The 576,716-nt window shown below is 47.6% G+C and overlaps 6 protein-coding genes, 1 long non-coding RNA gene, 1 other non-coding gene and 1 pseudogene across 18 annotated transcripts; 4 read left to right on the forward strand and 5 right to left on the reverse strand.

Moving 5' to 3' along the window:
- Positions 1 to 3,000: 3,000 nt before the first annotated feature.
- Ttc3 (tetratricopeptide repeat domain 3) lies at positions 3,001 to 103,456 on the reverse strand. 4 transcript variants are annotated; one of them, XM_057764431.1, is made up of 45 exons: positions 91,249 to 91,403; positions 90,881 to 90,923; positions 90,335 to 90,485; positions 89,840 to 89,927; positions 87,564 to 87,617; positions 86,234 to 86,354; positions 84,224 to 84,309; positions 82,827 to 82,921; positions 81,643 to 81,705; positions 71,934 to 71,988; positions 66,868 to 67,030; positions 65,893 to 65,938; positions 64,856 to 64,979; positions 63,748 to 63,811; positions 60,016 to 60,076; positions 59,718 to 59,802; positions 57,791 to 57,925; positions 57,227 to 57,307; positions 54,978 to 55,087; positions 52,561 to 52,681; positions 49,902 to 50,024; positions 49,112 to 49,213; positions 47,957 to 48,049; positions 47,386 to 47,450; positions 45,725 to 45,861; positions 44,051 to 44,377; positions 41,211 to 41,462; positions 39,273 to 39,319; positions 38,177 to 38,233; positions 37,050 to 37,120; positions 33,217 to 33,381; positions 28,802 to 29,816; positions 26,715 to 26,780; positions 22,684 to 22,833; positions 19,490 to 19,629; positions 18,868 to 18,936; positions 17,178 to 17,274; positions 15,501 to 15,601; positions 14,902 to 14,992; positions 14,190 to 14,291; positions 10,437 to 10,762; positions 8,072 to 8,198; positions 7,760 to 7,924; positions 5,340 to 5,432; positions 3,001 to 4,416 (listed from the first exon to the last, which is right to left on the reverse strand). In XM_057764431.1, the coding sequence occupies exons 1-45, from the start codon at positions 91,390 to 91,392 to the stop codon at positions 4,342 to 4,344; spliced, it is 5,946 nt and encodes a 1,981-aa protein (XP_057620414.1). In that variant the 5' UTR covers positions 91,393 to 91,403; the 3' UTR covers positions 3,001 to 4,341. The 4 variants fall into 4 exon arrangements, with proteins under 4 accessions (XP_057620414.1, XP_057620415.1, XP_057620413.1 ...); XM_057764432.1 differs by having other exon boundaries at positions 33,217 to 33,378; positions 54,978 to 55,090; XM_057764430.1 differs by having other exon boundaries at positions 54,978 to 55,090.
- Positions 44,501 to 44,658, reverse strand: LOC130872330 (U1 spliceosomal RNA). Its single transcript, XR_009056936.1, has one exon. It is a non-coding gene; the product is annotated as a U1 spliceosomal RNA (small nuclear RNA).
- Positions 103,297 to 109,490, forward strand: Pigp (phosphatidylinositol glycan anchor biosynthesis class P). Its single transcript, XM_057764435.1, is given in 7 exon segments — positions 103,297 to 103,331; positions 103,333 to 103,396; positions 103,398 to 103,465; positions 104,048 to 104,151; positions 106,135 to 106,207; positions 108,531 to 108,649; positions 109,177 to 109,490. Coding segments are annotated over 7 exon segments (594 nt in total). The 3' UTR covers positions 109,308 to 109,490.
- A 31,114-nt stretch (positions 109,491 to 140,604) lies between these two features.
- On the reverse strand, positions 140,605 to 150,840 carry Ripply3 (ripply transcriptional repressor 3). Of its 2 annotated transcripts, XM_057764071.1 has the most exons (7): positions 150,823 to 150,840; positions 149,771 to 149,913; positions 148,688 to 148,926; positions 147,834 to 148,468; positions 146,996 to 147,068; positions 143,139 to 143,206; positions 140,605 to 141,574 (listed from the first exon to the last, which is right to left on the reverse strand). In XM_057764071.1, the coding sequence occupies exons 4-7, from the start codon at positions 147,935 to 147,937 to the stop codon at positions 141,271 to 141,273; spliced, it is 549 nt and encodes a 182-aa protein (XP_057620054.1). In that variant the 5' UTR covers positions 147,938 to 148,468; positions 148,688 to 148,926; positions 149,771 to 149,913; positions 150,823 to 150,840; the 3' UTR covers positions 140,605 to 141,270. The 2 variants fall into 2 exon arrangements, with proteins under 2 accessions (XP_057620054.1, XP_057620053.1); XM_057764070.1 differs by having other exon boundaries at positions 147,834 to 148,926.
- A 6,491-nt stretch (positions 150,841 to 157,331) lies between these two features.
- Positions 157,332 to 345,106, forward strand: Hlcs (holocarboxylase synthetase). 7 transcript variants are annotated; one of them, XM_057764062.1, is made up of 11 exons: positions 157,332 to 157,621; positions 183,852 to 183,986; positions 196,149 to 196,311; positions 196,686 to 197,620; positions 202,220 to 202,402; positions 242,053 to 242,324; positions 333,943 to 334,010; positions 335,407 to 335,567; positions 339,350 to 339,464; positions 340,909 to 341,122; positions 342,135 to 345,106. In XM_057764062.1, exons 1-11 carry the CDS (start codon positions 157,403 to 157,405, stop codon positions 342,304 to 342,306), a joined length of 2,637 nt encoding a protein of 878 aa, XP_057620045.1. In that variant the 5' UTR covers positions 157,332 to 157,402; the 3' UTR covers positions 342,307 to 345,106. The 7 variants fall into 7 exon arrangements, with proteins under 7 accessions (XP_057620045.1, XP_057620047.1, XP_057620049.1 ...); XM_057764064.1 differs by having other exon boundaries at positions 196,689 to 197,620; XM_057764068.1 differs by lacking the exon at positions 157,332 to 157,621 and adding an exon at positions 157,870 to 157,883.
- On the reverse strand, positions 174,541 to 181,560 carry LOC130871010 (uncharacterized). Its single transcript, XR_009056808.1, has 3 exons — positions 181,451 to 181,560; positions 177,005 to 177,190; positions 174,541 to 174,835 (listed from the first exon to the last, which is right to left on the reverse strand). It is a non-coding gene; the product is annotated as an uncharacterized LOC130871010 (long non-coding RNA).
- On the forward strand, positions 252,678 to 298,633 carry LOC130871904 (MICOS complex subunit Mic10-like; annotated as a pseudogene).
- Positions 345,107 to 348,155: 3,049 nt separating the features above from the next.
- Sim2 (SIM bHLH transcription factor 2) lies at positions 348,156 to 388,609 on the reverse strand. The gene is made up of 11 exons (XM_057765454.1): positions 388,390 to 388,609; positions 380,404 to 380,486; positions 377,658 to 377,747; positions 368,556 to 368,664; positions 366,968 to 367,053; positions 363,974 to 364,173; positions 357,795 to 357,901; positions 352,404 to 352,551; positions 351,033 to 351,201; positions 350,025 to 350,433; positions 348,156 to 348,588 (listed from the first exon to the last, which is right to left on the reverse strand). Exons 1-11 carry the CDS (start codon positions 388,562 to 388,564, stop codon positions 348,176 to 348,178), a joined length of 1,989 nt encoding a protein of 662 aa, XP_057621437.1. The 5' UTR covers positions 388,565 to 388,609; the 3' UTR covers positions 348,156 to 348,175.
- An 84,173-nt stretch (positions 388,610 to 472,782) lies between these two features.
- Cldn14 (claudin 14) lies at positions 472,783 to 572,031 on the forward strand. Its single transcript, XM_057765686.1, has 2 exons — positions 472,783 to 473,018; positions 571,061 to 572,031. The coding sequence occupies exon 2, from the start codon at positions 571,141 to 571,143 to the stop codon at positions 571,858 to 571,860; it is 720 nt and encodes a 239-aa protein (XP_057621669.1). The 5' UTR covers positions 472,783 to 473,018; positions 571,061 to 571,140; the 3' UTR covers positions 571,861 to 572,031.
- The last annotated feature ends 4,685 nt before the right edge of the window (positions 572,032 to 576,716 follow it).

Consider the following 576,716-nt stretch of genomic DNA (forward strand, 5'->3'; position numbering starts at 1 on the left):
TCGGCAGAATGCCTTCATACATAATTTTTGAAGTACAGAGGAAGACCTTAGGGAGCAGACGGCCTTTGTTCAGTAGAGCCTCAAGGTATTTGCTGAGAACAATGACACCTCTGTTTGGTACAAGGACACATTAGAAAGTGCAAGGTTTTTTTTTTTTTTAATTTTTTTTTTTTTTAAGCTCCCTGTGCCATAGAAGATGGCAATTTCCACTCTGCTTGACAAGGCCCAGGGCCTGGCCCATTGCCCTCTCAGGGGACATGTTGGGTTACCTTCAGTGTGGGGTCAGCATCGTGTCATATAGAAGCTTCTTGTTCCCAAGGAGCTATGAAGAGACCGTCTCAACCAGGCTGTCTCTGTCCCTGGCTCAGGAGCTGATGGGCCCCATTTTTCTGGGACAGCAAGGTTTAGTCCCTTAGCCAGAGGGTGCAGGAAAGTTCATTCAGCAGACTCACCTAAGCTGTGCGGGGAGGGGGGGGACTTTAATCACCATTTTAAATGTGAAAGAAGGGGCACTATGAGACCAGCTGTTTCCTTCCGATGGGCAAGGCCCTGAGGTTATCTGGCTATTCCTTCTATCCACCACTGGACACAGAACTCAGATAGTATCCTTTCTAACAACCCAAAGACACGGGTAATGAATTATATTGTGACCGCTTTTGTTTTAATGTAGTATCCAAACACTGGCTCACGGAACCTCTGAAAACTGATGACCCTCATGCTGCTGTCCGGCAGGCTCAGGACAGCACGCACCACCATCTTAGTAAGGTTTTAACTCCTATCAGGAAGGCGATGAACCACCGGGATGTTTGCAGAACCACTGTCCCCACCTATATCTCTTCCACTTTATGGCTTTCACGTCTTCGTGGGAACGGGCTCAGAAAGTCAACACTGACGAGCCAACTTATTTTTTTTCTTTTTAAGTTTTTCAAGACAGGGTTCTTCTGTGTAGCCCTTGCTGTTCTGAACTAGTTTTGTAAACTGGGCTGGTCTCGAACTCACACAGAGATCTGCCTGCCTCCCGAGTGCTGGGATTGAAGGTGTGCAGCTTCCTTACGGTGTCCGAAGAATCTGCTGTCTTGTAGAAGCGACAGTTTGTATTTAGGACTGGTCCATCTGGAGCCATCTGGTGTGTACGTACTGTGACAGGGTAAGGGTTTCCCATGGAATATTGAACATCGTTACTCTTAATACACAATTTTTGTGACTTGATGTCCATCAGTTTGCCCAGACTAACAGTCTACTCATTGTGATTTTTTTTTAGTTGACTAGAATTTCTGTACTTTTGCTATTTCCTTTTTTTTCCCTCTTGAAAGCAGGAACAGTGAGACCACGTACAGCAGAGGAAATGAGGCAAGACACCCATGAAAAGGCTCCTTCAATCTAAACGAGCCATCTGCCATGCCCTGCACACACACCTGCACACACACCTGCAGCCAGGTAGATGTACAATGTAGAGAATGGCTGTGGCATTTCCTCCACGCACATACCACACTCCGACCATATTTTCTCAGGGGCTATCTCTTGTTTACTACCACACCAGTCTAGCCTGGGGCCAAGCATCTGTAGTGATCGGTCCCATTCCCACTGGTTTCCATGGCTGGCATTGCCTGTCCAGACACTCAGGTGACTGCGTGAAGGTGGACACATGTGCCATCGTGTCAACAGAGCAACAGAAAGGCCCCAGACATAAGTGACCATCATTTCTCCCTTCTGTGGCAGTTTAATCAAGCCTACCGCATAGGCATTAGGACAAGAAGGCCGCCCTTTCTTTCATGCAAAGCTCGGCAGGAGCTGTTTTGGTTCTTGTTCTAAGCAACCACCCTGTCACCATGTTGCCTGCCTGCACCTCATCAGGGTGTCCACCTTTGCCATTCTCTGTGGTGTCCTTGAATCCGTGTCTCTGGAGAGGGCTGTGACCGAGGACTAACTGGTCCTGCTGCCCGAGCTGCGGCATGAGATCTGACTACTCGCCTCCACTACGGCCTTTCTCATTACCTTACAAATACAACATCTCGTATTGGCATCGCTTGAGTTTGCTATTAACTGTGCATTATTCATAATACAGATTAAGCACTTCAGAGACAAAAAAAATCCAAATTTAAAGGCACAGCTCATGCTTCAAGTTATTGAATTAAATGCTACTGTTTGAATATATTTGAATGAGTATTAGTTTAAAATTATGCTTGCTTCTCGCTATGGCCACCATGGGGGTGTGTGACGAGACTGTTGAATAGGAGCCATGTCCCACACGGGACTGCCAGCACCCCCGGCCTTCCATGAGGACTGTGTATACCGTGTTCATTCCTCTATATTGAGAACCAAGTGCTGGGATGCAGTCTTGAGTTGGCAGCAGCTGTGGCAGCTCAGGAGGAGGCTGTATCACCAGGGGATTGCGAGTCCCAAGTATCTGTTCTCGGCCATCAACTCAAGAGTTTGAAAGCAACTTCTTTTAGAATCTGTAAACACTTCACAGAACGTGCCTGACAACTGTGTTCTAAGACAATCAAGCACACTTGGTGCCATTAGCCTGTCCAACAGGAGTTTCAACAGCCTTTAGTAAATATATTAATAAACTTTGCTTCCTTTAATATCTCCAAGTGCCTGGCATATCCCACAGGGCCTTTCCAAAGCCACTGCCATGGCCCAGCCTCAGCATCCTTAAGCCCAGAAGTGCCCCGAAGAGATGCAGCCGTCCTTGGGATCTTCGGTGTCCACGAGAACTCTCTGCAGCAGGACTGCACAGTTCACTCTGTCATTGCTGCATAAATGTTCTATTCACGAATTTAAACAGTCGAGCTTGGCAAACTGTGCTTAGGCACAAAAAGAATGTTCTGATCTAGGCTCTACAATAATCTAAGACCCTTGGTCAGGCTCCTGAGATGCAGCATGCCGCTCTTCCCAAATGAAGACCTCAGCAGCTGTCAGCACAGAGCCCAACATCTCAAGCAGAACGAAAGTTTAAGTTACCTGGGAAGAACGACAAGAATGACAGCGGACTGCTGATCTTTCAGAATGTTTTATTGACAGTTACTGGACAAGTATAAGGCATGTTCACAGGCTCTGAAGGGAGGGAGTTCATTCTCTCAGCGGCGACCACAGTCTGCACCGGATAACACAGTATCCCTGTGCACTTGAACGTGTACCGCTCACAACTGTTAGAGCATGCAGGCCATGTTCAGGGACTACCGCGGAGAATGTCTCAGAATAAGGAGTGAGCTGCTACAGACGAGGTCACTAGACACCACAACTCACACAGACACAAGAAGAAGGCGACCACACTGCTGCTGCAACAGAGAACACGCTGGCAAACAGGTTTTTGTTTCTTCGTGATTGAGAGAAATGGAATATATCCAGGATTCATGTCTCCGTACTTGCACTGCCTATAGGTCACTAAAATACCTAGTTTTGAGTAATTTCTAACGCAGTTAGATTGATTTCAGGTCACAACACAGGGCTGCATGCGATAGTTCACACAAAAGTCAAACACACAATTTAATAACACGAATGCTCAGGACTGTCTGGTGTATTTCTTTTTGGTGGTAGTGTAAGGACGGAGAACGATGGTGGCTGGTTCTGCACAGCGCTCACGTGCTCAGTCTAGCTAGCTGGACACTTCCGAGCACTGGTAGACTAGCTAAGGAGACTAGCACAGAGATCTCAGTGTGAGCCTCAGGTGTGGGGCTGCTGCAAACAGGTAGCCTGCTTACAGGGTAGAAAAGTCTTAGCTCAAGCTAATTTAAAACGTATTTAAGAATTGTTTTCCAGGATGTGGATCAATTGGATCATAAGCATTTAAAAATTTAAGAGGGGCTGGGTGATGCTGTCGCACACCTTTAATCCCAGCACTTGGGAGGCAGAGGCAGGTGGATCTCTGTGAGTCTGAGCCCAGCCTGGTCTACAGAGTGAGCTCCAGGACAGGCAGGGCTGTTACATAGAGAAACTCTGTCTCGAAAAACCAAAATATAAAAATTTATGAAGGAGACCATACAGTTCCAGGGAAGAACTGAAGAGGCTAAGAATCCTCACAACTGGAGCACTGCTGTGAGAGCTCACAGCTCTCTTCTCAGAGCCCCCACAGCACCCCACCAGCGTAGGAATGTGTGACGCAGCATCGCAGAGGCCCACACACGGCTGCCACTGAGGGGGACTTGATGTGGACGGCTCAGGACTCCGCTGGTTAGCTCTGTGGTACACAGTGTCGGGGTTTGCGCATCCGTGTCTACACTGGCAACAGGACACTGATGTCAGGCATCACACAGGCGAGCAGTGCGTTAGTGAGGAGTGACTACCTACAGCAACAGGGAGGCAGTTGGGCTGGGCTGGCACGGGTGCAGCAATAGGCTACTCTTCTGACAGCAGGTCCCCGCTGCCGCAGGCGGGGCAGATGCTCTGCCCTTTAAGCCACTGCTTAAAGCACTGCAAAGGAGAAAAGAGAGTCAGCCCGCGCTGCAGGGTCCGGGCCTGGCTCCCTTAAACCACTGCCACTTCCCAGCCTGGTGCTGCCCAATCCTTAGGAAGATCACGGTCTGCTCCTGGCAGGACGACAGCTGAAGCCCAGGAGAAACAAGAGTGCTCCAGATCAGACTCATGGTCCGCGAAGGCCTTGTCCTCAGTCTAAGCTCAGTCAGTTTCCTTAACTGACTGACTGTACCACTTGTCAGTTTTGTGGCCACAAAATCACTCGATGCCTGCTCCTGGCTTTTAGATCCTGAGTGTCTCATCGGTCTGTGAGCACATTCTCTGTGCAGGCCTGGCTGGCACACGGCTCGGCAGGCGTGGAGAGCTGAAGGCCAAAGCCTGATCTGAAATGGGCTCTGCAACCTGATCAGGTCCTGCTACTGAGTATTTTATAGTCAGCCCTTCCTTGGGGTTAATAAACTAAACCAGTAGAGAACTCGTCTGTCCTAACCAGCAGTGCCCAGACACGGAGACAACTGGTACTCAGGTCCTAGGAGGACATGGACAGATGCTGTCTTTAACACGGTGCCCCAGCTTTACATGCTGCACTGAGCAGACACTGTGCACTATTTATTCAGTCACAAGAAACCAACGTTCAAGGAATTAATATTGCATACAGTCCCAGAGCCAATATAGCTACGCAGTCATTGTAATTCTTCACCTACGGCATGACGAGAGAAAAAGTAGTCTATAGAGCCACAGCCACCCCGGCCCAAGACCCCTACCGACTTCCCAAACATCTGTTTTCACATAGGCCTATGAATACAGTATGCGCAAATTTACAAAGAAAAAATGGCTTGGAAACACAAGGACTGGTACCTGCCCCCAAATTCCATTTTTATTTTTAAAATGCATGGTAGGCAGTCAGAAATAATACTTACCCCTTTGTGAAACTTGTGCCCACATTTTAGTACACGCATGTTTTTTGACTTGAACATCTCGTGGCATAGCTCACAGGAATTTGCATCTGATGCCTGTGGAAAAAAAACACATTTGAATAATAAATAAACTACTTATGATATGTGCTTGCATCACTTAGTACTTTAGGGTGGCCTAAAGATTTTTTTTTGCCACAAAGGGTAGCAGATTATTTTTCAATTATGGTTTAACAGAGTCAAAGACAGCTTTTAAGTTTTTTTTTTTTTTAATTTATTTATTATATATACAATATTCTGTCTGCATGTATGCCTTCAGGTCAAAAGAGGGCACCAGACCTCATTACAGATGGTTGTGAGCCACCATGTGGTTGCCGGGAATTAAACTCAGGACCTTTGGAAGAGCAGGCAATGCCCTTAATCACTGAGCCATCTCTCCAGCCCCAGCTTTTAAGTTTTAAAATAGTTTCTAGCCAGGTGATGGTGGTGCATGCCTTTAATCCCAGCATTCAGAAGACAGAGGCAGGTGGATCTCTGTGAGTTCAAGGCCACCCTAGCTTACACAGTGAGTTCTCAGGACAGTCAGGACTCCAGAGAGAACCTGCCTCAAAACACTTAAAACACCAAAAAGTAGTTTTGCTGCGGGATAACTTTTATATGCTGTGAATATATGTTGCTCATTGGTTAATAACAGAAGCTATTTGACTGAAAGTCAGGAAGGATGAAAAGTCAAACTGAATACAGCGAAAAAGAAGGGTAGAGTTGAGATTCAAGTCAGTCGCCTAAGAAGCAAGATGCCAGCAGACCCGTAACTGTGGTGGATTTGAACTGTTTTTTAATACAGTCTGCTTGAAGACCTGAGAGCAAACAGTTTCACTGATCAGCCTCACAGACCAGGTTATGGTCTCTCCTGAGGTGACGACAGGGCCCAGGCTGATATAGGGCAGACGGCACAGCGCAGGTTCACTTTGCTCTACGCTAGCCCTTCCCCCTCTTCCCTGAGTCCCGGACAGTAGAGCAAAGTGAACCTGCACTATGCCTCCAACCTCACTGGAAAAAGAGCTTCCGGTTCGAAGACTCTCAAGAGGAAACAGTGAGATTGATACAGCAGGACATTCAGCGTCCTCCCCTGGCCTCTGCACAGGGACACATGGGTGTGCACGTGTTCCTACGTGCACACGTGTTTGCACCCCACACACAATCTTTATTTTAATGTCTAGGACCCCAAGCAGGAAGTGGTACCGCCCACTGTGTTTGAGTCTTGAGTCTTCTCACCTCGATAAACCCCACCGAGATAATCCCACCCCAGGCTGTCTGGATCTCAACATTGAAAAGTGACTCCAGTCACCTCAGAGACAGAAGCAGCTCTCTCCTCGTCTACTCTGAGGTGGGCTGGGCACTACTCCCCTAAAAATGCAAACACCTTGAGAACCCGACTGGCTGGAGGAACACAGCCACTGTGATTCACCTAGACCCCTGCAAGTCCGGACTCAGCCTGAGCTGTCTCACTAGGTGAGTGGAGAGGTGACCCTTGTGGAGCGCAGTGGGGAGGGGGTGGAAAAGCGGCGCAGGGCAAGAGGAAGAAGCACGAGTTCACAAAGACTCAATAGAGCTCTAGGCAAAGCAAGCCAGCACGCTGCCCCTTCTGCTGCCCCTGGTAACTTCTGCGCCACAGCGGCAGAGGGCAGAGCAGCAGCCTCCAGCCTCACCCGGCAGCGACAAGACCGCTGCTGCCTGACAAGCGAGGTATCTGCACCTTCACACAGCTGCATGCTGGCAGGACCACACTCATGCCTTGGGGATTTTATTTTATTGTAAGATACAGGCAATATAGAGCCTTGCCAACTTAGATGAAGCCACACAAACAATTTATCAGATGCACTATGTAAATAAAAAGATTCTTATATTCTTAAAGGAAACAGAGACTTAAATCAGCAATGTCAAATTGCAGGCACATTCAGCCCATTTCAGTATTCACTTCCAGGCACCCAATGGACGGGCAAATGGTACCATTAGTATGGGTATTCTACAGCATCGATGAATCCAGCAGCAGCCTGGCAGTACAAGTCCCCGCCCAGGCTCATGGTAGTGCTGAGTGACACAAGCTAGCCTTTAAGTTCCGGCTTACAAAGGATAAAAATCCAAAAACTGCTTTTCCCACTTGATATGAGATCAACACACTCGACCACTTGTCAAAATAAAAGCACAGGACAAACCCAGTTATACCCAGGCAGTCGGCTGCCACCCTGGACCCCAGACATGAAGGTATATTCAAATTCAGCAAAATCTGGTTCCTAATTTGGTTTCAAATAGAGCAAGCCTCAAAGTGAAAGGGCCACCTCATGGACTAAAAATTCTGCATCCTCCCAATTCCTCCCCTCAATAAAGAGAAAAACTGGCAATGCAGCTGTCCAGGTAGTACTCACAGGGCTCACAGGGACGTCTTCTCTCTTCTGGCCTTTGGTTTTGGATGACGGTCCAACAACAGCCAAGGGAGCACTCTGGGAGGACGTAGCCACCGCAGCAGCAGCAGCAGCAGCAGCAGGAGCAGCAGGAGCCTCAGGTGTCTTCTTGTCTTTTCCTGGGTTTGGCTGCAGAGGGGATGAGGTGGGAAAGAGGGAACAAGGTGCAGTTACGACCGTCTGGTCACCTTCTAGTCCGCTCTCTTCCACTGGGGGCTGGACTGCAAGCTTTTCAGTCTCAGATTTTATAAACAAGCATGAAGACAAACATCTTACCTTTTTCTTTTTCTGTTCCTCTAGAATGTGTTCTGTGACTCTTTCAACAATCTCCTCAATACTTAATCCAGAGAGTGAGTTCTTGTTTTTGTTTCGAACTTTTTTAACAAAACCAGCAAGCTCAGTGCTGAGAGAGAAAAGTGAATAATAAATGACTTTGACAACTCACCACCCAAAGGTTACCTGTCGGTAACAGTTAACCAGTGACCGTATAGAAAGATCAGCTCACTACCCCAAGGTAACCTGTGGACCAGTCAACCACAGTGACCGTACAGAAAAATCAGCTCACTACCCAAAGGTAACCTGTGGACCAGTCAACCACAGTGACCGTACAGAAAAATCAGCTCACTACCCAAAGGTTGTAGGGACATAGCCCCACCCATTGGGGGCGTGTTCGCCTAGGGCTAATGTTTACGGATAAATCTGCCAGGCGTGAGCCCAGCAGCCCTTTTTTCTTTTGCTCCGCTTTTCCGGTACACCGCGGGAACCTGTGGTCCTGTAAGTTTATTTCCTTATTAAAGCTGTATATATCTATATAATCTGTCTACATTCATTTGCGCCACCACAAAAGGTAACCTGTGGACCAGTCAACCACAGTGACCGTCGTACAGAAAGATCAGCTCACCACCCAAAGATAATCTGTTGACCAGTTAACTGCAGTGACCAAATAGAAAGATCTATTTAAGGCGGAATGATTTCTCCCAAGCAACTAACAACCTCAGTCCTGGCATTCAAGTGGTTCAGCAGTCACAGCGTTCAGACTGCTCTTGGTCTTATGGGCAGGACTCCACTGAGCCGGGAAACACTGGCTCTGGGCAGTCATACTGTGTATGTCTGTGTGTGCACATATGTAGGCTAGAGGTCAACACTGGGTGTATTTTTCAGTCATTCTCCAGCTTATTTTTGAGAAAGGATAGACGGGCTGTCCAGAAAGCCCAGGGTCTTTGAATTATCTGTGCCAGGACTTCAGGGCTAGCTGACTGGCCTGTCTTTTTATGAGGGGGATGGAGGTCTGAAGCTGGGCTCTCAAGTTTGCATAAACACTTTACCAAGCTGAATTATCTCCCCAACTGCAATAGACATTTTTTTTTTTTTTTTTTGGTTTTTCGAGACAGGGTTTCTCTGTGGCTTTGGAGCCTGTCCTGGAACTAGCTCTGTAGACCATGCTGGTCTCGAACTCACCTGCCTCCCGAGTGCTGGGATTAAAGGCGTGCGCCACCATCGCCCGGCTTAGACATTTTTAATGACTACTTTATTCCTAAATTTCAATTTTATAACCCATTAATACCAAGAAAGAGAAGCAATGTAGATACAAAAAGTCACTGTGTACAGAGTTCTCTTTTAAGCTGTCCCTGGATCCTAACTCTTCACTGACTGGAGAGCAGAGACACAATGAAGTCAGCTCGATGAACACAGCGTGTTGACTCAGGCATGAGCAGCTTTTCTGGAGACTCACATGGACCCTGTCGTAGTATGTACACACATCTCATGCTGAATCCAATTTACCCTTCGCACCTCATACGGCTAACAAATCAGACTTCTTGTTTACAAAATGTTAAGATGTTAGTGTGTTCTTTGCTCTGTATTTTCCTATATGACACGCAACTTATTTTACAGCTCATTTACTGACTCCACAGCAAACAATGCTGGAGTCTTACCGACCTCATCAAGTCTTAGCAAATCACTATGGTTTCTGCTGTTGTTGCTCAGGGGTCAGTGCTCACACGCTCACTCACTCACACACACACACACACACACACAGGTTTTTCAAGAGAGGGTTTCTCTGTGTAACAATTCTTATTGTCTTGGAACTCACTCTGTAGACCACGCAGGTCTTGAACTCAGAGATCTGCCTGCCTTTGCCTCCTGAGAGCCGGATTAAAGGTGTGTGCCACTATGCCTGGCTTAAGCACAGCACACTCAATCCTGATATGAACATCAGAACCTTTACTTGTGGCTTGGGTGTGTAGTTCAAGTGTTAGAGCCTTTCCTTAACATGCCCAAAGCCCTGGTTTAGTCCCCAGTATCACTATTATGGTTACAAGGAGCAAAAAAACGAAGAGCATGTCTTTCTTGATAAAACAACTAACACAATCCTTTTCACATTAATCCCTAATTGGTCATGGTTTTATCTGATCAAGCAGCAGTTCAAAGGCTAGGCACAGTGGTGCACATCTTTTATTCAAGCATTCAGGAGGAGAGGCAGGTAGATCTCTGTGAGTCTGAGACCAAACTGGTCTACATAGTGAGTTCCAGGACAGCCAGGGCTAGACACTGATGAGACCCTGTCTCAAAACAACAGCAGCAACAACCCCCAAAGGCACAGTTAATGACGTATTTAACAGTCACAAACATCTATTCATACCTGGTGTAGCATGGGAACACTACTGACAATTGTTCAATAACACTGTTGAAAGGCTTGTTTGGAGACTGGCTTGACTGAGGAGCCTGTCCAGGTGGCTTCTCCTCTGCCTCGGGGCTTTGATCTGATGGAGATGCCTGGCTAGCCCTCTTGAGCTCTTCTGGCTGAGCAACTTCAGGCTGATGGGTGGGTGATCCCAGAACCAGTTCAGGAACCTCCTCGGGGGAGCCACTAAGAGGTGTCACAAGGAAATCCTTGAGGACTGCTCCAGTCACGTCTACAGAAGTCACGGGCCCTTGACCCTCATGGCCTGAGGACTCGGGGGGTAACTGACAAGAGGAAGATAACTGATGAGTGCACATGCCCAGAGTAGTCTCGGTTAGAGAATCAGCCTAAATGACAGCACTCCCTCCATTCCACCCAATCACAACTCTGCCTTGGTAGCTAAGCTACTGCTAACCAATAAGATCTGCTCTAATATTCCCCAAAGCTGTCTCCACCCACCTAGGAAACAGGGAGACTAGTGCTGGCCACACCCCACTCTGCTCTATGTAGCTCTTACCTGTCCTCATCTTATGTTGCTGGAAGCCCAAATCTCAACCCAAGGCTCCTCTCCCCAGACCACCACACAATTTCTAGACTGGGATATTTTCCTGAGACTCTTATCTGCACAACCATGAGTGATCTGGGGAACCAAACTCACTGTGCTCAAACTCGGGTTCAGGAGCAGCCTCCTCATCTCCCGTCTAGTGAGCAGCAGATTTTCCCCGTACTGCTCCCACCAATGGTCTCCCCCCTGCACACTGCTGAGGGTGCTGGGCTCCCACCAATGGTCTCCCCCCTGCACACTGCTGAGGGTGCTGGGCTCCCACCAATGGTCTCCCCCCTGCACACTGCTGAGGGTGCTGGGCTCCCACCAATGGTCTCCCCCCTGTACACACTGCTGAGGGTGCTGGGCTCCCACCAATGGTCTCCCCCCTGCACACTGCTGAGGGTGCTGGGCTCCCATCAATGGTCTCCCCCCTGTACACACTGCTGAGGGTGCTGAGCCACTTAGAGCTCACTCAGCCTTGTATGCCCATCAACTCCTTCCTCCAGCTCATCTTTCCCCTGACTTGAAACCTAAACCTCAGCCTTCCCAATGATCTAAAGAACAGTCCAAACTTTGTTCTGCTGTCCCTGGAAGGTTCTGCAGTGCTCCTCCTGTCCCTCGCAAAGGACGGACTGCATGTTCCCTTTTATTTCCAGCCTCCCGGCATGTGCTATATCCACTGCAACACCAGGCTGCTCTAAGCGTTAGCACCCCGCCCCTCCCCAAACACTACCCTCTCATCCCTTTCATACCCTAGGTGTGGATTTATGTTCCTAGAGCATTCAGGGGACAAACATCAGTGTGTTTATTTTGTAGTTGTGAGTTTAAGGTCTGTCTTTTCCAAAGCCCATAGTACTCTGAGAGCCCATTCCACATTTAATCTTCATCACCACTAAATACCCAGCGAAGACATGGGGTACAAAATAAATGTTCTTTTGTTTGTTTGGCTTTGGTTTTTCCAGACAGGGTTTCTCTTTGTAACTCTGGCTGTCCTGGAACTTGTTCTGCAGACCAGGCTTGCCTTGAACGCACAGATCCTCCTGCCTCGGCCTCCTGAGTGTTGGGATTAATGAAATAGTTTTTAAGGGTACTCTTTTAAAAAAAGATTTATTTATTTATTTATTATGTGTACAGTGTTCTGTCTCCATGTATCCCTGCACACCAGAAGAGGGCACCAGATCTCATCATACATGGTTGTGAGCCAGGCTGCTGGGAATTGAACTCAGGAACTCTTGAAGAGCAGCCAGTGTTTTTAACCTCTGAGCCATCTCTCCAGTCCCTAAGGATACTTTTATACAAGTTCCTGATACACTTAGAGGTCTCAGAACTTTGAATATGAAAAAATACCTGAACTGTTTTAAAATTATAAAAAATGAAATTAGCTAATAGTAAAATATTCTAAGAGTCGATTTTTTTCTTCTATATCTGCTGTAGAAATTTGGAGAAAACAAAGATGAGATCTTTCAGCATAACTAAGAACTTACTGAAGTCGATGCGGAGAGAGAAGTGTAGGTCATGATGCCACACCTTGTATTCCTAAGACATTAAAATTTTATTTTATGTACACGAATGCTTGGCTTGCATTTATGTCTGTGTACATGTGACTGGCTTAGATGCCCTGGAACTGGAGTTACAGATGCGTGAGTCACAATGCAGGTGCTGGGAGTCAAACCCAGGTCCTCTGCAGGAGCGATAGGCTGTTAGGCACCGAGGTCTCTAGACTAAGGTGATCCACTGTACATTATAAAGGTAACGAGGAGGGAGGGAGGCAGGGCACTAGGACAGATCCGAGCCTGGAGAACAGTCCAGCTAGACATGTTGGTAGCAGGAAGGTGCAAGGCAGGCACTGGGAAAGCAGCAACCAGGGCTGCAAGGACATGCTAAACGTTCTGAAACCTGACAGAGGCCTGGGGTTCCTAGTCTCACCTGTGTCTAAATCCCAGAAACAGGTACCTCAAAACCCAATAAACTGACAGCTATGGTTAGCCTTTCTACAAAGTCCACAAAATAATATTATTGCCATTCTAAAAAGCATTTTAAAGTCAAAGGTAAAATTTAGCAAGCACTTCTGTTTGTGAGATTCAAGACACACCTCAAATAGCAATCAAATACGACAGGCTAGACCAGCAAACTCCTTCCTGTCGTGCGTGCAGTACTGTTTGCTATGTATCTGATGAGGACCTTCATGCCTCCAAGTGTCTAGGAGTTACACACACACCTGCTACTTCCAGTGCTTGTTGACATGCTAGACTACATGCATGTGGTTCACTAATGTCTGTCTGTTACATGTACACGCGAGCGAGTACACACACATACACCCTTCATCAAGAAAGAAAACAGATACTAAGGTCCATGAAAGGGGTAGGAACAGGGATCACAGTGTGTCTTGGTCCTGCTCTCATGTCTAGCTGCAGAAACATTGATCCACTTATGATAAAATGCTTAAAGTTTAAAAGTTTATAATGATATTTATGTTTTTTTATTAATTAATTAATTTATTTATTATGTATACAGTATTCTCAGTATTCTGACTGCATGTATGCCTGCAGGCCAGAAGAGGGCACCAGACCTCATTACAGATGGTTGTGAGCCACCATGTGGTTGCTGGGAATTGAACTCAGGACCTTTGGAAAAGCAGGCAGTGCTCTTAACCACTGAGCAATCTCTCCAGCCCTGATATTTATGTTTTAATAAATGAAGCTTGCTTGAAGATCAGAGGGTAAAACTAAGTCACTAGAGGCCAGGCAGTGATAGCATTCGTACCTTTAATGCCAGGATTTGATAGACAGAGGCAGATGGGTCTCTGTGAGTTCAAGGCCACCCTGGCTACACAAGATGAATACAGAAAATGATTCAGGTGGTAGTGGCTCCCACCTTTAATCCCAGCACGAGAGGATATAAGACAGGAGAGACACAGGTTCAGGGCTCAGTCTGCAGTCGCCCGTCCTTGGCAGAGGGCAGAGCCAGCGACTGGCTGCTTTGCTTTTTTGATCTTCAGTTTGAACCCCAATATCTGCCTCTGAGTTTTTACTACTTGTCTACAGAGGCTACAGGAGCACCAACATGGAACCTGAGGACTGGCCTATTCCCATGTTCAGAAAACAGTGAAAACAAACTATTGTGGACAGTGAGGATAGAGACTGGTTGTGTCCTTCTCCACTCACCATCGTACAGGCAGGAAAGGAAAGCCCAGAAGTCTGCACTTTGGAAAGTTCGCTGAGCCGAGAGCCATTTTTAATGGCCTTAATTTGATCTTCAAACTGAGACTGTGGGTAGAAGGGAAAATGTGAAGTTTTTGTAACCAATTCCAAAAGAAAACAACTGTTTCAATTAATATTTTCTCTTGTCAGATAATTCATATGACCAAGTTTCCCAAGAAATACAAGTGTGAATAAAACTCTAAGATAATTATTGTAAGGAAGTCAGACCATTTACTGAGAGGCTTGAGGAGGTGAGGCTGAAGAGCCTGGTATGATCTGAACTTTGGCAGGCAGGCTCCTCGGCCTGGAGATCACCGAAGCAGGAGAGCTGCTTCTCAGAGAGCAAGCAGGGAAGGACCTGGGCATCTGAGCACTGGGTGCCTCCTGTAATTCCCTCCTGCTCAGGAGAGCGAGCGGGGAAGGACCTGGTGGGCATCTGAGCACTGTAATTCCTTCTGTTCCTTTTCTTCATGCTCAGAAGTGAACCCAGGGCATTATGTGTGCTAAGCAAATGCTACAAGATAACTGAGAAAATATCACTAATTTCATGAAAAATTCCTAGTAATTTCAACAAAAAAAGCACTGAAAAAAATTTTGTTAAAAAGGAATGTTTAAAATACAACGGTAGTCTCCTGAGCATCCAAACCACCACAATGATGTTGGTAGGATGGCTCACCTTTGTGCTCTCCACTTCCTCTCTCACAGTAGAAAGGAAGGACTCCCAGGAGTGTGTATCACCCTCCATCTCGGGGCACGACGCAGAATCACTGCAAGATTGAAGCAGACAGCTACTTACCACCCATTTTACAGACTCGGAAAACGAAAGCATTTAAAGGCAAACAAAACAAACATACGATAGAAGGTCTGCTTTGAAACTGTACAGTTTGGAGTAGGTGTGGAGGGGCATACTTTAGTGTCTGCATTGGGGAAGCAGACCTTCAGTCAGGCTCTCTGCAACCCAAGGTCACAGGGAAATCAGTTTTCCCCCAGGGGAGCTGGCCAGCACACAATCAATTTTTGCTTTGCTCCCCCCTTCTCCGTCATACTGCTCTCTTGCCTTTATTTAATTTATTTATTTTTAAGAGACACAGAAAAAGGACAGACGGTTGGGCGCAGGGAGGTTCTGGGAGGACTTGGGGGAGGGGAAAACATGATCAAAATATATTGTAGGAGAAGCATTTTGGGTCAAGCATTTTGAGTAGTTGTTTTTCTTCAAGTGTTTCTAACTGTATTTCCCAAGTGCAGGATGGGAAGAGCACCTAGGAGCCACGGTACCTGCTCATCAGCTTGAGGTTCTTAAGATAGGTTTCTGCTTGTGCGGCCAAACTCTGTAATTTATACACTTCTTGCTCCTTCCAGTTTTCAAGGACAGACACCTGACAGTACAATAGAAGATACATAAATGTCTCACAAATGACAATCTGAAACTACTCGAAAAGCTTACAAGTAAACATTAAGAACTTTCCAACTTCTCTTTAAATAAAGTACAATGGCAGACACATAAGAACACAATAATGCTGTAATCTCATCAGGTGATCAGGTGCCTCCTCGGCCCCACACCGAGGGCGTGCGCTCAGCTCTGCCCACGGGCTGCTGTGTGAGAATCAGTGCAGGTGTGGAACGGCCTCATTTTAATCCAGGTGACACCAATCTGGACAGGGCCTCCAGGAAAGTCTGCTGCAGGTGGCACAGGACGTCACCTGCAAGGTCAGGATCCAGACGCTGGCGCAGCACACACGCCGGCTCGTTCCTCAGCTTCACCTAAAAGTAGGAGCCTGACTGACTAGTAACTAGAAGTCTGCTGTTTCCAGACAGTCCAACTTAATCCTTTTCTCGTTTCCCCAGAAAAAGCACAGACACATGTGACAATAAAAAGAACTTGTTTCTCAAGTAAATATCCAAAATCACATTTTAGAGACAACAACAACAACATAAAGCCAGTGTTACAGTTTATTTCCATTTTCCTTTGTTTCAGTTTTCAACTAGTATACAGAAATTAATGTGTACTTCTCTAGGGGGACTGAAGAATACACAAACATGTAAACGCCCAAATACATACATGTATTTCTTTTTCTTTTGTATTTAAGGATAGACTGGCCTTGAACTTGTGATTCTCCATTGCTGCTCTTGGTGTAACTGAGATCAGAATCACGAGTCACCAACACAGTAGTGGTGGCTGACTTCTAAGTTATTTCATTAAGTAGCTTCTGGTGTATGTATGTCTACACACATGTACACACATATGGAGGTCAGAGGACACTCTAGTGTCATTTCTTGGGTTCACTCCACCTTTTCTGTTTCCTTGTGTATTTAAGACAAGGTCTTTTACCAGCCTGAAACTTGCTAAGCAGGAGAAGCTGGCTTGCCAAAGAGCCCCAGAGATCCATCTGTCTCTGCCTTCCCAATGTCAGCTTAAAAAGACAACAACAACAAAAAATAAAATAAAAAAGGATTCCAGGGATGGGATTTGATCCTCGTGGCTCAGCACGCACAAGCACCTTACCTACAGAGAGCTATCTGCCAGCCTGGGGGGGGGGGGGGGGGGGGGGAGGTTCCTTTGATTTGCTTTTGAAGGACTGGCAAATACTGACATGCCTCATGGTGTGTGTCACTTGATTAAATATGAAGAAGATTCCATGAAAAGCATGAGAAATGACTAGATTATTATGGTGAATAAGAAGGCAGTTATAAACTGAGGTGTATTTACGGGAACAACTTAGAAACTTCAGGATAAACTACAGCAGTGTGCGTGCCTGGCAAGCATAGGTCCTGGTGCGGAAAAGAAAGAATAAAACTAAAAATTCTTAGGCAAAGAAAAGTAACAACTATGATCTGGAAACCAGATTGCGGATGACGGCCTGTCCTGTCTCCCAGCTCCCACCGTAGCATTACTCTACAGGTAAAGACACAGATGCGCAGAGGCCCTCCCCTTGCGGACTGTGCTGGGCTCACCTCAGCAGCCACTGCTCTCTGGCGGCTCTCCTCGTAAAGCTCTCTCGCTTTCCTGACGGATTCCTCCACTGCTGTCTTCTCCTCTGTGAGCGCACCACTGTGAGAGGGAAAATAAAGCCATCCGTGAGATCACGCTGACGTCAAACGCCAGGCCAGTTTGAAATCACATCACATTCTCCAGACTATCTTCGGCCTTGTGTGCCATTGTACAGTTTAGACTCACTGTGCCCTCTGCATTTTCTAAGTGATCAGAGGAAGATAAATCAAAAAGAAGTATCTAGAAGAAGTGCAGAGGAACACGAGGGCACAGTTTACTGGCTTTACTGTGCGCACATGTGCGAGCATGCATCAGGCACAGGTAAAGGTAAGGGTCTGTGGTGGCCAGGGGTTTATTAACTTTGAGTTTGAGTCTTCAGGATACATCCACTTTGCTTTATTTGGGACAGGAACTCTCTCTCTGATATCTGGATCTGATCAACTGGGTACAACAGATGGCCGGTGAGCTCCAGAGATCCTCCTGTGTCCACCTCCACAGCCTGGTGTGACAGGAACACGCATCACCGCACCCATGGTTATGCACAGACGCTGGGATACAACTCAGGCCCTCACATGGCAAGTGCTTGCTGACAGCCAGTTCCCCAGCTCCTGCTTCCTGACTTTCGAGGATACAATTTAGATAAACTGGTAACTATTCTCAAACACCCTCTATATTTCAAGTAAGAAATTTCAATATCGAATAGTTATAAAAATAGGAACAAGGTGATCAGTAAGAAGCTGTTCAGGGCCATGGTTTTTAAAATTAGCCAGGTACTGTGCTGCACTGTGTCATTTTCAGAATCCTATGTCCTGTCCTTCCCCTGGCGTCTGGCTTCCTCCTCTCATCTATCTCCCCCACCACCACTCTCCTGTTTTCACATCAAATATATTTTACTCTTCAAACTGTAAGATCTTTCTTCTCCCATGGTTCCCTCTTGTTTCATGACCTACATGCACACACAAAAACTAAAGTCTGTGGGCTCTATGAAAGAGAGCACTGCACATGCCTTAGTGAGGCTGGACTCCTGCTTACTGTGATTTCCCGCCCCATCATGGCCATATGTTCTAACAGAGAAGGCCACTGAAGATGACAGCCGCTATCGGCGAGACCTGGTTGTGTACATGACAACAGCGCCCACTAATAAAGATGAAGAGGAAACTCTACGGGTTCACAATGACAATTATGAAACAAACCTGCAATAACAGAGCGATATACTACAGTCCACGCTGAGGCTCAGGTGGCACAAACGGTGTTTTCTACTGGTGGGAACGGAACCAGCCATGCATGGCAGGGAAGCGCTTCTGCTACTGAGCAACACTCCACCTCAGAAGAATGCTTCAAATACACTTTCAATTTCAAGTTTATTAAAAGGGGGGGAAGGTGGGCATGGTGACGCACACCTATAATCCCAGCACTGGGGAGGCAGGGACAGGTGGATCTCTGTGAGTTCTAGGTCAGTCAGGGGTACAGTGAGACCCTACTTCAAAGCAATGAAATGAAAGGAATAAATAATAGCAATAAATCTAGGCAGTGCTTACACTGACAATGGGAAATAAAAGTAGAAACCTGAATATATGCATATTCAAGCCTTAAGAATTAGAGTCTACTGAGATTGTAGTGAAAGACATCAAGAATAATGAAAACTTGATTTGCCTGATTCCCACGGACTGGTCCAGATGTGATCCGCACTCCTTATCTAATCCATCGCTCTTCTGGGCAGACCTACAGAAGCAGGCACACAACCCTAATTACCTCTCAGGCTGTTCCAGGACAACCCAGTGACCTGCATGCACATTCATAACACTCCCCGTGAGCCCGAGGCTGCCCAGCTTTACTGCATCAACTGTGCTGCTCGGAGAAAGGTTTAGTGACTGTTTTCACAAGGGCACACGCTTGGAGTCCCACCCTACAGGAATACGAGAAGGGAAATCTCAAGTTTGAGGATAGCCTGGGCCACACGGTGAGATGAGACCATCTCAAAATAAAAAACAAACAAAAAAACCGCTCACGTTGATGCTCAACCTTAAAGGCAGCTGGGCCCTTGCTGACTCTTACTTTTACATAACTGAGACATGCCAGCTCAGACAAAGCTTCAAGTAAAAACTATTCAATGGAGGTTTTTTTTTTGGTTTTTCGAGACAGGGTTTCTCCGTGAATTTGAAGCCAGCCTGGTCTACAGAGTGAGTTTCAGGACAACCAGCAATAGAGAACCCTGTCTCAAAAAAACCAAAAAGCAACAACAGAACAGTAACGCCGTGCTGCAGCCATTACTTACGCTTCACTGGTGTTCACAAGCCTTTTCACTTTTTTCTTCAGGGCCTTCAATCTTTCTTGGGTTTCTTTCTTCTCTTGTTGCCATTTTTTAATTTCTCTGTCCAGATCTTGGAGGAACCAGTCTAATTCTGTCTCTGAGATCTAAAAACAATTTGAAAAGACTTGAATGATCACGGCAATCCATGTCTTGGGGAAGGAAGAACCCTGAGCGCCCAGAGCGGTGACAGTGTCTCAGCCTACTCAACATCTCATGTGCTGGGCGCTGGCACCCTGTTGGCCTCAATGCCACTCTGGGCCCCAGGATTCAGCTAACACAGCGCAGCCACACTTCAGCCACGGAGAGCATCGGTCACAGGAAGTCCTTTGAAGAACCTTGTGTGCACAAGGGATTCACACTTCGGCCTTCAGCCTACATAGCTCCCTAACCCAGAAGTAATCTGCACATGGTTTAGCTGGCAAGTCCAATAGTTTTTGTTTGTTTTTAGAAATACCACTGCGATAGCTCTGGTTGATCATTAAAGGCCTTTGGATTGAAAACCTGTCTGAAGTCCAGGCAATACGGCACAGAAACTCGTGAGGCAGTGCTACTTCCCTTGCCCTGGAGAGTAAGGTCACTCCCAGACCTGTGGCGCAGCTCCCTCACGCAGCTGCTGCTTTCTGAAACAGCTGAACTGAGAAAAACAGGAGAAGCTTTCAGTGTCTGTGACGCGTCATCCACTAGGGTGCAAGTGTCGGGCAGGATACCTTTGTGGATGAAACAGCAGCCACGGGGAAACATTGTCTATTTTACTGTTTCTAAGGAAAGAAGTGCACCAGGGAATTCAAACAGTATTTAACAACTAAAAATATGTTAAATTATGTTTAGCCTCAAATTCTATGACTATCAACAGCTGCTTAATGAAATCTTGTATTCCTGTTTAATCTCTTAGCGCTTAATTGACATTCCGGTCCTAAACTTCCTCTTAGGTTCAAAACAGCTGAGATCAAGGATTCAGCTACAGTAACCCGGGGCTTTCTCCCTCACAAAGAACAACAAACCCTATAATAAACCTATAGATATAATAGGAGTAATGGACTTAAAGTCAAAAATGATAGGACCAGGAGGCCATTTTCCCCTCTTCAGCCTTAGACAAGGGTTTTGATGCTAAGTAGTCAAGGTCCTGCAGCAGTGGAGTGGTGCTTCGGAGGAAAGCTCTAGATGGAAGCCACGCATAGGAGCTCTTCCCAAGTGCAGAAGCACAAAAGGTCTTGGTGCCCCCTCAGGCAGGGGTGGGGGGTGTCCACATTTCCTCCGCTAATAAAAGCTTGCTGATTCCAAACATGCCACATCATTCCGTGACACAGATAGCCCCAAACTCCTGTATTCTACATGGTCACTTCTATTTCCAAGATCAACCAACCTAAGTCTGCCTGCTGTGCAGCTGGAAGCCACCCACCTTTGTTTATACTCAGAGCCAAGGATCTCACCTGGACCTAGCTTTTAGAAAGCGAGATTACATGCAACCACAAGGTTATGCTAGGGCCTGAGAACCCACTTGGCAAAGGTACCTCCAGGAGATCAGGTAACAAAAGGATAAGGAATTCTAATCACGTTTGTGTACACACACACACACTTCTGCCAACAAAAATATGACCCGAGTTCATGTGCCGTTTGTACTCACTGCCCTTTAATGACAAAGCTGCTTCATAATTAATACGGAAATGATCATATTAACTCCCACCTACTCTTGTGTAAACACAACCAAAGAAACTCAGATTTGCAATTTAAGAGGGTAAACAACTGACCAAGAAAGTCTAGAAACTGGATGAGCCCGATGTGAGGGAGGGAGTAACTGGACTTACCATGTTTTTGGGCACAATCATGGTACGCCACATTCAAAGCCACACAAAAGGAAAAGTGGGCTAGAGAAACCTGTACAGGGCAGCTGTCCTATGCTCCAACACACACTAGGTGAGTAGACACAGTGAGCCCCGCTCAGATGACAGCAGCAGCCAAGCTCTGTTCGTCACGGTCCCTCCGAGGCACACTGTGTCCCCAGAGTAAAAATCATCTGTGCACACGCAGGCCTGAGGCACCGTGGGAATACAGCACCCAGTCTGACCACCAGTTTGTGAAGCCGAGGTCTCTGTCACAAGTGTCACACACCAAATGAAGACCTGAGCGTCCACGTGCCCGAGTCACGGAGATCACAGTGCAAACCTTCCCAAGGCAACACCGCATCTGTACGACCATTTTACCAAACCTCTCATCTACTCAAGCTCATATCCCATGTGTCATGTGCTGATCAGGTCTAAATTTGGTTTCTACCATTTTATTTTTCCCAGACACACAGGAGCGCTATCTGTGTGCAAGCAGGCCTGGGGAGCGTTACCAAAGTCCCCTTTGACCAATTACCCTTTCCTTCTGGGGAGCTCTTCAATCCTGATAAAGAGTTTCCTACTTAAGGTCACATTAAGCTAATTTTCTACTATTTAATGTATTATTCCAGCTGTTAATTCAGACTTTTTTTTTCCCCCTCAAACAGTTTTCTTAAATGGGTCAGTATCTCTGTTCCCTTTATGGATAGGAAGCACAGCATTCTCTCACATCTGTGATCTCACTGCTCCACTAAAGCACCGGGCTTTCCCTAACCGGTACCACTCCACTGTTTGTGACTGAGAAAATCTCAGCTAAGAGAATCTAAACCAGGTACTCCAGCAGACCGTAATACAGCACGGACTCCAACAGTTCCTCTGACGTTTATTAGGAAGAAGAAGAAGGGCAATAGTGGCACCACAACTTCCTGAGCCTTCACTGGGTGCCAGAGTTTTACACGCGTTAAAGTAAACCCAGGAAATAAGCAATTACTCCCCAAATATTTCAGATAAGCAAACAAAACTTTAGTGAAATTAAGTAACCAAGTGCTCTCTGAATCATTCTAAGCAGGACTATTAGGATAGAAGCAAACCTGACTCTAGGACTCACAAGTGCCACTGCCTTAGGAATTCGTCCTGGGCCCTAAAACACTGAAGAGTTAACCAGGGACAAGGAATTACAGATAAATGAGACAGTCCTTGTCTCAAAAGCAGTGTGTGAGCTACAAGAACACGGATGCTCACACTCGGCAGTGTGTGAGCTACAAGAACACGGGTGCTCACACTCGTATGCGCCTCACTCTGCCACATGCAATCAAGGGCCGTCTCAGGCAGCATCACCTTGTTTTCTTCAGCATTCCTTTTCAGCTTCTCCTCCAGATCCTGGGTCTCTTCTGAGCTCTTGCGTTTTATCTGCTCATAGTTCTCGCATGCGGCCCTCAGCTGGTCCATTAACAGGTGGTACTCCTTTTCAATTTGGGAAAGGCCCCCCTAAGAGTAAATCACAGAGCCATCCATTAGCAGCTGTTTAAAACTGATCTGACTGTCTCAAAGGCGGGCAAAAGGAAAATTTATATGGGAAATGTTGTAATAATCCAAAAATTAAAACCTCTAAAAGCCAGCCAGCTTCTCTCCCGTGCCCCCTGCCATACACACATGGGGTTTCTTTGTGTAACAGCCCTGGCTGGCCTGGAACTCACTTTGTAGACCAGGCTGGCCTGGAACTCACAGAGATCCGCCTACCTCTGGGATTAAAGGTGCGTGCCACCACCATCTCCTGGCAAAGTCAGCTCTTTCTAACACTATTATCTTACTACTGAAATGTGTAATTAAACCTCAGTCTATAAACTATAATTAGTTCTGAAAATTTGTTTTCTAAGGGTGAAATATTAGATCAAAGTTTGATTTGAATATTTCTCTAATTAACATCAGGAACTGTTTTTAGTAAGACAAATAGAATACATTAGTGTTGCTATCACTCTTGAGTGTTTCAAATGGTAACTTGCTGGTAATTTTAAAAAGACAAATTGTTACCAATGAACTGTTTTCTGTTATCTACCATGGATTAGTTTAAAATCAAACAAAGAGAAAAGCAAGCTGTGATACCGACCTATGAAATGCTGATAAACAACACATACCACTTTATGTAGAATTTTAACAAGCCCCCATTCAGCTGGGAGTGAGAGGACTGCCCCCTGTGGCAGTCAGGCTGCAGACGTCAATCCTGGTGGCCCAAACCTGAGCCACCCTGGACAACTTATTTGTGTGCCCCCCCCCCCCCCGGGACTTTGCAACTAAAACCTCAAAGAATCAAGATATCAAAACTATACACTGTATTAGAACACCTAATTACAGCCAACAGAGACAGACTAACCAGTGTGCTCTGGAGGACCTCAGCCTACATCTGAGACTTAGCACCGTGCATAAGGGAAACCATCACACCTACTTGACACACAGCAAAATTTGACAGTAAAGACTCTGATTACCTCTGCTTTACTCTCGATTTGGCAAAAGAATCACAGTGAAAATGGCCTATCGATTACTTATACATCTGAGTCACCAACAGAGACAGCTGGGACATTAAATGGCTGCTTTATGTTATTATATTTTAATAAGAAATAAGTAACTTTTTGGCCGGGCGGTGGTGGCGCACACCTTTAATCCCAGCACTCGGGAGGCAGAGGCAGGCGAATCTCTGTGAGTTCGAGGCCAACCTGGTCTACAAAGGAGTTCCAGGACAGGCTCCAAAGCTACAGAGAAACCCTGTCTCGAAAAACCAAGAAAAAAAAAAAAAGAAATAAGTAATTTTTGCCTTTTATAGGTTAGAAAATCAAGGGTAAGAGATATGTGGCCACTTCTCAAAGTCCCAGAAAACAAACAGGAGTTGAGGAAGGTCAGCAGTCTTCCTGACTTGTCTCAAGTCCTGAAACTGAGAACTAATTTAACACGGCATTTGTGAACATTCCCAGGCTGGCTGACTGACTGCACAACAGCCTACCTGACTTAGTCCTAAGCAGAGTAAGACCAAGAGCCCATCTCCGACTGTACACTGTGATAAACAGAGACCGGCTCACTACAGCACTGTTGACATGAGAAGCAGGCACATTCTGAGTGTTCACATTTAAGACACTGAATACACTGCCAGATGTTGATGTGGGAGTGTCATATCAATCTGTTGATTTCATTGGTTAGGTAATAAAGAAACTGCTTGGCCCTCATAGGTTAAAACATAGGTGGGTGGAGTAAACAAAGGAATGCTGGGAGGAAGAGGAAGTGAGCTCAGACTCGACAGCTCTGCTCTCTGGAGCAGACGCCATGAAGCAAGCTGCCAGGTCAGACATGCTGAATCTTTTCTGGTAAGACTGATGCTACACAGACTATTAGAGATGGGTTGATCGGGATATGAGAATTAGCCTGTAAGGGCTAGAGTTAATGGGCCAAGCAGTGTTTAAATGAATACAATTTGTGTGTTGTTATTTCTGGTGTAAAGCTAGCCGTGCGGGAGCTGGGCAGGACGAAAAGCAGGCCCGCAGCTCCCCACAACAAGATGTTCTTGTAAAGAAATGAGTAAACAGGAGCAAACAGAAGAATGCAGATTCCAGACGCATTAAAACCAGATTCCGTCTTTTACTGGATGTCACTTAACTCTATGTAAATGATCAAGTAAGTCTGCACACTTAAACCTTAGCATGGGCTGGGTGTGGTGGTGCACACTTAAACCTTAGCACTAAGGAGGCAGAGGAAGGTGAATCTCTATGAATCTGAGGCCAGCCAAGGCTACATAGTAAGATTCTGTCTGAAAAAGACAAGAAAACAAGGAAAAAACTTAGCCTGGATGAGATGAATGTAGCTGATCTTCAACTTCATCATTTCTACTAACATGTACTTAAAATAATGTAAAGGCCCTTGGGTTTATGAGAACTATAAAGGTCTTGCTCAGACAGGATGAGCAATATATTCCTGTCTTCTTAGCTACAGCTGTTTAGTTAAATAAACATAGTATCTCAATACATGGACACAATGCATTTCGGCCACCAGTGGTAGAACTTTAAATTTTATCTAGTTTTTGGCTGTTAAAATTATAAACAAAACAGTCACCTGTCCACTGGTCCCCACACACCTACCCACTCCCCCCAGAAAGCTGCAGTCACCTGTCCACTGGTCCCCACACACCTACCCGCTCCCCCCAGAGAGCTGGGGTCACCTGTCCACTGGTCCCCACACACCTATCCACTCCCCCCAGAGAACTGCGGTCACCTGTCCACTGGTCCCCACACACCTACCTGCTCCCCCCAGAGAGTTGCGGTCACCTGTTCCACACACCTATCCGGTGCAAGCAATTGCACAGTGCCCTTCCCAGAAAGCTGCACTTTACTTTTTTCAGAACCATGCATGTGGAATTGGTTTGTTAATGCCTAAAAGTTATCAGCATTTCATTTACTGTGGCTTGTATATTTGTGCCAATTCCCATTTTTGTGACCACCTGTCTCTTTAACTGACTCGCAAACCCTTTCTGTGTTAAGAATATCTACTCCTCCAGACCCAGAATTCCCAAGCAGCTTCAAGTTTCTGACCAAGAGAAACTGTGACAGAGCAAATGTTTGTTATTTTAAGCCACTAGATTTTGAGGTTGGCTCATGAGATGAGCTCATGGAGATCCTGCCTCTGCCTCCAGAGTACTGGTATTACAGGCATGCACCCATTACTGCTTTGCCTCGGCAGAAGCTATTAAACCCTGTTAGGTTCACATGTGTAGTAAGACTGTCCTGAATTAAGAAACAAAACTCGTCTCTTCATTAAGTCTCTCAATAGCAGCTTAGCTAAACTGAAATGGATTTTTACCACTAAAAATGTGAAATTTTCTCTTACAAGTCAGTAAGTTGGCCTTAGTATATGGAAAATATCTTGTAAGTAATTACCTTTCAGTTATTCATCTTAATTTCCATAAATAATGATAAGTGTACCTTCTTTTTTCTTCTCATACATAATTTTAATAGTTAATATTTTACCTTTAAGAAAGATAACTGACCCATTCTTAAAGGGGCTCAAGTCTTGGCATCTCGGATGTCAGTCACGAGAATAACCTCATTTATATACTAATACATGCTCACCACACCAGTTAAAACGAAGCCAATATCCTTTGAATTAATACACAGAGGGAAACAAAATCTAACCACCTTCTTTGCCTCCTCTTCTCAAATTTAAACAAAAAAACCAGCTTTTGTTGCAGTATAAGCTTAGTCCACAGTAATTTTGGGAATTAGCTGGCTCCAATCCAAAATATATATATATATATATGTGTGTGTGTGTGTGTGTGTATACACGTTATCATATAATGAAATATTTAAACAATTTAATATACTTTGACTCACCTGCTGTGTCTCAAAAGGTCCATATGGCTCGGTATTGACTCCCTGATGTATTACACTCCAAGACACCTATGGGCAAAACAACGGCTTAAAAGTTAATGGACCTCGGCTAGACGAGTCAAGTAAGCCCACTGAACAACAGTTTAAAACATTACCACAATTTTTCCAATTTTTTTCGATTATATTTCTTCATATAAAAACTATTAGGAAAACTTTAGAGTATAACCAAAATTAATAGTGGCTTAGTAGTATTAACATTTTCCCCAAGCTTGCTAGAAAGCAGAAAATTTAAGGGATCACAAGTCCACTAGGACTTCAGTGAAGACACCCCAAAAGTCCTCTAGGACTTCAGTGAAGACACGACAGAGAACGGTTTGTCTGCACGCTGGTTAGGAACGCACTCACACAAAGACACGACAGAGAACGGTGTGTCTGCACGCTGGTTAGGAACGCACTCACACAAAGACACGACAGAGAACGGTGTGTCTGAACGCTGGTTAGGAACGCACTCACACAAAGACACGACAGAGAACGGTGTGTCTGCACGCTGGTTAGGAACGCACTCACACCAAGACACGACAGAGAACGGTGTGTCTGCACGCTGGTTAGGAACGCACTCACACAAAGCACTCGGACGCGGCACGGGTGGCCCAAATGCTTCTCTTTCTCATTTATTCATTACTACTTAAGTGACTGGCCTGGAACCCAGGGCTTTGCACATGCTAAATAAGTTCTCATTCACTGAGCCACCCACTGTGTGATGACATCACTGCAGTGAGCATGTGTGTACTTCCCGCCCACTGTGTGATGACATCACTGCAGTGAGCATGTGTGTACTTCCCGCCCACTGTGTGATGACGTCACTGCAGTGAGCATGTGTGTACTTCCCGCCCACTGTGTGATGACGTCACTGCAGTGAGCACGTGTGTACTTCCCGCCCACTGTGTGATGACGTGACTGCAGTGAGCATGTGTGTACTTCCCGCCCACTGTGTGATGACGTCACTGCAGTGAGCATGTGTGTACTTCCCGCCCACTGTGTGATGAGGTCACTGCAGTGAGCATGTGTGTACTTCCAGCCCACTGTGTGATGAGGTCACTGCAGTGAGCATGTGTGTACTTCCCACCCACTGTGTGATGAGGTCACTGCAGTGAGCATGTGTGTGTACTTCCCACCCACTGTGTGATGACGTCACTGTAGTTAGCATGTGTGTGTACTTCCCACCCAGTGTGTGATGAGGTCACTGCAGTATGTGTGTGTACTTCCTATCTATCTACTGTGTGATGACATCACTGCAGTGAGCAAGTGTGTGTACTTCCCACCCACCATGTGATGAGGTCATTGTAGTTAGCATGTGTGTGTACTTCCTATCTATCTACTTTGTGATGAGGTCACTGTGTTAGCATGTGTGTGTGTTTCCCATGCACTTTGCTTTATTCGTCATGAAAGTGATGCTTGGCTCCACCTTATTTCTTAGTAGTGTAGAACTTTGGTAGGGAACACACAGTATTATATATTGCTTTATCCAAACAACAAAGGTGCCTGTGATGCCTTACAGAAAGGCTTGTATTTAGAGATTGATGGATCTCTCTCTCTCCCTCCCAGTTTTTTATGACATGATTTTTCTGTACCACACTAACTGTCCTGGAACTAGTACTGTAGACCAAGCTGGTCTTGAACTCAAGAGATCTGCCTGCCTCCGCCTCCTGAGTACTGGGATTAAAGCACTGCGCCACCACTACCCAGTTTACAGATTTTTTTCAGGTTTTCATAACCACTATGAAGCCAACTATTTCTTTGGTAAAACAGACATAATGGCGGTGAAAAGGTAAACCTAGCTTTGGTACCAACACCTTTTTCAGGCCATTGAGATGACTCAGTAGCTAAGAGCACTTGCTCTGCATGCCTGTGTGCAATCCCCAGATCCTACAGCAGAGGGAGAGGACGGGGCTCCTTAAAGTTAGCCTGTAATGTGCACATGCATGCTGTGGCATATGTGCGCCTGCACTAACACACATGTATCATATACACACGCATAAAATGGAAATGAAAATGTTTCTATTAAATGTTCTTTTCTCCTTAAGCCTCACCTGCACAGCAGTCACTGATGTGGGTGGAGTATCTGCCACCCCACAGGTACTTTCTAGAGAAGCTTCACAGTGGCCGTCGGAGCTCTCTCCATGCTTGCTGTGTCTGCCAGGCTCACTCAGAGCTGGAGCAGCATCAGCCGAGCTGCTCTGGGACTTCACAAACACTCCCAAAGGCTCCTCAAGGACCTGGGCTTCAGAGGCAATCTGGTTACCAGAGTCGTTCTCAGCATACAGACTGTGGCCCTCGGAATATGCAGTGGCACTGTTATCTGCTCTGTCGCTGCCTACAAAAGATGGCACCACTGGCATGGACCTCTGCATGGGGTACTCAGAAGAGATGCTGGCCAAAGGTGTGTAGATGCTGGTGAACTGCGGCAGGCTTGGTACCATGTTTATGTACGCTGGCCTCGACTGGTTGACGTCAAACCCTTGGAAGGGAAGGTATGTGCAGAACCCTGTGACCACGTGTGACTGAGCCCAATATGTTGGCTTGGCATCTTCGGGAGCTGGTGTGGGGGAAGGAGAGGAGGCTGGTCTGTGGTGTGCATCCTCACAGAGTGGGGAGGGAGAGTCAGAAGAGACCACTTCCAGTCTGCTGTCCTCAGAGGCTGAGCCAGAAGAGCTATCAGACTCCAGTGAGGGCTTCAGATCCTCGGGAGCTGGCCTCAGGGGCTCGGCGCACGCCACGTCTTCACACGCTGCTGTGCTCTTTACGTCTGGTTTAAACTCCCTGGCAGTTGGATTCAGGGGTAGGTTAACTCGTAAATACTCTGTCTTTGACATTCCTCTCATGTTCTTCTTCTTCCTTTTCTTCTTGAGTCTCGAGGCAACTTTCCTCAGTGCAATGCAGTTGTCTATCACAACAAAACGAGGACACCCCAGGAGGAAAGACTTCAAACCTCCTGCTTTTTCCAGCATCTGCCGAGTTTCCTCAGGGAAGAACTCATCCTCTTCAGAGAACACCTTGTCATTCAAGTCCAAGGGGCCATGCTCTTCCAACAACTGAGAGAAGTAACTTGGGACAGACAGCATTTACATTAAGTTACTACAAGAAAGTACTAAGATTTTTTTTTTTATTTCCCCAGGCAAAAGTATTTTACTCTGGTATCAACCACCCCAACAATAAAATCCAGATTGCAATCATTGACACAAGCAGAAATTCACTTGATGTGGATGTACTTCTGTGTATGTTTTGCTTTTATTGAATAATGAATAAAGCTGTTTCAGCCAATGGCTTAGCAGAGTATAAAGCCAGGTGGGAAATCAAAATAGAGAGTAGGTGGAGTCAGTGAGATGTCATGTAGCTGCCCAAGAAGCAAGAGGTAACAAAACATGAGCCTCGTGGTAAATTACAAAATAATAGGAATGGGTTTATTTAAGATGTTAAAGTTATCTAGGACTACACCTAAGCTCTTGGCTATAAATAGTGCTTCAATTAATACAGTTTCTGCGTGATTTGGAGAATCGAACGAGTGTCTCCTATTACATTCACGTCCCTGAGAACACAATTCCTTAATGCCTTTCTTTCGGGGAAAGAAAAAAGTCAGATCTTATTTTGTAAGTTCCAACTAATTAATTACACAATATATGTAAAAATAATGGAAAAAAATCAAGAACATTTATTTAGAAAAAAATTAAGAATACCAGTAACAAAAATGCCAAATGAGAAGGGGGAAAACCCAAACAAACTAAACAGCTCTTATCTCAATGAGGTAACTGTTCACTAACCTCAAATAACTCGTCACCAAAGCAAACTTTTAAAAACAGAAACATTCAATTTTCAGACAATAAATCCATTAAAATGCTCACGAGGAACAAGCAACCGTTCAGAGAAACTGAAATGCATCACACCTGACTAAACCCACTGTCCAAGACCCAGATCCATGGGATCTGAGTCCTCGGTCGCACACCACTTGTGAACTGGTCTTGTTCATTCCAGACTGGGGTCTATTTTGCTCAAAGAAGTAGCTTCTTCCAATATTGTATTCATTATAAAAGAGGTAAATACAACTCATATGCACAGCACACAAGACACCACTAAGATGACCTTTCCAGAAACAAAAGACTCCACGAACGCTTTCATGGCTAATCAATGCAACACAGAGACAACGTACTAGAAATAGGCTCATACGCCCTCTGAAGCACAAAAACCCTGTTCTATGCTCTAAATGCACGGACACACCTCTGCACCCGCTGCAACGCCGTTCTATGCTCAAAATGCACGGACACAGCTCTGCACCCGCTGCAACACCGTTCTGTGCTCTAAATGCACGAACACACCTCTGCACCCGCTGCAACACCGTTCTGTGCTCTAAATGCACGGACACAGCTCTGCACCCGCTGTAACACCGTTCTGTGCTCTAAATGCACGAACACACCTCTGCACCCGCTGCAACACCGTTCTGTGCTCTAAATGCACGGACACACCTCTGCACCCGCTGCAACACCGTTCTGTGCTCTAAATGCACGAACACACCTCTGCACCCGCTGCAACACTGTTCTGTGCTCTAAATGCACGGACACACCTCTGCACCCACTGCAACACCATTCTGTGCTCTAAATGCACGGACACACTTCTGCACCCGCTGCAACACCGTTCTGTGCTCTAAATGCACTGACACATTTCTGCACCCGCTGCAACACTATTGTGTAAATGCACGGACGCACTTCTGCACCCGCTGCAACACTATTGTGTAAATGCACGGACACACCTCTGCACCTGCTGCAACACTATTGTGTAAATGCACGGACACAGCTCTGCACCCACTGCAACACTGTTCTGCCAGCACTGCTGCCCCAAATACTCGTCACCCAGGATCCATTTTAATGTGTTTTAACAAGATTATTTTCCTCACAGAAGAATCTGTTTCTGAAATGCTTCTGTCCTTTTCCAAGTCACAGTTAATGCAGCTCTGCTCTAAGACTTCCCACACCCGTCATTCTTACAGAGAAACGTGCTGAAGCCCAGGGCTGAGGGAATATAAGGTGAAAAGAGTCACTGTGGTTTCGACTGTGGAGTCTGACATGATCATCAGCCACGTCAACTTTGCAGTGCCCATGGAGCTGCCACTGCTAACAGGGCAGCAACATACATGCACATGCAAGTTTACGTTAAATCTTGTCTCTTAGACAACATGGTTTTACTCCCCAAAATGAATACTGCAGCATTGCTGCAAAGCAGCATTTTTATACCCATATTAAAACAGGGCCGGAAAGATGGCCAGTGAGTGAAACTTGGTGTGCAAGCTTGAGGAGTCGCTTTCAGATCCCCAGCACGGATGCAAATGCTGGGAGTGTGGTAGCCGGCCTCTACTCCCAGCACTTCGAGGTGAAGGCGGGATTCCTGGAGCAAGCTGGCTAGTTAGACTAGTGATTCTGGTGAGCACTGTGCTCAACTGAGGCCCCGCCTCAGTGAATAAAGGGGCAAGCAAGCAAAGAAGATCTGACGTAAGCCTCTATGTGCACCTGCACCCACATCCCGGGTCCTCTGAGAGCAGACAGTGCTCTAAACTGCTGAGATATCTCTCCAGCCCTTGATTTATTTTCTTAAAGACTCAAGTACTATACAACTTATTAATGAGATGTTCAGAATGGCCATGAGCCTCTCATTTTTCTGAACTCTACGCTAGGTTGCTTTATTCCCATCATTCACAATTACCTGTTAAATTTCACATTCTTGTTTTAAAGGAGCTGACGTCAAAAGTGACCTAGACAGAAAAGCAGGTTTCCCTTCCCCAGCGCCGGGCAATGGGACAAGGCTCTGGGTTTTCTCTCACCCTAACTCAACAGTCACAACCTGAGCTGAAGCTATGGCAGCATACTGGGACCCCTTTCCCAAAACATGGACAACATTCCCCGAGCTACGTTAACTTGACACTGTGACTGTGAGGTGGCAGACACCCATCAGCACAGGGACGAGGTGTGACAGCTGGTAAGAGAGGGCCCTGGACTTCACAGTTAGAGGAGACAGGGCTGACTGGTAGAGATGCCCTGGACTTCACAGTTAGATGACACTAGGGCTGACTGGCAGAGTGCACACACACCTGCAACTCTGGTTTCAAAAGACAAAGACAGCAGGGTGGCAAGGCCAAGGCCTGCTGAGCTCCTAAGTGAAACGCTATCTCAAAACCCCCAAGACCATAGCCTGGTTTACCAGTCCTGTCAGGACGGTTTTAAAAGCAAAAAAACAGCAGTATCAGTAGCTCAAACTGACAAACCAATGATGATCTGGACTCTAAATCTAGTAATCAAATACCCTCAATAAGCTTTGGAAATAAACAGCAAAGCTTCTGAATACACATTCCCCAGAGGCGCGTCAAATACTAAACATGATAATAAATATGAGACACAATCAAACAGGTTGGATCGTTCCTTGGCAGTCTTGTAAGAGAGCATGGGAATGCCAAGCTACTTACTCATACAGAGTCGAGCATTTCTGCTTGGGGTTAATGTCCCACAGCTTCTTGTTGCGAACAACATACTCGCTACTGTGCTGGTCATAAAGAGCTTCGAATTCTTCAACATCTTGCTTGAGGTGGTCAGGCACGGCAAATGGGCCTGCAGAATCTGAATTGCGCCTGCTGGGTTAAAAACAATTTTGTGAATAAATTTTTGGAAAGGAATATTTAATTGCAGATGAAGATACTAGAGCACAGGGGGAAAATCAACCTATAAAAATATGTAATTAAAATAAAAGAATCAAAATAAAATAATCTCACTTTTATATCACAAAAATTTATTACCCGAGAATTTAATACAGAAAAGCTACAACTGACAGACTGGAGAGTTGGTTCAGTGGCTAAGAGCATTTGTTGATATTGCAGAGGACACGGGTTTGGTTCCCAGCCCCTACATGGTGATCTAAACCATCCTGAACTCTGGGTCCAGGGCATTTGATGGCCTCTTCTGATGGCTGCAGACATATAGGTCGGCAAAACAGCGAACACAGCAAATGAGTGAAACTTTAAAATCTGCAGTTACAGCCAAGAAACACTGCAGCTTATATTCTGAGTAAATTCCATTTACTAAGAACATAATTATATTATTATATATATTAATATATTATATTCTGAGTAAATTCTATTTACTAAGAACATAATTATTTTCAAACTCCACATTTAAAACAGAAAAAGCAAGACTGGGTAAGGTGGAACACGCTTGAATCCCAGCAATGAGGAGACTCCAGGGGACTCTGGAGTTCAAAGCCATTCCACTGTGCATATCAAGTTCCACGTCAGCCAGGACTATACAGAAAGACCCTGTCTCAAAAAATAGAAAACAAAAGTGTATAGCAGTATCCTGAAGAACAGGAGGAAGCAAACTCAGAACCGACCCAGACCAAATAACACTGATGGGAATTCGGAGCCCACACCCTAACTACAGTGACCACCTCTGTGCTCAAGACAAACTAAGAGGATGCTAAAGGAGGCAGGGCCAAGGTAAGGAGCAGCCATGGAGGAATGTCCCAGGTTTTCCTCATCTCCTCTGCCAAAGCCAGAGCCTGAGCCTAAATGGCTCCTGAAAAGGACAGAGGAGCTGTGGAAAACAGACTGGCAGAGGCCAGGAAGTGTGGACATTTTTCTACAGTGCATTTTAGTGACAGTACAGTTTAAAGGATTTTTTTATCAAAAATTTCTGCTCTTGAGACAGGATCTTATATTGCAGCCCAGAATGAGCTCAAACTCAAGGCAATCTTGCCTTAGTCTAAGCACTTTACAGTATAAGCTGCCACCACAAACACAAGGCTGTAGCAGGGATTTTGAAATTTTATTTTTAATTTTTTGTTTGTTTTTTGAGACAATTCTCTTTGTGTAGCCCTGGCTGTGCTGGAACTCACTCTGTAGATCATGCTTGCCTCAAACTCTGCTTGACTCTGCCTCCCGAGTACTGGGATTAAAGGTGTGCGCTACCACTCCTGGCTGGCTTTAACAAGTCTTAAAGCCATGCTGTTAATACAAGAACTCTGCTGCTTTTGGGGAAAGAGTGTCTGCCACTAATAGCCCATCCTCAAAGCTGGACGGGTGTGGAGGAAACACTTCAGCTTTCCTTGACAGTTCTAAGAGACCAAAATTCTCCACACTGACAGATGTAGCCAGCCATGTTGGTGCGGCTTCCTTGGCTTGGAAAAACACAAACTCACTTAAAACCAGAGGCCTGCAGGGCCCTGACCCTACAAAATTAGCTTTGACCATATGTAAGGCAATGTGGACCTTGTAGTGACTTCAAGATGGTCACCCTCAAAACAGCAAATCTTTTAGAGATTGTAGATTTTCAGATTCATAATTCTGTTTCCATTTCATTTTTCAGTGACTCATGAGAGGTCCTGATAACCTTTCCTGATCCAGAGCACGCAATGAGAACTGTTGGCGTGTTTGTGTGCACGTATGCATATGTGTACAGAGTTTAACTTTGTAGCTCAGGATGACATTGAACTTACTTCACTGTGTAGCTCAATCTAGCTTCAAATTCACTTTCCTGAGAGCTAAGACTGCCATGTCCAGCTCACTCCATAGCTTTCTGATTTGGCAGACTCTCCCAGAAGGGGTCTAAAGTTACATGATGTCCTTCCCCAAACAGTGACTGTTCATGAGAAGCATCTTTATTGGTGCAGGAACTATGGTATTTCAACACTACACTAGGTGAGCCAGACTGTCACCCCAGGTGAAGACCAGCCACATAGGCGTTCTGCATGGCCTGTTTCTGCAATTCTGCTTTCTATACTATTTCCATCTTTGCCAGCATGAGCCTTTTCCTTTTTCCTTCAGTATTTTCTCTCCCCTCTATGTAAAGGCCCTTTTAGGCTTAGAATCTGATTTAGATTCTTAACACTCGTTGCCGGGCAGTGGTGGCGCACGCCTTTAATCCCAGCACTCAGGAGGCAGAGGCAGGCGGATCTCTTGTGAGTTCAAGACCAGCCTAGTCTACAAGAGCTAGTTCCAGGACAGGCTCCAAAACCACAGAAAAACCCTGTCTCGGAAAACCAAAAAACCATACAGCTTGAACGTGGGCTTCAAGACTGGAATGTGCGTTTAAATACTCAATCTGTCACCTGCCAGCTTTTTATACTTGGGCAAGTCACTCCAACCTACTAAGCCCTGGTCTCCAGGTCTATTCGCATGGACACAGTAACACACCTGTCCTGTGGCAGATGAATGGGTTAAATGAGTTCCATGTCTAGAGTCCCAGAACAGAGACACCGGTCCACGTCAGTCTCGGTAAAGGCAGGCTAAGGTCTAAACGTTTGTGTGTAACAGCCCCACCCCGAAACCCTCGTGCTGGAATTTCATCACCAGTGTGACGGGGTTAGGATGAGGGGCCTCCTGGAAGGCATGAGGCCATGAGAGCATACATGAGAACAGGACGTGTGCTTAGTTTACTCTTCCATCTGTGAGAACACAGGAAGAGATGCCATCCACGGAGGCACCGGGAGGCAGGCAGAACAGGGAGGAATACTCCACTGTTTGTAAGCTATTCAGTTCAAGGTATATTGTTTTGGTAAATTTCTGGACCCTTGGTTTTTAATTGATTAAAGACTTCTTTATGTATATTTCTGTTTTGATGACATACATACATGCATCATGTGTATGCCAAGTGGCCTTGGAAAGAGGGCTTCAGGTCCCTTAGAACTGGAAGGTGGATAATTGTGAGACATGATGTCCGCGCTGGGAATCAAAGCTGGGCTCTCCGCAAGAGCAACAAGTGCTCTTAACGACTAAGCCACCCTTCCAGCTCAGGATTCTATAGGTTTAAGTTCTTCAAAATAAAGGGTTTCCAAATGTGTCAATTTCACACATTCCTATCACGTATTTTATCTGTGTCAGTAATTATTTTACCCAAGTCTCTCCTCCCATAGTTCTATGGCTTTAACACAACCTGAATGGATTCTTAAGGCTAGAATTCTTGTAGCCATGCCATTAACTCAGTAAGGATTATCATAATGGATTCATATCTCTAAGGACAGGAGGGGAGGCAGGAAGGAAAGATAGAAGGAAACACAAGTCTGTAGTAAGTTGGAGTGACTCTTATTATTTATTTATTTATACTTTTTTTTTTTTTTCGAGACAGGGTTTCTATGTACCTTTGGAGACTGTCCTGGAACCCTCTCTGTGGATCAGGTTGGCCTCAAACTCAGAGATCCACCTGTCTCTGCCTCTCGAGTGCTGGGATTAAAGATGTGCCACCACTGTCTGGCGTGGCATGACTTTTCAAGGTACAAACACTTGTATTCTGTTGAGGAACTTATACTTACTTATAGTCTTCTGAAGTAACAGTCTCACTACTTGCTGTTACTGACGTTGTTCCAGATCCCACTAACATTGGCTGGTTGAAAAGAAAAGTGGCAATGATTATCCCATCCTAAAAATGATGAGATTCTATGGCAAATGATAAAAACAATCTCCCTTAAAAATGACTCCAGTCTACTCTAGAATTACATGGATTAAAAACGCTCACCTCTGAAATTCATGAGAATTTACATGAATACATGCACATCGACTGTGAATATTGAAAGCACCTACTCAAAGTTTCTCATAAACAGAATATAGCATTATAAATTTTAACAGCTACAAATAGGTTGAAAATTAAAACTTAGGGTAGTTTCCAAAAAATGTAAATGGTGTAAGAAAGTAACTAAATATTCATGTTTTGTCAAAGATGCAAAGCTAAGCTGTGCAGAAACCCCCAAGCAGCTTTCCCCCCTTTAGTGCCCTGTCTCCCAGCTGTCCCTCCCTCTACACTAGAGCCATGCAGACCTCCCCTCAACATTTAAAGGGATGCTCTTCTGTCTCCTGGGCTTCGAGCTGAAATGAGAAGAATGGATGATGGCAATCTGTTGATGGTGGTGATGGGATGGCTGGAATTCATCACTTTGACTAGTTTAGACAGCTGTGGATACCATAAAAACGTTCTTATCTGCTCGTAAGAGTCAAGTGGTATTACTAGTAAGCATGCATCAGCTAGTGTGCTCTTAACTTTTTTTTTCTGTAAGTGCATGAATTCTGTGGTGTGTGTGTTGATGGGTTTTTGCAGGTGGCCAAGCACATGTGTGTGCATGTGTGTGGAGGCCACAGATTGCCATCATGTGTCTTCACCAGCCATTTTCCAGTATCTCGCTGGGCCTGGAGTACCCCACTTAGGCTGGACTAGCTGGCCAGCAAGTTCCAGGGCACCAGCGGCACCTGAGTAACGGGCTGGGTAGCCCAGACAGGAACACAGGGACCTTCCTGACTACTCTGTTCTGCTGTCACCCTCATGGAGTCTCATATGTGCTGACTCAGACAAGGTGTTTCACACTGCTCCACAAGCTGTTCCTTCTCACTAACATATTCACGACAGTTACTGGAGACTGAAGAATCACCACTCAAGAAAATTCCTTACCTTTGAATCTTTTGGCTTCTTTTTCTTGCCTTTGTTTTTTACCTTGATACATCCAAACTAAAAAAATCAAAAAGAGCATCAGGAAATCCTCAAACAGTAGAGTCATAATCTCAATGAAAACAAGCACACTCACTTCCCTGACTAGCCCCATATATTATGTCCAGGCATCTCTGCAGTGGAGTGCACACTGAGTGCACCAGACCAGGGACCGGTTAAAGCAGATGTCCAGCATGGGGCCAGAAACATGAAGGAAGCAGCATGTACCTTTCTCCACATCAGGCAACACCTATCAACTAGAGCAACGTAAGGCACTTTCCAAGGACAGATGATCCTCTGTCCACTGGAAAACAAGACTTTTCCTCCTCACTAGCGTGTTCTTTAACTGAAGAGTCCCTACTTGGCCAGAGAGCATGAAAACCAGCCATGGTCTCTGAGGAAACGTGACTCCACAACAACCCCTTTATACCATCAGGGGTCCTGGGAACAAGATTCCTGTGCTCCTCCTTCTAGAACAATCGCTATCATCTTTCTTTTTTTTTTAAAATATTTATTTATTTATTATGTATACAATATTGTTTCTGTGTGTCTGCCTGAAGGCCAGAAGAGGGCACCAGACCTCATTACAGATGGTTGTGAGCCACCATGTGGTTGCTGGGAATTGAACTCAGGACCGCTACCATCTTTCTTGATACAGGAACTCTTCCTTTCCTCTTTCTAAAATGAACATTTATTAACCTGAAGATTATGAAGACTGTCTAGACAGGGTCACATAAAGCCTAGCCTGCCCTTGAAGTCACTGTGTAGCTAATGATGCCCTTGAACGTCTGGTCCTCCTGTTTCTATTTCCTGAGTGATGGCAATGCAGGTCTGAGCCACCATGCCCAGTTATGCACTGCTGGGGATGCAACTCAGGCCTCTGTGCATGACAGGCACCTCTTACAACCGAACTCCATTTCCAGAGGAGTAGCGACACTGCTCTGTTGATAGGTCTTCTGTGTGGGTGTGGGATGTCACCCATGAAGCGACTAAGCACTGCCTGGCTGCTCCTCTGCCCCTCTGTCTAACATAGAGAAAACCCTGAGACTCAAGGACTTACCGGCATTTCATCACTGTCTTGTTTCCTTAACACAGTGCACCGGCTATCTGCAGGGGAAACACAAGTCTCTGAGGTGACTCAGTCATTTGTACTTCATCACAAACTCACAAACCACCCCGGGGACTACCAGTCCAGCCTGTGCTCTTTCTTCACCCGACTCTGACACAACTCAGTTGAAAAACCAAGAGCAAAATGACTGACTAGATGAGAACTCAGCTACCGAGAAGCACAGTTTCACCCCAAGCCAGCATATTTCGAGAGCATTTTGCTGCCATCTATGCCAGGACATGGGAATACAGAGATGACTGGTGCCAATGACTTCATGTTCACACAAAAGAAAAAAGAAAGGAAGGAAGGAAAGAAAAAGTCCCTGTAACTCAGCAGAAGACCAGCAAAGATTTTGGGAAGAAGCCAAAGGAGGACAGGGAGGACAGGATATGTAGGTGCGCCTGGAGATGAACAGGCAACAGGAACCATGTTGGGAAAGACTTGGTCATTCCATGAAAGGATGAGCTGAGCTGGCACAGGGAATGACGACAGGACGTCACATGTAGGCAACACCAAGCAGAAGTTACTGCAGGCAATATAACATGCTCAGAAACGCAGTGGTCAGAGTCTCAACTACTAGAATAATCTGAATGGAAAAGAAGATGTCGATGTTGGCCTACAGAACTGAGACGAACAGGAAAGGACAGAGCGAAGATAAAAGTGTATTTGGACTGTGACAAAGCAGGTATAACAAGAGTAACAGAAAAGAGTCAAGACTAATTCTAAGTCTCTTGGTTATTAGATAGATGATACCAATATAAATGTAAGAAAACGGGCAGGCGAGTTCAGCCATATTTCTTTAAGGGGTTTTTGGTTATCTGTACAGAATCCATGTGGAAGTAAGTATGCATGTCTAGTTCAGGATGGCTGAGGTTCCCAATTATATCATATCACTTGTGAAGATACTAAATATGCAAGCCAATGGATTCTGAAAAGTTTTAACAAATACAATACTCATCTTAAACGAGAAGAGGTAAAACTAAAAATGTCTCAAGTGAGAAAGGCAGGGAGAACTGGGAGACGTGGTAACATGGCCAGAAACCTGATGCCTTCTCCTCCAAGGCTTTATGCAGAGAGCCAGGCAGCTAGGTATGTTGTGTGTCAGGAACACGCGAGAGGGACCTGTGCTATTGGTCTTGTATGGCAGGTTTGTGAGCACAGCAGTGTTTTGTTATTTCAAGCACAAAACTAATGGTAATAGTCCAGGCTATTAAATATGGTATCCCTTTTAGCCAGTCGGGGACACCCTCTTCTAAAAACAAACAGCAGTCAGAGCCTTGCACTACACTAGGTGTCCTGACACATGGCAGCACTACAAGGTCAGAACTCAAAAACAAAGGGCACGTAGCCAGAAAACCCATACTTAACAACGCATAGACTCTGACGCGAAGAGAAAGGGAAACAAAGCAATAACCGCAGGAGGTCACATAGATGAAAGATGGGAAGCCTAAGTTAACTTAGACTCTAGTACTAAAATTTTTAAGTAAAACAGAATCACACAGACCAAATCAGTCCATTACAACGATGAAGAAAGCCCAAGAGAAGCTAAGTAAACGAGCTGCTATCGACCTACTCTGCCAAGATGAGTTCTATCCCACTGCTCCACCCGCATGCTGTCCAATTCTGCCTCTCCACGTCTGCGGTCTCCCTGAGACTGTCCCCGTCCCAGACTTCACAGAGGAAGGATCAAAGGCTGAGACCTTAGTTGAGGTACTCAGTATTCTTCCTATTTCTTCTCAATAAAAGACTCTAAATTGTTCTCTACCCAACTCCGCAGAAAACACAAACATTTAAACCACACCCACCACTAATTTTGTCAATAAATATTAAAGTAAGGTAGGTCCCCAATCCGTAACACCAGAGACTACACACCTAACTGTGCTCACGTACCCATTATGTCGAAGAACTCATCCAGAGCGCTGTGCAAGGCAGGGAACTTGTCTCTGTGCTCTTCTAGCAGCCAGATCAAACAGCGGGCTTCCTGCACCGAGTCAGGCTCGCAGAAGTAATCCAGCTGCTTTCCTTCTATAGAGCCCAGTTTGGGGCCGTATTTCTCATTCCAGAGGAAAGTCATGACGCTGAAATCAAGTTCCTTGAGAGATGCTCCGTATCGAGTAAAGAACGGTCCTGTGGCATCTAAGCCTGAAACAGAATACAGTCCAAATCACAGAAGTCAAACCTTCAGCAGAACCCCCAATCATTACATCCTCTGGAAGCAGCTCTATTTACAGTCTGCATACTTTTCAGTGACAATATTCAAATACTTGATAAACTAGTTAAACTACGGTACATTTCACAAACAAGACCTAACACCGAGATAGCTATGACAATTCTTCAGTAGATGAGGACATTGAGCCAAGCAGTTCTATGATGACACTAAATTCCCTTAAAAATATCATTTTCACTAATTCTTGACTTTCATTTCTAAGTGAATTGCCAAGATTTTACAATGTTTTCCTATATACATTCCATACCACCAAGATGTGTAATATGCAAATCTTCCCAAATGCCTTGAAAAGAACTATGTTGGTCAGACTCCTCCAACACCTCCAAGACTTGTTTCTCATCTTCCAAAACATCATGGTTCCTTGCTCTCTTCCTCCAAGCCCGAAAACTCCACATCAGTGAGAAGGAAGCCCACTCCTCACAAATGCTTCCAAAAAGCAGAACAAAGTGAGCTCAGCTTCCCTGCACACCTCAAGGGCCCCCTCGGCATAGGCCTAGGTGTCAAGTCAGCAAGATATCATTCATAAAATTATTCTGGTGGCTGATCCCTCTAGACAAAACACTTAGCTCACAGAAGGCACGTGGTATGAGAATTCGGCATCTTTAAACAAAAGGACCCACACCTTCAATAAAGGTTTAACTGCCAGTGAGCCGCACACATTCCCTATCTAGACTCTGACAGCGACAACTTGTGTGCTCCACAGGTGAGTGCAAGCAGACAACATCACCACACAATGCTAATTTTCTCTCTCTTGCAAAAAAACTATTTCTCCCTCCATCCTTTTTTAAATGATCAAATAAATTGACTTCCAAATTAAACATATATGAGTGATTCCACTGCATGGATTTTTGTGAGAAAGAAGTAAAATTCCATGAACTAGAAATTATTTCCTTTGTAAGCGAATGTGTTTTAATCCAGGTTAGAATAAAAGCTTAAGCTTACTTTAGAACTTACAACTATGTGCATATTGTAGTGGCATTTCCCTTCTATTTTAATAAACACAGCTTGCCTGAAGATCAGAAAAGTAAAACAGCTACACCGGCCAACTTTACAGACCAGGCAGCAATGACACACACTTTTAATCCCAGTAGCCACACTAGATTGCTAGAGAAACCAGGGGGTAGTGGTGCAGGCCCTTAATCCCAGAACTAGAGAGGACTATAAAATGGCAGGAGACAGCTTTCAGTCAGTCTCATTCTGAGATTCCTGGAGTCAGTCTCATTCTGAGATTCCTGGAGGCACCATTTTGGACTGAGGTTGAGGTAAGAGCGGTAAGTTGCTTTGCTTTTCGGATCTTTAGGGTGAACCCCAATTTTTCTCTGAGTTTTTATTAACCGAGCTTCAGTACAGACTCACTGTCTTCAGAACAAACACGAACTACATGAGAAGGACTTGGGATTTCCTGCTAGTGAAGAACTGCAGGTCCCAAATAGAACATAGACAACGAAGAGAAGTGCTGGCCTCTAACCTCCGGAGCACAGCCCAGGGAAGACTACGTCTCTGACTCTCCTCTAGAGCAAATCAAGTAAGCAGTAACTTTTTAATTTGCTTATCTGATTAGCACCAGTGATAACCATCATTTACGAGCAACTTTCTGGGTCGAAAGCCCAACAAGGCCTAAGGAGACCTGTGTGTTCAGACTCCAGCTCCGCCAACAGCCCCTGAGGAGACCTGTGTGTTCAGACTCCAGCTCCGCCAACAGCCCCTGAGGAGACCTGTGTGTTCAGACTCCAGCTCCGCCAACAGCCCCTGAGGAGACCTGTGTGTTCAGTTCCAGCTCCGCCAAGCTGCAGTCATCACACACCATCAGCTCTCTGCAGAGGCCAGGCAGGCTCCACCCCAACCTGATCAGTGAGACACTGCTCTCTGTTCTGAGGGTCCCCGTCCTCATCAACAGCTGCTAGCCGATCATGCATTGTGCCTGGCCAGCCGCCACCCTAACCCTGCCCTCAGAAGGCCAAGAGCATCCTCACCCAGTGTTAAACCATGGCATCTACAGTCCTTGTGTGGCCTCTGCAAAGGGCCTGCACTGAGGGAAGTTCCCTCAGCCTTTCCTTCTCCCAGTCCAATCGGCAAAGCACGACGGAGTGAACTCACAATAGGCAGGTACACTCCCTGGATTTCTTCACAATCAGCCCCATCTGCTTACTGCTGCTTTTAAGCCTTTTCCCATGGAATCTGAATTTTTTTGTTTCTCAGCACAGAAGCTGAAGTGAAGCCTCTGTACAGACAGCAGGGTGCACAGTAAGTAAACTGCGCACATTTCCATCACTTGACTTAGCTCACACGTTCACAAACAGCTCACATAATTAAGCCTGCCTTTCCCATTCTCTTCATCTAAAACAATGTATTACAACCTGTCTACTGTATAACCTGAAACCACCTGACAGTGTACTCGTGCATTTAAAACACTGTTAATGAAGGCAGCAGAGTGAAAGGGCTCACAGGCCTGCACTTACCCTTCCTGCTACACAACAGCACTCTAGAATGTAAAGGTACATACCGAAGCTATTCAGTCTCTGGATCCAGGGAGCCAACTTGGGATCTACTTCTTTTAGCTCACTCAGAACATGCAGAAATATTCGCGTCTTCACTCTGTTCTTTTCTTCAATCAAGTGACTGATAACATAGTCTATGGCTTCACTGAGAAAATTTTTGCTAGAAAAACATGTTGTATAGTCTTCTGTGCTCAGAACCTTCCAAGAAAGCAGCTCTTTGAGAAGTGTGGAAGTATTCAATATACCAGACTTAATCTTCTCAGCGTTCTGCTTGATGCACTGCAGGATTCTGTCATCAAGAAACTGACAACTCTTAACAGCATCCACAGTTCCTAAGAGAACAGAGGGTAGAGGATAAGCAGGACTAATCTGCAATTGCACAACCAAGCAAGCACACCACGTAGCATGCACAGTAACTGACAGAGAGCACAGTGTTGCTGGTCTTTGTTTCTACAGACGGGAACGTGAATACAGTCCCCACTACCACAAACTATGCAGTCAGTTTTCCTGCATCTGGGGAATCAGAAGGACCAACACATCCAGAGGCAATGGATAAGCCTTGCCCGGGAAAACCAACTTTGTGATTACGATGTCTTCCCTGACAGGTAAGGTCCGATTTCTGTTTCTACTGAAATCAACTCAGGAAACTTTAAATATGGAATATACAATTTAATAGTACCCCTGAAAAGGCAGGAAAGTTCAAATTAAGTCGAAAATTCAGAGAATAAAACGGTACTTTGAAGGCTGAGGCAGGAGGACCACAAGTTCAAGGCCCACGCTGCCTGAGTTCTGTATCAGTGGCTAAGGCCAAACTAAGCAATGGAGTCAAAGTGCCTCAAATAAAGACAAGGCAGAGGGCTCTGGGCACTGAGCTTGCTAGACCCTGGGTTCAAGCCACAGGCCCAGGCTCCCAGAGCAGGAATACTTCACAATCTTCTTTTCACATGACGTATGCTATAGCATTAAAACACAACTTTCTCTAAGGTAAGCTTTCTTCTCTCAAGTATTCTAACCCAGCCTCACCAACTACACTTCAGATGCAATAGTCTGGAAGAAGCACACAGTTAGTACACTGCTGAAAAAAATTCAGTACAAAAGATAATTTTCCAAATCTCCAAATACCAGGTAGATGAAAAATCAAGCAGCATGGAAACTATTTCGTTTGAGGAATATACAATAGAAAATGGGGGAACATTTTCTCAACTTGAAACTGAAAATAAGCGTGTGAGCTATTCCCAGGACAGGAAAATCGTTTGAAACATTTATGCTCTGCTCAGCAATGAGAACATGAGCATCAACTAAACGGTCAAACTGCCAGACTCTGGCGTAATAAACCGACTCTCACATTATTCCAGATCATTACTAACTCCGTTCCGGATGCTGGACCTTAGATCCACTTAGCACAACTGACAGGGCCTGGTCACACGTGACCCTAGAGAGGTGGTCTGCCTGGAGCAGTTCCCTGGGGTTTTGCTTTAGTGCGCTCCACACCAACATACTTGTCCCACAGTAATAGAGGCTGCATTTAGGGTCAGTATTAACATACTAATAAAAATCTGGTTTGGGGATATTAAAATACTAACTAAAAGCAGTATTCGACTCAGTGAAAATATGAAGAACATTCCTATTGTATTTTGAGACAGGCAGACACTATTTCCATGACCTGCACGTCTGAGTACCTTCTGGCTCTTCGGTTTTGGGTGGGTTGCTTTCTCTTAAGTCCTCTTCCTTTCTTTCTTGTGCTAACTTTTTGGCCTCTTGTTTTTGGATCTTCCTCTTCACTTTTTTATCTTCTTTCAGTCTTAACTTCTCTAGGCTGAGAGACATTTACAATCAGCGATCATTTATCTCTGAAAAACTCAGTAAACTAGTTTCCCCTGTCTAGTGTAGAGACATTCTCCAACCACAAGGTTAAGATTTTTTCTTAAATTAGAACCTGTCCCTACAATTTCTGCTCAATACAAAATTTGTAAGACCAATTCAGTCAGAATGAGGAAGCTATTTTATAAACACAAGCACATCAATCTAAGGATGCAACAAGTAATACCACATGGATGCTGTGTCCAGGTGCACAGATGACTGTGTGGTCAGTACACCACGTGGATGCTGTGTCCAGGTGCACAGATGACTGTGTGGTCAGTACACCACGTGGATGCTGTGTCCAGGGCACAGATGACTGTGTGGTCAGTACACCATGTGGATGCTGTGCCCAGACAACTGTGTGGTCTGTATACCACATGGATGCTGTGTGCAGGTACACGACCGACTGTGTGGTCAGTACACCACGTGGATCCTGTGTCCAGGTATACAGATGACTGTGTGGTCAGTACATCACGTGGATGCTGTGTCCAGGTATACAGATGACTGTGTGGTCAGTACATCATGTAGATGCTGTGTCCAGGTGTACAGATGACTGTGTGGTCTGTATTCCACATGGATGCTGTGTGCAGGTACACGGCCGACTGTGTGGTCAGTACACCACGTGGATGCTGTGTCCAGGTGTACAGATGACTGTGTGGTCAATACGCCACGTGGATGCTGTGTCCAGGTACACAGATAACTGTATGGTCAGTACACAACATGGATGCTGTGCCAGGTATACAGATAACTGTGTGGTCAGTACACCACGTGGATGCTGTGTCCAGGTACACGAACGACTGTGTGGTCAGTACAAAATAAACAGTCCGCAAGATCACTTGTGTAATTCTCATTTAAAGTCATATCTTATAATAAACCAACAAAGCCCTAGACCTAAAATGTAAGAATTTGGTGGGTGTGGTACTGTGAAATAGTTCCAACTAATAATTCTGCTCAACTTTTGTTTTTCTTGGTCACAAATGATACAACCAAAAGAGAGAAAAATCAGTTTTTAGAATGAAACCAAGTAGCAGGCCCAGAATGAAAAGAAAGAAGGACTGGGATGATTTGGTCTGAGCAAAGATGTAGAGAGGCAAAACACCGAGAATTTCAAGGTAAGAACTAGATATTGGTTCAAAATGTTTGCTAAAGAGATGAAATTTTTTTTAAAGGCTTTTGGATTAAAGCTAAAACAACCAAGGATGAATATACCATTTTTACCAAAGTGCCAAATCTGTTAACAAACATTAAATCACAATGTGAAATGTCATAATTTTAACCATAAATCAGTAACAATTTTTATTCAAGTTTCATTAGTATTTAATCATTCTAGGCTAGTCTAATACTTTTTAGTTTTAAATATGTATTAAATATTTTAATATTTATTTTTAGTGTGCACAACTTTAAAAAAAACAGCATAATTTAGATAACTTGCATTTAATATAATTATTTTACCTGACATCATAAAAGTGAAAAGTCTTACCTAGAACATTTCTGTTTCAGAATAGGTTTTGAAGGAGCCTTTTCTTTTACGATCTTGTGTTCAAACTTTAAATAAAACAAAGACAACACAACTTATCTCGCACTGTCATGACGTAAAGCCCCGAAGCACAAGGAGCAAGAGTCTCAGAAGCCCACGGCCAAGTTCAACTGACAGCAGCTCTGGTCTCCCACCCCACAACCGCCCCGAAAGCTCTAGTGAGTAATACCCAAAAGGAACCAGAGACACTTTAAGAAGAAGTTTTAAAAAATTATATATTATAAATGTTATTACAACCCCCTCAATGCTATTACCCCCAGATTGCTAAACTCAAAATAATCTAAGGTACTCCCGTCTGCTCCCCCAAAGGTCACATCCTCACCAATACCCAAAAGTTTGAGAGAGAAAAAAAAAATCAACAAAGAGCAAAAACAACAGAACTGAAACGTTAACCCACCCTCCCTTTAAGTATCAGTGATGGAGACCACCTCACTGCAATGCACACCACAACCCCTGCACGCTACATAACTCTACACATTGTATCAGCTTATGAAGTCTCTTCTTTGTTACTTACTTCACATTTAACTTGACCACCACTGCTAAAGATGATAATCTTGGAAATGATTCCCTCACAGTCAGGCGTGAGACAAATTCCTTGTAGAAAATCCTTTTGATTTAAAAGAGAAAGGTGATATCCACAGTGGATAAACCAAGATACAGGCACTGTCACAACCCAGGACAGTGTGCACCTTCTTCAGCAAGTCCTAACAACCCCTTCTGAGTATGATCAATGCAAAGTGCGCTCACATGACGTGAACCACGGCTAAGCAGTAGCTCGGTCCTTTCACGGACTGGCCACTGCCTTTCCCTTCTGACACAGGAACACGTTCCAGGAAAGGCCACTCTTGAACGTGCTTTCAGAAACAGAGAAGGAGGCACACAGACCAGAGCTGCCACCCCTCAGCCCGATCAACAACTGGAAACTTTAAAGCACTTAATCCAGAGACAAGAGTTGTCAGTGAGCTGTAAGGGACCACTGCAAGGAGCCGGACAACCAGAGAACATATAATGGTCAGGAAGAGAGCCGGAGAGACCCCATGGCAAGTTCTGCCTCACAGCCCTCTCTCCAGGTGTATTACAATGTGCTTCTACCTAACCTGACTAACTCCTACTGCTAAGTTAAGACAACCCCTCTTCCCCAAAAGAAAACAGTTCCTTTGGCTAATTCCATAAAGACCGTAAGTATATTTTATGGATGCAAATTAGACTGTAATATTATCCCTTCTTTCAGAATGTTCTTCATAATTAGAAGGCCCACCCCGGAGAGAAATAACATATATTTTAAGTCGGTTTCTTAAATTTTGGTAGAAAGTAGACGTTTTGAGACTTTGAATGTTCATCAATACTTTCTGGTGACTAACTGGACAGTCTCTGGAGAATAATACTGTAGAGCATAACTTAAGATACGGACATTAAAACCAAACCTTAAAACGTTTACTTTTGCTAATAATGATCAAAATGCTAAACTTAAGTAATTGCCCATACAGTCACAAAACATGAACACACTGCTTTCCTGCCTTGTTATTACCATGTATAAAGCATTATAATTCTGGCTATAGAGCCCAGAAAGGAATATGCATTTGGTAAAAACTTTTTAAAATCAATGTCCAGAGTGGGGGAAAAAGATCAATGCATAAGCACAATGCAAAAATCTAACCTCATGCCTTACCTTGTCAATTTTGTCATTAAAAGTTGTTGTTTTTAACTTTTTCCAGCAGTTCATGTGAAATTCTACCTTACAGTACTGACAACAGCTGATTCGTATAAAACCCTGGAGTAAAACAAAAAACAACAAAAAATATACTTTTAAAACACATCTGTACCAATACATGCATGACAGCATACACTGAGATAATCAGAGATCTTATATTCATCCTAACTAGGAATACTACTTCCCTATGGAGAGATGCTCTTCTACAGCGCTGGAGAAGTTGGCATCTTCACTTCTACAGCAGGAAGATGCACTATCCTTCCGATACAGCAAGTGCTGGAGAAACATTTCTTCTGACCTACTAACTAGAGGCAGCAGGACAGTGGGCAGCTACTATCTTCTACAGTAAACCTTTAGCTTCAACATTCAGTTAAGTGACAGATTTGCCCTAAATTAGGTCTTTAAGGAATAATTCAGACTTCAATGGCCTTTAAATTCTCATATTAAAATGTTATACATATTTAAAATGCCACAAATCAGAGGAAATAATCATTTTATTTCCTATGTTTCAGAGAACAAAATGGAGCCAGTTAGCCCGCTTTCTCAGGTCACCAGCCCACGTCATTTACTTTGGTTACTCTGGGTTTCTATGTAATAAAACAAAAATATAAAAAACTCTAGGGAAATGGGAAGGAAGAAGACATAAAATTGCGCCCAGGCCAGAAAACCTGTGAGCCTCTACTCATTGAATCTTTTATGGATTAATTCTGAGGAAGTTTTACGAAACAACAGCAAGTTCATTACTGACCTTAAAGTCCGGATCAGTCAGGTAAATCTGAATTTTGGAGTATCCACGGCACTGCTGATAGCAGCAAACAGCATCAGGCACAGGAGGAAACTTGCATTCTTCAACAAACTTCTCCAGCATCGTCTAAAACAAAATGTATGAAAAGTGATAAACACTGCCACAACCACTAATATCAACAAAAACGCTGGAGATTTCAAGAATTTCTGGTATCATATATGATCCGCCTAAGAACAACCTACAAATGCTTAAGTTTTTTCTTTAAAAAAAAGTCAATATAAGATTGCGGGAAAAATTGTTGTGGGTGGGATGAAACACAACAGGTGACCAGGCTTTGTTAGACCATTTGCTAATAGAGAAGCTGTTTGGGCCTATGGCAGGGCAGATTATAGCCAGGCTAGAAGAGATATAGAGAGGGTGTAAGCAGAGTCAGGGGAAACACCATGTAGCTGCTGAAAGAAACAGACGCCCACTGGAACCTTACTGGTAAGCCACAACATCGTTCCAACACACAGAGTAATAGAGATGGGTTAATTTAAGATGTAAGGGCTAGCTAGAAATACACTTGAGACATTGGCCAAGCAGTGCTGCAATCAATATAGTTTCTGTGTGATTATTCGGGCCTGGGCGAGCAGGAAATGAACAAGCAGTCTGCTACTACAAAATATCTTTTTTTTTTTTTTTTTTTTTTTGGATTTTTCGAGACAGGGTTTCTCCATAGCTTTTTGGTTCCTGTCCTGAAACTAGCTCTTATAGACCAGGCTGGCCTCGAACTCACAGAGATCGGCCTGTTTCTGCCTCCCGAGTGCTGGGATTAAAGGCGTGTGCCACCACCGCCCAGCACAAAATATCTTTATGTCAGTCAACATCTAAACTTTATACTGCTGTAACTGTCAAAGTTCATTTTACAATGTACAGTTCTTAGAAACCTTATTCAAGAATTAAGAGGACTCAGAAGCTAGAGAGAACCCTGTGAATACTCTTTCCTGAACTCTGTGCTCCATGGAACATAACAACAATATAAAGAAGTCTAGGGGAATGGGGAGGAAGGGACATCTAGAATCCACACTTCTACCTGGCCCTCTGAACCCCTCTGAACTTGTACTTATTTACCCTGAAGGATTTAGTCCACCGCTACAGAAGCCCCCAGAAGATCGTGCAAGGCTTGCAGTGCTGGCTCTTGTGCCTCTACCTCAGCCTTGTACGAAGACAGAGAAACTTAAAGAGCTTTGTTCTGTTCTAACCTCTTCACTAGGCTGTAACTTATGTGCAAGACAATTCACATAAGAGTACAATACTACATTCGAATTTCTGTGTGTGACAGATTCTTGAGCCACTTCCCCTCTTCAGTCTATTTTTTTTTAATATATATATATATATTTTTTTTTTTTTGCTTTTTCGAGACAGAGTTTCTCTGTAGCTTTGGGGCCTGTCCTGAAACTCACTCTGTAGATCAGGCTGGCCTCCAACTCACAGAAATCCGCCTGCCTCTGCCTCCAGAGTGCTGGGATTAAAGGCGTGTGCCACCACCACCCGGTCCTTCAGTCTATTTTTATAAAAAATTTTAAATCTGTCTCTGTGTTTTTATGTTATGTGCATGTGTGTTTATGTACCACATGTGTGCCTGGTGCCTAGAGTTTAGACAAGACTATTAGATCCCTGGAACTGGAGTTAAGGGTGGCTGTGAACCATCATCTGGGGCTAGGAACTGAACCTGAGCCCTCCAAAATCAACTAGGCTCTTAGCCAATGGGCATGGCTCCAGACACTTACAGACTGTGCTGGTGTGAACACCACACAAACTTCTGCAGAGAGCATGCTTTCCTTTCTGTGTACATACTGAGGCATACGACTGCTAAATCATGCAGTATCTTTGTATCTGACTATCTGAGGAACTGTCAGGCTATTTTTACAGAACTATAGCATTCTTTTCCTGTACCCTGCTACAGCCGAGTGGATGCAACGTGGCATGTCATTGGTTTTCATTTGTATTTCCCTGGTATTGATTCTGTGCTAACTGGCCACTTTTGTATTTTCTTGGTGAAATATCTATTAAAAGTCCGGTCTTCTTTTTAATTATTCATCTTTTTTATTGACTTTTAAAAGTCAAGTGTGATTTTTAAGATTCACTGAAATCAAGTTCTAAGTGTATATGAGAATTCATACATAAAGCCCTAGCTCACAAAATTCACATGTGGTTTAGTCTTTTTGGATCCAGGAATGAATTCTTACAGTCTTAGAAATGACATTGATTTCCTGTTTTCTGAGCCAAGTACAATATCAATAACTACAGTGTATTAATAACTACAATGTATCAGTAACTACAGTGTATCAATAACCACAGCGTATCAATAACTACAGTGTATCAATGACTACCATAGCGCTAATAAAGTACCAATGCCATACTGACACCTAGGTAAAAAAGTACCACATATTCTATAAATTCCTTGCTGCTTAATCTTCTGCTCATCATTTAACCCCTCCAACTCCACCTTCCCCAGTGTAAAACAGGAATGGTCATGATCCCCATCTCAGGACTGCTTTAGGGACAACCAACAATCAACAGAAGGCGTGCGTCTAACACACAGGTGGTCTATCTGCCTCCAGAGCTGTGGGCAGAGCACAGTCACTATGTCCTCCTGCAGCAGAACAAATAAACTTACCTTGATTTTTTCTGGCTTAGATTCTTCAATAATCACATTGCTTGTGGGCCAAGTTAGAACTCCAGGGAGACGATAAACCAAAGTCTTTGCTTTTTCAAAGTGATTAAGAGCTTCAAGAAATCTAAAGTCAGAATTGGGAAGAGAAAACATTAGAGATGTGATGTAATTTTACTCCACAGGAAATCTCACCAAGATCTCAAACCCAGCAGAGACCACATATGATAATTCAACAGACATAAATATTCAACGTAATATATTTTCTTTTTAAAACCTACAACACTGCTGCTACTTACTGCTGCAGTAATGTAAACAAAGCGCATGTCTGTCCCAGAATCCCTCACACACCTGACCCCGGCCAGACAATAACTAGAAACTAAAACAACTTTCCATTCTCTGAAAAACCCACAAAGAAGTTGTGGGCACATGCTAAGATAGAGATCAAGAATATCATAAAATTTCCTCTAAAAAGTAAAAGATTTAAGGTGAATTAAGCGTTATGAATAATATTCAATTATCAAGAGTCATTTTTTTCTATTAAAAAAACCTAGAACACCCACCACTCTGACAGCAAGGATCAGGACTACAGCCAGTTTAGGGAGACAAGACTGAAAGACAGGAACCGTGGAGAGAACAGTTGCATGCGAGACTCAGGAGCAAGCGTTCCCACTACAGAAAGGTTTAGAGAGCAGGCTCCTGGGCTCAACCTGTAGTCTCTGCAGCTGTTCCTTCTCTCATTCCGTGTGCTTTGAGGCTGCCAGCGCCTTAAGTTAATAACATCCATAATATCATGCTGCACTTAGATAGCAAACAGATCCAGGATCTGGAGAGACACCCGAGCCAAGCATGTGTCACTACCATATGGGGGTGTGAATAAAAATGGCCCCCTTAATCTCATAGGGAGTAGCACTACTACAGGGAGGTATGGCCTTGTTGAAGGCAATGTCACTGGGGATGGGCTCTGAGGTCTCTGATGTTCAGGCCATACCCAGTCGGGCATTCTCTTTCTGCCACTTGTAGATCCGGATACAGAACTCTCAGCTCCTGCCGGCATGTTACCATGTTCTCACCATGACAATAATGGACTAAACCTCTTACCTATAAGCCGGCCCCAAATAAATGTTTTCCTTTGTAAGAGTTGCCATGGTTAAGGCATCTTCACAGCAATAGAAATCCAAACAAAGATAACCATGAAGACCCAAGTTCAGGATCCCAGCACCCACCTAAATGTGCAGTGTAGCAGCACACGTCCCTACCAGCAGTGCAGGGGGGAGGATGGGAGTGCTGAGAAAGGCGGAAGCTGGGGCTCACTGCTCAGCCCAGATTCGCTCACATAGCAAGCTCTAGTTCAGTGACAAACTCAAAAACTCAAGTGCAAGGGCTAGAGAGAAGAGTGGCCCAGAGGATAAAGGCATGCAACACCTGGACCCCGTGTAAATGTGGAGGAATGTCCTCTGAGGTGTACAAGGTGTTGTAACACACGAATTGTGCACACACACAGTAACAACCAATTAAAGAAATATGCTGGAGCTGGGTAAGGTGACACACGCTTTAGGACGCAGTGATTTCAAAGCTTGCCTGATTTACACTGCAAGCTCCATGCCAGCTGGGGCAATACACTGAGACCTTAAACAAAACGTAAAAACGAGCCAGGCGGCAGTGGCACACGCCTTTAATCCTAGCACTCAGGAGGCAGAGGCAGGTTGATCTCTGTGAGTTCGAGGCCAGCCTGGTCTACAAGAGCCAGTTCCAGGACAGGCTCCAAAGCTACAGAGAAACCCTGTCTTGAAAAAAACCAACCAACCAAAAAACCAAAACCAAACTGAACAAAAAATAGGGGCTGGAGAGATAACTTAGTAGCCAAGGACATTTGCTGCTCTTTCAGAGAACCAGAAATTGGTTACCAGCATCCATGTGGCAGCTAAAAGCCCTATGTAACTCCAGGGGCAGAGGGTCAGGTGCTGCATGCATGCGGTGCACAGAATTACTACAGGGAAAACATGCCTACACATAAAACAAAAACAGGTAAATATACAGCCAAGTGTGGTGACACACGTGTTTAAAACACAGCACTCGAGAAGCAGAGGCAGACTGTTCTCTTTCAGTATAGGCCAGCCAAGATTATATAGGGAGACCGTATTTCAAACCAAGAACAGCTAAATAATAGTAATAATAATAATAATAATAATGAAAGAGGTATAATGATAAAAATAGAGAAGATACCGATAATCAATCTCTAGCCTACATGTGTGTACACACATACTCACCAAAAAAAAACACAACACTTCTGTCCCGCAAATCTCCAAGTATGCACACATACGCTCACCTAAAAACCCCTCAATCCCCCCAAAATCCCTTCTATAAATGAATTAACCATGACAGAGACCGTCAGCCTGCGGCTCACCACGGCTTCCACTCACCTGTTTTTCTTCAGATACACTTTTCCTATTCCACAGTAGGCCAAGCAGTCAAGGCCCTCATTGGGGTAGTGCTCAATGATCCTTCTGAATTGGTTTTCTGCTTCAGACAGCTCCTTTAAGAGAAGCGAGAACCATCACTTACAAGAGAGAAATGCTTAGACTATCTCAAAGCTGATTCTTGTTTAATGCTTAAAAAAGCCACCTGTATCAAAAGTTCTTATAAAATTTTACCTTTTATATTTTGTTTTCTTATAAATAACATAAATTTCTAATCAACATGGTACCTATGGAAATGCAGAGTAACATCAGAAGTAATCCTGAAGGAAACAGACTACCAGTCGAAAGACATCTAGGAAAATGCACAGGCCAGCTTTCACTACAAACAGGTACAAACTCGTGGTTTAAAACTCACTTGGACACAGACATAGCAGGGCACACCCCTTGGAAGAATTGCCCCTCCAATGACACTGCCATGACACCTTATGCAATGGGAAACGCACTTGTGCACAGTGCGCCATGGTGAACACAACAGAACTGGAGTGCCTTCTTATCATTCTCAACAGGGATCTCTGTGCTTTAGATAACTCTATTTTTGAAAAACCAACAAACACATTTGTAGTTGAGAGAAACAACAGCAAGTACTTGTGACTGAAGAGAGTCGGGATAAATGGGGCTTGGCACGCCAAGAATGCACGCGAGGGAAGCTGCACGCATGCTTCACAAGGAGCGAAGGGACAAGTGTGTGAAGTCAGTATGATCAAGACACACTGCACACATGCATTAATTCTAAAGAACTAAAATTATTACATCTAACTTTTTGAAAAGAAAAAAGAGGAATACTAGCCTGGTGAAATTTTTTTGAATGTGTAAATTTTACTCTACCTTTGTCTTTTAAATTAGTTTCACTATTTTTACAGTCCATCAGAGGCAAAAAAAACCACCCCTATTTCTCTCATTTTGATAAAGCAAAACATGATATTTTACCATGATACAGTTAAAATTACAAAGTCTTGTCTCCAACTACCTACTAGAAAATGTAACCAGACAGACATTCACAGAAGATAATCCAGCTGTCACATCAAAAACAAGGAACAAGACCTCAAGTACCACGAACCCTTGGAAGTGAAAAGTGGTAATTTAAGCTTGCATATAATGGGAAGCTTAGAGCCAAGTTGGCAGGAAGGGCGTATTACATGGGCTTGTTACATCTGAGGTCACTCTTGTAGGCATGTCCTATCTACAGCCTGTGGGCCTACACACAAACAAGGACAGCTACACATAAAGCCAAATATAAAAATAGAAAGTTACTCAAAGAAAAACCAAACAAACCAACTCTATTTCTTGCTGCAATGTCAAAAAAGCTGAACACATCTGCAGGAATTTCAGCATTCAGAGAAGACTGAAAACCAAATAACTCTCCAAGCAAGCATCCCAGGGAAGCGTAAGAGCCATGCCATCTCAGGAAGTCACAGTTGAACCTTACATGCAGCTATGGGAAGCCCAACTCAAGCAGCAATCCAACAATCACGCACTCACCATCCAAACCTAAGGACTGTATCAGCAAGGCCATTCTCATGCTTAATTTTCTAAGAAAATATCTCACTCCTATATTAGCACAGCCTTTATAACCTCCCCATACACGATGGTTACATGATGTGATCTAAGGATGGTCTGGGTACTTTTACTATTACAGACTGCATACTTAGATACTCACAAGTAATACAATGCCCTGCTCTTTACACGACTATACATAACCACAGAATCACAATGATGCCCTTTCCCTGGACATTATGGTTTTGAAATCTACCTATCTTGATAATGCTAAATTTTCCCAGCAATTGCCAAGTATAGTCTTTTTCTACTAGGAATATAAACAATATTTTCTTTTCTTTTTTGGAGATAAGGTCTTGGTCCAAGGAGGTCTCAAAATTGTGCCTCTCCTGGTTTTTGCCTGTGCTGGGATTAGCCACCACCCTGCCTAGGCCTAGCTACTCCCCCCCCCCCCCCCCCCCCGCAAGCTTTCCTATAAAACAAAGCACTCACAAAATTCAGAAGCAAGACAGAGGGTGCCAAGTCTGGGGTCAAACCAGGCAGATGGTAAGACCCTGGCTAATGCCCCACCCCCCAAAAAACGAAGTTAAACCCAGTATTTCAGTTCTTCAAGAAAGGAATGAGCTAAACAGAAAAACATTTTTTAAATAGCGTCCACAGTCAATGTCACATTTCGGTTATCTCTGCTAAAAGCTTACCTCAGGCCGTCCTATTCCAAGGAGGGAAATAGCAAGTCCATAGACTACCAGTACATAATTAATCATGGCCAGGTTCAATTGCTGTCAATAAAAATGCTTCAGTTAATAATCTGAACACAACCTTATCCATGCTGCATTAGAGTAACTTCTAGCTACAACAAGCATACGACACCTTACCGACAGAACAAATGAGTCAGAAACACATTGGCAGAATAAGCGGCCCTGTTTCTGTAACCTGTCCCACACAGACTGTCTCAGAGTGCCATGAGGCACAACTCACTATGGATTAGAAAGGCTGCATTCTTCTGCATGGAATAGGGCCTAGAGACAGATTGAGGTGCCTGTCCTTAAAACCTTGCTTAAGAATGGAAGGAGTCAAAATCCTTAACCTGACAGGCAGTGCTCCTAACAGGAGAGTTACACAGATCTCACACTAACTGGGAGCACTACCAGCTTCCCACACCGGGAGGAGTCACCTACTGCAGAAAGTAAACCCAGGTCCTCTTCTAAACCCGTCTGAGGAGCACTACTACAGCTATCAGAACTGCAGTCCATCGAACTCACCCTGATTTTCTGAGGGTCCAAACCATTTAGCAGCTCTGTAAAGGCCTGGGCTGCGCTGCGGCAGCGATGCTCCAACAAGGCTGTGTAGCCATCCTGAATTAAGCTTCTCAGCATTTTCATGATGTTAGCAAAATCCTGGGTAAAAAAAAGAAAAAAACAAAACAGTAGTCCAACTCTGTATCTTGTTAGTCTAAAATTTAAGACAGTAAGTTGATCAGAAATGAAGATTTTCAACAAATTAATGACAATGATTTCTTTTGTGTGGTGAGTGCACCTGCCAGGGCACACACGTTAGTCAGAGGGCAGCTTCTGCCGTGATCCAGAACCTGTCATAATGACAGGCAAATGTCTAACTACATCTCAGCAATACATAGACATGCATCACTGTCCATGACAAGTGGCTCATTTTAGTGGGTCTTCTTTACTTTCCAGAGCCAGAAGAGTATTTTCAAGTTTCAATAACATGGTAAAACCAAGCCAGCTCCTCCACAGGTGAGTCTTGTAGCTGGGACTAAAATAATTAGCACACATTAGAACAAGCAATCTATGTACTGAACACTCAGAGCTCAACAACTGCCACCCTGCCCCAAGTGCTATTTCAGGTTCTAGCTCCTCTCATGGCCAACATGAGCACATCCAAACACAACTATCAGGATGCACGTCAGTAACTCAGATGCAAGAAAAGACAAAGGGAAAACTAAAATTAAAGTACCAGTACTCTTATGCCTTTTACTCGGACGATATGTACATGTTATCATTTAAATTTATATTTTAATTGCATAGCAATGGGTTCCACAGAGTGTAGGGGTAAGGGCACAGTAAGCCAGACACATAGAAACCAGTCAGCATGAGAGAAGACAAGTTTTCTGTGTGCAACGTTACAAACATCCAGAAGATCTTATCCCCTAGGGGAAGCCTTGGTGACCACTACCCAATAAACCAAGTCTAAGAAAATCTCCTCTCAAAATATACAAGCTAAAGAGGGTCTTTTGTATAAACTTGGTTACAGTATTTAAGATACAGTCTAAAACTGTACATACTTTGAAGGTGCGGCCTTAATAGCACAAAACATAATGTTCTCCCCAAAACAGTCATTATCTGCTTTGTGAGAATTGATCTAATCTTAATTGCCTTGTTACTTCAGAAAACAGATCAATAGAGCAAGACAATTTTTTTGGAAATTATTTCCCTCAATACAGGGAACGTGGACTCTCTGGACTGGATGCTCCCAATGAGCAGGCTGAACCTTACCACAGACCCAATTTTCTCGTCATAGGGATGGGCTCTAATACAAGCATTTTGAATGAGCAAACTGGGCTCTCAGTAACTATAGTGTATGTTTAAATGATTTTCGCATCTTCAAAAGCTATTTCTGCTTCAATTCCTCCATGTATTTTAGACTCAGTAAAATCAACACACAGTTAAAATCTGTTAGATTCTAAACAATTAAACATTTGTTTTAGTCACTTATAAGATTTGTTATACAGATCTAAAATAACAGAATTTTTTTTTTTTTTTTTTCATTTTTCGAGACAGGGTTTCTCTGTGGTTTTGGAGCCTGTCCTGGAACTAGCTCTTGTAGACCAGGCTGGTCTCGAACTCACAGAGATCCGCCTGCCTCTGCCTCCCAAGTGCTGGGATTATAAAATAACAGAATTTTTAATGGCCCAGATATTTAGAAAAAATATCCTCAGCCATGTTAATATGCCATTTCATCACTGTATAACGTAACAGAATTTTTATATGAAGTTTCCTTTGTTTATATAGAACAGTCATCTGATTCACGTTAAATCATTCAAGAAAGGTCGGCTCTGATGATTTTACAGCGGGAAAATGAACTGCAAGCAATTCAATCGTATTAAATACTTGAAAAACATTTGAAGTTAACGTTATTAGACTTTTCTACAGGAAAAGTCTTCTCTATTACCTGGTGTATGGCTCTGGAAGATTTTGAAAACTGTTTCTCCAAAAGGCTTTTCAAATCTACTGGTAAAGTCACTTGTGAATTAGAACTGAAGGAGAGAAAAGAAAAACATGTACTGTAAAACACTGTCAGAACAAAGCAGTTCTATATAAAGAAAAAAATATATTTACTGATACTCATTTCAAATATGACCCAAATTTTTGAACAGAAGTATTACCAACATGCTGATTCCACCCAAATTCTAACTATAAAATCAATGTGGTCACCATTAAAACCCTGTAAAATTAGAGAAGAAACAAACCTGGGCTTTTCTGATTCATTGTTTCGTGATTTTTGTTTTCCTTTATGTTTTGGAGGCTGACCTGCAAACATAAAAGTATTTGTTCCTGAAACCGCACATAAAACCTACAAGACTATGCATGAAACATAAAAGTGCATGCTACTGGACTGCAAACATACAAAACAACAACAAAAGACATGTGGAGTGGAGTAAAGAAGCCAAAGAAACAGCAGTGTCCGTGACTGCAGCTTCACATCCTCAGAACAGCTAATGATGATGCAGGGCTGGAGAATACACTAACATTCTGACAGCTACTGTCTGAGCCTCCGCAGACAGTCCCTGCTCTCAGGCAGCTTATAACTGGACTGGAAGAGACATAAGCCACTCTGGCAACAAACCATTACCAAAGACAAAACAAAACACCGAGATGCCATTGACATATTAATTCCATAGTCAGTAATTGCTCTTTAATTTACAGAAGAAAGATTAATCACTTTAGTGAGAATATTTTGAAAAAGATATTGGTTTTGCAGGATAAGCAGGTATGGGAACCAAGATCAGCATTCATTTCAGAAATACTGAGTAAATATGTTATCCAAGAGATCCATGAGGACAGAAATGGGCTACGAAGGCAGATATTAGGGGGTCACTGCAGACCCCCAGCTCCATCAGCCCCATCTTGTTCCACTGGCAGAAGGAGCAGGGAAGTGCATCCTCAAAGCTGTGCTGGAGAGCTGTGTGTGGTGGACGGCCGGGGAGGCCGTCAGTCAGAAGAGGGTGCTGTAGCTCCTAGAACTGGAGCTACCAATGGTTATGAACTTGACTTCTGCTGTGCAGCACAAAGCTACTGAACTAATTCCAGGACCTCAAGTTTTCTGCCCGAAGAGAAATGCTTGACGAATGGACAAGATTTAAATTGTTTACATGTTCTACACAATAGTAACTTGTTAAAAACCTTTAAAGCACTATCCTTAAGGGCATTTCACATGCTGCCAGGCTACACTAGGTAAGATGGCCTGAATTCCCAAGTGTCGCAACTTACGGCTGGAAACTCCTAGCACTGGACATGTGAAAATGGAGACCAAGAGAAGACGGAACTGCAGGCAGGAAAGGCAAAAATAGCTGACAGAAGCCAAAGCACTGAAGAGAACAACCAGCCACAAGGAAGAAAAGTCACGTGTCTCGTCTCTCCAACCCTGAGAGGAGCACTATGAACAAAAGTAAGGCAGAAGGAACTGTGGTGTGAGGTAACCTTCAACCACCAAGATTTGGTGGTAAAAAGTAGAAGTCTACAGATCCACTTCAGGAAGATTTTTGTCAAACTATAATACAGAAGGAGATTCAGAAATTCATGACGCATGCATACTCACATCATCCATGGACAAGCACACACAGTTAACCCATAACTAAACTAAGATACAGCATCAGAGGTGAAAGCACAGGTGTGGCCTGATGCCCTGCTCTGTGCAGCCAAGTGCTGGAGCCTTCAAGGGAGTGATCAGGCCGCAGATGATGTCACCACTTTCTAAGAGGCCCTGGATGGATGCCTCACCTTCCACCTTGTGAGCATACAACAAGACACAGCCTTCTATGAGCCACGAAGAGCTTCAGCAGATACTCACCTGCTAAGATCAGGACAGTGGATTTCTCAGCCTACAGAAACAAACTACCCAGTTTGCAGAATTTTTGTTAAACTACTACAAATAAAAAAAAAATCTTTTCTCAATAGGGAAAAATCACCCCTAAACAGAGATGTTCTGATACGAGGACAACAAACGGTACTTTTTATATACAAAAGTCAGACCCAAGTCAGGTGGTGGCACACGTCTGTAATCCCAGCACTCAGGAGGCAGAGCCAGGCGATCTCTCTGAGTTCGAGGTCACCCTGGTCTACATACAGAGTTCTAGGGCAGCCTAGGCTCCCAAAAAGAGAAAGAGGGGGTGTGCGTAAGCCTGGTGTGGTGGATCGGTCCTGTAATCCTAGCATCCTGGCGTGTGAAAGGGTGAGGCCAACCTTGGCTACAGACTGAGACCCTGTGGTGTTAAATTGTATGAGGGAGGCCAACTACGGAAAACATACCTATAAAGGATTCCTGTTGTTAGAGGAGATACTGGTGAAAACTCTCAATAGTGAGAAACAATAGCCTAAAGGAAAGTAAGGGGAGACAAGGAAGAGCAATGTGTTTTATTTATCTTTATATTACCGCTATTGGATTTATAAAATTAAACGTATTAAAATTCTGAAAAGTCAGAATTTATTTGAAATATACTCAGTGACCTCTTTTCATCTGCTAATGTGTTTGTGCTCCTGTGTGTGGAGGCCAGCAGTTCATTCTGGGTGTCTTCCTCAATCATGCTGCACCATTTTCTGGGACAGGGTCTCTCACGGAACCTGGACCTTATGGACTCAGCTAAGCTGCTGGCCAGGGATCTGAAGAAACCTTCCTGTCTCTGCCTCCCAGAGGTATTACAGGCAGGTGCCGCCACTCCTGACCTCAGACAGGTGTTGGGATCAAATTCAGGTCCTCATGCTTGTACAACCATCACTTTCCCAACTGTGACAGTTACCCTACGGTGTCACCCTGACTGAATCTGAAGTCAACGAGCAGACAAGTTATTAGACACACTTGTAAAAGATGTTCTTGATCAGTGGAGAAGACCCGCCCTAAATGTGGGCAGTGTGCATACACACACACACACACACACACACACACACACACACAAAGGGAAAAAGAGATCAAGTTGGTTTCCTGTTACACTGGCAACTTCCTCTTTTCGTTGTTGCACCCCCTGCTGCTAATGCTGCTATGTCCACCAAGATTAGAAAGCAGCTTCTTCGGCAACTCAAGGCCCATGGAAGGCCAGTGGCTTCCAGGAATCCTTAGGCCTTCAGCGTAGACTGGGACTGCTGAGGTTTTCAGCCTTGTTGGCTGAATGGCTACTGTGTTCTTAGCCTCTCCAGCATAAAGACAGACACTGGATTATCCAGACCACATCACGTAACTCGATATAACATTAATCTTTTGGCATATATTCATTCCATTCCATTCTGGCTCTTTAGAGAACCCTGTATATCAAGTAAGCTATCTTCCTAGACAGCAATGTTATCTTTTCTTTTATAAAGTTTATTTCATGTATAGGAGTGTTCTGTGCACTATCTGAGTACCTAGTGCCTGACCAAGGTCAGAAAAAGGTGTCTGCGACCGTGGAACTGAAATTACTAATGGGTGTTGGGAACCAAATCTGAGTCCTCAACCAGCACCGGAGTTCTTAACTACTGAGTCTTCTCTTAGTCCCCTCAAGGCTTCCTGGAAACAAAGTGCTACAGTTCCGTTCCACCACGTTCCCCGTGGGGGCAGACTGGGCATGCTGAGAAGGCTTTAAGACATGTCTTCTAGAGACGGATTGTCTTCAGCCTTGTCCTCTGTCTCATTGCATTCTGGTCTGGGACATGAGCAGTTTGCCTTTATACACACTCTGGCCATCGTCACCTACGGGCTCAGCAGAGCCAACACAGGCAGCATGCTTTTTGACCTTTGAGAATCTTGAGTCAAAGCAACCTCTCCGTCACCTCAGCTACCCTCGCCAGGGCTGTCACCACAGTGACGAAGAGGTGACTGCAAGTGCCATTACCACGTCTCAGCGTTCAATGTCACAGAAGGACGACCACGGGAAGCACAAGAGCATGACCACGCGACGCTTGCACAGACTTCCAGGCATAGAGGTTTGGGTGGTGACAATGAGTCTACTCACTTGGAGGTGGCAGAAATTCAGGTTGACAGTCACAATCGTCTCCCTTCAAAGCCTCATCTGCCACCTGCCCGTGAAAATAAGACTAGTGAGATTTCAAAATACAGCCAAAATGTCAGCAATCATATAAGAAACAGAATTTAAACTAGAATATGATAGGATTCACTCAGGCACCTAAAATACACAATTAGTTATGAACCTCAAGTATAAATAAGCAAACATCATGATAACTAGAATTGAGAAATCAAGTAAAATGACAATTCATGAAGGACAATCCTCTGATGCTGTGTGATGCCTGACAAATAAACTGTTGAACAATGCCTGTTTGCTTCTCTGTCTAACTGAATGACATTTTCTATATTATCCATAAAATGACTCTATGGGATTTGGAAAAATTTTCTTCTCTGCTTATCATCCACCTAACACCCCCCTTATTCCCTTCCTCAAATATGGATGCAAAATATAAAGATGAATTCATCTTTTCATATACTATGAATCTGAGGAAATCTCAGACATACATCCAAGACTCTGATGACAGAGTCAGGCTAGAGGTCTTCTGGTGTCTGTCAAAAACACTAGACTAAGACACCAGCTGAATACAGCACTGAGTTCAGGGCTGGGATCATGGCTGTCAAGGACAACAGAACTGACAGATAGACCTGGGCAAAGTTTCCCCTAGGAGCCCCAAGAGCCCCTGGGTGGTGAGCTGGCAGAGCATCAAGTACAAAGACACTGCACACAAGGGAAAAGGAAAGAGCCCAACTCCTAAACCACTGTGAAGAAGGAGCAGGAGACTCAGCTCCAGGCTCTGCTGTCACTCGTTCCCCAGAGACTGCCTGACAAACAGAAGTGGTGGGCATACAGAAAAACTAAGTGGCAAAACAGCATTTGGAAAATTATTTTTAAGACACAACTATGATTTCAAGGTAAATCATGTGATATTTAAACATTATCTTTATATAGCTGTATGTGATGGCTAAGTTGCCTGATGTGAGAGAATCATTTTCTTGGTATCAATACAGAGGACACCAAAACATCGCCCACCAAGCCATCACTGTGAAAAGTGAGGCTGCTCGTACCGGAAACAGTCGTGGATTTCAGCTAAGCTTACCTTCTGATTCTGATCGCCACCACTTGCCATCCTGTACTTAGTTTTTCTGAAAGCTCTCTCTGTTTCCACAAAGTTAAGAGATGTTCTAAAAGCAGGCGCTGAAGAGTTTCTAGGTAAGTAAGCCCTGGGGGACAGACAACAGCGAACCAGCGCGTCAGTCCTAACGCTGACACAATCGGAAGGGGTTCTTCAGACGAGCTGCAGGATCACAGCCCTCGTTTCTCAGAAGCAAAGCACGCCATTCTGAAAAGATCTCTACTGCTGGACAGGCTCACACAGCAATAGGGGTTTCAACCTGACCTGGAGCACAGACTAAGACTAGGTCAAAACAAGTAGTTCTGGGTCTGATAGCAGCAAAGTAACTAAACCTTCCTGTTTTAACAGTTTGATACCCAATACATCTAAACAAGTCTTAGAGAAAGTTTGACATATTTTAGTTTTTACTACATCTCTTAGTATTTTTAAATTTTCATACAGTATATATTTTGACCATATTCTTCCCCCCCACAATCTATTTAACTGCCAATGATCAATTGTAGACCCTTGGCTATGGTTTCTTTACCCATAACCACACTCAGTCTATCTGTGGCCTTTGAAAGACACTGAGAAGTGACAGGCACAGACTTCATCCCAGCGCTCCTTGGCCAGGACCTGCATGGCCACAGTGGGCCCCATTCAAGCCAGCAACCTTAAGATCTCATTTTAATCTTTCCCACAGGTGTAGGCTAGCTATACTCAAAACGTCCAGAAAAAGAACAGACCAACGAACTCCCAAAGTCACCTGTTTAGGACAGAATTATAAATGTATGTGCATGCACACACACCCACACATACCCCTAACATACAAAACAAGCTTCTCTTCTATCCCTGATCAAAAGGTGACACTACAGGACTGAGTATGTAGCTCAGCGACAGAGCACCTGCCAAACATGTAAAGGGCCTGAGTCCGACTCAGCACCACATATAAAAGCTGCTGAGAGCTCTTAAACTGGCAAACAGTGGGTCTTCAATTCATGGGAGACCTGATATTAACTCACCTGCTTTCATAAAAAGCTCTAAGTGGATTCTTAATTGATGTCCGACCTATAAAAAGCCAACCACACACACAGTAATCAATGAACTGGCAGCACAGACTTTAAAAATATTTTCATATTTAAGTTGATAGTTGAAAACATTAAAGTATGAAAGCCGAAAAGTAAATCTTGGCACTTTTACAATTCTAGATGCTTCCCATTTCAGTGTCAACAAACTGCACGACCTCGTCAGACATCCCAGCATATACGATCACTAATGAGATGCCAGCAACACATACATTTGAACCAGGTAGTGCCTGTCTTCAAGGAGCTCACAATCTTACAGTCGCATTATGCAGGATGATAACAGGTGCTTGATAAACAGAGCTGTTCAGTCGGCTATACAGACACTAAACACCGCCACCCCCTAAAAAAAAAAACAACAGAAGGAAGATCTACATGCTGGAAGTGGAACATAGGAATATTAAGTATCAGAGAAAGAAAAATGAGTAAGGAAAGAAAACAAGGGCAGAAATGGATAACTGTGAGGACTTGAAATTCCTAATCTGCATAGCCAATTTCCGAGAGACAGATAGATAGGTAATGATAGATGATACGCATGCTACATAATTAGTTGCAAAGTTGGTTAAAAAAAAAAAAATCAAGCAATACTAAAGGGCCCTTTCTTAGTAAATTATTTAAAAAAAACAAATTTCTTTAAAAACGTTATCAGAAAGTGCAAGAAGGGGTATTTTTCTACAGAACAAATAAAAACTTGATTACTGTGTTTCAAATAAACCACTTTCAATCACCTGGCTGAACATAGCACGATCACACTCTATACAGACATCAACAGAGTACTCGAGAGACTTCACCAGAGAGCAGAACAGAAGTACAAACCATCTGAGAATCGGTACGGTCCTCCATTAATCCAAGAAATCCATTTTCAAAATTTTAAAGGGAATTCGACTGTAACCAAAAGAATCTTAGGTGAAATACCTTGCAGGTCTTCTATCTGTTTTTGTAACTTTACATGCTGCTGAATTAGATCCTTGATTCCCTCAGGGTCATTTTTACACAGTTTTTGAGCTTTTATGTTTGCTTGCAGGGCCCAGTCATATTCCCCCAGCATAGAAAGAGCATCACAATAACGATAATGACCCTGTTCCAAAAAGATAAATTTAATTTTTTTCTGAAAAAATATGCTTCAGGTTAAAGAAGATAGATAAGGAAAAATATTTTGGTTGATGGATTACTTTAGGACTATCAATGAAAAGTAAATTAGAATACTACCATCCCAGAAACTAAGGTGACTAATGAACTAAGAGAAAAGTTACAAATAAGCATGTAATGTTTAACAAATTAACCTAAAAATCACTATTTTAAAGTTTTTGAACCCCTCAGAAAATAATTTAACTTGTTATAGTTTACTTTTAAGAAACAAAATATTTTAGCTAAGTACAGAACAGACGACGTCATTAGCTATAAGTAAACAAGTTAATTTTTCAAAATATTTGAATGTAGTAAATATCTCAGCCGTGACCCCCCCCCCCACACACACACACACTGTGAAAGCCAAGAGCTCCTGGAGTTGGGAGGACCCATCAGTATGAATACTATTTTGCCAACACTTCCAAGAGCACAGAGACAAGAGAGAATTGCAGCTGGGCCAGCTCTCAGCACTTCATCTGCGTGTGTCTTATCTCTAAACAGTTTCCAGATGCAAGAGAAATCTGAAAGCCACAGGCTTTATGTACTCTTAATTCCAATGTTAAGGACTTTAGATCCTTTCTGGCTCATAACATTAACTTTTGACTCTAGAAAGCTAACAGAACTAAGGCCCTTCCTGAGTTACTCATACACCAAACTGAGATTTTAGGAACAAATCTCCTAGGAGACGACTTAGCAGCAGAGGCTGGAATCTGCAGCATTTCACACAAACAAAACCAGAGAACCTGATTCACGACACCTGGTCCATATCTCCTTATTTATAATTTATCTTACAGAACACTCTTTTTTAACAAGAATCCAAATGAAAACAGTCCCAAAAAAGTGTTGTTGTTGTTTTTTAAAAAACCACATCAGTTTGCATTAATAGAAGTCGGTGTGTACGCGGATTCTGTGCTGTGTTCTTGGGACCTGTCTGTGAGTTCTAAGGAAGTTTAGCCAGACTGTCTAGTCCCAGATCAAAGATACTGACTCATAAGGTACCTGTTTAACACTGCTTGTCCCTAAAAGTGGGTGCTCTACTTCCTGAGAGCTGAGATCCCTCAGACACACAAGGTCAAAATCCTACCTCCAGACACTGATGCGCGTCAGTTTACATAGGTGCTCTAAACGAGGAAAACACAGCTAGCCTGAAGTGATAGCCATAACTAAACCTTCAGAGAATATTTCCATCATTCCCTGCCACCTCCACTATTCCCACCTTCTATTAGGTCCTTTTCCAGCACTCCTAAAAAATTCAGTGCAACTTCCAATGACTTACAAGGGTTTTCTCAGATCTCTTTGCTGAAGTTGTTTAAATTAAGATTAAAATTATCTCTTTCCTGAAACCAATTACCAAAGTCATGTTCTGCCTTTGATACTCTGGTTATTTATATCAAGAAGAAATCCCCCAGTGCTGGCCTATCTCCCATCCCTTCGACTACAGGCCATCATTTCTAACCCTTCACCCTGACAACACAGCTGAGCGAAAGCATGGGTGTGAAGCAGGAAACTGGCCAGTGTCCAGGACACTGTGATGGATCTACAGGTAGGCAGGCGCCTAACCCAATCTGGACTCCTTTCCGGTGTCCCTCACATTAACTACATAGCTAAGTGAGGGTTCTTCTTCCCTGGACTGCAGCTGTGCATCTGAAGGCTGACAGTGCACGGTAAAAGTCTGTAAAATCAAGGCGCCTAGACTCTAGTTCATACGTTCAGCTAAGATGGAATGACAAGGGACAAAAACAAAAGAAATTGTGGCTTACAAAAACAAAACAAAATCTTGACTGTGGGCAAGAGAACAGAATGATCCGAGAGAGATCAAGAGCTGCAAGGCTAAGACTGCTCCTTTCTGAAGAGAGTGCCTACACCTCAGCGCAGGAAGAATGCAGGAGGGGACGGACTGGAAGGAACTGGGAGAACAGAACAGCTTGAGGCTGATAAGGCAGGCATCTAGAGAGAGAATTCCAGAAGGTCTTCCTTGGGACTACATACACAGAGAGCATTAAGTACTCAGAAAACTTTTGACTCAGTGAGGGGAAAAAAAAATAAAGTTTTATTTTAATACTCTTAATAAATCTACAAGAGATCCTTGGAAAGCTAATATGAACTGAGTTTTAGTACTAAGACTTCTATTCCTCAATTGTTTTGCAAACATTTATGAAATACTTGCCAAATGCAAGTTTTGGTGACCAACAAAGCTTCTATTTCAAGCAGAAGACTCACTATGCCAACAGCAAGACACTGAGCACCACGTACACAAGCATCAGTTAGTGCTGAATCCAGCCCCAATCAATCTATCTGGACAGCTCACCGTGGGGCGTGTGTGCGCACACAGGTGCGCAAATGTGGAAACCAGCAGACAATTCAGGAGTCAGTTACAGCCTTCAACAAAAGGAACTCAAGTCGTCAGGCTTGCATGGCTAATGCCTTGACCTCAAGGCCACCTCAGCTGCCCTAAAACCCCAGCTAAAATAATTTTATGATTTAGGAAAACAGAGACTAATATAACACACACAGAGAACTAAGCTTTAATAGGTTATGTATGTTTCAGATTCTCTTTTATTTACTAAAACTACAGACATGACTAAAATCTCCTTGGTAACTTGCTAATTTTTCCCCCTTTCCTTCCCAGAAGCAAAGATTAGCAGAGTAAGTGTTCTCCTAAACTGTGCTATGTTTGCTTTTATTGATTCTTTTCATTTAATACTGTCTTTAAAATCCATAAATGTTAATAAGCTAGCCGACTTATTTCCAACACAATTTAGTATCTGACAGTTCATGAACTAAGCCAGCAACAGCACGCGCCTGCTCTCGTCACTGGTGGGTTACGGCCACGTGGCTCTGCGCTCTCGAGGTTTCTGCTGCTCTCGCGCTAACATGTCTACTGCTGCCCTATGACTTAATCCTAGGCTCAAGACAGCTTGGATTCTAGAGCAGATCACAGAACCTTTGCCTTAGAATGTCACTTAACTGGACACACAGTATGTTTAAAAAAATAGTAAATGCTGAGAAGGGGAGAAAGGAGGAAGAGACTGGAAAATACCCAGAAGGGTCAGGGTTGGCATTCTTATGTGATTAGGAAGCACTAAGTGAAGAACGGCCAGTAGTGAAATAGGAAGCTGATGCTCAAGGAAAGCATTCGAGAGAGAAGACACGGGAAAGTGAAATGGGGTCCTGCATATCTGAGGGAACATCAGGAGAGTCAGAGAAAGAACAGCCAGACTGGGGTGGGAAACGGCAGGTGCTCAAGATGTGAACAACTCTGGTTTCGGACCAAGTGAAAACGTGACATATATCTGCTTTCCCACTGGACAAGAATGCTGTTAGGACCGGCCTTCTAGCAGAGACCAGTGACCTCTACTACTCAGGAGAAAGGGAAGAGACAAGTTCAAGGCTTGGACCACAAAGTGAGTTCAAGGACAGTCAGGACAACTTAATGAAGCCAACATCTCAAAAGGGAAAGAAGACAGCTGAGTGGGAACAGGGCTCAGCGGTAGGGTATTTGGGAATAGGGCTCAGCTGTAGGATGTGTGTCAGTATGTGAGCCTCCAGGTTCAGTCTCAACTATCACTATCAATCAGTCATCAGTGTGGAACCAAAACTGTACACAGAAAAGGCTTCAATGACTGTGTACATTTTACCATGTGTAGATATGCAAAAAATGTCTAGGGTACATAAACAGGAAAAAGTAGCTATCAGGGTACAGAGGATCAAGAGATTTCCTAAGGTACATGCATAGAGAATATAAGTAATTACGGTGGGTACGTCCTACGTCTTCTCGAAGCAGGAAGTTATAAGCCAGCTCATTCCCACCAGCTTCCTCTACCACCCAATACATCCCTCAGAACCCTCAGGCTCACGGGAGGACCATCACATCACCTCATTTGCTGTGCATATGTGGGTCTGTGCTCCTCAGGCCCTCTCCTCTGTTCTGTTCGGGTTGTCTCTGTTCTTACCCCCTACAACTTGATTAGAAATACATGTTCCTCATTTTAAAACAGATCTACTTACATTTTTATGTTTGATTATGTATGTCCTTGTGTGTGCATGTGTGTATGGGGTGCCTGGGAGGCTGGAAGAGGCACAAGATCCTGTGGAGCTGGAGTTACAGGCAGTCTGAGCACCTGACCTGAGCGCAGGAAAATGACATTGGAGAGATATTGTCCTTTCAGACTAGGGCAAGCATCGCTAACCAGACATCTCTGCAGTCCTGGGTTTCTCGTTTCTACTGGCCATTCAGGACAAGTTTTCTTTTCCATGAGAACTTACTCATTTTACTGGTTCTCTTTCCTATCAGGTTTCTTACTTGCTTTAAGAGTGCCCTGCATATTCAGAATCTAAATCCTGCCAGCTATATCTGAGATCTGTGTACAAGTGATCTCGCCCTAGCCGCCTAGTGCATTTGTGCCTTGATAAGTTTCCTGCTGTTGACTTTGTACACTGTGCTTCTCAAGAAAACTCGGGGCTCGGGATGAGAGGGAATACATGCACACTGTGATGGATATGCACAAACAAAATAGAATTAAAACTTGGGAGGCGCTTCGGAATCCTCTCTAATCCCGAGGCAGAAAGGAGCCTCATTCATTCTCCCTGAGTCCTTCCAGTCCTCTCCTCCACCCCTTCACTCCCTTCCTCCATGAGGGCTGAGGGCTTCTTACTTGCAGGGATGTGCTTCACTACACAGAGCCCAACCGAGCCTTGAACTTACAGTAGACTCCGGAACCCGCCCCCCGTCCTTGAGCTCTCTGTACCATCACCTGGCATTCTGATGTACAAATACATTATCCCACAGACCGGTTTTCACACAGTGGTAAGGTTCAAGGGCTCACTTGCTGTATGATACAGAAGAAGCCTACCTTTGGCCAGGTGTTCTTCAAAACAATGGCCCTCTTTCCATCACTAAGTGCGTTTCTAAAAAGAAAAACAAGAAATAAAGCATTTAAACATTCCATTTTTTTTACTGTTAAAGTACTATATATCATGTATCTATTTGTACATTGTGAATTTTCCACAATAATCTAATAATTTTTAATCCATACAATAAATGTCCACTGTAGCAAAGTTGGAAAATGCAGAAAAACAAAGCAAAGGGGAGAAGCCATCTGGTCCACCACAGCCCCCCAGGATCAGGTCCAGTATTCCCAGAGCATTCCTTCTGTGTCTCTCCAACGTCTATGCTGACTTACTGTTCCCATGACTTTCTATACTCTGCCTTTTAACAGAACTTCTGATTTTCAACAAGGTAACTCCCAAGCCTTCTGTACACCATGTAAGTTAAGCTACACTGAACAGAGCAGACTCCAGAACAGTAATTCTCAACCTCCCAATGCTGTGACCTCTCATATTGCAGTCACCCCAACCATAAAATTATTTCCACTGCCACTTCATAACTGTAATTCGCTACTGATATAAATGGAATGCAAATATCTGTGTTTTCTGATGGTCTTGGATGACCCCTATGAAAAGAACATCTGATCCCCTCCACAGGTTGAGAACAGCTCCTCTAGAACATGAGTCCCACGTTAAGTGCAGTTAGAATACAGCTTCCGGCTCCTGCAGGATGTCACTGGCTCGGGGCCACTCTCTCATCTGTCGAATGGGGAAGGTGACAACGGTGCAGCTGTTCTGTTGGGGTGCATACTACACTAGAACGGTCAGGCACTGGTCTGTGTCCTGGCACCTGTCTTCAAGGACGCCCCCACACCACACCCTCTCCGAACTGTCTAAAGCACTAACTCAGACATCCCGCTCTTTCTTCTAAGCTCACACATTCTGTGTCCTCCTCACTGTCTGTTCCATCTCCCTAAGTTTAAACGCCTGGTGTGACTTCACTGTTCATCATCTCAGTCATGCACACCAAGTCAGTGTGCTCCAAACATTAAAAAGAACAAAATGAGGTAGCATACCAAACATTACCACCTACTGAAGGTATTAAAAGAAAATATTAACACCTACTAAAGGTATTAAAGATATTAAATATTGTTTATATTAAATATTAAGGACACTAAAAAAGAAAAAAAATAATAAACCCTCCTAAAGATAAACAATTAGATCGACAGGTAAGGAAGGAGGGATGGGCAGGAGACTCTTTGCAAACTGATCTATGGCATAAGTGACCACACTGTGCACGGGGCAGACTGTTAACCACACATGGCCACTGGTCCTTCACCCTCAACACTAAAACAAGCTCAGGAGGCTGTGCATCTAAAAACGGGCTGGGCGGTGGTGGCATACACCTTTAATCCCAGCACTAAGAAGGCAGAGACAGGCGGATCTCTGTGAGTTCGAAGCCAGCCTGCTCTACAAGAGCTAGTTCTAGGACAATGAGTGCTGTTACACAGAGAAACCCTGCCTCAAAAAGACAAAACAAAACAAAAAACAAAAGAAAAAAAAACACCAAAAAGGGGGTCAAACTTTTAGAAGAAACATAGAACACTCTGGTGGCCTTAGAGCAGACAAAGATTATAAACACAACACAAAAAGTGCTTACCATAAAGGAAGAAACTGAAAAACTGCAATATACTAGCAACTGATAGCTTCTGTGTGTGTTGTAGTAGGGAGGCGAGCATGGAGTCGGTTCTAAACTTTCTACCACGTGCAACCTGCAATCAAACTCAGACTTTCCAGTGTGATGGCAGGTGCCACCCACTGAACCATTTCATCATCCCTAGAACTGACAGCTTCTGGAGAAGAAGACAAACACCAAGTTCTGCAAGGGCAAGCCACTGAAAATGGGAAGATGCTTGTAGTGCTGTCTCAGTGACTGTCACCCAGACCACAGAAGTGCCACACAGACAAGCACCCAACTCGGGGAAAGACCAACAATTATTTCACAACAGGACATCCAAACAGGCAATCGGCACATGGGAAAACGTTCAAGTGTCCTTAACCAACTTACAGGCGTGCAGACCAACTAGGCTTACACCACTCCATACACACCATGTTTAAACTAGTGCTGGTGAGGACATGGACTGAAACTTACACCCTGCAGGAGACAGAATGATCCCATCACAGGAAAACTACCACTACAGCAGAAGACAAGCAGGCCCTCTGTCCCTGGTTGTACACTCAACAGAAACTGGTACCACCAACAGCCAACTACAAACTACCAAAATGCCCATCAATGACACGCTGGATAAAATATGGCCTAACCATGCAATAGGTGATTACTTTAAAAGTACATGCAACAATATGAACCCCCCCACACACAGTGATAAGAGCCAAACACAATAAGCCAAAACACACAGTACACGGTCCCATTTGCATTGCATAAGAAACTAAAACTGCCCAATGGAAGTCTAGGCAAACATTCTGGGGAGAAGTGGACAGCAACCAGAAGGAAGAGCAAGGGGTGCCTGGGCTCTGTTGGGCTTCAGGTGCTATTTCAAACTGACTTCCGGGAATCCAGTCTATTCCCAACACAGCTGGCCTGACAGCTAAGTCACAGGAGGCACCCTGCCACCACAGGGGAGGGAGGAGTGGCAACTTTCTAGCCAAGTCCTTCAGGCTACAAATCTAGGACTTAGATTGACAGCCTGGGCCATGATGTATCACCTCAGAGCCACCTTCTTCTACAGCCTGGGAATTAAACTTTCTCACTTAGGCCAGTTCAGTCTACTCCCTAGACCTGGAGCAGCCGTGCAGCAGCAAGTCTTTCTGCCCGGGCATTTCTAGAAGTCATCTACACCGCAATCCTCACAGTTCTCAGCTCACAGCCTTCCATTGGCAGTTCCTCTGGCTACAGAACATGGTCCACATGGCTACATCCAACCTTCTCACATCCTGGCAGTCAGAACTGGAGTTACCAATGGTAACTGACTGTCAGCCTGAAGTCTTTCGACATTCTCCCCGGCCTCAGCCTTGCTGCGGTTCCTTCAAACCAATTTCCTGGAACCAGAATAATTTTCTAAAGGTACTAACCATGAGTGACAGCCTCAACTTGTTCGGAATTCTTTGGCCTCCTACCACCCCACTTAACAGCCAACAGCCTTATGATAACCTGCAAAATTGTAGACCCTAACCATCTTCTCTCCCTTCTTTAACCGAGCCCACTGGTCACACCGTCAGTTCCATGCACACACACACAACTTCTAACTGCAGGCTTCACATTGCTGGCTCACCGGCTAGAACACAGGGACTGTGCCTATTCTTCCCCATTTCTGGCATCTGCCATAACAAGAACCCTGGTATTACTTGTTCAATCAGGTTGAATGGTATTAACATAGTGGTACCATAACAGTATGCCAGTTTGTTAATAATTTAATAACCCATCTGGTGATACATGAACTTAAGTAGATTTCCCAGCATGTGACCACATCTTACACCTGGAGCAATGTGAACACTGCTTTCATCCCGACCACTGCAGCCAAGCGAGCGAGAGGGCTCTGCAGGAGCACTAGTCTGTACAATGGGGCCCTTGAGATGGCAACTGCCAAAGTGCGCGTGTTCCAACTTATTATCATCACCACACTTTACGTGTGGTATTGCCTTTCTCTTCTTATTTATTACTCTGGGACCTTAACACAGACAGAAGATCAGATTACGTGATTTTCTTTCAGGCTTAAGGTTCCCAGGCCCTGGCTGCCTGGTTCTGCCTCCGAGTGGATCAGTACTGAATGGTCTAACAATCAGACTCAAGGCCTGCAGTCCCAACGTCTGCACCAGTGAGGATGGTGGTCACCGTTAGATTCCATTCCACACCCATCTCAACTGATGCTGGGCAGGGTGAGGGAGGAGATGCTATGTACGGACCTTCTCAAACCACAACATGTATCTACACGGTGAAGTATACAAGCCCTTGGCTAGCTGTCAAGGATCCCCCCTCCTTGTATTTATCAATCATTACTTTCAAGGTCAGACTAGATTAAAAAAGAAACAATTAACTATTCCCCCAGACTAGATTAAAAAAGAAACAATTAACTATTCCCCAAGTAGCTCAATGTTACTATTAAAAGCATAAAACAAAATTCACTCAGCTACTGTTAAATACACAGTGACTAACAACAGCCAACAGAAGCAAGATATTTCAAATCCGAGCTTTAAAACTCGACATGCTCCTTCACCTAACAGAGCAAAAGCAGCTTACCAACAACTTATCCTACAGACACATTAGCACCTGAGTATTGAATATGAGTAAAGAGTCATTGAAACCTGCATTTAATTAAGTGAAAATTATATAAATGTATATATATTTCATTTTTTGGGGGGGGGGGATTGAGACAGGGTTTCTCTGTGTATCCTTGGCTGTCCTGGAACTCACTTTATAGACCAAGCTGGCCTCCAACTCACAGAGACCTACCTGCCTCTGCCTCCTGAGTACTGGGATTAGAGGCGTGTGCCACCACCACCCAGTCATTTTTGTTTATCTTTTTCTATATTCTAATAATTTATAATTATAAGTAATCTACAGACTAATCCAAGTAGCCTATTCAAACATATATTAGTACAACCTGATGGATCACTTGAGTATCCAGTCAATTAAAATGTTGCCCACAAACAAGAACAAGATCTCGATACACACTGGTATATATAAAAGTTTTAGCATTTAAAAAGCAAATTAGGATTGGAGAGATGGCTCAGAGGTTAAGCGCACTAGCTGCTCCTCCAGAGGTCCTGAGTTCAATTCCCAGCACCCACATGGTGGCTCACAACCATATATAGTGGGGTCTGATGCCTTATTCCGGCATGAAGTTGTACATGCAGACAAAGCACTCATTCATAAAAATAAATAAACCATAAAAAAGCAAATTAGACAACAGCATATGCACTGGTTTTTCCACTCATGATTTTAAAAAGGATGTTCTCACGAATCACCTCCAATCGCCTTTATTCTGATATGTATGACGGAAAGTGACTTGGTTCACCATGAGCACTTCTACAGACATGAGGCAGGATGGAAACACAGGCTCTAAGAGGGTAGGAAGGTGACAGCACACAGAAGCTGTCAGTGGATCCTTTCCAGTTCAAAAGTTTATCATGTGCACCCATTTCCTTTTTAAGAAGGGGGAAAATGGGGCTGGAGAGATGGCCCAGTGGTGAAGGGCACTGGCTGCTCTTGCAGAGCATCTGGGTTCAGTTCCCAGCACCCACAGGGCAGCTCACAAGTGTCTGTGACTCACTCTTCTGGCTTCCATGGGCTCTATGTGCACACGGTGCATACAATGAAAGCAGTAAACACCTGTACAGATAAAATAGTTACAGCTCTTTAAAAGGGAGCACACTCCCCAAACAGTTGGCAATCCAGTGCTTCTAAATAAAAACAGACCATGCGACTGAGAACCACAAGGAATAATACAAACAGCACACAATAAAACTAACCATGTGGGCCCTGCAGACGTGCATTTGCATGCATTTCCCCCCCACTCACTCAAAGGAGGGGTAATTCACAGAAACGTGGTTAAGTTGCTGTTTCTCTGATCTCAAAAACTCAGAAAACAAATCAACAGGACTTAAAGTCTCTCTGCTACACAAATCATGGTTGGGTTCTAACGAAAAGGAATATTGCAAGATAAATAAGTACCAAAAGGCTAAGAATTTTTCAAAGCAAATTAGAATATTCGGGGATACATGCCCCCCATCTCCAATTACATTTCCCCTTAGCAACGTTCATTATTGCCTGAGAAGAATTCAAATTTCCCAAATATGTGTTTCACAAAAATGAGATAGAGCAGGCAACATCTACTCAAGCACATTACACAAGCTTTTGCAGCTGCCTAAATTAGGCATATCTGATTCCTTCTCTTATGATACTAAAACTTTCTGGTCACTTGAATTACAACTATCACTGTGGTAACGTACTCTGACTGTGAAGTGTGCTTCTATAAGACCAGACTAAAATCTCATCCAAGTCTGGAGTCCTGGGATTCACGAGCACACTCCTAAGCCTAAAGATTCCAAGGGAGAAGTAGCAGCAGCAGCAGCCTGAGGGCGCGATCCCAGCTCTTTACTTTACACATACAACATCCAGGCCCAGAGGGGTGTATGCTGGCTCTTGGCCTCACCTGCGTCCTCTCAAAGGTCTCTGAGTGACAATCTCTTTATTTCAACAATACAGTCACCAGGGATTCCTTGGTCACTTGAGGATGGAGCATCTGCTTCCCAGTTCACACCCCTTCATCTGGCTCTTCCTCGCACCACTACAACATGACGGCGTTTCTCTCCTTCAAGATCATGTCTCGTTCTGACCTTGATAGTTTTGTATTTTCCCTTCTATGTGCATTTTAAATTATACCTGTTTTACTTTTTATCAAATATCTCAAGCATACACAATTCAGAGAATATAACATTAACATGAAGGACACTTGTGTATCAACTTAGCAAGAATTGAACATTTTGCCATATTCACTCCGGTTCTTTTTACAGGTTTGTTACAGCTGATACCCACTGTACCACCTCTCCTGTGTCCAAAACCTTGTCCCCTCCTTCTCTCCCCAGAGATAGCCACTCGTTTGGTATGTAACATGCCCACACATTTTTAAAACACTTGAAATTCATATTGTGGGTGCATTATTTTGCATGCTTTAAACAGTATATAAACGGCATCGCACTGTACAAATCATTCTGCAACTTGCTTGACACTCAACATCGCACTCATTTTAAGTGCTATTATAAACGTCTTCATATAAATACATCGCAAGTCATTCATCCACTCCCTCCTGATGGGTTTCCGTTGTTTCCGTGTCTTTACTCTTACAAACAATGCTGTGTGAAGGCTTGCACGTGTCTTCTGGGTACACAGCTGACAGCGGAAGGGCTGCGGAGTGGGCATATCTTCACCTTGTCAGACTGCTCTCCACAGCGGCTGTACCACTGACACTGTCTCCAGGTGAGGATCAAAGTTTCCTTTGTTCCACATCCTTTCAAATACTTGGTATTATGAAGGTTTTAAGCCTTGCCAATCTGATGGGCATGAACGAGAGACCTGTAGTTTCAATCTGCTTGTGACGTAGGAGAGCAGGCCTCCTAAGTATGACAACGTCCCATTTCCACCGCACTCTACTGTCACTTCCCAAAGTGACTGACAGTGAAGACAACATCCAGGCAGACTGGGCTCAGGCTGCATCTGCAGCACAGTATCCCATGGCTGTGAAGGTTTTAGGAATAAATATGCATAAAGTACTCAGGACAGACTGTCATAAGAGTCAATGTACATATTTTACCTTTTTAGAGAGAAATCTTACCAAAGTTACTTTTAAAATTGAGTATTTTTATTTTCTAAAGTTTTAGGATTAATATTTCAGAATCACTTATACATTTCAGTGTTCACTAAAGCCTTTAATCTTTTTTCATTTCAGTTTTCTTACAGGTTGACATCTGCTTTTTTACGACCAACAGAAAGTCTGGCCTTGAGAACAACTAAGGACTGCACTGTCTCCCAGGGTCACTGGATGGATATTTTATCTCCAGCTGTTCCTGCAGCTGCTTGACCAGATTACCTTGACAGGTCTAGCCGGCATCCACATGATGTGGGAATTTCACAGCATCTCGGCCTTGGTAACCCAGTTAAAGAAGTTCTTCTCGGAGCAAGAGTTCTCCTGCACTCAGGCAAGCATCTCAATCACTGGCAGCGCATCCCTATGGCACATCATCTACTCAGTGCATCCCTCATCTCTGCATTACTGAGAAAAACTATGGATGCAATGTGTAAGAGCATAGTTTTTTTATATGTTTAAGGAGCATCAGATACAAAGCTGGTGACTGCCTGATACAAACTAGTGACTCTCAAGTACATTAACCTGCCTGTAATGAGACCAGATGCGTTCAGTTACAGCTAGAGCATCAACAAGGTGCACAGATAGAAAGGTCTGCTGTCTCTTCTTAACCTTCCCCTCCCTGTCTGGGGACTGTCTCTACTTTCAAACCTTGTTGCAGCGGGGGTTTGGGAAGATCGTCCTCGTGTGTCTATCTTTCAAATACTCATAAAAGCAGAAATCACCCTGGTTTGCATCTCAGCACTCAGAGCTGGAGAAGAGATGACCCTCTGCCTGGCAAGATTTCGGTTAGATACCTCAATTTTCACAAGTGGCTAGCCAAGTCATGAACCTATTTATCTGATCTTGAAAGCATACAAATTCACCTTGAAACAGTACAGAGTATCTGTTAACTCTGGGCCTAGCCAGACACAACCTAGGCATTTGTAGCTCACTTCTTGTCAGAACCAGTGGAGAACAGTGGTATTGACGGAAGACTGTGTCAAGCCCATCCACTCCTCTAGTCTAGATAGCCTCGGATTATCCACGGCTTAAGCCATCTAACAGCTGCATAACGTTAATACAGCGGTATTCTCCAAGGTGGTTGGGTTACTGGTGATACTTATTTTCTTCTTTTTAAACTCTTGTATTTTCCAAATTTTCTACCATGAGAATGTGTTCTGTTTATAATAAAAGAGAAACACAATAAATGTTACTTTTTTAAAAGGCTACATACTCGGAAGATACTACATCTTCCCCACCCCACTCCCCCACATCCAGGTAAGTGTTTTACTAAAACAACTGACAGAGGACTTCTCAGTTTTCATGACTTCATAGAAAACCTCATCAGAGCAACCCCAAACTGCATTTTTCCATTTTTCCTATCATTGTTTTTAGAATTTTCTCTATCACTTAGTTAACATTACTAATGATCCACATAACAGCTTCTAGGCTAAGAATGAGGAAACCACTTTCAACCAAACAATTGCTGTAAGTATTTCTTTATGAATAATGAAAATTTCATGACTTTCCAAGTTTTACTTTTTTATTTTAGGCAACAGAAAGTAAAAGACAAAAATGAATTATAACTAGTATCTGTGTAAGACCTTCGTCAGGCAGTCTTGTTCGAGGTCCCGGCTCTAACTTGGTTTTCTAATTCGATGTGTTCTGAGTATTCTCCTCTGCATGGATGTAGTTTTTGGGCCCCCCACACTTACAATAAGACAGGGCTTAATTAAACACAACAATCTGTATTTTTTAATATTAACACTTGTAACTTATATACTAAAATGTTTTAAAGGAAGGGCAATCGAATCATAGCAGAGTAATTTTTTCACTCTTTCTCAACTCATAAATAAAAGCAAATTTCAAATTTGATAAGAGACTAAGTTAATTATGGTTCTATTCCATTAATATCACTAAATTTCTATGTGTTCTTTCATTTATGAAAATATTTATGTAACTTTATATAACAAGACAAACAGCAAAAATATACTACGCAGATTGGACAGAGCAGAAAGACGGAATGTGCTATAGCAGTCACAACAATGCGGATGTCGTCAGCATGGCCTGTGTCTGAGACTCAGCAGCACCACTCACTAGGTACAGCAACCGTTCCTGAGCACAGAGTGGAAAATAATGTAGCATACCTACGGAGGGCTGTGAGACTGAAATAACATGTCAAGAACTTAACAAATGCTTGCATCTTGCTGCAATCATTATAAATGACCCCCCCCCCCCCCGCCAATTTAACTACTTCAGCAAAGAACTAAGAACTATCAGGGATTTTCTTGCATACCTGCAAGACAGATAAATGTTTCCCTAAAATAGGTACTGGGTATAATAATTCAGTAATTAATTATTTTAACCAACTTACCTAAACTGTCCCATACGAAGAAAACAGAGAGCTCGGTTACCATAAAGAAGATGGTTTTCAGGTCTTAAAAAGAAGCAACATTTAGTCAGTAAAACACATTATATCTGAAACAAACAAAATTCATACTAAAAACAAAACAAAAAAAAAGAAGTCTTCTTAAAGTTTTACAACTATGTGGCAGAACAGAAAGAAAATAGGATTTAGAATCTTAACTGACTGAAATTCAGGTTTTTGACATTCTTAGTATCTTGCTCCAAGACTGTCTGCCCTGTAGAACTATTGTGGGAATGGGGCAATAACAACACCCATCACAGAAGCCAGTCGACTACACAGGATATAGCAGTGGAGGACAGTCAGGACTCTGACACTTCGACTGCTCCAACAAGAGATACTTGTCAAATGCAAAAGTAATAGTAACAGGTAAGTATTTTCAAATTTTGTTAATTTTCACTGTCTCAATTCTGCAGCTTTTCGGTATGACATGCAACTAGATTCCCTCAATCCCTGTGAAGGACACAATAGGAAAGGGGGCAGCCTACAGGGAACCCCTAAAATCTGCTAGAATGTGAGGTGGCCCAGCTCAGATGAGTAAGCTGTCCTGGAGGGCAGCTATGGAGATGAGCATCTGAGTATCGTGTGAAGCGCACAGACATCTACACCCTCAACAACCACGACTATTCTCTTTAAAAGCTTCCCCAAGAGCCGGGCACTGGGGGTGCACACTTCAATCCCAGCACTCAGGAGGCAGAAGCAGGAGGATCTCTGAGTTCAAGCTCAGCCTGGCCCAAGAGTAAGCTCCTGGACAGCCAAGGCTATGCAAGGAAAGCATTTCTCAAAAACAAACAAACAAGCAAGCAAAAAGTTCCCCCAAGAAAGCAAAGCCTCCTAGAAGGGAGCATCCTAAGCATGAGGAACAAACACGCCCTCCCGACAATCAGCTAATGGGAAGAAGGAACAGTTGATACAAAAGGAAGACAAGACAGAAGAGAGGACTCTAGTGAGCATGGAAAGAGCTGTCTTCCTGGTCTGCCTGGTACCTGCTGGAGCAGTCAGGCTGCCAGCACTGCAGACACCACAGTGAGCAAACCACACTGCACGGCAAATGGAAGAGTCTCTAGAATTCTCCTAACATTCTACCAGGATCACCACATGAAGGGTTCGTTTATCTTCTGCTTTGCTCTTACCTATATTCAATGGCTCTGGTGTAAAAAATAACAGCTAGATCAAATCTTTGTTTGGAAAACTCTTCATTTCCTCTCATTTTCATGAGTTCTCCTTGCTGAGAAACCAAAGTAAAAGAAGAGCCATCAGTTAGCTCCAGAGACAATCAAGACCCCAATACCCAGGAGAAGTGGATCTTGGTTCCTGACTATTAAAGCACCAGGGGGCTATTCATATAGAAGATAAGAATGTAGTCTCTACTATTTTGATATATTCAATCAGTATCGAAACCATACCATGGTTTCTACGTTTCTACAAGAGCAGTTGCGACCTAGCACAGACAAAAAAATGAACTAAACTTGTAGTTTTTTGTCACCGCCCCTAAAATGTGACTAACACACTTGGCTCACATTGTGCTGGGTATTACAAGGACTCCAGAGAGAAGAGCACATGATTGTTATCTTGTGTGCAGTGTATGTGTCTGTGCATGTATGTTGGGAGGTATGCATACACATGCCCATGTGAAAGCATGCAAAGGCCAGAGGAGTGAATCTAGAAAGGACAGTTACATGTATGTTACCATCAGAGAGTGTGTGTGTGTGTGTGTGTGTGTGTGTGTGTGTGTGCGCGCACTGTGTGTAGACATGTGGAGGAGGGTACAAGCATGGTGTCCTCCTCTGTCTTTCCACCTTACTCCCTTGAGACCTGAAGCTAAAGCCAACAAATTATAAATAATAATAAAACAATTTTCTGTTGTGTATAGTGTTTTATAACAGGTTCACTTTTAAATAAAATTTATCCATAAGGTAGAGTGGTCTAAAATGAGACGCATGGTAAAACTATAGCTTTCGGTTACTAGTGAATGCAGTATCATCCAATAACCCTTGATTTTCAATGTATTATGTAAATCATTGACTCACAGGCAATGTTGACTAACTGCTAAGTATAATATCACAAGTTAACAAGAATGTGTATCAAAGCTGCTACATATATAACTAATTTTACTTCAGTTACTAATATTTTTTAATTAACGGAGATTATTAGCAGTGGCTTTAACTGCAAAATTCTATAAAACATTAAACATAAATTTTCTTTAAAACTGAGTTAGGAGTCAGTCCTTCCTCTGAGTGAACTGTGACACATAGTTTACATTTCGATAAGGATATTACTAAAGAAATCGTATTCCTCAATGGATTACATGCCTGAGTGAAAAAAAATTTAATTTTTAAATCATTAGAAAATTTTGATTAAAATATTTCTTCTTAAAAAATATTCTAAATCAAAATTCCTTAACATTTTCCCTTAAGCATGTTACTTTAAAGTAGGGCCATTATTTTACTTTCTACGGTTTTATTTTTCATGCCTATTGAAAGTTTTAACAGACGATTCTTAAAATACATTTACAGGTAAGTGTCCTTACCTTCACACAATGCATGCAACTGTTCCTTCTAAATTCCTCAAGCAAGTTGCAATTCTCAGTTACGACTTTAGTGATATGGTACTTATCTGAGATTTGTGTCGGGAGAAAGTGAGAGAGAACATTAGTTTTAAACTGGGTGTTCATGGTATTCTAATTCTTGAGTTAAATCAGTAGCTCTATTATGTTCATTTATTATTAAACGTTTTAAATAGTTTGTATGTTTTTGTAATCTCATATATATATATATATATATATGTATGTATGTATGTATGCATAGGCATATAAAATATTTAAAGAATAAAATGTTGGGGCCAGGAATGTAGTTCAGTGATACAGCAATCACCTAACACATTTATCTTATATGACAAAAAAACAAACCCAGAAAACCACTCACTGCTTTTGTGAATAAAATTTGTTTTTATTTCTAGAAATTAAATTTTTATTATTACATTATTACTGGAATAATATTCTTCCTTCTTTCATAACATACTGTGATTAGGGCTCATAATTACCAAAGCCAATTCAACAAACAGTATCAAGTACTTTCAATGTACAAGATACAATGTCCAATAAAAATGTATGAAGACAAAAATGAGAAAAACTATTTTCTCAATTGTACTTCGTGTAGTGAAAGTATTTAAGAAGCTTTATTTAATATTTGACTTCATAGAAAAGTTAGTGAGAAATTATCTGAAATACTATTCTAATAAAAAAAACTTAGTAAACAAAAATGCAATAAACTTTGAGACCACAGGTTATCAAGCCTCATTTTCTGCACTTTAAGCTATGATAGAAAAAGGATTTTAAAAATCTGATTTAAAAATTTACTACACCAAAATTATCGTTAAGCTTCTATCTAGCCAATCATTAACTTCCAAGATGAAATAAATTTTTAACACTTAAGATTCAAGCAAGATCTGGGATGTTCGCCAACCATAGTATTAAGAGACAGAGTTGAGTTCTGGAAAGAAGCCTGTGCTGTTCTGATTTCAGAGAACTTGAGTGAGTCTTCCTCTAGATTCTAGCACTGAGGAAAACCACTAACCCAGCGGCTCTCAACATTCCTGACACGGAGACCCCTTAATACAGCTCACGTTGTGGTGACCTCAACTGTAAAACTATTTCTGTTGCTACACATGACTGTAATTTTGCTGTTATATGATATGATAATGTAAATATCTGATACTCAGATTGTCATAGGTAACCCTGTGAAAGAGTCATTTGACCTCAAAGGGATCACAACCCACGGGTTGAGAAACACTGACTTAGCCCTCCAATTCTGACTTTACTACTGAAAATAAGAACAACTACACCACCTTGCAGAACAGGAGACAGAATCAGTAATGAGTCCACACTGGTGCACAAGACATGATAAGCAGCTGCGTTGCTCCATCCCTGTGATTACGGGTCCTCAGCAACGCGATGAGAAAGCTCTAAAAACTCTGGGTGAAGGACACCCCAGTGTCAACAATGGAGCCCAAAGTTCTATTTACTTATAGCATCTACACCAGCTGACGTACACACTCTTCTCAGTGGAGGGGACAACTGTCTGCTCGTCATCTACTACAGGGCCACACGGTTAGACTGTCACAAACACTGCTGAGTCAAAAGCTTACAGGAAAGCACCGCTCAAAGTGTGAGGCAGTTCCGTCTCACATCACAGGGGAGTGGATGCCGCGGGAACATGGAAATCATGATAGGAGCTGCAGTTCTCTGATGAAAACAAGAGAACCCCAGCTGCGGTTCTGTCTTTGGGGTATTATATATAATAACACGACATCCACAAGGTAGTAGCTCTAAGAGTATGACGCCACAAAACCAGTGAGACAAGAAATAGAGAATAAACTAACCGCAGTGTTGAAATTCTCTTGTTTGAGCATTATACCAGAACAAAAACACTGTTTAACTATGCCTAAGATAAAATCAAGTATCATCTATGTACACACACATCTCATCTTCCCAAACAATAGTCTTTAAGCCAGGCTCAACATTTAAAGCACTTATACTTACATTCAGTAAAGAAAACACTTAGCATGGGCCAGCAACAGTCAACTGATCCTAATTTAGGTAGAATTGTTAAATCACCTGTGTATTTAATCCAATTTAAAGCTTCTTCCATTGCCAAGATTTTCTGTTTCAAAAGAGGAATGAAGAAGGGGATGTGGGCATTAATTCTAAATTTATGCGGCATTATGAGTTCACCTCCTACAGTATTTCAGAGCACTGATAAACATCTTGTACACGTATTTCATTATCCGTCATGCAATGCAGAACAGCTGGACTCCCTTAGGCTATGTTTGCAGGTCAAGAATGTTTCTGGGCTGGAGAGATGGCTCAGAGGTTAAGAGCTACTGCCTGCTCTTCCAAAGGTCCTGAGTTCAATTCCCAGCAACCACATGGTGGCTCACAACCATCTGAAATGAGATCTGATGCCCTCTTCTGGCTGCAGACACACAGAATATCGTATACATAATAAATAAATAAATATTTTTTTTAAAAAAAAAGGTTTAAAAAAAAAAAAAAAGAATGTTTCTGCCATGGTTACAGACATGGATGCTGAGGCAGCAGGAGAAATCAGTAACATGAAGGCAGAGGACTCTCAGGTCACATGTCAACTAGGGACCTATCTTGAGCACAAGGTCTCGAGCAACAGATCAGGGTTCAGAACAGGGCCATAGCATCTGTAGCAAAGACTGACATAAGCGCATGGTGGGAAGATGGGCCATCCATGCAATGGTGCTCTCAGACGTTCACAAGAATATACTATCTGAAAATCTGAAATCACTTCAGGAATTAACTAGCTGAATTGCTAATGTCAGTATTGGGCTTGAAGAACTATATAGGCAATCCAGTCTCCAGGACATTACAGATAGACTTATATTCATACCTGAAGGAACTATAAAGGCATTTCTGTCTCCAGGACATTACAGATAGACTTATATTCATACCTGAAGGAACTATAAAGGCATTTCTGTCTCCAGGACACTACAGATAGACTTAAATTCGTGTCTGAACGTATATATGTATAGCAATTATCAAAACAAAACAAACACACCTCATACCAAGGACCTAATTTCATTGGAGAAATACGTATGAGGCAAATAATCTAAAGACAAAGTGAATAACTTGTGAAAGACTTAAAATTATACTATATATATATATGTGGCAAAAAGTGGGAAATCTGTAAAATAAGATTATTTTTACAACATACAGAAACTGGTATTACCAAAAGCTACATGTAAACGGCTGGGTACCAGGAGTCATTAACTGGGAAACATGCAATGAGACTATCATCCATTTGGAATGGGTATTCTGGGTTCTCATTTCTTTTAACACTTACATTTTCTATTTTATAACCAATTCTTAGTAAGCCTTCAATAAGGAATGAATCATTCTGCAAAATAAAAAAGAACAAAAACCACACATTTTTCTTTATTCTGCATATTTTATTTGAGTTCCTTTTCAGTAGGACAGCATGTGTGCACACGTGTGTATGCGCGCATGTGTGCATGTGGGGGCCGGAAGCTGACAATATATGCCTTCCTTGATCTCTCTCTACCTTACACAGGGAAGGAAGGTCTCTCACTGGAACCCAGAGCTCACTGTTCATTGATCTAGCTAGCCAGCTTGCTCTGGTGATCCAGTCTCTGCCCTCTGAAGCTACTAACAATACAAGCTGGCCACCACGCCTTCCCAGCATTTACTTACATTAGGCTGAGGATATAAACTGCATCCTCATGCTTGCATAAAAGCACTTCCCACTGAGCCCTCCTCCTAGCCTCAGATCTGAATTTCCAGTGAACCCAAACCAAACCTACATTTTAGGAAAAGTCATGAGTTGCACAGTGGCATCTGAATTAACAGGGAATCACAGACACCAAACCTGAGAATTTATCACTTCCAGCAAAGGTCACTCGCCAGTGCATACTCATGAGTCTGTGTTCATGTGTAAGTGAAACTTCCTGCACTATCAGCTGCATAAGGACAGCACGCATAATCAAACACAGAATACAGTACTTAGCAGTGATAAACAGCCATGTTACTAGGTTGGGTATTTACTACAATTTTTACAATTATGTTAGAGCATTCATGCTACTTATTAAAGGAGATTACGGCCAAACAGCACGCCACACTGTGCTGGCGGCGGTCTCACACAATCACGTAATCCTGAGAGGCTGGCCGGTATCATCTTGCTCAGTGTTAAATACAGTCAACAGGGAAACTAGCTAAGGACCTGGCCCTCAGAAGGGCCCCCTCACTAAGTGATGTCTGACTACAGTGCTCTACATACGTGACAGTGTACTTGTCACAAACACTGACGTGGTGAATTTGCCCCTTTAGCATCCTGATGCAAATAAGAAATAGTATTCTATACAGTTCTAGTTTAAAAAATTATACTGTAAGATAGGCGGAAGGGGTGCACGCCTTTAATCCCAGCACTCGGGCAGAGACAGGTGAATCTCTGCTGAGTTTGAGGCCAGCCTGCTCTACAGAGTAAGTTCCAGACAGCCAGGGAGGTTACATAGAGAAACCTTGTCTCGAAAAAATTGTATGTATATATAACATAAAATGTACAAATTTTTGAAGTTCATCACACCTAAACTTTTAATAAAGGTATGTACACCAGCTGTATGTTATTACAACTGATTTTAGCAGAAAACAAACACCCCTTCCAAATATAAGCTTCAACTAGGAAAGTACCAAAAACTGTAAGCCAACCCAGCACAGAACGCCACCTCAGTCTTCCCTGACAGTCCCACATAGAAATGACCTGTCGACATAGGGCTCACGTCAAAACATCACCATTAGTTCCAGAGTCCTTCACACCCAGGCTCACATTCACTATGATGAGTTCCAGCTTCTATGCCTTACGGGCACAATCCTGATAGCCACTGGGGCACACGGATTCAGTACATCAGCCTTATCGCTTCAACACTGAGCAAGTCCATGGACACAAACTATAAAGCCGTGTCTTGCTAACTGCTATAAACTCGAACTGTAGAACAAACACTATGTATTTACATTCTTGTGTTTCCTCATCTTTTTTTTTCCTTTTATGTATGTGGGGGAACACAGAACAGTGCATGTATGTCTGCTCCATGAGCATGCGTGTGGTGGTGTACACACCTATGCACATATACATGCATACAGGTGGAAGCCAGGAGGACACCAGATGGTCTGCCCTATCACCTTCCACCTTTGAAATGGCCTCTCACTGACCCTGGAGTAGGCTGGTGGCCGGCAAACCCCAATGACCCTCTCACTGACCCTGGAGTAGGCTGGTGGCCGGCAGGCCCAATGACCCTCTGACTGACCCTGGAGTAGGCTGGTGGCCAGCAAACCCCAATGACCCTCTCACTGACCCTGGAGTAGGCTGGTGGCCGGCAGGCCCAATGACCCTCTCACTGACCCTGGAGTAGGCTGGTGGCCGGCAGGCCCAATGCCCCTCTTGTCTCCACCTGCTGACCCAGCGCAGAGGTTACAGGTCACATTTTTATACAGGTGCTAGGACCCACATTCAGGCCCATGTCCACACAGTAAGCACCCTTCCCCACTGAGCACCCCATCTCCTACTCATTTACAGTCTAAGGGTGGGAACCCCATTCTACAACTTACTGCAACTTTCTTTGCCAAATCCACAATGTCTTCCATCAACTCAAGATGCTGTAATTTCTTCAAACTTAGCTCAGCGGCACGAGAACGGCTTTAAAGACAATTGTTTTTAAAGATTAGGATCCCAAATGGACTTATTTACTGAATGTTACATTTATATGAACTTTGTATTTATGGTTCTATTTAAACTGTGTGGAAAGTTCTTTTTCTTTACTCCAGGTAACAATACATCAAGTGTTCAACAAACAAAACACTATCTTGTCCTCTCTCCTCTAACATTGGTATTTATAAATAAGTTTATCAACGTTTACGCAGCTTCAAGTTTGCAATCTATTACTATTCAGGTAATTCATTAAAATGCTATAATCATTTATTTATATTCAAATCCCAAGTCTTTACTTTTTCTATGGGCACCAGCCTCCCACTGTACTTCGTATTCCTAAGTACTGAACAATGAGCTATCATAGTTCTTAAAATTATTATTGCATAGGAACTTACGTGGCTTCCACACAGGGATGCAATCTTGATATTATAGAACTGTGTTGATGATGAAAAAGAAGTGGCCAGAAGATATATAGCTTAATGGTGTCACAGTAATCTTGCAGGATAGAAAGTGGCTTACTACACCACATATTGCAGATGTCATATTCTTAATTAAAATTAAAAAGTTTAAAATTAGTATTTTCAAATGAATCAATACTGTTAGTAGGGAAAAAATTAAAGATGTATAAAAAGGCAAAAACTAAAGGACTAAAATATTCAATCTATTAGATATTAAAAATAATTATTGGCTGAATTCTAGCTTAACAGAAAGATTATAGCTTCTAGTCTGAGACATGCGTCTTGTCATGTTGATCAAAGCTGGCCTTGAACTTCTAATACCTTTGCCTCAGCCTCCTTCCCAAGTGCTGGGATTGCAGGCCTGTGTCACCAAATCAAGCTAAAAACACACCCTAAAAGATCAATTGTTATGTCACTGCGACTGGATGGATGACCTCCCTTTACAGTCTCCAACAATTAGCATTAAAGTGTTAATATACTCACCTAAATTTTTCTCACTTTGGGCATAATCTTTATATTGCATACCCTAAAAGAAGAAAATTATTCTGATTTTTATCTGGTAAAATGTGAAAGTATGTATGACCTGTGGTTCCTCCACTCCTCTTGGGCATTCTCGTGGGGTCTGCTGACTCTGTCCCTACAGCATCTCCTGAGGAGCTTGGTCAATCTCCAGTAAAAACAACTGCTGCTTACCTCCACTCTGTATCACGCCCTTCTCGAGCTGCCAATTCCCTTCCCTCCTGAGATCACCTCCTCAGAGGCATGTGTACCTTCCTGCCCATCCTCACATGCCACAGAAGCCCCTCTCAAGTAGAAAGCCTTTGGGACAGAGAGCTAACACACCTACTTACCACTCGGTCATAGTAGAGCTCAGTCACCCGGACATAATCGTCAGTGGTAAAGTCGGGAGCACAGATACAGTCATCCTCGTAAAGGCAACCTTCCAATAAGACGTCATCTGCCAAACTGAAGTCTCCCTCATCAAAATCGTCCATAGTGCACAGTCCTATGGAGACAACACACATCCGGGTCAACCGGCGCTCCAGGCAACACGAGCGCCAGCAGCTTTCCCTACTGTATACCAGGAAAACATTTGGGGCCTGTATCCTAAGGACACACCCCCAATCAGAACCGAGTCTCTAAGAGTCTCATCCCTAATAATCTCTTCTTTTCCCCTGGACTTTTTCCAAACAGCTTCATCTATTTCTTCTTTTCTTTAGGCTCACATATTCACCAGCTCTACTCTGAACTTGTAGTGTCCATGTCTCCCTTGGGTAGAAGATAACTAAGGGCATCTTACCCTGTATGTGCCTAGCAAACTTCACCTTTAAATACTGTTTGCCAAATGTAGAAAAGACATTCTCCTACCGTGTACCACCCTACCCGCTACATGGCATACCCTAGAACACACCATTTCACAGCATACAAACTGCTACATCCTCAACCATCCTGACTCCACTGAGAAACCACTTCCTGTCAGCTGCTCGTACGTCCCTATTCCTATTCTTCTCTCCGTAAGTCTCCTCCTGGACAGAGTGCAAAGCTGGAGTGGTTCACTGACACTGCTCTCCACACCGCATCCAGACCTGCTACCCTGCAAATCCTTGCTCACTACTCTCTCAGATACTACAAGCACAGCCTTGCTGCCAGACTGCGAGCGAGGAGGAGGAAAACCAGTCTGAAGTTTCAGGCTGCTTCCCCCCTAAGGAAAGTTCGATGGCAAGGATTTTCCCGTCTAGAGCTATCATACCCTGCAAACGCGATCCGTGCAAACGCAGCGTTCCATTCCTTCCAGCTCTTCTCTCTCCACCAGCACCTCCTAACACCCTGTGGTCTCTTCAAACCCCACTGCTGTTAGGTCAAGTTCGTCTTTAGACACACCTATTTCTTCAATCAAGCTGTACGTTCAGTTTATTTGTGAGAACCTCACAATATCAAAAGTGAAGAGCAAGCTTCCTCAGTAACTAGACACACTACACGCCATATTCTGCACCAAGTGCTCTAGGCGATGTCTCACAAATCCTCACAGAGACTTTCATAGTGGACGCATGTCGCCATCTCTACTGTACAAATGGGAAAACACATCAGTAAAATTCAGTAATTTGCTCCAGGTCACCAGGTGAGGAAAGATTCAAACCCAGTCCTCTGCCCTGACGAGCTCCCTCACACAGTAACTACAGCTACTTTTCCTTACCGAGAACATGGCAGTCAGTCTTCTCCTTCCCAGTCCACCGCCCCAGCCATACTAGGCTATGTGATGACGCCTTCTCGGGTAACACTACGAGACTGCCACCTCACGGGCCTCCTGTTTTGCCAGGACCACTTCTCAGCCAGTTTTAAACCCTCACTCTGATCAACTCTTGATCACACCAGCAACCATTTCAACTGCCTTTCCCCACATTGCCTCCCATTCTTCAACCTAACCAAGAAATTTTCTGCCTTTCCCTACCCAGTCCTCCATTTTCGCTCCTTTTGGTTTTCCTACAGTTTTGTTCCATTTCCATCATTTGAAGGAAACTCTTTTAGTAAGGTCATTAATGACTCTCTACAATAAAATGGTCAATTGTAATGTTACCTGTTCTGCATGAACAAGACTTTCAGAGTTTAAGGAATTTACACAATAGCTGTGAGAAATAAAGACACCATAGCACCCAAAATAAGGCACACAATATGGAATGTGTTATCCTCAGAAACGCATACTTTTAAGCTCACAAGTTTTTTACTATACATACAGGAAGAGACAAGAACTGTCATGACACAGTGTAGACACAACAGGTAGACACAACAGGTAGACTCAAGCCCCTCTGACATGATGCTAGTCATTCACATCCAGCAGATCTCGTGAGAGCACACAGCAGCACTGCACTGGGATTACGATGCTGGTGTTTAACTGGAGAGTCAATGTGGCAAAGTGGTAAGAGCATGAACTCTGGAGCCACACTGACTGGACTGGAACACGGACGCTCCCGTTCCTGGGTGTGTGGTCTTGGGCAAGTTCCTTAACTTTTCTGTGTTTCGGCTTCTTCACACACCAAGTGTGAGTAACATACTATGTTCCTGACTAACCAGCTAATACATGTGAAGTGCTTTCACATTACCAGGCATGTTAAGAAAGACAATAAACACTAGCTATTATTAACAGACATCGGAGATGAATGTTTAAAATCTGTTCTTAGACGATGTCAGCTAACCAGTCTACCTTAATAGCTAAGTCCAAAGAGCACTTTTCAGCTTACAACTTACTTGACAGAGCGGACCACTTCCTCCTCCTGAGAACGCTTCTCATGGACTCCAGAGACCATCTTCTGGTTCTCCTCCTATTCGTCTGGCTGCTCTTCCTCAGTCTCCTTCATGGGCTCTTCTTCTCCTTTCCCGCCACCCAAATGTCAACTCTCTTCTCTTCTCATCTTACTCTCTGAGTGACCTCATCCACCACATCCAGGGCCAACAGCACTTAATGACCTTCCACAGTCTGCAGCTTCTCCGGGTTTGCCATTCCCATTACTGCACGTGTTTCTACTTAGTATTCCCCTTTCAGAGTTTACTCGGCCTAGACAATAGTGTCTGTGATATCACTGGCTTGATATACAAGTTTTTCACACACATTAAATTAAATTATTATTAAAACCTTTCAGGTGTTTTTCCATGTGTCATTTAAGTCAGCTCAGCTGGTACTACAGGAAACACCGGATTCCAAGTTTCTAAAAGCTAAGACTCCCCAGTCTTTCCAGGCTGGGCCACATCTCTCAACTTCTGGAGCATCCGTGTCAACTGCTACCAGATCTTAACCAAACGTCTCACAAGACCCTCAGATTCAGGAAGTTCAAAAACAAACAAAACCATCTGAATGAACTCCACATGTCCTCACTTGGTGGCTTGCCTTCACCTCAGCACCCTGAGCTGAGTCTATCAACTCTCTGCTAAGCCCACTTAGCCTTACCATCAGATAGCACTCTTCCCTACAATATGCAGGACAAGGCCTGGTTTCACCCCACTCCTGCTCCTGTCTCCTCACCCTAGGACACATGGCCTACTCAGTCGCACTTGGCTGCTGGTCACTCCTTAGCAACTTTATTCTGCAACCACAATAATGCCCACTAGCTCCACTCAGTTCAGGAAGCACTTCCTGGTCACCCCAAGCTGACCTCTTCTCTGTAAGCTTAGAGGACCATGCTCACATCCCTGGAAGTAGCAAACATCATAGGTTTATTATCTGTAACATCACTACGATCCAGAGGATGAACTGTAACAAACTTAACACATTTTAGAGTTACTGTTTTCCTTTAGAACAACTTAACCTATTGCTTAATTTTAAACTTGTTTTAATATAAAATCTTTACTAAGAAATCCACAGTTAAGTATTAAAATGAAGGATTTTATTAGCACTACACTAACTATTATACTAAAGAACTCTACGAATGGGGTGAAAAAGTGGAGCACAGGTTTAGTTTTGAGACAGGGTCTCACTATCGCAGCCCTACCGAACTTGGAACTCACTATGTAGACCAGACCAGTATGCCCTTGAACTCACAGAGATCCACCTATCTCTGCCTCCTAAATTCTGGGATTAAGGTTGTGTGCCCTTAGGTCTGGGAGTTTTTAAAAAAATGTTTTGTCTATTCATAGACAGAGGAAAACATTTAAAGCTGCCCTCTCCCCCCAAAAGCAACAAACTTCAAGTTAGAAACTGACTTCTGAGAGCTAGCGGCAGTGGCACCAAGAGCCACAATGGACCAGGAGCCCAAGGTGTAACTTGGAAGTGACTCCAGGTAATCTCCCCGATTCCCAGCCAAAACTACTACAATGCTTTCAGAAAGAAAGTACTCTAAGTTAGACTCAAAATCCTCACAAAGATGAATCAAACTGTTCATAACCAGTCATCATCAGCAAGGATGAGCAAGCCATCATGAGAGACAACAGAAGCAAGCAAGCAATGTCAGAACCCCATCCCAAATCCAGACAGACAGTCAAATACAGAACAGCTACAGACTTAAAAATGAACACACAACATGAGACTAAAAGAATGACTACATATGACTGAAAAGAAACCACATAGAACTTTTAAAAATAAAATAAACCAGAAATGGTGGTACATGCCCATAATCTCAGCAACTCAAAGAGGGAGAGATGGGAGGTTACAAGTCCAAGGTTAACCCGAGACACACAGCAGGACCCCGTCTCAACAAATGCAATACAGCTAGATGACTGCTCAGTCGGTAGCTGGGTGTTAAAATTTAAAAAAATATATGTATACACACACATATGACTAGCACACTTAAAGGAAAACCGGTTAAACAGAAGATAAACTCATGTAAACTATCTAACACCTAGGAGAAACGGAAAGTCGAGAAATATGAGCTTGGAAAGTGACCCATGAATACACACATATGTCAGTTAAACCTTCAGAAAAACAGATAGAAATCAGACATTATTTAAATAATAGTCTTCTAGATCTACTGAAAGACAAAATTCAGAATGAAGACAGACCATGTATCAAAGCTGTTCATTTAAAAAGTAGGAGCTAGAAACAGACGGCTCAGTGGTTAAGAGCACTTTTTTGCTTTTCCAGACGACCAGAGTTCAGTTCCCAGCATCCACATCAGTTGAATGGAATGCCAGGCCAGAGGATCGAATGCCCTGTTCCAGCCTCCAGAGGCACCTGGGAACATATGTGGCACATATTCACACAAGCACAGGCATGTAAAAAAAAATTAACTATTTTTTTTACAAAGTGATGGTTAGGGATGGAGAGATGGCTCAGGTTAAGAGCACTGGCTGCTCTTTCAGAGGACCAGCAACAACCTGGTGGCTCACAACCATCTGTGATGAGATCTGGTGCCCTCTTCTGGAATGCAGGTGTACACGCAAAGCAGAACACTATACATAATAAATGAATCTCTTTTTAAAAAGTGACGCCAATCTTGGTTCTAAACTCAACTACACCTGCATTAACTAAGCCCCAAACATCTGAGCAATCTGTGGGGGATTTCCCTGATTGAATCATCTGAGGTGGGAAGACCCATCCTAAATCCGGACCACATCTTCTGGTGGCTTTGGCTTTTGCCTGCTTGCCCTCACCCTAGGTTCACCTCTCCTCTTGCTGAGGCATTCCTCCGCCGGTGTTAGAACTTAGACCTTTGCGATTCCCATGTAGACCCTTTCCCCTGGGAGACAGCCATTGTTGGGCTACCTGGACCAAGCCTGAAAGCCACTCTTTAAAACACACACACACACACACAAACACACACACACACACACACACACAGGGAGGAAGGGAGGGAGGGGGAGGGAGGGAGGGAGGGGGGAGGGAGGGAGGGAGGGAGGGAGGGAGGGAGGGAGGGAGAGAGAGAGAGACCTGTTTTCTCTCTGTTCTGTTCTGCCCATTTAGAGAACCCTGAGTGATACAAGTGGTGTATTTAAACTTAGAAGTAAAATGAGACACTCCCAGAGACAATCAAATTTAGCTAAAGTAAAATAATATTTTCTTCAAAAAAATAAAAGAAAACAGGCAAAAAAACCACACATCTTTGCTATACTAACAGAAAAAAGATGCAAGAACCTTCAATATATCAAAATAACTTCTCTAACTCAAGAATAAAATAATTTCAGATTAAAAAAAATGAGTTGACTACTAATCAACAGATTTGAACTACACAGGAATTTTTAAACCTAACAATTAAAAGAATTTTGTCTGATGAGCTAAAAAAGAAAAATCCAAAATTATACTCTGTAAGAAACATCTAAACTATAAGGAATCTAAAATAAAGTTTAAAAAAAGGGGGGGGGATATTCTGGGTAATTTCTACCAAAAGAGAGACTCTAAAGCAAATTTAAGGATGGACAACAATAGGGTACAGTTGTAATTCACTATGAAACCAAGCTTGCACACATCTAATAAAGGAGTCTCAGCACACACAAGGAAAACGGCTGGAACTGTTAACAAGCCCTGGATTATATGATATTCTCAGTCTCCTAACTACTATCCAGTAACTTAAGCCAAGTAAGTATCGGCAAGGTCAAATGAGCAGGTAAAGACGACCCTGCTCAGTTTGACTCAAGTTGGGCACACTAAAGAGACATGGAAAGTCTGGGGTAAGTAGGATGAACAAAAACTAGTAAAGACTGAACAACGCAATTTCTAATCTCTGTATCTAATAGATATGTAACAACTATAGAATGCGGACTTCACACATACACATGAAACATTAAAATTATTCATAAACAATTATTAAATTCTATATAAACAAGGCCCTAAGACATGAGTAAGGACTGTTTTCACATAGGTAAAATACAGGCCACATTCTGACAATACAGTTGAGAAATGAAAGTCGAAGATAAATTACTTCTCTGCAGAAAGTAATAAAATAGATCAACCTGTAGCAAGACTAGTCAGGAACAGAGCCAGTTCTGGTGCCTCAGGCCTGTAATCCGTGCCTCACGCCTGTAATCCGCACCTCAGGGGCTGAGGCAGTAAGATTATCCTGTGTCTGAAGCTAGCCTGGACTACTTGAGTTCCAGGACAGCCTAGGCTACAAAATGACCAAAAGAAAAAAGGGGGGGAGGCAGTATAAATAATATTCAAAATGTGAAGAGAGAAATAAAGGCAGAACGTGCAAAGCAAAAAAAAAAAAAATTTCATTAGTTAATATGCCATGAATTTTATGCTAATAAACTTAAAATTTGATGAACAAATTTCTGAAACTACCAAGAGGGAACTGAAAGAAATACAAAACACGAACAATCTATGGCAATTAACTGCGGCTAAATGTGCACACACAGAAAGAATATACTTACGCCATTCTGTAAGTAAGCTCCATCAAAATTTAAGAAATCAATGTCTCCAATCCAAATTAACTACTCAGTAACTCACTTGGTCGACTGTTGTAACCTAATACCAAAAATCAATCAGTCAAAAAGAAAAGCGAGCAGCCAAGTGTGGGAGCACACTTTTGCTCCTAGCACTTAGGAAGCAGAAGCACGTGGATCTCTGTGGGTTTGAGAACAGTCTGGCCTATATCAAGAGTTCTAGGCCAGCCGGGGCTAGATAGTCAAAGCTGTCTCAAAAATTGGGGAGGGTTCTGCTTATAGAAAGGTGCAAAATCCTAAATAAATCATTATCAAATTCAGTCCAGCAGTACATTAAAAAGGAAATCTTAAGGCCAATTGGATCTATTTTCAGAAACAAAAAATAAATAAAAAATTAAAGTCCATAATTTGGAGGCCCAGAGAGACAGCTCAGCAGGGTAGCCACTGGCTGCTCTTGCTGAGGACCTGGGTTCACTGCCCAGCACTCATAACTGCCTGTAACTCCAGTTCTAGGGGATCCGATGCCCTCTGCTGGTCTCTGTGGGCACCAGGCATACAAGTGGTACAGAAGACATACATACAAGCAAAACAACTTTACAAATAAAAATATTTTTAAATGTAATTTGTAATTCATTTCACATAATGGATTGGAGAAAAGAAACAAAATCTCAACAAATACAGAAAAGCATGTGAAAAAATGGCAGAGCCTGTCCTAACATGACACTGTTACCTACAAACATCCTAAAAAATGCTGTTAACGGAGCAACACTTTAGTTGAAACTGGGAATGAGACCTGCATGTGCGCTATAATCATGTCTTAATGAACAACCATAACCACTTCCACCGAACACACACACGAAAAGGAAAATAACTGAAAAGAGGAAAAAAACAAAATAAACATCACCACTGCATATGACAGAATGACCAATGGAATTCCAAAATACGAGAAATAAAATACAAAGCAGATAGTTAAAAATCTGTATTTTAAAATATGCTGTAAAATTTTCTTTACTGATTACTGCCAGCAAATGGAATCTTGGGGGGTGTTATTTATAGCAGCAACCAATTTCAGTTCTTCACAGAACTGATTGGATTGATTTCAATTAAGCTCCAGAAGCTTCTCACGATTGATCTTAAAAGTCAAAGGCCCAAGAACAAGTAAGACTCAAGAGTTTCCCAGGCACGAAGATCACTGAGGGACTAAAGATGCCGATCAGTGGTGCTGTGTGACTAAATAACTCAGGACCATTTAACAAAGGTGACAAACAGGAGGGTTTTCAGCAGTTGTGATGCCGAATGCCTGTAGCTGCAGCACTCAGGGAGTTCAAGGCCAGCCTGGGTCCAAAAAAATAAAGGGATTTCAGGTAAAGCTACAGTGAACAACTAAGGGAGTTTGGATATAAATACAGATAAATATTAGACGACAGACATACAGGACAAGCCAGAAACACATCGATCCACAGACACTCAGCAGCAAGTCAGGCCGTATGGATCTGCAGAAGCAAGTTTTATCAAATGCATGAGGCCATGGGCTTCTCCAATGCGCATTTTTAAAGAAAGCTACCCATTTGTCAGCTTTAAAAGATACTCAGTATTTTTTAAAAAGTAGGTGAAAAAACACAGGCATGTTTTTCACGCAAGAAGGGAAATATCTGATGCGTAAGTATATGAAAAGATTCCCAATCTAGTTAAATGCAAATTTAAACCACAATGATGCATCATGTCGAACTACTGACAAACACAAGGAAATCTAAGGTGAGTATTAGGCTGCGGGTTAACTATAATCCCATATAATGCCGACCAAAGTATGTAAGTTGACAAAACTGTTAGCTAAAACATGTTGGCACGACCACTTCAAAACCAACCTGAAATCCCTTCGTGAAGCTGAACGCCTTGAAGAGCAGCAATTCTTCCTAGCGAACAGTTCATGATGCTGGGCACACCAACAAAGCACCTTTAACGTTACGTGCTTTTCCACATGCTACTGTGGTGTCTAAAAATGTTCAGCATTGAGTTTAACTGCAAAGGATACATTTCTAGAGTATAATAAAGGCATTTTACAGTCAAACTGTGATTCTCGTAAACGTGTAACTGGGCCAGCAAGATGACTCAGTGGGCAGGGGCACTCGCCACCAACCCCAACAACCAGAGTTCAATCCCCCAAATCCACCTGGTGGGAGGAATGGACTTCAAGTTGTCCTCCACACGTGTACCATGACACACAGACCTCACAAGAAAATAGGTGTCGAAATGTTTTAGGTGTTATAACTACTTTTATCATAGGTTGAGTTGAATAAAATTATATACACTGATAATTAACAGAAGAAACAAATGATACCAACTTCCTGAATAAGTAAATGGACAGAGGATGTGCTGGGATTAAAAGCGGCTTTTCAGGTTTGTATGTAGCATTTTAAGTATTTTTTGCTTTCCTACTTGCAGCTATACCATAGTTCTTCCAGGTGGGTGTGCTGTTTACTTTTCTTATGGAGGACAGAATAATCAAAATGCCCACCAGCAGGAAAAAGCACAAACTGCATTATATTCCCCCAGTATTACACAAGCAGTAAAGAATTAGTGACTTACATCTGAATATTAGTAACTCAGAAATACAGCAGTGACTGAAAGCAAGTTTCAGGACACACCCATGGTAATGTGTTTTACTCAAACACAGAAACCACACATATAACCCAGAGCTGAGTGACGCATACAAATCTGATCAGTGTTTCAGCAGAAGAACAACATGCGTTCAGGATGATGATGAGCACATCCAGTACGGGTTAGGCTGACTCTTGGATCCACTGGTCCACTGGAAGTGTTCACTTGTTTGCCTTCACAGACTGTAATATGTTACATGTATTCTGAGTATACCAACCACTACCCCAAGGAGGAAGGGATTTAAAAAAAAACATTGTATCTTTAAAATGCTTTTAATTAAACCAGTTCACTTGCTACTAAAGAGGTACATATAACATACCGTGAAACTCTTATCTTTCCACCAACCATAGCAACATTTGATAATGTAATAAACGTTCATTGGTATTAATATTATGAAGACCGGACCAATCAGCTGTGAGAGATTAACCCATTTGCTGTCACATGGCTAGACGGAAGCCAGGCTGTAAGCGAATTTAGCAGCAAGCTAAAGTCATAAAGAAGGTGGTGAGTAGAGAGAAGAGGACACGTAGCTTGTTAGCAAGCATGTGAGGAAATGGGTGTTCTCAGAATGAGTGAAAACTGGCTGTACAACCACCTTGAGAGCTTCTATCGTATCTGGTTAAGTGGAAGACACATATTCCAATACCCAGCAAAATTATGACTAAATGTACTTCCTAGAGAAACTCCAAAGGTGTATAACAAAGAGGTACATAGTTCTTGCAGGACTCTTTTAAAGAGTAAACACTATACACAATTCCAAAATCCATCAAGAGGAGACTATAAAAATAAATTATGGTATATTCATACAATGCAGTGCTACAGCAACAATTATAATAATTCAAAGAAAATACAATAGTTCCATTTATTCATATATATCTCAAAATGTGATGCTGAGTGAAAAGCAAGTTGCAAAATAACACAATTTTATCACTTTAGTTTAAAAACCAATACTATGTATTGTTTATATAGTCACCATTACCGAATTATAAATTGTACAAGGAAATGAAACACACACACCTGAACACAGTGGCTATCTCCAGGAAAGGAGGGGAGAACTCTCAGCACCTCCAAAAATTTTTAATCATTTTTTTTGGAGGACTTGAAGTAAATTTGGCAAAAAAATAAATAAATGTCTGGTTTGGTTAGATCTGCCTATGTTTAATATTTGAAGTATTTCGGAAAATTAGGCAACAGTAAGGAAACTGAGCAGGAGAGAAACAGAAACCGCAGCCCTTGAGCGCAAAGCACAAACCCTTGACAAGCACAGTAGTAGCGACTGAGTCCCTGAAGGGGTTTCACCTTCCTTTCCCCATGTATCCTTATAACAAGCCTGTTTTCCTGCAAATAAAACACAATCTTTGTTTTTAAAATAAGGTTCTAACTAGAGCCGTGGTTGTGAGATAAGTGCCCCAGCGAGAGCAGTAACATCTGTATGACGCCACCTGTTTCCCTCGCCAGGATCCAGACTTATATGGCTGCCATAAACACCCTACTAACCACTCGGTGTTGCCAAGATCTGGCGAAAGACACAAGCGTATACTTGGGAAAGAATTTGCAAACGGAAGGACGTTAAGAAGCTAGAAGCTTCTGCGAAAGGCACCGCGCACCGGTAACCAGCCTCCATTCTGGTCCTTTGTCGTCGTCCCCCCCCCCCTCCTTGCCCGCCCCTCCCCGCCAAGGAGCGGCCGCAGAGGTTTTAGTGACGTCAGCACCACTGCGGAGCTGCAGCCCCCGCAACAGGCGTCAGGAGGGCAGAGGATGTTCCTCCAAGGCTGCAGGTGGGGGCAGCCCTGCGTCCCTTTCTGTTCCTCCCCAAAACATAACGGGGTGAGGACGAAGGAAAGATAAGCGCACACCGAAGACTGGGGGTCGCGCGCGTCCCAGAGCCCTATGAGCCGAAGCCCGCGCACGCGCGCCGCAGGCCCCCCGCACAGCGCACCTGGGGAGGCGGGGGTGGGATTGAGGGGGGGGGGGACACGCGAGGACGCATCCGCGCGCCTGTCGACGGCAGGCTGCCGCAGCGGCGGGGACGCGCACATCACACGGACTGCAGTGACCATCCGCAGGGATAGGGACGCCCACACCGCAGGGGCTGCAGTGACCATCCGCAGGGATAGGGACGCCCACGCCACCGCAGCGACGGGCGAGCGGCGACCACGGGAACAAAGCGGGCCGGCCGCGGACACGGGCGAGTCCCCGAGCGCTCAGGACGCGGGGGCCGGCGGCCCAGCAGGCAGCTCACCCACGCGCGCCAGGGGGTGCGCACGCCACAGGCCCACTCCTCCCGGCACGGACCCCTGAGGAACCCCCGGAAAAGCGGACACACCCACCGGGGCAAGGGCGGCCACACCCCCCTCGGCGCTCGGGCGCCTAGGCGAGACGCGCGCGGACCCACACTCACCACACACCCACGCGGGGAGGTGTGGAGCGCCCCGATGCCCGGGCATCTCGGCTGCGGCGGGACGCGCGCTGGCTCTGCACTCACCCGGGCCCGCACCCCGCGAGCCTCGGACGCGGGCAGCCGCCGCCGCTGCCGCCAACCCCTCCACGTCAACCCGACCCGAGCAGCGAGCCAGCGGCTGCAGAAGCTGGCGGGTCACGTGGGTGGGAGGCGCGCGTGCGCATGCGCATTCGCCGCCCCGCCCCCTCAGCTCCGCGGGGAGGGCCGTGAGATTTGCGCTAGCCCCCGCACACCGCGCCTGCGCCAACGGCGGGGCGCCTGTAAGCCCCCGCTTTTTCCTCGGGTTTTTTTTAATTTTTTTTCTTTTTCTTCCGCCCCCACTGCGGCTTTCTGGGCGGCGCCTGCGCAGAGGACTGAGTGCGGAGGGGCTGAGAGGTCCGAGGGGATGGGCGTAGGCGTTGAAAGGAGCCAAGGTCGAAGGCCTCCCTTCTTTTCTGGACCCCGCGTTGGGCGGGTTCCGAGCCCCTCAGGACAGAGCAGGACTTGGTCCGGTCCGATCCTGCCCGGTCCTCGCATCCCGATGTCCCGAGTTGCGCATTTTCCCTGCAGCGCGCGCTCCCGCCGCCCCCTCCTCTGCAGGGGTGCGCGTACGCGCGGAGGGGCCCTGGCCGGGCGGGGGCGGGCGAGCATCCGCAGTGCGTCCGCGGCGCGGCGGGGAGGTTATGTAACAGCCCGTGGTGATGGGAGGGGGCATGCCTGACGACGACTGTATTCCTTTTCCACAGATTGTCTAACGCCACAGGGAAAATGGTGGAAAATTCACCGTCGCCATTGCCAGAAAGAGCGATTTATGGCTTTGTCCTTTTCTTAAGCTCTCAGTTTGGCTTCAGTAAGTACTGGAATGATGGATGGACCAGGAAATGATGCGTTTATTCTTAGAATGTGCACACATGAGCTGTTGATTCTTTCTACCTCTGTCTCTTCTTAAGGAGCCCTGAAAGGAACCCGCTGTTGCTCAGAGTGTTTATATATCCAGCACCAGGCTGGACACTAAAGCGAATAAAGCCTGGGCCGTGCCCTGGGGTCATAGTATTGTGGAGAAGTATAGCAAACCTACAGTTAATACAGCATCATGGGTGTCGTTGGAAGACTGAGACATCAGGTTAGCTTCCTCCTGGTGACTCCCTGGCAAGTGTATCAGAAAAAGGCCGGGGGGGAAGGACCATGGGACTCCCTGAGTGACAAGGTTTGGGAGTGAGGAGGTTATGGTTCCAGGACACCATGCTGGAGCTGAGCTGAGACATTGAGTGTAAGAATGTGCCTTTTACAGTTTGGATCTGCTATGATTCCCATAATGCTCCATTTTGTAGATAAGGACATTGAGGCCTACTTAAACTAACGTGACCAACTCACACAAGGAGGACCAAAGTCCCTTCTCACCAAGTTTGGAAAGTGTGAGGCAACCAGATGGAAGAAAATTAAAGGCCTTCAATCCACCTTTCTGAATCCTCAACTGAAAAGGATTCGCTCAGTTGTAGCCTGGTCAGTGCGATGAAGAAGTTACACTGAGTTCAAATTCTGGCTCTTGCATGGAGTCCTTGTTTGGCCTCAGAGTGGTTAGCTTACCTCGGGCCTAAAGTGTCCTCATCTGTAGGGGTATTGATAGTGTTCATTGTTGATGTTTTGCATAAAGTGATCCTGTGAAGTAGGTATTGTCCTCAACTTAAACGTGAGACGTTGCGGGATTTAAGGAACTTGCTCAAAGCCACAACCAAGCCAGTAAACAATAGGACTGGAATTAGAACACAGGCACACTGACGGACTTCACTGTACTGCCCTCTTCTGACTTGTAGTAACTCTGATATTTTTGTGAAGTACTTAATGCAGAGAAACTATTTAATAAGTGTTAGCTACTGTTTATTTCTGTAAATATCTATTCAAAAAGTCTTTTAAGGAAACTCTACAAGTTAAATCAATGACTTACGATACAACCAGAAGTTAATTCAAGAATTGATTGAGCACTTACTGTATATCAGGCAGGGTTACAGGCCAGGTAATAGCCAAACCGCCAAGCCGTGTCCGCATTCATTGAGTTTTCATCTTGGTTGGAGAGTCTGGATGAGTAAAGCATAGCTATGGGGGAGGAGGCCCCTCCCACGTGCTGTGTGCCCTTTTAGTGCTCGGTCAGTAGCTCTTACCACAGCACAGGGGAAAGATCAGTCCAGCACCAGACGCATAAGGAGAGCAGACGCCTTCTCTTCGGGCGTCAGTGTCTTCCAGTCTCGACACAGAGAGCTCTTCATTCTCAGGGAGAGATGGCCCATCATCACTGATGTGGTCTGAAGCTTGTCTTTACCACGTCCCCAGTGTAGCATCTACACACATGTCTCTGGATTGTTTTGAAGATGAAATGAAGTAAAGCATGCAGGTCGGGTAAGAGCCTGCATATTGTTCCCACACAGAGACAGCTAAAAAGGAGCCCAGAGACTTGGTCTTGAGGGAAGGAAGATCGTATGTAGACAATCGGCACCAGAGGGGACGAGTTCCCCTTTAAGCAACTAAGTGTAGTGACATCTGCGCTGTGAAGTACTGAACTCTTAGCGTGCAGAAACAGCTTGTCAAATGCTGTAGATAGCAGTTGCTAAGAAGTAATGTGTCCTTAGACTAAAATATGGTGTGAAGGCTATGAAACTGGAAAACTATTAATATGGTAATTATAGCAAGTATTGCAAGAGTGGTCCGGATCAGGAGCTAAGACGCTGAATGCTGAGAGTCGAGCATACATCACGAGCGTTGTTGTCTGAACCATGTAGATTGGATCCATGCCTGACTGACTTTTCTTCTCTCTTCCCTCACCCTCTTTATCTTGCAGTACTTTACCTTGTATGGGCTTTCATTCCTGAATCGTGGTTAAACTCCTTAGGCTTAACTTACTGGCCTCAAAAGTAAGTTTAATATTTATTATATTAAATATTTATAATATTTATAATATTAAATATATATTATATATAATGTATACAATATTCTGTCTGTGTGTATGCCTGAAGGCCAGTAGAGGGCACCAGACCTCATTACAGATGATTGTGAGCCACCATGTGGTTGCTGGGAATTGAACTCAGGACCTTGGAAGAGCAGGCAATGCTCTTAACCGCTGAGCCATCTCTCCAGCCCCAAGTTTAATATTTCTTTAACTAAGAGCAAAACTATACTGATTTGCAGGATTATAGTCTTCTCTAAAACACACGCCTTAAGTCATTATTGTTTAAAATCCCTAAGTAACTGTGTTGAGATTGAAAATTGTATGTGTGTCGGGGATGTGGTAGGACGGGGGCACTGGCACATGTCTGGCCACCTCTGTGTGTGAAGGTAAACATGTTTGCATGTGCGTGCGGTGGTCCAAAGTTGATGTTAGGAGTCTCCCTCAATCCTTCTCCACCCTATGGGCACGGTCTCTCATTTGAACTTGAGTGGGACAGTATAGTCTTGATAGCCAGCTTGCTCCAGAATTCCCTGTGTCTGCCTTTTAGTGCTGGGATTACAGGTGGGCCATCACATGCCTCCAGCATGTACCTGGGTTCTGGCAATCCAGACTCTGGTCCTCAGAGTGGAGCGGTGGGTGCTTTTACCAGAGAGCCATACCCCAGCAAGAATCAAACATTTCTTAAAGGTTATTAATAAATCATGAATTAAAGATGGTGGTGCAAGCATGTTTATCACCATTTCCTCCCTAAAATCTGGCTAAAATTATATTAGCAGATAAAAAATAAAAGATATTAACAAAATTGTGAGATAGTCTTTGAGAGAGAAGGGTCTGTTTTTTTTCATGTGCTAGAGGAGGGAAGCCAACAAGAGTATTTGTGCCCTGGATTTCCAAAACGGCCTCAGACCTTGGAAATACCAACATCTCTTGATAATGGTAATTCTGCATTGGACAGGAGATGATTGGACAGTCAGCTGATCCACTGACTCTCCTTCCTTATCTTGAACCTGGAGGTTGCCCCTCTCCTCCATGCCGAAAATCTTTCCATTCTGTGGAGAGAGTTGGGGAGAGTCTGTAGTCTGGAGGGAAATGGTTCCAACCTGTGGAGAGTGTTGGGGAGAGTCTGTAGTCTGGAGGGAAATCTTTCCATCCTCTGGAGAGTGTTGGGGAGAGTCTGTAGTCTGGAGGGAAATCTTTCCATCCTCTGGAGAGGGTTGGGGAGAGTCTGTAGTCTGGAGATTACAAGGTAGCTGTAAAATTGAAGCACGATATGATAAAAAGAGAGCATCTACACAGCTAACTAATAAGGGCCAGTCCCTTAGCACCTTTCCTTATGAAGCTTATGAGTTTTATTTTAGCTTCCCTTATGAGTTTTAGCCCACCCTCATTCAGAGAAAGCTAGGAGGTGTCGTGCTGAGAAAGCTGACCAGGGTAAAAGACATATTTCTGCCCTTACTGCCATCTCTGCTCATGTATATGCCTTACTTTCTGTCAACTTCTTATCACTTGGATATGTAAATGTAAATAGATTTCATAAATTCTCAGACATTAAAGGAAAGTCTGTGCTCAGAAGAAAAGACCCCCAGCTGCAGGAGGGACAGGAGCCTAATCCCACAGATGAGAAAGGACCTGAGCAGTGTGCTGTCCAAGGAAGTGGTTCTTAAATCACCAAGTGGAAAGTCCTGAGCATGATAGCTGAAATTAGAATGCTACCTGGAAAGCTGATTAAGACTCTCGGCTGCAGATGCTGTTTACACGCAGTGTTCAGTTATAGGTGCTGTCAGCTGCCGACAGAATAAAAGTGTGGTGTGACTGGAGAGTCTGAGGAGAAGTGACGCCTCGCTTTCATTAGACACCTAGAGAAAATGTCTGAAACTGACGAAAACCAAGAAATAGCAATGTGGACGTGTTAAATGGGAGCGAGGAAGCAAGTGCTCGGGTTTGGAGGGGTTGGGGTGTAGCGGGACTGCAGGGTCAGCATGGCTGGAGTCAAGGTGGACAGCTGACCACAGCTCAGACCTGCAGGACCCTCGTGTGCATCCGCTGCTTCTATAAAACCTACATTTCTAATGTTTGTTTTGTGGGCCGGGCGGTGGTGCCGCTCTCCTTCCATCTCAGCACTCGGGAGAGTTTGAGGCCAGCCTGGTCTGCGGAGCAAGTTCCAGCCAGAGCTGTTACACAGAGAAGCCCTGTCTCCAAAAAAAAAAAAAAAAGTATGTTTTGTGACTGCCTCTTGGGAATTACGGCTTCTTAACATGTGCTAACACACATTAATGTTCTCTCCTCAGATACTGGGCCGTCGCATTGCCTGTCTACCTCCTCATTGCTGTTGTGATTGGTTATGTCCTCTTATTTGGTATTAACATGATGAGCACCTCTCCACTCAACTCCATTCACACCATCACAGGTACATGTATGTGTACGTAAAATGATGAAGGGGTGGAGGCACGAGATAGTAGTACTTTCGTCAGGGAAGCAATCAGTGGGCCTCAGAGCTCACGGAAACAAAGTCATCTGTCACGTTAAACACGGCACGGTGGTTACTTTTGATTGCCAGCTTGGTGGACTTAGAATCTGAGCGCACCGTGCGGTTTCTCCAGGTTAGGTTTATAGAGTAGAAGACACCCTAAGTGTGGAAGGTGCCATCCCACGGGTCTAGCACTGAGTAAAAGCAAGCATTTCTCCCTGTCTCCTGCCTGGACAGTGTGATCAGCTGCCTCCTGCTCCTGCCGCATACCTCCCTCTGTGGTGTACTGTACCGTGTAACTGCAGACCAAAGTCAGCCCTTAAGTTGCATTTGTTCGGGATTCTGTTACAGCAGAAGACAAGTACAAGTGCACGGTGTTTGTGGTGAGCAGTGCGGTTGATCTTAGGGAACCACAGAGATTACAGGAAGAAAATGCTTGGCTCAGGGGAGCTTTTCTTGTCTTGCAGATAACTATGCTAAAAACCAACAGTGGAAGAGCTACCAAGAAGACGCCATCCCAGCCTTAAGAGATGTTCCCATTAGTGAAGTAAACAGAATGTTCTTCCTTGAAGCTAGAGAATTTAACACCCAAAACTGAGCCGCGTGTAAAATCCTAACGCCAGATAGTTACAAGTTTGGGGCCAATAACTTTGAACACAATTATATTGACTGTCCTTTTAATACCCAGTGTTGGCCTGAAAGTTGATTTCTTAGATTGAGTTCATCTGATGTTGTAAATATTTTCAATCGACAGAATGAATAAAATGCCACTTACACTACATTCAGCTTCGTGTCTGTGTGTGCACACATGCACATGTTCATGTGGGTGTGAATGCACGTATGCACAGTGTGTGTAAAGGTCAGAGGACAGCTTAGGGTATCTCCTCAGGAGCCCTTTATTTGAGACAGGGTTTCCCACTGACGTAACTTCACCACTTAGGTCAGGGTAGCCCACAAGCTTCCAGGGCTCTCCCTGCCTGTGTTTCCCTTCCTGTCATTGCTTTCACGTGGGTGCTGAGAGCACTCGGGTCTGCATGCGTTTACAGACCATGTACGGTACCCACTCGGCCATCCTTTCCGACCTAACGTAAATATCAGTGTCTCCTGTGACCAGGGACTTTGTGAGCATGGGAGGGGTGTAATAAGAATCTCTCAACTTTTAGAGGTTGATGGATAAGTCAAGTCAAGCAAATGCTGTCTGTCAGTGACTCCTGTGGAGAGCACTGAGGTCATACAGTGTTCTAAAAAGCACAAGGAGGTACTTTGGTGATTAAGGAAACGCTCTCTAAGTAGAGAATAATAAGTAAGTAAGTGGTGTCCTGTATGCAGCAAGCATGTAAGAGCGGTAAGAACGACACAGCCAAGCAGCCAAGAACAGTGTCACCCAGTCTTCTAACAGGTTGAAAATGACTGTCCTGTCTGCTTGTGCCTAGCCCAGCCGGTGGTCCAGCAAGACTGGCTGTGACCTTGGAAAGAGCAGGGAGAGATCAGAGCTGCCACTCCTGTATTCTCTTGTCCTCTCCAAGCACCAGGGACGGGCCTGCAACATTTCGAGATTAACTGGAGTAGAGTGCAGTAGTCCCCAGCACCACCTTCAAGATCAGCTTTCCATTCTGTCTCTACTTACGAGGACTGTCGAGGACCAGCGGTTTGAGGGTTATGATGAACTTAGTGAAGCTTCTCTCCACCTTAAATAATCAGTGCCTTTCAAAGAGTTTGTAGAAAGTGGAGCCTCAAAGAGTTATTACTTTCATAAACAGTAAACCAGGGCCAGCGAGATGATGGTTCAATGGGTGAAGGCAATTACTAACAAGTCTACCAGCCTGAGTCTGAGCCCCATAGCCCACATGATGAAGAGAGAGCCAGCTCCCACCGGTTATCTCCTGACTTTCACACACATGCCGTGGCATGGGTATTCATACACATAACAGAGAATAAACAAGCCGATCTCTTCTTAGTTGCAAAGCTAATTTTTCAACCATCACATTTTTACCACATACTAATAGTGTCTTGTTATACAGAGAAACCCTGTCTCAAAACAAACAAACAAACAATAATAAGTGCCTGGCCTATTGCTCACACACACGTGCATGCACACCCCTACACGCCCATGTACTTGCATAAAAATTACATGTATTTTCCGGCACAAAATTTGTGGCCCAAATAGAATCATCTTAGAATTTTGCAAATCTCTTTAATGCCTGGGTGATGGAAGAAACTGGGTCTCGTACCTGCTTCAGGCTGTTTGTGCATTAACACATGTGGGGAACCTTCCGGAAAACTGAATACGCAGAGAACGAGCATGATAGAAACTAATGATATCTTACTATCAGATTGAAAACAGGTATGATCTCATAGGACCCCTGTGATTTACTCTGCAGACCGTAAACCCTGAGAACCAGCAATGGGGATGTGACAGTAGTACATGTCTGTCACGTGCACTGTAATGGGGGCTGGAGGAGAACATGTCTATCACATGCACTGTAATGGGGGCTGGAGGAGAACATGTCTATCACGTGCACTGTAATGGGGGCTGGAGGAGAACATGTCTATCACGTGCACTGTAATGGGGGCTGGAGGAGAACATGTCTATCACGTGCACTGTAATGGGGGCTGGAGGAGAACATGTCTATCACATGTTCTGTAATGGGGGCTGGAGGAGAACATGTCTATCACATGTTCTGTAATGGGGGCTGGAGGAGAACATGTCTATCACGTGCACTGTAATGGGGGCTGGAGGAGAACATGTCTATCACATGTTCTGTAATGGGGGCTGGAGGAGAACATGTCTGTCACGTGCACTGTAATGGGGGCTGGAGGAGAACATGTCTATCACATGTTCTGTAATGGGGGCTGGAGGAGAACATGTCTATCACGTGCACTGTAATGGGGGCTGGAGGAGAACATGTCTACCACATGCACTGTAATGGGGGCTGGAGGAGAACATGTCTATCACATGTTCTGTAATGGGGTGGAGGAGAACATGTCTATCACGTGCACTGTAATGGGGGCTGGAGGAGAACATGTCTATCACGTGCACTGTAATGGGGGATAAAGGAGAACATGTCTATCACATGCATTGTAATGGGGGATAAAGGAGAACATGTCTATCACATGTTTTGTAATGGGGGCTGGAGAAGAACATGTCTATCACATGCATTGTAATGGGGGATAAAGGAGAACATGTCTGTTACATGCTCTAACGGGGGATAAAGGAGAACATGTCTACCACCTGCACTGTGCCTGTTGAACAAGTGTGCTAATGTAGCACCTCTCTGGCCATCTCACACTGTTTGACCTCTTATCCCAGGTACTGATGGCCCAGACAGTTCTGCTCAAGCCTTCATCAGATCCATACAGGAGCCATTTGTAGTCCACCCTAGAAGGAAGGGGTTAATCCCTGCAAAACTACCTAAAGCCCAAAACAGGCAGACATCAGCAGATAAACACCCCCTCCCCTTCATCTCCCCAGGAGACAGTTCCTGTTCCAGCAGCTTCTCTGAAGGTCTTGGGGATTGAATCACTGTTGCCATGGTACCAGGGACTGAATCAGTGTTGCCATGGTACCAGTGCTGAGTCACCAGGCCTGCGCAGGCTTGTCTTCCTGCTGCTGTGCTGCTCTTGCTACCCACTCCTTGCCCGCCCCCCCCCCGCTGTCCCTCTCCAATAAGCTGCCCGCACGACCCTGTCAGAAGCTGGCCCTTTGCGAAGATGTGCGTCAGTTGTGGGGCTGAGATGCACAACCCGTTTCCCTGCTGCATGTCGGGATCCAAGAAAGCCAGGTGTGCTAGGACATGTTTAAAATCCCAGCACTGGGGAGGTAGAGGCAGGAGGATCCCATGTTCAGGTCATGCTCAGTTACATAGTGAGGGGAGGTCAGCCTGGGTTCAGTGAAACCCTGTCATACACACACACACACACACACACACACACACACACACGGACAGTCAGAAAGAAAAAGCAGCATTTGCAATAAACCTAAGTAATAAGTAACATGAAGTACTCCAAATAGAAAATGTCAATTATAAGCATATTACAAATGGTTTTTGTTTGTTTTCTGAGACAGGGTTCTCTGTGTAGTTCTGGCTGTTCTGGAACTCATTCTGTAGCCCAGGCTTGCCTCAGACTCACAGAGATCTGCCTGCCTCTGTCTCTAGAGTGTTGGAATTAAAGGTGTGCGCCACCACTGCCAGGCACCAATGTTAACTAAACCCCTCCAATGATTAAAAGTTATAGGAAGAATGAAATTAAGTCTACATATAAGAGTGCCTAGCTGAGAAGCTAGCAGGATTCCAATGGCTTGACGGGACAGCGGTTTATTTTCCTGTGTGTTCTTAAGAATGGTTCTGAGAGATGATTACCAGATCTGATTGGTGCCCATGAACGAGAACTGCAGATGTGTCCTTAATTACCTAAGTGGCCCATGGCCAGGGAAGGACCTTACACACACAAGTTTCTGAGCACCAGCAATGCCATGGAAATGTAGTTAGGGACCAAGAGAGTCGAGGATTCAGAAACAGTGATCACAGAAAAATATCTCTAGAACAAGTGTGTATGTGTACCAGACTTATACATGAACACGATAATGGGGATTGACATCCAGTCATTGAATACCTGTCGTGGATTATTCTTCCAATGTAGCATTTGCAAACGTTGTCGATCAGTGACAAAGGATAGGAGATCACATGGTCAGAGCTGCACGGCACCAGCCAAGGCCTTATAAAGCCTTCCTCGGTGCCACGTTAACACCATCATAGCGGGCCAAAGCTGTCACTGTGACAAATGTTGTCCTCTTGTGTCAGAGTCAGCCCACATCAGCTGTTACAGCTGTTCCCTGTGACACTGGTCTCCCATGCCAACTCCTCTCCATGTTCTGGCAATGTTGGCACGTCCTTCAAGAGGTTCAGTCACTCACCATTACGTGAAGGACACAGACACCTGCCAGGGATGGAATTACAGTGTCCACCTTATGACTGGTAGACAAGATAGATAGATAGATAGATAGATAGATAGATAGATAGATAGATAGATAGATAGATAGATAGATAGATAGATAGATAGATAGATAGATAGAACAGCCAGGGTTCCAAAGGCTGCAAAGTTCAAGCTGAAATCAGCCTTCTTCCTTTAATCCAGACATGAAGCTGGGCCTACATACCTGGGGGTGTGGGCCACCACTGTGTGCTGAAGAAACTGAGAGAGAGCGGCTGATAGCGCGGTCACCCTCTGGGTAAGTGGACCTCTCACCCGGGTAGGTGAGTGGTCTCCTGCTTGCTCCTAACTGAACCATCAGAGAGCGTGTTGAACAAACTGCCTGGCAGAGTGATCACCGGATCCAGTGCGTTCAGAACGCGCTATTTGTCAGAAGGTTCTCGGCGGTTTGGCTGCGTCAGTACGGGGCTTTTCCTAGGAAGACACATGAAGCATAGCAGTGTTGCATTTCTTCCAAACCTGACTACGTTTCGATGCCCACTGTCCCCTGTTAGAAGAATTTCAGAGCCCCGCAATCCTGGCTCGTGTTTGCTGGTTTTATCAGAGACAAAGACAGTTCCCATTCTTCAGCCTGCCGTGTTCATCGCCACTGCCGCTGTGTTTGCCGTACCTGTAGGGCCCATTTCTCCACCTCTGCACTCCTCTCTAAGACACAGGGCTTAGTGCTCACTGCCAGTAACTGGCCAGCAGACCACCCGTGGGCAAGGCTGCAACCCCGGGCCCCTCACACTTACCCTTAGCCTCTGTCCCCTCCCCCAGTGTCAGGACCCAGGATGACTGCTGGGGTCTGGAGGCCTCTGTCCCTTCACTTAGTGCCAGGACCCAGGATGGCTGCTGGGGTCTGGAGGCTTCTGTCCCTCATGTGTCAAATGCTCCTGGCCTTTCTTTACCAGGGAAACTGTGATTAGAGTATGCTTCCCTGCATAATCCAGGCTGATGTCCACCTGCTAGCCTTTAACCACATCCTAAACACCCCTTTTCCCGATGTGCTAACCATGATCGTTAGAATTAAGAGTCAGCGTGATAGACACTCAAATCACCTGGGAGATGGGGCTCTGCACTTACCTCATTGATTATCCTGATTGCATTAATTGAGATGAAAAGGCCTGCCCTCTGTGGACGGTACCATTTCTGGCTAGGATCCTGGATCCTTAAATAGGAAGCAGCAGCTGAACAGCAGCGTGCATTCTTTGCTCTCAGACTGTGAATGCTGCGAGACAGCCGCTTCGAGCTCCAGCAGCCTCGGCTTCCGCACACTGGACCCTCGCTAAAATGAGCCCTTTGTCCTTTAAGCTGCTTGTCTCTCGGGATTGTATCACAGCAGCAGAAGGAACTCAGACAGCAACATTTATAAAGTCCAGCAATTAAGGTCTGATGCCTTTGAGGACTGTTTCTATCTGTTGAAATATTGTACTAAAGCACAATTTACAATTCATCTCTTAAAAAAACAGGTTGGTGGTGCACCTCACTGGTACAGTGTTTGTTTGAGGGCATGGGTTCTATACACAGTAAAAAAATAAATAAAAATAAAAAACAAAATGAGGTTAACCCAGTCTACATAGCGAGGTTCAGACCAGCCAGGGCTACATAGTGGAATAATGACTCAAAATAAATTAATTAATTAAATCATATAAAGTAATTTATTTCCTCAAGCCTAAGAATGAAGCCAGTATGTTAAAGGTGTCAGACTCCCAACTGCAGAGCCATAACACAGAACACCCCACTCCTAAAAGCACCCACTTCATGGTTCAGGGGTGCTGTACAAGAAATAGAGACAGGAGAGAAATAGAGAAAAGGAGAGAGAAGAAAGGAAGGAAACAGAAAGAGAAGTGATGGGAACAGAAAGGGGAGGGGAGGAAACGGTGCTGTCCAACTTAATAACCCACTTTTGTGTCTGCCGTGTGCAGTGGATATGTAAGCAGCCAGGTTCCCCGTGCATGTGCTGGTCTGTGTTGTTCTCAGGATCCTCCACGTGTTGGCAGAGGATGCTCATTCGTTTCCTGGCCACCCAGACCCGAAATAACCACACAGAACCTGTGTTAATTAAAACACTGTTCAGTCTGTTAACTTATTCATATTTCTAGCTAGCTCTTACATCTCAAATTAACCCATTTCTATTATTTTATATTTCACCACAAGGCTCGTGGTTTACCGTACCAACGAGCAGGCAGGCTGCTACACGGCCTCTCCCTGGCTCTGCCTATTCTCTCTCTACATCTCTAGATGAATTTTCTGCCTGGCTTTACTCTCTTAGGCCGAAAGCAGCTTCTTTATTAACCAGTGGTGTTCACAACATACAGAGGGGAATCCCACATCCTCCACGCGTGTGGTTGTATGTGTTGTCAGGGTCCTCCGTGTGTGTGGGTGTCTGCATCGTCCTCAGGACCCTTCATGCATGTGTTGTGTGTGTGGTTCTCAGAGCAGTCACTGCTAGCTGCTCTTGTCCGCACGCTGCAAACGGATAAAACCGTTCAGGATTTTTCAGGAGGCCCTGACGTGCGCTGGCCTCCTTTGTATTGTAATACGCCCTGCTCCATCTTCCAGGGCTGGGCCTTCCGTCTCTTCTACCTCCCGTGGCTCACCCTTTCTTCCTTCAGACTTATTCCCCCAGGACAGCTTTTCCTGTGTCAGACTAGCCCCAGCCTGGGATCGTATACTTGCATTCTTGGGGATATTTTTGTAAATGGAGACTGCACTTTCGTTCCCGGCCACCCAGACCCAAATAATCACACAGAAACTATATTAATTACAATATTGGCCAATGTCTCAGGCATATTCCTAGCTAGTCCTTCCATCTTAAACTAACCCATTTCTACTAATCTGTGTATCTGACTTCTCACCTTTTCTCCAAGACTGGTTCATACCAGATCTGCAGGAGAACTTCCATGGGGTTGAAGGAATAGCCCAAGTGGGGAGAGAAGCAAAGAACATCTGTGGTCCTTCGATCCAGAGTGTTGGGCTGCGCAGCCCTGGCTCTAAATGATGGGTAGAGGAACAGACAGACATCATTTGCTTGCCTCATCTCCGAAGCTTGACACCTCGGATACTCTTGCAGTCCTGTTCACAGAGGCTTCGCTAAGAGTCTGAGAGGAGACACACACATAGCTGTTCAAAACCAGTGGGTGGCAGAGGACGGGTGTGATGTCACGTCTGCAGAGTGAACCTGACTCTTCCCTTTCCCCATTCTGCATTCCTCCATCATGTCTAGCTTGTCCTCTCTCCTCATAAGGCCCTGGGTTTAATTCCCATCAGCCTTCTCCTCAAAAAGAATCCAGAGGTTCTGACTTAAATTATCAGATGTGTTTGTGAGGAGGTAAAACCACTTATGCATCCGAAGGAGTAGACTGTGTAAGGTCGTAGGGATTTAGAAGTATCCTTGTGGGGAGCCTACAATAGCCTAGAATTATTTAGAAAGCACTTCACAGAGACTTTCAAACTGTGTTGACGTCAACATTTTCCCCTGAAGTTTCTGAAACTAGTCTGGTGGTGACTTCAGGGAGAAAACTAAATTTGGTGTGTGTGAAAGACAGATGATCTCCTGCAGGACAAAGGAGACTGGAGGAAATAATGGCCTCTGGCCACGCAGGCACCCAAATTAAAGGACTGTCAGCCTAGCAGAGATCCTATCAGTGATGAATCTGGCATTTCTCTCGCCTGCAGACCTGGTACAATCATGGGAAACGTACCCCAGGTGACCTGAGAGACAGACTGTCCCGGCCATTTGTCTTGAAATGAAATTCCCAGGTAACGACTCTGTGCTTAGCTTTTCTGTCACTACCACAGGGCAGGCAGAGGTGACCTTTACTTAACCTTGAGATTAACTCTACCCTTCCAAATCAGGGGGGATGTGTCAGGACCTCCGACAGCCCGTTCCCCAGTGTCACTGAATGCGTGGTCCAAGCTGATGACATCTCTGCCTTTTTTAACCCCCCTGCGCCATCCTGGACATTAGGCAGGACCGCACACCAGGCACGGAGACATGACAAGTTTGAACAGTGACTTGCACCGGCTTTATTTTGGGTTCTCTCCTCCACTCGAACATTCATTTAAATGAATTTGAAGAAATAACCAAGTTCTCCTCGCTCCGCTAGCGACATGGCTGTCTACTTTCTTTCTGATAGCTACGTAGGCAGAGTCCACTGCTGTCAGCAGCTGAGTCAATAAATGACCCCAAACAAACCCAGCAGACCCTGCCTTCCAGACTTAACCCCCCCTCCCAGCACACCTGTTCAAGGATTAAAGATCTGAAGGAAGGAGTCAGATCAAATGTCCAGCCCTTCAAAGAGAACAGCTCCATTGAGGGAAATCCCCAAACTTGCCCTGGTTTTCACCTCCTGGGCTCGCCTTACCAGGCCTCTGGCCACCGCAGGGCTGGTGGTGATTACCACAATGGAGGAAATCAGACAATGACATGAGCCAAGTTACTATGACGATTGAGAGGTAGCCGCGGAATCCATCAGGGCGTTCCGTGAACACATGGACTGTGCAAGCAAACAAAACCCTAAAACATTTGATTCACAGTCTGTAAGATTTGCCAAAAGTTATCTTATAATTAGAGAGTTTTAAGTATACATATAAATAATGAACATAGACTAATATGGCTGAATGTTAACGTGATTACATGGTCAAGTGTTAATATCACTTAGATGTGAAGTATCATGCAGATATTTAAAACCGTAGTAAATAATAGAAATACCAAAATCACCCCATAATAAGCACTCTTTAGTGGATGTGTGCACCTGTGTGTGTGCAGTTAATAGAGGGCTATGTCATACGATAAACATAACTTATGTGCCGCTGCGCTGAGAGCAGTTAACAACACAGCACTCTTGTCCATAGATAGCCTCTAACTTATTTCCTAAAGTCCTTATTGTTACATCCAAGCTGAGATCTTTTCTAAACCTCATAAAATATTTCATATTAAGACCTTGTCCTTATCTCTGATTGTTACCTTAGGAGTAACTTTTAGAAAGATAATAACATAAATTTTTCAAGAATTCTTACCTACCACCAAATGCCTAGGAAGGTAGCCTCAATTTTAGATTTGTTTCCACTAACATCTTTTTGTTTTTATTTTATTTTTTGAGATGAGGTCTTGCTATGTTAATCTTGACCCTTGACCTCGTGGTGGTCCTGCCTCAGCCTCCCAAGTGCTGCGATTACAGCTATGGGGACCGCCTGTGATGTGGTAGATCGCAAGCCTGTAGCCTCTGTTTTATATCCTGTCGGTAAAATCAAGTATTGCCAATGTATTTACTTATCTATTTAATACACATTTTGTGTTTTAGTTGTCCAAGAAAGCACTATGAGCTTTCTGGGGTTATTTTCAGAGTCACAAGATAGACTCATGGAAGTTACAAAGTATGATTGGGATAGCTAAGAAGCCACCATTTCTTAGGAATTTACTTAGACTTAATTGATAAGAAAACTTATAGTAAAAGCTGCTTCTAGCACACCCAGGAGGCAGAAACTACCTGACAGACACGACAAGCTCGAGTTCATTTAAAAACCTCTCTGTGCCCGCGCAGAGCAGTTCTCTGAGAAGAAAGAGAAGGACTGAGAGCTGTTTCACGTTCTGGGTCCACCTAGATCACCCTGTCTGAATGCTCACGATAGCTTGCTGTGGACTGTGGTGACAGAGGCCTGGCAGAGAGAAAGGTGGCGATCTTCTCATAGAGGCTTACACACTGTAAAGTCCTCCGCGGTCCTGTTAGAGGTCCCTCCACCACACATTCAAAGAGAGCAAACAGAGACGGTGCCTCCTCAGCTAGGCTGCCTTCTGTACCTTTGGGAAGTCAGGAATGGCTGTGGAGGTGTGGGCTGCACCACTGCCAAGAGCGCGCGCCTGTTAGCATTTATTCACAGCCCATGGAATCAGCTGGTAGGAGGCCTGCTCGAGCCAGTTTTCCTATGACCTGTTAATTCTCAGGAAAATTATTAGGGTCCTTTTTCATCTTTTTTTTTTTTTTCCGACTAGTGTCTTTAAGAAAATCCTTTCTTGCCGGGCGGTGGTGGCGCACGCCTTTAATCCCAGCACTCGGGAGGCAGAGGCAGGCGGATCTCTGGGAGTTCGAGGCCAGCCTGGTCTACAAGAGCTAGTTCCGGGACGGGCACCAAAGCTACAGAGAAACCCTGTCTCGAAAAACCAAAAAAAAAAAAAAAATCCTTTTTTTTCAGTGAAATTCTGTCTTGGCAACATGCTGTCTCAGTTGCATAATGTCCTTCGAGAGATTTTTACATGCTGGGCCTCTACAAGGAAGCCACTCTGAAAAACCTGGTTGGGCTTGGGCTCTGGTTGAGATGTAAAGTGGTTCTCTCTCTCTCTCTTTTTTTTTTTAATATTTATTTATTTATTTATTTATTTATTTATTTATTTATTATGTATACAATATTCTGTCTGCATATATGCCTGAAGGCCAGAAGAGGGCGCCAGATCTCTTTACAGATGGTTGTGAGCCACCATGTGGTTGCTGGGAATTGAACTCAGGACCTTTGGAAGAGCAGGCAATGCTATTAACCACTGAGCCATCTCTCCAGCCCCCAAGTGGTTCTCTTTCTGTCAGTGAGTCTTCCATGGTCAGGGCAGAACTGGTTTTGCTTGCTTCAAGAGTCAGCAAGAAGCAGGGTGTTGTGTGGCTCCCCCGTGTTGGTCCCAAGTATGTTTTCTGATTTTTTTCTTTTCTTTCTTTCTTTAGTTACATCAAACCCAAGGCCCTGGCCCTGAGAAACGCACAACCACTAACTTACATTTCAGCTCCTGGGTGTCCTCCACTGCCTGTGAGGTTCCTCTTTGTGTCCTGTCCCTGTGTCCTCCTCCCTCCCCCACGCCACCGTCCAGCTCCACCGTGCCATGCAGCAGAGGGAGCCTCAGAGCACAGGCTAGACCTTGTCCCCTCTCCACCTACAGTGTCCTGGTGTCCCTCACATCATCATGTGACTGGGCCTCCCCCTACCACCTCACACTCCCAGCATGCCCTCCTGCTGCCTGCTTGCTGCCCTGCTATCTCCTTCTCCAAATGTGCCTCAGGGCCCTTGCACAGGGCTGCTGGCCTTGAAGACTCCTCTGGCTAGAGACTCCTGCTCAGTATTCTGGTGACAGACCTCGCTCTACTGGGACTCCCCTGTTCTCCGACCTGTTGCTCATGGCACACATATCAGTGTGTAGTTTAGAACATCTCTGCTCACCATTTGTGTGTGTGTGTTCTGTTTTGAGTTTTTTCAAAATTTGTAATTCTTGGCTGATCTGTATTTATGTAAAATGTAATAAAAATTTAAATTTATGGAAAAATTTAAAAACTAAGTAATAGAGACTCAGTTGTTTTGTTTTCCTAAACTCTACAAACATGGAATTCAAGTTGTTGTGGAAATCACTCTGTAATACCTGGGCTGGGCCTGGCTTCAGTCATTGCTTGGCTTGTTTACTCTCCCCAGTAAGCCTCATGGGGGGCTCCTCTGTCCTTACGACATGCGTGCATGCCTGCATGTGTGTGTTTGTATGTGCATGCGTGCATGCATGTATATGTATGCATATGTGTGTATTTACTATGGGAAGGGTGTGTGTATGTGTGTACATGCATGCATGTGTGTATTATGTGTATGTGCGTGTGTGTATGCGTGTGTGTGTACTTGTGTGTGTGTTTACTATGAGAAGGGTATGTGTGTGCATGTGTGTGCGTTTGTGTTTATGTGTGTGTATATGCGCGTGTGTGTACGTGTGTGTATGCAAGTGTGTGTATGCTGTGTGTGTATGCATCTGTGTGTGTTTACTATGGGAAGGGTGTGTGTATGCATGTATATATGTGTGTATGTGTGTATATGCACATGTGTGTTTACTATGGGAAGGTATGTGTGCAGAGGTGGGAGGACACCTCAGTGAAGTTGGTTCTCTCCTCCTACCTTCATATGAATTCCAGGGATTCAACTCAAGCTATCACGGTTCACAGCACGGACTTTTGGCTACTGCGCCATCTTGCTGCCTCGGGAGCCTAGAATCTAGCAGATGGTGGGTAATTCCATCCTTAAAGAACGATGAGAGGTTAAATAATCAATCGCTGGCAAAGGAGGAGGTGTGGAAAGAGGGACCTGCAGGGTCAGGTGGCTCTGTTGGCCAGGTAGCTTGGTGTGAGCCATGAAGAATGCCAGCATCACTGAAACTCCCAGGACCCGGGGAAGACTCAGTAGTCCCTGGTTACTCAAGCCATGGCTGTCAGGAGAGACTGGGCCCGGGCTTTGCTAGCCTCAGAGCAGCTCAGCGGGGTTCCTCTCTCCTTCCTCTATGTGGAGGCCCTGCGATCTCTGACCAAAGTGCTTCCTAAGGCCCAGAATGGAAACGCTGAGGAGGCCCATTGACAAGAAAAGGCCAGTGTCACTGAGAGACTGAGGAGGCGGTGGTAACGTATGCAGCGCCAGCCCTCGGACAGAGGCAGGGGCTGAGCCTCACAGAGACCAGACACAGGGTGTCAGTGGGAGGCCAGCAGGACCTCACACCTCAAATAGAGACAACCTGCAGGAGATGAGAGTAATGGGGTCATACCAGGTAGACACTTTACTCCTCCCCAATGACATCATGAGAAAGTGGTGTTGCCGCTCTACTTGGAAACTGGACCTGGGTGGACAAAGCCTAAAAATGAGGCGGACCAAGATCTCATGCAACAACAGCCAACTTCATTCAGAGCATCCGACAAGTTAAACTCTGAGAGTTAAGAATCATCATATGACTAAAGTGTGCAATCCCAAGGACAAGTCTCAGGTGGTAAAAACGTGTTTTTCCAGAGATCCCTGCAACAAGTAACAGTGACCAGCTGTGACAGGCTGAGGTGAACTCACCCAATCCGCACTCCCGAGGGGCACGAAAGCACACTCCAAGAACAGTTACACGCCTTTGAAGAAACTGAGGTCAAAGACTCTTGTCTTGTGTTCTTGAGTTTTCTCACAAGCACCCAGAATTCTCCTCGTGGGATTTCGTTCTTGGACTGTGTTCTGACGTAGGGACAGTGTGCTAAGTATGGTAACACAGATGTGTCCTTGGGAAAATGTTTGTTCACTGGTGACATTTTCTTCATTTGCAGGCCTCCCTCGGGCTAGTTGGTATCTGACTGTAGGGTCCCTGCTCCAAATCTTAGCATCCAGCCCTGATACCTCTCCTGTACCACTAACAGAGCCCAGGATCTCAGATACTGGCTGTACCGGCTGGCTTTGTGTGTCAACTTGACACAAGCTAGAGTCATCAAAGAAAGGGGCCTCAGCTGAGGAAAGGCCTCCATGAGATCCAGCTGTAAGGCATTTTCTCAATTATTGATCAATGGGAGTGGTGCAGCCCATGGTGGGTGGTGCCATCCCTGGGCTGGTGGTCCTGGGTTCTATAACAAAGCAGACTGAGTAAGCCACGGGAAGAAAACCAGTAAGCAACACCCTGCATGGCCTCTCCATCAGCTCCTGCCTCCAGGTTCCTGCCCTGTGTGAGTTCCTGTGCTGACTTCTGTGAGATGGAAGTGTAAGCAAGCCCCTCCTCCCCAGCTTGCCCTTTGGTCATGGTGTTTCACTGCAGCAGCAGAAACCCCAACTAAAAGTCTGGTCCCAAGTGTCTTCAGTGAGAGTTCAAATGTCCATATTTGCACTTCAGTTTCTTGGCTGTCGGTGGGGAATGCCACCAAGCTATATGAGTATGACATGAGCAAAATGCACAAACCAGCACCCAGCGCATGGTGAGGATTCAAAAAGTCTTATATTGTTGTATCACTTGTCACTGGAAAGACACAAGAACCTTCGGCACGACCCAGGACAGAAAGGCAGCTGGGCATCAGAAATGTAACTAGTAACTGACAGAACTCTCAGTGATCATTTGTGTTCTCTGATACATCTTCTGTGCTTACACACTTCAGCAGATTCTCAAGCCCACACGGCCAAATGAATCAATCCAGCCCCAGCTCCTCTATACGTCTAGGATAGGCTCAGCAATGTCTCCAGCTTGGCTTTCCTTATGAGCTAAGGGATAGTTCCCCAAAAAAGGAGGACTGATAGGGCCTGCCTTAGTTAGAGTTTCTATTGCTGTGAAGAGACACCACGACCACGGCAACTCTTATAAATATATTTAATTGAGGTGGCTGACATTTTTCAAGGTTTAGTCCATTCTCATCATGGTGTGACATGGTGGCCTGCAGACAGACATGGTGGCATGCATGAGAAGGAGCTCAGAGCTCTACATCTCGACCTCCAGGCAATAGCTACTGGTCTGAACTAGACTTAGCTTGAGCATAGAAGACCTCAAAGCCCACCCCCACAGTGACACATGTCCTCCAACAAGGCCACGCCTCCTAATAAGCTCCCTATGAGCTTATGGGGACCATCACAGTCAAACTACCACGTGCTGCAGATAGGGCCTGCGAGAGGACAAATATGACCACTGATAGGAATTCTTCAGAGCTCATGTCTGTATGAGAGCTGTTTTGTTTGGATAAATTGGTCATGAGCTGGACTATCATGGTCAATCTCAGGAAACAAAGGCGTGGTTTTTTTGTGTTTTGTTTTTTGTTTATTTGTTTGTTTACTAATGTGAAGCCCTGCTTTTTTCTATAAACAGAATCTGTTTGAACTTGGAGTCTGAATAGTCACAAGGTCAAGGGTTGATAAACACACACACACACACACACACACACACACACACACACCTCTAATTCCAGCACGTGGAAGGCTGAGACTGAAGGATTTTCTTTCAATAACCATCTTAAACTTTACAGCAAGTTCCTGACTGGCCTTGGCTGTACAGAAAAATCTCAACTCTAAAAAAAGAAAGAAAATGAAAACAGATAGGAGCTTGTGCTACTCTCTGGGCTCTCGAACACTTACAGTCTGTTTTGAAGTCTTGACCCTCCAGCCCACTGCACGGCTGGTAGGTGGTGGAACCTTGAGGAAGTAGGGCCTTGTGGGAGAAAGTTAGGTCGTTGGGCACACACCCTTCCAGGGTTTGTGGCTCATCTTGTTTCATTATTTCCCCTTTTGATTCCCAGACACAAGTGGATTGTTCCAGTATGTTCCCTCCGGCAGACCTTCTGCAGTATCTCAGTCCCAGAGGCAACAAGACCAAGCAGCCATGCCTATAACCTTTGACCTGATGGGACTGCAGAGATAGTTAAGTCATTCAGGAGTTTAGGACACAAGCATGAGACCCCGAGTTTGATCCTCAGGACCTGTATAAGAAAGGCAAGCATAGTGTGTGTGTTTGTCATTCCAGTGGGGGCGGGAAGGCAGGTAGAATCTTGGGGCTCCCTGGCCAACCAGCCTAGCTGAATCAGTGAGCCCCAACTCCAATTGGGAGACTCTGTTTCAAAAGCAAAGTAGATAGAGACTGAGAAAAGCATCAAGGTTGACCAGTTTACTCTGTCTTTTCTACCTCCATGCAGCCTCAACCAGGTCCATGTTTGGCAGACCGTAGGGATTCTGCTGTGGAATATTACTTTAACTCTGTAGATGTGTGTTCCATTTGTTTACACTTATTTAACTTTGTACAGATGTGTTGCATTGGGGTTTATCCTTCCTGCCTAAGGCACCTGATTGTTCTAATAAAAAAAAAAAAACTGAACGGCCAGTAGGTAGGCAACAGAAGGATTAGGCAGGACTGGTGGGCAGAGAGAATAAGTATAGGGAAGAATTTAGGTGAGGAAAGATAATGAGGGAGAAAAAAAGGGAGGTACCCAGGGCCAGTCAGCCAAACAGCAGCCAGCCAGTCAGCCATGGAGAAGGACAAACAGAATGAAAGAAAGGTAAAAAGCCCTGAGGCAAAACGTAGATTAAAAAAAAATAGGTGAATTAAGTTATAAGAGCTAGTGGGACAAACATAAGGTAAGGCTGAGCATTCATAACTAATATTAAGTCACTGTGTCATGATGTTGGGGCCAGCAGTCTAAGAAAACCTGCTACAGTACTCAATTAATTTTGGTTGTAGGTAAAATAGTCATGTGTTCAAGCCCTGGAACACATGCTGAAAACAAAACCATGAGGGAGAGTATACGCTCAAAATGTCTGTGCTGTGCAGACAGAGGGTATAGATGCTCGCTTGTTGGCCAGCCTAGCCTCACTGATGCACCTCAGGAGGTAAGACCCTGTCTCAAAAAAATCAAGGAGGAAGAAAACTTTGGAGGTTGAACATTGGCCTGTGCACGTATGTGCACACATGCACATGTGCACACACAAGAATGCACACACAAGCGTATACAACAAATTAAAAGTAAAACCTTTGAAACTGCAAGCAAAGCAAATCTTTTTCTCTCACGGCAGGTATTTTGTGGCTGCGACAGAAAGCTGACTACCACAGTTGTGAATGCTGTCCCCTTGTTGCATTTCAAACAATGTGACAGGGTTATTCAATGCTTGAGACAAAGGCTATTGGTACAGCTTTTCCAGTGACATGCTTGGTAAAGATCAGGTCATACTAAACAGCCCGACAGACAAGACAGCCGTGCGGATGAGCTCTGTGGCTTCAAGTGTGCAGAAAAAAGAAGTGTGCTGTTGTGAGGGTCAACTTTGTTACGAGCTGGCAGGAAAATAGAAAGAGGGAGGGATGTTCCGTGATTTTATTTAAAGAAGGTAAAAAGTCACTTTATTCTCTTAGGATTTGGTAAGAAGAAGAACACATGTGGAAGATCTGGCCAGTGTGCAAGCTGGATGCTTTTTTTTTTTTTTTTTTTTTTTTTTTTGGATTTTCGAGACAGGGTTTCTCGTTAGCTTTTGGTTCCTGTCCTGGAACTAGCTCTTCTAGACCAGGCTGGCCTCGAACTCACAGAGATCCGCCTGCCTCTGCCTCCGGAGTGCTGGAATTACAGGCGTGCGCCACCACCGCCCGGCAACTGTATTCTTTTAAACATTGCTTGGCCCATTAGTTTTAACCTCTTATTGGCTAGCTCTTACATATTGATCTAACCCATTTCTAATATTCTGTGTAGCACCACGAGCTGGCTTACCAGGAAAGATCTTAACCTGCGTCTGTCTGGAGTGGGAGAATCATGGACACTGTCTGACTCGGCTTCTTTCTCCCAGCATTCTGCTCTGTTTACTCTGCCTATCTAAATTCTACCTTATCAGAGGGCCAAGCAGTTTCTTTATTAATTAACCAATGAAATTAACACAAAACAGAAGACTCTCCCCCATCATCTTCCTATCTTTCTACTATCTTTTCCTTTGTTGTTTCTTTTTTCTTTTCAACCCAGGTATTATCATTGTATGAGAAAATTTGTGCCAACATGGCATATTTACTTAGCAAAACATCCTATTTCCTTAATAAATTAAGCCAATATTGTAAAGATAATGTGTATCAATTTCTTTTTATTTATTTATTTATTAAAGATTTCTGTCTCTTCCCTGCCACCGCCTCCATATCCCTCCCCGTCCCCCAATCAACTCCCCCTCTCTCATCAGCCCTAAGAGCAGTCAGGGTTCCCTGCCCTGTGGGGAGTCCAAGGACCTCCCACCTCCTTCTAGGTCTATTAAGGTGAACATCCAAACAGCCTAGGCTCCCACAAAGCCAGTATGTGCAGTAGGATCAAAACCCAGTGCCATTGTTCTTGACTTCTCAGCAGTCCTCATTGTCTGCTATGTTCAGTGAGTCTGGTATTATCCCGTGCTTTTTCAGACCCAGTCCAGCTGGCCTTGATGAGTTCCCGAAAGAACATCCCCATTGTCTCAGACCTGATTTTCGATAAAGGAGCTAAAAGTATACAATGGAAAAAAGAGAGCATCTTCAACAAATTGTGCTGGCAAAACTGGATGTCGATCTGTAGAAGAATGAAAATAGATCCATGTCTATCACCATGCACAAAACTCAAGTCCAAATGGATTAAAGACCTCAATATCAGTCCGAACACACTGAACCTGATAGAAGAGAAAGTGGGAAGTACTCTACAACACATGGGCACAGGAGACCACTTCCTACGTACAACCCCAGCAGCACAGACATTGAATAAATGGGACCTCCTGAGACTGAGAAGCTTCTGTAAAGCAAAGGACACTGTCACTAAGACAGAAAGGCAACCCACTGACTGGGAGAAGATCTTCACCAACCCCGCAACTGACAAAGGTCTGATCTCCAAAACATATAAAGAACTCAAGAAACTAGACCGTAAAAGGCTAATCAACCCAATTATAAAATGGGGCACTGAGCTGAACAGAGAATTCTCAACAGAAGAAGTTCAAATGGCCAAAAGACACTTAAGGTCATGCTCAACTTCCTTAGCGATCAGGGAAATGCAAATCAAGACAACTTTAAGATATCATCTTACACTTGTCAGAATGGCTAAAATAAAAAACACCAATGATAGCCTTTGCTGGAGAGGTTGTGGAGAAAGGAGTACACTCATCCATTGTTGGTGGGAATGCAAACTTGTGCAACCACTTTGGAAAGCAGTGTGGCGGTTTCTCGGGAAATTCGGGATCAACCTACCCCTGGACCCAGCAATACCACTCTTGGGAATATATCCAAGAGATGCCCTATCATACAACAAAAGCATATGCTCAACTATGTTCATAGCAGCATTGTTTGTAATAGCCAGAACCTGGAAACAACCTAGATGCCCTTCAATGGAAGAATGGATGAAGAAAGTATGGAATATATACATATTAGAGTACTACTCAGCAGTAAAAAACAATGGATACTTTATTATTATTATTATTTTTGACAAAAGTCTAGTGAAGAAGCACACACAGATCTCGTTGACAATCTTTTTGATAAATGTTCATCACTCTTGGACAGGGTAGCCTCATGTTTAGAAATAACAGGATTGCAAAACTCCAGCAAACGTTCAGTTAGCTAGAGAAATAGTCCAAACATCCATCAGCAAGCAATATAATGGACTGTTGTTTGGCCAGACCCAGAATCGAAGCACTGATGCATGCTACAGCTTGTGTGAATCCTCAAAACATTGTGCATAAAAATCGCATCCCAAGAGTTGCATAGTGCCCGATTCCTTTCCATTCATGTGAAAGAATCGAAAACAGAGATGGCTCCGTTGACAAAGAGCTTGCTGCACAAGCATAAAGACTTGAGGGTCCATCCCAGCACCCACAAAAGCCCAGGTGGACATGGTGGGTCCTCCTGTAATCCCAACACTGAAGAGGCAAAGATGATGGAGGGTCCATGAGGCTCACTGACCAGCCAGCTTAGGTGAACTGAACAGTCCATGTTCAGTGAGAGACCCTGTCTCAAACCCTAGGAAGGAGAGAGAGAGAGGAAGACACCTGTTGTCAACCTCTGACTGCCATTTGGAGAGAGAAAGAAAGAGAGAGAGACAGACAGAGACAGAGACAGAGAGAGACAGGAGACACCTGCTGTCAATCTCTGACTGCCACATGGAGAGAGAAAGAGAGAGAGAAAGAGAGAGAGAGAGAGAGAGAGAGAGAGAGAGAGAGAAGAGGAGAGGAGAGGAAGACACCTGCTATCAATCTCTGACCGCCACATGGAGAGAAAAAGAGAGAGAGAGAAAGAGAGGGAGGGAGGGAGAGAGAGAGAGAGAGAGAGAGAGAGAGAGAGAGAGAGAGGAGAGGAAGACACCTGTTGTCAATCTCTGACTGCCACATAGTTATGTATGTGTATGCATACACACACACAGAGAGAGAATACACAAAGACGTTCTTTTTATCATTTTTAAAGTTGTTTCTGTTAATTAAGTAATTATTAAAAAGATGTGTGGTTGTGGCCAGAGTGGGGTAATAGAGGACTGATAGCTAAAAGATATAGCAATTGTCTGGGGCAAAAGTTCTATAACTGTTGATGGTGATAGTGCTTCTATCTGTGGATACACAAGCACTAAGCTGTGTACTTCAGATAAGTTATAGAGTATGTGGATGCTAGCTCGGGATAGCTGCTTAAACTGAATGAGTGGATGGGTGGATGGATGGATGGGTGGATGGAGGGGTGGGTGGATGGAGGGGTGGATGGAGGGGTGGGTGGAGGGGTGGATGGAGGGGTGGGTGGGTGGATGGATGGGTGGATGGATGGATGGGTGGATGGAGGGGTGGGTGGATGGAGGGGTGGATGGAGGGGTGGGTGGAGGGGTGGGTGGGTGGATGGATGGGTGGATGGATGGATGGGTGGATGGATGGGTGGATGGATGGATGGATGGATGGATGGATGGATGGATGGATGGGTGGATGGGTGGGTGGACGGGTGGGTGGATGGATGGGTGAATGGATGGATGGGTGGGTGGATGGATGGATGGATGGGTGGATGGATGGATGGGTGGATGGATGGGTGGATGGGTGGGTGGACGGGTGGGTGGATGGATGGATGGACGGGTGGATGGATGGGTGGATGGATGAGTGGGTGGGTGGATGGATGGATGGGTGGATGGGTGGATGGGTGGATGAATGAATGGGGAGACAGCAGAGGGTAACATTAGTTACACAGCCTGATGAGCCCCGTTCATAAGAATCCAGATGCAAAGGCAAACATCTTTAACCCTCACTCTTCCGGTGAGATAGGAGGCAAAGACAAGAGAGTCACCCTGTGGTTGTGAGTAGCTGGACTGGTGTGTACAACACCACAGTAGGAACGAGGCAGAGCTTGCCTCAACAAGGCAGGAATCTGAAACTGCCTCCCAAAAGCATAGTCTTCAGAAGCACACGGACACACACACTGGGTCAGGTGTGTGCCAATGCTCATATTCACATTCTGTCTATCTGTCTATCTGTCTGTCTGTCTCTCTCTCTCTCTCTCTCTCACACACACACACACACACACTGGGTACACCAATGTTCACACACACATTCTATCGCACACACACTCACACACAAGTACACTGTTTTTTACAAAATAAATGCATGAAAACTGCTAACAAGAAGAAGCTTTGAACCCTTTTTTTTTTTTTATCATCGTGAGCATATAAAATATGCTGGCCACTGAGGAGGGCTATGCCAGCCACTGAGGAGGGCTGTTGCCGGTTGACTTTTTGTCCTCTTGACAAAGGAAGCTTCCTTGTTGGTACCTACCTGGCCTCATGCAGAACAAATCTGTGTTCATTGCACTGCATTATGTAAGAAGTAATACTCCCCAGTGCCATTTTATTGCAAGATAAAGGGTCCAGAATAATCTACTCCCACTTTTAACTCATGAAAATGTGTGATTAGCACTGTATTTCAGTGTACTGAATATTTATTATTTGACAGGCTTTCCACAAATCATGCTATAGGACATGTACAGAGATTATCACGCATGTGCACACATGCTCTCTCTCTCACACACATACACATACACACAGACACACACAGAGTCAGATTCTAGAAGCCCAGCTAGCAAGTAAGTGCTATGGTAAGTTTTAAAAACCAAATAAAACAGAGAAAAGAAGAATCTGGCACATTCTCTTTTTAATAATCGCTTTTAATTTTTAATTACGTGTGTGGAAGCTGTCTGTGTGGGTGTGTGCATGTGCGTACTGGAGCCTAATAGAGCTGGACTCACAGGCAGTTGTGAGCCACCGATGCAGTTGCTGGGAACTGAGCTCTGGTTGTCCCTTCAGCCCCGGTTACAAGCTAGAGCGGCAGTCGTCCATCTGAACACTAGGGCCCAGCAGGGGGAAGATGTCATGCTTAGCCCTTAATACAAATCAGAAGGAAGGGGCAACTACGAGAGGCTGCTGCTTCTGCATGCTAGCAAATGCCCTAGAGACTTAGAGAGGATAAGGAAGCTGCCTAAGACTAAAAAGTGGGGGTGCTGGGAGAAAAACAAACAAACAAACAAAATGCAAGGCTCTCTGTGCTTGCCTCTGTGGCCTGTTCTATTAGGGTGTAAAGACCTCGGAGGTCTCAGAATGCTTCCAATGGAGAGGCAGCAAGTTAAGTTGTTTCCTTAAAGTCTTTCCCAGTGCAGTGACTGCCACGGAAACATCCTGAAGGGAAGCATTGTGGGTAGAACCAGATGCTCAGGCATGGATACGGACACCAATGTCGCAGATCACTGATGTACTAAACACAGAGTAGTGTATGAACAGACAGCCACCCAAGAAGAACTGACTGTAGTCAAGAACTTAGGCCCTGGAGAGAGCTTCAGATAGTCATAAAACAGCAGAGAAGTTTCCCTCAGAAAAAAAAAGCCAGCCAGATTTGTGTGCCAATCATTATCTTGAACTGTTTATTTTTATTTATTTGTTGTTATTTTATTTTTTAAAAGGTTTATGTATTATGTATATAGTGTTCTGCCTGCATGTATGCTGCACACCAGAAGAGGGCACCAGATCTCATTACAGATGGCTGTGAGCCACCATGTGGTCATTGGGAATTGAACCCCGGACCTCTGGAAGAGCAGCCACTGCTCTTAACCTCTAAGTCATCTCTACAACCCCTATTTATTGTTATTTTAAAAATAACTATTTTTAGAGTTGGGTATAGAGGCACATGCCTTTAATCCAAGCACTTGGAGGCAGAGACAGGTGGATCTATGTGAGTCTGAGACCAGCCTGGTCTACATAGTAAGTTCCAGGACAGTTAGAGCTATATGGTGAGACTGTCTTTAAACACCATTGACAACAGCAATAATAATAAATATAAAACTTTTATTTTATGCGTATAAATGTTTGGCCCTGTTGTATAAGTTTCCTTGGAAACAGAAACATTCCATTCTGCAAGAGAATTAAATAAGCATGGAAGTAAATAACTCAAAATAGCTCCAGGAAGTCCCTGAAACTGACTAGATTCACTGGGCCCCTCCATGCCGGGGTGACAATAAAGCAGCAAAGAGGCCTCTCAGACAAGCCAAGCTGCAAAGAGCAGTGAGAGCAGGCGAGCTTGAAGAAGCAGAGACTAGCTGGGCTGCTGGGAAGAGGTAAGACAGCCATTGAGTGGGTCTCCATCCTGTGGAGCTGCCTGCAGGCTGTGCAATGTGCTCCAGGTTCCCAGCTTTGTAAATGGTCACCCGTGCTGGGGTTAGCTCTGGTGAAGCAGCTGTCTTTGAGTGATTTCTGCTTCTGCAACCCCTCACCCACATTCCTGTAAGTAACCCCAATAAAACCCATTGGTTCACCAAGTGGGACATCCATTCTTTGTTCTGTCATGGGGTCTCTATCTGGGGTGAGCAGAGGTACATTTTGTGTCTCCCAAGTAAAGTCATATAACAGCTCTCTCTCTCTCTCTCTCTCTCTCTCTCTCTCTCTCTCTCTCTCTCTCTCTCACACACACACACACACACACACACACACAGTCCAGCAATGGCTAACTGTGAACGGAAAGCCCAAGAATCCAGTAGTTACTCAGTCCCACAAGACTGGATGTCTCAGCTAGTCTTCTGTATACACTGGAATACCGAAGAAGTAGGCTCCCATGCCAGTGAAGGCAAGGCTGAGCAAGGGCAGGCTGGCATAGAATGAATCCTTCCTTCTTCCACTATTCTTATATAGGCTGCCAGCAGAAGGCGCGGCCCAGATTATAAGTGCCTTCCACCCTCGAGAGCTGATGTAAAGGCTTGTGCCTTCCTGCCTTGGGATCCAGATCACAGGGGAGCCCTTCATTTCTAGACTGTAGTTCTTCCCAGATTAGTCAAGTTGGCAGCCCAGAATAGCCATCGCAGGTGCCCATGGAGGATAGAAGAGGGTTTCACATGCCCTGGAACTGAAAGTATGTATGGTTATAAGACTCGATGTGGGTGCTGGGGACTGAACTAAGAACAGCAAGTGCTTTTAACCACTGAGCCATTCTCCAGCCCCACTGGGCTGCTTTCCCATCCAGAATAGGAGCTGATTTGTAGCGGACTGAGAGGATGGCGCAGTCTGTGATGTCTTTGCGAGCAGGACGACCTCAAGTGGATCCTAGAACCCATAAAAAAGCCATGTGTGGAGGCATGTGCATGTAAGGCCAGATGTGACAGAGGCATGCACATGTGAGGCCAGATGTGGCGGAGACATAAACATACATGTAAGGCCAGATGTGACGGAGACATGTACATACATGTAAGGCCAGATGTGACAGAGGCATGTACATGTGAGGCCAGATGTGACGGAGGCATGTACATGCATGTAAGGCCAGATGTGACGGAGGCACGTACATGCATGTAAGGCCAGATGTGACGGAGGCATGCACATGCATGTAAGGCCAGATGTGACGGAGGCATGTACATGCAGTCCTAGCACTAAGGAAACAGAGACCAGTAAATTCCAGGGTCTCACTGGCCAGATAGTCTAGCTGAGTCAGTGAGCTAGCTCCAGGTTCACTGACAGATTCTGTCTCAAAAAACAAAAGCCTATTTTGTACATGTGTGAAATTGTCAAGTAATAATAAAAGACAGTCTGAAAGCAACAATAACAAAAACTCCAAGGTAAATAACTCCTGAGGAACACCTAAGGTTGGTGTGTGTGCTCCACATGCTGCGTGTACACACCTAAGGTATGCATTCCACCATGCTGCGTGTACACATGTGTGCACATGCACACTCATGAACAAACTCTTAAGTAAAGAAAATGAATAAATAAATTTCTAGATCATAGGGTGAAATGGAACACATTTTTCTTTTGGGTCCAAGCCATGTTCATCAGACTCCACCACGGAAGCCCGAGGGAATGCTTTCAAGCTCACAGGGGTGCTCTCCCCGAGGATGGTGTCGTCTGAAGCAGCCATGTTTGTGAGACACCACAGTCCAGCAACTTTGTGACTGATGCTCAATTGTTCTGCCTGTGGCAGTGTTTGCTCAAGTCACCTCTGGAGAAGAATGAACACTTGTTTACGTCAGGAAATTTCTGCATTTAAGTTTGTTTACAGTCGAACCACTTCAAGTGGCTTTGGAGATGTTAGCTGAACCGAATGATTTCCACCACTAACCACAATGATGGCCGTTGGTAGACATTTCCACACACGTGCACAACTAGCCTATCACAAATATCATAGTCTTATTACTCATGACACCCCAAACCTCCACCCACAGAGTGCAGAGGTGGTGCTGTGTTCCCACGGTAGAATGTCGCAGAGATGGGGACTTACAGACAATGTGTCAAGAGAAAGAATGCGGATGCAAATGAGTAGCCACGACTGATGTTGATAAGTAATTAAAACTGGGCAAGTTTACGGTATTGGAAATCAGAAGAGTAGTTACTTGTGGCAAAGAGACCGAAAGAGGCAGCTGGCTAGTGTTCTGGAAGGTGTGATATGTTCGAAAGTTATCAGGCACTTCTGAGTTCACTTTTCCACATCTGCTTTTGTTGGTGAAAAGTGTGCTTTAAGATAAGCATTTTAAATCGCTGTTAATGATGTGTATAGTGACTAAATATCTCAAGGAGGCATATTATTAAAAAAAAAACCACAAAGCCCTACCTGAAAAATGATTGAATTTGCGGGTGTGTGATTCATCCAGAGAGATCCCAAGAGACTTGTTATTTTCATTGTTGATACAAAAAGCCCTACGTCTTATGCCTAACTTAAATTTGTATATTGACCCTACTATGGTGTCTAGCAATCTGAAGTAGCTTAAAACATGTTCTTCAAACACAAAACACAAAGACCTCCCCTCAAGATGACGTGTTATGGGCAATTGCTCATCTCTTCATGTTTTATTTTGGAATTGAACTCATTATCTTTAAAGTACACCTGAGACCTTTTTACCTCTCTGTGATGGACGGCTCAGAGGTCACTGCAAGTTTTCAGAAGACAGCAGCTTGATGAATAAACCCTGGTCAAAAACTCGGAGATGCCAGGTAGGAAATGGGATGCTTGAGTTAGAGCTTTCTCCTTATGACTACTTTTAAACATTTAAATTCTGTCATGACTGGAAAAAAAGAGAGAAAGGAAGGAAGGGAGGGAGGGAGGGAGGGAGGGAGGGAGGGAGGGAGGGAGGAAGGAGGAGGGAAGAAATAAAAATTAATCTGGAGCCAATAGCTCAGTGTCTCAATAAAAATGTTTCAATAGAGTCTAGGTGGCTTTAAATAATTTTAGGCTGTAATTTATGAATTACATATCCACCTGCTGGTCCATATAATGCAAACACTTTAGTCGATCTTCACAGCAGTCACCATAACCCAGCCTCAGGACATGTGTACCATTTCTGAGTGTCCTTGTGCTTTGCATCTGGGGCAGCACAAAGCGACCACTGTCCCATTTCTGTCACTACAAATCTTCTCTCCTTGTCTTCTTCCCTCTCTCTCTCTGGAAAACAGTGTATATATATGTAAAGGAGTCATCCTGAGGGATGGAGAGGTGGTTCAGCGGTTAAGAACACTGGCTGCTCTTCCAGAGGACCCAGCTTCAATTCCCAGCACCCACATGGTAGCTCACAACTGTCTTATATCTTATATCTTAAGAGCTAGCTAGAAATATACCTAAGCTTCTGGCCAAGCAGTGTTGTAATGAATACGGTGTCTCTTTGACTCCACCTACTCTCTCTCTATATCTCTTCCAGCCTGGCTATCTTCGGTTCTGTCATAGGCCAAAGCAGCTTTATTCATTAACCAATAAGAGCAACACATATACAGAAGGACTTCCCACATCGTTGGACATATTAAGGCTGGTGTGGCCATAGATTCAGTCTCAAGCGGAAAGACATTCTGCCATTTTAGAAAATACAAACAGACTTTGGTAACACTGCTAAAATGGAAATACTACAGGTATTAAAACCAGATACTATAGATTGCTGCTTGTCTGTACAATCTGCAACAATCAAGTTCATGCAAACAGATGATAATGTGTTGATTTCAGACAGTGGAGGTAGGGAGATGATTGCGGCAGGGTGCAAAGTCGACGGTCACATGGTGATGGCTAGTGCGATCACAAGTGCATTGTGAGGGCTGGAGAGATGGCTCAGTGGTTAAAAGTACCGGTTGCTCTTCCAGAGGACTTAGAATTCATTCCCAGCACCTACATGGTGGCTCGCAATCATTTGTCCCTCCCGGTCAAGAGATCCAAGATTGTCTTCTGGCCACTGCCTGCACCCGTCATACATGTGGTGTGCAGACTTACATGTAAGCCAAACACCCATAGACAAAAATAAACATATTTGCAGTAAATGAGAGTAAGAGCACATTGAACATTTCAAAATTTCTAAAAGAGGCAAGTTTAAGGGTATTCCTTTGACTGCTTTACCTTTTATTAAATTAAACCCATGCACAATGATTACAAGACCAGAAGGAGGAGTCCAGGTCATGTCACCAGCTGCTTCACCGTTCCCCCAGGAACCAACTCTGCCCCGTGACCTCGTTCCTCAAGGGCTAAGGGGAACTGCGAGCTGTATGTAGGTCTGCCAGTTCCCTCACGCTCCAGAGAGTGAGCGCCAGCTTGACCCTCACTCTCAAGTTTTATCTGGTCATTACCCAGAGAAGACCACGCCCATAAGACTGTCACCCCAATACCATTGGCTTATCTGGCCGAATTCCCACAAGTTAAAATGTTCTTGCTACAAAAATCACGACTCCTTGAGTTGATGGGTATGCTAATTAACTTCTGATTAAGTTATTCTGCATACTGTTTGCAAGGCACAGCATCACCTTGTGCCCCATAAACATGTCAGACGGCGTAATTAATTTAATTTAAAACAACAATTTTTAGCAAGCAGATAAAACCGTGACGGTTGTAGTAGGTGCAGCAGGGTGTGACTGTGGCTTCAGTCAGGGTTGTTGTGCTGCAGCTTTGTGGAACCTCAGAAACAAAATCAGCCTGTTAGGACGATGGGACAGCCGTGTAAAGGTGTGTTAAAATAGTGTGCAGTCTAGGTTGTCGGTGGGTAACCGGCTTCTAAGGCAGGTCCAGCATCGTCAGCGTTTAACCACTCGACACGGTTCTCAGTTGTCACCACAAGTGCGTGTGCATGCACTGATTCTTCATCAGACTCACTGCGGGAAGTCCTCCCGCAGTGAATCCTCCATCACTGGTTCTGAGTGGGGCAGATTTCCCTTTTCTGGGTATACCACGTTCAGGTTAGGCCTAGAGGAATTTGAATGTCTGCCAACGAGCATTTTTGTTTTGCTTTGCTTTGTTTTTTCTTTTTCTTTAGTTCATTCATTCATTCATCATTTCATGCACATGTGTCGCCTGTCTTCATACACACCAGAAGAGGGATTGACGTGATGGCAACAGATGGCTGTGAGCCACCATGTGGTTGGTGGGAATTGAACTCAGGACCTCTGGAAGAGCAGCCAGTGACCTTAACCGCTGAGCCATCTCTCCAGCCCTTCTTTTTCTCTTTTGAGACACGGTCTTACTATGTAGCCTTGCCTGGCATGGAACTTGCTGTGTAGACCAGACTGGCCTCAAACTCAGAGAAATCCACCTGCTTCTTCCTTCAGGGTGCTGGGATTAAAGGAATGACCAACATTCCCTGCTCCAAGAGGCTTCTTATGATTTTTTTTAGATGTTTTGTTGAATTTAACTCTTTGATAGAAAAGACAGTAAGTTTTGCTCATATTTCCCACAGTGTGATCCAGCAGTCCTATTGATTGAATGTGCTATAGTTTGAATTGGAAATGCTTCCCATGAGCTCATTTCTGAAGGCTTGATCTCCAGCAGGGTAACGGTACTGGTTTTGTTTGGTTTTGTTTTCGGGGCGGGGCCTGTGAAACCATTAGGACATAGGTCCTATGTGATGGAAGCTGGTCACTAGGGATAGCCTCTGAAGTTTTACCTGCCCATGAACATGGTTCCTTTTGTGATCTGTTCTGCTATGATGTGAACAGCCTCCATCAGTCTGTAGCTGTGGAATAATCTTTCTGTACTCTGTGATTATGTATTATTCTTATTGGTTAATAAAAAAAAACCTGATTGACCTGTAGCAAGGTAGAATAAGGCTAGGCAGGAAAGTCAAACTGAAAATGCTGGGAGGAAGGAGAACAGAGTCAGAGAGACTCGAGCCAGCTGCCCAGGAAGCAAAGTGTGCTAGAGAGAACAGGTAAAGCCATGAGACTTTGTTTAATAGAAATGGGTTAATTTAAATGTAAGAGTTAGCTAGTAATAAGCCTGAGCGATTGGCTAAGCATTTGTAATTAATATTAATGCAATTAAATAATCTGTGTGTTTATTTAGAATCAGGTGGTCAAGACAGAAAACCTCAGCCTACACTCTGTTAAAGCTGTGCCCTCCCCTCCTGTTCTGCTGTGGTGTGAACAGTCTCTGTCACACTCTGTCGATGCTGTGCCCTTCCCTCCTGTTCTGCTGTGGTGTGAACAGTCTCTGTCACACTCTGTTGATGCTGTGCCCTTCCCTCCTGTTCTGCTGTGGTGTGAACAGTCTCTGTCACACTCTGTCGATGCTGTGCCCTCCCTTGCAGAGGTAGAATAAAACCATGAGAAAATAAGCCTTCTCTCTATATAGTTGTTTTTGTCAGGTATTCTGGTCACAGCTACAAGAAAGTGTCTAGTACTATATATGAGCAAAAGAAATTAAATCATAGCAAAGAGATACTTGCACACCCATGTTAACTGTGACATGATTCACAATAGCTGAGATATAGAATCAGCCTAGGTGTTTATTCATGGAAAGGGGGTAAATAAAATATGAGGTCAGGTTAGAGAGGTGGCTCAGCAGTTAAGATTACTGGCTGATCTTCCAGAGGACCCAGGTTTGATTCCCAGCACCCACATAGCAACTCACAACTATCAGTCACTTCAGTTCCAGCAGATCCAATGCCATCTCCTGTTTCCAAGGGCACCAGGTGTGAATGTGGTGTAAGACATATCTGCAAGCAAAGCACCCATCTATGTAAAATTTATTAATTTTTAGAAATTAAAAAAATACTGTGTATTGACACTATGGAATATTATTCAGTCATAAGATACATTAAATCTTGTCATTTGTAGCAAATAACTATGTGCAATAAGCCGAGCATAGACAGATGTCCTTTCTCATTTGTAGAAGCTAGAACAAGTTTGCCTGGGGTCTGCAAGATGGGTCAGCAGATACAGATGCTGGCCACCAGACCTCGCAACTTGAGGGAGGGAGAGAGGGAAGGAGGAAGGGAGGGAGGGAGGGAGAAAGGGAGGGAAGGAGGGAGGGGAGTACTTGTTTTTTTTAAAGGATGGAACAATTTAAAAAAAGCTAGGAAACAAAACCAAGACCATTCAGCACGGAAGTGGAGCACCACTTTAATCTCAGCATTTGAGGAAGAGGCAAGTAAATCTCTGTGAGACTGAGGTTGGCCTGATCTACATGGAGATTTCCAGACCAGCCAGAGATATATAGTGAGATCCTGTCTCAAATAAAATTAATTTGATGTTTATTACATGAAGACAGGAAACTTAAGAATGCCTTTTACTTTGTAACAGAACTTTCTGAACTGTTAGGTTATAGTATTTTGTATTTGTATTTTCGAATATTAATGTGTTATTTGAACAGTAAAGGTGTAGCTTATTGTTTTCACTTTTAAATACTTTTTATTCTGGTGTGTGTGTGTGTGTGTGTGTGTGTGTGTGTGTGTGTGTTACTATTAACTGAACCCAGGCCCTCATGCATCCTTGGTCAGCACTGTACTACTGAGCTGCATCCCTAACTCTTCTCGTATTATTTTTGTTCTTTTGAGAAAGATTCATTGAGTACCCAGCTCGTCTTAACCCCAGCTGAGGCTTTAAGCTTGTGCTCCTCCTCAGCCTCAGCCTCTTCAGTGGCTGGGATGACAGGCCTGGGGCATCAGGACTTGTTTCTTTCATGCATGCATGCGTCATCCTGTGTGTATGTGGCAGGGGGTGTGTGCCTCGAGGTCAGAGGACAGCTCGCAGGAATTAGTTCTCTCTTCCTACCATGTGAGTTCTGGGGACCAAACTCAGGTCGTCGAGCTTGGTGGCAAGTGCCTTTACCCACTGAGCCATTATTCTGGCCTCTGCTTGCACTCGTGAAAATATAGAATTTTAACAGAGCTAAATATTAAAAAATCTTTAAAACCTTTAGAACAGAAATTAATTCACTCTAAGAACATCTTACACGAAAAGATGACTATCAAACGATCTTTCAAAGTATTTATTCCAAATAAAAATTCATACAAAGTGGTATGAACAGGAACACAGCATCAGGTAAGATAATTCTGGTGGGGGGGAACCTTGAGAAGCACAGTCCTTGGGCTATCAAAATGATAAAATTCAAAGTAATTTTACATAAGATACTTTAATGAAAAATAGTGCCATTCCACGCAAGTAACAAGACCATGCTGGCCACCAAGTAAGAAAAAAAATAATCCTTTACAACTTATACACACAGCTCTTATCCAGCTCTCAGAAACACCTATTTTATCCCCTAAAAAGATCATATTTTCTTGCTTCTTATTCTGGTGGAAATTATTCAGTATTTCAATTTTTTTTTGTTTTTACACAAGTAAAAGAACATTTTTTTCAGACAGCTAAAGAGGAACCAAATGAACCCTTAAAATGGTAGTTAATATCTAAATGATTTTTAGGAAAGCAAGAACGGCTGGACAGTGGGTCTCTGGGCAAGGGAGGGATGGTGTTCTTAGAGGGAGTGGCTTTCAGAGTGAGAGCTCAGTGAGCTCGGAAAGTCTTCTTCCTGATAACAGCCTGTGTTGACACACACCCAAAGGTATGGATCACACAGGCAGACACACACACACACACACACACACAATCATATACATGCACACACTCCACCTGCGTCCTGGCAAGGCTGCCCCCAGACTCACTTCACTTGCTGGAGCACTCACTGCCCCCTGCCTGCAGCTGACCCTTACCCCGGACACCATCCCTCCTTCCTTCCTCTAGGCCTGCCAGTCCTACTCTGTCCCTTCCTCCTGGGCCACTGTCCTGTCCTGCTGCCTCCTGGCTCTGCAGACACTTGGGCTGAGCCTCCTCTTCTTGCTCCTCCTCAGAGTCTGACTCGGATTCATCGTTGTAGAAATGAATGGTGGCTTGCACTGGGAAGCTGGCCAGCACTTTTTCCCCAGAGCTCTGCAGGTATTCTTGTCGCTTTGAAAGGGGTAAGTAAAGCCTAATATTAAAGAAACAAAGAAACCATTGGCTCCTGACAAAAGCACTTAGTGCCCCCATTTCTGGCTCATTTTTGCCTGCTGTGTACATGATGCTTTCCTTTTTTTTTTTTTTTTTTGGTTTTTCGAGACAGGGTTTCTCTGTGGTTTTGGAGCCTGTTCTGGAACTAGCTCTTGTAGACCAGGCTGGTCTCGAACTCACAGAGATCTGCCTGCCTCTGCCTCCCGAGTGCTGGGATTAAAGGCGTGCGCCACCACCACCTGGCTACACAATGCTTTCAAGTTACCCGAACACAGAACTGGACACCTGCTGAGGGACTAGCTAATAACCACCCCCACTCTAATCAACCTAGTCCCACAGCAAAGACAGTAACAAAAACTGGGCTCTAATCAATTGGATGGATGATCTGAACCCTCCTGGACAGGAAATGTCCCGTCCCCTGCGCACATTCACCTCAGAGGACAGAAATGTAACCCTCTGAGACCCTGGCCTGGAGGAGTAATTGACTGTTCCCATAGTGAAGAGAAGGATGAGAGGTGGATCCTTCTCACCAGAAGGAAAAATGCGTTTGGGAAAAGACATAAAGAGACAGAAGGAGAGAAAGAGGGAGGAAAGACGGAGAGGTGCAGAGGGAGGGAGGGGGGAGTGAGAGGGAGGGAGGGAAAAGAGAAGGGAGGAGGAGAAGAGAACAGAATGGAGGAAGAAGAAAGGAACAGGGAGAGAGATAAGGGAGAGAAAGAGGAAGGAAAAGTTTAAATACATACAAATTGGAGCCCCCAAGTTTCAAGATTTATAAAACTGGAGATTCCAGTTACTAAGAAAAGTATTTAAAAATGGCACCAATAATCTCTTAGTATTTCTCACTTATTAATTCATTCGCTCCTCCCTCCCCCATGGTCTTCTGAGGAAGCAGGGCTTGTCAATTGATGGCTGCTGATTTTAGTGAGTGTCCCCTTTCCTGGTTAGAGGACAGGGAGAGAAAATCATCTGGTTATACACTGTGTGGCGATGCTTAGTTTCCTGAGATCCTGGTGGGTCTGTGCTTCCCTGGCTCCAGCACCCTTGGCAACATCTGGACACGTTTCTGACTAAGGAGAAACTCCTGTGGGTTCTGGGCAGGAGCCGGAAGTGCTGCCAAACACCCTGCCCTGCTGGGGTCAGTCTCTACAGCACAGTCCTGCCCAGTCTATGGTGTCAGTAGGGCGGGAGCCCTGTAGCAGACAGAGCACATGCCAAATGTGTCAACACAGGTAAAGCAGAAATATAAACAAGGTTTATACTGGTCTGTGTTATAGTTAGGTGGTTAGTATTTGCCGGTGAGTTTGAAGGGCAAATGGAATTTGTCATATGACCAGTTCCAGCTTGTAACAAAACATTAAATGCATAAAATCACAAACAGATTCCAGAAATAAAATAATATGTCCTTGAAACTCCTTGGTAAGGAAAAAAAATAATACTAGATACTATATTTAATTCTTGACTTTGCTGAGAACGCTAATGTGTACTGCCGTCTAGAGATCATGTGGTCTTTATGTGCTTTTTACCATGAAATAGCAGAGTATTACCTGACTGGGTGCTGGAACCCAAAGGCTCCCTTTGATCCCGAAGTTTGCTGGCTCCCCCAAGGCTCACACTGTAAAGACAAGTGTGTAGAAACACAGATGTAGTCAAGGATCCGCTGACGGTGCCATCCTGGAGCTTTATCGATCCAGCTGAAGCAGTCTGTACCGACTGCTAGCCGGACTAACATGAGCGGTTCAACATATTAGTGTCTCGCAGGTTCTGCTTCTATTTATCCACAGTGGTCCAGGAACTGAGGGTTCAGACCTTAAACCCATGTGTGTGATACGGTGTATTTGTATGCTTGTGTGTGTGCAAGCATGCTTGCTCATGAGTGTGTGCAGTATGGTGTATTTGTATGTGTGTGTGTGCAAGCATGCTTGCTCATGAGTGTGTGTGGTATGGTGTATTTGTATGTATGTGTGTGTGCAAGCATGCTTGCTCATGAGTGTGTGTGGTATGGTGTATTTGTATGCGTGTGTGTGTGCAAGCATGCTTGCTCATGAGTGTGTGCAGTATGGTGTATTAGTATGCGTGTGTGTGCAGCATACTCGCTCATGAGTGTGTGTGTGGAGACTAGATGCCCATGGCCAATTGTTTTCTGTCCCTCAAACAAAAGTTTTGTTTTGTTTGGTTTTGTTTTTTGTTTCTTTGGTTTTTTGAGGTTTTTCTGTGTAACCCTGACTGTCCTGGAACTCTCTCTGTAGACCGTGATGGCCCTGAACTCACAGAGATCCACCTGCCTCTGTTCCCAAATGCTGAGATTAAAGATGAGCACCACCTCCACCTGGCTTACCAACAAAGTTTTATTGAGGGAGGGTTGCTCACTGAACTTGGAGGTCACCTATTTAGCTAGACTGGTTTGTCAGCAAGCTCCATGGTTCTCCTGTCTCAGTCCTTGGTGCACCCCACACCAGGCTTTGCACATGGGTCCTGGGGATTAGAATTTAGGTCCTCATGATTGTACAGCAATCACTTTACCTACTGAGCCATCTCCCCAACTCCCAGGTCCTAGATAGACATGTGTGTGTTTGCATGTGTATATGTATGGGTAAATATATAGACATACATGTGTGCATTTGCCTGTGTATATGTATGTATATATATATATATGTATACACACACATATGAGAGACATGAGGCAGAAGGGACAGAAGGGAAAGAAAGGAGACTAGTGGAAGGGAGACTATAGGGAAATCAAAGGACGGGAATATACATTTTGTATTTGGTTGCTCTCTGTGCTGTTCCATCCTGAGTGCATGCATATGTATGTGTGTGTGGTGTGTGTGTGTGTGCGTGTGTAACAATCTGTGAGCAAACTGACCTACAGGATGTCTCTGCAGACACTAACACTGTGAAGAGCTCAGTGCACAGTTAAGTGGGGGTCTTTGGAACACAGTCCTTCACACTGAGGCTGACCCTTCCGAACTACAGAAAACAGCTTCTGGATTAAGTTCCTTGTAATTTTAAACAGTCCCTAAAGTGAGGTGGTGATGCTGCACGCAACCCCGTCCTGCTGAAGATGACTGAGGTGGGAATGATGCGCACTGTGGTAGACTGCCAGGCATGCTGCTAATCCGACCAGATAGAAGCTGCTTCCTGCAAGCATCCTGTCCTCACTAGACTGAGGACGTGCAATGCCCGCTCATGAACTGAAGAAACCAATCCCACAAACATACGCGCCCTTAATTTTTTATGCCACATTTTCTTTTTCGACTTTTGAGACAGGGTCTCACTATGAAATTCAGGCTGGCCTCCAATTTTCAGAGACCTTCCCAAGTGCTAGGATTACAAGCATGAGCCACCACACCTGGCTTTCAAAGAGAGCTTAATAAAAGACCGGTTCTCACGGAGGGAAACATGGAAACACGCACACTTTGGCGATTAAATGGGACTAGAAAGGTAAACCAGCTAAGCACCGAGCCTAAGGCGTGTGCGTCCTCTTAAGCTCTGAAGAACAGGCTGGAGCAGACTTCAGCCACAGACCTCTGACTGGGAGGCTATGGCAGGAAGCCTGGGTAGTAGGTAGGATGGGTCCTGGCAGTGTGGACAAGCGGCCAGGACAGAAATGCGCCAAGACCAAGAAACTGCAAGGCATGGGCTGTCAGGCTGTACAGCGATAGAACATATGTGTATCATCGGATATGCCAGTCCCCAGGCTCCATCCTCAAGACCAGAAAAAAAAAATTTTTTTTTAAAAGATTTGGTCTATCCCTTTTCTCCCGTCCAGTGGAAGATACAGCTCTCTAGGACCACCAAGTGAGTACAGGGAGCTCCTCTGATGAAAGAAGGCTTTGTATCATATTTATATCTTATTATAATTTCAGTCTGCTTGCTGGGAGTCCCGGGACAGGTCATCAAACCTCAGTACCTCCCATAATCCTCTATATGATGGCATAGAGACTGGGGGCTGAGGAATTGTCCTGTTTGGCCAAGAGGGGGTGTTATTAGCCAGAAGCTCTGCAGTCCAAGCACGGTACACTTACCCCGTTGGCTTGGGAGAGCCCGATCTATGGAGGCCTGCGGAGAAACAGGCTGTGACCAACGAAGAGTAAGCTTTCTCTTACTGGGGAGTTAGCTCCTAGTAAAGCTGGAACCTAGTGACAACAGAAGACCCAGGGGTGGATCCCAAGACCCGCCCTGACAAGGGTGTGGGAAGGCAGTCAGTTCTACAACCCTGACAGAACACCAGGCTCCCCCAACCGCCCAAATCCTGGATATAGCCGCTTTGTGTGGAGTGCAGTCAGCTAGAAACGACTGTGCCTTGCTCGATGTAATCATCACAAGGGGCATTCTCATCAGAACAGAAGCAAAGGCTACCTGCCCGAGGCTGCCGTCATTGAGTACTTCCGGGTTCACACACAGCTGAGTGACCCCACAGTCGTGGTTCACCTAGAGGAAAGTCTAATCAATTGTGAGCTTCTCCTTTAAAATCTGGCTTTTAAGAACTGGAGTCTGAACGCTATAGAATTCATCTCCCGTTTAGAGCCATAATAATTAGGGCTAGAATACCACTTACTGGACTACTATCTTTTTATTTGCTTCATTCTTTAAGCACATAACTACTAACTGAATTAAAGCACCCAATATACAAAGAACATAACTTAGCTGTAGAAGAGTACAGAGAGCTGCTTTGCTACCCCTAACTTTTCTTACACATATCTGTACACATAGCTGTATCCACAGGTGTTAGGTAAATAAAATGCATGGTCCGCCCTGGTCAGGCTAACTCCTTGGTTTCAAAAGTCAATTTATATTGGAAAATATAACAAATGTAAGTAAGCAAGTCATTACCTTAACCAGTTAAATGCAATTCAGGGACAGTGCAAAGATACAGGACTGGCTGCGGCAATTCACCTCTGCCTGCGGTTCTCTGCTTGAGTGTATTTGCACAGACGACAGCTCCTCCAGGAGCCCTTGAAGAAGGGGCCGAAAGTGCTTCTGAAGAGCCAGTCGTTGGGTGGGGCCTTTGTCTGCACCTTCTGGGCACTTGAGGCAGATGCCTGCCTTTCTTTGCACTGTGGGACCAGCGGCCCCGCTAATGTACACTCAGCTTTTCTCTAAGGGGGCTGGATTTTGCCTCTCCCCTTTCCACCAGCAGGTTTACAGAAGAACCAAGACACACCCCCACTCTACCCCCTCCGCTCCGTGAAATTACCTTGCAACAGCTTTGGAGCCCAACGGGTCCATTTAGCGCCTCTGCTCACTCAGGCGCTACCTGCTGGACCTCCAGGCGCTTCTGAGTTAGAACATGGAGTAGACCTTTCCTGGTTTTTTGTTTTGTTTTGTTTTGTTGATTACTATGGAGATGGTGCCATTTTCTGGCTTGACAGTTACCTACAACATCCACAATTTAACTTACCCGGCTTTCAGTTCTGGTCAGTTCCGCGTCTCCAGGGGGCGGCACCCACGGTCTCCACAGAGCCGGAACAGAACTGGAAAGGAGCACCGGGAGAGACTGAATCCCCGGCATTTCTGTTGCCCCTTAAAACATTACTATGAGAGTATAGTGTCTGCTTGACAAAGAGGCCCTGCACACACCATGTTCTCTTAAGGTCTGTCTGCAGGCCGGGTCCGCCAGTACCTTACCTGTCTGTTCCTATCTCCTGCAGAATTCTCTGCCCTCTGTTCCCAAGGAAACTCTGAGAAGGTAAGCCCCAAATCTAACACCATTATTGGGGCACGTGTTAGTCGAGTTATTTTTCTCCCAGCTAAGCTCTCATTGATACTTCAAGATTTCCCATTACAGCTGTTTGGTTTCAACTACATCACCTCTGTCACGGAATACTCTTGATGCTACAGCGTTCTATCACGCCGAAAGGCAATCTGTCTCTCCATCACCAAGGAGTGCCCTCCCTACCTCCCCAGCTAATCTGATCTCCTTAAACTTCACACCTTTAAAGACAGCTGCATCCCAGGAATGGGCAAACGCTGAGTTCCAGCATAGAGGAAAGAGATAGTCGCTTAGTGATAGAGCGCAGGATCCTTTTGCAAGTTTCGCATAGGCCCCCCAGCTTTCAGTGTTTACAGCTAGATCAATTTCAGATCCTCAATATGCACAAGCGTTGGCCCATTTCCTTGCCAGGAGTCCGCGGGGGTCCCTGCATTTCAGACAGGAGTTTTGCAGTTGTCTATCTCAGGCTAAGGAACTCGCCCTGAGTCAGGGCGCACCTCCATCCGGACCGCAGGGACACCCTCACCTTTCGGGCCCGCGCGGCAGCGGTGGTCTCCCGGGATCATCCCTGGAACAGCGGCAGAAGCTTCCCAGCGCCTCCCGGGCTCCGGCCGCCGCCTCGGGTCTCATGGTGCGGGCGGCACGCGAGTCCCGCAGCCCGACGGCGCCTCGTCCTGCTCGCCGAGCGTGCTCACCTACCCGCTCGCTCCGCGCCAGGTTTAAAAACAGGGGCGGGGCGGGGCGGGGAGGGGACTCGGGAAACTGCGCACCCCCCCCCCGGGTGGGGGAGGGCTGGGGACCGCGGGAGCGGGCCAGAGGAAGCGGAGGGTGGAGTGGAGATTGTCAAGGAAGACAGCCTGCTCGGGACAGCGGGGAGGGGTGGGTGTCCAGAGTGGAGAAGGGACAAAAGAAAACCCGGAGGGGTCACGGCGGAGCGGGAAGCTCAGGACCGGACCCTTCAGGATGACGGGTGTCCTCTGCGTGCCCTGGAGGTCGTCCCCACTGCCCAGCAGCTCTTGGCTGCCCTCGGGGTTCTGATCCCATCCAGGAGGATCCCATCTCGCCTGCCCACCCCACCCCCTTTCCACACTGCGAGACGTTGTGGGTGTTGGGGCAGAGTCCTTCATACACTGGATTAAACCCTGTGTCCAGTGGAGGACCCTGCGGGGTAGGCAAAAGATATGAAGGCACAGAGGGCAGTAAGGTGTCAGGAATATATATATATATATATATATATATATATATGCTTTTTAAGTTTGATAACGCGTATCTGTTAGCCCAAAAGTTAGACTTCAATTTAGCACTAAAGAGATCTTTTGAAGAGAGAATGAAAATATATCTAATTGCAGTCATTTACACAGCTAATAAAAATACACTCACGTTAAACTGGGCAGTGGTGGTGCACTCCTTTAATCCCAGCACTCGGGAGGCAGAGACAGGTGGATCTCTGAGTTCGAGGCCAGCCTGGTCTGCAGAATGAGTCCCAGGACATCCAGGGCTACACAGAGAAACCCTGTCTGGAAAAACCAAAATTAAAAAAACAAGCAATTCGTGTAGGTCCTTTATTTTCTGTCTTCATCCTGTGTATACAATCCAGGGCCTTTGCAGAGTTCCAGAGGCTATGGGAAAATAGATACAAGATTTTTTTAATTATTATTTTAGACGTATTTGTTTTATTGTGTGTGTGTGTGTTGCCTGCATGTGTGTCTGTGTACCTCTTGCATGCTTGTGGAACTGGAGTTACCTGTAGCTGTGAGCTGCCATGTGGGTGCTGGGAGTCACCAGGTCCTCTGCAAGAGCAACACGTGCTCTTAATCACTGAGCCACCTCTCTATCCCCTAGATACAGGGATTTTTAAAGACCAGCAGTGGTTTCTGAGGGGTTATCTGTTTATATTTATTAATTTATGGGCATGGCATGCATGTGGAGGTTGGAGGGCAGCTCATGGGAGTCCATTCTCTCTGTCCCCTACGTGGATTCTGGGAGCAAACTCAGGCTGTCCAGTTTCATGGCAAGCATTGTTATCCACTGAGTTGTTCTGTTGGCTCAGGTTCCTAAGGACTTTGAAGGGCTTTTCAAATATTTTCTAAATTTTCAACAATGAATATATTACTTTTTACTGTGGCAAAAGAGAATACAAGCTTACCGTTTTAATCACTTTCTAATATGCACTTAAGCAGGTGACATGATGTCCACTCACCTGGCCTTTCATCTCCAGAACCTTCCATCATCCTGCAGGGAAGCAGTCCCTGCTAAATCACTTCAGGTTCCCCTCCCCCACCTTGATAACCACTACTAATTCCTGTGTCTATAAATGTAACCGTCGTGTTCCTTTGTGATGCATTTACTAATGTGGTCATCCTCACCCCAAGCCTGCAAATGAGGCTTTATCCACAGTGTGCAGGTTGAGGAACTCCTCAGGGTCTGGAGAGACAGCTCAGAGGTTAGGAGCCTGTAACTGACCTTGCAGGGGACCAGAGCTGCTTTCAAGTAGTCACCCCATTGAGAGGGTGATTCTCAACAGGCTGTAACTCTCGGGCTCCAGGGGATCTAATGCCCTCTTCTGCCTCTGTGGGCATCTGCACTCCCGGGCACATACCTGCTTTCTGGACACACAGGCAAACACAATAGTTTAAAAAGTCGAAAACTGGCAATTGGAGATTAAATAAGATACGCAAAATCACTGGTTACAGAGCCAGGACTGAACTAAATGTCAAGGCAAAAGGCACAGCGCTTGCACACAGTGGCATGTCGTCTTCACTCTTCTGTCGTTATTTTTTTACTAATGCTAAGAGAAATGTCAGATCTCCATGGTCAAAGCTTGGGCAGTTTGAGTAACAGAATATTTGCTTATGGTTCAAGGTATAAAATAGATACCCATAAGTTCTTACTTATGGTTCAAGGTATAAAATAGATACCCATAAGTTCTTCTTACATGAATATTTGCTGAATAAATGAAAACTTGAAAATAAGTGAAGGAAAGAGAAGACACAGGGACAGAAGGTCCAAGTGTCCCCGTGGTTTCTGCAAATGACCGACTCTCAAGGCAATCGTAACTAGTCAATGTGCTTCACAGGTTGTATTTAATACAGAGTGACTCTGTGGAGGCAGGTTTGAGTCAGCGAGCCGCAAGTGGCTTTATCCTCTAAGTCGTCTTGCTGGCCCAACAATGTGTGCTTTTTATTGTTGTTTTTGTTTGTTTTTGAGACAGGGTCTGTCTACATAGCCCTGGCTGTTCTGGAACTCACTATGTAGACCAGGTTGGCCTTAACTCACAGAGATCTCCCTGCCTCTCCCTCCTGAATACTGGGATACAGTTACATCATAGCCCCCTCCCTTTTCCTCCTTCCAAATCCTCTCATGTACTGCCCCTTGCTCTCTTTCAAATTCATGGCTTCTTATTCTTTTCTTTCTTTCTTGTTTTTTTTTTTTTTTTTTTGAGACAGGATTTCCTGACTGTCCTGGAACTCTCTCTATAGACCATCCTGACCTTGAACTCACAGAGATCTGCCTACCTTTGCTTCCTGAGTGTTGTCTTTAAAGGCAAACGCCATCACCTCACAGCCAACTTCTTTTTCCTTTAATTGTGACACATGCACATAAATATAACCTGCTCAGTATTTATAAATGTCATTTGTTTGTATGTTTTCAGGGCTGACCACTTGGTATTCGTAATCAATTGGTGTGCTTTTCCCTGGAGAAAACTTTTTCTCCCTCTCTCAGCCTTCCTTAGTTGTCTGTGGTTCTTTGTCTAGGGTGGAGGCGTCATGAGCTCCCTGTAGCTATCATGTTATCGGGTCTATTGGTGTCGCCCTTGTTCAGGTCGCTGGTAGACAGGCCTGCGGACGAGACTTCGTGACTGTAGCTTCTGACATTTCTGGGGAAAACAGTCTCACAGCAAACTTCTTTCCCTCCGATTCTTACAGTCTGCTCCTTTTGAAAATACCCCTGAGCCTTAGGTGCAGGGCTTGGCTTGTAGATGCATCAGCTGGAGCTGGGCACAACTCTGTACTTTGGTCGATGGTGGATTCCATCTGTGACAAAGAGAAGGCTCCTTGATGAGGGGTTATTTTTATTTTACATGATGAATGTTTTCCCTCCGTGTTGTGCACCAAGTGAACGATGGGTCCCACTGAGGCCAGAAGAGGGTGTCACATTCCTGTACCTGGAGATATAGTCGGTTGTGAGCCACCAGTGGGCGCTGGGAACCTGGGTTCTTTGCAAGAGCATCAGGTGCTCATTGCTTTTGAGCCTTGATCTAGCACCTCATTTCTCTCCTTTTTGTTTGTTTTTTAGCTCATTCTATAGATACGGAGATTAAAATACAGAACATGGCTGGGGCGTAGTTTAGTGGTAGGTTGCTTAGCATTCAAGAGGCCCTAGATTGATCCTGTTGGATTCCCTATCCTGTGAAATATACAAATAAATTACAGCAAAAGAAACAATCTACAATTAAAGTCACTGAGAATGTAAAGGCATTTCGTGTTACAGAGTATCTGAGTATAGTAACTTCCCAAACTTAGAGTCCAGGGAAGATCTTTATGCACAAGGAAGTCCTTGGGCAGAAGAGACAGAAAATTCATGGTGCCCTTGGCACATAACCAGGGAAATCTATCGAATTTCAAGGCTGTCAACCTGCCTCAGGTGGTGAAGTAGGAAATAAACGGAGATCCCATTTTGTGCTCTCTTGTCTTTGATTAAAAACTCCTGCTCAGATACTGACTTCCGGTGAGAACTTAGAGACAAAGACTGAAGTTCTCCATCAGAGGGTTTCTGGCAACTCTCTGAGGAGGATGTCAAAGTCAAAACATCCAGAGGGTGGAGTATTTTTACATAAACAGTGTGGAAGACAGGCAGGGAAGTGATCATTTCCTCTCCTTTTGCTTGGTTCAGCCTCACTTCCTGGTCCCTGCTCTGCAGAGCCTTGCACAGCTCTGGAAGCTGTTTTAGAAGCCGTGAGATGCTGTTATTACTTGTGATGTTGTTGTCATTCTTATTCTTATTTTTTACACTGTTGGAAACCAAACTCAAGGCCTCCTGCATGCTAGCAAGGGTTCTACCACGGAGCGCCTCCCTCAGTTCAAGACTGAAAATAATCTTTTAACCTATGTTATTAATTTATGGGGGGGGGTCTGTGCCTGAGTCACTGTGCCTGTGTGGATGCAGATGGCATCTGTGGAGAGGCAGGTGTCTCCTTCCACGATGCGGATCCCTGTGCTTCCTGGCAAACACCTTGTCAGCCCTCATAATTGCCTTAAATTAAAGCAAAAACAATAGTGTATTTGTTCCATGGGGATAAGAGATCCATTTTAGGTTAAAACTTTATATGTGACATAATTTTTTTAGGTGTATATAATAAAATTTCCTATTCTAACTCTTTTAAGGGTGTAGCTGGTGCCATTGAGCACACTGACATCGTCCCATTGCCTCTCTACGGTCCCGCCCCCTTCCCTTACAGGCCCATGATTTGATGGTTTGGTACCAAGCTGGTAGAACATTCTCTCTCAACCACTAAACTAACATCTTAGTTTAACATCTTAGCACTTTTTTTTTTTTTTTTTTCCGAGACAGGATTTCTCTGTAGCTTTGGAGCCTGTCCTGGAACTAGCTCTTGTAGACCAGGCTGGCCTCGAACTCACAGAGATCTGCCTGCCTCTGCCTCCTGAGTACTGGGATTAAAGGCGTGCGCCACCACCACCCGGCTACATCTTAGCACTTTAAATAAGATTTGGAATCTACCATGGGTCCTAGTACCATTTCCCTGAGGACACAGACAGACAACGGAATAGACAAAGTTTCATCTTCTTATACTGAAATTTTAAACAATAGCTTCTATTGTGCTTTGAGTATGAAACTCCCCAGGGCTCGGGTGTCTGAACACTGTTTCCACATGGTGGCGCTGTTTGGGGAGGTTGTAGGGCCTTGAGGAGGCAGAGTCTTGCTAGAGCAAGTGAGTCTCCTGAGGGCACGCTTTGAGGTCTTAGAGTCCCACTCCACTTCCTGTCTGTTCTCTGTTTATTGACAGTGGACCATGTGACTAGCTGCCAGGCCTTCCCCACCCAAACTCGGGCAGCCACCATCCTGTCTGTCTCTCTGAGTTGGATTAGCTTAGGTTTCAGTGGGTTGCTCATATGAGTGGAATCACATGGCATTTGTCCGTCTGTGACTGGCGTGTACCTTTCATTTGACACGATTTTCCCTAAGTTTGTCCATGTTGCAGCATGGGTCACAATTTCCTTTCTTCAAAAAAAAGTTTTTTTTAATTTATTTATTTGTTGGTTGGTTGAACGGAATGATGTGGTATTCACGGGGGGGGGGGGGAGTCATAGATGGTTGGTTGAACGGAGTGGTGCAGTATTCACAGGGGAGTCATAGACGGTTGGTTGGTTGGTTGAACGGAATGATGTGGTATTCATGGGGGGGGTCATAGATGGTTGGTTGGTTGAACGGAATGATGTGGTATTCATGGGGGGGGTCATAGATGGTTGGTTGGTTGAACGGAATGATGTGGTATTCATGGGGGGGTCATAGACAGTTGGTTGGTTGAACGGAATGATGTGGTATTCATGGGGGGGGGTCATAGATGGTTGGTTGGTTGAACGGAATGATGTGGTATTCATGGGGGGTCATAGATGGTTGGTTGGTTGAACGGAGTGGTGCAGTATTCACAGCCGGTGTGTGGGGGAGTCATAGAACCACTTGCAGGACTTGACTTACCAGTTCTACCATTAGATCCCAGACTGAGCTCAGTCGGGTTGAGAGCAAGCATCTCTACCCACTGAGCCATCTTGATGGTCCAAGTTGACGGCTGAGTATTGGTCTACATGCTCATTATGTAGGCTACATTTTGCCACCTTTGGTGACTGCCAACAGTCCTGTTGTGGGGGCAGAAAGCTGTGCTAACTGTCCTCGTCCCTCATGAAGCTCACAGCCAATCCACCTACAACAAAAGACAAGTTAACAAGAGAAAAGCACAGTTGTTTACTTGATACAGACAGCTTCAGAAGTGAAGATTCAAAAGATTCCTGTTATGATTTGAATCTAAAGTATCCCTTACAGGCCTGTGATTGGATGGTTTGGTACCCAGCTGGTCGACTGTTCTCTCTCAACCACTAAGCTAACACTCTTACCACGTTATATGAGATTTGGAATCTATACCATTCTCCTGAGGATACAGATGTGTGTCAACTGTACACACATTTTGATGGCTCTGCATGGAGAACAAGGGGAGGGAAGAACAGCATCCTCTGGGGCATCCACGCTCTTAGAAATAAAATTAAACCAAGCCAGGCTTGGTGGCACACACCTACAAACCCCAGACTCAGGAGAGAGGCAGACACACACCTACAAACCCAGGACTCAGGAGAGAGGCAGGAAGATTGGAAGCCAAGTTCATCCTCGGCTACATAGCAAGTTCCAGGCAAGCCTTGGAACCAAAACAACAAGAAGAAAGCAAGTAAGCTTGTCCAGCACACTGCCCTTCCCTGTGGAGTAATAGCACTCACTCCTAGGCCGGGCCCCGTGTCGCCAATGACTGCATGTTGCTAGGACAATGTCTGGTGCATAACAGACACTCCATAAATGCCTCTGAAAAAAAAAACACGTTACATTTTCCCCTAAAGTGCTTGTCTGCCTACATGGGGTGTAACCTCTTTATTCCCTTTCTGTTTCCAGAGCCCAGAATAGTCCCTCTGTGTTGTAGATGGGTGAGTCTGGTTGCCCTCAGATCACAAACACAGTCTGGGGGAGGGGTCCACAGGGGCCATGGAGGCTCAGCTCAAGGGCTTATACTGGCCCACAGGTTTGTTCTGTCTTCTTAAGCTGTCTTGGGAAAGTGCAGCTGCTGTCCTTGTGACCCAAGATGGCATTTCCGTGTCATGTTCCGAGAAGCAGTGTGTGTGTGTGTGTGCGTGTGTGTGTGTGTGTGCGTGTGAGGGGAGTCTGTGCTCACTCTGTCTCAGCACTGTATACTGGGTGTATATGTGTGTACATCTGTATGTATCTCTATATGTGTGTACAAGTATGTGTGTGTGTGTGTGTGTGAGAGAGAGAGAGAGAGAGGGAGGGAGGGAGGGAGAGAGAGAGGGAGAGGGAAGTCTGTGCTCACTCTGTCTCAGCACTGTATACTGAGTGTATATATCTGTATATTTCTCTATATGTGTGTACAAGTGTGTGTGTGTGTGTGTAGCCTGTGCTCACTCTGTCTCAGCACTGTATACTGGGTGTATATATCTGTATATATCTCTATATGTGTGTACAAGTGTGTGTGTGTGTGTGTGAGGGGAGTCTGTGCTCACTCTGTCTCAGCACTGTATACTGAGTGTATATATCTGTATATCTCTCTATATGTGTGTACAAGTGTGTGTGTGTAGCCTGTGCTCACTCTGTCTCAGCACTGTATACTGAGTGTATATATCTGTATATCTCTCTATATGTGTGTACAAGTGTGTGTGTGTGTGTAGCCTGTGCTCACTCTGTCTCAGCACTGTATACTGAGTGTATATATCTGTATATCTCTCTATATGTGTGTACAAGTGTGTGTGTGTGTGTGTGTGTGTGAGGGGAGTCTGTGCTCACTCTGTCTCAGCACTGTATACTGAGTGTATATATCTGTATATCTCTCTATATGTGTGTACAAGTGTGTGTGTGTGTTTGTGTGTGAGGGGAGTCTGTGCTCACTCTGTCTCAGCACTGTATACTGAGTGTATATGTGTGTACATCTGTATGTATCTCTATATGTGTGTACAAGTATGTGTGTGTGTGTGTGAGAGAGAGAGAGAGAGAGAGAGAGAGAGAGAGAGGGAGGGAGGGAGGGAGGGAGGGAGGGAGGGAGGGAGGGAGGGAGAGGGAAGTCTGTGCTCACTCTGTCTCAACACTGTATACTGGGTGGTTTATGGTCTAGAATTTATTCTCTTAATTGTGAAGGCTGGGAATTCCAAAGTCAAGGGGTTGCTGGATTCCATATCTGTTGAGAACCTCTTCACAGATCTCAGCTCTCACTTGGATGGAGAAAGGTAGGCCAACCCTGGGGCTTCTTCAGTGCAGGACAGTGCCACTCACTTTTCTTGTTTGTGTGATCAATTAAAACCAATGCAGGGCACACCTGTGAAAGATTTTGTTGGTTGGCTTTTTGTTTGTTTGATTTTTTTTGTACAAGTTTTTGTTGTAGCTTTGGAGCCTGTCCTGGAACTAGCTCTTGTAGACCAGGCTGACCTTGAACTCAGAGATCTGCCTACCTCTGCCTCCTGAGTGCTGGGATTAAAAGTGATTAAAAGTGTGTGCACCGCCGTCCGGCTATTGGCTGGCTTTTTTGAGGTGAGAATTTGAACTTTAAGTCTGGATCATTTGAGGTCAGAAGACCTACCCTAAATCTGGGCCGCACTTTATGATAATAGCCCGTATAAAAGGCCTTGGGAGAATGGCTTTCTGCCTGCTTGCCCCCTGGCTAGCGCGTTTATCTATCCTGCTGCTGAGACATTCCTTTACTGGTATTAGACCCTTCTTCAGGATTCCAGTGTAGACTGAAGACCCACTGAGACGTCACTGAACTGAACTACCAATCCTTGACCTTCCCATGGGGAGACAACCATTGTTGGACTAGCGGGAAGCCTGTAAGCTGTGTGCAGAACCGCTGTCATCTTTAGTATACGATAAAATTACAAGTATGTCATAGAACTACCTTGCAATTTATGGCTGGTAAATGCTTGATTTGTGGAACTACTTTATATACCTATACATTCAGGGTTCTGGAGAAAAGTTCTCAGGCGAAAGGGGGTGATGTGTTCAAGGAGTGGAAACAGTTTTGAGTGCTGTTCTAGGGATCTGCTTAAGCCTGGGGGAGGGGAGCGTCTCATTTGGGCACCAACCAAATCCGACTGGATGGGCAGAAATGAGAGTGCTTAGACACCCACTTGGGGCTGCCATCTGAAGTGGAGCAGGCTTTCCCAACTGCAACAGCTGGGACCGGATGACGCGGGGGTTGGATGAGGAACAGAACTGCTAGACCGGGTGTGGGGAAACTGAGCAACTGTCTTCCGGCGCTAGAAAAAGGCGCCGCCGCGGGAAGGGTACCCGGAAGCAAACGGTGCAGCGAGCATGGCCAGCCTGGCTCGGCGGGGTGTGGGGCGCTACGGAGGCAGACTGCAGCTGCAGGGTGCGGGGCAGGATACTGCAGCCGGGTCGCGCGTCCCCGAGGTACACGCAGTTTTGCGCAGTGCGCACTCCCGCGCGATGCTCGCGGCTGCCGCCAGGGGGCGCAGCGGGGTCTCAGCGCGACCACCATGCGGAGCATCCGGCCGAGCCCTGGGCTTCGAGGTAAGCGGGGCGCCGCGCCCGCGGCTGTCAAGGGCTCGCCGGCGGGCTGAGGCCGCTCGACGGGCAGGCGAGCCTAGCCGGGATGTCGCCCGGGCACCGCAGCCGTGTGCGTAGGTCACGGCCACCGCCCACAGCAGTGGAAATCCGGCTTCCGCGCGACAGGGGCGGGGCTTCCCATGGGGCCACATCCGGGGACCTTGTCCGTCCCCGCTGCGCGCGGGCGCGCGCGAAGCCGCGGGGCCGGAAGTCGCTGCTGCACAGGGTGAGAAAAGTCTTAAGTAATGTGAAAGACAACTGGTACATGATCAGAAACCATTTTCAGCATACATCAGAGATGAAGGATTAGTGTCCCTAATGCGCAAATGGGTCTCGAAGATTGAGGGTTAGTCAATTTAAAGAGATGGGCGGAACCGGGGACGCGCGTCAAATGACGTAAAGGCCGATTTCTGCTACCTGGAAAGATACTCAGTATATCTCCCAAGAATGACGTAATGCCCGATTTCTGCTAGCCGGAAAGATACTCAGTGTCTCCCAAGAATGACATAATGCCCGATTTCTGCTAGCAGTTCTCTCCCAAGAGGGGCAGCACAGCGCTGTCGCTTCACCACGCCCGTGGGGCACGGATAGGCTGTGGGGAAACAGGCTCAGACATCGGTGCGGATGCAAGATGGAGTTGCTCCGGCAAAGCGAATTTTGGTGTCCAGCACACTTCGTATGCATCTGTCCTGTATCTACTTACCCGCTCTCGATTTTACCCTTTAGAAACTAACGCTGTGGGGAAGTGTGTGGATCTGGTTACTCAGTGCAGTCACCTGCAGGGGCAGAGCTCTGCACACAGCGTCGGTGCCAGCACGTCTGCGATTGGCTGGATGAGTCCGCAATGCAGCACAATTTGGTTGTTTAGAAAAAAAAATGTCATTTGACATAGACTACTTTTTAGATTCCGCTGGTAAATGGAGGAAAGCTGGACATACACGGATGCTGTATGATTGTAATTTTTGTGTGAGAAGGGGAACTAGTAAAAATTTCGAGTATTTTAAATGAAAGAATGGAGGAAGATTTAAAGAAAGTTTGCCATTTCAAAACCTGGGATTTATCTCTAGCCAAATTATACTGCGGTAGAGATGTAACTGTGGAGGAGGACTTGTCTAGCGGGCCTCGGACTAGGTTCAATACCCCCACTAAAGAAAATAATTATACGGAAAGTGAGAGATAGTGAGTGAAAGGTTAGTCTCTTCAAATATGGAGACTTTGTTCAAGTAAAGCAGGGGTTTGGATAAGCAATATTTATAACAAATCACTGTCAACGAGAGTGATGTCATTATCCTCACCTAGTTTCTCTAAATCATTTCTTTTATTATTTAAAAAAAACAAACCAAAGTAAACTCCAAATATCTCAGGCTTTTATTTTTTTGTAGATATAAACATTAGAATTTGTAGAGATGTTGCCAGAGGAATTTTGAATTCAGTTGCCTGGAGTTCTCAGTTGTCATTGTAACTGAAGATGAGGCTCACCCAGCTTTTCCGAAGCCTGTGTGGACGTGTCCTCACAGTGAATTGAGATGAAAAACAGGAATCTTGGAAGAGTTCACCTCCTGACGTTTTTCAGCACAACTTAGAACATCCATTAGGGTCCTTTCTGTCTTCAGTGTGGGATCTGGTCTCCTCCGCCCAGACAAAAATCACCTGGTTTTGACTCTTACTCATTTAGGTCGTTGTCTCCTAGGAGATCACTGTGGGAAGACTCTGTAAGCAAGTCTGAAATGCGTGTTGTCTGTGTGAGTGTGTGTGTGTCTCTGTGTGTGTTTGAGCATATGTGTGCTGGTGCCTGTCCTCCTGAGGAACCCAGAGAAGGGTCTGGTGTCCTGCTCTCTCACTTCCTGCCTCCTTCCCTTGAGATAGGGTCCCTTTCTGATCTGGACCTAGGCTGGCAGCCAGCAAGTCCCAGCCATCTCCCTTTCTCTGCTTTCTTCCACCCACACACTGCAGCAGTTACAAGTGCATGTGTGGTGGCCGTGCCCAGCTTTGATGTGGGTGCTAGGGTTGGAAATTGTGTGCCTGGTGCCTGTGGCGGCCTGAAGAGGATGTCTGTTACTCTGGAACTGGAATTACAGGCCTGTGCGCTGCTATGTGGGTGCTGGGGATTAAACCCCGGGTCCTCCAGAAGAGCAGCTCTTAACCGCTGAGACGTCTCTCCGGTTCTAAAATATTTTTCAAAATAGCCGATTATTTGGGTGACTGTTTTGAGCAGTTCTGCTGTCTGGTGGCCTGGGAAGGTGGAGCTCCTCTCTGTTTCTGCTTGTAGTCAGCTACTTCTCCAGAAGCATGGGGATTGCTCTGTAAATATTTGTTATTTTGGTTTTTGTTAAGTGATGTGTTGTAGCGAGGGCTATAAATTTAGACACAAGCAGATTTAGTTCCAGGAAAATGAACATGCCTACACTCCTAACACCTGGGAGGTGGGAGCAAGAGAATTGAAGTTCAGGGTCAACCTTGACTCCTTAGCGCCTTGGAGGCTGTGGTTGTTGGGTTTTGTGTACTGGACACAAACCTAGACATATCTGGGAAGAGGGGACCTTAATTGAGAAGATGCCTCCCCCCCCCCCGTAAGATTGGCCTGTAAGCAAGTCTGTGGATATTATCTTGATTGGTGTGAGATGGCCCATCTCACTGTGGGCAGTGCCACCCCTAGGCGGGTGGTCCTGGACTGAACATTCCATGGAGAGCAAGTCAGCAAGGAGCTCCCATTCATGGCTTCTGCTCCCGCCCCTTTCCCGACTTTACTCGGTGGTAGGGTGACCTGAAGGTTGTAAACTGATGCAAACCCTTGGTTCCCTAAGTTGTCTTTGTCTTTGGTCTCTATTGTGTGATAAAACATGGCCAAGGTAACTTATAAAAGAAAGCGTTTAGTTTGTCTTGCAGCATTTTAGGGTCAGAGTCTATGATGGCAGAGTGAAGAAACAGCTGCGAGTTCACATTTCGATCCACAACTATGAGGCAGAGCAAGAAAGATGGGGAGAGGGAAGGAGGGAGAGAGAGAGAAAGAGAAAGAGAGGGAGGGAGGGAGAAGGGAGAGAAAAAGAGCAAACACTGGGGATCCCTCCATTCTTTTAAAACTTCAAAGTCCTTTTCCAACAAGGCTAGACCTCCTAATCCTTCCCAAACAGTTCCACCAACTGGGGACAGCGTTTTCAAATATATGAGTCTATGGGGGCCAGTTTATTTCAAACCACCACAGTTATGATATTTTATCACAGCAACAGAAACCTAACTAGGTCAGAGGCCAACCAGGGTGAGGCATGAGACACCATTTAAAAAAAAATCAAAGGTAAACAAAGTAGAATTAACTTCATATTCTGTTTGAAAATGCCCTTGCTTGTAAATAGGAAACATCATTTAATAATATTTTTGCAATTGGGAAGCGATAGCACACACCTTTAATCCCAGAACTTGGGAGGCAGAGGCAGGAAGATCTCAGAGTTCAAGGCCAGCCTGGTCTACAGAGTGAGTTTTAGGACAGCCAGGGCTACACAGAGAAATCCTGTCTCAAAAAAAAAAAAAAAAAACTTGTTTCTTTCCTTCCTTCCTTCCTTCCTTCCTTCCTTCCTTCCTTCCTTCCTTCCTTCCTTCCTTCCTTCCTTTCTTCTTTCTTCTTCTCTTCTTCCTTCTTTTTGCCAGGGATAGGAGGGGGCATTGTCTCTCTATTTAGCCTTGACTGGTCTGAAACTTAACTTGATATTTAGACAAGACTGACCTTGGACTCACAAAGACCTACCTGCTGCCTCCAAAATGCTAAACTAAGCGCATGTGCCACTATGGGTAATTCTGCATTTTTTAAAAAAGATAATTTTTTTTATGTGTATGAGTGGTTACCTGCATGTAACTGCACCATATGTGTGCAGTGCCTGCAGTGGCCAGCAGAGGGCACCAGAACCCCTGGAACTGGAGCATGTCAGGCTCCTGCCATATTTATCGTCTATTCATCTTGTGATGGGTGTAGAGGCTAGATTGGAGAGTTGCAGTGCCTCGGGGAATCAGTGGAGATGAAGCAAAGGTATCTTAGATGTCGGGCATCTTGAGTGATGCTGGGTGTGATAGTAAGGAAGTACTACAGGGCGGGGAACATAAATGTGGAGGGGGTAGTGCCTCTTACCTGCAGTTCTTTATGGTCAGACACGAATGGAATTTTTAAAAATAGCAAGACTGCATGAGCAGGAGGAGACAGGCAAGCACAGAGTTGACGCGAGAGGAAGAGGCTGAGTGCCAGCAGAGGCTCTGACAAATGCTTTGTTGTAGAGAGGAGCAGCAGAAACTGTCCGGTACAGCAGCCTGCTCAGGAGACCAAGGCGCCAGCACCAAGTCAGAGGGAGTGAGCTCCAGGAAGCCTCATCTCACCCCCGTGAGACGGCAGCCCGAACAGCGGCACCCAAGGTAGAAGCGGACTGTCCTACCTCGAGAAGGCAGTGCAAACCGTGGTTTCTCTGTGGTTGTCAGTACTGCTGGTGCCAAGGAAAGCTCTCGTTCCAGAGGAGCCATAGCTGAATATGTGTGACCTGAAAACATGGGTTGAGGCGCCCTGCATTTCCACGGTGGAAGCAGTTTCATGTTGTAGCGTAGTCACAGAACAAGAGACAGCCACAGATCAGCACGCTGAGGGACTGCCTTGACAGGGACCCCCGTGGGCAGGCTGCAGAGTGGAGAGTCTCTGCTCCAGGTCTCAGCTTGTTATCTCCTGGTAATTTTAGTTTCTGGGTTTCTGAAAGCTAGTGCCTTCCAAAGGCCCCACCCATAGTCACAGGGACATTAGGGCGAGCAGGCGGGTGGTAAACGGCTGCTAAGGGGACTAGGAAGAGCCTTAGATAAAGACAGATGATTTTGGGTTCTGAACTGTATCCTCCCAACTCGCCACAATCATGAAGTTCTCTCAGTCAGCACACACAGCTTTTCCTGGGGACCTGTTCACAGCCTCTGAATGTAAATGAAGCAGCAGAGCTACAGAGGGGCTTGAACTTGGTAGTTGGCCATGGTCTGATGAGGCAGTTTTTAAAGTATCTGTGTGTATGTGTGTTACATGTTTAATTAAACCATTAAATTGAAATATAGTGTTGGGAACTGGGGTCCTCCCTAGTCAGAGAAAAGGGGGACCCTGTGGATTGGAGTGAAAGGGGTTTTTGTTTTGATTTTTTTTGTTTGTTTGGTTTGGTTTTTTGAGACAGGACTTTTGTGTGTGTAACAACCATAGCTGTCCTGTAGACCAGGCTGGCCTTGAACTCACAGAGATCCGCCTGCCTCTGCCTCCTGAGTGCTGGGTCTAAAGGAGTGCACCACCATGCCCGACTGGAATGAAAGGTTTTTCATTTTGCTCTATCTACTTATTTTTATCTATTTTTTATTTTATTTATCTATATTTTCTCTTTCTTTCTTTTTTCTTTTTTTGAAACAGGATTTCTCTGTGTAGCCCTGGCTGACCTAGAACTTGATTTGTAGATCAGGCTGGCTTTGAACTCACAGAGATCCTCCTGCTCTTACCTCCCAAGTGCTGGGATTAAAGGTGTGTACTACCACCGCCTGGCCATTCGGATTTATTTTTAAACAACTATTTCTATGAGCCTGGAACAGGGCCATCCACAGCAAAGGCATTCCCTGGGTCCATATCTTGGTTTTTAAATATCATTGTCTGTGAAAAGGAGCCAGAGGTCCTTGGAGAAATGCCTCCTTCAGGGAGAGTAAGAGATGAGTCAGGAACGGGCCCTGCCAGAAAGCACAGTGATGCCCAAAGAAATGATGGCGAGAGTCCAAAAGAGCGTGGAGCTTCCAGACGCTGAGCCTGGTGCAGCCTGGGAATGAGGCTGAGTGGCGGTAACACTGAAAATAGCACTGAGGAAAGACCTGGCCTGGGGAGTGCTCAGAGGCTAAGCATTTGCCGTGCGAGGACGAGAACTGGGGTTCAGAGCCCCAGGTCCTCCATGAAGCCTGTGAGTGAAGCCTCCGCACTCCAGCCTCTGAAGGCAGAGGCAGGGGCTCACCCGAGCAAGATGGCTAGGAGGAGTAGCCATACCATTGAGCTCTGGGTTTGACTGAGAGATCCGGTCTCAATGAGTAAGGTGGAGAATGATTGAGGATTGGCTTCCACATGTATGTGTCCCCATGTGCAGGCACACCCACATGCCTCAGTGCTCCCTCACCTGCCTCAGTGCTCCCCCACATGCCTCAGTGCTCCCTCTACATTCCTCAGTGCTCCCTCTGCATTCCTCAGTGCTCCCTACACATGTGTCAATGCTCCCCCACATGTCTAGTGCTCCCTCCACATGCCTCGGTGTTCCCTTCACATGCCTCAGTGCTCCCTTCACATGCCTCAGTGCTCCCTCCACATGCCTCGGTGTTCCCTTCACATGCCTCGATGCTCCCTTCACATGCCTCAGTGCTCCCCCACACCTCAGTGCCCTTATGTGCAGGCACACCCTCATTCCTCAGTGCCCCCTGTGCAGATACATCCACATACCTCAGGACCTACACACCACAGTGCTCCCCCACATGCCTTAGTGCTCCCCCCACATGCCTCAGTGCTCCCTGTACATGCCACAGTGCCCCCTTAACAGAACGGAAAAAGAAAACCAAGTCCACCACTCATGGGTGAAGGTGAAAAGCAAAGGAAACTTAAAAGCAAACAGATGAACACGGTAAAAGGGATGGTCCCGACTCATAGCAGAGCCTTCCCCACTCACAGTAGAGCCGTTCCCACTCACAGTAGAGGGGTCCCCACTCACAGTAGAGGGGTCCCCAGTCACAGTAGAGCGGTCCCCACTCACAGTAGAGGGGTCCCCACTCACAGTAGAGCAAATGTACACAAGGAAATGCTGAAGGAACAGCTCAGCGAGCAGCCTTGTGTTCAAACAATCCACAGGTGCGGCAACCATTGGATGGAAACGATAATTGAAGAATAAAGAGTATTACAGGTTCAGAGTGTCACCCCACAGTTAATGTTTCATAAAGACTAGGAAGGAATTTGTTGGATACACCTACACAGTGTGATTGCAGTCAGCATTGCCATTGAGGGTGGAGCTGACCTCACTGCCCCAAATGTATAACCTGAAATGTCATCATATAGAGGAGAAAGGTCACTATAGAAGAGCTACCTCCAGAAGAGCTAACCCAACTCCCCTGAGCCCTGCCTAAGGCCATCCTTGATGGTTTTATGACTTTCCTGACCTAACTCCCCTCCCCTTATGTCCCACCTCCCTACCGCCCAAGTGAGAATTAACAACATGACTTTGGGGAGAATCTGATATTCTTGGGAAAATCTTATAGCTGGCAGATGTTAGCTGTGGGGCAATTTAAATCTGACATCAGTTACCGCAGCATGATTGAGTAAGAGAAACGTTCTTAGGAAATGCACCCTGAATGCTTGTGGATGAAGGGTTATGATTTCTGCGGCTTAATCTCAAATCATTCCGGAAAGAAAACGGTCTATACTATTCTGCATGCCTCTGCTGGATGTACCAACATTTGCAGACCATGTTCCCAATGTTGAACATTTAAAAATTCCCAACTTAGAACGTTACTCTTTTCAAGATACTTCTCAGCCAGGCGGTGGTGGTGCATGCCTTTAATCCCAGCACTCGGGAGGCAGGGGCAGGCAGATCTCTGAGTCTGAGGCCAGCCTGGTCTACACAATTTCCAGGACAGCCAAAGCTGCAGAGAAACACTATTGAAAAATCATTTAATAAAATATTATATTCTCCCTTTGTTGCCATTTCTAAAGTAAATGCCTAGATTGTGAATACCAAATGCAGAAGTGTAAATGTTGTTATGGTCTGTAAGAAGGGCTGATTGGAATGCAAGGTGGTTACAAACATTGGGAGGAGAATGCAGAGTGTGAGCATAGCCATGTTCCCTGTACTGCATGTAGCCATGATCCTTGTACTGTTCCTAGCCGTGCTCCCTGTACCATGTGTAGCCGTGATCCTTGTACTGCACATATAGCCGTGTTCCCTGTACTGCATGTAGCCATGATCCTTGTACTGTTCCTAGCCGTGCTCCCTGTACCATGTGTAGCCGTGATCCTTGTACTGCACATATAGCTGTGTTCCCTGTACTGCATGTAGCCGTGCTCCCTGTACTGCATGTAGCCGTGCTCCCTGTACTGCACATAGCCATGCTCCCTGTACTGCACATAACCTTGCTCCCTTTACTGCACATAGCTGTGTGCCCTGTACTGCGTGTAGCTGTGCTCCCTGTAGTGCACACAGCCATGATCCCTGTACTGCACATAGCCGTGTGCCCTGTACGCAGGCACATGCTTTGTGCAAAGGAGCCTTGTATTACTAGGAAGGCCCCACCCCCAACTTACATCAGACTCTTCAGGTTATTAACGTTCCTGCCACTATCCCACGGCCTGCTCTGACCTAAATTTAGAGCTTGGACAATGAGGTATTTGTGATTAGCTGGTGCACTGCCATGAGATTTTCCCAAGCACCACAGTGTGAAGCTTTGTGCACAGAGATTCATCTGTCTCCAAAGCAGTTGTGAAAATCAGTAGACATCTCTAACCCGAACCGGAGAGAAGGCCCTAAAGATATTGTGTTAAAAACAAAAATCACTGATAATGGGAATGGGGTCAGTGCTGATATTTTGGAGGAAGTGTGGCGTGTGTGAGCGTGCAATGTCAGAAGCATGTGCACTTTTGTCTTTCGCACTGTCACCATGTATGTGACATTCATATGTCACTTTTATTGGTTGCTGCTTCCAAGTATTCCAGGTTTCCTTGCATAGCTGCTGCAGCCACAGTTTCTTGTTTGCTTTTCAAAGATTTATTTATTTTTTATTTTATGTATTTTGGCAACATATATGTCTGTGTACCGCTTGTGTGCCTGTAGAGGCCAAAGAGTCCCCTGGAACTGGAGTTACGTGGTTGTGAACCACCATGTTTGCATTGGGAATTGAACCTGGGTCATCTGAAAAAGCAGGCAGTGCCTTTAACTGCTGAGTCATCTTTCCAGCTCCTCACAAGTGTTTTATTGCAGTCTTAATTACTACTATTATCTCTCAGGTCCGGTGTGTAATTATACTTCAGACTTGAGCGTGTGTGTGTGTGTGTGTGCGTGTGTGTTGTCGACATCACATTTGTGACAGAGCACTGCACTGCACCTACTCGCTACACTGTGACTACCTGTGAATTTTGTGTTAACAGCCACACACTGCAGAAGGAAGCTTCCCTGAGGTCTGGGGCTGCTCCCATCTATGGGTGTAGAGGAAGAATGGAGGGTGGCTTGATACTGCTTCCACTCAGCATGATGATGGCAAGACCTTCGCTCCTGGGGCTTGTGGGCTCTCAACTGTGGCTTCTGGGCGAGAGTCACAGTACCAGGCATGCGTCTCCTCCTGTGGAGATGGGCTTTCTTAACTCCAGCCAGAAAGTGGTTAGTCACATTCATGACATCTGAGCTACTGGTTCCTGCATGGGCATGTCTTGTCATGCTGTTCATTATTACAGATTGCAGGGTTCGACGCTGGGGTGATCATTCACGAAATTCCTCCATGCAGCCTCCTTAGCACCTCCTAGCACTGTGAAAGCTAGCTAGCAGGAATAAACCTGATTTCTCCGTGTCTGGTGACCACTATGTGTGTTGTCTTCAGCAATAGGGTCTTACCACCGAGTTCTGAGGGTCAGTCAAGAACAGCAGCAATAGCATGTGTTATTTTGGGGGTTCTGGAACACTTCTGACCTCAAAGGGAGGTGTTCCATAACGGGCACTGGGGTTTTAATTTGTCAACCTATGACTTCAGGAGGAAGACACACACACACACACATACACAGAGGAAGCTTACTGTGGTGGTTTGAATGAGAAATGTCCCTCATAGGCTCATGTATTTGAACACATGGTGCCCAGATGGTGGCGCTGTTTTGGGAGGTTTAAAAAGTGTGATCTTGCTGGATGAAGTGGGGATGGGCTTTGAGACGTCATTATAGTCTCACCCACTTGTTTGCTTCATGCTTGGAGTCAAAGACATGATGTTCTATCACAGCAAGAGAAAAGTAATGAGTACACATAAAACGATAGGTTTCATCTGGGTTTTCCTAATATCCTTAGCGTTAGTTTCCCTATCTCCTTCTCAGCTTTACCTCTCCATCCCTCTCCAGCTAAACCTCCTTCCTCACAGTCCTCCCCTCCACATCACCTGTATCCTACTGTCCTCCCCTCCACATCACCTGCATCCTACTGTCCTCCCCACTGTCCTCCCCTCCACATCACCTGTTCCTACTGTCCTCCCCACAATCCTCCCCCCTCATTACCTGTATCCTACTGTCCTCCCCTCCACATCACCTGCATCCTACTGTCCTCCCCACAGTCCTCCCCTCCACATCACCTGCATCCTACTGTCCTCCCCACAATCCTCCCCCCTCATCACCTGTATCCTACTGTCCTCCCCAGTCCTCCCCCCCACATCACCTGTATCCTACTGTCCTCCCCAGTCCTCCCCTCCACATCACCTGCATCCTACTGTCCTCCCAGTCCTCCCCTCCACATCACCTGCATCCTACTGTCCTCTCAGTCCTCCCCTCCACATCACCTGTATCCTACTGTCCTCCCAGTCCTCCCCTCCACATCACCTGTATCCTACTGTCCTCCCAGTCCTCCCCTCCACATCACCTGTATCCTACTGTCCTCCCCACTGTCCTCCCCTCCACATCACCTGCATCCTACTGTCCTCCCCAGTCCTCCCCTCCACATCACCTGTTCCTACTGTCCTCCCCACAGTCCTCCCCTCCACATCACCTGTATCCTACTGTCCTCCCCACAGTCCTCCCCTCCACATCACCTGCATCCTACTGTCCTCCCCAGTCCTCCCCTCCACATCACCTGTATCCTACTGTCCTCCCCAGTCCTCCCCTCCACATCACCTGTATTCTACTGTCCTCCTCACAGTCCTCCCCTCCACATCACCTGTATCCTACTGTCCTCCCCACTGTCCTCCCCCCTCCACATCACCTGTATCCTACTGTCCTCCCCAGTCCTCCCCCCTCCACATCACCTGTATCCTACTGTCCTCCTCACAGTCCTCCCCTCCACATCACCTGTATTCTACTGTCCTCCCCACAGTCCTCCCCTCCACATCACCTGTATTCTACTGTCCTCCCCACAGTCCTCCCCTCCACATCACCTGTATCCTACTGTCCTCCCCAGTCCTCCCCCCCCATATCACCTGTATCCTACTGTCCTCCCCACAATCCTCCCCCCTCATTACCTGTATTCTATTGTCCTCCCCACAGTCCTCCCCTCCACATCACCTGTATCCTACTGTCCCTCCCCACTTAAGGTCTTTATTCAGTCCCCACCAATGGTCCCTTTCTAGTTTCCTGGTCTAGATGTACCCCGGGCACACAAATGTAAAATCTGTCGCTAAGATCCACATGTGAGTGAGAACTTGGTGTCTGTCGTGGGTCTGGGTTACTCACTCGGTATAATGTCTTCCAGCTCCGTCCAGTTACCTGCAGATTCCATTTTTCTTTACACTGAATAAATTCCATTGTGTATATATGCCACATCCTCGTCATTCATTCCCCAGATGGCAGATACCTAACCAGTTTCTCTGTTCTCGCTATTGTTCCTTACGGATGCGTGAACATGTGTGAACCTGTGTCTCTAGAGCAGGAAGTAGAGTCCTGGGTTATGTCCGGGAGTGGTATAGCTGGGCCATATGGCTAATCTACTTCTGTGGGTTTTGTTGTGTGTTTTGAGGGTTTGCCACACTGATCTCCACAGTGTCTGCACTCGTTTGCACTTGCACAAAAACCAATCAACATTAATGAGGGTGTGTGTATTCTAAGCAGTTGCGAGGACTGTTCTCCTCAGCACTGTGTGAGCAGGCATTGGCAAGAGATGGGCAAGTGCTGGAGAAGGGTTGAGCAAACCACAGAACCCTCGGATGGAGGACTTTTGTAGCCACCGAGAACTGTCTGTTTTGAGGACGCTGATTCTGGTTACCCCTGAACTTCAGTGGCACGGAGTACCCCAGTAGTGACAGAAGTCATGGAGACTTTCCTGGAGCATAAGGTCCTGGAGGTCAGCATGCTTCCTTGTCTCATTATCCCCCCCCCCGAGTGTTTTAGTTAATATTAGTTGCCAATCTGTGTCACACCCAGAATAAATGGTATATGTTGTACAAGAGCCTGGCTGCACAGTTCTGCAATCATAGCTAACGGGAGGCTGAGACAGGAGGCTCCGTGAAGGTTCATGGCTATCTCAGCCAACCTAGTAAGACCGGGTCTAAAAATAATAGCATGAAGGTGTGTGCCTGTGCGTGCCTGTGCGTGCGTCGTGAGTGTGCGTGCGTGCAGCAGCAGTGTTCCCAGGGTGTCTGGCACTCTAGTTTCAGTGCCCAGTGGGAGTAGCATACAAAATTCTCGAGTCTGGAAACGTAAGGGGTGTGTGTGGGGACTTCTCGAAACTGTAGACCTGAAAATGAAGGATTCAGGATTCAGAGGTCAGAATCAAGACCCTCTCAGGCCTCCCCATGCTTAAGGTGAGAAGGGAAGGTGGAGAACAAGTGTTGAGAGATCAGACCTCCCCTCCCCTGTCAACTGAGAGGAGGGAGGAGTAACTTCTCTAGAGGGACTGATCGGCAGTCTTTCTCTCACAGGGTTTATTATTTCCCTGGGAAACTGCCCTAGTGTCCATCCCAGAGGGTGCACAAGCAATCCATCACAGGGCTAGGGTACTGCAGGCTTCCACAGGGAGGTGACATTTTGACCTCTGAGACCAGCAACCCTAAAGGACAAATAGGGACTCTTCGCCCTGCTGTGGGGCAGGCCACACTTCTGAGAGCGATCATGTGTGCAGCGGGCCCTGGCGGTGTCTGAGGTTTCTGCCGAGAGTGGCCAGAGGTAGCCTGAGCCTGGCTGGGGTGTGGCCAGGACCTGGGGCTGCAGGGATTTGGCCCTTTCCCGTGGTCGGTTCCTGCTCACGAGGCTGCCACCTGCGTTGTGGTTGGTGAAGACGCACCGCCCCTCTCCGGTGCACTTGGCTGACTGCTACCGGTCCTAGGGCTGCTCGTGCGCCAGGAGCACTCGTGAGGGACCGGGGACGCCGGGCCTTAGAGGTAAGTGCTGCCAGCTGAAGGTGGCTCCCGGCTGGGGACCCACTCCCTTTCTGGTCCCCCAGGAGCTAGCCGGCTTGCCCAGCCTGGCTTTGGTGTTTCTGTTTGTCCCCCTAAGGGGGAGTTATTTATAGACGGGGGGGGGGGGGTGGAGGATAATTTCTTCACAGCGGGCCCTTTGGCTTTGCTTGACCAGGTCGGGATACTATCTTTTTCCCCCCCAGGGCCAAAATCTGCTAGGAAAGGGCTGTGGGAAGCCAGCTCAATCCAACTGCATCCTGTTCCCTACCTCTTCCGTAGCCGGCTTCTCTCTGCTAGGGTGTTTACTGCTTATGACTGTGGGGACACCTCACCCCTGCTGATGGGGTGGGAGTGGGGCTCACCCTTTTTCAGCTCCATCCACGGAAAGGGTTTTGACTTTGGAAACCCTTGAATGCTGGAGGGAAGGTGGACAGGGGTGGGGTGGGGGGAACGGGGGTGAGGGATGGGCTCTGGGGGCTCATCTGGGAGCTGTGTGTCCTGTTCATGCCGCACCCCCCCCCAGGCCCCCTCTGATTCTTTGGATGGGGCCTCCCTCTCCCATGCAGACGCTGGTTTCTGCATACTCTGATTGTAAAGGACCACTCTCCTCTGCTGGGTGAAGGCGGATTTACATGTAGTGTAGAAAGTTTGGTGAGCACTTCGCTTTCCAGAAGCCAAGAAGGTAAAAGAGATGCCAGTTGTGTCTCATGGGGGGCGGGGATGGAGTTTTAGCTCCAGGAACTTGTGTTGAGCATTTACTGGTGCCAGGTGGTCCAGGGATGTGGAAATGCCTAGCAAACCGAGTTGTGTTGGGATCAGAGTCGGGGGTGTGCGGGGGAGGCAAGAGTCAGAGCTGGGGGTGCAGGGGAGGCAACTGAGCGCCCAGGCTGCGGATGTTGGGGGGAGGCACCTGGAAACCTATCTAGCTTGTGTTCCTCCTTTGAAAAATTGAGGTTGGGAGTTTTTGTTGTTGTTTTGTTTTGTTTTTGCAGTATTTATTTTAAACGATTTTTATTTTATGTGTAGGAGTGTTTCCCTGAATGTATGTCTGTGCATGCCAGATGCATGCATGTCTGCAGAGGTCAGAAGAGGCCAGCTGATCCCTTGGAACTGGTGCTACAGATGGTTGTGAGCCACTGCGTGGATGCTGGGAATGGAATCTGGGTCCTCTGCAAGAGCATTGTGCTTCCTTAACTGCCAAGTCATCTTTCCTGCCCGTGTTCTTTCTTTAAGAATATGTACATGGGTGAATGCAATCCATGGTGGATTCTGTGTAGTCAGAGCAACCTTGTAGCGTTCGTTCACCCCTTATCCTTCCTTATATGATGAGTTCTGGGGACGAACTCAGGCCATTAGGTCTGCACAGCAAGCTCTTTACCCATTAAACCATCTTGCTGGCTCAGGATGAGAGCCTATCTCAGTTGTCCAGGCTGGCCTCCAAAGCCAGATCCTCCAGCCTCAGCACCCTGTGTAGCAGACTGCATGTGTCCATCAGCATGCCAGGCCTGCATTTCATTTATTTTTGTTTTTTCAAGACAGGGTTTCTCTGTGTAGCCCTGGTTGTCCTGAAACTCACTTTGTAGACCAGGCTGGCTTTAAACTTCTGCTTGCCACTGCCTTCTGAGTGCTGGGATTAAAGGTGTGCACCACCAGTGCCCTCCTTCTTCATTATAGTTTTCAGTGAGCTATTCGTTCCCTCCCTCCCCTATTATTATTTTTCATAGGTGAAACACTGGAACCGAGCGAGTTAAAGTAACTCACGTACAGCTACGTAACTGTTTCGGGCAGAAAGAGGAGGTCTGATGAAATGGAGGGAAAGCCGTGCTCTAACATGTATTCTGAAATCATGATAGACTTACAGAAGAGTTGCAAAAATAGTCCTGAGAGTTCTTTCTCACCTCTCCCCAGCTTCCACCAATGTTGACATCTTACACAACCATGGATTGATCAACCCTAACTCAATCCTGTCAGTGTCACAGATGAAGCTAAACCGTAGGCTCCAGACTTCACCCATCTTCCCATTAGCGTCCTTTCATTCTGCTCTAGGATTCAAGCCAGGATTCCACACTGTAGTAAGGAGGCCACTAGTTAGTTCCCGGCCCCTTAGCCCCAGAATAACCACACGGAAACTGTATTAATTAAAACACTGCTTGGCCCATTAGCTCTAGCTTCTCATTGGCTAACACTTACATATTAATTTAACCCATCTCCATTAATCTGCGTATCACCATGAGGTTGTGGCTTACCAGCAGAGTTTCAGCACCTCCGTCTGGGCCTGTAGGCCTTTGAAACCTCAGTGCTCACACCTGGTGGCACAGCTCCCCCTGCCCCCCACAAGACCATACCCCCTAATCCTAATCCTCCTAGTCCTTCTCAAACAGTTCTAGTCCCTCATGACTTGGTTCACACATATGAGCCCTTGGGGCATTCTCATCCCAGCCACTATGCCTACTGAGCCATCCCGCCAGACTTATCCTGTCTTTTGAGTTTCTCAGTGTGTTTCAGGCTGGCCTGGAACACCCTTTGTAGTCTGGGCTGGACCCCCTCTCCTGAGACATACACCACTGTGTGTTGTGGGGATTTTCATACCTTTAGCCAATGGCTTCTGGGGCATTGCCAATCCTAGGGTGTGCGCTTATCTGTGGACATGACAACTTTGTGAGGGAGAGGGTCTCTCGCTCTCGGTCCCTTGGGTGGTGAAGGGACTGGATCAGGCAGTGTGAAGTGGCATGTGTTCAGTCCTTGCTCCCTTGGTCCCAGCCCCGTGAGTCTGTTTTCCCCATAGCATTGATATATATGTGTGTGTATATATATATATATGTGTGTGTTTGTGTGTGTGTGGTTCACACTACAACTGTGCCTAGCATTGAGGCAGACAGAGTCTTATTCTATGCTAGACCACCTGGGCACTTACTATGTAGCCAAGGCTGGCCTCAAACGGACAGTGACACCCTGTCTCCTGAACAGTAGGGTCACAGGCACGAACCGCCACTCTTGGCTGCTGAGCCTCTTGATTTTCAACTTCAGAAAGTTCCTGCAGCGGGCAATGAGCTGCTGACACTCAGCTACCACACAGGAAGCCCGCTCCAGGCCCCCTCCTCCTCACTTCATGCACTTGGACTTCCAGAGCAGAGCGTCTGCAGGTGACCGTGATAAGTCCCACCCACAGCTTCTGGATGTGCCCAAGTTAGGGACAGTCCCAGTTCCTCGATCTGTCCAAAGGCTGTCCCTGAACCGTCTGTTCGGTTACCGTGTGGATCTTGCTGGTGATGATGCAGTGTGCAAGGAAATGTCACGTGTAGAAGCAAGCACACCTATGGCTCTGCGGCATCACATTCTGAGAACAGGGCAGCTAGGAATGCAAAGCATCCATCACAGAATCATAACCTTATTGACAACACTGTGAGACTATTTTTTTCCTGGTAACTTGACTGTCCAGTTCTCAAGTATGAAGCCACAGCATGCGTGTGATGGGCAGAGGACAACTTAGGGTACAGGCTTTCATATGAGTTCCAGATTTTGAGCTCAGGCCTTCTGCTTGGGTGACAAGCGCATTCACCTGAGCCACGGTACAAGTCTTGGCTCCTGGCTGTGGGCTGCCATGTGTAACACATCCTTTGCTCTCAGCTGGCTCTTATCCAGGGAGCAGAAAGCCATCAATTCATACCTTAGCGTCCTCACTTGGTTTTGAGATCTTGGGTGAGTTATTATAAGTTTCACTTTTCTCCTCTTCAAGAAGATGGCCATAAGAGACAGTTTTCAGAGTATTTATCATTTTATTTTTTGATGGAGGGGTCTCCTTATGTGCCCAGGCTGGTCTTGACCCTTTGGGTTGAAGTGACTCCTCTACCTTAGCCTCCCATGTAGCTGCAGCCACGATTCCTCTCTGTTTCCTGTTGGTATAACAAATGCTGGACGTCGGGTGATGAGTCAGTAGAGTTTATTCAGTTCACAGTTTCGGAGTCTGAAGGCCAAAGTCAGGCAGCCCTGTCAGTCTGGCCTCTGCAGGGTTCTTTAGGAAGCAGGAAGGAAACGTCACGTGTAGGAGCAAGCACACCTATGGCTCTGCGGCATCACATTCTGAGAACAGGGCAGCTAGGAATGCAAAGCATCCATCACAGAATCATAACCTTATTGACAACACTGTGAGACTATTTTTTTCCTGGTAACTTGACTGTCCAGTTCTCAAGTATGAAGCTCACAGATGGAAATGTCTGTCACAGTGTAAGAAGGTTGAACATGCCTGCTGCTGGTCCTGTCTTAAGTTCCATTGCTTCCTATTACTGCTGCACTGGGGACCAAGCTTCAGGCTCAGCGGTTCTCAACCTTCCTAATAATGCAACCCTTTAATACAGTTCCTCACGTTGTGCTGACCCCCACCATACAACTATTTTCCTTGCTACTTCATAACTGTAATTTTGCAACTGTTATGAATCACAATGTAAATGCCTGTGTTTTTTGGTCTTAGGTGACGCCTGTAAAAGGATCTTTCCACCCCCAAGGGGCCATGACCCCAGGCTGAGAACTGCTGCCCTAGCACAGGAACCCTCAGGGACAAACAGCACCAAGCCACAGCATAAGCACACGGAGACCCAGATGTATAGAATGACTGTCACAGCGCCTGGCGCGTGGGGGGTACAGGTGTCTGTGGCGTGGCGAGGGAATGCATGGGAGATTAGGCTAGGTACGTGCGGCTTCTGGTGGGGAACGCCAGACGGAACGCCAGAGTTCCCTGAGGTCAGGGACCAATAGGCTCCGAGCTTTGTCCCCAGAAAGTCAAATGCAGTCTAGCTGGATAACACAGTTGTGGGAACTGGCAAAGGGCACTGTCAAGGAGGCCATTCTTTTCATTTCTAGGAGCGGAGTGGAAAGATTAAACATGGGGCAAACATCAACGTGTAAAGACACGTTATGGGGCAGGAGGAAGTTAGGACTCCAAAATGACAAATTCTGGTTGATAGCATGGCGGGGAATATGCTACCGCGAGCACAGAACAGAGTAGAAATCAAGAGGTAACTTGGAGAAAAATGCATCTGGTTTTATTCAAGTTGCCTCTGAAGTATCAACCTACTGTGTAAGTGTAGAGGTGTGGGGTGACGAAGTGGGGTATGGGGTGACAATGTGGGGTGTGGAGGTGACTATGTGGGGTGTAGGAGTGATGACATCGGGTGTGGGGGTGATGATGTGGAGTGTGGGGGTAATGATGTGAGATATGGGGGTGATGATGTGGGGTACAGGGGTGACCATGTGAGGTGTAAGGGTGATGATGTGGGGTACAGGGGTGACCATGTGAGGTGTAAGGGTGACAATGTGGGGTGTGGGGTGACAATGTGGGGTACAGGGGTGACGATGGGAGGTGTAAGGGTGACTATGTGAGGTGCGGGGGTGACGATGTGTGGTGCGGGGTGATGATATGGGGTGCTGGGTGACAATGTGGGGGTGTGGGGTGACGATGTGGGGTGTGGGGTGACAATGTGGGGTGTGGGGGTGACATTGTGGGGTGTAGCGGTGACGATGTGGGGTGTGGGGTGACGATGTGGGGTGTGGGATGACGATGTGGGGTGTGGGGTGACGATGTGGGGTGTAGGGGTGACGATGTGTGCTGTGGGGTGACGATGTGGGGTGCGGGGTGACAATGTGGGGTGCGGGGTGATGATGTGGGGTGTGGGGGTGACGATGTGGGATGTGGGGTGACGATGTGGGGTGTAGGGGTGACATGAGGTGTAGGGGTGATGTGAGGTGTAGGGGTGACAATGTGGGGTGCGGGGTGATGATCTGGGGTGTGGGGTGATGATGTGGGATGCAGGGATGACGATGTGGGGCGCGGGGGTGACGATGTGGGGTGCGGGGTGACGATGTGGGGGTGTGAGGTGACGATGTGGGATGCGGGGATGACGATGTGGGGTGCGGGGGTGACGATGTGGGGTGCGGGGTGACGATGTGGGGTGCGGGGTGACGATGTGGGGGTGTGAGGTGACGATGTGGGGGTGCGGGGGTGACGATGTGGGTGCGGGAATGGCGATGTGGGGTGCGGGGGTGACGATGTGGGGGTGCGGGGTGACGATGTGGGGTGTGGGGTGACGATGTGGGGTGTGGGGATGACGATGTGGGGTGCAGGGTGACGATGTGGGGTACAGGGTGACGATGTGGCACTGAAGCCTGGGACAGGACAGCTTCATAGTGGTGGTGGGAGGTGGATGACTGAAGCCAGGATCTTTAAGGAAGACAATGAATACTGGGCTGGAGCGTGGAGCAAAGACTTACCCAGGCCTGGTGGTTCAAGGGTGGCATCTCTGCCAAGGTTGCTGTAAAAAAAGTACTACACGGTGTGGGAGCTAGAAGTCAGGATGGCGGGGCGACCAGGGTTGGTTTTGTCAAAAGCGTCTCTCCGTGTCCTCTGCATGTCTCTGTCCTTTGTACGTGAAAAGCTTCTGCACACCATAAGCCTCCCTGCCAACGCAGCAGTCCAAATCAGACCAAATCAAACCGAATTAGAAAATGCCCAGGTTTAATGGATCAAACACTCCCAGATGATTTCCATATCCCCAGAGAGGAGACAGGGAAGAGAGACCAAAAACCCACCTCTGTTTTCTGGGGGGCAGTTTAAATACACGGTGGGAGTGGTCTCGAGCATCTCTGGGGGAGGGCGCTGGTGGAGCTCCCACCAGAACATCCCAGACCTTTTCCGTATATGGACGCCAGGGGCTGGGGGAGCATCCCCCAGAACAATGAGAACTCTGTTCACACTTACTGAACTAGGAGCCACTCATATGCCTGTTACCTTTATCACCTCTTTAAGGACTTGGCCTCTAAATATGGCTGCTTGCTTAGTTCCAGGGCTTGGGACTAAGTGTATGAGTCAAGGTGGCCACAATTCCTATAAACACTGGACTAGAAACGGGACTTTGTTGACAAGATCCAGGAGCCATTTCAGGAAGCACAGAGGCTGGCCGCTCATCCACACCTCCTGCCCTTGCCTCTCCCTGTTGGGTCCCAGAGACTCTGCCATCTGATTCCTGGGAGCTTTAGCCATAGGGATCCCTCCTCCTCCCTCTGCTGGTGTCTTGGTCCTCTGGTGTTCCACCTTCCTCAGGCAAGCCTAGTGGGCTCTGGTTTCCGTCACGTGACCTGAGCCCCCCCCCCCAGCCCCCTGCCCCTGGTGGCAGAGACAGCTGCTCTCAGTGGCGGCACTGCACATCTGTCTGTAGGCAGAGGTGTCTGGCCTGCTCAGAGGCCATGCTGCACCCTCACAAGCTCCAGCTGGTCCTCTCTGTTAAATCCCTTTGCTTGAGTAGTGGTTTCTACTGTCTGGTGAAAATGTGGTCATGAAAGCCAGGGACTGTAGCAAGTCAGCGCAGTGCCTTCTGCAGTGGGGCAGACGGGAACTTACAGGTGATTACCACCAGCCCCTCTATTCTCCAATGCCTGGGAGCTGAGCATCAAGCTTGCCAGTCATCTGCCTGTGACGTGCTCATGCATCTTCTATCCTCTCCTTTCCGCCTGACCATGTCTTACAATTTGGCGTTTTGTTTACTCCAGATCTGAACCCTTTATTGATTACTCGTGTTCTAGATTCCTCCTCTCATGTCAGAGTGTGTCCCTCTTTAATAGGGAGGGTCTTAATTCACATTTATTTTTAAAGGTTTTATCTTATGTCTATATGTGTTTTGTTTATACGTATGTCTGTGTATCAGGTGTACGCCTGGTTTCCAAAGAGGCCAGAAAAGGGCGTTGGATCCCTGGGAGCTGCAGTTACAGACAGCTGTGAGCCACAGGGTGGGTGCTGGGAACTGAACTTAGGTGGCCTGGGAGCCGCCAGTGCGCTTATCTGCAGAGCCCTTTCTACAGCCTGGGGAGCTTAGTTTTAGTGTATTTACCTTTTCCTTTGTAATTAGTGTTCTTGGTAGCTTTTGTGTGTGTGTGTGTGTGTGTGTGTGTGTGAGAGAGAGAGAGAGAGAGAGAGAGAGAGAGAGAGAGAGAGAGAGTAAGAGTATACATATGCAACAGCATATGTGTGAAGGTCAAAGGGCAAACTGTGAAAATTGGTTTTTCTCCTTCCACAATGTGGGTGTCAGGGCCTGAACTCGGGTCATCAGGCTGGAGCATCTGGGTGGCCCAGTGTTCTTGGTGTCTTAATTAATGTTGTTATATTTGGGCATCAGAGAAGTATTTCTAGTCAACTCTGTGTTTTCTCTTAATACACAGATTTAAAAATAAAAACAAATCAGAACGGAGACGTAGCTCAGTGGTAGCAGGGCACTGTGGGCTGGGCCATCCCTGGTAAGAGGGCCTGCACTGTGTGAGAAAGGCAGCTGAGGAAGCCGTGGTCACAAACAGTAAGCATGGATTGTTTCAATCTCCAGCGCTGGCTTCCGTTGGTGACGCAGGCTGAAACAAATCCTTTTCCCCTCGAGATGCTTTTATCAGCGTTTTAGGACGGCAACAGAAAGCAGACTCCTTAGGGCCACTACTGCTGCAATGAAACATCACAACCCAAGCAAGCTGGGGAAGAAAGGGTTTATGTGGCTTACACTCCGACGTGACATCATAGTCCATCATGAAGGAAGTCAGGGCAGGAACTCAAGCAGGAGCTGACACAGAGGTCATGGAAGGTGCTGCTTACTGGCGTGTTCATCATGTCTTGCTCAGCCTGCTTTTCTAAAGAACCCAGGACCACCAGCCCAGGGATGGCACCACCCACAGTGGGCTGGGTCCTCTCATATCAATCATTCAGAAATACCCTAGAGCAGGGGTTCTCAACCTGTGGGTCATGACCCCTTTGAAGGATTGCATAAGACAATCAGAAAACACAGATATCACATGGCAACTCTTTTTGGTTTTTCGAGACAGGGTTTCTCTGTGGTTTTGGAGCCTGTCCTGGAACTAGCTCTTGTAGACCAGGCTGGTCTCGAACTCACAGAGATCCACCTGCCTCTGCCTCCCGAGTGCTGGGATTAAAGGCGTGCGCCACCACCGCCCGGCTCACATGGCAATTCTTAACAGTAGCAGAGTTACAGTTAGGAAGTAGCAACAAAAATAATGTCATGGCTGGGGTCACCACGACATGAGGAACTGTATTAAAGGGTTGCAGCATTAGTAAGGTGAGAACCACTGCCCTACATTTTGCCTCAAGCCCAGTCCTATGAAGGCATTTCTCAGTTGATGCTCTCTCCTCTCTAGTGACTCTGGCTTATGTGTCAAGTTGACATAAAACTATCCAGCATAAACACGATTTGGTGTTAACCAGTGCCACGCAGAACTAGTTCCCCGAGGGGAGTGCAGGCTGCATCATTTCCGTCCCTAATAGTCTTGTCTTCTTGTTCCCAGAGATATGTATCTTGTTTATGTGAGCCCAGTCATTTGTCTTTGGACTCCCTTGTTAAATCTATTGTTGCTATGCATCTGACGAAAAGTCTGGGGATCTGTGAGTTTCCAGACAGGGTTTCTCTGTGTAGCCTTGGCTGTCCTGGAGCTTGCTCTGTAGACCAGGCTGGCCTCAGACCAGCCTGCCTCTGCTGGGATTAAAAGCATGCACCCCCATTGCTCAGGGTGAGCCAACAGATTCGTGGCTGGTGTACTTAAATAAAAATCTATCCATGGATTAGGCAAGACGTGGAAGAGGCACGCCTGGTGGTTCTTATTAATTATGCCACCCATATACAGTGGAGGAGCAAGGGTCAGGCAGCAAGGCCCTGGATGGGCTTTGTTCAGAGGCGCTGTGGTGTGTGTGACAGGCTCGAGAGAGAAAGCGGCTGGGACGCTTGTGTTTCCCCCGTGACAAGGCCACTGGGAATCGTAGCTGATGGGTAAACCGCCAACAGACATGCGTGAGAATGCCCCATTTGTCTTGTTTGGTGTGTCATATGAATTCATGTAATTTCCCCGGCACTACTTCTGAAGGCTTAGCAAGGTCTAATAAAATAGACTCATCTATTTTCCAGCTGGGCCAGGTAGAGGCTGTGTTGGCGCTATGACTTGTGTAGATAGTTAGCAAATATTGGCTGTTGACATAAGGCGGACTTTGACTTGATTAGGTTAGGCACCCCTCCCCCATCAAACTTCCCCTCCATCCTCCTCCTCCTCCCCAATCAAACTCTCCCTCTTCATCACCTCCCCCCCCACACACACATTGAACCCTCCCTCTCCACTATCACCCTCCCGCCCATCAAACTTTTCCCTCCACCCGGAGCGGCCTCCCATAGTTCCTCCAGGGAACCAAGGTTCCTTAAGGTTCCTCCTGTCCGTCTAAGTTCCCAGCACGGCTTTGGTCACCTCCCCAGTTCCCTCTGGTGGTGCAGTCTCGATCTCTCCATCTTTAGGGCACACCTCCAATCTCCTGTCCCTCCCTCCTTCCCTTTCTGGAACAGCCAGCCTCCTGAGACAGACAGTAACCTCTCTTCCAGTGCCATCTTCAGTCCCGGCCCGGCCTTTCCATATCCATATCCCCTTTTTATCCGCATCATCCTCTCGGTGGTTCTGGCGCCCCCAGCTCCTACCTAGCCTGTACCCCCTCATCTCAAGCGCATCTTTCCCTTGCATCTTTCCCCTTTCAGCATTACAGCCCTCGCCCTCAGCCCCCACCCCCTTCCAGCAGCGCACGCGCACTCCACCCCTCCCCAGGCTCGCTTCCGGCGGGGCGGGGCCGGGCGCGGGCCGGTGCAGGCGGGCGGGCGGGCGCCGGCCATGCTCATCACGCTATGTTACTTGTACCTGTGGGCGCGCTGGGGGCGCCGGCCGGCCGCCTTGGTGCTCGCCACGGTGCGGCGGCTGCGCGCCTCGCGCTGCTCCTTCACCTTCTGCCGCGCCGCCGCGCAGCCCGGGGGCGCGCGCGTGTGCCTGAGCCGCGGCGGCCGCGTCTTCTGCGTCGGCGAGAGCCAGGTGGGCGGCGGGCGGGGGCGCCGCGTGGAGCGGGCGCGCGGCGGCATCTGCATCAGCACCCGGCGCGGGAAGCCCTGCCGTGCGCTCTCGGCCGCGGGCCAGCTGCCCCCTCCCGCGTCTGTTGCAGCGGGAGCGGGGATGCCCAGGACACCCCGCTTGGCACCTAGCGTTTCCGTGGGCTGGCTTCTGGTCCAGTGCTGAGGATGATGGCGCAGCCCCCCCCCCCCACTGGGAAGGGGGCCATGGTCGTTTGCACAGGGCGGCTGCAGGCTAGACCTGACTTCACAGTGTACTTTCTACCATGCGCTTCTGGACATCCCTTCTTTCGTAAACATCACACAGTATTTTGCTTTTCAACGGCCTTTTGCCCTTTCCGCTTCCTCCTGGAAAGCGGCTTCACTTTTAGCACCAACATGAGAGTTTTTTTCATAGGTGTCAAACCATATGACACATTTGGGAATCATAATCTTACTTCAGGGTGAATATTTTTGTCAGGCTGTTTAGGTATGAGGATGGAATTGTGCTTCCAGGTAATTAACAAAGACAACACTCTAAGTTAAAACAAGAAAAATACACTGTAGGGATTGATGGCTCAGCTGTTAAGAACACATGTTGCTCTCGTGAGCACGCGTGTCCAGTTCCCAGTTCCTTACATGGTGGCTCATAACCACCTGTAGCTCAGTTCCGGGGTTCCAAGGAATGCCGGTGGCGCACATCCACATGGAGGCAAGGCACTTAGACATAAAATTAGTAAATATAAAGAAATACCATGTGGCTAACACTGAGTTTTCTCATGTATCCCAAGTGTATGGCTACTGTTACCTAGCTGTGACTAGGACCACCTGGACCAAGACAGGTGCGGTGGAAGGGGACACTGCCCCTCTTAGAACATGGCGGCTAAATTCTCTAAAACTGCTTGAGAGAGATCACAGAACTGAAAAATAAATGAGGGTGGATTTTTTTCCACTGTGGTGGTTTCTAAGCTAATTTAACACAAGATCTTTGCGGTTTATATCAGAGTGGAAATTTTGCCAAATTAGTTTTCCTAGACACCTTTGAATATTTTCATGATCTCCTTGGCTTGCTGACTATGCTAACCTAGTTAGCTAACATAATTACTTGTCTCTTGCCTGCTTCAGAACCCCAGGTAGGGACAGCCTTGTGGATGCCTGCCCCTCGTTGCACCCCGGCTTTGCACAGATAGCCCGTCTCTCAACCTGGAACTTTGCTCCCACCTCCCTGCCGTCTGCGCTTGAATTCAGGCTGTGACTCAGAAGGTTCTTGCAGCCTTAGAGTTCTGCCTTTTCTGCTCTGGGGACCCCCCTCCCCCGGGTTCTTCTGTGAAGCCCTGGCTATCTTGGAACTCTCTCTAGACCCGGGCTGGTCTCTGGGATTAAAGGTGTGCACCACCACCGCACCGCAGACTGAAACTTTAAGATCATATTACAGTTCTCCTCCAGAAATCTGAAACTAACGGCTTTAAAGGTTGTTAGCTCACCTAAACAAGCTACCCGTACCTGAGGATGGCCAGGCCCCGCGTAAAGTGACATGATCTTTGCGTTCTGCGTGGGTCCCCCTGTTTCTGCGTCCTCCAGGTTTCCCATACCTGTTACAGGTCAGAAGCCGTGGAAACGGTTGTTACACAGTGTAGTTGACGGATTAACGTAAGGACAAAGTGAGTTTGTTTGTATAGAGACAATTACTTTTTTGTTTGAAGATATGAAAAGGGCCGCTACATCAGATCACTACCCAGTCTTGTGTCTAATCCGCTCTTACAAACCCCAAAGTTCCCCACTGGCGTGCATGTTCCCTCTGAAGCTCATCTGACCGAGTCTCTGCGTATGGGAAAGGCCCTTTCTAAAGTAGCTTAGTCTCTGGGTTTGATGATTATGTGACTTCCAGACATTGCCATCTAAGCCTCACCCTTAAATGAACCTCTCAGTGTGACCTGGGAAGCTCAGACATCTTAAGCTGAAAGAAACAGTGTCAGAATTGCTTGCATAGAAACAAATACCCAGAGACTTTGAAACTCTTACGAGCCAGGCCGGGGCCCATACAGCTGTTTAAACCGCCACAGATCGACACAAAGGGGAGGCTGCAGGGGTCTGCGGTGTATCAGACACTCCTGTCGATCCTTCAGACACTCCTGTCGATCCTACCTGAAGAAGCCAGGGGTGGAGATCATGGCCTGAAATGACACTGAATCCTCTTTTTCTTTCTTTTTCTTTTGTAGTCTATTGATGACTTGAACAAGTGGGCCCTGTTTCTTGTCTCTCCCTTCGTACTTGAGGCAGAACAAATAGCATTTGTGACCGAAAGCATTTGGGCACAAGGCGACAGTTTCCAGAAGGCAGCATCTTCAGAAACAGTGAGTGGCATGGTCTACTTGTGCACTTGAAGGGTGTGTCTTAGGCCACACCTGGGTGGCTCTGTTTGTTTTTTTCATTTTTTTTTAAATGAATGTTCTTTTCTGGGCTTTATAGGTGACTCTTTTTCTTTTGGGATTTATTGGGTTATGTAAAATATACTAGTAAAATTCCTGTCATCTCTTTCTTTGCTTATGCATGTACATACATTCGTGTGTGTGTGTGTGTGTGTGTGTTTATGGGTGCATGTGAAGGCCAGGGGACAACCTCAGGTATCTTCAGTTTCTATCCATCTTGCGTTTGAGACGGTCTGGAACTGGGACCTAAGGTCCCCACCTTCCCAAAGTGTTTCAAGGAACATCATCACTCCTGGCATGGATTTTGACTTGGTGCTAGGGGTTATACTCAGGTTCCCTGCCAACATAGCCAGCACTTAACCAATGGAGTCAGTTTCCTCGTCTCTCTCTTTTACTTTGTATAGGGTTTTTGTTTCCTTTTACAGTGATTGATTGGTTGATTGATTGTGTGTATAGATGTGTGCATGCGGAAGTTAGCATATGAGGTTGAGGTTCTGTTGCCAGGACTCAGTTCTCTTCTTCCACCATGTTGGCTCCCAGGGATCCAACTCAGGATGTTGGGATTGGAGCAGGTGCCTTCACCCACTGAGCTGTAATGTATTTGGGTGACAGTGTCCTGTGTTCTATTCCAGCTGGTCTGGTCCATCCTTGTAATCTCTTCCTTATCTTGTCCTTTTCCTGGCACCCAAATGGCTCCCTTACATGACTGCCTCTCCTGGCTACCTCACCTGGAGTGTGGGGAGAATACTTCAGACTCAGTCACAGGTCCAGACTTGTGGTTTATAACCTGCTTAAAAAGAAGAGGGGGTGGGGGGATGCCCCCCCTCCTTCTCACTTCTTGAAGTTGCCGGTTTGATTGACACAACTCTGCAGTGTTTTTGCTGTGTGTCTTCATTTTCATGGCTCCTGACTTCGTCTTCTTCTTGAGTCTTCTGTCTAAACTGGGAAAACATCTTGTCTTGTGTCCCTTCTCTGGTTTTTCCTTTGATGGCCAGAGTTCTGGTCCTGGAGCACACCCTGCTGGGACACTTGCTGAAGCTCTGGTGGCAACCTGACCATGAGGTGTGCAGCCCTTGTCCTTAAGGTGGTGGCCATTTTTCTGTCCCCCAGCCTGGGGGTCTCCTGTCTCTGACTGTGGCGAGCCAGGGCTGGGTTCCTGCTCTCACTTGCCCACAGTGTGCCTCTTGCCTGCCCTTCAGGGATTCTGCTGCTCACACCTGAGTTTGTGGGATCCTTATTCTGTGGTCATCATCCAGGAGACACTCTGCTGGGAGGAGAGAAAAGAAAGGAGAGCAGTGAGAGCAGGGAACGCTTGTGCAGCATGCAAGGCCTGGGACCAGAACTGGGATGGGAAAGACAGGGAAGGGGGGGCTGGTGTGAGTGGGGGTGCCAGGCAGACTCGAGACCTGGCTGCTGTGCTGAGACCCCCCTGCATTCTCTCCAGAATGTTCATGAAACTTTGTTTAACTTTTCTACACTTAGTTGCAAAGGCTTTATAAAGTCCTGTGAGATATTTTACAGACATCACATGCTTAGGGTCTCGTGCCTCCATCACTCTTTTGAAAGAAGTGGGAACCGAGGTGCCTAAGCCACATGTGGCTGGGTGACAAGGTTCTAACTGATGTTCAATACTCAGATCCCTTCTGTTTGCCGGAGGACAAGTGAGTCGTTTTTACTTGTGGGTTTTGTTAGACTGAGTCTAGTCAGTAGTTCTTGTGGCTGGCTGGCTGTGTTTGGTATCAGGAGACTAACTATTGAGACAATATGTCTTCGATGAACATAAGAGGTAGGATTCCTCTGTGTAATAGCCCAGGCTGTCCTGGAACTCACAGAGATCCGCCTGCCTTGCTTCCCAAGTGCTGGGATTAAAGGCCTGGGCCACCACTGCAGCTGCTATAGTTTTTAATTTCCTAACTTAATTGTGTATCACTATGGAGGTGGTGACACACTGCCTCTTTAGCAGCAAGGTTTCTGTACTGTGGGGGTATCAGCTAAGCTTTGTAGCAGAGAGACCCATAGTGACTTAGTGGCTCAGGCAGGCTAAAAGTGGCCTTCCTTCTCAGTGAGGTGTTACAGCACCTAGGGGCCCAGTTTTCTTTTGCTTTCATTTCTCTGCCATCCTCGGTGGTTGTTAGATGCAGCCTCTGGCTCCCGCTGTGCCCTGCCTCTCTACCAACTTCTCCCCCACTGTAGCCCTCAAGATAGGGGAAGAGGGAACAATGGAAGATGGTTAGCTTCCTCTCTGACACTGTGACCCAGGAATTGCCTATGCTCTTGCTGCTCCCATCCAGGTGCCCAGAGTTTAGACACAGTCTCCTTGGTCCCTTAGCTATAGAGGAGGACAAGAACACCCGCCCCCCCCCCCCGCCCCGTCCCTTGTTAGACTCCATGGGTTCAGTTGACTTGGAGTTCTGTTACCACAAGGGAAAAAGGAACACTAGCTGTGGGAATGCTTTCGCCTGCCTGTCACAGCCATCCCCTCAGATTACTTTCTAAGGTACTGTCTACGTAGACCAGACTGGCTTCAGACTCACAGAGATCCCCCTGCCTCCTGCTGTCCCGGTGATCCCAGAACAGAGGCTGGCAGATCAAGTGAAGATGTCCAGATGGGTTAAATCAATTCAGATGTGCGTGAGAAGCAAGAGGAGATCTGGGGCAACGCTCTGGATCAGATGCCCACGGGATAGAACTACAGCTTGGAATATGGGCTTACAGTTCTCAAGCATCTTGTCCTTCCCTTTGCTTCGCCAGCCTTTTCTGCACTCCCATGAGTACAGGGACCCTAGTGGAGGCTCCCACAGCTCAGTGGATGAAAGATTCCTGAAGCGAGTGTGGTCCTGCTCTGTTGTGATGATGTGGCACGCGTGCCTGCAATAGTTGTGGCTCAGCAGCCATCTGCTTAGAATCTGCACTGTTATTTGTCCGTGTTTTTGTGTAGAACACACTTGAGGCTTTAGTGAACAGTCACTCTGAGGATGACATAACTTTAGATCTAGATCTGGCACGATTTGTGTCTGTTGCTTTTCTTGGCGCTGTGGGCAGATGACTGGCAAGAAAAAACTTAGGGAAAGGAGGGCTTGTTTGACTCGCAGTGCGGGGACACTGTCTGTCATGGCAGGGGAGGATGGTGCTGGAGGGGCCTTAGCAGAGCGAGCGGCTTGCTCATGCTGTGGAGAACCAGGAAGCAGCAAGAATGGAGAGTGCTGGCCTACACCAGCCTGTTCCTTCTTGTTCAGCCAGGGTCCCTAGCCCCTGGGATGGAGCCCCTTGTGGTTAGGGTGGGATTCCCCAGTTGATAAGCCCTGGAGTGTGTTTCAGAGGTGATTTTAAATCCAGTCAGGTTGCTCATGAAGAGTGACCATCACACCCAGTCATCCTATGGGTATCCCTCTGGGTATCCCTCTTTTCTGTCCTTATATCCCTGTCAGCATACACAGGTCCCACATGTCTGTCCTTAGTGTGTCTTACAGGTTTATGACTATATCACAAAATAGGTATGTAGTGGGCTGGAGAGATGGCTCAGTGGTTCAAGAGCGCTGGCTCATCTTCCAGAGGACCCAGGTTCAATTCTCAGCATCCACACCCTTCTGTAACTTCCAGCCTCTTCTGGCCTCTGAGGGCACCAGGGCATGTATGTGGTACACAAACATATGTGCACCCATACAAATTAAAAAAACTTTTAAAAAAGATAAAATATATGGGGTTTAATCCATGAATATGTTTTACTATTTACTATGCGGCAGAACTGAATATTTCTAAGCTGTGTGTCAAATCCATCAAATGCTCTAATCCAGTGGTCCTTAACCTTCCTAATGCTGTGACCCTTTAATACAGTTCCTCATGTTGTGGTGACCCTGGCCATGAGATTATTTCATTGATTCTTCATGCCTGTGATTTTGCTACTGTTAGAAATTGTAATGTATCTGGCTTGAGACCCACAGATTGAGAATCACTGCAGTCTGATGAGAAAAGGCCCCATAGACTTTAACTGGGAATTGGAACTCTGCCCTGGACTTTGGCAGGAACGTGTGTCAGAGGTGGTTTACCTGATTCTAGAGAGAGGCAGGGGTGCGGAAGGAGGGTCTGAGACAAGACATGGCCCCCAAGGACCTACCCCTAGTGACCCACTATTTGATCCTACCTGTTGAAATTTCCACAGCTTCTCAAAGCAGGGCCGGCAGCTGAGGACTGAGTGCTCAGTGAGCGAGCCTGGGGAGGACCTTCCCTGTCTGTGCCTGTATCTAACATGGTTCCCAAGCCTGACAAGCAGCTGAGATCATCAGTAACCCGCGCCCCAGATTCTGACTCCCTGCCGTGCTCTGTGTCCGTCCTCTTCCACCTCCCCCCAATCTGTTACCGGAATCTTTTGTTTTCCTTTCTTTCTGTTCATGTTATTGAGGCGTGACCTCGCTCTGTAGCCGAGACTGGCCTCCTGCCTCAGCCTCCTCAGTGCCGGAGTTACAGGTGTGGACCATCATGCCCTGCTCGCTACACAGCCCAGGCTGGTCTCAGAGTAGCACTTCTCTGCCTCCTCAGAGCTGGGGGTTCCATGCATCCCCCCGTGCCTGCAAGCTAGAACTTCTAGGAACCCGGCAGACATTCTGGATGGTTAGGAAGTGGATCCATAACGCACCCTAGAAATTTGCATACTGTTAAGTGGGGCAGCCCGACAGCTTGTAGGGTTTCTGTTGAATGAGAGGTGTCGCAGCTCTTTCGGCTCGGCTTCTGCGGCACCGTGGAGGACCCTTGCATGTCGTCATGAGTCGTGACAGGGAGCCTGGAGCGAAGTGACTAGATAAGATGTCTGTGGTGTGCGGGAGGAAATTCTGTGCTCTGTGCTCACACTTCCTCCGCTTTGATCTTTGGGGTCAGCCTTTAGCTTGGCTTCCTGTTTCTTCTCTACCCCTTTGTCTCCCATCTCCTCTGGAAGGTGATCCCCCCTCCTCCCCACCCCCCGCCCTGTGCAGTATCAGTGACAGGTGCAGGTGCTGCCTGTCTTTGATCCCAGCTCCTGCACTGCTCCAAGGAGTTTCCATGGTCCCTGGCTCACAGAGAAGGAGGTAGTGCATTTAGGGGAGGAGACAGTTGGGAGACTCGGCAGACTTGAGGGACGTGCGTGTATTGTCTCTGGCCTTTTCCTGTTCTTGCCCCTCTTTCCTTTCCTGCATCGCTTTCCTTCTGAGCTGTGAAGCCAGCAGGTGCAGGGGCAGTTTGAGCAGCTCTGTTGGCCGAGCCCTGCCTGGCAGCCGCTGACATCTGTGATGCTCGCTGGTGAACCGGGGCTCCTTTGCTCTGTTCTTCTGCCGGCTCTGCCCTTGCCTGGGTGTTAGCACCTCCTCAGGTTCTCTACAGACAGCCCTGCCTCCTTCCCACACCAGGCACCTCCTCAGGTTCTCCACAGACAGCCCTGCCTCCTTCCCACACCAGGCACCTCCTCAGGTTCTTCACAGACAGCCCTGCCTCCTTCCCACACCAGGCACCTCCTCAGGTTCTTCACAGGCAGCCCTGCCTCCTTCCCACACCAGGACAGCGTTTGTCTGTTGCAGGCTTCAGCTGCCATACTGGCATCCTAGAGATCGATGTTTTATGCATTTTGTTTATTTTCTTCTTTCATGTATGTCTGGGGTGTGTGTGTGTGTGTGTATGTGCGGGTGCGTGCACATGTGTGTGTATGCATGTGCATGTGTGTGTACGTGTATGCATGCATGCGTGTGTACATGCGTGTGTGTGTGTGTAGATGCACTTGCAGTTTAAAAATGATTGTTTTTGAAGATAGGGTCTCACTCTGTAGCTCTAATAGGGCCTGATCCTCCTGCCTCAGCTTCCTAAGTATTGGGATTGCAAACATGAGCTGTCATGTTTAACTAAGCTGTTAGTTTTGAAATATAGATTCTGCTCTACACTGCATAGCTGGGACCTTCTGGATGAAGCCTGTGTGTGGGCTGTGTGTGTGTGTTTTGTGTATGTGTGTGTGTGCATGAAGGCTGGCCTGCATTCTCTCTCTTTGTGAGGGGATGGGGTGGGTAGGGCCTGGACTCTGAGTCGGGAATGAAGCCCATGTATGAGTTGTGTCTGGGAAAGCAGAGAATTCGCTGATGAGGTGGAGGGAGGCTCTGAGTGTATGTGAAACAAGATTCTTGGCTTTCTCTTTCTGTACATATTCTGTCAGTTCCTGCTAGAGTCCTGCGTTTATGCCTGTTCCTCCCAGGTCTTTCAATGGCACCTATTAACTTCTTTTTCCCCCTCTTGTTATTCTAAGGAAAAACGCAGTTCAATTTAAATTCTAAGACAGCTGAGGAATAAGATTTCATGTGGTAGGTTGAGCTGGAGGGCCGGAAACCGTCGTAACATCCGACATCACTTTCTGCGCCTTTGTGTTTGGTGCCCTGAGAAACTGCTCTGGGGACGTCATGTCCTGAGATAATCAGAGCACCTGCGTGCACCTGGCTCTTTAAGGCGGCCTGTTTAAACCTCCCTGGTAGCTTCCAGGTAGGCAGGCGGTCTTATCCCATCCCTCATCTAGACAGGAAGCCGGTTCAGAGATGCTCCTCTCAGTTGGCGGAGCTCCAGCTTCAAGTCTAGGCTGCTGCATTCTTACCGACCAGCTGTCCTAACGAGTACACAGCTGTCCCACCGGCGTCACGGTCTTCCTGAGGAGACTGGTGTATGGGCTGGGGAGACGGAGCTTTGGTAACGCTTTTGAGCTCTTCTGCACAGAACTGAATTTGGGTTCCCAGCACCTGCACGGGGCAGCTCTCAACCACCTATAACTCAGTGCCCGGACATCTGATACCCTCTTCTGGTGTCTGAAGGCAGCAGTGTGCAGGCATATACACACAGACACATACATAAAATAAATCTTCTCAAAAAGTTGCTGTTTAATTTACACGTCGTAAGACTTACTCTTCTAATGTGTACAACTCAGCTAAGTGGTTTCTGATATATTTACAGTATTTTACAGTTATCACCGCTGTCTGGCCTCAAAGGCCTCACCCCAGAAAGAAGCTGCCCCCCCACTCACTCCTATCACTAAGCTACGTTCTGACTGCGGATTTGCTAATTTTTTTCTACATTGCTAGCATCATACATGACCTTTAGTTATTGGCCTCTGTCCTGGCTAGTTTTTATGTCTGCTAGACGCTGGCTAGATTCTTCCGGAAGGATGAGCCTCAACTGAGAAAATTCCTCTGTGAGATCAGTCTGCGGGCAAGCCTGTAGAGCATTTTCTTAATTAGTGATTGGTGGGGAGGTCCCTGCCCATGGTGGGTGGGGCTACCCTGGGCTGATGGTCCTGGGCTCTGTCAGGTTGAGCAAGCCAGTAAGCATCACTCCTCCATGGCCTCAGCATCAGCCCTGGCTCCAGGTTCCTGTCCTGCTGCAGTTTCTGCCCCGACTGCCTTCCATGATGAGCTGTGACACGGAGGAGTGAGCCAAACAAACCCTTCCCCCTCCGCTCGGTTTTGGGCGTGGTGTTTCGTCACAGTGGTAGAGACCCTGACCGAGACAACATCTGTTAAGCGATTCATGATTCATCCGTGTTGTAAGTGTTAGTACTGCTCCTTCTTAACAGATGCTTAATCGTCCGTGTGTGGATCTACATTTTATGCAGTCGTCTGTTACAGGATATTTGGGTTAGTTTAGTTTAGGGGTTATGTACAGAACTGTGGGCTTTTATGCACAGGGTGTGTGTGTACACTGTTAAGAAAAAATAATAAGCCCAGCACTCGGGAGGCAGAGGCAGGCGGATCTCTGGGAGTTCGAGACCAGCCTGGTCTACAGAGCTAGTTCCAGGACAGGCTCCAAAGCCACAGAGAAACCCTGTCTCGAAAAACCAAAAAAAAAAAAAAAAAAAAAAAAAAAAAAAAAAAAAGAAAAAATAATAAGAAAGGCGAAGCAAGAAATCCAATTAGGTCAAATCAAACCAAATCAAAATGCCCATTGTTTTATTAAGTACAGCGCTCTCGGGTGGCCGAGCGCATGGCGGGGAGACAGGACAGCAGGGAGCTCATGCAGACCTGAAAACACGTGTTTCTCCTCTGGGAGCCCACTTAAATACCCTGTGGGAGAGGTCCTGACCCCTTCCCTGGGGGTCAGGACCTGGCATGTTGGGATTTGGAGACCAGAGCAAAGCAACTCCCAGGCCAGGGAGGCTAGGATGGATGCCAGGGGCTGGGGGCTACGCTCCCAACTTAACATACACGGCCCCTGTTTTTAATTCTCCTAGATACACATTCAAGTGGAATTGCTTGGTCATGTGGTAATTTAGTGTTTAGCTTCTTGAAGAGCCCTCAAATTCTTTCCTGAAGATGCTGAACCATGTTGTATTTCTATAAGCAATGTGTTCAAATCCCCATTTATTTTTAAAAATTTTATTACATTTATTATGTGTGTGTGCTCACGCATGTGTGCGTGCGTGTATCCTCTGTGTGTGTGTGGACAGGTATGCTGTGGAGGTCAGAGGTCAGAGCATGACTTGCAGGGGTTGGCTCTCTCTGTCCACGGTGGGTTCTGGGGGCTGAACTCAGGTCACCAGGCTTGGCAACCAGAGCCCTCACCGGCTGAGCCCTCTTGCTGCCTCTGGATTGACAGTGTCCTCTCATCTTCAACGCCGGTCCTCTCCTGTTCTTATGCTAGTCAGCCCCGTGGGCATAGAGGTGATATTCCACTGTGGTTTGGTTTGCACTTACTTCGTTTGCATTTTGTGCATTTGCGTATTATATGAGATATAATGGATTCAAATTCCACTTTGTTCACTTTGAAAGTGAGTCATTTCGTTTCTCACTTTCGGTCGTAGGGGTTGTGTGATTTGTAAATATTTCCTGTCTTCGTGTGTTGCCTTTTTGCCTTCTCGACAATGTTCTTTGATGTACAAAAAGCACTGGTAACTTCCAGTTTATCTTTTTAAAAAAATAATTAATTGTAATCTTATTTTATGTGCATTGGTGTGAGCGTGTCAGATCCCTGGGAACTGGAGTTACAGACAGTTGTGAGCTGCCATGTGGGTCTGGGAATTGAACCTGGGTCCTTCGGAATAGCAACCAGTGCTCTTAACTGCTGAGCCGTCTCTCCTGCCCCTTATCTTTTTTTCTTATGTTGCCTGTACTTTTAATGTCAAGTCTGAGAAACTGTCGTTTGATCCTGGGTTCTGACAGTTTGCTTCTGTTTTCTTCTGTGGATTCATACTTTTGCGTTTTAAGCTGAGGTCTTTGGCACAGCTTGGGTAATGGTCTGAGGCAGGGATCCGTCTTCATTCTTTTGTGTTTGAATTTCTGGTTATTCTGGCAGTATATTCTTTTTGTGGTTTTCCAGGAGGAAATTTATTCTAAAAACCTGTCCCCTCAACTTAGAAATTGGAACTCAGACTTCTGTGTCTCTGGCTGTGAACTGCAGGACAGTCTACCCTTGAGGACATTTTTGGGAGTAGAAAACTCACTGATGGTCGATGATAGAAACAGCTCGCACTGGGGACTTTAGCATAAGCTTTACTCCTTTTTATAACTATTATTATTATAAAAGATTGGTTGTATTACTGATTTATATATGTGTTTTCAGACTAGAAGAAGGGTTGTGTCCCCACGTGCTAGATACCAAACTCAGGTCCTCAGAAACAGCGAGGAGTGCCCTTGGGGTGACTCTCTCCAGCCATTTCATTGCCATGCAGACCTGAGGTGATGGGCGATGCTATCATTGTACCTACTGGACAGAGAGGCATTGAGAGATGCACGGGGCCGCGGGAGCGGCGGTGAGTGGAGCTTGTGTCTGACTCAGGCCTCCTGGACTTTGCAGCCAGGCTTCCTGCTCAGCCGGATCCTCCTCTCCCCTGGAATCCTCAGAGACTGCGGGTCTTCATCTCCATCCTGAAATTCTTTGATAACCAAACTGGAAGGCCGTTTCCTCGCCCTCTAGTGGTAGGATTTTGAACTGTCCGCGCTGTCTTTCCCAGCAACTGCCTTGCGACTGTCTCTGAAGTGCATTTGATGGTTCAGGTTCCTGAAATGCCACAATAGGGAGATGTGCTCGCAGAGTAGAGGGTCTGATGTGCTTTTGGGTATATCTTTGCTGCTGCCCCTGACTGCACTGGAAAATAACTGGTGGGCAGGTTTCCTGTACATTACTGGGTATTCTGGAGGCTCCTGTCCTGTGCCTGGTACAAAAGCGCTCTCAGGTTCTGCTCATGTCCGGAGAATGTCCCGTTCATCTCTAGTACCCTAAAGCAGTTGAGACTTTAATCACCTTTATTTTCTTTATAAGTTACATTTATTTTTATTTCATTGTTATTATTTTTTTCACATCTAATTTTATGCGTGTGGGTGTTTTGCTCGCATGTGTGACTGTGTACCACGTGGGTATGGTACCCATGGAGGCCAGAAGAAGGGAATAGGTTCCCTGGAACTGGAGTTACAGATGGTTGTGTCACCATGTGGGTGCGGGGGACTGAACCCAGGTCCTCTGGAAAAGCAGCAGCTGTACTTACCTGTGGAACCATCCACCCAGTTCTCCTTTTTGATTTTTTTAAAAGATTTGTTATGTATACAGTGTTCTGCCTGCATGTTTGCCTGAAGGCCAGAAGAGGGCACTAGATCTCACTATAGATGGTTGTAAGCCATATGGTTGCTGGGAATTGATGTCTGGAAGAGCAGCCAGTGCTCTTAACCTCTGAGCCATCTCTCTAATCCTTCCTTTTTGTTTTTTTGAGGAAGGGTCTCAGTATGTGGCTTATGTTGTCTTTGAACTTGAGACCTTCAGACCGTAGCCTCCTAGATGCTGGCGGTGTGAGAGGTGTGCTGGAGGTGTGAGGGGTGTGCTGGCGGTGTGAAGGGCGTGCTGGCGGTGTGAGGGGTGTGCTGGTGGTGTGAGGGGTGTGCTGGCTATGTGAGAGGCGTGCTGGTGGTGTGAGGGGTGTGCTGGTGGTGTGAGGGGTGTGCTGGCTATGTGAGAGGCGTGCTGGTGGTGTGAGGGGCGTGCTGGCGGTGTGAGGGGTGTGCTGGCTATGTGAGAGGCGTGCTGGTGGTGTGAGGGGTGTGCTGGTGGTGTGAGGGGTGTGCTGGCTATGTGAGAGGCGTGCTGGTGGTGTGAGGGGTGTGCTGGTGGTGTGAGGGGTGTGCTGGCTATGTGAGAGGCGTGCTGGCGGTGTGAGGGGCGTGCTGGCGGTGTGAGGGGCGTGCTGGCGGTGTGAGGGGTGTGCTGGTGGTGTGAGGGGTGTGCTGGCTATGTGAGGGGTGTGCTGGTGGTGTGAGGGGTGTGCTGGTTATGTGAGAGGCGTGCTGGCGGTGTGAGAGGCGTGCTGGCGGTGTGAGAGGCGTGCTGGCGGTGTGAGGGGTGTGCTGGTGGTGTGAGGGGTGTGCTGGCTATGTGAGAGGCGTGCTGGCGGTGTGAGGGGCGTGCTGGTGGTGTGAGGGGTGTGCTGGCTATGTGAGAGGCGTGCTGGCGGTGTGAGGGGCGTGCTGGCGGTGTGAGGGGCGTTCTGGCGGTGTGAGGGGCGTTCTGGCGGTGTGAGGGGCGTGCTGGCGGTGTGAGGGGCGTGCTGGCGGTGTGAGGGGCGTGCTGGCGGTGTGAGGGGTGTGCTGGCTATGTGAGAGTCGTGCTGGCGGTGTGAGGGGCGTGCTGGCTATGTGAGAATCGTGCTGGCCGTGTGAGGGGTGGGCTGGCGTGCTGGCCGTGTGAAGGGCGTGCTGGCCGTGTGAGGGGTAGGCTGGCGGTGTGAAGGGCATGCTGGCCGTGTGAGGGGTGGGCTGGCGTGCTGGCGGTGTGAGGGGTGTGCTGGCTATGTGAGAGGCGTGCTGGCGGTGTGAGGGGCGTGCTGGCGGTGTGAGGGGCGTGCTGGTGGATCTCCACATCTGTCAGAGTCCAGTCACATGACAGAGATCTGGTTAGGGCTTTGTAACCAATCATTCTTGTAAGGTCGGAACTAGGATGCCTGAGCCCAAATACCTTTGTTCTTGATCCAAGGCGAAATCTAGGAGCTTGCTGGATGCAGTCTGCCTGCCTGTAGCATGGTACCGAGGAGCCTGAGGGTAAAGTGTCGTGTCTGGTCACTGTGGATGAAAGTTTCAGCTTCTCTTTTCCCCTCACCGGCTCTTTCCTCAGGTTGTAAAATGGTCGGACTGCTGTTTGCCATTAGCTTTCCGACCAGGGGATCCCTACCAGTTCATAGCTAAAGCAAGCGTGGACAACTTCAGCAAGCTCGGGGTGGCATTTATGGAGGAGAGGCTCCAGATGGACCATGGACTGATAGCCCAGAAGATTGTTTGTAAGTAACTTGGGTGTCACAGGGATTCCTTAGAGGGCTGTTGTGGTTTCCCCAGGCCGTGACTTAGGGTCACGTTTGCTTTCAGTTTTAGCCAATAGGTTTGCTCTCACTGTGGAAGTGTGCAACTAATACAGTTGGGGATTGGGGTGGACCAGGGGCACGCGCTGGTCTGTAGGGTTCTGATCAGCAGATTGGGGTGGACCAGGGGTACGCACTGGTCTGTTGGGTTCTGATCAGCAGATTGGGGTGGATCAGGGGCACGCGCTGATCTGTTGGGTTCTGATCAGCAGATTGGGGTGGACCGGAGGTACGCACTGGTCTGTAGGGTTCTGATCAGCAGTGCTGACTAACAATCTCGCCCATTGATGCTCTAGCAGTTCACTTAAAGGACCCCGCTCTGAAGGAAGTCAGCGAGGCCTTCGCTGAGCAGGTCCAAGCCCTGCCACTGGACCCAGACCCTTCCCTTGAGGCTGAATCTGTGCAGGGCGTCATGGAGTGTCCTGGCCATGGTGACCCGAAGGCTACCAGTGAAGGCTCCTCCCTACTGAGGAGAGGCTGTGCATCTGCAGATGAGCCGGCTGCAGATGGTGACCCTGGGCAGAGCTCCGCAGAGCTCCATCAGCTTCACCTGTCCAGTTGCCATGAGTGTTTGGAACTTGAGAACAGCACCATCGAATCAGTGAGGTTTGCGTCTGCAGAGAACATTCCGGATCTTCCCTATGATCACAGCAGCAGCGCGGAGGATGCTGCAGATGAACTCTGCCCTGAACGGGAAGGGAGGAGAGTCAACCTTTCGGGAAAGGCACCCAATATCCTGCTGTATGTGGGCTCCAGTTCCGAGGAAGCCCTGGGTCGGCTCCAGCAGGTGCGGGCTACCCTGACCGACTGCGTGGACACCGACAGCTACACGCTCTACCATCTGCTGGAAGACAGTGCTCTCAGGGACCCGTGGCCAGACAACTGCCTGCTATTGGTGGTTGCCACCAGGGAACCCATCCCCAAAGACATATACCAGAAGTTCATGGCCTATCTTTCTCAGGGAGGGAAGGTGCTGGGCCTGTCTTCCTCCTTCACGTTTGGTGGCTTTCAGGTGGCTGGCAAGGACCTGCTACAGAGCACAGTCCAGAACTTGGTTTTCTCAAAGGCTGATGGGAACGAGGTACGGCTTAGCGTCCTGAGCAGCGGCTATGTTTATGAGGAAGGCCTCAGTCTGGGCAAACTGCAGGGCCACCTAGAGAACCCAGACAAGGACAAGATGATTGTTCACGTGCCTTTTGGAAGCCACGGAGGAGAGGCCGTTCTCTGCCAGGTATGGGGGTGGTGTCTACTGGTGCTTTAGGGTGTATTTGGACAGAATCTGCCCTTTAAGGCTCAGCACCGAGACGTCCAGGAGCAGCTGGGACAAGAGCTTGGCAGCAAAATGTGTGCTTTACAAACATGGGGTCCTGAGTTTGATTCCCCAGAATCCATGTGAAAAGAGCCAGGTGTGGTGGCGTGTGTCTGTAGTCCAGCTGCTGGGGAGGCAGAGACGGGGTCCCTGGGGCTTGTGGACAGCCAGTGTTCCCTCCTTGGTCAGTTCCAGGCCAGTGAGAGGCTCCGTCTCAAACCCAAGGTGGACAGCACTGAGAAATAACTGAGATGATCCTGTGGCATCCACATACAAGATTATGTGTTCTTGTGCGTGTGCGTGTACACAAACACACATACCACATACACACCCCCGATACCCCCACCACACCCCCCACCACACCCACACCCCACAATGCACACCCCCCACATGCACACATCACATGCCCCACACCACACATATGCACACACCACACCCCCCACACTACAGATACGCGCACACACACCACACATACATACACACACCACTCCCCCGCACACACATGCCCAAGAATCCAAGTGTCACCGGGTAGTTGTACTTATTTGTCCTCTTGGCTGAGCTTCTGCTGTGTGTAGAAGTTTCTGGGGTGTGGAAGGCTTAGCTGAGGGCTTTCATAAATACCCACATCACCTAAATTGCCTGTGATGGAGGAGCCAAGGCAGAAGGCAGCAAGGTGAGCCAAGCCTTCAGGTTAGCCAAGGACTCGCCAGAACACTTTCTCATTTTCGTCACTCTTGGTACCATTCTTCCTAAAATGTGGTTTATTTTCTGGCCTCAGCTCACACCCTGGTTGATATCATCAAGCCCTTGTTTAATGCAGGGAGCTCAGAGGCACAGAAGGGAATCCAGACCAGCACCTGTCGCCTTCAAGTGATGCTCTCGGTCACATCCGTGTTTAGTCAAGTGATGCTCTCCGTCACATCCATGTTTAGTCAAGTGATGCTCTCGGTCACATCCGTGTTTAGTCAAGTGATGCTTCCGGTCACATCCGTGTTTAGTCAAGTGATGCTCTCGGTCACATCCGTGTTTAGTCAAGTGATGCTCTCGGTCACATCCGTGTTTAGTCAAGTGATGCTCTCGGTCACATCCGTGTTTAGTCAAGTGATGCTCTCGGTCACATCCGTGTTTAGTCAAGTGATGCTTCCGGTCACATCCGTGTTTAGTCAAGTGATGCTCTCGGTCACATCCGTGTTTAGTCAAGTGATGCTCTCGGTCACATCCGTGTTTAGTCAAGTGATGCTTCCGGTCACATCCGTGTTTAGTCAAGTGATGCTCTCGGTCACATCCGTGTTTATTCAAGTGATGCTCTCGGTCACATCCGTGTTTAGTCAAGTGATGCTTTCGGTCACATCCGTGTTTAGTCAAGTGATGCGCTTGGTCACATCCGTGTTTGGTGTTGGACAGGTCTATACAGTCTCTGTTTTTTCCGTGTGACTTACTAGCATTTAAACCCCAAGTACTTAGGGCTGGAGAGATGTCTCAACAGTTAAGAGCACTGGTTGCTCTTCCAGAGGGCCTGGCTTTGGTTCCCAGCACCTACATGATGGCTCACAACTGTCTATGATTCCACTTCCAGGGGATCAGCCTCCATCTTCTGGCCTCCACAGGCACTGCACGTACATACTTACATACAGGCACACAAATACTCACGTAGATGCAGCAGATCTTCCTGTGTCTCTGTCTGTCTGTCTGTCGGCTCTCTGTACGTGTCGTGGTTGGTAGGTGGAGGCCTAGGCCAGCTATGGACACAGTTCTTCTTTCTGCCTTGTTTGACGGAGTCTCTTGTTCATTCCTGCGTGTGCCAGGCAGGCTCCCTGGGCCGCAGGCTTCCAGGGACTGTGCTGTCTCCACCTCCCATCTCTCTGTAGGAGTGCCGGGATCACACACACGTGCTGCTGACTCTGGCTTTGTGTGGGTTCTGGGGGGCGCAGGTCTTCACATTTACACGGCTAGCACTCACCCCAGCTCTCCTACCCTTATCCTGATGCTTATTGTTCTAAATGCAGAAGTCTGGACACTGGGACGGATATTCACACAGAGAGCCAGCAGGTTTCCGGTGAGGCTGCAGACCACATGGGCTAGTTAAATGTTCCTCTTATCTTTCCCTCTGCTAATATAGTCACTATAGCAACCATGCACTCTCAAAAAATTTGCTTGAAAAGCTCACTTCCTGGAGCCGTATTTCAGTTTTGAAGAGGTCCCCTCCCACTTCTGTGCACAGACTGTACTGGAAAATTGATTCGGCACGGTGCAGCCCGTTTCTCCGAGCTCCATGGCACATCTGCCTGCTGCACCATTTAAACTGACCCCAACACTATCATAAAATCTGATACTGCAGGCTGTTGCCGTAGGAAGGAAAAGGGCAATATGATGCAGGCCCACAAACCAGAGTCCGAGGATTAGAGTGTCATCTCTGGTTCTAAATGACTTCCAGTCTCCTGTGTGGCAGGGTCACTCACTGTTTTCTCCTCCAGCCTCTGTAGCTGCGCCACCTCGCTGAAACCAGCCAATAAATATTACTACAGGCTGTGCGGTTTCCTCATTCTCTGCTCAATCCCATAGCCGTCATCTCTGTGATAAATCTAGGAATGATGTAACCCAGTAAGAGAAGGTAGAGAGTTTCAGGGTCAGAGTGCAAATGCTCGCTGGTCGGGGGCACCCCAGCCTTGGCATTCCCGGTAACAAGCGATGCACTTGCCGTGCTGGGGGACCGCGTCTGCTGGGAAAGTGTTACACGGAGAATTAAGGCCGATTCTCCGCCATCAAATGGTTCCGGATTTTGGCTTGATGTTGCCCCAATACAGCTTGAAAATGGATTTGAAAAGATTTCATTTGCTTTTCCAGCTTAGCTGAGGAAAGAAGTTTTATAGCTGTGGCCCCCTTGCCAGTTTTGGGCCAGGTCAGTCTTTGTGGGGAGGTGTGGTCATGTCACCTATAGGCATTTAGCAGCGTTCCTGGACATGCCCACTGGACGCCAGCCACGCCCTCTGTGTTTGTTGCTAGAAACATCTTTACCTGTGGCTTTCCGTGCAGTTGAGAAGCCTTAGCTTAGAAGAGGCCAGGCCAAGGATGTCGATGTCACCTCCCCCGCCCCCACACACAGCTGCTGCAAGGGCAGCACCCAGGGTCTCATGCATGCTGAGTGAGCATTGCCCTCCACAGTCCAGCAAGTAAAAGCATCTCCCCAACTTTAGTGGAGCCCTCTTTGGGCCTGGGGGCCTACTGCAGCTTGGCAGAAGCCTTTCCCCTGTGCCTCTTCCTCTTGTGCAGATCAGCTTGGCACGTTTCACTGCACAAGCTCCATGTGTCCATACCATCGGGTGAGGCCACGCCATTCAGCCATACGCTTCCCTCTCTCCCTTGAGCTCCTATGGGGACATAGCTTGTGCCCATTTTATTTGTGCCACCTGTAGAGTTAACCCAGAGTGCAGCCGTGTGCTCAGATGGAAGAAGTGGCCCATTCATTAGGATGTGGGCATTCCTTTCTTCTCGGTCCCTCTTCAAGGACTGTCTGGGGGACAGGCATATCTCTTGTCCACTGACCACTGTCCTGCAGCCTCTTCAGACTGGCCCAGAGTTCAGCATTGTCCTATGTTGGACAATGTGTTTGCCTTGGTTACAGCCTAGGCAAGGATTGAATGGCTGAAGGCACCTGGGGGTGGCACCGTGCTGTTTCGCCTTCCGGTGTTCCTGTTGGAAATCAGCAGAGAAAACCAAAGTAAAAAAAATACTAAGCATGGCTGCTTGCTATTACTGAGTGGACTCTGACACGCAGTTGAAATCCGCTCCCGTGGGAGCTTGTAGTCCAGTGTGGTCCTTCATCCTGCCAGGGATGTGTTGGAGATATTTGTATATTCATAACCTTCGTGTGGCCTCTTGGATGAGTCCTGAATATCCTAACTCATGCTTTAACGCCTGGACTACATGTAGGAAGACCCCAGTTTTAGTATTCAGTCGTGTGCAGGGGGGTCAAGAAGGCCTTTCTCTTGTCTGGGATGTCCACTCTATCCACTCCAAGTCCTGCAAACAGTATCCAAATGATGAAATACACTTCTCTCCTCCGTCGATTGCAAGGCAGAGCGGAAGTTTCCAGCCTGTTGGGTTCTCAGCATGATTGTCTTTCCAGATGTTTTAGTCCAGGTTGAGTGACCTTCCTAAGGATGTGCAGTGGATTGATGGTAAAAGCCATGATCTGGAGAGAATCTGTGACCACCCAGAGACGGGGTCCACTGTGACTTTTGAGCTGGGAAACCGTGATTTTAAGGGGCCCATTCTAACCCTCGTGTTCTTGTTTCTTGACGTCCCTCTCCCCATGCTAACCCTGTACTCTTGTTTCTTGATGTCACTCTCCCGATGGTCCCATTCTAGTCCTCATGTTCTGTTTCTTGATGTCCCTCTCCCCATGGTCGAGCCCAGGGTTGATGGGAAGAGAGCCATGTTCAGATCTTCATCAACCCCCGTACAGACACTGCCTCTCTGACTCAAGTGCCCACACTTTACCTCCTGTTGTCTCATCCTCAGGTGTACCTAGAACTCCCTCCGAGTGCTTCCATGGTGCAAACTCAAGAGGACTTCAACGTGCTTAAGTCCAGCAACATGAAGAGGCACGAAGTCCTTAAGGAGATCCTGACGACCCTTGGCCTAAGCTGTGATGTTCGACAAGTTCCTGCCTTAACTCCGCTCTACTTGCTGCTGGCTGCTGAGGTGAGTGCGGGCTTAGCCTTCGGGTGGCCTCACCTCAAAGTGCGACTCCTTCCCTTCACTCTTCTGTCATGACCATCTTCACCCTCGATTTCCGTGTTGACTTTGGGTTTGGAAACCACAATAATAGTATGCCAGTATCTTTAATATTATTCATTCATATGTGTAGTTCTTGCGTGTGTGTGTGTGTAACTGGAGCTCTGTCTTATAGGCCAGAATCATGTAGATACTTCTTCATGCCTGTGGTTCTGTATCTGTGGATGCAGCCAATTGTAGACTAGATATCTGGAAAAAGCAAAGATCCTGCACTGGGCAGGGAGGTGGCTCAGGGTGTGAAGGGCAAGGGTGAGGACCTGAGTGTGAATCCCCAGGAGGCTGTGTGAACCTGGATGCTGTAGTGTGCTCCTGTGTGTGATGTGAGGCCAAGATGGGAAGTTCTGGGAGCTCCCAGGCCAGCCAGCCGGGCCTGCATGGTTTAAGCGGAAGAGGCCCTGTCTCTAACCAGGTCGAAGTGGAAGAGTGAAGAACAGCACCCATTGCCCTCCGACTTCTGCATGTGTGCCATGCTGCATACTCAGCTTTACTTGTTTGACCACACACACGTACACACAGCCGCACATACACATCACATACATACACGTACACAGCGAAAGCCAATCCTGCCACTGTTTTTCCTATCATTGCCTGACCAATACATGGTGCGGTGTGGCAACTGTTCTCAGCGCTGGCAATGTGGTAGGTGTTTCAAGTCTTCCAGAGGCTGTGCGCATGCTGTGCTCTGGATGGCTGAGACTCTGGCTCTTGGTGTCTGTGGGCGGGAGTGCAGGAACCAGACTCCCTGTGCCTGCTGAAGGGTAACCAACCCTTTTGGAATCTGAAATCATCTGGGATCAAACCAGCTGTTTTGATCAGGGGGTTTTCTCAGAAAGTCTTTGCGTGGGAAACATCACAGCTTCTGTTTTCTGTGTTCCGATGTTGGGTATCTTGTGACAAGGGGGCTTTGGATTTCGTGTTTGTCATTCATGTCTAAAAGTAAAATGGAAACGCTGGAAATGGGTTTGGGAGTCTGCCTCACGCCTGCACTCCCTGCTGTTCTGTGAGGGATCCCGGGTTTGGGCAGGCTGCCAGGTTCTCCAGGTGTGTGTTCCTGCTAATCCCTTCATGGTGACATGCTGTCAATTTCTCATTCATTGTGACATATGATTTTGTGGAGCTTTCTGTTGTCGCCTGTAACAGGCCAGTCTGTGGGGTTAATGATGTCAACATAGCAAAACTACGGCGGTCAGGGGATGCCACACACCGAACCCACCTGTCTCACTTGAAAAGGGCAAAATCCACCCTTCACGCCTGCACTGTGAGAAAGGGTGGTGCCAGCTTTCTGGTTGGCCTCCGTCCCAGGGCAAGCTTAGTCTGCAGAGGAGAGCCGAGCTGTGCATGTGTGACTGACTGCTCCGTGCCGACTTACAGAAGTAGATGCAGACCCCGGGAGATCGTGTGAGGGCTGGAGGAGAAAATATTTGGGAGACTTATGTGAGCGTCATACTTTGATGCAATGGTTGTAATAATGCAACGATTATTGGGTTGTTCAGAGATCAAATGGGCTGAAAAATAGATGTGCTTAACAAGTTCCTGGTACCCAGTCTAAGAACACTAACAGTAATGCATTTGACTAAAAAATTGATGCCAACACATGATGATTTTTTTCTCATTTAAACTTTCTTTTTTTACATTTTTATTACTCATTTTTTAGCTTGTTTATTTGTTTACTTAAAACAAGCTTTTATGTATTTATTTGTTTATTTTTGGTTTTTTGAGACAGGGTTTCTTTGTGTGACAACAGTCCTGGCTGTCCTGGAACTAGATCATGTAGACCAGGCTGGCCTTGAACTCATGGAGATCCGCCTGCCTCTGCCTCCCAAGTGCTGGGATTAAAGATGTGTGCCACCACAGCCCAACTGAGACAAGTTTTCATTAGCCCACACTGGCTTGGTACACACTCTGCAGCAGAGGCCACCCTTAAATTTGCCATGATCCCCCTGCCTCAGCAGCTTGAGCGTTAGGATTACAGATATCTGCCACCAAGTCAAGCACTACAGTTTGCTCTGTTTCTGAGTTAGTCGTGTTACACTGTATCTGACGTGTGTCCCTAGGGTTAGTCATATGCTACACTGTATCTGATGTGTGTCCCTAGCGTTAGTCATATGTTACACTGTTTCTGGCGTGGGTCCCTATGCATTAGTCATATGCTACACTGTTTCTGACGTGTGTCCCTAGGCGTTAGTCATATGCTACACTGTATCTGAAGTGTGTCCCTAGGCGTTAGTCATGTTACACTGTTTCTGACGTGTGTCCCTAGGCGTTAGTCATGTTACACTGTTTCTGACGTGTGTCCCTAGGCGTTAGTCATATGCTACACTGTTTCTGATGTGTGTTCCTAGCTTTAGTCATATGTTACACTGTTTCTGACGTGTGTTCCTAGGCATTAGTCGTATGTCTTCTGTTTGTGATTTATCTTAAGAATTCTAAAACCAAGCTACTTAATGTTCAGTTCATCCAGCAAAACTTCTCTCTCTGACTTATGATATCAAAATACAAATAAAGCAGTCGTCAGAGCTTCAGCTTCTTAGAGCACACACCACGGAAGAGGGAGGCCAGGGCCGTGTGGGCTGCGGTCACTGTCTCAGCAGCACGTGGCTGAGCCTCCTAGGCTGTCTCTCCTTACTTCCAGAACCTTGAGGGTCGCAGCTGGAAATGACATCAAGCGTGTGACTGCTCACGGTCCCCAGCCTGGGAGGTCAGAGGACAGGAACATAGGACATAGATCAGTGTTTTAGTTTTTTAGTTCTTGAACTGGGGAGACCGGACAGTGGACAAACTTTTTTTTATTATTTTTTAATTTTTTAATTTTTCGAGACAGGGTTTCTCCGTAGCTTTTTTGGTTCCTGTCCTGGAACTAGCTTTTGTAGACCAGGCTGGCCTTGAACTCACAGAGATCCGCCTGCCTCTGCCTCCCGAGTGCTGGGATTAAAAGGCGTGCGCCACCGCCCGGCTGACAAACTTTTTTTTTTAACAGACTTATTTATTTGTCTGTCTGTCTGTCTGTCTGTCTGTCTGTCTGTCTATGTATATGAGTGTTCTGTCTGCATGTATACTTTTGTGCCAGAAGAGGGCATCAGACCCCACTCTAGATGGTTGGGAATCAACATGTAGTTGCTGGGAATTTGAACTCAGGACCTCTGGAGAGCAGCCAATGCTTTTAACCACTGAGCCATCTCTCCAGCCTGGACAATCTTGATATATAAGCACTAGGTGGTCTGGAATTGGCACCCCTAGCCCACATAAAAGCCTAGGCAGGTATAGCAGTCTGCCTGTGATTGGAGCCTGTGGGGGCGTGGAGACAGGACTCTCCTCGGGTGGGCAAATTGACAGCCAGACAAGCCAAATCGTCCAGCTCTGGGCTCAGCAAGAGGCCCTGCCTCGGAAATTAAAGTGGTGAGCAAATGAGGAGGACTCTGATGTCAGCCTCTCGCCTCTACATGCATGCACACTCAAACATGCATATGATGTGCATGTTCTCTCACACACTCAAACATGCATATGATGTAGTGCATGCATACACGCACACACACACAGACTGAATTTGACTCTTAAAAATGTCCCGTGGCAGCCAGTGGGAGTGGGAGTGGAAATGTTTCACTATTAATTGACTGGAGAAATATTAATTTACTCACTCCGAAGCCATGGAGATAAAATTCTTGAAAACGGCAAAAGCGAATGTTTGCTCTGTATATGGCATATAAGACCTCTCCCCACTGAGGACCTGACTGCATAGAACCCTGGAAAGAACAGTCCAGAAACACTTCCTTCTCATTCGGAGTCCCCGGTCCAGTCCTCCTGACTGCATAGAACCCTGGAAAGAACAGTCCTGAAACACTTCCTTCTCATTCGGAGTCCCCGGTCCAGTCCTCCTGACTACATAAACCCTGGAGAGAACCCTGAAACCCTTCCTTCTCATTTGGAGTCTCCGGTCCGGTCCTCCCGACCGACTTGGTGTCGGCTCTGTGGACCGCTTCTGCCTCCCAGCTGCTTGATTCTGACTGAGTTCTTTTTTATGCCGGGAATTCTGGGGAGTAAACATATATGTGTGATTGTGGGGTGTCTCCATTGCTTGATGTTTCTCAGCACCCTGGAGCACCCTGAATGAGCCACAGAAGTTGAGGTCAGATCTAGTATTAATCAAGTATTATGTTTTCTTAGATCAAAATTTCTCCAAACAATTATAAGGAAAATACATTTGAAAATAGACACTTTCTGGGGCAGGCAGAAGATTCCTCTCGACCTCATCCAAACCTCCCGTCGCTGTGCAGTTGGCTCGACACATAGACCAGAGGGCTAGGGATGGGGTTGAGTTGTGTTTCGTTCTCCTTCCTGCCTCTCTGCCTAGTGCGTCTCACCGACCCCTTGGATTGAACCACGTGAAGAGGATCTTGGCGGTTTCCGTCTTTTGGATCTGCCACCTGCCTTGTAGGTCAAAGTTTGTGCAGTTCCCATTTCCTGCTTCCTTTAAAGCACTCTGTTCTTGGAAATCCTCGCTCTCACCACATGGTGGCGCTGCTGAGCCAAGCTGCCTCCGCTGCGGCCCCTCTGACTGTAAAGTTATTTTTATTGTGGCACTTTTTCTTGGGTCTGTGGGGATTATTTCAGCAGCACAGTCCAGTCCATTCGACATGTATTCAGAACTAGTCCTGCTCCAGTACAGCACGTGAAAGAACAAAATAAATAGAGAAACTATCTACATACCTTCGCTGCGAAGCAGCTGTGTTTACTCAGTTTGGAGCTCTGACGCTTGCTGCTCTTGACGGCAAGAAGCATGGAAGATTTATGACACCCCGCCCCCCCCACATGGCTCTATGTCACCGTGAGAGACAGAGATGCCTAAAGAACAGTGGACCTTGGCGTTCATGAGGGGTGTGCTCTGATTCCCCTAAAACCCACCGCAGGGAAGGGAAAGGAAGCCCGGCTTGGTCGACAGCAGGCTCCAGTGGCCTCGCCGGCCTTCCTCTCTGTCCTTACATTTGCTCTGTCTGCCGAGGAAGGGCTTCTGCAGAGCCTTCGCCAGAGTCCAATATGTGGAAACCACGGACACCGTATGCCACATACCTGTGTCCACGGAAACAAGATTGAAAGAACTACGGTGCATGGACACGTGTACATGTACACACATACACACATATATGAACACATACACTTATTCAAACGTGTGCACATGCACACACACATACACACATATATAGACACATACATACATATTCTGGCGGCAGGCTTCAGGTAATTTTAATAATGCTTTAATGTTTTCTTTCTAGTTTTCAGATTGCCTCTGCTGTTACTTTTATGATGAGCCAAACAAGTTACTAAAAACTAAAGAGAATAATAAAGTAGTGTGTGTCATCAGCCTTTGGAAGTATCCTACGTGAACCTAAAACCTGAGTGTTTAGGTCTTCTGTAGACACTTGGATAAATTTTGACCCTATCTTTATTTAGAGTAGTGGTTCTCAACCTCTAAATAATTAATCCCTTAATTATTAATCCCTTAATTATTTAGAGCAGGGTGTGACCCCTTTGAGGTTGAAGGACCCTTTCACAGGGTCACCTAAGACCACCAGAAAACACAGATTTTATAATACGATTCATAACAGTAACAAAATTACAGTTATGAAGTAGCAACGAAAGTAATTTTACGGCTGGGGGTCACCACACCGCGGGGAACTGTCGCGGCATTAGGAAGGCTGAGAACCCCCGATTTAGAGGGTGAGTGGAATGTCACAGGCTGCCGGGCTTAGGATTGGGGTGTGGGTGCCTCAGGTGCTTTCACACGTGGGAGTGGAAGGGAGTGGAAGGCGTTGCTGGGGCTGGTACCCTGCTCCTGCTGGGGCGGTTCAGAACCCTCTGGGCTGTTTCTCCATGAATAAAGTCATACAGGGGGCCAGCGAAGGGCCAGGCAGACAGGCTGCATGGCTGATGTAGGGTATATTATGGGATAGCATTACGTGGTGGCCTCCATGTGAACCTCCCATCCAGCAGAGGACAGGAGTTGGCAGGAATGCAGTGTCACCGTGGGGTGTGACTGTGGGAGAGTAAAGTCTCTCTGTCTAGAGAAGGGACCCATTTCTGTGAAGTGTAGGAAAAGGTTGATATTTAATTTATATTAAAATGTAATTTCATACAAAACAAAACAAACAGTAACAACAACAAAACCAAACCCAAACCAAACCAAACCCACGGTTCTTTCCCAGAAATAAGCCAAGCTATCTTATTTCCGTTTCGCCCAGTGCCTGAGGAACAGTGACAAGGAAGAAGGGTGCAGTAGTCTCCAGGCTCCTGTGGAATGAGTAGGGCCAGCCAGGATTCCGAGCCAGCCCTCCACCTCCCACCCTGCCCAGTCACCTGCCAGTGTGCCATAGTGATGTCCCCTGGGTGGCTGCAGAAGAGGGTAAATGCCCTCACCCCTAGCAAGGGACGCTGCCATGGCTCTGAGAAACCCAAGCCGTTTGCAGATCTGCCCCAGTCCAGCTTCCTGCTCAGATCTAGGGAGCGCGTGCACACACACACACACACACACCACCAAAATGAAGAATCTTGGGATCTTTTAGGTGTGTGTTGGGGCTGGGAGGTGGTGATGGTGATGTCTAGGCGACCAGGGAAATAGACTCTGGCTAGACTCTTGGCAGGACTCCTTTGAGGGGGTGTCTGGTTACTCTGCCCTTGGGATCAAGATGTAACCATAACAAGAAGTGACAACTGAGTTTGTTGTTAAAGTGACTGGGCAAAGTCACAGCGGTGTATGTATGATGTCGATAGCGTGGCTGTTGTGGCACACACAGTACACGCCTACAGACAAAAGTGGGTTATAGTATTTCGTTTTGATTCAGCCTGAAATTATGTACCGAGAAAGTTTATTTTCGTTTTCAGAATCCAGCTATCGTTGGCAATTAGCTGTTGTTGGTAAGAACAGTTTTTACATTTGTAGATGTATCAGCTCCTAGCATGGCCCTTCTGCCCAGGGAGTCCTCCCTGCAAACTCAGTTCTGAACGTCCGTATTTGGGTGTTCAGCCTGGTGTCTTCATCATCGCTATCGTGAAGTGGAAGTTTTTTTTCTGATCCGTTGCTTCATGGGCGAACATAGACTAAGTCATTCCACATGGTCCTCCCTCCCCCACTGTGCTCCTCGCCCAGCTAGTGAGGGCCAGCCGGCGCGCGGCGGTTTGGGAGAATGATACTTTCTTATCTTTATCGCATGCTTTTTGGTTAATTGAGGCTTTTTTTTTTTGGAGTGGGTGGCATCTCTTTTTAGTTTAAATTTTTATTTGTTTTACATACCAGCCTCAGTAATTGAGTCTTCTTACATGCTTCTGATCTCGCCAAGATTTCCCATTCGGCAGGATGAAGTGTGCGCACACATGTGTGTCTGTGTGTGTGTGCGCGCACGCGCGCGTGCGCACGCTTGTGTGTGGATGCACTAACCCGGGTGGCACGCGGGGAGGCTGGAGACTGACAGCGACATCTTTCTTCAGTCACTTCTCTACGTAACAGTAACGTTGTTGCTGTTATTAGTGACAGGGTCTCTCTCTGAATCTGGCGATTGTTGGTGTACAAAAGTGTGCACAGTAGTGATCATGTTTTAGCTATAGCTCACTGACAGGCTCCATCTCCCAGTGTTAGAGTTACCCAGCCTTCGTGTGGGTGCTGGGGTTCAAACCGGCCTCGTGCCGTACAGCGCCGTACCCACCAAGCTGTCTCCTTGGCTGTACACTCGGTGTTTGGAGCTTACTGTGCCAAGTGTCATTGCTCTTTAGATTCTGATTCTCCATTAAACAACAGCAACAGCAGCAAAAACCTCCGCCTGCCACTATTTCAGCGAACTTTAGACATGGAACCGTCCCCTACTGCCTTAGTAGTTCTGAATCTTTCATACGAGACAAACTTCAAGCGTTACTCTAAAATGCAGTCAAAGAACTACTTTCTTGGAGACCCAAACTGGAGAGCAAGTCGGGTCCCCAGGTGCACCGAATGGCTTCTGATGTGTGTGTCTGCAGAGGTCTTGTGGCGGCTCGGCTACTTTACAGAACACACGGCTCAGAGCAGCTGGCAGATTAAAGCCAACGTTTAAAAGCTTTTACAGCTACGAATGTTTTCCAGGGTCTTTCATATGCCTCTTTCTCTCCTTTTTTCTTCTCCCGGCACCAACACTGGAAATTTTTCTTTTTTTCTCTCTGTTCATGTTGACTGACTTCCCGTTATCAAATTCAATACGCTCATAAAGGTGGCATGATTCCCTTTGACACTGAAATGCAGGAGGCACAATTCATGGGGTGTTGTCCTCAGCCTCTTTCTGCAGCTTGTTTTTGTGAGGAGCCTTTTAGCTACTGGGTGACCTGTCTTTGTGTAGAGTCTTGTTCTTACAAGCATCTTCGGAAGCTGCCTGCGGGGTCCAGGTGGGGGAGAAAACGCACGCATGGGGAGATGGAGGCGTGCACACGGCTCCTGTGCTTCTCCGGCCTTACTGACTTCTGCTGTGATTTTGGTTTTTCTCTGAGCTGTGTTTCTTGCCATGGGATCTGGAGGGGGTGGTGGGGCCTCCCCGCCGCTCTGCAGTGGCTCGCTCAGGGTTACACTGTGGCTAGGAAGGGCGGCTCTGCTTCCTTTGACTATTTATATCCACCATTTATGCAGTCACAGGTCTGTGGATGGGAAGCAGGCTCATTTGGAATAAAAAATCCTCTAAGAGCAAATGCTCTCCGTCTCCTGCACTGGCTCCCTAATAGTTGCCATGTGTGAGCGGGTATGGATTAAGGCCTTACCTCCCGGGAAGCCAACTGAAGCTGTCTCTGGTAAATTTGTCTCTCAGGTCCAACAAATAAATCCCCGGGAACCAGGCCACTGGTGCTGGGTTAGGGGTACTATCAAAGGGCCCTGTGGTCAGGTGCAGAGGAGAGACCTGGATGCGAGGTGGCCGGTAGTGGGCACCTGTGGTAAACAGCAAGCCCTCCAAACCTGCTTCTCCTGGCTCAGCTCTGAGGCATTCCATGTCAGTGCAGGAATGTGAGGGTCTGGGGCCTGATAGCCACTTGACAAATGTGTGCACTAGCGGGGGTGGGGTGGGCTGGGCTGGGGCATGTGTTCTTTCTATTCATGCTAGTAATTTAGGGACGTTGCTCCAAGAGCGGGGCTGTGTCTCGGACGGACATGGACGGCATTGTAGTAATTTCAGAGTGGTCAGGTCAGCCCTGGAGCTGCGCTTGGGTGGTGGTCCGGTCTCCATTGCTCTCGTTAGAGCAGAGAGGGTCAGGGTGCTGCAGTGTGTTCTCTGGGTACCTCTCTCTGGCCTCATCAGGAAAGCAGGGAACTCACCAAGGTGAGGCTGTGCCTGTCTGCCAGGCACTCAGGCATTTATGCACAGACCTTCGGTTTTTCAGTCCTGCTGCTGGGACCAGCGTGTGCTGGGTACTGTGGGACGGTTGCTGGCACCACCCTCCAGGCTCCTGCTGGTGGACACCTTTCTAGAAAGTTTCCCAGGCTTTCGTTTAGTAACGCAATCAGAGGAAGAAACATTGGAACTTCCATCCTAGACCTTAGACGCACTTCAGGACACTGTAAAGGGATACAGTTTGAATGTATCAAGGAAGACAAGACCAGCTCAGCAAGGGCTGATCTCGAGATCGTGAGAGGCGGTATCCCGCATGAGACGGCTCTAGAGTTTAAACCCTGTTTCCTCACCCCAGGAACAAATGGCTTTAATAAGTGAAAACAGCCCAGCCCTTAGAAGATTTGTCTTAATTGATGTGTTAGTGGTGTTCAATTTCTTATGCCAGCCATATTTTAAACGTACGTCTCCTTTAGCTAAAACCATAGTGAAAATAAGATCGCTGAAGTTGAGGCTGCCCCGTGAGGCAGTGTTTTCTCCCTTGACCCCAACGATGAGACGATCAGGTTAGAATATCTGAGGCTGTCTGCCACAAAGGGAAGCCACACATCTCCGTGACACACGGGATTCGCAGCGTAAGGGCTGTTGTATATTTATCGGTCTCTCTCGCGTGGGTGTTTGCCAGGGTAGAGGGAGGAAAAGCTGTAGGACAGGGCCGCGCATTTCTGAGCTGACATTTGAATTCTAGACGTGGGTGAGATGGACGTGCTGCCTGTCAGGACAGGCGAGGACTGGGCTGAGTGTCGGCATTGCACACCCAACTTTAAGATGCGAGATCAGCTTGCCTTCCACGTTCAAATGAGAGCTTAGAGAATTAAAATTAAGAGCTATAATAATTAAAAAGAAGAACTTGAGGAGATTTTCTTTTCTGTGTCTCAGAATAATGCTTATCAGAGAGAGATGAAGTGAGAGCCTTGTCTTCTCGGTTCTTTAAAAATAAAAAATTAATTAGTAAATACAAACATGTTTGGATATACATGTATATCATGTAATGTTTAAATTGGCTACCTCTTCCTGTTTTTAATTTTTTCAAATAAACAAAATACAACTTTTAAAAGAAGCATCAAACAGTGGTTTCATATTTTAAAAACAGTGGTTAACTTTCGGAGCGGGCGTGGGGCATATTTAATCTCACTTGCCTAAAGCTGCCCAGATGGGTATGGCTTTATAGGTCCTTGCCGAGATTTCACAGATGACTGTGTAACAGCCAGCCACCGAAACCTCCGAAGCCTTATTTCTGTTAGGAGTGATGGGAGGAGAGATGGCCTCTGTGTCCTTTCTGGGACCTTGAGGTGTTTATGTTGGAATTGGCAAAGCAGTTAGACTAAAAATCACACGTGTGCACACATGTACACGAACTTACATGTGTGTCTGTGTTGCTGGGGACCCAACTCAGCTTTACAATGGCTGAGCAGGCGTCCTGCTACTGAGTAACACTCCCAGGCCTAAAAACAAACAAAACAAACAAACAAAACGAAAGCTTCTGAATCAATTTTCTTGAATGCTTCCCTTGCTAAAATTCTGATTATTGCCACTTTCATTTTTATACTAGGACAAATCCTGAGTAGAGACCAATCCATTATTAATTTAAGCTTTTTCAAATTAATTTACCTATACTGTAAGAATTATCAGTATGGTCTGTACCAGTCTCATATTTACAAACAAAGTTATGTTTTCACAGTCTGTATATGTGTGGTCTGTTACTCATGGCTGGGTATTCTTACTGCATGTTTCCTGGTTCCATAGTGCAAGGAAGTCCTGCGGTGGTGCTCTCTGGTGCAAGTTCATGTTCACCTTAAAATAATTGTGTGCAGTGTGTGTGCGCGCGCGTGCGGGTGTGCATACAGGTGTGCGTGCGGGTGTGTGTGAGGTGTGCGTATGGGTGTGTGTACGTGTGTGTGCACAGATGTGCATGTGGGTGTGCGTGCAGGTGTGCATACTGGTGTGTGTGCAGGTGTATAAGTCGGTGTTTATTGGTAGCAATCTGCCCCAGAGCCTCCTGCATGCTGGGCACCTGCTCTGTTTTGGAGCAACACTTTCAGATCTTGCTGATTTGATTCTGCGTCTGGTTTTGGCCGACTGGGGGACGTGGAATATCCGTTCTGCTTTTCCAGTGCTCGGCAGAGACTCAAAGCTGTGCCTCAGACATTGCTCAGAGCTTGTGCGGGCGCCTGGCAGCACCGTAGTACACGTCCCTCCGTGTACTTGTGGGGAGCTCATGTGTTTGTTTTCATAGGTCAATACTTTCTTATAGTCAAGAAAATGTTCTTTCTTCTCTCTGAGTAACCGCTGAACTATGCGCATATGCAAAAGAAACCGTCTCAGAAGGTTTCCAGTAAACAGAAGAGACTGAAGAGCATAGTGGACCCTGCAGGCTTGCGCTCTCCACAGCTGTCTGTCTGTCTGCAGCTTGATTTCGTCTGCTCCCGCCCACGCCTTCTGTGGTGCGATTTCAGACCTAATCCCAGATATTGTTTGGCTCTCCTTGTGCATATTTCAGGATACATTTCTAAAAAGATAACAGCTCTGTGTGAAAACGGAGCTGCGAGACCGCTGTGACATCAGAGCCGAACCCTTCTTTCCAGTTGTCTCCCAAGCTTCTGTCCAGACACACTTAAAAGCAGGCCTGTCGTGCGTGCCCACGCCTTGTGCATCAGCTGCTGAGCCTGAGCCTCCTGAGAGACAAAGGAGGGAAGGGAGCAACTGAGAGAAGCCATTGTCACGCTGGGGTTGGTGGAGGGTGTGGAAAGCTGATGTCTGAGGGGTCATTGCCTGTCTTCGAAGACCCTTGGCAGGCAGCCGTGATGTCTAGCCCTGACAACACGGGACAACCGGCAGGTTGATGTACACGGGCCGGCAGGTTGACGTATGCGGGCTTGTCCCCGCTCTAGGCTGTTCAGAAAGAACGAGTGTGAGCTTCTCGCCTCAGTTTTCCACATGCCGAGTCCCAGTTTCCTCAGCAAGGGCGGTATTGAATTAATCTGTATGCTTTCGGTTTCAGGTTGACTGTTAGCCTTTGACCCAGCCACTCTCTTACAATAAACAGTTTGTTGATGAGAGCAGCTGCCCAGCCGATTGTTTCCAGATTGTTCTCTCGTGGCTGTGGACAGAGCGTGCCGTAGGAAGAAGAGAAGCCGACGGCCTCTACTTCTTAGGCTCCCTGCCTTGGGAGCTGTCAGCGTCTGGTCGTTCTCTTTGTATCTCAGAATGTCGTGACGCCAGAGATGAGGCCTCGCGGTGCCGAATGTGCTCTTGTCCTCCTTTAGCAGCATCTTCTAGAAGTTTCTGCCTGGAGGAACAATTCATTATGCTGCAGTAAAATTTCCCCGAATTCAGAGCACAGAAGTTGGGAGACTGTGCGGTACTATGCAGAGAAATGGAATAAGTGAGTCTCTTCTGCCCCTGGCCTCGGCCCTTTAAATACAGATCCTTGGGGCTGGAGAGATGGCTCAGTGGGTGAAGTGTGTAAACGTGAGGCTGGATACCACCCACATAAAGAGCCAGACGGTGCTGGGGTGCAGAGACTGGGGACTCGCTGGAGGCCTCTGGCCCGGCCGTCTCTCCAGTCACTTGACTCCAGGTTGACTTGAGAGACAAGGTAAAGGCGGTAGGTGGGAACAGCTGATGTTGAGCTCTGACATCTATAGGCCCGTGCAGAGGCATGCACCTGCACATGTGTGTGCACGCACACACTTAACATAAACACACACGGATGAGTTCTATTTATTTGTACATATGTGACTTGTGGACGCGTGTGGTGCTGAGGATGGAGACCAGAGCCTCGCACACACTGTGTGCACACGTGTGGTGCTGGGGATGGAGATCAGAGCCTCGCACATGCTGGGTGCATACGTGTGGTGCTGGGGATGGATATCAGAGCCTCGCACATGCTGGGTGCACACGTGTGGTGCTGGGGTTGGAGACCAGAGCCTTGTTCATGCTGTATGCACACGTGGTGCTGGGGATGGAGACAGAGCCTCACACATGCTGGGTGCACATGTGTGGTGCTGGGGATGGAGACCAGAGCCTTGTACATGCTGGGTGCACATGTGTGGTGCTGGGGATGGAGACCAGAGCCTTGTACATGCTGGGTGCACACGTGTGGTGCGGGGGATGGAGACCAGAGCCTTGTACATGCTGGGTGCACATGTGTGGTGCGGGGGATGGAGACCAGAGCCTCGCACATGCTGGATCTTTCTCCTTTAGAAAGATAGGACCTTTAATGTTCTTATTTTTAAACACAAAGGTGATCACTTAATGTGGCTTAGAGCCCCTTCTCAGTTTGAGTTTTTCCTGCCTCCCTGGTCACCCCCAGTTGTTACCTGGAAGGGCCTTCTGCCTGTAGCGACCTTCATTAAGATGAAGCTTTCAGCGCAAGAGCCAACAGTCTTTACTAAGTCGGCCACCAGGGGCTGCTGTCAGAAAGGTGAGACTGAGCTCTCCTCCCTGGACACGGGGCAACTTTTTCTACAGCCTGGAATTTTGTTAAGCTACCAACCCTGGTTTCAAAACTCGGGTCTCACTAAGCCGCCTGAAGTCACCAGGCACTCTCCAGCCGCAACCCTGTCAGCCAGCCATTACGCAGAACCTGGACAGGGTTCAAATCCCAAGATCAAGCCTTGTGAGCTTCTTGTTCCGTGCCAGTGAGCTGTAATTAATCTCCCGATCCCTCAGACCTGAGAGCTTCATGGAACGCACCGGGACTTGTGTGGCCTGCCTGTCTTTGAACTGTTGCAGGTTCAGACTCGGAGGGCGGCTCCGTGGCGGTGGAACTCTGCGTCTCGCAATCTTGCAGTGGCATTGGTCTCAGCAGCTCTGCACTGACATCGACAGCAAGGGCCTGGGATGAGGGACACCTTCAGATCCAGCTTAAATGCAAAATGCCTGAATGCATTTTGTTGTGTTTTGATTTGGTGGATGGGAAGGTGTTTTCCAGCCATGGTCTCATTCTGTCCACTAGGCTGCCTTTAACAGCGGCAGTTCCCCTGCCTCAGCATTCTTAATGGGATTGTTGTGTGGGCCACTCTTTGGTCCTCCCCCCATCTTTGGCAATTCCAGGATTAACAGTAGAACAAAAACAGAAGGCTAGTGACAGAAGTGGCCTTCGAGACTGCTTCTAGAACCAGCGTCTGTAGCACTTACTTCTAGAACCAGCGTCTGTAGCACTTACTTCTAGAACCAGCGTCTGTAGCACTTACTTCTAGAACCAGCGTCTGTAGCACTTACTTCTAGAACCAGCGTCTGTAGCACTTACTTCTAGAACCAGCGTCTGTAGCACTTACTTCTAGAACCAGCGTCTGTAGCACTTACTTCTAGAACCAGCGTCTGTAGCACTTACTTCTAGAACCAGCGTCTGTAGCACTTACTTCTAGAACCAGCGTCTGTAGCACTTACTTCTAGAACCAGCGTCTGTAGCACTTCTAGGTTTGTCAGAGTGGCAGCAGCTTCTACTTGGCACTGGGTGTACTCTGTCTCTCTAAGTTCCAGACCAGCCATCATAGGTTCCAGGATACCCAGGGCTACAGAGAGAAACCCTGTCCTCAAATCCCACTAAGCAAACAAACAAGCAAACAAAAACCACAGATAACAACAACCTAATGATAATAGAGACATAGAGGCCTAGCACAACCTGTGTTTCACAGGATTTTATAGTTGGTGGCAGGCCTGACCCCACGTTCAGTGTCCCCTGCTCTGTGGGAAAGGGTCCAGAGAAGTCCACGTCAGGTGGCATAAGACAGGCACCTGAAAGATGGTGGAACCGACTGTATTCCAAGACTCGGGGTGCAGAGGACGTGTCTTAGCTCGTGGTGGAAAGAAGTCAGGTGTTGGTCACATTTTCTTTTCTTATTTTTACAAAAAGATTTGTTGTTTATTTATCTATCATGTATACAGTGTTCTGCCTGCATGTATGCTTGCAGGTCAGAAGAGGGCAGCAGATCTCATAACAGAAGGTTGTGAACCACCATGTGGTTGCTGGGAATAGAACTCAGGAAGAGCAGCGAGTGCTCCTCTTCCTTCCTTCCTTCCTTCCTTCCTTCCTTCCTTCCTTCCTTCCTTCCTTCTTTCTTTCTTCTCCCTCCCTCCCTCCCTCCCTCTTTTCCTTTCTTCTTTCTTTTTCTTTTTTCTTTCTTTTTAGTTTTTTGAGACAGGGTTTCTCTGTGTACTTTTGGAGCCTATCCTAGAACTCACTCTGTAGACCAGGCTGGCTTGCCTTGAACTCATAGACATCCACCTGCCTCTGCCTACTGAATGCTGGGATTAAAGGTGTGCATCACCACCACACGGCACAGCCAGTGCTCTTGACTGCCGAGCCATTTCTCCAGCCCTGTCGGTTACATTTCAGTAACTGATGGAAAGAACTTAAGGAAAAGGGATTTATTTCAGATGATGGAGTCAGGGGATCGCAGTCACTATGGCAGAGAGGGCCAGAGCGGCTCTGCAGCAGTCAGGGTGTTTATGCGCTTGAATCAGACATGGCTGGACCAGCAGCGTAGGGAGGTCTGACCTGGAAGGCTGGTCCCAGTGCTCTCTGATTTCTAGCGAGGTCCCCACTCCTAAAGCGCCTACCTCGTCAATGCAGCAACCATCAGGGGACCGAATGTCTAAACGTGAGCCTATGGGGGACGCCCCCCTGTCAAACTGTAGCACGCACAGGTGCCCGCGAAAGAGTGAAGCATGAGAGAGGAGCTTGCTCTGTGGTGACAGGGTAACTTGCCCAGTCTGGAGAGGGGGACCCGTTAACCCACACCGGACTCTCCTCATTTCCCTGTGGCCCAAGCACCTTTCACAAGGCCCCACTTCCCGCCCTGCCGCATTATGGGATTAGGGCCATCACCCACGAACTTTTGGGATACACCCAAACCATAGCAGGAAGTATTAGCTGTCACTTCTGAGACCGAGGCCAGGTCAGTCCCCTTCCGGGAGAGCTGGCTTTTCCGCTGGACCCGCAGGCACAGGTATCTTGGCTTTGCCCCCTCATGTTTCCCCACACTCAGGAGCTGGTGTGCTGGATTCTGACAGATGGCGGGTGTTTCACTTACGGCATGGTTAATGAAGGCCTTGGAGACTCCTACGGATGTTGGCCGTACCCAAGAGTCCTGTGAGTGGAAGTTCCCCTCTTGTAGGGCAGCAGTTGACTCCTGCCTAAAGCCTCCTTTGTCTCAGAGCCCTCCCCCAGCCCCGTGCTTCCAGAATAGATCTGGCCTCTAAAATGAGCTAGTTTGGCTGGAGGAGGTGTGAGGCCCATAAAACCAGCCTTGTTAGAAACGACTTACTCATTTCTCCTGTTACTGCTCCCCTCAAGTCCTTTGTGGTCTTCACCAGTTGGCACGTAACAAAAAAGGGGGGGATAAATCTGGGGTCTTTCACAGCAACTGAGTCAGGCTATCACTTTATATAATAAAGACATTTTAACGGCTATCTATTGCGTGCCTACTGTGTGCAGGCATTGGTGTGGATAGAAATCAGGGTAAGTGTGACCCCCAGATTCACATCCCAGGCAACATGTATGGTACCGTGGTGGTTTGAATGAGGCGTGTCCCCAGACTCTCACGCTTCAGGACACTTGCCTCAGCTGGTGGCTGGGGATGATCTCAGGAGAAGTGTGATCTTACTGGGGGAAGATGGAGGAAGTTGAGAGTTCGGGGCCTAGCTTCTTTCTCGGTTCACTCTGTTCCCTGTGTTTCCTGCTTGCAGCTGAAGGTCTGCACTTGGCTTCCAGCTCTGGCTGCCAGGCTTGCTGCCGGTCCTCCCTGCTGCGAGCAACACAAGCCAGTTGCTTCTGAAGCAGCCTTGCATCTCGTCTTATTGCATCTTATCACGGCAGAAAAGTAGCTAAGGCTTAGATCTCTAAGAACCACAGACTTCCAGTTCAGCTAAGGATCAGGCTGTGTAGAGATGCGTACTGCTGCAGGGCCTGAGGTCAGAACTGTGCCCCAGGCCCGCTGTGTGAGTTGGAGCCCTTTGCCTAGGACGCTCCCCGGCCACATCCCAGCAGCAGAGGTGTGCTGGCCACCCCGCAGCCCTCGTTCACCTCTGTGTGGCAGCAGCCTTGCCCCCCTCCAGTCCTCACTTCTGGTCGATTCCACCATGAGGAGGAGTGTGCTCAGAACCCTGTGGAGTTGCTGCCCCCCCTTGTACTTTCAGCCCTGTGTGCCCCAGGTGCCTCATCTTCCCTCGCCCTGACTCCTGTAACTGCCCACGGTTCTGTGAAGAGGTCTTTACTGGACCCTTCTGAATGTGCCACCTCCTGCCAAAACCTGATTGCATGAGGTCAGCAGGACTCAGCTATGTAATAAAATCTTTGCTTTGTGTGAAAAATGCCCTCTCATGGGTTTATCAGAATACAGATGGCGAATCCAAGCTTCAAGTTCCTCTTCCCAACCCTGCCTTCCCGGCTGTGTGGTGCTGTCAGCGGTCCACAAAGGTCCGCAGATATCCTGTGTTGCTTGTACGTTTATCTCTAGTCTCCTCACACACACTGTATTATCTGTGCTCCCCCCCAACAAAATCAGTAAATGTTTGAAGGCGGAGGCAGTGAAAATGGTTCCGTACGAGCACGAGGACCTGTGAAAAATCTGTGTGTCAGCTCTGGGACATTAGCTCTGTGGTAAGAGCATTTACTGCTTTTGCAGGGACCCAGCATCTACATGGTAGCTCATAGTCATCAAAACATTCATATACACAAAAATGAAAAGATCCGAGCATAGCTTCTCAGACCTGTAACCCCAGCAGCACTCTGTGTGTGTGTGTATATGTGTGTGTGTATGTTTGTGTGTATGTATGTGTGTATGCGTGTGAGTATGTGTATGTTTGTGTGTATGTGTGTTTGTGTGTATGTATATATATGTACATGTTTGTGTGTGTGTGTATGGGTAGCAGAGACAAGAAGATACTTGGGTGTAGTTGGAGGTTTCTGTCCCACCTGGTCCTGCAGCTGTTCAGTACCAATACAGAGGCTTATATTAATTATAAACTGATTGGGCTATTAGCTCAGGCTTATTGTTAACCAGCTCTTACAACTTAAATTTACCCATAATTCTTATCTATGTTTAGTCATGTGGCTTGGTACTTTACTCACTGAGGTATTCTCATCTTGTTTCCTCTGCGTCTGACTGGTGACTACAGACTGAGCCTTTCTTCTTCACAGAATTCTCCTAGTCTGGGTGCCCAGCCTATACTTCCTGCCTGGCTACTGACCAATCATTGTTTTATTAAACCAATACAAGCGTCTTTACAGAGTACAAGAACTTTATCTATAGCACTGGGGCTTGCTAACCACTAGGCTGGTCAGAAAACAGTGAGGTCTAGATTACTCAATGAGAGACCCTGCCTCGAGAGCAGAAGGCAGAAGGCGGGAGAGGATCCTGATATTCCCATCCCCATCATGTGTGTAACACACAGGCACACACAAGCATGTTAGCAGGAAAGGAGGCCTAATGTATATGACCTCTAGGAAAGCCCCGCCCCTTTCTCGGATGTTTTATGGATGCCTCACAAACAGGACTGTTAACTTTGTTTCCATGGAGACTCCCTGCATCCCATGATCTCTAGCTTTTACCTGATCAACTGTGGTCCTGCCAGGTGCCCCCAGGAACTACCCTATGATCTCGAGATGACTTCAGACGTCACCCGGCTCTGTCGATGGTTGTTGTGCATGTAAGAATGTGTGGCTGGTCTTGGCTATGCCTCTGTTTCCTCCTGAGCCCCTTACTATTGCCTCCTCTTCTTATATGTTCAACACGTCTCTTAGGGCTGGGGAGATGGCTCAGTGCATAAAATGCTTGCTGTGCCAGTTGAGGGCCTGGGTTCAAATCCCCAGAATCCAATAATCTTCGTCCTAGTCTTCCTCCAGTGAGGCGGAGGCCAAGCCAGGAGAATCCCTGAGAGTTCTCAGGTCCAGCTAGCCTGGTATGCTTGTTAGACAAGGTGAGAATCTGTCTCACATGGAGTAGCAGGACAAGGGATTTTCTTCACGTCTGCTATGGGAAGCAAGTGCCCACATTCACATGCACGCATTGTAATGTGTATCACACAGACACACACACACTATAATGTGTTAACGCACACACAGACAGTTGATTTTGCTGTGTACTAACTTGTCCTGGATTTTTTAGGTCTCTCTCTCTCTTCTTTTGAGACAGGTTCTCTCTCTATAGTCCTGGCTATTCTAGAACTCTCTGTGTAGACCAGGCTGTCTTTGAACTCACAGACACCCACCTGCCTCAGTGTATCAGCGCCAGTACTAAAGACTGACGCCACCACCTGCCGAGTGGCGATCTCTTAAAGAAAACGTCTCAGGCTGCTTCCAGTGGTGGTGGTGTGGGGCCACCATTGCTTTCTGGGATGTTCTTTCCTCTCCAGTGGGAGGTTCCAGGCACACAGATCTGTCCCCTGGTGTGGGTTGCCCAGAGCCATGCTTGGCAGGGGGTGGATGCACAGCACACGGTGGCTGTCTCTGTCACTCTTCTGTGTCTGTGTTACAATACCGTGACACAGGCAACTGCAGGAAACCGAAGTTTATTTTGGCTTATGGTGCCTGGGGGGTAAGAGGCCATCGCTGTTACTTGGAGAGAGGTGTGCATGACTGCAGGACAGATGCAGCGGCTGGAGCTGGAAGCTGAGTGCACGCATACATCTTGAACTGCACACTGAGAATGACACAGGCTTTGGAACTTCAAGGTGTGCCTCTAGTGACTGACTTCCTCCAGTAGAGGAAGTCACCAACTGGGGACCAGGTACTCAAATGCCAGAGCCTATGGGGACATCTCATTGGAACTACCTCAGTGGCATTGTGTTGTAGGCAAGGGTGTGGTGAAATAATATTTAAAATCACTAGCAGAGGAAATTGCCCTGCCACTTCTCTCTCCTATTGGAAAGTGACTTTGAGAGACCTGTGCTAAGAGGCCCAGTCTGTGGCTTTTCCTTGTTACTCAGCATCACCGGGCAACCCTGGGAGAGCATAGTAAGACATTTGGGTTCCTGCACATCTTCCTAGGAGAGGGAGTGGTAGCCTAAGTGCTGGGGTGGTGGGGAGCCTCTGACCTCAAACAAATGCTAAATTATGTTTATTTATATGGAGGCTATAGAGGTCAGAGGGCAACTCGGGGTCAGTTTTCTATTCCCAGCTGGTGGGTTCTGTGTTCCAACTCAGTCTATCAGTCTTGGTTGCAAGCACCTCTACTCACGAAACCATTTGCCAGCCCCTCTCTCTGTAAACATACATACATACATACACATATATGTTTTGTGTATATATATATATATATATTCACAAATTATATGTAAAATAAATCTGATGTCTCAGTCATCCTTAGGTTGACAATTATATAACATAATTGACACCTACAGTAGCCCAGGCTGTCCTGATTTGTAGACCAGGCTGGCCTCAAACTTAGAGATCCGCCTTCCTCTGGCCCTGGGTGTTGGGATTAAAGGTGTGCACCACCATCACCCAGATTTTTAAAAAATCATCCCAAGCAGAAACTCTTGAGAACTCTTTCTCCTCTCCCTAGTTCCTGCCAGCCTCTGTCGTTGTCTCTGTTCCGCCAACTTTCTGTTTTGCTGAACTTGCCTATTCTAGATCTTGCTTAGTATTGGAGTCGTGTATCTGTTCCTTTGTGTCTAGATTTTTTAATTTGCATAGTATCTACAAGATACTATGTGCCAATTTGTTGGTGTACAAAAGAGTTCCAAAATAGCCTGGAATGGAATATAACAAAGGTTTATTTATCTGGGGATAAACTCACAGTAAGGGTAGTGATCCACAGTCCTCTGTGTGCACTGGGAACTGGAACCGAATCCAGCAGCCAAGAGGCCCACGCATGCTTTTCATCTGCATTTATAGTACATGAGACCATGCCTGAAGTGTGCTGGTATAGTAAAGAGGGCGCTTGTTCGTTCCTAGCTGCTCAGCCCTGAAATAACCACACAGATACTGTATTAATTAAATCACCGCTTGGCCCATTAGCTCTAGCTTATTGTCCAGTCTCTCACATATTAATTTAATCCATTTCTATTCATCTGTGTATTGCCATGTGGCAGTGGCTTACTGGCAAAGTTTTGGCATGTCTGACTCTGGCAGCTCCATGGCATCTCTCTAACTCCATCTTTCTCTTCCCATGCTATAGGACAAGCCAGTTTTTTATTCATTAACCAATAAAATCAACATATAGACATGAGGACCTCCCCCACCAGGCCCGTATCTTAAAGGCTATTGACTGAAGAAGTTCCCACAGCACCTCCCCCTTTTGTCTAAATAAGAGAATTCTTATTTTAAATATATTTATTTATTTATTTATTTATTTATTTATTTATTTATTTATTTATTATGTATACAACATTCTGCCTCCATGCATGCCCGCACATCAGAAGAAGGCTCCAGATCTCATTACAGATGGTTATGTGCCACCATGTGGTTGCTAGGAATTGAACTCAGGACCTTTGGAAGAGCAGCCAGTGCTCTTAACCACTGAGTCATCTCTCCAGCCCTAAATAAGAGAGTGCTAAGTCTAATACAAAACTCTATACAATAAGAACAAATACCAAGAATTTCCCAGGGAAAAGAAGAGGCAAAAACATACATAAAAATTAGAATTGCAACCAGCACGAGCAACATCAAACAAAAAACATATGCTAAATGTTTCAAGAGTGATCCTATCCTAAGGTGTCTAAGTCTTATATTAAAAATGGCTTGACTAAGTCATGAGAGGAAAGTAACTATGACTATCTAGTCTTCAACCGCATCAAAGACCTGGGAAGGGAAATAATATTACTTGAGTAAACAGGAAGTGCAATCAAGCAACTTCCAAAAGGTGCAAGAAATGACAGAGACAACCGGCTACCTGGACAGTCACCCAAAGTCTCATTTGCAACATTGCAGCAATCAACTTTGACTGAGGCCTAGAGTATCTGACAGACCATTTTCAGAGGCAGGAAAATTTGAAAACCATCTTACACTGTCTTGACAAGGTTTGGCAGTCTGTTTGCTTGTCTCCTGCTGTCCTGTCTAGACGCCATGCATTTTGTCAGTGGTTGAGGCAGGGGCAGTTTTTTTGCCCAAAGGTCAGTTTGCCAAAAAGAAAACAAGCTCCATGTGGAGTGTCTTTGGTCCCCAACATTTTCTCCGGAATAGATTGGTGCTGTGAGGAGCAATCGTGTGTCACATCAACAGAATCCTAAGTTATTTAGATGCCATATTCTACAGTTCTTTTAAGTATTTGAAAATTACCTATCTACGTGGAATACAATCTCTATGTATCTAAAGAACCTGATTAATCTAACTATAACCATGACAAACATGGATGGCTATTGACTTGTAATTCTTAATACCTATATAGATTAAAGACTTTTAAACTATTTTTTAGGCTACCATAAAAATAAATAAAGGGTTTGGTCCTGCGTCTTCATATGCCTATCTCTGTATACTACGTTGGTCTTATATTCCACTTTCAAAAGAAGCAAGAAGTCTGGTGTAATATACCCCGTTCTTTCTTTTTCATTTGTTTTTCAGAGACAGGTTCTCTCCATGTAGCTCTGGCCAACCTGCAACTTACTTTGTAGAGCAGACTGGCCTTGAGCTCACAGAGATCTGCTTGCTTCTGCTTCTGGAGTGCTGGGATTAGAGGCGTGCACCAGCTGATCTATTCAGTTCTTAAGAGTTACTGCCTCATTCAGGCGTGGGTGGCTCAAATCAGGCATCTCATTGCTCTCCTCTGACATCACTGTGCCGTGTGTGCACGTCCCGTGTGTGACACTGGCTGTGTGTAATTACCTGTATCTATGCAGTGTCTGACATCACTGTGTTGTGTGTGTGTCCCGTGTGTGACACTGGCTGTGTGTAATAATTCCCTGTGACTATGCAGTGTTTGAAACACTAGGAGGAAGAACGGGCAGTTTCCTCTTGTAGAACGGACTGTTGGCTTATTAGCTTCCAGTTTTCATGGAGTCCACCACAGTTTGGCAAGGAGGAACTCTCAGTCTTAGCCTTTAAAGCCACCCTGTGTAGCAGCTGCTGCTGGAGCCAGCCTGTCCCTCATTGGATACTCTTGTATCTTCCTTTGGGATCCTGCCTGTGATTTGTTTCCATCCTGATTCTTCCACAACCAGTGATAAGTATTATTGCTGTCAAAGGGGCTGTGTGAGGGCTGTGTGCTGTGACAGTATTGGGGCTTTCCTGTACCAAGATGCCCTGCCAACGTGCTGTCTGGAGTGGGACAATGCTACAGGAGCGTCCTAGCTCAGCCATTACTTCGAGTTGCCATGGAAACGGTCTCTACTTTTCCCGGATTTGGGTGCTCCAGATTCCAGGGAGGGAGAAAGTAAGATCTTGACCTATACCTAAGAGGCTCTTCTCTCTCCTAATTGACTCAGGGGCCACCTCTTCCTTCATGTTGGTCGCTCATTCACTGAGAGCTTGTGCATGTCCCCTCCAGGACACTTTAGCCCTGTGTTCATGTCTGTGCTTGTCTGCCCTTTCATTACCTCAGGAGTTCCTTCAGGGCAGTGATGACCTTAGAAACATTGCTATTGCTGGCACGTCCTGCAAGGGTGGTGAGGGAGGAGAGGAGCTTGGCAATTTCTGTTCAATAGTTGAAAACTCAGTTCAACTCCTACAACTTTAAATCTAGTTGTACCGGGGAGTGGCAGTGGCAGTAATTAAATTTAGGAGTGAAGTTTGTTATTGTTGTTTGGAATTTTTCAGGAGTGGCATGGAGACAGATCTCACTGTATAGTAGCTCTGACCTTTAACTCACAGAGATCCACCTGCCTTTGCCTCCCCAGTGCTGGGGTTAAAGGTGTGCACCACCACTCCTGAAGAGTGAAGTTTGTGTGCTTGGTCTTGTAGTAAGGAATAGAAATGTAGTCAAATTTTCTGTTCAAGAACTGTAGAACTACATATAGTGGCACCCACCTTTAATCCCATCACTCAGGAGGACGAGACAGGTAGATCTCTGTGAGTTCAAGGCCAGCCATGAGAGTTCTAGAACAGCCGGAACTATATCGTAAGACACTGTCTTCAAAAAATGTAGACATCTTTTTATAAGAAGAATTTGGTGGGGTTTTGATTTCCCCACTGATGACTGATCAACTGCTCTTACCATCCCTTATAGTGATAGATAGTCACACAGGGTCTCCACCTGCCAGTCCCATGGTGCAAGGAGAGATCTCTGAGCAGGAAAGCTGCTAGTAAAGATGTAGAGATGGTTTGTGAACTAAGGGACATCTAATGGGCATTCCCGCCTGCCCCCCAAGGTCAGCTGTTCCCATTAGGATGCCACATTTTAGGGAGGCTGTTATCAAAGGGTTGCTTTCCTGGGAAAATGTCACTCTTCACACTGGCACAGCGAGTGAGTGCCTGCTCCCTGCCTCCTTAGGTTAGGACTTCCTCCAGGGCAGGGTCACTATGGCAGCTGTGTGACAGGGTCTTCCTTACAGGTGTCACTATGGCAGCTGTGTGACAGGGTCTTCCTTACAGGTGTCACTATGACAGCTGTGTGACAGGGTCTTCCTTACAGGTGTCACTATGGCAGCTGTGTGACAGGGTCTTCCTTACAGGTGTCACTATGACAGCTGTGTGAGCAGAGTGTTCCTTACAGGTGTCACTATGACAGCTGTGTGAGCAGAGTGTTCCTTACAGGTGTCACTATGGCAGCTGTGTGACAGGGTCTTCCTTACAGGTGTCACTATGACAGCTGTGTGAGCAGGGTCTTCCTTACAGGTGTCACTGTGACAGCTGTGTGAGCAGAGTGTTCCTTACAGGTGTCACTATGACAGCTGTGTGAGCAGGGTGTTCCTTACAGGTGTCACTATGACAGCTGTGTGAGCAGAGTGTTCCTTACAGGTGTCACTATGACAGCTGTGTGACAGGGTCTTCCTTACAGGTGTCACTATGACAGCTGTGTGAGCAGAGTGTTCCTTACAGGTGTCACTATGACAGCTGTGTGACAGGGTCTTCCTTACAGGTGTCACTATGACAGCTGTGTGAGCAGAGTGTTCCTTACAGGTGTCACTATGACAGCTGTGTGAGCAGGGTCTTCCTTACAGGTGTCACTATGGCAGCTGTGTGACAGGGTCTTCCTTACAGGTGTCACTATGGCAGCTGTGTGAGCAGGGTCTTCCTTACAGGTGTCACTGTGGCAGCTGTGTGAGCAGGGTGTTCCTTACAGGTGTCACTGTGGCAGCTGTGTGAGCAGAGTGTTCCTTACAGGTGTCACTATGACAGCTGTGTGAGCAGGGTCTTCCTTACAGGTGTCACTATGGCAGCTGTGTGACAGGGTCTTCCTTACAGGTGTCACTATGGCAGCTGTGTGAGCAGAGTGTTCCTTACAGGTGTCACTGTGGCAGCTGTGTGAGCAGGGTGTTCCTTACAGGTGTCACTGTGGCAGCTGTGTGAGCAGGGTGTTCCTTACAGGTGTCACTATGGCAGTACTATGTAGGTGCTTAGTACATTTTTTTTTTGTGTGTGTGCTAGGGTCATAGGTGAGTGAGATTGACCCAAACCTTAAACATTTTATTATTATTTTTTTGTTGTTGAGTGATTTTCAAAAGAGAATTGGGTTGTTTCATATAAATTCCATGAGAGTAGACATATATTTGTTCCTGTTCCCTGAAGTATTTAAGAACCAGACACTCATAAAAAGGGCTTGTATGCCTCATCTTTGATGATTCATTTTTCTGATTTGCCCGCTTCTGGTTGTCTAGCAACTGGCAATGTTATGACTGAAGCAGGACTAATCTAATTACTTGTCATGAGCCAAAATGTGTCTCTGAGATAAAAACAACTTCACAGATCGGGAAACTGAACCCCAGAACGCAAATGCAGGCTGTAATAAATACTTTTGATCCAACGTTGATTTGTTCAATGGACAGCCGATGAAATGGCTCTAGAGAGACAGTAAGCGTCGGGCCTCTGATCCTAGCCGCCCTCTGAAGCTAGTGTTCCCCAGAGTGTCACGTCTGTGTATCCACGCTAGTGCAAATGAGCACGTCCGTGGTGCCCTTTGAACGCTAGTGAGTGGAGAATCTTTGCCAGTTTCAGTGTGGTTCAAGCTTACTGCCATTTGCTGTTTTTTTTTCTTTTCTTTTCTTTTTTTTATTTTATTTTATATTAATTAATTTATTTAATTATTAAAGATTTCTGCCTCTTCCCCGCCACCACCTCCCATTCCCTCCCCCTCCCCCAATCAAGTCTTCCTCCCTCCTCAGCCCAAAGAGCAAGCAGGTTTCTCTGCCCTGTGGGAGGTCCAAGGACCACCCACCTCCATCCAGGTCTATTAAGGTGAGCATCCAAACTACCTGGGCTCCCACAAAGCCATTATGTGCAATAGGAACAAGAACCCATTGCCATTGTTCTTCAGTTCTCAGTAGTCCTCATTGTCCATTATGTTCAGCGAGACCGGTTTTGTCCCATGCTTTTTCGGACCCCGGCCAGCTGGCCTTGGTGAGTTCCCGATAGAACATCCCCATTGCCTCATTGTGTGGGTGCACCCCTCGCGGTCCTGAGTTCCTTGCTCGTGCTCACTCTCCTTCTGCTCCTCCTTTGGATCGTGAGACTTCAGTCCAGTGCTCCAATGTTGGTCTCTGTTTCTGTCTTCTTTCATCGCCTGATGAAGGTTAATATTCAGGAGGATGCTTATATGTTTTTCTTTGGGTTCACCTTCTTATTTAGCTTCTCTAGAATCATGAATTAGAGTCTCAATGTCCTTTATTTATGGCTAGAAACCAAATATGAGTGAGTACATCCCATGTTCCTCTTTTTGGGTCTAGCTTACCTCACTCAGGATAGTGTTTTCTATTTCCGTCCATTTGTATGCAAAATTCAAGAAGTCATTGTTTTTTACTGCTGAGTAGTACTCTAATATGTATATATTCCATACTTTCTTCATCCATTCTTCCATTGAAGGGCATCTAGGTTGTTTCCAGGTTCTGGCTATTACAAACAATGCTGCTATGAACATAGTTGAGCATATACTTTTGTTGTATGTTTGGGCATCTCTTGGGTATATTCCCAATAGTGGTATTGCTGGGTCGAGAGGTAGGTTGAACCCGACTTTCCTGAGAAACCGCCACACTGCTTTCCAAAGTGGTTGCACAAGTTTGCATTCCCACCAGCAATGGATGAGAGTGCCCCTTTCTCCACAACCTCTCCAGCAGAGGCTATCATTGGTGTTTTTGATTTTAGCCATTCTGACAAGTGTAAGATGGTATCTTAATGTTGTCTTGATTTGCATTTCCCTGATTGCTAAGGAAGTTGAGCATGATCTTAAGTGTCTTTTGGCCATTTGAACTTCTTCTGTTGAAAAGTCTCTGTTCAGCTCAGTGCCCCATTTTATAATTGGATTGATTAACCTTTTACGGTCTAATTTCTTGAGTTCTTTATATATTTTGGATATCAGACCTTTGTCAGTTGCGGGGTTGGTGAAGATCTTCTCCCAGTCAGTGGGTTGCCTTTCTGTCTTAGTGACAGTGTCCTTTGCTTTACAGAAGCTTCTCAGTCTCAGGAGGTCCCATTTATTCAATGATGTCCTTAGTGTTTGTGCTGCTGGGGTTATATGTAGGAAGTGTTCTCCTGTGCCCATGTGTTGTAGAGTACTTCCCACTTTCTCTTCTATCAGGTTCAGTGTGTTCGGACTGATATTGAGGTCTTTAATCCATTTGGACTTGAGTTTTGTGCATGGTGATAGATATGGATCTATTTTCATTCTTCTACAGATTGACATCCAGTTTTGCCAGCACAATTTGTTGAAGATGCTCTCTTTTTTTCCATTGTATACTTTTAGCTCCTTTATCGAAAATCAGGTGTTCATAGGTTTGTGGGCTAAAGTCAGGGTCTTCTATTCTATTCCAATTTTATTTAGGTGTGATTTGTATCAGGAAAATGCGCCTGCTATGGCATACAGATTGATGGAAGTATGCTGTGCAATCCACTTTCCAGTCAAGACAGCCATTTCCTGCTCCCCTCTCTGTGGATCCTTGTGTACTCTCTCACCGTCATGCCCAGTCTGGGGCAACCGCTCTTCTGCCCTCTACACCTTGGGTCGCTAGCCTGGTCTTTACTGAGATGGCATCTAAAGAGGATGTGCTGTGCATATTTATCTCACTGTGTGTGCGCGTGTTTAGGTGTGTACAGATGTGTGTGTGTGTGCGTGCGCGTGCGTGCATGCAGAGGCCACTGATGTGGCCTGCCTTTTTTTCCCTCCTTTTTCTTTCCTTTCTTTGAGGCAGGGTTCTTACTCGCCTGGAGCTTGCCAGATAGGAGAGACCAGCTGGCCAGCACGCTCCGGGAAACTTTCCCTCTTCAGTGCTGAGATTTGAAATTTGAGCGTGTGCTGAGGGTGCACCACCACGGACCTAGCTTCTTTAAGGAGCTCTCTGGACGTGGGTTCTCTGACTTGCAAGGCAAGCGCTTTACCAGCTCCCTAGACTCTCAGCTTTTTGATTGGTGTTATGTTTTTGAGAGTCATTACCTCTATAAGAAACTGCTGGAGCTAGGCATATTGCCTCACTCCTTTAGTCCTGGTACTTGGGAGGCAGAGGCAAGCAGATCACTACAAGCTCAAGACAAGCCTGTTCTACATATAGATTTTTGGGCCAGGCAGAGCAGCATGGTGAGACCAGCTAACATCGTCGTGGCCTTTTCTAGTCTCAGAGAGCTCTGTTTGCTTCACATTTTGCCAGCACATGGCAGTGTCAGAATTTGAGCTTCCGCCATCTGACGTGTAGTGAATCTCATTGTGATTGTTAATTTGCATTTCCCTGGGCAGCAAATGATGCTAAGTGTTTTCCCCATAGGCTTATTGATTGTCTCTTGTTTTCTTTTGGACAATGTTCACTCAGAAATTTTGCCCATGTTTTAAGTTATTTTCTTGTTATTTCAAAAGTTTAAAATGTATGTTCTAGATAAAACTTATTTGTCTGACAGTGTATTGAAAAGAATTCCCTGGTTTCTTTTTTTTTCTTTAATATTTTCATTTTCCCTCCTTTTCTTCTCTTCAGTGCTGAGGATCAAGCCCAAGGCTGTGCACAGGCTGGGCAAGTGCTCTGCACTGAGCTAGGTCCCGAGCCCGTCTTGTTAATTCTTGGAGAATTGCTGGGACTGCTTATTCTTCCTTTTGGATTGCCAGCTTTTGAAGTCTATTGTTGTTGACAGAGGTTTCTGTCCCACCAGGTCCCACATCTGTTTAGCCCTAAGGAAATACACAGAGGTCTACATTAATTATAAACTGATTGGCCTAGTATCGCAGGCTTCTTATTAACTCTTATAACTTATATTAGCCCATAATTCTTGTCTATGTTAGCCACGTGGCTTGGTACCTTTTTTGGAGAGGCAATCACATCTTTCTTGCTCTGTGTCTGGCTTCCTCTCTATCTGGGCGGTGACTGCAGACTGAATCTTTCTCTTCCCAGAATTCTCCTGTTCTCCTTGCCCCACCTCTACTTCCTGCCTGGTTGCCCCGCCTATACTTCCTGCCTGGCTACTGACCAATCAGTGTTTATTGAAAATACAAGTAACTGGGTACAAACCCTTGTCCCGCAGCACCCCCCTTTTTTAAACAAGAACTCTGAATCTAATCTCCTTTGTTTAGCTTTTTGTCCAGACCATTATCCATAACATCTTGTAACCAACATTCTAAACAAGGATAAATATCCATGATCCATTTTGGGGGAATGTGAGTATAGTTCCAGACTATTTCCTGCTGATTGGGGGGTGCTGATAATCTTATGGAAACCTTAAAAAAATTAGAATTATGATCAAGTCCTGACTAGAAAATTCTGTGAGGCTTGATCATCTCAGCCAGCAGTCTTGAAACTGTTCTGGATGCAGAACTCAGAGGGAACCTCAACAGAGGTCCTCTGAAATGCTGGATCATCTGGGCCATCTGCATCTGTTGATTTCTCAGGGGATCGTCCTTGATCAAACCTTACTTTTCTTAATCCAGAATGAATCCATAACCTCTCATTTCCCAATCCCGAGATTAAGAATCTCATGTTCTACCTACTGAGTTAGTTGGGACATTTTTTCCCTTTTAGAGTTCATCTATATTTTGTCCCATATGAGAAACTATAATTCTTTTTTTTTGGTCCTGGAACTTGCTCTGTAGTTCAGGCTGGCCTCAAACTCACAGAGATTCACCTGCCTCTGCCTCTGGAGTGTTGGGATTAAAGGTGTGCACCACCACCCAGCAAAATGATAAATCTTAAAAATCAGAAAGACATTGCTCCATTTTATTGATTTAATTGTATCTTTTGTACCTTTGTAAAATAATCAGTCAAATGTGTGGTCCTGCCTTTCTGGACTTTGTCCTGCTTTAGTGTCCGTGTGTCTGTTAGTGCCATCGGGGCTGCACTACCGCAGATTTTCAATAAGCCTCGAAACTAGGAATAAAGCCTTCTACCTTCTTCCTTCCCAAGATTCCTTAGGCCATTTTAAGTATTTCCCATTTCTGTATAAATTTTAAGTTGATTTCTATGAAAAAACTTGCTTGTGAGTTTGATTGGAATTATGTGAACCTGTAGATCAAGAACTGACTTGGTGAAAGGAGAGAGACAACTCGCACAGATTGTCCTCCAACCTCCTCTCTCTCTCTCTCTCTCTCTCTCTCTCTCTCTCTCTCTCTCATTTCTCTCTCCATTTCTCTCTCTCTCTCATGCATGTGCATGTGCGCACGCACACACACACACACACACACACACACAGCCCTAACAAAAGATGCTATCCCTTTATTGTCCTTCGAGAGGTTTGCCTATAACCAGGTGGATGTGCACACGTGTCTGTTTTTTTCTACAACTTCTTTAGTTTAGATTTTTACCATGAATGACTGTAACGTATTTGCCAGACCTGTGCCTGGATGCCATGGGCACAAGAGAGCAGTGTCCACATGTGATCTTTATAGAATTCTTGTTCTAACTGGACAGTGTGACCTTGACTATGTGACATACAAATCCCACCTATGGTGAGTGCTATGAGGCCAGGGAAGGTTTATGAGCCTCTGACCTAGATTCCTGAGGGCCCTGGACAGGGAGGCTCTCCTAAAGTGAGACACTAGCTCTGCATTGGTGGCTCAGCTCAGAGTGGGATGGGTTTGGAGGTTGAGGGTGGGTCATATACTTACATTTCAGCCCGTTTAACAACATATACATACGTGTGCATATGTACATATATGAGTATATATAAATGTATATAAAATCCAACTTTTATTTGTAAATTCCATAATACTTTTCATACTACCTTAATGGTTACTGATAAAAATTATCTGAGAATTATGAATTAATTATTTTATCCTGTGCTATAGTTAACTTTGCTAATGAGTTTATTTAGTTAATTTACTAATAAAACCTCACAGGAAAGGGAATAAATTATGTCTCATGACTATGCCAGCTGTAGAATGCAACATCAAGATGCTATCTCTGGTGAGAACCTTCTTGCTGTGTTATCCAATGGCAGAAAGAAGAGCAGCCTGGGGGGAGGGAGAGATAATGTCCCTCCCTCCATTTTGGTTTTGCACATTAATTAGTCATATACTCCTAAGACAACAGACTGACCACTGAGCTGACTGCATTGGCCTGTTCATGGGTACAGAGCCCTCATGATCTAGTCAGCTTCTAAGGGCCCCACTTCTTAACACTGTTGCATCAGAAGTTAAGTTTCCAACACATGGGCTTGGGAAGGACACACTCAGCCCATAACCCCTTACATGTGTTAGTGACAGCTACCCCCTCAGCCCCCAAGTCATTGTCATTTGAGTATATCTCAGAGGACAGCTGGCGGGTTTGCACCAATACACTTATTTTTTGCTGTTCAGGGGTGATGGTAGAGTAGAGGGGAGGTTTGGATGGAGCCCTCAGAGCCATAACCAAATCACCTCTGAAAGACCTCACTGTCAACATTGTTATTCCCCAGAAGGCCCCTGAGCGTACCTCGCCTGGGGAACTACATTTCCCAAGAGGCCCTAGCGTTCCACGCAAAGGCTGTGCAGGCGCAGAACGTGGTATTTGACGCACGCGCGCGTGGGGGGGCGCCCTTTAAAAGGTTGGACCGCAGCCGTCTGTTCGTTCTCTTTTCCCCTTCTCTCCCGCACGCTGCAATAAACCTCGCGTGCCACGTGGGTTTTGTTGTGTTTTGTTGTGTCTTGCGTCCTCTTTTCGTGGCTAAGAAGACCAAGGAGACGAAGACCAACACAACAACACCAACAACAACAAACATGGTCTCACCGAGGGCCATGTTTCCCACACACTTTGGGAAGCATAGTCAAACCATAGCAATGCTCCTTAACCACAGCTCCTTAAGAGAAAGTCTGGTTGGTTCTGCTGACACCCTGATTTGACCTATGGCCTTGACAGCTCTGATCCATTTTTGTCATTTAAAACCCCTTGTTGTGTGGTCCTGGTTACCAAACCCCAGAAAATGAATTGAGCTCATTTATATCCTTTTAATGCACACGACTTCTTCATTATCTTCTGCTATCTTATGGCTCTTAGCAATTATCTACATCTGATGATCCCTAAATTTGGATCTTTGTTGACTCTCCCTTGGGCCCCTGGCTTGCAGATCCTCTCCTGATCATTTTACTTCACTGTCTTGTTAGGGTTTCTATTGCTGTGAAGAGACACTATGATCATGGCAACTTTTATGAAAGAAGATATTTAATTGTGTCTGGCTTGCAGTTTCAGAGGTGTAGTCCATTATCATCATGGTGGCACATGTTGACGTGCAGACAAACATGATGGTATAGAGTTAGCTGAGAGTACATCTTCATCCACAGGCAACAGGAAGTGAACTATGTACCACATTGGGCATGGCTTGAACATATGACACATCAAATCCCACCCCCACAGTGGCACACTTCCTCCAAGGCCACACCTACTCCAACAAGGCCACACCCTCCTAATAGTGCTACTCCCTATGGGCCAACCATTTAAACACTTGAGTCTATGGGGATCATATCCATTCAAACCACCACATTCCACTCCCTGGACCACAAAGACTTGTAGCCATAACATAATGCAAAATGTATTTAGTCCAACTTCAAAAGTTCCTGTAGTCTATCACAGTCTCATCAATGTTTTAAAGTTCAAAGTTCAAAATCTCTTCTGAGATTCATGCAATCTCTTAACTGTAGTCAAAATAATAGTAATAAAAAACAGAACACATACTTCGAACATATATTGGCACAGGATATATGTTTCTGTTCCAGACTGGAGGAAATACTGACTAGACTAAACCTAGCTGGGTATACTACAAACTCTAGACTCTATATCTGATGTCCGAGCTCCAACTCCTTTCATATTTGTTAACTACAGCATACTTCTTTCTCTTGAATTGATTTCATCCCCTGTTAGCAGCTCTCCTTAGCAGGTCCCATGCTAACATTTGGGTCTATAAGCAATTAAGGCTTCACCGACATAGCTTCAGGCAATGGCCTCACTAAGGCTCCACTCGGGAACACCCCTGTCACACACCTGGCCTCAGCTATTTTCCGTAGTCATGTTGGGAGCTCCCATAACTCCTTTCTTCTATCCTTAACTCCAAGGCCAGACTAGATGTCTGAAGCTGCCAAGTTCTGCTCCCTGCTGGGGCCAGAACATGGCCCTCTTGTTCAAGCTTGTCTTCACCAGCTTTCTGTTTTTCACGGTTTCCTTGACAGCCTAAGCTTGGCTGTCTTGGTGCTTACTTTGTAGATCAGGCTGGGCTCAAACTTACAGATCCACTTGCCTCTGTCTCCAAGTACTGGGATTAAAGGAGTGCACCACTGAGCCTAGACCTAAGCTGTTCTTTAATTTCTTTTCACAAGTTGGAAGTTTAGCTGGCTGGGATCTTTTCCTGAGGTCACCATTCCCTTTATTCCATTTCTTAATCTCTTTGTCTCCTTGAACAGAGGATTTATCTCTATTCCACTTCCTGGTGCCCCCTTTCTCCTCAAATTGTATATTTTGAATTTTTACTTGCTGAGCTTGTTCCTTTTCATTATAGGTCTGCATAAGAGTGAATACTGATAACCATATAACAGAGTCAGAACTAGGCTGTTTTTAGATTTCCTCTGCCAGTGGAATGAATCCACAACTCTCCACTTTAGACTCAGACAGACATTCCAGACAAGGGCAAAAAACAAGCACATTCTTCACTAAAATATAACAAAACTGTGGTGTTATTTTGTTTGTGCTTTAATAAATAAAGCTTGATTGAAGATCAGAGTGTGGGGCTAGCCACACTAGTTAGCCAGAGAGGTCAGACAGTGGTGGCATACACCTTTAATCCTAGGACTCAGGAGACAGAGGCAGACAGATCTCTGTGAGTTCAAGGCCACCCTGGGCTACACAAGATTGATTCTGTCTAAATCAGAAACAGAGCCTAGTGGTGGTGGCTCACGCCTTTAATCCCAGCACTAGTGAAGTGGAGACAGGAAGTAATATGGCTGGGTAGAGAGAGGCGGGAGGAGACAGGAGCTCAGTTTTCAGTCTGAGGTTTTGTAGAGATAGCATTCAGTCTGAGAGTAAGTCTACATTCTTCCAAGTAAAAGCCTGGTTAGGACTCTCAGAGCAATACCCTGCTTCTGGTACCAACTTCTGTCTTAGTTAGGGTTTCTATTGCTGTGAAGAGACACCATGACCATAGCAACTCTTATAAAGGAAAACATTTAATTAGGGCTGGCTTACAGTTCAGAGGATCAGTCCACTATCCTCATAACAGGAAGCATGGCAGCGTGCAGGCAGACATGGTGGTGGAGAGGTAACTGAGAGTTCTACATCTGATCTACAGGCAACAGGAAGTGAACTGTGCACACTGGGCATAGCTTATGCATATGAGACCTTAAAGCCCCCCCCCCAGTGAAACACTTCCTCCAACAAGGCCACACCCACTCCAACAAGGCCACACCCACTCCAACAAGGCCACACCTCCTAGTAGTGCCTCTCCCTATGGGCCAAGCATTCCAACACATGAATCCATGAGGGCCATACCTACTCAGACCATCACATCCCCTGCATTCCCAGTAGCCCTGTCAAATTCAGCATACCCGTGCTGGCCCCAGCTCCTCTTCCCACGCCGGCTCTCTCTGCATGTCTGCTGGTGACAACTGTCCTTGTCTATAGACAAGGTGTGTAGACTGGAAATCTTGTGCTCATATTTGATCTCCCCCCCTTAAGATTTTACTTATTATTATCCTCTCTGTGTGTACACAGTAATGATGGGGTGTGTGTATGAATGTACGTGCTTTTGTGTGTGTACACATGCAGTATGTGTGCAGAAGTCAGGGGACAGCTTTGTGGATTTAGTCTTTTTTTCTACCTTTACATGGTTCCAGACATTAATTAAACTCAGGGTGTCCTTCCCATTGAGCTGTCTCGCTGAGCCTGATCTCCCCATATTTGATAACATCCCAAGTATGACCTGTTAGCAAATCATGTAACCTCTGTTGAGATCATGTTCTTTCTCACCATGTGTGCTGTCATGCTGGTTGAGGCGTTGTGACCTCATTTCTGCTTCCATTTGCTTCTTCCCCTTTAGTTAGCTCAACCTAGAAGGAAGGGCAAGGACCGGGTGCCTTGGAGTTGGCTCCTCCTCCTGAAAGCTCTTAGGAGCTCCCCATTTCACCCTACGTGGGCTTCACCATTTCTCTGCTCCTTCACCTCCTCCTCAGCCTCTCAGTTCCTCCAGACCCCGATCCCTTCTGTGCTGTCTCCATCATGCTTCCCTGCTTGGACCATCTGCCCTGCTCCTCTGGAATCCTTTCTACATAATACATACCAATGATATCATTGTAGTCAAGCATCGCATGATGGCGGGAATGCGCTCTGGAAAATGTGTTGATTTATTCACTGTGGGAGCATCAAGAACTCTGACACAAACCAGACAGCTGAGCCTGAGTGTGAACGGATCACACTGTAAAGCCTTCCTCCCACCCTTCCTCCCAACCTCCTCCCTACCAACCTCACTCCCATCCTCATTCCCATCCTCCCTCCCAATCTCCTTCCCATCCTCCCTCCCATCCTCTTCCCTCCCATCCTCCCTTTTATCCTCCCTTCCCATCCTCCCTCCCATCCTCCTCCCTCCCATAATCCTCCTTCTCATCCTCTCTCCCTCCCTCCTTCCCTCCTCCCTTTCTTCCTCTTTCTCTCCAGGTCTTTACTAATGTTGCCTGCTCAGTAAGATCACCCACCTTGAACTTCCAGTGGCTAGCTTCCAACACGAACCCTTTTCTCTGTCCCTTCCTTCCTTAGCTCTCTTCTCTGTGGTTGGGTCTGTGAACTGTCTCACCTTGTGATCCCGACATGAGATGAAAAGCCCTCCAAGGTGGCCAGTTTGACTCCTGCTACATCCTCAGAGGCCACAAGATGATCTGCCTGGGATACTTGCTGACCGGTTGACATGAATGAATGGGTGGCTAATGTATTTTAGTTGAATATGTTGCTTTATTTCACCTCTTAAAAACAAAACAAACTTGATGCCCATTCTTAACCCTAGAAGGGATTAGAGAAGAAAAGTACAGAAGCCTCTCTGGTCTGCGTCCTCTGTGTAACAGATCATGTGACCTTGTCACTTCTGCTATGCTGGAGATAAATCATATATACCGGGCATATGTACATTTCTCAATGTTAAGGACATTTCCTATATTGTCACCGTGTTTTCTCATGCCTATTTGAATGAATTTGTTACTTGCTATACATACTGCCCGTGGTCACATTACCAGATGATTCTTGTCTCCAGCTAGTTTGTCGCAGCCAGACTCCGATAAAGAACTACTAACTGCGTTTCACTAGGTCCTTTTGCTTGTTTTCTGAGACATGGTCTTGTTATGTAGCCCCGGTCGCCCCCAAATTCCCCCTCAGGCTCTTGAGTGCTAGGGCTACAGCTGTGCACACGCCCTTCCGGTCCCAGCCACTCCCACTACTTGCGTTCCCTGAACTTCTGTTCTCCAGATCTTTCCACACCGTAGCAGCGTGACACTTTCCCCAGGATTCCTGCCCCATGGTCCTGTCATGGGTCTCACTGTCTGAATTTCTTCTGCTATTATTAGTTTTCTTTCTCTCCTTGCTGTTTCCTACAACCTGGAAGTGAGTTCTGAAGGCCAGCAGACTGCGATTGGTTAAATGGAATTCTACACTGTCAGCTGTTTCTTTGGAGCATGAGGAACCTTGGCACAAATTCCTAGTATTAATGGAGAAGGGACACTTTTTAAATTTTGTTTTGAAAGTTCTGACATTTCCGTGAGGATGTCTTAAACCCTGGCTCTCAGGCCGGAGAGACGGCACAGTGGTTAGGAGGACTTGCTGTCCTGGCCGAAGACCTGGTTTTGGTTCCCATCACTCAGTGGTGGCTCAGAAATACCCATAACCCCAGTTCCAGGGGGCTCTGATGCCCCCTTCTGGCCGCCACAGCCGCTGTAAACACGTGATGTGCAAACATACATACAGGCAAACACTCCTACACATGAGATAAAAACGATAAATAAAATCCTTCCTGCATCTGTTTTGTGCAGGCCTCTTTGAAGAGATCTACACAGTTCTTGATAAGCCAACTTAGAGTAAGGCTTCTGACCTTCGGTCATGGCGGGCCTCCTCCAAGCTTCGGAACTGCTGGAGACTCAGGGTCAAGCAATGCCTCTTCTGTTTTCACAGTTAGGACAAAATAAAGAGCTTGGGGTGACACATTGTTTGTCCTGTGGGGACATTGGCTTCCCCTTGGCTGGTGACGATGTCCAACTGTCTTTACACAAGGGCATTGTACTCCAGAGGCCAAGATTATGTACTTGTACAAGGGGCGCTTTTAGTTTGGAGACTTCTTGGAGTTTGTTTTCAGGAAGGATAATGAATTCTCATGTGAGGCAAAAGTATAAAGATGTAGCCAGACAGTGGCTATGCACACCTTTAGTCCCAGCACGCGGGAGGCAGAGGCAGGCGGAACTCTGTGAGTTCAAGGCCAGCCTGGTCTACAGAGCGAGTTCCAGAACAGGCTCCAAAGCTACAGAGAAACGCTGTCTTGAAAAACAAAACAAAAAAGATGTGAAGGTGATTTGTTCCCCCGTCTCTGTAGAATGCAGAGCACTAGACAAACAGGGAGTCTAGAGCTGGACTTCAGATGAGCTAGGGTGTAACTGGGTTAGACCTGGCTTGTTTCTGTGGATCCTAGTTTAAAATTCTTAAACTGTAAACACACTTAGTATCTTACTCTAATTTCTTTTACCATCACTGAATTCTCAAGGCTGGAGAATTTATAAAGAAACTAGTTTCTCAGTTTGGAGGTGGAGAATTTAAAGGTATGTGTGTGTGCATGTATGAATGTGTGTGTGTTGTGTATGTGTGTGGTGTGTATGCATGTATGTGTGTGTATATGTGTGTGTGGTGTATATGCATGTATGTGTGTGTGAGTATGTGTGCAGTGCATATATATATGTGTGTGTTGTGTATGTGTGTGGTGTGTATGCATGTATGTGTGTGTGGTGTATATGCATGTATATGTGTGTGAGTGTGTGTGCAGTGTGTGTATATATATATGTGTGTGTGTTGTGTGTGTGTGATGTGTGTGTGTGTGGTGGGTGTGCATGTATGAATGTGCGTGTGTGTGGTGTGTATGCGTGTATGCATGTGTGTGGTATATATGCATGTATATGTGTATATGTGTGTATGTGGTGTGTCTGCATGTATGTGTGTGTGTGTGTGGTGTGTATGTGTGTATGTATATGTGTGTGTGTGGTGGGTGTCTCACTGAGTGAAGGCCTCTTTGCTGGTGAGAGGGAACTCCACAGAGCCCATGGGGATTCCATGGCTGTCAGATGGTAAGAGGCCCATGAACGTGGCTACCTTAGCTTTTATTACAGGCTGACCAACTTTGATAGTAACTAACTCACTTAGTAACCCAGCAATCCACTAATGGATTAATCCATTTGAGGGGCAGAGTCCCCTTCACTCAGTCGTAGCTCAGAAGTCTCATCCCCAAATGCCATTAACGTGTGAATTTGGGGATAAAGTTTCTAATATATGGATTCAGGGAGACAGTTCAAACCATGGTGCTCATACTAGTAGACTGTGTGGATTTAGGTGTTCAGAATATGTTAATCTGGTTACTGAGTTTATGAGATAGGAGGTTCCTAAATTACCCAGATGGTATCTTTAGTAAGCTACTATCATTGGATTAAACCTCACATCACAACCTCTTTCCCCCTTTTCATGACTTAGGAAATCCGGGATCCGTTCATGCGGTGGCTGGAGAGGCGTGTGGACCCTGGAGGAATCATCAAGTCCAGCAAGCTCGCCCTGAGGTTCATTTCCTCCCACACGTCTGAAGGGGAAGTTTCCCCGTCTTCTCTACCTGTGGTTACTGACCCCGAAGCCTTCTCATCAGAGCACTTTGACCTAGAGACGTATCGCCGCAATCTGCAGACCACGTGGCTCGGGAAAGTAATTCTGTTTGCAGAGGTGACCACCACAACCATGAGTCTCCTGGATGGGTGAGTTCAAGTCAGATGCTTGGCCTGGCCAAAGTGTCCACTGATGTCTATTCTCTGTCCCCAGTGCCAGGGGAGGAACAGATGCACCCATCTTCTGAGCACAGTCGGCAGACTCTGTCCTGCTCCCCGAGGGTTTGAGTCTTAGAAGGAGGAGCTAGAGGAGGACTTCGATTGGAGTCCGTGTTTTACGCGTAGCTTTGGTGGCTGTCATTGTGCTTCCTTTAATCAGTCATTTCGAAATGTCCTCTGGGTACACTTTGAAAAATACTGAACAGGTGGCCATTTTCCTTTGTGCTGTGATGATCAGTGATGCACGTTTAATCTAGGATGTTCCGTGGGTGTTAGAGAGTGAAGTCGGAGACAGAGCGGGGTTAGAGGGAACAAGTGGGGACGTGTGTTTTGAGAATTGCTGTTTCCTTCCTAGTCGTTTCTCAAGCTTGCTCTAATCCCATGTCTGAAATTTATTCTCGCTGTGAGCTTCCATTTTTACTTCTGTTCCTCTGTTTGAAGTTAAAACATGGAAAGCAGATGAAAGGGATTTTTCTAAATGCCACATATTGTCCGTACTAATCAATACGCCTTTAGTTTAAGACGTTGGGTAGAAGACAGAGGAACTCAGAAAAGTGTCTTCCCTGTGCCTGGAACCAAAATTGAAAACTACAGACGCCAGGAATCCCTGGGTTAGAGTTTCTAGGGTTTACCTGTAGGGATTACTACAGAGACATGTAATTCAATGTACAGAAATGTCATTGTTTTGTTCTGATAGTATCTGGAATGCAGTTAACTGGCTGTATGTTGGTACAAAGTAATGGAGAGCTCCTGGCTCTCACGGTTGGCGGAGGGGCAGTTGTGGCGTGTAAAGTATGTAGGGGAACCAGCAGAAGATGGCAGAGCAGGGGCACTGCTGTGGATAAGCTGGAACACATGTTAATGAGTGGCTTTTGTTTAATGAGTTAATCTGTGTTGCTGTAGTTACTTTCTTTTTCAGTTTTATTTTCCCCAAAGAGAAAAGTATTTCTGCTTTCCTCAAGCAGCGAGGAGCCCTTCTCTGTCTTCTAGTCTGGTCTGTGCCAAGCACAGGCAGTTGGACGGCTCTGGTTTTTGTTGGTCCCTCTGCCAGGCAGATTCTGATTGACAGTTGTCCTTCACCACTGTTCACATGGGCTCCTTCCCAGTACTCCCAGAGAAAGTCAGGAGTTCCCAGAGGTGTGGCTGTTTTAGGAGGCGGCATCTGAACAGGTCTTCCTAGAGCCAGCAGGACACAGAGTCACTCACAGGCTTCAAGTGATAGAGTGGGAAAGCCACTCTTTCCCACTGTATTCCAAGAATGCAGCCAGAAGGGTTTCCGATGCTGGCATGGTGGGCACAGGTCTCTGTTAATCCATATGGTAGCATCCCTTCCAAGGCAGCCTGCAGAAGGAAGGGGTTATTGGGGCTTCGGATCCAGAGGACGAAGGGATCCATCACCACAGGGACATGGTGGCAGGCAGGCCATGCCTCCTAGACATTCCCAAGCAAAGCCACCAACTGGGGACCAAGTGTTCGAAGGCTGGAGACTATGGGAGACATTCATTTGAACCACCACGGATCCTTATCACGCATCTCCTGGACACACAGGTGGTGCTCAGCTAGTGAATCAGACACTTCCCTTTCTAGACATTTCTCTGCCCTGCGTCTGTGGTTCCCACAATGCCATTCGTCATCTCTTAATGAGCCATATCGTCCAGTCATGGTGCACAGCGTGCTGGATGCCACGGATGGGGCAGACAAAGCAGGCTGGGCGTGTGGTCCACGTGGACTCTTACTGGAAGTTACACATGGCCTTTGTGTTCCTATCTCATGGCTAGGCCTCGTCACATCAAAGACATAAAGCAAGAAAACAAATGTGGTCTTCGTGTGTGTGGAGGCCAGAGGTCGATGCCTACTCGGCTGCTCTTCACCGTATTGTTTTGAGATACAGGGTCTCACCGAACGTGGAGCTTACTAATTTGACTGGGTTGGCTGGCCATCAGATCTCAGGGTCTGCCTGTCTGCACCCCTCCCCAACACACACCCAGCTTCTTCCTGTTGGTCCTGTAGAGCCAAACTCAGGTCCTTCTGTTTGTGTGACACACACTTCCTTCCCTATGAGGTGTCTGAAGTTGAAGGCTAGGCTTCATTTCTCAAAAGGTGGGAAGATAGGTGGAGACAGCTGGACGTCTTCATGGAAGTGTTTCATTCTGTTAAGAGAGTAGCTGGGGACCTGCGCTGCGAATATGCCGTAGCCCAGAGTCCATGGGATTTAAAGTCATGGTGGAGAGCGGAGACAGTTCCTCTTTGGGAATGCTGGCTTTGCTTTGTTGTTTTCTGTTGTTAATCAGGAGATCTGGGGTTCCTCATCCGACAAAAAGGCTTCGGCCTTCATGCTAATTATGACTTTTATGCAGACCCCACTTAACCATCGTCTGTGGCAGGAGATGCTGGAGGTCTCATTTGGTCCCTGGGTGTGACACTGGGTTCATCTGAGGTTAGGAAGCCCTTTCACCTTCCCCCAATCCTGTGATTCTAGGAGCAGGAGCAATAGAAATTTGGGGGTTATTTGCTCATTAAAAGGGCGTGTCTCTCTCCTCCAAAAACAAAAAATAAAAGCCTGATCAGTGAGTGATCCTTTTCTGGTCCTTAGATTGGGACAGGCATTTTCAGCCCTTGTCCCCTAGCCCAGTCATTTTCTCTGGCATGGATATCATCCTGACCTTGAGCTTTACCTACTCTTTTGTAAGAGGAGAGTCTTCTGGATGCCTCAATCCAGTCCGTGCTGCTGGCTCTGTGGGAGGTCAGAGGTTTTTATTTTTCTTTCTGTGCTGTTTTCCATGTTGCGTTAGCTCAGCTGTTGGGTAGAGTCCCAAGAAATGGGCCCCAGGCTGTGTCTGGCCCAGCAAACCCCCGAGTGTTCTTGGTCACGTCCTACACCTGGCCTAGGGAGCCGTCTGCATATGTGGTGCAGTGTGGTGTGGACAAGCCCAAGACCGTCACCGTCGCAGGAACAGCACCTCCAAGTGCTTGCTTCACTGGTATGTCTAGGGAGCCTGTGCAAGATGGGGGGTCAGCCTGCTTGGGAGGACGGCTGAGGCCACGGAACCTTGGATCATGAGTCATTGTTAGTTTTGGAATTGTCTTTTCTTGGAGACACAGTGTCTTTTCTTGATTGACTCATGCCAAGTCTCTGTCAGATACTGAAATGAACATATGTGAAGCCCTCGTGTGGGGAGCCAGACGGACACTAACTGTGCATACGTGTGCATGCTGAGTGGACTTGTTGAGGACTGGATATTTTTTTTTATATATAAATTATTTTATGTGCTGTGGTGTTTGTCTGCATAAGTGTCTGTGTGAGGATGCCAGATCCTTTGCAACTGGAGTTACAGACAGTTGTGAACCACCATGTGGGTCCTAGGAATTGAACCTGGGTCCTCTGGAAGAGCAGCCCCTGTTCCTAACTGCTGAGCCATCTCTCCAGCCCCAGGTTGGCTATTTTTTATTTGTAAAGAATAATTCTGATTCTCTTATTTAATGTTTAATTACCACTGCTTAAATCCCTGGATTTCTCAGGTGTGTTTGCCTACAGCACTATATAGGATAAACCAGGCACTGTTTGACACTTCTCTTGCCTCGGGACATGTCCCCAAAGTGCATTCTGGTGACAGCAGCTCAGGAGATGTGCTCCCATTTTTGGTCCGGAGGAAGGCACGACAGAGACAATGCGGGGTGACAGGCAGAGACAGTGGTCAGTGGTCCTTTTTAGTGTGGTCACTGCTTACTGAGTTGAGTGTTGCTTCTGCCATTATAAGGCTTCCAGTCAGTGGGGAAATGATGGGCCCCTGACAGGATGTCCTCCAGCCAGCTCTGGGACACTGGCAGCATCTTCTCCTTCAGCTGCACTCTCTCAGGTGTGAGGCCAGTTCCCAGCAGACCTGACCCTGGCACCTTCACCCCTTCATCTGACCTAGAGGTATCCCCATGTCGGAGCTGCCACCGGCCATCCTGTTGTTTCCCAGTGCCCACTAGGACTTTCAGAGGACAGAAGTTTGGTGTCACAAGGAGACAGTTAACTCTGCCCCTAGCAGGAGGGAAAGCAAAGGACAATTCCATGAGGGAGTCTGGAGAAACCACTTTTGGATGCCATGTATAGAAACTCATGTCTGTAATCGCTGCACTGAGGAGGCTGAGGCAGGAGGATAGCCATGAATTCAATGCTAGCCTAGGCTACATGGCTTCCAGGCCAGCCTGGGCTACAGAGTGACACCTCGTTTGATTTTGTTTTGTGGGGGATCACACTAATGAGACTGGCCATAGCCATTTTGGAAAGAGTGTTTCGATCTTCAGAGTTTTGGGTTAGCCCAGCTCCTCGGCCGTGGGCTTGCCCCTCTAGCCAGTCCTGACCCCCTCCTCCCTTTCCCCTTCTGAATCTGTTTAGGAACTAGCTCCACTCTGTACCCCCTCCCATGAAGTCCAAGCTTGAGAGGACAGAAATTGGGCTGGAACTAATTTAATGGCTGAGTGACCTCACAGTGGAGAAACAGCCGGATCCTAATAGGGGGCTTTGTCTCCATTCCCACCCTGGCTGGTAGCATGCCAGTCAAGAGTCAGGCGGGAGACGCAGGTGGAAGCGATTAGCGCTGTCAGAAAGTTTGAAAAATTGATTCTGGAGGCCGAGCGAATAGATTGGAGCTGACAGTGTTGTCCTAAAGATTCTAGGGGAAAATCCTGCAGTTTAATTTGAAATCCCTTGATTATTCATTAGCTTTCCAGATGGCTTTTGTTGGTGTTTTACATATTAATGCCTGTACTGTGTTATCCCGCTCTCTCAGTGTGCACGCGGTAATCGGCGGAGGGTAAACTTGTTGGTAAGTGTCCCAAATTAATGGGATATTAGTGTAATTGTGAAATAAAAGGGTTTTAAGAAGTTGATTGCTTTGGAATAATTAATGTGAGATTTTTAAAAAATGGGCCAATTTAGTACTTTAAAAGTGAAAATGATTGGCGAGTTTCCCCTTGTTCGAATGTTTACTTCTAAATTCAAGTTTAGGATATAATTCCAGAGTTTGACTTCTACAGCGGTCACGACTGAAGGGTTATTCTGGCAAGTTTTCCAGGAATTTTATTTGGTTGGTCCAGTTCGACACCTGAATAAGTTAACCCTTCACATGCCAGTCTACTCAAATTGAGTTACTCTAGCGGCCTGCCTTTAGTATTCTAGGGTTGTTGATGCATGTGTGTATTTGTGTTATGTGCATGTGTTCATGTGCATTCATGTGTGTATACATGTGAAGGCCAGAAGTTGACATAGTGTTTTCCTCAGTGGCGCTCCGCCTTTTTGGGGGGCGTGCGGGGTCTCTCACTGAGCCTGGAGTTTGTGGGATTAGCTAGGCTAAGTTGATCTGTGAGCTGCAAGGAGTCACTTGTCTCTGCCTCCCCAGCCCGGGATTTCCAACATACCCTGCTTTTATCTGAGTGGGATCCAGACTCAGTTCCTCATGTCTGGGTGGCAAACATGAAACCTACAGAGTTTGAGAGGTGGGGCCCATTTCTTGCTGCGATAGTGACCATTTTATGGTGGTCCCAGTGTGTTCTGTGTAGGTGACTTTTTAACTGAGAATGCTCTTCAGAGCCTTGTGTAAGGGCCCTGACCTCGTCCTAAAGGCTCAACCTTTGCAGCCTCATCTTCTTCCAGGCTCGCCTCCTCATACCATCCCTGGGGCGGGGTGAGCTGAGGTGGAGAGAGTGGAGACACCCAATCCATTGCACCATTTAATCTGAAGCAACTTGACCTTTACTGTACCAGAGAGCACAGATGGATGCAACCAGGAGCACAGCAAACGCCGGTTCTTCAGGGCAAGCAAGCTGCTCAGCCAGAGCAAAGACTAGGCGGGCCAAAGGTCCTGTTGAAGCTTTTCAAACCACAGCATGGTCTTTAAATACTCTCAGCGACGGCAGCCTGAGTCTCTGGGTAGTCTGAGACTTCAGGCAGTTGCTGTGAAAGTATTTGCAGGAACTGTGTAGTTGTCATGGGTCCCTCACTCCAGCACTCAGGGTCTCTTCATTTGCACTTAGGGCAGATATTGTAATGCCCGTTGTCTTGGAATAATGATTCCAGAATGCATTAGACCGGTAGGGTGGACATTGTGATGGGTCTGTTGTCTTGGGGTGATGGTTTCAGAATGTATTAGACCAGGTTGCCTCAACTTTTTCTACTCTGATCCCCTTTTCCCCATGGAATTTTTTAACACATCCTGACTAAGGCACCAACATTTTGAGAGAAACCTAGAAGGTCAATTCCAATGGAATGTCACCTAAATAAATATATTTAAGTATATAAATAAAGTAGGTATGCAAATCAATCACTTACTAAAAAATATCATAAAGCAATTTATTTAAAGCCAATTCTCCAGCACATGCATACCATTTAATACAAAAACTTTGCATATTAATGAGTTGCATGGACTTTTAATTTTTACATAAAGGCAAATTTTGGCAGAATATTTGATACTGTAGGAAACAGATCCTCTTCCATATTTTTCACAGTTGACTGGGACTTTGGTTTTATAGTCATCAATGCTGAGAGCAGTTTTCCTTAAATACAAAGAGACAGAAATATGTTCGGGGCCAGTTCAGAAATTGTTAGAAATTTGGTTCTAATTCCAAGTCAAAATTTATAGAACAATGTTTTTAAAGAAAACTCAATTCAAATAGAAAGTTTAAAATCAGACATTCTAACACAATCAAAAGACAGGCTAAGTGGAGGCCTTACACGATGGTTCAGTGGGGTGAAGCCGTTGCTTCCACGCCTGAGAACTTACTACACATTCTTGCATAATAAATAGTTAAATGTAATACTTAGTGTACACACACACACACACACACACACACACACACTAGTTTGGTACCTGCTGAGACATAAGAATAGCAGGTAAATAGAGAAGTTATCATGTTTCTATAAGAGTAGAAAAGTCTACATGTACCGCTGCGATTCATAGCATATGCTCGCCCAGATCTGAGCCATGGTGTCGCAGGTAGCAGTTACTGGCATTGTCCGTGTGGTGGCATACACAGTGCAAAGTGGACATGTATGTTCAGAAACATGGCTACCATGACATTGCAGGATGCGACATGGTGAGTCCTTAGACTTTGAGCTTGTCTCAGTTTGCTGTATGTTTAGAAAACTTTTATTGTTGCCAAATTTTGTGTTGTTTCCATCTGTCCAGACACAGTTGGGGAGCTGTGTGTTAGACCCCAAGAAATTGGGTGACTTTGTTATTTCTTTCTCTGCATTGCATACTTGATAATCATTTATTTGTTTTAATTTAGAGTTCAGCCACTCAGTTAATCGCACACAAGCACCCGCTGTCTATAGCTACCAGTTGCTGAGGTGAGGTCCTTCTCCTTAATCCCCAGAGCTGTATAAACTTGATGCGGTCCTACGAAGGATGTCTCTAGAATCTATCTCTTGTCACTCAGGTTCCTTTTAGAGAAGAAAGATGAGGAGCTGACTGCAGTTTAGAAGCTGCTGGAACCCTTTGGTGACTAGAAATGTTCTCACTAGAGTCTATAGGGTGCACAGGAGTTAGTCTGTAGCAACATGGCCATGGCCTGACTTGGGCCAACCCAGGGCATGCCTACCAGACATCTGGCTATGATCAGGCACATCAGCCAGGGATGCCGAGCACAGAGGAGGTCTTTGGCTACCAGGCCTGGGCTGAATCTCATGACTTTACACTGTGAAAATGTCACATTCATTGGCATCCATTCATATCGCTCAGAAGTACAAGCGGGCAGTTCATGCAAGGCCCTTCACAGGTGTCTGACTCGCAGGGGGAAGGCTGGTGAGTCGTGGTTTAAGCCATGTGTCTACAACTAAGACAAACGTGTCCCCTCTTGGAGAGTAAAGGCAAGCACTTACTTGGAAACTGAAAAAAAAGCAAGACTTAGAGTATATATTTATTTGTTTTGAGTTTTTCTTTAATGTTTACATGATTTTTGACCAGACTGGGATCTGTATACTTCTGGTCTCACCAGCCTACAGATCCCAAGTTCACCATGTGGTGAAGGCTGTGACTAGGTCTGCAAACTGGATGCGGGGAAACACATGTGCTAAGGAAAGCTTCTCAGAAGTTGGTTTATGGGTTAACACGAGTCCTAACTTGAAACATTTCAGATAGGTTTAGAATGGAGCGTTCACGGAGGCATGACCACTCACTTGTGTACACGTGGTGTGGACACAGGCTGAGCTCTGGGCAGACAAATGTGTTGTATTAAAACCCTGTAAATGTGTAAAGAAAAGATAACCGTAATACCGTGTTGGGTGATCAAGCAGATTGTTTTCCCTCCTGTTTGTTAAGCCTCCTTCCCTCGCTTCCGCCTCTTTGCTGGCTTTGCTTCGTGGCTTATTTAGAACTTTTGTTTTTCTTTCAAATAAAACACTTACCTGCTTTGGAGGCGAAGTGAGTAGCTCTCACCTCCCCCTGCAAAGCCTTTACACACCTTGGGCTCAGAGGGGGCTGTTTCTGCATGAAGGGTGTTCCGTCACTTGGAGAGCACAAAGTCACATTTTTTCTGCATTGCACAAGAAGTCATTCATCATTTTCATTTTTTCTTTGGCTCTCCCCAAAGAGTATTCAAATTAGTGAGAAGGAGAGTGATGAGGTCATTGGTTGGCAGAGGGGGGTTTTCTTAGGACATGGGAAGGGTGTGGGGAGGGTCAAGAGGGGGAGGGAGGGGCTCGGAAAGGAAAGGTCTCCTCCTGCCTCTCTGCCTGTGGGTTCCAGGGGTCACATGAATGCTAACAGAATTCTCACAGTTGAAGCTGGATAGTATGTGCGTGCAGCGTTGACCTAAAACTGAAAGTGCATTGTGAGTGCTGTGTTAACAACCTGGAAACTTTAGGCTGCATCCTCTATCTCATGACCTTTGACAGTCTGGGATGCAAGGTGAATCTCCTAGCCTCTCTGGGCCAGTTTCCTTGTTTGTAAAATGAGAAGGTTGTGTTGCATATGTGGCTTATTTTTTGGCAGTCATCCCCTTATCAAATGAGGTAGTTTGCAGGAGCCTCCAGTCCAAGTGTCCTCTCAGGGAGCTTTCTCAACCTTAGGGCTTGAGTGTGGAGACTGGATCAGAAGGTACTGAAGTCTGTCCAGCTGGACACTCACTGTTGAGTGGCTTACTCCTTTGACTCCATGCCCTGCTCTCAAAAAAGTTAAAGACACTAGGGATCTCTCTTTTAAGTCCTTTGTGCCTCCTGGAGATGCTGTCAGTATGGAACACGCTCTGCCCTGAGGATGTTCCATGTCATGGGAGAGCCACGTGTACATGCCTTATACGTCACACATATTCTTGACTTCTCCAGGGTTGCAGTAGTGGTGGGTGACAGTGACTAGGACTCCCTCTGGCATCCAGTGAAATCTGGGTGGGTTCCGTATCCCTGTCATGCTAAGTGCCACGGTCACGGGTAGGCATGAGGAGCAATTGTCTAGGTGAATGTTTAAGTGTGTTCTCTTGGAGTTAAGTGACATCCAAGAGGAAACTCTGTCCTGGGTTCACTTCCAAGCCAGACTGTAGAGGGGAGGGATAGGGAACTGGGAGAGCCTGGCATGGTAGTATGTACCTGTAATCCCAGCTTTGGGGAGGTAGAGGCAGGGAGATTAGCAGTTCAAGGTCATGTTGAGCTACACAGCAGGTTTTGAGACAAGCTTGGAATGTGTGAGACCCTGTCTCAATAAACAACTCAGCAATACACAAACTGCCGGAGGATGAGCCCCTGCTAAGAACGCAGCTGCCTCGGGAGCCGCCCCTTGGTCCAAAGACCCATGCAGAGGCTTAGGAGGACCAGGAGAGTGGAGGGAGGGGAAGTATCAGGGCGGAGTGCACTCCAGTGAGTCTGACTAGCATTTTAGATCTTGGAGTTCCTTCAAAGCTTGCTTGACTGGTTGGCATGTGTCATCTAGGTTCCGCCTGGCATCAGTCCTTTCTCCTCATCTTGATCAGTGGTGCTTTGTCTTCGCAAAAGGAACACAAAATAAAACCTAACTTGACTCTTAGCATTCAGTGACGTCCGTGGAGGAGGTTCAAGAAGCTGAGGTGTTGGGAGCCATGATTGTGGACCTCAGGCGAGACCCTGTGCTTGTCTAGAAACTCCACGGAGTGCTCGCAAGGCCCTGGCTTTAGGCTCCTCTTTCTGTGCTTTCCTGTTCCTTCCCCAGTGTCTGCTGACTGCTTAGTATCTGCAGGGACCTTGGTGGAAGTGAGACCAAGAGACCACAGCAGCACCTACCTCGTGTTGCTGCTTCCCAGGGCACAACTGCAAAGCAGGTCCTCTCCGGCATGGCCCTGTCACGTGTGGTGGACTTGGTACCTCCGTGTCCCGCAGCATGGCCCTGTCACGTGTGGTGGACTTGGCACCTCCGTGTCCTGCAGCATGGCTCTGTCACGTGCGGTGGACTTGGCACCTCCGTGTCCCGCAGCATGGCACTGTCACGTGTGGTGGACTTGGCACCTCCCGTGTCCCACAGCATGGCACTGTCAGGTGTGGCGGATTTGGCACCTCCCGTGTCCCACAGCATGGCACTGTCACGTGTGGTGGACTTGGCACCTCCGTGTCCCGCAGCATGGCTCTGTCACGTGCGGTGGACTTGGCACCTCCCGTGTCCCGCAGCATGGCACTGTCACGTATGGCTGACTTGGCACCTCCCATGTCCCACACCAGGCAGGTATCCTCACTTAGATCTGAAAGGCCAGCCACCCACTGCAGTCAGAGGATCCTCCCTTCCCCACAGTGCTCTGGACAGCCACATCAAGTCTCTCCTGTCACGGGCTCAGGTAACAAACACTGAGCTCATGACAGCTCCGTGTCTCTAAATGGGTTTTGTAGACCCATCCCGTTCCACGGTGGAAATCTGACCATGACTCCAAATAGAAAACAAAAACTTAAGTCTGTCCCAAGTGATTGTGAAGTCTTTGTTTAAGAATATGTTGTTTGCCACAAAAGATTTTCTCATCCCATCCAGTCTGTTTTCTAAGCATTCAGGCTGTTTGTTCCTCTGTGCCATTGTCTGTAATGTGGATACGAACACCAGTGGGCTATTTCTGAGCCCTCCACTGTGTGCAGGCATCAGCCCCATTCCTGCCCCGCAGCACTCTCTTGGTCCCCGTGAGCGGCAGCTATGGTAGGACATTTCAAGTTACTATGACTTGCTGCGAGAGTTGGGGCTGCCTTTCCTGTAGCTCTCTTGCACTCCCAGTGACCCTTCAAAGGTCAGCCGCTGTGAATATAATTCTATAGTCTCGCTCTCATCTTCTGTGTACTTGAAAATAGAACTGAAATAATGATCAGATTTTAAAAAATAAACAGAGTGCCAGGGGCCTGTGGGGTGATGTGAAAATGTCTAATACATGTATAATCAGAGACCCAGGAGGACAAGAGGGAGAAAATAATATCTGAAGAAATAACAGCCAGATGTTCCCTCAGTTTGGCAAAAGACGTAAATTTACGAGTTCGAGAAGTTCAGCTAACCGAAGAAAGGTAAATACGATGAAATGCACCTAGGCACCCCACGCCACTGCCAAAGCCCCAAATCACAAAGAAATATGTCAGTCAGTCGGAGGAAACCAGAAACATTCCCTTCATGTACAGAAGAATGGCGTGGCCTTCTCCTCAGAGGCGCAGACTCCAGAGAACGGTGTTTACAGGGGCAGAACTGTGTTTTTAAAGAGCTCAAAGAAAATACAGCTGTCAATCCAGACTGCACACACAGAACATCCTTCTGCGGTGAAGACCTTGCCGCTGTGCAGGTGCCCTGGAAGGACACCCGAGAATCCACACACCAGAGGGAAAGGAGGTGGGGGATGGCATGTAGAGGGAGCACTTGGCCCACACCAGCGCCCAGCCGGTGGCGCTGTCTTGGATGCTGAGAACTCTCAGGAGGTGAGGCTAGTTGGAAGGAGTGGGCAGCTAGGGACCCACTTAATTCAGTGCTGTGCTTTCTGACCGACCCAATGTCATCACCTGCCCACATCTGCTGCCCCCGCCCCCACCCCGTGATGGACTGGATCCTCAAGCTGTGGCCAAGCAAGCCCTTTCTCCTTCAGTTGCTTCTGTGATTTTTATTTTTGTCATAACAGTGAGAAAAGTCACGCATCCTGAAGGCTGTCTGGGTGAATTCTGCCTAATTTCTTAAGCATGTTGTGGGCATCTGCCTGAATCGAAGCTTCTACTGCCATCTTGGGCAGTCTGCATGTAGATGTAGTGCCATGGCAGCCGCAGCCTCCAGGGCAGGGGAGCTGGGAGATCACCCATGGCTGCACGGCACAGTGGTCATGCTAAGAGGAGGTGTGAGTTAGGAATGATTGCTGTCATCCCTAGGGTAGCTATGGAAACTGGGAGAGAAAAGATGCAGTTAAAAACAAGCCGAGGCGCTGGAGAGATGGCTCAGAGTTAGGAGCACTTGTTGCTCCTGCAGAGGACCCAGGTTCAGTTCCCAGTACCCACGTGGCGACTCACAACCATCTGTAACTCCGGTTCCAGGAAATCAAATTCCCACTTCTGACATACGTGTCCACCAGGGATGTATGTGGTTTGGGTTCCTTTGTTAGGTCTTGTCACTAGATCGGTGACCCAAACTCAGTTATTTTCCTACATAGAGCCTGTATCCAGACCTTCTAGACATAGGGGATAAACTGTAGTGAATATTTACAATGGAACTGTAAACAGAAAAACAAATGGGCCAGCGAGATGGCTCAGTGGCTTAGAGTGCTTACTGTGTGCAACTGGAGTTCAGTCTCAGGGACCTACATGGTAGAAGGAAAGAATTGATTCTTGAAAGTTCTTGTCTGTTGTCCACATACATGCCACAACCTGCACACACCCATACATGTCACACACGCACATGTACACACACAGAGTAATACATGCGATGAAAAGAATATTACTCAGCAATCAAGGTTCAAGCTGATGCATACATCGGTGTGTGTGAATCCATAAACTTCCGGCAGAGGGAAAGAAACTGTCCACAGAACAGCCTGCACTATTGTTCTGTTGTGTCAAGTTCTGGGACAGGCAGGAAGGAGCCGCAGCTGGTTGGCTGTGGAGCAGAGGAAGGGAGGAAGGGGCATGAGCCATCTCCCTGATGGAGGAGGGTCATCTTTCTATCTGTTGCTTTCATTGGTTAATTAATAAAGAAACTGCTTGGCCTCTGATAGGGTAGAATTTAGATAGGCAGAGTAAACAGAACAGAATGCTGGGAGAAAGAAGCCGAGTCAGTGAGTCGCCATGATTCTCCCACTCCAGACAGACGCAGGTTAAGATCTTTCCTGGTAAGCCAGCTCGTGGTGCTACACAGAATATTAGAAATGGGTTAGATCAATATGTAAGAGTTAGCCAATAAGAGGCTGGAACTAATGGGCCAAGTAGTGTTTAAAAGAATACAGTTTCCGTGTAATTATTTCGGGGCATAAGCTAGCCGTGCTGGCGGCCGGGTGCCGGGACGCAGCCCCGCCACTCCTATCACTACATCTCCCGAGGCTTCTCTTGGGTTCTGCTATACCATTGTGCCCATATGCCCAAGCCCAGCAGATCAGGGAATAGCACAGACAGCCAATGGCACATAAAAACTAAAATACTGGGCTGAAGTTGATGACGTGGAGACTGACATAGAGGAGCTGTCTGTGATTATGTTGAAATGGGTAAAGTAGTAAGATGGATGGATGGATGGATGGATGGATGGATGGATGGACGATTTGATGTTCACTAAAGCAAGTATTTAGAATACAGGTGGTAGAATATAGGTGGCCCGCATAGGGGTGCTCATGCCAAAATTCAACCTTCCTGTAATATGTCAGTGTTTTTATAATGAGCAAATCACCATGGAGGTGTTTCTTTTTTTTTAAAGTAGTGATGATAGTATAGTTAAAATAGATTACAGTTTAAAAATGAATTTGAGTTAACTTTTGGTCACCCTCTTGTGTCTCTAAAAGCTGCTTTATGGAGAGAGATGCATGGCGACTCATACACACGTGTGGGGTTCTCTCTCTCTCTCTCGCTCTCTTTCTCTCCTGTGTTCAGCCTTCTCTCCTTCCTTGAAGAACACAGTGTATGTTCTATGAGAAGCATGACGCCAAGCTGAAGTGTTGCTTCTAGTGACTTCCTCAGGTCTTAGGGGCCCTAAGTACTCAAGTTTAAAACAAAAACCTCAGTCTGTATTCTCGCACTCTGAAAACCCAGGGGTCTAATTTCTCTTTATTTATGCCCCTAGTGAAAATATTTTAAAAATCTAAATTTGTATGCACATAAAGTTTTCATTTCTCACACCTCATATGACGCCGCCTCCTGTCACGGCCTTTACAAGTGTGTGCGGAATAGGAGGTTCCCTGCCGGGCACCTGGCTGCTCTCCGGGTTGCCGTAAAATGTTCTCTACCTAGCATTAAAAAAAAAAAAAAAGATACAATTAGCAGTGTTCTCGTTATTGAAAATACTCTCATTAATGTATATTCTGATGTAATTTTATTCCATAATCCCTCAAAAGAGCCTCTGGAGGGAAGTGGGTTCAGACCCAAGCTTTTCCTTCTTTTTCCGTGCTTTTCCTAGGCCCCCACCCCTGAGCTTCAAACCATCTCTCCTAGCCTTGCTGTCTCCCAACAGTTGGGTGGAGTTTCTCATGAGAGCTGATCCTTGAGGTAATTTTCCTCTGGTGATGTTTGTGTGTTAAAGCGCCCTCCACTTTGCCTCAATGACTCTTGTGAAGGGAATTTCTCAGGACTAAGGAGATCTTCAGCCCTCCAGTGTGACTGAAGCCAGTTCTTCTCGTTTACCCTGTTTTTGAATTAGTAATCATCTGGTAGCTTGTATTTAAGATGTGAGAGAGGAGATGGGAGAGATGGCTCAGTGGGTAAAACCGAGGCCGGGCAAGTGTGAGGCCCTGGGTTCAGATCCCAGCTCTCATGTAAAAGGTCAGGTGTCCTGGGAAGCGGAGACAGGGGGATCTCTGGAGCTTGCTGACCACCCTGGCTAGCCGAATTGTAAGGTCCAGGTAAAAAATTAAAATAAAACACGACATAACAGAGAGCCATTGAGGAAGCCACGTGACATCCACATGTCCTGCTCCTGTGTATACACTCTCACAAACATGTATCACACACCACAACACACACACACGGTGCACATGAATGAAGAAGCATAAGTCAGTAATAGCGGCCAGGAGGTGACAACATTCATCTTGCCTATGAGTGAGTTCTTCTGTGTGCTAAGTGTGCCCTTCCTTCCTCCCCCACAACAACGTTCCGCCTAAAGCCTGGGTGAGGGAGGTGGTCCTTCTGCAAGGGGCTCCATACCAGGGCAGCAGCCCCCGCTCTGACTAGTATTGCTGGGGCCAGAAGCAAAAGCAGCCCGGCCTCCTGCTGACAGTCCTTCAGTATCAATTTCTGAAGTCTCTTAAGTAGAAACACACATGCTGTGGTGTGGAGTTAATTTTAAAGTCGTGATAAAACAACTTTTCAGATTCTTTGCAGTCTGGGTACCGTAACTAGGGCCCTGGGTGCTGTTGTGAATGCTGCTTTCTCAGGTTCCTTTCCCCGCTGCGCTCCCCACAGCGGCTAAAGCAGCGGCTAAAGCAGCGGCACTTTAGGCCTTTCTGTTAATAGACCCACCCCACATTGCAGAATTAAAAGTAAAAAATAAAAGTGACTCCACATAGAAGGCCTCAGTCCCAGCTTTTTAAGGCCAGGGCTTAGGTTGGACCCTCGAGTGGGACGAAAAGTCCAAGAGGCTGGTGTGAGCCACGTGTTGTAAGCGTGCGACTAAGGATGCTGGCGTGCTTAAAATGGAGGTTTAACTAATCACGGCCGTGGAGGCTGAACAGAGGTCCTCACAAGGCTGATGCCGGACCAGACCAAGCTTTGTAAAGGCGAGAATCATGGGGTGCTGGTAAGACGGTTCCAGTGCCACAAGGCCTCTGCATGGCGATGGGGGGGGGGGTGCATGCCAGGGCACAAGCGGTAAGGTGAGAGAAGGACTTTGTAGGTTGACTCTCTTACCTTTGCATGGGTTCCAGCGCCCAAACTCAGGTGACCACTCTTTACCCGCTGAGCCATATCGCTAGCCCCCAAATCTTTCTGTGGTGGCATGGCTGAAAGAATATTTATCTAAAGTTAAGCATCTTTCTTTTAAGAAGTTGATTCATTTTAAAAAGCAACCTTTAGCAGTGTGTTTGTGCCCACTGAATCTCTTAGCCAAGACCAGGGAGGTTGAGCTCAGGCCCCGCCTACCCGATGTTGTTACATCACCGGAAGCTGCAAAAGCTTGGAGAGCCTTCGGCTGCTATGTGCTTCCGGTTCTCGGGGTGAAACCCACCCCCCCCCACATCCTACCTGATGCTGTGACGTCACCGGAAGCTGAGGAAGCTTGGAGAGAGTTCGGCTGCTCTGTGCTTCCGGTCCTCCGGGTGGAACCGGGCACACTGGCCCTCTACCCCACGTCCTGTTCCAGCCCAGGGCTCTTTCCTAGACTTCAGTGTGTGCACCGCCCTGGGTTCTGGAAACCTGGAAGTGGAGGTGCACTGCCAAGCACCTATGGCAGCCTGGCAGAGGCAAAGTTGTAGTATGGGGCTGCGGGAGCCGGGCAGCCATCTGTGGACCCAGGCTGAGGGTGGTTCTGCGGGTCAGCATAGCTCTAGCCAGCAGGTATGACAAGAGTGGAAATAGAGGCTCAGTCAGTGGGAGTATCTGGTCCCAGCCAGCCAGGTTCAAAGGAGAGGTCAGGGACACTGTCCTGATGGAATCCTGTTGTGGGGGGTGGCAATGAGGGCACAGGCGGACTTTGGTCTTTGCTGCTGCATGATCTGCAGGTCAGCTGTGTGTTTTATGTTGTAGTATGTCAACACAGCTTGTTCTCTTAACTACTGCAAGCTGAACCACATGCACACTCTCCTTAGCTGTGAGAGTCTCCAGTGTTCTGTTGTTACGGTCAGTGCAATGATGCCCGGGGCTTCAGTCCTTAGGCGCAGGTGTAGAGCCGTGTTCCTGTGGGCACTAGGCTAGCCGGGGTGTGGTTTCATGGCTGATAGCTGTTGTGGTCCTGCTTCTAGACTGAGAAGTGTTCCATGTTGTACTCCAGCCCTTGTGATGGAGAGGAGCCTTTTCCCTGCAAAGGTCCATGACTGGTTTTGTGTTTTAATGACGATGACAGGGAGGGGAACCGTTCCCTTCCTCAACTCTCTAAAAATGAAAACGCAAGCTCTAGCTTAGAGCCCTTTGGGGAAATGGTTATTATTGAATAGATTCGTTAGAGCAAAAAACTGTTTCAGAACTGCTTGTTTTATAGCCAGCTCCAACTACTAATTTATTTCTACTTAGCCCTTGTTTAGTATCAGTTTCCAGTCTGTAGTTCAAGATGATAAAAGATGAAACTGAATTATTTAAAGGAAATGAAAGTTACCTTTTGATTTAGAAGCAGCGGCCCTGGAGCCTGATAGCTTTAGGGAGTGTAGGATGGAAGGAACGCCATCCGGGTGTTTTTACCAGGGATCTGCTCGCCATGGAAAGCCATGGGAATGAGAAGGACCCGCCTTTTGTGGGACCGGTTGGAGGATGGAGTGCAACAATTTACGGCTGAACTTCTGTCAGGGTGTGGTCGTGATGGACTCGGCAGACAGCCATGCCATCTTGTAGACTCACTTTATCGCAACATCCCACAACATCCCGGGAAGTGTGACAACAGAGCAGTCTCCTCTCTGGTTTCAAGGCAGTGTTTATAGTCGTGCACGGAGGCCAGAGAGATGGATCAGCTGCTAAGACCTTGTTATCAGGAGGACCAGGGTTCAGATCCCAGGATGTTGGGCAGATCACAAACTGCTCCAAGGGATCTAGTGCCTTATTCTGGCCTCTCTGGGCCTCCATATACACAAGTGGTTAAATAGACAGAGACATGCACACACACACACACACACATAGACAGATACACAGACACACAAATCTAAAAAGTATTTATAATTACATACATGTATTAAAATATTTTTCCCTTACATATATCTTCCTTTTAGGTCTATATTTCATTTTTGAAAAATAAAATGCCTTTAATCCTATGGTATCAAAGTAGTCTTCAGTATCCCCACACACACTCCAGAAACTGAAAAGGATTAGTACTTCACACTACTAACCAAACGAATTTCACCCAGATTGAAAGGCTGTAAAATTTATGCAACTCAGGCTCCCAAAGCAGGACAGCACATGCAGATCCAGGAAGCTGGGAGCTGGGAGGTTCTTTCCCCTTCCAGAAGGAGAGCAGTCTGAAGCGTCATTGAATGGAACTATGAAAAAGGTTGAGTATTATTTTACAATAATTTTAGACTTTCATGACTGAAATTGAACACGGCAGTTTTAAAGGTATATTTTTACTTGAACTTTTACAAGCTCGGGACATGCTTTTATTAAAAACTCGGACTCAGCACCTTCTGTGGAGCACAATACCAGATGTGAGACACAAGGGGGGCTGTGGGGCCACCTGCTTACTGTGTCTTAAAGACTTGTGTGGTAGCTGATGTCATATGAAGTGCGCATGATGGGGAATAATTTTGAGTTATTAGACCATATCAGAATATCAAGGGTCACTGCTGGTGGAATGTTCAGAATTTTCTATCACATTTTACTGTTTGTTTGGAAAAACTACGGTTGGAGTGATGGCCCTTCTCCTAAAAATGAGGGAGAAAAAAACCCAACAGCAATGAAAAACTAATCAGAGAGTGCAGAGGTGCTGTGGGTGCATTTAGTTGGCATAAGACCATGTAAGGGTCAGAGCTCTAGTCTGGTGGACTCCATAGGGCGGAGCTGCAGTGTAATTCATAGAGCTTTCTCCAGCATCTCCACTCATTTCATCTCTTTCTAACCCTGTTCATTATCTCTTTCCACCTCGCTTCTTTGCTGCTTCGTTGGCCTTGCTCAACTCTGTAGTAACAAAGCTTTGCTTTCAAGGTCCGCCCATCGTGGTAGACCAGAAGTCTGCCTGCCTTGGTGTAGATCTTTGAACTAGAGTGTCCTGCAGCATGCAATGCATGTGAGAGGGAAGTGTTCTCACGCCCTCAGCCTCCACGTGGACTCCCTCCTGTAATGCTTGTGCACAGAGCAGCTTGCTCGCTCCTCCCACTCCCCATTCACCCCGTTCAGTGCCTTTTTGCCCATTCATAATCTTTCTGTCCTGGCTTTTCTGAATGGAGCAACATCCAGGTGTCACATAAAGAGGTTGTGGGAAATACCGACTTAAAGCATGGGACACTGAGTGCCAATTGCTTTTACTCATTAGATAGGGTTTTGTTTTTTGTTTTTTTTCTACTTAGGACAAATTGGAAGAGGATTTAGACAATCAGCCACCGACAGATCATTTTAAAAGACTCAGGTGACAGATATGGGTACAACTTAGGTAGATAAGTTGGAAGGAGTTAAAAGAATTGACAGGCGTCGCTGTAATAAAACACCCCCCTCCCCCATTTCCCCTGCATAGGGAAACTTTCCAAGGTTTTTTTGTGGTTTGCTTCTAACAAAATGCAAAACAGAGATGGAACTCAAGTTGATTGACGCCTGTCTTTTTATGGCAACAAACAACATTCCTCCATAGCTTTAATTTTTTAAAGGCCTTTTTTGTCTAATTAAGAAATATATTTCCAGCATGTAAATGCCATTGCCTGGCAACATGAGTTCCTCAGCCAGAAACCATGGACCACAGAGTTGTCCTCTGACCTGTGTGTCTACACATGTCATGACACACAGACATGGATAGGCGCTCACATACAGACACACATAGCCTCCAATGATAGATTCTCAAAGTTTTAAAAACTTAAAAATATTATTTCCAGTAACTTTCGAAAAAATTTAGGTAACATTTTAATCAGGGTTGGAAACATGTATGGTTTAAAGCAATGATTAGAATTGAATGATTTCCCAGTTAAAATTAGGATTTAATGGTCACAGGAAATGATATAATTTAAAACACTTAGTTTTTATATAAATATTTGTAATGTGGGCAAGTGGGACAGGGGACTTAAGATTCTGAAGCAGAGGGAGGATGTGATTCTGGGGTGACGGAGAAAAGGGATGCACACGCCTGACTGCTGGGGTTTGCTCGTGTCTTTTCAAAGTAGATATTGAGGAGCACATCATCTCTACTGTGTTCTAGTCCTCTGAATACATTTAAAAGTCACGTGACGGCTTTATTTTACAGTGTCAGTATAGACTAAGGCTGAAACACCACCCTTTACAGTTACTCATAGACTGGAAAGTTTTATATACCAACCTAAAAGTGTATAGATTTTTTATCTTTTTTTTTTTTTTTTTAACAGTTCTTTCAAGACACGTGCTAGCTGAAGGTGGGAAGTGTGCTGTCTCAGGGCACACAGGAACGTTCAGCATTTAGTGATACGGGGTTGATGCTGGCCTCCAGCAACAAACACTGTTCAAGAAAAAATTGTGCAGAGACAGTTGGGGGTGTGGCTCAGGTGGTAGAGTGCTCGCCTAGCTTGTGCGAGGCCCTGGGTTCAATTCCCCAGCATTCTATAGATTAGATATGGAAGTACACGCCCAGAACCTTAGGAGGTGGGGGTAGGAGGATCAGAAATTCAAGGTCATCTTTGACTACACAGTGAGTTCAAGGGCTGTCTGGGTTGCCTGAGAGGGGAGAGAGGGAGGGAGAACCTTAAAAAGCTTATGTGTTGTTTTTTGGTAACTTTCAGGTTTTGTAACTATACTGAGAAAAGTTTATTCATTTGACAATCTGGGTGATACTATAATGTAAATACAAATCAGATCACATCCCTGCGTTCCTGAAAACCTTACAGGACTCACACTCACCGGCAAGCCCCTTCCAACCTTCTGGCTCTGAGTTCACCATGATCTTGCCTATGATATATATATTTACTCTTTTGATTTCACTGCATGCCTGCTATTTCAAAAATACTCTTCCCAGCTTGGTCTCCCCAGCCTGCTGTTCCCCACCTCACTCATCCAACTGGGCAGTCAGTGAGTCCTCTGTGTTCTGGAAGCCTTGGTCAAGATGACACTCCTTCCTTGGTCTAGGAGAACGGTCATTGGGGAATGGGATAGAAAGGACAGTAGCAAATGTTGGCAAGGAGGTGGGAAAATTAAACCCTTCCCACCTTTAGCTGGAACGGAAAGTGGTGCAGCTTCTTCGGCAAACAGCCCAGCAGTGCCTTGCCGGACCAGGGCAGAGCTCACCGTATGATCCAGTAGATTTATTTCCAGCATCAAGGAGCAGCCACACCTGCACGTGGATGAGTGTAGTGTCACTGCTTACAGTATCCCCAAAGTGGAAGCAAGCACCGCCATGAGTAGATAATGGATACATAAAATACGGTCTGTCCGTACCATTGACTCAGCCATCAAAGGGAGTGCAAGCCTGATACTCGCTACACTGGGTGAACCTTTAAAAGGTCATGCTGAGAGAAGCTAGAGGTAAAAAAGACACATATTGAAATATTCCATTTTGCGAAATTCCCAGAATAGAAAACATCATATAACTACAAAGTAGATTAACCGTGAGTGCACTGGAGGGATGTTAGTGGCTGAGGGCAGTTGTTCCTCCTGCAGGGGAAGTGGGTTCAGTTCCCAGCACTCACATGTTGGCTCTCCACTTCTGCAACTCCAGTTCCAGGAGACTGATGCCCTCTTCTCTGTGGGTGCCACTGTGGGCACAGGACACATGTAGTATGCAGATATACATGCAGGCAAAACACTCATACACATAAAAATAAACTTGAAAAAGCAATAAAGTGTCTTACGGTTGCCAGGCTGGGAGGGGCAGATGCTACAGCGTAGGAGTCTTCCCTGTGGGCATGCGGGGGTTGGGGGGGGTGGGGGGTGGGAGGGGTGGGGGAGTTGTTACATTGTATAGGAGGCTGTCTAGCTTGGCTGTAGGCTGGGATCGCTGAGTCTTGGACTTTAAGAAGGTGAACTGTGGTCTTTCCACACTTCAACAAGGTTGTCATTTTAAAAAAGCTGATAATAGAAATATAGAAGCTTGCATCAGAAATTGTGTAAAGGGAACTACTGTGTGTGCATGCATGAGTGTGTGCTGTATACGTGTGTGTATGTACTCCCATGCATGTGATGGGGACCCCAGAGCTGGACACATTGTGTCTTCTACTGTTTGCCCCTCAGCCTTGTTGCCTCCAGACATCTCATCCCTCCTTGTTATAGGCTGTTATTGAACCTGAAGCTATCCATTTTGGCTAAGCCTTCCGGATCCACCTGTACCTGAAACACTGAGGTTACAGACACATGCACACACACTTGTCCTTTTACACGAATGCTGGAGAATCTGACCCAGGTCCTCACATTGGCACAGCACACGCTGTCCCCCACCTCCCCACCCCGCAACAGAAGATACTATTATAATGAGGGCCAGGTGTGGCGGTGCCTGCCCGTAATCACAGTACCTGGAGAGTGGAGGCAGGAGGAGCAGGAGTTCAGTTTATCCAGGAGCCAGCAGTGAGTTTGAGGCTGGCATGGACAACAGGAGATGATAATTAAAAACAGCAACAACAACACAAATAAAATATATTAGTCATCTCCTGGTGAAAGCGTATCCCCACAGCTGGGGCCGCTGGCGGTGCCGATGTTTTTCTGATGTGTGTCTGTGCACAGTGAAGATGGTGTGGAGGAAGGGAGGGTGTGCCTGCAGGAGCGTGGGCTCAACCTTCTGGCTGTTTTGATCTAGAGACGTGTGTGCACTCCCCAAGGATGGAGACTGTTTCTCCCATTTGTCAGAGAGTGCCTCCAGCCCTGGTCAGCATTCCATAAATGTCTGTGGAAATAAAATCAGGTAATTTTTCTGTCAACATATCCACCACTGGGAGAGGTGAAAAACCAGGCAAATGAACGAAATACGTTAGCTTGTTTTCACGCCCGTTTTATTGAAGCTCTCTGTGAAAATAAACCCAGGTGGACGGTAACCGATTGAGTGATAACTTCTAAGTAGCAGCCTGTTAAAGGAGGTAATGGCTCCTACAGGGAGAACTACCCGGTCATCCTGAGCCACCGCTGCCTGTGTTTTAATCCTGGGAAACATTTACCACTCTCAGTCTACATGGGACGCGCTTTACGAGATTTGGTGTTCCCCGTTTCAGACGAGTTTCAGAGAGAAAGAATTGTTTTGCCTTTTTTTTTTCTTGCTGCTTTTTTTTTTCCTTCAGGCTCCCCTTATTCCAAAATTAAGCTAAAGGCACCGCTTGGCTCATCCGATGTAGAAAACTCATGTGAGCACCACAGTGTATTTCTGCCAACAGTAGAGTTAAACTATGAATCTCCCAGTGTAAGACGTGGACTTGGATCTTAGGTCACGAAGCTCTCACTTTGGTCTGCTCAGTCCTTGCCACCCCATTCATTCAAGCTTTCTTCTATGAGGCCAGTTTGGGGGCCTCCTGGTGGATGTGGCTGGAGCCCCCCCGTCTCTCTAGGTGACCTAGGAGAGCAGCAGAAGCTCTCTGTTTAGTGTCCTCACCTGAGAAGATCCGGGAACAGTGGGCAGTCGGAGAGAAGGAAGGAGCGCCAGCGGAGTGCGAGTCTCCAGGAATGGGTCACCTGTGTGTCCTGTGCTCACACCTGCTGTCCTGTCCCATCTAATGCATGACCTGCCCTTGAGCTGGTGTGGTGTGAAGGTCAGCAGTGTGAACAGTGATCTGGAAGGGGCTACTCTTGCTCAGGGGTCAGGACTCGCCCTGTCCTCAGCAGCCACTGCTGCAGAATTGCTGGATTCTTGCCCCCCTTCCCTCCCCTGTGCCTGGTGCCCGCTTGAGCAGCCCGGCTGGTGGATGCTTACGCAGGGCTACTTTCTCCAGGCCGTAGCACCCATCTCGACACCGCTTCCCTGTCTTATTAGACATCCTTACTGTGGGCTGTGGTGATGGCTCAGATGACCAGGTCCTTGCCATGCAGCTTGAGGACTCCATGTCATCTCTGTAGCGGCACATGTGTGTAACTGGGCTAGTGAGGTAGAGACCTAGTGAGTTAGTTCCAGGTCAGCAAGAGACTGTCTCAAAGAAAAATCACAAGGTGGAAACCCGGGGAACAACTCCTGCGTGTGTGTCCATGTAGCACCCTTCCGAGTACCCACTGCTTGTGTTAACGCATTAATAAATTTAGGGCGATCAAAAAACGACACTCTCCGCAACAGTGTGTGTGGGGGTATGCGTTCATGCATGCATGCATATATGTATGGTGTATGAGTATATGTGTGTCCGTGTCTGGGGAGTTGGTGTGTGTGTGTGTCAGATTTTCCGTGCTAGTAAATCTTTGTTCTCTTGCACTCTTTCTGACTTGGGAACACATTAGCTGTTTCATGCACTGGCTTGTGCCCACCTCATAACCAGGGGTGAAAGAACACAGTCCCTAGATGTGGTTTTCTCTTAACTAGGTGATTATTGGTGTTGGGTGCTATTGGGGCTCTTGGGGCGTTGGTGGGTTTTCTTCCTGCTGTTTGCTTTTCATGGAGCTGTGGGCTGTGCCACGTTGCATGTTGCTGCGCTTCCTACAAAGGCCTGTTCTGCGTGCTGCGGGGTCTGCAGGGACTTCCAAGGCACGACTGTCGACGTCTCTCTGACCGATAAAAGCCCCGGGTTTTATTTGAAATGTGAGACTGTCTATTTCGGAGAGTCTCACCTGTGTTTATTGCATGTGTATGTCGTTTCAGAACTTAGCCTTCCTGCCCTGCATAGCCGGATCGTTCTGTGACTGACTCCATTGCAGTTTTAATGCTGCAGGCACCCACCAGAGTGTCCCACTGCCTTTCCCCTGGTTTTCAAACTACAGTCCACCTTAGAACATTTCACCATCCCCCCAAGGGATCCCTGAACCCACAAGCCATCACTCTTGGTGTGCCCTCTGGTCCCACCCCAGCCTCGGCAGCCACCATCTGTTACTACGGCTTTGCCTGTCCTGGGCCTTGGATACAACTAGAGTTACATAACCTTTAGCTCCTTCTGTCAGTCACCTTTTACTTCCTGGAGTCTGTGTGCATATTTGCTATGTGCATATGTGTACATGTATGTACATGCCGTGTGTGCATGCATGTGTGCATGTAGTGCCACTGGAGATCAGAACCAAGACATCGTGCCTGTGAGCCAGTGCTTTGCCGCTGTGCCGCACACTCAGCCTGCAGTGGAAATTCTTCATAGGTTTGTCCGCGTTGTGGGATGTCTGCTTCTCTTTTCATAATAAATACACAGTCTTTAACATTCTGCAATTAAGTTTGTAGGTTATATGACCTATCTGGATACATCATTTTAAAAACCAGAAATGCTTAAACTTCAAAAGAAGTAAGAAATAAGGTACTTTATTAAAATAATATGCATGTGCTCATTTCTGGCCATGTGTGGGGTGGAATTTGGTAGTTAGGCAAAGTCGTAGGTTGCTTGGCAGCTCGGACTTCACCATTTTACATGGTGAGAATTTGACCCTTGCCTTGTGTGGACTCTGCCTGGCTCACCCTAGCTTACATGGTGGTAGCTATGTAAGTCCTTGGAAGACTTAGTGTGTAATAAAACTGTACAAAAGATGCTTTCTGTTCACATACAAAAATGAAATCAAGCCTTTAATCCCAGCACTTGAGAGGCAGAGGACAGCCAAGACTACACAGAGAGCCCTGTCTCGAAAAAGAAGAAAACAACAACGTGAAGGCTCCCAAATCGAACAGTGTGGGGAGATGCTCCGTCTTCTGTGCCTGTCCAGTGGAATTCAAGTTTTATTTCTTTGGACAAGGCAAGGCAGCATGATTCCTTGGTCCCTCTGAACACAGATCCTTGTCACCCTAACAGCGAGACAGCAAAGGGAGGGGAGCTCCGCAGTGGCCCCCAGGGCAGGGCTGCCCCACAATGGACCTCTGAGTGCTGGGTGAGGTCCACCCTGTGGCTTCTGTGACTCAGACACTGATATTTTAAGCTCCCGGGTCTGGTGGGCTCGTAGGGCTACTCAAACATGAGGGGAACTGGCGGCGTCTTCAGGTGGCTGCTGAGGCGCTGCTGCCGGGTGCTCAGGGCCTGCCTTCAGGTCCATGTTACCCCTCCCTCGTGCAGCCCCCCTCAGCAGCCTTCCCCAGAACAGGCCCCTCCTGCATGAGCCAGTGGGCATTTGGTTCAGGAGAGTAATGGGTGCTGTGCCTGCTGGGGCTCCCCTGCTTTGTGTTTCTTTGCCCCCAGATAGTTCAGAAAAATTCTCAAATCCCTCACCCGAGTTCAAGCCAACACTTAACAGTTTTATCATAGTTTAAAGATCTTTGGAGACTGCAGCTCTCGGGGTGGTAAACACTGACGTCCAGCGACAGCAGCGCGTCTTTCCAGAGCAGCCCTGTTAGCGGAGCCTGTCCTCTGCCGGGTTCCCGGAAGGTCTCTGCAGCGGTTATGATTTCACACTGGCGTTTTATCTCCGTGAAGTCACATTCTCATTTTGCTTCTCCATAGATTATATTATTGTGATCCGGTTTCATGCTTGAAAAGTCTTTTATTGGTCACCCTGGATTGTTGCTCCCTAGTGAAAAACACGTCAGCTCCATCAGAATAGAAGAATTGATTTTTTCTAAAGCAGCTCCCATCACTCTTCTGAAGTGTTTACAAGTAAAATGTCAGAAATCGCCTTGCTCCCCTACCAGTAATTATTTTTGCTAGCTTGTCAGCTGTAAAGTAGCCAGGACCTCCTTCAGCTTCAGTGAAATGCTGCAAGCCACCTGATTTGTGGGAAGACTTGTTGGTCTTTAGAGCTGGTCGCTTCGTCAGTCCCTGAAGGATTCTTGAGGCTTCACTGTGACTTGGCAAAGTTAATTTGTTTGATCTAAAATATTTAAAACTAGCTAAGAAGTTGAACTCTTTCACTTTAAAACACGGCCATTAATACAATATACTTCTGAAAATGGTTTTGTTTTACCTGTGCTTTAAGTTCACATAAAAAGCAGTGGTCGACCTAATGTTTATAAAAAGTATCCACTCTGTATCCTAGTTAGCAAAGCCAGTCCTCACAGCGTGCCAGCCAGCTTACCTCTCGGGCAAGCCTGTTGGTGTTCCTGCTCCCTCTCCTGGAACTTTAGGTGGGTAAATGTAGTGTGGAGTCCGTCCCCGGAGGCAGTGAGGCACTGTGTTATAGTCATCTTGTGCACTGCGTGGAGTCCGTCCCCGGAGGCAGTGAGGCGCTGTGTTGTATATAGTCATCTTGTGCACTGCGTGGAGTCCGTCCCCGGAGGCAGTGAGGCGCTGTGTTATATATAGTCATCTTGTGCACTGCGTGGAGTCTGTCCCCAGAGGCAGTGAGGCGCTGTGTTATAGTCATCTTCTGCACTGTGTGTACTTCTCTTGGAAGTCAAGCGCGCTTGAACAGCCCAGTCATGGAAGGTTCCAGATGGTTAAATAAAAGCTGTCTGCACTCTCTGCCACACCCCATGACACATCTCCATGGAGGAAGATGCCGTCTAGATCACTACACCTTGCTCCAAAAGCCAGTCTCCTCTCATGGGAATGTGTCTGAGATGCAGGCTGGGGAGATGTTTCAGTCAGTGAAGAGCTTGCCTCCCAGGGCCGAGGATCTCTGTTCAGTCCCCAGAACCTGTGTGAAAAGGCTGGCGTGGGGCATGCTCGTAACCGACAGTGAGGAAGATACAGGCTCATCCTTGGGGCTCAGTCTGCTTAGCCAGTTCCAGGTCAGTGAGAAACCCTGTCTCAGAAACAAGAGAAAGTGGACAGGGCCTGATGAACAACAGCCATGGTTGTCCTTTGGCATCTGCATTCATGTGCACATGCAACATGTACCTACATACAGGCATGTACTTGTATACACGCATATGCATGCACATGTACACAGACATGTGCACAACACACACACACACATGTACCTACATATCTACACTCGGGGGCCACCTGGGCTTATGATGTCTCACTAAAGGCTTGTTTTTGTTTGTCTGTTTCTTGTTTGTTGGTTTTATCAGATTCTGAATTTGAATTGAGATGGACAGAGGAAAAGCTGTGGTGTGGACACACACTGTGTGTGTGTGTGTGTGTGTGTGTGTGTGTGTGTGTAGCAGTTGCCTGTGCCTGAGGGCCATTTTCTAGGCAGCTTTGATATCTCTGCACAGGAGACTGTTATACACCAGGACTTGGTGGGGTCTTCAGGATTCCAGAATGTGGGTTAAGAAACAGGCTTAGAGGGAGAAAGCCTGCGGACTTTCTGTTCTGATACTACGGGGAGAAGTGTGGGGACATTAGGTGGGCCTGATATGGGAATCAGTTTGAGGAAGGGGTCACTTCATCCAGGACAGACGAGACCCTTGTTGTCGATGGGCCAGCAAGTGGCTGACGCTAGGCACAGGATCCAGATTGTGACTGTGGATAGTGATTATGTGGTAAACCAGCTGTCCAGTGCTGGGGGCCTGCTGGGAGCTGGTGATGGGCCTCTGACAGGAGAAGGAACCTCTGGTCTCCTTGGTCCCTGGGCTTAGTGTGGCTTGTCAGGAACCCCAGGGGAAGATCGGGAGTTGAGCTCTAACCACTGCAGGAAGGCTGCTGGCACTCTGGACATCTTTGTCTGGCCTTTCATGTCACACAGCTCTTACCCCTGAGCTCTGCCACCAACCTCATCCCAAGGAGAAGAGGTCCAGACACAAAGAAAGAAATTATAAAAATATTAAGTTCTAATGTGAGGCTAGGCCCGGAGAAGCAGGAGTCTAAGCCAAGTAGCTTTTAGCAAATGGTGTGTGTGCCCATGCCGAAGGCTCTGTAAGCTGAGTGAATGCCAGTGTGCTGTAATTTGTGTCAGAAACCAGTAAGAGTGTACGAGTGAATAACTGTGATTGCCAAGAAGAGACATTAACCTGGTAATAAGCAGAAGTGATGTCGCAGATATGGAGAAGGCTGAGTGATAGTCCAGTCGGTGGAGTGCTTTGCCGTCTGAGCATAAGGGTTGGAGTTTGATCTAAGAACCCACACACAAGCTGGGAATGGTGGTGTGCACTTAGAACTAGGGAGGTAGAGGCAGATGGGTCTCGGGCCATTTCCAGCCTAGCCATGTGGTGGGCTTCAGTTTTCAGTGAGAGCCCCTGTCTCAAAAGAACAAGATGAAAGCTCTTGAAGAATGATCCCAAGTCTGTCCTTTGCCTCACACCCACATGCACACACACACATACACCCATGTGCGTGCACACACACATACACATATACCTGTACACAGATCTGCACACATGTGCACCACATACTTGCACACCCACACACAGATATACATACACAGGGGCATGCACATGCACCTACAGGCACACGCACGTGTACATCTGCACACAGGTCCAACATGCCTCCACAAAGACATGTGCACACATACTGACGTACACACACAAAAGACATGCACATGTACCTACAGACACACACTCAGATGCACACTTGCACACATCCAGGCACACACACACAGACACACATTTTAAGAGAAAGGGTGAGGGTAGGGAAGCTTGCAGTGCCAACACCCATCCAGGGCAGCAAGTCAGAGACAGAACCTGCACTGAGCCAGGATCACACACACACACACTCAGGAAGGCAGGAGGGTGGCGCTGGACACTGGGTTCTGCCCTGGCAACCTCTACCCTGTCCTTCTGTTCCAGACAGCTTTATCATACCGAGTAGGGTTCACCCTCCCCACCCTCCTCGGCCTCCTTCCAGCCAGACACTCTTGAGGCTCCTTTCCTTCCGCATTTGAGAGGAACATGGGTTGGCACAGCGGTGGCCGCCATTCATCTCTAATGAGATTATGATTACGTTTAATGGCCAGACAACATAAACCCAAGGTTGACATTTTTTTAGGTTTTGACAGAAGCAAAGCTTATGCATATTCTATGCATATCTGTGCCTGCACTCTCTGCAAGCATACACGTCCCGTAGCACATCATAGTTGATTGACTGATTGCACACTGAACACTCTTCCGCATATATGCACTCCCGCATGCCTGGGCTCTCTAAGTGGATTTGTTTGTTCCATATCTGGGACAGGTAGCAGACAATGTTGGTCCAGCACTTTCTGAGTCACTGTTGGAATAATGTCATTTAACTGGGATGTATTCGCGGTGCTGCTGTATCAATATACCCCTTATTATTTTAGGGTTAGGTTTCCGTGTATAACAAGAATGTTGTTATTGTCGTCCGTGGAATTTCATTATTGTGCTTCTAGAATGGGCCTTTTCTTCTTTGGAATCTCCATTTTCTCCTTCATTAACTAAGAAGCAAATTAGACCTGCATTTAGCCCGTGTCTGCCAAATGTTATCTTTAGAAGCCTCCCCACCTTTTCTCCCTCCTTTGGGGTTTCTGTTTTCTTTCCTCAACTCTGTTTTGCCCTCTCGATCACTGCAATTAAAATGAATTTGGGAGGAAACGTGATTGGGGGGGGAAGAGGGAGTGGAGGTGAGCTTACCAAAATACTTAATATACATGCTTAATATAAATTCTCAAACAATAAAAAGAGGTATATCCATAGAAAACCAAATCAGAAGAATACCATCAGCACCGTGTGAAGGATTGTCTACTCATAGAAAGGAAAGGTCTCTAAAGCATGGCTGAAGATGCTGATGGGCCGTGCCTAACAGTAAGACCCGAGTATCAACTCCTGCTACCAACGTTCAAGCGGCTAGGGCAGGAGAAAGTTTGTGGAACACTGTCATCAAAGAGTTAATATCTTTTTTTTATTAATTAATTTATTTAATTATTAAAGATTTCTGCCTCTTCCCCGCCACCACCTCCCATTCCCTCCCCCTCCCCCAATCAAGTCTTCCTTCCTCCTCAGCCCAAAGAGCAAGCAGGTTTCTCTGCCCTGTGGGAGGTCCAAGGACCACCCACCTCCATCCAGGTCTATTAAGGTGAGCATCCAAACTACCTGGGCTCCCACAAAGCCATTACGTGCAATAGGATCAAGAACCCATTGCCATTGTTCTTCAGTTCTCAGTAGTCCTCATTGTCCATTATGTTCAGCGAGACCGGTTTTGTCCCATGCTTTTTCAGTCCCCGGCCAGCTGGCCTTGGTGAGTTCCCGATAGAACATTCCCATTGCCTCAGTGTGTGGGTGCACCCCTCGCAGTCCTGAGTTCCTTGCTCGTGCTCACTCTCCTTCTGCTCCTCCTTTGGATTGTGAGACTTCAGTCCAGTGCTCCAATGTTGGTCTCTGTCTCTGTCTTCTTTCATCGCCTGATGAAGGTTAATATTCAGGGGGATGCTTATATGTTTTTCTTTGGGTTCACCTTCTTATTTAGCTTCTCTAGAATCACGAATTATAGTCTCAATGTCCTTTATTTATGGCTAGAAACCAAATATGAGTGAGTACATCCCATGTTCCTCTTTTTGGGTCTGGCTTACCTCAAGAGTAAATATCTTTATTATACTAAATAATTTCACAGTTGGGGGAGGAAATGAGCCATCGGCTTCTGAAAGACATCAGGTGACCAGCACAAATGTGGGAAAGATCCAAATGTCATTATTAATAGGAGTGGAAATGATATAATTTTGTACGCTAGACTAGTGGAGATTACAAAGCTGTTTGGAGTTAGAGGGATGGTGCAGGTAGAGTACTTGCTTTGTAAGCATAAGGACGTAGGTTCAGATCTCAGACCTCCACGTAAGGAACTGGTCATGGTAGCGCATCTGCAGGTGGACACACAGAGACAGCAAGCTCTGGCTTCAGTGGGGGACCCTGTCTGAAGACAGAAAGAGCGCGGTGGAGAGCCTCCACATGTACCCTCACCGGCAAGTACACACCCCATGCTCCACTGCACACAAATTATTTGAGCAGAAGCACAAGGCTAAGGATGCCCTTGTACTTGTAGGTGCAGATGCAGTAGAGGCTCCTTGGCGCACCTTGTGTATCAAATACCTTGACATGTGTACAGTTGAGCCCAGCAACTCAGTTCTTTGGAATTTAACCCGAGGAAGGTGGAGTAAGTACCACCACATGTATGTGTGGATCTCTGATGCTCCATGATTTATAATACAGAAAAACGCCATCTGTGTACAATAATCATACATCTGTCTGATCTATTACATAGCTCTTACAGATCATAAAACACATCCAAGAATAATACACACAGCATTGTCCAAGTTTTGTAATTAAAAAGGTCTATATGTGCATTTAAATGAATGAAAGTTCGCCAGGACTCTGTCTTGGGGAGGGGGTGATGGAAGGACAGAAGACCTCTTCTTTTTCGTGATCTTTTTACCATTTTATACCGTGGTGGTAGAGGTGTTCCAAACACCACTGTATGGAAAACAGGAGGTTTTTAAATTAGTGTAAGCTGAATGACTGGAATAACCGGCAAAGTGAGTTAGACTTTTGTGTTTCTGAAAAGGCGGCGAACCTTGTGGGAGCTGTCCTTGGAATGGCTCTTGGAGATCCCCCTGCGAGCTGGAAGGCTGAAAGGGTGATGCTCAGTCTGGCATTGTTGGGCCAATCAAGCTGAGACGCGGTTTATTGACAGGAGTGTCGCCGAAGAACCACACGGAGTTGAGCTGTTTGCTCTCAGATTTAGCAGTTGTTTAGACAGGGGCTCTTTATTTGAGCGCAGACCTGAGGGAGTGAGAAGTTCTTTCTCAGCATGGATTCCTCAGGACTGTATTGACTTCCGTCAGCATTTGTGTTACCCTTTGTACCTAACGTCATGCTTCTGTTAGCTACATTTTTTTTTTTTTTTTTTGCTTAACCAAAACCAAAGCAGGTAATACTAACTAGCAGCAACATCACCACAGCCTGGACAGACCTTCCCCACAGATACATAGAAGCAGCAGCCTTCATGAGAACTGATGAAGGCCTGAAGATCACAGAAGAGGACAGAGGAACCCAGCATTTATTAAGTGTCTAATGTATCTTAACCCTGAGAAGCCGGCGTTTATGGAGTCCCTACCGTGTGGAAGCACCCCCGTTTCACAGGAGTGAGCAAACAGGCTTTGCGGCCCCTTGACCAGAAGATGCAGAACCTGAGTCCAAGTCTGCCCAACTATCCTTTCCCCTTCTCCGTAAAGAGAAAAATGTAGAGGCCTGGGCTACCAAAAACAGCGCAAAATGTACCTTAGTGGCCATCATTGTGACTTCAAAAGGAAGTAGATTCACCGTGCTTATTCCTTACCCTTTATAAACGCCCCTCTACTGACCGGTAACAACTCAGCTGCCACTTTACCGAAATGGCCTCGTCATGCCGTGGACACCTTGTCCTCCTCTCCCCGACTGTCCGGTCTCATTCCACCAGGAACAAGCGGCTAACAGTGTTGGTCTTTGTACCACTGACTTACAATGTTCTGGAAGGTTGTTCAGTTTTGTCTCGAAGACACTGAGAGAAGCAGAAATGTTCCCGGGGATGTCTGAGAGCATCGTGGAGTTGTGTCATGGCTCTGGCTTTTCTGATTCTGAGTGAAAGGAAGTATCTGTCCTCGTTCCTTGCCTCTCTGGTCTGGCTCATATCGGCCCCCGGAAGAGGCAGCGTTGGTGTGAGGAGGGAAAATGGGTTTTGCGAAGCCCAGAGTAAACATTTACGACTGAACACAGAGTTTGCTGCTTTTTTTTTTTTTTGAATGTCACTATCGAAATGGACAAAAGTTGTTATTAAGCTCATTTCCTGTGGGTTTTTTTTTTTTTTTTTTTTTTTTTTGCGTGTGATTGTAGAAAATAGAGACAGAAAGAGTCAAGTTTATGTAAGCTCAGAAAGGAATCCACAGTGGTGGGTTTCCACACCGGCCTTAATTGGCCCAATTGACCTTCTCGGCTGTATTTACAATTGCCTTGAAATTGTAAACAGATGTTGGAGCCCAGCTTTAATGGTCTCCCACATCTGCTTCGCCAGCACGCTGCCCACCAAAGCAGCTGTAATTAGGGAGCACCTAGCGACTACATCTTTTCTTATGGGTCCAGTCGATTGGGTTTCTCTCTGAGGGATTAAAGTACAACCTCATTCTCACTTTTATTTGAATACATCTTGCATTGTGTTTTCTTAGACAGAACAGCCTGCCAGCCAGTACAGAAAGGAAAAGAAAAACACCCATGCTAGGTATTCTTCATAGTGCGTTTCTAACATAGTGTCCAGAATCCACAGCTATGGTGAAAATTGTCTGGTGCACAGGGCAAAGCCTTGGATACAGCCTGTGCTTTTTCCTGCTACACCACGGTGTTTTCTGTAAACGGCAAGGTAATGAAATCTTTAAAAGGTGGAAGGACGATCTATTTTTTAGTTAATAGGGTTCATTTCTTAGAGGCATCTCTTTAGATTTATCTTTAGTCATGCGTCTCTGTGTGGGGATATGTTCCTGGAGGAGGCCAGCAGCATCAGATTCCCTGGAACTGGAGTTGCAGGCACTTGTGAGCTTCCTGATATGGTTGCTGTAAACCAAACTTGGACCCTTCTGCAGGGGCAGCACAGCCATCCAGCCTTCTTAGAGGAACTTTCCATTTACAGGAAGTAGGGAACCTGCATGGGCTCCTGCCGTTCCCCTGCACTCCCACCACCCCATCCCTGTTTCTCTGTTACGAGTAACTTTCGCTGTTGTGGGGCTTCTGTGGTCGGTGAGCCTCCACGATACATTGTTAATAAGTCATCATCATTAATGTTAGTGTCCACTCCTTGTGTTCTACACTGTAGATTTTACCAAACATACACTGCCATATATTGGATACACATAGATTTTCCTCCAGAGTAGTTTCACTGTCTCAAAAAGTCTGTGTGTTAAGTATCAAAGGAACATGTTGTATGAGGCCACTTGTTTGTTTCCGGCTGCTCAGCCCCGAAATAATCACACAGAAACCATATTATTTGCAATACTGTTTGACCAATAGCTTAAGCATATTTCTGGCTAACTCATATTTTAAGTTAATCCATCTCCATTAATCTGTGTATTGCCATGCAGCTGTGGCTTACCGCATCTGTCTCCGGTGGGGCTACATGGCTTCTCCCTACTCTACCTCTTTCTCCCAGCATTCAGTTTAGTTTTCCCTGCCTAGCTCTACTCTGCCCTCTCAGGCCAAGCCAGTTTCTTTATTAACCAATGGTATTCACAGCATACATACGGGAATCCCACGTCAGGAGCATTACTAGACAGCATCTATGCTCACCACCATGTCATCGATGTCAGAAGGACATTATTGACTGACAATGTTGTTTTGTTTTGTTTTTTATTATTAATTCCCCACCCCCTGCCTCCCTACAATCAATCCATTTCTCCTCTGTTTCTGTTCAGAAAAGGGCAGGCCTCCCATGGGTATAAACAAAGCATGGCATATCAAGTTGAGGGAGGAGTGAGTGTCTCCTGTTGTATTAAGTAAGGCTGGGCAAGGCAACCCAGTATGAGGTATAGGTTTCTGGAAGCCAGCCAAGACAAGACGGCCCTGCTTCCTCCACTAGGAGTCCCACAAGTAGATGAAGTGATACAACTCACACATATGGGCAGAGCCCAGGTCGGTCCTGTGCAGGTGCCCTAGCTGTTGGTCCAGAGTCTGTGAGCTCCTGTGAACCCAGGTTAGTTGTTTCTGTGGGTTCCCTTGTGAACCCCTGAAACTCACCTCCTCATCCCCCCAATCCCCCAGCTCCTCCTGACCTGGGCTCATACAATCCTTCCTCCCACTCTTCCCTGATCTCGGCCCAGTGCTTGGCTGTGGATCTCCGCATCTGTTTCCATCAGTCATTGGATGAAGGCTCTCTGATAACACCTGGGGTAGTCACCAGTCAGATCACAGGAGATGGACAGTTCAGGCTACCTATCCACTTTTGCTAGGAGCCTTAGCTGGGTTCCACCTTGCAGATTCCTGGGAGTTTCCCTTGAACCGGGTTTCTACCTGACCCCCAGATGACCCCCCATCAAGACACCTCTTGCATTATTCTCCTCCTTTACCCACCTCCTCCAATCCTTCACATTCCCAGCCCTGCCCAGCCCCCAGTCTACCCAGGAGGTCTCTATAGGCTGTGTTTACTTAAAAAATTTCAAGGCCTGTCATGGTGATGGACGCTTTTAATCCCAGCACTCAGGAGGCAGAGGCAGGCAAATATCTTTGAATCTGAGGCCTGCCTGGTCTACAGAGTGAGTTCCAGACCTGCGAGGGCTAGGTAGTGAGGCCCTGTCATCTTAAAATGTAAGTTAATGTTATTTAAAATTGTAAATTGGGAGATAATTTGCATCCTGTAGAATTTATTCACCCCCGTTCCTTTTTGTATGTTTCTATCCCTCTATAAAAAAAAAAAAAATCAAATTCCTAATATTTTTCTAATGGGGATTACAAATTTACCCCAAAAGCAATTTTAGTTTAAGGGGGCAGGAAGTGAGGCTGGAGTCACCCCAGAGATACCAGCAAACACTTCCCCTAACAGCGCCCCCAGCTGGGGACCAAATGTTTACACACAACTCCTGTCAGGACCCAGCAGACATGTTTATTATTTGAGCCTCCTAATTTCTGTATAAGCAGTTTAAGTACTTGAAAGGGAAGTGCATAGGACTTCTTCAAACGAATCTTTACTTAGATACTTCCGTAGTTTTTCTCTGAGGGTGTTTTCAAATTCCCAGCCCTGTTTATGGAGCAGTGTTCCTCAATTATGAAGTATATTAATTGTTTTAAAATAGCTACTCACCTTTTCTATTGAGAAGTTGTTTTAGCATTGTGGCTAAAAGTTTTGCCTTTAAGTATAAACATTAGTTAATATAGAGATCTCTATGAGTTTATAAAAGTTAGCAATGAAATTCTGGGATAAAAACTTGGTGAGCTGTTATGAATTTCTCAGGCAAAACCACACTCACTTATTCTGAAGATGAGCTAGTTACGATGAACCCTCACTGTTTCCTCTGAGTCACAGTCTTCTTAAAAATCAAAGTTTGTGTCTGTGTGCCTCCCGCCCTTTGGCAAGCGCTTCCAGAATTGCAGTCACAAGTCACAAGTGTACCTCATGATCTAGCAGCCTGATACCCAGAGAAATGAGTGTTTACTTTATAGCTTGTCCTCCAAAGTAACAGGCTGTGCTATGCCGTTCTCTTGGGTTCGACTTGTTAATGTTGCGGGGTGGAAAACATGCGTGTTACTGCGGACTGCTCGCCGCTTGGAGTGTCCATCTGTCTGAAGACATAAACACATGCATACAGTTTAGCCCATGAACTGGCACCATCTGAGTGGGATTTCGTTGATGTTCAGTTCAGTCTCTGCTGTGACTGTTCTTTCCTGGGCCTGGACTTCAAGAGCTGGCTTTGGTGTTTGATGGCTGTGTACATCCAGCCCTCTGTTAGGGCTCCAGCCGCCGTCTGGTTTCCTGGGCTGCTGCCTGTGTGTTCCACCTTCTTCTGGGGTTCATACCTCATAATGAAACCAAAGTTTCTGTGTTTATGCATAAAAAGAAAAATGGTTGTCTCCAAATAATGAATTGAGCAGAAAGACCCCTGACACGGCTCGGAAACCCTGACGTCCATGGTGGTTGATCCAGCTAGCTCTAGAGCACTCTAAGAAGCGGGCGTGATGGTGCTGTCTGTGACCTCTTGCGCCTGCAGTCTCAGGCAGAGAGCACTGACATCCTGCTGAGCCCGATTTGATGTCGTCATGAGATCCATGTTTAGTTCTGCTGACCTGAGAGCATGGTCCCTGAAGCTGCAGGAGTGGCGTGCCTTTGCTGCCCAGAGCCGAGAGGGGGACATCTGTTGTCTCGTGTTTCTTGGGGCTGTCCTGCAGTCACAATTCCCTCACTGCTCTGGAGCCACAGTCAAAGGTCCCAGTGTGGCAGGACTGAGCTTGCCATGGCTCTAAGTGGGAATCTAGTCTCTTCATTCTTGCTTTACTTTTTCAAAGTCAGACCTCTCTCCAGGGTCGCCAAAACTGAAACAAAATGGCTGAACAGTGCTTCCTAAATGTTCTCCATCTTTAAAATTAGCCCGGATTCCTGTTATTTGGGAAGGGGGAAGAAAGAACTGGAGACAGCAGCCACTTAGGAAGCTGTAGGTCTCAGCTCAGAGACACCCCCCCCCCCAGTGTTGCCATCCCTGGGTGCCTAAGAGCTGCTCTGGCTGCTCCAAGCCCTCCAAGCTGAGGGGGGCTGCCTTTGTTTGAGTTGACATTCATGACTGTGGTCATTCTGCCCGTGTCTCCAAAATCACACCCTGATAACAGTAAAAGTTAGTACTCAGCTCTTTGTCTTGGATCTCTGTGTATCATTTTGTTCTTATATTGTCCAATCTCCCTGGCAAGGGTATACTCTTCATATTCTTGCTGACAATTTTGTGAGCCTGACGTTACAGAGCTGTGCCAGTAGCTAGACATCTGCGCTTTCCTGCTTGGTTCTTGGGGGCAGGGATTTCTAGCTTAATCAGACCGTCACTTTATTTTATTAGTTGTTCTTGGCATGCACATGGTGAAGATGTAATTTTTTTTGTACTGCATTTTTAAATGTGGGAGCTTAGGAGACACTGTGTACTTGGGATTCTGAGCTGCCCCTTTGTCGTGGCTCCTTGAAGGAGCCCGATTACAAAGACTAGCACAGAGCGGGCGCCAGTGCTCAGAGGCCCCACCCTAAAAATAGCCTTCTAGAACAGTCAGGTCAGGTGCCGCACTAGATGTGGCCGTCCCCCCATTGCCATTCGCCACACGTTTTTGGCCCGGTTCCAGCTGCATGAGATCCTGCCTTGTCCCCCGCTGCCAGGATTTCCCCGTACCTGCGGGCAAGGCGAGAGGGCAGTGCCGCCTTGAAGTAGCCTCTCCCCAGCCACTGCCTTACGGTGGGGAGTGGCTGCGGCTTTGACGGGTGGGGGGCGAGTCACATGCAGGGAGCAGGCTGCCTTCCCCAACAACCTTGCAACCCAGGGCATCCACTCAGGGATGCTTTGGAAACTCTGTACCAGGCAAACTGCGGGTGAGCATTCAGACACACGCATGCCCGCGGGCAGATTCATATGTCAGGGTAAGACAGCAGTGTACTAGGTGTGCGCAGGAGTGGTGAAGGCGGTTGCTGCAAGTCAGGTGACTCCTAGGGGGATTTTGAAAATAAGAAGCAGCTCCCTGAGGCTGTGGCACACAGGAGGCACAAGGAGGAGGATGCACCCCCACCCCCGTGCCTAAGGGAATGTCTTCGCGTCTAAAATTGTACTGGTGATGATGGTTACTCAGAGAACATGACATCTTCAAGTGACTAATTAGACCCCTCCCTGGCATGCCTGCCCAGGACGACTGATCCAGGGCGTGTAAGAGCTGTGACACCTGATCCCAGCCCTGGACTGGGACAGATGCCCGGTTCATTAACTCAGGGAGTAGGAAGGACTGGGTGTGGTCTGCCAGCAGCAGGGAGGCCGTGTCGGGGAGGGGAGAGAGCACATCCTCAGGACTCTGCACCAGGCTGGGCATGGGCCAGCAATCAGGACAGCTTCTGAACTATGGATTTACGGGCTAGGGAGGGGCAGAGTGATAAAATTACTGCTTCGGCTGTAATCTGGAGAAGTTGTGACTTCATACCCAGCATCAACACCTGCTCTGCATTTAACCTTACTCTGCTCATAAAGTACTCTTTAGCTGCTATTTAGATTTAATCAGATTTCTAACCCGAAAGGCGATTGCCTGATTTCCGTGGGACTCGAGTAAGGGTGTTCAGTCATAGAAAGCTTCTTGGGCCCGTAAAACCCTTGACGTAATGTGAATTCAAATCTTTGTCAAGCCACTCGGGGTGGGGCGGGCAGACAGAGTCACCTTCCTGATAACTGGAGTCAGACGCTCCAGGTTCTCCTTTGGTTTAATTCTTGAGGCAGTTACCTGGCTCTGCTAGGAATGGTTGCCGTGAGGCGGAAGACCTCCGTCTGTACACCTCAGAGGACCGCCATCTTGAAATGACTGGTGACATTCAGCCTGGCGCCTGAGTGACAGTTGTTCTTTCCTTAGGCGTTGTTCTCATTTCTCAACTCAAACACTCACTGTTTGTATTCAGAGTGAAGCTTTACAAGCGTTTGTGGGAAGGCCTCTCCCTATGCAGCCTCAGTTGGCTGGACCTCCCACCCTCCGAGACCCTTGCACGTCCATACATGGTCACTCTGGAGCTTGCTCTTTCTGGTGCCTGGTCACTCCTGACATTTGCCCCACTCCCATCCTCAGGGTTGATCCCTCCCACATCTGTTCTCTTGGAAGCCTGGTCACACACCCACTTAGTGTCTTTCAACAAGGTCACAAGGTCACTCATGTGGTTGGTGTCTCTTGGCTGGGATACCCTCAGGTTCCACTGCTTTCTCTCATACGTGGTCACAATACCCTTACAATTAGAGATGAAGATTCACCAATACTTTAGAATCCGGCGACCTTAGCGTGTGGGCCTGGACCGAGGTGACACCGTCCTTAGTGCTCCCATAGTCTCTTCAGCCGGGAGAGCGGTGAAAGAGAATCTGTGGTGGCAGGAGGCCATTTCCAGGCAGCGGTTGTAGCGGTGTGAGGCTCTCCAGATGCGGCCCTTTGCGTCGTCCTTGTGTGCCGACCTCTCTGGGGTTAGCAGCCGCCTTGCCCTCCTCCGCCCCACCTTACTCCCCCTTTGCTGGTATGGTGGTTCAGGCGTTTGAATACCTGGTCTGTCTGGTGACACTGTTTGGGTGGCTCAGGGAGTGTGACCTCGCTGAAAGAAGACTGTCCTTGGAGGTGGGCTTTGGGGGGTTGTCACCTCCCCCATTCCCAGTTCACTGTCTCTCTGTGGTGGAAGGTTTGCTCCGTCAGCCTCCTGCCCATGCTTTCTGTCACGGTGGACTCTCGCCTTCTGAGCCAGGAGCCCCAATAAACTTTCTTCCACAAGCTGCCTTTCAGGGCATTTGTCACCATGCACAACCGAATACTGGAATCTCCACAGAGAGTCAGTATCAAACATCTGTATGGATGTTTGTTTCTAAAGCTATCGTGGTTTGAGTATGGCGTGTCCCCCACTGCTCAGATTGGAACTTGGTCTCTGGTTGGTGCTGCTGTTTGGGAAGGGAAGCCTATATGAGGGGGCAGTTCTCTGAGGAAAGTGGTCCACGGAGGTCCGACCTTGAGCTCTACAGCCTGGTCCTATTGCTGTCCATGCTCTGCTCCTTGACTATGGATGCCTGCTTCCCCTGCCACTGTGCTCCCCCTGCCACTGTGCTCCTCCTGCCACCGTCTCCCCCCACTGTGCTCCCCCAGCCACTGTGCTCCCCCTGCCACCGTGCTCCCTCTGCCACTGTGCTCCTCCCGCCACCATGCTCCCACCACCACCATGCTCCCCCAGCCACCGTGCTCCCTCTGCCATAACAGACTGCATCACTTTGAGCTTCAGTTTGTCCTTATGAAGTGTCCTGTCACGGTCATGAGAAAATCACTCATAGAGAAAAAGCTTCTCATCATGGCTTCCCATTTTAGGTTCTGTGCTTCTCTATTTTTTTCTGGAAAATGGGAAATAGGGAGCAGTCTCCCATAATCCCCTCAGTTAGCCAAACAGTAGAAATGGGAGGGGGTGCCAGAGAGGCTATGAATCCAAGGCCTCTCCTTAACCCGCACAAAGTTATTATTAACAGGGACTCTCTCCCTTACCTGCCTTCAAGGACACACCTTGCTAGCAATCACTCTTAAAAGAGACAGTGAGCAGTGAGCTGGGGCTGGCCTTCCTTGGCAGATCGGTGGCTGCCATGTGACCAGCTGTTTGGACAAGTCACTTAGCCTCCCCACGCACACTGTAGTAGCCAGAGAGCCAGAACCATGATCTTCTGTGGCCATGGGGTCCCCACCGGCTGTGACTGACGCGAGGAGCTGGAGCCGTAGGGGGCTTTCTCGTCTCATTTCATACCCACTCAGTCCATGGAATGACCAGTTTTTAGAGAGAAAGTCTTCACAGCCATGGATTCTACATTAGCTATCCGTATCCAGGTTCTGAAGTGTGATATTCTCCCAGCTAGGACTCAGGCAAGGAGCCAGTTAACTCGGTCCTTGAGTTATGCATCCTTTCTGTCCCCATTGACGTGATCAGGAGTGTCAATACTGTTTTGGTGTTTTGGTTTTTTTGTTTTGTTTTATTTTTTGTTTTTTACTGAACCATAACTTTACATAAAAACTAGAAGGACTCTAGCCAAAGCCCTCCCCGGGCCCTCAAATGATGGTCTGTGACCCGCCTAGGTGGGCTTTTCCTTTCAGGCTCAGGGATTCAGAATCTGATGGAGCCCCTAAGCTAGGTTAGACATACCCTTCAGGGAACAGAAGGGGACAGGGGAGTTCCTCTGCCTCCCGAGCGCTGGGATTAAAAGCGTGTGCTGCCACCGTCCGACTTTATATGCCAACTTTTAGAATGTGTACAGACAAATCACTAACAACATGGCAGTGGCAGCTTCGCAGTGTGACATGGCGGCCAAAATGTAGCAAAAGTCGAGCCTGAGTGTGCGTCTCCCGGGACCAAAGCGGCAAGACTGTCTAGAAACAAAGAAACAAAACAGTAGCAAGACTACCTGGAGTTCCCGAGGACTGGGAGTACCACAAGATGCCTCCCTGAGCGAGAAAGAGGAAGAGGATGGAGGTGGAGGAGAGGGGATGGATGACGCCTGAGCCGTACCCTCAGGAAGAAGCTGAAGGATACTATGTAAAGTTGCCAGGCAGTGAAAACCAATGAGGGGCATTAGAACCAGCTGAATGAAACAAGTTACATTTTTAGAGTACTTCCCCTCATGTTCCATGTTTCTCTAAGCATCACAGAGTTTTCCTTCATGAACAGCTTACGCTGATCATGGCACATGTGTCTCCAAAGGGTGGTCCTGAGTTTTCTGAAGGCTGCGACCTTTATTGTATTTCCCTTTCTCAGGGAGGTGAAAGGCGTGATCCTGGAGATTATGCTTATGGTGGTCCTGAGTAAAAGGGATTTATGCAATCAAATTTGCAGATGGTCTTTTTTATTGATCACAACTTTTATGCTCAGGATCAATTTTAATCTACTTGGCATCTTTAATTGCTTATCCACTTAAAAAATTAACCCCATGGATAGAAGGGCCTCTTCTAATGTGAATTGTTTTTGGCATGATATTATCTATTACCCTCAGGAAAAAACCTGCTGAATCTGCTGTTAACCTTTGGGCAAAAAGGAAGAATGGAGGGGGAAGCAGGATTTTGTTGGCTCTTTCTGTCGCACTTCCAGAGTGTTAACCGTCTAGGGAAGAACTCGTTCATTTGCACATTCGGTCACTCACTGCTTAAGCTCTGTGTGCGAGTCCTGACCGTCAGAGCTATGGATGCGCCATCTTTAGACATTCATTCCTTCATCCAGTGTCTGCCTGTTGTCCCTCTGTCCTGTGCTGATCCCTCCTTTCACTTGGTCCTTTCTGAACGATGGATCTAGACACCCTCTGCCTGCTCCACACACACTGAAAAGCTGAATAGCCTTCATCTAGTTCCTAGGACGTGGAACGGAGGCAGGGGATGCCACAGACTGAGGCTTTTATAAAACGATGAGAACCACACAGGAGCAGAATCAGGTCACCAGGAACTGCTCCAGGAGGGTGGTTCTGCCGTGCCAGCTCTCACTCAACCCCAGTTACCAGGGTCAGGACCTTCCCATCCATTTATCTAACATCTTCCTTCATTCTCTTGTGTCTCATAGGTCCCCTGGCCCTGCCATCCTGTCTGTCACCTTCCCTCACGCTGGCCTGTTTTAGCACTTTGTATCCCACATCCAACTCTTCCTGGTCTCCTTTATTGTGTTTGTCTGTGCTCAGGCCATTCTTATTCCAACCCTGGAATCCCCTGGATCTTTCCTGAGTGATTTCTCCAAGCTTACTAGGAGGCAGTGTGGCAAACCCACTTCTGCTGCTAACAGACTCATTGGGTGCAGGCAAGCTGTCTCACTGGTGAACTGGGGGCAGTGCAATTTTATAGCTCACTCGTGGTTAGTGAGCTAGTGCAGGGCATGAATTGTTGATGCGGCCATTCTAGAAGACGCTGTATTTAGAGAACATTGCTATTTGTTGTGAGTTGGGGGTCAGCTCAGATAGACCCCTTAGCCCAGGAGTTAGGACAGTCCCCGCAGAATGTGGTCCAATGCAGACGCTCTGGGGACTCGGGAGGTCAGGGACAGGCCATGAGGGGCTGACTCCGTGCTGGCTCCAGGAAGAACTCCTGGGTCACGGCCTTGGAAGTGGCCACTGCTGAGGAAGGAGATGTCCCTACTGGAACTGCTGACCTCAAGAGCTTCCCGTGCAGCTGCGACCCTGAGACATGTCCCTACTGTGGCTGCGGCTATGCACAGCTCCGGGAACTCTAGTTCTTCCACCATGCTGGGGACTAGATGTAAACAGCTGAAGGGGCCTTCAAGTCTCACAAGAATGCACTTCCAGAGCCTGCAGAGCGTCTGGGAGTGCCACTGTGTGTCGTGCCATCTCTGAAGGACAGGAGAGTACCCCTCAAGGAAGGCAGGAGGCCTTGGGGTACCAGTCCCCCATCTGTCCCAGGCGTCGGCAAAAGCATCCAACAGGAGCTGGCTTTGGCTGAGTCTCAGAGGACAGATGGGATCGGTGGGTGTGTTTTGGGTAGCTCCATTCGGCTGTCCTGTCTTTCTCCACATCACCGACCAGTAAGTCCTGCCTTTTCTTCTTCCAGCCCCTCATCTCTGCCTCACAGTCCATCTCCAGAATAGCCCCCACTGCTTCCCCGTACCTCTGGAACCCTCGCTTTCATCCCCAGCCCATCTCCTGATAAGCTTTCTCTGCCAGGCGCCGCGGAGATAGTCCATGGACTCTGGACCACATCCAAGCCCTTGCTGTGTTTTGCGAGCCCTCTCCCATGGGCACCGGAGATCTATCGCTTCCTGTGCAGCTTCTTGCCTCACAGACGCCACCTCCCTCCTTTCATCTCTTGCGCAGCAACGTCCTCCCTCATGCGCTGCCCCCCATCTTCATCTTACTGGCGTCATCGTGGCCACCTTGAAGGCAAAGTCCTCATCAGCAGCCAGGCGGCAGCGCCTGCCTCCCCTCCTCGGAGTCAGGCTTGCTTACGTATAGACCTCTTCCGGTTACATTTGAGTCAATTGTTTTTATTTTGGATGCTTAATGAACTTGGGTTAGGATTGATTTATTTGTCTCTTAAAAGTTAAAATTGATGTTTGGCATAGATTTTTGGTATATGTAGAAAAAGAGAAAAGTCACTAGCGCAGGGTAATGGAAAGTAGAGGAGACAATTAGGAAGAAACCCTGACACGGAATTTTAATGAGCGTGGCAGGGAGGGGCAGCCTTGTGACCCTCAGAGAAGCTTTTCCTGCTGTGGAGGGTCTCCTCTAGGCCTGTGAAAAAGAGAATGATCGGGAACAGGAGGAAGAGAGTGAATGGCTCCCTCACTAAACGCCTGAAAGGCGACTTCAGATCCTGCCTGGAAAGAACACTAAAATTCACACAGGTCAGTGAAGAACCACCTCACAGAGCATGCAGGTCAGTGCGAGACTGTGGGGTTGGTAGGCGTCTCGTTATTGCTGCTCTACCGTTAAAGCTGGTCCAGGGTGAAGCTGGTGCAGTTCTCTCGTTCTTCTTTTCTTCCACATGGGCTCCTACTTCTGGCACTAGGTGGAAAGTTCCCTCCAGATGTCTCTCCTCTGTTTGGAGAGTGGTGCCCTAGCTTTGCATCCCCTTACCCCACCCTCCCCTGCCACCCCATCCGCTGCTGCCCTTCAGCCAGTGGCTGGCAGATGTGAGGGTTCCAGTTCTGACTGGATTTACGCAGCATCTTTTTATCCTCCAGACAGTCCCTGACTTGTTATCTGCTGTCCAGAAGCCGCAGTTTAGAGGCCATTGCACCACAGGTGTGGTTCAAATACCAGAGGCGCAGTCAGGATTCATGGCCCTCTAGTGGGCTAATCCTGCTTGTGGCTGGACAGGGCCCTTGGCCTGGAAAAGCTTTCCCAGTAGGGTCCTGAACGGGCGTGGCAGGAGCAAATCTACCTCCTGTATTGAAGTTGAAACAGGAAGGCTAGATTACAAGGAAGATGAACAAAGCATCTCTATAAACCACATAAAGCAGTGTGCGTGTGTGTGTCTGTGTGTCTGTGCGTGTATGTCTGCATGTGTCTCTGTGTGCATGCATGTGTCTGTGCATGTGTGTATGTGCACGTGTCTCTGTGTGTGTCTGCATGTGTCTATGTGTGTGCATGTGTGCCTGTGTATATGTGCATGTGTGTGTGTCTGTGTGTGCATGTGTGTGCATGTGTCTGTGTGTGTGCACATATATGTATATGTCTGTATGCCTGTGTGTATGTGTCTGCCTGTCTCTGTATGTGTGTCTGCATGTATGTCTGTGTGTCTGCACATGTGTGCCTGTGTGTGTTTCCGTGTATGTCTGTGTGTGTCTACATGTGTTCTGTGTGTGCCTGCATGCATGTCTGTGTGTATGCATGTGCGTGTATGCCTTGCGTGTCTACATGTGTATCTGCCCGTGTCTATGTGTGGTGGGGGGCATATGCTGAAACTCCATGTACATACACAGACACTAGAGCCAAACCAATCTCAAGGACTGAGTAATAGACTGTTGTTAGTATCACACCATGGATTGCATTCCTAGCTGAAAGCTACTGAATCTGTCTAAAGCCGAACCATCTCCACTGTATGATGTCCTAATGACAGTTCACATGTGCTGGAGACTCCCTTAGCCTGGCAGAGTTCTCAGACACACTGAACTGGACAAGTCTCAGAGAGCCCAGGTGATATAGTTTTAAATACTTTCTTCTATTGGGCATGATGTTGTATAATGAAAATAGCATAGCAAAAAAATCCCATTATCCCTCTAAAGTAGTACATTCCTTATTTTATTTCTTTCAAATGCTTCCATCCCAGGTCTGTCAGCAAAGCTCAGTTAACGGCAACTGTGGTGGTTAATCTTGTCAACCTGACAGGATTTAGGATTGCTGTGAGGGCATTTCCAGAGAGGCTTAATTGAGGAGAGAAGACCCACTCTGGACTTGGTTGGTGTCCCCCAGTGAATAAAAATGATGCAGTGGATGAAACATTGCCGTTTGTTCTCTATGCCTCCCGGGAAGGGTGACCAGCCACCTCACACGGCTCGCCATGGCAGACTCTATGAATGGCGGTTTCCACCTCACACGGCTCATTATGGCAGTCTGTATGAATGGCGGTCGCTAGCGCACACGGCTCGCCATGGCAGACTCTATGAATGGCGGTCGCTAGCGCACACAGCTCGCCATGGCAGACTATGAATGGCGGTTGTCAGGTGTTTTGTCCTACCCCCAGTATGGCCAAGAAACTCTACATTTCATGTTTATGCTAGAGACGGGCTTCAGTGTTGACACATATTCTCCTAGGTGGAAGCTGCAGTGCAGGAAAGCTGGGCTCTGCTTGTGCCCATCTCACGGCTGGCCATCGCTGTGATGGCCGCTGCTAGCAGGTGCACCTGCCTGTACCTCCTGTCTATCTTTCCACTTCTCCAGCTTGAACAATGAGACCTTGCCAAAGCTCCATCTGGCATTACATCGACACACCTGGGAAAAGAGTGCCCACTAGGCACACCTTGACCAAAAGGGTGGGTACAAGGCTGAGCCATTGTCTAGATCACTCCTTAGGACCACCTAGCATGATGATGGCCCTGTCCACCTAGTGGTGACCAGCTCAAAAGTTCTTAGAATAAAACTTGTGTGGAAGCCGACGTCCAGTCTAAGCTCCCAGCCGGGGCCTGCTGAGGTGTGCACAGCTGCCAGACTCACCCATAGATTGCTGCATTGTGATCTCTGCAGTTGTCTCTTCCAAATTTTTGTGACTCTGATGTGACCCTCAACGTGCTCATGCCCACGTGTCTCCTCCTTTAAAAAAAATAAATAAATAAAAAGAAGAAAATATTGCAGTAAACTCAAGTAACAGCTCACCAGGAGTGACCATAAACACGCTAATGACCGGGAATAGGTCATCCCCAGACCACTCTCCCAAAGGGCGCAGTCGCGCGAAGCACTAGTCGGTGCAGTATGTGCGTGGATGCTTGAATGCCTTGTTTCCAGTGGTGTGGATAGCAGGGGAAGTGTTTGATTTGCATTTCTCTCATGGTTAGAGAAAGTGAGTATCTCCATGTGTGCATACCCCCAGAAGAGAACTACATAGGGATTGTAACAAACCCAACACATGTGTACGTTCCCCCCATACATATATGCCTAACACACTTTATAGGAAACCCTCTATAGCTTCTCTTTGGTGCATTCAAACTGCCTGTGCCAATATTCTCATGTCTGGAGGACATCAGTAAAAGTACAGTTAGTTATCACCTACTGACTAGTGAGAGGAGGGTAGTGTATACATTGGATGATACATCATTGATACATCGGATGAAGGGGAAGGTCACATCCCAGGTGGAGAGGAGGGTAGGGTATACATCAGATGATACATGGTTGATACAGTGGATGAAGGGAAAGGTCACATCCCAGGTGGGGTGGAATCCAGCTGTGCTACTCAGAACGGCATGCCATTTAAAATTTATGACCTATTTATCCCCAGAATTTTCCATGTAATGTCATTGAACCACAGATGGCTACAAACCACTGAAACCACAGCATGTGAAAATGCACGTGGGGGAGGGACCCCTCTGCGATCATCCATTATCGTCCCTTCTCTTGCTTTGTCCTGATGCCATGTGGCTAGATAGTTAGAGAATCTGTCTGCATAACACCTTAGTTTCTTCCTCCTAGGATGGGAGGGAGGAACTAGCTAAATAGTTCTGGTCTACGTGGCTTGAGAACAGGGAGCTACTTCTCTAGGTGATGCAGACACGAAACCCAACCGTGTGTAATTGACACAGATGACTCAGGCTCTGCCCCTCAGAGGGTAGCGGACTCTCAGGGTAAAGTAGCGCACGTCTGACCCTTGAGCACTTTTGTGCTTGCGCACGCTCGCATCCCTCCAGCCTGGGTAGAAGTGGAGCACAGCAGACAGCCTGCACACACCGGCCACACGTTTGAAACTGTTGAGCCCACTGCTTCTAGGCTACCTGTGGCCTAGATTCACGCTTGCATATAGAAACATGGGAGGATTCAGACCCTCTGGAGTCCTTGAAGGGAGGGTAACAAGTTAGTGTCTCCAGTCCCCGTGGAACCAATCCCTTTGTGTGCCCTAAAGAGCTGTCACAGTTAATGGGCCTGCTCTGTCTTAGAGGGGTGAGAGAGGAGAGGCCTGAGCACAGAGAGACACAATGTGGTGGGGACAACCACAGGCTATCCCACACTAACAGGCTATCCCACACTAACAGGCTTTCCCACACTAACAGGCTTTCCCACACTAACACGATGCCAGCTCCTAGACCAGCCATTGACTCGGTAGCTGTTACCTGTCCACTCTGGCCTTACCCAGCTCAGAAGGAAATGCAGCTTGATAGATGTCAGCTTGGTTGTTTCCGTTTCATCAGTATTAATCCTTCTGAAATTGGGATGAGGACTCTATGTGTGTCAGGGAGACTCTTAAATTTTTACAAAGCTGTTGGTCCTTGTGTATATTGCAGTGCTTTGGAAATGTGTGTGTGGTTGAGGAAGACCTTGGCATACAGGCCAACAAAGTCAGCGTGGTGGTGTCCTGGTCAGTAGAGCATGTAATTCCAGCATGTAATATGATTGCTTCTACATTCATGTTATTTCTTTTTATTGAACTTTGAATTAAATGTTGTACTTGTTGCTTCTTAAAAATAGCCATCTGTTTTTATAATTTTATTAAATTTATTTAGTTTGTGTGTATGTGTGCGCATATACGTGTACTTTTGTGTACATGTGTGTACACGCCCTGGCATACATGTACAGAGCAGAGGAGAACTTGTGAAAGTCAGTTCTCTCCGTCCACTGTGTGAGTTCCAGGGAAGGCACTCAGGTCATCGGGCTGGGAGTCAAACTCCCTTATCCCATTTATCCACCTCACCAATCCAGCTACCTTGATTTTGAAATTATTATTCTGTTATAACTAAACAGATATTATATTCTTATTGTTCTTACACATGTCTGCCTCAGCATCCATGTCTGCGTCCATGCACATGTCTGCTTCAGCATCCATACACATGTCTGCCTCGGCATCTGCGTCTGCATCCATACACCATATCTGCTTCAGCATCCGTGTCTGCATCCATGCACATGTCTGCCTCGGCATCTGCATCTGCATTGATGCCTGCATCCGTACACCATGTCTGCTTTAGCTTCTCTGTATTTATATATCCTTGACGGTGTTGCTGATTGATTACAAGGCTCCTCTCAAGAAAGAACCCAGCTGGAGTCTGTTTGCAATGGTGTCAGTGAAAAAGTGCTGTACAACAAAAAGTTTGTTTACCAAGCAAAGCATCCCCTTCAGATTGGATGACGCTGTGAGATCTGCTTGTCGTCCATCACTCAGGGATTGAGCCTCTGCCCACATGTCATCTGCGCCCTGAAGTGCTCAGGAGTGAATGTGCTCATTGAGCATCTGAGGGATCCTAGGGATACTCCTTCTCCTCCTGGCTTCCTTCCTTTCCCCTCCTTTCTTCCCTTCCCTTCTGATCATGATTCTCACTTTGAAGCAATGCATTTTGGTCCTCTGATGTCTGTTTCTCTGTGACCTAAACTTTTCATCTTCAAGTGCATCCGCTTTTGAGCAAACACGGTGTTTATTGCTGTACTCAGAACTCAGCAGTAAGTCTCCAGTCTGTTCAGATGAAGTCTCGAAGGGTTTTTTGTTTGTTTAAATAGATGTTTCTGCATCTTATAAGACAATGGTGAGGTGTCCAGGAAGTAACAGTGTAAGCATTTGGCAAATCTTGTTTTAAAGTCTCTGCTAGATCTCCTGCCCACTGAGTGACACCACCCCCCCCCCCCCCCGCAGACCAGACATCTGGTTCTTCTGCACTTTAGTTCCTTCCCTCAGGACTCTAGACATGATGGAGGGCAGGTAAGTTGGAGGTAGGGGAATCACTATTGTTCCATTGAAATGCTATGTGTGTCAGTTGATCACGCCTAGTGCTTGTCTGGGTTGTGGTGTTCTGTGTTTTCCCCAAATGGAGGATCATGTGTAGTTGTGTGGGTCTGGACTGTGGTGTTGTATGTTATTCTTAGGTGGGGGGTCATGTGTAGTTGTGTGTGTCTGGACTGTGGTGTTGTATGTTTTTCTGTAGTGGAGGGTCGTGTGTGTGTGTGTGTGTGTGGTCCAGATGCCACTCTTGGTGAGAATGGAGGTGCAGATGGTGGTCCAGGTGTCAGAACCCTTCCTGTTCTGTCTTCCTCCGGAGCTTCCCTGTCATTCCATCATTGGATCGTTCCAACTCCTGACTGACAGAGGAGCAGGTGGGGAGAGAACCCACTGTGTTACCCTTTCCTCAGTCTCCCCATGACTGGCCTTTCTTGAGACTGAGGTTTGATGTTAGCGGGGACCCTTAGCCCAGAGAATGGTTGCGCACATCCAACACTGGTGCTGGGGTCGTGCCAGCACACACCTCCCGCCTTCTTCACACTCCAACCTCCAGACCTCTGCTTTCTCTGCTCTACCCTTGCCCTGCTTCACCCCTGCTGACGGGAAGGGCTGTCAGGTGATAGTCATCGGTGGCACAGCCTAGCTGTCGGGGACTTCCATGTGCCTGCTCCCTTCTGCTGCTTCATAAGGACACCCGGCCTGGCCTAGGTAAGGCAGCTCTTTCACTGACCCCCTAAAGCCCTTCTTCCTAATGTCTAACAAGCATGAGAAATCCTGTAGCCTGTGGGGGTTGTAGCATCATAGCCATGTGTCTTAGTTAAGGTTTCTGTTGGTGTGAAGAAACAATGACCATGGCAACTCTTACAAAGGAAAACATTTAACCATGCCGGCTTGCAGTTTCAGAGGGTTAGTCCATTATCGTCATGGCAGGAAACCTGGTGCTGTGCAGACAGACATGGTGCTGGAGAAGGAGCTGAGAGTCCTACATCTCGATCTGCAGGCAGCAGGTGACTGCCCTACTAACCTAGCTTGAGCATCTGAGACCTCAAAGCCCCCACCCCTACAGTCACACACTTCTTTCAACAAGGTCACACCCACCCCAACAAGGCCACACCTTCTAATAGTGCCGCTGCCTGTGGGCCAAGCTTTAAATGCATGAGTCTATGCAGGCCATTCCTATGCAAACCACCACTCTCTGCTTCTGTCTTTAGGGTCAGAGTCTGTTTTGTCCCACTATTTCTTCATGGGACCCGCCTGTAGCTTGGAGTCTAAAAGACCTCCATTTGATTCTTTCTGCTGTGTGTGGCTCAGCTGTGTGGCCTTTAACAGCTGCCTTGCTCTCTCTGAGCCTGTTTTATCTGTCACATGGTGCCTCCCCATTGAAGAAGTTTGAAGATTAGGGATAACGTCTGTAACATGGATGCTCTGGTGCTGTTGGGTGTGACCACGTGTGAAACTGTTGTGGTCCTTGCCCTAATTTCCATGTTCACAGGCTCCAGAGTTTAGACTGAGAAGCTGTATATAAGAGACTGATTAACTCACCAAAGAAGGGGAGAGGTTGTTGTGAAGGTAGGGTGAGGAGGTGATGTTATTTCAGGTTTCTCTGTGTAATATTTAGCACAAGGGAAGGTGTGCAGTGCTCAGGACTCAGATGTTGTGTGGCTCACACGTGCGCAGGTACATCTTGATCTGTGGGAACCATGTGCCCCCTCCTGCCTCCCCACCCAAGGGAGTCCACTGCCCAGGGGGTGCCTGGCACCTGGGGTGGGTTTTTATGTCCGGAGCCCCTCCGGCTTCTGGGTGATGTCAGTTTTGTTTTTCTGAGTCCCCTCTGGTCCTTCCGGTTTCAGGGTCCCAAATCTTTTGACCTTGGCGTTTCTGAGGATATGTGTGTCATGATTGTGTCTGGGGTTGTGTGGCCTTCCCCCTTGCTGTGACCGTGGACCCCAAACATCCTCAGGCCACTGTACCCCTGTGCTCCAGATGCCTGCGGATCCGGCCACAGAAACAGCCGTGTTGAGTTGTCTCTGACTGCTCAGCTCAGACCACATCTTGATAAATGGCCAAATTATCTCTTAATTGAGTACAAGCAAAACACAATGGGGGAAAGAGAAGCATTCGACACCGCTAGTTCTTCAAGGGAAATTAAGAGCTCTTTCATGTCTGATTTTTAAAGTGGGTTTAATGACACCATTGTGTGACTAAAGCCATGGATGCGCACATCCTCCAGGCACAGGAGGGAGAATGCCATTCAAGCCAGCCTGTGAAAAAGGCCTTCCCTTACTGCATCGTGCAGCGTTTCTGATGTGATTACCCGGACAACCTAATGTAAAAATATTTTGACTGCAGGTATCACAAGTGACACCTGGGCCCCTCTCTCCCCAGTGCAGGGACAAAAGCGGGTTCTTTAAGACCCGTACTTTTAATGAACCGTCTTACCAGAGACACTCAGAATCTAATAGTGTGCCTTTTGGTGAAGTTGTTGAGAATTTTAATGCATTTTAGTTCTCATTCATCTTGGCCTGTGTGCTCCTCGCAGGAGGGTCCTTAGAAATAGGATTAGCTTCTAGAGGAATGCATTAGCCACGCCACAGAAGTAGGCAGAGAGCTAACCAGCCTGAGACTGCTCCAACCTTCAAATCCTTCGCTGCCCCTCCCTGCCCCCCCCCTTATTGACAGCTTCTCATTGAATGGCATTAGTGTATTTAGGAGTTAGATGTTTTGTATGACCCTAGGCTGATCTCATTCGCCTTTTCTGAAATTAATTCGGCGCTGCTTTACATGTTAATCCGCAAAGGATGGATTTGAAGAAGGTCAGAGCGGCGCAGCCCCAGAAAACACGAGGAGAGAAGCCGCACTCACAACGGCTCATTTCAGTTCCCAGACCTAAGCCCGGCTGCCTTTCCATCGTGACCCTCGGCCAGCTGTAGGCAGCTTGGAGGGGCGCGGAAGACATCAAACAGTAGGGTTTGATGTGGGCCGTAGGATGGACGGACTAATTAAGTTCAGCTTGGTTAACCAATTGCCGTTTGCAAATTGAACAATCGCACTTTGAAAGCTTCGGACACAATAGAACACAGAATCTTCTTTTTAGGCATAAACACGCCCAATAACGGAGTAGCAGTTTTTGAAAGAAGCTTATACCAAATCCACACGATTTGGATGTCTCTAGTGTAGAGTTCGTTTCGCTGGTAACAAAACTCCAGCCTCTTTTATTCAAAGAATTGCGTGAAGTCAAAGGCAAGAAGACCCCATGCTCTGGGTGGGGAAGCCGGTGAGGGAGCGGAGTGTCCAGTGGATGGAGGGTAGGTGAGTGTTGGAGAATTAAGAGATTTAAATTCTCCTTTGAGGAAGAAATTTAAATCTTGAGCCACAGTCAAACAATTGCTGGGCTGATCTCACTGATGCACCAGATAAGCGGCGATTCAGAAGATTAAAGTCTCGGATCCAGAAAATCAAATTAGAGAAGGCAGGGTCTCTTGGTGAAAAAATCTCAGTTGTACGGAAAGGCGGAGAAACTGCTTAAGTCCGGACTGAATAAAGATACAAATGGCAAATCCAAAGCCACCCCAAATTCTAGTGAAAAGCAAAGCGTCCACGTTTTAATCTGCCTCCGGTGTGTGCGCGAGCACCCCTTACTAATGAAAGCTTTTCCACTTTGAAACTAAGATGCTGTGCCGAGGTCCCATTAGCCGCTCTTTGTCCTCGCGTTCTGATGTAATCTCAGTCTTTGCTCAGAGACATCACCAGACTGCCATGGTGTCTTGTAGCCCAGTAAAGCTGTTCTGCGAGATCGCTGGCAGGGAGGGCTGCCAACTGGACCTGAGGTTTTGCTACTGAATGTCTGAGGGGAGGGCAGGGCCCTTCAGTTGGTAGAGTGCTCACCTGGCCTGCTCATAGTTCCCTGGATTTGGTCCCTGGCACCACACAAGCCGAGCATGGTGGTGCATGTGTGTAAACTCAACCCTGGGGAGGTGAGGCAGATGGATCAGAAGTTCAAAGTCACCCTTGACTAAAAAGGGAATCAAAGCCAGCCTCTAGTATATGAGATCACGCCTCAAATAAATAAATAGAAAAGATTAAGTCTTCTGGGGTTAGGGTCTTGAGCAGCCGTCACCACAGACCCTCTGTGAGCTGTGGGTGTCATCTGTCATCAGCTGCCAGTTTCTCTCAGAGCAGACGGCAGGAAGGCTGATGGCCCCAGCTCTGGGCTGGGGTGCAGGACCTCGGGTGCAGTGGCAACTCTGCTGAGGTCAGCGCTGGGCCTGCTGCTGCATTCCTGGAACTGAGGCGGAGTCGTCCACAGGAAAGGGACTTTCCTGCTGCTTTTATCTGTGGGTATGACCAGTGATGGAAACAAGCTTGATTGTGGCTCGTGTGCCTTCCTGACCTCCCTGGGAAGGGGACTGGTGGGGTGGAGGTGGGGGTAGCTCTCTTTAATTTGGATAGAATGGTAGTTCTCTGAAATTAGCCATGGAAGTCGTTTCTGGACTGTTCTAATTGATTAGACTTAACTGATTGGAAACGGGCTGCTTATAGGATGAATTTACATGCATGCATTTACGATTGACTGGAGAAAGCCTGTGTGTGCCCATTGGTGCTGCCCATCTCTACTTCCCCAACAGGTACTTCAGTTGGCTCTGAGCCTCTGAGGGAGGAGCGCCCATCCGATGAGTCCCGCAAGCTTATGCCACACCTTTGTGGGCTGTTTGCACGGCTGAGGCTTTCACACTGGATTTTTGCACGTGCTGCTGATCTTGGCAATACGGGAAGCATATGTGACCAAAGTTGCTCGGTGCTTCTGCTCTGTGTATATGTGTATGCTTCCGCTCAGCTCCCTTGTCTTGACAAGAGTGCGCTGGTTTCTCACAGTGGGAAGTTAGAAGGAACTCAGAAGAGATGGCATGTTTGTACTTAACTTCCTTTCTTTTTAATTGTGTTTATTTTTTTATGTGTGTGAGCATTTTGCCTGCATGTATATCTGTGTACCACATGTGTGCCTGGTGCCCCGAGAAGGCAGAGAGGACAAGGGTGTGCGTATACCGGGACTGTGAGCTGCCATGTGGGGAGCTGGGAACCAAACCCAGCTTCTCTAGGACAGCACTGGGCCATCTCTCCAGCCCTGAACTCTTGGGTTGTCGGAAGGGGGTGGGGGTGGGGCGGGGTGTGAGGAGGGCTGGAGCTGCAGGTAGGGAACTTGTCAGAGTAAGACCTCAGCAGAAAGTGGGCCGCATGCATGGCAGACAGAGTGGTGAAGCTGGATACTGGTTCTGGGTTGGGAATCATTATCCCCCCCCCCCCCTTTGAATGAGTAAGGTGGCCATTAGCCTTTGATTCTGGTGCGGGACTCGGATGACCTGCTCCAACTGCCAGCATGACCGGCGGGCTCTGCACCTTCTCCGTGGAAATTATGTCAAAGTGCAGTGATTAATGTTGAGGACATCCCAGCTGCAGGGAAGAGCCGTGCTTATGTGCGCATGAATGCCCAGGGGCCTTGGAGTACAGTGACCCTGTACCAGCACCATCAGCATGGCTTCCAGCTCCAGCCACTGTCTGAGACCAAGTCATGTGTGTGTGCATGTGTGTGTGCGTGTGTGCATGCGTGTGTGTGCATGTGTGTGTGTGCGTGTGTGTGCATGTGTGTGTGCATGTGTGTGTGTGCGCGCACGTACGCATCCTCTCTGGAAATTGTAAGGAGGTATTCTTAAATAAATTAAAAACGGTGTGGAGTTAAATTTCCTTGCTCACTGGCTGCCTTCCTCCTCCACAGATAATCCCCTCCTCTGTCACCTTGCCCAGCCGGTCTTCAGATGGGTCTGGACCTGCAGTGTGTCCAAAAGGGCTCAGAGAGGAAGTGGCCAGCCCCGGCCCCGCCTCTCAGTGCCCATATATTAAACTAACCAGATCCAACCAGATCCCTGAGTGATGTTCAAGGCTGAGAAGCAGCAAAGGGGAATTCTAAAATGAGGACACCTTCATTTCCCCCTTTCACCTCCACTTCTCACCCCCACTCCTCCCCCTCCCTCCCAGTCGCTGCCTTTTCCCTCTTCCTAGACTGATTGCTAGAAGGAGGCCTTCGGATAAACACAGGATAAGTCTTTAGTATAAGTGCCCCCACACACACGGTAGGTTTATGTCTTAGCTCGTCTAAGCTGAGAACTCATTTAAGGACTCGCCTGAAGGCCTCTGATTGGTCCTTGGAGCCCCTCTGAAAGAAGCCAGGTGTGCTGACTTTTATCTGTAATCCCAGAACTTCTATCTCAAGATGGGAGAGGATGACAGGGACTCACCTGGAGGCTTGCAGGCCCCCTAACCTGGTCTACATGGTACCTCAGAAATAGAAAGACAAACCCCTGCCCCAGCAAGGAGGATGGTGGGAGCAGAGAAACAACTCAGCGAAGTTGCCTTCCTCCTGCACACAGTGCTGTAGCTGGTGCATAGACAGGCGTAGTTCAGACAGACAGACAGACACGCTCACACACACGCACAATGTGTAACAAAGAAAAAAGAAATACTAAAAACGTAATTCATGGATAGGAGGGAATGTGTTTAGCGTCCCTCACGTAGGGACGTTGTAACTTGGCATGGTTGTGGCTGTGGCCGCGTGGGCACCCAGCTCATGCTGCCTCCATGTCATCTCATTCAGGGCCACCCACACAGACTGTTATTTCATGGAAATTCGTGTTTGTGTTGGTTTTTCATCTCAGTAGCAGAACGCCGAAAGCCTTCAGCTTCTACAAGGGGCAGGTTTGTTTTGACTGGTGTTTCAGGAGTTCTAGTTCAGCGGTTCTCAGCCTGCGTGCCCTGACCACTTTCACAGGAGTCCCGGATCAGACATCTTGCGTATCGGATATTTACATTACAGTTCACAACAGTGCAAAGTGAGTTACGAAGTAGCAACGAAATGATGTTATGTTTGGTCCCCATGACATGAGGAACTGCATTAAAGGGCCCTTGCATTGAGAAGGTTGAGGACCACTGCTCTAGTTCCCGGCCACTCGGCCCCGTCGGATCTGTGGCGATGCAGAATATAATGGCAGCAGTGTGTGGAGGACGCTGCTCACTTCATAGAGACCAGGAAGAGAAAGGGAAAAGAAAGGGCCAGGGTCCCAGTGTCCCCACTGAAGACACAGCCCCAAGGAAAGGCTATCCTCCAGCCCACCCACCCTGAGGTGCCTCTCCTTCCCAATAGGCTTTGAGAATATGGAAACCCTAGAGCATCTCACTGGGCCTTCTGTGTTTTTATTTGTGAAATCTGACAGCATAGCTGGAGAACACTCAGCTGTGGGACAGGAGAGGCGCACCGGCAACGTGGGGAGTCGTCTGTTCACCTCCCTCTCCTGGCCACCGTCTTGAGGGGGTGGGATTTGGTGCTCTGAGGGGGTGTCAGGTCAATGAGGGTCTCCCGGCCGCAGTTGTAGGTGTGTTGGAAGGAGGCAGGCTGGAGACCTCGAGGGGAATGCCACCTTATTCTTGCCAGGCCTCTGAAGACCACCAGCTGAAGTGCCCATGCTCTCTGGGAGAACCCAGTGAGCGCTGGGGACACATTTTCCACCAGGTGGCTTTAGGTGGGAGAGCTGGCAGTTGTTCTCCTTCCTGCAGGTTGGAGGTTAGACTTACATTAGATTTAGCTGTTGGTTCCTTCCTTGAGGAGGTACCTGAGGTGCTGGACCGCTCACCTCATTAGGCAGAGGGCTTGCAGCTGTTCCTCCCACAGCGCCGGACCTAATATTTCTTATTGCTAGCTACTTCCAGATGGGGTTTGACTCAAATGCCCCAAAGCGGTGAGTCTCAGAGTTGAGGTTCCAGCTTGAGCCATGACTTTTTGCTTTTAATGTCACTTAATAAGTTGTTCATACATATTCCGCGAGGAATTATGGGCTGCTTTATTCATTATACATTTTTCCAACTCATAATTGCATTGGCACCAAGTGTTGGCCTCATTTGAAAGAACCTGGCATGCGACTTGGTTGCTGTAAAACTCCTCGTGCTTCTAACTGAGAGCGGCATCAGACCATTTTCTGAGACTCTGTTTCTACCACGACCCCCTGGGGAGGTGGGCAACGTCAGTCAGATCCTTCAGGACTCAGGCGCATCTTCTTGCCGCTGGCACACTGACTGGCTGCGCATAAGGAACCGTGTCTCTGGGCCTCAGGCGTGAGAGCGCTTATCCAGGAAGTGATGTGGTGGAAGAAAGGGGAATGGGGAGGTTAGAACCCCCACTGTTTCGGCAGAGTGTTGTTCTGAAGAACGTTGACTAAATTTATAATCTGTCGAAGAGACCTTCTTAGTCACAGGAAAGGTTATCCTTGCACCCTACATATTTGCAAGTATGAGTAGCATGGAACTTTTAATTTGTCCTTGCTCCCTTCTGCAAGTGGCTCTAATAAATCCCATATATGTATATATATGATATCAGTTCTGTTCTATTCTGTTGTTGCTGGCTTGCTTCTTCACACACACACACACACACCCCACACATGAGTTTTCACTATTTGTGTGTGTGTGCAGTGTGTGATTGATTTATTGTGTGTTGGTGCATACCTACCAGGGCCCATAGGACAGAGGACAGTTTCCTAGACTTAGTTTTCTAAGGGTTTTGTTTCTGTCATGCAAGTATTCCAGGCCAGTTCTCTTGTCTCTGCAGAAGAACACTGGGATTACAGGTGCACACCATGGCTTCTTGTTTTTTATGTAGGTTGTGAGTGGTGAAGCAACCACTTCTACCTGCTGAGTCATCTTACCTGGCCAAGCTCTTTCCCTTTCAAACTCACTAAAATTGCTAAGTGCTGCCTGTTTTTTGAGGAACTAACTTAGCCAATTAAACAAAAAATTTAAGTCAAAATAACAGAAGCTGTATTGGGTGGCTTGTGGAGCCTTATCTTTCACAAGTTAACTTATTTTAAACATTAGCAGTCTAAGCCCTTTGCTAGGTTTTAGTATTAGCTCAGGCTATCTTCCTCCATCCTTGGGTAAATTGTGTAGAGTGACACACACTTCTCAGCCCCACCCTTGGGAGGCGGAGTCAGCAGGATCAGGGGTCTCTCAACCAAACTGGGCAAAACCCTGTCTCAGAAACTTCAAAACAGAAATGAAATTTAATTAATAATTCATTATTATTTATTTAATCGGGTGTAAGGTGGGATGTCCTTCTGTATGATGTAAATATACGTTGTTGCTGTTGGTTGATAATTAAAGCTGCTTTGGCATATGGCAAGACAGAATATAGCTAGACAGGAAGTCCAAACAGATATACAGGAGGAGGGCGGGGTCGGGAGGAATGTGAACCAGGTGCCCAAGAGGAAATGCCAGCAGTAGCATAAGGAGAAAGATGCCAGAACAGAGGTAACACCCCAGCCGTGTGGAGATACACAGATTAGTAGAAATGGGTTAATTTGTAAGAGATAGCTAGCTAGTGTATTAAGACTGAGCCATTGGCCAAGCAATTATATTTAAGATTAGCCTCTGAGTGATTATTTCATAAGCTGCTGCAGGGACTGATGGGCGGGAGAGAAACTGGTCCAGGGGAACCAGGCGAGACAGAGAAAAACATTCAGCTACACAGGTGGACACAGTCAATCGTGCACCATATAAAGAGACATGGAACTTTGGGACTTCGAGTAGCATAGCCTTCTGTTAGGATAATTGGTAACCTGTTACTTCCTGGCTTGATGGGACTTTGAGAAGCAGAGAGAGACTTCCGAGCCTGGATGGTTGATTCCATAACACCTCAGTGGTTCCTACCTCCACCCTGTGACACATGCGCCCTGCAGCTGTGCTGGGCCAGATTCTGGGAGGCCAGCCCGTGGCTCCCGAAGAGTCCTGTGTAGGCAAAATGGTGTCTCCATCTGCGGCTGTGAGTCCAGCTTCTGGGTCAGCTCCTGGCCTGCCATCCACGCTCTCCGCGGGTGTCCGCAGCAGGTGGGGTCTCTGGAAGCAGGCGTTTTGGAAGGTCAGGTGTTAATCTTGACATGTGGATGCCGTGAGTGCGGAAGAGGCCTCTAAATTATTTGAACTTCAGAAACACTTTTCCCCAAGGAGTGAACCTGACTTTTGTAACTAGCTCTGTGAGAGGCATGCATGCGCACATGCATGCGCACACACATGCACACACACACGCATATACACAAACACACACACTGCAGATTGAACTAGGGCCCGCTCTTCACACTATGGATGGTTGGCTCATCAGCATCACAATGGGATAAGTGAGTGTGTTGGCTCCACACCAAGGCTGCTCCTGGCTCCTCACCCCTCCAGGCTGGCCCAGCCCAGGAAGGCCAAAGCCTTCATCCCTCAGCACCTGCACTGGAATCAGTTGCAGCTTTGAGCTCACTTTCCAGACGTGGATAGGTAGGCGCCTACTGTTCGTGGTCCTGAATGACAAGCAGGGTGCACATCTCTAGTATGAAAAATCTGAAATCCAAACACAATGTCATGGTGCTCAAAAAGTTTTGAATTTCAGGCCAGCCCTGGCAACACGCACCATAATCCCCAATCCTCAGGCAGTTGAATCAGGAGGACCATGAGTTCGAGGCCAGCCTAGAATGCATAGAGAGGCCTTGTCTCAAAAAGAAAAAGTTAGGGATTTCTGAGCTTTTTGAATTAAGTTTTCTCAGCCAGTGAAATCTCTTCAAATATCCCAAAATCCAAACATTAAGTCTGAAATCTGTGCCTCTTGCTCCCCGGCATCAGGTGTGGGATCTTGTCCCGTGTAAACATCACCTGAGATGAAATAATAAGACCCTCTTAGAGAGCTGGCAGTTGTGCCATTGGAGGACAAAGTGCTCTCTCAGGGGCCAGCTGTATGTCAGCTAAAAGTGTAACCTAGAGGCCGCTGAGATGGCCCAGCAGATAACAGTGTATACTCCCAAATCTGACTTCAGTTTCTAGTCCCCACGTGATGGGAGCAGAGAAGCAACTCCCGTAAACTGTCCTTACCTCCACATGTAGGGGGTGATTGTGCAACCCTACATAAATAGATACACGCAAGTAAGTAATGTCGCTGTGCAATGGCTTTTCATTTGCATTTTAATAAATAAAGTTTGCCTGAAGATCAGAGAGTAAAACAGCCCCACTGGTCAGCCTTACAGACCAGGCAGTGGTGACACACACCTTTAATCCCAGTAGCCACACTAGTTGCCATAAAAACCAGGTGGGGCATGCCTTTAATCCCAGTGGTGCACACCTTTAATTCCAGAACTAGAGAGGATTGTAAAACGGGAGGAGACAGCTCTCAGTCTCATTCTGAGATTCCTGGAGGCAGGATCATCATTTTCAGACTGAGGTAGAGGTAAGAGCCAGACTGACAGTTTTGCTTTTCTGACCTTCAGGTTGAACCCCAGTTTCTCTCCATGAGTTTTTATTAATCATGCCTCATTACTTAAAATTTCTTTAGGAGGTCTTGGTTAAGAGCGGGTACTGTTCTTGCAAAGGGTCACACTTTGGTGCTCGGTGCCCATCAGGCAGTTTATAGCTGTTTGTAGCCCCAGCTCCAGGAGACCCCATGCCTTCTTCTGCCCTCAGCACTCAAGTGCACACAACTTCAGACAGACGCATACATACACATAACTAAGATGAAAATAAACCTTAGTCCTGGACATGAAGACACCTTTAATCCCAGCACTTGGGAAGCAGAGGCATTGATCTCTGAATTCTACGTGACGAGTGCCAGGCTAGCCATAGAAACACTGGGTACTCTGTCCGGGGGCGGGGGGAAGCAAATAAATCTTTCTTTTTAAGTTGATGTATTCGACATATAATAGAAATTCTAGGAGACTCCATGACTTGTCGACTTGCCAGGCATAACTGTTCAGTAGTGGGCACATTGCATTCTCTCTGGAGGACACTGTTTTAGAGCCTGTGACGGAGCACGCTGCCGCTAGACTGGACTGGGTCCCATGGCGACCGAAAGAAGGTCAGCGTGACAGTGTTTAGCTCATAGCCCCAGTGTGGTTGCATTACTGGTTCTAAAAGAATAATATGTGTTTAGCCAAAGTTATTGGTTTCCTAATTAAAAATCGTCATGTGCGTCCCTGGCAAGAACTGAAATCGTCTTAGAACTCTATGACTTAAAAAAAAGAGAGAGAGAATTTTGTGTTTCTTGTGGTTTTTCTGGGTGGGAGACATGCGTAGTTTGGCTGAGTTACGCCATGTGCTGCCGACTGAGGACACTTGGTAGTGCTAACCATTGCTGATGGGTGTCATAGGTGTCACCTATTCCAAAGGCAACTCTGTCTGGCCAGGAGTCCCCATGTTCTTGTCCATTTGGTGATCTCAAGGAATTTGGATATTTTCCTGGATGCCCAGGACACCCGGAGAGCCCCTCCTTCTCCACAGAAAGCATGCTGAAGAATTTGGAGCTAAACATTTCGATCAACTTACCTTCCTCTCGCTGTTTCTCCTCTTTCTTCCCTTCCTCTAGGGTCTCATAAATCTCAGCCTGGCCTCTAATTCTCTGTGCAGTCAGAGATGACCTTGAACTTCTGACCTTCCTGTCTGTACACAAACATACTTCAGCCATGGATTACAGACATATACAAATGTGCATTTGTGTTTTGCCTACATAAGTGTCTGTTTGAGGATGCCAAATGCCCTGGAACTGGAGTCACAGACAGTTGTGGGCTGCCATGTAGTTACTGGAAATTAAACCAGGGTCCTCTGGATAAGCAGGCAGTGCTCTTAACTACTGAGTCAGCCCCTTAAAATTTACTTTTATTGGGTAATTCCAATGTCTACCTGGAGATTAGCATGGGGATCTTCGTACTTGAGTTTACTGGGCTCAGGCTCCAAAGACCTGCAAGAACTTTGCAGAGCTTAGAGGGTGAGGGGCTACTACAATGGCATCAAATTCCACAGGACTACCAAAGACTTGACGACCTAAGCCGGTGGCCCGACAGGGATAGGTCAAAGTGACGCGTCTATCTATGGCAGATAGTTTGAAGATGAACTTCTTCATCCAGACCTGAAGTTAACTGGAGCTGGGACGCTCACAGTGGCTAGCGTAGAACCAGACACCGGTGGCAGCCAGTTCTTGTGACCCTCAGCCCTACACAAGAGTTGTACAGTAAACATACCATGTTCAACTGAGTGTGCCAGGGTGTAAGGATGACAGATCTAGTGGGCATGGTGGACACAAACTCAGGACTTGCCAGCAGACCGTCACTGTGACCCAGACTGAAGGGGCTTCTGCGGGCGAGGGGAGATGGCGGTGCAGGGAACTCAGGTCCTGGGTGGGATGATAAGAGAACCGGAAATGAACTATTTGGGTAGGTACACAGTATCGGTTTATATGCTTTTCCCTTCTTCGGTTTTTTGGTTAACCACATAACTATTTAGAACGAGGATTCCGCTACCTCGTGGGTCTCTAACACCTGTAGATGCGCTCCCTACATGAAGTAACTCCAGCCTAATGTGGTTGATATGAGCTCCTGTGGTTCTAAGGTTTCTTCGTCATGCAGGAAGTGGTACAAGATTGGCTGTGGCAGGCTATAAAACATAACAGCACGTATGGTGGTCCCTGGTGCAATAATGTAAAAACATAAAGAAACATGAAAAAAGAAGCTACTCAAGAAACTGAAATGAATGCCCTGGCGATGTTTTTAGAAGCAGGAAATGAGGAGCAGAGGAACACAATTTTAATTTTTTAAATAAGCAAATGGAACCAGTTTTTATAAACTAAGTCATAACAAGATGACGAATGATCCAAATATCCATTTCAAATCAGGTCTTGGGAGATGGCTAAATGGGTAAAGTGCTTACAGCCAGGGATGAGGACAGCATTCGGGCCCCCAGAAACCACATGAATGCCAAGTGGAGAGCCTCCTCTTAGGCAATGTGGGACAGAAGATCCCCAGAGCATGCTGGCTAGCCACGCTAACCATATCGTTCAAATCTGGGTTCACGTAAGAGACCCTGCCTCAGGCATTTGAGTTCGAGAGCGAGTGAGAAAACACCCGATTCTAGCCTCTGGCTTCCACTTACAAGCACATGTATGCACACACACACATGTACACATGTGTACCTACACATGGACAGTACCCCACCCACGCATGCACACCCCCACATGTGTGTGTATACCTCACGCTACCCCACCCTTGTTTTTACACTTCTGTTTGTACTGCTGTTGTGTGTATGGATAATGATGTGCAGGGGGCACATGTGACACAGCACACATGTGGAGTTCAGGACAGCCTGACTCACGTATCAGGCCTGGACACCACACCACTCCCCTGATGAGCCGGCTCGAGGGCCTGATCTGCAGGAGAAGGCGCTCACACGCCGCAGCAGCGAAAACCACATCACGCTTGGGCAATGGTGTCTGGCTGTGGTGTTTGGGTTCTGGTTATATTAACACCCTATAGAAAACAAATTAAATAATTTTACCAAAACATTTTTTGGTGATAGTGTTTTTCTGTCTCGCCCGGTCCTGTAGCTGTTCAGACTCAAAGACATACACAGAGGTCTACATTAATTATAAACCGGTTAGCCTGTTAGCTCAGGCTTCCCATTGACCCTTACATCTTAACCCATTATTCTTGTCTGTGTCAGCCACGTGACTTGGTACCTTTATCAGTGAGGCATTCTCATCTTGCTTCCTCTGAGTCTGGGTGATGACTGGAGACTGAGCCTTTCCTCTTCCCAGAATTCTCCTGTTCTGGTCACCCCGCTTATACTTCCTACCTGCCTCCTGGCCAATCAGCATTTTATTAAACCAATACAAGTGACAAGTCTTTACAGGGCCATTGTCCCACAGCATGATAGGATCATGGGTAATTCCATGTTCTACTTTTTTTCTGTTCTTCAGATTTTCCACAGTACAGATATGTTGTAACAAAATTTACTGTTTAGCCACTGCTAGAATGTAGCTCTGTCGTGGCACTGAGTTTTTCTGTATTCTCGTTTTGTACCATTACCAAATTTACTTTTATTCTGGTGGTTTTTAACTTATTCATTTACTTATCTACTTATTTCTGAGACAGGGACTCACTACGTGGACTAGGCTGGGTCTCACTATGCAGACTAGTCTGGGACTCACTTTGTAGACTAGGCTGGGACTCACTGTGTAAACTAGACAGGGTCTCACTATGTAGACTAGACAGGGTCTCACTGTGTGGACTAGGCTGGGACTCACTATGTGGACTAGGCTGGGACTCACTATGTGGACTAGGCTGGGACTCACTATGTGGACTAGGCTGGGACTCACTATGTGGACTAGGCTGGGACTCACTATGTGGACTAGGCTGGGACTCACTATGTAGACTAGGCTGGGACTCACTATGTAGACTAGACAGGGTCTCACTATGTAGACTAGACAGGGTCTCACTATGTGGACTAGGCTGGGACTCACTATGCGGACTAGGCTGGGTCTCACTATGCAGACTAGGCTGGGACTCACTGTGTAGACTAGACAGGGTCTCACTGTGTAGACTAGACAGGGTCTCACTGTGTAGACTAGACAGGGTCTCACTATGTAGACTAGACAGGGTCTCACTATGTGGACTAGGCTGGGACTCACTATGTGGACTAGGCTGGGACTCACTATATGGACTAGGCTGGGACTCACTATGTGGACTAGGCTGGGACTCACTATGTGGACTAGGCTGGGACTCACTATGTGGACTAGGCTGGCCTTCAGCTTGCAGGGATGAACCTGCCTGTGCCTCCTGAGTGGTGGGGTTAATGGCTTTACAGCATCACATCTGACTCCTTTAGAGTTCCTAATCTGTAGTACTGTGATGCAAGTCCCTAGAACTGTTTGGACATGTGATCTGTTAGTGTCTGTTTTAGTACAGTTGAGTATTGCCAGGAGGTGCTTGCTCACCTGTGGTTCCTAAGCGATGGGACACTGTACCCTTACCCAACACCCTTCCTCATCTAAGAATAGGGTCATGCCGAAATGTGCTAGATTCAATATTTATCCATCACACATGACTGGAAATGCAGTGGTATTTTTTTTTAAATCTATTTTATTTGTTTTTATCTCTGAGCATGTAGTTTCCTCATGTGCCAAGTACCTGAAACAGCCATGGCAGTCTGTGGACACATAATAAAAAGGGACAGGCCACCAAACCGTTGATTTCTTAGAATCGTTGGCTCTGGACAGCGTGCTTGAAGACTGGTTTACCCTGGTGGGCTTCACGAGTTTTCTTGCTTACCACCCCATTTGTGATAGGAAGCCATGACTCCATGGGACCTGAGGGATGATGGGAATGTGTAGCCTAACATGGGACCTCACCGTGTAGTTGTGTGTAGTTTCCAGGGACTCACTATGGAAGGACGGGCCCTGGTTCATGCAGCAGTCTGAGTCCCTCTGTGGTCAGCAGCTTTCGGCAGTCCAGGGCCCTCTGCCTTCCGCCCTTGGTACTGTTCTTAGTACTCGTTCATCAAACCAAGTATAGAACAAGTACGGCGGTCGCTCCTGAGACTGGCTCATGAACCAGACTGTGGCATCTTCCTTGCTAGGTCTGTCTGTCTTGCTGCCGCTGTCCTCCCCCATTCTCTCCCCATCAGGGAGCTGGGAGAGCAGACTGACAGGCTGTGGGAGCCCGGGACAAAAGCCTCCTGAGTAATAGTCTACGGAGAACTAAGCCATGGGATAAGCTTAGAGGTGGGACCTCCCCGGCCAAGCCTGAAGGTGGCTTTGGGCCTGGCTGACACCAGGATCACAGCACTGTGGGAGACCCTGAGCCAAAGGTGCTTAGCAGAGCCCTGCCAGACCCACAGGAACTAGGAGATAATCAATAGCAATGTCTGCCTCCTCCTTTCCATATTTGGAAGGAAGAGCGGGACAATTGGGGACACACATCTCACTTTCAGGAGAGGCTGCGGCTCCTTCTGTAAGTTGGAAGGATTTGACATGCAAAGGGTTTAATGCCATGCAGTTTGCAAACTGCCCTAGGAGCTCTTTGGGGTCCACGAAGTGTTGTTGGGGAACAGCACACCTGAAAATAATTTACTGATAGAAAATTAGCTTTCCGTAAGTCACTTCTGTATTCCTTCAGCAGCTCCTTTACAAGGTGGACTTCACACCAGATGCCGTTGCCGTCAGAGACGCTCTCCCACCATTCCTGGCTGCGTTAAGTGCCCCCGGTGTAGAGAATTAAGCCCTAGTAAAGTATACTGTGGATTTTACCAAGAGGTCACGGAGAACCCCTCTCCCCTTGGCAGTCAGCAGCGCTCTGATTACTTTTCATTTATCTACTTGGGAGGACTCGGAGGACCAGCTGGGCCCCTGTCTGTACTCATCAAGGGCTAATTTCTGAGAGAGGTGCAGTGGTCATGAACAAGTGTAGAAGGTGCCCCGGTGGTCCTGCCAGACAAGAGGGGCCCTTAATTAGCAGCAGTGTTCAATCAGGCTGCTTAACCCGCCACGAGCTGGAGAGGTCATGTCCTTCCTGCCTCCCTGCCCATAAACACAGAGCCCAGAGCCAGGCAGGCTGGGAGGAGGAGGCACCTAAACCCAAGAAGCCAGCACAGGTCTGAGCCTGAGATTGCTTCAGGGCATGCCTGGCCATTGTGTGTGTGTGTGTGTGTGTGTGTGTGCGCACATGCATGCACCTGTGTGTCCATATGGGTGTGCATTATATGTGATATATGTGAAATATATATATATATATATATATATGGCTGTATATGTCTCTCTATGTGTGTGTGTAAGCCAGAGGTCAACATCTGGAATATTCCTTCATATTTTTGTATGGGGTGTCTCCCTGAACCTAGAGTTTAATATTTTGGCTAGAATTGCCAACCAGTGAGCCCCTGGGATCCACCTGCCTCTGCTCCAGACTGCGACTGCAGGCACGGACCACACTGCCTGGCTTCTGTGTGGTGCCTCTGAGCTCAGGCCCTCGTGTTTGCACTGCCTGCACCTCACCCACTGAGCCGTACGCGGCCTTAACTATTGTTTTTTACACGCGACTAAGTATCCGGGGCTCACTGAGAAGTTTTGTTGCTTTGGTTTAAAATCTGGAGGCATCTTTTGGTTACCTTCATGTTTCTGAAGCTGGATGTCACTCTAGCCCTCTGTCTCCACTGGAACAGCTTGTGCCATCCTCTGACACAGGCTGACACAGCTTGGCAGAGTGGAAAGTCAGAGACCCTTGCTAGCCGGAGGGCCACTGGGTCGCATGATTGACTCTACTTGTCCTGAGCTTCTGGAGCTGGGAGGATGGATGTTGAGAGAGTTGGTATATCAGCTGACGCATACACAAGCGTCATATGACAGCAAATGGCAGACTTGGGGGTCTTTTTGTCTTGTCCTTGGTTGCTAAGCTTCATTCCTGTGATACACGGGGAACCCCAGAGACCCAGCGCTGTTGGCCCCTGTTCTGTGGTTTACAGAGTGAACAGCCTGCGCTGGGCCTTCTGGCTCAGCTCTGCTGTACTTTGATGCCCCTGGAGAATCTAAGGCTGGGTGTGGGAGGAGGCACCAGCAGGAGGCTCAGCCCCTGGTGAGGTCTCCAGCCTTCATCACTGGGACCAGCAGGCAGGCTGTGCCTAGATGGTGTGGGTCAGTAACTTGAAGAGAGCCTCGTGGATGCGTACAGCAGACCTGGATCCCTGCCTGTGACCACCTTAATTTCCTTTGTAAAAGTTAGCTAAAAACCCTTCCTGGTCAAACAAAACTAGGAGCAGTCCCCTATGTGCTGGTCAGCAGTCCAGCACCTGGGGGTGGAATGGGGCAGTCGGCACCAGTTTCGAGTGTTGCGCAGAGTGCGGGAAAAGCTGATGCGGCCCCATGGCAGACTCGTGAAGCAGTAGCTGCCGGCAGGCCCGGAAGAGGTTTGGTGTTGCACGTACATTGATATAAGGGGAAAATGTTTAACATTTTCAAGGTGACTGTGACGTTTAAGCTTCATTATTTACCTGGCTGACAGCAAACAGAGAACGCTATGTCTTGGTGTAATGAAGCATTGTGTTAGTGCAGAGAGAGGAAACGACCCTACCGACTGGGATTCATCCTCAGAGAAGGCCGGTGGTCTGGTGAGGTGGATGGACTCGGGGCGCATGAGTGTCCTGTGTGTGCACGGGCCTTACTCACGATGGAGACGCGGAGAACAAATTGTCCATTACCTTGCCTGCTTCTGACAGTTTTCTGAAATGGATATTTGATCACAAATCCACTTCTATATTGAAGACTATTTTTCTTAACCTTGTAATTTTTTTAAATCTATGGGTTTTTTTTTTCTTTTTACTCTTGCTTTGGCAACATGGATATGATTCATTCGGAGAAAAAGGAACTGAGGAATAAATCAGCCAAGGTTAGAACTTGCAGCCAAAACCTGCCGGAGCCAGGAGCTCTGTTAGGGGAAGCCAAAGGCTGCAGCCACATCCAGGAACCTCGCCGTGCCTCGTGGGCATAAACTGGAACCTTGGCAATAAACTCCTGGACACAAGGTCGCCCTGTGCGAGTGTTTCTGAACTCCAGGTTGAATACTGCACGTTCCACTCGTTTTTGAGAGGAGAAAATCATTGCTTTTAATGTTACATAAATCCCCTCCATCCTTAGTGTACAAATGTTGCTGCGTTAGACAGACAGGTTGGCGGTGGACATTATCCGCCTGTTCCCTGTCTGTGGACAGGGTGTCACTTCCATGTCCACCCCAGAACACCACATGATTTATGTTTTGCGAGTGTCTTCATGTAGTCAGGCCACCGTAGTAGCTAGTTGCTGGAGGAGGCCACTTGCTTCGTGCCTGGCTGCTCAGCCCAAAATAATCACACAGAAACTGCTTGGCCAATTTCTTAAGCATATTGCTAGCTAGCTCTCACATCTAGAATTAACCCCTCTCCCTTATTTTATATTTCACCACGAGGTTGTGGCCTGCCAGCCAAGTTTCAGCATGTCTGTTTCCAGCAGCAGCTCTATGGCTTCTCTCTGACTCTGCCTCCTTTCCTGCTTCGTGGAAAAGTCTGCTGGATACTATGGGCCTGTGGGCTGAAGATGGATGCCCCAACGGTACAGAAGAACTTTGGGTGATTGTCCAGGCAGCGAGATGTCTCTGTCATTTCTAGAGTTTTGGAAGTTGCTTACAATGCACTTCTGGTTTACTTAGATAATATTATATCTTTCTGAAGTCTTTGATGGAGTTGAAGAATTTATAATTATAGTTTTCCTTAGTTATGACAAAAGATAAAGTAGATATAAACATTTTTACTATAATTCTTGCTTGATACCTGTTTGTTATATGTAATTTTACTATGTTAAAGTTAAAGCCTTCCTTTTTTTATTTAAACAGAAAAGGAGAGGTGATGAGGGATTCCCCTCTGTGTGCTGTAATTGCCATTGGTGAATAAAGAAACTGCCTTGGCCTGTTGATAGGGCAAAACTTAGGAAGGTGGGAAAAACTAAACTGAATGCTGGGAGAAAGAAGGACGGAGTCAGGGACGCCATGGATCCTCTGCCAGACACAGATGTGCTGAAACTTTGTTGGTAGGCCTCCTGCAACAGCTAGTGTCACGGCTAGCCTTGCGTTTCAGTTAGAGACAGGGTTAGCAGCCTACCCCCAATGTCTATGGTTCTTGATCGCATCGGTAATTTCACCCTAATCATACCTCACCTGTACCTGCTGCTGTGTTTTTGGCCTCGAAATAAGAGAAATCTTACTTGGGAATTGTTGTCACATTGGTTTACTATTTGGGGGTGGATTTAATGAGTGCACGTGTGCGTGCACATGTGGGTGGAGGCTAGAGGTCGACGTTGCGTTTCTTCAATTGCTCTGCGCCTTCGGGTTTGAAACAGAGCCTCTCATTGAACTCAAAGCTCCCCCCACAGGGGTCCTACTGTCTCTACCTCCTCGTGTTAGGATTGTAGGTGCATACCTCAGTACCTGGCTTGTCATGTGGGCTCTGGGGATGCGAACTCAGGTCCTCACGCTTGCACAGCAAGCACTTTACTGACAGAGCATTTCCCTGGACCCCTACTGTACTCTTTGCGATTCTCTCTCTCTCTCTCTCTCTCTCTCTCTCTCTCTCTCTTCTCTCTCTCTTCTCTCTCTCTGAAATAACCAGTGACGGCTGGCTCCCAACTAGTGAGAACTGCCTGGATGCTCACACTGTGATTGGTTTGGCACTTGTGAATCACACAGGGACCACACTGCCGTTGGGTGATGCTGTATGCCGAATCCATGGGCAGCAGGACGGGAGTCCTAAGTAGAGCGAGTCTTTCCCTGGAGCGCTGATGTTCCTGAAGTTGAAGGCAGAGTAGTGAAACAGGGTTTGACTGCTAACTCCTCCCATTCTCAACTGTTTAACTTTTGCTAACTCTGTCAGATGCTTTAGGGAAGAAACATCACGGAGTAGAAAGCGCAGTGAAAACCTTCAGGTGCGAATTGTGTACGTGGTACTGGGTACGGTGGCAAAGACATTCTGAGATGCAGTCCGCAGCCACGCATCCCCCCTCTGTGCCTGGGGGCCCCATGGGGTGAGCATGAGGGTGTTTCTTCCAGGTCTCACCCCTGCAGCCCCCACTCTCCCTTTCCCCTTCTATAGTCAGGTGAGAACATGGTGGCTTCATAAGCTTGAAGAGGCGGGAGCCCCTGAGCCATATGACAACCTCGAACTCAGGCCCCATGGTCAGGTTCCTTCAGCTCTCGTTAGCCTGCCTTGGTTAAGGATAGTTTTTCTAGTGGTAACATATGAAATGGTTGTTCTTTGTATATAACTGCATTATCTATTATGAATATTGTATAATATAGTGTAGTTAAAACATACTGTATTGTTATACCATCACTGAAAGAACAGATAGGAATAAAAGAAAGCTCCTGAAACTCTCACAAATTTCTGAGAGGTGTGTTCACTCGAGAACCGTTGGTAATTGTGAGTGTACTAACTGATGCCGACCCAGCGCCTAGCACTGGCCAGGGGACAGAGTTGTATGATCCTTGCAAAACCAGGTAGAATCCGTTCTCTTCTTCCATGTTTTGTTTTTTTTGCTTTTCTCAATACGAGATTTCTTTATGTAGCCCTGGCTGTCCTGGAACTTGCCCTGTGATCCACCTGCCTTTGCCTCAGAAGGGTTGGGATTAGAGACATGCACCATCATGCCCAGCCGGCTTCTTCGCCTTTATGTCCATTCCAGGGATTAAGGCCAGGTCACCCGCCAAACCATTTCACTGACCCTTCCGTTATTTTCGTCTCTGTTAAAAATTGAGTTACGAGACAGGGTCTTCCTCTCCGCTTCCTGGTTGCCATAGACCCTTCTTCGTGGGCGCGTAGAAAGCGGCACAGGTGAGTTAAGCTGGGAGCTAACTGCGTGGGAGAGCCTGGTTTCCAAGATGTCCCAAGGCAGATAGCTGCCATGGTGGATTTTCAGTCAACCGTTGTTGGTTGAAGAGACACCGGTGTCCCTGTTGTGCACTGCGTGCGAGGGTGCGTAAGGAGGGTTAGTGGAAGAGCACCGTGGTTAGCTGACGTTTTTCCGAGCTGTCCTTGGCTTCTCTTCTGTAGTACATCCAGACAGACAGTGTCCTGGGTAGCATGGCGTCTGCAAGACTTATCTCATAGCTTTTGATCATGACTGAGCTTCTTCTGCCAGAGCGAAGGATGACATTGAAGACTTGGCCATGATGCTTGGTGATGCATCTGCCACAACTCTGTCACCTCAGGGCTCCACCACTATGCTAGATAGAACGCGGGTAGAAGTCACAGCATGAAGGAAAGGGATTGCATTCAACGTGAAGTGTCCTGTACCAGGCTGGCATGTTGTCATGATGGATTCTCTTTGAAGTTCCACAGGTTAGATTATTTAAGGTAATGAGGGCAGCTTGGAAATGTGCAGCCAAGGGCTCCCACTCGTGGGGAGACAAACGCTCTGTGGAGGAGAGCCGGATCCCAGTCAGGTGATCGGGACTCGGGTCCCAATTCTGCCACCTCTTAGTTTCCTCGTCAGATGAGTGAGGTATTCTGCCTCAGATCCTGGGAATGTTGGCAGCAGAGGGGGAGCCCTCTGAGTGTGGCGATTCGAGCACTCGGTCCAGATTTGATGCCTTCCCATTGTGTTAGAGAACTTGGCAGGAGTGCCCACCTATTGTGCGGATGCCCGTCCCTCTTTGTGGCTCTCTTGTGCCCTGAGTATTTTATGCGTAGCTGTGTCCTGCCAAGCTTGTCTTGTAAGTGTGCCCATTTTCCCGTGGGCTGCTTTAGGTACCACATCTGCTGAACTGCCTCAACCAGCAAGGAGCAGCCTCCCTCCAAGCTGCTGCCTGGATCTTCTTTAATGATACCATGGCAGGGCATGCTGACCCATGCCTGCCGGGCTTCTCCGAGCTCAGATCGGCCCTTCCCAAGTTCTGTGTGACTCATGTGGAATCCATGGAGGTGAATTAATGTGAACCCCTCCTGCCAAAAGGAGGAGACTCAGGAGGCCTGGGTCTCGTTTGCGTTTTTTGCATATTGGTCGTTCATAAAAAGCCCTGTGTAACTGCAATCCCAAAAGTGAGAACTGGGGCTCAGAAAACTAGATTGGCTTCCTGAACTTCCAGGCTGAATTGGAGACTCTGTTCTGAGGGAATCTTTGGCCCTTGAAAGCGTGGCCAATCCTAATTAGAGCTATACTAGATGGTGTTGGCGCGACTAGTGACAGGAACAAACTGCCGGAAGACCAGAGAGCTCACTGGGGGCTACACTTTATGTCTGTCTGTCATCTCTGTGTGCGTGTCTGTCTGTCTGTCTGTCTGTCCTGGTGCCTGTACTCCTGAGGAGCTCTGTAAGCAAATCTGAAGTGTGTATGTGTGTGTGTGAGCATGTGTGTGCGTGTGTGCACGTCTGTGGTGACCAGAGACTGACTGTGAGTCTTTTTTTCAGTCCCATCCATCTTGTTTGTTGAGACAAGGCCTCTCACTGACCTGCAGCTTGCAAAGTAGTCTAGGCTGCCCAACAAGCCCCAGTAAGCCCCCAGCAAGCCCCCATCAAGCCCCAGTAAGCCCCCAGCAAGCCCCCAGCAAGCCCCAGCAAGCCCCAGCAAGCTGCCAGTTTTTCTGTCCCCAAGATTGAGATTTTAAACCCGCCTCCCATGCCTAGCTTCTGCATGTGGGTCCTGGGTACTAAACTCACGCCCCCTGTGCTTTCGTGGCAAGCACTGGACTGAGTCCCTGTCTACTCTTGAGTCAAAATCTCACTCGAGAGCCCAAGATGATCTTGAACTTGTTATTTTCCTGTGGCAGCCTACTGAGGGTTGGAATTACAAGTGCGGCCACCACACTCAGCTGGGGCTATATTTCATGCAAAGGCTGGCTGTCTTTGTTCCTTTTTCTGTGCTGTGCAGTTCAAGGATTTAGTCCATCACAACAGGGAAGTCACAGCAGCCAGAGTCTGAGGCAGGGAGTCATAGTGTATACACAGTGCAGAGGCGGAGCAAAGAACACTGTCCAGCCTCACACCCTCCTGTATCCTGCAGTCTGGGACCCCAGCCCAGGCAGTGGTGCCACCTGTGCTTAAAACAAATCTTCCCACCTATTCAAGATGATCCTTCTGAGGACTTCCCATGGGCTAACCTAGTCTAGATAATTCCTGAGTCTCCTCTGTGATCCTAGACACTGTAAAACTGACAGTCAACATAAACCATCATACAGACCAAATACATCCATGGTTGCTTGGGTACCCATGCTCAGGAGAGCCCTTCTTCTGCCCTGTCTCTCAGAGCCCGTGTTCCCAAGGACCACAGACCTTCCAAATCTGTGTCTCGGGTTCCTCCACTGACTTCAGGTTCCTGTCTAGATTTGCTGATTGGATAGATAAACTGTATTTCAACCTAGGCAGCTTATATCCAAGAGATACCTTAAAAGTTAGCTTGACCTTGTAGGTCAGACTAGGTATGGTCAGCAGGAGGATGAAGGTGTGGAGCAGGGGAACAGGGTAGCAGGTGCCAAAATAGACTCCCGGCTATTCACCAGTTGAATTTTGAGGAAAGGGGCCGTGCGTGATCTCGGGTGGGGAAGAGAGTTTCAGTGGGCACTCTGACAACTAAAAAGCTGTATAGGGGGAAAACTTGCTACTGTGTAAAAGAAAAATTAATTTAAATGAACCATAAACTGAAATGTAGGGCCAAAAGCAGAGAAGGAAATATTTCTGACAAGCTAGAAACATGAGCTGTAGATTAAAATTATGATTTAAGTGGTTCTTGTTTAGTTTTTTTTTTAAAAAAAAAAAAGACCATTTCTTCTTCACGGGACACATGAGTGCTCCCCAAAGCCCCTTTCCGCCCTCTGAGTTTGTCGTGACCTGACTACTGACCTACGCCACCGAAGAGGCACATTGTGCGTCTGTCCCGAGGATTGTGTCATTTCCCTCAGTGATGTCGCTTGTTGCCAGTCTTCTGACATTAGCCCATCTTTGCATTTCTGGGACAAACTGCTCAATTACAGTGTTTAGCAGAAGGTGTACTCTTGGGTTCAGTTGACGCTGTATTTAGGATTCTCACATCTGAGTTTATTGGTGCCAGCTGAGCCCCTCCCCAGTGTGAACCGCCCATTTCAAAGTTGCAATCATGCTGGGATCGGGAAGTACACCCAACGACTTCCTACTTTCTCTCCTTCATGGCAAATAGCAGGCAGTTTTCAGGGTTACAGGCTGTGGCTGTTTTGAACCCCACTTGGATTTGGTTTACTTAAGCCACCAAATATTTTTTTAACCTTGTTCTTAATTAACCTTTTAAATTAGAAAGCTATTTTTTCTAGTTTTACTGTTTTCCTTTTTCCCGGGGAGTGAGCTAAATTAACTGTCCAGTTAATTTTTAATGGATATTTATTCACTCATTTATTTGACATTTATTTAGATTTATTGGGCATTTGCTCTGCACGGGGCATTATCCCAGGTGCTGGAGAGGAATGAACGATGGAGCTCTGCCTTTGGTACTTCCAGAGGGAGACAGAGGTTGTCCAGCTTATAGCTCACACCTGTGGCAGGCTGTCTGCGTCTCTGAAAGAGACCTTCAGACATCTGTCTTTCAGGGAATAATCCTTTTGCGTATTTGTCGAGTTGTGAATTAAGCATGGCTCTAAAAGCTCTAATTTCAGCTACAGACATGCATTATTCATCAAATATTTATGAAATCTACATCTGACTCAAGGCGAAGTGTATGGTGCAGGAGCTGAGATCCGTTTCAGCCGCGCCTCAGAATGTTTGCTGTTGCTGTAACAAAACGCCTGTGACTCCAGCCCTTACCGAGAACTTATTTGGTTTATAGCTGTAGAGGTTGGGGAGTTCATGACCTTGATCTTGCATTCAGTGAGGCCTTCTTGCTGTGATAACATGGGTATCACTTAGCGTGACCCACCAAGGGCACTGTTTGAGTCTCCTAAAGCCACTAATGCCATCATGGGGGCCCCACCCTCATCTCATCCTAACTACTTCATAAGTCCTCCTGGCTGACCTTCTGACTCCTGAGCTCAGGAAGACACATCCAAACACAGCAGGTCACCTGTGTCAACCGTCTTCAATGTTTTGGAGGACGTGTGTGCCATCGGACTTGAGCTTGACAAGAGGGGCCTCGTTGTCCCCTCGTCCTTCTGCCCACTGTCCCAAATGCTTGCACACCAGGGCTCTGTCTCAGGAGGGAAGAGACTCCTTTGAGCCCCTGTCCTGGCAGGTAGTGACAGGGTGTGACGGTCACACTCCTGTCCTGAAAAGAAGCCAATGAAGACACCACAAGTCCCACACTCCCTGCCTCACGTCCTGGGGCTCTAGGCACCATCTACAAGACACGTGTTTCCATTTTGGGGAGAATCGTTCTAGAGGGGCCACCTGAGTCCCATGAAGCATGTGGGGAATTGAAAGGGCATGTGCCTGTCTGGTCTGTCCAACTTTGGGAGGTTACAGCCGACACCTGTCCTGTGTACAATTCCCAGGGCCTTACCCAAGCCTCCCCCATCCCTCCAGGCTGCTGTGGGAATCCCCAGGACTGTGTGATGGGTGTCTCACATTTTCTGCATTCAGACCCTGCAGCAGCGGCAGCTCTGTTCAGCGCTCCCCTGAGTCACACAGGCCAGGACCCTCAGTGACCCCAGCTGTCTCTCACGAGCCAAGGACACCATCAGATTCTGTTGGTTAAGCCAGCACTGCTACCCACACAGCCTTCTCTCACCTGCCTCACCACACCACCTTCTAGCTGGTGGTTCCCAGTCCGTCACACTCAAGTGAGCTCATTTAAAATGTGAGTTACAGCTTGGACTGTGTGTGTGTGTGTGTGCGTGTGTGTGTGTGTGCATGTATATGTGTGTGTGTGTATATGTGTGTTTGTATACACGTGTATATATACGTGTGTATGTATAAATGTGTGTATGAATATATTTGTATGCATATATGTGTGTATGTATGTTGTATGTGTGTGTATATATGTGTATATATGTATATATAGTATGTATATGTGTGAATATGTGTATGTATATATGTGTGTATGTGTGTGTATATGTGTATATATGTATATATAGTATGTATATGTGTGAATATGTGTATGTATATATGTGTGTGTGTGTGTGTATATATATATATATAGCTCAGGCTAGCCTCAAACTTGATATCTCCAGCCTTAGCCTCCTGAGTATAAAGAACACATGTAACACCACACCTGACTCAGTTTTGTGTCTCATTTTATTCTTCATTAAACCCAAAGTCCTTACTGTGACCTTTAAACCCCTGACCTGACCCTAAGCACAGTTAGCCATGCTCCTGTGGCCTCCAAAGGTGGGCTTCAACCTCTGTGGTCACTGTGTTTCTAAAACGTACCCAGGTCTGGCCTTGCTCTCTACCTTCAGACACCTGCTTAGACTTTCTTCTGCTTTCAGAGGAAGGCCTGTCAGACAGCCTTCCTGGCCATTCTGGCCCACCCCTTGTCCCTCCCCACCTTGTTCTTTGCCGGCCCCTTACTCTGCTTTTGTTTGCCCTAATTTAACCTGTTAGCTGCCCCCCCAGAATACACACAGTAGATCGCAGCCCCCGGTAGATAGCAGTCACTCCAGAGAGGGCAGAGGGACAAAGTTCTGCCACATCGGTGCCTGGCTCTCCTGAGCGACAGGCTGCAAGGCTTCTAAACAGCCATGCTCAGCCAACCCCACAGCAGCCCTGTGCAGGAGCAGCGCCCTCTTAGTAACGATGAGTGAGAGAGGACAAGGGGAGGGGGCCTGTCAGTGTGTCTAGGTAGCTGCTGTTCTCGCCCGCCCGAGTGTGCCCCCCACTTCCCGGTATGGCTAGTGGCAGAAACAGACACAGCTCTCTCCGCCCAGGCTTTCTCTGCAGTTTCCTGGTCCTGTTTCCAGCTTCTGGCCAGCTGATGTGGGAAGTCGCTTCATTGCAATGTTGTGGGTAGTGGGCATGCCTCGTACCAGCTGTGTGACTCTGGATGAGTGACTTGCTCATCTGCCAATGGGATGAGAACGCCCCCCCCCACCCACGTCTCGAGCACTGTAGATGAAATCACCAGTCGTACCTCACGCAGGGCTGCTGAAGTAAAATCCGTGCATGACCACCCTCTCCTGCTCCGCATTAGGCCGAATCACACGACCGAACAGTCAAATGTCCATGGTTCCTGTGGCCCCACTGCCGCTGTGGTGGACGGCTGATGAGCAGGTGGCAGCTGTTGGTCCTCACACAGAAGCCAAAGCCTGATTTCCTGCTGCGACAGAAGAAAAGGCCGCCTGTCCCGAGGGCTTACTCAGGGGCCTTCAGAGCCCCTCCCCACACAGGTGTCTTTTCCCAGGGTCTCCTCCTGCGTTTTGCTGTTGGTTGCTAGTTATTGGGAAGGGCTTGAGAACTAGGCTTGCCTTTTACTATTGTTCAGAGCACGGTCAGCAGCGCAGGCCCTGGAGTTCAGGGACCATTTGCCTTCCCTGTTTGTAGGTGCCCCGTCCCGTCTCCAGCCTGCCTGCCATCCACAGGGAACTACTTTAGGCTTCTGCCTCCTCTGTGGGTGCCACAGTGTGGAGCCTGCTCTGTCCACCCCACCAGCCTGTGCTTTCCAGCTGTGAAGAAGATACCTTATTCTGACCTTCCTTATTTTCTTTTTTATCTCTCTGGTTTTTCTTTTCTTTTTTTCTCTATTAAACTATGGTGGCAATGGGTGGCACAGCGAGGTTACAGAAGCCACAGAAACAGCTCCCTGGGAGCAGCCACGTTCCACGTGGCCTGTGGCACCCACTTGTGTGGCTCATGTGGGCCGCCCAGCCAGCCGCTCCTGCTGGCCATTTTCCCCCGTCACTCTCTATTTTTCTCTCACATGGTAAAATCCCACCTAGGGTGGGTTACATTTAATGGGGTGAGAAAAATCTACACGGTAGAAGCACAGTTACAGGTGGGGCCAAGCTCCTTCCTCCCGGGAGGGTGAGCCATGTTCTCTTCTCTGGCTCCCACACAGGGAAGAGCTATACAAAAGAACCCTTTCTGTGTTTGATGTATGGCTTTTCAAAAACAAACTCTTCGTGTTTTTTTATTTTTTGGTTCCTACCTCTTGGCTGACCCAGCAGGAATTTGGCAGTCTGCTGGGCTACTTCTCACAAATGCTAAGAGCTGCTTCTCTGGAAGTCACAAGTGAGGGAGTGCTGGGAATTCTGGATGTGTTGTGATGCTGCCGGCCGCTTGGGTGCTCAGGGTGAGGCGAGGGTCTCTGGACTCCAGGGCCTGCAGGGCAAGAGGCTTAGCAGTCGTTGGTACGTAGCGGTAAGGATGGAGTTCATTCAGTGACCCCTGCTCCTTGTATGTTTGAATGTTTTGTATTCTTCAGAGTATTTCGGAGGTTCCATGAAGCATGACGAGGTGTGTGAATTTTATTTGGGGCACACCTGTTCATTGCTGTTTTCTGTTGTTGTTTGTGACTCATGATCCAGAGGATTGTGATAAGTCCGTCTCACCTGTGAATACAAGCCCCCCTCGGTGGCAGCACACCTCCATTTATCATTTAGTTCTGTTTACCAAGGACACCAGCACCTGGTTTCTCTGCTCCGAAAAGCATCAAGAGTCATGCCAGCGCTCACTCGACGTGGGCAAACAGCATTGGTAGATGAACAGGCCCACGGGCGTTCTGCTCATTCACGGTTGTTTGCAATGGGGAGGATCCCAAAATCCTTCCATCGTCTGCTGACTGGAACACAGGTTCTCAGTGGGCTGACCAAAGAGCCTCCCTATTAAAATGGGGGTACAGCAGAAGAGTCCCCCCCATTGCCGGTGTCTCAGCAAAGCAGAATGGAGCCTGTTTGCTGTCTTCTGCAGTCTTCCCTGTAGGTGAGCACAAACGTAGGAAAGGCAGCTGAGGGACTGAGGATGTGGCTCAGAGTGCTTGCCTGGCCTGCAAAACGCCCTGGGTCCCTTCCCTAGCACTGCACCACATAAAGTGATGTAAACACCTGTGGTCCCAGCATGCGGGGAATGGAGACCGGAGGATCAGAAGTTCAAGGTCCTCCTTAGCGACAGAATGAGTCTGAGACTGGCCTGGACTACACAAGATGGTGCCTGGCTTGCTGAGTTTGCTCTAACTGTGGCCTGGATGCAGTGATGTCTGTCTGTAAGATAATGGGGGCTGTGTTTGCCACTCATCATCTTCACCTGTATGTGATACCCGGGGTTCAGTCCCCTGTACTGCAGGGAGAGTCATGTTTTGCCTCGTGACTCAGGGAGCTACTGGAGATGGGTATTTTTGTTGCCTTTTTATTAGGATAATAATAAGGTACCCATTTTGCTAGGGAGAGCTGCTACCCTCCAGCCTGCTAGAGTGTTCCCAGGCTAAGGCTGCATTCTGACTCCCCACCCCTAAACAGAGTGCCTCACAAAAACAACAAAATCCAACTATTAGCAATCAAAGAATTCGGTCAGGTAACCTCCCCCTCCCCCGCAGCCTGCAGGAAATATGAGTTATTCATCTTTACCAAAGGAGTTATTCATCGTCACTAAATGTTCCTTTGAGTTTTTATAACTTTAGGATCCTTTTAATAACACACTCGTTTTGTATAATAATATCCAACTGTAATGCTGTGCACAGCTCCTGCCAGCCCTACCCGCCAGCCCTCCTCTCTCTCCCCACAGGCCCCGTCTGTGGCAGGAACTTTAATCTTCCTCTTTGCATTTTAATGCTTATCGTAAAAAGCCTTATGAGAAGTTCCAGGCAGTTTCATTTTGTGAAAAGCACACCCGGCAGTCTCGGTTTCCTTAGGATGCTAAGCTCCGTTTATGGCTTCCAGCTTTATGAGGGTCATTCGGTGGGCCAGTGTGGAACGGTAGGTATGTCAGCACCCAAGGCCCACTAGGGAATCCATGGGTGTCCTCTTCCTTGTCTTGCTAGTGTTTGCTGTGCTTCTGTGTGCGTGAAAAGCCCATCCTGTGTGGACGGTGAGCCCGCCCACTCCTCTCTGCCAACTGAGTCCTTCCTCGGGGCTGCTCTTCATCAAGGATGTCTCACGTAGCCTGGGGACAGAGAGGATCCAGCACAGTGTGGTTTCAGGGAGGCAGACATGTCATCTCTAGGAGGTACCTCTTTCGAGGGCAGTGATAGCACAGAGTTTTCTAGAGGAGGGAGATGAATGAATTGCTCTGCTTGGAATGGGATAAACTCCAAACATGAGCCAGACCAGCAGCGGGAGGGTGGGGTGTGGGGAGCAAGGGAAAGAAAATCTTGGCTCCAGTGAGTTCTTGGGACAGTGTCCTCCACGGGAGAGCATTTACGTGAAAGAATTTGTTGCTAGGAGAATGTCTCCCCAAGAGAACTTGTCCCCAGGGGAGTGTGTCCACGGAAGACTGTCTCTGGAGAACATGTCCCAGGGAGAGTGTTTCCCCAGGAGTCCTCATCCTTTAGGGACTGTTTCCCCCCTGGCCCTCGGCACAGGTCACCTGGGATCTTTTCCACATGGAGACAGCCACACCCACCCTTGACACTGATGCATTGGATGGCCTGAACAACCTCAAACTGAAAGCTCCTCAGACACACAGGAAGAGGCCCTTGAGTACAGTGGCCTCTGTGAGACTCTATGGGAGTGCTTCCTTTTCCAGGAGAGGTATGGCTCAGAAACCCTCTGTCATGTCAACAAGAGGAAAGTGGGAGACATGAACAGCCGCGGCTAGGGACCGAAGTGTGTCACATGCTCGACTCAGTGTTCATCAACAAGGAGACCAAGTTCAGCATAGTAGGAGATGCCATGGGTGCCCTCAGTAAAGCCTTCCACAAGGATGCTCCAGCCAGCAGCCCATCACTGGCAGAAGGGGCAAATGCCTGTCTCACAGCCCCGTCTCTGGCCAGAAGACCAGCCCCTCCCTGCAGGTTCCTGGTGAGCTTAAAGAAACCCTGGGTTCTCTGGAGAAGCTTCCAGAACCAAGCTTCACCAGCTCCTGAAGTGGAGATGGCAGGGTCGGCACAGCAACACGGAGCACGCCTATCAAAGAGCCCAAGGCCACACTATCGGTTTCTCCTGTGTGGCCTGGCCCTGGTAAGCCCTCCCTCTGCAAAGGGCCAAATCCAGCACTCTGTGCACGAGTTCTGTAGCCTTGGTCACCCACACGAAAAGGCGCTGTCCCATCTGGACACTGACCTGTCACTGTGCTCCTTCAGATGGCCTGTGTGACTCTGTGTTGCTCATCACCCTCCCACCCTGCGTTCTTCAGCGAGAACCCACTCTGCTTCTGGTTTCATCGGATCCTCTCCCTCAGATGGCAGGTCATCTCGATTCATCAGGATCTAGTAATTGATATTTGTTACTTTCAAAATATGCACCCTGGGGCTGGGATATGGTGGCTCAATGTGTAAATGCTTCATGTGTAAGAGAGGAACCTGAGTTCATACTCTCTCCACTTAGGTAAAGGACAAATGTGGCCACACATGCCTGTAACCCTAACATTCAGGAGGTGGAGCCAGGCAGCTCCCAGAGGTCCCATGGCCAACCAGCCTAGCTGTAGAGTGAGCTCTTGGGTCAGTGAGCAAGTCTATCTCAAAGAATAAGGTGCAGAAGTAACTGAAGTAATTGAGGAAGACTCCCAGGTTCTTTGGCCTGCACACAAGTGAGCGCGCGCGCGCACACACACACACACACACAGGCACACTCATACACACACACACACACAGAGTTATTATTTCATGTGTTGAGGATACCTTCCTTCCCCCCCATTTTTTTTTTTTTTGTCGTGGCGGGGAAGAAAATGAAACAAAATGCAAGGGAAGGATTTATGTATTTGATTGGGGGAGGGGAAATTAATCTTCTCATAATAGTTTTTAAATTAAGTTTCATATGGTCCAAGCCTTTTCCTTTCCACCCCTCCTCTGATATTCCCTCTCTCATTAAAGCTCGGGTTTTGATGGCATTCGCAGGGAAGCTGATTTACTGGAATACAGACGCTCTTTGGGTCTTAAGTTCTGGAACATTCCCAGTGTGTCTGAACCCAGGTTTCAGATTTTACTGGCATTTTGTTGGCAGGGCTGTCTTTGGGGCCCTCCCTTATTTGAGTATGTTTCCTGACACCTTTAGCAGTATGGTACTGTGTGTTTTAAGTTTTAAAAAAGAGAGAGTGATTTTAAATAGAAAAGCATTTACAAACACGGATGGAGGGTTAATTCTAAGATGTCAAGCAGAATAAAAAGGCAGTCAACTCTCAAGAATGAACAAGTAGACACACTTTATTTTTAAAGGGCAGAAAAAGTCCGGAGGAGGGAGCTGTTTCCGGAAACCCTAGCTGTGTGGACTCTCATCTCCCTGTTGAAGCAGGAGGGAGAAGGCAGTGGTCAGTCCCTCCATCCCCACACTGGACTGTGGTCAGTCCCTCCATCCCCACACTGGACTGTGGTCAGTCCCTCCATCCCCACACTGGACTGTGGTCAGTCCCTCCATCCCCACACTGGACTGTGGTCAGTCCCTCCATCCCCACACTGGACTGTGGTCAGTCCTTCTATCCCTACGCTGGACTGTGGTCAGTCCCTCCATCCCCACACTGGACTGTGGTCAGTCCCTCCATCCCTACGCTGGACTGTGGTCAGTCCCTCCATCCCCACACTGGACTGTGGTCAGTCCCTCCATCCCCACACTGGACTGTGGTCAGTCCCTCCATCCCCACACTGGACTGTGGTCAGTCCCTCCATCCCCACACTGGACTGTGGTCAGTCCCTCCATCCCTACAGTGGACTGTGGTCAGTCCCTCCATCCCTACGCTGGACTGTGGTCAGTCCCTCCATCCCCACACTGGACTGTGGTCAGTCCCTCCATCCCTACAGTGGGCTGTGATCAGTCCCTCCATCCCTACGTTGGACTGTGGTCCATACCTTCAGCCCTTCATTGGGCTGTGGTCAGTACCTCCAGGCCTACACTGGACTGGGGTCCGTACCTCCAAGCCTTCATTGGACTGTGGTCTGTACCTTCAGCCCTTCACTGGGCTGTGGTCAGTACCTCCAGGCCTACACTGGACTGGGGTCCATATTTCCAGTGCTACAGGTGGACTTGGGGACTAGCTTGTCTGAAGAAAAACCTTTTAGATGCAAAGGGAGACTGATTGATGGGAATGACCCAGGGTGGAGAGGCCTCTAGAGATGGCCCCAGAATGACACACCAATACCTGGGTTTGAAGGGACGAAGGGGAATTTTCCAGTATTTCTCAGTTGGATGGGGGCTGGTAAGATTGCTGAGTCCTAAATTTAATACCGGAGGAGAAAGCAGCCCTGTGTTCAATCCCTGGTATCCCTGGGATGGGTGGAACAAACCCCTAAGTTGACTTCCACACTTATGCATGCACACATAAACATTTTAAAACAAAATACATTATTTTAAAAAATGGATGGGGCAGGAGCATCTCCGTGAAGTCATTGCCTCTTGGTCTACCATCTCCTCTTCACCTTGGCAACATCCTGAGGGACACAGGAAGTCAGGTGGAGACACAAAATAAAGAGAGACAGGATGCTCGGTGCTCTCTGTAGATGACGCGGCGCTGTGCCAGGGACCTGAGGACCAGCGGAAGAGATCAGTGAGGGAGTGGAGTGGAATGTCCCACCAACGTCGAACCCAGACAAAGTCAGCCTCCCTCGTAGGGTTGGAGAGATGGGCAGAAAGTGGAATTGGCCCGGAGGGGATGGAAAGTAACCATGTGAATGAGTATCTGTTCCAGCTTTGGGTTCAGAACCAGGTTTGGTTCCTGGGGCTGCCAACCCAGCATGTCATGGAGCAAAGCCCTGCATTGAAGAAAGAGGCCCCTTGTCCCGCGGAGCTAGAAGCCGAGCTGGTGTTAAGCTTCCTGTCACACTCTCTCTGTGCTGCTTGCTCCTGGCAGAGTGGAGCCTGAGAGGAAGGAGGCAGGGTGACGTTCAGGGCAGCACTAGTAGAGGATGCTCTGGCTTTTGAGGCCAAGCTGGCAGGGTGGGAAATCCTTCCCTGTGATTGCCCTGAATCGGAGATGGGCTGGACCAGGGCCTGAGTGGGAGGGTGGGGCTTCCCTTCTAGAAGAAACTGGTTCCATGAAACTCACTTTGACCACCCAGGTGCTTCAGAAACTCCTTGGCTCTGTAGCTAAGGAAACTCATTATTTTATTATTTTATGTAAATTCGTTGAGGAGAAGTTGGCATGTTTGAAACAGAGCTTCCGTGGGAGAGGCCGTGCCTGGTATGCTCACGGCCATGGATTCAGTCCCCAGCACCACCAAAACTAATTTTTTTTGATTTATTTATTTTGTATACAGTGTTCTGCCTGCATGTATCCCTGAAGGTCAGAAGAGGGCACCAAATCTCATTGTAGATGGTTGTGAGCCACCATGTGGTTGCTGGGAATTGAACTCAGAACCTCTAGGAGAGCAACCAGTGCTCTTAACCTCTGAGCCATCTCTCCAGCCCCCCAAAAATAAATTTTAAAAAAAGATTTTGTTTCTTGTGAAATCGCTCACTAGATAGAGTGGTTGCCTAGCATCCTGGAGTCCTGGGTATGATCCACAGTGCCATAGCTCAAGGATGGTCCTCTATGCCTGTAATCCCAAGACTCCGAAGGATCGGAAGCTCAAGGTCGTCCTCAGCTACACAGAGAGTTTGAAGCCAGCCTGGGCTACACACGGGACCCTGCCTTTAAAGTTAGGGGAAGAACTAGTACAAAGCCAAAAAAATAACATCCCAGGCTCATAGGGCAAAGAAAATGAACTAGCATTTAATTTTTGAAATTTTAAGTATTTCAGTTGTTTTTTAAAAGAGATTCCTTTATTAAGTTTAGGGATAAGTATACCCCCAGGACTGTTAAACTTACAAGACACATTTTAAGAAACTAATAGTCTTCCTGCCTTTACATCTTACTGATGGAACTTGAGTTGAGAGGCTGAGGCAGGAGGATCTTAAATCCAAGGCCAGCCTGGGCTATAAATCAAGACCCCAAAACAAGACAGCAGCTTTCTGCAGTGAGCTGGGCCAGCCTTGGTCTGCGGTGCCCCCAACACCCAGCTTCCTCAGCTGTAAAATATGACCACATGGTCATGAGGACTGGGACGATTGTTGGGACATTTAAGGGTTGGCTCAGTAAAAGGTACCCTAGAATCGTATACTGTCCAGAACCTTGAAGACTGTTCGGAAGGTCTAAGGAGCCCATTCTTCCTTCCCCGAGGCTCAGCAGTTCGTTTGTTCTTGAGATCTTGAGAAATCTAACTGGCTGTGAAGACGTCACTGTGTTACTAGCGTGCTAGCTTTTGGAAACCTGCCATATTGAGGTCACAGGCCCTATAAGTAAAGCTATGTGCATGCAGGTAAAATGATAGCTTGCTTGTGAAATCTGAGAGACGTGGTAATTCTCTAACTTACGCAATGAAGGAATTCAGTAAGGGGCAGAATATAAGATTGGCCTATAGAGATCAACTTATTCTAATATGCATAATAACAGTAAAATGATGTTGTTCGCCATAATAAAGAACATGCTAGAAATGCCAAAGAAATGGATTTGAACAGCAATTCTCCTTGCTCACAGGGCAGCTTGGCTTCACATACATTTCAGTTCTCAAATTAATTTAGAAAGTGTATTTATACAAAACAAACAAACAAAAACCCTCAGTATCTGAAAAGCATGAGAAAATCATGCCCAAAAAATACCGATGAGGAGGCAGCGCTAACACGGTGTGACATCAGCGCTAACACGGTGTGATGTCAACTGTAACATACTGTGGCGTCAGCACCAGCACAGTGTGACATCAGCACCAACACGGTGTGATGTCAGCACTGGGGTGCAGATCTATGCCAACAAATTAGGATTCCCTTTCAGAAACAGCCAAGTCCCTTAGATAGGACACAAGAAGAGAGGTTCAGATCCCCATGGCAAGGGTAGGGTGTCTACTGATGAACGACTTCCTAACAAACGGTTCTGAGACAAGTTGACAGGCATTGGAAAAGTATAAAACCAGACCTGTACCAAAACTTTTATCGTATACAGGAATGAACTCTAATTTGGACCAGGACTCTAAAGGTTAAAAATGAACATGCTCACACACAAGAAGCAAGTGAATCCCTGTATGGCTTGGGGATGGGGAAAGGTTCTGTAGCCACAATGGGAGACAAGAGGTGTAAAAGCGAAGAGGTGGTGTGTTTGACACCAAAAAAATTAAAAATTAAATATTTTCTTGGTAGACTATAAGCTAAATGCAATGTTAAATAATAAGCTAGAAGGAAGTACTTGCAGTGGATAGCATATAAGGAGCTCTGTAAGTGGGCAGATGTCACAGTAGTAGCCATGCACACACATGCACGTACGTGCGTTGCAGACCAGTCTTCCGAAACTCACCAAGTCAGCACACTTGCTCTCTGACCCACCTGCTAGTCTAGCCCTTTCAAGAGAAAGATTTAAATGACAAAAGCCCTTCTCCTGAAGTCGCCAGCTCTGCCTCTTCCTTCGAATTTCCCAGAGGCTGAGTAAACGCGCATGACCTTTGGATCTTGCTGTTCGGTGCACATCTCGTGGCCAGCATGCCTTCTGTGGTTCCGTGAATCCGAGCTGTCATTTTAAGTGACCACCGATCATGTTTGTGCTTTGTCCGGCTACCTGTTCCCCTTTTCTGGTTTGTTCTTTCCTAACTGGTGGTGAGTGTGGCTGCTGCAGAGTGTGCTGCATCCCGGATTCAGCGTTGGCTCACTCACTGTTTTCAGTAGCCCCTCCTGGCCTGCCGTCTGAATCTGTATTTGTACCATTATCTTATTGACCATGTAAAAGTCAAGACAGTCCTGGCAGGGCACCCCTGGGTACCATGGCATCCTCTGTAACCTGAGCACCCGGCATGGGGGTTTACAGGGCCCGGGGAATTCGGACTCCAACAAACAGGGCTTTTTCTTCCGTGTCCCCTTGGCACAACAGTGAGCGTGCACAGCCCGAACCTTCTAGTCCGTAGCTTTTCCATAAAATAAAACATGGATTCCGGTAGGTAAAGATGATGCAATCCCAGCCTTTCCCTCTTTAGGGGCATCCAGGAAGGATGGAATGCATCCATGCTTGCTTTTCAGAAAGCCCCTTCATTTTCAGAAACGCAGCATTGACCAAGTTTATAAATGCTTCTTTGTCGGCCAAGAGCCGTGCGGCTCGGCCCCCAGAGTCATCTCAGCACAAATAGATCTGGCCGCCTCCAGTTGTCTCAAGCATTAGCTCCTTCCTCCGTTGTCTCCTCCCAGAATTTCCTCTTGGCCTCGGTAACACAGCCTCTCTCTGCTTGTTAATAGGCCCTGTTAAATGGTGCCAAACCTCTAGCAGCTCAGTGCATATGTTCCCTTGATCATTTCGCTTTGTTCTGGACATCGCGAGTGCTCCTGCAGCCCTGTCCCCACCCCTTCTATATTTACTGTCCACGTGTTTAAAGAACATTCTAGACTACCCAGCTTCTGCAGTCTGCCCACCCAACACTAAATCACATCTTTTCCTGGTCCCTCATTTGCCCCAGTCTGGGCATCAGGAATGGGACCTTCTAGAAAGCAAAAATTGGATGGGATGGGATAATAGGTAGATTTACTTATCTCCTTGTGAACTATTTGTTATAGACAATTTACATTGGTATAGATTCTTATATATTGATACATGTGTAAAATTATCTTTGTATGAATTCTTGTAGCCCATAAGATTCCTGAAACACAATGATAACTCCGCCACCGGACAGAGAGCCCTTCTTAGGGTTTTCATTTGCCCAGCACAAGCAAAGGACATTTTTTTGCACAGGGATGGAGAGGCATACTCCACCTCAGTGGGTTGTTCATAGTGTCCGAGAGGGGGCTGTGTTCACATGCATTGGCATAGGTTGGCACTCCTCCTGTGTTCTGCTCTCGCAGGAATGAGGAAGACCCCACTGCCGCAGCAGCCGGACCCTGCCCACCGTAGCCTCGCGTCCCCGCTGCCGCAGCAGCCGGACCCTGCCCACCGTAGCCTTGTGTCCCCTTTACAAGCAAAGCATCCGTAGACTTCCCCTGAGCAGGTACTGCCCGCCTTGGAGATGCAGGAGGCAGGGGTGTGTGTTGATTTTAAGCAGTTTGTCTCTCCTGGGGCTCCTTTAGCCTACAGGAGATGGTGGAGAGCTACTCAGGGCACAGGCTTGCTTTACAACAGTGGTTCTCAACCTTCCTAATGCTGCGACCCTTAATATAGTTCCTCGTGTTATGGTGACCCCTCAACCATAAAATTATTCTTGTTGTGATTTCATAACCATAATTTTGCTGTTATGAATCATAGTATTTGTGTTTTCCAACAGTCTTAGGTGACCTTTGTGAAGGGGCCACACACAGGCTGAGAACCACTGCCCCAAGGGCTCTGTCTTCCTGCAGGAGTGTTGAGGAACACTTCAGACTGACTTGTAATTTCTCATTAATATAGAATATGCCCTCTGCCCTGCTCAACCTCTGTCCTCCCACCGATGGTAGGTAGGTGAGTGGGTGGGTAGATAGATAGATAGATAGATAGATAGATAGATAGATAGATACATACATACATACATACATACATACATACATACATGCATAGACAGACAGACAGGTAGATGCATAGATACATACTGCCCCATTGCATTGACAGAGGAGAAGCCTTGGCTTTGACCTTAAATATCTCCTCCTCTGAGGTATGTCTGCTCGGTACCAGGTCAGCAACTGCTTGGAAGGTCAAGAAGTATCTTAATATGGAAATAAAATGCAGAGAGCAAAACTTGGAGGCCATGAAGGGAAGGACTTTGTTGTACGCGTGAGCATTTTCCTTCTTTCTTTTTGGAACCTAATATCGCCCAGTCAGGTAGAGGTGTACATGAGTGCACTTTGCTACTTAGCTCCCAGAAAGAAGTTTGCATTCTTTTCAATGAAACTATTTTAAAAGCAGAACTGAAGCCCAAACGGACCGAGGGTTCTGGGGATTTCTCGAAAGGTGTCGATTTATTTACTACAGTTAGAGCGTAATTAGTTCTCGGGGGACGGGGCATCTCTTAAACGCTTTACTGCCAGCATATTGGCTTTCTGGGTAATCAGAACCGTGTGCGATTCAAAGAGAAACCCACTGTAAGTAGAAACAAATGTCGGGCGTTGCTTTTGTCACTCGAAGGTAGAGACGATGTAAGGGAAATAACTTGATAAAATCATCCAAAGAACTGTATCCTGATGCAGTCCAACTGAGCGCAGCCAGGCCGGTTACCCTGCCCCTCTCCACCCTTGCTCTCGTTCCCACCAGAGGCTGTGAAGGGAAGCAGGACCCCTCCCTCTTTACAGCTCTGCAGCTCGTTGGGCCCTTCCTGGCTGCCGCATGTGCCCACCCTCCTCCCTCCTCTGTCCATGTGTCCGTTCTAACTGACCAGTTTTTCCCACCGTTTGCAGGTTGATGTTTGAGATGCCACAGGAAATGGGTTTAATCGCCATTGCTGTTCGGCAGACCCAGGGCAAAGGTCAGTCATCGAAAATCTGTGAGTCCCCCGGATGGAGGGCTCAGTGTGTGCTGAACCCTGAGATGTCTTGAGTTAGAATCTTTCCATTTTAACAGCCCTTCCCCACCCCACCAAATGGGGCAGGAGGAAAGGAAACAGAGAAGGCTAGATCGGACCTTAGTAGAACACACACGTTCTCCCCATCCACGGTTTGCTACTCATGCAGTGTTTGCATTTGATGGCTGTCACCCTGGTAGCCTGTGTTCCCGGTACATCCTGCAGGTTGTGATGGGAACAGTTCTAAGACATTTAATCTCCTAGGGGTCCTCAGGAAGGGTCTGTTGGAGTCTGTAACAAGTATCGCATTCAGAGGCCTCCCACTCACCGCTCCCACCCGGCTGGCACCCAGCACCTGCTCAGGAGTAAGGGGCCAGTCTGGGTTCCCACCACCGTCAGATTGCAGACCAAGAATCAGCACCCTCCAGAGCCATGATGGGGCCAGCGAGACCCTGCCTGTGTCTGCAGGAGGCAGGAGGGGACGTTACAGGAACATGGGTGATGTTCCTTCCCGCCAACACGAGGCCCGGCCACATCACCTCCTCACTGAGGGCAGAGATGGGAGTCTGCTGCTTGCCGCTTCTTTGTTGGAACATAAGATAAAGAAGAAAAATATGCTGCGTGAAAGCTATGGGATTTGGTAGAATTTGATACATACACACATGCATACACAAACTCACATTCACATACACACATATGCACACAAACATGCTCACACACACATAGATTCACATATACATACACAAGCACACACATAAACAGTTCCCAGCCTCCCAAGTCCTGGGGTTACAAATACACACCACTCACACCCACCAGAGATGGCAAATGTGGTAGAGTTCTTTAAAAGATACTTGAATTTTGATTAAGCAATACCTCTCATTTTGATTATTTTATTTTCCTAACTTCAGTTTTAAAAAACAAGTAGCAGCTTAGAGAGTTGCTGTTAGGGATCGTGTGTGTGTGTGCGTGTGTGTGTGTCAGTCACTCTCCAGTTTGTTTATTGAGGCAGGGTCTCTCAGTGACCCTGGACTTTACCAGTTCCAACTAGTCTAGCTTGCCAGCCCCTGGCTTCCCCTTTGCCCCCGCAACACTGGTATTATAAGTGCATACCAACACGCCACTGTACCCATGTTTTTATGTGGAGTGCTGGAGACTAAACGTAGGTCCTCACACGTGTGTGACAAGAGCTTCTTCACCAAATGAGTTTTCTTCCCAGACCCTAAAGCACTTTTCTTCAGTTGGGTTACGCCCAGCAGATCAAGGTATGATAAGCACAGATAGACTCATGCGGGACGGGTGTCGGGTGTGTGGCTTTGAGACGTTGGGAAGCAGTTTTCTTTCAATGGGTCTGTCTTTCCAGGAAGGGGTCCAAATGCCTGGCTGAGCCCTGTGGGGTGTGCCCTTTTCACCCTGCTGGTCTCCGTTCCCCTGAGATCACAACTGGGGCAGAGGATTCCATTTGTCCAGCATTTGATGTCCCTGGCTGTCGTGGAGGCCGTGCGGTCCATCCCAGAGTACGAGGTATGTGCAGCTTCCTTGTCCTTTGACTTCCTGTGGGGCTTCCAGCTTGGCCTTTTCTGTTTGTAGCATGTGTTTGCATATTTGTGCCCTTCACAAATCTTGTCACCAAAGTGCGTGGGGCACCAATTAGAGTGCCCAGCTCTGGCTGGGGCCGTAGCCCAGGTGCAGAGTCCTTGGCTAACACCCTTGCCTTTACAGTGGTGTTGTGGGTGATTGCTTCCATGGAGCATTTCCCAGAATCCCTCAGGGCTGTTTGTCAGCTTTCTCAGGGTCCTAATAAGAGCAAGCCTTTCTTTTCTTTTAATGGAAACATTGTATCAGGGCGGGGTGGGCGCTCTCAGCATTTTCAGGTTTTTAAAAAGACTGTTTTGTGAACCTGAATGACTTCTTTCGACCTCCCCTTACTCGCAGCTCTGTGCAGCAGAGCTGCTCTTTCAAGTTCAAGGCCAGGTTCATTTGGTGCTTTCTTCCCCTGCTACCAGGACAGGTGTGTGGCGTTCTTATTGTCTCCTGACTTCAGCCCCATTCCTGGTACCACCTTCTCTATCAGCCAGTCTGCTGCCACGATAGAACACCAAGGCAGCTCACAGAAGAAAGCATTTGTTCTGGCTCATGGTTTCAGGGGAATGTGCATCCATCGTAGCCGGGAGGCATGACAGCAAAGCAGTAGGCTTAGTAATGGAAACAGGAAGCTCATATCCTCAGCCATAAGCAGGAAGTAGAGAGAGCAAACGGGAAGTAGGCAAGGGTCTTTACCTCAAAGCCCCTAGTGACGTACATCCTCAGCAAGTCTGCACAACCTAAAACCTCCACAAATGGTACCACCATCTGGAACCAGTTTCTCAGACACACCAGTCTGTGGGTGATATTCCTATTGAAACCACTGCAGCGCCTGTTGTTAAAGGGACAAAGGAGAGAGAACGGTGAATTCGGGGACAGGAGCCTTTCCTCCACACCTGTCTCCACTTCCACGTGCACCTGAAGCGTTCCTGTGGCAGCTTCGTGTGGCCGTGACGAGGAGGTGCTCCCTGCCTCCCTCTGCCATCAGCTCTTACATCAAGGCTTTTTACTGGTTTGTTTTTAAAGGCCGTATTTGTTCCTTAACTGAGATTCGAGAAACACAGCTCTCAAAGTTGTCTGAACCCTCTGTATCTCCCCGTTTCCCCCAATGTGGCCAGTCTCTTTGCTGTCCCACTGATGCTGCTGATTCTGAGGTCCACTTCACAAGGTCACTGACCAGCGTGGATGTCCACCCATGTCATGACTGTGTGATGAGCTGTGGGCTTGTCAGGGCGCAGCAGACCTTCAGGACTCCTGAGCTGTGCCCTTGGTCCCATAGGAGGTACTGAGAATGTAACACTCTGTGGGGTACATTTAGCCCCTCAGGAAGATAGTGGCATCTTCGGCAAGCCAAACTCTGAGCCTAGAACACAAGCGAGACTGATCCCCATGGTCACGACTTTGACTTTTACCTGGTTAGCTTGGTGTCTGGCACAGGGTCGTAGGCTGGAAGGGAGAGAGGAAGCTTGCTCCATGGTGCACCCGGCACCGTGGCCACGGGCATTCTGACCGTTTCCACACTTGTCAGCCTCACTGTTACTTGTGTGTTATGACTTCCATTTTGAGCGCAGTGATGTTAATTTTTTATTCTACCTTTATGTAGTGTATTCTGATCATTGCCTCCAACTCCCCCAGCCATCCCCTGCCAATCTCCTCAACTTCCTTTCTTCTTACCTTTTATAATACACTAAGTCCAGTCAGTGCTCCATGTATGTGCATGGGTGTGGTACCATCCAGTGGGGGGGTGACAACCTACCAGTGGCCACGCCCCCAAAGAAAAATGATTCTCCCTCCTCCAGCATCTGTCTGCTGCAACAGCTCCCCAGCTGGGGATCGGGTTATGCGATTCCTTTCCCCATCCATACTGTAATGTGACTGCTTCAACCTTGCACGGGTCTTTTATAGGCGATCACAGAAGACAGAGTTTCGCAGAAGTCCTCCTCATCTTCTGGCTCTGAAATTCTTTCTACCCCGTCTTACTTGATGTTCTCTGAGTCTAGAGAAAGTAGGGAATTTCCCATAGATGTCTACTTAGGGCTAAACACTTGTGGTCACTTATTCTTAATATTCCGGCCAGTTGTGGTTTCTGTATTACTTTAACCACTGCCTTCTACAGGAAAAATAAAACAAAATAAAAAATAAATAACTACCCTGTCTCGAAAAAAAAAGGAAAAAAAACTAAAAAATAAATAACTAAACTCTGAGCGGAGTTGAGAACAGCACAGATCTGTGGGTAGAAACATAAGCAGTGAGGCAGCAGTCTGACAACATGACCATTCAGTAAACACCAATGAGAGTTTCCTCCGGGGCCTGAGGCCTCTCCAGCTGTGGGTTTTTGGTCAGGTCTACGTATGGGTCATGAATTCTTCCCTAAGGAGCAGGTCTCCAATCCCGGCTGAAATGGTTGGTTTACCCCACAACAGCCATGCCACTGTTGTGCCCGAGAGCACATCTTGTCCAGCAGGTAGGAATTATAAAGTTCAGGGTGCAACTCCAGATAAGACCACCTGATGTCTCGTCTCTTCCATTATCCTCCATAATCCATCTGGCACTAAGAAATCTCCCCAGAAGGAGAAAGTTCTTCCTTAATCCAAGACTGATCTCACTGACCAGCAAGTACGTGATATCTTCAATGTAGGGTGTTACCATTTAGTTATGCTGGGCAACCAAGGGTGAGTAGCAAGAATCTCTGTTGTTTTGGGGGCCTTGGGAGCCTCCCTGACCAGTGACTCATAGGAAGGTGACCCTACATCTTTTTACAATCCCTTTATTTGGATTAATTCCCCGCTATACATTTCACCCCCAGATCCCTCCATCTCTCTCACTGCTTAAACCTTTCCCTCATAGTATGGCTTTTAATTCTCCTTTTACCTAGTTCTGCTGTCCCCCAACTTCCATGTGGCCCCCCGCCAAGCCATTTTATAAATTCCTGGCTTCCACAGGTGCTTCAAGTTAAACACACAAAACTCATGATCCACAGTTAGTTTCCACACATAAGAAAGGATATGATGTTTGTTCTTCTGGGCCTGCCTGACTTTCATGGCTGGAGTTAGTTTTGATGTAGCCAAGTTGACCTATGTAGACAAGCTACCAGATGGCTGAAATATCCTCCATTGTGTTGGGTTCCCTTTCCTTAGTGCCTTCAGTAGGGTGCCGGCTTGTCTTTAGCAAACCAGGGGAGATGTCTACATACTGACTCAGTGTCACCAGAATGTGGCCGCCTCCCCATTCCAGGCTGCCCACTTCTGCTTTTGTGGTTTTAGCCCTGTCTGCCAGACTCCTCCCCCTCCCCCACTCCCCTCCCCCTCCCTCACTGCACCCTCACTGCTTCTCTCAGTGTCTCAGTAAAGTCCTTCCTGCTTTCCCTGGAAGCTAAAGTTCCGTTCCCAACATTCCTGCCTCTAGGCAGAGGTACAGACTTCATGTTTCTTTGAGAGAGAGTCTTGTGTACCCTGTTCTCTCACCCATGAGTTCCCAGAAATTTGAAGGCAGAGTTTGTTTTGCTTAGGTCTGTATGGGCCGTAGAACTTTACATATAAGGGAGTACAGGAGTCGTTGGAATAAATATGATAAGGATGGATGTAAGTCAGTTGGTAGAGCGCTTCCAAGCACACACAAGGCTCTGGGTTCCCTTTGCTTTCATGAGTATTCTGTTCATCTTTCGCTCCGTTGCTGGCTACCCTACAGTTTATTGCTTAGTTAACATGCAGACTTTCTTTTAGGAGATCAACTTGCGAGTCAAGTGGCCCAACGATATTTATTACAGTGATCTCATGAAAATTGGTGGAGTTCTGGTTAATTCAACACTCATGGGAGAAACGTTCTATATCCTTATCGGTGAGTTCTTAAAGCCCTTCCTCCAGCATCTTTTATATCAGCAAAACAACAACGCATGCTTCTCTACCTGGAAGAGCAGATGATGTTATGAGACGGTGTTTTTAGTCTTAAGTTACAGGGTGGGACGTGGATTCAGAGAGGACCAGATGAGTTGAGAACACTTCACGGGCTTAGCAGTTCCTGTCTGGGGCCGTGGAAACTGCCAAATTGGTATCACAGTTCACAGATGTCCTTCCATGGGTCTGCTTCTCACGGAATTTGAAATGCTAGAAACAAATTCTTTACAATAATTACATTTTATAATAAGCACTAATTAATGTCAGTGGTGTTTAGCTTGTCAGCTGACACAATGTAGAACTGGCCAGAAAGGGCCTGGAAGAGGGGCTGTCCGGATCAGGTTGGCCGGCATCTTTGTGGGGAATTGTCTTGATTGTGTTCACTGATGCAGGAAAACACAGCCCAGGATGGGCAGCGCTGTTCTCTGCTTTTTGTTGGGGTCTTTATCACAGTAACAGACGTGCAGCTAGGACAGTAGCGAAGACACTTTTGCTGCTGGCCTTGCATTCTTAGCCATGAAAAAAAATGCCTTTTTAACATTAAAAAACAAAATCAAAAACAAACAAAAACCTCAAGCTAGTCAAAGCAGAACAGAGTCCCTGCCTGCTTCACCTCAGCACATTCAGGGAGGAGGCGGCTCCACGCAGTTTCAGAAGTTCTTGGGACCCTGATCATCCAACCACCGATCCCCCTAATTCCCAGTAGAGCTCACTTGCCACTCAAAAATCAGCCACAGACAGAAACATGCAATCCTGTCTAGGGTGCCAAAGAACACAAGCTTGCATTTCAGTTCTGCTGCCGACTTGCAGGGTTTCCCGAAGTGAGCAGCGCCGTGTCCCATGTTTAGATGAGCCATTGTGCTACGTGCAGATTCTAAGTACCATCCGCTGGTACTGAGACTGAAGGATTGTTCAGGAAGCTAAAGGATGGTGTCAGGCTGGAGTAGAGGCAGAATGTGTAGCTTGGTTACATTCTTACAGCTCTTGGTGGCTGGAGATTCAAGAGGGGCAGGTTTCAGGGTGAGGAGCAGAATGTTCTGGCTTCTAGAAAGACATAGCCCAAGTTCACGGTAACTGCTATCATTCTTCTTCCTCAGTCGGATGGTATCAGATGGTAACTGATATCATTCTTCTCTTCTCAGACTTCCGTTTGTGAACACTGGGAGAATCTGCACCTTTATCTAGGACAATGGGCTGTGACCCTTTGGGGGTGTATGTCAGATATTTACAGTATAATTCGTAACAGCAGAAAAATTATAGTATGAAATAATTATATGATTGGGGGGGTCGCTACGACATGAGGAACTGTATTAAAGGGTCGTAGTGTTCGGAAGGCTGAGAACCACTGGTGATGTCCGACTGCTTTTCTGTTTGTTGTTTCTGTCCAGGCTGTGGATTTAACGTGACTAACAGTAACCCGACCATCTGCATCAACGACCTCATCGCAGAGCACAATAAGCAGCGCAGTGCAGGCCTGAAGCCCTTGAGAGCCGATTACCTCATAGCCAGGGCGGTCACTGTGCTGGAGAGACTGATTGACGCGTTTCAGGACCAGGGGCCCAGTGGTGTCCTTCCTCTCTATTATAAATACTGGGTGCACAGGTCAGTACCCACTGCCTTCTTTCTTTTGAAATTCCCTGAAGCTACTACTTCAGTTTCTTAGTGTGAGGGCCAAGCGTAAGTTCAGGTAGTTATGTGAACTCCTGGTGACTCAGCCTAGCCGGAAGTGAGGGGCCAGCATCCTGGGGGACGCACTGGGCAGGACACAGCACTGAGAACATCTAGAAGCAACTCAGTGTGAACTATGAGGAGCTAATCCCATACACAAGTGGTAGAACCTTCTAGATCTCAAAGTGAGATCCCTATGCCACAATGGCAGCCTCTTCTGCACCTAGGTTCACCTTAGTCAATGCTGTGGGGCTGAGATCCGCCCCACATACTAACCAACGCTCCTGGCAGCCTCCTGCAGCTGAGGTGTGGGAGCCACGGGGTGTAAGACAAGCCTCCACCCTTCCGAAACGCCGGACTTAGGAGAAGGCGGGCAGCATGGTGGAGCTAGTTCTCCTCCCACCTTTACGTGGGTTCCCAGGACTGGACCCAGGCCACCAGGCTTATGTGGCAAGTGCCTCACCCACCAAGCCCGCCTTGCCTGCCCCTAAGTGGTGTTTTTTTTTCCTCTCCTTTATTTTTATTAGCATATTGCTTTGGAAAATAGTGAATTTTTGCTATGGCATTTCATACATGTCTACAATATAATTCGATCCTATTCCCTGGTCCCCCTTGCCCTCCCTTGTCCCTCCTTTCCCCCTCATTTTCCCAGACAGCCCCCTCCACTTCCCTTAGTTTGCACAGTGTGTTAGGAGTCCTGGGTGAGGAGGGGCACAAGCCATCAGCACTAGGATCAGAATTCGCAATGTATTACACAGAAGACCCAGCCTACCACTGTGGCTGGTGAGTATTGAGACATTTCACAGGGACAGAGGTCAGAGGTCACTGTGGGAAGCCACAGCCGGTCCCCAGGGCCCTAGGCCCTTGTCGTGAATAGTCATGCGGCTCCGTGTCCCAGCCTTCCATCACCTCCTGTGACCCCTGTGTTGATGTGCTTCGTTTCCAGTGGTCAGCAAGTCCGCCTGGGCAGCACCGAGGGGCCACAGGTGTCGATCGTGGGGCTTGATGATTCCGGGTTCCTGCAGGTCCACCAGAAGGGTGGTGAGGTTGTGACGGTGCATCCAGATGGCAACTCCTTTGACATGCTGAGAAACCTCATCATGCCCAAGCGACAGTAGTGTGTGTCCCCAGACAGCTTGGACCTGCCCTGCGCAGCAGCAGCAGCAACAGCAGCAGCAGCAGCAGCAGCAGCAGCAGCAGCAGCAGCGAACCCGACAGGGAAGCCACTCCCGTGAGCTCCTGGGAGCTCCACCAAGCACTCTGCTGACATGGCTGTCGTCTTTGCCTGCCCAGGGCCTGAGAGACTGACGTAGAGTTGTAGGCCAGTGTCTTCTCCCGGCCATTTGTTAGCTCTTCCGCTTATTGGTTCCCTGTCCCTGCTCCCACCCCGTTCCACCCCACCCCCGAGTTTGGGTTTTGGTTTTGTCTTTTTATATCTGCGATTGTGTTGCGTGTTTGAAGATGAAGAAGGTAAGGGTTGACAGGTGGAGATGCAGCTTAGCTTAGTCGGGTTTGCCTCTCACGGTGTCAAATGCTCTTTCCACAGGGCTTGGACGTGTGTTTCCTAGGAGAAAATGAGGGACAGGGAGTTGGAAATGCAATGAGATGGTGCAGGTATTTCCCAAGCAGTGAAGGTTTTTCTATTCAAACAGTGAATGCCCTGCGCTCGGGCAGATGCTGCATTGGAGTTGGTCCTCTTGTGAGCCTCCAGAGGGTTTGCCCGGAACACACCGTGGTGCTTAGGCCTTGAGCTGTTTTCTGCTTTGTTTCTGGGGCTGCTGTTGCTTTTCTTAATCAGGGTGGGCTCTCTGAGGTCGCTCCGCTCTGACAGTGCAGTAACACAGGGCTGAAGAGTAGCCGCCAGCCCGCATGGTCGCAGTGGCCTTGGAGAGGAAGTCAGTTCCTCGCTTTGCCCTTCTGCAGTGAGCACTCCTTCCCAGGGTCAGAGGCGCCAAGGTTTATACTTTTAAGACAAGGTGGCACCTTCCTTGGAGGTTGATGCTTAGCCTGGATTGGAAATATCAGCTCACTCTCCTGCCCACACAAGGGATGATTCTTGGAGATTTTAAGCCTGTCGTGGGCTCTGTTAGCATGTGGAGCATTCCCAGGGGGCTGCCCTCATGCCGGATGGAGTGTGTGGCACTGTATCGTAAGTCTAGATTTACTGCCCCTATTATACTGTCATCAAAGAAAGAGATACTGACCCAAAAGTTTGGAGGTGCTTGTGTGTGTGTGTGTGCAAGCGTGCATGTGAGCCCAAGCACTCACGTATGACTTTAAAAGATGTTCAAACTCTGATGTGCTAAAAGTGTCCGTGGAAGAACAAAGGAGAGGAAGCCTTTCTAGGTTTGTTTCCAGATGTGTGCGCGCTTCCCATGTCCCTCCCATCTCTGTGGAGTTCGTGAATCATACCCGTTACTGCCCAGCCTTAAAGAACCAACTCCTGTCTGCCCTCCCCGCTTCCTGCACAGTTAATGGAAAGGAAACGGAACAGAATGTGCAGCTTTGAACAAGATCCCCTCGTCACAAATGAGTACCATCTTTATCCAGGTCTTATGCAGTCAGGCCACGCTGCAGAAACCTGAGGTGTTCGGTAGAGAAATCCATCTCCCTCAGGCTAGCGCAGACAACCCCCCTGGAAGCAAGAAATAACCTGGCCAACCCCACCAACCTGATCTGTGTTTGAGGGCGTGCAGCTTTTAAAGAATTCAAAAGGTCACTTTTTTGCATATGTATTTATATTTAGGTCTTTTTTTAATACATGTGAGTTTAAATAAAACTCTACACCACACCAAAATTACAAAATGGACTGCGCCTTGAGGGGGCGTCTGTAAAATGTCACCGCGGGGAAGATCTCCAGGCTGATGTTGTAAGCTTCAGTTCTCAGACTTTGTAATATAAGGCCGTTGTCTCTCAGGACTGCCACCATTAAGTTTTAAATTTCTTTGGGGGATTATTTAATGAAAAACATACTATGTTTTATTTTAAGCTGAAAGCCTATTCTGGGTAGTTCTACTTCGGGGGAAAAATGTTATCATTTAATTTCCTTTCTGTAAGTTAAAACTAATGAAGTGTGGTCCTGTCAGGGCAGACGGAGATGTCCTGGCCATGGCGCTTGGCCTCTCTGAGGAGTTACACTGTTTAGGGGTATTCTCGATTATGGAAAGGTGACGCCCACTTGTCCTGAGAGCGGCAAAGTAGCCTTGAAGCAGATGCTTCTCGTTCACCTGGCTTTGCCTCACATGAACCAAAGACTTCCAAGTCCACGTCGTAGAGAGCATTCTACTGATAGAGGTGGGGAGGCTGCTCCGTCCCTGCTACGTGCATGGGTGGGTATTTATTTACAGACTCAGCAGTCTGAGATCTCAAGGAACTTTACGGGGTCTTAAGGGAAACTTTGCTATGTCCTAACCTTGAGATGTGGCCTCCTAACTCAGAAACTGCATGTGCTTTAGAGCAGGAGACTCCTGACGGGAAGCTGCTACATATCTACCCTGTATAGTAAGGCACATGGAGCAAAACTGGGTCTCATTTGACCCGGCTAACGCAATGAGGGAGCCCTGACAGCAAGGGCCATAAGTGGCAGACTCCTGTCCTGTGGATCTCACTGTGCGCCATGGCAGGACCCAACGTGGAAGCCATGTCGATACACAGCCAGTGAGGGACCACAAACTCTGGGGGTTCCCCTACACCTAGCACACCGTGTGGTAACCCCCTGGCCTGTCTCACCCGGAGGGGAATCTTAGGGGCTTTGCTTTGACCTGTCAGAAATGGGACCTCCCCATTCCTGGTTCTTCACTATGCATCTTTGAAATAAACAAAAACGTAAACCTTTGCTGTTTTTTTTATTTTTTAGCTTTTCAAAGAATCATCTCTGAAAAGAATTACTGTAAACCAATGCCTATAAAGTCAGCCCTACCAAAATAAACTTTTCACATTTTCACCGCGGCTCAGGCTTGTTCTTGTCTTACCACCAATGCCAGTATTAAAAATAGTCAGTAGCTTTTGAACACACCATCTTTATTTAACATTTAAACATGCTTACACGACAAGGATCACGTGTAAGAGTTCAGGAATTCTTACATGTGCTTTGCGAGTTTTTAGATGTTTTTGGCAGAAAAGAAATCTCACTAGGAAGAGGAAAAGCTGACGAAGAATCACCAGATCTCCACCCAGCGAGGGGCGTTTGCAGCCACCGCTCCTTAGCTGTTCTCTCAGGACATTTGCAAAAACAGCTTGACTTTCATTAAAGGTGTTTTGTCCTGAGATAGTAACATCATATGTCATGCCTATGCTTGGGGTCAGCTTCAGCCGTGTGCTGTAGATACCGACAGGCTGCCAGTCTCCAGAATCTCAAGCTAAAAGATGCCCTTTGGGCCCACTTTCTCTGTAGCGACTTCCACTCTCTACCCCCAGCTACCTCGCAGGTCTGCAGATTAAAACTTGGTAGATTTTGTGTGTGGAAACTGCTAGCAGCCACACTCACACCTTTATGGTGGAAGGAAGGATGAAAGGGGAAGGGGTGGGGAGGCGGGCCCTTCTACCCCTTCCTGTTTCTGCTGAGATATGAAAGGAATGGCTTTTCTAGAAAGGGGTTTCCAGGAACATAAAGGAATTCCTTTCCCTGGGAGGCCCCCCGTGCAGGGCCAAAGCCTTGAATTGGGTTCAGGCTTCAAATCCATTCGATCTAGCGTTGTTGTTGTTGTTGTCGTCAATGTGGTCCATCTTAGATAGGACCCACTATGATTTTCTTTTCTTTTTTTGTGAAAGAGTGGTATCATTACTAAAATGCTTCCTCTTCTGTCAGAGCCTCCTGGTATTGAGGACTGATATCAGGGCTTCCATGGGCAGAATCTTGAGGATGAGGGTAATAGTAAGGGGTTGCCATGGTAACTGCTTGGCAACTTTGCCAGAGTTCATAACCTCTATAAGCCAGTTTGGCTTTCTGAGGAATCTTTCTTCCTATTTTAGACCATGGAAGCTTGATGTTTATTCAAATAAGGAAATTTTTGCCAATATGCATTTTAATTTTTAGGAACATAAACTCCCTTATGTTTACATTCTCTTTATAAATCTATTACACGGTCATTTCCCCTCAGTTAGCCTGTTAGCTTGCTCCAGAAGCCCTCCTGATTTGTGTCTAGTGGATGCACAGCCCCCAGAGGTGAGTAACCAGGTTGGTTGGTGATACACTTAAGTGGTACTTTATTGGAAAATGTTGGTGCTAATGCACACGAATCAAACATAGATTTTCTGAGAACTATGGCTTAATTGTGAGATTCATGAACATAAAAGATAACACTCTCAGCTTATTACCGCTGACACCGAGAGCACCTAGTGAGGCGTGAGTGCGAGCGGCGGGTATGCGTGGGTGTGCACGGGTGTGCACGGGTGTGCGCGAGTATGCGCAGCCATCCCATTGCCGGTCCCCTCTACACAGAATTCCTAACTTTGCCAGCGCTGTAGAGTCACCGGGGTTCTCACTGCGTGGCACAGAAGGCCAACTGAAGTTTGTATTTCGAGAACTCTTCCTTCCACTGGTTGATTTAGAAGGGTTAGTTTTTGAAAAAATTCAACCTTTTGGTACAGGTGGGAAAATTTACTTCCTAAAACGAAGTAAATTTCATTGAAAGTAAATCAATGAAGTATTTCCTGTGTAGAGAGATTGAAAGGTGATAAAGCAGATGTTGGTCATGACAGATGTTTAGGTTAGAGCCATGAGAACTTTTGAATAGTGACTTTCTTATTTTCTTTCCATCCCAGGGTTTAAACCCAGCGTCTTCTGTCACCCAAGCACTGGGCTACTGAGCTACACCCATCCAGAAAAATAAATACACCCATAAATAAATCGTTAAGTGTGAAACCAAAGTGATGGCAGTTTATTTTGAAACACTGCTGGTGCGTTTATAAAAAGGGTCTCCGTTCTGTTACACATGACATGTGCGTACGAAGTACGAAGCGCTCGCTATGTAGAAAATGCTTGAATGTGTACACCATTTTCATTACACCCCTAAGCACGTTTTTCTTCCACAAGGTGCAGTCCGCTCAGGTCTCTGTATTGCACATGCACTTAGCTTTAGTAAGACCTAGTTGCAGCAAACACAAGCATAGGACTAACAGATCTGCGAGGGCTGGAGGGACCTGGCCAGGGAGCTAAGCTTGTCAGGGTCATTCTAAGATGCCTGCCTATATATAATATATATTTCTTTTTTTTTTTCTTTTTTTTTTTTTTTGCATTTAATGCCTACTCCATATATTTTGAAGGTGCAATTTGTGGGTGTCACCAAGAGTTCCTATGGGCTTGGGAAAGACGAGCTTGTTAACGTGTTACTGAAGCACACCCATGTCCACACACGCCTCGGCTTGTTGGTTTTTGTATTTTTAAAAGGATTAAATTTAAAACTGAGATGATGAGTGAGTTCAAAGACAGCAGAGACTCTTGTCTGCTCGTGGGACTTACAAGGATAGCATTTTGCGTTCACTTAAGTGTCCAAAAGGACCCTGAAGGGACTTCCAGCCTGACGCCACCCCTATGGAGATGGGGGTGGAAGGTCCCCTTAAAGTGGCATCCTTCCGCCAAGCTGCATGCAATGCCTTGAATTCCCATTGTTGGGCCTCGGTTTGATTGACTTCATGGTGAGGAAACCAAGCGCCCCGGGATCTGGGTAGTTTGAGGTCACAGGTTGGCATCTGGACTCTCTGCCCTCTGAAACCCGGCCCTTGGCAACAAGGGTGGGCAATCCCTTCTCCCCATCCTCCAACTGGTGGGTCCCAACCCTCTCCACCAGCATCTACGGTAAAAATCTAAAAGGCGGCTGCGGAGTTCTATTAAAATAGTTGTCTCTGTATAAATTAATTTATATCGTGCATATACAGTTCGCCCCTCCATCTGCTGGACCAAAAAAAAAAAAAAAAGGAACCAGAGAAGGCCTGGCCTATGGCTTCTCCCTGTGGGCCGCCCTGTGGAGCGGGACCGGCCCTGGCGGGTCACCTGCCATTGGTGATGATGACCGAGGCACCCAGGTAGTGCGGCCGGGGCGCACTGGGCACGGAGGCTGCGACGGGGCCCGGGTGTCGCGGCCGTAGGGGACCGACCACCTCGGGGGCTCCGGGGCCGCAAGCCAGGCCAGGCGCAGCGCCCCCCAGCGGCCCGCGGCGCGCCAGCACGCGGTGGTAGTTGAGCAGCACGAAGGGCAGCTGCGCCGGCGCCTGCGGCTCGGGAGCTGGGGGCGCGCAGCACTCGGGGGGCGCTCGGGCCAGCGCCAGCCGGGCTCCGTCCCGGGACACCTGGCGCGCCGCCTTGGCGGGGCCCAGAGCCGGCTCCTCGCGGTAGTGGCCGCAGCTCGGGAAGCTCGGGGGCGCGGGGTCCTCGCCGAACCTGCGAGCGGCGGCGGCGGGCGCTGCGGGGGGACAAGCGACAGGTTAGAGAATTGCACTCGGGAGGAAGTCGTCCTTTCAGACACATCAATCCTCTACTCTGAGCCATGGGCGTCCATGGCCTTGCACAGAGACGCAGGCGCCCTCAATCATGCACACAGCCTCGCGGGGTCCTACTCGCTTATGCACAGAGCCACACATGCCCTCACCCGTGCAGAGCCACAGGTTCCTCCTCCGTCGCACACAGAGACACTCTACCCCCTCCCCGAACCCCTGTCATGCACGAGTCCTCCTTCTCTGCCAGTGCCACCCTTTGTACATTCCAGGCCAGCGCAGTGCAATCAGGAGACGCTGCTGGAAACGTGCTGGGAGCTTTAAGAGGACCAGGTCGGATTCGTTCTCAGTAATGTGCTTAATGCAACAGGGCCAAACACTCCGGTGTGGCATCAGTCTTCAAAGATGCTCCAAAGCCACACGGAGCTAGTGGACACCTTGCTGGGCAGCAGCAGAAGCTAAGCAGGGTTCTCTTCACAGTGCCCAGTCTGCCAGGTCTGCTGATTCTTCCAGGTGGGTAGGGTGGGGTGGGACGGGGTGTTAACGGCCCTGTGCCGTTTAGTGGCTCCATAATTGAAAGTAGTAGCCATGCCCATTCCAGTAACTCCCCGAGCTTTCCCATGAGGTCTTTGTTTTCTTTTAATACCAAAAGACTGGGAAGTTGGTCACAAATTGCTTCAAATTAGCGCCTTTGGTCTCCCTCCCCCCTTCTAATCATCTAATCAAGTAGATGGTCCCAACCATTCTGTGTGTTATATCATTAGCCAAAGAATACTAAGTCTGGCTCACACGGATGTTACAAGGCCCTTGACTGTGGGGGACCCTTGTACTGATGAGTACTGGGGATCCAGTCATTCCAAGCGAGGGATCAGACTAGCCATGTACTGTCGGGCACCTGGAGTGTGCTAAGTAGGCTCACTACGTAGACTGTGGTCCCATTTTACAGAGAGAAAGACAGAAGCTTGAAGAGTCCTTGTTAATTTTTCTGTGTTCATGGCTTGTGCCCCCGAGACCAGGGATTTCTAGTTTTGTTTTCTGTAATTTGAAAACTGATCTAGGAAGAGAACCAGTGTTTCTGCCATTAATGCTGAGGTACAATGAAAAGCATCTCAGGGACCGAGCTGGAGCATTGACAAACATGGGAGCTGGCTTGGAAAAATCATTTTTGTCTCCTGTGGGAGCATTAACACTGGGCTTTCCCTTATTGCTCTTTATCTGGCGTTCTTGGGACATGTGACCCGGCACCCAGCCATCTCTCACTCCTGTGAAACCAGGAGCAAGGTAATTCCTACTGAGAAGCAGAAAAAGCCAAAGTTTGCCCAAAGCACGAGAATTCTTTTTCCATCCACCACCCACCGCTGCTGATGCTGCCCCCTCCCCTCCCCCTCATGCAAATGGGACCCACCTTCATAGTTTGGCACAAGTCCATGCCGGGCAGCATTTACAGGAGGCTCAGGAAGGTTTTTAGCTGGCGATGGGCTGCTGGGCACTAGGGGGTTGGCATGATGCCACTGGCATTCGCTGCTGGTTGGCAGTGTACTCAGGAAAAAGCGTGCCACCTCACATGGGGATCCTTGGGGCTGCCCGAACTTGGCGGGCAAGGCTGGCTTCTTGCTGCTGAAGACGTGAGAGTCCAAAGGGAAGTGTCCATAATGGTAGGAGAAGGGGAGGCTGTAGGGTGGCCCGTATAAAAGGTCGCTGCTTTCTGAATGGAGCTGCTGTTCTGGGGGAGCCGGAGCATTTGTGGGGGGACTAGTTCTCCAGTTTCCCGCCTGGCCACACTCCAGTTTGTCCATTTGGAACGAGCTGTATTGCTGCGTGGCAAAGAGAGAGGCCGTCAGGGGGGCCGCGGGCAAGCTACCTTCTAGTCCCACAAGACCGGATCTTAGGGGCCCAGCCCCATGACCGGGCTGGCCTGACCCCGGTGTTACTGTGAGGTCCCTGAGTATGAAGATCCTATGCTCCAACATGGCCACACACCAGAATTCTGTGGACACTTGCCACTTCCCAGAGCTCACCAATGATGATTTAAGAGGGCAGATGTTCATTCTGAAGCCAAACGAGGTAGCATACACCTATCCTAGCTATTGGGGAATGGAAACGAAGATCACCTGCGGCAGGAGTTCAAATCCAGCCCAGTCAACATAGTGAGACCCCCCATCTCCAAAACAGAACATAAAGGTTCTACAGCCCATGTGTTCTCCTGGTTAGCTGTTTGTTTTGTTTTATTTTCTCATTCTTGACTATTTACCTAGGGGTGTTGCTATCTGAAGGTGTCACTACCATGTGGTCAAAACATCCCTCTGGGACCTCTTCTTGCTCTGTAAGGACACCCCTGAACAGAGGTTCACAGTTCATGTCCAGATGTGCTGGGTCCCCAGATAGCTGCCATCTTGCCCCATGTGCATGTTACCTGTGGTGGGTAAGGGTTGGTTCTCAGCTTCGTCTTCATCTTCGCATGTTTGGGCTTAGCTGATTTCCTAGTTTCTTGTGAGGTAGACAAGGCGGTTCTCCAGGAGTCCTGAGACTTAGACGTAGATGCCTGGTCCAGAGACAGCTGGAGTTCCTTGTATTCGATATCCCTGGAAAAAACAAGAGTAGGCAAGTCACGAAGAGCAGGTCCCCTAAGCAAGCTCATGCTCAAGGCCCATCTCTTCTCTGAGGCTGGATGTGTGTGATGCTGGACAGAAGGACACATTGTCCTGACCAAAGCCACCAGCAGCTCTGGAGTGGTGGCCAGAGTGTGCTGAGCAGGGCTAGAATGGCAAAGAATAATAGAAAGTGACATTCTTTCTCCAAACCCATTCAGCCCAGACTCCTTTCCCAAGGACTCTGACCACGGCAAGGGGTAGGCATGCTAAGAAGGCCAAGGTGAAGGGCAGCAACCCCAGTGACCCCGACGACCCTTATGGATCTGCATATCTGGGACCCAGCTGCTCTGTTAAGTGCTCCAGAAGCCTGGAGGGGGGAGCCTGTGGGGAGCCGGCTCCTAACCTCACCCACTTTCGTATGAACTCATGTCCAGCCTGCAGCACCAGCTCGGCAAAGGCACGTTCCTAGAGGGAGAGTTGCTGCAGACCGCTGCCGTACCTGGCTAGCGTAATGAGGAGCAGGGGCGTTCTGTCCTGGGTGGCTTTGCCAGCTCATCCTTCTAAACCAGGAAGTAACCTGGTGATCATCTGTGAAAGACCCTAGAGTCCAAATCCTCAGTGTTTAGGATAGACTAAGGCTGGGGATGTAGAGAGTGAGAGACGGGGGCAGGGTGTCCCAGGAAGGTGTGCCTATGACTTCTAGTGGCTTTATCCTCATCTGCATCATTTGGTGGCCCATGCCTATAACCCAGCACTTGGGAGGGGGAGGATCATGAGATTGAGGCTAGCCTGGACTAATGACAAGACTCTATCTCAAAAAAAATTTTTTTTCAATTAAACTTGGGTCTTTCAGGGACCAAATACCCACCATCATTGGGAACAGAGTGTTTGGAAAGACAGAGAAGTGGGGATAGTGTCTGCACGGATGCGCATGCCTGACCCAGGACACAAACACTGTCCTCTCCTGGGCCCCTGTCTTGGGCTCTGTATCCTGACAGGGCTCCCTTGTCATCATTGCCACCACTCCCCGCTATAATGGTTGGGACCACCCAGCGACTGGGTTATTCCAGCAAAACAAAAAGGGACACGGAGAGTCTTAGAAGGCAAGAGGAGCGGGAGATGACACCTTCTGGAGCGGTGTGACGAGGGTCAGAGGAAGAGAGCAAGGAGAGAAACAAATAGGGCTGACTTACGTGAGGACATAATTGACACTCACGATGCAGTGGGGCCGGGAGGAGCGGCTGTTGTGAACCACGGTGGCGTAGCTCTGCACCCACACCCAGCCGCCCAGCTTGGACAGCAGCCGGTAGTATTTGGTGGTGACCTGGCCCTTCACAAGCACTGCAAGAACAAGGTGACATGAATTCTGGGAGCTTCTGAAGGTCCTGCCCTGCCCCCCTGACTCAGAGCCTTCTAGGGCAAAGGACTTTGAAAACTTGATGAAGTGGGTGGACTTTCTCCACACAAACATGGCATACACACACAGACACACATGCACAGACACATACACACACAATGCACGCACACATTGCACACACACACAAGCACACACATATGCACACATGCGCAAGCAAAGGAATGTCTCCTATAACTTTACAGAGTCCCTAGGGCAGCCCCTCCCCTCTTGTTAAGAGCCCTGATTTAACAGTCACTGCTTTCTTGGGACAAGAAAGTCCCCAGACATCACCAGTACCTGCAGAGTGGTAAAATCCGATTAGCTTTTTAGTACCCAAAATGCCCTAATTATGTTTTAATCCCTGAAACCTTTAACGGGCAGAGAGACTACGTTGTTTAAACAGAACGCTAATTTCAGCGCATTTAGCCAAGTGTCAGATTGGTGCTGACAGCTGCCATCTGCCCCGACGCGTGTGTTCACCGGGAACCTGTTCCCTACTCCAGTGCTGTTTATGTTTTCTTCCCAATTACCCGTTTTCCGTGGGCTGTTAATTTCCTGTGTCGCTCATGTAAGAAAGCCCTCTGCTTAGTGACATAGCTCCCGAAAATTGGGCCCATGAGCCCACCTTCTATGCATGGGTGCAAAGGCTGGGCAGCTGAACAGTTCCCCCAAAGCCTCTGTGCGCCCATAAACTGTGACTCCCCCTTGCAGCCCTCGAGTAGGCAGATGGAGGAAAGTCCAAAAGGGAATGAAAGTGCCAGAAGCTGTGGGTGGGCAGTGGAGGGGAGAAAACTGAGCAGAGGCATAGCAGCTACTTCATCCCCAGCTCTAGAACATTCCTGCGTCTCACAGCAGGGCTGGCCAGGGGTCCCAACTTGGAAACCACCTGGACAGAGACAAGGGGGCTCAGGCTGTGATGGTGGGGGGCTAGCTGCTACTAAAGGGCCACACAGCACAACACGGTGCATATCTAACACAAACTCATTCCTCACATAGCTCTACTAGCAGACACCCCCATCTACCCAGCATTCCCCAGGCTCTCTGATGCTCATGATGAGTCTGTGTCAGCCTCTGGACAACTACTTCAATGCATTTCGATGCATTGAAGAAATGCTGTGGATTGATAATCAAGAGATGGTCAGTCTTGCATATCAAAGGCAATACAATCTTTGTAATGATTTGGCTCTAAAAATATTTAGGATAAACTGTCTCTGTTTTAGCCAGGCAGGTATAGTGCCTCACCTGTAATTCCAGAGTGTGGGAGATGAAGTTGGCGGATCGTCTTAGGTGTGGGGCTAGCCTGGACTACAGAGTAAATTCCAGACTGACTACAGTGTGAAACCCAGTCTCAGCAGACAGACAAACACATAGACAGACACACATCCACATGCATATGTACACACACACACACACACACACCCCTCATGAATACAGAGAGACTTCACAGTTGTTAACAATAACACTTAGACCTAAAAGCAATGCCATCGAAGGGCATATACAAACTGCCTGTGGTAGTTTGAACGTAACTGGCCCCTCAGCTCATAGGGATTGGCACTATTAGAAGGTGTACCTTTGTTGTGGTAGGTGTGACTTTATTGGAGGAAGTGTGTCACTGGGGGCCGGGCTTTCAGGTCTTGGTTATGCTCAAGCCACGCCCAGTGTCTCAGTTCACTTCCTGTTGCCTTTGGATCAAGTTGTAACGATTCTCAGCTCCACCATCATGTCGGCCTGCATGCTGCCATCATGAACAGGGACTGAGCCTCTGAACTGTGAGTCCCCACGTAATGTAGCGGTTGCCCAGGTCATGGTGTCTCTTCACAGCGATAGAAAACCCTAACTAAAACACCATCAAAGAATAAACCTAAAAGGACAAAATGAGCAAATGCTCATCTCGTGGATTCAAGGGTGGGGGCACCCAGCAAGTTCTCAAAAAGAAATGAATGCCACATGGTTGTTTATGTGAGCCACCCATGACAGGCAAGTCCACAGGACCAGAACCCATGGGGGACTGTGGGCTGTAGAGGAGGGAGGGGCAGGGTAGAGGCCATAGACCAGGCACTTCTGGCGAGCATGGTGGTGTTCTAGGGTGACATAAAGTGACATATACACTGTGGCCCTTCTAACATCCACTGGAAACACTTAGAACATCAGACTTTGTGTTATGTGACTTTTGGTGAGCTATGACAGCTGATCTGTGGTGAAGGCCTGACAAAGGGCTCATGGAGGATGACTTAGGGAACTTTCTAGAAAGCAGGCTCATGGAAGCCACAGACTTCACTTCTAGGGATGGGGGTCTGTGGGAAATATGCATGATATAAATAGACCGATGGTCAATAAGATCCCCTGCAATCTTGTTTCAAGTTCAAGAACTTCTGAGGAGGGGGCTCCTGTGCTCGAGGGGCAAGGGTAAGAAAACTGCAGAGGACGAATCACTGAAGAGACAGATCTGGCACGCTGCAGAAAATGCACACAACCCAAGAGAAAATGAAAGACTCAGAACTGAGATAATATCTGTAAAGATGGGCCTATGCACACATGCGCACTCAAACTCATTGTGCTCGGGCTGGAGAGATGACTCCATGGTTAAGAGCATAAAGTGCTCTTCCAGAGGACCCGGGTTCAATTTTCAGCACCCACATGGCAGCTCACAACTGCCTGGAACTACAGTTCCAGGGGATCTAACACCCTCACACAGACATACATGCAGGCAAAACACCAATGCACATAAAATAAAATAAATAAAATAAAAACAAAAAACCCTCATCGTGCTTGACTAAGCAGCCTGTTGCAGAGTCTCTGTCTACACTGTGTGGAGATGCGTCACTGCGATTGGTTCATACAGCGCTGGACAGTCAATAGGTGGGCAGGACAGATAGGCAGGATTTCCAGGGAGACTGGCGGGGGGGGGGGGGGAGAGAAGGAGCGATCTAGTCATGTGAATTACACCAGGGAGATGCCCACTCTTTTCTCTTTCACCCTATTAGCTCTGAGGTGGGGGCCTCGCACTGGCTCCCAGAGCACCCCAGGATGAGAGCCCTGACAGCAGCAAGTGGGGTTCCCTATACTTTCCTTTTTGAGACAAGGTCTCATGTATCCCAAGCTGGTCTCAAACTCTATACAGATAAGGATGCCTCTTTGCCAGGCCTGGTGGCGCACGCCTTTCATCCCAACATTCAGGAGGCAGAGGCAGCAGATCTCTGTGAGCTGGAAGCCATCCTGATCTACAGAGTGAGTTCCAGGACAGCCAGAGCTACACAGTAAGATCCTGTCTCTCTGTCTCACAATCACTAGATAGATAGATAGATAGATAGATAGATAGATAGATAGATAGATAGATAGATGATAGATAGACAATAGAGATAGACGACAGATAGATGATGATAGATAGATAGATAGATAGATAGATGATATGATACATAGATAGATAGATAGATAGATAGATAGATAGATAGATAGATAGATGATAGATAGACAATAGAGATAGACAGACGACAGATAGATGATGATGATAGATAGATAGATATGATACATAGATAGATGATAGATAGATAGATGATAGATAGATATAGATAGATAGATGATAGATAGACAATAGAGATAGACAGACGACAGATAGATGATGATGATAGATAGATAGATATGATACATAGATAGATGATAGATAGATAGATGATAGATAGATATAGATAGATAGATAGATAGATATGATACATAGATAGATAGATATGATACATAGATAGATAGGTAGATAGATAGATAGATAGATAGATAGATAGATAGATAGATAGAGGATGCCTCATACTTTTGGTTCTACTGGAATGGAACTTAGGGTCTGTGAGTTGGGGTTTCCTGCAGATGACTCCCTATCAGAGTTCCCTCAGGTTCTGGCAATATCTTGAGACAGCAAACTTCCCATGAGACCTCTGGCTTTCACACCCGTGTACACACATGTGCATATATACCTTCACATACAACATACACAAAGCATCACACACACACACACACACACTGTCCCAACTCCTCATCTCTGTGTGCTGAGGGTCGTGGCAGGTCTCCATATGGACTTGAAGAGAGAAAAACAACCGAGTGGTGTTCACCAACCCTGGTCATACTGCATAGCCAAGGGGACAGTGCCCATTGGATCTGCCAACCAGCTCCAAGGATGCCAGCAAATGTTCTCTAACATCTCTTAGCTGGTCCAGAACAAACAAGCACCTAGGACATAAAGCCAGGCCACACATAGAACCCTCCATTTTGCCCAATCATCTGTATCTGGCTGAATACCCTGGGACTTGCTATAGGCCTGATGGGGCTAGACTGTAGGAGGATAAAATATTTCACTCCACCAAAATTATTCTCTAGATTCCTGAGGAAAAGTGCCACGTCTTCCTCCCTCCCTCCCTCCCTCCCTCCCTCCCTCCCTCCCTTCCTTCCTTTTTTTTCTTTCTTTTTGGTTTTTTGACACAGGGTTTCTCTGAAGCAGTCCTAGCTGTTCTGGAACTTTTTGTAGACCAGGCTGACCTTGAACAGACAGAGATTCCCCTGCCTCTGCCTCCCGAATGCTGGGATTAAAAGTGTGTGCCACCATCATCTGATGACACACCTGCTCCAAACCCTGAGGTCCTCAGACTGTCTCCACGGGCAAATCAAATCCTGCTGGCTCACTTGAGAGGCCGATCCCCTTACGGTAGAACATCCCAGTGGGGTGAGACCTGGCAACGGAACTCTGCAGAGGTTTGGCTCTCAGCTCTGCCTATCTGACCACAGACAAGTGGATGACCCTCTCTGAACTTCATCATTCTTTAAGGTAGAATGAAGATGACGGGCATAAGATCTCCCTCCTGGGTTGCAAGTCTATTTAATGTCTTAATCCAGCACCAGGCCGTACATAGCAAGGGCTCCGCACTGTTCTTGTATTAATGCTGCTGGTATTCATAACCAGAGTACAGAGTCCATCGTTAACTGGGCCCCCAAGCTCATAATCTGGAACCCATGCCACTGGGGTCTGGCATTGTCACTGAGATCATGTCTGTGGGCAGTAGGGAACAGGCAGCAGGGCCATCGTTAGCAAGGGGCAAAGGAAGTCACCCTGTGCTTCACGAGTGACTCCTATGCCTGCCCCAAACAACAGGCAAGTCCCCTCCCTGTCCTTGGTGCCTCCACCCTGGCCCAGGGGCTCGATACTCACGGAGGTGGTGCGCATAGCGGAGGTGGAAGGTGTCACAGCCGTGAACGTGATGGTACAGCGTCTTTTCGATCAGGTCCTGTGGCTCATAGCCCGTAAGCTCTGTCACCCTGTGGAAGGATGAAGGCTCCATGAGTCAAGCCACTCCTCGGCCCCTTCCTTTAAATGGGTGCTTGCTTTGCCAACTAATCAAGTGTGAAGAGGCCCGGGGGTGGGGATGTTGGTCTTGGAATGAACTATTTTTACAGGAAGGAAGTCTTTGAACTCTAGCTCAGAGTAGGATGTAGAACGGTGAGCAAGAATGTTCTGGAACCACAGGCTACAAGCCTGTTTGGGATGACTTAGCAATTGGACCTCTCTTGAGCCTTGACAGTCTGTGGGCGCCCAGGGAGTGCTTTGATCCAAACATTGAAACAAGCCGTGTGCTGGGGGAGCCACCATGGGGTCCTGTTGGGTCAGTCCTTCATGAACCTGTTTCGTTCTATATGTGGGAGAATGCATGCAAGCCCCCGCAATCTCTGCATCTCTGTCTTCCAGTTCTGGGATTATAGACTGCACCGCCATGCATGGCTTTGTACATGCCTCCTGGGGATCTGAACCTGGGCTGTCAGGGACACAGTTACATACTTACACAGCACACACTTTGTCCACGGAACCATCTCCCTGGCTCCTTTACTTGTTTAATTTTAGTAACTATAATGTTGACTGTGTATGATTTAGTGGCATTCACAACATTCGCACTAAACCGCGATCGTCTCCCCTCCTTCCCATCACCTCAGACAGAAGAACAACGTTCACACTGTACCTCAATCATCTCCCCTCCTTCCCATCACCCCAGACAGAACAACAATGTTCACACTGTACTGTGATCATCTCCCCTCCTTCCCATCACCCCAAACAGAAGAACAACGTTCACACTGTACCCCAATCATCTCCCCTCCTTCCCATCACCCCAGACAGAATAATGTTCACACTGTACCACGATCGTCTCCCCTTCTTCCCATCACCCCAGACAGAACAACAATGTTCTCACTGTACTGTGATCGTCTCCCCTCCTTCCCATCACCCCAGACAGAAGAACAACGTTCACACTGTACCACGATCGTCTCCCCTCCTTCCCATCACCCCAGACAGAACAACAACGTTCACACTGTACCACGATCGTCTCCCCTCCTTCCCATCACCCCAGACAGAAGAACAACGTTCACACTGTACTGCAATCATCTCCCCTCCTTCCCATCACCCCAGACAGAACAACAACGTTCACACTGTACCGCAATCGTCTCCACTCCTTCCCATCACCCCAAACAGAAGAAGCCCCTCACCTCCAAAACAATGCCTTTCAGTCTCTTCCCCTAAATACCACCAGTTCCTTTGTTCCAGCCCTTGTCCTCCGTTCAGCTTCCTGTCTCCCTGATCTTGTGTGTCCTAAATCAGAATTACACCATGTGTGACCCTCTGACTTCTGTCTTCCTTCATACAGGATGACATGTGTAAGGTCCACTGTCCTTTGCAGAATGGGTTCAGAACATGGTTTTCTATATTCTATTTCATGTAGATACCACATTTTGTGTTTTGTTGGTTCCCTAGTCTGTTGACAGGTCCTGAGGCTGTTCCACTGCTTGGCTCTGTACTGGCTGTTCAAATGGCTGTTCTATGTTGTTAATTGGGTGATTTGTCTCCAGAGCTTACAGCTGAGTGGTTCTTACTAATGGGAATTACAGGATAACTCTTTAAACCTGGTATCCCTGAAGGAATTCCCATAGACCCCCAGAAAACTCTGCAATGACTATTCCAGCTAGAAGGTGAAGTGCTCGCTCTCCTCGGCAGTGGAAGTCTTTCCCAGGGCACCTGTGACATGATCCCTCAACTCTCATCAAGTCCCAGACATATTAATTTACCCCTTCAGCACTTTGAAGAGAAATGGCTGTCAGCAACTGAGCCCTCATCAGTACCGCATTGGGCTGCCCTTTCCGTGGCTGAAACTGTGTGTGGCGGTGGTGTGGCTTCATAGACTTGGCCTCACCAAGCTGGGAACAGTGTCCTTAAAAGAGGTAAATGGCCCTAAGCACGTTGGTGACAGATATTTAAGAACAGATGAAAGGGCAGAGTAAAGGATTCCAAAAGCAGCGTGGCAGCAGGGAAAGTCGGTTCTGGAGACGGTGGAGGGGTAGGAGGTTAATGAAGAAGGCTGGCATGGAGGCCCTGCTTGCCAGCTACGAAATGCTAGCCACAGACAGAACCAGGAAGCGTGACCACCCACTTCCATTCTTTAATCTGCTTGGACTCCAGATCATGCATCTCTCAGGATTTCCTTGGAATGGCTCTCTATTTAGCCGGTGTATTCCCATGGTGTTCCTCTAAGGTGGGGAGGGAAGGGCCCAGGTGAGTGTAAGGGGATGTCACTGGCCCCTGCTCTGTTCATTCCATGCTCTAGGGACTCATCCATGGGCCCAATGGGGTCTGACTGGGCTGGAGGAAGGTGAAGACAACTGGCTGACCCCAAAAGAAACTCAGATGTCTCTGTGGCATGGATTGAAAGGCTTATCCAGTCCCTGGACCATTGCTGTATTAACAGCAAGGACCTGAACATGTTCAAAAATCAGAAACACGTTCTCACCAAACTATTCACCAACTTTAAAAATTAAAGGGCAGGAAAAGGGCTTGGCAGGATGCCTTCCTGGGTTTGTTCAAACCTCCCATGTCTGTAGACTTGTCAGAGAGATATGCCAGACTCCAAACATTGCTGGCTTCACCCAGCCTTAACAAAAGCACCGGCTACAGTTTCAGAATGAAACCACAACCCGGAGGATCCAAACATCAGGTTCAGCCAAGTTTAGTTGTGTCTGGGATTATGCTGGGTGGGCGGCCAGCAGCTGCTCCCCGAGGACCACCACCCCTTACTCCTGTGACTTGGGGAACTCAGGCCAACCCTCCCTGCTGTAGCTGCCCAGGACTGGATGCTGAAGTAACCTCCAACCTGACCACTGCTGTTCCCCAGAGCAGGTTCTAGCCGAGAGGCCTATCAAGATCATGTTGCTGCAACAAGACAGAAATATGAGCGGCTGTGAGGGGTCCTGATCCCCTTAAGTGTCTCCGACATGACGCCACCCTTCTCTGAAAAGACCCTCCACATTTCAATACCCTGAGCTAAATAACCAACCAGAAAAGACTTCAGGTCACTCCTCTGGGGACACAATCTTTTCTTTCCTCTTTGAGAGAATTCAAATGGGTCTCTTGGGTTTTCTTGAATTGTCTGAGAAATACAAGGAGGCTGTGCTGGCTAGTTCTAGTCAACTTGACACAAGCGAGAGTCATTTGAGAGCAGAGAGCCTCACTGCCATCAGACCCAGCTGTAAGGCATTGTCGCACTTACTGATCAGTTGAGGGGGGGCAGGGTGGGTGGTGCCATCCCTGGACTGGCTGAGCCTGTCATGGGGAGCAAGCCAGTAAGCAGCACCAAGGCTTCTGCATCCGCTCCTGCCTCCAGCTTCCTGCCCTCCTGGAGTTCCTGCTGACTTCCTTCAGGGGTGAAATGAAAGTATAAGCTCGATGAAGCCTTTCCTCCCGGACTTGCTTTTCGGTCATGGTGATTCTCATAGCATATCAAAGGAATACAGAGGCGAAGGGTGGAAGAACCCCGTTGTTTCTTCTGCATTTCTTCAGCCAGGACCTTGGACAGCCCACGTCTGGCCTACTTTCAGAAGAGCCCCTGTCATGGTTCCTACCAGGCCCTGAGGAAGCTCATGCCCCCCCAAGCTGCAGTTCCTGCTTCTGCAGGAAACAGGCCCAGAAGGTGCTGGCCACTGAGGGCCATTCACTCTTTGCTTGGAATTTTGGGGTGAATACCTTCTGTAATACCATCCCTTTCACCTTTCAACCCTCTGAAGAGCTTTGAGGAACATGAAGACTGATCCTGACTAACTTCATGTCTCCTGTCCTATGTGGGACTCCCCACTGGATACTGTGAATATGTTTTATTGCCATTGGTTAAAAAATAATATGCTTTGGGCCTATGGCAGGGCAGAATAAAGCCAGGCAGGAAAAACACACAGAGACATAGAGAGAAAGTAGGCAGAGTCTAGGGGACACCATGTAGCTGCCGAAGGAGACAGACGCTGGAGAACCTTATCAGTAAGCCACGAGCCTCGTGATAAAATACAAAATAATAGGAATAGGTTAATTTAAGATGTAAGAGTTAGTTAATAAGAAGCCTAAGCTATTGACCAAGCAGTGTTGTAATTAATATAGTTTCTGTGTGATTATTCGGATCTGAGTGGCCAGGAAATGAAAGAGCAGTCTCCACCTACACCATCCCACCCTGAGCCAGACAGGTTTATCTCTTCTCAATAAAAAATCAACACGTGGGTAAAATGTTTGCTTTTATGGGATATTTTAATGCCACATTTTTCCTTTCTTTTTAAGTTGTGTGTTTGTTGTTGTTAGTGGTGGTGGTGTTTTTTTTTTCCTTTATGTTTGGCTTTGTTTATTTGAGACAGTCTTGCTCTGTAGCCAAGCTGGATTTGAATCTGCCTTAGGTTAGCCTGGAACTCATAGTAATCTTCCTGCCTCGGCCTCACAAGTAGTAGAATTACAGGTGTAAGTCTTTATTTTTCATTAACCTGAAAAAAAATAGAACATAAAATCCCAGTAGCCCAGCAAAGTAGTAGACGCCTGTAGTCTCAGCTTCTCATACGGCTGAAGCAGGAGGATTGCTTGGATCCTGGAATTCTTGGAAGGACTTTGGCCTGTGCAGCAAAGGGACCCACAAACCAGGTCGTGACATAGCCTGTCAGGCGTGTGAGACTTTGAGTTTTTATCTGCTCCACATCTGTTGTCTACATTCATCTTTGGAAGACTTTTATGCATCAAGCAATCAGTGTGGCTGACAGACATTTTCTGGAAGCACAGAGGAAGAGGCCCCACCGGCTAAGGCCTCAAGATCTGTGCAGACTGGGGACATTCTAGAATGTGTAGTAAACCCTGCAGGTGTCTCATAAAAATTAACTACCAGCTGTCAATTAAACAGTAAAATTGCAAGGACCGGCGTGACAGCCCACGCCTTTAAAACCAGGGCAGGGGAGGCAGAGGCAGGCAGGGCTCTGTGAGTTCGAGGCCAGGCTGGTCTACAGACTGAGTTCCAGGGCAGCCAGGGCTGTCCTGATTGAGACCCTGTTTCAAAACAAACAAACACAAATCATTTAGCTCTGGAGCCCTGGAGCCCACTAACTCTGCGTAAGGTCAGAGGCAGTTCCAGCAAGACCTTCAGGAACAAAGCCACGCTTCTGCCTCATTTGCCTCCCTTCCCCAGTCAAACAACACAGTGTGTACGAGCACTAAGTCAGGCCTCCCTCCGGGAAGCCAGGGAAGGCGACCTGTCTGCTCTCCCCACTGACTTAAGATGCCTGTCACAGAGGTAGGAGCTTCACACAGGGAGCAGAATGGAAAATCTTTTGTTCCAAAGTCCTACCATTGTGGTGTAGAGATGGAGAGCTTAAACCTTTCAGGAAGGGAAGAGGAAAACAAAAGGTTATGTCTTTTGTCTGTCATCCAGCACTCCAGAGGAGGCAGGAGGACCACATATTCTTAAGGTCATCCTCAGATCCATAGTGAATTCAAGACCAGCTGGGCTACAGGAGACCCTAGCTCAAGAGGAAGTGAGAGGTTGGGGGAGGAGGGAAAAAGAAGCAATGTAAGGAAAGAAGGAAAGAAGAAAGGAAGGAAGGAGAGAAGGAAGGAGGGGAAGAAGGAAAAAAGGAAAGAAGAAAGGGAGGGAGGGAGGGAGGGAGGGAGGGAGGAAGAAAGGAAAGAAGGAGGGAGGGAGGGAGGGAAGAAGGAAGGATGGAGTAAGGAAGGGAGGGAGAGAAGGAAGGACGAAGGAAGGAAGGGAGGGAGGAAGGAAGGGAGGGAGGAAGGAGGGGGGTAGAAGGACTCTCTCACATCATAACAGACATTCTCACCACGAGCTTGTACGATTGTTCAAATGTTAGGTAATTAGTTCAAGTCCCTGCGTCCTGTCTGTTGTGAACCCCCTCCCTTCATGACTAACCCCTGGCTAATCCGCACTCTTAGCAGCGTTTACTTCTTGTTACAGTTTGCCTCAGTAACATGCAGCTCACCAGTTCCCACCCCTCGGACCTTCCAGGACATCACAGCAATGGTCACAGTAAGGCCGGACTCACCTGGAATCCAGGAAGATGAGCTTCAGGTCAAGGCTGGCCCTGAACATGAACATGTTGCTGTGCAGCTTGATCTCCGTGATGGCACTGGGCGGCAGCGACTGGCCCACAGCCACCAGCCCCACGATCTGGTAGCAGGAGTCGTACAAGGACATGTCCAGCATATACTGCCTGATCTTCAAGTAGCCACTGCAGTGGATGACCTGGAAGAGGGCACAGACTCAGAGGGCACCGCCGCCCTTGGCTCAGGCTTGTGTGTGTGTGTGTGTGTGTGTGTGTGTGTTTGTTTGAAGTGCTAGAACATTCTTCAGCCCATTTTCTGCATAGTTGTTTCGTCAACGCGCTGACAGAGCCTGATTTGCTGCTCTGGGGAAAGGATCTACGCTCTGCCTTAAGAAACAGCGTCCTAAAGAAACAAGTGTTTTCTGTCCAGTCAGGTGCGCAGGAGGAATGCCCCAGATCCACGCTCACTAACACATGAGGGCCTTGGATGTAAGCTTATGGCCAAGTTTGACTCCGGAACACAGCAAAGACATGCTAAGGAGCTAAGTGCCCTCCTATGAAGGCTTGCCTGTAATGAAAACATTTTCCAACTTCAACTGGGATTGAGCCTGACATTTCTATCACCCAACATGCTCTCAACACTCCAGGGGATTAAAAATTCTCTCAGTAAAATCTGTATTCATTTAAATTATATTGGCCAGTGCCAGGAATCCAAACTCTGGTCCTTGTGCCTGTATGCCAAAGGCCTTACCAATTGAGCCATCTTCCTAGGCCAATGGATGGGCCTTTAAATTTGCTTGTAATTATAATTTTTTTTTGAGACAGGGTTTTTCTGCAGCTTTGGTGCCTGTCCTGGAACTAGCTCTTGTAGACCAGGCTGGCCTCGGCGGTGGTGGTGCAAGCCTTTAATCCCTGCACTCGGGAGGTAGGGGCAGGCAGATCTCTGTAATTATAATTTTAAGAAGAAACAAGCCACCAGGCAGTGGTGGCACACACCTTTAAGACCAGCACTCAGGAGACAGAGGCAGGTAGATCTCTGTGAGTTCAAGGCCTGCCTGGTCTACAGAGCAAGTTCCAGGACAGCCAGAGCTACACAGAGAAACCCTATGCTGAAAAAAAAAAAAAGACTTAAATAAACAAATAAAAATATAATAATCCAGAGTGTCTATTCCACTCTTGAAGAGAACCCTCTCAATAGTTAGAGAACCAAAGACCACACTGGAGAAGGGCCGTGTAGTTCCCAGGGCAAATAAGGTACCTGGAGGCCCCTGAACCATCTTACACCCACAATTAAGTAAGTGTATTTGTCATTTAAACATAAAATCCTATAAGGATCACGAATGCTAAAACAGTGGTCATCCGAGTCCTTAGCTCTCTGTTTCTCTTTCTCTATCTCCATGTCCATCCCCCACTGGTCCAGGTCCTGCCTCCACCCCCAAGTGCTGTGGTTACAGCCATTCACTACCACAACCAATTTATGCGGTGCTGGGGATCGAACCCGGGACTTCCTGTGTGCTAGGCAAACACTCTACCAGCGGGGCTACATCCACAGCCCACACAGCTCCTCTTTTCAAAAACTCCCTCTACAAGACTCACAGATTTACAGAACTGGAAGAAGTCTTAAAACCATTCTAGCCTCTTCTCCCACTTTCCTAATGGGTCAGTTGAGGTTGTGAATTTCTGTTAGACAGCTGACAAGCAGTAGACACTAGTAAAGCCCAGGACCTCCTGGAGAATGCGTTGTCAGATTCAGATAGAGCTAAGAGCTTCCTGCCCTGGTTCAAGGAGTCTTCACGACTGGGAAAAATACTAAGTGTATTCTTCAAGCCATAAAAGCCTGAGATGTGGGCAAACTCAGTGGTAGTGTTTTTCTGGTGGGTATGAGGCCCTAGGTTTAATCCCAGCTGAAAGTAACTGCATATAATAAAAAGTGAAAAGTGGGGTTAGTGCCAGGGTCAAAGGAAGAGGTCACTGGTGGGAAGACGCTGGGCTGAGAGGGCGCGAAGAGCGTGAAGAGGGGTGTTCCACAAAGAGAAGCTAAAGGCACAAGAGCCTCATAGCACCCAAGCCCACCTTCCTCCTTTTCCAAGGGGCAAGTGAGAAAGGGGTACCAGCTCAGCTGCATCCAGCTCCAGAGTAGCAATGGTACAAAGTCCCCCACGCCCCCTGCAGGGAAAAACAGCACAGGAGACTCAGGGGAAGGCGAGGAATTTGGTGAAGAGTCTACAGGGATCCCTGGCAGGTTGTCTAGAACCCACCCTCTTACCTGAAAATGTCTCTAACACTGAAGGGTTGCCAACCAGTCATATAGTCCTAGATTCCAGAATTAACCTCAGCAAGTGGCGTTATCTGGTGGATAAGGTCAACCAGGGAGAAACACGGGCTGGGCTTGGAAGTCCCAGCTGGGCCACTCAGCTGGGCACCCTATCCCTTCTCCATTTGCCTCCCATTCTTGAAGATGCACGAGGCCAGTGTCGTTCCCTTCAGAAGGCCAAGATGACCCATTAAATGTGGTACCACAGAAACGGCACAGCTTGGTATGTGGGCAGGCCTCGACGGTTACTGTGAAACACCACCCTGGGTACCGACCAGATTTAGTTTGGACATTCCAGCAGTAAGAATAACATCCCCATAAAGCAACTACTCACTGCTTCTTGGAATCCCGCCCCAGGATGAGCATGAACATTCAACAAACGCAAGGGGCAGCTGGTCTAGAGGAGCCCCCCGTGGCAAGCAAAGTGGGACTTGTGGATTATGTTAAGCCGCTGCAATCCTGGTCTTATAGGATGAAACCCAACCGGCCTGGAGCATCCGTGTAAACTGTGAGATCTTTGGGCTCATAATCCTCCCTGAGCCCTGCTCAGTACTTCTGTCCTGACAGAGGGGACATGGCGGATTCCCTCACCCTCTCCTGCCTCAAGTGTGAAGCAGAACATAAGATGCAGAGAGAAGACCCCGCCAGCTGTCCCCACCCCCACCAGGAGCCCCGTGTACCTTGTATCCACTGCACGTCAGGCCTGCGTTTCTTTTCGCAAGGACGCATTTCATTCGAAGAAAGAAAGACCTCTCTATCTCATACTCTGAAAGCAGAGGCACCGTTAGACAGGCAGGTGTTCTGCCCACGTCCCCAGCAACCAGACACAGCAGCCAGGAACCTCCCCATCCACGGCCAGACCCTGACCCAGAGAGCTCGGCCAACAACCAGAATCTGAGTGGGGAGGACAATAGCGCTTGCTAATCCTGATACGGTTGCCAAAACTTTGAAGAAAAGCAGCCTGAACCATGACCATCGTGACAACCTTGGAAACTGATGGGTCTCTAAGATGCCTGACTGGGTGACGTCTCCCCTCTTGCCACAGAGGAACTGGGTGCCACTGTGGCTGTTTGAGCTGTTGATAGGCCCAGAAGTGTCTAATGTCCTTCAAAGCAGCAGGTGCTGAAAACAAGCCACAACTTAGCCCCTGCCCCTGACTGAGGGACTCAGACACGTGCACCTCTTGTCAAGTACATGGTGGGCTCAGAGACACCATAGCCAGGTAAAATGGACTGCCCTTCCCCAAGTCTTTACCAGGGCTCCCCCATCATGGCTCAGCCTTTACTGCCGAGTCATCTACTGCCCTTTTCCTTCCTTCCTTCCCCAGCCCCTACTCAGGAAAATTTTGACCACGCTGGGAACTGTAGCCCCAGGTCCACAGGAGACCCAGTCGGCATGCCTCACGAGGCTGCGTGCTGGGAGAGCTGGAAGGCCAGGGCCTCTGGGAAAAGCTGAGTACCTTCCTAGCACTCGTCACGGTTGTAACCTAAGGAGGCATGTGTGTGATGCCCAGGGTTTCTGACCCGATCTGTGCCATGGCACACAACCTGAAGTCCCTGCTTAGAATGCTTCCAAGTGCATAAAGTAGATTACAAAAGAAACCAGCTACGTGGGGCAAAGGATTACCCAAAATATTTAAACATGGCAATATGAGTATAACTAACTGCCCATCTAGTGCTTTAAATTAAGAGTCAGTCACGGGCCTCATCATTCAGTGAGTTTCCAAGTATCTCCGCATAAATATTTTGACATTTGTGCAATGTCTGTGGTAACAAAGCCAAGGCTCGAATGACCCCAGTGTGGCTGAAAGCCTCCAATCACGCGCAAAAAAAAAAATGCTAAATGGCATCTAAATTACACCCATATAATTTCCCCCTGATATCTCACATTCTCCTGATTCTGTCCTCAGAAACAGCAGGCTGAACTTAGACTCTTGATAGGGCAGCACTGGGATTTTAAACCAGGAGCATGTGGGGGACAGGCTGGGACTCAATGCCGAACAGCTATGGCACACAGTAGGGTCTACATGATGTCGGTGACGCAGAGGCAAGCCGAGGACAACGTGATGTACTGCTCAGCCAGCATGCACAAAGCCATGGGCTTGATCCACGCGAGCAAGCAGCACCCGAGCAAACGTTAAGTATAGCTACACACGTTGGGTGGGTGCCGCCGTTAGCCTGACCCAAACCCAGCTCCCTGGGAAGAAACCCACTAGTTGGAGCGAGAGTGTGATGTTCACTCTGGTCTCCTGCGGGGTGGAGGACGAACCTTGGAGCAGATGGTGGTGGAGCGGCGGGTGGGCCGTGAGCACTGCAGTCATCTCGTCGTGGTCCGAAGGATGAATGTACTCATAAATACTGTTGCCTGTGAGCTCCACCTGCAGAGGGAGGAGAGGATCAGAAGCATCACCGGTCTCTCCCGGGTGAGTGCAAACATCACCCATCTCTCCGGGGTAGGTGCAAACATCACCCATCTCTCCGGGGTGGGTGCGAGGGGCGAGAGGACAGACCGGGTGTGCCGCAGGCTCACATGGTGCCAGGGCCAGGACTTGAGTCTCTCCTTACAGCTCACTCCTTGGCCAATGCAGAGGTGGAAATATGCTCCGGTTTGCAGGGCTCTGGACTGTCCCTCCACACCCAACCCCGGAAAAGGCCAAGAGCACAGGCTTGAGCTGCCAGGGAGTCTTGAGAAGAGGTACACGGGAGGAGGACAAACTGCAGGGTGGAGGCGGCACCATACAGAGAAGCCTGGGCAGTGTCCTCCAGACAGAGAACATCTCCAAACAGACGCAAGCTGGGGCTCTATCACCCTCACTTACGTGCTGTGTGAGAGGAACGACCAGCTGGAGACCAGCTGCCTTGGGCCTTCTGCACCCCCCTGGAGAGCCACAGCCACTCAGAGGCTGACCAGCTGGGAACCATGGAGGAGGACTCCCTTGCCACTCAGACAAAGGCCCCTTCTGTATCAGCACTGAAGCATGCCCCAGGCACCACCAGAGCTCCCGGGTATTGCCAGAAATGTGTCTCTGACCCTCCTGGTCCAAGCTGACTGCTTATCCCTGTGAGTGACCAGGGTGTGGCTGTGTCCCTTGGCATGACCTGTGACCTGAGGGGGCAGGGCTGAAGCAACGGGATACTGCAGTTACTTCTTAAAGTGGCTATCTCAGCATTTGGACATCACCAACTCCCAGACTCCACAGGGACTCCAAAGCAGGCCTCGAGGCCACACACGGACACAACAGGGCTGTGGAGCAGACTTTTGTGCCGTGATAATGGGTCTTATATTTAGAGCTATAATCAAAAGAGTTGAGGGAGACCAACAATCACATTAAGTAATACCCAGTATTACTGGGGTGGGGGAGAGGACAGGAGTGGTGGTATTAATTCCAACAGAGGCAGTGGACTTCAAAGTTCAGCCAGTGGAGAGAGAAACTCACACAGAATGTACCCTAGGGTGGCGATAACCTTGGTTGGATCTGAAGACTTTTCACCCCTGCCCAGGCAGAGGGGCAGATCAAGACGACAGAGAGAGGCTGTGTCACTACAGCTGTCCCCAGTCTCTGCGGGTACACCCAGAGGTCCTTGCTGTAGGTCACAGGATCACCTGTCCAGGGGTGACCCTGACTGTTTAGTGACATGCAGGGACCCACAGCTTCACCTTAGCGTCCAGCCCCAGTGCTTGGCCACGAAACCATGAAGAGGTGACAGCTTCCCTCATCCTTCCTAGCCAGCGCTGCCAGTTCGTCAGGATGGGAGAGTTCCTTTGCCTTTTGACATAAATTACAATCCTAAGTCTCCCCCCCCCATTGTATCCACTGTTCTATTTCCTGTATCATTCGTGGGGTCTTTCCTTCGAATATTATGCAAATAGCAATGGGGAATCCAAGCACAGGACTTCACCCTGACATCCACCCATTTAACCCTCCCACTCCAAACCAGAGACTTTGCAGTCCACCCCAATGCAGATCTGCCTATGTTAAAATATACCGCATGACTTCAACATCTTCAAATTACGCTGACCATTGATTACTTGTTTATTTGTGTGTGTGTGTGTGTGTCGTGTGTGTTGGGGAGACATGCACACATGGGGAGGCCGCAGGACAACATTTTGGATTTGGTTCTCTCCTTGCACAGAGTGGGTTCTGGGGCTTGAACTCACCTGAAGATTAAGTTTTGGGGTTTTTGTTTGTTTGTTTGATTGATTGGTTGGTTGGTTGGTTGGTTGGTTGGTTGGTTTGGTTTGGTTCGGTTTTTCAAGACAGGGTTTCTCTGTGGTTTTGGAGCCTGTCCTGGAACTAGCTCTTGTAGACCAGGCTGCCCTTGAACTCATAGAGATTCACCTGCTTCTGCCTCCTGAGTGCTGGGATTAAAGGCATGTATCACCACCGGCTGACTGAAAGATTAAGCTTTTTGGTGACAAACACCTTCACCACTGAGCTATCTCCCTGGCCAGATTTCACCAAAAAATAAAAATGAATCATTTTTCTTGCACAAAATTCTTGTTAATCCCTAAAAGGTCTGAATAGACCAGCCACCTTGAAGCCTGCTGTTTGAAACAGGAACATTACCTTTCTCTGAAGGGGGAGTTCACTGTGAAGGCAGTTGACAGGCTGGCTCCTTCTGATTTTCCTTCCTTCCCTCCACCAACCTCCCTGTCTACTCTCACCCTACCCCACTCCCGAATTTCAAGGCTTATTTTATTTTTATTTTTTATATTTTTGGAAGCAGAGTCCGTCTTTTATTGAAGTGATTTTTGTGAAATCCATATCTGTCCTTTAGACTTTGAGCCTTATATAACTGATCTATAGAGTTGAAAGCCCAGGTACTTACATAAAGATGACTTTGTGAAATAAAATTGAATTTTATCTTTAACATCTAGCAACATGCTGGGCTTGGCCTTGAATTGTTCACTGGGCCTTGAAGATATCTGATATCCAGGTTTTACATTTTTTTTACTATTCTGAATTTTTTAAAATTTATTTATTAAAGATTTCTGCCTCCTCCCCGCCACCGCCTCCCATTTCCCTCCCCCTCCCCCAATCAAGTCCCCCTCCCTCATCAGCCCGGAAGAGCAGTCAGGGTTCCCTGCCCTGTGGGGAGTCCAAGGACCTCCCACCTCCTTCCAGGTCTAGTAAGGTGAGCATCCAAACTGCCTAGGCTCCCACAAAGCCAGTACGTGCAGTAGGATCAAAACCCAGTGCCATTGTTCTTGACTTCTCAGCAGTCCTCATTGTCCGCTATGTTCAGCGAGTCCGGTTTTATCTCATGCTTTTTTAGACCCAGTCCAGCTGGCCTTGGTGAGTTCCTAAAAGATCATCCCCATTGTCTCAGTATGTGGGTGCACCCCTCGCAGTCCTGAGTTCTCAAGGCTTATTTTAAAAAAATAAAATAAACCAGAGACGAGGGTGGATTTCATATTGTCCAATTATTTCTCTCTTACTCGCTGTTTTAGAAGGAAGTGAGCATTCAAACTTGGTTGAGGTTCTGTTTGGAAAAACAATAACATGCTCAAGTGATGTCTCTCTGCAGACAACGCCTTCCCTGCCAGTGCAATTTCAGAACAGTCCTGCCTTTTAATAAAACCACGTCCTCTGCTTTCAAAGCTCCTGTTCTCATGAAAGGGGTTGAGTTCAAAGCAAGCCAAGATTTGTGGATGAAGAACTTGGTCTTTTGAGCTCTGGGGTTCATTATAACACGAATAGAGCAGGACAGAGGTGGTGCATGCCTTTAATCCCTGCACTCAGGAAGCAGAGGCAGATGGATGTCAGTGAGTTCGAGGTCAGCCTGGTCTACAAAGCAAGTTCCAGGACAGTTAGGACTTACACAGAGAAATTATGTCTTGAAAAAGCAAAAAGAAAAAGAAAAAAGAAAGAAAGAAATTAAAATAAATAATTAAAAAATATGATGGGATAACTCTAAGGCCATTCAGGAAGCCCCATTGCCTTCAAACAACGGAAATGTCTTCACGGAAAAAATACGGAGTCATATATAACAGTGCTGACCTTAACTCAAAATTATGGTTGACGTGGCGTTTCCTGTATTTATATATGTACTTGTGCTTTTGAGTACTGAAAAAAAAAGTGACTCTTTCACCCCAGCCCCCCAATATATATATGTAGATATGTGTTGTCTCGATGAAACTTCCCAGGTCTCATATCTCAGCCTTACTGAAACAGAACGTCAATGCGATGTTTTAGAATAGGTAAAGCCCTACCGACTGCAAAAGCCATGGCGCTCCTGCTAAGAGCTTTTTACTGCTTTGTTGAATGGCTTCTTCCTGCCCAGAAAGCTGATATGATAAGTTCACACCAAGGGACAGATTCTGTGTGGAGAGGCAGAGTGACTAGGCCCCTGGGAGATGTGCACGGCTCCGCTGGCCGTTCTGCTGAGTATAACAGATGAAGCATTTTAAATTGACATGGTTTGAGCTTCGGGGTTCAGCTATGTAAACAAACATGATGCTGCCCTTTATCCCCAAAGTAAAGGGGATCTGTCTGTGCCCCTCAATGCCATGGCTGCTAATTTTATTGGCCACTGTCTGGCATCTGTCTCAAATATTGCATTCCTCTGTATGTGTACCATAAACTGCTATTTCACGTATGTGCACGTCTTTGAAAATGAGTGTTAGTTACCTAGACATTGTGTAACATAAGTTAGTTATATTTAAACCATACGGGTATTTCAAATGTATACACAACTATTTTCCCATCATCAAACATAAGTAAAATGATTATATTAACAATTGAAGGAAGAAGGGAGGGAGGGAAGAAAGGAGGGAGGGAGTTCTTTAATAAATGTTCACAGATAAAGATGCCCCACCAAACCCATCCAGCTACCTTAAGCATGTCCATGTGTTTTATGTATGAGCACAGACACCGAGTAGACTTTGGGCCCAAAGGGTCTCTATTTCCACACTGAGCTGGGCTGAGGACATGGCTCACATGTGATTGTTTCTGTCCTTTTAAAACCAGAATTTGGCAGCAGTGATCACATTTGTTTGCTAATAGAAAGTCAAAATAAAGGAATAAATTCTCCCCTAAGAAATAGATTTCTTTTTTGTTTTGTTTTTGTTTTTTGTTTTTTGAGGCAGGCTTTCTCTGTAACTTTGGGGCCTGTCATGGAACTCGCTCTGTAGACCAGGCTGGCCTCGAACTCACAGAGTTCTTCTTTTGCCTCCCAAGTGCTGGGATTATAGGCATGTGCCACCACTGCCTGGCTTAGAAATAGATTTGTTATTCCACCATTTATTTTTAGAATGTAATAATGGGCTTCCTACGCACGAAGGGCTGTTTTTACCTCCACTAGACCATCCTGACAGAGTAATTCCTTTCCGAGCTTTGGCACAGCCCTGGCTCATGAGAACTGTGCTCCCTGTGGTCCCTCTACTGCTGAAGGTAACCTGGATTCCACGGCGACATCATCTACTTGGATGACATCACCGTAAGTCCTGTGAACACAGAAGGGATGGCACCATGCAAGTAGGAGCTGTGAATGACTCCGCTGTCCTTCATCAGAGGTGGTACCAGGATCACTAAGCTTGATCGCCAAAGTCTAACTGATGCGACTTTATTTTATTTTGCTGTTCTGGAGGCTGAAGCCAGGGCCTCATGCCACATGCTAACCACTGAGCTACATCCCAACCCCAACACCTGTATCTGTGATGATCTTATGTAAGAGGCATCTTTACATAAAGTTAATAACATGAATGTTTGTCATATTGGCTTCACATCTGGGTAATTACAGAAATAACCCAAAGGATAATTATATATATATATATATATATATATATATATATATATATATATATAGAGAGAGAGAGAGAGAGAGAGAGAGAGAGAGAGGGGGGGGGGGCCGGGGGGAGGTTTCTCTGTGTAGTCCTGGCTGTCCTAGAATTCAGGCTGGCCTCAAATTCAGAGATCCTCCTGCCTCTGCCTCACGATCGCTGGGATGAAAGGTGTGTGCCACCACCACTCAGCATGCAAAACATATTTTCAAACATGTAGTTGGCACAGTATCCCATTCAATACTTCTGTTCACTATTTAAGTAAAGAAGGCAGAAAAAAACTGCAGCTCTGATCTGCCTAGCTTCCCCTCTGTGGTGTTAATCATGAGCAGGAGACGGGTTTGGGGGCAGATTTTCTGTTGCTTATTTAAATAGCTCACCATAGATAGCCCCAGACACCAACAAGGGTCTCATGGTGGCAGCCTTACTGTGTCTTGGAACTGCTGACTGGGGCTCACTGCCTCACTTCAGAACCAGGAAGAAACCAGTTGTTCTGCAACTCGCTCAGAGGGTCCTGTGGTCCCTCCCTCTACGCTGATCTGGCTTCACGCTGTTTAAACTGCCCTTTTTTCTGGGGATATATCATCAAAAGGCACCCTCCTCCAACCTTCTTGCAACATAGTAGCATGAAACTCTCTCCCCTTTCAAAAGCGGTACTACTAAGTTTTGTTTCTGGCCTGATCAAAAGGAAACATGATCCACAATCATGTGCTCGCTCAGCTTTCCTCTGTGGAGCTAATCAGGAGCAGGACGCAAGTGTGTCACCTGGCCCACTCCCTGGCCATTCTTAATTAGTATTCAGTCAATCCATCCTATTTCCCACATGGAAAGAGAAAAATGACCAGTAGAAGCCGGCTGGTGGAGCCAGCCACCTACTGGAAGAAGGGGACACCCGGGGACCTAGGCTGTGCCAGCATGTTCCAGATACCAGGCCAGTCCTAACAGGTGTCCGCAAAAGGACTCTGCACCTGGGTTCAAATGAAGTTGTCAATCAATCGCAAGTTGTTTATTCAATCTGTGCCTTGAGAGAGGGTCAGTGGCATTATTTTAATATTTAAATTATTAAAATCATGTTCCTGGATCTTGAGTGCCTGTCCAATGGAAACTATATAACTGATCTTCTTTTTCTGTTTTGACTTTGAGGGAGCTCAGATCTAAGTTTAATATCCAATATTAATAACTTTGTTATTTTAAAAGAGTGCTGAGCAGTCAGCCTAAACAGGCATGAAATGTTTTGTCGCATTTATGACATTATTGTAGGACTAACGGCGATTTTACAAATTACAAATAAAAGTAAAAAATAATCTGATCAAGGTTCTTTGACCACAGATCAAGTCAGGAGAATAAACCAGTCTAGGTACAACTAAAAGGCCCTGGCTAGTTCTGCAATAATGATCTAGAAACTCATAGAAAAATAACCACAAGCCTCCCTCCCTCTCTCCCTTCCTTCTTTCCTGTTTTGGGGATTGAACCTGGGACCTTGGTGCAGTCTGTGCTCTAGCACCGAGCTCTGTTCCCAGCCCTACAGACAGTAAATTTCATGCTGTCAACAGTATTTCCAGTCTTACAAGTACGCCAATCCTGAGTCATGAGGTACAAGACTTGATCCTTAATGTGCTGTATTCAGAAGAGCTGGTCTCACTTTTTAAAGGAGAGGGGAGGAAGAAGAAGAGAGGAAGCAGCGGAGGGGAGGAGTTGGAGGAAAGGAGGGAGAGAGAGAGGGAGGGGGAAGGAGGGGGAGGAGGGGGGAGGAGGGGGAGGAGGAGGGAGGGGGGCCTTTGAAGGAAAAGAAACCACTGCGACTCACTGGCTTTGCTATAACAACACAGAGGCACAGACCCACTCAGACAGGAGCAGGGGATGCACAGGAGGAAGTTACACACCAGTCACGAAATGTTTTAAAATGTGTTGCTTGACGGAAAAACAAAAGGGATTTCACCATTAGTGGTTTCCAAACATGGTGATTTTTTTCCTTTCAATGAAAATGGTTCATTTTTGCCTAACTACAGGGAGAAGCCCGCAGTTCAGAGTCTCCACGTTTCCCCTATTCTCCATATTATCACTAATTCTAGTGTCCTCCACCATCGGTTGGTTACACTGACAGCTCATAACAGAGAGAAACATTTAGTTCCTGAACCTCCCTTGCAGGGCAGTGGTGGTGCAGGCCTTTAATCCCAGTACTTAGGAGGCAGAGGCAGGCAGTTCTCTGTGAGTTCAAGGCCAGCCTGGTCTACAAAGGGAGTTCCAGAACACCTGGGACTATTACACAGAGAAACCCTATCTCGAAAAAACAAAAACAAAAAACCTGACTTCCCAGCGAGTTTCTAATATTCGTGTTTATGGCCATAGACAAATGTTCCTCTCAGCCTCAATGGGCGGGGCAGGGGGGACCTTCTCTTTTCACCTGAGAGGTGGCCACTTCACAGGAACATGACTGCTCAAGTGAATGAGTAACATTGACCTCTCAGCCCTAAATAGGAAGTCTGTACCACAGCCACTTAGGCTCAGGAGCACTGCAGAAGTGGGGAATCCACAGGCTGGAATGCCGCATGGGTGAGGAGGGGCTTGGAGGCCCCGCCCCCCGCCCCTCACCGCTGAACTATAGCTATTGATCACTGAGAGAAGGGGAATCATCGCCTGTCTACTCACTGATGACTCCACCAGGCTCCAGTGAATAACTTGAAGCTAGCAGTCACACCGAAGGCTCCAGTCAAGCTCAGTGGGTCACAGAACAAAACAAAAAAGACAGGAGTAGAGGAAAGACGTTGGTTCTGAAGTGAGGGAGACAGGAGGGGTGGAGGGAGAGAGTCGTGGACGCATTATATACACACATGAAATTGGTCAAAGAACACTTTTTTTAATGTGACTTGTCACCATGAGCCATGAATGGAGTGAACAGGAGTGACCTTTCAACCTCTCCCATTTAGCAAACTCTCTGGGGACCGGCAAGCTGAGCCCACCTCCTTCCTCTAAGGAATGGCACTCTGGGAAAGTTCTAAAGAAACCAGGGTCCTGCACAGTAGTGGTGAGCTGGCTGTGACTTTCTATCAGAAGCCCTATAAAATGCTCGACTGAAACAACCACTGACCTGGAAAAAAACTCAGGAAAAATGACCCTGAATTCCACAGGAACAACCCCTGAGTCGGCTCCTTCCCTTCGGTCTCTCCAGTGCACATGTCACACAAAACCCAGTTAAAAAGGTTTCCTTCTGATCCACAGCTATGCCTGATATCACATGCAGACAGTGAGCAAGCATAGAAGGGTCAGAAGGGTCCCCCCGGGGGAGGGGGACGCTCTTTTTGGTCTACCTCACATTGCTAAAGGACAGGTCAGGAAATCTGGCAAAATCTCAGAACAGGGCTGACCACAGTTGAGACAGACTGACATTAACTCAAAACAAAAAGAAAGTAGGGACATAAATGTCATGAGAGGAGCCCCCGTATAATGTCCTTGGTGGGGGGGAGGTTACAATTACGGACTGTGCTCAGACATAAAAGCAGACCTTAAACAGAGTCATTCCAGGTTGGGGAAACCATCACAACGTAACATTTACTGTTTCAATAGATCCAGAGAATGGGCAGTACCTACCTGAGACAAGCCAAGATGGACAGAAGCGGTTTCAGATATATACATGATTTTGCCATCAGAGGCCACCACAAAAACAAAGCCATCCAGAGTCTGTAAAGAGAAAGTGTCAGCGTGAGAGAGTGTAGTTAGACTCCAGCAGCCAGAAGACACTGGGCTGGAGGAGAAGGGCTGAGGGGTGTAGCTTTATGAGGGACAGTGTTTGCTAAGCACGCATGGGCCCCTGGGGCAGCACATTACATGTGTGTATTTGTTATACGAGGAACTAAAAGCCCAGGGCCATAAGGACTGCAGGTAAGGCTGCTTGCCTACTTCCCAAGGTAGGCTCTCCAAGGCTCTCAAAGCTTTTAAAGCAATCTTTCGTCCACATTACAGAAGGACGCAAACTGTCTGAGATATCGTAACCTGCTCAGTTGGAACGTCGTGGCTTTATTGTTTGGGCTTATTTTAGCATTTAGAATGGATCCGGCATTCTATGGCTCTTAGGGGAGCATCTACTGCTCTACAGATGGCTTAATGTGGGAACTGGCAGTCACTTAAACCACCAGGACAAACACTTTATTTGCCACAGTTTTCTAGTTACCCCTAAGTACCATTTGAATAATAAATTCCTACCATTGCCATTTGCCAGAAAATAAAACAATATGTCCGATTATTCTACCAGACCGTGTCTACAGAAACAAGCATTTAGACTTTGAAAGAGATCAAATGACCTTTGCCAAAGTCAGGGAGGAAAAAGGTATCAATTTCTGACAAATGAAAACGGCTCCAATGAAATTCTGATTTCTGTCTGAGTTGGCTAACCCTCCAGAAATAACGTGAGACTGTAAAAAGTGTTTCAGACAACAAAAGAAAGCAGCACCAAGAAGAACAAAAAGACTACACACTTTCTGAAAAGAAGAAACTGTATTGTATTTACTCATTCATATTGTGAGATCGCCAATTCCCAAAAAAGGGAGTAAAAAAGTTGGTTTTTTAAAAAGCACTATATAACTCACAGTGGGCACCCATAAAAATATCCCAAATTAATTTCTGTCTACAAATTCTATTTTTACAGCAAGTAATTGAAAGCTGATTACTGCAGAGTTTCTTCAAAAACAGTCCTTCAAAGGGGTTGGGATGGTAAAAAGGATGCTGTGGAAATAAAACGAAGGTATCTTTACATCCTGCTATATCACATAGTTTGCTATCAAAATTCTTTGCCGTCGAACCCGATATTACTTTCATTACACTAACGGCAAACTCACTTAAAAAAAAAAATCGGTACCGTTTTAACTCAGCTATGTAGTATCTTCCTAACGGAATCGGTGACATTTCAGTTATAAAAACCAAAAATCAGTTTCTAACGTTCTGATCTGGATGCTGGACTCCAAATTCATTTAAGAAATACCAAATGGATCTCTCACTGCATCTAAGGAAATGAGCGGAAGTTTTTAAAATTGAAAGTTGCCAGCAGTAGCTTACCATAAAAAAAAAAAAATCCTGTTCTCAGAGGGAAGTGTGGAGCGTCAGCCCCACAGGAATTACCCACGGAAGACTTTTGTAGGAACGCTCACTTTACCCACTGGGTTTCTTCTAGGTACCTAGGTTTTAGTCGTTGCTGACCTGAATGTCACAGAATGAACGGGTTTAGAATACGCAAACAGCCGGTTCCTGGCTGCAAGTGAGCTCCCAGCGTTCGCGAGGGCGCAGACCCGCTGCCCCAACCCGACTCTGCCGCCTCAGCTAAGGCTGTGAAAGCTCCAGGTCCCAAATACCGCTCCCCTTCCCATCCTCTCTTACCCGGGGGTGCGCGGATTTTACGTCACCCCGGGTTTGGAGCAAAGGTTTTCAAGGAGCTGGGTGTTTGTGTTGTTCGCTTATCTCTGTCTCTCCGACCACTTGGGCCTTCCATGAACATTTTAAAGAAAACACAAAATAGAAGAAGGAAATGCAAAATAGCCGTCAGTGGGCATTTTTCGGTGGCAGAGACAAATGACAGGAGTGGGGGAAATGAATCGAGTCCTTGATAGGATTCTGAGAACCGTATTTGAGATGCGAGGGAGGTGGCGCTGTCCTCAGCTCCCTCAGCCGCTGATGTGGAAGCGGTGCCGCGGGCGCCAGGGCTACCCAGCCCCAACCGCAAGGCCGGGGCCTCTTCGGAATCTAGTGCCTGACCCTAAAACAAGCAAGAATTACGAGACAGATGGCCCCGGAGGACGCCCCATATCTGGGTTATTGATGGGGCTCACAGAACTGGACAAATTGTGTTTGCGACCTCATGGCTATCTCATAACTTCCCTGTCCTCAAGTTCTCGCTCAGAATAAAATGGAGAGAGCTGCGGGAAGGGGTGCAGCGAAGTAAAAAAAGTTTTTAAAAGAATCTGGCGTGGGGTTGGGGAACCAAGGAGAAACAAAGATTCCCTTACTGCCTCTTTTATCTCAACTTCTGCGAAGCTAAAGAGCTGGGGCGCTCTGCCTGCGAGCGAGCGAGTGGCAGTCTCTCCCGCTTAGTCTCCAGGGCCCGCTCAGGTCTGCCCCAAGGCGAAGCAGAAGAGCCAAGGACCCAATCCGGCCCCGTGTGCTCCGGGGCTTGGGTGACTAGACACTCCTGCATTGTTGGTGGGGTGCAGGATGTGGGTAGTGCTGGCCTGACTGCACTCTGTACCAGAGTCACCCCAGGTCCCTTTACCCCGCGTCTCTACGGTCTGGGGGCGCTGCAGGAAATCCCTTCCCACATCTGACACCACGCGAGTCCCGGTGGCTCTACCTGCAGCAAATGGGATCCCAGCTCTTTGGCCACGCTGTCCAGGGGCCCTGTTCTGCTCGGTTGTCCCCACGCGTCTCCTAGACCTGGGACAAGGGAATAAAGCAGACATTTAACCGCAGCATCCATAGACGCCAAGGTTCCAGGCCAGACACGTGGAACCCCACAGCCTGCACGCCCCAGCACCAGCTCCGACCTCTATGGGCCACCCTGCTGAGTCTTGCTGACTCAAAACTCAAAACCCATAGCCTAGCAGCTGGACGTGGTGGCGCGTGCCTTTAATCCTAGCAATAGGGAGGGTCTCTGAGTTCGAGGCCAGGCTGGTCCAAGACTGAGTTCGGAATAGCCTGAGGTGCACAGAGAAACCTCCGTCTTTAAAGACAAACAAACAAACAAACTAAACTAAAACAAAACCACGGGGAGGCGGCAAACAAACAGAAACAAAATCCCAAAGACCGAAGACAAACTTTCCGGGTCCCGTCCCTCCCCTCCGCCCCCCTCCTTCGCTCCCGAAGCCCACCGGATCCACCGCCCCTGAGGGTCGCCCAGTGCTCATGGGTCTGAAATTGCCGTTTTATTTGAAATGCCACAAAGTAATCTAATCTGCTTTTAAATTAGCTATCCTCGGAGCCAAACGGGGGTATCGATTTGACCAGTAAATACTCCCCCAGGACCTGTGCTCCGGCCCTCCTCTCACCCCTACCCTGTGCAGCCCGCAAAGATCACCAGATCATTTGACCCTCTGTCTTCTGGGCGCCCACAGCCTCTCGGGAGGGAACTCAATCCTCTTCGATTCCAGAGTTTTAGGTACACTCGGGTGGGTGGCTTTTGGGGGCACTTGTCTGTTCTCACACAATCAGGGATCCCCCATCACCTCCACCTACCCGAATCCCTTAAGATCTGAGGTTTCCTATCACCTCCCTTCCACCCCAGAGTGCACCTGGGAAGAGGGAGCCCGGCCCTTCCCTATCTCCCTCTTCTCACGCCCCCGCCCCAGCTGCTGTGACCCCGCAAAGGAAGGCAGGTGACCGGAGTCTCAGCGGGAGCTCGATCCTCCACCCCACACCCTGTTGTTTACCCCTGATTCTCTGATGGGGTGAGCCAAGGACCCAGTAGGCTCATCCTCTGGGGAATTGCAGGCTAGACCAAATCTCTTCCCTCTTGTGCGCCTTCAGTGTGTGTGTTGGGGGAGCGGCACAGGTCAGGGGCCACTAGATAAGGCTGGACACTCTGAGCAGGCCTCCTGGTCTGCTTTAGCAAATCGCGTGGTTGCAACCCCCCTAGGGATGGTTCCCTAAGAGTCGTCGCCGCTGACATGTGGCCTCTGAGCCTCTAACCTAGGAAATAGAAAACGTACCCGAAGTCCAGTACAGGATTCCTGTAAACCACTAGGAAACTAAAGAAAGGGGTAAGCTCAGTTTCTGCTCCCATTTAGGTCTTCACAGAGAGAAAAGGCTAATTTACACTTATCTCCCAGTGCAAAGCAAAGATACAGCTCATTATCCCTGGTCCCTGAGCCTCCGCCTATGAGCAAGGATGGTTCTAAATCAGCTTCTCTCCAAACACCCCCAGCAAAGGTAGCTTCAGGATAGGTACTTCCTTCTGTGGAGAGGAGAGCTGGGCATCAGACCTTTCACCCCACTGGGACAACCTTGGAAAAAACCATGTGTAAAAATCCCCGGAGGTTCGCTGAGAAAAACGAATTCGGATCTAGGAAATCTGATTGCTGACAACCGACAGATGAGTACCAGCAATTGCCACCTCCTCTGCCTCTGGGTCCTTCCTGAGTTTGGGTTTGTGCTCCAGCCATGAAACCATCCTTGATCCCTTGACCTTCCCCTGCCCCTCCCTGCCACCCTGAAATGTTTCTGACTTCTCCCAGAGTGTATCTTCAGGGATCCTTCTCCTTTGGAAATGACCTCCCAACCAGACGCCTTCATCGTCGGCTTCCTCAGAAACCTGTGGAAGTCCTGTCTCCACAACCAGCAGGACTATTTTGGTATAGTTCAAATACCTGGATGTTTTTGTACATCACTATGATTTTCCTGCACCTTCTCAAAAATGTGCTCCTTTGGATCTGGCAGAGGTGCCTGGGCTGCAGCGGGACATTCCTCCACTCCCCGCCCCCCCCCTCCCAACCACCTCATCTCACAGCAGCGGCCCTGCCAGCTGTTCCATCCAGCTGTTCCATTAGGAGCCGCTACAGGAGAGGTCTTCTCATTCAGCCCATAAAAGTATACTTTGGGCTGAGCTTAGAGCCGGAATAAAGTAAGGTTTGTCATGAGGAGAGGAGGCTTGCTGCTGGAAAGAGCTACATATGCTCCCGAAAACTGAAGCACCAGGGGACACGCTTATCTAGACCCCACCAAGGGATTTAGGTAGTTATCTGAAGAGTGGGGGGCGGAATTGAGGACTGGGATGGGCTGCCCCGGAGTTCATGGTTAGCGGTGGTCCCCAGGAAGAGAGTTCAACCCAACCCCCACCTGCAGTTTTCCAGACTTAATATTGCCCCCCCCAACACTTAATAACCTCTGCAAGACGAGCTGAGAGCCCCCAGATAGGAGACCAGGTCCCATAGTGAGACCTCAAAGAGAAATTGCTGAGACCACTTGAGGGGGAGCCAAGGCCACATGCCCATTTCTAGTGATTTCTCCTCTGCTATCTTGGAGTTAGTCCTTGGCCCCATACTGCTTGTCCTTCAGTTTAAACACCAGCAGACCACTGGCATCAAGAGGTTGAGTAGGGTCCCTCCTCTCTTGGCCTCTTGGTCAACGAACAACTTATGAGCAACTATGGGGGGGTCTCAGCCAGGCTCTTGGTGGTACCTCCAGATATGAACCACAGACCACAAACACTGGACTACAAACAAGAGATTTAGAGCAGGAAGCGAAATTAGTTTCTCACTGGGAGGCTGGCTGCCCACTTGCAACTCAGGGGCAAGGACAGATACAACTGTACCAATAAGCAGGATTCTCCTGGTCAGGAAAATGGAGGCCAGGGCTGGGTGAAAACAGTGTGGTCCCACATCCATTCTCTCTCACCCCTCAACACTGAGTGTCTAAAAGTGGTGGCACAGAGACTCTTCACAGGGATCTTGTGAAAATACAATGGCATGAACACCTCCCTCCTTCTGGGGGGAGCGCTGCCTGGCCCCCACCCTTGCAGGTAGGGAGCCTCCTCTCCAGCAGAGCTCTGGCCTGTTTTCCTTCTCTCTGTTAAGGCACTCTCTCCTGATCTCCACTGTAAAGGGCTTGTCTTAGGACTAAGTTAGGGAGCACTGTCTTGAGCACCGGTGTCTGCAGTACCAGCCATCAGTACCCCATAGTCCCTCATCCTCCTGCTAGGTCTCTTCCAATTATCACTCTTTCAGAGTGGGGGAGAGGACATGTTTCTGAGGAAGTCAGTCAAAATGGGTAGGGGTGAGGAGCCAACCTCTTTTCAAGGGCATGGCTACAGGAGTCGCCTAAGCCCTGCCACCCCCCACAGTACCCACATGGATCTAAGCACCACCAGGAAGCCTCGCCCTGAACTGGGTTCAGCAGTCGCTAGGCAGTCACTGGGGCCACAGCCTATGCAGGGTCTAAAAGCCAGGCTTGAGATTTAGACCTCTGGCTTTCTTTCCCAGTTAGCACCTCTAATACGCCTCCTTGATAGACAATGTGCCAGTAAACTGTCTCCAGGTCACTAGTGCCACCCCCTTGGAGTCCTTCTGCTCTCTCCAGGTCTCCAAAAAAGCCCCTCCTGGTACCCCCATTTCAGATCAGGGGGCCAAGATGGACCATGCACCAGGTATAACTGTGAACAGTGGGGTCTTTAAAGCTGGGTGGCCATGTACCGGATTGGGGAACAAGGAAGGGGTTGGCTTCAAGACTTGGGCATCCCACCACAAACTAGAGTGTACAGTCTCTGACAGCAAGGCAAAGGCCCCTGAGATAGCTGCCTCTAAGGCTGAATAAATAAATAAATAAATAATAAAGTGTAGGATAAAGCCCCATGAGCCACCCCTGGGAGAAAGCGACCTGGCAGAACGAGGAGCCCATGCCCATGGTGAAGTTCTCTTTCAGGGAGCTGCGTCCCACCCGCAGCTTCTTACTCTGCAGCATGCCAGCGCTCCATTTCCCTCTCCAAAGTCAAGGACTGCACCAGCGACAGGGACCACACCAACCTCTAAGCTCAAGTTTCAAAGTGAAGATAGGGAGAAGGTTGTAAAGACAAACAAAACAAAACAAACAAAAACCTATATTACTCTTAAAATGTTGGTCTTAAAAATACCGAACATGTTTTTGGATTTCCATAGCAAATGGCCTCCGGGGTCTATAATTCCATATAGGCATAGGGCAAGAGTGTCCTCACCAAAGTCTCAAAATCAAATCATTTTTACCCAAGGAAGCATGACCCAATCAATTCAACCCTGCCAGTTGATAGAGAGGTGAGGGGCTGTGTGCAACTGAATTTAAACCCCAAAGAATCCAGCCGCTGGCGTATTTCAGGCCATGAACACCCCCCCCACCCCGTGTGTGCTACTTTCTTGTTGGTACACTGGGATGAGGCGCCCATGCCTCTCCACCCTCCCCCCGACATGGAAACAGAAACAGGAGAGGCGATTCCGATTCCGTTCTGAGCCTAGCTGTGGGCCAGTCTCTCCCGCCAGTAGAGTGCTGGGTCCAGAGGGAACACCCTTACTCGCTAGCAGGAAGCCAGCTCTGGGCTCTCTTAGATGGTCTGTGGAATCCACAGCAGTGGTGGCTCCAGGGCTGGCTGGTAGAAACGGGGCACCCTCTGCAGGATCTACCCCATATTTCAAAGCGCCTCCAGAGGCTGGGCCACATTGCCCAGCGGAGCTCAGGCTGTGCCACTCCTAGTTACCCTGAGCTGCCCTCCTCACCCTGCTCACCTCCCATATCAGTTCAGCATTGGAACAAAATAGGTAGAAAGTGGGGGGACTTTAGACATGCCATGCTGCCCTGCCTCCTTGCCATTCAAGGGTTTGTGGGCAACACAGTGATGAAGTGGGGCTTCTGGTTCTGTTGCAAGGCTCCCTTGTGTTTTCTCTCACTTGCATCCACCACAATGCTGCAGGGACACGAGTTCTCAATGGGCCCCTTTACGGAGACAACAGAGACTACGTGGCAGAAGACCTGGAAGCCTTCACAAAAATGGAAAGTATTCCTCAAGCGACCAGACTTCTCCTGCTTGCTGCCCGACCCTTCCCGGTTTCTCTTTCCTGTGGTCTCCACACTGCTGGACTACAGGCCCGCCAGTTACTAGCATTAGCTGGACCGCTGGCCTTTCGCTCGTTGGCCTCCCTTTCCCAGCTAGGAAGGTATTACACCTTACTTCATTTCTCAAGTTTGTCTTCTAGATTCTCCTTTACCCAATGAACACCCTTGCTCAGAGCAAAACTGTGTTCAGCCGATGGGTTCTTGCTCAGAATTCTTTTTATCGAGAACTGGTTTAAAGATCCTGTTAGTGCCTGCGACTGCCCTGACCAAGCCTCCTGAGAGCCACAGTCTAGATTGGCATCAGCACAGTAGTCCTTAGCAGATCGGGGTTCCCCCAAAGGAGAACTGCCTTGGGAGAAGGGAGTAATTCAGTCTGTATAACAGAGGTACTTCAAAAGACAAGATCCTGCTTTTTGTGAGAGACACCCCCCCCCCTTCCTAACTGCTGAGCCAAAGAGGTATTACCCAGACGGTGAGGGGGTGGGCCAGCTCCTTAGACCCTAGGCTGCCCTTTCTCTAGCAGCTTTTCTTCCATAGTATTGCAGAAGACGGGTGGTGGGGTTGGGGCATTTCCCTTTCCTCACCTTGGCCCCACAATTTCAGAGTCACTTCCAAAACTTTCTAGAGCCAAATGACTCCAGATTGACCCCTTCAGGGAGTACCACCCTTTCAAAATCACCTTCTAGGAGGCAGAGGTGGCCCCTCAACTGGGCATCATCCAATGCAACAGTTGCTCAGAGCAGCACCCACAGACCACCCACTCCTGCAGGGACCCAGGACCCAGCCAAGTGCCTTCTCATGCCTCCCAGACAAGAGCTTGCTTAAATGGCCTCTGTACCGTCCACACAACACTGTCTGGGATTTGGTAGTCTATGCTGGCCAGCTCCCAAACAAGAATAACTTACAGTTAGTTAGTCCTGTTCGCCCGGGCCTCCCCCTGGTTTGTTCGAATTCATTGATAAAAGGCCATTTACTCTTTTGATGATTTCTTTGTAATTTTTAAAAACCAGTAGGGCTGGTCGAGGCAGGAGGCCCGAGTTTCGCACCTATTTTGTAGCATGCGGATATGAAGGCTGATCGCAGAACACCAGATAACTCTCTTCCCGAGAGGGAAGGAGGCTAAGGAAAAGCTGCCGTCATAAAACTCAGTTCGATTTTTTCCCCCCACCTTTTCACCGAAGCTTCAGGCAGCAGGGAAATCACCTCTACTTCTCGGGCCAAAGGGCTCACGATTGGCCGTAATGACTAGCGATTCCAGACCAAAAGCTTCCCGCACAAAGGGAGAGATCCTGAGGAACGTTCCTTGGGCCCAGCTGAGTAGGTTTTTAGGACAGTCGGGTTCGGGAGGAAAAGCTCTCCAAGCCTGGCAGGGAGGAAAGGGACAGCCACCCTCTGGCCACCCCGGCTCCTGGGTGCTCCGAGTCCGCCGCCGGTACTTACTGCAGGGCCCCGCGGCGAGGATTCGAAGCTGCACCCGCGGACAAGACCGCCGAGCTCCACCACAGTAGTAGAAGAAAATTCAACTAAGATTCAGACAAAGGAAATAGCAGCTTTGCGGGGTGGCAGCCGCAAAGACGGCTTACCAATTTTGGGTACAGTGCCCGGCAGTAAACATTACTAATGGAGAAGTCCTGTGGCCGAGGGACACCTGTCGCCACCGGGGCGACTGGCCTTTCAAAGCCTGTTTTCCTTCCCCGGCACTGGCTCGCCAAGGGGCCTGCTCCACACTGCCAGTCCCGGAGCCCGGAGGTCCTGGAGGCAACAGGCCTCAGAGTCAGCGCTTTCCGACAGCGTCGGAAATCCTCGGCAGACCTGAGACCTGCTTCTCTGTGGTGTCTGATCCAGCCCCCTGTCACCCTTGGGTGCCCGCTGTAGAGGGCCCATCTAGTAGGCCGCTATTTCCTACAACCGGAGTCGACAAGAGAGAGCTCGGCCCAGTGACCATTGCTCACTGTAGTACTTCTAAATCCTAAAATGTTACACTCAGGCCCGCCCGCGGCTTTTCAAATAATCCCTTTTTCTTTCTGGCTGTGTTCTGGCTCATCCAATCTCTTGTCTTCTATTCATATCATCGTTTCCCAGAGCAAAGGGAGGCGAGCTGGAAGAGTGATCCCAAGAGGCTCGGATCTGAAGGCCCCGCTGCTGCCCACAAATGCTCCGCAGCGTTGGCCTGGGATGCCTGCGCCTTACTGTGCATCCAGCCGCTTGTGGAAGGCAGAGTAGCGAGGTCCCCTACCGCCAGCAGAAAAGGAGAGAAGAGATGGGAAAAAAACCGAAAACCAAACAAAACCAAACCAAACAAAAACCCAAAGCAGAGGCGAGAAAGAAGTAGGGAAAAGGGAAAAGGAAATAAAATTATACTGGACAGAGAGAAAGAGAAAGGGAGAAAGACCAATTTGAACTGATATTGGAAGGAAGAACAGAAAGGGAAGAAGATGAGAAGAGGGAGACCGGGAAAGGAAGGAAAAAGAACAACCCAAATGAACTAGGGTGCCCATGCCAGCTTGGCAATCACCAACCCAGGGATAACGCTTGATTTTTACCCTCACTCTGCCCGAAACTAAGAGGTGATTGGATCGCCTGGCCGGGCGCAGCCACGTCCCTCTACCTCAGCTCGGGCCCTCGTCGAAACTGCAAGCGCGTCTTCTTGCACGGCCACAGTAGCTGCGGCGCGTGGGCTTCTCCTGCGGCCACGCCGCAGCCTCCTTTTTGAGCGCACCCGCCCCCACCCCATACCGCGTCCCCGGTCGCCCACCTGCAGCCTCACCTTCCGGGAAGACTGCGCGCATCTTCAGGTAGCTGGTGGTGAGTCGGATGATGGACGCTTTGTCCAGCTGCGAGGTGATGGCTGACGGCAGCGGGAGCAACTTGGCCAGCTCATAAAACTCGCCATTTTCCTTCTCCCTCCTGGTTTTGGCTGCATTTTTGGACTTCTCCTTCATCGCGCCTCGGCTCTGGGCATATTAGCCCTCGCCGCGCTCCAGGCCCGCGGAGTCCGGCTCCGGCTGCGGCAGCCGGGATGGGGATGGGGACGCCAGGGGTCAGGTGAGTCCGAGGGTATAGGACTCCCGCAGGTGCGAGAGACCGGCGTGGAGGACGGAGCGGCTCCTGCACAGTCGCCAGCACTGAGTCTGTCGCAAACCAGCTGCGCAGCCCCGTTCTCGGCTGAGCCAAGGGAACGGACTGTCCCGTGTGGACCTAAGTCCTGCTTTCTGCTCGCTCTTTCTGCTCTTCTCCAGCCTTTGGGTCTCAACCTTCCTGGGGATGTAGTGTGCGGGTGAGCTGTCGGTGATCCCGTTTAGTCCTTAAAGGAGGGCTTGCACCCGCTGCGGCGAAGGCCCTCGGAACGCAAAGGCAGCAACGGCGGCGGCCGCAGCGGAGCCATGGGGCGGGAGCGGAGCCGAGCCGGGCCAAGCCTGAGCTTGAGGCGTTCTCCTATCCTTCCCGGCGACTCCGGGTGTCTGGAGCCCGCGATCTGTGGCCAGACGCAGCTGCTCCGCGGTCCACGTGCGACCGAGCTGCGTTTGTTTATGGCGGACCCGCCTTCGGGCGGAGCACTGGGCCGCGCTGTGCAGCCCCGGGGAGGGGGCAGGGGGAGGGGCCGCAGCGGGGGTGGTGAATCTCGCCTCCGACCCCGCTGCGGCCAGGGAGTCGCCTGCGCGCCACCGCGTCGCCGCCTCCAGGGACTGTCCTGTGAGAAACCCGCGCGCTCCCGTGCTGGGGGTAAGTCGGGGAGAGCGCACAGGGTGAGCTTCCGTGCCTACCCGCTCGGGAGGATGAGTGGCAGAACCTAGGCTCAAGGATGGGAGGCCGGGTGCGGCGAAGGAGGAAGAAGGGAGGGGTGCCGTGGCTTCCACGGTGACTCTAGGCAGGTCACCCGCGGGAGCGGCCCAGAAGAGGCGGCGCGAACAGCTGGCCAAGTGCCCCGCAGGGAGGACCAATCCTGCAGCTGGTCCCACACTCGCACCTTCCTTGGGTCACAGGCCTAAAGGGGCTCGCCCGAGGGGAAAAATCACACACACACACACACACACACACACACACCCCACTCATCCACAGGCACACATGCACCGAAGTGACCTTTCCGCCCTTTCTCTTCTAGAAACACCCGGGCAAAAAAAGACGTGCGCCCTCCCGAGAGGAGCGAGAGGCCATGGGCGCACAGGGAGGGCAGGAGGGCACGTGGGAGAGCTGAGACTTAGAGTCAAGCCTCATCCAGGGCGCTGGCGGGAACAGGGCCCTATGCTGTGATTCTGATGACCAAGGGGGTGGCGGGAATGTAGACAATCGACTTTGGGTTAGGACTTTAGGCCGTAGGTAGCAGAGCCAGGGTCACCCTGGGACGCTAATGCGACCCACGGAGATGGAGCAGAGGCATTTGGAGAAGGGAGACTCGGTCGCCGAGAGTGCAAGCATTCTCCCACCCGGCCACCCTACATTAAATAATCCGGCGCCGATTCCGGGCTAGTGAGGCCAGGATAGGTGAAGACGCTGCAGTCGCATGCCGTCGCGCACGCCGGGCGGGCGTTGGAGGTCGTGAGAACCCCCACTCCTCTTTGGAGCCTCAGTCTTCCGACGCGGATCAGATGCCAACTTCCCAGGCGTCCGGGATCCCATACAGACACGGTCAGGTCTCAGGGCAGTTCCTTTTGTGGCCGTGGTTCCCCCCTGGTTCTCTTGGTGGCTGTTGAGTTGTGAGCTGCAGGGAGTCTGACCTTGGGAACCGGGTGCCCAACCCGGGTATTTCGATTCCTAGCGTCACCGCCACATTCCTCTCCCTCTAGCCCTCTGTCCAGTCTGAGAGGAGCTTGCAGACCGACCGGCTCCTGGTACCTGCAGACTTCCCTCATCCGCGCCAGGAGAGCTGAGCTCTGGCCCTCTGTGCATGCAGCAGATGCTTCTGGCCTTTTCCTGGGACCCTCTTTGAGAACCCGAAGTTCGAAGGCCTTCTAGGCGTGAACTAGGCCATAGTAGACAGTTATGGGCTTCACGCTGTGCACACACCCTGCCCCCTGGTGCCCTGCTAAAAAACACAACGCTGCGGGTGGCGCGAAGTCGCGCCAGGCGGGAGCTCAAAGGACCTCGCGCTTTGTGCGCTTTGCTTTTGCGGATTCGGAGCTGCGAGAGATTTTCTGGGTCCTGCAGTAGGGTGCACGTGAAAGGCATGGGCCCCTTGCCAGTGGCGCGAGCCCCCAGTGTCCAAACCTGCATTCTCGTCGGGAGTCCCGTGTGGCATTGTGCCTTTGGCTGTCCCGGATTTCGCCGGGAAGGGGCTCCGGGCGAGCAGGACTGCGGACCTACCCTGTGGTCGCTTCGCCGGCCTCCCCTGAGCGCGCTCCAGCACCTCTGCAGCTACCGGAAGGATCTAATGTTTCCCCCACCCCCCAGGATTCCCGACCCTCAATTATGGACTCCGGAGAATTCTTCCCGGCTTGGAAGGGATTATCCAGATCGTAGAAACATGGTTAAGTGGAGGTGGGAGAAACCCGGCAAGTAATAAGAACCGAAACGTCTCAAACGAATTTCCCAGTTTTTAACAGGAAAGCTCATTTGAACTCTTGCGACTGGGTTTTCACAGTGGCAGCCGCTTTCAGCATCTGCAAGATAGTTTCGGGTCTCAGGTTTTGGGTGTGGCAATCGCGATTGAAGTGGGCATGATGTAGGTAGCTCTAGGCCCAGAGGCTGACTCAGCGGACATCCAAACACCACACGCAGGGCTATGGAACTAGGGTCCTCAGCGCCAACCATCATAAGTACAAGTGTTAGGGCAGGGATCTCAGTACTAGAAGTTTTTCATCTGGAAAGGAGTGTAATGTCTCTGTGCGATAATGAAGAACCCCGGCCTCTAGTTGGGGCCCCAGCTAGAGCTTTCCCGAGGGAGTTAGAGTCTGGGATTCTCAGGGCAGGACTCTTAGACATCCACAACGTGAATGCGGGACAGTATCGAGGCAGAAACTCCGGTTAAGGTGGAAAAGAGCCTCTCTCTCTCTCTCTCTCTCTCTCTCTCTCTCTCTCTCTCTCTCTCTCTCTCTCTCTCTCTCTCCCTCTCTCCCCCCTCTCCTCTCTGGCCACCGAGGGCTAGAGAGCCCCAGCCTGCGTGTTTGTCTCCACCTCACAGTGCGGACATTACAGATTCCCGTCCCCTCACCACGTTTTACGTGGTTCCTGGGGATCCAAGGTCCTTATGTTTAGTAATAAGCCCTTTACTTACTGAGCCTGAGCACCAGGCCCTGAACAAGTTTTATTTGGAGCTGACCATAGTTTAGTACAGCCACTACTCATCTCTGACTCTCGGACTGAAGTTGGCGGTTGATCAGATTTCAAGCATCTTCCTGCTATACATGCAGGCAATTGCGTGGCATATACTGCAACAAAGATCAGTTGAAGTTACCTCCTCTCCACAGGGGACTTATTGATGCTCCCCCCAAAAAATGGTGTAGAATGATCAGAAGAGTGTCAGCACCAGCCTTGGGGCCCTAAGACAGAAGCAGAAATGCAGAGACCCTGAAATCCCAGGACCCACTTTTCACCCACTGACTGGAAGGAGCCTGCAGATTGTGAAGAAGTGGTCTGCAGACCCCCGCTGACTGCCTGCTGGCCAGGCACCCGCACACCCGATCTGCTGGATCAGAATCACAGCTCTTAGAAATTTTCCATTAGGAAACTAATCTGGATGAAATGTGGGCCCTAAGAAAAAGGGGGGGCAGGCTACCCCACATCTGTTTGGATTTTCCGCTTCATATGCCTGCAACTGTTCTTGCCAGGCTGCACGCCCTATGCCTACCTGAGGCCCATCCCTGGCAGAAACCAGCTTTGGGGTGAGATCAAGGCCTTCACCTTCAAAGATGGGCTCTTGGGGAAGTTGGTGCATGCAAGGAGATTGATGATTATCTGGTGTGTGTGTGTGTGTGTGTGTGTAGTAGGAAAACCCTCTTGTCCCTGGCTTTTTCTCCAGCCTCAAAGTGAAATTAAAGACTGTCAACTTCCTGAGCTAACAGAGGAAACAGTCGATCTAGAAGGCTCAGAGATAGGAAACTATTTGATTCTAAGCCACTGTCCACGTAGGCACTAGCGGGGTGTGCTTACTCAGCAACCCTCATTTCCACCCAGCTCCACGGGGATGTGTCTGTCTCATAACTGGAAGTCTTCCTGGTTTGAGCTATCCACCCCAAAAGACGCTGCAGTTCCTGCCTTCATTTCTTCCCATATAAATCTCCTTGGGGTCACTTTTATTCCCAGACAATTAAAATAGTAACAAACACATTGTTAAAAAAATTACAGGTAGCCAGAGTAATTTCAGAATAATTTATTTTGGCCGAGTTCAAAACAGTAACACTCTGTTCCTTCCCAACTAGTGTAAATCCCCCCCTCCCTCCCTCTCATCTCTCACTGAGAGTTACTTCTTTGGAGAAAGTGTTTGCTTTACCTTGGTGTCGGTGTCTAATTATCTTACTAGATCCCAGCAATGGGACAGAACCACCTTCCCACACTGGGTCCAGGAGTCACATTTGCAGAGTCTGGGTTAGAGCTCTAGGAGCAGCCACACCGGCAGTCAGGATACCAGCTCTTGTTCCTGTGAGCTTCTTCCTAAGGCCTGAACACCCGTACTGGGGCGGGGTGGGGGTGGGGGGCGTCAGGATTCAGAGAAAAACAATTCTCCTTAGACTTGGAAATTCAGGACTACAGATTCCAGGATGGTGACTCCCAGGGGTGTCTCAGGTACTGCAGTCTAAAGGCTGGAGAAGGTGCTGCCCTCCTCTGCCCTTCTCTCAAATAGAGGCTTTTAGGTGTAGGGATCACCAGAGTTCCTACGGGGGCGGGGGCTTATCCCGGGGGCTGTATGAAGCCGACTTTCCAGCGCACGGAGGATCCTTTTAACTTTGTCTGGAGATTAAGGGGAAGCCCGTCACTTACAGGTTCCCTTTCGGTCTTCTAAGCCAGACCTCGCTTCCTTCTGGTCTCTGAGAGGGTGCCAACAGCTGAGGAGTTCTACAGATCCCCCCCCCCCCCCCGGACACAAACAAGCAGCGACCTCCTGGGGGCCTAGGCTGCAGGCACACTTAGCTGTCCAGCTTCAAGCTAGCCCCTTCCAGGCAGAGGAAGGGGGAGCCCTGGCCAAGAGTGACTGTCACCTGACCTGCCACCACCCGTTAGGTTTCTCATAAAGGACTCTTGGGACAGCTTAACGGAAACACCCCCTCAAAAGCCCACCTGCTACCAGGCAAAGCCCGGCTTTCCTCTACAAACGATCCTCACGTCTTTCAGGGAGGCCGGTGGCGTTTGAGAACCCCTAAGCGGGAGGAGGCTTAGTCGGCTGTGTGCTGAAATTCCTCCGTGGTTACATCAATTACACATCGCCTTGAAATCCGAAAACCGATTAGTTCATTTATGACGTCGCCTAAACAGCCCTTCAAAAAACTCAACCTAAAAATAAAAATAATAATAAAAAAAAATCTCCTTTAAGAGCCAGAACAAAATCTACCCACCTGAGATACATATTTCTGGACATCAAAGAAAGCATGGATTCGCTGCTTCCCCCTCCTCCAGTGAGGGTTTCGTCTAATTAACATACTGTATCAACTTGCAAATTGCCAATGAGGAATTTCTTCCCTATTCTAAACAAATCTGGAATATACGGGTTCCTTAAAAGTTTAGAGAGAGAGTTACAGGACGGCGGGTAGGCAGGATTGGCGTGCCACAGCCGGGCCTGGGCAACCAAAGCGGATCTAAACCCCGGCCGGCCGGGTTTCTCCCGGACTTGCTCAGATTTTCATTTTGTTTTTCTTTCTTTTAAAGGCCAACATGAAAGGTAGGATTTCTAAAAGGTGTGTGTCTAGAGCACTCTCAGTCTTCGTTCGAGAAGGTGTGACGCTCAGGAACTGAGGCCAGAGAGGGCCAAAGTTCTGCACTCCAGGACTAACTAGCGAAACCTGGGCGTAGATGTATGTGGTCCCCTTAGCCAGGCGCTGAAGCCACCTTAGGGCTTCTGAGCAGCGGGCACACCGGGGTGCGTCAGGGTTGGCTGGAAGGACGAGGCGGGGGGGGGGGGGGGGGAGCGGGATCTGGGTTGACCCGCCGCTGGAGGGTTCTCAATTCCCTGAGGCGGCTCTGCTCGGAACTCCCACCTTCTGGGCAGGAGGCAAGTTGGTGAGATTTTTCTTTATGTCCTTGGGAATCTCTGACTTTTTTTTCAGCCGGAAAACTTTCGTGTTGATAACAAACGCAAACCTGGACGGCAGTGGGCTTTCCTGCACCTGGAGGTTTGCTCAGTGCGCGTGAGTCTTTCTCCCGCTTGGGCGTGGGTCTCTGCCCCGAAGTGAGCTAGCTGCCTGGGCGCCTCTGGCATCTCCCCGCCAAATCCGGGTCACTCAGGCCCGCTTCGGACCCACCACCCCCACCCGAGTGGGCCCAGAGGGTGAGACCAGTCCGTGGGTGGGAGCCTGTCAGATAGCAGTGGGTTTTTGTTGTTTTGTTTGTTAGCGTCTATGAGACCCCTGCACCGGTCCCCAGCTCCCATGTTCCCCGCCCTAGAGTTCTCGCCCGGAGCTGAAGGATCAATCTGTTGGGATTAGACTCCGGAGTAGCTCTGGGTTAAGAAGCAAAATCCAACGCGCCTTGTCCGTCCAAATGGTCTCAATTTTAAATTGGGGAGGAGGGGGAGAGTCACAGAGGGAGGGACAGACGAGAAATATCTTCCTAGTTGCCAGAACAAACACCCTGGAACCGTCCGCGAGGAGTGGAGCAGGTTTTCGAATCATTTTTTCCCCCTCAAATTAACACCTGTCCTCAATTCAAGAATATTGTCCCGGAGAAAGCATCGGTTGCAGACAAATGACTTTCGGTTTGTGGCTATTTTTGGTCCCCCACCTCCGACGCCTTCATTCCCCCCTCATCTTGAGGGCAGAAGCAAACTAATCCTGCTGGCTGCCAGGGTGGTGCTCCTTGCACCCGCCTACGTGGACGTCGTTTATAGATCTTCGGAGTTCTCTCTTTCTCTCCCAAACGAGTTGGAGCCCAGAGGGTTCCCGGGCCTGTCACCCAGGCTGCGGGTGACCTTTTAGGGACCTTTCAGGTTAGGTGCAAACGTGCTCAGTGGAGCCAACTAAACCTTCAGAGTTGTTTATTTTTGGAGACTTTCTTTCTGCCAGTGGGCGCGGGGGAATCGGTGTAGAGGGTGCTAGGAGTGTTTATCGAGAACCCCCAACTTCTCAGTAAATCCGTGCAGATGTGCGGAGGTGGCGGCGAGCGCAAGTGTGCAAGTGCCCATAGCTCTGTACAGTGTCCGGACCAAGCAACAGCCTCAAATACCCTTAAAATAAGCCCTGCGGGCTGGAAAGGTCACACGCGTGCGGACTTGCTTTAATTCCCGGGTTGTGGGGCTCGCCATTGTTACCCACACTGAAACAATTTACGGAGAGCTTATTGATGCTTACCTAAAATAACTGACCGGAAGGACATCCCCCCACCGCAGCCTCCTTTAAGCCTGCACCCTGGTGTCCCAGTAACAGCTGATGGACTTGTTTATATTTCTGTTTATCCTAAATTTTTTATTTACTTATATTTTATTTTATTTTTTAGGAGCCAGTTCTGAGAAAGGAGGGCAGTAGGTCCCAGGAGAGATACACCTACAGAAAGTTCTGGAATTCCAGGACTAAGGCCACTCTTTGGTCTTTAAGGACACACCTCAGACGCTCCGGAAGCTTCTGCCTTGCTGGAGAGAGAACCCGGACTCCTGCGGGCTACACGTGGATTCTGCTGTTGAGCTGTAGCCCCAGCGCACTGGGACGGTACTTGACGCTGGAGTCAGCCTGGGTTTCTGAAGTAAGACTCTTAAGTGGAGACCCGCACTCACATAAGCATTCTAATTTCTGAGCAACGTGGGTTGAGCAAAGGGGCAAGAAGCCGGCCTGCGACCATGGAGGGTTGCTTGAACACTCAAAAGATGCTGGGGAGACAGAAAGGGAAGCATTTAAACACCAGGGCAATTCTGAGCCACAAGGAAAGAACAAAGCATCCGAATTACGTTAGGAACTGGATACCTGTAGAAGTCTTTTGAGTGTATTTTTCTATTTCAGTCCGCAGCCCTCGCTTCTCAGCGTTCTTTTGCATGTGTAAATCTGGAGACAGGTGGTGATGGAGCAAAGATGAATGATGGATCTTTTAGGAGCCTCCCCTCTGAAGCTGGTTTTCTGCGTGGGTCGTGGAAGCTGCTTCACTTGAGGTGCTTGACGTGAGGGTTGTCAAGGGAACCCTGGGTAAATTTCGCAGGAGTGTCTCTGAAAACATTATTCATAATTAAAAAATGATTCATAGAAATCACCAGAAAAATTATAGCCTGCTGTGTTCAGACATGTTTTGGAGCCATGTGGAATAAATAAAACCGTGGTCTGGTTGGGTAAGGCTGCCTCCCAGCCTTCTTCTGCCCGTGCCAGCAGGAGCTGATACAGACTCACAGATTTAGGAGCAGCCTGAATGACAGGAGCCAAAAGATTTGCTCTAGGGTTTATTTTTAAAAATTTTTTTTTGAGACAGCCTTGATATGTAGTCCAGACTGGCTTTGGAAGCCTCTTGTTCCTTTTAATTTTTTGAGATATAGCCCAAGATGGCCCCCAACTTTCCTGCATGCTGGGTCCTTCTGTTTTCACTTAGATCTACAGGTTTTATGTTAGGGACAAACCAGCTTCTTCAGATTGGTGGAAAGAGTGCCTACCCATCAGGTAATCTCTTCTGCCCAAGAGATTTGTTTGTCAAGACAAAGTTCTCGAATTCTATTCTTCAAAAGGTCCAAGAGGTAGGTATGACTTCAAAAAGGAGTATCTTTAATAATAGCAGTATCTCTGCATAGCTCTGACTGTCCTGGAACTCGCTCTGTAGACCAGGCTAGCTTCAAACTCAGTGATCCCGCCTGCCTCTACCTGGGGTTAAAAGGTGTACATTGTCATTGAGCAAGATGATGATGATGATGATTTTGAGCAGAAAGATGTAAACTCCCTCCCAGGGAGTCGGAAGGGACTCATTGAAACCCATGCTGTTTCAGGTCAGCAACATGCAACTTTGGAGCCTAAGTAGTGACATTCCCCACACCAACCCTACTACACTCCATTTTCCTCTGCAGGAAGAAACAATATATGATCTACTGCTACACAGGCTGCTTCCAGTCCCTGCTTATGGCTCTACCTCTTCCCGCTAGGAGTAGGGCAAGCATTGTTTTGTTTTGTTCTCCAAGTTCGGCTTTCTCCGTGCAGCGCTAGCTGTCCTGGAACTCATTCTGTGGACCAGGCTGGCCTTGAACTCACAGAGATCCTCCTGCCTCTGCCTCCATGTGCCATTCCCATCGGGCTTGGGGCAGACTTTGAACCTTGCAAGTGAACTGTAGCAGTTAATACGCTTAGGGTCAGGCAGGGCCTTATGGCCTTGGGCATTCCTGGAGAGTAACACTGCTAGTGGCTAATGTTTATGTGGAGAACTAGCTATGATAGAGCAGCTAACTTACTGAATAATCTAAACTGAAGCAGTTGCACTTGCTGGGGAAAATGTTCTCATTATCAACATAAAACAAACCCAGGAGCTGGGAACTCATCAGTTCTTGTCAAAGACCTGAGTTTAGTTCCAGCACTTGCACTGGACAGCTCACAGCCACCTGCAACTCCAGCTCCAGGGCATCTGACGCCCCCTTTTGGACTCCTCAAGCACTGCACTCACGTGCAACCTCCCCATATGTAATTAATAATATATCGTTAAAAATATCTTATCCATACCCTGTGCAGGGTTACTAGGCTGCCATGACTTCTGGCGTGTCAGACGGCTTAGCCTCCTGCTGTGACTTCACCTAAACCATGAAGGTGACTTAAGCAGATGAAGGACTGCATGTTTGGGGAACAGCACAGTCCTCAGTGACAGAGTGACACTTGCTTAGAAGAAGCCTACAGGAAAAGGAGCACAGCCCTGTGGTCACTCATACTGCGTGGTCACTTACGCTATGACTCAGGCAAGAATGGTTCAGCATTTGCCTGAATCCCAGCCATGAGTTTACAAGACAAAGTGAGTTCCTGCGCTAAGAACGTTCTTAGTCTTGGCGGGGACTTTGATTTAGAATCTGGCCTGCTTATGCTTACTGCAGACAGAGGACCTGAACAAGGCTCACAGTGTTTGGAACATCTAATTCTGCTTATGTGACCTGTGGAAAGCGTGTATAATGCAAAACAAAACAAAACTTTTTTGCACCAGTATTTGTGAATAGTTTAGGATACAAGATTTGACTCCCCTCCCCCCCCTCTTGTTTGGTTTTTTGAGACAGGGTGTCTCTGTGTAGCTCTGGCTGTCCTGGGACTCACTTTGTAGATCAGGAAGATCCGCCCACCTCTGCCTCTGAGGGCTGGTATTAAAGGTGTGCACCACCATGCCCAGCTCCAGCTTTCACTGTCAAATGATTTTATGGAGCAGGTGTGATGGCACACACCTGGGAACACAGTGCCCAGGAGGCTGAGGCAGGGGCATCATGAGTTGGACCAGTCTGGACTATATAGACCTGTTTTCAAAAAACAAAACAAAAACAAAGATTGATAGATACAATGAATGACAAAGGGCCTAGCCCACTACCCAATAGAAGGAAGTATTTAGTAAACTATAGTGTTATCATTGGCATAATTTTTACAGTATTATTAATACAACAATTCTAAATGGGCGAGGGTGGGTAGCTGTTGATATTTATTTATTTATTTCAGTTCAGTGAAATTTGCAGCTATTAAAAGATTTAAAGAGTTTCCAACAACATGGCATGTTAAATGCCTTCCCACATATACATATGTTTCCCAGGCTCCCCTGTAGCTAGAACTTCTGAATGGATTAGGTGTGGCCGGCTAGATGTGCTTATTCAAGGATTGAGGTGGAAATCACAACTGCTGCTGCCTTTTTGGACTCTGCTGGCAGGGATCATCCGTCAACACTCTGTGTTGACAAATACAAACACACGTGTGCACCCATGCATGGTTTTTGCCGGTTCTACAACTGTGTCCTTTGAGATACAAGTTCCATGGATGGAAGTTCCTTTAAAGTCAGGTATAAATAACTCAAAAACTTCAGGAAGTTCCTGAAACTGAGAAGATTCACTAGGTCCCTTCCTCCCCAAGCATATGTGAGCAGTAAGGGTTGATGAGAGAGATGCTCAAACAAGACAGAGCTGCCTGGAAGAGGCTCAGACCAGCTGAGCTGCCTAGAAGGGATTCTCCAACTAGTCACACTGGGGACAGGTTGTGCAGAGCTCTCCAAGGTTCCCTTTTTCAGGAGCCACCACTCTTGCTGCGGCAGGTGATGTGGCTCCTGTAACCCCAATAAAACCCACTGGTTCGCCAAATTGGACTTGGTAGCATCCTTCCTTTGGCCTGTCATGGTTTCCCTATCTGTTGTGAGAAGACATTTGTTCATGTCATTCCAGGAATTATGTCGCATAGCATATTTGACATGTGGTACATGTAGTCAAGATGCTCACATGTATGGGTGTGCATGTATATGTATGTATATGTGCATATGTGAGCATGCATGTACTGTGTATCTGCATGTATATATCCCCTGTCTTAATTACTGTTCTATTGTAATGATGCCAACAGAACAAGGCAACTTATAGAAGGCTGATAAGCATGGACCTGGAGCAGTAGCTGAGAGCTCACATCTTGAGATAGCAACCACGGGGGGGAGGGGAGGAAGGGAGGTAGGGAGGAGGAGGGAAGTAAGGAGGGGGAGGGAAGGTGAGAAGGGGAGGAAAGGAGGGAGGAGAGGGATGGAAGGGGAGAAAAGGTGGGAGGGAGGGGGAAAGAAGGAGAGGGAGGGGGAGAGAGAGGGGGAGAGGGAGGAGGAGGGAGGTATAGAGGGGGAGGAAAGGAGAGGGAGGGGGAGAGAGAGGGGGAGAGGGAGGAGGAGGGAGGTAGAGAGGGGGAGGGAAGGAGAGGGAGGGGAGAGAGAGGGGGAGAGGGAGGAGGAGGGAAGTAGAGAGGGGGAGGGAAGGAGAGGGTGGGAGAGAGAGGGGGAGAGGGAGGAGTAGGGAGGTAGAGAGGGGGAGGGAAGGAGAGGGAGGGGAGGGAGGGGGAGGGAAGGGGAGAGAAGGTGGGAGGGAAGGGGAGGGAAGGAGAGGGAGGGGGAGAGAGAGAGGGGGAGAGGGAGGAGGAGGGACGGAGAGAGGGGGAGGGAGAGACAGAGAGCACACTAACAGGGAGTGGAGTGGAGTTTTGAAATCTCAAAGTCCACCCTAGTGACACATCTCCTCCAACAAGGCCACAGCTCCTAATCCACTGGGAACCGAGTATCCAAACAAGCATATGTTCCTGTGGGGCCATTCGCATCCAAACCTCCACCTCCCCAGCTCTTCCTGACCATGTACTAATGTCATGACCACAGGCTAAGAAATTTTTTTTTAAATATTTATTTATTATGTATACAATATTCTGTGTATATGCCTGCAGGCCAGAAGAGGGCACCAGACTCCGTTACAGATGGTTGTGAGCCACCATGTGGTTGCTGGGAATTGAACTCAGGACCTTTGGAAGAGCAAGCAATGCTCTTAACCTCTGAGCCATCTCTCCAGCCCCCAGGCTAAGAAATTTTGTACTATAATGAGAATATGATCCGGATGGTATTGGTGTTGGTGGTGGTGCACACCATTGACACCAGCACTCGGGAGGCAGAGGCAGGTGAATCTCTGTGAGTTCAAGGCCAGCCTGGTCTACAGAGCAAAGAAGTTCCAGGACAGCCAGGACTGTCACACAGAGGAAACCCCCCCCCCCCCGTGTGTGTGTGTGTGTGTGGCCCGGCTAGCTAGTGTATCGAATGGAGGGCGCAACTATAGGTCTCCCCGTCACGTGGCTGGCCAGCAACCTGGGCACACATTGAACTCCAGGCTCAGGTGGAGCTTCTGTTTGTGCACTTTCTAGGAAGGTGAAGTTTTGCCACGTGGCCGTCACCCAGGCACCCTGGACTCCCATGCTTTTGACCCCTCTATTGCTTCCTCTACCCGTGATCCCACAGCTGGTCTGTAGATGGAACTGGGTTTGTCTTCTTAGATGTGTGTGCGCATGAGCATATGTGTGTGTGCATGCACGTGCGTTGTGTGCATGGGTGTGTGTATGTGTGTGTGCATGCACACAGATATATATGGGTACCCATAGACACAGGAAGAGGGCGTCACAATCCCCAGGACTGGAGTTGCAGGTAGTCGTGAAATGTCCGACATGATGGCTAAGAACTTGTCTAGGGACTTCAGGAGCAGCTCCGAGTGCTTGGTACTTTCATATTACAGCTGGGCACTGGTTACGTCCTGTCCTGCCATGGTGTGTGCCCCACTGGACTCTCGTGAACTGTTCATCTAGGGGTCCTATTACATGTTGGCCATACTATGTTTCAGGGAACGAAAGTTACATCAGAGAGAGGAAGACCCAGGAGTCGTGTGTCTCCCCTCTAATGGTGCCCCCGGACCCCGATTCCAGCTAAGGCGTTTTCCTCCCTGACCACCATATCCAAAGTGCTTCTGGCTCCTGCCACACAGCTGGGAAGGAAGAGATCTTGGGACTTAAGCTCTTCCCGACTTGGGGTAGGGCACTGCTTTCCCTCAGAATTCTTTCAGTGCATAGACGCTGTGTGATTATCAACACTTGGCTGGGAACCACATGGCCGAGGGGGTCGACCTGGCCCAGGAGGCCCAGGCTCCCAGCTCTAGCATTGCTGTTGTTCATCTCGTGGCTTTGCCCTTAGCCCCTGCTTTGAGTTAGGCACATCACAGATGACCCATAAATATTTGTTGAGAGAATGTGGGATTCTCACCAAAAGCCAAGCAGGCTGCCCACGTGGCAATTTTCCATGTAGTGGGAAAAAATTCAATTTTTTCCCCTCCCTATGGGGATGCCAGTGGATACTGGGCTATACAAGAGTAAGGAAATTTTCCACCAGAGACATAAGAACTCTCTGGCAAGCTCCATGAAACGCTAATTTTAGCTTCCAGTGCCTGGTGCCTGGTGCCTTTGCATAATTTAGTGGGTCAGGAGGAGCAGGCAGAGCCACAGGCCAGGATTACACCCTCAGAGGGCTCTCCCTTCCCTCAGAGTCCCGTGAGCGCAAACCAGCTCTCTGCACACTTCCTTGGAGAGAGTCCTGCCATTTGCAAAGTCCGGGAACCTGGGCATTGTGGGATATTCCATGAAATATTGCTGTCTGTCCTGCCACTGACGAATCTCTAGAGTCCAGGCGTTAAACATGACTGTGACTCCGCGTGACAAAGGCTGAAAGGCTCCAGCCATCACCCATCGCCGTAAACAAACACGACGCTTGCAAGGCCTTGGTATTCTGGGCTGAAAGACACATAGGCCTGCTATCAAGTAATGAACTTAAAGAAACATCTCTGAGGACGCATTTTTAGATAGACACTTGTGCCCCCCCTTTCTCCTTTCCTTTTCTTTTTCCTTCTTTCTTTTCTTTCTTTCTTTCTTTCTTTCTTTCTTTCTTTCTTTCTTTCTTTCATTTATTTATTTATTTTGTTTGTTTGTTTGTTTGTTTTTTGAGTATGGTTTCACTGTTTAGCTCTGTCTGTCCTGGACCTCACTTTGTAGACCAGCCTGTCTTGGAACTCACAGAGATCCTCCTGCCTCTGCCTCCCAAGTGCTGGGATTAAAGGTGTGCCTTACCATCACCCAGCAACGGGCCCAAAGAATCAGAATTTCACTGTGAACCTCATACCAGGAGAAGGAAAAGGCTTGATGCCCAGAGTCCCGCAGAGGAGAAGTCGACCTCCCGGAAAGAGATTTCACAGGGTCTTGTTTGTTACACCACCTTACGGGATCCTAAACAAGATGGATCGATGGGGGCATCTTGACAGGATCTTTAATTTTACATTTACATTTTAATTTTTAATTTTAGTTTTAATCTTCTTGTTCTCTATTTAAATTTAACCCTCATACCAAGACCTCAGTGACGGATTCAGAGGCATGTCCCAGTTACTTTTTGTCACTGTTACAAAGCATTTTGATTAGGATAACTTGTAGAAGGGTAAAAGCATCATGGCCTTGGAAGCAATGGCAGTGTCTGGCATAGCAGGAGGAGCAGGAAACTCACGCCTTCGATCACAAGCATGGAGCAGAGAGAGCAAACTGGAAATGGGACGACGCTCTATTCTCTCAAAGCCTGTCCTCAGTGATATACTTCCTCCGGAACGGTCACGCCTCCTAAGCCTCCCCCAGACAGTGCCACCAACTGTGGGCCAAGTACTCAAAGGCCTGAACCTACAGGGACATTTTTCATCAAACCCCCGCATGGGGAGCGAGGCCACTGGACCTCCTTGTTGCTCTTTCCAGTGTGGCCACATTGACAAAATCCTTTCTCTGCTTGTTACTATTGCTTGCATGTTTAGTTGACTCACTGGTGATGGGTGGCCAAGGCCAACTTGTGAGGGCTCAGGGCCAGGGTCTGACCTGACCTCTGCTGATACGAGGGGACGGACAGTCCTGTGCTGTGGTGGGTACCTGTGATTTGGTGGCCCTCAGGTCTCCACACTGGAGCCTGACTTGGATGCTTGAGGACCCATACACTTTCAAGAGGAGGGTGAACCTTCTCCCTTTTTACCCACACAGTTGTATTTCTGCTGTTCAGACTGCTCCTGCATGAGCTCAGCACCCACACAGACACCGAAACCCTCACCTGCTGAGGTTTGAATGAAATGTCCCCTGAAGGCTCATGGGTGGAAGATTTGGTTCCAGCTGACTGTGCTCATTGGGAAAGTTCTGAAGACTTTAGGAGATGTAGCCCTGCTGGAGAGGTGGGTCCCTGAGAATGGATCCTCCCGGGGCATTTCGCCCCTCCCTCTCCTGTTCTCTGCTTCCTGTCCCCCCCCCCCCCCCGCCATGAAGCTCTGTCAGATGACTGTGGACCAGGGTAAGCTGGAAGTCACAATCATTTCTTTATCCTGCTTAAGTTTGAGTCAGGTGGTCTGTCCCAGTGATGAGGACAGCCTGACATATGTCATACCTGGTCAGTTGGTTTGTCCTCGAGACAGAGGGAGGGAATCCAAAGATAATGGTGCATATGTGTATGCAGGTGTGCAAGCATGTGTGTGCACGTTTATGGGTATATATGTGTATGAAGGTGTGCTTGCATGTGTGTGCATACGGGTGGGGAATGCATGTATGTGCACACATGTGGGGAGTGCATGCGTGTGCACACATGTGGGAGAATGCATGTGTGTGCACATGTGTGGGGAGTGAGTGTGTGCACACGTGTGGGGAGTGCGTGTGTGTGTTCATGTGTGGGGAGTGAGTGTGTGCACACATGTGGGGAGTGCGTGTGTGTGCACATGTGTGGGGAGTGAGTGTGTGCACACATGTGGGGAGTGCATGTGTGTGCACATGTGTGGGGAGTGTGTGTGTGCATACATGTGGGGAATTGATGGAGGAATTACTTTCATTTAATAAAGAAACTGCCTTGGCCCATTTATAGGCCAGCCCTTAGGTGGGTGGAGTAAACAGAACAGAATGCTGGGAGAAAGAAGCCGAGTAAGGAGTCGCCATGATTCTCCCACTCCAGACAGACGCAGGTTAAGATCTCCCTGGTAAGCCAGCTTGTGGGGCTACACAGAATATTAGAAATGGGTTAGATCAATATGTAAGAGCTAGCCAATAAGAGGCCGGAACTAATGGGCCAGGCAGTGATTAAAAGAATACAGTTTCCGTGTAATTATTTTGGGGCATAAGCTAGCCATTGCGGGCGGCCGGGTGCCGGAGACGCAGCCCCGCCGCTCATGTTACAACAGAGTGGCACCCAACGTGCTAATGAACTCCACGTAAAACCTGAGAGGGCTTAAAAAGGAGAGAGAGAGAATTCAAGACAGTTTTTTGCTGTTTCTGGATTGCGTGCCGCAAAGAAATTGTCCTGACTCAGCAACAGGAAAAAACTGGCTGTTTTAAAATGCCGGCTTTCTGGGCTGTGCCGCCATCGCGATCTCTGTCTGGCTCCTGCAGGAGACAGAGCTTTTGAATGGAGCATTTGGAGTAAAGTGCTATGGCTTGCTTGATGGCAATGTGGACTGCTGTGTGCCTGGAACTGTGTGTGACCCAGGGGCACCAAATGGTTCTGATGCAGGAGGAGCCCAGCTCCACCATGCTGAACTGTGCTGGTCTCAGGCAGGAACTACCGTAATTACCGTAATAACAGCGCAGTTAAGGTTTAGACTGGGCAGGACACAGGCACTACCATAATACCTCTAAATGGTGCAACTTAGGTTTTTAAGAAGTGCTTAACATTTTAAGAAATACTCCTGGATAGTAAAAAAAAAAAAAAAAAAAAAAATTACAGATTCACAATAAAACAGATTCAGACATAAAAGACCTCTATGGGTCACAGTGTAGGATGAATGTACATAGGCTTGAGAGAGAAAAAATACATATATAGAGAGAATAAAGTTAATGCCCTTAAAAAAGGGGGATAAAGTCTTTAAAGAGACAGAGTACAGATAGTTATAGATTAAAAGAAATAAAAAAAATAAGCCACGTAAAAATGGAAAATTCACAGAGAGTCTGGATTCTTTGTATTATTGTGTTTTCTTTAAAATTTTTGACTGTGAAGGAGCTAAGTGCAGAGAGACATTTCATTATATGGGCTGCCAAGCTAAACCAGAATGGATATAAGGGTATTATGATTTCAGAATATGGGTCTAAGGATATGATGCTTTGGAGAGGGTCTTCTTTTGTTTTCACAGAGGATGCGACCCTGTGGATTTCTTCTATCCCAATATGGTATGATAGACCACGCCCTCCTGAAAGGTTACTGTGAACACCCTCAAAAAATTACTTCACTCAACTGCCAACTGAGATGACCCTGGCACACAGGTTATCCCATAAAAGACCTGAATAACAGCGCCCCAATACAGCAGGAAGCAGTTTGGAGAGAAAAAACTGCGCCCATGTTCCCAAATATTGTTTATAAATGTTCTTTTACATTTAAAGGGGGATATGATATAGATATGAATAATTTGCATTGGTGTGGATTTGAAGGTCAATTTTGTTATATGTGTATGCATATTTCTAATCTTGATTAAGGTATTGTGATTGTATAGTTCATTAAAAAATGTAATGTATATAGGTTGTTAATGGATAATCATCGATAATTGTCAAGCTTTTAGTCATGTTAGTTAGATTTTCTAGATGTGCATAGATATATTTCAGTTAGACATTCTTCATATCTTTCAAAGACTACAGAATATGGCATTTTAAATATTTTAATAACTTAGGGCTTTTCATGATAATGAGACACATCTGCTCCTGGCAGCACCAATCTACTTCAAGAGGAAGATGGGCATCCAAGAGGCTCCTTATGGAGTTTGATAGCCATTTGGGCAAGAAACTGCTCTTGCATGGACTGATGCATAAACTGGACACAAAGAACCCGCAGAGAGAGGACTGCTAAACTTGCCTAAAGGTGAGATGATCTTTCGGGGTTCCTGACTCATGAAAGAGTCTGCGAGGCAGTCTGCAGGACACAGCAGAAAATGACTGAACTGTCTTTGGAATTTCCTGCTTCATGAAAATGTCTGCTGGATACTATGGGCCTGTAGGCTGAAGATGGATGCCCCAACAGTACAAAAGAACTTTGGGTGACTGTCCAGGCAGTGAGATTTCTGTCATTTCTAGAGTTTTGGATCTCTTGTTTGCTTAGGTAATATTATATCCTTCTGGAGTCTTTGATGGAGTTGAAGAATGGATAGATAGTTATAGTTTTCCTTAGTTATGATAAAATAGATATAAATATTATAACTGTAATTCTTGCTTGATAACTGTTTTGCTATATGTAATCTTACTATGTTAAAGTAAAAGCCTTTCTTTTTTGTTTAAACAGAAAAAGGGGAAATGATGGAGGAATTACTTTCATTTAATAAAGAAACTGCCTTGGCCCATTTATAGGCCAGCCCTTAGGTGGGTGGAGTAAACAGAACAGAATGCTGGGAGAAAGAAGCCGAGTAAGGAGTCGCCATGATTCTCCCACTCCAGACAGACGCAGGTTAAGATCTCCCTGGTAAGCCAGCTTGTGGGGCTACACAGAATATTAGAAATGGGTTAGATCAATATGTAAGAGCTAGCCAATAAGAGGCCAGAACTAATGGGCCAGGCAGTGATTAAAAGAATACAGTTTCCGTGTAATTATTTTGGGGCATAAGCTAGCCATTGCGGGCGGCCGGGTGCCGGAGACGCAGCCCTGCCGCTCTTATTACTACAGGGAATAAATTTGTGTGCATGCATGTGCACATGTGTGGGGGAATACATGTGTGTGCCCATGTGTGGGAAGTGAGTGTGTGCACATGTGTGGGGAGTGCTTGTGTGCACACATGTGAGGAATAAATTTGTGTGCACATGTGTGGGGAATGCATGTGTATGCACGTATGTGGGAGTGCATGTGTGTGCACATGTGTGGGGAGTGCATATGTGTGCACACATGTGGGGAGTGCATGTGTATGCACATGTGTGGGGAGTGCATGTGTGTGCACACGTGTGGGGGAATGCATGCTTGTGCACATGTGTGGAGGAATGCATGTGTGTGCATATGTGTGGGGAATGCATGTGTATGCATGCGTGTGGGGAATGCATGTGTGTGCACATGTGTAAGGATCAGAAGCACCGACCTGAGGATTGTCAAGTAGGCTAGGCTGGCCAGGGAGTGCCAGGCATCCTCCTGTCTCTGTTCCTTCAGCATTAAGGTTAGAAATGTGTGGCAGCCAGGGGCAGCTGTACATAGGTGCTGGGGTGGAACTCAGGGCCTTGTTCTTCAGCTGGAAGCGTCTTACTGACTTAACCAACTCCCCAGACCCCAAATAATTTTCAAAAAACCCTAAAAGACAAAGTCTGTGCTAAGAACTTATATTTAGTTTTGCCGGGTGGTGGTGGCGCACGCCTTTAATCCCAGCACTCGGGAGGCAGAGGCAGGCGGATCTCTGGGAGTTCGAGGCCATCCTGGTCTACAAGAGCTAGTTCCAGGACAGGCTCCAAAGCCAGAGAGAAATCCTGTCTCGAAGAAAAAAAAAAAGAAGAATATTTAGTTTTTACAAACGCCCTGTCCCTCACCCCTGACGTATACCTGTTGTTCATACTGTACCCTGCAAAGTAATACATAATGCTGGAGAGATGGTTCCATGGTTAAGAACACTTGGTGCCCTTGCAGGAGTCTGGAGACGGATTCCCAGAACCCACGTATCAGCTTACAGCTGTCTATAATTCCATTCCAGAGGATCTAGAGCCCTCTTCTGACCTCCTCTGCAACCAAGTACACTTGTACACTTGAATAAGATAAATTAAATAAAAAAGAATAGCTATTTGCTTGTTTTGTATTTTATTTGCTTTTGTTTGTTTGTTGAGGCAGGGTTTCTGGGTATAACAATCTTCACTATTCAAGGAACTCACTCTTGTAGACCAGGCTGGCTTTGAACTCACAGAGATCCACCTGCCTCTGCCTCCTGAGTTCTGGGATTAAAGGTATGTGCCACCACTACCTGGCTTTTTTTTTCTTTTAAATAAAAATGATGATGTGCCGTGGACAGAAAAAGCCTATCCTAGCTCAGCTGCAGCCTTCCATTTACACCCTCCCGTTAGATTCATGTATGTCACATGTATGAGCGTTTTGACTGTGTATATGTATGCAGTATATGCCCGGTGCTCAAGGAGGTCAGAAGAGGGCGCCAGATCCCGTAGAACTGTAGTTACAGATGATTGTAAGGTACGAAGACGGTGCTGGAACCCAACCCGGGTCCTCTGCAAGAGCAACAAGTACTCAGCCACCCAATCATCTCTCCAGCCTCTCCTCCCTTCCCTTCTGTTCCCTTGAACCAGCCTCTCCCGAGCTCTGCCTTAAGACACAACGGGGAACAGGTTATTCATGTGATTTCTGCACCCAGTCCAAAATACAAATATGAGGAGCTTGTCCAAAAGGCAGGAGAAAATGACCTTGAAGATTCTAAAAGCCAATACCGTTCCTTCCCTTGCCTTTTCTGAGGTTTCTCAACTTATCCAAGCTGGGACACCTTCTGTTTGTGGTTGGAGATGTGAGTTCTCAGCTACTGCCCCAGCGGCCTGCTACCTATGCTCCACCAACATGGACTATTTATCTCTTTGGAGCCATAACTCAAGTAAGCCCTTTGTCGCGAAGCTGCCGTGGTCATGGTGTTTCCTCATAGTGTAAGGAAGGTAACCAGCGGATGAAGCCCTCAAATACAGCTTGTCTCCACCCTTCATCTGCCCTGCCCCAACTGTTCTGTGACTGATCAATGTCCTGGGTCCCACCTGGCCTACTGTTTGCTCCAACTGATTTTTGTGATTGATAGATCAGTACTCTGGGTCCTACCTGCTCATGCCCACACTTAGTGTCTTCTTCTTAGGATTTGTTTCATGTTCAGACCCAGCTGCTGCCAGGTCCCAGCGGGTTGTCTGGGGTGTGTACCCAGTTAGTTCAATACCTTTAGTGCTGTCCATCTTGAATTGGTCCCTTGGAAACGGCCACAGACCGAGAGGCTTGTGTCGAGAGAAGCAGCAGTTTCTCAGGAGTGCCGCGGGGGCCAGGAAACCTGTACGACCACCTCAGCTGGGCTCACCAGCCTCCCTCTCAAGACTCTGAGGAGCACTCCTCTCTACCTTCCCAGCCACTACCCCAGCATGCCCGTCTCTGCCTCCATGCCACACGATCCTGCTCTGTGTCTGTGTCCTCACCCCTCCTTATAGCCAAAGCCGTCAGTGGCTGAAGAGAACACCTTAGGTCTAGGACAATTCACTCCAAGACATCCTTACTATATTTCCCGAACAGGATCATTTTCTGACGTTCTGGGAAGATTTTTTTTGGGGGGGACACACCAGTCAGCTAATAATGAGACTATTGTAAATTACATTTCTATTTTGTTATTCTGTATGTTGGGGGTAATGCATGGTGTTCATGCAGAGGTCAAAGGGCAGCCTTGGGGAATCAGTTCTCTTCCTCGGTCATGTGCAGCCTGGGGACTGAACTCATTCCCAGCCTAGGTGGCCAGTGACTTTACTCTTTGAACTAATTTGCCAGCCCACAAAGCCACACACACACAGTCTGCATACATGTGGGCCTACATGAGTTTATGGGTACCATGTGAATGCAGGAGCCAAGGAGCCCAGCAGAGGGTATCGAGCGGGTACCCTGGAACTGAAATTACAGACAGTTATGAGATGTCATGTGGGTGCTGGAAACCAAATCGAGTCCCCTGAAAAGTAGGTAGCATTCCTAGCTGCCACCTCTCCAGCTCCTAAGGCCCCATTCCTTTTAAACAGCAAATGCAAACTCAAAGTGAACTTTGAGAAATGAATGAACCTTTTTTTGACCCTTTTTATGTAATTCCCAAAGCACACATGGTTGATAGGAAAGCAGAAAGATCTCTGCCGCACCTTTCACCTAGATTCCAGTTGTCCACACCCCTCCCGCTTGGTTCCCAATTCTGATTCCTAAGGAAACAAGCTGGAGACTCTGCCCCGCTGGCCCACAAGTTCATCACTGTCCTTCTCACGAGAACAGGAATGTCCCCTTGCAGGACCTCAGTATGTCATGAAAATTAGGATATTTATTGCCGACTCTACTATTATCTAACCCAAAGTTTATATTCAAATTTCATCAATTTACAAAATGAGGGCCTTTATAACTTTTGCTCCACCCCAGGCTCCGATCCAGGATGAAGCTCTGCCTCAGCTGTCTTGTCTCATTAGCTTCTCCATCGGAAGCAGCTCCTTGGCCTTTCTGCCGGACGCTCCTGGGAATTAGTTCCAGGTGATGTGGCACCAGAGGGCGCTGGGCCTGTGTTCTCACAGTGTCTGTCAAATGGGGCAGGATATTCTCTTACTCCACTGCTATTTGTTGTGGTGAGAACAGGCCCCGCCCACAGGTTCACATTTTGAACCTGCCCTGGTCCCCAGCTGATGATGCTCTTTGGGGAGCTCATGGAAACTTTAGGAGGAGGGGCCTGCACGAAGGAAGGAGGCCTCGGGGATGGGTCCTTGGAGATTGTGGTGGTCTGAATAAAACATCCCCATAGGCTTATGTACTGGGACAGTTGGTGGTGCTGTTGGGGAGGCTTTGGAAACTTTAGGAGGTTCAACCTGGTTGGAGGAGGAATGGGTTCCCTCCCAGTTCACTCCCCGCGCTCTCTATATGGATAAAGATGTGAACACTCAGCTTCCTGCTGTCATACCACCATTATGGTTTCTACTTCTGGAATCATAAACCCAAGTGCATTCTAGAAAAAGTCCGTGGCAAGATAAAAGAAGATAACATTAAATATGAGGGAGAATAAAACAAACAAAAATACCAGAACAGAGAACGAAAGGATAAGCGAGCATTGGGTGGCTGGCTCAGTGAGCGAAAACATTTGCACGTAGGCTTGATGCCGCCAGCTTGATCCCAGGGAACCACATAAAGAGAGAGAAAAATGACATCATAAAGTGGTCCTCTGCTCTCCACACAGGGACTGCAACACACATGCACACACAAATAATACTAATAACAATTTAATTTTTTAAAGAGTTAATCTTGGGCATATCAGAGAGCATGATGGGAGACTGTGAGTCCCGGGGGACATTCCATGGCTACACTTCTCTGTCAGGCTGTTGGAAAATTGGGCTTTTTTTTTTTTTTGGTTGTATGAACTGTTTGTAAGTCTCAGTTTCTTCAGGGCCAATGGTAAGCTTTACACCTTTTCTGTTTTTCTTTTGGCATGCATGTGCATTGGTGTGGCATGTGTGTATTCATGTGGGTGCATGCACTTGCATGCTGGCACACAGGGAGGTCACATGTGTGCAGTTTAGAGGGTGATGTGGAGTGTCTTCCTCACTCTCCACCTTGGTTTTTGAGATAGGGTCTCTCACTGGACTTACCAGTCAGCTGAACCTGCTGGCAATGAGCTCCAGGGATCTGCCTGTCTCCACCTCCCCAGCTCCCACCACGAGCTTCCTGTGGATAGGGGGTGTGGGGGGGGAGGGGAATTGAACTCAGGTCCTCCTGCTTGCACAGCAGTGCTTACCACCTGTTCACTCTAGATGTTTTCTCCCCCGGGGATGCTAGAGCAAGGCCAGCTTTATAGATATTCAGCAAGTGAGGATTTCAGGCTCTGAGAGCCACAGGGTCTGTGTGACAGGGATTGAGCCTTTTTAAACTGGGTTGTAATAGGAAAAGGGTCTCCAGGCCATCAGCCTATATGTGAATGAGAGTGGCCTCTTCTAATAAAGTTTATTTACAAAGACACCCGCATGGTTGATCCTGTGGCACGTTTTCCTCTCTATGACCCTGCCTTCTCCGTGAGGTCTCAGTAAGGTTTCTCATACATCTTTAAGCCCCTCCCTCATGTCGTCACCTGTCACTCAACCATCCCCCCCATTTTATTCTCGCTACTGTTGTGTGGCTGTTTTCTCCAGACTGAAGCATGCTCCTCTAGAAGGAGGAGGGAGGCTTACGAGGCTCAGAAAGTGACCAGAGTCACAAGGCCCAGAGCAGGTTACAAAGGTAGTCACTGACAGAGGTGACTCTGTTGGACCCGCATGCTCAGAGCTCCAGAGACCCAGCTTTTGAGTGCTGTCCCTCATGCTGGGGGTGGGTCTTTGGGTGACCTGCCTTTGAGTCACCCACGGTCCTGTAAGTGACCCAGGACACTCACTGGCTCACAAACTAGACTGGGTGGAGTCATTTCTTTAGTCTGCCCATGTGTCCTCTCTGAGGTGAAGAGAATTTTATTTGTAGGTCCCCGGGAAATGTCTTGCATTTTTAGCCATCCTATTCATGCCTCCCTCCCCATTCTTACCAATTTCCCACCATCCAGTCTTTGTAAGTGTATTCTTTCGCTTCAAGCATTTCCACCGAGCATTGGTCTGCTTGCTGTGGCAATGACAGAAGCATCTCCTGCTTAGGTGTGGCTGTCCCCCAAGCAAGGCACGACCCCCAGGGTGTCCAGGCAGGAAGGCCTGACCAGGAGTGCTCACTAGCCTAAAGGAGGCCTGCCCTGCAGTGAGGACTCAGAACGGTTGCCTTTGCTGCCTGTAGGAGCCAGGACGCGGACGAGCCTTGCTTTGCATGTGGGTGTTTTCCGTCAGCTTTCATGTTTGTGGCCATTTGCCTCTCCACACGGTTATTGGTGTTTGTTCTTGAGGTCATGCATCCAGCAACTTTAATTTGTGGGATTCCTGCAGAGCTAACTGGAGGAATTCTGCTGCGAAGTGAATCTGCCTCGGTTTTGCAGTGCCCAGGAAGGCGTCTCCTCTAAACATACTCACTGCCGAATCCTCTCAGGAGCTCTTCATGAAGAAGAGAGCCCCAGACTCAGGTCTCCGTGGGCACTGTCTCAGAACAGCCCCTTCCTCCATCATCACAAAGCTCTGTTCAGATTCCCAATGACCCCAGCCCTGTCCCTGACTGCATCCCAGGTCCCAGGACTTGCCCCCAGGATCATTGCTAACTCCCGCCCAGCTCCAGGTCACAGCAGACTGGGGAACCCAGGTGACATCCCTTCTTCTCCTGCCCACTCCTACCCCTTTCAGACTCAGTTTCCCCTTGTGTCTATTTTGTGACACCCCCCAAGACCTTTTGCACATCTGAGATTCTGTTGCTATGGAGACAACATCCCCAGACCCCAGGTTCTCCAGGGTTTAGAAACTGAATTTGTCACGTGGGCTTCGTTCGTGATCTTTGTGTTGCCTGGACATACACACTTGTTGGTGACACTTTGAACCAGAGCAAAGGGACTTGGGCACGGCCTGGGAGATCCACCTTGTTCTCTCATGGGGAGGCCTCATTTGAGGATGGATTGACATGCCTATGTGCACACATTTAGATGCCGAGCTGTTCCTCCAGGTACTGCAGACCTCAGGCTCAGCAGGACTCAGTGTGGGAGCTCCTTCAAGGCCATTGACAATAGATCTGAGTTAAGTCGTGGCTACTAACAAGACACCTTGACCTAGGGTGTGCTTACTTGGTGTTTGGGTTCTTAAGATGGCCCACAGAGGTGGATCCATGCCACCTTGACCAAGGTCAGAGAGTTCAGGCCTATTCCTGCTCCTTCAAAGATGTGACAGGGGGTTTGACCCAGGGAGTGGATGCCTACAGGATTGTTGGCCTAAGGTGTGGTTGCTGCATGTCCTGCCTAAACAACAGAATCTTTAACTCAGGGCTGCCTAGTGATGGTGCCGCCCACAGTGGACTGGGGTTGCCTAGTGATGGTGCCGCCCACAGTGGACTGGGGCCTTCCACATCAATCATCAATCCCAATAGATTCTCACAGACATGGCTATAGACCAATCCAACTGAGGCAATTCTTCATGTAAGGTTCCCTCCTCCCTGGAGACTCTAGGTTGTGTCAAGGTGACAATATAAATTAACTGTCAACATGATGTGCAAACAGATCGCTGCTAAACCATAACATTTTTTCTTTGTCCTCAAGATCCCATACTAATATTACAATATAAAACACATATAACTTCAAAAGTTCCTCAGTCTTTTAAACCTCCAATGCTTAACAAGTTCAGGGGATCCTTAAAAGATCAAAGTCTCTTAACTATGGCCATCTATAAACTAAAAAAAAAAAAAAAGATGTACTTTCCCAAAAGGAGAGAAGAACCAAGGCATTAAAAAGAATCAGATCAAAATCAAAACTCAGCAAAGAAAACCTCAACCCTACGGTGTGGGAGGGTCTTCTGCTCACGTGTTGCTTTCATTGGTTAATGAATAAAGAAACTGCCTTGGCCTAGCTGATAGGGCAGAACTTAGGTAGGCAGAGAAGACAGAACTAATGCTGGGAAGAAGGGCAGAGGGGAGACGCCACGGGATCTCCTGCCTGAGACGGACACTGGTTAGAATTTTGCCGGTAAGCCACAGTCACATGGCAATACACAGATGACTAGAAATGGGTTAAATTAAGATATAAGAATTTGCCAATAAGAAACTAGAGCTAATGGGCCAAGCAGTGTTTTAGTGAATACAGTTTCTGTGTGGTTATTTTGGGTGTAAGCTAGCCGGGCGGCTGGGACAAACAAAGGCTCCTGCTCCTTGTAACAACCCTATAGCTCAGGGTCTGGCATCTTCTGGGCCCCACCCTGGCTTTGCCATTGCAGCACCCACCAGAACAGTGTTCCACAGAGCTGGCAAGCCATTAAGGTGGGGTCCCCAAGCCCACGTGGGACTCCAGGCCTCGCCCCAAGAGCAATGTTCCTTTCATGGCTTCCGCATGCCAGCAGCCTCTGTGCCCCCCCAGGGCCACACCAACTCCTATCTTCATGAACTGCCCAGCCAATTTTCCCTGAGGAGCTAGGAGGGGTGCTCATTCCTGAAGGAGACAGAGAATGCCTCTCCTGTTGATTCTGACTGTATTGTCGCCAGGGCTGTATCAGTCAGTTTTTGCTGACTGGTAAACTGTGGTAACAAACAGTCCCTAAAATTGCCTACCCAACTTCAGGTTTAGTTCTGTGTATGCTGTGTTTCCTCTGCTTACCTGGGATTCAAGACCTAGTGTCTAATCAGGGCAACCTGGTTTTTTGGCAGAAATGGTAGAAAAGTAAATGATTTTGGCCTGAGAAATGCTACGGCTTTTACTCAGAGGTACCACCTATCACTCCCATTGACAGTTCACCGGCCAAGAACATAATGCGGCCGATTCCAACATCAACAGGCCAAGGGTATGGAGTCCGCCACAGGGAGGGGCAGCTAATATTTTTTATCACTCAAGGCCTTGTGGACACAGACTCGCTGCACTTCAACCCCTCTCAGTGGGACTCAAACCAGCCCCGGAGACAGGGATATAGTTGTTCTCTCTCCTGTGGACTCCTCTGGAGGATGCTTCTCGCCACAGGGTAAAACAAACAAATAAACAACACTGAAGATGGACGTGGAGGAGAGAGGCCAACTCACAAGCTGTGAAGGAACCAAACTCTAAGCTCCAGCTTGGGTCCTGGTTCTTGTCAGCGGTTTGAGGAATGCCAGCGTTGCTCTCGGAGCTGACAAATGGGGCTTGGGGTTCCCTGCTCTGTGCTTTCCCACCCTCTGCTGGGTCCAGTTCTCTCCTCCAGGGAAGAAGCCACTTCCTCCGGGAAGACCCTAAGAGGGCAGACAGATTGCTCAGGACTCTCCCCAACATGTTGTTAGCCTGGGGTGCTTGTCCCAAGCCACCGCATGGATTCCTTGCCCTGGGTCCCTCTGCTCTTCCTGCTGATGGCCACAGGGTTCTGCGCCTCTGTAAGCTCTGCACAAACTCTTGAGGCGTAGTGAGCGTGACAGTGTGGGCCTTCCCACTCTACATTTCCCTCTTGGTATTTGGTGCTTGAGATTTTAATAGGCTGGAGAACTGGCTTGAGCCAGTTAAGAGCACACGCTGCTCTTGTAAATGACCGGTTCAGTTCCCAGCATCCAAATCTAAGAGCTCACAACTGTCTGTAATTCCTGTCCAGGTGGTTTCTCTGGACTGTCTGCATCTTCACTCACACGTGTACAGCCACACACACAGTTTAGAAAATAATAAAAATGTTCTCATAGAAGCCATGAGTGTGGCACACGCCTGCCATCCCAGCACTCGGGCTGGAGGGCAGCCCTTAGACTCCGTCTAAAACACAGTTGGTAGAAAATTTTGCTGAGTCACTCATCCCTGGTCTGTTGACTGCTTGAGTAATTTTAGAGCAAGCATAACCCTGCGAGAGATGAACAGCGGGCACCATTAGGTAAACGACCTGGAATATTGTTCCTTGCTCCGCACTCTGTCCCCAGCTGCTTGGCCTGGGCGGATGACTGGTGGTTCTCACCGGTAGCCACTATTAGTGGCAGTGACACATTAATTGAACCTCACTACTTCCAGGTGTGTGGCACACTCCAGGGTCACCGTGCAGGGGGCTCATGTGTATTCAATTACAGCCACGCTAGGAAGGAATGCAACATGTCCTGTTCAAGCGTCAATTACCACCCCTTACCGGTCTGGCCGCAAAGTAAGCCTATTGGCCTCTCTCCCAGGAGCTGGTGTGCAGGCTGGGAGGCGTGTGAACTTCACCGTGGACACTCTCTGTGTTCCAGGCCTGGAGGAAGCAGAACCGATGGGAGGGGCTGGGCTTGGTAGATCCATGCTGTTATTAGCCCAAGCTGCAGAATCCCATTTATTTCCCGATGGCCTGACACAGGAACACAGGACTGGAGTCAGGGAGCCACAGAACATTGAAATAATCCCGGAGGGACCCAGCCATCTGCCAGGGGCCAGGTGAAATCCGCAGCGTTGTATCCACAGGGGTTATTACATGGGGCCAATTTGCGGCCTTAACATTTAAACAGTCATTCTTAGCATCTTATGTAAAGCGAAGAAAGGCATAATTGCTTGCAAGTTTTGGCCCCAAACATACCTCAGTTGAGATAATTTGACAATTGGAATATGAAATTCTGCACGAACAAGTAAGAAACACAGGCTTTCTGCCTATTTCGCCGTCCCTTTGGGTTCCTCCAGGCCAGCGTGAGTTTCTGACCCAGGAGACTGCCCCAGGAGACTTTCTTTTGGAGAGATTTCTCTTTCCTTCCTCCTTTTTTTAAAAAGACATTTTTCTTCCAAGGCCAGCATGGTTATTGTAATTAGTATTTATTACACCGTCTTCCTTCCTCAGCGTCAAAGCGATGGATCAGCTTTCGCCCCTTTAGCGCTGCCCTGCATGGAATAAATATTACCCTCTTTCCACAGCCACAAAAAGGAGAGCGAACCTTTCCACTCAAGGTCACCTGATGGATTGCTCTCAACTGGAAATCACAGAAGCCAGACTGTACCATAGCTCAGACAGACAGGGGTGTTTCTGCCCTCTGTTCTTCTGTTTTGGGGTGCCGGCGGCCCTCTGGTTGACCTCTGCATTCATTCATCAGTCAACAAATATGCGCTAAATACCCACTTTTAAATGAGTCAATTGTAGAAGAGAGTTCCTTGGTTGAAAGAACACAGACCAAATCCGTCCTCTAAACCACGTTGTGTGTGTGCTGACTGGGGAAAGTGGTCATGGTTGGTACCATTTCATTCCGAACCTTCTGTGTTTCTCCTTTTTGCATCTCTTTTGATACTTACTCTTTTGGGGGGAAGGGGAGGGTTTGTTTGTTGTTTGTTTTTTCAAGACAGACTTTCTCTGTGTAGTACTGGCTGTCCTTGAATTAGCTTGGTAGACAGGGCTGGCCTCAAACTCACAGAGAGCCTTTTCAAAAAATTTTGATTTGTTATTCTTATTTTTTTTTATGTGTATGTTGAGCAAACCTATGCACCGCTCTGTGCCTGGTGCCCAAGGAATCCAGAAGAGGGCATCAGATCCCACAGAACTGGGGTTATAGATGGTTGTGAGTCAATGTGTGGGTGCTGAGAATCAAACTTGGGTTCTCTGGAAAAGCAGCCAGTGTTACTAAGCCTTGAACCGTCTCCCCAGCCCCTTCTCTGAGCTCTTGCCCCTGGGCTTTGTACACTGGCTGTCCATGATGGCAGAGTGTATGAAACTTCTTAACTGTGCCGGCCTTCTAAAATTAGGAAATTCATATGGCTCAACTTAATCCAAGGCTGCCATGGAGACTTGTACCTTTGCACGGTTGTTGTTAAACTGTACGAGATGGCTCAGTGGGTAAAACGCTTGCTTCTTCATCACGAAGACCTGAGTTTGATTCTCAGAAGCCATGGACACAGAGTGGTTGGCCTAGGACCCATTGGTCCTCCATTGAGGCAGAGCCAGCAGCTGAGGATCAGGCCGAGAGACTGAGGGTGACTAGGTGTGTCCAGCACACCAGAGACAGTTTGCGCTTGGACTTAGGTCGTATTTGAGTTCTCAGTGGAAGGGACTGGCTCTCTCTGGGGATTAAAGGAGGGAAAGGAGGTGAAAATGAGCAGGGCTAAATGGTGTGAATGGAAAATCACACTGGCTGGCTGGAGCCAGACAGTGATGAGCTGAGACAAAGGGCATGGCAGAGCAGCGTAAGTCAGGAGGGTTCAGTGTGGCTCACAGTTGCTGGGAATACATTCAGTCCAGGCAGGGAAAGCATGGTGCAGGAGTAATAGGTTGGCTGGTCACATCGCACCTACAGTCGGGAAGCAGACAGTGACAGAGAGACCCTGGGCTACAAGGCTCAAAGCCCACCCTCAGGGCTCAACCTTCCAAGATTCCCACAACCTTCCCAAACAGCCGTCAGCTGGGGACCAAGTGTTCAGGCTTGTGAGCCTTTCATAGTCAAATCATAATAGCAGCAGTCTGTGTGGTCTGTTCTGTGACCTGGGAAGTGACCTGGCATGGAGAATGGGGGCTGGCTAACAGGAGTCTTAAGGGTAAATGAAAGGCATGGAAAGGAAGGAGGGGCCTCCTTCCGTGGAGCTGAGGACAGTGAGCGGGATGGTACCTTCTTCCAGATCACTTGGATATGGCTTGCAGGCCTCCTTTCAGGATGCTAACCTGGCAGAAGTGCCTCCCACCCATCTGCCAGCAAAGACAAGTCCAGAAAACATCCAGAAATCCTTGTTGGGGAAATTAAGAGAGCAAGCTCGGGCTCACAAGCACATCTTAAGCACACAGTGGTTCGTCAGAGGGAAAGATGTCAAACCATCAACGTCACCAGTATGTTGTGCGTGTGTGTGCACATGCGCGCGCGCGCGTGTGTGTGTGTGTGTGTGTAGGTGCATGTGTAAAAGCTGGAGCTAAGCCGGCTGGTAGATGACTCCCAGGGTTTGAGCTGTCTCTTCCCCTCTGCCCACTCTCACTCAGCGCATGCTGGGTTGCAGGCTGCCATGCCGTCTCTTCATATATGTTCATGCTTGCAAGGTGAGCCTTCTCCCAGTCTACCCCATCACTATTCAACGGCCAGGAAATCCTGCTGGCCAGTCCTGAGTAGATATCCTGGTTTTGTCTGACATCCCGTCAATGTCCACGGGTGGAAACAGCCTTGAGAGCCGGGAGTCCGGTCCTGTTCAGAACGCCTTTTCTGAGTAGACAGTGCATCCCGGGGGCTCAGGCACGGGGCAGGGACAGACCCAGTAGAGATGATCTATTAACCACGATGTCACCAATTTTGGGAATCCCTCAAGCCCAGACTCCAGACTTAGCTTGTAGCAATCTGTTCCTAGCAGGTCCCCCTAGAGGCACTACGGGCACAGTGTCTCCATTGCCCTGGCTGGCAGGAGATCCAGCCCAGAGTCATAACCCAACTTCTCCAGATCCCTGTGAGAGCCCCTCCCCCTTGACAAATAACCCAGGGCATGGAGATCGTTACGCAGCACATTATTAGGCCAAATTGGATTAATTAACCTCGTCTGGCCTCTCAGCTCTGGAGACAGAGAAAAAAACCGGAGTCTAATTCAAATGCAGCATTTTGGAAATGTCAGCCACGACTCGGTGATAAATATTTATAAATATATACACTGCGTATCAACAGGGTGGCCAGTGTATTTTTACATGTAAGTACACAAAGGCACTCTGTCGTTCAAACACATTCAAAGCAGGAGCCTTGAAAGGACCATTATGGCCTGAGCTATGAATGTTTATTAAGAATAATATGCAAAGCGGGCCGACTGAATGGGCCCATTGACGGGGCATCAGCTCCGCCAGGGCAGGGATGGCGGGTCCTAAGGAATGATAACCATCTACCAACAGGGCCAGGGCCTGGCCCTGGCACGCGAGAGTGATGTGGTGTGTCAGGCGTCCTTGCCACTTCTGGTTGGGGGTGTTTGTTCTGGGAATGCTGCCTCGGGGCTTGAACACATCTTCAGACCACAGCCATGAGTCACACAGCCATGCCAGAGGTTTTCCCCTTGAAGTGAGCTGTAGGTGGTGGCATTTGGAGATGTAGTTATGCACCCCAGGTTCCTCCCTCTTGTTCTGAGTGGGGCCATTTCCTACTGGCTTATCCTCTTGATTTTTTTTTTTTGGATAGACTCCTTTTCAACTTAATTCCTTCAGGGAATTCTGGGATCCTTCCTGGGTTTAGGAGGCTTTTCATTCATTGACTCAATCGTTATTTTGTGTGTGTGTGTGTGTGTGTGTGTATGTGTGTGCTCGCGTGTGAAAGTACACATGTATATGTGTGTGCGTAACAGCACACATGTGTATGCAGAGGCCCCGGTATGACCTTGTCCCTTTAGAGCAATCCTCCTTGTCTTTTGAAACAGGGTCTCTAACTGACATAGAGCTTACCAATTAGGCTAGCCTGGCTGGCCAGTGAACCCCAGACACCCGCTGTCCCTTGTCACCCAAACACTGATAGTAGAAACATACACCACTGCCCCTGTGGCTTTGTTTGTGCTTGTGGTTTTCTGTTGTCGTTTTTTAGTGGGTTCCGAGGATTGAACTCAAGTCTTTTTGTTTGCATGGCTTTACCATTTGGTGTTTTACCAAATGAGCTCTCGACTAATCTTTAATTGAATACCTACTATCATCCCAATATGGACCTGATAAGACTAGAGTAAAATAGAGACATGGGCCCCACTGGTCCCCAAGGAGGAGACAAGCAAGACTTGAAGCCAACAAATACTGCACCGAGGGGTGCATGAAGTTTCCATTTCAGCAGGCTTGCCTTGGGTAGGGTGTCAGCTGGGCACAGAGCGGGGCGGGTTTTTGGCTTTAGAGCTGAAGGGTGGAGAGAGACCAACCTCCTCAGACCCTGCATAGCCTCAGCTAGACCATGGGGATGTCATGGTTTTGATTGCTTCAGGGACAAGGTGAGCGAGGCAAAAGCCAATGAACAAACAGTCAGGTGAAGGAGGACACTGGCCTTAGTGTTGGGGAACTCCAAACGGCTCTCGAAATGTGGGTGTCATGCAGCCTGGGCTTATTGATGCCAGCACTAAAACTGCTCAGGCTGTTAGAGACATTTACCAGGTGGGGATGCAAACCCACCATTGCTGATTGATTTGCTTAGGAACAAAGAAAACAGTACAAGGATTTGGGACACTTTCCCCAAACCCAGTTTGAGCCTGACATCCCCAACATAATTTGGCAGAGTCCTCTTTCTAATACCTGTTCTGACAAAGGCCACCAAGTCCTTGTTTCCCTTCAATGCCTCCTTGTCTCACTTACCACTCGGTGTGGTTGAAAGATAAAATTTTAAAAATCAACTTTACTTATTGTTCCGAGAATAGTTGACATGAAGATCAATATGGCTGGACAGACACTATTAACATTTTAATGAGACACTCAGGAATATTCTGAGGATGTGTCAATGAGTCATGGCCCCTTTGATTAAGGATATACTTCAGAGGCAGCTGTAAACACACCCGAGGAAGGCCTAGAGCCGAGAGCTGTCACCCATCAATCCCAGGAAGAAGAGCGAGACTTCATGAATAAAGAAACGCACAAGGTGTCTGTCCCTGGGCCGTACAGCTTACTGTAAAAGAAGTAACCTTTTAAATGCCATTGGGCACCACTAAATGACAAGCACACATCCACCCGGTCAATTGTCAGGTGTGTGGATTGTGGGGGGGCGTGCACTACAGATAAAGGGGAGAAGCAGTCTACTCTTTGTAGATTCAGACCTGGGGTACCAGGGAGGAAAGGATAAAGCTTGGGAGACAGGAACAAAGCTAGGAAGGGGAAAGGTGTCTGGGGGTGAACCAGCATCCAAATGGAAGTCTGTGCCTAAAAGGGAAGGGAGTTAACTATGGTGGCACACAACTCCAGAGTTAACTGTGGTGGCATACAACTCCAGAGTTGACTGTGGTGGTACACAACTCCAGTGTCAGCCCTTTGGGAGGCTGAGGCAGGGGGATCATGAGTTTCAGGCTAGCCTGGGCTAGAGAAAGACTTTCTCCTTAAAAAAGAAAGGGAGGGAGGGAGGGAGGGAGGGAGGGAGGGAGGGAGGGAGGGAGGGAGGAGAAGGGGAAACTAAACTTAGTTTAGGAAAGGCCTTGGATCAATCATCGAAGCACTGTGTTTGCCCAGCGTGGATTCTGTGGATATTAAGGTGTCTGAGGTCAGAAGAGGCCAATGTCTTCCACCCTGCTCTGTTCTTTCATTTTCCTTTATTGCAGGGAGCAGATCTTGACGTTTAAACGGCTCCAGCTCAACCTTGAACACCTGTTTACTGGCCAGGACACACAGTCAAGACCAACACTTGAGCATCGTTGAGTTCAATGCTTTCGAAGTGTGAAAGACAATGTTGTTTCTGTGATGGGGCCTGAGAGATGGGATGTGTGTGATGTAGGCACTCACTGTAAATGCCCACACCTCTCACACGTGCATACACACATGCATACACCGCCACACACGCATACGTACGCTGGTGACACTTGGCTGCTCTTTGGTGTCAGTGGACAAGGACAAACCCATGAGCCAAAAGGGAAGCGACAGATGGGTGGCAACCATGATGGTCTCTCTACAGACACACCTCAGTTTAGGACGGCTAGATTTGGAATTTTTCATCTTTGTGTCAGCAGCAATTGGCACTCATTTGTACCAATCCTACTTTGAACTTTGTTTTTTTGTTGTTGTTGTTGTTTTTGTTTTTCGAGACAGGGTTTCTCTGTGGTTTTGGAGCCTGTCCTGGAACCAGCTCTGTAGACCAGGCTGGTCTCGAACTCACAGAGATCCGCCTGCCTCTGCCTCCCGAGTGCTAGGATTAAAGGCATGCACCACCACCGCCTGGCAGCCAATCCTACTTTGAACTTTGAACTTTGATCTTCCCCCAGGCAGACGCTGATGTTCTCTGAGATACTGGAAGTCAGCGAGCCATGACTGCCTATTGGCCATCCAGCTACGAGGTTGAACAGTGAGTGCTCTGTGGTGTGCTGCACAGAATAAGGGGTGCTCATAAGTGGGGTGTACTGTGGACATTTTGACTGACAGCGTTAAGTTGGGACTGTAGCCCCCAGCCTCTGGTATCCCTCCCAGCCAACCTGGCCTGTGAGTTGCATTGCTCTGGACTCCAAATCCCAGCAGGCTAGGTCCTGACCCTCCGGGGTCAGGACCACTCCCACAGGGTATTTAAATGGGCTTCCAGAGGCGAAACACGTGGTTCTGGCTTTGCATGGGCTCCCTGCTCTCCTGTCTCCCCGCCATGCTCTTGGCCACCCGAGAGCACCTTACTTAATAAAACTATGGACATTTTGATTTGGTTTGATTTGACCTAATTGGATTTCTTGTGCCGGCAGAGCTGCCTTTTCTTAATATTTTTACTTAACAGCTAGTATTTTCAACTTATAATTTATTTCTTGGGATGTAAACCACTGTAGGTGGAGGAGTGCCTGCCTGTATTGCATTTTTCTTTGCAAAGTTTTATTTATTTATCTATTGGAATCAGTGTCTCAAGTATCCCGGGCTAGCCTTCAACTCTTTTTGAACTCCTGAACCTCCTGCCTCCACTTCTCAAGCACTGGATTCCGTGCTCCGTTAATGAATGGGGTGCCGGGGATCACACCCAGGGCCTCCAGCACACTGGCTAAGTTCTCTATCAGCTGAAATGCACTCTCAGCCCCGTGCCGTCTTTGGCACAGTTGGGAAACAGCAGGGCTGACAGACAACCTGACTACTTCAATAACGAGTCCCATTCTGTCCGAATGACAGTTCATCAATGCTTTCTCCAATCCTTTGAACGTGGACAATATTTACTGAATGTCTGCAATGGTCTTTGTGCATCTGGCACCATGAAGGACCAAGCTGACACAGAATAGCTCCTCATCCAATTGTCTACAAAAAGCTGAGGCCCTCAGCAATGAAAACATCACCAGTGATTAAAAGTCAGGGACAAACCCTAGGCTGGAAACAGAGGACTCAGCAAAACAGGGCACAGGGGCAACCGTCGCTAGAGCCAGGGTTGGAGTGTTACCTTCAGCATATAAAACACCACATAAGATGGGGGGCTGGGGCTAAGACCGTGTGTGCAGTGCTAAGAATGGGAAAAGGTCCCTGCGAGAAGCTGAAACTCCAAGCATAAACCAGAGGCTGTTTGTAAACTATAGATCGCTGGCTGTGTGACTTGTCTTTTTCTTTTGAGGGGCTGGGGACTGAACCCAGTGCCTGCCACATCCTAAGTGAGTTGGTGAGTAGTTCTTAAGTCTGAGAGTTTCCATAAAACTGGTTTTGGGTTGATGTGGTCACCAGCCGCTTCACAGAAGGCAACACAGACCTGATCCAGAGGGCCATTTCCACAGCCCAGGCCTTGAAGAATGCTCCCAAATGATCCCAGATTCAGGAGGAATTCATGGTAACAGCGTTCAGGGCCCCAGGGCAGAGACAGGGCCAGCAGAAGGGCCCATCAGTGTGCTGGGCTGAGTGCGTGGCTACAGTGGGGTGGAGAAGGCCCTGGAGCCTGTGGGTGGTTCCTGGAGGATGAGCCTGGAGTTACAGACCTGCACAGTTCACTCTGCCATGAGTTCTCCTGATTCTGAGGGTAGTGAGTGCAGGAGAGGGTCTTCCAGAGTAGCAGAGACAAAGAGGCTAGCGATGGTAGCAATTTGGCCAATGGCTGATTCTTGCAAGTTACAGCTAACAGCTGCCGTCTCTGTCCATCTTTTAGTTAATGCTGCACATTGTTGGAGCGCAGAGTGAAAGGCCCCTACATCCTCCTCCTGCCTCTGCACACATGTACACAGACTTGTATGTCTGCACACCTGTGCACAGGCTTGTGTGTTTGCACACCAGTGCACAGGCTTGTGTATCTACACATGTGCACAGGTCTGTGTATCTGCACACACACATACACCACATGTCTCAGTCAGGGTTTCTATTGCTGTGAAGAGACACTGTGACCATAGCAACTCTTTTAAAGGAAAACATTTCTCTAAACTCTGCATCTTTATATCTAATGTCAAAATGTTCCAGACCTCCAACCTCTTTCAGCTTTGTTGACTGCAACACACTTCTCTCTCTCAGTCTGGTTCCATTCTCTGGAGGCAGCTCTCCTTGGCAGGTATTCCATGACTCTGGCATCTCCAATATCTTTGGGTTTCCAAGGCAACCCAGATTTCACCTTCGCAGCTTCCTGCAATGGCCTCTCTAGGCCTCCATTCACGGACACTCCTTACATATGATTGGCCTCAGTGGCTTTCCTTAGTTGCTGAGGGAGATTCTATAGCTCCTTTCTTCTATCCTTAACTCCAGAACCACGAGGCAGAAGCTGCCGAGTTCTACTGCTTTCTGGGGCTGGAGCATGGCTCCCTCCTTCAATTACATCTTCATCAGTTTTCTGATTTCCATGGTTTCCTTCACTGCCTAACCTTGGAAGTCCTGGAACTTGCTCTGTAGACCAGGCCAGCCTCAACTCCAGAGACGACCAATCTCTACCTTCTCAGTGCTAAGATTAAAGATGTATACCACCATCCCAGGCTCTAAGATTGCCTGTAATTCTCTTTCACGAGTTGGAAGCTTAGCTGGGTGAGATCTTGTCCTGAGGTCACCACTCCCTTTATTCCATTTCTTAATCTGTTTATCTCCTTGAAGACAGGATTTAGCTCCGTTCCACTTCCTGATGCTCCTTTTCTCATCAAAATGTACATTTTGTATTTTCACTTGCTCAGCTGGCTCCTTTTCATTATACATCTTCATTAGAGTTAATACTAATAACCACATGACAGAGTCTATAGTATGCTGTTTTGAGATTTTTCTCTGTCAATGGAATGAATCTAAAACTCTTCACTTTAGCCTCAAGCAGACTCTTCAGACAAGAGAAAAAAACAAACAAATTCTTTACCAAAATATCCTAAGAATGATCTCTAGGCAACATTCTAAAGTTCTCCCCTGAAGACTCTTGAGTCAGCCTCCCACAGTTCAAGTCACCCTCAGCACCACTGTCTTCCTGCTCCTACTAGTATAGCCCATTGAGAAGGGCTTAAAACATTCCACTGCTTTCACAACCCAAAGTGCCAAGGTTCATATTACTCCAAACAAAAACATGGTACTGGAGAAGGAGCTGAGATCACTTCATCTTGATCTACAGGCAACAAGAAGGAGTCTGTGTCCACACAGGGCATAGCTTGAGCATAGGAGATCTCAAAGCCCACTTTCACAGTGACATACTTTCTACAACAAAGTCAAGCACACTCCAACAAAGCTACACCTTCTAATAGTGCCACTCCCTATGGGTGTCATCACACTATGCCTGTGTGCATGTATGTAAACGCTCTCTCTCTCTCTCTCCCTCCCTCTCTCTCTCTCTCCCTCTCTCTCTCTCTCTCCCTCTCTCTCTCTCTCTCTCTCTCTCCCTCTCCCTCTCCCTCTCTCTCTCTCTCTCTCTCCCTCCCTCTCTCTCTCTCTCTCTCTCTCACACACACACACACACACACAAAATACAATTGAAAATAACCTTTAACTTTTATTACACAGATGTTTTTATGGGGTGGAGGGTTGATATTTTGGTACATGTATATAATGGGAATTGGTAATAGGACTGGTCAAATGAGGGTGATGAACATGTCTGTCACCTCGAATATTTGCCATTTCTTTGTATTGGGAACATTCAAAACCCTACCTCCTAACTATTTTAAGATACATAGTTAGTTATTGTTAATTATAATCAGTATATTTTGCTACAAAGTGCCTTATTTCTCTTATCTCACCAATAGCCATTTTCTCTCTGTACCTACTATCCCTCCTTCGGGATATAATATTATACACAGTATTTGTATAGCATCAGGGTCTTTGATTCTACCTGAGGGAGAACATTCAGTGTTTGTCTTTATGGACTGGCTCATCCCAAAACTTGACATAATGACCTCCAGGTCCACTCAGAGCACAAAAGGTAAGATTTCATCTCTCTCTCTCTCTCTCTCTCTCTCTCTCTCTCTCTCTCTCTCTCTGTTTTTTCAAGATAGGGTTTCTCTGGGTAGCCTTGGCTGTCCTGGAACTCACTCTGTAGACCAGGCTGTCCTTGAACTCAGAGAGATCCATCTACCTCTGCCTCTTGAGTTCTGGGATTAAAGGCATGCCACCATGCCTGGATTTTGTAGTTGAATTTTTTTAGAGCAATTCCCATATTGCTTCCATGTCTGTGCTAATTGCATTACCATGGAGAGAATCGTCCTTATTCCACCGCCCCACTGGCATTTGTAAGTTCTTTTCTTTGATGAGATTTATTCTTTGCTTTGTTTCCCTCTGAAACTTCAGGAATCAGGTCTCCATTTTCCATGTCTCTCTTGACATTGTCTTCTGAGTTGACAGTTCTCTAAGCTCTGTCCACTTAACAGCTCTTCTATATTCCTTCCAAAGAGAACCACCATCAGCATACCTCATTCCTGGTACCAATCTCTTTCATAGTTTGTATTCTGCTGCTGTTGTAAAATACACATCACATACATTGCATGCATGTCTAACTTCTTTCACTCCATATATTTTTCAGGTTCATCCATGTTGTATTACATATCAGAATTTGGGTCGTATGGATATGTTGTATGGGGGATTTGCTTTTCTTGCAAAGTTTTTTAATTGTACTTTTCCCATGTAAGTGTTTTTCCTGCATGCGTGTCTGTACACCACTTGCACGTGTGGTGCCCACAGAGACTAGAAGAGGGCCTCAGATGCCCTGAGACTGTTGTACAGATGGTTGTGAGCACCCATGTGGGTTCTGGGAACTGCACCTGGGTCCTTTAGAAGAGCATCAAGCTCTTTTAACCATGGAGCCCTCTCTTCAGCCCCAGTGATGGAGTTTTGACCCTCTCAGTTCAAGCAAAAACAGAGAAGTAAAACCAGAGGCAAAGATTCTGCTGACCTAGGGGACAGGTCATTCAGGAAGCATTCTTGGGGTGTGCTCCCGCAGAAAGCTAGGGAGTTCAGTCTCCTGGGGCAGAAGAACCACCACTGAGACTGTGTTCAAGTTGATTTCACTTTCACGATGCAATTTTTAGTGTTTTGCTCTAAATTTCCTTCTTAGCTCTCCTCCTTGGTCAGTACCCTCCCACTGGTAGGAAGTGCTTCCTGTGCTGAGTGAAGGCCCTCAGATGACAGGGTGCGTGAACCCCCTTCCTCTGCTGACACGCTGTGAAAACTGAGCCTCCTCCATCCTCTCTGGGCTGTGAGACGGTCCTCCAGGCTGCTGGTGTTTTCTTCTGACCGAGAAACAGACATGTGCACCTGAGAGAAAGACGGACGCTTTGTGGAAGAAATGGGTTTACACATGGAGGTGTTTGCTCGCTAGCTGGAAACACTGAAAACCAATACACATTGGCTCCCCCACGAGGACAACTGGATGTTTTTCCCTCCTTGATGAAGTGTTGGAGACGGAGGCTTCCTCTTTAGTGTTTCTGGGTGTGTCAGGAGCTAGTTTGCACACACTCTGTCTGGTTCACACTCACACACAAAAATTTAAATCTTCATAAAATCTAGGCTTTGTTCCCAGGGCTCTTAAACCATTAGGAGTTAAAAAAAAGGGGGAGGGGGTGTAATACAGTTTGTACCCACCTTTATCATTCCACTCCTGCCAGGAGCGCAGGGGCCAGATCCTGGCACTTAGTGGATGCTTCGTAAACGCATACAGAATACACACTGCTTCCAGCTTGGCCTTATTGATGTTCTTCTGGTTCTGCAGGCCTGGTATTTGCTATGTAAGCATATCCATGCATACATGGGGTGGTGAGGTGTGGCTGGCACTGCCATGGAAATTGCTGCCATCTTGGAAGTAGGGAAGGGACATACTGAGGTAGCTCAGACTGGCTAGGCTCCTAGACCATCTGGAGGCCACGGGAGCCCATGTCAGCCTCTGTATCTCCCGTGGGACACAACCTAAAGATGTCACTGAGTAAAGCAGAGGCGTCCCTGCCACACACCCCAGTCTTCGTCATTAGTAGACAATTCAAAGCCTAAGCAGAAAAACAAGGCTTATCTGGGGTTCTGGACCTTGAACTCAGAACCAGGCAAACACTCCTTCACTGGGGTAAATTCCAGGCCTCTTATTTGAACTTTATTTTTGAGATATAGTCTTACTAGGTTGTTTCCAGGAAGATTCTAAACCCCATGTTGATGACAAAGAATAGTCACGACACCCTGAGGCCCAGATGCTGCGGGATAGAGAGAGGTGGCTGACCCAGGCAAGGCAGACACTTTGGATGCTCCAGGGTGGCAGAAATAGCTCTGCCCAGGGTCAGCTGTGCATGGCCCCACTACACCAGACAGAAGTGGCCGGAGCTTCTAGGACAAGCATCTCGGGGACAGGATTCATATAATGACAGGCCAAGTCCCCAGGAAGCAAGCTGGTTGCATAGCAAGGACTGGCCTGGGGTTCAGTGAAGTCCACTGACCCATAGCTACTCCACAAAGGAGGACGATACCATTACAAGAGCCAAGCCCAGTCCAGAAGCCTTTGTCCTACACCACAGGCACCAGCAGGCACAAGGCTTGTTGACTTTGGGAGGATAGGTACTTCCTGTCTCCAGCCAGGCGCTGTCCTTGTCATTATCTAGCAAGAATAGCATCTCCATGACCTGAGGCTACCCCAGAGAGGCCAACACACACACACACACACACACACACACACACGAAGGAAGGAAGGAAGGAAGGAAGGAAGGAAGGAAGGAAGGAAGGAAGAAGGTAGGCATTCTCAACTGGAGGTAAATTTTGTCTCTCTATCTCAGGGCTAGCTGGCAACGTCCAGAGATTGTCAATGGTCACGGCCAGGGACGGTGTTACTGAACAGCTGACCACCCTGCTATGGACAGGGTGCACCTATTCTCTATCTCCAGCAAAGACCATCCCCTCAAAATGTGAATAGTGCCAGGGCTGGGAGACTTCTGCAGACAGACAGACGGACTTTTTCTGCATAGACGCTAGGAAAACACGTGGGTGCATCTGTGCTCTTAGCAGCTCGGCTGCTGGCCGGACCACACAGGCTTCGGGGTAGCAGGTGGCAACGCCTGGTGCCCAGGATCCTGCAGTCCAGCACACCGATCAGACAATGGGGGCAAGAAGGAGCCAGACAGTCATTTTGTATGTCTCCTACAGCTGATGGACTGCAGTCGGGGGTGGGGGTGAGCCCCATCCTGGGAAGTGCTGTTTTATAGCGCAGGAAGGTCTTAGTGACTTGGCTGCTCTGGTTACCATTCGGGTATCATTTTCCTGGTCACCCACCTCCAATTTCCTGTTTTGCTTATCTCAGATTGACTTTGAAAAAAAGTTTGCACTGGCCCATATGGCCAGGCTTCAAGTTGATTAGGTATGGGACTGGGCTGTAATGGGTTAGAATGTGGGATTTATTTGCTTTGTAATATTTTAAGAAAGCAATGAAAGAAGCTGTGGCGGTGGAGGGAGATACTGTGTATTTACAGTCCGTCTCCATTTTCATGACCGGAAAAGACAACTTATTTAGGAATGCGGATTACGGCTCTTGGTCACTTTGTGATTTGTGTTTCATTCCAGGGCTTTCCTGAGTTACAAATCCCCGCGGATCGGAGGGACTTAAGAGGCGCACTTGTACACTTGCTTCGCTCTTAGTGGCTTTCCTTTTTGACTAGCGCTCCCTTGGAATTTTCTCTCCCTCCCACTGTAGACAGGCTTTCCAGGAAGCCGGTCTGTGTTCCGATTTCCCTGCATTGTTAGAAAGGATTATTCCGATGAGCCCAGTGAGAGCAGGGGCCTGGTGCTCCAGTTCTCAGACACCAGCGTCCTGCCATCTGGAGATGCTAATTCCGGCTCTTATTCTGGTAAATATCTCTGTCTTCACCGTTTCAAACTGTTATGCACAGCCACGTCTCGCTGTTTATGAGATGCTGAGCAGCACATACCATGCCAGGGAGGTTGGGCAGGCGGTTTGCTGTATGTGCTGGGTATGTGACCTGAAATCTTCAGACCAGGGAGAAGATGGCTAGTTAGAGGGGACCAGAATTAGAGCTCAGATTTCTGGGTCCTCTAGGCCTCAGGCTGAAGACATGTTCCATCACACGCAGCTTGTGTTGAGAGTTTTGTTTTTGTTTGTTTTAATCTAATTCTTTATTGATTCCTTGAGGAATTTGCATAATGCACCCAATCCCACTCACCTCTTAGTCCCTCCCTATCTGCCCCCAAGCCCTACAACATCTTCCCCCAAAAAGACTCCCCAAAATTAATTAAAAACACACAAAAAACAAACAAGCAAACAAAATGTGATGTTTTCAACATAATCAGCCATTAGAAACCATCACAGCCATTGGTAGAAAAGGCATACGGGATACCTAGGGTTACTGCAATCCCGGACGTTTCCAAAGAACCGACAGGGAGGCTGTGAGTGGTCTGATGCCGACAGGAATCACTACCGGAGGCAATGGACCTGCTGACTGTGCTCAGTGCCTATCTGGTCATTGCTCTTGCATGCACTGAAATGTCACATCAAACCCCATATGTGCTAGAAAATAGTATGGGTCCATTGAAAATTAAAACCCAAGACACTGGAAAGCAAATCAATTGAATCACTTAAAAACCAAAAAGGAAGACAGTGTAGCTCAGGCTGAGAAGCTGAGCTCGGGACTAGGGAGGATGCGTCCCACGTCCCCACTCCCTTTGAAGGAACCAAACCAGTGGGAGTTGGTGGGTTGTTTGCTGTCTGCCACCAGCTTGCCATGTCGAACCTTCACCTATTATAGCACCACCTTCTGTCCTGAATGTGTTGAGAGGTTTGTTTGTTATTGTTTTGGTTTTTCTTTTGATTTTCAAGACAGAGTTTCTATGTGTGACAGCCCTGGATGTTCTAGAACTCTTTGTGTACTAGGCTGGCCTTGAACTCAGAGATCCACTTGCCTCTGCCTCCTAAGAACTGGCATTAAAGACATGCTCCACCACTGTCCTGCGGATTTTTAATTTTTTGACAACTTCATACATGTAGTACCTGTGACCATATTCATCCCTGTCTCTCTCTTGTCCCCTCCCATTTCTGCTGAGCCTCTCCCTCTTCCTAATGAATCCCCTTTCTACTTTTTTTTCTTTTCCTCTTTTTGGGACCCACTGAATCTAATGAAGGCTACTTAGGTGAGCACAAATGAGGGATTATTCACAGGCGTGGGGGTAACTTACCAGTGACCACACGAATGAGGACAGTGTCTCCCAACCCCTCAGCAAGTGCCCACTCTTCCAGGAGTGCTGGGCCTTGTGAGTCCCTCCCCATCCATCTACAGATTTACCTGTGTTGAGGCATGCATTAGTTACTTACTTCTCTGCTGTGGCAAACACGTAACAAAACCTTCTCAAGAGGGAACTGTTTATTTTGGCTCACGGTTTGAGGATATTAACACACACACACACACACACCGTGCTGTGGCAGGACTGTTTCCTAGCCTTCTTTTAAACTAGGATTTAAACCTTAAGCCTGATGAACTGTCCCTGATTGCCATGTAATAATGTTGATAATTTTCCTTCCTGCGGACTCACCTTGAAACTCTTCTGCAGCATCGCCAAAGGCTGGCTCTGCCGGTGTGGAGGTCCTGAAAGGGCACCTTCTTGGGCAGTGTAGGCAGTGCTGGGCTGCACCTCCCGGCCACTGCCGACATCAGGACATGTACAAAGGGCTCCATCTTCAAAGGAGGCTGCCTTCTGTCTCTGTCCAGCTCCAGAGCTCTCTGTGTTTCACCCTCTGATTTGATGGCGTCAGAAGTAGCTTACACGCGCCCATTACTGTGTAAGGGAGAGTTGTGCTGAGAGCAGAGAGGTGTGGAGTGATGTTGGTTGGCCCTGTGCCATTCAAGGAAAGGTCTGTGGCAGAGGTGAACAAGCCAAGAGTGAACACAACCACATCCTCCTGGTGGTATCCATCCCATGCTGCTGTCACCCCCTAACCCCCTTGGACCACCATCAGCAAGATGCCATCAAGAAAGTCCTTCTGAGTTGGAATGTGGTGGCTCCCACCTTTAATCCCAGTACTAGGGAGGCAGAGTCAGGCTGATCTCTGTAGGTTTGTAGACAGTCTGGTCTACAGAGCTAGTTCCAGGATAGCCAAAGCTACACAGAGAAACTCTGTCTTGAAAAATGGGGGGGGGGGGGAGGAGGAGGAAGAGAAGAAGAGAAAGAAGAAAGTCCTTCTACCTACACCAGTTCTTCCTACACCAGATTCTCTTCAGGGCTGGGTTTCAGCAGTGCCCTTTCTGAATAACCAGAGTCCCCAGCACCCATAGCCATTTGGCACACAGGCTGTTCCTATGACCATTTTGCCCACCTGGCATAGTGAGCTCCAGCTCTGCTCAGCACAACAATGCACACTTAGGCCTTAGAGCACAGAGATGTGCCGTCTGCTGCACCCGGGAGGCAGCAGTGTGAACTGAAGCGGCTTCAGGGTTGGTCTCTCCTAGTCCTGCAGATGGCCACCTTCTAGCTGCATCTTCTCGTGGGTTTCCTTCCATGTGTCCATGACCAGATCTCCCCTTTTGTAAGGATACTGCCATTTAATTGACATTTTAGATTAAATCTCATTTCACGCCCCTTGAGCTCATGTGCTGATTACGTCTGTAACAACATTACTCCCACGTGAGGTCCCAGGGTTAGGGCTCCAGGCTATGGAACCAGAGGGGGATACTGCCATCCACAGCACAGACAATGTGGCCTTTGAGCCTTACTGTACTGCATGGGCACACAGGTCACTGGAGAGGGTGTCTATGGACAACTGTCCATCACCATACTGACCCGTTGTCTCCGGCCCCTTTGTAAGGGGACCTAGCTGAACCTGAAGGAGGTTATAGTCTGTCCTAAGAGCTGGAACCTGGCTCTATGTCCTCAGCAGGGCACAGACCACGTTTGAAATAATTTACAAAGCTCCCTATGTTCAGTCATCTCTGTGTGTGTGCCTGTGTGTGCTCATGTTTGTGTGTGCAGGCGTCATGTGTGCCTGTGCATGTAGGTTTTTTAGGTTTTTGTTTGTTTGTTTTTGTTTTGTTTTGTTTGCGTCTCTCACCAGGGCCTAAACTTACAGATCTGGATATGCTGGCTGGGCCCCAGGGATCCACCTGCCTCCCCCCCCCCAGTGCATTGCAGGCACAAAGGCCACTTTTTAGTTGGGTGTTAGGGATCCAAGTCAAATCCTCGTCCTGGCAGGTGAACAGTCCCCCTGCTGAGACGGTCTCCAGCCATTGCCTCCTTTTGTGCTCCCAAGGGCTAAGCGATGCTGGCTGAAAGGGGGAAGCAAATGCTTACTGATTTCCCCCTAAACGGTGACACACGGTGTCCCTTCATGCTGAAGGCAAACGTTCTGGTTCCCATTTTACTCCCCCTCTGTAACAAATCACCCTGTGCTGGATTGCACTGGTGACGGCTCTGGACACAGGCGTCACCTGGAGCCCAGGGGAGCAGCCTGCCTTGCCCATCAGTGTCTGGCCCTTCTGTGGGCCCCGTCTTCTGCCTGTTGCCTCCTGTCTTATCACCAGGCCCTGCTATCTGCATCCCTGGTCCTCCTTTCCTAATAAAGGCATCAGTCACACCGGCTTAGGTGCCATCCCACTTGAGTATGACCTCATCCTAAAAATGTCATAGCCATTTTTCCCAAATGTGGTCATTTCCCCACTGGGGACTCAGACCTCAGCATTTCTGCTTGAGGGACACAGGGCTCACAGCAAGCATGCCGGCCAGGCAAGGGTTGGGAAGTCACCTTCAGAAGCCCTGACACAGCACCTCAAAGAGCCCAGGCAGAGACACTTGACTGGGTCACATCACAGCTCAGCATGTGAATGGCCAAGCATGGTCCTTGCTCAGACCCATGTGCGGAGGCACCAGAGACCCCGTATTTGCTGTTGGGATCCTGGCAGTGACAGTGACGTCGTCTGTTGTTGACTGCAGGTCTGATGTTCGGAGGACATTCTTAGATACCAGTGCAGGCACCAGAGGATATTCTTAGATACCAGTGCGGGCACAACCTTCTACCCACTCCTGCCCCCAGAGTCCCTGAGCACCTCCCAGGTCAGATAGTGGTCCCTCTGGTCCCTCTGACAACAGATGTATGGCCAGGGTCAGAAATCTCTCTCTCTCTCTCTCTCTCTCTCTCTCTCTCTCTCTCTCTCTCTCTCTCTCTCTCACACACACACACACACACACACACACACACATGCACACACACCAGCCATCTTCCATCTTCCAGAGTCGTCTTTAGCTGCAGCCATAAGGAATGTTCTGCCCAGGTTCCTCAGACAGTTGGCCCTGGACCATTGATGTTGGCAGTACACACTTCCAGCAGCTGTACGGAGGGGTAGGTGAAAGACAGAACAGGTTGGCACTGGGGATGGTACAATTCTACATTCACCCCAGGGTCTGTTCCCACACAGGGCCACCACTGGCAGGGAGTCATGCGCCCCCTGGTGGGTATTATAGGATATATTCCCACAATAATGGAGGGAGCTGGCAAACTCAGGAGGACTGGTTCCCAAAAGAAGAGATATTGAACTCCAGGGTCAAAGGAGAGACAGCGGAGAGATGGTGGCTATGGTCACAGAGCTACAGGGCAGAGCTGGGATTCAATCCTGCAGGATGGCAGTGGACCAAGGACGGCTCATAGCCACAGCCCTCCCGTCTTTGGGGAAATTTTTAACTCTTTCTAGTTTCTGTGTGGTTGAAAGTGGACTCTAATAACAACAACAATATTGTGTTATTATTATCATCATTATTATTATTAAGTTTGAGACAGCCTTATTCTATAGCTCTCACTGTCCTGGAACTCACTCTGTAGACCAGGCTGGCCTTGAACTCACAGACATCCCCCTGCCTCTGCCTCCCGAGTGCTGGAATTAAAGGCTTATGCCACCGTAGATGGTCAGAAAGTCATAGTATTTTAAGCATCTTCAGAAAGACGTATGTTTCAGTGAGCTATTTATCTTCTAAAAATAATTTTTATTTCCTTCCTTTCTCTTCATGTCCCCTTCCAGAGATTAAACCCATCCTTCACCATGCTAAGCACACTTTCTCGCATCTGTTGGTCTCTTCAAATGCTGGTAGTCTGTTAAGAAAATTTGAAATTAATATTCTGGGGGAAGGAGAGGGCAAGAACACTTTCTCACAGAGAATATTTCCTATAGGAAGTATTGCAGCCTCTGGCGCCATCTCTTAGGATTGCATGGGGACACTGGGATCATCTCTTAGGATTGCACAGTGACACTGGTATCATCTCTTCAGGTGCACAGGGACTTTCCAGAGACGATGGCTGATCAGATGCAGATTCAAAGTCCCTTTTGCTTAAGCTGGCAGAGCCTCTCCTTCCCTGAGATGCCAGGACTTGCACACACCTTGAAGACTTTGTCATTTGAGGTGTATTAGGGGCCACTCTCTGGTATCTTGGGGGCATCTCTAGACCTAGACCTGAAGATGCTGGGGTCAATGTAGGTGTGCAGAACAAAGTCTGCTTATGGAAAAAGTGGTACCTGGTACAACTTCTTCTTGTGTTATCACAGCCCAAAGGCTCAGCGAGCTCCTGCAAACCCACCGAATGTATATGACACTGTTAGCGCCACAACAACACAGACCAGGTCTCACAAAGCCATCCTCCCGGAAGTTCAAGGAGACTCAGCTGTGGATTTGTTTCTGAACTTCCCAATAGCCACTGGGTACCTAATGTTCCTTATTAGAAAGATAGAGTTTAGCGATTTCCCTCTAGCATGAGTCTGAAAACACAGCTTTCCCTCGGAACCTGCCTTGGGCTCCTGGAGTGACGTAATTAGCCCCACGTTTTATGACTTTGGCCCCAATGCCAAGCAATCTTAGTTCTCTCCATTCAACTGCTTTAATGACCTCAGATAAGTAGAGGGCACAGACACACACATGTGGAAGTAACTCTTCTACAGCTAAACCAGCAGAAGCCAGATAGAAACCATCCTCGTGGTCCTTACTGGTGAGCATCATGGAAGATGGTACATAAAGGACATGGGCTACCAGATCGCAGGGAAACTTGCATGCACGCATCTTGTGGGACAATGCTCACTTAGAGACACAGTAGCAGGAAGGATCTAGAATGTCTGGTGCTTCACCGCCTCATCACACACTAGCCTAAGTTGCCATTTCTGTGGGATTTGCCCCCACTGCATATGCCCAGCTAGCGTGCGCTGGGAAGCCATCTCAAGGTAGAGGTAATGTGATCCACATGTTGGCCGGTGTGCTTCACTGACTTCCAGAAACACCACAGGTAGCCAGTGTTTGCTTACGGCCCTGCTGGGAAAACATGCACCGAGCTCAAGAGTGCACACCGCTCGCTCTTTGCAGCCCCCTCGTCACTGCCAAAACAAAGGGCCCGCAGCTGTGGGCATAGAGGGGACGCCCGGGCTTGCTCCAGGAGCCTACTGCCTCCCCAACAAAGCAGATGTCGAAACAGTGGCAATACTGCAGAATGTGTCTCCATCTGTTGTGACACCTACTTAATACACAAAATGTCCACTGGCTTACGGTCACACTCCCCTCGAGCACAGAAAAGGTAACTGGTCACATAGCCCAGAGTTCTGGCCTGGAAGTCCAATGTCAAGCAGAGGCACACCCTGGCAGCAGCCAGAAGGAAAGCTGTGGCTTGGGGTGTGGGTGCTTGGGGTCACCTGGCATGATGGTACCCCATTCCCTGGAGTGTGTCGGATGGGATGAAATTCAGGCCACTGGTGGGGATGCTCACTAAACTGCTATTTTCTGCACAAAACAACAGCTTACTGTTTGGCACCGAGGCGGGAGCGGATGGACAGAGCAAAGGGGAAGTCTCTCCTCACTGGGGCATGAGGTGTGGTGTGTGGGAACACCAGGCACGGGTCCCAGAACAAGGAAACCCTAGAAGTTTCTCTAGTTGGCCCCCGAGAGGAGAAGGTCTGGCTGAATTCCCCCCCCCCCCATCCTTTGGACTTGCCCTAGAAGCAGGATTGGATGTGCGGAGCTGGGAGAGAAAGCAGAGCCTCACAGAAGAAACTCCCGAGGCAGAGGGAGATGCTTGTCAACTGAATAACACGTCTGAAAGACATATGATATTGACTTCCTTCATTTTGCATATATGGGTGTTTTCCCGACATCCATACCATCTGCCACCTGTTTGTAGTGACTGTGAAGGCAGAGGAGGGTGCAGAGTGCTGCACCTCTTGGTACCTGAGTCACAGGTGACTGTGAGCTGTCCTGTGGGTGCTGGGAGTCAAACTCAGGTCCTCTGGAAGAGCAGACGGTGCTTTAACTGCTGAGCATCTCTCCAGCTCTGAAATAGACTTCATTTTGCTTTTAATGTATGCTACCAATAAAAGCAGCAAACATTGTTGTCCTGAAACGATAACAAAAATCACATGTAAAATTATGCATTTGATCCAAACGTGCTCTCTCTCTCTCTCTGTCTTTCTCTCTCTCTCTGTGTCTCTCTCTCTCTCTGTGTGTGTGTTTGTGCGTGCACACACACATGCATGATGTTCAGATACACTTATTTCTGGAAGAGATCTTTGCCGATGTGTTAGTCAACATCTCTGCTGGGACGAATAGCCCAAAACTGTCAGTGGCAGACATTCATTTCTCTATGCTAGTTTTTAGCTGTATAAAGTATACATGGGCCAGGCGGTGGTGGCACACGCCTTTAATCCCAGCACTTGGGAGGCAGAGGCAGGTGGATCTCTGTGAGTTTGAGACCAGTCTGGTCTACAAAAGCTTCTTCCAGGACAGGCTTCAAAGCTACAGAGAAACCCTGTCTTGAAAGAACAAAAACAAAAATGTATACCTGGATATTCCTTGGGACGTGTCCACATGATGGTAGCTGACTGAATATTGAGACTTACCAAATGGTTTTGCCCCAAAGGGAGATGCCCCAGAGACCCAGAGGCCAGTGGTGCCGCAAGCCAATAGTATGGGAACATGGAGACATCAAAGCAAGGAAAGAGACAAGATCTTCCAGCCGCAGAGGTTCTGATTTCATCTGTCCCCTAAATGTTCCAAGTTCTTCAGTAGAAGCAGTATTTGTGTACCCTACCTGGGCTCAACACTGTAACCCCGACAGTCACTGAAGGGGCCAGAAACCTTCATGTTAGGAGCCACTGGGGTTCAACCCTCAGGAGATTTGGGAAGAAGATGGAAGACCCAAATTACTTGAAGGAACAGAAGAATTGTGTTATCTCTCCCTGACCAAGAGGCGGGCCTAGAGCTACCCTACTTCTCTCTCTGAAGAGGATTTTGTGTAGCCCAGGCTGGCCTTAAACTTGTTATGTAGCCAAGGACGGCCTTGAACTTCTGACCCTCCTGCTTCTCTGAGTACTGGAATTACAGGCGTCTGCCACCAATCTGAATGATAAGGTATTGGGGATTAAACCCAGGGTTTCATATACTCTAGGCAAGCATTCCACTAACTGAGATGTACCCCCCTATCTTTCCCTCCTGCTCTCTCTCTCTTTCATCTTCCTTCCTCTCCTCCCTCCCTCCCATTCTCCTCTTTCCCGCCTCCCTCCCTCCCACCCTCCTTTCTTCCTCCTTCCTTCTTCCCTTCCTTCTTCCTCCCTTCCTTCCTCCTCCCTCCCTCCATCCCTTCCTTCCTTTCTCCCTCCCTCCCTCCCTCCCTCCCTCCCTCCCTCCCTCCCTCCCTCCCATTCTCCTCTTTCCCGCCTCCCTCCCTCCCACCCTCCTTTCTTCCTCCTTCCTTCTTCCCTTCCTTCTTCCTCCCTTCCTTCCTCCTCCCTCCCTCCATTCCTTCCTCCCTCCCTCCCTCCCTCCCATCCTTCCTCCCTCCCTCCCCTCCTCCCTCCTTCTTCCCCTCTCTCCCCTCCCTCTCCCTCCCTCCTTTCTTCTCGTCTTTCTTTTACTGCCCCCTGCTGGAAGCGGCTGCCAGCCCCTTGCTCACTGTGGTCAGGCTCTCTACCTCAGAGCACTCCTAACCCAGAAATGCGTTACACAAAGATCAGCTGTGCAGAAGTCTGTCTGCCCTCCCTTCGGGCACAGATCCTGTCCACAGGGCCTGTTCTGTGACAGGCAGACTGTCTCACGATGGCAGGACTAAGGCTCAGGGAGACTGGGTGGATGACCCTCAGTCTCTTCTCCACCTGGCACTTAGATGCCTAGAGCCACCTACCCAGGAGACGGGAAGGGAGCAGCCTTCCCAGACCCAGTTTTTCAAATCTCCCTCGGTCTGGTCAGAGAGTCCTGACAAGTAGACTGGAGTGTAGTTCAGTATACTCTGAGCCATTCGACTAGGTAGGGCCTTTGTAAAGGGTTTGTGGAAATAAAAAATCATATAAAGCTTATTTTAACTCCACATATGTTACAAATAAAAGAAATCATTGTGAAAAAAATACCCCAGTGGCCTGAGAAGGTCTGATTTCCCAAGGCGCCTCAGGATGAGCTGCGGGTGCTGAGGTGTGTGGCGGTGACACACCAAAGCCCAGGCTTTTGTTTCCTAAGACATTTTTTACTGTGAGGCAGGAGCTGTAGTATTTGTTGTTTCTTATTAAAAAGAAGAAGACCATTGCACTAGAAAGACAAAAAAACATTTTCCAGATACCCCATGATTCATCCACCAATGGCTTTAGGAAGATCTGTTCCAAGACATTTGTTGCATTTTTGGCTAAAATTGAAAAGAAACGAAAGTGGAAAAAATATTCAAAATTAATGATGGCCCTACACAGTCATTGAATGTCCTCAAAGGGGGAGCCGTGTCCCTGTCTCAGCTCTGAAGAATTTATAGGCAGGCTGTGTTATTTTAAAACATTCCACACGGCAACATCAGCCTTGAGTTTCATACCTCCAGGGGCAAACTCCATGCGATCTGTGGTGAGATGCTGCTGTTTCCCAAGTGTGCTCCTGAGGGCACTGGGAGCTGCCCCTCCAGCAGGGTCCAGGGGGCTGTGAGGAGTTGAGTCTTCGTCCCTGATTGGAGAGCTGTATAGTAAGATCTCGGATGGGTCCTGCCCGCCGCCCGTCTATTAGTGTCCTGGAAGACATTTCAGAAGGGATGTCGGAAGGCATCTTAGGGAGTTCAGGACCAGGACTGAGAACCAAGACTGTTGACTGAGGAATACGGTGACGGTGTTTGTTCTGCGGTCGGGTAGGCACCAGGCAAGCAGGAAGCCCAGCCTGGGCTTCAGTTTCCCCAGGTGCACCACACGGATGCCCTACCCATTTCTACCCATTGACCCTGCCTGGCTGGGAGGCAGGCTACACCTAGCGCGAGTATGTGGGACACAAGCCATAGACATGCCAAAGCCCTAACCTAGGAACATTATGGGAGTACAGTCCTCTCTTGCTATTTGCCAGGACGTGGTTGCTTTGTTAGTTAGGGTCCCATCTGGGAAGATGTGAGAAGCTCAGCTGCAGTCCATGTAACACAGCGAGGAAGACACATTGGTCCCTGTGGCCACTGAGAACGTGGGGCCATCAGATGCTTTAATCACACTGCCGATCCAGCAGCCGAAAGCTTCCTATTCTGGCGTCTCAGCATCCTGAGATACTTCTGCTCCTCCCCTGAAGGGTCCTAGCTGGTCCTTCCATCTTCAGCAGCTTCCCGCCCTTGAGCGTTTCCTTGACTTTCTATCTTCTCTCTCTGGAGAGAGCAAAGGATTTTTGCTCCCTGCAAGTGCGTGTGTGGGGAAGTTTGGACTACCTGTAGAGTTCATAGCTGCTTGAGCCCAGAGTCTGGTGACCTGGAGGCCTGAGAGGAACCCTAGGTAAGAACTTGGGCTCCAGTAGATAGGACTGTATGCTTTGGGTTCCATCGCGCTGTGGCGTTCTGGAACTTGCGGTAAGGCTTCGCAGATTCTTGGGTGTGGGAGATCCTACAACAGCAGGAGTAGGCACAGGTAAGCAGGAAGGTGACGACGGTGGGACATTTACCATCAGTGAGACCAGCCCAGGTCTCATAGTGACACTGGTCTTTTACAAATATTTCGGCAAGCCAGCCTACAGCCACGATCCAGCTTCTCAAGAGACAGACACAAAAACCTAGCAATCCCAGGCCAGCCTGAGAGAAACAGAGATCCCATGTCCTAGAAGAAAAACGTGTTAAGCATGTGCGTAGGCCTGTGATGAGGAAGAGCCTCGGGAAGAGAGATTGTGAACACGTGGGTTCAGTTCTGCCATTGTCATGAGGGAGATGAGGATCAGCCTCTTGGAGGGTGTGGCTGCGGAAGCCATCCTCGGACTGTCGTGATGCCTGGGGGGGGGGGTAATTACTGTCTTTCTAATGATATAGAATCATCTGCCATGGCCGGGCGGTGGTGGCGCACGCCTTTAATCACAGCACTCGGGAGGCAGAGGCAGGCGGATCTCTGTGAGTTCGAGACCAGCCTGGTCTACAGAGCTAGTTCCAGGACAGGCTCCAAAGCCACAGAGAAACCCTGTCTCGAAAAACCAAAAAAAAAAAATAAATAAATAAAAAATAAAAAAGAATCATCTGCCATGCATGCCAAATCTTTCAGCATGGCATTATCATCTACAGTTTATGCTTGAGATCTGCACAGTCAAGCCACATAGAAAGAGCTCATGTTTTGAGTAATGTTGGGCCTTCTCTAAATCCAAACATGTTGAAAGGAAAATTCAAAGTTTCTGTCTCATATCAGAAGAGCCACCTACTGTGGGACAGAAAAAACAAACAAGCAAAAATCTCGGGACTATGCTGTCAAAACTCTGTTATCTCCTCAAAAATTTTCCCTCTCCCCTCACTTATTTCTGACTCTTTAGTGCTTTTCTCTGGATAACTATCAACCTTAAAATTTAAACTTTCCATTTTGATATTAATAATGTTTGTTTTCCACAGTGAACATTAAATTTTCCTAACAGCAATCTCTAAAATCTCCAAAAGGAAGATGGAGCCCCACAACAATGATTCTACCTGTTTCATAACGATGCCATCAAGCTGAATAAAAACCTCTCAAAGATCAAGACAGTTCCAAATTGACTAGCTGAGATGCCCCACCTTCTTACAGCACTCTAGCCAGAACTTCAGACAAGCCCTACCTGCTACTCAGAGACTGGCTACAAATGTTACAGCTGGTCCTCTGGAGACTTGACCATTGCTTTAGTTCTTTTTACAGGATCCCATAGAGATGTGGAAGCCTCCAAGACAGCTGGAAGTAATTCTAAGAACAGGAAGGCCCCTCTCCCAACAGATGGGATGGTTGGTTTTTGGTTTTTCTCAGAGTTGGTTATGAGTCATTATAAGGATGGGGGCAGAATAATAATAGACTCAAAAATCTTATTTGATATAAAATAGAGGAGTAGATAGGATAGGATAACAAGATAGATTAGTGTATCTACTTGCAAACTATTTTAGCAACTATTAGTTTTAGACAATTTACATTGGTATAGATTCTTATATTGATACATATGTAAAATCATTTTTTATTCCTGTCTAAGATAATTTGTATATTGATACAAATTCAAAATTACATTTGTCATATTGTTCATGTTCCTATTTCTGTTATTTTTGTATATTTGATACAAATGTTAAATTATTTTTGTCATACTGTATATATGTTTCTACTTCTGCTTAAGATATTTTGTATATTGATACAAATTAAGGATATTTTGTCATACTACACTGGACATTTCTACCTCTGATTAAGATATTTTTATACATTGTTTCAATTTTGAGATCATTGTCCTTACACATGTTTGAAGATGGTTTATTTTTATAATGTGAAGCTTTAGTCTTTAAGTTATACAGGTTATTAAGAATTACAGGTTAATAATCACCCATGTTTGTCATACTTAAAGGTATGTTAGGTTTTTTAGATGCATGTACTCCACATAGATAGGTAATCTTCAAACACTTTGAAAATCTAAAGAATATGACATTTAAATGTTTCAATCGTTTGGAATTCTGCTGATGTGAGACATGACTGCTCCTGGTGGTACTGATCCACTCCCGAGAGAATGATGAGCACTCAAGACACTCCAGATGGAGTTGTTTTCTTCTTGGCAAAACTGGCCTGTTGGACAAAGAACTGCCCTTGCCTTGACTGCTGACAGTAAACACGCTGTCCAATCTGGGCAAGCAGGATAAGCAATAAGCAACTGCTGAACCTTGCCAAGATAGGGTAGGACAGTCTTCCAAATCTTCCTGCTTCTGAAAATGGTCTGTCAGCTATTCTAGGTCAATAGTCAAAGCTGGTTGCCCCAATATTACAAGGAGATTTGGGGTGACTGCCCAGGTAGCCAGCTGTCCCTGTCATTTCTTACATCTTTTGAAAGTTGCTTGCTTACATTTTCTGCTTACTCAGGTAATATTTTCCTTCTCAGGTCTTTGATGGGATTGAAGACTAGATAGTCACAATTACTATCCTCTCATATCTTAGCTAAGGTATATTAGGTACAAGAATTAGACTCTTCAGGATAGGACAGCTATCAGAATAATCTCTGTTATTTGCCAATTGCCTATAGCCTGGACATTTAGTTTGTGCTTCTTGCTTGATGCTGTTCTTGTTGGCTGTAGTTCCATTTTGTGTACATTATTACCCTTTCTTTCTCCTGGACAATACTTGATAATTATTCTTACTGTATTTAGTTTTGTATTAGGTTTAGAACTTTCTTATTTAGACAAAAAGGGTAAGTGTTGTGGGAATTCATTCTGCCAATAGCTTTGGGGTACCAGCCTTAGGGCATGGCTTCTTGTCTGTGGATGTGATCCCTTAAAAGGAGAGAGACAGGGATCCCATGTTCTCTTGGGTTGTGAAGACTGGGTTAGGCAGCATGAAGCAGCATGTGGCCAGATCCCAGCTCCTTTGGTCCCAGCTCCATAGGTCTGTTTTCCCCATAACCCCCTTTTATTATATACATATATGTGTGTGTATGTGTATATATACATATATACATATGTATGTATATATACACATATATGTTGTATGTGTGTGTTTGTAGTTCTCACTATAATTGAACCTGTAATATTTTGTTACAGAAATAGAAGAAAAGACCAAGGCAAATCTCATTCATATTGGATGAGGCTCTGAAATTTACACATTGGAGTTGGGTACATTAGGACCCTGAGAACTACTGCAGTGGAATAAATGTGTGGAGAAGCAGACGTGAACTGGGGGAGGCAGGATGCTGCTATATGAGTGTTTGTGTCACCTCCAGATTCAGATGTTGTAACCAAGTCCAGAAAGCAGGTGTTAGGAAGTTGTTCTTCGTGAGATGACGAGGCATGGGCAGGATTGATGACCTTGATTTCCAAGGGACACAAAAGACACCACCTGTAGGGAACAGGTTCCAGGAGGCACTGACTCCGCCAAGGCCGCCAGAACTCTGGGAAGCAAATGGATGCTGCTTATGAAGTCGTCAGGCTCAGGGCGTTTTGTCGCAGCAGTGGACATGACTGAGACTTCTCAGCGGGCAGATGTGTGTTGAACTGCCCCGGGGCTCAACACAAGGGCACTGTTTCTAGAAAGATGGTAGCCTACTGTCCCACTTCATAATGTTTTATGATTATTATTTGTTTGTCTTTTTATTACATAAACAAAGTCATCAATAAGAAAATAAAAGCCACACTCTTTGGGGAAGTGGGGCCTAGAGGTTTCTTTCCTTATCTGGAACAGCCTGGAGAGGCCCAATGTCCACACACCTTCCTCCTCAGACACTTCCCAGGCATGCTCGCTGCCCTCTCAGAGTGGGAACAGTTTGAAGCCCTGGTGTGCCCTCAGCACCAGGTAGCCAAGGGCCTGAGGGTCAGGGCCTTCTTTCCACTCCTGGTTTGGCATTCTTCCTCAAACACCAGCTGGGAACTAAGGCAACAGGAGACCTGGCCAGGGTATATCCTATCAAACACGCAGCTGCAAAGGGCAGCAGATTCTCCAAACACTCAAGGTCTTGCTGCATCTGTGCCCACCAGAAGCCTTGGTGCAAGGCCAGGATATTCATGTGGGCACAGGGTGCTCTGGGCTCCGGCAGGCACAGGGTGGCCCTGTGGGCACAGGGTACTCCTGGCTCTGGCAGGCACAGGGTGGCCCTGTGGGCATGGGGTGCTCCGGGCTCTGGCAGGCACAGGGTGGCCCTCCTTTCTTCAGGAAAGTCAATGTCAGGGACACACTTGGCATAGCAAAGGTCGGGATCGACACCACCCTCCTCACTGACCAGATGGGCAAGGGCCTTACCACGTATACCTGCAACAAGAGGAGGGAGAAGATGGACCGGGCAGCATCCCTGCTGGGCAGTGGGATGCTTCTCTCCATGGTTCTCTGGTCCTTGCACGGAGGAGATCTCTTGAGGAAGCAGTCTGGCTCACCAGGTAACAACCACAAAGAGCCAGTCAGCACTCCGGCTCACACGCGATTGTAAGGTCCCACCAAAACCTGACCCCACCAGAGGATGCATAAATTCCTCTCTGCTTGGCAGAGAGTCAAGAGTGTATTTATAAAAACACAAATAAGGGATTGGCATCAGAATGTTTTAATAAATCACAGGAATGTGGGATTTTAGGTGACCCACAGAAGGAAAAAATTTGAAAGTAATGTACTTCACTGTGGAAGGAAATGAGATGAGCTGAAGTCACGGATGGAGGAATCCCAGGACGGGTCTGGGCACGAGACTCTCCATGCCACGCAGGGATAAGGATGGCAGAGTTTATCCAAACCATCGGGACTATTTAGCTTTGCCCTTGTCAAAAATTGTCCTGTGTAATTTACAGGATGACATCAGACTTCCTTGTGATTAGGCAAAAATGAAAACACGACATATTGACTATATTTTAAGGTTAAAAGAAAAATTTTGGACATATATTTAACTGTATTCATTTATTAGAAACGTCTGTTTGCTGTAAAATAAGGTAATCGTCATGAATAAGTTGCTGTATAATAAAGATTCCAGGGTTTTCTATTTATAGTAGGGCATCTTTAAGCAAGAAAGAAGTTGAATCGGCTTTTCATGGTTGTATATTTTAGCTAGCTGCCTCCAACTCTTCCTGGAACATGGCAGACCATAATAAATAATACACATCTAAAAGTCAAACCTTGGAAGTATCACCGTGAGTCTGCTGGAAAGGACCTGGGCTGCCATGGATGTTGGACAGAAAGTCTGTGGACGCTGTTTGCAAGACTTGCATATATGCATACGTATATGTATATGTACACACACACACACACATATATATATATATATATATATATATACACATCCAGGGTAAGATGCACAGGCCTAACCCACTGCTTGTTTCCTGTGTTTCCAGAGAGCTGTTTTTGTATCTCTGATTTCCATTAAGATCTTCTGGGATATAGAGAACTCCAGAGCTAAAGACTGGGAGATGATTCTGTCGGTGAAGTGTGTTCCTTGCCAACACAAGGACCTGTTTGATCTGATCCCTAGAACTCGGGAAAGAGGCTGGAGCAGAGGATGGAGAGATGACTTAGTGGTTATGAGCATGCACTGTTCTTGTAGAGGTTCTGAGCTCAGGTCCCTAGTACCTAGGTTAGATGGGTCACAATCCCTGTCATTCTAGCTCATGGCATCTGGCGCCCTCTTCTGGCCTCTGTGAGCACCTGCACTCACAAGCTCATACCCACACAGAGACACATACACTTAATTAAAAAACAGCCGGGCGGTGGTGGCGCACGCCTTTAATCCCAGCACTTGGGAGGCAGAGGCAGGCGGATCTCTGTGAGTTCGAGACCAGCCTGGACTACAAGAGCTAGTTCCAGGACAGGTTCCAAAACCACAGAGAAACCCTGTCTCGAAAAACCAAAATAAATAAATAAATAAATAAATAAAATAAAACAAATTTTTCTTAGTTAGTTTGTTTAAAGCTGAATACAGCAAGGCACACTTACAATCCCAGGACCGAGAAAACACAGATAGCCAGGACCCTGGAGCTCACTGGTCAGCCAGCCTAGGCTGCTCAGTGAGCTCCAGGACAGTAAAGAAAGAAAATGGTGGGTGATGCCTGAGGACCAACACCCAAGGCTGTCTTCTAGACCCAAACACATATGTGTGCCTGCACACAGAAAGAAAGGAAACTGCAAGGTCAGTTTGCTGATAAGGGAGCCCTATGAGTGCAGTTGTGCCCCCGGGGTTATGATCTAACTTGGTAAAACCCCTTCTCTTGAAAACAAAGTCTTCTCTGCATTGGGCCCACTTCCACCAGGTGGTGGCTCCTCCAGTGTTCTTCCAGGTGAGTCGGGAAGCCTTTCACCTGCTTCGTGGTGAACTCCGGTGATAGGCAGCCACCTTTCACCTGCCTTGTGGCGAACTCCAATGATGATAGGCAGCCAGACTCATCTGGTTCTGCTTTGTTGAGTGACAGCCTCACAGTGCTTGAGAGGTCAGTGGTGGAGGGGCTGCCACGGGTCCCGAAGCAGAATGAGGAAGGGATGTGGTTCATACGCCAGGTCCATAGCTGGAAAGCCAGGCATGATAAGGGGCTATGGCCAGTGTATGGAGGTGAGCACACCCACGGAGCCTTGCACAGAGAGTGTGCAAGGAACTTCATTTCCTTCACTCAGTGGGAGCTATGCCAACCCAACAAAACTGCAGTTCGGGAGTACAGGGTTGGAACTCAGGGCCTGGCTCTAGGCAGAGGCTCTACTACAGAGGTACACCCCAGCCCCAGAACACACGTGCATGTATGAATGTATGTGTGCTTACACAAACTTACATGTATGTGTGTGTCTGTGTATGTCTGTGTGTGTCTGTGTGTGTTGTGTGTATGTGTGTGTGTCTGTGTGTGTGTTGTGTATCTGTGTGTGTCTTCTGTCTGTGTGTATCTGGGTGTGTGTGTGTTTGTTGTGTGCATGACTCTGTTAAAGCCAGAGGTTAATGTCCATCTTCCTTTATCTCTCTCCACATTGTTTTTTAAGACAGTGTCTCTCACTTAACCCGTAATTTGCTGTTTTGGATGGACTGGCTAGCCAGCAAGTCCTAGGGACCCTCCTGTCTGCTCTATCCCCAGAGCCTGGGGTACAGGTATGTGTTACCACACCCGACTTTTATGTGGGTGCTGGGATCCAAATTCAAGTCCTCATGTTTGTGCAACAAGCACTTAACCCACTGAGCTGTCTCCCCAATCCCAACCTCCTTCGTACCGACAAAGCAGACCAGTGAGTTGGTACCTTAAGGCTTACAATTAGTGCTGGGACTGGAAACACTGAAAAAGTGGGCAACCTTTGGTGTGGAGTGGATCTGCTGTCCTCTTCAGATTGGGAAATACTAATAAAGAAAAATTACACAGCGCTGAATGTTTAAACCACGTGATCCCAGCTCTCACTAACGTTTCCTGCCAGGAAACCCCAGGGAATTGTCAAATATAAATAAAATCCAGGGGCGCTGAAGCTAAAGAGAAAGTTATTGAGGAGGTGGGATGCTGTAAGAACTGCTTCTGTGGCAGCCAGGGATGCTGGGCTGACAGGTGGAGCCACCCCTGAAAGAATAATTTCCTATGGAAATAACAAGTAAAAGGTGTCTAAAAGAGAGAAGGTGACGTTTTCCCTCTGCAAGTCACAGCTTTGGGGGTATGTTGCATAAATGCTGGTTAAAAGAAACCCATGCCTCACTTCACGCTGACATTTGAAGCATACAGCCCGCAGTAAACCTCCCCTTGCCTGTGCATTTCAGAGATCACACACTCCAAGCACCTCCGCTGAATTCATGGCCAAACCAAGAATTTAGATAATTCGTTATTTTTATTCCAAGGGGGAGCTGGCTGACTAATTGGCATGGGTTGGTGCTGACTTTTGTATGTGGGGGTGTTTACCCTACACAGAGTTTGAGCACTGTTTAAGGCCAGATCCTGCAAACCCAACAACTTTCCTGGAGGAGAAATCCTACAGAAGCAGCTCCTATGGTCTTTCTGAAGCTTCCTGAAGGGCAGTTAATGGCCAATGGCTGGTGGAGTGCTCAGGTGGAGAGGGCTTCTTACAAACACTAAAAGAGCATCGTTAGGTGGATGTGGACTTGAGAATGCCGTAGTGAAAGCCGTTACTTGCATATTAACTGAAACGTAATAAACAAAGAACAGCAGTCATTATGGTAGCAGTGTCCCAATTATCTTTTGCCACATGACAAACCACTCCAACATTTTGTGGCTCAAAAGAACCATCACTTTATTACAGCCCCTGGTTTTGTGAGTCGTGAACTCAGGCTAGGCTTGTATGTTTATCCTTGCCATAACAAAGCACCTGAGGCCAGATAACATAGAAAGCAAAGAGGCTCATTTAACTCGCAGTTCTGCAGGCTGAAGGTCCACCATTGGGTGGTCCCATCAGTTCAAGTCCCACTGGCTGCCTATTGTGGAATGGCATCCCAGCGAGAGTGACAGAACCGATTGTATAGCAAGACAATAAAGCCCAGGGGACCGGAAGGGGCTGGTACCGTTCTTTGATAGAAGCCTTGTCTTGAGAAGTAACAGGGGTCCCAAGAGAACTATGTAAGGTAAGGGCAACTTTGTAACAATGGCTGGTGGCAGGGGCCATGACCTTGTTTGGAAGTGGCACACAGTAGCAAGTTACTATTGTATCCCCACTAATGGCAGAATGACTTTGAAACCCTGCAGTGGTTTTCCACTGTCTTAAGATGAGGCCATGATTCTCTGCAACAGAGGGGGCAAATGTGTTTCCCAAGGTCCAGGGCCTGAGAAAGCTGACCAGGGTTAGCATCGACCTTCCCAAGGACCCCTTTTCTGTAGAGAGCTCTTCCCCCAGGGGCCACTCATCTTTCCCCTCCCTCAAGCCTTCAGCTCTGCTACTGCTGCCCCTGTGGGGGCCTGTGCTTCACGGGCCCTTTCTTTAGGAAGACATCTCATGTAGGTCTGGCCAGCCTGTGACATGGGCTCTGGATCCTTGGAGCCACGGCTCACGCTGAAAGTTCCGTGTCCTGCTTGAGAGGGAGAGGCTGTGTTAGCAGCACCCAGGATACGGCTTGCACACGGATCTGTCAGTGTAAGAACATGTGACTAATGAGTCCAAGACATGATCCAGCAGCTTAGCTCCGTTGTCAGAACTGAGTAGCTGGAAAACTAACCTATCACGTGAGCACTCTTGCAGACAGGCACTTTGGCTCCTCCATTTCTAAGGGAGCTCTGATTTTAAGTGTTGGCCAAGCCTGGAGGAAACATTTTCCTACCCTCTTGAGATAAGTCTTGAGAGGGTATTAGCGGCTCCTTTGCTAGCCGTTGGGCTCGCTGAGAAGGCATGACCTAGTTTGTGTTCAAAGGGCATAAAAGAAGGAATGTCCTGGGGCCTCTAGGAAATACATCCTCTCCCTAATAAAACACAGACGTCGGATGATCAACATGCCCTTATTTACTTGCAACTTTCAAAACGAACAGCAACAAACCAAAACTTAAAAAAAAAAAAATCCTCATAGAGTTGCACTAAAGGGATGCTCGCCCACATAACGTGCAGCCAATCCTCTCTTTGGTGCCTGCAGCTGCGGCAGCGGCTCCTGACCACGAGGTGATGGTTTAAGAGTGAGACTCTAAAAGTAAAGAACGCCTGAGAAGAACAGAGCCCTCGGTGACGCCACTCAGCCGAACGCTCTGCAATTCTCCCTTCTGACATGTTGTTACGGGACACAAAACTAGCGGACCCTCTCTCTGGGTCAAGCTCTTAGTGAACCTGCCATGCAGGATGAGTTAAGGAAATCTTGGGTAACGTCGGACAAAATAATTAGTGGGATGGAGCCGGAGAGATATCCCAGTGGTTAGCGCATGTGCTACACTTAGGGGCTCCAGATTCAGTTCTCAGCCCCCACATGGCAGCCCCCCCCCACTGCCTGTAACACCAGCTCCAGGGAATCCAACACCGTCTCCTGATCTCCAAGGGCGCTGTACTCAAACGGTGCCTATACAGACATGCGAGCCAACACTCACACATCAAGTCAGTAAATCTAAGATCTTTAAAGTGACGGAAGGGCAGTTACACATGAACAGTGCAGGGGTGACTCCGTGTTCTGCACACAGAGTGGCCAACAATGGGACCCTGGGATCCGGTCCGAGGCTGGGAACAGCGAGACCATCTTGCTGCCATAGGCGCTACGGCACACCATCTGTCCAAACACTGTCAAACAGAGATATCCTGTGTTGAAAAAAAGACCAAGTGCAATTAAACCGCAAGTCCTACCTGCTGGGGCAGGCAGGGCCATTATTTGAGAGTTCCCACTAAGTAAATACACTTTCTCTTTTCACTCCTGCAGCCTTGTGTGTGCTGCGCATGGCAAGTGGAGGCAGGTGCGCTATTCCGTCTCCGTCCGTCCGTTTTTCACGCCCCAATAGAGGTGTGTGTGGTTTGGCTCCGTTCAGAAATTCTCCACCCTTCTCCGTAAGCTTAGAAACAAAAGTGCTCCCCTTTACCCGTCTCTCATCGGCCTTTCATGCCCGGCTTTCCTGTGCTGAGGATTGACTGAGGGCTGGGGTTTTCAAAGGGAGGCCTCCTGCAGACTGGCTCCCCCAAATGCACCAGAGCTCCTGGCTGCCTTTGCAGTCCCAGTGGTGGGTGACAGGAACCTTTTGGCTCCTGGCCAAGTGAGAAACCTCTGATTCTTCTTTTCCCTTGGGTGGTATAAGCAGTGGCCAGGCACTGAAGAGGGATGGGAGACAGCAAATCACGGCTCAAACTAGACTCACAGCTGTCCTTGGCATAGGGAGTACCAGGGTGGGCTTCAGTCCTGCTGCCACTGCCATTTGGGACTGGGGAATGTTTTCCTGTGGGGAGCTGACCTGTAAGGATGTCTGTGACCATCTCTGGACTGCAGTCGGTAAACCAGAAACAGCATTTGTGGATAGCCTGGAGTGGCGTTTCCTTTGTATTTTAATAAATAAGGCCTGCCTGAAGATCAGAAAAGTAAAACAGCTCCACTGGCCAGCCTTAAACACCAGGCAGCCATGACACACACTTTAATCCCAGCAGCCACACTAGCTTGCCATAGAAACCAAGTGGTAGTGGGTGCAGGCCCTTAATCCCAGAACTAGAGAGGATTATAAAATGGGAGGAGACAGCTCTCAGTCTCTGTCTCATTCTGAGATTCCTGGAGGCAGGACTGTCAATTTCAGACTGAGGATGAGGTAAGAGTCAGTGGCTGGCTGCTTTGCTTTTCTGGTTTTCAAGTTGAACCCCAATATTTGTCTCTGAGTTTTTATTAACCGTGCTTCAACACCCACCCCAGCACTTGTGAAATCAGCACATCCCCATGTGCTGCCAAATGCTTCCTGGGCCGAGATCACTCCTGGTTAAGAGCCTTGTGTTTGGGGGCAAGTCATGACATAAGACAGTATGACATCTGTCCAAGTTCACTGGCTCCACTCTAGAGCAGAGAGGCTGCCATTAGGGAGAGAGATAGCCAGGGTGTTTGCTCAGTAAAATGTGGGTGAATGTGGCAAAAGGCAGAGAGAGGGAAAGTTTGGGAACCCTTTACCATGCGCACCAACCCGAGTGCTTTGTCCGCGTCTGATTTTCAAGGCATCCTTCCAAGGGGCTATCCCCAGGGCTGTGTGGAAAAGGAGTCAGACACGAATGGTTGGGCTCTACTATGTGGAAGCTTCTTGTAGCACAAGCTTTGGGGGTTGTGGGCACTTCAAACCCCATGAGGGGTCATGTGGGCGGTCTGGAGGAAGAATACAGACTATCTAGGCTCCAAAGGGGAAGGCTATCGGACAAGTTGCAGGTCTGTAATACCAGCACACAGGAAGCAGAGGCAGAAACATCCCTACAAGTTCAAGGTCCACAGAGAGTTCCAGGTTAGCCAGGGCTACACAGAGAGTTCCAGGCTAGCCAGGGCTACACAGAGAGTTCCAGGCTAGCCAGGGCTACACAGAGAGTTCCAGGCTAGCCAGGGCTACACAGAGAGGTCCAGGCTAGCCAGGGCTACACAGAGAGGTCCAGGCTAGCCAGGGCTACACAGTCAGACCCTTCCTTAAGACAGGAGAGTAAACAGGTGGAAGGAGGTAAAGCCTAGTGGGGTAAATGGTGCCTAACTTATCAGTCATCCAGTGCACACGGATCCTCTATGCCTGTAGGATGGCTTCTGTTGCAGATCCAAGCCAAAGAAGGATGCAGATTCCAGGGGGAGAAGGGGAAGTGTAAACACAACCTAGTGATGGAAGAGGCAGGGGAGAGGTGGGCCTTGAGGAGCCCCTGGATGAGTGGAGCTGTGCTCTGGGTGGGAGAGCAGGAGCTGACGGAGGGCATCCAGAAGGCTGGCAAAGCAGAGGTGAGACGCAGAAGTCTCTCTGTCTTCCTCAAAACAAGCGGCCTAGTGGACAGAGCAGGGCATCCAACTGGGAAGAATAGAAGAAACGAGAGGTCAAGTCAGGCTCCAGGGTCAAGGAAGAAACTGTGGCCCAGTATCCGGTTTCTAGTTTCAGCACAGGATCAAGGGTTTATGAATCCCAGTCCCAAGAGGTCCAGGCCCCGAGCTCAGTTCCCACCAGCCGCTGTCCCTCCCCTCCCCCACTCGCCCCCAGCTGCCCCTCATCCTTCTACAGCACTCCCAAACTCCCTGTGTGTTAACAGCAGTAAACAAAACACCCCTCCACAAAGACCACGTGGAGGGAGGACCTGCACGCTTCTGGGGCTTCTGGGCATCGCACCCCATTTATCCCAGGTAAACCAGGCCACTTGAGAAGTGCACACAGCACGGAGTGGGGAGTCAAGCAATTAACGAGAGAGGTGATTGATGCAGATAACCAGCTGGGAGTCACAGGTCAAAAGGCCTCTGTTTCCTGAGCGCAGGCATTTGCGCTAGATCCATCCGAAGGGACACAGGCTCTAACGATCCGGGTGGAGGCATAGGGGTACAGAAGTGGATGAAGGCGATAATAGGACTCTGGGGACCCAGAGTTGGGGTCTGCAGCCTGGAGGACTGGGAGACGAGCTTGAAGGCAGCCCTTGTCCAGATTCCATATGGGAAAGTATTTAGAAGGTGTCGCCGCTGTTCCTCTGGGTGTGTAGGTTATGGGAGGCAGGGCAGTGCCTTCTCTGGTCCCTGGGGATGCTTGAGCTAGCATAGGCACAATAGAAATGTGGTTTCTGCCTGAGGTGCAGTCTGACACCCGCTCAGCATCACCACCAGGAACTGGCCATCTCCTTCACAACCATGCAGGTAGAGTTTCCTGTCTGTTCACCCAGAACATGCGGTCTTGGTTGTGTTTACTGTGGATGGTTATACTAATTGCCTCTCTGTTGTGGGAAAAAAAAAAAACCCACCATGACCAAAGCAGCTGACCAAAGAAAGAATTCCTTTTGACATACATTTCCAGAGAGTCAGAGTCCAAGATGGCAGAGGGAGCCTAGCAGTGGGAGCAGGAAACTGAGAGCCACATCTTGAACTGAAAGCATGAAGCAGACAGACAGACAGAGGAGAGAGAACATCTAACAGGAAATGTCAGGGGGCTTTGAAACTCACCCCCAGTGACATACTTCTTGCAGCAAGGCCACACCTCCTAAACTCCAAACAGAGCCACTGAGGACCAAGTATTGAAATGCCCGAAACTATGGGGGACATCTCTCATTGAAGCCATCACAGACACCTCCCAAGAGCACCTTCCAAGAGCAAAAGGTTTTCTTGTAATATTTCTTCAAAGAATAGTTTTAGGTCCACATGAAGATGACATAGGCAGGGATGTGAAAGCCGGCTCCATGGTGCCTTGGGGCTTTTGTCTCTGGAGACTCAGCCAGTTCCCAAGAGCATAGCCTGTGCTACATCACACGTGAGGACAGGACCATGCCTCACCAAGAGGGGGAGCATCCTCAGAGGAGGGCTGGAAGGGGACCAGGGAGTGCCTGGGATGGTGAGGGGCTGGAAGGGAGGAGGTGAAGGAGATAAGACTGTTTTTCATCTCTAAGTCTGCACTGGCTGGTTCTGTGTCAGCTTGACACAAGCTAGAGTCAGTGGAGAAGGAGCAGCTGAGGAAAGGCCTCCTTGAGACCCAGCCGTGAGGCATTTTCTCAATTAGTGATCAATTGGGGAGGGCCTAGCACATGGTGGGTGGTGCCAACCCTGGGCTGCTGTCCTGGGTTCTATAAAAAAGCAGGCTGAGCAAGCCATGAGAAACAGGCCAGTAAGCAGCTCCCCTTCATGGCCTCTGCAGCAGCTCCTGCCTCCAGGTTCCTGCCCTGTGTGAGTTCCTGTCCTGACTTCCTTCCGTGATTGAACAGCAACGAGGAAGTGTCAGCAAATAAACCCCTTCCTCCCCAAATTGCTTTTTGGTCATGGCATTTCATTGCGGCAATATAAACACCAAGTAAGACAAAGTCCTACTGGCCAAAATCCAAATTTCCAGGAGACAGATGAGCTGACTGGGGCCCTTCCTACTTCCAGTCTTGGCCCCATGCTCAGCAGCCGAGGCCACAGGCAATGGAGAGATGCAATCTGGGGACCGTTGGCAGAGGAAGAGGATGGAGTACTCCAGACAGCTGGTGCAGCCATGTTTCCCTGGGCTAGGATGGCCCAGGAGCGGAGGCAGAGAACACAGGCCAGCTGCAGGGCGTCAGCAGGGTAGCCAGGAAGGATGAGGGGCAGGAGATGTTGGAGGGCTGTGTGGGATTTTGTCTCTTCACCCTAGGGCTCCATCCCACGGAGGCTGATGTCATTGTTTACGGCTGTCGCTTCTTGCAACAAGACACCCTACCAAGGGACTAACACATTAGCTCAAGAATCATCACAGCCCCACGAGGAAGATGATCTTTACCCACAAGCAAACCGACTCCCAAACACTTCACACTCTTTCCCTGAATCAGCATAACCAGGATGAGACAGAGCTGGGACTCCAGCCCCGACCTCACACGCCATCGCTGATTCCTTTGGTGGTTTCTTCTCGTTTTCCGACATGTGTCATTTATGTCACGCACACACAATTCTTCAGTGGACACCAGAGTTTCTGCAAACCTCACCACACTCTTCTAGGTAGCTTTGGGCAGGCGAGCGTGACCGCCACCTGCGGGGGGCACCACTCCCCACCCAGATACTCCGCACGCTGGTGAGGGTGGTCCAGACAGGAGACTTGTCACAGCAATGGAGGAAGGTCCAGGGCACGGCCAGGTAATCCAACTGGGGCAGAACTGGTGCCATGTAAAGGGCGCAACAAACACCTCCCTCCCCTTCTCTGTCCTTCCCTCTTCTCTTCTCCTCTCCCTCTCTTCCCCTTCCCCCTTTTCTCTCCTTTCTCATTTCTTTCTCTCTTCCCCCTCCCCCACTTCTCATGGTAGACATTGACCCCACCACGGTGACCCGACCCCACCACGATAGTGACCCCCTATGAGCTCTTTTATAACAAATCTCTCTCTCTCCCTTCCCCCCTCCCCCAGGGAACAGTAAGGGTCCTGGTTCGGCCCATGAGATATGCACAAGTCACAGAACATAACTGGAAAGAGGATGTCCATCCATTTATGTGCACAATACATGGAATGTGATAAAAACACGAAAGGAGACGAACATGGGGATTTTGTAATAAATTAGGATATATTCCATACTTAGTATGCTTGACCCTCTATAGCAAGAGATAGAATGAGATAAAAAAAAGGCTCTGGGGTGAATCCCCAGCTACAGAGCCAGACTGACTTGGGTGTTCAGGGCTGAGGTCTCAAAACCAAGTGAATTAAAGAAATCAGAGCACAGCATGCCCAATTTCCCGCAATTATGGTGTACTGAAAAACAGCACAAAACACACATTGCATTCACAGAGAGCTGGTTTCCAAGCTCAGAAACTCATAAGCACTTGTATGAGCATCCTGGAGCAGAAGGAAAAATTCTGTGGAGGGCTCCTTCTTTGGCCTATCCTGGCACAGAGTTCAGTCGCTGAATGTTGGGGAGCCCTAGGGTCAGCCTGCTCGTCAAAAGTTCATTCTCCAGGACTGGGGAGATGGCTTGGAGGAGCTGAGCGTTTGCTGTGCGAGTATGGAGACCTGAGTTCAAATCCCCAGAAGCCATGTCTGACACTAGGCATGGCCGTGCACGTGACTGGAACGCCAGGGCTGTGGGGGTGGAAACGGAGGATCAGTGTGGCTTTCTGCCCACCAAGCTATCTCCAGGTCCAGTGAGAGACCCTGTCTCAGGGGAGTAAGGTGGAGATCGGCAGAGCAGTCACCCAAAGGCCTCCTCTGGCCTCTGCATGCATTCCAGTGGTTTTGTACAGTGTGTGCGCACACGCACACACACACAGACTTTTTATTGTTGTTTTTGTTGTTTGTTTGCTTGTTTTTTGAGGCAAGTGTAACAATCCTTGCTATCCTGGAACTCATTTTGTAGGCCAGGCTGGCCTCAAACTCACAGAGTTCAGCCTGCCTCTGCCTTGCTACGATTAAAGGCATCCCTGACTTATACCACAATTTAAAAAACAAAAAGCAAAAGCGCCTTCCCTAAGGAGGAAGGGCCTAAAAAGTTCTGTGTGTGTGTGTGTGTGTGTGTGTGTATGCGTGCATATGTGGTGTGTGTGTGTGTGTGTGTGTGTGTGTGTGTGAAGGGAAAAACAACACATGATGATGGAAAAAAATAAACTGAATATCCCATGTCCTCTTCCTGCAGTGTAGAATTTGATGTGTCTGTATATGGATGGTAGGAAAGCAGAAGGAAGAGCAAAGGACGCTGGGAGTAGTGAACATGAGCAGTGTGAGAAATGTTATAAAGAAATCCATTCTGGCGAGAACCACTGACCCATTGGACTTAGCGCCCCACTTGGGGAGAGGGATGTGCTAGGAGCGTGAGTTACTCACACTTGTGAGTCCATCGCCATGAGACACGAGACTCTCTTAGGTCCCAGTTGCCCAATGAGGAAATAAAATATAATAATAAATAAATATATAATATAATAAATAAAATATTGCACAGGGCACATCTATGGTACCTGTGATTCGCCACCCACCTGAAGTTGGCCCTGAGAGTCCTGTGTTTTATGAGACTACGGACGACAACACAAATCCCGGGAGTGTGGTGGACGGATACAAGTGCGTTAGTCAGCCCTGTGTGCTTCAACAAAATATCTGAGTGCTATTAACTTATGAAGTGAAAAAGGCCATTTAGCTCATAGCTTCCTTGCAACCCTGGCTGACCTTGAACTTGCTTTGTGGCTAAGAATGGCCTTGAATTAATCATCCTGCCTCCACCCTTCCAAGTGCTGGGATTATAGGCATGCACCACCTTGGCCAGTTTTAATCAGCGCTGGGGACTGAACTTGGTTTCATGCACACTACACAGGTACTTGAGCCTCTAAACCATATTCAAGCCACAAGTGCTTCACCAATTCTGCACAAAGGAGCCAGAGCATCTAGGAAAGGTTGGACGTACATTCTGGTCCTAATGAAGTATATGTAGCCTATGGATCCCCCCACCCCCTGCACCTCAGCTCCACACACTGATGTCCCGACTCTGCCACGATTTCCAGGGATGGGATGGGGCAAATGCGTCACACTCATTTGTAGGACCAGAGCCTGGCAATGAGGACGGTCGGAAGACTGGTGGGCCTGACATGGGAGGGACAGAGGGCATCCCTGCTGAGGCTGAGATGGGGAGAGAGAAGATTTTGGAACCACAAGTCTCATTCTTAGCTAAAGGTGTGTTCTTATTTGTACAGCGCTTACCTGAACGAGCTTTCACTAAAACTCATGTTTAATATCTTGGGGCAGGGGGATCAACCACACGCAGTCACGAAATGTTCTTTCCAGTATCAGAAGGGAATAAACTGGCCTGGCAGCTGCTGTCTGCTTAGTCACCAGGGTGGCACGCTCAGCTAATGAGATCCAGTGGGGTGGAGGGCTCAGGAGGAGGGTTCTTTGAATGAGCAGATAGGAAGTTACATTTTGAGGTGGGAAGGGCAGGGGTGGGAAGCTAACCAATAGTCACCGCAGCTGAGCTATCTGCTAACTAACACACAGAACAGTACAGTTTCAACCTCAGTTTCCCTGAGGTGCGAGAACCTATCTTAGGGTTTCTATTTCTGTGAAGAGACACCAGGATCACAGCAACTTCCCCCCAAAGGTGATTTACTTCTCCTTTGTGATCTTCATGGTCAGCTCTTTGAGTTCATAATATAGACACAGTACTTGATTCTTCCAACCCGATGCACCCTTTCTTTCTTGTTCATGAGCTTCACGATCTGTTCTGCATGTCCACAAGGACACTCTGTAACAGATACCCCAAGCTGATTTTAGACATGCTCCCTTGGCCATCGGCTTCTTGATGAGCTGTTTGTGTTCGTAGGATAGATACAGTGATGGATTTTCCCCAAAGATGATTTACACCTTCTCCTTTGTGCTCTTCATGGACATCTCTTTGGGTTCCTAATATAGACACAGTAATGGATATATTAAGCAGATTTTATATTCTCCCTTGGTCATGAGGTTTGTGATCAACTCTCTCGATTCGTAATATTGTCATAGGAGATGAACATCCTCAAGCTGATTGCCACATTCTTCCTTGGTTATGAGACTCATGATCTGTTCTCTGTTCATATGACAGATGTTGTAATAGACGCCGTCATCACTGGTCACTGGGTTCATGGATCACAGGGACCAACCATAGATGCTCTCTGAGTGATGTTCACGTTCTGGTCACCGAGTCCACAGTTACCCTACATGTCAGGAACACAGAGACCAATACAGGCCAACTCCAGAACAATGGGTGGATCCGAGGTTGCCTGTGCTGTTAGGGTCACAGCTACAACGGGATCAGGGACCCCATGGAAGAGGAGGTGCAAAGATTGTAAGGACCAATGAGAATGGAGGACACTAAGGAAACAAGGCCTTCTGGATACAGCAGGACGGATGCAGAACTCATAGAGACGGTGGCAGCAAGCATGGGGCCTGCACAGGTCTAAGCCAGATGGGGTCCCAGTGCTTAGAGGGGAGGTGGACACCAGCCCCCATCTCTAACCCAGAAGCTATCTACAATCGATAGACTCTCTCAAAGGAAAAACTGCTCCTCTCCAATGGAATCTCACTGGATATATAAATCACCCCTAAGAGCAGGCTCCAAGCTCAGATGGCCAACACAAAATAAACTCAATGGCATTTTTGGAAGATCTTGTAACACATAATGCTTTGTCTGGGTACTTTTTTAATTCTACAGACATTTTGGTTATATATTGTGGTTTCTGATTTTAGTTTTTATGAATTTTCTATGTGTATGAACGTATGTGTCTCAACATTTGTTTCTGGTGATTTTTCTTAGGCTCTTTTTTTTTTTAACCCATTATGTTTGGTTTGTTTTTATTTTTCCTCCTCCTCAGTTTAGATGCCTGTTTTCACTGTAATGAGAGAATGAAATAATCGGTGTGGATTTGGGTGGGTGTATAAATGGCGAGGTTATGGGAGGTGTTGGGGATAGGAAGCCATAATGCAAATATATTGTATGAAAAAGTATAATTTTGATAAAAAAAACATTTCCTCTATCACTAAAAAAAGAAAGAAAACATTTAATTGAGGGGTTCACTTACAGTTCAGAGATTCAGTCCATTATCATCATGGCGGGAAGCATGGTGGCATACAGACAGACATGGTGCTGGAGGAGTAGCTGAGAGTCCTATGTCTTACAGGTAACAGGAAGTTTCCTGAGACACTGGGCGGTGTCCTGAGCACAGGAAACCACAAAGTCTGTCCCCACTGTGACACATTTCCTCCAACAAGGCCACACCCATTCCAACAAAGCCTCACTTCCTAATAGTGCCAGTCCCTATGAGATTATGGGGGCCAATTACATTCAAACTACCATGTCCACTACCTGGCCCCCATAAGCTAGTAACAATATCATAATGCAAATTGCATTTAATCCAATTTTAAAAGTCCCCATAGTCTATCACAGGCTCAACAATGTTTTAAAAGTCCAAAGTTCAAAGTCGCTTGTGAGAGTTATGCAATCTCTTAACTGCAATCCCTTATAAAATCAAAAAAAAAAAAAAAAAGAAAAGAAAAGAAAAACAGACCACAATCTTCCAACATATAATGGCATAGGATATATATTACCATTCCAAAACACAGGGAAGGGAGCATAGTGAGGAAATACCAGACCAAAGCAAGACCAAAAGCCAGCTGGGCAAACTCCACCCTCTGCATCTCCACACCTGATACCAGAACATTCTTCAGATCTCCAATTTCTTTCAGCCTTGTTGACTGCAACAAACTTCTCTCTCTTGGACTGGTTCCACTCCCTGTTAGCAGCTCTCTTCAGCAGGGATCCCACAGCTCTGGTATCTCCAACATCTGCTAAGTCATTGGCCAAAGCAACTTTATTCATTAACCAATAGTAATAAAACATATTCATACAGAGGGGAATCCCATATCATGTATGTGTCTTTCTGTTTGTCTGTGTCTCTCTGTCTGTGTGTCTGTCTGTGTCCATGTATATGATGTCGGATTCTCCTCTGTATGCTGTGATTACTGTTAATGAATAAAGAAACTACTCTGGGCCCATAGCAGAGCTATAGGGGAATAGAGCTAGGTGGGGAAAACTAAACTGAATGCTGGAATAAAGAAGGGTGATGGAGGAAGGTCATTGGTTAACTAATAAAGAAACTGCCTTGGCCCATTTGATTGGCCAACCCTTAGGTGGGTGGAGTAAACAGAACAGAATGCTGGGAGAAAGAAGCTGAGTCAGGAGTCGCCATGATTCTCCCACTCCAGACAGACGCAGGTTAAGATCTTTCCTGGTAAGCCAGCTCGTGGTACTACACAGAATATTAGAAATGGGTTAGATCAATATGTAAGAGCTAGCCAATAAGAGACTGGAACTAATGGGCCAGGCAGTGATTAAAAGCATACAGTTTCCGTGTAATTATTTCGGGGCATAAGCTAGCCATGTGGGCGGCCGGGTGCCAGGAACGTAGCCCCGCCGCTCATATTACAACAGAAGGGCAGAGTCAGAGGAAGCCATGTAGCTCCACTGGACACAGACACTGGAACTTTAGCCAGTAAGCCACAGTTATGTGGCAATACATGGATTAATAGAAATTGATGTGGGAGGTCCTTCTGTCTATGTGTTGCTTTTATTGGTTAATGAATAAAGAAACTGCCTTGGTCTGTTGATAGGGCAGAACTTAGGTAGCAGGGAAAACTAAACTGAATGCTGGGATAAAGGAGGTAGAGTCAAAGAGAAACCATGGAGCCACCATCAGAGTCAGACATGCCAAAAATTTAGCCCATAAGCTAAAGCCACGTGGTGATACACAAATTATTAGAAATGGGTTAAATTAATATGTAAGAGTTAGTCAATAAGAAGCTAGAGCTAATGGGCCAAGCAGTGATTTAATTAACACAGTCTCTGTGCAATTATCTTGGAGCAATCAGGTAGTAGTACCATATATACCCTAGTAATGGTGCACTTTAAGTTTTAAGAAGCTCTTAGCATTTTAAAAAGCACTCCTAGACAGTAAAGAATTACAAATATACAATAAGACAAATCCAGATGGAAAAGACCTCTAAATGGGTCACAATGTTGGATAAATGTATGTAGGCTTGGGAGAGAGAAGAAAAAGGGTACAGAGAGTTATAAAAAGAAGTAAATGTTTTTTAAAGAAATAAAACAAAGTCTTTAAAGAAACAGAGTACAGATAGTCATAGATTAAAGGAGTAAAGATAATACAATAAATGTTAAACTTGTAGAAAAGGTAATAGAGTAAAAACAAGCCATGTAAAGATGGAAAATTCAGAGAGTCTGGATTATGTATACTATTGTGTTATCTTTGAATTTTTGACTGCAGAGAGGCCAAGTTTAACATGTATATTTCAAAGGTATCTTAAATTCAAAATTTGAGTCTAAGGATATATTGTTTTGGAAAAGAGGTTCTTCTTTTGTTTCCACAGAGAATGAGAATCTATGTATTGCTTCCAGACTAATGTTGTTTGATGGACCAAGACCCCCTGAAAGGTTGCCTTGAACATCCATCAAAAAATTACTTAACCTAATAAATAACAGGAAGAGGTTTGGACAGAACCATACCCATATTCCTAAATATTGTCTATAAATGTTTCTTTACATTTAAAGGGGGATATGCTATAGAGATTTGCATGGGTATGGATCTTGGTTTATTGATACAAATTTAAGGTCAATTTTGTTATACTGTGTATATATATTTCTGCTCTTGATTAAGGTATTGTGTTTGTGTAGCTCATTTAAAAATGTAATGTAATAGATAGTCATTTATAATAGTCAAGCCTGTATCTCAGATGAGTAGGCATTCTTCAAACCTTTCAAAGACTACAGAATATGACATTTAAAATGTTTTAAGAATTTAGGACTTTTCATGACAGTAAGACACATTTGCTCCTGGCAGCACCAATTTCTTCAAGAGGGTGATGGGCACTGAAGAGGTTCCTTGTGGAGTTGGTTAACCATTTGGGCAAGAAACTGCCCTTGCCTGGACTGATTGATGAACTGGACATGCAGGACCCACAGAGAAATGACTGCTGAACTTGCCTAAAAGTGAGATGATCCTTCAGGATTCCTGCTTCATGAAAGAGTCTGTTAGACATTCTGCAGGATATAGAAGAAAGTGACTGACAAACTGTCAATATAGATGAAACTGTCTTTGAAATTTCCTGCTTTGTGGAAAAGTCTGCTGGATACTATGGGCCTGTAGGCTAAATATGGATGTCCCAACAATACAGAAGAACTTTGGGTGACTGTCCAGACAGCAAGAAGTCTCTGTCAATTCTAGAGTTCTAGAAGTTGCTTACAATGCACTTCCTGTTAACTTAGGTAATATTATATCCTTCTGGGGTATTTGATGAAGTTGAAGAATTTATAGTTAAAGTTTTCCTCAGTTGTATTAAAAGATAAAGTAGATATAAATATTTTAACTGTAATTCTTATTATATATAATTTTATTATGTTAAAGTTAAAACCTTCCTTTTTATTTAAACTGAAAAAGGGAAATGATGTGGGAGGTCCCTCTGTCTATGTGTTGCTTTTATTGGTTAATGAATAAAGGAACTGCTTTGAGCCTATAGCAGAGCTATAGGGGAACAGAGCTAGGTAGGGAAAACTAAACAGAATGCTGGGAGGAAGAAGGCAGAGTCAGGGAGAAGCCATGGAGCCACCCGATATAGGCGTGCTGAAACTTTGCTGGTAGGCCACGACCTTGTGGTGATGCACAGATTACTAGAAATGGGTTAAATTAAGATGTAAGAGTTAGACAATAAGAAGTTAGAGCTAATGGGCCAAGCAGTGTTTTAATTAATATAGTTTCTATGTGATTATTTTGGGTCTAAGTCAACCGGGCAGCCAGGAACCTAACAAACAGCCCTCTTCCTACAACAGATGGGCCAAGCAGTAATTTAATTAGTACAGTTTCTGTGTGATTATCTGGGGGCTTAGCGGCCGGGAACCAACAAGCGGTCTGCTGCTACATGTATATGTCTCTTTGTGTGTCTGTCTGTCTGTGTCCATGTATATGTTTCTATGTGTGTGTGTGTGTCTGTATATGTCTCTGTGTGTGTGTTTGTCTGTGTCTGTGTATATGTCTGTGTGTGTCTGTCTGTGTCTGTGTATATGTCTCTGTGTCTGTGTATATGTCTCTGTGTCTGTCTATCTGTCTGTGTATATGTCTCTTTGTGTGTCTGTGTCTCTCTGTGTGTCTGTCTGTCTGTGTCCATGTATATGTCTCTCTGGCTGTCTTTAGGTCTGTGTGTACACACTTGGCCTCCAGCAGATGGTGCTGTTTTGGGAAGCTACAGAGCCTTGAGCATGTGGTCTACCTGGTGGAAGTAGGCTAATCTGGGCAGGCTTTTGAGGTTTATACAATAGTCCCACTTCTGATTCCACTTTATTCTTCCTGATCCAAAGATGTCAGGCTCTGTGGCATCACTCTTGCCACTAAAGACAGAGCTGCTCCAGGAGCCACGCTCTCCTCATACCTCCACAGTAGACTGGAACACCTGAAATGGAGCCAGTGTGAGCCTTTCCCTGCACAATGTTGCTTTTCCCAGGTATTCGGCCACTTCTTTAAAAGTAATAACTGGATTACAGAGTAGCGTGGCGTGGCATTAGACACCTCTGCCCAGTTCCACTTTCAGTGACAGGTTGGCAACTTGAAATCCAATACAATGGGAAGATTTACACCACAGAAATTGGCAGATGCCAAAACACGGTGTTCCCAGTGTGTGATGCTGGCTTGATTCATAAGAATATTCATGAACTCTGATTTTAAACACTGATCAGGCCTCTGCTTTCTCACTGCTGAGATGCTTGTACCTCCTGAGGACCAGCTCTCCATGGCCACAGGTGTCTTCCCCCACACACATACGCACACATCTGCCTTAAAAGATGGCCTGTTCACGTGGCACTCCCCAGGCAGGCTCTGTAGAAGCAGGTGTGTTTGTGCAGGACCTGAAGGTTTCTTTAAGGTAAACAGCGTTGATCAAACCTTGTCTCCTATCCTCAGTCTCTGTTATCCTTATTGATCTGGGTGTTCCTGTGGGCACAGGTAGGCTGGCTGTACATCATTGCAAACACACAATAGCAGGAGGCTACTGTACCGAAACAGACTCCATGGCAAGGAATGAAGCGTAACGAGGGGGCGGTTGGCTGCAGCCCGACTGCTCCCTCTGCTCTGAGATTCACTTCAGTCCCTGTCTGCATGGCCTCCTTCGTGACCAGTTCTCAGGCTGGGTGGTTCAAGAAAGTTCAAGCCTGTCTTGGGATGGACACTCTCCTTTTCAGTTTTCAGGCAGATCTCCTGGCAGATGAAGGGAGGAGAGAAAGCCACGCAGGAGCTGACGGTGAGGACCCGAGAGGTCTCTTGGTACTAAAAGAGCACTCTGGTGTTGCCATTGTCTTCAGGGAGTCAGTGAATAATGTCCTTTTGTCCCTGTATGAGCCTTGATCTCATGGGAAGCTAGACAGCCAACAGAGCCCCTGAGATAGCCTTTGTAACGGGTAGGGTCCAGGTTAGGGGGTGTGGATTCTATCTAGAAGAAGACGCACTCCCTAATAGTAAGTGCAGATTTTGGCAGGGATGTGTGTGGGACCTGGTTGTCCCCACTTCGACCCACAGGGGCAAGCACTGAAGGTACAACTCACTGCCATGGTGCCACCTTTTTATAAGATGAGTAAACCTCGGACTCAGACCAGAGAGACTGCAGAGTTGCTGCATGAGCTGAGGAACCCCATTATTGCCGAGGAACCCCGTTATTGCTGGTAAGCAACAGGGTGGAGGAGTCTTAGAGGGGCCCAACAGGCAAGAAAAGGCATGGCTCTCACTGACCCAGTCAGAGGGTCCATGAGTAACTTGTCTGACATTTGACCACTTTAGAAACTATACACCCTGGATATACTCCGCCATCTCCAGCTCAGCCACAGTGGTCAGAAAGCTTTGTCTGTGAAAGAAATGAAGTCTGCCGGACTGTGACTACCAGACTGCCCCCTGAGGTCTCTCAGGATCTGAAGCCATTCTCCATGCAAGTGGGGTTGGCGTCATCCCTCCCTTAGCCCGGGGTCTGCGTGTCTGTCATTTCAACCGCTCACTCGCTGCAGGAATGCCAAGGTGGAGCCGTGGGCACCCAAGGCTTTGTGATCCTTGGCTAGCCATTGGAGGATGCCCTGGCATGTTTCCAGTACCATTGCTGAGCCAACAGCTCACACAGGGTTCCAGACAGCTGTTCAGCTCTCTTTTTGAGCACTGCAGAGGCTTGAGACCCCAGAGCAGGTCTTGTTGCAGTGGGGCCAAGTTTAAATTTCAACAGAACGGAATGCCCTGTCTCTAGAGACTTCTCTTTTTGGAGATTTAAGGTCCCTTCCTGACAGAAGGTCTGTTGTAGGTAGAACTTGGGTCAAATTATGCCTGAGGCAAAGTGGTGATTGTTGGGCGGGCGATAGTGGAAACTTAACTATACACACTGGGGTGCCACCGTGTGAGTGGGGGAGGGGCAGAAGCTGCAGCCCACATTTGCCTTTGAGGGGAACAGAAACTATAGGCCACATTTGGCTTTGGGTGCATGTAATTTCTGTCCCTCCCCCATCGTCTGGTTTCCACCTCGCCCTCCTGCCCCCTCCGGCGTCAGCGGCAGATTTCCCCATCTGTTCTCCATCTTGCTTCCTGCTCCCCCCACCCCCAAAATGGAGCCTTTTTTCCCAATCTGTCTCGTTCTGCTACTAAAACATTGCTATGGCCATTCTCTTCCAGTTCTTACCCCTTTAGGGTGGAAAAAAAATGCTTTAAAAGAGTCTGATCCTATTGCCAAAAGTTCCCCATTCTCAGTCCCTGTATTCACTCAGACAGCACCTCTCTCTCTCTCTCTCTCTCTCTCTCTCTCCTCTCTCTCTCTCTCTCCTCTCTCTCTCTCTCTCTCTCTCTCTCTCTCTCTCTCTCTCTCTCTCTCTCTCTCTCACACACACACACACACCCATTGCTCACTCCTAATCTGCATCTCCTTTAGGGGATTTATAGCTTCATACATGCTTGCCCATCTTCACGGTAACTCCAGGTGGGCATCTCCATCCGTCCTTCTCCCTGGCCTTGTCTCACACTGTGCTGAGTCCTGGAAGGCTCAAGATGCCCACTTGCCCTCCTCCCATTTGCCTAAGGCATTCCTTTCCCCCCTTTTCTTCTTCTTTTCCTCCTCCTCTTCCTTCTTTTTGCATTTTTGAGATAAGTTCCCTACACGTACCTCTATCTGTCCAGGAGCTTGCTATTTAGACCAGGCTGGTCTTGAACCCACAGAGAACTGCCTCCTGAGTGCTGGGATTAAAGGTGTGCACCACCATGCCCCTCCTCCTTTCATTTTTCTTTCTTTTTTTGGGGGGGGCTTTTTAAGGCAGGGTTTCTCTGTGTATCTTTGAGGCTTGTCCTGGAACTTGCTCTGTAGACTAGGCTGGACTTGAACTCGCAAAGCTCCACCTGCCTCTGCCTCCCAAGTGCTGGGATTAAAGGCATGTGGCACCACCTGGTCCTCCTTCCATTTTTCTAATAAAACATTTTCACCTTCCCAGAGGACAGCAGTAGCAGGCACCTGCCTGGCCACCTAACGTAGGCCTCCCTGTCTTCTCAGCAGGTTTACTAAGGGTGACTTAGGGCACATACTTCCTAGAGTGTGCACATAATCCTAGAGTGTGCAGTACTTCCTAGAGTGAGTGTGCACATACTTCCTAGAGTGTGCACGTACTTCCTAGAGTGTGCAATTCTTCCTAGAGTGTGCACATACTTCCTAGAGTGTGCACATACTCCCTAGAGTGTGCACGTACTTTCTAGAGTGTGCACATACTCCCTAGAGTGTGCACGTATCCCTAGAGTGTGCACGTACTTTCTAGAGTGTGCACGTACTTTCTAGAGTGTGCACGTACTTCCTAGAGTGTGCACGTACTTCCTAGAGTGTGCACGTATCCCTAGAGTGTGCACGTATCCCTAGAGTGTGCACGTATCCCTAGAGTGTGCACGTACTTTCTAGAGTGTGCACGTACTTCCTAGAATGTGCACATACTTCCTAGAGTGTGTTGGGAGGGACAATGGTCCCAAGGAACCGTCTGCCATGTGTGGCACCATTCAGTGAAGAAGTCCTGAATTGTTTTCTTAACACACCGTCCCTAAACACAGGCAGGCACAGAGCTCTTCACTGGGGTCACATGGGCAAGCATGCCTTGGTGACAATATCATTCTTTATGTCGACTTAATTGGGCCATGGTCCAGTTTTGAGATCAAATGTTATTCTGGATGTTTCCATGAGGATGCCTGTTATGTTATAATGTCTTAGTTAGGATTAATATGGGTGCAATGAAACACATAACCAAAAGTAACCTGTGGAGGAAAGGGTTTATTTGGCTTGCACTTCCACGCACTGAAGGGAGTCAGGACAGGAACTTACACAGGACAGGAACCTGGAGGCAGGAGCTGAGGCCATGGAGGGGCGCTGCTTACTGGCTTACTCCTCACGGCTTGCTCGGTCTGCTTTCTTATAGACCCCAGGACCACCAGCTCAGGGATGGCACCACCCGCCATGGTCTGGGCCCTTCCCCTTAACTAATTAAGAAAATGTCCTACAGGCTTGCCTATGGAGGTGTTTTCTCCATTGAGGTTTTCTCCTCTCAGATGACTCTCTGGCTTGTGTTGAGTTGACAGGAAACTGTCTGGCACAGCAAAGATGATACAGCTGAGGAGGAGAGGGGACTGTGCCCATGATGGAGGTGGTCTCATTTAATCAGCTGGAGACCTAAATAGAAAGAAGAAGATCTCTGCCACTAAAGAAAGCTCTCTTTAGAAGACAGTCTCTGAACTCGAGTTCCACTACTGACTATATGCACATGTGTGGGCTAGCCTGTGCTAACTGTGCCTTGTCTGCAGAGACTGACATCAGTTGTCTTCCCCAGTCGCTCTCCATCTTAGTTTTAGAGATGGGAGCTCCCTCACTTGACCTGCCTTAGCTAGGCTGTCTGCCCAGCAAGCTCCGAGGGGCTCCAGGGATTGGTCTGTCCTGCCCCACAAGACTGGACTGGCAGAGAAATGTAGCCACGCTTAGCCTTCCCCTTAGCTTGCCTGGCGAGTGCTTTACCCACAGAACCATCTTCAGCCCCTCATTCATCAGTTTCTCTAAACTCATTTTAAACATCAAAAGAGACCCAGGGTGCACATGATACCTGCCGAAGGACATTTAGGTAACAAGGAACAGAGCTGGGGTGGCTCACCTGTGTGGCTGCAGATGGCGCTGCCCTCGTGCCCAGGGCAGAGTCTCTCATGCCAAGGTGTCTTGTGTGCATTGTATTGATCAGTGTGAATGGCGGATAGAACAAGAGACAGTGAGCATGCCCAGCCCAAAGCTAGCTGTGGGGCAGCATGCGCCTTATCTTCTGCTGGGGATGACCTTCCTAGACACCCAGTCTTCAGCTGGACCATGGAGGTGAACGAGCTTTGAATGTAACCCGGGCAGCACACGGGTGAAGCGAGGACGATTCCTGTCACCTTCCTGGTAATAGAGTTATTTACAAGTGTGTCTCTATTTCCCAGTCTCTCTGCCCTTCCCCGGAGTTTGTTGTCTCCTCCTTTGCCTAAGGAGACGCCTCCTGCACACATTTCTCCTTGCTGCCTGCGTGGAGCCGGCTCTCCAGTCCCCTGTTATCTGTCTCCCATCTGACTGTCAACGCCGGCTCTTCCTCCACCTGTGTTTCTTCCCTGAACTTCCTCACCTCCTTGATTTTTCTCTGGATATTTTCCTCCTTCTTAATGCCACTCTCAATCTGAGCTTTCTTCTGAATTTGGATACCAAGAGTGGCCAGCAGTGACAGGCCACAATGGAGCCTAAGAAAACAAGTCATTTGAGCTGCAGAGACGTCACAGAAAGGACTCTCAGAATTTGATTGGCCTTTTGTTAAGAGAACAGTGACTCTGTGAGCTGGCCTGAGAGAGACACTGGCCCCTTTTAGAGTGGACGGAGTCAGAATGCCGTGTTCTGAAAGGGCAGTGTTGATGGCTGAAGCTAGGTGTGCCTGGGGCTGGGACTGTGGGAAGTCTGAGAGCATCTTGGGCATGAGCAGAGTGTCTAGAGGCCCTAGGAAGGAGAGGGCCCAGTGGAAAGCCAGGTGGATCTGATTGGCGGGGAGGGAGAGCAAGAGAAGTTGCCCAGGGGGTGCGTACCCACCAGGCAGAAGCCAGAGCCAGGAGCACCTGGGCAAGAAGCCCCAAAAGATGTTGAACAGGAAGTTCGGACAGGCGCTTGGATACAGTACCGGACCAGGCGGGGGACACGTCAACACCGTGAGTGCCATTCCTGACTGATATTGTTTTGGTGTTTGAATCTCTCTCAATCATGGGAGGTAGAACAGGCAGTGGGGTGGAGAAAGAGGTTAAAAAAAAAAAAAGGAAAGACTTAGAGGGAAGGGAAGGAAGAGGAACTTCTGTGCCTTGGTGAGCAGATTGGGTCAGCAATTAATTCATCGGCTTGTTTGAGCAATCTGTGTATCCAGCCGAGCTCAAGGGAATGCCAGAACATAGATGGGCTTTCTCTATCAAGTCGTGGGCACTGGGCGGCACAGTTTTGACATGGAGGTGGGATAATGACTCGGGGTTACATGGGCTTTGCGTTCATGTGTTCTGGGGCAGACTGGACCCCAGAGGAAATAGAAAACTGATGAACACTTGGACTGAGGGTTACGGGGGCTTGCATCCTATGCTCCACAAAGGACTGAGGGTCACGGGGGCTCACATCCATGCGCCACAGAGGACTGAGGGTCACAGGGGCTCACATCCTATGCTCCACAGAGGACTGAGGGTCACGGGGGCTCACATCCTATGCTCCACAGAGAACTGAGGGTCATGGGGCTCACATCCTATGCTCCACTAAGGAGTTGTACAGAGGCTAGTGTGCATCAAGGCAACTCCTTTTTCTAGGCAGAAAGTGAAATAGGTACAAACCCAGAGGATTATCATCAATGGCTAAAGGTGTAATACATTCAATTCTTATGCCAGTGTGAAGTACGCTTGAGAACGTCTACGCTCACAAACATTATTTAGTTCCCAGTGAGCAAGGTCTTCCACCCAGGGCTGTCTCCATTAGCAAACATGGCTCCGGTGGCTCACCTACTGATCGCTTTGTTTGTGCTCTTTGCTGAAAGTGCACTGAACTGCTTAGGATCATGGACAAGAACAAGGATTCTAGAGGCCGCACCGTCTGGGTTCCAATCTTAGTGTCAAGTTATAAAACCTTCCCTTGCCTTCATTTCCTCATCTGTGAAATGGAGCTATGTCTGTCAATCCTTGCCTACAGAGCTGATATAAAGATGGAAGCTAGGTGGTATGGACAGGCTGCTTAAAGGAGTAGCTGCCACTCAGCAAAGGACACATTTGTCGACTGTTACAACAGAACTGTCTTCACAACTTGGTGCTGCCAAGCACAGGGGTGAGTTAGGACTGAAAGACACAAGGAGTAGCCCAGGAGTCTGCGAGCACATAAGCAGCTGCTACAACCTTCAGCATCGCCAGCGATTATCTGGGGTCCTCGCAAAAGTGGAAACTTCCCTTCCATGGGAATGAAATTACATAAGATGATAAGGCAGGGATGTTGTCCTTCTTCATTCCCAGGGAGAATTAATCTATTAATCTGTGCACCACTATGAGGTTGTGGGCCACCAGCAAGGTTCCAGCGGGCTCTGGCAGGCATCTTTCCCCTTTGGTGGCTGCATGGTTTCTCTCTCACTCTGCCATCTTTTTCCCAGCATTCAGTTTAGTTTTCCTGACTATCTGTATTCTGCCCTGCCAGTAGGCCAATGCAGTTTTATTCATTAACCAATGGGTCACACCATACAGAAGGGAACCCCACATCAGTTTCCCTGATGCCAAAGGGTTACCTTGACTGTCCCTTGTTGATCTATCTTTTTTAGTCTAATGCCGTCCCATGCCATACCTTCTGCACAATCAAGAAGGGAGGAACATTCTGTTTGGATTACGCTTAGAAAGAAACATGTTCCTACGAACTCCCTGTTTACGATCCCTTTTAAGGTGTCTCTGTTTGCCACAATTGAAACATTTGACATTTCAATTTTTCCTCAAACCTCTGGAAATCACCTCTCCTACCCAAGCATCATCATGGTCGTGAGATTCAGTATTGATTGTATCTCAGGTCCACTCCTCCAAGGGTGCCGATCTTACCTTTAATGGCTTAATTATCATTTTGCATTGAGAATTAGCATTTTCAAAATCAGAGATTCAAATATTATTTGTCTAGTTTCTGAATCTGGTATCATTCTATTTACTGTTGATGTCAATCTTTGTAAGAAATCAGTGAAGTTTTCTTTCAGGTCCTGTGTGACTTTAGTAAATTATTCAATCTTCTTTCCTACTTCTTCAATTCTGTCCAAAGCATTCAAAGCTGCTGAATGGCATGAAGTCAGAATGTGACCATCATACAGATACTGCTTTGTACATCAGCATAAGAAGTTGATTTGGGGAGATTTCCATACCTCTAGCTCTACTCTGTTGTTCAATGGTCTTAGCCTCATTTTTCCACCAGGTCCTCTATTGTATTTATGGACCAAGCTCGAAGACTGCTGTAAGCAAGTCTCTCCAGTCTTGAGGACAACTCTATTACAAGTTGACCATGAGTTTACTGTCTGCTTCACAAATGGTGAATGCATGCCATATGAGACTATCACTCCCTTGAATCTCCCTAAACCTAACATTGCCATAGAGTCCAATCAGCCTCTATCATTTCTCAATTCCTGTAAAGTTACTGGATAGATTAAGGTTGGTTGTTTGAAAAACTCAGGCTGTTTCCTCTCTAACCTTATAATGCAAAGCTGAAATTGGCTCTCCTTTAAACACCTCTGTGTGGATTTCAATATCTCTATGATCTGTTTTGTTAAGTTTTTCTAAGGTCTGTATCTTGGCACTCATACCAAACAACTTTTTAAGATATAAAACAAGAATTATCATAATGAGAACAAGAATTATCAAAATGATAATTAACAGTATGTCAATCCTGGTTAATTTGATTATCTCTTCATTTAATTGTTCCATTTTTAAATCATGCATTACATAGTCATATAGAGACCTAACTTTCTCTATCATAATTGTGTTTCCCATTTTTAACATGAGAAAGAGCTCTCTCTCTTAACTAACTCCCTCCTTAAGAATTCCCAGTTTTCTCAACAATCCTGCCACTGATCATGATGAAGATGTGAGACTGATCACTGCTGTGTAGACCAGAAAAGCCTGACTGGATTTCAAGGCAGCACCTAGCTTGGCAGCAGCACAAGAAAGGGGTCCAGGGAGAGCCCACAAGGAGAGAAAAAGAGAAAACCTAGCCTGTGGGGCAGTGACTCCAGCTGCATGTACTTCGGTCTATGCTGGTGACCGTAAAGCCACAGGCAAGTGACTTCTTTGTGAATTTGTACCCAAAAGTTGGGTGCCAGATGCAGTATGAATTCTAATTGTTCGTTATAAAAGCCCGAAGTCAGATATTAGGGGATGAAAGCTGAGGGATCAGAGAAGCAGTGAGACCAGACACTAGAGAGACCTTTCACCTCCACCAAAGCTCAGATTGAAGGGGCGATCCTGTCCTTAGACTGCGTCCTCAGACTGCAACTGTCTCCACCAAACCTCAGACTGCAATGAGTGCCTGTCTCCTCCTGCCTTATGTTCCTCTCTCCGTCCAGCCATATCACTCCTGTCTCCTCCTCCCTAGTGCTGGGATTAAAAGTGTGGGATCCCAAGTGCTGTGATCTCTGTTTCTCTTTTAGACAGATTCAATTTTATGTAGCCCAGGTGGCCTTGAACTCACAGAGATCCCTCTGCCTCTGTCTCCCAAGTCCTGGGATTAAAGGTGTGTGCCACCACTCCTAGGACTCCAGTGGCTTAGCTCTGCACTCTGATCTTAAGGAAAGCTTTATTTGTTAAAACACAAACAAAATATTACACAGCAGTTGGGTATAAAACACACGATTCCCCCAGCTAAGAGACCAGAACACCCAATCACTGCTTTCTGCATCTGCATGTGTTTTTCTCTTCATTCCCTCACCTTGGGAGCCATGAAAGATATAGTAATTCCTTCTCTTAATAAGTTTTCATTTCTTAAAGTTTGTATGTGAATATAATTATCATAAATGATATACACAGGCATACAGTTCAACAAACAGAATTGCTTACACTTTGATAACCAACACTCAGAGCAAAGTACACATCTCTGTCATACCAGAAGGCTCCCTCAGCCCCCTCCATCTGACTGCCTCTCTGTTCAGCCCCCTCCATCTGACTTCCTCTCTTCTCAGCCTCCTCCATCTGACTGCCTTTCTGCTCAGCCCCCTCTATCTGACTGCCTTTCTGCTCAGCCCCCTACATCTGATTGCCTCTCTCCTCAGCCCCCTCCATCTGACTGCCTCTCTCTCCTCAGCCCCCTCCATCTGACTTCCTCTCTCCTCAGCCTCCTCCATCTGACTGCCTCTCTCCTCAGCCCCCTCCATCTGACTGCCTCTCTCTCTCCTCAGCCCCCTCCATCTGACTGCTTCTCCCTCTCCTCAGCCTCCTCCATCTGCCTCTCTGCTCAGTCCCTTCTGGTTTCTGAGTTACCTTTGCCTTTGTTTAGATTTCCTAATAACAGAATTAGCTATCTGCCAGGCTTTAGGTTTGATTTCTGTTACACGATACATTGTACTGGTCAGATGTTTCATTCATCTTCATCACAGAAGAGTATCTCACTGTAGGATTACTGTGTTTCCAGTTTCAACAACATGTATGACAAAGATGTTCCCTTCTCTGTGAATGACTTGGATGCCTTTGTACAAATTCCCGCTGGCGCTGTGTTCTGGTCTGTTGTTCAGATTTATTTAACCCAGTTGATTTTGACTGTTGTGCCATTATATTATGAGTTATATAAGTTTTCTGAGTTTGTCTTTCTTGTCCAGAATCATTTTATGTACTTGTGGTGGTTTGAACAAAATGTCTCCACAGACTCTGGTATTTGAATACTTGGTTCCCAGTTGGTGGTGCCATCCAGGGAGGATGTACAGTCTTGTTAGACAAAGTGGGTCCCCAGAGGCAGCTGGAAGAAGTGGGTCACTAGAAGCAGGTAGACAAAGTGGGCACTAGAGATGGACTTTGAGAGTTTGAAGCCTTCCTCAGGTCACTTTCTCTGCTTCATGTTTATATAACACACTTAACAAGAACCCAGAGACAGATATTGGGGTTCAACCTGAAGGTCAGAAAAACAAAACAACCAGCCACTGGCTCTTACCTCTACCTCAGTCTGAAATGGCGATCCTGCCTCCAGGAGTCTCAGAATGAGACAGACTGAGATTTGTCTCCTCCTGTCTTATATTCCTCTCTAGGACTGGGATTAAAGGTGTATACCATTACCATCGGTTTCTAAGTCAAATTAGTGTGGCTGCTGGGATTAAAAATGTGTGTCACCATTGCCTCGTCTGTTAGGCTGACCAGTGCAGCTCTTTTACTTTCTGGTCTTCAGGCAAGCTTGATTTATTAAAATACAATTGAAATATCACTACATGTTTATAACTGGGAATGTGAGCTCTCAGCTTCTGGCTCTGGATGCTATGCCTGCAGTTTGCTGTCCTGCCTCCAAGGCCATGATGGACTCTTAGCCCTCAAGAGCAACAAACCAAAATAAACCCTTCCCTAAGTTGCTTTTGATCATGGCATTCTATCACAGCAACAGCAAAGTAACTGTTGCAATATTTTCAGTCTTTTGTATTTCTATGGATATGTCAGCTTATTAACTTCTCTTAAAGGCATCTGTTGAGATTTTTTATAGTTTCTGTGGAACAAATGCATATATGTATATATCATAAGTGTCTTGAAACATTGCATCTTTCAGTCAATGAGCACAGTACATCCCTCTGTAGGCCTCCATATTTTCTCTCAAATATACTTCAGAGTTTTTGTAGAGAAATTGTTCTAGTCACCTTTCTGCTGCTGTGATAGAACATACAACCCAGAAGGAACCTGGGAAGAAAATGGTGTCTTTATTTTACACTTAAAGACCTCAGTCTGTTGTACAATATTATTCTAAGATGTGTTACATCTGTTTCTGCTGTGGAACATTTGTTTGATGATGCAAAGTTATGTTGCATTCTTTTATGTTGCATTTGTTTAACTCTGTGAAACTATGTTACTTTGCCTGCTAAAACACCTGATTGGTCTAACAAAGAACTGAACAACCAATAGCAAGGCAGGAGGAAGGGTAGGTGGAGCTGGCAGGCAGGGAGAACAAATGGGAGGAGAAATCTGAGAAAAAGGAAGGAATGAGAAAAAAGAGGAGAGGAGCACTTAAGGGGCTGGCCAATCAGCTACACAGCAAGACATGGAGTAAGAAGTAAAGAAAGGTCTACAGAAACAGAGAAAGGTAAAAGCCCAGAGGCGAACCATAGACCAGATAGTTTAAATTAAGAAAAGCTGGCTAGAAATAAACCAAGCAAAGGTTGGGCATTCATAAGAAAAAATAAGCCTCTCTGTGTGTGATTTATTTGGGAGCTGGTGGCGGACCAGCAAAAGAGCCAAAGAGTTAAAAGATACCAACTCCAACAGTCCATCACTAAGGGCAGTCAGAGCAGGAGCGTGAAGCAGACACCGTGGAAGAACAGTGCCCACTGGCCAGCTCTCTCACAAGCTCATGCCTCCCCATCTCATACAGTTCAGAACACCTGCCTGGGGGTGATGTGCTCACAGTGGGGAGGACCCTCCTGAGTCAGTTAACAACCAAGACACTCCCACAGACCAGTCTGACCTGGGAAATTCCTCAATCAGGGTTGTCTTCTTAGATGACTCTGGGCTGTGTCAAGTTGACAGTGAAAGCTAATGAGGACTGATGTATCTTACAGGTACTTAATTAAATTTATTCCTAGTTTTTTTGAAGTTTGTAATGTTATTATAAAATAGTATTGATTTTTAACCAGGTGTGGAGGTGCACACTTTTAATCCCAGCACTCAGGAGGCCGAGGCAGGCAGATCTCTGAGTCTGAGGCCAGCCTGATCTACAGAGTGAGTTCCAGGACAGCCAATGAGGGCTACACAGTGAGACTCTGTTCTGAAAAATCAAGAAGAAAACAAAAGTATTGTATTTTTAAAAAAGAAAAACTTTTAAATATGTTTTATAAACACATAAATCACAATTTGTGGTGGTTGAATGAGAAATGTCCCCACAGTTGTGGGTGTTGGAGCATCTGGAGTCTAGTTGGTTGTAGAATCTTTGGGAGGTGGAGCCTTGCTGAAGGAAGTGAGTCACCGGGGGATGGGCTTTGAGTGTTTATAGCCTCTCCCCATCCCGTGTTCACTCTCTGCCTTGTGCCTGCAGTTGAGATGAGATCTCTCAGCTTCCTGCCGCAGTGCCCATCACTGCCATGCCTTTCCCCCATGATGGGCTCTCACGCCTCTGGAGCCGTAAGCCTTAACTTTTCCTTCTGTAAGTTAGGGGCCTTTGGTCTTGGTGACACAGCAACAGAACAGTAACTAATACACAACTGACTGTTGTATTTTGATTTTCCACAGTATGACCTGGCTGAGTTCACGTCAGCTAGCAATATGTCTGTAGATCTGCAGAGTTTTCCTGACACCAATAAACCAATCAAGACAAACTGACAAAGCAAAACAGTGGTTCCGACACTGCTGGCAAACCTTTCCTTCTAAAGGTTTGCTTGCTGTTGGCCTGGGGCATGGTTTTTGTGGTGGCTTCAATGCAGTAAATGACAGAGAGGAAAGGCTCGTGAGACGAGTCATTCATCTCAAGTTCCCATAGCCACCAACTTGGGTGTCTGTGCAGCACCCAGACTTGTGTGATTCTCCGAACTTTCAGGTTCTATTTCCCGTCTTCGTGTAATGCCGTCTGCACTGCAGCCCTGGAGCTCTCACTTGCCCTCCAGGTACCACAGTGCAGCTCTGCAGACACAGTCACGCTGTCCTGATAGGTCTTTAACTGTCACGTGGTAAGTGGTATGAAACTGGGAGGTGACAAGATTAGGCAAAGGGGGAGCCGTTTCTGGGGAGCCAACTGCAGTTCACCAGAAACCAGCCTGGTGACTGCCATGTAAGTTTGTTCAGCTCATCCAAGGAACAAGTTAGGTTAGGGTCTTCCTCAGACCCATTTCACAGGCGAGGAGGCTGAGGCTTGGATTACTCTTTTGCCATGCCACGTTTGCTTAGCAGTGCAGTCAAGATTTTAGTCGGAATTCCAGACACCAGACACAATTTTGATCATAGCTTTCCAAAAGCATTTGTTTAGAAAACAAACAAACAAAAAATGAATTTAGGGCTGGAGAGATAACACAGCAGTTGAGAGCACCGACTACTCTTCCAGAGGACCTAGGTTTAATTCCCTGCTCTTCCAGAGGACTTGGGTTTAATCCCCAGCACCTACATGGGAGTTCATAACCATCTAACTCCAATTCCAGGGTAACTAGTGTCTTCCTTCGGCCTCCATGGGCAATAGGCACACAAGTGGTTTGCAGACATGCATTCAAGTAAAATATCCATATACATAAAATTTTAAAAAGCAAAACAAAGCCCAAATCTAATTTCCTACACTTTGAGGGGGAGAGAGAGAGAGAGACAGACAGACAGAGAGAGAGAGAGAGAGAGAGAGAGAGAGAGAGAGAGAGAGAGAGGAATGTAGCCTGGCTTGAGAATTCTTTTTTTTTTTTTTTTTTTTTTTTGGTTTTTCGAGACAGGGTTTCTCTGTGGCTTTGGAGCCTGTCCTGGAACTAGCTCTTGTAGACCAGGCTGGTCTCGAACTCACAGAGATCCGCCTGCCTCTGCCTCCCGAGTACTGGGATTAAAGGCGTGTGCCACCATCACCCGGCTTCTGGCTTGAGAATTCTTAGCCTGATAAACAAGAACACTGATAGACATTTATTACTATGAAACAGGTTGTCTGTGGTGATCAATCTCTCGGCTCCTGTGGCTAAGTGTGACGGATGCTAAGAAAATCAATTCTTCTTCCCCAAGAGCTGCCGAGGGCTCTTGGTGGTTAGGAAACAGGATTCTCTATGGCGGGTCACCCACGGTGAAAGGCACACTGGCTGTGCCACCCCGATCAGAAGGTTGCCCTCTGGCACTCAGGAAGTGGAGATGGGAATTTGAGAGGTTTAAAGCCAGCCTGGGCTGCGTTGTGAGTTCAAGGACAACCTGGACGACAGAGTGAGACTCTGTTTCAAAACAGAGGAAAGAGAAAGAAGAGAAGAGAAAGGAGGGGGACCTATTGCTCTCAGGGGGTTCCCTGTTGGAGGAATAATGACGTTCATGTGGCCCCAACCCGCACAAACCCCCTGCACAGAATTCGATTACAAAAGACTGTGATTACACAGGGACCCAAACCAACCAAATAAACCCAACTCCAGCAGTGAAAGTCTAGACTAACAAGCCCAAAACTCATAGTCACCAGGATGACCAAAGGCTTCCCCATCTGTACCAGTTACAGGATCATAGTGAGGGCTGTTATTAAAGCTGCTGTGATTTGGAGGCCACCAAAGCTGGCTGGTCTCATTTGAGGGAGAACACAAACCAGGCTGAGATGATGCGGCGAGACACTGACTCTGCAGACTTTCCCTGGGGAAACCCATCCCTGTGTCCTCTATGGCGTGAGTTCTCTATATAGTGACCTTTACCCTTCATACCTTAGACACGGGGGGTAGGGTGGGTGAGGAAAGCTCTTCATACTCCTTGGTGACAATCCAAGAAAGATCACTCCCAGTATGAGCCCTCTTCTGGAATCTCCAGTATGGAGAACGGAGTCTGGCAAGGCCTGTCTCCATCAATCAGGGCACCTGGAGGTAATGTTCAAAGGACATGGCCTTCCAAGATCTGCCACCTCCTCTGTGGGTGGGTCTGCGGTTCACTCCTTCTGTCTCTTGGAAACCTTCCAACCAAGGCTGAGCCCAAATCCTGGGGCATCACCCTGGTGAGAGCCTGAATCCTGGGGTGTCACCCTGGTGAGAGCCTGAATCCTGGGGTATCACCCTGGGTGAGAGCCTGAATCCTGGGGCGTCACCCTGGTCGAGCCTGAATCCTGAACCCAGGGTGACAGCCAAAGGAACATGGGCAGAGAAGTCTCAGCATTCATGCCCACTTGAACACCCCCACCCTGATTTGGACAAAGAAAAAAGAACAGAACCGACCGTCAGGGAGCCTTGGTGCTATCACACAGGCTCTGTGATGTAAGGTGTGCAGGATGGGTGCGAGGGTTATGTGTTAAGACACGCTAATCGTGGTGTCCTCCTTACTCCTAGCCATGACAGCGGCTTCGGCTGCACTGCAGGCTTAGTGTGAGGGAACTCAGCTACGCAGAGTCTGCTCACTGAGCACCACCACCACCCCAATTTAACTGTTTCTAAACCGTGCCGATGATATCGCTGCTTAAAAACAAACAAGCGTAAAAACCTAAAGAATATCCACAGAGAACCATTGGGATATTGGTGGTGGGAGGGGAGGAAGAGAGGCAGATCCTTCCCTAGACGGTGGTGCTTTATATACACGTATTCACTTCTTTGCTTCCAGTCTCCCACTTCTGTGGTAAACTATAGAAAAGCCTACAAGACTCAGTGAGATACGAACATCCATGAACGGGATGTCCAGATTTACCAATTGCTCATATTTTTCTTCTTGAGTCTATTATTTTTGTTATGACAGAGAAGGAGAAATGGCTCAGTCAGTAAAGTGTCTGCCTGGAAAATATGATGACCTCAGTTCAATTCCCTAGACCTCTGCAAAAACCAGATGTAACAACACAAGTCAGTGATAGCCGTGCTGGAGAGGCCAAGAGGAAGGCTCACTGGCCAGCCAGTCAAAGGCAGAGACCCTGTCCTAGTGGGAGGCAATGACTCAAAAAGTCATGTAGGGAATGCTGGAGACAGCCAACGTGGACCTCTGGCCTCCACATGCGTGTGCACACGTAGGCGCACACATATCCGAAGAGCATACAAAGGAAACTGTAATCACTGCTGTGCTAACGTGGAGACAGCACCACCACGTATCTCAGGAAGCATCAAACACCCATGAGAAAGCATGCTCCTTCCTGGGCACACATCACATCGATCATCTTCTCTGGTGATCGTTCCGGATCCGGGCATTCTCATAAATGTGTGTGATGCCCTCCCTCGGGCTCCTCCCCCGTTCCCTTCCTCTTCCCAAAGTCACCCTGACAGCTAAATACTGAGTGGTAATTAAACTCAGGCTAATTGTTTTTCCTAAGACTTTGTGTGCATGTCATACCTTACAGCAGGGTGCCGTGAAAGTCAAGTCATAGAGACATACAGATTAAGGTCTGAGTTCCACCCTACGCTCACCAAGTCATCAAAAGGCAGGATCTTGGCTCGTGTTGTCTGGCTTCCACCAACTGGTCCTCAGTTCTTGTGCCATCTGAGGGAGAGCCTCAGCCCAGCCAATCCTTCCGTTCACAGTTACCCCACTCTTTCCCTGGCCACTGAGATCCAATGTCCAGTGAAGCCAGCTAAGGTGGTTAGGGTTTCTTTTGGTTCTGGGTCCAGAGGACGTGGTCTGTCATGGTGGGGAATATGGAGCTTGATCTGTGGTGGCATGTGCTGTTCCCTGGCTTCTTATAGTCCCAGGACACCAGGAAACAGAGAGCCAGACCCAAAGTGGATGGAGCTGTCTCCCTCAAGGCTGACCCCCCAAGCTGTGTTGAGCCAAACCTCTCAATTCAGCAGTCACAAAAGCAGCAGCCAAATTGGTTAATGGAATACGTTGTTGGTGCTGCGGGCTGCCAGTATAGCTCAGAGGTAGAGTACTTGTCTGGGATATCCTGGCCGCCATATTTGATCTTCAGTACCTGCCCCCCCAATTATTGGTTGTTGAATTTAAATGACAGCAATGCCATAATGGTGGCCATTCAACAATGCCATGATGGTGACCATCCAGCAATGCCACGAAGGTGACCATCCAGCAATGCCATGATGGTGACCATCCAGCAATGCAACAGCACACTGCCACAGTGTACCTGAGATTTGAAGAAATGACAGTAGTGGACAAGATGGCTTAGTGGCAAAGGTGTGCTGCCAAGCCTGCTAACCTTAGTTTAACCCCTGCGTCTCAGATGACGGAAGGAGACAAGCTGTCCTCTGACCTCCACATGAGCACACACACATGCATACACATACACACAAATGTGCGAGCACGTGAGTGTGTGTGCACACACACAATAAATAAACAAAATTCTGAAATAAGGAAATTACAGAAGACTGGAGGTAGAAAGCAATGGATTTGGGTCTCACTACTTTTGCATTTTTAAGATTTGAAGAGTCACTGCATGGTGGTGGCGCACACCTTTAATCCCAGCACTGAGGAGGCAGAGGCAGGCAGATCTTTGTGAGTTCCAGGCCAGCCTGGTCTCTAGAGTGAGTCCCAGGACAGGCTCCAAAGCTACAGAGAAGCCCTGTCTCAAAAAAAAAAAATATATTGAGGAGCCACCAGACAAAGGCGCCCCAGAAATCACGTGTTTAGCTCACCCACCTCACCCCCACGACACATGACAGTACTCTGGGGAAGCCCAAACAGATGCTGTACACCAAGGTCTGTTCTCCTGCCTCCAGAGAAGACACACACTGAGGACACCACTGAGGCCCAGGCCCTTCTTCTTCTCAGTTGTTAGATGGAGTATACCCCAGAACAGCATGGCTTCAGATCAGAAGCTGAGGGGCCCATCAGGAGTAAGACAGCCTTTCTCGGGAGGTTCTGGGGGACGTGTTGCACGTTGGCTGCATAGGCGGGAACCGCGCTTTTGGTCTCCCCCTGCTCCTGTTTCTACTGACCCTCTTCCATGTTCATGCACATTCTTGTCTGACTCTCCATCCCGTGTGAGCTCCTGAGACAGCGGCAAGGATCGATTTCCAAATCTCTCTCATCTCACCTTGGGCTGCCACACAGTACACATAGTAGGTAAATGTCCTTTGGGTGAGGGAAAGAAAAGAAGGAGGAGGACAGAGAGGAGAAGGGGGAAGAGGATGAGGCAGACAGAACGGCCTGGCTTTCTCCTAAGAATGCCCTGGTTTCCCTCCACCCCTTCTGTGAACTAAATGAAGCTGACTTTGCTCTAACTGCTCTGAGTAAGCGGTCCCTGGGATAGGAAGGGAATGGAACCTGGGCAATTTCAGGCTCGAAGGAAGACTATATTTTATGTTAAGAAGAGCCAAGAAGGATGCTTGTCAACCACAGAAGAGAGACAGAGGGGACAAGGTGGGAACTGTCCTCAGTTAAGAAGTACTTCGAGCAAGTGATAAAGGGCTAAGCTGTATGGGTCAGCCACACCCACAGGTCCTTCTACTCTTGTCCTTCTAAAGGAAGGGCTTGTGTGACCACCTTTGGTTGAAGGACTACCTGTGAGCCTGAGCTTCAGAACAATAGCCACAAACCAGCCAAGTCCCGCCTTCGGAGGCAGCAGTGGTCAGCATCCACTAATCGGCAGTTGGCTCTTTTTGACATTCTTGGGCCCCTCTGGGCTTCTCTACCTCATAACTGAAGCTGTGTGCTGGGGAGAATTATTACTTCTCTACATCAGCTATTCCTTCCCTGGCTGTACTGTGGAACAACTAGAGGGAAGAACTGGATCCAATTTCTAGGCAGGAACTCTTCCTGAATGCGGAATGCCTCCACGATCCAACTAGAGGCAGGGCCAGCTTCTCTCATCAGGGCGACTAACTGCTGGGGAGTCCTGGATGTCAGGCTGTCTTTCTTTGAGACTTTGACATACGATGTGACTGAGGAAACCCAGGGCTGGCGATCAGCTCGCAGCGAGCTGAAGATGCATTCTGGACAATGCCTCTGGCTTCTTCAGCCTTCACTCTTGTCTTTTATCTCAGTGTTCACATTCCCAGGTCTTCTGAGTTTATTATTGGCCCAGAGGCTGCAGGAGATTCCTCCCTTCTGGTGCAGTTCACCCATCTCTGTGGGGCCCCAGATTTATGATCCTGAACCCCAAAGTTTCAGCAAGCCCTGCTGGGGTGGAGAGTCACCTGGGTCTGCTGGAGTGGAGAGTCACCTGGGTCCACTGGGGTGGAGAGTCACCTGGGTTCACTGGGATGGAGTGTCACCTGAGTCTGCTAGGGTGGAGCATCAGGTGGGTCCGCTGGGGTGGAGTGTCACCTGGGTTCCCTGGGGTGGAGAGTCACCTGGGCCCCCTGGGGTGAAGTAGCCTTGAGAGTTAATTTGGATGGAGACTAGGGCTTGAGGGAACCAGCCACCACATGAAGGTTCTGGAGTCTTGGCTGTGTGTATGGCCTAGAAAATGGTTTGCACAGAGCGACCTGCTGATGCCAAAGGGATCTAGTCAAAGCCACAGAAAGCAGTCAGAGAGACATTGGTAAATCACAGCAGGGAGGGATTTTTGGAGGAGCAGCAGGAGGGGAGCAACCCCAGGAGCCCTGCATGCACAAGGGACAGTGACAGAAGCGGGGTGTCTCTGTAAAACAGGGAGAGACAGCTGGGTCGTGCTTTCACCGTGTGGTGATACTCGCCCAAGCCTTAGCAAAAGTGAACATTCACTAAAAGACTAAAAAGACCTCCTGTTTCTGGGCTGGTGAGCGGACTCACTGGGTAAAGGTGCCTGCTGCCAAGCCTGCTGACCTGCGTTCAGTTCCCCGAGCCCATGTCGTTGAAAGAGAGAAGTGACTCCCACCAAGCTGTCCTCTGACTTCCACACCTGTGGTGGGACATGCACACGTCACACCAAATATAGAGCAAAAAGCTAACAAAAATCCCTAATTTTATTTTCTCTCTTTTTAAAATATTTATTTCGGTTTTAATTATGTGTGTGTATAGCTGTGTATAAGATGTGCCCTGTGCCCTCAGGGTCAGGAAGAGGGCGTCAGATCCCCTGGAGCTGGAATTACAGGCAGTTGTGAGATCCTGGTCAGGATTCTCATTTCCATTTACTTCCAGACCAGTTCTTGCTCTTAACCACTAGGCTGTCTCTCCAGCCCCTCTTTCCTTAAAAAAAAAGTGTGCGTGTGTGCATGTGTGTGTGCACGTGTGTGTGTGTGTGTGTGCCAGCACACTCCTGTGGATGTTCACATAGAGGCAAGAGGTCAATTCTCATTTCCTTCCTTTATCTGTCTCCAGTTAATTTTTTAAGGCTGTGATCCCACCGCTCGCCATCTCGAGACAGGGTGTCTCACGGAATCTGTAGCTTGCCACCTCAGCTAGACTGACTGGCCAGCAAGCTTCCGGAACCCTCTGCCTTCACCCCACCCCTTCCACTAGCACTGGGGTTACAGATGCGTGCTACCATATCCAGCTTGTAGTTGGATTCTGGGGATCCGAACTCAGGCCCTCACACCATGGAGCACCTTCCCACTGGGCCCATTCCCCAGTGTAGCTGTGCCTTTCTTTACATCTGGTATGTCAACTCTTCCAAAGTGCTTGCTTTGTGCCCAAGATTCTTTGCAAACATTCTTTCAGTCTTTCTAGCAATCCTATGGTATGGCTCCCACTGTAATCACCCTTCTGTCCTTGATGGCAAATCAACAGTTGTATCATCCAGTGTGTATGCCATCTCCGAGACCTGGGCTTCTGCAGCTTATAACAGCACTTTCTGAGACTCAGGGGTTAAAGCATTTACTGTGTGTGTGTGTGTGTGTGTGTGTGTGTGTGTGGACTAGAACACAGACCCACAGAACCCACGCAAAGGCTGGAAGGACATAGTGACTCACTTGCCGTGACAGCTCTCAGAAGACAAAGCAAGCTGCCTAGCCAGCTCCTATGAACTGGTGAACTCCAGGTTTTGTGAGAGACCCTGCCTCAAAACAGAAGATGGAGGACAATGGAGGAAAACAGCCGACATCAACCTCTGGTCTCCGTATGCATGCGCACACATGTGCATGTTCACCCACTCACACTACACACACACAATCGCACTTCCCTTGGAGAGATCCAGAGTAAGTCACCACTAGTTCCCTTCAGTATAGACTCAGACTGTCACCCTGGTCCTGAAGCCACTCCTAAATCTTGGAACAGGCTTTTCTGGTCTTTCTGACCCCATGGACTCAATCAGAGACATTAGAATTTCTCTCAGTGGTTGCACCATTCAAACTCCTTTAAGTAGGGCCCTTTATTTGTGGGGTTTCCTTGGTTTGGGTAGAGCGGGTCGTTCTCAGGAGCTACATCCTCAAGCACAAGTCTCAACACAGCAGATGGGGATTACTCCCGGCCCGGGAAAACATGCATCTTTCTTGACACAAACCAGATTTCTGTGGTGGAAAACTTGTTATATGGCCAGCACTCTGTGTATCCATAGACTCAACCAGCCACATCAAGAATATTCAAATTGCATCTGTGCCGAGTACATGCCGACTTACCTAGTGACCATCCACAAACAACCAGTCTGACAACAGCTTACATGGCGTCTGTATCCTGTTAGACAGTATACGCCATCTAGAAATGGCCTAAAGTACACTGGAGAATGTGCGGGAAGGACGTGCAAACGGCACCATTTTCCGATACTGAGCGGTTGAGGATTTGGGCATTTGCAGGAGATCCAGAACATTTCCCAGCCTGTGAGTCAACAGTAACTAACAGCAGAAGAGTCAGGACAGACCTGAGCGCCCCACCTTGGGTGTCGGGCTTAGCTCTCACAGGGATAGGCTTCCAACACACCTTAGTCTCAGCAAACCCCTCAGGGCTGAGATGGAGCCAGCTGGGGCCAGAGAGAGCAGAAGAATGAGCTGTAGGTCACCCACTGGACTTGCCTGTCCTTTGAGGGGCGAGCAGAACCCATACTTGTCTCTTGATAATGTGATTCAAATATGGCATAATGGCGCCCGGGGGAGAGGGGTGAACCCAAGGGTTGATTGTTCCTTTTGTTGCTCTTGGACAGACACGCGGTGGCCTCGCCCAGCGAATTGCTGCACTCCTTTTGGCTGAGCCCGTCCGAGGGGCTCTGTGAGACGCCGCTTCTCCACCATCCCCAGTCCGAGGCCTCTTCCCAAAGCCACAGAACCACTGAGCCAGCCAACATTTCCCCCGTAATCATTTCCTACATAAAATCAACAAGGGGAAAGGCCTCTTTAAGCACATGTCGGGATGATTACGTCCCTCCTTGACAGGGAATTATCAAGACGGCCCCGGGGCTTCTAAGACTGCAGAGATCATAAATCTCTGATTAATGGGGTAAGACAGATTGTTGATATTCCCGGAATTCAATATTCTAACCTCAGCCCCGTGTTTATAGCACACGGACTCGCAACTTCACAAGAGCAAGGCCTGCTTTGTGTGCTCGGTTATTAGGAGAAGGCTCCAGAGCGAGGAAACCAGCCAGCATGCCTAGTGGGGCAGCCTAAACCAGAGCACGTTTTACACAACGATTAATGTAAAGTCTGCATGATGCATGGAAACACTCTGGCTTCAAGATTCTACCTCTGGTGTGGGTCACTGGGCCTCGACGGAGCCCTTGAAGGGCCTTTGTAAACCATTGTGGGGTTTCCCTCCTTAACAACCACAGAAAATGTAGCTTGCCCACTCTTGACTGCCACAGCTTCTTTCTTTATTTCATATACATATATTATGTGTTATAAATATATATTCTCCCCCTAAATGAGTGACTAAAACACAGGCTCTTTATGAAACACGACTCCCCTGAAGAATGATAACATTTCGTTCTGCATTCTTTGGCGGCACCCAAGTCCATGGTTAGACAGAGGTGACCACTTTCATTTCCATCATTTTGTTATGGCTGCGAAACCACATGGTATTATAACCTTCCTCGTTCTACAGAAAAGCTACATGAAGAATAGAAACTAATAACTCACCCCAAATTGCCCACGAATCCAGGGTTATTAGGATACCCAGGCCAGCGGGCTCACCACAAGACTCTGCTCCTTGACAAACAGACCGCGTGGAGACAGGCCAAGCCCCCATGTCAAATGCTTGCTGTCTGCCGCCCAGGTGGAAAGCAGCCAGGTGTAATTTGTTCATGGGAGAGAGCACAGCCTGGGCAGGGGGTCAGGGATATTTAAGAGATAAGGGCGAAAGCATTCTTTGGAGGCCGCGGGTCATCACTTATAATAAAATTGACAGAGCAGTACTAAATCCAAAGCGACACGCGGGCTGGAGAGCGGGTGGGTGGATGAAGGGTGGGGCTGCTCACAGTGGGGGGTGTCCTTTTCTTCAGCAGGAGGAACATTGTGGAAAGAGAACCATGAGTTAAACGTTCAGTCCTTCATTCCTACTTCCTGTGGGGCTGCCTCTTTCTTTCTGACAACTTCCTGCCTTTATGTCCCTCCTAGTGACTCAGATGGTTTTAGTGGGGGACACAAAGCAGGTTCACCCCACCCTCCTACCCTGAAAAAAATCCTCTTCTCCCAGATTTCCCTTCTACCTCCAACAACCCACCCTAGTCCTGTCTCCTTGGCGGTTCTGTTTCCCTGCAGGAAAGTGGATGCAGTGCGTGGTTCAGAGAGATCATCCCTGTACCACGGAGCCTGAAAACGAGGTCGTTCCTTAAAATTCAGCCAACCCCAGGGGCAGTTTCCCAGTTTCCTTCCCTCCACCAGGACGAAAGATCCTGACAAAACTAGCTTCGGAGGAAAAGTTCATTGGGCTACAGTTCCAGGTTATAGTCCATCATTTCAGGGACGTCAGTGCAGGGACTTTCTCATCTAGTCTTTTCACAGCCAAGAGCAGAAAGAGAACAAGTACAGACGATGGAACTTGTAAACAGGGACCGCTCGCTCTTTTGTACCTGGCCATCCAAATAGTCACACAGAAACTATATTAATTGCAACACTGTTTGACCTATTAGCTCAGGCTTCTTATTAACTAACTCTTACATCATAAATTAACCCATTTCTATTAATCTGTGTATTGCCAGGAGGTTGTGGCCTATGGTAAGGTTCTGGCGCGTCCTTCTCCTTTGGCAGCTACATGGCGTCTCTCTGACTCTGCCTACTCTCTCTATGCATCTCCATTCAGATTTCCTGCCTGGCTTTGCTCTGCTAAGTCACTGGCCTAAATAGCTTTATTCATTAACCAATAAAAGCAACACATTTACAGAAAGACATCCCACACCAGGTACCTGTGCTCAGGCCCCTCTCTCCACCTATATAATTAAGGACCCTGACTAGGGAATGGTGTCACCCACAGTAGGCTGGGTCTTTCCCCATCAATTCATGTAATCAAAGCTAGTCCATTCCAGACACATCCACAGCTAACCTCATCTAGATAGCTCCTCACTGAGACTCTCTTCCTAAACAATTTTATATTGTATCTTGTTTACAACTAAAACTAATCAGTGCTCAAGACCCTTGAATAAATGATATAATAAATAATATATCCTACTATATATGTAAATCACCTCTAGCGTACTTACAACACAATGTCAACATTATGTAACTGTAGTTGCTTAGAAAATCTTAAACAAGAGGAAAGTCTGTTCCTGTTCAGTAGACATGATTTTCTTTCAAATGTTTTACATCTGTGGTTGGTTGAGTCAACAAGTGCAGACGGAATGGCCACAAAGAACCAACATGTTGAAACCAGAACGTGAGGACTGTGGAAGATGACCTTCAGCTTCTGAGTTGACAAACAGGACTTTGAAGCCAAACATTGAACTTGGAAATCCAGTCTTTGCTCCGGCATAGTGAGAGTCAGGCTCAGAGGGCTGATCTATCGAGTTGAAGAAAGGAAGGAGTGACATCCGGCTCTTTCCAGCCCTGGAGGATTATGGGACACAGGCAGCCAACAGGAAGAGGGATTAGCAGCGTGGCCTGTCTGTCTCACTATGGCTCTCTGAGCTGAGATTGGAGGGGAAAGGCGCATGCAGAGTGGAAGGGAATCAGAAGGTGCGGAGTTCAGCGTGCGTTCTCTACTGGGGCAACACCACTGTGCTGCTGGCTTCTCACCGACACATGAGCCCCCGAGAAACAAGGAGGACAAAGAAAATGGTACAGCAGGGGGTGACTCTAGACAGAGGCCATCAGATAGCTCAGCCAAGTGCGGAGCGGCACCGTGGAAGGAGTCACATGGCTGCCTCAGATGATGTGTGGAAACACAGCCTCCCTCTAGACACCTCCCATGCCAGACTGTCCTTGTCTCTGGCTGCCTTCCCTAATGTCTGGGGCACACCAGCTCTCCCCAGCCTTCACTACCCAGACACTGCCTTGGATGGGAAAATGGGACATTGCCATCCAAAGGGTAATTGTGCCGTGTTTAGTGACAGACAGATCGTGAAGTGTGGCTTTGAAGATGGAGGAGCCTCCTAAGTAGATTAGACCAATACAGCACAGAAGCCGAGATGAAGTCACACAGCAGAAAGGCCGTGATTGCTTCCTGTGCCCCACAGTGCTGGGTCTTGCCAACCAGTTTGCTCTAGAATCATGTTCCTGAGTTCGAATATTCTCGATCCACCCTCCTCCAGGTTTATAAACAGTGATGTCCCCAAATGTCATTTTTTGCAGGAATAGAAGAAAATAAAAGTAATTCTATAATTACAATGGCTACATGGAAACAGGGAGCGCTGTAAGCAGCTGAAATAAGTAAACAAATAAATGAAGTGACGAGGAGGAGCACAGTCAGAGGTGCTGGAGTTCCTGATCTCAGAATACATTACCGACTGCTGTGGAAACGTCCTGGCCTGGACATGGCCAGTGCTGACCTGACACGAGGCAGCTGCAATTCCCCAGAGATGTTCCAGCATGCCCTCATGGAAGAGACAGGAAGTTCCTGAGGCATCCAGGTTCCTCTCCTCCCCAAGAACACATAAGTAATCACGCTGCTGGGAGGGAGACAGCTCCTTGGTGTTTAGCATTTTCAGAGTTGCCCACATTCCTGTGTGTAACCTCATCTGTGTTCCAACATGTAACCTTCACCATTGCTCCTGTGTATAAATAGCCCTTACCCATGTTCCTGTATGTTACCCTCACCCGTGCTCCTGTGTGTAACTTCATCCGTGCTCCTGTGTGTAACCTCATCTGTGCTCCTGTGTGTAACCCTTACCCTGCCAGTCATCCCGACTAAATTCCTAAGTTTCCCAAGCCAGGCTCAGCAGAACACACTTTGGTGTGCTGTCGATGCCCTGCCTGGGGGCAAACAGACATTTACTAACATCTCCTCAGAACAAACCATGCAACACAAACCTACACTAGTTAAAAACAGCTGTGGCATAAAGACAGACCTATGGACAGAAGCAAGAGTGTATTAAAAAAAAAATCACAGATGTAGGACCAGCTGGTCTTCAGTGAAGACACAAGAGGAAACACTGAGGAGATGGTACCTCAGCAGAGAGTGATGGGAAAGAATGAAAGTGGACTATTCTTCCACATACCAAATAAAAAAAAATCTCACAAGGGATTTAGAGTCAGCCCATGGCCTACAATGCACAGGAGCAAACACGGGGAAGAAACCATGGCATTTGTCCCAGCAGTGCCACCAAAGGAAATAAATGTGATTCTGTCAACTAGATGGGTTCTACACAGCCAAGGAAACATGCATGGGGAGAGGAGACAAGCTGAAGAATGGGGGTGGGGTGCAAATCATATGTCAACAAGGGGTTAATATTCGAAGCATGGAAGGAACCCCTTCAACTCAATAAAAAAAACGAACTTGATTTGGAGCATGAAGAACAAGATAACTGAGCAGACATTTCCTAAAGATAAACGTGTGATGGGCACAGGAACAGAGGTCAGAGTCACTAGCCAGGAAAAGCAAGTGGGAGTGGCGAGGAGGCGCATCTCACACAGGGGAAGATGGCTAAAATCAAAACCCGCAAGCGCTGGTGTTGTAGGAGGTCCATTGTTCGTTCCCAGCTGCTCAGACCCAAAATAATCACACAGAAACTGTATTAGTTAAGACACTGCTTGGCCAATGACTCTAGCATATTCCTAGCAAGCTCTTACATAGTAAATTAGCCCATCTCTATTATTTTATATTTTACCACGAGGCTTGTGGCCTCCCCCCCCCCCCCAAGGTTCCAGCTAGCAGCTTGTATCTTTCTCCTCTGGCAGCTCCATGGCATCTCCTTGACTCTGCCTACTCTCTCTGTATATGTTTGTTCCAGCCTGGCTATATCTATTAAGCCATTGGCCAAAAGCAGCTTCTTTATTCATTAACCAATAAAAGCAACACGTATACAAAAGGACCCCCACACACACCACACTGGTGAGGATGTGGAAAACTGGAGCCTGTGTTGATGAGAGCTGTGTTCTGGTTACTTTCTGTTGCTGCCCTAAAGCACTGACTAAAATCAGCTTGGGGAAGAGAGAACTTATTTGATTTACACATCTTGATCACAGCCAATCATGGAGGGAAGTGAGGGCAGGGACTCAAGCAGGAGCAGAAGCAGGAACCATGGAGTGACTGCTAACAGGCTTTCTCCTTGTGGTGGCTTCTCAGCCTACTTTCTTTCTTTTTTGGTTTTTGTTTTTTGGGTTTTTGTGAGACAGGATTTTTCTGTAGCTTTGGAGCCTGTCCTGGAACTAGCTCTTGGAGACCAGGCTGGCCTCAGCCTGCTTTTTTATACAATCCAGGGCCCCTGGCCCAGGGATAGCGCCACCCACAGTGGGTTTCACCCTCCCGCATCAATCATTAAGCAAAAAAATGTACATCGTCTTGTCTGCAGGCCAATTTGCTGAGGCAGTTCCTCAGGGGAAGCTCCTTATGCCGTGAGACTCTAGCTTGTATCAAGTTGACCAAACCAACCAGCTCACCATGAGAGGCTGGAATGGCACAAGAGACTGGAGAGGACAATGTTAGGGTGCGAGAAAAGCCCCCAAAGAAGACCAACAGCCACTCATGCAGTAACAAGAGTGCTTTATTGATTCCAACGCTGGGGTGGCAAAAGAAGGTCACAAGTTCTTTTTAAGTGGAGTTAGGAGAATTCCAGAGAGGAGGGATTAATCTGGGGATGACTGGCTGAGGAAAGATTAGTGTGGGGGCTGATTGATGGGAGGCCCTACTGGTCCCTAAGACCTTCCAGAAGCAGAGTAGGGAAAGCTATCTTTAGCCTTCAGAAGTTTGAGGGGCATCTGCTGAGCTAACAAAATGGCTTATGGGGGGGTGCTTGCTGATGGTCACCCATAAGTTGTGGCTTTCGTGAGACCTGCTGGCTCAGTGCTGTCCCATTCTAGTGAAGTGAAACTAATATCTGGTCTCTATCAGGGCTCTGGTCTGCTGCCCCACCCCCTTCAGCCTTTTCAGACAACATTACACCAGAGACATTGAGAACAGTATAGACGTCCCTAAGAGACGCGGAGAACAGTATAGACATTCCTAAGAGACGCGAAGAACAGTATAGACGTCCCTAAGAGACGCGGAGAACAGTATAGACGTCCCTAAGAGATGCGGAGAACAGTATAGACATCCCTAAGAGACGCGGAAAACAGTATAGACGTTCAGCAGAGATGCGGAGAACAGTATAGATGTCCCTAAGAGACGCGGAGAACAGTATAGACATCCCTAAGAGACGCGGGGAACAGTATAGACGTTCCGCAGAGACGCGGAGAACAGTATAGATGTCCCTAAGAGACGCGGAGAACAGTATAGACGTCCCTAAGAGACGCGGAGAACAGTATAGATGTTCAGCAGAGATGCGGAGAACAGTATAGACATCCCTAAGAGACGCAGAGAACAGTATAGACATCCCTAAGAGATGCGGGGAACCGTATAGATGTTCCACAGAGATGCAGAGAACAGTATAGACCTTCAGCAGAGACACGGGGAACAGTATAGACGTCCCTAAGAGACGCGGAGAACAGTATAGACGTTCCGCAGAGACGCGGAGAACAGTATAGACATCCCTAAGAGACGCGGAAACCAGTATAGATGTTCAGCAGAGACGCGGAGAACAGTATAGACGTCCCTAAGAGACGCGGAGAACAGTATAGACGTTCCGCAGAGACGTGGGGAACAGTATAGACATTCCTAAGAGACGCGAAGAACAGTATAGATGTTCCGCAGAGATGCAGGGAACAGTATAGACCTTCCGCAGAGACACAGGGAACAGTATAGATGTTCCACAGAAAGTTAAAGACAGAAACATACGACCCAGCACTTCTACCTCAGGGTATTTATCCAAAAACACTGAAATTAGGCCCCAAATGAATGTTAGCTGTTTATTGCAGCGTCATTTGCCACAAGGTAACGTGGAGGCATCCTGAATGACCACCGGTAGATGAATGGATAAGGAAAATGGGGCACACACACACAATGGGGTCTTATTCTAATCTAGGAGGAACTCTGCCATGGGTGGTGACATAGGTAATTATAAAGGAAATTATGCAGGGTGAAATGAGATCATCACAGAAAAACGAGTATTGAATGATTTCACTTATATGGTTATTAAAAATAGTTAAATTCACCGAAAATTTCAGCGTGGGGGAATTGGGAAAGGGGAGTTGATATTTGATGCACATAAAATTCTGGGTCTGTAAGATAATTGTGTCCTAGAGAGCTGAGGGTTGTATCTCTAATTAGCAACCCTTTTAATGGTTAATTAGACTTTTGGCAAATCTCATACTGGGTATCTTTACCACAAAAAGGAATAAAGGAAGAAAGGAAGGAAGAAAAGGGAGGAAAGAAGGGAAGAAGGTAGCATAGACGCTACCTATTAGTCACTTCCCCATGGCTTTGAGAAAATGCCTGATAAGAAGCAATTAAGGACAAAAGGACTCACTTTGGCTCACAGCTTGAAAGGATACAGTCCATGATGCTGGGGAAGGATGGCTGAGGACAGCGCGCATCAACAGTCAGGGAGCAAACAGAAGGCAGGAGGTGAGGCCAGGGCCACTCTCCACCCTAGCCACTTCCTTTCCGCAAGACTCTACCTTCTGAAGGCTCCACAGCCTTTCAAGAACAGTCCCATCACCTGGGGAGGCAAGTGATCAGCAGAGAGCCCGCGGGGGACATTTCTCACTCAGTCTGCAACAGGGTGAAGTTCCATTTATTGAGACTTTCAGGAGAGAATCCATAGTGCCTTGCACTTGCTACTCATGAGAATCTATCCCAAGTGCACCACTACTAGTCACCCAGTAAATGTCCCTAGCCACCCACAGATGCCTGCTCATTGTGTTACGAAGGGATGAGGAAAAGGAGAGCAAGGCCATGTAGCAGACAGGGCAGAACCCGTGTTTTTATATAAGCCTGCTAGACTCAGAGGCAGTGTGACTGGGCTATGCGACCCCATGAAGATGCTGCATTGAGAGAAGCCCAGAAGCCTGGTCTGAGAGGCTGGCTCCACGGCTACCCCAGACAGCTACCCCAGACAGCAGGCACCTTACCCGAGTCTCTGTCACAGGACAGACCTGCTCTAGGCCACTCCTGACCTGGGGTGAATCCGATACAACTGCAAGAGTTTTCAGAGTCTGAATTGCATCAGCATTTCTAGAATGTACTGGGGTTCACACTTGATCAATGAAAACCCCAGAGAGGTGACTGGCATGACCCTGTGTCCAAGCACTGTACTTCACAAGAGGGAAGGATCCTTGAGGTGACCAGCAGTGCCACTGACATCTTCCAGCCGGTCGATCAGGGTCACCCCAGCATTTGGAAGTGAAGTCACGAAATCCGTCACCGCTGACCAGCCAGCCTAGACTCGGGTGAATTATTGATGAGAGACTATAATTTGGAGCTGATGTTCAGACTGGCTTCTTTGGAGGGTAAAACTGGATGGGAAACGACCAAAGGGGTTGTTTCTTTTAAAAATTCTTTATCCCAAAATGCAAACTGTATCAGTTTCTCTGTGCATAAAGTGTGCCAGGGAAGGGTTTGTGTCACATACACACACACACACACACACACACACCGACATGCAGAAAGCCCAGGATCTCTGTCTGTCTTCTGTCTGTCCCCACTCGCAGCCTCAGAAGCTTCCAGTAAAACCAGAGTGGTAGGTGGGACCCAGCTGTCTGTGGAGACTGTCGTTCACACCAGCTGAGCAGCCGTCCCACGGGAACAGAACAGCTGCCTGGAGGCCTAATGAGCTCGCTTTCCAGACAGCTTGGAAACGTTTCCCCACAAACTCCACATCCATCCATCAGTGAGGCAGGCCCCTGCGGACTCCCGCACTCTTTGGTTTTACAAAACGCTGGCAACGAACGGACACAGGAGAAACTTACAGCCTTGGCTCACGCTGCCCTGTTTTCTTACAACCTAATGAGACTAAATCGCTGATAAGTTCGGGTTTGAAGCGGAACAGCGCGCTCTGTGGGGGGCTGGAGTGCAGTCCTGTTCCCCCCAGGGCTGATTCCAGTCCTGGTGTATCCTTCCTCCTAGAGCCTCTGTGTTCTGTGTTTTCCAGTGATTTCTTTGAGAGTCAAGGTGGGGTTAGCCTGTGGCATGGCAGTCCACCCCAAGCCCTTCCTAACACATTCCACACACTGGAAAAGCAGTGTCCAGAGCCTGCAAGAGTTATAACTCGAGGAAAGTGATCCACTGACGACACTCCCATTTGGGCAGGATCGTAGGCTTTTCTTCCACAGGTGCCCATGGAAGTTTAGGGTTGGAGATGTCCAGCAATTGGGGAAATAGTTTTGTAAGCACTGGGTTTGAGGGGTGATCTAGGCGACGGGTTTGGGAGTGTCTTTAGCGTTGCAAAGGGACTGTGGGGAAAGGATTCAAGTACTCTGGGCCCCTGCATGCTGTGGAGAACCGTAAAACACAGTATGCGTGAATCGCCTGCCCCATGATGTCATACCCTGCTCAGAAAAACTACAGAACGTCTTTGCCGCCAAGGAACTGATAATTTAGTTAGAAGACATCCAGAGACGGGTGCTGCTCGCCACAGTGTAATGTTGGGCTTGAAACTCAGAACACGGGGCTAGCGTAGAACTCAGCTGACAGAGCTCTTGCTTAGCATGCTCAGTGCTCTGGGTTCTACCCAGAGCACCATGTACAACCAGGCATGGAGCGTTCTTGAACCCGCAGCACCGGGAGATGGAGGCAGGAGGATCAGAAGTTCATGGCCATCCTCAGCTCCTTAGAGAGCTGGAGGCCAGCCTAGGATAGTGAAGACCCTGTCTCAAAAAACAAACAATAACAACAACAAACCTTTGACCTCAGAATCTCTGCTGTGTGACTTTGAGAAAGTTTCCTAACTCTTCTGTGCTTCACTTACCCCGTCTGTGAAGAGGACACAGAGTGTGTGAGCATCTTAAGGGGTAAGGGAGTAAAACACTCATAACTAAGCTCTGATTCCTCCTGCTATTGTGTGTGGCTGTTTAGATTATGGCCCTGGCTGTAATGGTTTGGATGTAAAATGCCCCACAGGTTCATGTGTTTGAAGGGTTGGTCCCTGACTGTTGTGCTTTCTGGGGGCTGTGGAACCGTTGGAAGGTGGGACTTAACAGGCAGAAGTGGGTCACTGAGGGTGAGGTGGGCTGCAGTTAATAGCCCATCTCTGCATCCTAGTCCTCTTCACTCTAAACAGGTGAGATGATGTGAGATGTCCTTCTGTAGGCTGTGAATAGGTTTTATTATCAGTGGTTAATAAAGAAGCTCATTTGGCTAATAGCCAGGTGGAATAGAGCCAGGTGGGGGAAATCCAAACAGAGATACAGGAAGAAAAGACAGAGTCTGGGAGCAACCACTGGAGAAGTGAAATGTGAGGTAACAAGCCACGAGCCTCATGATAAAATATAAAATGATAAAAATGGATTAATTTAAGTTGTAAGAGCTAGTTAGTGATAAGCCTGAGCTAATAGGCCAAACAGTCTGTAATTAAAATTAAACCTCAGAGTGATTATTCAGGAACTGGCTGGTGGGAGAGAAGCCTCCAGTTACAGGTGAGATCATCTTTGAAGCTGCTATTGACAGACATCCTCCTTGGGGTCGACCAGGGGAACCACCAAGGGCAGTAGCTGCTTATCCCTGTGAGGGAGGTGGCAGTTACGCTATCTAAAGAAGAGAATGCCAAAGGGGGCTGAGCACCCATAGTTCTCAAGGATTTTAAAGGATGTGCAAAGGGAAACCTAACTGCAAAGGCATGCTAGCTTAGGGTCAGGAAGTGACCTGGAGAGAGATGGCTCAGAGTCCCTTGTTGTGGGGAGGGCTGGCACTGAGACCCCCTCATTTCAGAAACTGCAGGGGTCCTTCCCATTTTGTTTTGAGGCCTTTGTGTTAAGGATCTATATTGTACTTTCCTTCTCATTTGCCAAAAGCAAAGTTGATTTTGCGGACTTCAGGTACAAGTCTTAATCCAACCCAACCACGGTCGTCTCTAGGTCAGAAGATGGTGGCCACTCAGGCAAACTTCTCCCAACACTTTCTAACCCTTTTGTGATTTCAAGTCAAGGAGGCTTAGCTATGGAACCCAGATGCCAAGTACCCCAAGTTGGCCTCCTGGACAGAGACCTCTCTGTCATGGGGACCTTAGAGTGAAGACAGGGACTTAAAAGGGCCGCCCCTTGCTTAGATGGGGCGCACCAGCTCACAGCCGGCTCCGGAACCACTGCCCCCACCCCACTTCCTTACTTTTTTTAAACCGAACTGGATGCTTTGCTGCTAAGAGAAGCAATGACCGGTCTCCAGCTCCTTTTTTACCCAGGAGCATTTTTCCCTGACCATGTTTCAGAGCTACCTTCTCGCCTTCCTGCACTTGGCGGCTCGCGGGGATGCCTCATGCCTCAGTGCCAGCTCTGAAGAGTGTAATCAGTTGCAAATGTTTGGGGGTGGATGACTGATGGATGAGGGGACTTTATCACCACAACCATTTTTCACTGTTCTCAAACTATAGGAACCTCGCACGAGACAGCGCCTGCCCTCAACAGTCCTTTAAAAAGGATTAAAACAGCAGCCAAGGATAGCTGTCAGCTCTCCAAACAGTGAGATTTGGGAGCCAGGACAGCCTAGCTCGGGCCGACTCACTGACTGCCTGTCTCGTCTCCAGCATCGAGGAGAGCCCCACCTTGCTTCCTTTGGTGTTTTTGTTCACTCTTAGGTTTCTTTTCTTGTGCTGGGGCTTGAACCCAGGACCTCACACACGGTAGGCAGACGTTTTGCTATTGAGCTGTGTCTCCAGCATTGCTTGATATTTTTGTCTTCATGTCAAAAATCTGTCCTTCTCTATGTGGTCCTACAGCCTTGGGTGTCTGGGGTTTTTCAGTTAACCTTCTGCCTACCTGCTAAGGTGCCTCACAGTGAGCTCAGAAAACCTGATCTCAGGACCCTCCTCTCTAGCCAACACTGTCACACTCCCGTGACACTTAGGGTGTACCCGATCCACGTCCGGCACCCAGTACCAACAAGGAATCAGTGCTTAAGCTTGAAGGAGTTTACCAGCTGAAGGCCAGAAGTACACAGGCAGAAATGGCAGGCAGAGTCCGGCCCTGAGGGCAGGACTGGGCTCAGGATAAAGTCTGACTGTGGAGCTTGGACTCACAGGATCTTCTTTCCACTGGACAGAGCCAAGCAGATGAGTTTGACCAGGCCACGGAGTCTCCGGGTTCACAGATGCAAGGCAACCATAGCAAGCTCAATGCTCAGTGTGGTGTGAACAGAAATGAGTGGCCCCAAGGGTCTTCTCAAAGGAAGCTGTGGTCCTGGGTCAGCTGGGTTTTTCCTCGGGGACTCTGGATAACAGTCTTGTGTGAGGCTGAGCAAGCAGAAGCAGCCCTCCTCTTCTCAATGTGCTTCCTCTGGGACCTGTGAGAGAGAGAGAAGACGTGGTGTCTGTGAGCAAGAGAGAAGCGGCCCGCGGGACCCTGTGTGTTGTCTTGAAATGGTCGTGCATCTGCTGTGGTCTAAGGCCCAGCATGACCTCTGCACCCCGAGGGTAGCTTGCCTTCCCTAAGGTCTGCTTGCTACTTTCCATCAATTTACCTTCCAATGCCGCACACAGCTCTTTCAAAGGACAGCCCTTTTTTACACACCTGCCATTTCGGCTTCAACAGGATCCTCAGTAGCTGAGATGCGTGTGTGCTCGTTCATGTATCTGGTGTAAGGGACATTTGAAGGCATGCAACATTCTGCTTGAAGCAAGTAGCCCTTCTGTTCAGTTTCCATCTGTGCTCTTGCTGGCAGAAATCACAGCAAGACAGACAAGTGGGAGGAGGATAAATAAAGAAACCATAGAAATTATCCCTGTGTACCGGAGGACAAGTGACCAGCACTGAGGACCACTGACCAGCACTGAGGACCACTGACCAGCACCAAGGACCACTGACCAGCACCAGAGGACCAGAGACAAGCACCAAGGACCACTGACCAGCACCGAGGACCGCTGAGTAGCACCAGAGGACCAGAGACAAGCTCCAAGGACCACTGACCAGCAGCGAGGACTGCTGAGCAGCACCGAGGACCACTGACCAGCAGCGAGGACCACTGACCAGAACCAGAGGACCAGAGACAAGCACCGAGGACCGCTGACCACCAGGAGCCTGCTCCGTGTACATTTGTCAAGCATCTCTGTGCTCCAGGCATTGTGTTGAGTTTGGAGATGAACAGGAGGGGAAGAAAAAAACCACAGCACTCCTTCTCAAGTTGCTCACAGCCTATCTGGGCACCATACAGAAAAAAATCAACGTCTTGAACTGTTTAGTAACTGGAACGTGCCCAGGTGTTGTGGGAGCCGTGAGAAAGAACAGCTGGGCAGGTTTTGGTCACTGTGGTCAAGGAGGCTTTGCCTTTGCAGAGGAACAGCCCTGGTACCTCGCGTGCTCAGTCCAGGTTCTCCTGGAGAGTCTCCAAGCAAAGGGAGGGAAGAGTGGGGTACCCTGAGTTTGGTTAAGCTGCCCCCAAGTATGCTCTCTGGCCACTACAGAACTGGCTACACGCTGGGCTTCACACCTGCAAAAGCAAGAGAAGGACACCCACGCCCAGGTCTCACATCTGAGAGACTTCCTTACTCTTTAGTCTTGGCCACTCTTCCAGGAGAACAACTCTGGACAGGCCTGCTCTGTTACTCACTGGGCCGCTCAGTCAGCAGATCATCTCAAGGATTCGACCTACTACAGAGCTAGGGGGTGCTGCCTGATGGGATGAGATGGGGTAGGATGCGGTGCAGCAGGGCAAGCTGGCCAGGTAGACAGAGGAAAGAAATCCATCCGGTAGAAAGAACAGCTTGTTGTAGGAAAGACAGCCGCTTGTTGGTTCCCGGCCGCTCAGCTAGCTTAGACCCGAAATAATCACTCAGAAACTGTATTAATTAAATCATTGCTTGGCCCATTAGCTCTAGCTTCATATTGGCTAACTCTTACATCTGAATTTAACCCATTTCTATTAATCTGTGTATGGCCATGTGGCTGTGGCTTACCAGCTAAAGTTCTGGCATATCTGACTCTGGCAGCGGCTCCATGGCCTCTCTGACTCTGCCCTTCTTTCTCCCAGCATTTAGTCTAGATTTCCCTGCCTACCTAAGTTCTGCCCTGCTATAGGTCCAAAGCAGTTTATTTATTCATTAATGGTAATCACAGCACACAGAGGGGACTCCGCTTAATTACCCAGATAGATCAAGCCTAGGTAGGAAGTCAGAAAATGGCTGTCTGTGAGGCACGGAGCCAACCCTGGAGACCTGTGAACTTACCCAGGGGAGCTGAGGCTTCTCCTCTCAGGACTGCGGCTGCCCTGAGGACTTTGGAGGTGGAGGTGACAGGTCAAATGTAAGGACCAAATGTAAGGGACTCTCCCCACATCTGCTGCCATCACAACTCCTCCTGCGGCACATGGCCATGGGCAGACAGATGCAGCGCTCCACGTAGGGCCTGGTGGCCAGACCTCCTTGGCCTGCACCCCTCCCAACTGTCCTTGGTCTACTGCCTAACCGCCACATCAGCGCCTGGCCTGGGGACCCACTCTCTGGAGTTAGGGTTTATTAGCGTCAGAGACTTGGCCTGGGGACCATCACGTTTAATGTCCCTCTCCCACAATCCATCCATCATGTGGTGTCAGCTCCACGTGTTTCTGATTCCCGTAACAGCCAGGTCTCTGCTGAACACTCCCCTGTGTCTGCCGGGCTCTGGCACTCAGAAGAACCTGTTGGGATTGCGTTCCCGGCCTCCCGGAGCAACCTTCTAGAAAATGTCTTCTTTAAAGGAGAATTTTGCTTTCTGGCCCTTGGCATTCATGTTGTGCTGTTCAAATCTGCTTTAAGCGGGTAAGATCCGCTTGCATATAAAAGGCATTGACAGTGAAAAGGCAAGCCCCGGACTGGGATGTAGCTCACTTGGTAGAGCGCTTGCCTAGCGTGCATGAAACCCTGCTTCCACCCCAGCTCCACACACAGGAGACACCATGGTCCAAGCAGGAGTTCAAGGTCATCCTCAGCTACAATGTAAGTTGAGGCCAGCCTGGGCTACCCTGTCTCAAAAACAAAAAGCAAGTGTTTATCCCACCCAGGTCCTACCCTGCAGCTAGCTCTTTCTCCGGGTTCCTCATGTTGTGGTGACCCCCAGAATGAAATTACTTCGCTGCTACTCTATAGCTGTCATGTTGCTACTGTGATGAACTGTAATGCAAATCTCTGATAGTCAGCATACCTGCTGTGCAGCCCCTGTGAAAAGGCCGTGTGACCCCCAAAGGGGTCACGACCCCCAGGTTGAGAACTAACTGCTGCTTCAGCCGTTTCCCTGGGATGCTTGAAGGGCACTTGTTTTCATCCAGTGAGCAGCCTCCCTACTGCCATATGGAGCTTGACCCTCTCTCGTTGTGAGGGTCGGCCTGTGTCCCTACCTCTGCCCACTAGAGGCCACTAGTGACACCGCCATCACTCAATTGACACAGAATGTCTGCAGATAAAGCCACTGGCTATCTTGGGTGCGAAGGTGATAGAGGGTTAGGCACCATCAGCATCTCACTGGGAAAAGGTTTTGACAACTTAGAGAGGCTCCAGACCCCCTGTGAGGTAAAAGAAATGCTTGGTTACAAGCTGAAAATATCCGAGAGTTGCAATGAACAGATGGGTTTCCGTTGCACTCAGTTGCATGGTGTGTTTGAACTTCTAAATTGAAAGGTTCGTGTTTACACGGTCTTTGCATTTTCCTAATAGAGGAGACGCTCGTGCTGAGTGAGGCTCCAACAGAGGCAGCGGGCAGCAAAGGAGGCAACTGGAAGGCAAACAGGAAATACTATGAAGCTTTTTCTCAGGGTGGGATTTGATCTAAGTGTTCTCTGTACACCTCAAGACAGACTGTATCTGGTTAGAAATGTCACAATGACTTGTGATAAAATAATAATAATAAATAATAATGTAAGGGGCTAGAGCAAAGGCTAACGGGCTAAGAGCACTTGCTGCTTTTGCAGAGAACCAGAGTTCTATCTCTAACACCCACTTGGAGGCTCCCAACAGTCTGTAACTACCGTCCTAAGGAATCCAACGCCCTCTTCTGGCATCCACAGGCACTGCACGCACAGCACACAGACACACCTGCAGGCAAAATACACACAAAATAATAAAACAATTTAAATAAGCCCTCTATTAAGAATAAGCCCATGGCCATGAGCCCTGGGGGAAACACTATGGACAATCGCCCTGACACCCAGAACCTGGAGTGCTGAATCAGAATCTGGAATGGGATCCAAGAACTGATCTAACTGGCTCTGTTGGGTTAGCACGACAAGAAGAACATGTTATTTAGGGAAAATTGCTCAGCAAAGAGCAGAGGTAAAGTCTCACCCCATGCAGGTTCCCAAAGATCCTCCTCAACCCCAGAATGAAGCAGAGTAGCCTGAAGGTCCATGACCTCAGGTATGTTACAAGTCCCAGGTTGCTATCTGTTTCCTGGAGGCAGCTGTGCCCAGGACCCTGTGCGGCGTCAGCCCATGGACTCTCCTCGTAGTTGTCAAGGGCCTGAAGACCACTTGGGAAGATAGACCTTTCTTGATGAGGTCCATGTTCCAGAACGGGCAAGTGCTTCTCACATCCCTTCTCTGCCTAGCCTCACAGGGGCTCCTGGGGTGTTTCAGCATACACAAACTTGTCCTTTATGACTCCAGATTCCAAGTCATGAGCATTTTAATTAGGTGTGTGTGGTTGGGTGTTGGGGGGTGTGCAACGGGTGTCGTCAACTTACAACAACTGAAAAGTACCACAGGGTCCCTGGCTTTAGTGGTGCAACTTCCTGTTGATGTATAAGAAGTCGGGGGGGGGGGGCTGTAGAAAGGGACGTATTTCAAAACAAATCATTTGACACTCTCACCCCGCCATATTTCAAGAAGGAAGAATGAGTCAACTGTACAGAGCCTCATAACTCCGGCAGCTGAAGGGAAGTGGAGGCAGGAGGAGCCCATCCAGCGAGACAAGTCTTTTGCAGAGCAGGGGATGTCAGAGTTCCTTTGATGGTTGCCTTTGATCTTCTGGGGGGTTAAAGGGAGTCCTTGCTTTCAAAAACGCTGCAAGAAGGGACTCGCCTTGTCTGGATGCAAGGTCTGATGTCCAGAGCCTGAAGAGGCCAGACCAAACCAAACACAAGTCCCTGCCTCAACTCAGAAGCTTCCTGCTCAACCCACGCACACTTGAGACTCCAGGGCACTAAAAACGCACTGCCCTGGGACCTCTGTTAGAACTCAGTTGTTAGCCTCCAGAAGGAAGCCTATCCTGCCTGTAGCTCCGGACATAAATGGAGAAAATGCAAAGGATGGTGTGTGTGTGTGTGTGTGTGTGTGTGTGTGTGTGTGTGTGTGTGTGTGTGTGTGAAATGGGAAGACTGCCCATCCCCCTCCCCTTCCTCTCTCCACCCTCAACCCTTCCTCTTCTCCACTCCCACTCTCCCTCTCCCCTCCCTCTTTCTCTCTCTGGGTTTCTGCCTGTAATGCCTCCACCCTCTCCCTCCATCCTGAGCCCCCTGCGCTGGTACAAGAGCCCTGCCAGTCTTTCCGCGTCTGCCCACAAACACCACGGCGCCGATCTGCTGTTCACAATCCCTCAAACAAGCGAAAGCAACTGGCCCCCACCGAAGGGGCCAGGGCGTTGTGGTTTTGTGATTAAGTTCCTTTCAGCAATTAGTAAATTTATTGCCCTAATCGTTATCGCATGGCTGCTCCGCCCACGTCCTTGCCGTTGGGGCTGGGCTCCTGTCAGCGTATTCCAGCCAGATCTCTTCCTGTCTCCGCCAACTGTCTCGTCCCATGCAAAGCTGATTTGCAATCCTGCAGCAGGGTGGAGCAAGAGTTCATTCTGAAGTCCACAGCGAGTTGGAGTCAAACAGGGAGGCATCTCATTTTGGCTCTGAGGCATGTGAGAATATTCTTTCTTTGCTCAGGGGAGAGCTGCTGCCTATGGCCAGAGCAGGCAGTCTGAGGTCTTTCTAGACTCAAATTCACTGTTCAATCCAAAAGCAATCTTCCTCCGAAGATCATCAGGGCTGTGTGTAATGGGGGAGAGACCACAGAGAAAAAATGGTGAGATTTCCAAAGACCCAGAATCCACGCTGTGGGTGAGTTGGAGATGCCACCTGGATGCCCTCATCAGGGCTCAGCCTCGGATCTCTGATGCAGAGACTGTCCCCAGAAATGCCCACCTCAGAGAGGATAGCCAAGAGCAGGGCGAGGATCTGATGGAGGTGCAGTGTGAGTCTGCTATCTCCCCAGATTCCTGGAGGCATCCCCTGCCAGCACTCTGGGAAATGAAGACCTGGGCTTGGGGGAGCCAAGAACCGACAGGGTTCCAGAGTTCTCAATATCGCTCCCTGGGTCCCCAAATGAAAACTGAGCTGCTAGCACCCCAGCTGAGCAGCTGACATGGGCCCCTGGCTACAGATGTGGGAACTTTGGGGGGACTCAGTTCCCTTGTCTAGTAGCAGCGAATAGTCCCTCACATCACACAGTTTCTGATTTAGGAACTGACCCGAACTTAGTCAAAATCGTGGAAAGAAGGTTACAGAATTAAGTGACCTCCTGCTTTTCAAGGTGTGTGTGTGTGTGTGTGTGTGTGTGTGTGTGTGTGTGAGAGAGAGAGAGAGAGAGAGAGAGAGAGAGAGAGAGAGAGAGAGAGAGATCGGGAGAGAGAGGGAGAGAGAGAGAGAGAACAGGATTTTCATGTAGTAAATTGGAGCCAGATTCTAAGCTGACATCTCAGGTTGGACTGGGCAGCCTTGGGAACCACTGCCTCAATTTACTTTTTCATGAAGTGCCCCAATAAGAATTCAGTACCATGGATCTGGTATGACAATTATGTAAAGTTCTCAGCTGCCTGCCCTAGTATCCTCTGTTATTGCCAACAGCATATTGGTTAAGGTTAGAGAACAGTCTAAGACCCGGTGCATGGAAACAGCCCCCCAACACCCCGAATTCCCTAGATGGACACTGCGCCTCCTCCATCCTTGCTCCTATTGCCACTCATACGCCGTATTCTTTCCTTGGGGATTTTGTTTATCTCTCTGTCTGCTTAGTGTCTCCACCCCCCAACGCTGCCCCCAAAAGGAGCTCAGCGAGATGTTTGTTCACTGAGCTGTTTTCTGAGCATTGCAGCTTGGACATTGGGGTGTCCTCAGCCCCCTCATGTAGGGCAGCTTCTATCTCAGTAGCGGGGGTCCTTTTGCCTGCCTCGCTAGAGTTGGGGGAGAAGGGGCTGTCGAAAGCTTTTGGAGTTTTCTCAGCCCTGCTGCAGGAGGAGAAGCCCTACCTCCCCGCCCCCATCTACACACACAGCTGTTTCCAGGTCAGGATAATTAATCTTGACTGTGTGAACGCATTTGGACCTGATATTGACTATGCAAATGTGTCTAGCGCGTTAAGGCAATATATTTTGTGCAAGCTGGCACGGGCGTCCTCTCTGAGAACACTATTCCCTGGGACAGGTGCAGCTGTGGGAGGGACCAGAACCCACAGCCGTAATTCCACTCCGTGTATCAATTATTAATCGTTTGCTGCACACGGGCGCTGCCTGGCCACCTGTGGGCCATCCCGACCCGAGAAACCTGCTTAGGGTGCTTGGTGGTCAAACCGGGGGCTCTCACAAGAGAGTCACATGGGTCTCTGAGGAGGAGACAGAGACACCGCGGGGCCCTGACCACTACGTGTGAGCAGCCATGAGGAGGCTTGAAGCCACCGAGGAGGGGTGAGTGCCCAGTCAGGAGGAGTTGGTTCTACTCCTAGCCTGGGGTCTTGGAGAATGTGGTGAGGTTCAGACTCGTCCCAGGAGCCAAACACGCTGGGGCTTCTCTGCAAGCAGGTTGTGGTATAGTAGTGGTGACCGTGCCTGTGAGTCATAGGAGAGTGTCCTAATTAAAGGGCAGAAACAAAAGCCTTCATATATCTCCTAGTTTACTTCAAACGTGATCTGGGGCTGGGGCTTGCGACTATAACCCCAGCTACCGAGGAGGTTAAGGCAAAAGATCTCTAGCTGGAACCCGGCTACAAAATAAGTTTCATCTCCACTCCCCCCCCAAAAAAATGTATTTAAAATGTGCTGCATGAGCAAAATGTGTGGTCTGGTTGTGGTTTGCTCTGCCAAGGCCAGGGAGTCAGGACCAACAGCCAGGGAGAGTGAGTGGGTACGAAGCTCGCTGTGGGGTCTCAGGAGCCGATAACAAACTCAGACGGCTCGGCTACGCACAAGCATGCGTGTGCCTCACACACAGCAGAGAGTGGATCACAGAAGAGATCTGTGTCCTGAAAGAAAAGAGGCCATAGTTGGGTCAACAGTCAACAGGATAACTTCTCACCACTAAAACAGACCCCAAACCGAAGACACCAGGCAGAGTTCTCCCTTGTTACTAGCCTGTGTCTTCCTGACAGTCCCACGGTTCTGTGGTGGTGATGGCTACCCTCAGAGAAGCTGGGTCAGGACAGAAATGCTACCAAGATGAGCATACGTACAAAGTCTTTTCTCTAGGCATGCAAGCCAGCACGCCCCTTTCTACCGGACAGTGAACACCATAAAACACACCTCTCTTGTTTTTGCTGGTGGGAAGTGTTTTGCTTTGTCTTGGTTCTTACACCATGCTGCGCACAACCCTTTTCAACAATTTTCTGGTACATGGGAATTTTATTACAACTATGGAGGTAAATTGGTTGGTGGACCAATGAAAGGGGCTCTGAACTCTTTACTTTCCATCTTCCCTCTTCAGGATTGGTGCTATGATCTGCTTAGACCACAAGTCTAGGTTACCCTGGATTGGTGCCACAGGTAATATTGATTGCAATTCAACAAAAACCTAGAACGAACAGAAAACCTGTGTGCACACCTATGGGGTGGATTACACTAGGTTAGCTTGTGGGCACACCTACACTAGGTTAGCCTGTGGGCACACCTGTGGGGTGAACTACGCTAGGTTAGCCTGTGGGCACACCTACACTAGGTTACCTGTGGGCACACCTACACTAGGTTAGCCTGTGGGCACACCTGTGGGGTGGACTACAAGTTCTGTTTATCTCTTGCACACCTTCAGAATGCTTATAGCACAGTGGAGAATCTGTGCGATTAAAAAGACAAAGGAAACCCCCAGGGCTGTCCTCAAGCAGGGGACATCGGCCTTGCGCTCAGCAGGTCAGGTGCCCTCAGTGAATCCCTCACCTAGCTGTACAGGGCAAGGTACCCAGTGGAACTTTGAGGTGGGCCTGTCAGGATAGACAAGCTTTATGTCTTTCCAGACCATAATTTCCCCATGATTCCATATGTTCAATGTTATAGTTGTTGACTGTTGTAATAAGAGCGGCGGAGCTGCGTCCCCAGCACCCACACGGCTAGCTTTATGCCCCGAAATAATTACACTGAAACTGTATTCTTTTAATCACTGCCTGGCCCATTAGTTTCAGCCTCTTATTGGCTAGCTCTTACATATTGATCTAACCCATTTCTATTATTCTGTGTAGCACCACGAGCTGGCTTACCAGGAAAGATCTTAACCTGTGTCTGTCTGGAGTGGGAGAATCATGGCGACTCACTGACTCGGCTTCTTTCTCCCGGCATTCTGTTCTGTTTACTCCACCCACCTAAGGGTTGGCCTATCAAATGGGCCTAGGCAGTTTCTTTATTAATTAACCAATGAAAGCAACAGATTATAAAGAAATCACTCCCACATCATTTTCCCTTTTTCTGTTTAAACAAAAAAGAAAAGCTTTAACTTTATCATAGTAAAATTACATATAGCAAAACAGTTATCAAGCAAGAATTACAGTTACAATATTTATATCTATTTTATCCTTTATCATAACTAAGGAAAACTATAACTATAACTAACCATTCTTCAACTCCATCAAAGACTCCAGAAGGATATAATATTACCTAAGTAAACAAGAAATTCAAAACTCTAGAAATGACAGAGACATCTCGCTGCCTGGACAGTCACCCAAAGTTCCTCTGTACCGTTGGGGCATCCATCTTTGGCCTTCAGGCCCATAGTATCCAGTAGACATTTCCATGAAGCAGGAAAATTTCAAAGACAGTTTAGTCACTTTCTGCTGTGTCCTGCAGAATGTCTCGTAGACTCTTTCATGAATCAGGAACCCCGAAAGACCATCTCACCTTTAGGCAAGTTTAGCAGTCCTTTCTCTGCGGGTTCTTTGTGTCCAGTTTATGCAACAGTCCAGGCAAGAGCAGTTTCTTGCCCAAATGGCTATCAAACTCCTTAAGGAGCCTCTTCGATGCCCATCTTCCTCTTGAAGTAGATTGGTGCTGCCAGGAGCAGACGTGTCTCATTATCATGAAAAGCCCTAAGTTATTAAAACATTAAATGCCATATTCTGTAGTTTTTGAAAGATATGAAGAATGTCTAATTGAAATATATCTCTATATATCTAGAAAATCTAACTAACGTGACTACAAGCTTGACTATTATTTATGATTATCCATTAGCAACCTATATTTCCTAATTATACATTACATTTACATACTACACAATCACAATACCTTAATCAAGATCAGAAATACATATAACAAAATTGACCTTAAAATCTATACCAATGCAAATTATTTATCTCTATATCAGTTGACAATATAGAAAAAGGTCCCTCATGGCCCCACTGCCCTGAAAGTCATTTGCATTTCCTATCTCAGAGACTCTGGATTTCCTTAGCTCTCAAGGCCCTCATTTCTTTCTTATACATCCTGATATGTATATATGTGCATGTATGAGCATAGATATTAGTCTTTTCTGTTTTAAACATATTCTTTATGTGATAGTCATAATTCAGTATCATTTGGTATAGTACTTTTCCTCTCAATTTTGTATTTCATGTTTTTTTCCAAAAGCACGTAGCCTATATGAAATAATGTATTTACTTATGTTTGAGACAGAGTCTTATGTATCCCAAGCTGACCTCCAACTCACTCTGCAGCTGCAAATGACCATAAACTTCTGATCCTTCTGCCCCTACTTCCTGTGTTGCTGGGATTCCACGTCTTTGCCCCCACACCCAGTTGGTGCTGGGATTGGACCTAGGACTTTATGCTGGGCAAGGCCTCTGCCTACAGGGCTTCATGCATGCTGGGCAAGGCCTCTCTCTACCTACAGGGCCCCATGCATGCTGGGCAAGGCCTCTGCCTGCAGGGCTCCCTGCATGCTGGGCAAGGCCTCTACCAACTGTGCTGTTTCTTCAGTCTTAAATTCGTTCTTCAAAGAGATAAGTGATTTCCCATTGAATCCCACAATGCCGTGCAATTAATCACTATCCCATTTTCGGTCAGCGTCTCCCATTTCCTTCCATCCATTTATCCTGCTACAGAAGTCACACTTCCGCAGTTCTTACACAGTAAGCTCATGACTCCCTGCCCGCCCTCCTTGGCCTGTGATGTTTAAATGATGGCCCCCATAGGAAGGAAGGCGACTTCTCTGTCTGGGAAGGCTGAATTAGCTCCTCAGAAAATCAAGCTATCCTGATATTGAACATAAGGGGCTGAGACAGGACCCCTTCATTCAGCCCGAAACCAGAGCTGTTCCCAACCATGTGAGTGAGGTACCTTCATGAAGAGGAGATAGGAAAATGGTGATCGTGGACACTGGGGGGCTGTTTGCTGCTGTAAGATGAGGGAGGGGCCAGGGCAGGCCTGCACTGAGCCACTACAGTGACATCGCAGTGTGGTGTGGCCAGCTAGCTTCTTTCCAGGGCAGACTGCAGTGCAGAAGGGACCAGTGCGTTTGCCTGCCTCTGCCACACTGACAATGGTGCTGGCAGCGCAGTGAACCGGATGCTCTCCCCACCAAGGCCCTGACATCTCTCAAGAGAGGGCACTCTGTCACCTTTCTTGTCTTCCTGTGTGCTGCCTGGTATTCCCAGATGCTGCCCACCCTCCCCAGGATTTCTAGAGAGCAGGCCAGTGCCTTCAAAGTTAGCCGTTGTCATTCATCCAATGGAAGCTTTGTTTTTCAGTTTTGTGTTTCGAGACAGCCTCTTGTAGACCAGGCTGAGTCTCACCATGCAGCTGACCTTGACCTTGAGCCTCTGATCCTCCTACCTCCACCTACTGAGTGCTAAGATTGTAGGCTTAGGCCACCGTGCCCCGTTTATGTGACCCTGGGGATCAAACTCCGAGCTTTACGACTGCTCGCAAGCAAGCACTCCGCCAACTAAGATGGGTCTGCAGCTCAGACGTGGGACCGTTCTGTGAATTCCCGGTGCGCTCCATTAAGTGGAACTGCAGCTAATTTTCTTTATCACCGAATCAAACCTGGGCCTGAGGTCTGCTTGCTATTGTCAGTGTTTCCTATGTTGGAACAAGGTCTGCATAACCATCCTGTTTGGTTTGTGTTTTTCTGGAGATGGAGGGCTGACTCACAGTAGGCGAGTGCTCTTCACTAAGCCTACTGCCACCGCCGCCTTTCACACTCTGACACCCATTATTTGAACTCGTTACACTAGACACACAAATTGTCTGTGGCTGCAGTAGCAGGAGCATCCCCAAGCACGGGAGTAGTCGACTTCCAGAGGCCCTCAAGGATGGGCAAGACCGTTACAGAGAGTGCCACCCAGAAGGTCTCACCCACTTGGTACCTGCTGTAGCTAGCTGTAACCGTTATTGACATGGTCTAGAGTCATCTGAGTGGGAAGTCTCAGTTGAGAGTGCCAAGATCAGATAGGCCTGAGGGTGTGTCTTTGGGGATTGTTAACTGATGAAAGAGAGCCCAGCCTACTGTGACCAGTATCACTCCGTGGGCAGGTAATCCTGAGGCAGACAAGAAAGCTAGCTGAGCTTGAGCCGGAGAGGGATCTGGCACCCATCACCCTCCATAGTCTCAGCTTCAGGTCCTTGCTGGAGTTCCTGCCCTGACTTCCCTTAGTGATGGAGGGTGAAGTATACCAGGTAAACCCTTTGCTCCTCTAAGTTGCTTTCTGTCAGTGCTTTATCACAGCAAGAGAGGAAAAACAGGACAGCAGTCAAAGAGTGCAGCTCAGCCAGCGCCTTCCCAGCATACGGCCTGAGCTCCACCGGTGCGGCTGGAGCTCCCCACACTCCCCCCATCCCCAGGAAGATGCACCCAGGTGCAGAGACCCTCCTGAGCTGAGCCTGCTGCCTTGCCCCTGGCTGCTCTGCAGACTGCTTGCTGCCTTCGGAATCATAGAGCAAGCTGAGTTTACTTGTTATAGGGCTGAGCATCTCGGAGGCAGCTCTGGAGATGCTAAGTGTCGAGACTCCTGGTGCTTGTAAAATAAACCCCAATCAAACATGGGGTGTGGGGGCTCCAGGAGGCAGAAACATGATGTCAGTTTTCCACACAGACCTGGCAAGCTGAGTCATTTGGTAACATAGTAACTTTACATGGCTGAAGGGCCAGGGGTGGATATTTAAAGAAGGGGAAACATTTTTAAAATCTAGACAAATGTATCTCTGATTATAAGTTAGATATTTTCTTTAGTGGGTATTTTCCTTTCTCATCATATTTTCTAAAAGAAAGAAAGGAAGGAAGGAAAGAAGGAAGGAAGGAAGGAAGGAGGAAGGAAGGAAGGAAGGAAGGAAGGAAGGAAAGAAGGAAAGAAAGAAAGAAAGAAAGAAAGAAAGAAAGAAAGAAAGAAAGAAAGAAAGAAAGAAAGAGAACCCTGACATTCTTTTAGCTGTTTCAACCAGGTTTCCCACTTTAAGACTCTGTGTGTGTGTGTGTGTGTGTGCGCGCACCTGCATGTGCATATGAGAGTGTGTCCATGTAAACTGGACACTGAACCTATAACTGCACACATGCTGAGTGAGCACTCTACCAGTGAGCTGTACATCCAGCCCTGTTACTACCTGTTATTTTGAGATAAGGTTCTGCTCTATAGTCCTGACCTGCCTTGGATTCACTTCTGTAGCCCAGACTAGCCTTGGACTTGCCATCCTCCTGCCTCAGGCTCGCTGGTAGCTGGTGTTCCCAGGCTGTGCTACTGGGCCCTGCTAAGAAGTTGTGTTTTAAGCCTCGCATCCTTTCCCCCATGTCAGTTTGCTTGCTCTGTAGTAGGCAACAGTGTTTCCTGGGGCTTCATGCAGGAGAGTGACTGAAGCCAAAGTCATGCAAGGGATTTTGGCGGAGAAGATAAATATTTTGACTCCCAGCCTGAAGTACGATTAATAAAAACTCAGAGACAGATATTGGGGTTCAACCTGAAGACCTGAAAAGCAAAGCAGCCAAACCACTGGCTCTTATCTCTAACTCAGTCCAAAATGGCGATCCTGCCTCCAGGAATCTCAGAATGAGACTGTGTGTGAGAGCTGTCTCCTCCCACCTTATATTCCTCTCTAGTTCTGGAATTAAAGGTGTGCCTGGTTTCTATGGCAACTAGTGTGGCTACTGGGATTAAAGGTGTGTGTTATTGTTGTCTGGTCTGTAAGGCTGGCCAGTGGCACTCTTTTGTTGCTTGAGGTCCTTCCGCTCCTCCAGCCAATAGCCGCTGAGATACCAGCCCATTGGGGTGTGGTCTCTTTCCCTTTAAAAAAGCGGCTACTTCCCTCCTCGCTCTCTTTACTTCCTGCTCCAGTTCCGGCGAATAGACTTCTTCCTAATTGCACAGAGGGCTGTTGTCTGGGACGGTGATCTGTAAGTTTTTTCCCCTTTAAATAAATACCACCCTTTTACTCATAATTCCAAACTGGTGTGGGATTGTTTATGACTTATGACATCATCTGGCACCCAGCATTTGGTTTAGGACCCCTCCTTCCCCCGTTCGGGCCGCAGCCTGTGCCTTGCGGCCTATCCCTTGTGCGTGGAGCCAGCAGTTTAACATAAATCATCATGCAGTGGCTTTTCTTGCTGCAGTTCTTTATATTTTCCCTTTAGACACCTCAGATTGACTTCAAGTCCCCACGCAACCTATTGTTTGCCTCCCTACGTGGATTTAAACTCCACAGGCCTGCGTAGTCTCTGCCCACGTGGTTTGCTCTTTTCTGAGTTGTTTTCAAATCTCCCTTGCAAGCGCAGCTCTTAAGCAGCGCAAACCAGAGCATGCGGTTACCGGTTGCCGAAAGCTGCAACCCCTTGGGATGACTCTGTCACGTGGAGGCATACACGGCTTCCGGGTTACTCTTCTCTACCCCTGGATTCTGGGTTTATGGTTCCGTGTACGGAATTGATTTAATTACATTTACTTTGTTGAGCAACTTGCATTTCCCAGTTTTTAACAAATACTAGGCAGACACTGAAACAGGACCCCGTTTTCTTCGCGACTTGGCAACAGCGCCACCTGCTGGATAATACGTAATATGGCAGTTTTCGTTTCCAACACGAATTTTACTGTTTTGGTTACCAAAACAATGGGTTTTATCATGCAAGGTTTATATGACTATGGGGATAACTTAATTTACTGGTTACTAGGTTTCAGTATTCTTTTGAATATTCTATCATTTAGGAAGAATATGGCACTCCTAAGAACCATACAATCTTTACTAGAAACTCATGCAGGTCAGGAGATTCAGGATTCAAAAGAGACAATAATAAAAAAGACTTGAAATGATTGAAGAAATTATTGGAGCTGGTGAACAGAGTAAGAAGGCACAAGGACAGGATACAATGCCATCACCAGCTATTAGAACTGGCTTACCCAGGGTTTTAGCGACATACCCTGTAATCCATTCTGACAAAGCGTCAACTTCTAAAGGCTCAAAGGGAGTCAGAGAAGCTAGATGGATGCCAATAGCAATGAATGATCTAAAAGAAATTAAGCAAGCTATTGTTACCTTTGGCTTGCACTCTGCATATGTTAAGGAAATGATTAGGACTTGGGCTTCTAATGCTAGAGCTACCCCCCACGATTTCCATCAGTTAGTGTCTGCAGTTTTAGATAATGGACCTTCCTTGATGTTTGGAATCTATTTCAGAGAAGAATCCAAACATATGGAACAGCAAGGAAGAGCAAAAGGTGTGGAGGTTTCCCAAGATCAAATTCTTGGTGCAGGAGAATATGCTGATCCACAGCTCCAAGCTCTTTATGATGATGAAGTACTGTGTCTATGTCACCAAGCAGCTTTAAATGCTTGGAATAGGCTACAAGATCCAGCAAAAAGGGTTGAATTATATACCAGAATTAGGCAGGGACAGAGAGAACCCTTTATTGACTTTTTGCAAAGATTAATTAAGGCTCTGGACATAGGGGTAACAGACCCAGAAGCTAGACGACTACTTCTTGAATCTCTAGCTTTTGAGAATGCAAACATAGAATGCAAAAAGATAATTGGGCCTTTAAAGTTTAGATCAGCACCTATGGATGAATGGATTCAGCATACAATGAAGGTTGAGACGTTTAGCTATAATGATGAATCTTGGGTAGGAGAAGCAATTTCCAAAGCAATGAGGAGACATCAAAATGCCAGGTGTTTTAATTGTGGTAAATTAGGACATCTGAAAAGGGATTGCAGGCAAAGGATTTCTAGGAATAATATCCCTTCTGGGAATGACAAAAATAGGAGACCTCAGCCTTCAGGTATATGTAGGAGATGTGATAAAGGCCAGCATTGGTCCAATGAATGCAGGTCCACAACAGACAGACAAGGCAACCCGATACCATCGAGAAACTCCTTGAGGGGCCTCTCGCAGGCCCCCAAGCCAACAGTGGCCCAGTCATTCCCAGTCACAGTGGAGAACGTGCCTCACCAAGAAAATTAAAAGCTCCAAATTCTGCTGTAAAAAATATTACTGGTCTAAATGATGAATTACGCATGGAGGATGAGTCAAAAAACCCAGTAGGACAGAGTAAACGTATATTTTGGCAGACTTCTATTAACGATCAAAGACCAAAGCTAAGAGTCTGTATAAATGGCACTTTTATTGAAGGCTTATTAGACACAGGTGTGGATGTAAATATCATTACTCCAGAATCTTGGCATCTGAATTGGCCTCTTCAAGAGGTAGATGTTCAGTTCCTGGGAATTGGAACCCTATCTCGTGTAAAACAAAGCACAAGATGGGTTGAATGCATAGGACCTGAAGGGCAAATAGGAAGACTAAGGCCATATATTGCCAATATTGCAATAAATTTATGGGGCCGTGACCTGCTACAGCAATTGAATACCCAGATTAACATTCCTGTAGTTCCAGGAACTCATAATTCTGGGAAGGATATGATGAGGTATTATGGGAAAAGGTCACCAGCCATTCAGGCTGTACAAGAACATACAGCAAATAGCAAACCTTTAGAGGTACCAACAGCCCTACCTTTAAAATGGCTAACTGAGAAGCCAATATGGATCAAACAGTGGCCTCTAGCTGAAGATAAATTACAGGCATTGGAACAGCTGGTGCAAGAGCAACTAGATGCTCACCATATTGAAGAATCAACCAGCCCTTGGAATTCTCCTGTGTTTGTTGTAAAAAAGAAATCTGGAAAATGGAGAATGGTGACAGATTTAAGAGCTGTCAACAAGGTAATTCAACCTATGGGCCCACTACAATCTGGAATTCCTTTGCCTTCTCTATTACCAAAAGGATGGCCTCTTATAGTTATTGATTTGAAAGATTGTTTTTTCACTATACCGTTACAAGAAAAGGATAGAGAAAAATTTGCCTTCACAGTGCCTACTTATAATAATTCTCAGCCTAATAGGAGATATCAATGGACTGTCCTCCCACAGGGTATGCTCAATAGTCCTACATTGTGCCAATATTTTGTAAGTAAGCCATTGGAAATAATTCGTAAACAATTCCCCAAGTCCATAATTTATCATTACATGGATGATATCTTGTTATCTGATTCAAATAAAGATACTTTAGAAAGGATGTTTGAAGAAGTAAAGAAAGTCTTGCCTAGGTGGGGATTACAAATTGCCCTTGAAAAGATTCAAAGAGGAAATTCTATTAATTACCTAGGTTACAGAATAGGGTTAGAGAAAATTAAAACACAAAAGGCACAAATTAGGTGAGACCAGTTAAAGACTCTTAATGACTTCCAAAGATTGTTAGGAGACATTTCCAGTCTACGACCAGCTGTTGGGATAACACCTGATCTAATAGTTCATTTAAACAAAACCTTAGATGGTGATAAAGATTTGAATAGTCCAAGAAAACTGACAGCTGAAGCAGAAAAGGAACTGACAATGATTGAGGAAAAATTACAGGAGGCACATGTGGATAGGGTGAACCCAAATCTTAGCTGCATCCTAGTCATATTGCCTTCCAGAATTTCTCCTACAGGGATTCTAATGCAGAGGGAAGATATTATTTTAGAGTGGATATTTATACCTAATAAACCAAGTAAAAAATTAAAAACTTATGTGGAAAAAGTCTCTGAATTAATTATAAAAGGTAAGCTGAGACTTCGTCAACCAGCAGGTATAGACCCAGCAGAAATTATAGTGCCTTTTACTACTGAAGAAATAAAAAAGTTATGGGAAGACAATGAACCATGGCAAAGAGCTTGTGCTAATTTTTTGGGAGAAATTAATAGCAACTATCCCAAAAGTGGTAGACTTAACCTCATAAAGAGAACTTCTTGGATTCTTCCTAGAATTGTACGTGATGCTCCAATAACTGGAGCCCGTACGTTCTATACTGATGCAAATAAATCAGGGAAAGCAGGTTATAAGTCAGATGAATTGAGTAAGGTGGAACAAAGCCCTTATAATTCTGTCCAGAAGGCAGAATTATATGCCATTCTTATGGTGCTAAGGGATTTTAAAGAACCTCTTAATATAGTTACAGATTCACAATATGCAGAAAGAGTTATCTTGCATATTGAAACTGCTGAATTTATACCAGATGACACAGAGTTGACTTCATTGTTTATCCAGGTACAAGACATAATCAGGAACAGGCTTTGTCCGATGTACATAACACACAACCGGTCCCATACAGGTCTGCCTGGTCCTCTAGCACAAGGCAATGCTGAGATTGATCAATTATTGATTGGAAGCGTGTTGCAGGCCTCAGAATTTCATAAGAAGCATCATGTCAATAGTAAAGGCCTAAAGAAAGAATTTTCCATTGCATGGCAACAAGCTAAGGACATTATAAAGAGATGTCCTACTTGTTCTTTCTATAATCAAACACCATTGCCTGCAGGGAGTAACCCAAAGGGTACTAAGAGAAATGAAATCTGGCAGATGGATGTGTTCCACTTTATGGAATTTGGTAAATTAAAATATGTACACCACACAGACACATATTCAGGTTTTCAATGGGCTACTGCCCTGAGCTCAGAAAAGGCTGATTCAGTAATCACATGTCACGGCCCCCTTGTCCAGCAAGGAAGACGCGCAACACCGGAGCTCTTCTTGCTAAGCAGTTTATTTCAGGACTTTATTCACAGCAATCTTTTCCCTTCTCTTTCTCTCCCTCTCTCTCCGGGCAAACCTCTCCCAGCCCTTAAGTAGGCCTGGGCCGCCAACCCCAGATTGCCAGGTGGGCATTGCCCATAGGTCCACGCATATGCAAGCAGCTGACAGTCATTGCGTGATAATAGCATAAGTCAGGCTTTAGCCATAGGAGTTGATTATCACAGAGAGCACTCACTTTCGGGATCGCGGAGGGCGGGAGCCAGCACCATCAGGTGCGACTCCACGCAGCTCTCTACATTGCCATCAGGTGTGGCTACACGCAGCTCGCTTCAATCACACATCTATTGGAAGTTATGGCCATCATGGGAATACCTGCACAAATAAAGACAGACAATGGTCCAGTATATGTATCTAAGAAAATGAAACGCTTTTTTGCTTATTATAATATAAAACACATTACAGGTATACCACATAATCCCACAGGTCAGGCAGTTATAGAAAGATCAAATCGTACTATAAAGGATATGCTGAACAAACAGAAAGGTACCGAAAATACCCCCAGAAATAGATTACATAATGCTTTATTGACCTTGAATTTTCTTAATGCTAATGAGAAAGGAACGACAGCAGCAGAAAGACATTGGATAATGGAAAAGTCTGCTGAACTAAATCAACCAATTTATTTCAAAGATGTGCTGACCTCTCAATGGAAGCCAGGAGATGTGCTACGCTGGGGAAGGGGTTTTGCTCTTGTTTCCACAGGAGAGGAAAAATTGTGGATACCATAAAAATTAATAAAGGTTCGATTTGAAGAGGAGAAATCTTTTGGAAAGGAGAAATGACAACTCATCCACAATGATGATATTCGTACAGGTGGTAAGAAAAACATATAGAATGGGGGCAGGGTTCTGTTCTTATCTCCACAGGAAAACACTCATCTTTAAAAAATTCAAGGGACACTGGATGTTTGGATACTGACAGATGGAAAAATACCTGCCCAATAGGAACTATCAAGAAAACTGAATAGGTTATGTAAGTAAAATATACTAAACCATATTTCTAAATTTATAGAGCTGGTTTTGAAGTTGGACTCTGGCTCAGTTCCTCTCCAATTCCAAGCCTGTTGGTAAGAGAAAAACCCAGAGTTTCTGGAGTTTCTGTCTCATGTCAAGAACCATGATAGGGGACAGAAAGAAATATGAGTTTAGAAAACGTCTTTGCTTTTCTTCATATCTATCATACTTTTCATTGAATATATCTATCATGCCTTTCATTGAATATATATATATATGTCTATATGATTAATGTTTAAGTTTTTCACAATGAACAATGAGTTTTTCCTGAAGTGACATTTGAAGTTTCCAGGAAGAAGATGGGGCCCCACAACAACAACTCCACCTGGTTGATATGACGTCATGATACTGATAGCGCTACTACAAGACCTGTTTTGGGTACCAGATGCACAAGACAGTTCCAACTTGGTTAGCTGAAACAGTGCACATCTTATACAACATTCTGGCCAGACCTGCACAAAATACTCAGAGACTATTTGCAATTTTAAAAGACATTGATCTTGAGATTTAACCATCATTTTACTTTCACAGGATCCCCCAGAAAGAACGTCGCCCCCATGACAGCTGGAAGTAACTCTAGAGGATGATGTCCCCTCTCCCAGTAAAGTTTGCCCTTGGGTTTAGGGACATCATTTAGGGGTTGATTATAATTGGTATACGGTTGAGGGTTGGGGAAGGAATTTTATAAGCTCAGGGATCATTTGAAAAAAAAAGGAGGGATAATAGATTGGTACTTGTTGGTACTTGTGAGTTATTGTTTTGAGACAAATGTATTAGTATTGATTCTTATATATTGATACAAAGTGAAATTATATTGACTATTGTATGCATGTTTAAAAGTATTTTTATGTATTGACATATATTGTATTGATATATATATTGTATATATTTACCATATCGCAGTGCACATTTCTACCTCTGATTAAGATACTTACATATTGCTTGTGTATTGATATATATTTACCATACTGCAATGTATATTTGTACATTGTTTATATTTGGAGGTCATTGTCCTCATTTGTTTCACAGTTGTTTATTGTCTTAGTCTTTAAGTTAGATAGGTATTGAGAATTATATAGATCAATAGTATTCTAAGTTTGTCATTTATAATTAGACTAATCAGGTTCTTTAGATACATAGAGATTATACTCAGTATAGATAGATAATCTTCAACCTCTTCAAAGAGCTGTAGAAAATGGCCTTTAATCTAACTCAGAGTTTTGTGGTAGTGAGACACAATTGCTCCTGGCAACACCACTCTATTCCTGAGGGATGTTGAGCACCAAAGACACTCCACCTGGAGCCTTTCTTCTTGGCTGAACTGGCCTTTGGGCAAAGAAATGCCCATATCTCAACCACTGACAGAAATACAGGAGTATCTGTGAATGGGAAAAACAGGACTGTCATATCCTGCCATGACAGGGTAAGATAGTTTTGACAAGTTTCTTGCCTTTGAAAATGGTATATCAGTTATGTTAGGCCTTAGCCAAAGTTGGTTGCTTCAATGCTGCAAACGTGACCTTGGGTGATTGCCCAGGTAGCTAGTTGTCTCTGTGATTTGTTGCATGCTTTGGAAGTTGTTTGATTGCACTTCCTAATTACTCAGGTAACATTATTTCCCTTCTCAGATCTTCGATGGGGTTGAAGACTATATAAATGTAGTTACTTTCCATTCATGACTTAGCCAAGCTATTTATTATACAATACCTAATCTAGTTAGAATAGGATATTTGTACTTATTGTATATAATTTCATAGTAGGTTTAGAACTCTCTTACTTAAACAAAAGGGGGAGGTGTTGCCGGAGGTTCTTCCGCTCCTCCAGCCAATAGCCGCTGAGATACCAGCCCATTGGGGCGTGGTCTCTTTCCCTTTAAAAAAGCGGCTACTTCCCTCCTAGCTCTCTTTACTTCCTGCTCCAGTTCCGGCGACTAGACTTCTTCCTAATTGCGCAGAGGGCTGTTGTCTGGGACGGTGATCTGTAAGTTTTTTCACCTTTAAATAAATACCACCCTATTAATCATAATTCCAAACTGGTGTGGGATTGTTTATGACTTATGACATCACTCTTTTACTTTTCTGATCCTCATGCAAGTTTTATTAAAATACAAGTGAAATGCCACTACTCCCAGCTTTGTGTAGCATGTCACACTGCAGAGGTGTTTACAGCAGAGCGACTTCTTCAGAGGTGATGTTCGGAGACAGACTGGTTTAGTTTTGGGGAAGGGGTGGGGTTGAGTCTGAGTCTTGTGCGTGGTCTCACCGCATGGCCCTGGCAGTCTCCAACACCTGGAGAAGCCCTGGCCTCGCACACTCACGTGCAGAGCTGTGTGCACGCTTCCTTAAAGCACCTGCCAATTTCCCAGTGTTGGTTATTAAAAGCAGATTCTTCTTTCAAACTTCCCTTTAACGAAATCTATTTTGTGGCTTGTTTCCTCTTGTCCTGGAGGCCGTGCTATGGGAGCTTATCTACGTGTGTCCTTCTCTCACGGAGCCGTCATCTCCCACCAAGACAGCCCCTCCCCAGGTACCTCTGAAATGTCAGCACTTCCTCGGCCGCCCCTTTCTCCTCTCTAGACTTAAGTTTCTCCTGGTGGCTCCGCCAGTGCCACGTGACCTTTCTCTCTTGCTTCTGCGCCTGTCTCTTCCTGCACTTACATTTTCTGGCACACCCCACGCTGTGTCCTTGTGTCCGTCCATGAGCCCCCGAGGAGGCACCCAGCCATTTGTCTGAGGAAATTACTGCATGATGGCCATGTAGAGTGAAGGCAGAGCTGTGGTGGACCAACCTGTGGCTGCAACGGCTGTGCAGGGGGGCATCGCCCATCAGAATACCCCCACCCCCACCCCAGCATACCCCTTTAGTTAGACTCAAGCCGGCTTCTTCATTGGTGGAGCATTGCCTACCTGAAATGCAACTGTGGAACCAGCTTCCCACGGTGCAGCTGCCCCTGTTAAAAATAAACCAAGCCCAACTGGGTTTGCTTTGCTAAAATTAATGCAACTATCCCACACCCCTTCGAAACCTGCCTTTGAGCTAAAAACCTGATATAGATATTTAATCGTTAACCGAAATGCAGAGGGATACACACACATACAAATCCTGGGGGAAAAAAACACAGCCTTGTTAATTGTCCACATAAAACCCACCCACCAGAACTCACCTTCTCAGGTGTCGAGGCCATGAGCAGGGATGCTGAGATATTAGCATCATCGAAAACCCACACAGTGGTAGCCTCTCTGCGCCCGATGCTTTCCTTGGCTGCATTTATCCCATAAGTCAGCTGCTGTAGATTGTGGTAGACTACAAATACAGGAAATAGGGAAGCAATGATTCCAAATGCCTTCATCTCCCAGTTCATGAGTCAGGTGACAGTAATTAAAAAGCAATTGTGTGTGTGTGCGTGTATGTGTGTGTGTCTGTGTGTGTGTGTGTGTGTGTGTGTGTGTGTGAGAGAGAGAGAGAGAGAGAGAGAGAGAGAGAGAGAGAGAGAGAGAGAGAGAGAGAGTTATGCCATGTGTCCAGGTACCCTCTGGGGCCAGAAGACATCCTCAGGTCCCTGGAACCGGGGCTGACAGCTGATTGATTATGAACTGTCATATATTTGCTGGAAACCAGAGTCAGGTCCTCCTCCAAGCAGAGCAGATCTTAACCATTGAGTCATCTCTACACACACACACACACTTTTTAAACTAGGAAATACATATCTGAATTAAAGGAGCATAGTGTAGATGATTCTGTAGTGGTTCCTATCTCAAATGTGACCCAGGTGACTGAGGAAGATTGTCATCTAAAGGGCACTCACTGGCTCAGGCTCAAGGTTTGACCTTTCACCTGAGGGTAGAAGCTCAGCCAGCTATGCCCAGAAGCCCTATCACAGAGCGCTTCCATGAGGGGAGGGTATTTTAGATGCAGAAAGCCTTCTGTATAAAGAGATACCTCCTTTCAAACATGATTAATATGTCTTGTCTATAGTTTTCTGTTCAAATTACCGTGATTCTATTGAGGAAGAAACATTTCTTTGTAGCCACAACAGTCGTCTGGGTGAATATAAATGAGTGTATAAAAGCCTTGAGTTACTAGCAAGGTACACTCAGGGGCAGGTCACACTGGGTGCTGTCTATCATCGTGTGCGAAGGACAGGGAGTCATGCAGGGTTGCTGTTCACTCTGTCTGTGGTAGAGAGGGAGGAGAAGAGAAGGGAAGCCATTTCTAGAACTCTCAGAAGCAATTTCTAGAACCTTCTGGTCCACTTTGATAACTTTCCACAGCTTCTAGAATGTTCTGCTACCTGGCACCACGTACGTTCTTTCACTGAAGTAAAGTTAATTTATCTACAGATAGTATGGGACCTAGGGCGAATCGCTTGTCTCCAGGTCAGAGGCAGATGCCCCTGTGTGAATGGAGCTCTTGAGAAATGCCAGTTCCTCTAGGCTGCCTGCCTGAGGACGGGACCTGGTCCAACTCCTAGCCCTATCCCCCTGTGAGAGCCTAGTTAGCACAGACCTGGTGAAGTTCCAGAGCTGCCTTTTGTCCGAAAAGAGAAGGAATGGGAGGGAACTCTCCAGAAAGAAGGTGTTCCCAGATCCTGGCTTCCCCAATGCACAGAGGTTAACAGCTTGGAATCACAGTGAGGGTTCAAACCCTGTAGGCAGTAGAACGTGGACCCCTCCTTCTGTTCCATGGAACCTGATGATCAGAACAGCACCGGTTCCACAGACTAGCGGTGACTGACGGGGAAGCAGGTTATACTCTGACACACCCACCTGCCCATGGTCCAGGGGTAGCTGGGTGTCAGCTGCAAGTGTTGTCTTGATAATGTTATCCACTTGTCTCTAGCAATAAGCAAAGCGACTGGGTAACCCAAATTAGGCGCCTTCAGGGCTCTAGCCAAAAGGGAACTAGAAAACGGTCTCGAGCACAGAAGGGTATTAACCACTTTTAACAGTAAAGCTTCTTAGAGCTGGAGAGATGGCTCAACAGTTAGGACCACACACGCTTTTGTAGAGGGACCTGAATTTGGCTCCCAGGTCCCCACCCACACAGGTGGCTTACAGCTGCCTGTCACCCCAGCTCCAGGGCCTCTGGTGGCCTCTTCCTTCCTGCAGAGGCACTGCACCCATACACAAACACCCCAACAAAAACACACAACTTTTTTAGATTACGTTAAAGAAAATTCTAAAGTAAAAAGTCGGGAATGCTAAAAGACCTAGACAGTTGAGTCTGTGCAAAAGAGAAAGTTGGACCTCTAAAGGCAAAACAAGACTAATATTCACCTCCTCATTTCTGCACCAGAACAGTAGGAAACGGAGCTTCCAGGTGACATAATCGTCACCAAAGTACAATTATTCTTAAAGCCAGAGCTCAAACGTCTTAGGCAGCCTGAGCAATAGAAGAATAAATAGTAAGAAAACAAAAGGAACCAGGAAATTAAATGTAAACGTCACGGGGAATGCCTTAGCAGGGACCGTTCCCCTTTCCAGCCAAACGCAGGGACCTGCTGCCTGTTTTCCCCCCAGAGAGCTGAGAAATGACTGCAGGGTAATTCATTTGTCATTAGTGCAGGAACCACGATGATAGAACCACATATTATTCAAAATGGGGAATTCACGTCCCATTATTTTCCACTGGTGAGTAATGGACGGGAAACGGGAAATGTCACTAGGAGGCGGGCTGGCCACCTGGCAGGAGCTTTTCTGTGACTGTGGCAAGACCAAGGCAGCAGATCTCAAGATGTCTGGCTTCTCCGGGGAGCTTGGGTTCATGCATGGAAGGCAGGCAATAAAGTCCAATTATCCTGGATGTGGCCACGCGAGGCGTACGAAAATTATCTCACATGGAGCAGCGCTGAAGCTAAGTGTTCTTTAAAACAGGCATCAGTCATTCCAGGTAACAGAATCAAACAAACCAGCCAATCCCCACGGAGTGACTCATTAATCAAAGCACGTGCTGGGATGGGAGCAATTTTTCATAGCTCCACCTGTAATATTTTACATCTAGCGCGCTGACAGGATGGTTGGTGTCTAGGAAATTATCACACCCAAGAAGGACAGGCAAGCTTCACAGGGTTGGACCGCTCGCTCGTGTGGTACCCATTTGTCACAGATCCCTGGTTCGCCCTGCCGAGGCAAGCGTTTCTGTCTGGTTTGAGAGACGTGGTGCCTGTTGTTGGGAGTGACAGAGATGTAGACTTACTACCGAGTAACTGAAACGCTGGGGGATCTCAGTGTTCCTGGAGTCCTCCGAGTCTTGCCCATGGATACCCTCATCTCCAGGGGTCAGCACATCGGTCCATATGTTCACAGCTGCGGCAGGCCCGTGACAATGCAGTTTCTTATAAACCCTGAGAGCGGTCGCGTCAGGAGTGAGGTAGGCTCTGCTACTTAGCTTGGTAAAGCTTGCAGGGAAGATTAATTACATTACAACAGAAAGGACATTTTCCTGTGTATGACTGAGCCAACCTCATGAGCATTAAGTGCTCGTAGTTGCCTTGGGGGTCTTAAAGTATATTAAAATAAGCATGCTTTTAAAAATCATAATAATTAAGCCCTTCATCTGTTTTTATTTTTCTCTGCCTCGACGCACACACAAACATCTCACAGTCCTGCTGGACTTAGAGGGTTAATAAATTCCACAGACTTTTCTGGGGTATAGCTTTGCTACAACACTGCCCAGAGATGCAGCAAAGTTGAAAGTGTTTCTGACACCGTCTGGGTTAGATAACACCTTTCTTGAGTCCTTCTGGCAATTCTGAACAGGAGTAAAGAGCAAAATAACTGTGGGCACCTGAGTGAGGGTCAGCTTCAAGATGGGAACAGACAAAAAGGACAGGCCAGAATGAACATACCATTTTCTTCTTTCCTGGTGGTGTCTCCCAGAAGCCCAGGGACAATGCTTTGGGGACTCACAATGGGAAATACAGTGGGAGGGTGGGGCCAGAACATGTCTTAAAGATTCTATGGCCCAAGCAAGGTGTAGCTCAGTTGATGCCATGATCACCTAACATGTGGTGGTGCACACCTGTAACCTCAGCCTGACTGCAGTGGTGCACACCTGTAACCCCAGCCTGACTGCAGCGGTGCACACCTGTAACCCCAGCCTGACTGCAGCGGTGCACACCTGTAACCCCAGCCTGACTGCAGCGGTGCACACCTGTAACCCCAGCCTGAGGGTGGCAGTGCACACCTATAACCCCAGCATACTCAAGGTCATCCTCAGCTACCTAGGAAGTTTGAGGTAAGCCTGAGTTATAGGAGACTCTGTCTCACAAACAAACAGCAAGCAAATAAAAAGACGCTGGAGCGAGTCACCAGCAGATGTGAAGAGTTGGGGTCCCCAGCGATTCCTTGCTACTGTTCCTGATGGGCCTTCTGTGTGGAGGGCAGCAGCGAGGCTGGTGAGGCAGACACTGCCGGGCTCTGTCCTCATTCAGAGGTGCCCACCTGCAGTTACACACCCTACCCTCACGAGCCTGTGGTTTGCCAGCTCTGGAAGCCACCATTTGAAGCCTCTGACAAGTTTCCAAAAAAGCCCCATCTGGCCCCCCTCGCCTCCCCAGGCTGTGCCCCATCAGATTTCCTCGGTGTTTTCTAAACAGTCTTCCCAGCCTTCCCTTCCCTGACCCAGAAACCCTCTTCTGTCCTGACATCCTCCGTGATTCAGCAGGATGTCAGGTGGATACATATGTAATCCCGGCACTCGGGGAGCTGAGACAGGAGGATGGCAAATTCCAGGCCCACCTGGGCCACATGTGAAGTTTCGTTTTGTTTTGACACAACCTATAACGTGAGAAGAGAGTCTCAGTGGAGGGCTGTCCGCATCAGGTGGGCTGTCTGTGAAGCACTATCTTGATTCCCCCAAGTGATGTGTGAAGACAGGCTTGACAGTGTAGAGAAAGCAGCGGGGCAGAGGTATCCTGTGTGCCTTTCCCTCTGCTCCTGACTGAGATTGTGAGGAGACTGGCTGGGTGGAGGTCTTGCGAGCTTGACTTCCTTGCTGTGATGGACCGGAACCTAGAATTCCAAGCCTGAATAAACCCTTTCTCCGCAAGCTGTCTCTGCTACGCTATTTTATCCCAGCGGTAGAAATGAAACTAGGTCATCCTGTCCCAAAACATCTACTTCAGGCTCGATCTTCACCTTCTCCACCTGCTCAGACTCCCCCATCCTGGCTGTCGGCATGGCTACACATCCCTGACCTCAGGGCCTTTGTTTTAAATTTCTATCTCATCGCAGGATAGGACCTCAAATGAGGAGCCGGTACTGACTGCTACCTGACTGGTTGGTCTAATGTGCCCAGGTAGGCCAGCCATGGTGTTTACCATCTGGGAGGTCCATGGCTGGCATAGTTCACAGAGCACCTACTTCTGGGCGTCCTAAGGTCCACAGAACAACTAGCAATGTAGACGAAGGTGGTAGCCAGACCCCAGCAGCCAGAGGCAATCAAGGTGGCCCAGCAGCTGGGAGTGAATGAAGGTACTGAGCTCCTAGCATGGAGGCGTTGCAGCCACAGCGTAGGCCAGGGCTACCTGAGGAAGGGTAAGCTTTGGCCCATCCCTCCGTGTGTCATGGGTGGATGCAGAGGATGCTGATAGGGCCTCTCCTTGCCATCCTGTGTCCTGCCTTCTCAAGTTCATGCCAGCCCTGCTGTACGTCACATTTGAATATCGATAGCAGCGTTTGCTCTAATGGGTGCAGGTCCAACAGTCCTAGACAGAGGGTGTCAGCCGCCCTACCCATTGCCCTAATGTCTGGAGTCTCTTGGACTCTTTGCAGAAGGGGCCCTGTCTGCCTGGCTTGACGGCGAGGGCCTCGCCACACCAAAGCTGACTCTCCGCTTCTCTCTGGCAGGTCAGAATTGGGAGCAAGCCCTGCCAGTAGCTTGTATTGCTGAAGGGCCGGGAGCTGGAAGAGAATTTTTACACTGGGAGAGGGCAATTGGGTTCTGCTCAGTGTTGAGGTGGCCTGAACCTCAGGACCGCATGTGGGAGCGGAATCTCGGACAGAGCAGGCAAGAGACTGAGGTGGTTCTTCACTGCACTGAGGTCAGACCCACAGATCGCCAGGGCCAAGCAGGAAGCCAAGGGAAGGATGCCCTCTCTGCTTGTCATTTGGGGTGGCAGTTACCTGGGAAGCTTCCCAGAGTACTTTTATAACAACGTTTACACTCACAAGTGCAACCTTCTTTACAAAGGCTTGAGTGAACGCACTACACCAATATAATTTTTAAACTATTTTTAAATTTTCATCTATTTGTTATCATACACATGGGTGTTCTGCCTGCATGTATGTCTGTGCACTACCTGCATGTCTGGTGCTCACAGAGGCCAGAGATCTCCGGAGGCTGGAGTTACAGACAGTTGTGAGCTGCCATGTGGGTGCTGGGAATAGAACTCTGGTCCTCTGGAAAAGCAGCTAGTGCTCTTGACGGCTGAGCCATCTCCCTAGCCCCTCGCCAAAACAAGGTAGAATCTCTCTCTCTCTTTCTCTTTCTCTCTCTCTCTCTCCCCCCCCCTCTCCTCCACATGAACATGAGCGCACGCGCGTGCACACACACACACAAGCATACATACACACACATTCATTTTTTCTGTGCTCACAGGGAAATTTCTAGAAGAAATGAGTCAGGATTTTGTAAAACCTGATTGCTAGAAAGAACAGATTGCTAGAGACGCTATATTGTTTGAAGTTGTCCACTTGCTGTGGACAAAACCAAAGGGAAATACTCAAGACGGTGACAGATCTATAGCTCTAAGCCTGTGGCATTTCTGGGAGCCATCTGGCCCCTTCCCTTGCTCCCTGTGAGTCAGGAACTGGGACATCAAAACATCTAGTGATGCAGAACAGAGTTAAGTAGAAGAGGAGGACCGTTGAAGCTGAGTACCTGACTGCCCAGCTTTGGCCTCTGCAGGGTCCTGCCCATCTCTGTGTGCTGGCTCTCTTTCCCTTGCCTAATCCCTCTGCTCCCAGAAAAGCCCACGGCCACAGTGAATACTCACATTTAGCTATCTAGTGCCAGGGCATTGGAGACAGGGGTTCTCGCTGCTCCTGACAGCATCTATAAGCCAGGCATGCTGATACACTGGTTGCTAGGCTCCAGGGGGATGATTAAGATGGAGCACAAGAAAGTCATTTGAAGAGAAAAAAAACCCTGTACATCTCCCAAACTTAACCTTGATGGGGAAGAAAGCCAAAGTTAGGAGGGGAAAGAGAAATGTCAATATTTCCTTCATATTTGAATTTGTGGTTTTTAATTTATGTACTGAACTCCAGGGGCAGACAGACATATCTCCGGTTACTCTCCCCCGCGCATCTGCATCCTGTTCTCTGGAAGGCGTCGTATATCACAGGGTCCTGAGACGGGAGCATGGGAGTACAGGAACCTGGCTGTGCTGGTACCCAGGCAGGCTTTGCTAAGCATGTTCGTAAGCCCTCAGCCCATACTGGGGACCCCTCCATGTCCCCCAAAGATAACGAGGATGAGGAAAAAATTGCACTGAGGCAAGAAACACAATTTGCACTACAGTTATACTCTCTTGTAGTTGGTCCTTTTTGATTTTGCTGAGATTTTTAAATTTTATGCCATGTTGTGGGTATTTTGCTTGCATATATATATATGTATATATACATATACATATACATATACATATACATATACATATATATATATATATATATATATATATATATATATACGCCATGTGCACACCTGGTGTCCAAGGAGGTCAGAAGAGGTGGCAGATCCCTTGGATGAATTAGAGACAGTTGTAAGCTGCCACATGGATGCTAGGGATTGAATTGAGGTCTCTGGAAGAACAGCAACTGCTCCACACTGCTGAGCCGACTCTCCAAGCCCTTGGCCCACATTTATTTTATTTCAAGACAGACATCAAGTCCTCCGGGGCATAAACATGTATTACCACATGAAGCAGAATGTGTGTCCCAGGAAGGAAAGGCCAGCCTGATTGCCCATAGAGAGAGACTGCCCTGGTGATATCAGATGTGGAGAGAGGGGTTTTTATTGTAGCAATGCTGCCAAGGAAGCTATTGTTATCTCAGCTTGGAAACTGGTTTCCTAGGCGGTGAGAAGTCTAGAGAGCCCCGTGGAGGGGGATGCGGGCCTTAATGTTTAAACTTCGGGAAGTGGACTTGGTTCGGTAGGTAGAGGACTTCCCACGCAAGTTCAAGCCCATATAACAGAAATCTAGGCATGTGGTGGCACGTCTGTGATCCTGGCGCTTGGGACTTGGAGGTAGGAGATCAGGAGTTCAAGGCCAGCACTGGCTACAAAGCAAGTTGGAGACAAGCCTCGGCTCTATGAAATCCTGTCTTCAAAAGAGCAACAGAAAAGGGGTGAACGAAGGAGGTGAAGCATAGCTAAGCTGTGGGGCTGTCCAGTGACGCTAAAACCATCGCTTCTCGGCCTTTTGGCTAAAAGTTTTAAAACTTTTACATTTTGTTGAGATTTTTTAATTTTAAAACTTCTCAATCCCGAGAGTGTCCTGTCAGCCTTCTGGCCTTCTAGAGAGCACAAACACTCTGCCCCATGGTTCCTGGGTAGGAAGCCACAGTGCCACCATTTTCCTTGGGAGTTACTCTTTAAGTCTAGGAGCTGGGATAAGAGCCACATTCCTGGACCCTCTTGCTCCAGGTCCCCATGTGCTTGGTGATCCACCAGCTTGGGCCTCTCTTGTGGCTCCTGAGACATCTGCTTATGCAGATGTACTGCTGGTGTGGTGTGTGGAATATCATTTCCTAGGTGGGGGGAAATCCAATCTGTCTACAGGACTTTATTTCAGGATTTTCTTGGAATGTTCAGCAGAAGTCTGTGTGGCTCCAGTTACGGGGTGGTATGTGTCCTGAGGACCCAAATGGATATTTGATGAGCTACCTAACTTTCCTGCACACATGAGCCCAGGAAAGGGGGACAGACAGCCTTTATCAAATTCCAACGCCCCCAATCCTCTCCCAGGGCAACCTCTTGACTACCCCCTGGGGAAGAGCCCACTGGTGTAAGAAACAAAGTCAATTTCTACAAACAGCCTCCAATTTTAGAGATGTTTGGGGTCATAGCCAAATTCCGCAGTCTTTAATACCAAGAACCTTTTCTTCCTTCTTGAAATGACAGCTCTGTTGAGAAAGTCTGGATTTCCCAGATGTCACTACCACTGGGCTGTCTGCTCATACACTAAAGCCAAAAGTTGCTCAGACTGGAGCATGACCCCGAGGAAAGGGCTCTGACGTCAGGGAGCCCACATCCATGGAAGCTGAGAAAGAGGTGTGCGCCCACGGTTCACTCTGACCGATGACAGAGAGCTGCCAAGATGGAGCCTTGGTTCTTGCCAGGTCCGCAGAACACGTGCTCAGTGGGGCTGGGCCAGCCTTGGAAAAAGACTCCTTTACTTGGGTGCTTGTAGTTCCTGGTGGATTATTTAAAGCATGGAGTCTCCATCCAATGGAAGCTGAATTGTACACCCACACATGGACCTGCAAGTCTTTCCTCCCATTCTTGTCAGTGGGACTTCAACCTGGAATATATTCTTTGAAGATTAAGTTGTGTGAAGATCACGAATCCAGAGGCCACAGAGGCCCAGCCGGGGTGGGGTCCACTATGACAGCAAGGATGTGGTGGAGAGATGGGGAGGAGAGGTTGAGCAGTTTATACTCTGTGAAGAGAGGCAGCACCGGAGACGAGAAGGTGGTAAGGGACAGCCTGATGTGAGAGGCCTGCACTGCCACCTAAGGCCATGGTGATATCTGGACCTGTACTACCACCAAGGGCCATGTCTGGGTCTATGGCCCTTCGGCATCAGGGATCTGTGTTGATGTCTGAGTCCTGTGTTGAGCTGGACCACGGAGGTGCCAGTGGTGCCTGGATACAGGAGACGTGGTCCCATTCCTCACTGGATGCAGCACTTGAGAGAGCTGGCCCCGCCCCTCGCTGGGGCATGTGGGAGAGCTGGCCCCGCCCCTCACTGGGCATTGTGGGATAGCTGGTCCCACCAGTTGTCTCAGCCCCGGTGGTGTGGGTGTGGGAGATCTGGCCCCTATGACATGGGTGCAGGAAGGCTGGTCCTTTTCTTTACCTGGGCAGCGCTGGAGAGTTGGCTCCGCCCTTTCCTGGACAGGTGGTGTGGGCATGGGAGAGCTGGAGGGCTGACCAACTCAGCTACCACCCAGACTCAGATCCAGGGCTTTGAGCTGCCCGACCCCAGTCCCTACCCCATGTATTAGTTGCTAGAGCACCTGAAAGATCCAGTCCTGCAGGACCAACGCGTGCAGGGTCTCCATGACTCAGGGCAACAGGCCTCAGACCAGGGACTCAAGGCAATGAACATTTCCAAATAATGCTGATTGGGCAAGGGGTCTACTGGGTGACACACTATGACACCACAGCTTCCGTGGCAAGATTTTTTTATTTTTATTTTCTATTGCGGGGGGGGGGGGTACAGGGTGGAGGGTGGTCATGGAAGAACAGGAAAATGAGTGGGATTTAGGGACCTGGTGTGAAATTCATGAAGAATCAGTAAAAATATTGTGGCAGGGGAAAGATCTCAAATCCTACCACATCTCGGTTGTCTTAGTTCGGGTTTCTATTGCTGTGAAGAGACACCATGACCGCAGCAACTCTTACAAAGGAAACATTTAATTGAGGTGGCAGCTTACAGTTTCAGAGGTTTCGTCCATTGTCGTCGTGGTGGGGAGCATGGCAGCTGGGAGCATGGTGGCGTGTAAGCAGCATGTTGCTGGGAGGTAGCTGAGAATTCTACATCATGTAGGCAGACAGGAAGTGGACTGTCACACTGGGCGTGGCCTAAGCATATGTAAGACTTCAAAGCCCGCCTCCACAGTGTCACACTCCAACAGGACCATGTTGCTTTGATTGGTTGATGAAAAAAGCTGTGTCAGCCAATGGCTTAGCAGAGCAAAGCCAGGTGGGAAATCAGAACAGAGATATAGAGAGAAAGTAGGCAGCATCAGAGAGATGCCATGTAGATGCCAAAAAAGAGGAAGGACACTCTTGAACCTTACCAGTAGGCCACAACCTCATGGTGATATACAGATTAATAGAAATGGGTTAATTTAAGGTGTAAGAGTTAGTTAATAAGAAGCCTGAGCTAATAGATCAAACCGTATTTTAATTAATATAGTTTCTGTGTGATTATTCGGGTCTGGGAGCTGGGAACAAAAGAGCAGTCTCTGCCTACAAGACCACACCTGCTCCAACAAAGCCACACCTTCTAATAGTGCTGCTCCTTTGGAGGGCATTTTCTTTCTAATCACCAAAATGATATATTCATGTTTTCCAGTGGTTCTTTTTTTTCACACTAGGGATGATATGGAATTGGTCTAGATGTCTATCAACAGATGACTAGATAATAAAATGTGGTACACAGTGGAGTTTTATTAATCTGTAAAGAGAAATGTAATTATAAAGTTTACAGGAAAATGGAAGGGATCAGAAATTTGTTCGCTGAACTAGCCCCAGCTCAGAAGAACGAACACCGTATGTGTTCTCTCATGCTCAGGTTCTAGATTGTTATACATATGTGCTCTGTGGCAGTGAACGTGTGTGAAGGCCAGGAAGCTAAAAAGGAGAGAATGACGGGGTTGTGGGTGGGGTTAGAACTTGGGTATGAACGCAGAAGGGAGACCCTGGGAGCTGGGTTGTACAAGCAGTGTGAAAGCGAGATGGGGGAGAGGAGCAAGTGAGCAGAACTCCATCCAAAACAATGCTTTCAAGAAGCCTGTTATGTTGTGTGCTAAGAGTAAAGAGAAGGTTATGCCGGTGAGCCCCATCACGCTGAGATAACTGGAGCAGAGCCCTAATCTATAACCAGCCAGAGGCTGGGCTGTGCAGCTGCTGTCCAAGAATGCCAGGGGTTGCAGGCAGCTGCCAAAACCAAACAGAGGTGAGAAAGGAACCTACACACACCTAAGACTTCAGAGGGAGCATGGCCCAGTCCACAGCTTTAAGCATGGATTTTTCATATGAGAGAGTAACTTTCTGGTTTTAAACTAGTCCACTGTCATTTGCTACAATGTTTCTAGGGCGGGTGGTTGTTGTGATGGAATTCTGTGATGTGAAGGATTCTGTGCCTGGTGGATGGTGAACACGCACCAGTGCTGAGCTGAGCACTGGGAAGCTGCTCACACCAGCAGCAGCTCCCCACTCCTGGTGGAGAAAGAAGGCTTGAACGGACCAGAAAACCCCCCAGTTTCTTTCCTCAGAAAAGCTTCTTTTCGTTGTGGGTGGTGGCTGCTGCAAACACTCTCTAAGGGCTGAGAGTGACAGTTGAATGCTCAGTCCTACCCGGGACTCAAGGAGTGTCCCAGAAAAGAGGGTGGGAAGAGTTTGAGGGCTGGAGGAGGAGGCGGAGTGCTGTGGAGCCTGGTCTCCTGGGCATGACACGGCCATTACACTTTGGGCTTTCAACAGCTGTAATTAGCTTCGTGACAGAAGGTCCCTCAACATCCCATTGAGAGTGGGGGTGGGTCTCATAAAACCCCGTCCCTCCCTTAGGAGCCACTGGAAATCATCGCTTGGGAAAAGAGGACATCCTCTTTAATGGTGTCCATGCTCCTGTAAATAACCCTCCATAACCAAGTGAACAACCCTAATAGAAGTCATTAGGAAACACACAGACAAAAAAAGACAAGAAAAAAGGGGGCTGGTTGGGGAGAGAATGAGTTCAGCTGGAGTGGGGGAAGACAGTAGAGGGTTATGGGGTGAATACGATCAAGATACATTATATACAAATGCAAAGATGCCATCATGAGATCCATTATTATATATAATTAATAGCCATAATAAAAAAATAAAACTTAAAACTGCCAGGCACAGTATTGCATGCCTGTAATCCCAGCGCTCAGGAGGATCGGACAGAATCACTGGTTCTAGGCTAGCCTAGGCTAAATAGTGAGCTGTTGGCTCAAAAATAAATAAATAAATATATACATACATACATACATACATACATACATACATACATACCATTCTCGGAGCATGGCCAATCAGAATGAACACCCCTCTGACCCATCCCCCACGAGCTCTATGTGTGTCTAGATATGAAGTCCTTGCTGAACTGGATCAAATGGGAATGGAACAGATACAGAGCCTCTTCAAGTATGTGTTTGACCAGCGGAAACCTGCAACTCAAAGCTGGTCGGGATCCTAATGCTTGCAACAGATGGAGTGTTTCATTGCTAACACTGTGTTTTACAAGTTCAGGTTTATAATATTCATGCATTTGGATGGATGTGGAAGCCAAGGGGAAGGTCCAGATAGCCCGTCAAGGTGCTCTTTAATTAAAGGGATCCAGATGTTTGACATGGGCAGGAGAGAAGCTTCTGTATTAAAGGGGACCACAGACAACATCTAGCAGTTTTTATATTCCTGTCCACAAATGTGGAAGTCAGACATGAACCGCCAAAAGTTTCAGTAAGTAATGATTACCATATAAAACGGTGATTTCACATGTCATGAGCTTTTCCATACAGCTGGCTCTACTGGCATGTCAAAGCTATGCTTCACAGGATTTTATATGAATGGATAAAAGTAAATTTGAACCTTTAAAAGATCAATGCAAGACACGCAAACTTCCTGAGCGTGGGTGTGTTTGCCACTAGATGGAAACCTCCTTGTAGAAGCGGCTGGAGAGGTTTAGTGGCCCGTGGGCACCAGTGGAGGGTGGACAGGAGTCCAGCCCAGCACAGTGGTGACAGTAAGGAAGAGGCTGAGGCAGGAGAACTGCCATAAGTTTGTGACCAGCCTGGGTTCCTAAGAGAGACTGTGTCAGAAACAAACAGAAACCATAAAACAAGCCAACAGAGTAAACTAGAGAAATGGTTTGTAGTGATGAGATGAGCAGCCTGCTTTTCATCCCGCCCGGCTTCTGCACAGCTAGCTTTACACCTGAAATAACAACACACAAACTGTATTCATTTAAACACTGCCTAGCCCATTAGCTCTAGCCTCTTACTGGCTAACTCTCACATCTTGATTAACCCATTTCTAGTAATGTATGTAGCACCACGAGGTGGTGGCTTACCAGGAATATTCTAACCTATGCCCATCTTAGGCCGGAGCTTTATGGCGACTGCCTGGCTCTGCTTCTTTCTCCCAACATTCTGTTCGGTCTACTCCGCCTACCTGAGTTCGCCCTATCAACTAGGCCAAGGCAGTTTCTTTATTAACCAATGGAAGTAACACATAGACAGATGACCCACCTACATTAATGGTTCCCTTGCTGCTCTTGCAGAGGACCAGAGTTTAGCTCCCAGAACCCGCACCACACACTACCCACAGTTTTGAGGCATCTGACACATAAAAGAAATAAATCTAAACAGCATAACAGTTTTCTAAGAACTGGGCACATTTTAGTATCTCAGTATTTGTGTTGTTCATATCACTGGTTTTTTTTTTAGTTAGAAAAAAATAAGTTTTTAAGTTTACTGTTTTAATCATTGAAAGTGTATAATTCAGTGGCGTTAAATATACATCAATGCTGTTTACCACCATTATCATTCTCCACCATCAAAAGTTTATCACACCAAACAGGAGCTATGCCCTGGGACTTGTGATCCTCCTGCCTCTGCCTCCCAAGTGCTGGGATTAAAGACCATACTGTCCCCAGCAATTCTGAATATTTATTTTTATTAGCATATATTAATTGTACATAAAAGCGGATCCTGTTGTGACATTTGCTATGCCGTCCTGCTTTCTGCAAACACTCCCAAAAGCCGCTTGCGGAAGGAAAGGGTTTCTCTGTCATCCGGATTACTGTCCACCCTCGAGAGAAGTCAAGGGAAAAGCTGAGAGGCAGGATTGAAGCAGAGGAGCCCTGCCTGCTGACTTGCTCCCCTGACATTCTCAGCTGCCCTCTCACACAGCCCAGACCCACCCACCTGGAGGGCTCTTCTCAACTGGCAGTCAAGAAAATGTTCCAGAGACGTGTCCACAGGCCAGTCTGATGGAGGCAATTCTCAGTTGGGGTTTCTTCTTCACAGGTGTGTTGACTGAGGTTTCTATCCTGCCCAGTTCCCACAGTCATTAAGTCCCAAAGAAATCACAGAGGTCTACACTAGTTATAAACTGATGGGTCTAGTAGCTCAGGCTTCTTATTAATTTGTATAACTTATATTAGCCCATAGTTCTTGTCTGTGTTAGCCACGTGGGTTGGTACCTTTTTTGGTGAGGCAGTCACATCTTGCTTGCTCTGTGTCTGGGTGATGACTACAGTCTGAAACTTCCCTCTTCCCAGAATTCTCATTGCCCCGCCTCTACTTCCTGCCCAATTGCCCTGCCTATACTTCCTGCCTGGCTATTGGCCAATCAGCATTTATTTAAAAATAATACAAGTGACAGGATACAGACCATTGTCCCACTACACAAGAGTGTAGAGTTGACAGCCAAGATTAGCTGTCACCATCGGGTTCATCCCCCTTGTGTGGTGTGTCAGGACTCTGCAAGAATATTGCCGTGAACGCTGGTGTGCAAACCTGAGCTCCTGCTTTAGATCGTATCTAGGAGTGAACTGGTAGATATGGAGGCAATCCTACGCATGGTTTTTGTGTTTTAAATTTTTTTATTTTTTCTTCTTTAGTAGTCTCTACCTGCTTTCTGCAATGATCATGCCGTTTGACTTTCCTACGGGCAGTGCCGAAGGGGTCCAGCTTCCTCACATCCTTGCCCACACTTTTGCACTCGGAGCTCATGTGTTTGCTTTAGATAAGGGGTATGAGGTTGAGCAAACCACTTCCTCCCACTCTTCCTTTAACAACGGTCCTGGGTTCGGTAGGCACACCTTCTCCATCTCCTGGGCAAGCCCTCAACTCAGAGTGGTTGACTACTTACGAAACTGCACATTCATATCTCTCTGTACAGCTGCCCATGGGAGCATCTGGGCAGGGTCACTAGCGGCTAGCACTTCCCGGAGGCCAGTGTCAAGGGTTACTAATAGTGTTCACAGACTGTTGAGCTGGGACAGAGCCATCCGCCAGACACACTCTCCGTAATCCTTGCCAGGTTTCTCCAGGCGGTCAGAGCTATGTCAAGTCGATGATGCCTGGACCTATTCTAGACCTGTTGGTTGGGAGAAATTACTTCAATATGAAGCTATCAGTACAAACAGAGCAAGCGATTTTAGACTGGGTGAGCTTGGGTGGGGCAGCATCTCTCAGAGCAGATGCTGTCAATCCATCTGACTGACAGCTCTGAGGATGGTCATCATGGGTCTTGGTGTGGCTCCTTGTGCTTCTGAATCTACCCAGCTTCCTGCAGTAATCAAAAAAATGATCACATGTAGGAGCAAAGAAAAGACACACATGGCCTCCAGATGCCCCCATCGGGGAGGGTGCTCCCAGATGAGAGGAAACGGGCACAGAAGGGGAGATCAAGACATGGGAAAGAGGCTAAAATTAGCTTGTACCTCTCAGTCGATAGCACACGAGAAGGACTTTTAAAGTCGGCCATTTTAATGAATATTGATTGTGAAAATTATGCTCTGGGCTACTAATAAATCTACAACTGAATTGGGAAGCCAGAGCACCCGCGTATGTAAAACGAACAAGGGGTTGTGATTAGGTAAACGGTCAGGATGGACTCAAGTGAGCTCTCAGTGAGGCAGCAAAGGAGAGCTTCCAAACAGCGTTGGGTACCCACATCCTGGAGGAACCTCCCAGCCAGGCCTGCTCCCATAGGAAAACAAAAACATAAGCAATTCTTTTTGGGGTCCTTTACAAACCTGAAGCTTTAGCATCTCCACCCGCTGGACACGGAGGGTCCTCTCCAAACATCTCTCTGTGCCTCTGCCATCTCCCCTACCTCGACACAGCTGTTGATTTGGTTTCTCTTCTCTCATCTGCACCCCAACACCCCACTCTAATTTGTTCAGAAAAGTACTGCTGCAAACAGATAAGAAAGGGTTGAGGGAAAACCTGGTTACTGCCGACTTACAGGCACCACCAGGATCTTGGGGAATGCAAAAACTGTGTGGGACTCTCTGGAAAGGGCTCTCTTCCCCAGGACCTCCAGAGACAGCCAGGGTAGCCATGGCCACACAGCAGTTAGAACAGGAAGCCAGTTCTAATGGAGGAACCTGAAGGACCTGAGCTAGCTTTATTTATTTGTCTACTTGACTGGTGTTTGTCTGCTTCATCTGGACGGCTTGCTTAGGACCCGGCTGGGGACACCTCTCACACAAGAGCCAGCATGAGCTGCAGACGCTTTCCTCCTTGCTGCCCTGCAGAGCCCACGTGCTGGTCTGGCGATACAACCTCTAAAGAGGATTAAGACATAAAGGTTAAAATATAAATGTCTACAAACCCCACAAAAATAAATTTTTTAAGATGTAAAATGAAAAGAGTGGGGGCTGGAGAGATGGCTCAGAGGTTGAGAACCCTGACTGCTCTTCCAAAGGTTCCGAGTTCAATTCCCAGCAACCACGTGGTGGCTCATAACCATCTGTAATGAGATCTGATGCCCTCTTCTGGCCTGCAGGTATACATGCAGGAAGAATACTGTATACACAATAAATAATAAAGAAAACATTTTTAAAAAAAAAGAAAAGAGAAGAAAAAGAGTGTTCTCAAGCAGGTTGGGGACATCCTGCTCAGTGTTACCAAGCAAGCCTTGCCCCTGGAACTCATGTCCCCGAGACTCTTTGTGGATACTTCAGCAAATATTTCCCTGTATTGACTACAAGGCCATGTAACTGGGGATTTGGTCCCTTGGAGCTTCCTTCTAGGGAGTGGCATTACAGAATGCAGCAACTGGCAACCCCTCATGGAATGGCTTTTGTCGTCTCTAAGAGAAGCAGACACAGGCAGGGCCCCAAAACCCTAACCTCCGGTAGCACGAATTCTAATTGGTCTTAATAATAAAAACCTGGAGTCACATATTAGTGGGTGAGAGCTGAGAGATCAGGGAAGCAGGGTGGTCAGTCACTAGAGAGACCGTTGACCTTTACCAATGCTCAGACCGAAGGGGTAATCCCGTCTCTATGAATCCTCAGCTGAATCTCCAGACTGCATCTGTCTCCACCAAACCTCAGCCTGCAACTGAGCTCCTGTCTCCTCCTGCCTTATACTCCTCTCTCCGCCCAGCCATATCTCTTCCTGTCTCCACCTCCCTAGTGCTGGGATTAAAGGTGTGAGTCCCCAACGCCTGGCTCTTTTCTCGTTGAGACTGGATCGATCTAGTGTAGCCCAGGGTGGCGTTGACCGCATAGAGATCCGTCTGCCTCTGTCTCCTAAATCCCAGGGATTTAAAATGTGCACGAAGCCTGCCTGGCCTCTAGTGGCTTAGCCCTGCACTCCGATCTTCAGGCAAACAAACTCTCCTAACCAGAGGCAACCGTTCCTGGGAGTTTATGGTCTGGGCCTTTTCAGTTTCTCCTGTGTCTCCTTTCCAGGGGCTGCATGGCCCAGCAATCTGGACAAGGGCCAAGAAGCCAAAGACTGTTGAAGCCACTCCCTCCACTCTTCTACTGACGCCAGCGACCACCCAGCCCAGCCCAGCCATATGGCCCTTTGCTTGCCTGATGTATGAGGCGGGTAGCAAACCTGTCCCTCAGAAGAGGACTCCTAGGGATTAATTACCTAAAACCCATAAACATGTATCATTATAACTCTTATTCCTGTTTCTACTCAGAGCTGCAAAGGTCAAAAGGAAAGAAAATAGCGACCCAGGTTCTGAAGGCAGCTTCTTCTGCCTCTCTGCTATTTCCAGACGGATGGAAGACTGTCCCCGGAGCACATTTGAGAAGGAGGAGGCCAAGAACCCAGTTGAATCTTGGACAAAACAGGGTTCTAGGTGTTCCCACACCTTGTCCTAACAGCGCACAGACGTCTCTAGTGAGGCCCAGATGTGTGCAGGCCCCAGGGGGTATAAGTTTACCCTTCAAAATCTCTGGGGAGTTGAAAGGATATGCAGGGCCAGTAAGCTGAGTTTGGGTTCGAAGGGTGTCGTTTAGAAACACCACCTTTTGGACATTTTCAGAGAGAGCAGGCATTTTGAGCGTGAGAACCGCACTAGTCAAACAGTGGCTCTCCCTCCACCACCATCAGGAGAGTCCCTCAGAGATGCTTGTCCGAATTCTTCTTTACTCCGAGGCTTATACTCCTTCCCCTGAGCCTCCCTGCAGAGTCCCTGGGGTCAGCATGATCCATACATCTGTCCTTCTCCTAATGCTACTCAAAACAGACACATGATCTTTCTCACTTTCCAATCCCAAGGTACACCCCCCAGCTTGGCTTCCCCTTGGGGGAGCTCCCACAGGTGGCTGTCATCTGGAAGGGCCCGTCAAGTGCAGGTAGGAAGCTGTCCCCACCTCAGCAGTCGGACCCTCTCCTGCTTAGCCACGGAAAGTCAGGACACAAAGAGAAGGAACACAGCAGCCATGCCCAGGGCCAGATAGAGGCAGGGTAATTCTGTGACATTGTTTAAAGCCGTGGGTTTTTTTAAAATATTTGTTCAATATTTATTTAGATGAAAGGCCTGGTTCTCTAAGTAAATAAATGGAAGGCTCAGCAGGAGGAAAGGCCCCAGGGCAGACAGCTTCAACCTCCCCCTAGTCTCCGGAAAATATGTTTCTGGCAAGAATCTGTACCACCTCTCAGCGAAACAAAAGCCCTGCAGCTAATCTCACCCACCTGCCAGCCAAGACTCCTCTCTGGAGCAGGCTGGCAGGGGGCTACCTCCTAACTCCAGGTGTTTTTTAGATGCCACCCTTCTTCCCTGGCCCCTCCCCACCTCACAGGGATTAGTCCAGGACAAGAGTACCCCATCCCTCCCATCCCTTCTCACTCTGGCTTGGAGCACTCAGTTGGCCCATCCTGACTAAAAGACAGGCTCCTCTTCATGCTCACGGGGGGGGGGGGGGTGGTGGGGGGGGTGGCGGGGGAGTCGCAGACGCTTGGCTGTTCTTGCGGAGGAAAGCTCTGCATCTGCCCCTCCCCCTCCCAGAGCTCTCTGGAGCTGCACAGCGCATCTGATGGGACCTGACCTAGAAAGTACAAGAAAGTTAGGAAGGGCGCAAGTCGCTCTTTGGGTCTCATAGGCTCCACCCTGGCTCCCTTCCCTGATCTCCCCTTCGGATCTTCCCAGCCTTTACAGTGCTACTTTTGATATAAACCCTTCCAACCCTGTAGCTTGCTAACTTTGTCCTTGGCCTCCTCTGTCAAGTCAATTCCGTGGTGGCGACTTGAACTGGCTTTTGACGTTCAGTGGAGTACTCTTCCCTGCCTCTGGGGCAATGACTTTCACTCCAACACCTTTAGCCCACGGCTGTGGCTCAAAACTGCCCCTCAGAACACACCCCAGGGGCCAGGTGGAGTAGAGAATGTGTTCACAGAACCTTCTCGACTCTTGGCAGCACGGGGCTGAGCGTCCAGAGCAGACGAGAATCGCTGTTTCCAGCTCTCACCGCCTAAGAACGTGAAGTCTGAGGTGTGTGTTGGGGTGTGTGAGCCTATGTGCTGTGTTTATCCACATGTATAATGAACACTGTGCGTAACTTTCAAGGAAAACATTTCTGAGACCAATAGCGTGGAATTCCCGAGGAGCCATGTGCACTACTTACGAAGTGAGGCAGCCGTAGTGGCTGACACGTCCCCTCTCATGAAGCAGAGACACGTCAACAACAGCCCTTTCCTGCCACCTTGTCTCTGCGATGAAATTAAACACCTGGGCGGTTGTCCTGGGTTTCCTCACCTGTGGTGACCATGAGCCCTGAAAGCCTTGGGACCCGACACACACCTCTTACCCCAGCACTAGACGGGCAGAGACCAGTGGATCTCTGAAGCCTGTTAGCCAGCCAGCCTAGTGGAAGAGAAGAGCTCCTAGTCCAATAAGAGAGAGGCCCTGCCTCAAAGAGTAAGAAGGAGGACAACTAAGAAAGACCTCTGACATTAATCGCTGGTCTCCACACATGCACACATACATAAATACACACACATATCCATATGCATACACCCATATATAACACACACGTGTAAATACCACACACATATGTAAATACCACACACACATGTATACACCCATATATACCACACATACATCCATACATATACATTTATATATATATCACATATGTATACACACATGCATAAAGCACACACATGTATACACTCATATATATACCACACATACATATATACAGCCATATATATACCATACACATGTGTAGACACACACATATATGCCCAAACATGTGTATATATCCATATATATACCACATATACACACCCATGTGTATACACCCATATTATGTATATATATATATATCCTCCACACACACCCGTGTGTATATACACATATATTACCCACATTCAAATGTATATACCCATACATATACCACACACATCCATATGTATACTCACACACATGTATACACACATATATATACCACCACATCCATATGTATATACCCATACATACACCACACACATTCATATGTTTACACCCGTATGTATACCACACACACGTGTATACACCCATATATATACCACATACACACATCTGTATGTATACACCCATATATACAACATACACACAAGAAGAGAGAGACTTTATGGTAGTGTGTTTATCAGTATCTACAATTATAACTTGGCATGCTGGGAATTATTTTTCTTTGAAGAGTTATATAAAATAAGCAAGTGTTTGTTTCACTGCTTAAGCAAACAAAAATATACATACAAATATAACTCTGTTGCTGTTCAGGGTTTTCTGTTTACTAAGACTTACAGTTTGTGTGTGTGTGTGCGCGTGTGCAGATACCTGCGAGGCCAGAAGAGAGCATCAGATCCCCTGGAGCTAGCAGGACTATCAGTTGTGTGCTACAGGACTTGGGTGCTGGGAGCTGAACTCAGGTTCTCTGTAAGAACAGCAAGTGCTCCTAACCCACCGAGGTGACTCTGCAGAGAGAGAGAGAGAGAGAGAGAGAGAGAGAGAGAGAGAGATCTCCGAGGCCCCGATTTCTTTCCATTAGGTTTAACATTACTTTGTTAAATTGCTGTGGAGTTTTAATTGCTTCCAGTGTTTATCCTAGCCCAGTGAAGATTACTGAACTACTACTCTGAGCATATCTCTGGAAGCTTCCGGGGTTTTCATTCTGCCTGAAGCCTACATCCCTAAAGCCAAGGGAGTGATACATTCCTGACAGAAAAAATCTAGGTTTTGAATCCCTAGAGAGCCAATACTCAGGGTTAACACTGGTCTGGGGTTAAATTTAACCTACCAGGTTCTCTCTTCCCCTTGCTTGTCCAAGATAAGCCACGAATAATTTGAGCAGGGTAGAGAATGGCAAGGGACAGAAGGCATCACGTTTTCTTCACTCGGGACTACTTTGTGTTTTGTTCAAATCCAGTGTCAGCCTTTTTCTGGTCAGTGTTCCAGATCCCCTCCCTCTGCACAGCCCGTCTCAGACCAGTCAGTGAAATCAGCGATTGCCAAGTACAAATCAAAAGGAGCAACCATCCTCTCTGCGGACAGAACAGCTTTTCGATTCACTTTCGAAATAAGTTGATACCTAGTGAGATAGTTCGGATAGGCCTTAATGCAGGAAAGTAATACGCCTCGCTGCCTCAAATGCAAAGCCTTTGTCTTTAAGGGAGCAGTGTCTTGCAGAACTTGACTTTCAGAGTTCCTTTGGGGGCCTGAAAGAGTGGATCACAGCGCCCCCCAGTGGACATCAGTGGTTTAACGGCTGGCGCCAAAGAGGAAGAAAACACATTTAAATACTGTTTCACCTTCTTGCCATTCCTTTTCCGTTTTAAACATCTTTTAAATTAGGGAGTATCTGGAACCGACAGCCTGTCACAATTTAAGTTATTTTCTTTATTGACGATCCTTCATCCAACAACTGACTCTCAGTTTCGCCCAAACACAGTTTCTATTGTACGCTGTGGGGTGCTATCATGTAGTCGCTCTTTCAGGCACAGTTACTGGATCCCCACTTGGTGCCCGGGGCTTTGATTTACAGTGTGTGATTCGCCGCATATATTTCTGTTCAGTCACATTCAAGCTCTTGACTGTGGTGCACAACACAGCCTTTTGTTCGTGATCCGTGGGTGTGCGTGAGGCGTGACTCCGTGCCTCTACAGATCCATCACGGTGGCCTTCATTTGGCCTTAAAGCCAGTATCATTTGGCTTGGAGAATGATGCTGACTGAAAAGGGAAATCCGGGCAGCAGTCCCTCCATCCCCCGACTGCATGTCAGAGTCACCTATAGAGATCCCTAAACGGTATTTACCAGACACACTGCTCAGAGATCTGACATCTAGTCTGGGAGTGAGGCCCACGTATCCCAGGGGACCTCCTGTGTACTGGCGTGAACTTCTCCTTCATTCTGGCCCAGTTCATGCCAGGTTGTGTAGATGGCAGTCGAATGATTAGGTTTTTCTGGTTAGTGTATCGTGGAAGGCATCATTACTTCAGAGTACAGAGCTCTAGGCCGGGTGCAGTGGGCACACCTATCAATCATCTCAGTGCTCAGAAGGGGAGGGGCCGGATGCAGTGGGGACACCTCTCATCATCTCAGTGCTCGGAAGGGGCCGGGTGCAGTGGGCACAGCTATCACCTCAGTGCTCGGAAGGGGCCGGGTGCAGTGGGCACAGCTATCACCTCAGTGCTTGGGAGAGGCCGGGTGCAGGGGGCACAGCTATCGCCTCAGTGCTCGGAAGGGGCCGGGTGCAGTGGGCACACCTATCACCTCAGTGCTCGGAAGGGGCCGGGTGCAGTGGGCACAGCTATCACCTCAGTGCTTGGGAGAGGCCGGGTGCAGGGGGCACACCTATCACCTCAGTGCTCGGAAGGGGCCGGGTGCAGTGGGGACACCTATCATCATCTCTGTGCTCGGAAGGGGCCGGGTGCAGTGGGCACACCTATCACCTCAGTGCTCGGAAGGGGCCGGGTGCAGTGGGCACAGCTATCACCTCAGTGCTTGGGAGAGGCCGGGTGCAGGGGGCACACCTATCACCTCAGTGCTCGGAAGGGGCCGGGTGCAGTGGGGACACCTATCATCATCTCTGTGCTCGGAAGGGGCCGGGTGCAGTGGGCACACCTATCACCTCAGTGCTCGGAAGGGGCCGGGTGCAGTGGGCACACCTATCACCTCAGTGCTCGGAAGGGGCCGGGTGCAGTGGGCACACCTATCACCTCAGTGCTCGGAAGGGGCCGGGTGCAGTGGGCACACCTATCGCCTCAGTGCTCGGAAGGGGCCGGGTGCAGTGGGCACACCTATCACCTCAGTGCTCGGAAGGGGCCGGGTGCAGTGGGCACAGCTATCACCTCAGTGCTTGGGAGAGGCCGGGTGCAGGGGGCACACCTATCACCTCAGTGCTCGGAAGGGGCCGGGTGCAGTGGGCACACCTATCGCCTCAGTGCTTGGGAGAGGCCGGGTGCAGTGGGCACACCTATCACCTCAGTGCTTGGGAGAGGCCGGGTGCAGTGGGCACACCTATCACCTCAGTGCTTGGGAGAGGCCGGGTGCAGGGGGCACAGCTATCACCTCAGTGCTTTGGAGAGGCCGGGTGCAGGGGGCACAGCTATCACCTCAGTGCTCGGAAGGGGCCGGGTGCAGGGGGCACACCTATCACCTCAGTGCTCGGAAGGGGCCGGGTGCAGTGGGCACACCTATCACCTCAGTGCTCGGAAGGTAGAGGCAGGAGGCCTAGGGATTGAGCTGCCTCCTAAGGGCGTAGTGAGTTAGAGGACAGTCTGAGCCATTTGAATTCAAGTAGACAACTCTTATTTCTTATGAAAAAAAATTGTGGATGCAAAAAATACTCTGTGAATGTTCATGCATGTATGTGTATGAGTGTGTGTGTATGAGTGTGTGTGTGTGTGTGTGTGTGTGTGTGTCAGTGGGAGCCAGAGGACCATCTTTGGGTATCTTTCCTCAGGCATCATCGATCTTTTTCCAAAAATAATGTTTTTACTAATTCTCTGGTAACAACATACAAAGTATTGCTCACATCCCTCTTCCTTCTCTTTCTCCTCCTTCTCCTCTTCCTTCTCTTCCTCCTCCTTCTTTTCCCCTCCTCCTCCCCCTCTTTCTCTTCCTCCTTCTCTTCCTCCTCCTCCCTGTTTGGAGACAGGGCCTCTCACTAGCCTGGCATGCCTGACACTACTAGGCTACAGAGAGCTAGCAACGCACACAGCACCGCACTGACTTTCTATACACGGTCTAGGGATCTGACTCAGGGCTCTTGAGCTTGCAAAAAAACTATTGACCAAAGCAGCGACAGACAAACCAAGGTCACAATCGTCAGGGGATCTGCTCCTAGATGCACAGTCAAATGACACCATGGCAGCTAGCCTTGTCACCCACGGCGTCATTTGAAATGAGCACAATGTGGCAGGTGTAGGAACCAAACGGCGCCCCAGAGGTCCAGTTTCCCAGGTCTAAGATACCATCTCCTCGGAATCCTCTTCTTCTCCGCTGAGCGTGAGCTCTGCCCACTCCGGGACGGAGCCCAGCATTGCAGGGATGGCCTGACTGTACCTTATTGAGTGCAATCGTGTAATGGGATTCCGCATCAGGCCACTCCTGGCTGAGAACAGAACCCCATTCACCTAAGGGCTTCTGTCTTTCGCTGACTTTGTCATCTTGGGCAAGCTCGAGCTCATCAAGTCTCTTGTTGCCCAGATTCTCGTGCAAAACTGGTACAGAAATAGCAAGGCTAACACAGAATGCACAGCCAAGACAGTAGAAATTGCCACCCCTCACGGCAGGTTCTTCTGATGGATTTTAGTGTGTTTTCTAGAACCTTCAAAGGCTTTGATGTAACTAACCCCTTCCGGCAAATGTCATGTGGTCTTTACAAACCTGAGTTCATGACACAGGCTTAAGAACAACATTTGTTCCAACAACATTTGGCCCATGTTGCATTCTTTGGATCAGATAGACAAAAGGAGTTTAGTGGGCATTGAACTCACAGCGTTGCACATGTGAGCTCCAACTGCTGAACTACACCCCAAGCTTTAAAATCATAGGATTTGATTCATTTGATTCATAAACCAGACGTGAAGGTGCATGCCTGGAATCCCAAAATTTAGGAGGTAGAGGCCAGAGAAACAGAAGTTCAAGGTCATCTTCACCTACATAATGAATTTGAGGTTCTCCTGGGCTACATGAAACCATGACCCAATGAATGAATGAATGAATGAATGAATGAATGAATGAATGAATGAATTTGCCTAGGGGGCAAGTATAACTGCACACTTGGACCTAAAAGAACAGAATGTGTGCATTCTGGCCAGGCCATGCAGTGACTGGCTCTGTCACAGTTCTGAGGCCTGCCTGAGACTGCAGAAGCTGTCCTATGCCTGGCCTGACTGACCTCAGGTTAGCTGCAGCCTGAGGGTCGGATGAAGAAAACTGATTCCTCCCCCACCCACCCCAGCATCTCATCCCACTTGCCCAGCCCCTGGTTTAGATCCGCTGTAAGGCTCCTGGATGTGGGTCTGTGCGCACACTCTCAATAAACAGACTACAAAGGGGCAAGTCTGCGGCCAAGCCAAGGCAAACACAACTGTGAAAACCTATCCTGGCTTGCCCCAAGGCATTTCCAAAAGGAAAATAAACACTGTGAATGAACAGCACGCTCTAATTCTCTGCCTCAGGGGAGCTAGGGGAGGATGGGCCGCTGTTTGCAGTTCGGGCAGACTTCTGTGCTCAGCCCTGCCCCCCTGGGAAGCCCTGGGGACCCTCAGTTTCTGCCACCAGCGGCTGATTCTGGGAGAACACCCTTTGACATATGGCAGCAGCTGGGCAGTTGAGTACCTGGGAAGTAGGAAGTCTCTGCTGGCCTTGCCTGTGGGGCTCTGTGGGCTGTAAGAAGCCAGAGTCTGTCCAGCAGATACACGCTGATGACTATTGATTGTCTCTGTGTCTAGAAGGCTGATTATAGTTTCCCATGTGTAAGAATCGGCGCACTGGGTGGAGCAGATTCCCAGCTCCACATCCTGGCTCAGAAGAGGGTTTGAGGTCCTGGATGCTCATGTCAGTGAGCTCCAGACAGCAGGTTCTCTCTCTCTCTCTCTCTCTCTCTCTCTCTCTCTCTCTCTCTCTCTCTCTCTCTCTCTCTCCTAATGATGTACCCTGATGCGTGCTCCCTCTTGAGTAACTCCCTCAGGAACCCAGCCCCGTAATGCAGAATGTTTGGTGCAGATGTTACATGAAAAATGTTTTCAGCATCTGGACTGTTTCCCGGGACCAGAAGTCCGGTGGTACCCTGAAATCTGCCTTCAAACACCCTAAGCCAGAATAGGGAGACAGTGTGTGGCCACAACACCAGTGAACAGGAAGGAGCTGGCCATGTGGGAGGGAGGGTCCTTCTGGGCCTCTTCACAGGTCCACACAGCCCACCCGCCACTTGGGAGCAAGCTCGGGGAAACCGCTTCACTTCTGTGACACTGGGGAACGCCCGCTGGGTCCAAGTCCTAAAAGAGGAGAGAAGGCCCCATAAGAGGAACCAGGCAGAGAGGGCTGGCGGTGCACAGTGACCGGAGTGGATGCCCCGAGGCTGCGGAGGCTGAAAAGCTTGGCTGCTGTAGTGTAGACTCAATAAGGCGAGGACTGAGATGGTCAAGGATTTTGATAATGACAAAAAGAAAAACAAATCTCACCTGCATCAGAAGAGGAAGGTCCTAATGCTCCCTAAATTTGTGTCCTCCCCAGAACCTCAGTGTGTCACCTTGTGTGAGTCACTACAGAAAGCCCTAAAGAGAAGAGGGGTCACCCAGAAGCATGGACCACAGTTCCCCAGGACTGATTATGATCAGGGCCTCGCAGGAAACTAACATGGGGGACCTGAGAGAGAAGAGAGGGCGGGGAGCAAGGGTACAGCGCTGGGATAAAGCCCCAGGGGGCCCAGGGGGTCCGTGTCCATTCCTGACAGCATCCCCGCCAGGAGCTGGTCCTCAGAGCCGAACTCAGTGGCTGTCACTCCCCAGGCTGCTCGCCCTCTTTTCCCCTCCCCCACAGATTTTTCTAAGTTCGTATCACAGGATGTACACTTAGGGAAGCTCTCTAAGGCCCCTCCAGAAGCAAGGAGATGTTCTGATGATTGAATACAGAGATGCAGCTCACTGCTGAGCACTTGCTCGCTCTGTAAGGCCCTGAACTTAACTGTCAGACTGGAGGAAAGAATAGGGGTCCTGAAGAGATGACTCCACAGGTTGGCTTCACAAGCCCGGCAATGTAAATGTGCTCCCCAGAACCCATGTGAAGGGGAGGAGAGAGCCAGCTCCACTGTTGCCCTCTGATGAGCTGCTCTCTGATCTCCACATGGCCACCCCTTCTAAATCCCAAAGTGGGGAAGCGTGAGCGCAGGGTGGCTGCATTTACAGAGGTGAATTCCCAGGAGCCATGGGTTCCCTGGCTCCAAAACGCATCTGTGTTCTTTTGCCTATTCCCCAGGCTTGCCTCTCCCTCCCTGCTGCCCTCTCTCTTTCAGAGAAATGTAAGAGCAACCACCTTCTTAGAGTTACCCATATGCCTGCCATGTCTGAGTCATGTACCACTAGTCTCTTCTTCAGCAGCTGGGCGCCTAGGAGCCAGCAGCTGCGCACCAGGACCTGTGGTCTGGGTCTGCCTTTGGGCATCCACTCAGTGGCTTTGCTGGAGACCGGGGCCTGGAGGGCTTGGGAGATGGGATTTTCATGTATGTACTTCCCTGACAGGCCGGCGGGTTCCTACTCTATCCCTGGTAGAGATGAATCTCTTTCAGTCATTGGCTTTCAGCTAGACTCTTGGATGTGTTCTGTACCAACTTTGGGGCATATGAGAAAGTCCTCTCTACACCAATAAAATTCTAACTTATTTTAAAATGTTGTCAAATAGAATTCAGAAATATATACACTATAATCAAATGGGATTTATTCCAGAGAAGCAAGAGTGGCTCAGTATCAGAAGACCAATCAATGTAATCCACCATAGCGACAACAGGAAAAGACCCAAAATCCTCACCATAGCGGCAATAGGAAAAGACCCAAAATTCCATCAGTTGGTGCAGAAAATGTTGAAGTTTGACACTCACATGTGATAGAAGTAGGGACAGAATAAAGACCCTCTATGAAATACCTACAGCTCATGCCACAGTCAGCCTTCGGTGTCTGTAGGTTCTCTGTCCACAGATTCAGCTGACTGTGGGTCCAAAATACTAGGAGAGTCTGCATGGCTGTCACCTCTCCACAAGACACCATAGGACCGTGGCAGTCCCTGGCTTGCAGGGCACCTACCAGGAGAGCCTGCATCTCTGTCACCTCTCCGGTCCCTGGTTTGCAGGGCATCTCTCTGTACTGTCTTCACGTGGCCCACCTGTCTGCATCCTCCTCTTTACAGACATCTGCCATTGGGTTAAGGGTCCACTGTAATCCTCATATGATATTATATTTGTCTGTAGTTGAGACAGGATCTTCCTGTGTGGTTAGCCTGGAATCCACCAGGTAAAGCAGGCTGGCCTCAAACTCATGGGGCAACTCCTGCCCCTTGCCTCCCTCATGCTGAGACAGGCATGTATCTCCATGCCCAGATAATAATTTCTTAATTACATCTTGCAAAGACCCTGGCTCCAAACAGGCCACTTTCTAAAGTTCTGGGAGGACATCAGTTTGGGGACAGAGGACATACAGGGTTCATCGCAGGGATTCCAGGGTAAGGCTTCACATTTCTGTTATTTCTGAAGCGTGGGGGCGGAGGTGTAGCGCAAGTTCTAGGAGGAGGGCAGCCTGGATCATCTGACACACCCTACGTGTACCACATTGACTTCAGTGCTGTCTACGTTTTCACGATGGCCGTTTCTCTAGCCTCAGGCAGCGCTGTCCTGCAGCCTGTGTGCCTGGCTCCCCGTTCCGAGGCCGCCCTTCCCCTGTTCTTTTACGACCATTTGCTTATTTGTTCATGCCGTTCTTGTTCCGAAAAAGGGTTTCAGACAGATGGCTTTTATTACCGGGCTACCAGAGAACACTGGGGTCCTGTGGTACACAGTCTCCTCGGCAAACACCAACTGCCGTGAAGCCAACATGAAAAGGTTCAAATGCACTTTGGTCAAGTTTGACCCCGGTTCCCTTCCTAACCTTCCCTCACTCCAGGGTACACACCCAGTCCTGCCTGTTCTAAACACTGGGTGTGTGGCTTCTTGTTTTCTGGGTACCCTTTGAACAGAGGAGGGTATTCCTGGTTAAACTGTAGGATCCTCTGAGAGGATAGATCATTGAGATGCCTGGGGTATTTAAGTAGAATTGTGCCCTGTGGTCATATGGGGCCCTAGCTGGCTTGCTGGAAAAGCTGCTAGACCCTTGGCTAATGTGTTATAACAAAGCATGGAGAAAGAGAGGCAGCTTCCTGGTTGAATGTGAAGCTAGGAGGGTCTTTCTTGGTCTAGTCATTCTCCTCCTTACCTTATTTACTGAGATCTTGTAGAACGATTGGGCTTTGCCCCTGTCAAAGTCATTTCTACATGTCCAGGTATACATATGTACGTGTGTGTGTGTGTTTGTGTGTGTGTGTGTCCATATATGAGCTTAGGGGGAGGGCAGGGCACAAATAAATCTGGCTATACACATTAAATTGAGTATCTGTGTCAGTCAGACTCTTCCCCTCCCTGTGGGCAAGGCCCTGATGGTATCTGAGGACATCTCTCCTGCCTCTGCCTTCCCCCTACGCCCCCTGCTGTCTGGCCTGTGGCAACTGAAATGTTTTGGAAGAATGTGACCCCTGCAAAGTCCTGCTGGCCCTGACATGTGACAGGCACACTCAACAACTGGGCAAAGACAAAGAGGGTTGTCACACTTCTTGACTCATGGACACACTGCAGATTCTGGACTGGTACCCTGTGCCCAGATACAGGGCCCCATCTCAAACACTTTTCTCAGAACAACAGTCGTTCTTGGTGGCTCCAGGGAGGGCTGGTGACTCTGAGACAGCAATGGGTGGAGGGAAGGAGGCCTTGGGTGAGGATGACCAGACTGGAGGACCAGACAAGATGGCTAGCAATGATAGCAGCTTCCTCCTGTGCACACACTTCATTAGACACCATCCACGTGAGGGTGCCGGTATCATAAGGTCTGAGGCACACTAGAGGTGTGACATTAGAAAGGCGGCAGTTGGGGGTGAGGGTTACCCAGGACAGGGAGGTGTGGCAGGCAGGCCGCTGTGCACCAGATCTGCTGCAGACTGTGTGGCACCCTGCACCTCTGAGGCAGCCTTGCAGGGCTGAGCGAGCCTCCCACAGCAGCAGGCTTCCTGAGGAAAGACGAGGTCACTGCCAGAAGGTCACTGTCATGACCTTGACCTAGTGTGAACTGTTCTCTGGGTTTTCCTTCTGACTCTGGGCTGCAGGCAGAACAGTGATGGGAGAAGGGTGTTTCCATTGTATCTGAGAACACAGTGTCCCACAGAACTCCTTCCTCATAAACGTGGGCAAGGACAACTGTGAGCTCAACGAATTTTTATTTCTACTTCTACATTTATATCTAAACTGTGTGGTAAAGGGGTGCCACCCTTGAGGATCCGCTGTCTCCAAGCCTTGGTCCTCAGGGTGGAACCATCGGGCGGTGATAGGCAGGACCTAACGAGAGGTTTTTTGTCGTGGGACATGCTCACGGGGAGATGGTGAGAGCCCAGTTTTTCCACTCCCCCTTTCCTTCCTGTCCAGTCAGAGAGAACATCAGTCCACCACACACCCCCTGCCAGGAAGCCCTCAGAGAGCAATGGGCCAGCTGGTCATGGGTGAATTCTCCAAAACTCTGAGCCAAAATAAACCTCCCTTCTTTTTAAGTTAATTGCTTTGGGGTTTTTGTCACAGTAACGGGAAACTAAATGCCATCAATGTATGCAAAATAAAATTGACCATCTTAACGGTTGACTCAATACCACGCTCACTTCGAAGGGAATAAACAGTTTACTCTGAGCCAAATCTGAGAGACTTGGGAACACAGATTTGAATTTGCTCAGAAGACATGATCCAGGGTTGATTAGAGGGCTCAGTCATTGAGAGCACTGGCTGCTCTTCCAGAAGATGTGGGTTCAATCCCCAACACCCACGTGGTGGCTCACAACCATCTGTAACTTCAGATGTGGGACTCCATTTCATGTTTTTTTTTTTATCTCCACAGGCACTGTACACATGTGGCACACAGACATACATGCAGGCAAAACATCCATGCACATACAACAAAATATAATAAAAGTATATAGCTGGGCATAGTGGCACACGCCTTTAATCCCAGCACTCAGGAGGCAGAGGCAGGCAGATCTCTGAGTTTGAGGCCAGCCTGGTCTACAGAGTAAATTCCAGGACAGCCAGAGCTATACAGAGAAACCATGCTTTGGGGGGGGGGGTATATAAAAAAACATGTTCCACCTTAGAAAGAGTTAATTCAGGTTTCATTAGTTTCATAGCAAAGCTAAATCCAGGCATTTGTCCATACCCTGGTTGGATCACTGGGGTCACTGCAGCATGGAGAAGTCTGTTGCTGGTCTCAGGCGTGAGCTTGTGACATTTTTAGCCTACGTTGGTGGAAGCTGCTAGTCCGCTAAGAATGCAGCTATAAGGTTTATCTGAAAGCTGTAGGGTTGCCAGGTCAGGCATGGAGCCTGTGCAGTACACTTACGGCTCCTAACAGCCTGCAACTCTGTCTGTCATGCTTGAAACCCTAGTTCCATCCACAGCACCATGTTTAAAAAAAACCATTGCTTGAATGATTTTTCAGGACTATTATATTAAGCAGTGAATAAAGCAAACCCCATGGTAAGGTGTGCGAACATTTTGTTAAACCCTCATAAGCCTTAATTTTCTTTTAGAATTCCTGTTTGGGGCTAAAATATGGCAGGTCTCAGGATTATGTCCTGATTTGAGCCTCTAGGTAGATAAGACCACCACCATTCTTAGGCTCAAAGGCAAAGTCACTGGGGCATCACGTGACTGTCTAAGCATAAAGGTATGGGGGTGGGCTGTTTAGAACATGAGGTTCGTAGAGACCCTGGACACAGGAGAAGGGCAGTTGATGATGACTCCAAAGGTTCGTTGGAGGTCACAAGAACACTTTGGAGACAGAAGCTGACTTATCCTCAAAGCCCCACTCTGCCCAGTGTGGGTGACATTCGTATGTTCAGTGGCAGAACTGCTCTTAGATGACTCTGTGGACTGAGGGTCCTGGAACAGAGAAAAGTCACACTGGGGTCAAAAGTTCAGTGAGGCTGTGACTGGACAGAAGCTCATGAGTTAGACTCTTACAGCTCCAGAGATGAATTATTATTATTATTATTATATTTTAAAAGCAAGTTTATTTTTATGTGTAGCACTGTGTGTCTGAGTGTGAGTGCATGTACACGTGAGTGTGCAGGCAAGAAGAGAGTGTCAGATCTCCTGAAGCCATCCAGCTTAGGTGGTGGGATCTAAAGTCAGGTCCTCTGCAAGAGCAGCAAGTACTCTTAAGCACCGAAGAACCATCTCTCCAGCCTTCCTGGGCTGTCTTTAGTCCCCTTAAGATCCAGTCACCATCACTGGTTTCCTCTCCTCCTGACCTAACAGGCCTTTTCTCTCTCATGTTGTCATCTGAGCGCTAGGGAGATGGCTCAGGGGTCAAAAGCCTGTGCTGCTCTCGCAGAGGACCAGAGCCCCCCAACTCAAACAAAGTCACATCAGAACCTTTGCATCTCACCATCCATGCTGGCACCTTCAGCAGACACCAGGATTCAAACGCCTTGGCTTTGCCCCATCTCCTCCAGTGACTCCATCTCAGCTCATGGGCAGTCTTTCCATGGGATGGAGGGCACAGTTGGGTTCAGAGACTGTGAGACCTGAGGAGGAGGCTCAGCAAAGGGTCCATGGCCCAAGCCTGAGCACCTGAGTTTGCATCCACAGGACCTATGTAAAGAACTGGACACAGCGGAAACCCTGCAAGCTCAGGCCTGGGGAGGCAGAAACGGGATCCCAGGGGCTCAGTGGGCAGCCAGTCTAGTTAGTCACTTATCACGTTCTACCAGGTATAGTGATAGACCCTATCTCAAAACATAAGGTGGAGAGCAAATAAGGAGACAGTGGATGTCAACCTCTAATCTCCACATGTACACACACGTACACAGAGACACACACACATACAAATACACACAGAGAGACAGTCACACAAACACACACAGAGACACACACACACCACTGAAAAAATAAATTAAACACAAAAATTTTAAAGATGAAACAGACAAGAAGTTGATGCAAGCTCACACCACCACCCCCAGGGGCTCCCTCGCCGTCTACACTGCTATTGCTAGAGACAAAGGGACCAGGCTGCGCCGTGCCCGGGGCCATCTGCCCAGCAGTTTTCCCACTGGTGAGTGCAATGGGAGGTTCCTGAACACTTAGTTCATTACCACAGAGAGGATGTGGAATCAACCAGATATCAGTGGTTCTCAGCCAATCTTGGCATCCCAGAATCACACCCCGGACACCTGACGGGCCTGGAGTCATTCCTAGCCAGGCCAGGTCTCTGCACCACCTTTGAGGTCTCAAGGCCAACATCTCCTACCTCCCAGGAAAGCTGTCTTCTCCCTGGGCTTTCATCTTCAACCCCCGGGCACTACCCCTCATTCAGCACAGTGCCCCAACGACCTACTCAGTACCGTTTCCTGCCTACGGACATCGCCTGAATCATCCATCAGTCGCTACGGTAAAAACAGCCAGAAAAGGAAGCTGTTCCTTCCTCAGAATTCACTGGGCCTTTTCAGTATCAGGAAAACAAATTGCTCAATAGGAAAAAAAGTCCAAAGTCATGTGGGAACAACTGTCAGGTGGAAGACTCTGAGCATGTCACTGTGGCCAGCAGCTGGGGTGCGGGAGACCTTTTTACTTATGGACAGAAGACAATAAACAAAGCCAGAGCAGGGAGGTCAGAAAAGGGTGACGGAGCAGTGGAGGGAAGGGAGGGGAGGCTTCACCTGCAGCCACAGCGACCCATTAGATAGCCATGTGTAGATGTCTCCGGCGTTTATTCCAGTGCAGATATGACATTTCCGGTTGGTCTTGAATGTCTGCCTCAGCAAGGCCACCTGGTAGGGTGCACCAGAGAGGTACTCTTAACCAAAGGGCATGTGTGCCCACGCAGGCTGTACTCAGAGACCGTAATCGAGCAGACAGCTGTCTCTCAAACACCCTGGCCTTGAAGCGTTCAGTCGGGGAATGAGGAGAAGCTGGAAGACACGTTCCCGGCTGTGTCCTTGCTGTCTACCCGAGTCAGTGCCAGCTGATCCCAGCGTGTCGAGGTGGATGGGACTCCAGGTATTCTGAATGTGATGGTGGGACTGGGGCTGGCAGTCATTTATCCCAAAGCTGGGCCCCTGCCTGTCAGGTGTGGTGGATGAGTCGGAAGGCAGGCCAGTGGCCTGAGTATCTCCAGGTGACAGTCATGGTGGTCTTCGGGCCTGGGTGTCCCAGGGACCCTAAGACACTGGGATTGAGGGCAGCCAAGCTGCTGAGGACCCAGGGAGGACAGGAATTTGATTCCAAGTATCTGGGCAAAGCTCTCTCTTCACTTGCTGGGCTTCAGTTTGGGAACAAGGACTGAATCGGTGGGATGTTTAGGACGCTGTATCAGCCTGGGAGCTTCATCAGTACTGTGTCCTCCCTCTGCTCTAAGTCCCTGTGGAGAGAGCCAGCTCTGTTCATAACTGCTACCTGAGAGCATCCTCCTCCTCCTCCTCCCCCTTATAGGAACCTCTCTCTGATCCCAGGCACACACACATCCACTTGGAAGAAGGGGGAATGAGTCAATTATCTGTCTATCTATCTATCTATCATCATCTCTCTGTGTGTGATCATGAGAACGTGTGTGTTTGAGCATGCGTGTGTACACATGCATGGGGAAACCAGGAGTACTGTCCACCTTATTGCTTGAGACAGGGTCTCTTGTTAGCCTGGAGCTCACCAGTTAGCCTAGGCCGACTGACTAGAGAGCCCCAGAGACCCACCACCTCTTCCGTGCTGGGGTTTAAGTTCTGGACACCATGTCTGATTATTTTATTTTTTTACTTTTTTATAATTTATCTTTTTTTAAAAAAGAAAAAAAAACCTATCTTTTTTGATTTACATACCAATCCCAGTTCCCTCTCCCTCCCCTCCTCCCATTTCTTCCGCCTTCCCTATCCCACCCCACCCCCAATCCACTCCTCAGAGAGGGTAAGGTACATTGCTTTGTGGAAGGTCCAAGGCCTTCCCTACTATATCTAGGCCGAGCAAGGTATCCATCCAAAGAGAATAGGATCCCAAAAAGCCAGTACATGCAGTAGGGATAAATCCTGGTGCCACTGCCAGTGGCCCCTCAGTCTGCCCCAGCTATGCAACTGTCAACCACATTCAGAGGGCCTAGTTTGGTCCTATGCTTGTTCCTTCCCTGCTGGAGTTGGTGAGCTCCCATTAGCTCAGGTAAACTGTTTCAGTGGGTGAACCCATCACAATCTTGACCTCTTTGCTCATATTCTCACTCCTCCCACTCTTCAGTTGGACTTTGGGAGCTCAGCCCCATGCTCCCCTGTGAGTCTCTGCCTCTGTTTCCATCAGTTGCTGGATGAAGGTTCTGTGGTGATATTTAAGATATTCATCAGTCTGACTACAGGGCAAGGCCAGTTTGGGCCCCCTCTTCTCTGTTGCTTAGGGTCTTAGCTGGGGTCATCCTTGTGGATTGTCAGGAACCTCTCTAGTGCCATGCCCCACTATTTTAATGTCAGTTCCAGGCATCAAACTCATGTCCACATGCTCACACAGCAAGCGCTTTACTGACTGAGCATCTATCTCTCCAGGCTTTTTGGCAATCTCTTAATAAGGATGAAGAATGGCTGGGCAGTGGTGGTGCAGGCCTTTAATCCCAGCACTCGGGAGGCAGAGTCAGGTGGATATCTGTGAGTTTGAGGCCAGCCTGGTCTACAAAATGAGTTCCAAAGAAACCCTCTCTCAGAAAAAAAGAAAAAGAAAAAATGGCATAAAAAGAGGAAGCTTTGTGCTATTTTATATAAAATCCTCAACTACCTTGAGCCCACGACCTCAGTAGCTGTCTTCCCAAGACAGAGGGCAGGGCTCTGGGCAAGGTAGAAAGGGAATCAGGATTAGCATCCTGAGAAGATCTCCAAACTTTAAAGATCTCTGGGGCTCTGGCTTTTAATTCCCATGGAGAGGTTTAAGTTTTTCGAAAGTCTAAATCCTTTAGGTCCTGGATTTGTTTACATTAAAGCTGGCAAACCCGAGGATCACCCACAATGGCGGATCCAAGGTCCCCCCCATCTTGGTCCCAGGATGCAGGTGGGCTCAGTGCTTCCTTGTGTCTCTCTCTGGCTGGCCCCTCATTGGTAAGAGCGATCACACCTCAGACTGGAGTCCCCCAGACTGGGCTGTCAGGTTTTCAGTGTCTTATCTCAGCATCTTCTACACAGCAAGGAAGCCTCTGTCTCCATGAGGGTGGTGCTGAGTCAGGCTGAGAGTTTGCCTACAATTATTCAGGGTGGGAGGCAGCGCCAGCCTCTGCCCTTATCTGGATCCCTGTGATCCACCAATCTTGGGCGCTCCCTGCATTTTACTTACTCATCTGTGCAATGGGACTGATGCCTCATGAGAAAACTACACAGGAAAGAAAACAAAGTCATCTTTGGGAGCCATGAAAATATTACCGCCCTAGTGACTTTCCTCGCCGCCGTGACAGGAGCAACTCAGGAAAAAGAGAGGTTGACGGTTTGAGGCAGAAAAACCATGGCAACAGGAGCATGAGGAGGATCCACAGCCAGGAGGCAGTGATGAGCGATGCTCCCAGATCCTTTTCTCCTTTCCATTCAGTCAGTGCTCCCAACCCCTGGAACAGTGCTCCCAGCATTTACTGTGAGTCTTCGTCCAAACTAAAGTAATCTAGAAACTCCCTTGCAAAGATATCCAGAGTTCTGTTTCTAACGCTGGTTCTGGTCCTGTCCAGTTGACACACAGTAACTGTCACAATTATTAATAATATTTCTTCTTTTTTTTTTTTTTTTTTTTTTTTTGGTTTTTTGAAACAGGGTTTTTCTGTAGCTTTGGAGCCTGTCCTGGAACTATCTCTTGTAGATCAGGCTGGCCTCAAACTCACAGAGATCCTCCTGCTTCTGTCTTCTGAGTGCTGGGATTAAAGGCCTGTGCCACCACCACGCAGCCCGTAGGCTTATGTTTAATAAGAACAAGAGAATAGAAAAAAGCTAGTGTTTCTATTCTGTAAGCTTTCTCCCTAGCCCTGGTTTGTGTGTGTGTGTGTGTGTGTGTACGTGCACGTAGATAAAAATCAATGAAATTGAATATGTTTTGGGTTTTCTTTTATCGGTTTATTGTCTACATCAGAAATGATCTCTTGTAGTTCAGAAGTATCATAGCCAAGCTTGTACCAAGGCCATCTTCAGATTCAGACAGTGGTGATTCTTAGAGCTTTTAGCCCATGCATTCCTCTGTCTGCCTCAACTGTGTATGTCCTATTCAAGCAGCAGATTCCCACACTGATTGCAGGATGTGTGGCTTTCAGGGAAATCAGCCAACAGCAACCGCGAGTGGGGAACTTCCCCCAGGACCATTTGATGGAGGCTGCAGGGTCTGAAGAGAGGCAGCCTCTGCCGTCTTGCCTGTTGGGTAACTATAATCAAGAGGAAGAGAGAGAGAAGGCGGGGTTGCCAGCTCTGTAGCTTCACTCCCAATGGGTGGGCCATCGTGGGGACCCTGTAGTTTGCCTATGACAGGAGACCTCTGAAAACTAGGATTGGGGTCCCCAGGGCTGCTTGCTGGTTGCTCCTGGGCACCGGAGACCAGCGCCAGCTTTGTCCCCAAAAGCTCCCTCCTTGGACTATATTTACAGGGTACTCCGGTTACACTTGAGAAAAAAAATAAGCACACGAAGCCATATTTTTAGTGCTGAAACAGCGCAAGAAGTGTCCTCCTTTGAACTCCCAAGAAGATGTTCTCGTCAGTTTCACGGGGGGGGGGGGGGGACGCCAAGGGCCAGCTCCTGGGCTCATCCTCACAGGCAGGACTGCATGCCTGATCTGTGACCTGTTTCAAGGAGCCAGCCACCTTGTGAGATGCTTACTTAGCTATGAGTGCTGCTGGTTGCTGCTGACACCTTGAAATTCCCAGTCATTTCTGAACAAGGATCTGGGTTTTCATGTGTAATGGGTTCGGCTTGAAAGCAGGTGAAGGTAACTTCTAACGTCCAGCATGCCTCAGAGAAAGTGTACAGCTTGGTCACCGTGCACACGGGAAAGACAAGCCTGAAAGGCCACATGCTACCTTCTCTCTGGGTCCTTGAGTTCTACAGGAAATCCTACAATCTGAAACCTCATCAATGACCCAGTTAACTTTCAACTTCTGACATGGAAAAGGTGTAGACAGGGCTAGAGTGATTGCCTAGCATACGCGAGGCCCTAAGTTTGATCCCCAGGACCCCACAAACAGGGTGTGGTGGTGCACACCTGTAGTATCCAAAATCAGAAAGTAGAGGCAAGAGAATCAGAAGTTCAAGGACATCTTGGCAACAAATCAAATTTAAGGCCAGCCTGGGCTATGTCAGACTGTCACAAAATTAAGCAATTAATTAACTTAATTAACTGAAAACCCAAAATCCACATATCGAACTAACATTGGCTAGTAGAATGGTTGCCCAGCATGCTCAAAGTCCTGGGTTCAACCTGCTGCACCACATCAGACAGGGATGTTTGCACCTGTCTGAAATCCCAGCACTGGGCAGGGTGTAGAGTTGAGAGTGTCAGAAGTTCATCCTTGCCTTGGCTGCAGAGTAAATATGAGTCCAATGTGAGCTATATGACATCTTCATGAAAGAAAGAAAGAAAGAAAGAAAGAAAGAAAGAAAGAAAGAAAGAAAGAAGGGAGGGAGGGAGGGAGGGAGGGAGGGAGGGAGGGAGGGAGGGAGGGAGGGAGGGAGGGAGGGAGGGAGGGAGGGAGGGAGGGAGGGAGGGAGAGAGAAGAAAGAACTCCCTACTGAACACTATACCAAGGGCACAAATGATAACACTGGACCAGACATCCCGACATCCAGAGAGCTAACATCACAGCCACAATCCTCATCGTCCCATCTGTCTTCCCTATCCATTGTCCGGGTGCCCAAGGCCATCATTCTCAATACCTGTCTCTCCCTGTCAGCCTTGCCTTTTCTAAGACCCCACCTGGTCACCTCCACGCTCTTCCGGTCCCCAGTATCTCTCCCTGTCAGCCTTGCCTTTTCTAAGACCCCACCTGGTCACCTCCACGCTCTTCCGGTCCCCGGTATCTCTCCCTGTCAGCCTTGCCTTTTCTAAGACCCCACCCGGTCACCTCCACGCTCTTCCGGTCCCCGGTATCTCTCCCTGTCAGCCTTGCCTTTTCTAAGACCCCACCTGGTCACCTCCACGCTCTTCCGGTCCCCGGTATCTCTCCCTGTCAGCGTTGCCTTTTCTAAGACCCCACCTGGTCACCTCCACGCTCTTCCGGTCCCCGGTATCTCTCACCCAAGTGTCACAGTCCTCTCCTCATTGATCTCCCTGCTCAGCCCAACACTTGACTTTAAACATCAACCTTCCTGCCCCTAAATGAAATAACAAAACACACATGGTAGATTTGGCTAAGAATTCTCCATCAGTGGAAGCACCAGCAACAACAGGTCCCAGCACCACGAATGCTCGGCACCCGAGGAGAAACTAACCTGGGCTCAAGGTGCAATCTCAGAGAACGAGACTGAAACAATGTGCACGATATTTTATTTGACATCAGTAAACCCTTGCTTCGCGTTCCCACTTGGCACCCCATTCGAAACTGCAGCCAGATGTCCCAGTTCCATGCTCAGATGAGTAACTTCCAGAGGTTCGCAAAACTCAGAGGCCAGCTGTGTTATCTTACCCCTGGAGGTTTCCAACCGGCCACGACAGCGTCCTGTGGCTTGGTTTGGGGTTCTCTCTTCCCCCTCCTCCCTCCCACCCAGCTGTCTGTCTTGATGTAGGTCCTAACTAAAGCCCCTGCTGAGCTCTGTTACACTCCCAAGGTAAAGCCAGGGCACCCACCGAGTCATCTTACCCACACCTGGCCCACAACCCAAATTTAGGTTTTTATAATCTATGAAACCCAGACATGTTGATTTAAGAAAAACTGACAGTAATTCAGACACTGTCGGAGAGGTTGGGGTTGGGGACTGGAGAGATGGCTTACCAGTTAAGAGCGCCCACTGCTTACAGATGACTCCTGTACCCACACCAGGCAGCTCACACTGAAACTCCAGCTCTAAGGGACCCGCCCCCCTTGGCCTGCATGGGCACCGTGTGTGTGTGTGTGTGTGTGTGCGCGCGCGCACGTGGGTGCACGCACGCACACACACATGGTGCAGGCACACATACATACACATAATAAATAAATAAGTTTTTTTTTTAAGAGAGGAGAAAGAAAAGCAGACAACCAATCTAAAAAGGGCAACAAGAAGTTGGGCGCAGGCCAAAAGCAGAGCACCAACTCCAGTCTCAATGTCTTTGTAGGTTAAATTATTATTAAAGTAGAGAAGACCAGTCATTTGATCCCTGTGTGGCCACGCAGACAGGGCTTGCCTTTGAACTTCACATCTACAGATTTTCCAGATCTTTCTCCTCATCTCCTGTCTACGTTTGGGGACATGACAGTATGCGCCGCTTTGGCTGTCGTCATGACAAACACGAAGCCACCCGAGTCCAGCGCTCTGCTCGGGAGACTCGGGTGTGCTTCTAACTTTCTGAGCTAAGCAGACAGTGCTGGGGGAGGCAGGAGGAGCTGGGGAAAGTTTGGGGCATCGGCTCCTCAGGGGTGCTCCTCCTGATAGCTGTGGGGGGCAGCCTGCCCCATGGCTCTCTCCTAGCTTCCAGCAGATGCTGGATCTGGAACGTTCTGGGCTTCTAGACACATCCTCCAAACTCCACCTCGGTCTCCGCACAATGTCTTCTAAATCTTCTCGTAAAGACACTAATCTGCTGGCTTAGGGGCCCAGCCTCCTCCAGCATGTCCTCATCCACATGTGTAATTACCCTTTTTCCAAAGAAGGTGACATTCTGAGGTCCTGGAATGTCAGTGTATCTATATTGGTAGCTATAGATCAACCCATAACACTCTCTATAGAAATCTTTCCCCACCACACATAAAAATACCAGCTATTTCTATTTAATAATCATTTAACACTTAAACAATTCCTTGTATTTCTCAGTGGGATGTACACCTTTCCTTTTAACTTTCTTTGTTCTTATACTTTGCCCTTGTAAGGCAGCCTTTTGAAAAATGAAAAATATCCTAACAGATCTATACAACTAGGAAAAAACAGTTATGAAAACACTGAGGGTTTTTTTTAACTGAAATTCAGTTATTTCCTCTTAAAATGTTTATGATCTGCATCCTTAAAAATTATTCATTTAGTGCGTTATGCATGCATGTATGCATGTGCGTGTGTGTATGTGCATGTGTGCATGTGCATGTGTGCATGTACATGTATGTGTGTGCTTGCATGTGCATGCATGTGTGTGCATGGTGTATATGCATTGTGTATGTGCATTGTGTATATGCATGTATGCATGTGCATGTATGCATGTGCTTGTATCCATGTGCTTGTATGCATGTGCTTATATGTATGTGCATTGTGTATGTGCATTGTGTATGTGCATGTGTGTATGTGCTTGTATGTATGTGCATGTGGGTGTGTGCTTGTATGTATGTGCATTGTGTATGTGCATGCGTGTATTGCATGTATGCATTGCATGTGTGTATGTGCATGCATGCATGTGCTTGTATGTATGTGCATTGTGTGCATGTATGTATGTGCATGTATGTCGCGGTCCCCCTTGTTCAGCAAGAAGGACGCAACACCGGAGCTCTTCTTGCTAAGCAGTTTATTCAGGACCTTTTTAACAATTGTAAAATCTCTCTCACTCACTCACTCACTCACTCACTCACTCACTCACTCACTCTCACTCTCTCCTCCTCTCTCCTCTGGGCAAACCTCTCCCAGCCCTTAAGTAGGCATGGGCAACCAACCCTGGATTGCCAGGTGGGCACTGCCCATAGGTCCACGCATAAGCAAGCAGCTGACAATCATTGCGTGATAATAGCATAAGTCAGGCCTAGTTGATATTAGGAGTTGATTATCACAGAGAGCACTTGCTTTTGGGATCGCGGAGGGCGGGAGCCAGCACCATCAGGTGTGACTCCACGTGGCTCTCTACACATGTATGCATGTGCATGTGTGCATGTGCATGTATGTATGTGCATGTATGTCTGTGCTTATATGTATGTGCATGTGTGTATGTGCATGTATGTTTGTGCTTGTATGCAGTGCATGTATGTATGTGCATGTATGCATGTGCATGTATATATGTGCGTGTATGTATGGACATGTATGCACGTGCATGTATGTATGTGCTTGTTTGTGGGGAGGGAACAGATAGAGATGAAGGGGCAACTTGAAGGAGCTGGTTTTGTCCTCTACCATTTAGATCCCAGGGATAGAACTCTGGTCCATCAGCCTTGGCAGTAAGCATTTACCCACTGAGCCAGCTTGCCAGTCCGAATCATCTGTATTTGTAAAGAAATTGCTGGGCGGTGGTGGCGCGCGCCTTTAATCCCAGCACTCAGGAGGCAGAGGCAGGCGGATCTCTATGAGTCTGAGGCCAGCCTGGTCTACAGAGAGAGTTCCAAGACAGGCTCCAAAGCTACAGAGAGAAACCCTGTCTTGAAAAGAGAGAGAGAGAGAATTTGAATAGTGAGATGAAGCCTCCTGGGAAAGGTTTGGAAATCCTGCAATCCAGGTGACTTTCAGTGTTTGACACCAAATCCGCAGGCTCCTGCAACCGAAGCAGAAATGACCTCTGAGGCCCTGCACCGCAAGTCAGGGTTTATGTCTCACCAACACAAGCTCTCTTGTTTAGAAGAGTTTTCTTTACTCAGGTGTACAGATGTGGGACTCAGAAACAAGGTGTCATTTCTGTGTGACTTGGTGGGAGACACCTCCCTGAATGTGCACAGCAGATGCTGTCATGCCATTTAGTGCTGGTTACCTGTGATCGTCACAGACCTGGTGAGATACTGTAAGTGACACATAAAGTCCTGTCAATTTAACCATCAATGCCTGCAAGGCTATCAGGTAACTTAAAGTTACAGGAAGTATGGAGCTGTAATGACAGTCTCTGAAACACTTTAGGGTACAGGGAAGCCCCTGAAACAAACACACACACACTCATGTATGAATGCACACTCACACATGTGCATGCACACACTCACACACACCCATGCACACACACACACTCGTGCATGAATGCACACTCACACACATGTGCATGCACACACACACCAACTCATGTGCACACACATTCATGCATGAATGCACACTCATACACACACATGTACACACACAGAGCACCTGTGCAAGACCTAAGGCCTTCACCCTGTCAGATGCCACTCTGCCCACCTGGCCCACTGAGGACTTTTACAACCCTTTTTCTTGGACTCGCATCTCTCTTGCAAATGCTTCCACAGATGTACATATGCCTGCGGGAAAAACAGTAGCCCACAGGGGACTCCAAAGTCAACCCTGGACAGGCCAGTCCCACACAGCTCCAGCACGAGGCAGGGCCTTTCCAATGCAAACAGTAGTGCAGGGCCGAGCCTTCCTCAGCAGCTAGGGAGGAGAGTCACGCGGTTTCCTAGGAGACGTTCAGTTAATATGTTCTCTACCGAATGAACGGCCTTAAAGTGAGAAGCAAGGCTGGGAAGGATCACTTGATGCCAGCAGCACCTGCTGCTGCTATGGGAAGGTGGGGGGAGCTGGAGGTGGGGTAGGGGGCTCATTAACACTTCTTAAATTAGAAAATCTTTAAATTAAAAATAGCAACCTAATGATTTCTAAAATTAGCCCTCCTTGCTTTCCATAAATACACGCTTAGACCTCCAGAGACTGGTCCACTCACCAAGCCTTGCAGGCAGGAAAGCCTTACCTTAACAGGTAACCTTCACAAGGAAAGGCTGGACAAGGTCAGGGAGCCCAGTATCGTACTGGATCTTCCACTCTGCAGACCGTGGCCACCTGGGACAGCAGGGGACTGACCTGATGGGCTTGAGGAGTTCCCCACCCTGGGGTACCTCTGCGGCTAGCGAAACTGAGCTGGGCCCTAAGCACCTGGCCACCTGGGAACCCTGTCCCTGGGCAGAACCTTGTCCCTGGGCAGGAGCCAGCAGTCTTAATGTCACATTAGCTCTGAATTCCAAAGCAGCCTCTGGGGTGCCTGAGAAAGTCACCCTATTAGAGACCAGCCTCCCCAGGCTGTTCTCTAAGTCACAATTGGTACACACACCTTAACACGTGCCAGTCAGCTCAAGCTGCGTGGATAACATTTGTTATTACTAATTACTGACCAAACAGAAGGAAGGCTCAGGTGTAACAGAAAAGGCTGAGGTTAGATAAAAAGCAGAACTTCCTCCACCTGTGTCCCACGAGTAGGACCCAGGAGACATTCAGAATGGGGGCTTTGACGTGCGGTCCCGTGGGGGCTCCAGGAAGCACAGGCTGCTGGGACCTGCATCTCTCTCTTCCAGCTCTGTCCTTCCACCCTATGAAGTCCCCAAAACCATTTTATTTTTAGGATATGTAAATTATCATACCAACTGCCTATGGAAAAGCGTTTCGGTTGCAGAAATGAATGCATCGAGATAATATTTAACCCAGTTCCCTTTTCTCACCCTCCCTTTTGCTTTATTAGGCCACCTGCGGGCACCTAAGGAACAGACCCAGCCCTAGGGACCCGGGTGCTGCCTGGCGCGGCTAGCGGGGCCCTTGGCCATGGCCAGCACAGCCGTCCAGCTTCTGGGCTTCCTGCTTAGCTTCCTGGGCATGGTGGGAACGCTCATCACCACCATCCTGCCGCACTGGCGGAGGACAGCCCACGTGGGCACCAACATCCTGACTGCCGTGTCCTACCTGAAGGGGCTGTGGATGGAGTGTGTGTGGCACAGCACGGGCATCTACCAGTGCCAGATCTACCGGTCGCTGCTGGCACTGCCCCGGGACCTGCAGGCAGCGCGGGCGCTCATGGTCATCTCCTGCCTGCTGTCAGGCATGGCCTCCGCCTTTGCTGTGGTGGGCATGAAGTGCACTCGTTGTGCCAAGGGCACACCCGCCAAGACCACCTTCGCGGTGCTGGGGGGCGCGGTCTTCCTGCTGGCCGGCCTGCTGTGCATGGTGGCCGTGTCCTGGACCACCAATGACGTGGTGCAGAATTTCTACAACCCGCTGCTGCCCAGCGGCATGAAGTTCGAGATCGGCCAGGCCCTGTACCTGGGTTTCATCTCCTCGTCTCTGTCCCTCATTGGGGGCACCCTGCTCTGTTTGTCCTGCCAGGATGAGGCCCCCTACAGGCCCTACCAGGCCCAACCCAGAGTTGGGGCCACCACCACAGCCACCGCCCCTGCCTACCACCCACCAGCAGCCTACAAGGACAACCGTGCCCCCTCGGTGACCTCAGCCTCGCACAGTGGATACAGGTTGAATGACTACGTGTGAACTCCCCAGGCCTCTGCCAGGGCTGCTGGCTCCCAAGGGACCACTGACAGATGCAGGGAGGAGGCAGAGACCCATGCGCATGGGGGAAGTGAGCCCAGAACACTGGGCAGGGTGCTCTTCAAAGCAAAGACTTCTAAAAAGTGCTGTTTTTGTATTTATTATATGTATTTATGTGGGTGGTTTAATGAGAGCCCAATAAAGACTGGCTTGGAAGCTTGGCCCACGGGGTTGGTTTGTGACGTGGGAACAAGCCCCTCGGAGGTGGTTCTGAGGCGGATGGCAGCGGGTGCTGCTTCTTCAGGTGTAGAAAAACTCATCAAAGCCCTAGGAATTTCGAGTATCCTGGTTGGGCAGCTACCCTAAGGATGAGGACCCCTGAGCCTGACATTGAAGCACTAGCATCCACTAGTGCATGATGGGAAAATCTGAGAAAGCCGATTGCTGTGCCCCAGGACATCACAGAAGCCCTGGAAGTCCAGAGATCAGAGGGGCACAGTCTTAGGAAGGTTGAGAGCTGCTGCCCTAGAATCATCCGAGTTAGCTACCTGGTGTGTCTGTGAGGAACTTCGGAGATTGGTTAACCGAGGAAGGAAAAACAACCTAAGGTAGGAAGCACCATCCTGGGGGCGGGGGCACAGGACTAAAAGCAGGAAGCTGCAGCTCAGGGAAATAAGTGTTTGTTGTGGCTACAGTCTGAGGGTTCAGCCGTCACAGTGGCAGGAACATGAGGCAGCCGGTCACGTGGAGTCCACAGTCTGGAAACGGTGAGTGAGGAATCCTGGCGCTCTCTGACTTTCTGCCTGCCTTTGGTTCCCAGCCTTCCTGACGCTGCGACCCTTTAATCCAGGTCCTCATACTGCACTGGCCCTGACCATAGCACCTTCTGTTCCCACTTCATAATTGTGATTTTGCAGCCGTTATAAACCATAATGTAAATACCTGCTACGCGGCCTCATAGGGGTCGCGACCCACAGTTTGAGAATCACTGTTCTAGAACCTGTTGCGTTACAACCAAAGTTAACCATCACTCTCTCTGACACCAAGCTCTGCCTTGACTTTGCAGGGCTCCCTAGACCCTCGAGTTCCCAAATGTTGGGGAGCGGCAGAGGCCCCCAGGGGCAGGCGGAGCTGAGGAATCTTTTTTGTCTCCTGCAGTCAGTCCCACCCACAATCTGCTCTATCATTGAAGCCTCACAGGGTTTCTGGTGTCTCCGGTTTCTACCACTGTGACAAAACACCATGACGGAAAGCAGGTTGGGGAGGAGAGGGTTTATTCGCCTTACACTTTCGCACTGTAGTCCATCGATGAAGGAAGTCAGGGCAGGAACTCAAGCAGGGCAGGAACCTGCAGGCAGGATGCTGTTGGGAGGAGAGGCCACTTGTTGGTTCCCAGCCGCCCAGCTAGCTTAGACCCCAAATAATCACACAGAAACTGTATTAATTAAATCACTGCTTGCCCATTAGTTCTAGCTTCTTATTGGCTGACTCTTACATCATAATTTAACCCATTTCAAGTAATCTGTGCATCACCACGAGGTCATGAGGTCGTGGCTACCAGCAAAGTTTCAGCACGTCTGTCTCCGGCAGCTCCATGACTTCTCTCTAACTCCACCTTCCTCCTCCCATGCTATAGGCCAAGCCAGTTCTTTATTCATTAACCAATAAAAGCAACACACAGACAGAAGGACCTCCCACACCAGGATGCAGAGGCCATGAGGGTGCTGCTTACTGGCTTGCTCTCTATGGCTTGCTCAGTCTGCTTTGTTATAGAACCCCAGACCACTCTCCCAGGATGGCTCCACCCACTATGGTCTGCACCTCCCCCATCAATCACTAATTGAGAAAATGCCTCACACCTGGATCTTTTGGCAGCATTTTCTCCATTGAGCTTCCTTCCTCTCCAGTGACTCTCTAGTCTGTGTCAAGTTGACATAAAACTATCCAACACAACTGGCAACATGAGGCAGCCAATCAAATAAGAGAGGGCTTGAAGGTCCCCGGGGATGGTGCCTCCCTCATAACCAGCAGCTTGTAAAATGAGGAACTAGACAAAATAAGAGCTGTGTGTACAACTATGGAATTCTCAAAAATGAAAAATTTAAGGAAGGAAAAGGGGTTGGGAGATCTGAGTTTGTCTCTGGCCTTAGGTAGAGATGTGACAATTCTCAACCACCTGGCAGCTGAGGATACAGCTCAGCTGGTAACGTGCTTACCTAGCACAGGTAAGGCCCTTGGTCTTAAGCCGAGTGTGTTGGCACTGCCTGTAGTCCCAGGCAGAGCAGGCGTTATCATCACCCTGGAGAGGAGCTCAGCAATCCAGAGCACTTGTTCTTGCAGAGGGCCCGAAGTCTGTTCCCGACTCCCGCACCGCGGCTCACAACCATCTGTAACTCCATTCTAGAAGATCCAACACCCTCTTCTGATCCCCGACGCCACCAAGCCCTCATACAAACATGCGGATAAAACACATGAATCTAAAAAGAAAAGGAAAACTGTCCTTGACTACACGGCAAGTCCAAGGTCAGCCTTGGATACAGAAGACTGGGTCTCAAAAGACAAAATAATAAATAAAATTCTGACTGTGTCTCAAAAGAGAATAATAAAGAAAATTCTTTGAAAAACAAAAAAATAAAACAAAACCTCCTTGGATGATTATAAGATTGCCATATAGCCAGAAGTACTCTAGTAAAGAAAAACCAAGCAATGGTTCCTCTCTCAAGAGTTCATCCAAATGGCAGGAAACCAGATCTCAAGCAAGCAGCCTGACTTAGAAGTGTTAAGGACAGAAGAAGGTGGGCTGGAGAGATGGCTCAGCAGACCAAAGTGCTCACTGCTCCAAAAGGAGACTGAATCCCAGCACCTCCTTGAGCAGGTCATACCGGCCTGGATCCACAACTCCAGGGACTTAGGCGCCCTCTTCTGGCCTCCTTGGGAACCACACACACACACACACACACACACAATAGTAAATATAAAAATAAAAGAATAATAGGAAGCGAATTTGAACCAGGATTGAATCCGGATGATCAGGAAGGGGTGTTTGTTTACGCCAGCACGGGACAGACCTCTAGTATAATCATCTTCCATCCATGTGAATCCTGATAGACACATATGTAGTTTGTGACTATATGTGGAGCTTCCCAGAACTATCACTTATAGAGCATGGGGGTGGAGGTGCTGAGGAGTGGGTGGGGTCCTGACCACAGAGGATGAAAGGTGGCTTCACTTCCACATCCACAGCCTCAGGGGAAACAGGAAGTGATGTGTGGGTCCGCCCTACACCTAACAGGAAGTGGCATGTTGGGTCTGCCCTACAACTATCAGGAAGAGATGTGTGGGTCCACCCTACATCTGGCCATCAAAACCTGGGAATGGATGGGAGGCAGACCTGGGTCTCCCCCTGCAATTAACAGTGCCTCCCCTCATTTTCTCTTCCTCATTCACTCCCAGGACAAGTATTCCTGCCCCCTCTAAGTCTCTCTTTGCCACCTTACAATCAGGGCCGTCGCCATGGGGTAGACGCCATGCCATGGGTAGATGCTACCTCCTGCTCAAAACTGCAGGCCTAGGTCTTAACCAAGCAGACTCCTTTGAGGCCTGACACAAGACCTCAAGTTTCAGGATGAGAAGGAAACATGAGTCAGACTCAGATGTGTTCCAGGAGGCCATTGTTACAACGAGGGATGGATTACAGCCCAGCCCTGTGGACTGAGAAACACTACATTTGGTTCTTTCTGAATTTGGCTCTGATCCTGAGGTCTAGTCAGTCGCAATTTCTGGGTCTTTCCTCCTCCGTTCAGGCCGCCTAGCTCCCCCCCAAACACACACACACACACACACACACACACACACACGGAAGGGCCTAGTTTCAAGAGAAGGAAGAGGCCAGCCCTCCTCCCTTAGGGCAGCCCTGAATGGACACAGGACCACCAGGCCTTGATGCCTTCTGATCCTGAGTCCCCTCCACCCACCCCTGAGACGAGATACCAGAACCTTCCACCTGTGGGTCCTTGGAGAAGATACCCTTTTCTCAGTGGGTCTCTCAAGGAAGCCATGCCCAGCCATGGGCCTGTGCCCTTCTGTGCTAAGCACCTGCCCACCCCCCCATGGACCACACCCAAATGCTCTCATGGGTTGTGTCTTTTGAAACCTAAGCCCTCTGAAGTTTTCCCGACCATCCTAACTTCGTACTGCCTGCAGTGACCACATGGAGATACTATGAAGCTAAGGCAGTCCAGAATTTGTACAACCGAGGTTTACATTTATGGTAAACTAGAGATAGAAGCAGGATTTTGACCTTACAACTGGGTACCCGGGTCACAGCTTCAGGTCAAGCTCCTCTGGCTGTTGTTGCATGTTTCATGGACCAAGGAGGAAAAGCAGAGGGAGGCAGCCTGAGTTTGAACCCCAAGACCCCCATGGTGGAAGGAGAGGACTCCTGAAAGTTGTCCTCTGTTTCAGAGGTCATGTGTTACCTGAAGCCCTTAAACACACACACACATGCACACACACATAAGTACGCACATACACAAGCGTGTGCACACACAAGGAGAGGAGGATTGCCAAATGATCACCCTGGGAGAGAGGAGAAACCGAACGGGTTTTATCTGAGCTTTGAGGTCTGTATCACGGCTCTGTATCACGGCTCAGGACACGGCTTACCTGGTACAGTGCTAGCCTAGCGTACACGAAGTCCTAGGTTCAATCCCCAGCACCCCCTAAACTGGGCACACAGTATACAGCCAGCCCTCGGGAGGTGGAGGCAGGAGGGTCAAGAGTTCAAGGGTCAGAGGTTTAGTCATCCTTTGGCTCTGAGTGGAGTCTGAGTAAGGCCCGGGGTACCAAAGACCCTGCTT

The sequence above is a fragment of the Chionomys nivalis genome, chromosome 3, assembly GCF_950005125.1.
Source record: "Chionomys nivalis chromosome 3, mChiNiv1.1, whole genome shotgun sequence".
NCBI classification, from domain to species: domain Eukaryota; kingdom Metazoa; phylum Chordata; class Mammalia; order Rodentia; family Cricetidae; genus Chionomys; species Chionomys nivalis.

Excerpts from the sequence above, each read along its gene's own strand:
- Cldn14 (XM_057765686.1), top strand. The coding sequence starts at position 571,141 with ATGGCCAGCACAGCCGTCCAGCTTCTGGGCTTCCTGCTTAGCTTCCTG.
- Sim2 (XM_057765454.1), bottom strand. The coding sequence starts at position 388,564 with ATGAAGGAGAAGTCCAAAAATGCAGCCAAAACCAGGAGGGAGAAGGAA. Across the intron at positions 368,665-377,657 it reads TCCATCTTGGCTTGTCTCAG|GTGGAGCTCACAGGCAACAG; the intron begins GTAGGTACTGCC and ends CTCCCTCTGCAG. Across the intron at positions 350,434-351,032 it reads CCAACCCTTACCCACCACAG|CAATACAGCTCGTTCCAAAT; the intron begins GTAACATGCACA and ends TTTGCCACGCAG.
- Ripply3 (XM_057764071.1), bottom strand. The coding sequence starts at position 147,937 with ATGAGACCCGAGGCGGCGGCCGGAGCCCGGGAGGCGCTGGGAAGCTTC. Across the intron at positions 147,069-147,833 it reads CTGCCGCGCGGGCCCGAAAG|TTCTGTTCCGGCTCTGTGGA; the intron begins GTGAGGGTGTCC and ends GCTCCTTTCCAG. Across the intron at positions 143,207-146,995 it reads TGACCAGAACTGAAAGCCGG|TGTGAGCCTTGGGGGAGCCA; the intron begins GTAAGTTAAATT and ends TTGTCTTTACAG.
- Hlcs (XM_057764062.1), top strand. The coding sequence starts at position 157,403 with ATGGCCAGCCTGGCTCGGCGGGGTGTGGGGCGCTACGGAGGCAGACTG. Across the intron at positions 202,403-242,052 it reads ACTTGCTGCTGGCTGCTGAG|GAAATCCGGGATCCGTTCAT; the intron begins GTGAGTGCGGGC and ends TTCATGACTTAG. Across the intron at positions 334,011-335,406 it reads TCGGCAGACCCAGGGCAAAG|GAAGGGGTCCAAATGCCTGG; the intron begins GTCAGTCATCGA and ends CTGTCTTTCCAG.
- Ttc3 (XM_057764430.1), bottom strand. The coding sequence starts at position 91,392 with ATGGACGATTTTGATGAGGGAGACTTCAGTTTGGCAGATGACGTCTTA. Across the intron at positions 86,355-87,563 it reads TTGGTTATAAAATAGAAAAT|AAAATCTTGGCAATGGAAGA; the intron begins GTAAGTGTTAAA and ends CTTTTGAAACAG. Across the intron at positions 50,025-52,560 it reads CTAAGCCAGAAAAAATCAAG|ACGATGCTGGAGAAGTTTGT; the intron begins GTAAGTTTATTT and ends ATTTTGTTTTAG.